General features: G+C 40.0%; 5 protein-coding genes and 2 long non-coding RNA genes across 9 annotated transcripts; all 7 read left to right on the forward strand.

Annotated features, from left to right (window-relative positions):
• The first annotated feature begins 2,752 nt into the window (after nucleotides 1-2,752).
• FRMPD4 (FERM and PDZ domain containing 4) lies at nucleotides 2,753-287,914 on the forward strand. 2 transcript variants are annotated; one of them, XM_056502167.1, is made up of 17 exons: nucleotides 2,753-2,964; nucleotides 181,541-181,657; nucleotides 223,364-223,524; nucleotides 225,606-225,708; nucleotides 257,829-257,874; nucleotides 265,863-265,967; nucleotides 267,133-267,240; nucleotides 270,210-270,341; nucleotides 272,392-272,511; nucleotides 273,237-273,373; nucleotides 274,595-274,721; nucleotides 277,044-277,133; nucleotides 277,712-277,894; nucleotides 281,059-281,197; nucleotides 281,776-282,837; nucleotides 283,163-284,434; nucleotides 285,559-287,914. In XM_056502167.1, the coding sequence occupies exons 1-17, from the start codon at nucleotides 2,924-2,926 to the stop codon at nucleotides 285,561-285,563; spliced, it is 3,948 nt and encodes a 1,315-aa protein (XP_056358142.1). In that variant the 5' UTR covers nucleotides 2,753-2,923; the 3' UTR covers nucleotides 285,564-287,914. The 2 variants fall into 2 exon arrangements, with proteins under 2 accessions (XP_056358142.1, XP_056358132.1); XM_056502157.1 differs by having other exon boundaries at nucleotides 285,564-287,790.
• An 8,118-nt stretch (nucleotides 287,915-296,032) lies between these two features.
• LOC130258841 (uncharacterized) lies at nucleotides 296,033-316,341 on the forward strand. The gene is made up of 3 exons (XR_008841544.1): nucleotides 296,033-296,156; nucleotides 311,937-312,049; nucleotides 316,272-316,341. It is a non-coding gene; the product is annotated as an uncharacterized LOC130258841 (long non-coding RNA).
• A 5,845-nt stretch (nucleotides 316,342-322,186) lies between these two features.
• Nucleotides 322,187-346,248, forward strand: PRPS2 (phosphoribosyl pyrophosphate synthetase 2). Of its 2 annotated transcripts, XM_056502599.1 has the most exons (8): nucleotides 322,187-322,458; nucleotides 332,043-332,226; nucleotides 334,825-334,845; nucleotides 338,227-338,325; nucleotides 339,412-339,536; nucleotides 342,013-342,186; nucleotides 344,944-345,103; nucleotides 345,964-346,248. In XM_056502599.1, exons 1-8 carry the CDS (start codon nucleotides 322,337-322,339, stop codon nucleotides 346,054-346,056), a joined length of 978 nt encoding a protein of 325 aa, XP_056358574.1. In that variant the 5' UTR covers nucleotides 322,187-322,336; the 3' UTR covers nucleotides 346,057-346,248. The 2 variants fall into 2 exon arrangements, with proteins under 2 accessions (XP_056358574.1, XP_056358583.1); XM_056502608.1 differs by lacking the exon at nucleotides 334,825-334,845.
• A 9,370-nt stretch (nucleotides 346,249-355,618) lies between these two features.
• Nucleotides 355,619-359,216, forward strand: TLR7 (toll like receptor 7). Its single transcript, XM_056502588.1, has one exon. It carries the CDS (start codon nucleotides 355,669-355,671, stop codon nucleotides 358,789-358,791), a length of 3,123 nt encoding a protein of 1,040 aa, XP_056358563.1. The 5' UTR covers nucleotides 355,619-355,668; the 3' UTR covers nucleotides 358,792-359,216.
• A 9,180-nt stretch (nucleotides 359,217-368,396) lies between these two features.
• On the forward strand, nucleotides 368,397-375,997 carry LOC130258848 (toll-like receptor 7). The gene is given in 3 exon segments (XM_056502580.1): nucleotides 368,397-368,654; nucleotides 371,278-373,254; nucleotides 373,256-375,997. Coding segments are annotated over 3 exon segments (3,189 nt in total). The 5' UTR covers nucleotides 368,397-368,603; the 3' UTR covers nucleotides 374,417-375,997.
• A 44,747-nt stretch (nucleotides 375,998-420,744) lies between these two features.
• On the forward strand, nucleotides 420,745-422,361 carry TMSB4X (thymosin beta 4 X-linked). Its single transcript, XM_056498949.1, has 3 exons — nucleotides 420,745-420,849; nucleotides 421,390-421,503; nucleotides 421,889-422,361. The coding sequence occupies exons 2-3, from the start codon at nucleotides 421,404-421,406 to the stop codon at nucleotides 421,921-421,923; spliced, it is 135 nt and encodes a 44-aa protein (XP_056354924.1). The 5' UTR covers nucleotides 420,745-420,849; nucleotides 421,390-421,403; the 3' UTR covers nucleotides 421,924-422,361.
• Nucleotides 422,362-472,172: 49,811 nt separating this feature from the next.
• LOC130254029 (uncharacterized) lies at nucleotides 472,173-474,386 on the forward strand. Its single transcript, XR_008840637.1, has 3 exons — nucleotides 472,173-472,328; nucleotides 472,655-472,796; nucleotides 474,082-474,386. It is a non-coding gene; the product is annotated as an uncharacterized LOC130254029 (long non-coding RNA).
• Nucleotides 474,387-576,716: the final 102,330 nt, after the last annotated feature.

Genomic DNA, 576,716 nt, shown 5'->3' on the forward strand with positions numbered 1-576,716 from the left:
AATGTATGTGCTAGAGTGCAGTCATGACACAGTCTAATTGATATTCCTGCAAATGAAGATAAAATACCAAAATATTATTTCAATGTACAGTTGATGGCTTCAAAGCCAGTCCAAACTACACACATCAACACTCACTCTTGAAACAGAACAACGCCCACCACTTTGCTTCTTTGGGTAGGCAGATTTTAATCTTTTACTATGAGACTGACAGTTTTGTATCCAGTTGCTATGACAGCAGAAGCCAAAGAACCATGAACCAAAGTTCACTCTCATACCCCAGCCTCCTTTCCCATGCTTGATTCTCACTTTGCACAGCTCCAAAAGGTTGTCAGCTTTTAGCACAGTAGGAAGGACTCTTGCCCAGCTTCTCTTTTCATGTCTCACATCTGAGAGTAAGACTCCTGTGACACTGCTGTTAATGGACCTCCAGCATGTTGGCTAGTCCAAGAGTATATCCACAGGCATTCTGGAAAATTTGCAATGCTGCAATAGCTTCTGCTTAGGAAAACAGAAATACAAAAGTAACCTAAAACACAGCAATATGACAAGTATCTATTTGGAAAGCCAAAAAAAGAGGACATAATTTCAGGTTCATTTCAAATTTTAATGACTTTCATAAAGGCCTATCATTTGGGTACACACCCTGTGTTTACCATACTGATGTTTATAAACAACATTTTTTACCTCTTAGTCTTTGTTTTGCTAGGCAAAATTCTTTCTTTACATAAGGATGATTCTTCATTACCTTTAACACTCATAAATGTATTTTTTTAATAAGCTGAATATGACATTTCTGATCAGATTCTATGCTTTCTGCTTGTCTATATATCTCTACTGGAAATACTTCAGCCACTATATCCTAAGATCACATTTGTCTTTCTACTGAAAGACTCTGAAACCACAAAAATTCCAGTGACCCCTTAGAATATCTTCATTTCTCTGGCACTCACCACTATGCTTTAAGGCACCTTTATGTGAGAAGCCTTGGAGCATGAAGTGCTCAAGATGAGAACCTTGTTTGATACAGAACATATGTGCTTAATTTTATGTATGGTGTATCATTTCATCAGCTTCAGTTAGCTTTGTAGGATCTTGGCCTATCTGCTCAGTCTATAAATAAATAATGACTGATTTATAAATAAATCAGTTTCTAACCAGCTGAAACTGTGTTATCTTTGTAGCTTTTACCAATCAATAGAGCAGCATGAATGACAGGCACAGGTTCTGCAGTTTTAAAAGAATCTAGTATAACAATAAATAAATAGAGTACACGTAAGTACCACATAAATATTTTGATGCACTAGCACAAAATATTTCATATGGTGTTTCAGAATATGCCCAAGCCATTTACATCTCTGATGGACCAGCAAGTGCTTTTTAGCTGGCAGTTCAATGTTCTCCCAGTATAAATAGATGATCAATCATTCTTTGTTGCTATTGTTTTAAAGAATAGTTTGAAACCCAACTCACACTGAGTGTTAGTACGGCCTGTTCTTTCTGTTCTCTTATCAATACAAGTTCTAATATTAAAAAAGTGCATTGTTTTCATCTGACTACATAAGTGTATGTGTTAAGCTCTACTGTAATTTTCTAAGTTCTTGGCTGGTGGGAGAGTGCAGGTGCAAGCCTGCAGAAGAGACTGAAACTCTGTGAAGGGACCAAGTAAAGCACATATCAAACTATTCAGAGAACAAACACACAAATGAAAACACCTGAGTGGAGAAAATCCATTCCCATACTGAGAATTATTGCATTACAGTGCAGAGTTTGTGTGGAGATGAATTTGAAATTCACCTGCCTTCCTGCTCTGCTCACTCAGAGGAAATTTAAGGAGACCTAAACTCCAGTGCCTCATTTAAAGCCTGATGCAGGACATAAGTACAAGGCAATGTATCTGTATTGTTCTTGTGTCAGGAGCCCTGGATTCATCATTTTTCCAGAAGATGTGGTATGAAGAATGCTTGACTTTGATTACATTGCCACAAACCGGCCTTGCCATGTTCCTGTCACAACGAGGGCTCGTTCGCTCAGGTCTCTTTCCCAGCATGTACAGAGAGGTCACAGGATGTGCCAGAAGCCAGGCGATGGATTTCATCCCGGTGCCGGTCCTCGCTCCACCACGGACGAGCACCCAGAGTGAGGGCTGAAGGCCCAAAGCCCTTCCCCACCCTGGGGAGCTGCACGGAGCAGTGATGCTCCAAGCACAGACGGCTCTCTGCTTTCCAAGTTTTTGCTCTGCAAGGCCCAGGGTGCTGCTCCCGGACCGGGGAGGCGTCGCCTCCTGCTTACCAGGGCTCCCCTCTCGCTCAGCGCCCCGGGGCCCCGCAGCCGTGCCCCGCACAGCCCGACCACCCGTGCCCTCCTCGCCGGCACCGCGGCCCGGGAGGCGCTGGGGGAGCGCTGGGCTCGGCCGCAGCGCCGCCGCGGGCTGGAGCGGCGCTCGGCCGCCGAGCGGACACACCGGACAGACAGACCGAGCGCCCGGCTCAGCGCGCCCGCTGCTCCCTGCCCCGGTACCGCAGAGGGGCGGCGGAGCGCTGCCGCCTCCCCTCCGGCTCCTGGAGCGCGGCTGCGGGCAGCGCTCCTGCCGGGCTCCGCTCCCGCCGCGCTCCCGCCGCCCGCTCGGCTCCCGCCGCGCTCCGGACGCGGCCCGGAGAGCGCTCGGCAGGCGGGAGCGGGCGGGCGGAGCGCAGGGGGAGGGCTGCGCGCAGATGAGCGCCGGTCCTGCGAGATGCTGCACGCCCCGCTCCCCGCCGGAGGGGGGTAGCAGCCGCTGTCTCCGCCGGCTCCTGCTTTTTTGCAAGGGCTGTTGCTGCCGCTGGACGCAACCTTCTCCCGACATGGAGCTGCTGCTGCCGCCGCCGCCGCCGCTGCTGCTGCTGGAGTGAGTGAGTGTGACGGGCAGAGCTAGCCGGCCGCATGGATGGATGTGTTTAGCTTTGTGAAGATTGGGAAGCTCTCCGGGTAGGTGTTTGCCGCTGCTGCTCCGCGACCCGCGGGCGCTGCCCGTGTCCTGCGGGGCAGGGAGGGATGGGGGGAGCCGCTCCCAACTTCTGTGGCCGCGGGGCGGGGGTCTCGCTGCCGGGGTGGGGCGGTGGGTCTCGCCGTCCCTGCCATCCCCCGGGCCGCGCCGGTGTCCCTGCGTGGGATGGGTCGTGCCCCTCTCCCTTGCGAAGGGACAATGAACTGCGGCCGCAGTTGGGCGAGAGCGGTGCCCTCCGTGAGACCAGAATGGGCGGCCGGAGCGCTGCTGGAAATGCAGAAGCGGCGACAGGGGCCGGAGCCGGGCGCGGTGCGGTGTGCGAGGGGTGTGCTGGTGTTCGGGGGAGGTGGCGCGGTGCGGGTCTCGGTCATCTGCCGGGGCGGGGGCGAAGTTGCGAGGAGCGGCAGCCTGGCCGGGCCGCGCTCCGGGTCCGCTGCCCGCGCTGCGCTGCGCTCCCCATCCGCGGTGCCGGCGCTCGGCACGGCGCTCCCGGGGCCGTCTGCGGGAGCGGCGCTCGCATCGCATCGCTCGCATCGCATCGCTGCTGAGCGCTGCCCCTCCGCCGCTACACACGGCGAGGGGCGCAGGGGCGCCAGGGGATCTGGCGTCTTATCCCTTGCTTGGAAGGCTCCTACTTCTCGTTGTTTAAATGTGGGGTTGATTTGTGTTATTTTGCTCTATTTCTTTGTTTTCCGAATAAACCTTCTCTTGAATGGCCTCAGAGTTGTGGTCTCAGCCTGTGGACTGTTGCGTTTGCAGCTGGTTGCCAGGCCTGGAGCTGCATAGATAGATCAAGAGGCACAGCAGCCCCTGGTACAATGTTCCACCGTGGTTACCCGTAACTGGAGCTAGCCCTTCGCAGCTGCACAGGGGATTGTGCTTTATCGCAGAGATGCAGTACCAAAGTACTCGAGTCACATAATTTTTTTTCCAGGGTTCTGGTGTGGATAATCTTCCTAAAGGATTTAGCTTTGATCACTGTAACTAGGAGTGTTTCAAATTCTTATGATTCACTGGTTCCTACACCATAGTTACCGTATCCTTTTCTGTTTATGAGGCACGTATGAGGCAGAAATTGGATGTTGTACAAAAGGGAGAAAGGCCTTGTTAAGGAAATAAAAAAGGTGGCTTGCTCCAGTGACGGTCAGGTAGGGAGCTTGTCAAAATGACAGATGGTCTGTAAAGAACAAATATTGCATGGCTGGAAGTTACAGAGTGCCACAGGTGCAGGCACTGCCTTTATCCCCCAAAATTCCCACCATTGCACCTGGCTGTGATTACAGCTCTGCTTGTGGCATGCCAGCACAGAACAGCTGCTGTCATTCAAGCACATCATTGTCTCATCCTGCTCACAGGAATTTTACACCGTGTGACAGTGACAATACAAGCAGCCCCCTTGGTTTGCCTTGGGTGGTGTTGCTGGCTGATACCGCTAGAGCTGCAGCAGCAGGAGCTACAGCACAAACTTTGAGGAGAGGGAAAACGTGCTCACATAGATAAGGAATAGGTCATGTATTGTGGTATTTATTTCCAGGTAAATTGAATTGCATGACCTTCTCTTTTTTTGGAAATTATATTTTAGAAAAAATCCCTTTTAGGAAAGCTCCCAGGTCTTCATGTCACACTTGGTCTAGAATCAAAGGCAGAGAAAGGGATGTGCCATTCAAAAATTTTATTATGTCAGGTGCATGGCAGGTTTTAGATATATATATGATGTAAGCTTAGATCTCTCTTGGTGTGTACAAAATCTGTAGCTTGCTGCATACTTGAAGACATATCTAATATTTGTATTTAAGTAAAGACAGATCATAGAAATTCTTCAGAAGAACCTAAAGGTTCTTTCTGAAATGAAATTGCGAGTTTCAATGCTTGTATCTGCCTCCACTTCATTTAAGGATGTGAAATACTTGCAGCCTGTGTTTGTCTTGTAGATTGCAGTAAATGATTTCTGTACTGAGCTACACTTTTTATTCCTAATTTTCCGGTTGTTAAAAGACATAATAGTTTACACAGGACTTGACTTTATTTGCTGTTTCCTAGGTTACAGCCAGGTATCTATTCCAATTTTATGAGAGCTTCATGGAGAAGACAGGTTCCAGTGTAAACCCCATTTTTAGTCCCTTTGTGCATTTGGGTTGGAAAACGAGTTTGCCCAAAAATACCAGTTGTTTGCTGTTAGAAGGAAGGCCTTTCTGGAGAAAATATTTAACGGAGACTGTGATTTTACAGGCAGATTACCTACAGAAGTTGTTTTGAACATAGCTGGTGCAGAACTTATTTTAAATTTTATTTTGTTGTGCATTCAGGTCTCCTCATTTTAAGTGGCAAGTTTTTTTATTACAGTTTTAGTCTGCAGCCTTGATTCTGCAGGCAGTGGCACACCTAAGCTCTGCTATACATGACTACTGGAAGGGATACTTCCTAAGGTCATGATATGATTTTAACAAATCTGGTAAGAATTTAAATTTTGTCTTGCTCAATTAACATATATGTTTTTAAAATCTGGAATAAGCTTAAAATGAGGTTTAAAGTCCTAGAGGGTGGCTCTATGTGATACCTTTGTGTTCAGGATCTTTTAGAGACTCTGCTTCTATAATGGCTTCAACAATTGTCCATACTTGTTGGGTAAGTGGAAAATATGGGCATAATCTGGAAAAGGATTATGTGCAGAAATGAGAGAGAATGCCAAACTGGTTTTATGACAAAGATGATCCCTGGTAATCTTGTCCTTTCCTTGGCTTTGTAGGTCTGTCACATTGTGTACTATGCATAAACATACAGATGCTTCGTGATAAAGTTTCTGTTGATTTTGAAAGTTTGGAGATAGCCATCAGATATTGAAAACAAGAATACCATGTAGAAATAGTGATCCTACTTTCCCTGACATAGCCTCTCCCCCATCCTGCTTTGGAAATTCACCAATCTGGTAGTGGTCTGGAGTAACTGTTTTGGTGTAAATCTTACAGTGTCATTCTCTGGAGGAAAAAACACAAACAAACAAACCTTTTATTGTAATGAATTTCCAAGTGTAGAGAATGATTGACAAGCCTTGTTTAATGGATCAGTGCTCTGATGTGGAGCTGTTCAAGGCAGGTGAATATTTCTGTAGTGTGGGCAGCACACATGTATGGTTGGTAGCATCTGTAATTTGGGATGGAGGATCAGTCCATAGGTAAGTGCTCAACTGCAGCTGAGGTTGGTTCAGAAGTCTGTCTTGCTTGGTATTCTCTCTCAGTTCCTTTTAGCAGCTGCTTGGAGAAAGAGTAAGAAGTGGTGATTCTTGAGCACATGTATAGGCAGTGGAGGAAGGATGGTGCTGCTGTTCTGAATGTGAAACTGTTTTCAGATCAAGATAAATCTGAGAATAGGGCACAGTGTCAAGTTTCTAGTCAGTACTGGACAGATGAACTGTGAAACAATAGGTCAGAATAGTGAATGGAACATACCAAGAATTAAAGCCTATAGTCATAGAATATATATTTTAGTAGGAATTTTTTTTTTACTGGGAATGACTGTTTTTGTGATGTCTGTTGAGGTCAGTTCTATTTCAGAGCTTTCACAGCAGGAAGAAAACTTTGATATGGAAAGATGCTTGTCTGGATATCACCTGAATGTGACTGAGGCAGTGACCCTAGGGATTTAAAGCTCCTGGGCCCCTGTTTGTTACTTTTCCAGGTAACACTAGGCAGGAAATGACATGACTGTGCACGAGTGACCATCAGGTTTTAAGCTGTGGCAATACTCTGTCACACATTTGTGGGAGAAGTTCTGAGCTCATGGAGTAATTTCTCACAAGAAAGAAAGTCTCCAAGAAACAGGCCTGCAGTGTGTGGTAAAAAGTAAAAATCTAGACCTCATTGTAGCTGTTAAAAGAATAATGAATGGAGAGTTAACCTCATATAACAAACAGGAGGGTAGAAGGAAGGTTTGGACCTGCCCTTAGCAGCAATGCCAGTTTGTTGTATGGGGTAGGTAAATTTGTCTTACCTGGATCTTTACTTTAATGCTCAAGTTTAGATTACTATCTATTATCCTTGAGTTTAAAATTATTCCATTAAAATGGGATTTGAATAGCCATATCCTTGCTAGCCAGGCCCTTGGAATTGGCTTTAAAATGACAACAAAAGAATCCCTTAACCCTGCAAGATCTTCTTTTCAGAGAACAGTCAAATATGGGTGTTTTTGCTGTGATTATGGTAAACCTGAGGCTGGGTTTCTAACTGAGAAGGAACTTCTTACAAGTTATTTTTCATTAGTGTGGATAAATCTCACATTCTTATCTTTTGTGTTTATCTTTCCATTGCTGGCCCTCTCTAGTCAGGTAGACAGACTTGGTACCTGCACAGATGTTTGGACTTTTGAGTTCTTGCTGCTTATAAAAGTGAAAGAAGCCTAAACTGATGTGGAGCCTTGAATTTGTTTTCTCCCTTTCCAGCCTTTGTAGTTCTGTGCTCAGATTTGTTCTCTCCAGATACTGTCTTTTAGATGTCCTGCCAGACTGGTGTGAAAGGTTCTCTCCTAAATCTGTCTTAAAATGTAGCAGACTAGAAGCTGTGCCTGTATCTTCTGAGTACTCTCTGTTGTGTTTTTGTTTGTTTTTCTTGTTTGTTTGTTTGTTTGTTTGGGGTTTTTTGGGTTTTTTTTTGGGAAGTGAGTTGCTTGTCTTCATGGTTTAGTTATTTTTATGCAGCCAAGCAGATGTATGTTTTTTAGATTGAAAGTTCTAAAATTAGCCCATCTGTTGTTTGCTGTTTGTGGTTTTGTTTTTGTGTTTTTGGTTTTTTAAAATTAATTAAAGATTTTGGGATGCTTCTCTGTCTTCATCAGAATAGCACCTTTCTTTATTTGTGATTTTCCTTGCCAAGTTTTTATTTTCCTGTGAAGTTTAAAAAACCCCTATCTTAATGGAGAGACAATTGAAAGTGTGATTAACTAACTGATGCTGTTTTGAATATGATTTTTCGAACAATTTTTATGAGTACTCTTTGCAATGACAATATTGTAGCTTGTAAGTTATTTTCAGTATTTACAAAAGACTCAGTAAGAAAGTCTATGATTATCCTTTTTATGTTCAAAGGAGGTAATTTAATTCCAGAAAGGATTTTATTATACTGGATGATAATTCAAATAACCAATAATTCATTTCAGCCTTTTTTCTGCTGCATTCCATTTAGGGGCACATTTGCCTAGTCACATTAATATAGGAGCTTTACCTCATATGTTTCATTATTTATCTGTTTTGTTTTGTTAGCTGACACACATAATAAAGACACATGCTTTAATGTTTGTGATGTTAGTAATGTTGTATGTCACAGTGACTTCAGCAGTTTAGAGATTTATTGAAACCACTCCTTATATTATGAACTGCTGTAAACTTGTCAAGTGGCCAGTAAAGGATGATACAACTCTGCTAAATCTGTATGTTCTCTATTCCATAAGCAACATTGTCTCCAGAAATTTTTAAGAAAGGAAAAAAAAAAAAAAAAAGAGAATAAACTCAAAGTAATGCTTTCTTTCTCCTCTTCTACTAATTACTGAAGAAAATGGAACGAAAACTTTGAGAATTGATGCTTTGATTTAAGAAAAATCAAAATGTGCAGGTTTGATATAATGCTTTTATTTCTAGAAAGTTGTCTTTTTTTTTTTTTTTTTTTTTTTTTGATTTTGTTTTGTTTTGAAGGATTTCAATCTGTAAAGTAAAATTGTTGATGACATGGCCAAATCAAGAATCTTGGGATAGTTTCTCTTATAATTGTAGCCTGCAATATTCTTGTATGTGCATGTTTAAGTCACTCTGTTTAAATTTTTTATATGGTGTGAGAAGACAGAAGAGGGTTTTTGTTTTGATTTTTTGCCTGTATTTCACTGGTACCAGGATGAGCCTGAGGTGTTTGGCAGCTTGTTTAGTTTTTTGAAGGGGGGAGAAGGTTTGCTTGTTCATGGTATGATTTGGTTGGTTGGTTTGTTTTTGAGAAGCCTGCTTTTCAACCTGACAGATTCATGTGGAAAATTTCAGTTAAATTGAAAAAAAAATTCTCACCATGGCAGTAATAAAAAAGGAGGATATGTTACCATATTTTGCAGCATTCTGGATCGTTATGGGAGTGTACCAGGCTGTTCATAGGGAATACAAACCATGACTGAAATAATGAGAGGGTGAAACATGGTCTCAGCTCCACTCATAATGTGGTGCAGAAGGGGGATTTTACTGCTCCTGAAAACATTTCCAAGCACTTTGTCAGATCTATCACAACTTAGTATCTGACTGATGGCACAAAGAATTGACTAAAGTCATGTAGGAGCCACCACCTCTTGTAAAATGAACCATCATCTGAGAAGGATCTCTAACTGCTGTAGACAAATAATGCAAAAAATCCAATGTGAGGAAGGGAAAGGTAATTTTGGATTCCAGTCCTACTGTTTCATGCACAAATAGCTCTATTAAATCAGGGAAGACCATCCAGGTATGTGAATTACTCTTTTTCTTGACTGTTTGCATATGACCTATTTGGATCCACGTTATGGAAACTTCTGGTGCTGATAAAGTATCCATGTTTAAATACTACAGCAACATTATTGAACAGGAATTGACTTCTGATAATACCAAACTGTATTTAAAGCTGTAATCATGATTTTGTAATCATGAATAAAATTATTAGTTTTGTGATGTACCTTGAAGAAATCTGTGAAGTGAAAAGGCTGCACATTTATTGAAGGTATGTTTAAAGACCTTTAAAATAACCAGTGAGTCTCTGTTTCTGATAATTATTCCATTGACTGGAAATGAAGCAAATAAGAGTGCCAGTAATATAAATTTCAGTAAGTAATTGCATTTTAAATCCTAGTGAAATCCACACTGCTTAAAACCTAAACCTGTGAAAGTACATTGGAGCCAGAGATGTAAAGTACTCAGGACTCAAAAGTCCCTCTGACCTAAATTAGGACCTGGTGTTGTAGAAATTTCTACCAGTATTCCTTTAGTTTAGAGGGTGCAGATAATGTTGATTATTGGCCACAAACTAGTTAGTTATAATAACCAACATTTTTAATTATAACAAAGTTAGTGAGTGGATTTGTCAGGTATCAGTTTTAGCTATGGGAGTGTGGGGAGATAAGGCTCTGCAGAATAGATGGATATCTTGCAAGATTTTCAGAACTGCTGGTAAAAACATAATTTATACACAGAATCAAAAGAAGGGGGTAAAGACTAAGAAGGAATATTTATATGCTAGAGTCAAATATTGAGAATGAATCTTCTTATGATCTGGCTCTTGACAGTTTATTTTTGGATTTTGCTGAAATTTTTTTAAGGCTTAAGGGAAAGAGGCTTGGGATATTGCAAAGTATTATGACTTTTTTATATCTATAGATAATCAAAAAGGTGTGATGCGTGGATTGATGAAAACTACTAAGTGATTTGCATTAACAATCAAAAAGATCAAAAAATCTCCCTTCTGCTCTTCAGAATTTATTTCTGCATATGTCCTTTCTGTTTATTTTTAGGGAGTGGGAGAGAAAAGACATAATTTTGAAACTAACATTAAGAAGAAAATCTAAAATCACTATTTGTAAAACTTTGCAGTAGATTGTACCTTATTTAGAGTGAAGGTTTTCATTAAGGTTTGTGCACGATGGAGTTTTAATTGTTCAGATAAACTGTCAGCCTTTTTCATGTAAGTGCTTACATATTTGTTTAAAATAGTTTTCCAGCATTATGCAGCCCATAAGTTGCTCATAGATTTTGCAGTTTCACTGTTTGTCCTTAATCTTGAATTTGTGATTGTATTCCTCTGGATTTGTCAGTCCTCATATGTTTGGAAATTATTCTTTAGGCAGTAAATGCTACCAGGAGTACTAGCAGTTGCACCAGCCATGTAAAACAAGCCAGGCATGTGTTACATGTCCAAGCTGCCTTATTTCACTTGTGCTCTCTGTTTGACTGAAATAGAGCAGGAGAGAACTGGAGAGGAAATCTGGAAATATTCCATCTCTAAGCAGATTTGTAGAGGCAGGATCCTTCATTACCTGAATGCCTGAATGATGGCACTGACTTTGACTCACTCTAAATGAGGCTGTGACAAGCCTTGAGGCATCTGTGACAGGAGCCTTGAGACAGCAGAGATTGCAATTGCACAGAAGAGCTCCTGCAGACTTCGGGGCTGGAGCTAGATGGTCTAAGGTCCTTTCAGACCCAAACTATTCTATGATCCTATGAATTTTCTTGGCTTGTGATGTTAGACCTTTATCCCACGAAAAAGAAATAAAATTGAGGGTTATGGATGGTAGTGTCAACTCACCCACTCTGGAAGGGGGTGTCTGTCTGTTTAACACTGCAGTATGTACAGGTTGTGCACCTCTGTCATGGAAAATACACAAGTTTTATTTTGACTGTACAATGTGGCTGATAAGTCAAAATGTACTATATCTGTTCAGCATTTCATAGGTTTTTTATTGGCATTAGGTTTTGGATCATATGAAAGTTGCCATTTAAAGAAGGCATCTGCTTTTTTTTTTTTTTTTTTTTTTTTTTAACTAGTTGCATGCCACGGATGATGTTAACTGAATTTTTAATTTTTATCTTTGAAGATTTTTTTTTTTTTTTGCCCAGTGGGGCAGGCAGATAGTTTTCTCATGAAATTTGGCTATGTGCCTAGGTCTTTGCTTTGCATAATGTATTATGTGTTACCTGTCATGTTTACAAGGAGTGCCCTCTCCTCTGTCAGGGCACACAGGGAAGGGGGACAGAATAAAACTGCACATGCAGAATGATCTGTACTTGACTTCTCTGCTTTGAAGGCAGGCTGAGTATGGGCTACAGCATGTAATAGGGGAGGAATGGCAAAGGTAGAAAGAGAGAAATTGGAGAAAGGAGTTTATTAATGTTGTATTGGGTGGAGGCTAATTTGCCCTTTGAACTAATAGTTGAAGACTAGCTGATCTTTATGTGAAGGTGAGCTTGCATTGTTGCCTGGGTAGGAGTTATTTGCTTCATGAGGCTGGTTGAATTAATTGTTGAGATGTGCTGTAATCTGTGTGACTGCTGTTTTAAAAAATGGAAGAATTCACTCCAGCATTGGAACGGAAACAACTTTTTTGTCTTCTAAGGTCTTGAGTTTCTGCTTGAAAGTCTTTATTTTTCTGAGGGGTTTCTGGTGGCTAAGCTTGAACTAACTCAACACCTGAAGTAACAAGGTGGTCCTTGATTCCCTGTGCATTTTGTGTCTCAGAGACCCTGCAATCAGGATGATGCCCTTGAAGCTCAACTCCTGCATCTCCTGCATTGGTTCGCTGATGGGCCCTGTGACTTCCCCTCTTTGAATGCAGATAACTTGACTGCAAAATCTGCAGTTGTTGGGGAATGTATTTATGTTTCATTTTGGCTTAAAAAAACAAAGGTCCAAAAAACCAGAAAGCATTTGGCTTTTTTTTTTTTTAATTTTTATTTGGTATGGGGAAGAATTAGGACTAAGCCCCTGTACTCTGAGGCACTTTGAGGGGGAACTTCTGTAATATGATCAGCCTCATGTAACATCTCCTGGAGAAGACCTAATGAGGCTGTGGGGTGTGATTTCCACTTCCTTTTGCTTTTCAGCTTCCCCATTTTGTCCCCTGCACCCCTTTGTCTCACACTGTGGTGAGCTACTTCATGGACTGAAACTATGAGAAAACTGGTTTTGGTTTGTTTAATTTCTGCTGGTAGATATCTAAACTGGCTTGGCAGAAGTGATTGGGGCATGTTGTCTTGGGCTGGTGGTGGCAGGGGAGAAGGGGAAGGGGAGCTTCTGGTGTATGCTGACTCTGTTACATGGCACCCCATTTAGTGGTGGGAGAACATGGAGATGAATCTTCCTGCAGGTACCTCTGGGAGCTGGGGAGGCTGCATGGGAACCCCACATAGGAGCAAATCCAGGGAGGAGGGAGTTTCTGCAAAAGATGGCTTGGAGTGAGGAGAAGCTGCTTCAGCCCCTCTGAAATTCCTCAGATCTTTCCTAGTTCCTCTTGCTTCCCTTTCATGCCTTTGGAGCCTGTTCTGGTGCCTTGACTTGGCTTGGCTTTGCTTGGGCACTTGGGAGACCAAGTTCTGTGTGCTAAATGCAGCTTTGTGTATCTTGCACATCCTCAAGTATGAGGGTGTTGCACCCTTGCTCCCATGCCATGCAGTCTAAAGAAACTGGCTTCCTGTTGTTATTAAAAGCAGATTTCTAGTCATATTTTTACTTTATTAGGCAGCAGAGGAGTGTGGTTGTCCAAGGGATTAATTTTCCTAGATTGCTTGTAGTAGAAGGTTGAACTGTCCAGGATAAATGAGAGGTTGTTTAATTTTCTTTGGTTATCTTTTAAATAATGAACCTGTGTTCATTCCTAGCAGCAAGTTTGCAGCTATATCCTTTCTGTGGATGTGTTTTCCAGGTTCTGGAAGCTGTCTGAAGAGATAAAAGGTTTCTTTCAAATGTTCTATTTCTGAACTTGGAAAGAACTTCTTACAGAAGCAAGTATAGTGTGTCTGTGCTACTTCTGAGACCACAGAAAAATAACTGGAGAGTATTAATGGCTTGCTTTTCAAATGCTCTTCATTTTTAAACTGAAAGTGGGAGTTTTATAGGTGCATAAGTAGCCTGAATTTTTAATTATGCTTTGAACCATGTGGCTTTCTATCTTTTAGCAACAGCAGTAGTAAACTTTGAGGAGTTTCCATACAGCAGTTTTTCTCTTCCTTCTGTATTTTCTGTCATTTCTTATACATATATGGCACTTCCTTGTTGATCACTTTCATACTTTGCAATGCTTATCCATCAACTCCATCACATCACTGAATATGTGGTCTAAAAAAGATGGTGGTTATGGGGATCTTGAAGGATAAGTCTAAAGGAGAACTCTAAAAAGCCTCACAACAAATGATTCCATAGAAGAAATTTAATTTAGAGCTACTAAAACTCTTTTAGTTTGGGTGTTTTATTGTAAAAAATACAGTGTATCAAAAGAAATTCTCTCAGGATGCACACTTAAAAATACTGTAGCTTTTACATTTTTTTCCTAGGTGGCTAACATAATCCATCTGCATGACTTATAGTTAGCTTGCCTTACAAAAGATCACTTTATAAGTAATATTCTTGGAATATAAACAGTGAAACACAAGTCTGATTTTCTTTAGTTGACATGTTTGGATAAAAGAAAAAAACTTCCAATATCCTTATTCTTTGATGCTGAATATATTGAATGTTTGTTTACTGATACAAAGGCGTATTCTTTCAGAGCAAAACATTGATTATTATTCTTCTCTTTTGATGGCTGTAATAGGCATTAAGGTGCTGTGAAGGTCTTGTTCAGACAGGGGTGTTCTGAAATGGCAGATTCTTTGCCCCTGTCACTTGTTTCTGTAGTTGTCCTGTTGGATTCAAGTTGTCCGTGGTATCTGGGTGTGCTGCTTGGTGCTGTGACTGTTTAATAGATTTTAGTAGTAGCCTGCTCTGTAAAGGGTAAAGGATGAATTTCACTTTTCCAGATGTCACTGCAAACCTCCTCCTTCATCTCAGCAAAAGTACTTTGTATTTCTTTAATGGCAGAACGTTGATTTGCTTTATTGTTGTGTTTTCTAAAGCTTGTCCAAACCTCACAGTGTTCTTTGGCCTTGTGATGACTAGACAAATGTGTGTTTTTAGGAGTCTTTCCCTTTCATTAGTGTTCTTTAGCCATTAATGTCAGAGTTCATCCCATTTTCTCAGGTTAAGTGCTGGTTCTAAAAAAGAGAAATTCTATTTCCATATTAAATGTTTAAAATGCTTCTTTCATGGAAGAAGGTAAGGCAGTATTAGTTTCAATTTTTTTTTTTCCAAATGGTTCATAGTTCAGTGCTGTAATGAGCAGCTTTCCAATTAGAGGAGACAATACCTGTTCTACTGGATGTTATTTCAAAATGGCTGAAATTTATTCTAGCTGCATAAAACTTTACCAGTAATATTTATATATATTTGTTTACCAGGCTGTAATTATAAGAACTGACATTTAATCTACTCAGTGTTCAAAATGTTTTTTTTTTTTCCTTCTACAAATTTGATGGTAAGCAGAAAACAGTTTGTCTCTCAATTTCTGTGGTATGGTTTGCTGCTTTAGTTCTTTTCCCCCATCCCCCTCCAGTTAGTTTCCAACTGAAGCAGCTTTCTTTCACTAGTCCCCCCTTTCACATGAGTATTTAATGCTGACTCACCAGTTGTCCTGTTTGGACTGCTGGGCACTGTTGGCAGGGCACAGCCATGTGAGTGTGGCACTCTGACCACAATAAAGACACCTTCCTGATCCACATCCCTTTTTATTAATTAATTCAGTATTCTGGCTTTTAAAGGTATTGGGGGAATAGGTGGTTTAGGCTTTCATTTATAATTATGTTCAGGAGAGAACAGTTCTGAGCATTAGACAGCAAATTCATGGTGATTCTGCCTTTAGGGATCAGTGACAGGAAGCTGTAAAGTTTGTTTAATGTTATGTGAAGCCATAAGGAAACTTTACTTTTGCTTTTGTTTAGTCTTTGCAAAAGTTGAGTAAATAAGGACAGCATAGCTACTTTGTTTCTCACATGCATTAGTTTAATTCTATCTTTTTTTTCTTTCTGAGCTGAGTGGCACAGACCTTGCAACTAAAATGTGGTGGATTTTTCTCCTTCCAGCCAGACTGTGCACACTGCATAGGCCAAATAACCCTGTGTACAGCATCTCTTTGCTCAGTAAATAACAGTGCAGCTTGAATAGCAGCCAAAACTTTCTTTGCAGGCTTAACTGGTGCTCTAATTTCATCTGGTAGGACCTGCCAGTCCCAGTGCCAGCTGTGTCTGACCAGCCCAGCTGCCCCTTGTACCTGAGCAGGGTAAATGCAGAGCCCCCAGCACAGAGCTGCAGCCTCCACTGCTGTCAGGTTGGGTGAGGGAAGGAAACCTGCCCTACATATCTTCACAGAGTTCACAGAATAACCAGGTTGGAAGAGGCCTTCAGGATCGAGTCCAGCCCATGCCCTGACACCTCAACTAGACCATGGCACCGAGTGCCACATCCAGTCTTTTTTAAACACATCCAGGGATGGTGACTCCACCACCTCCCTGGGCAGACCATTCCAGTACTTTATCACTCTTTCAGTGAAAAACCTTTTCCTAATATCCAGCTGAATTTTCCCTTGATGCAGCTTGAGACTGAAAATCCTGGGTCTGCTTCCCTGTGCTGATGGAGTTCTTCTGGGTGTGTTGGTTCCCAGCCTTGGCAGGCTCTTCAGCAGGGATGTCCAGTTTGTATTACACTGAAAGATGACATGGTCTGTTCTTCAAACTGGCAAACCTAGTCCAGCAGCTGTTTTGAATAATTTGCTGAAACCCCAGCGTTAATAATGGCAAAGGAGTTGCATGTTTGGTGGTTTAGGGGTCTGTAAATGCATCATTGGGTACACATGCCCACTCAGCTTACTGTACAGCTCCTATAAAATATCTGTTGAGAGTCTTTGCTATATAAGTGAACAGTCATTTTGGAGGCAAAGATCATGACTTTCCATTCTGAAGTTAGACTTTCCTAACTTAGGCCTGTTGTACTGAAAGTTGTGGCTGTTTCACAGTAGAAGAAAAAAGTACTATTTCACCTCCAATAAAGGCTTAGTTTAGTTTAGTGCCTGGTGACTTGTTCAGTATTTTTTTGACATCAACACTTACAAATACTTAGTGATAAGGATGGTAATCAACTGGAAGGAAAACTTACCTCTGTAATGACCAGGCACTGGCCTCATTGTAAAGATCAGATCACAGAATTAAACTGTCACCTGGTAGAACGTGGGGGAGAATTTTCCTCCAGAAGAAGCCACTAGTTCTAATTGTCTGGTTTGTTGTGTGTTTCTTTTTATTTCATTGTTGTGGAGTGGAACAAAACCCCAACAATTAAAGAAAATTTTTTACTATTTATTTTTTTCTATTAGAAAGAACTGGGAGTTTGATATCTGGTAGTCTATAAACTAATGAGCACTGAAATTCCATATGAGGATGTAAAAAAATTCAAGCTGGTTTTTGAAATTTAAGGCCACCTTTGTCATTTTATTATGCCAGGTAGATAGTGGACATTAAGAATTTTCTAAAGGACATGCTATTTCCATGCAGAATTTTCCTGAAATATGCCTTTATATGCATAATTAAAAATACCCATGCTCACATTAAAAATGCACTTTTCACATTTCAATTTTAAAACTGTCTGCTTTCCTCTGCCCCATGTTCCTATAGTGATTCTGATTGATTGCAGTGGCACTTGGTGTCAGAAGAGTGCATCACCTGCAGTCAAGATCACTTTCTTCTGGATTTAGCCAGGAGTCTGCTCCCTTGGATGGAAATTCCAAAATCATTACTGGTAGGCTTTTTGTTTTCCCTGCTTCCTTTCCTTTTTTCTTTCTTTCTTTTTTTTTTTCCTTCTAATTTTTACTTACACAGTTCAGAAAATCAGGAGAAATGCTTTTGCTGAGAATGCTTAGTAGGACATGTCTGTCAGTAGTTTGGAAGTAGCTTTTTATTTATGTTACTGGATTACAACTTCTTAACCATTTACAAAATATTTTTCCTGAGTTACTTGTAGAAAACCCATCAGCATTCAATGGTAGGCTCCAAAACCAGAGTTTTCTGTTCATCCAAGGGATGGACTTGGCAGTGTTTCATAAAGAATTACTTAGTTTCCACTGTAATGGGGAATAGATTTGAAGATCTGGTGAGACAATCCATCCTCACCTGGAACTGTTCAGATACTATTTAAAAAAAATGCTGGAGGATAGGAGGAACTCCCACATGCTGATGAATATTTGGGAACTGATGAAAAAAGACAACTTTCTTAGAGATGAACAAAACTAAGTTTTCAGGTGAGGTAAAGCATGGGTTTGATATTTACTCTTATTTCATCAAATAAGAGCAGTTAAAGAAAAAAAAAGGAAGAAAAGAAACAGAATTAAGAGGGAGAAGTTTTATGAAACAATGTGTGTGTCCAAAATGAACACTTGTTCAGTAGTTATGCTCTTTGTGAGCCTTAAATACCATCAAGAGTTGGATTTTTCTCAAATGTTAAAGTCTGATTTAGCATAAAATATGTTAGAATCTGCATTTTTGTGGCATGTATTTTGACTTCTAGCTGATGAAATTAAACAAAAAGATTCAAAGGTCAGTTTGCTACAGATTTCAGCTGTATTTGGCCTTAGTATGGAGAAGACTTCATGAGGAATAGCATTTTGGAAAATGTTCTGTTGTATTTGTTGGTGTAGCATATTGCTACTGCAAAGAAAACACAAGCCTAAGCTTTCTTATGCTTCAGTGAGAAAAGTGTCTTCTCATCCATCTTCCATGGGCTGCACAGCATAGCACTTAATTCTTAATATAAACTGTAATTTAGAAGGGTATTCTGAATGTAGCAGTCTCTGTATGTTGGTAAAAACAAAATTGAATTCTATCTCCATTTTTCCACTTGGAGAGGATAAACAGTAAATAAAGTGATGAGAATCTGGAAGACAAGCTGTTGGTCAGCTGATGAGTGTTTGTTGGTAAATTAAATTATGATGATTTATGTTTAGATTTCTGCAGGTTTTTTTTCCCTAGCAATTTAAATGTTCACTTGTTTACAGAAACTGTAGAATCAATAAAAAATACAGAGGGCAAGAGATAATCTACCTACTCTTGAGTGTCCCTACATTTTCTAGTTGGTATGCAAAAGTGAACTGCTGTTACCTAGTTTTGTGTACATCAACTTGTGTGAGAGTTTATAAGCACCATTTCTGAAGCTGTCTACAGACCATGCAGAATCATTGAAGAAATCATTCCAGAAACTAAAAAGGCTGGATGCCAAATGAGATTGGATAGCTGCTGAGGCAAGTGTTCGGTGAACTACAGAGCCTATTTGCAATGTTGTGATACAATCTAAAATTTTGGTGACCTCCAAAAGCTACAGATGAGTCCAGGTAACTTTGTTATCACAAAAAGAAGCATCCTTGGGTATGAAAATTCACACCACATTCCTGAGGCTATTGAGTGTTCCAGACCAGTTCATGTTGGCTAATGCAGAATACCAGATGTCCCTGATGAGCAGATCTGGGAAACCATTTGGCAGTAGCTAGTAGAAAATGTCATTAGGCACAATAGTGTTGCAGAATTTCTGCCCTTCTTTGGATGTTGTGCATTTCATACCCCCTCTGAAGGCTGGAGATCTGAGCCAACATCTGTTGCTCCTGACTACCAGGCATTAGGATATTCCAGGAAGAAAGAATTCTGCTGGAAATACACGAATAAAAATGGAGTAGTGAACAGTATAATGTCTGACTGTTAAACAGCTGTAATTAGCTGTCTGGGAAAGGGACTCCTTTGATTCCAATCCCTTTTCCTGGGCTTATCCAGGGCTTTTATTCTCTCATTCTAACATAGACATGCAGAGCAGAGATGAGACTTAGGGCTCTCAACAGACAGCAGCTTCTTCAGCTTCTGTCCATCTCATTCCATTAACCATTCCCAAGTTGTTCTTTTGTATAAAGGTACCCAGACTATGTTCCTGCCTTCCTTACTCAACTTTGTTTAATACCACTTTGTACCATATATCCTACATGTTCTTGAGAAAACTGTAGATTATTTTACTTATTCTAATTTCATCTGGACTTAACATTTCTTCAAATACTTTTATTAGAGGGAAGTCACAGATTTTCATTTTGTTGTAAAATAAGGCCAGATAAAGTATTCGAAATCCAGCAAGACTCAAAAGAACATGTATTTTGACAACTTCTACCAAAATGACTTAAGAGGGCTATGCTACTGGCAACTATAGTTTTCTCAAAATAGACTTCCACTGCAGTGCAACATTATGCTGGAACAGTCAGCTATGGTGCAGTTGGCTCCCCCCTTTCTTTTCCTGGGCTTCATTCATGCCAAATTCAGTACAGCTAAATAACCTAATTTCTTATTTTTATTATGAAAATAAATATGTAAATGATTAAAATGCATTCTAAGCTTGAAAATGAAAGCCTCTTATGCCAGATATATCCAAATATGAGCCTATAATGTCACTGGGTTTTTTCCTTGTGGAGGGTGCTGGACTGTGTGTTCTGTTACACGTGATGGTTTTCCAAAGCTAAAATTAACATTAGGATAGGCTTAAAAAATTAGCTGGAAGCTATTTTTGTGCTGTCCTTGGAAGCTGCGTGCTTGCTGTTTTGTGTTGAGCAGTGAAATAATATAAATCACTCTCATGAGTACTGATCTGGGTTATTTTGGTAGCACGTTCCACCACAGCAGGTGGTAATGTGCAGGTTGTGGATGCTTTCCTTGTGGCTCTGAGCTGGTTTTTGGGCAGGAGGGATGGGGTGGTCTCCATGTCACCCTGCTGTGGTGGTGCTGTATGCTAGCAAAGCCAGGGAGGGAGTGCAAATGAAGACCTTGTTTCCAAGATGTGACTTAACTCTATGAGACAGATCCCAAGCCATGGAAGTGCTGAGGTCCCATGAGTTAATTCAGAGTGCTTTGCTCTGTTAGACTGCATATGAATAAAGAATTGGAAATATGAGCCTGGTGTGGGCTCCAAAAGGGAGGAAAGAAATGGAGGCAGTGAAAAGACTAGGAAAAACTGTGCTTGGTGTGAGGAATTCTAAAGCAAAAGCAAATTGTGGTTTGCTACTTGAAGTTAATCCAGTGTATTTGGTTTGTAAGACCAGTGGTGATTTTCATGAATCAAGAAGAATATTGTGTGGTGCTGTGCAGACCAGATATATTGGATAGTTGAGACTCATGCTTTCTACAGCCTTTTCAAATGTAGTTTATTAAATACAGCTGTTGTGTGGGTCATATGGCATGTTCCTAAGGTCTTTCTTAGTTCTTTATAGGCATGCTGATTTGCAGGATTGCTAGTTTGCAAATATATATTTAAATGTATATGTACTTTTACAAATTATGTTTTTTTAATGATAATTGCAAATATTGTGTGATGAGCAAAGGTAGTATCAAAACCAATCACTAATGGCAACTAGGTAAGGAGATGGAGGTGTTGATTGAATTTTGCAAATTGATCTCCTTGATGGCAATAGCTATTTTGGTTGCAAAGGTTTGTTGACAGATGTGCAACTGCTTCCCACTCAAATTAGGAGACTTTTCAAGACTTTTCACTTCTCCTAAGTGTTTTCTGAGACTTAACTTTGACTGTATTATCTTGAAGAGTGTGATACATGATATTTTGAAAAGAGTAATTTTTTAAAAAGCTGCAGTCTTATTAGCCTCTTGCATTCTTTTTTTTCCCTTTGTTTTGTTTTTCAGTTTGTTGTTGGGATAGAACTCCAAATTTCACGTCTGCATCTATTTGCTTTATTTCTTTAGATGTGCTATTTCCAGTGTTATGCTCGTAGACTTAACAAGCCAATCTGGGAGACTAAAGCAGAACTGTCATTTTGAAGCTACTTAGCTGAAGTCTCTTTGAAATCAGTGTAGAAAGCTCCAAGACTATTTTTGTTCCTTTTTAATTTTTAGAGAAGATGTATTGATGTGTTATGTTATGCTATTAGTGATCCCTAGAAGAGCTGTTACAGAAATGTTGCCTCTTTAAAGTCCCCCAGGCATTTAGACCCAAATGGACATGCTTTATATTTAGAGACTACACTGGTTTGAAGGCAGATTTGGGATTACTCCAGGGTCCCCCTTTTCTTGAGACAATTGTTTCTTAAACTGTATAATAGTAAATTTGGTGGAAGTATTTTAGTGCTTAAGTGAGGAAAGATGGCCCATTAGAACTGTAGTGCATGCCAACATTGCATGATAAAATAGAAAGGCACCACGAAATTAGGAGTGCTAGCAGAATTCCTCTCTCAATACAGCTTGTTTACTGTCACTCACAGAAACTTCCAGGACTGTGGAGTATTTATATGTGCTCTGCCCTATAAAGGCTGTGTTCCCACAGTGTGGTCATCTTGTCTTCCTGTCTGTTTGGATTGCTCCATCAGAGATTAAGGAGGAGTTGATTGAAGCCATTTCTGTTTGTTTGTTTTCCCATTTCCCCTTGAAGAAGGCTGAGGCTATGGAAGATCTGTAGTAGCTGCCACTCCTCCCTCAGGATTTCTTTACCCAAGGTCCTTGTTGTAGAAGCTCTTTGAAGTTCACATGTCAGGAAGCATTTGATCATCCCTATAGCAAGAAAATGCTGAACTAATGACAGCAAAAGCTGGTGACACAGGTTAATTTCACATTCTTTAGCAAGCAAATTAAATGCATGATAAATCAGATTATTGTCGCACTGGCTGTACTTGTGCTGTACGTTTTCTGGAATAATGGAATTTTCATAGAATCATAGAATATGCTGAGTTAGAAGAGACCTATCAGGATCATCAAGTCCACCTTCTGGCCCTAAACAGTCACACCACGTACCTGAGAGCTTTGTTGGAATACTTCTTGAGTTCTGTCAGGCTTCAAAAGCTTGTTTCATTGCTCACCCATACTTTGGGTGAAAATCCTTTTCCTGACATCCAGCCTAAACCTGCCCCAGCTCATCTTCATGCTGTTCCCTGAAAGCCTATCATTGGTCACCAGAGGGAAGATTGGTACCTGCCCCTCCTGAGGATGTTGATGATTGCAGTGAGGTCTCCCCTCAGCCTCCTCTTCTCCAGGCTGAACAGAACAAGTGTCCTCAGCTGCTCCTCAAGGCTCTGGACCATCCTCATGGTCCTCCTTTGGACAATCTCCAATAACTTGATGGATTTTTGACATTGCAGCACCCAGAGCTGCCCCCAGCCCTGGAGGTGAGGCTGCCCCAGCTCAGAGCAGAGCAGGACAATCCCTCCCTTGCCCTGGCCATGCTGTGCCTGATGCCCCCATGGTTGGCTCTCCTTGGATTTTGTCTTAGAAGATCCAGCAGGCAGCTTTCAGGTTTGTGCAGCATGATGATACCTTCAAAGTCCTGTCTTACATGTATCTTCAGCCATGTAATAACCTGTTTTGTTTATGAGAATTTGTAGCTGTCAGGGTTTGTTTGATTAGAAGGGATAATCAATGGGCTGCCAGTTTAAGAATGAGCTTTGGCTCCCATCAGGTCACAATGCACTTGCAGCTCCAAATGCTTCTTGAGGGATCTTAAAGGAGAATTCCGATGTTTCTCGAGCCAAAACATAAGAATGATGCATGATAGGGACAGTAGATTTTCTACACTCCTTTACCCTTTTCTTTCCAATGTTTTCTGAGAGAAGAGAGTTGCACATTCATCTTTGTCTTAAGGCATCCAAGTGAGGATTCTCTGAGGAGTAGTAGGTCATGTGGATGATGCAGCTTTGTGTGTTTATTCAGTTCTGGGTATAGGAGCAAATCCTTGAACTTTTGTTGTCTCTGCTTGAGTATATGCTGAATTGAAAGGGTTCTGAAAGCTAAAAAACCTGCTGACTAAACTATAAACTAGGAATGTACTAACCAAACAGGGAAAAAATGTGCAGCATTATATCTGGGCACTTTGTTCGTGCTCTTTTCTGTTTTGATTTACTCCATTTGTTCACCAGCAACCTTGCACCTGTTTGTTTTGAGGGCCTCTCTTGATCACCCAGTTTTTTTAAAAAATGGCAGGTTCTTGGAATCTAAAGACCAGCACATAGGTAAGTTCAGCTGTTCTAGAGTCACAGCTTTTATACTCTATACTCTAGTGCTCTATGTTGATAAAACAGTTCTTTCAGGGTGGAACATTCTTGGAGCAAGTTAACAAAAAGTTTTTAAATAGTTGCTGGATGATGTCTTTCAATTTCAGCTGAAGAAGGCACTGGTGCCTCTATGGCCCCAAATTGCTCAAGATTGTTGGGCCTTTACAATCAGTGCCAGAATTAGCACTTGTATGCCCTTTTCCTTTGACCTCCACCAGTCAAAATGATTTGGGTAATTCTATGCCACTTGAAAAATAATTCTTTTCTTACTTAATTACTACAGTGAAACCAGCAGGGTTTCACTGTAGTAGTTAAGGGATTTTATAATGGAGGGGTTTTCTAGAGAATGAGGATGCTGAAAGATGTGGTAAGATTTTGTAAATCTCACATAGATATCCTTTGCAGAGTCAGATCTGGTAGGCTCTTGCAGGGAAGGAAGCAGTTGGATTGTTATTCTCCTCAGCTAGTTCAGCTTGAAGCTGAAGAAGAGCTTTTATCTGTAGTCCTGCTTGCAGTGTGTGAAGCAGCACTAGTATTTTATTTAAACTATTTTCCTGAGAATCTGCAGCATTATTTTCATTCTCATCTTCACAGAAGAACAGCCAAGCTTATGTGCTCTAAATTTAAATTCTGTGTTTTCTCCAGCTCTGAGCTGGAAGTTGAATGTGTGCCTTAAGGATCTGCTCTTTGCTTCTCAATCTTATGTTTTACAATTAATAGCACTTGGTTGAAAATAACTCAAAAATAGCTTGATGTTATGTAAAAGGCCAGGAGTCCACTGGAGATGTTGCTGAAAGAGCAACAAGGAAAGAGTATTGAGGACAATAGAAAAGGCATTAATTAAGTGCATGCAGAAAATCATGTGGTTTATATGGATCAGTATTCAAAGCACAACTTGCTGTGCTTGGATTTTTGTTAGTTTTTTTTTTTTTCCCCTAAAACTATCTAGTAGCAACATCAGCTATAAGCAGGTAGAAATTGGACTTAAAGACTGGATTAGGAGGAGAGCTGAGGAGGAAATAGCAAAGCAAGTGGAAATGATGAGGAGATAGAGGAAAATGGGCAGTGGGAAGAAAAATGAAATCACTTATCCGTAGAAAGAGTACACCTGTTCTTGTCCCACTTGTACTTACTGGTAGCAACTTCTGAAACAACTGCTATAAATCACCAGAACTGTGAAGGTTATGAAAAATTGTGCCAACTTTTACAAACCTTCCCTGTGACATCTTGCCTTGGGAGCATTCCTAGGCAGAGTGCTGGTGAGATGTGCTTGTTTGCACACATTTTCACTACCACTTTAAGAAGAAATGTTGGCAAGGGCTGAAAGAAGACTAATTACAGCTTTTGCAGCAAGGGTCTTAATATCATTGTGGATGACATTGCCTTTTGTTTTTAGAGCAAAAAATAGATGTTAGTGTGAAGCAAGAAGCAGGGACTGCATTGTTAAACTGACTCTTAAATTATTACTTCAAGAATGTCACTTGCTGGTGATTCAGGATACAGTGATGACAGGGGAGGGTTATTCCTGATGGTTGCAAAAGATTAAACAGCATGCAGAAGAAATGAGAGAAATAAATGTGTGTTTGGGAGAGAAATAACAGGGACAGAATGAGTGTTTAAAGAGAATGAGAAAAAAATCAACCCATCTCTCAGTTTTGAGGCCAAGTTGGCACCCCCTTGACTCATTAAATTGTTCTTTTGAATCTAGAAATTGCCTTTACAAAATGTCTCCTCATCAAACAGCAGAGGGACCTCAACAGAGAGGGAGGTCAGGGCCAACAAATTATGAGCAGAAGCCCTAGCTATTTTAGTTCTGCTCATTCTGTGTAGCTTTAAGTTGGAGATTTAATTAATCATCTCTGTGTTTGCTGATGTTTGTATATGTGCTGTATTTCCATTCTTATTTGGCATCAAGCAGCAGGATGGTCATTTAATCTTAGTGGATACAGAATCACTGAATGGTTGAGGCTGGAAGGTACCTCTGGAAGCCATCAGATCCAACACCCTTCTCAGAGCATCTTTGGTTTGGTTTAGAATATCTCCAAGGACAGAGACTCCACAAACTCTGGGCAACTTGAGCCAATGTTCAACTACCCTCATTGTAAGAAAATATTTTCTATAGTCAAATAAAATGTCCTGTATTTAAATTTGTGCCCATTTCTCCTTGTCCTGTCACTGGGAAACACAGAGGAAAGCCTGGCTTTGTCTTCTTTACCCTCCCTAGCATGTATTCATACATGTTCATAAGCCCTCTCCAGGCTGAGCTCTCTTTGTTTGTCAGATGCTCTTAATCATCTTTTGGACTTATTCCAGCATGTCCATGTCTCTTTTGCACTGGGGAGCCAAGAGCTGGACCCAGCACTTCACATGTACCTCACTGGGTACATGATGCCCTCCCTCAACCTGCTTGCTGCCACTCTTCCCAGTTTAGCTTGAATGTGGATAGTTGTGTGAGCTGGAGTATTTTCTGAGGCACCTGGGAGCTTCCAGCTCAGGTTTGTTGTGCCCTCAGCCATGGGAGCTGTGAGGTGCTGGTTCCCCTGGGTTTGCCTGCTGCTCTCAAGCTGTGGTGACTCCTCAGGTAGCAGAGAGGGCAGCAGCCTGTGGTTGTAGCTTGTGGGTGTGCTCAGCTGCCTAGGGACCACTTGGATATGGGAGGATGGTTAGTAAGGACAGTGCAGGAGGCAGTCTTCCCCAGTGAATTAGAGCTGTACTGATTGCTGAGGAGTGGGAACAGCCTTGCCTGCCCAGTGAGGATGGGGTTCTAAAAGAGTGGGGCAGCTGTTGAGAGCTGGTTGGAACCTGCTGCAGTTTGGGATGGAGGTTGTGCTGAGCAGTAAGGGACATGTGGTTGTGCAAGACAAGGCAGGGATGCTGTGTGAGGGACAGACAGGGTCAGGTGGCTGGGAAGGGACAGCTGGGGTTAGCCAGCCATGGAGATGGAAGAAGGAAACTTGCAGAGGGAAGGAGTCAGTGCTGTGTGGAATTGCCTGAGAGAAGTCACGAAAAGATTTTGGTAATAACACCAGCCATGTCTGTCTCAAAACTGCAATGCTTGGATCTTGTCCTTGGAAAAGGGTTTTGGAGGGTGAGAAATGGAAGGAGGTTGGGGATCTGGAGGAGGCCAGGCATAGGTGACAATGGTGTGGAGGGAAGGACTTGCCTGACTTTGCCATTTAAAAATTCTAATGGCTTGTGGGCTTACTTTGAACAGTTTTGCCTGTTCTGTCTATCAGAATGTTTTTGCTTGTTTCAGAGTACTTGGAAAAGGCTTGAATAATGCCTGTTCATTTGTGATTTATGCAGTATTGGGGCTTGCATCCAAAGAAATGTTCAGTGAGTGTCCCTCTGGGCCAGACTGGTCCATTAACTTGTAGTATATTTGCTATAGGTTTCTACTCTCCTTTTTTATTCATAGCTGGTATGCTTTCCCTCTTAACTCCCACCTTCGCTGGGAGTATATTTTAGTTATTATTTTGATTTTCATTTTTGTTGCTCAGAGTTCCTTTGCTTTAAATCATCACAGAAAAAAAAAAAAAAAAAAAAAAAAAAAAAGCACCCAGAAAATATTTGATGGATTTACAGAAGTTACCACTGAGGTTTGCTTAGGATTGGAAGTTAGGTAAGAAATTTGTCCAAAACATTTTGTTTTACATCTGGAAGAGAAAAATGCTTCTGCCTCTCCTTTCCTGGCTTACTGAAAGGTCTGTGTGTTTCATAGTTGGCAAATGCTTACATTGTGATAATGGTAATTTAAATCAGGGGAAGAAATAAGAGATTAATATTAGAAGCTAGAGCTGCATTAAAAAGAAAATCTGTATAAATTCTGTGGGAACTACTAAACTTGTAAAATTATCAGCTCATTAAATTCTGAATGATACCACCTTTCATAGGATGATATTTAGGAAATCTGACATATTTCACTGAAAGTTTCAGAAAAGAGTTTACTAAGGTATGTACATTTTGATAAACAAAGCTTTTACTTTTCCTTTGCAATCTGCCTTTGTGCCTTTCTTGTACTAATATTGGCAACTTAGGAAATAAATAGGAATTCCAGAAGAAAGCCTTGATACTTAAGCTTCATCCTACAAAACAAACAATTTTGTCAGAGTTAATCAGTTTTAAGATTTGTTCTCTGGCTCACAGTTGAAATGAGTTAATAAAATATAAATATTTTGTTTTGCTGTAGTTGAGGTTCTTGTAAATTATATCAGAGTCTTAATTATAAAAAGAATCCTAATACTTCTAAATTAAGGTGTCACCTTGATGTGAAAAGTCTTGACTGAAAACTTGTGGAAGTGATGTGAGAGCTGAGAGCCTTGTTGAGGATCATGCAGAAGAGCACAATTTTGGCTGCATTAGCCATGTCATGGCAGAATTGAGCACAAATGCATTAGGAATGTGATATGATAAGCATTTCTGCAAAAAGATTGTCTAATGTATTAGCAACATTTGTATCTAACACAAGAAACTCTCAGTGATTAAAAAAAGGAAGATCTCACTCTGGTGCATAATGAAGACCCTTATCCAAATGCAGGAAACATTTGGTAAAGCTTTTAAAGTCCACAGTATGAAATATCTAGCCCTTCTTTTCATAAGTTAATTTTATTATGTCATGCTCTTACATCTTCAATTTTAGAGTCCTTATATTTAAAATATTAATTTTATAAAGACTTTAATAATCCTTTTTTTTCCAATATGGAAAGAATATACTTGGTAGGGAAAGTTGTAAATGCTGTATGATAAGGATGTCAATTTTTTTCCCTTTTAATACATTTTCTGCAGTGCTTCATGAAAGCTAGAATTAATCTGAATGAGGATTGAGCAATTTCTGCATGTGTTATGTCGAATTTGGAAAATAGAAATGCAGGACAAAGTGCTGACAGAACAACTTTTTATTACCTGAACAGTCCTTTTTCTTTTTTTTCCTTCATGTCATGCCTGTATTTCTATGTGTGAGGTGGGATAGTGCTCTAACAAAGGTCAGCTGTTTAACATTTCTGTTTGGCCACATCTCCTCTGTTTCAGGAAGGAGATCTGCTCAGAACTGTTTGTTTCCCAGAGCTGCTCTGTGGCCACTTATCATTGTATCTGCATACTTAAAACTATACTGAATTCATTTTGTACAGCCTTTTAATATCTGTTTACAGAAGAGGGATTGAGGATTATGGCTAAATTAAAGTCTAAGTCTTCACTTCTGATGTGGGGCACATAGATCTGATTTTTCATGGGCCTGTTCTTTCTTTTGTCCCTCTCTGAACAATGAGAACAAACTTGTTGGGGCAAGTTTGTTGGTTGTTGGTTTGTGTGTGTGGTTATTTGTTTTGTTTTTAATTTTAATTTTTTCCTCAATTCTGATCTGAAATTTATTTATAAATATTTTTTAAATGTATTAATTTAAATAAGTACTTGTTTTCCATTTTTGCAACTGTCAGAATCCTTCTTTCTGTCATAAATGACTTTGTTAGTGTAGACATCTTTTCTGCTTAGCACTTTTGCAATAAAAGGTCTCAGTTCAGCCTCTGCTAAGTAGAAGCTGTAGTTTGTAGACACTGACTTAAGTGATTTGGAAGACCCTGCTTATTCTATAAATCTAGATATTTTTTTCTTTTTTAAACCTGTCCATCTGAGAAAAGCCAGCATTTTGTACTCCTGTGTCTGTACAGTTACTGTGTGTGTAAAACAAAACTTTGTGAAGGCATTTGTCTCTAAATTAGATGGCCATGTGTCTTACTTGTAGCCATCACTGCATGTCCTCTCATTGGATTAGAAAGCTGTACCTGCTACTAGAAAAAATATTGCAGCACATACAGTGATTTCATACATGTTTAAAAGTGTATTGAAACTGAATACTGCAATCATTCAGTTTTTTTCACAGAAGCAGGTTTTATCTTTTATTGCATAAGTACCCACAGATTGCAGAGTGTGTGCTGTGACCTTTTGGGGTTATTTATTATTTTTCTTGTATGCACTAGAGCTTGTGTGCTTTAATCTGTATTTGCTGAGAAGCAGCCAAATTGCCCCTTCTGTAACAATCTACCTTTTGTGTGTGTGTTTGTGTAATCCAGGTTCTGATTGATGTATTAAAGGCTTTATAGAAAAAAAATGAATCATCTGTATCAGTATTTGTTTATGAATCACATTTTATGATATATTTATTAAGTATATGTTAAGACCTTGGACACTCAGATGCTATATATAAGAATATATACTTAATTGATTAAATGTGCTTTATCCTGTTAAGGCTGGGTGAGATGTGGTGCTTTCTTCATGTGTGTGTTCCTTCAGCTTGTTAATCCAAGGCTTTCAGATCCAGCCACATAAAACACTGAAAAATTGATAGAGATTAAATAAATCTGATTTATTCAATTTTCTTGTGTGTGTAAGTCTGAAGGACTGAGGAATGAAAAGCAAGTTGCTTGGGGTAAATGAAAAGGCTTTTCAAACACTGGAATAAATAACTGTTTCTGATAGGAGATCTAATTATGGACCAGAGAATTGAATGACAAAACCCCTGTTGGCTTCAGCATCACTAGGGCTTTCCTGAATGAAGTCAAGGCAAGAGACAAAAAAAGCAGGTCCAAATAGTGCTTTCAGATCTTCAGTAGTGGTGTAAAATCTGAAGTTCACAGTAAAAAAGTCTATGTGAGACAGACTTCTCTCCATTATTACATTATTAGCTGTTTCAAAACTGTGTTGTGCTTAAGGTTGCACACTCTGCTCTCTCTGCCTCTAACATGAGTGGCAAAAAAGTTGATAATTTTGTCCTGAGTTTGTGAAACATTTGCTTAGGCATTTTTGGAGCCTGTGTTGCTGGTTTATAGCTGTCTAGGTCAGGAAGGGACAATAGCAAGATAGACCAGGTGGAAAACATAATGTAGAATTCTGATAAATTAGTTTATGCTGAATTATTTCTAAGTGTATTCCAGTTATTAGTTAAGATTTTACATCATTCCAAAGGTAGTTTTTTTTTAAATGTAATAAAAATGTATTGCTTAAGAGCTATTGAAATTGGCAAATTATTTACTTACAGGTATGCATGTGTATATGATTTTCCTTCCTTCCTTCCTTCCTTCCCCTTATTTGTAGTGGTTTTCCTCATTGGTATAGTTTGTTATTCTAGAAGCCTCAGGTAGAATCACAGTCCTTTTATATCATGCTGCACAAATAAATTCATATTTATAATGAGGTCAAAGTAAGCTCAGTACCAAAATATTGATAAAAAAACCTGAGTGTAGCTGGGAACAATATTACTTTTTGCCTAGAATCTTTGGGTCTGTGATCCCTCATTGCATGTTTCCCTTCCCCCCCCGCCCCCCATGGTTTTCTCAACCTCTGTTCTTGTGCAGATTGTGTGAGGATGTACTTGAGTGTAGAGTTTTGGACCCATGCATGGATGTGGGCAAGGCTGGGAGTCTAGAAAGATGTTAGTTTAAGGGAAGGCAACAGGTAATAAGATGTCTAAGAAAACTGACCTTTTGAGAAGTCTGAACGAATCATGCTTTATATACTGATGGAAGAAACAAATTTTCATCTATGTAAAAGACTGATGCCAGGGGAAAAGCAACAATACACTTTCTATTTGTAAAGGCTAGGACAGGAATTTCAATGTAAAGCAGAAAGAATGTGGCTTAGAAAAGACAGAAGACAGATAAGGAATGGGCAGAATACTTCTGAGCAGCAAGAATCTTGAGCTCTGGAATAGATTACTTGGAGACTCTGAGTAATAGACTGGAAAACTCTGAATTACATTGGAATTGGGACTTGGGCTGTCTGACCTCTCCAGGTCCTCTTCTGTGCCCATTTTTTTCCCCCCCATTGGTGGTTTTGTTGTTGTTGTGGTTGTTGTTTTTAGTTAAGGACTTGCTTTCCTTACTGTATGAATATATGGCAGTCTGAAGCTCTCATTTTTGTTTACAATAACATTTTGCAGGCCAGTAAACTCTGCTGTCCAATGGATGTGTGTATTTTGGTATTTATGATCTGCAAATTAAGGTAATTTTTGTACAGTTCCTGCTTCTGTGTGCTGGAGGAGTGACTGAATGCCTAATGAAATGGTTTCCTACAAAGCAATCAAGAAACAATTTCGTTTCAGAGGCCAGTTCTGCTTCTTCACTTAATCTCTTTTCAGATGCACCCTTAGTGTACAGGTGGTGTTAAGAAGGAGATGAATATCTGGAAAATGGCAATTTAGGGGCATGAGATGCATTTACATTCAGTCTGGGAATATACTTGCTGCCTGTGAGTCAGCAGTGTCAAGCAACTATGCGGCAGAAAAGAAAATGATAAAAAGGATAGAAGTGACAAAATGAGTGCAAATTATGTAATCAGTGTTTCTCTTTTTATCAAAATAGTTGTTTGAAACCTAAATGAACTTTGCCAGCTAGTGGAAACATTTTGAAGCATTAGAGTAATAAGCATTCGTTGGATTTTGTTAGTATTGATATTATTTTCAGTAATGTTGTGTTAATATCTAGGTGATATTTATCCCAACTGCTAAGTAGTAGAAAAAGGTTAGTTTTTTGTTTTTTTTTTTTTTTTTTTTTTTTTTTTTTTAAGATATGCATGTAAAGGAAAGCCTTTTTATTATATGAAATGGGATAATATGGGGGAAATATGATATTGTTACCAGATGGAGATGCCTTGTTTCCATGTAGAAGGGTTGGGTGACTTTAAAAAAATGGAGAATCTCTTTCTAATGTTGATGTGTGATCCTGTGTGGTTTGTTACTACTGATTTACTTATCTTGACACTGATTCATATGCCCTAGCAATTTTAAGGTTATGTAGGATCATTATATCATATTGGTAAAACTCTGTATAATATAGGCTTTTTCTGAATCTATGCAGCTACCTTTCTATTAGGTTGGTACTTACTGTGGAGTGCAGCTTCTAGAAGTGTTTGGTCTTCATTTACAGATATGGAAGATGCATTGCACTCTAACTTCATCAGTAGTTAATGGTCCTCATTGCTGAAAAATGTAATTAGGCTCTGTTTCTAATATGAATTTGTCTGGCTTCAGTTTCCAGGCATTGCCTCTGGTTTCTTCAGAGCTCCAATGCTCTATTCTTAGTGAGATGTTTATACTTTCTAATGAAGTCACTTTTCAATACTCTTGTTCTAAACTAATCAGACATCTCTTTAACTCTTGCTGTAAGGCGTTTTCTCTAGTCCTCTGTTGTTACTGTATTGATATGAATTGGTTGGTTGTATTTTTATTAAAAGGTTTAAAAGGGAACTGCACATGCACTGTTAACATCTGCCTGGCCAGAGCAATACCACATACTAAAATCAATATTTTGTTTTCCTGTTGATTTATCCAAAAATTGCTCTTTACTTCTTCATTTCTGTATCATCATCCTAGGAGATCAGATTCACCTACTAGCTCACTAGGAATGTTTTGTAGATGTTACTCTTCAAAACATGTGTAGAGTTCTACAGAGCAGGTTAGAATATTTCATGCCCAGCTATAAATTTTAGATTATTTCCCTGGTCCCTCTGCCAGTGATGGCTTCTTTTAACAGAAGCCGTTTGTCTTCTGGATCATTAGTGAACTGTTAAATAGCAAAGGGCCAAAAAATGTTCTTGGTGGGCCCTACATAGTTACAAATTTATGTTAAATAATGTCTTTTTAAAATTTAATTTTACTATGTTTGTAAATTACTTGATTTTTGAATCAAAATAATGAATGTATAAATCATTTGTCTTTGGAAATGCCAGATCCATTCTGTTAGCACTCCTTTCACATTTAGTATTACATTCACTGTATTTTAGCTGTGGACTGCAGCAGAGCCACTGAGATGATCAGAGGGCTGGAGCATCTCTGCTGTGAAGGCAGGATGAGAGAGTTGGGGCTGTTCAGCCTGGGGGGGAGAAGGGTCCATCAAGATTTCACAGCACCTTCAGCATCTCAGGGGGGCTGGAGAGGGACTTAACAAGAGGGCCTGAAGTGAAAGGACTTGGGGGAATGGCCTTAAGCTGAAGGAGGGCAGGTTTAGATTAAATGTTAGGAAGAAATTCTGTCCTGTGAGGGTGATAAGCCCTGGAAGTGTTAAAGTGTTAAAGACCAGGCTGGATGGGGCTGAGTTATCTCCTCTAGTGAACGTGTCCCTGACCAAGGTTGATCTCTAAGGTCCCTCCTTCCAACCCAAATCATTCCAAGGTTCTGTGAGCTTCTCTGTACATACATTAATTTTAATGCTGGTAGAAATATATTTGGATATATTAATGTAAATATTTAAGAATGTACTTCTTTAAATTTTTTTGTGACATCATTATCTGTAATATCTGGAGGATTAAAAAAAAATACCCTTTTCCATTTGAGAGTAAAAAGTTTGATTCATGCAATGAGATGCCATTCGTAAACTTTCACAGAAAGTTCTGTTAGCCAGTTTTTTGTAAACTCTGACACTAAAATTGTGTTTAAATCTTATTTCTCAGGTAATTATGATGCCAAACATACTTCCAACGCTCAGGCTTTCTGCATAGTAGGCACAAAATACCAGAGCATAATATTTATTATGTTTGTAGGCCCAGAGGGGGAAGAAAGGTGCCAAGTACATGTAGTGAAGGCTGTCTAAATTATTTCACTGGCTGAATGATAAGGGAACATTTTAATCTTAGAGCCTGTGGGAGTTTGGGAGGAGTGTTTCTGGGAGGAGAGTAAGTATAGACTGAGATGTGTAGTGATTCAGAGTTTGTTAGTAAAAGCCATGTGGAGAAACTGCTAATTTTGGGCTGATAGGTCACCTCTGGCAGTTCTTTACAATCTGACAAACTTGTTTCCTCCTAATTGTACATGTTCCAATTATGTTTGAAGGAGATATAATTGGAATAATTTTAGAAATCGCATCCGGTAAGGAAGAATTGGGAAATAGAGAAGTTTAAAATTGATATGTAGCAGTAAAAGATAAATCAGGGAATATGACTCTAGGGGAGTTCTAAGTGGTATGCCAGGGTAGGCAGTCTGGTCACAAGTGTGGTGACCTCTCTCTAGGCTCTGATGGACTCTTTATATCTGAAATCCTGTGTGTCTTTTCTTGGCATCAGGAGGCATGTGTGTATTTTTAAATCTTTTTTTCCAATTTGAAAATTCTTCTGGTGTTCTAATGACTAAATTGGTTACACTGCCACGGTGCCAGGAAAGCTTGCAGGGTTGTACAGGTGCTGGCTGTGTTTGAGAGGTGATACAGAAGGAGACCCAAGTTGATTTTTGGATGACTTATGTGTTTATGGAAGGAGATTTTTAGAGGAAACAAAACCTTATTTGCTGTAGGTCTTTGTAAATCTTCTAAAAGTGGTTTGCCTGAAGAGTTGTATGGTTTCAGCAGTCTGGGTGCTAAGGTGGTGTGTCCTGTTTGGAAAGGAAAGCACAAACCAGCTTTGTGGAGGTCTGACAGAGGTGCAGGATTCCAATTCTATGCTGAGTAGGAGTTTGATTTACTTTTATTAATTAAAGGAAAGCATCTTTAAATGCACTGCTTGAATTCTTTGTCTTGGTTTTTGATATTTATAAGACTGGTTAAAAATTGCTGACAGTAGATTATTTAAACTCTTTGGCTTAATACTTTTTTTACCAGTTAGCACCCATTAGCCAGAAGGCATGGGAGTCTGTCTTTGCTTATCTAACCTGCTACAGTGCTGTGTTGGTTTTGGTGGGGTAGAGTTAATTCTCTTTACAGTGCTGGTAGGCAGCTGTGTTTTGGATTTGTGCTGAACACAGGGTTGATAATATGGAGGTGTTCTTGGTATTGCTGAGCAGTGCTTATACAGAGCCAAGGCCTTTTCTGACCTCCTACAAATTACAGAGGGATCTTCTGCCCCATTTGAGTTCATGCTCACTGCATGAAGTGGGGGGAAGGAGGAGGCAGAATATTGTTTGGAGTGACAGAGTTTGTTTCCCAAGTCACCATTACCTGTGATAGGGCCCTGCTCTCCTGGAGATGCCTGGTCATGGGAAGCAGTAAATTACTTCTTGGTTTTGCTGTCTTGTGTGCATGGTTTTGCTTTCCTCCCCCATCCCTCTGGTGGGGCAGTGAGTGCCTGCCATGGGGCTGGGCTGGGGCTAAACCACGACAAACGCCCAAGATGAGCTCACTCAAACCAGAGGCTACCAGCCCAAGTGCTGTGATAAACTGGCTCCTGGTGTAACATGTGCCCTTAGAGGATGGTGACTTCAGTCTGGGCAGACTTGCCTCTTGGAGAAGGTAAATGTCACCAGCTGGCCCATCTGTAGCCTTCCCAAACTATAGGAAGTTGGTAGCAGGTTCATCTCAAGCTGTGGTTCACAGTTCCTTCCTCTGAATGGCACATGGTGAGGATGGGGAACAGTCTATCACAATATGCTCTTTGGAATATGGTTTGAAATTACTGAGCCATCATTTAAATCTCCCCAAAGCCAAGTGTAGAGCTCCATAGTTATGCATTTTTCTCTTTATGCAAGTTCTTTGCTTTCTCATTTCCCCTTCCTCCTTGTAAACAAAATAGAGAATGATGAACACAATTGAAAGAAATATGCTCTGGGAAATGGAAAAGGGGAGAGCTACACAGAAATCTATTTTAAACCCATCAGTATTATAACTGAAACAATGGAGTAAAATGTTAACTTGTTTTTGCAAAACATTATCTTAAGTTGGCTGCTTACACAAGAGCTGAATAAGGAACTACCCTTTCCAGACAATAAGTTATCTAATAAAACACACTTGGATGACATACTGATTTTAGCTGATAAATTGGATGAGCAATTATACTTTATTTCAGAATTTAAATAGGATTTATATCTCATATATTAAGAAGACATTTGTTTTGATGCTGTGTAATGCAGTGATTTGCATGGTATGTTTCCTTCATTGCTACTTCTTTTACCTGTTCTTTGCCATTAAATTTTACTTCTGTTAATTTTAAAACATTAGACTTACGTGAAAAAGTGCATGTGCATACATCACAGCTAAGAGTGAAGGCTCATAGGCTTATATTCCTTATTATCTTTTAGTTATGTTTTAAAGGAGCAAGCAGGAGAAAGAGATCAAAATGAAAATTGAGAAGCAATCAGCTAAAATTATTTTAATGAGAAAATTAAAACTCATAAACATACTGTGTAACTGAATTTTTATTTCATACAAATCTCTTAAGAATAGGTAAATAAATGTGAGACTAAAAGGTAACATGTTTTGTAAATGTGGATGAGAATATAGGGAATGTTTGGAGAAAGATAAACCTGTTATCCTAGCTGGCCCCAATGGCCAGGCTGAATGTGGCTTTGAGCAACCTGGTCTAATTTAATGGCACCCCTGCCTGTAGCAGGGGGATTGGAACTAGATCATCTTTAATGTCCTGCCTAACCCATCTGTGATTCTAGGATAAATGAAAAGAAAGGAATATAATTTCTGTTGTATATTGGAGCTCCTAAGGAAATGTTTGAAGCAAAGAACAACATTGCTGGAAGGTAAGAGCACTAGTTTACCTGGGGGAAGGCAAGACAATGCTGGGAGTGTTCCAAAGGAAAATAACTCTGGAGAGCTTGTATGCTAGAGGAAACCTTTAGTGCTGAAGGCAGTAGTGGAGGAGAACTTGAACAAGGACATTAATGATGAGCTAGACAATGTCCAGGTTTAACCAGGCACATCTCATCTCAACATAAGGATTGTATAAAATAGAGGAAGATACCTTTGCCTCTTTGCTGATGGGATTGAATCTCCAGCTCAAACTACTGTTGCAAAGCTGCCAGGATTTTTTAAATGTAATTTCTATTTTATCTGTGGTAAAATCAAAAACTTCCCACTTCTCTTGCCTTTGTTATTAATTTGGAACATTTTACTCCTAGTAGGATGTTTTAACTGTTTACTACTTTATTCTAATACCCTAAATTTTGTGCATATTTTAGCTCTACCTGCTACAATTGAATTATATGGTAAGTAATATATGTGAGATCTTTCAAAGCTTGGCTTTAGTGAAATAGATCTTCTCTGTCAAGTCCAGGAATGCCCTTCCTATATGTGGTCAAGGTGTGTTATATGTTTCTTGTAAATGTACCTGTGTAAAGTTGTGAATTCTTTGACCTCAGCAATGTTTCCTTGCCAAGTGGATACTTGTTAAATTAGGAAATTTTCCATGTGGCAAATTTTTCTGAGGAGTTGCCTGGCCTCACTTCTGACTATATTAATTCTTTTTTATGTGAAGAACGTCAGAAACTTTGATAATAAATAACCAATTTAATTTTCTCCTTGCTGCACCTCTAGACAGATAGCATTGCTCTTCTTTTGACCAGTATATTACAGGAGCTGTAAGACCTAGTGATGAATTATCATCAGAAGGAATTTAGGAATCTTTGTAGATGAATCCTGAAGTGTTTGGTTTCTGAATGTGGACTTTTTCCTGGTATTTATACTGTGGTGTGGCAGTGAAGGATCTTTATTCTTGTGCCTAGAGAGCTTTCTCTAGTCTTGACTCCCATTTCATAATGAATATTTGTACTTATTTTATTTGTATTTAGCTATTCAAACTGATGCCAAGGTACTGACTATATATATATCTGATAATTCTGAGTGGTATTTTTTTCTGTAGTGATGGGGACATAATTTAAAACATTCTCATGTACAGGGCCCTGTGTGTATGTTTGTTTGCTGCCATGTTTCTAAATAAAAAGTGAACTTACAGAATTTATAAAAAAAAAAGCTTCTATAGTTCTGGGGAAAGAGAAAGTTAGTATAAAGTTAGTCAACACTGATTTTTGCAGCAAACATTATTTTATATATAAATATATGCACATTTTCATAGAAATCGAAGTATAAAAATTTGATGAGCTGAGATAATATTTCAAGTATTTTTAATAATGCAACTATTAAGTGTTTTACAAAACTGGATATAATTTAGGTATTAATTTCCAGATGATGACCAGATCATAACATTTCTAGATGGCATACAGAATTAGAATAAAACTTCTCTACCTGGAGAGAACTCCAACTGTCTTGACATACAGATTCAATTATCTTTAGGAGATATTTGAATTAACTTGTGCTGCATTATTGGACTTGAAGGTTATGTTGGGTGAAACTCAGCACCTTGTCTTGTTTCAGGTTAGAAGATAATTCTGGTTTTATTTGACATTTTTTTCCTACCAATTCACATCTAATGAAATCTCTCTCCTTATTTTCTGAAAATTGAGCTTGTGTAAAGTGCTATGAGTACTCAGAATTACTTCTTTTTTAAAAAGTCTTTTTCCCTTGAATATTGATGTATAAAAAACTCAAAACACCTACATACCAAGATTTATTACTTCCAAATTAATTAGTTTCCTAAAAGGACAAATGGGTATTTTACTGTCTGTTCAGGGGTTGATTAATTAGGCAGGTAAATGTCAACATGATCATCATACAGTAAGCAGTGGGTGGTGTTTGGTGTGTGAGCATTATTTGCTTGTGCTCTAGGACAGTGCTCTCTGCTCTGAATGCCTGGGAAGAGCAGAACCACCTTGTTGTGTTGCCCTGGTGTGTGAAGACAAACCACACATCGTTTGGTTTGTCTAAACCTGTGTGTGCTTCGTGATTCCAGAAGATGGAACTGGGTGAGCCTTTGGCTGCAACCATTAGGAGACAACCACAGAGTTCCAGCCTCTTGCTAGAACGGTAAGAAACAGACTGGGACAATATTTAGGGACTCCTACACCATCCCTGAAGTTCCCTGGAAACATTGTGATCCTAGGTCTTATAGAAATTGTCCTGATCCTTTCTTTTTCCACTTAAGGGCTCTTGGAATCCCTGGAGAGTAAGAGATCATTGATAGTCCTTCAGTGGAAAAGCAGCACAGACCTTTGGTCAGATAATGATGTCTCCTTAGCCAGACACTGAATTTTGGGTGGAGGCCAGCCATACAGGCTGGTCTCCCTCCATCCATGCCTTCGGTGGCAGATTCAAACAGATGCTGGGGTTGCTAGGACAGGCTGGCTTGGGGAGAGTGCTGTGTTGCCAGATCATGCCCTGCTTGGCAGCAGGTGGTGCTCAGCTGTCTGCCCAGTGCTTCCTGTGAAGCTGGTCCTGTTGGTCCTGCCCCAGATTGGATGGGGATGTGAGGGCAGGCAATGGCAGGAGGTCTGATACATGCAGCCAGCTCCAGCACGGGGTCAGAGATTTAGGGAGGAAAGCAGAGACAGGCATGGAAAAAAGCCATAGCTCCTGCTTTGGGATCTGACATCAGCAGTGGTAACCTGCCTTGTCCAGGAGCATCTCTGCCTCTGCAGCTCTGTGTACCCACATCGTGCCTTATCACCACACAGACCAAACGAGCTCCATTAGGACTTAAAATAGTGTGCATGAGTTGCCCTGGATTGACTTTACCTGATATGAAACAAAACCGTATGGAAATGCTTATTCCCTTTCACCATTAGGTGGAGCAAAGAGCTGTTCTCCCCCTCTTTGGCTCAGAGCTGAGAAATCTTTGCTAAAACTCTTCCAGGGAGCAAAAGAAGCCTCATTACTTCCAAGGGCTATGTGCTTGCTTCAGTTCGGGAAAATAAGGTGCCCAGTGCAGAATCCCGGTGTGTTTTCCCATCTATTTCAAGTTGAAAAACTAAGCATGTGCTAAATTAATCCAGTCTGCAGTGAAGCAGCTTTTATGCACAAGCTCAATCTTTCATGAATGATTTCTACTTGAACCCTCTTAACTTGCCTGGAAAGTTAAGCCAAAACTGTCAAAGGGATGTATAATCAAATACTTCCTTTTAAGAAGTGACTTTTTGCCAACAGGAGGTAAGTATAACTTATGCTGAAAACTTGAGTTGTTAACCTGCTACAGTGAGAAATGTAGTTCTTGTGATTTGCAAATTATTTTCCTTTGGTGCATCTTTACATGCTGTGAAGCTATACTTCATACCTTGTTTTCTGTGATAGATTCTTTAAAAAATATACTTCTTTCTCCATGAACTCTTCCTATTCTTTGTTTAGGTGTGTGTTAGGAGGAAGGGAATGAATGTGGAAAGGAGCAGGATGAAAGCCTGCTTGTGCCTAGCTGCAGTTGAAGTTGTATGTGCTTTTCTGTTTGTCCATGCGTGTCCCATTGTGTTGTGTTTACTTTGAAAGAACAGTTGCTTGATCAAAATGGTATTTCTTCTGGCTGCTCCCCTCTGAAGGTGAGTTGCATCTGGCAAGTACAGAGTGTTTATGCTTTCAGTTTGAGAGCAGGTTTGATACCTGGCTCCTGGCTCAGCTTTTCCACTCTTGGTACCTTACAATCTGTGGTTAGTTCCTTCCGCTGCTTGTGTGTTCATTAGATTTTTCCTATGCTGAGAAAGTATTTAATATTTTGATTCTACAAATGGTTATTCTTTTGCTAAACCACTGGAGTCTCATACCAATAGCACATCCTGGAAAAGGACTGCTGTAAAACTTGCTTGGGGAATTAAAAAAGAAATAATAGTCAAAAGTAAATCTTGCTGCATGCGGCTTGTCATATTGTGTTAGCAAGTGCATAGTCACACTGTGTTATAATAATTGGTTAGCATATTTTTCTATTCATATTATGCAACATTTATTGAGATGTTACATCAGATGTTCTACTTTTTTATGATGTAAAAGAGTTATGCCTTTTAGCAATTCCTTGGACACAATTTTAAGATGTCCTGCTTTAATTTAAAAGTCACTATTTCTGGCTATCGAGGTAATTCAGTAAGAAAGGATATAATTGCTTACATGGATTTTTTTAGTATAGAGATGAGTTGTCACAAGGTGGGATCTTGTTCTTTGGAGGGGACAAAGCTGTTTGGCAAGCTTGCTGCTAATGCATGAAGCTCTGTAAATTTGTACAAAGCAATGTCAGGAGAGAGGGTTTTTGGAGAAAGATATTGTGATGGGATTTTTTTATATAGTTCAGTGCTTGGACATAATCTAGTTCATTATAGCATTGACTATAAGTGCTGTAGAGGGATCACTGCAGGCTTACCAAAAGTAATGGGTTCTATAGATAGCTCTTTTAAATAGAAGCTTCCATTTCTAACTTGGATTTTAAGTGATTTATCATTCTGCAAAGATTATTAGAGCCTTAACTCCTCCAGTTTTTTATAAAACCAAACATTTAAAGAACTTTCAGATTATTTGCTTATTCATAGGGAAGAGTCAGTTGTCTCTGATTCACTGCAGTGAATATTCAGTTTAGTCTTTTCTCCCTCTCTTTGTCTTCTCTTGTAATACGATATGTTTTATTCCATTTCAAAACCTTCATGGATCACCTCTGCATCTGTAGCTGGCCTCTCATAAGTAGCAGAAATACCTGTGTGGTGATACAAGCAGAATATTGTAATATTATGTGAAACAGTTCATAAAGAATTACTGAATGTGTTTTTGATCTTGTTTTTTAATAAATAAAATGTATTATTCACTATTGAAAACTGAAAGAAATAAAACATTGAACTAGATTAGCATGCACAACTATATTAGTTAGCTGTTTTTTTTTTTTTCTGTAGTAAGAACTTTACAAAGTTGACTGAAAGAATTCTTTTAGATGAACTGAAAAGTCTGATTTTCTACAGTTTAAAGCTAGAATTTTTTTCTCCAGTCTGTGCCTATTGCATACATTTCATGCTGTGGAAACAACAGCCTTGCTCTGTGCACAGTATGGTGCAGTGGTCAAGACACTCATTAAGAAACCTCAAATTCACATTTTTTCCCCTAACATTTTCTAAAGCAGAAATATAATAAACAGCTATTGAGTGAGTTTTTAGGAGAATAGGATGGGTTGATTTTTTTCTTTGGTTTGGTTTTGAATCACATTTTGTGAGGAGGAGTGAATATTAGGATGAAAATATTCAGATAAAGTTATCGGATTCCCATTAAAGTTTTTAGAGTTACTGAAAGTACATATTTCTTTCAAAATATTTGTCAAGTACTTAAATGACCTTTCTATCATTAAAAATAACTGTGTTCCCAAGGTAGCTGATAACTCTTTACCCTGTGAGAATGTGCTGGAGAGTACTAAAATTACTTGGCATGTTATCTCTGCTTAATATGCAAGCAAACATTTTAAGACCTGTGTATTTTACTTATATAGACATTCCATTCCTGTTTTTGTTTATACATAATTATTTATGGAATGAATACACTGCTCCATCAGAAGCTGCCTATGCTTTGTGTGCGTGCTGCACACCTGCTGAAGAGAAAGAAGAGGAAATTTTAAGCTTGCACAGTTACAGTAGTGCAGAGGTCCTTATGAAAGGGATAAGCTGTTATGAAACGTTATCAGAGGATAGCAGTGAGCTGGGGAGCTGTGCTGCTGTTGAAGTAAGAGCTTCTGACATGATGTTTGCTCGCTGAAGGCTCCCAGCAGCCACAGGCGCTGCGCGGTCTGCGGCGCGCGGCTCTGCACTGGGGATGGGCATGGCAGGGAGCACTGCTCACTGTGCAGCCAAATCACCTCATTTCAGCCATAGCAGGAGGTGCTCACGTGGCTGAGAACAGGTTTGGTTTCTTTTTTGTTTTTTTTGGACAGTGCATATAGTGTTTATTTTGATTTAGAGTTTAGGTAAAAGCTGATCACGTTACTACTTGTGACTGAACAGTAACAAATTATTATGGAATGGTCAGGTGTTCAATGGGAATTTTCTAGCTGCATCCAAAACCTTAGTTTATTTTTGGATTGTATATTTCTTGAATTAAAAATTAGTGGAAAATTAACCTGTTCATTTCCTCATTAGTTCTGTAAAAGTATTCCCCATACCCTCACCCTGTAAGGATCTCCACAGGACCAAAGGCCTTTATGCACAGGTTGTAGAACTTTCAGGCACTTGTGTTTTGGGTGCTGGTGGCCCTCTGAGCATTGCTAATGATTTGAGCTCAGGGTGGATGTCAACATGAAGAAGCTGAATGTGTCCTTTCTGCTTTCAGAATTTGGTGTTAGTGAGAGGAAACAGGTGCTATTCTTTTGTGCTGCTATAGGAATGAATTAAACAAAACCAACCTACAAAATCAGGAATTTTTTTTTTTTTTGCCTGTTTTTCAAGAACCAAAAGGGAGGGGTTTGTTTCTTTGGTTTGTGAGTGGTTTTTTTTTTAAGTTATAGTGCAGAGAGGGCAAGAAACCTTCCAAGCAGCTGAGTTGCTAGTGTGTGCCCCTTTTCAACTTGCTCATTAATGTGCTAGAGGAGGACTGAGCATTTAGGTGGGGGGAGAAGTTAAATCTTGACACTGAAACTGGAAAGTTGTTTGTGTACTGATAGAAGTAACCTGCAGTCTACTCTTTCACAATAGCTTCTGTACCTAAGGCATGAGGTCAGAAGAAGCAATAGATTTTTAACATGAATGGATATAGCCATCCTCTACAGATCTAAAAATCTATAGGAGATTTTTATTGCTGGCCCCAAGAGTAAGTCCTGGAGTACTACTGCAAATTGCTCTAGAGGTGCTGAATCAAAGAAATCCTTCTGAACCGTAAAGTGCTTGCAGACATTGGGAGGTTTTTTGATTGCTGTTGTTTTGTTCTGTTTTCTTTCTGAGCACTTTAAATGTGATTTTAACTTTGCAAAACCACCATGAGTACCTTCCAGACCTGGAAGGTTATTCTCTTCAGGTTGAGATAATCTCAGACCCTGAGAAAGGGAGAGGGCCTCTCCTGAGAGGCAGGATTGGAATGGCTGAGCCAGAGCTGGCAGGGTGGCTCAGCCCTGTGCCCTGCACTGGGCATTGTCACACCGTGAGCAGGGGCTGGAGTGCTGCCAGCCAAGGCTCTTTGGAGAGAACAAAAGCCTTGTGAACAAGCAGGAGCACCACAGAGGAGGTTTTTTATTTTTCCTTTACCTTGTTGAACCTTTACCTCCATTGAACTTGCTCTGTGTCTGGCCCAGCTGCTGAGATGCAAGCTCTTGGCAATGTGCTGGTGTTGAAAGAAAAGCACAAGGCAGGCAACAGGGCTGGTTATATTCTGCATTGTTTTGTTTAGAATAATCCCTTCTAAAGGTCTGAGCAGATGTACAAGGCTGCATTAACAAAGTGTGAACAAAATGTGCATGGATTATGCAGCATTCCTTTGCCCACTTGTAGCAAAAGCAGTCTGAAGAGAATGAGGCTGAGGAGATGGTGAGGGAGCTCAGGTTGAGAGCAGAGAATCTGTTGGTGAGGTCAGCTGCTGCCCATGCTTTGTGTTCAGAAAGGCTGTGTACTTTGGGGGGGTTTGGTTTGCTCTGCTGGGCACAGAAGTTGTGTTTTTGCACACAGAAGCAGGTGTTGCAGCTTTTGGATCTTCTTTGTGATGGTGCATAAGATGGGGTGAACTTTAGGGGTTCCCCTGAGGTTTCTAAATGCTCCCTTGGGAATTTGTATTGAAGATTCCTGTTCAAGCTGTCTTACTTTTTCATAATGTGAGGTTAACTGTCTAAGTTTGTTTCTAGTAAATGTAGTGCTTTATTTTCTACCTGAAACTTGCTCCTTTTAAGGGAGACAGTGTGTGGGTGTTCCTTTTAAGGACATTTGTAGGTTTGTAACTGAAAGTACAAGTTATCTTGAGAATATTATAATTTCTTAAGAAAGAAATCGAGTAAGCCTTGGCTTACAAAGTCTTATTGTCAAAGCCCTCATATTGTCTTCCTTATCCCACCTTCACTTGTACAGCCAGCCTTGTTATTTCTCATTTCTCAGCTTGGCAAGGTCTAGTTCCATTATTTATGCAGCTCAGGACTGGCAGTCTTCCACTGCCATTAAGAGGGTGATTTGCAAATCTGCAAGAACAAAACTTTTTGCCTTGAGGACAGCCTTGCATTTGGTTTACAGCTGGTTACTGGTAAGACAAGGATGATCTTGATCCTGTGACACTGGAAGGTGACAATCAGTGATGGAGGTGTTTGTGCCAGAGCTGTAGCTCACGAGCCTGGCATAGCTACAGGAGAGGAGCTGTACTGAGGAACCAAGACTGCCCTTGGATGAGCTGTCAGGGCAGCTCTCACAGCAGTAATTCTGTTTTCTTTAATTGTCTGGTTTTTTCTTGGTTTTTTTTTGTTGTTTCAGTCTTTTTGTTTAGTTGTTTGTTTGTTTTTTTTCCGGGGCATTTTTATCCAAGAAACATCAGTGATCTCCCCTCCTTGCCATTTCTCAGGCTTTGTGTGATGAATCACAAGACATGTACGTCACTGAAAATGCAGAAACTCTGAATTTTTCGCTGTGAAATCTGGCAGTTGGGTTGTCAGTCGAGATTTGTCTGCAAATCACAGTATCCTGACTAAAATGATCTTTCATAAATAAAGTGAAACCAGCTGAACTCTATCTTAAACTATTAGCTGAATGGCAGAGCTTGTTATGTACAAACATTGATTTTTTATTTTTTTTTTGTAAGGTCTCTATAGGATGGGGAGAAAAATGTTGCAGTATTTCCTACAATTTCCCAGTCTGCAATTGTGACATCTTCTCAAGAAATTGAAGACCTCATTTTGTTTAATAGCAGAGTTACTTTTGGATAGGAAGACTAAAGTTCTGTCATATGAGCTACATGATCAGGCATGATTCCCATATATTTCAGAAATGGGAAATAGCTGTCCTTTTATGAATTTGCTCCCATCTCAGATATGAAATAAATGTAGTACTTTTTCCTGGTTAAAAGACTTGGGAAATAAAAAGAAAAAAGTAAGTGGCCATTATATCCTTTTTTTGTAATCCAGAATCTTAAGCTAAAAGATAAATGACAAATTATTAGCAGATCTATAATAATGCTACAATGACTCCAAACTGAAAATAATTTTGAGTCTTAATTTCTGCTGTTCTTTCCACCAGAGTTTTATTGCATTGCAAAATTAATGACTCCTATTTTCTTCTTTTCATTTGGTGTATCCCTATAGTATTCATTTGCTTCATTAATAAATCAGCTTAACTGCTGAATCATTTCCTAGAATAATAGGAACAACACCTAAGCTGAGGTTTAAGAACACTCACTGTCTCTTAAGTAAAGAAACCTAACCCCCAAAACACAACCTAAAAGCCAAATTTCACTTTTACTCCTCTGTGTAAAACTCTCTAAAGCTTGCCAGGTAACCTGCAGACCTTAGTTAAACATGCTAAGAATAAAATGCATACTGATATACCTGGGGTATTAAATAATTGTTTCACGTTGTTAAGGCTGTTCATTTAATCAATGCTTTTGTCTCTCAGATTTTCTTGATATTATTTTGGTGGCTGCTTGCTAGATTCCAATGTCAGCCAGCAGCTATTTTCCCCAGAAGAATGGGCCAGCTGGAAATCTTTTTGGTAAGGGCTGGGGGGTGTGGAAATCAGATAATTGACTCCAGCCAATGCCAAGTCACTTCATCAAAGACTGTTACTCAAAATGCCAAATCTATTTTTTTGCCACCATTGTGAGCTATTCCTTCTGTATAGCAGATTTCACCCAAACTGTTCCAATTTCGAGTCACTGGTCGTCACTACTCTAAAATAAAAATGGCTGTTGTAATTCTGAGTATTTTCTTTAGTTTGTAGTTTGTGGGACAGTTTGGTAGGTAAAATGGATTCACAGAATTATCAAACAATTGTTTTTTCCTGGATCCTTCCTCTAAGGCATCTTTTACCCCTGCCACCCATCTGTCCTATCAAAAAAAAAAAAAGAAAAGGTTAGAAAAATGTGAGCAGGTATGTTAAAAAAAATTTCACTAAGGTATTTCTTACAATCAACAGTCTTGCCTTATTGAAATAGGTTGTATAGCAAATAATCATCTACAGGAATGCATTTTAATCTAATGTTAATGAATACTCTTATATAGAAACATAGGAACAGAAATTTGTTAGTTCCTTCCTTTAGTAATTATGGAGATGGAGCATTCTAGTCTAGTTTCCTGTTACATTAATATAATAGCTGTTTCCTCTGGAAATTTACCCTTTATATGATGGTTTTAAAATCAGTGCAGTCTTTTATTTCACATTATTATAATCATCCTCTTGGAATGTCACTCATTCTTTGTTCATATTGAGATCATTACTGTAGGTAACTGTAGGTTACACAGTAAGGAAGTTCTTCCTCATATTCAGGTGGAATTCCCTGTGTTCCAGTTTCTCCCCATTGCCTCTTGTCCTATTTCTTGGCACAGTTGGGAAGACTCTATCCTCTTGGCATTCCCCCTTTAGATACTTACATTGATAAAGTCCTGCTTCTTTGTCATATTTAATGTGCCACATTGAATGTTTTACTGTATTTTGTGTTGCAAAAAGGATTGTTAGAAAACGCAAAAAAGAAAATTGTTTTCCCAGGGCAATGATTTTAAACTTGTAAGTTTATTGTATTAAGTCCAAGAAGTATGCAGAATTTTCAAGAGAAGTAAATGTGATGAAAGGCAACCAATCAAAAGTTGAGGGATTTCAAAGACATAGTGCGAGACTGTGGAAAATAACAGTATAAAAACATTTTTAAACAGTAGTAAATTTCAGACATTCAGAGACAAGCATTGATTAGAGGTTCCTTAAATGAAATGGAGGACCTAAAGTAAAGCAATAATTTATTAAGACTTTCAATATACATACCAAATCAGTTGCTATTAGAGCATTTATCTGAGTTGGGGTCTTGTGGGTTATGACATGTTAGGTTCAAATTTTTCTATCTTCTGAAACAAAGCAAATCTCAAATGATGGGACACCAGTCAGTTGTGGTAAAAGGGCAGAGCAGAAGGCTGCTGGCATTTTGGAATTCAAATATATTACCCAAATAATATTCCCATGACATGAACATGTTTGCTTTCTTTTGGAGATCTCAAGAATTTGGCTTAACAAAGAACGTCAAGCAAAGAAAAAGTGTTCCTCTTTTACTGTTAAAAGTGTTTGGAAGCTTTATTTTTCAATCTTCCTTTGTAGTTGCTTGCCTAGATTAATCATCTTGATTACCTGTCTGTTCCTCTCACAATCTGCAAGTAAATACAAATAATGTAGTTAGCAGCAGTGCTTCCCAGGTAGTGAATTCATTTTCTGTTGCTGGTCCTGGGCTTTTTTATTTCCAGTGTTACCATCTAGCCTGTGTTTATAAATCTGCTTCTCTTGCCCATTCTCCTATGCTGTAGATTGGGCTCTTTTCTTCTTCTTATGATTGCCACTCATGCCATTAACATCTTGTTCATTCACACCTTGTTCATTATCAGTTTACATCAACAGAGGAAGGACAAGGGGTGTTCCATAACACAATGATAAATTAGAATATTAAGTGTGCTTAGTAAAAGCAAGCATCCTGGGAACAGGGAGATGTATGATAGTTTTATAGGTGTGTTTTTTTTTTTTGTTTTTTTTTTTTTTTTTTTTTTTTTTTTAATGTCCTGGAAAAGCTGGCAGCCCCTGGCTTGGACAGGTGCAATTTTTGTTGGGTTAAGAGCTGTCTGGATGTCCAGACTCAGGGTGGTGGTGACCAGTGCTGCATCCAACTGGGGATCAGTCACCAGTGGTGTCCCCAGGGATCTGTGTTGGGCCATTCCTGATTAATGTCTTTCCTGATAGTCTGGATGAGAGGACTGAGTCTACTACTAGCAAATTCATGGATGGCACCAAATTGGGTTGGAGTGTCAATCTGCTGGAAGACTGCAGAGAACCTGGACAAGCTGGATAGACAGGCCAGGACCAGCAGTGTGAGGTTCAACAGGATCAAGTGCTGGGCCCTACCCTTTGGCCAAACAATGCCCTGGAGGGCTGTGGGATGGATCAGAGTGGCTGTAAAGGGGACCAGCAGAGAGGGACATGAGGATGCTGAACATGGGCCAGCAGTGTGCCCAGGAAGGCCAATGGCATCCTGAATCAGAAACAGTGGGGCCAGCATGACTGGGAAAGTGATTCTTCACCTGTACCACACCCCAAGTCCTGTGCCCAGGTCTGGGCCCCTCAGTTCAGGGAGGAAAGTGGGAGAGAGAAAGGTGTAGCACAGGGAGGTGCTGGAGAGATTCCAGAGGAAGGCAGTGCAGCTGGGAAAGGGTCTGGAGCATATGAGAACCAGCTGAGGGAGCTGGGGGTGTTCAGCCTGGAGAGGTGGAGGCTCAGGGGTGACCTTACCACCCTCTGCATCTCCCTGAAAGGAGCTGTAGCCAGGTGGGCATTGGCCTCTTCTCCCAGACAACCAGAGACAGGGCAAGAAGACATAGTCTTAAGCTACGCCAGGGAGGTTTATGTTGAAGGAGTTTTATGAAGAATTTCTTCACAGAAAGGGTGATTAGATGCTGGAATTGAGTGCCCAGAGGTGGTGCCACTGTCCCTGGAGATGCTTAAGGAAAGACTGGGCTCAACACTCAGTGCCATGGTCTGGTTGACAGGGTGGTGTTGGGTTATGGGTCAGACTTGATGATCTTGGAGGTCTGTTCCAACCTCTTGGATGCTATGATTCTGTGAAAAAAATTAATGTAACAGCAATAGAAATCTTAGGAGACTTGCCACTCTCCCTCTTGCATAGTATACTATTCCTCAGTATTTGTGGGAAATTAAACTGTTAAATATTTTCTGTGAAGTGTTTGTGTATAAATACTTGATCATATGCGATAACAGGCTTTGGTCTAAAACATTCCAATGGTTTGGGAGCTGCCAAGCTTCAAGTGAGCAGTCAGGGCTCTGCAAAAGATAGGAGGGATGGTAATTAGAAAATGAAATGAAGATTATATTTTAATAATAGCAGGCTAAGGCTATTTGCAGTTGTGTTTGGTAAAGTACTTGCAGCATGGTCAGCAGTGCTTAATGGAAGACAAGAACAGGAATGAAAAACACCTGTTGTGGTGAGAAGATGGCCTGTTTTACATTGTGTAACTGCAGGGTTTATGTGAGGAGGCTGAAACTGGGGTGAGTTATAAGAAGAGTATATTTGCACTGTTTTTAAGACTATAGCATAACTTCTCAGGTTATTGGAATGATTTACATCCTCTGTGAAGTGTTTTAATTCTAGCTATGTTTTCTACAAGGTGAGTGTACACTTCATAAAGTACAGGGTGAGGCATCAAGAGATCCAAATTCATGTTAAGTACCAATTTCCTTTGTGATTGCTGAGATGCTCAACCATTTGAACATACTCTCCCTTTCTGTAAAAGAGAAAATAACTGAAGATACTTGATTGTTTCATAGTAAAATGAAAAAATGTTGGAGAGAAAAAAATGCATGTCTTAATGGGAATATTTTGAACATGTTGGTAATGTACTGCAGACAACCTTAGTGTTTTCTGCAGTTTCTTGATTTCAGCTAGTTATTATCTTTTATATGTGCACTTTCAGCAAAAAAAAATCCATGTTTTACAAGTGAAGAATCATCCCTTTTCTTTCCTTGACTTGTTTTGTTAAGCAAAACTCTTGGGATCTCCTAAAGAAAGCAAGTATGTTCATGCAAGGAGAACAGCATTTGGGTAATACATTTACATGATCCTCCTGCAAATACACAATGTTTGTTTTATGGTCTTTCTTAGAAAAATGTATTAGTCTTTCATATATTTGAAAATAGCAAAAATTTTTAGTTGATATTATATACTTACACTTCTATATTGAAGTTATCCATAAAGACACCAGTGAAGAGTTAAAGCAGTGTTTAAAACCAAGTCAGTGGTGTTTCTTTTTTTGCCAGAGATCAGGCCCACTGCTCAGACTTTGAGATCCTTTCTTTTGAATTCTGCTTCTGTGGTTTTGTGGTGGTTTTTTTTTTTTTGGTTTTTTTTTTTTGGTTTTTTTTTGGTTTTTTTTGGTTTTGTTTTGTTTTGTTTTTTGTTTTTTTTTTCCGGTATTGGAGTTTTAATGATTACTTGGCAGTTTCTGTTTTGTTTTTTTTTCTTTTTTTTTCTTTTTTTTTTCTTTTTTACTTAAGAGGTTTTTTTTTTTATTATTTTTTTTTTTTCTTGGCTTGTTTTTCTTATTTTTTAAGTTGTGGGACAGCTGCTGTGGGTAATTTCTCTATGCTCTGAAGAAACCAGAAGTCTGAAAAAATATCAGTGTAAGTTACTATCTCATCTTTGTAGAGGAAGAAGCAAACAGCATTCACCTGCTCTAGGAAGAGAGGCTTGCAGTTTCTTCCTCTTCTTCCTATCTAGCTGCAAGAAACAATAACTAAGGAAGCTTTTTCTTCAACTTCCGAGAAGGTCTAGGAAGGGAGGAGCAACACCAAGGTGAGGTCCTTACTAGAACTGATGAATTTAAATTTCAGTATCATTTTTTAGGTTGAAGGAACCAGCAAGTTCTAAACACTAATTACAAATCATTCTTTGAGGTCTGAATGCTGTTATGAAACCTAAGATCATAAGCTTCTGAGACCAAGGATAAACCAACTTTTTGGGAGCCTGGTGCAGCTGGTGCTGTGACCTTTGTTCTTTAAGCCTATTTTGTTACAAAAGCACAGAGGGGTCTCCAAAGAGTGTGATGTAATGGCATGCTGTTGCCTTGTTGGACTCCATCACTGAGTTTGTTTCCTGCAAGTTTTTGCAGTTTTCTGTTTTTGTAGCAAGTCTGTCTCCAAGCTGTGCTGGGTCCTTGTAAAATAATTAGGTCTTGAAGTGTGTATGGGTGTAGGAAACACCTAAGAATAAGGTAAAGCTTTTTATTGTGTCAGGGATTGACCCTTACCTTTGTTGTCCAGGGGTATTTGAAACTCTGTCTGGATTTCTCTGTTTCATTGCCCTTACTCCAAACTGGTCTCACAAATAAGGAATTCAGTGAAGATAATGGCTGTCTAGTCAAGTGTTCAACTTGATAAATGCAGGCTCTGGTGCCTAGATGACAAAGGATCTGCCACATCTCCTACTGAGGAAAGCTGAATTAGCTTTCCCCTCCTTTGTTTTCCAAGAGCAGAATTTTTGCTGTTTGTTTCTTTTTTTGTTAGCCACAAACTTTTTCTTCAGAATTCAATGCTATTATTTTTGCTTCTCCCAATAAGTAGTAGTATTAATCAATAATGTAATGATTCAGGTATGACCAATCTTCCTTTGCATATAGAAATATAATCTTCATACAACATTGTGCCATCCCTTGGTAAGAAGCTCAGGAGCTGAGACTCCTGCAAAGGAGTGTGTCTGTCCCAGGATCTCATGTATGTGTTCATTCTAGAAAAGAGCTGATTTCCCAAGGATACTTCATGTTATATTCCTTGCAGCCATTCTTCCATGCTCCCTGATGTAGGAATCCCCAGTTGCATCTGTATTTGCCACCTTCACTGCAGGCTTGGGGCAGCTTTCAGCAGCTCATGAACACCTCTAAGAGTGCATTTATATGGTGGTTGTTCACCATACCTTGCATTTCAAAAAGTGAGTATGAGTAGCAGAGCTTGGCACACACCAGTTTGTCTCCATACTAACTCAAAACTGAAAACATCTGAAATGTCTGTCTTACAGGTTTGGAATCTGGATCAAAATCATATTGCTTGGCTGTTAATTATACAGAAAACTTAGGCAACAGAATTAAACCTGAGCAAAATAGTGGAATCAGCTATATTAAGAGAAAAACTACTTTCAAGGGCACTGCAATACATATGACAGTTTTTCTTGAAGCAGGAGTAGAGAGGTTGTGGTGATAATTGTGTGTTGTCTACCTTACTGTCCAGTCTCCTGTTATTTGTAGCTTGGGTAGTTTTTCTTTTTCACCCTAGGAATTTGCATTTGTTACTTCTCTTCATACTTTTATTAACTTTTATGAGTGATTTTTAAGGCATTTAGCAGCTTCAGCAAGCCATAGTGTGATTTGAAGAGATTTGTTGAGATGCCTAGGTTGTTAGTCTGAATTTAATATGACATGAAAGATAGTAACCATAAGACTTGTAAACAGTCAAGAGAGATTATGTTGAAAAAGAGACTGCATTTTTTTGCCTTCATGTAAAAAGTGTTTTCTGGGAAGCATTTAGTCAGGTAACTATTTTTCAGGTAGTAAGTTAGAAGAAAACCAAATCTTTACTTGCAGCTTTTTTTTTTTTTGTTTTGTTTATGTAAGCAAGTTCAAGTTTTACCTAATATTTTTTTTTTCTTTTGAAAGCTATCTGTTGAAAAGTACAAGGATTAAATAAAAAAATCCAAAGTAAACTGCTCTGCAGAAGTATTACTGTCACTTCATATGACAGACCAAAACCACTAAAATGTATAAAGTTTGAAGTAATACCAAATCATGTATGATGCTGATGAAAGGCAGTGGTAATTTACTGTGGTAAATTCCACCAATGCACAGGAGAATTTGGCCAGTAACTCTAGAATTGAGAAACCTTTTCTTTTTATGCAGTCTCTTTTTCTTGGAGGGAAGAGAATAGGGGAATAAAAAGAAAAGCCTGGGGACTCTAAAGTCCATACAAGGCAAATTACTTTTTTTTTTTCTTTCTAAAAGCATCATTCAGACAGTGGGAGTAAGAGGTATATAAAGCCTTTGTACCTGGCAGCCATTTGATGGACAGGCCATCATTATTTCTGTTAAATTCTTGCGAGTCTTCTGTTGGAATCTGAATATGTAATTTTGAGCCTTTGGCAAGAGAGGATGGCAGTACCCCTTTTGCTTCTGAATTCAAACAATGAATGTGGGCATTCAGGAAGTTTCACTGTATTACATAAGCCCTTTTGTTAGGCCTTCCATAGAGTCTCCCCATCATTTTGAATTAGTTGAAAATACACTGGCATTGCCTATTCCAGATGAAGTCAAACTAGGGGAAAAAACCAACAAGAACAACAAACCAAAAAATCCACCTAAAAGCACCAAAAAACCCTAAACATAAAATCACTCAGAAAGCTGAACATTCATAATTTTAAGTGGTGAGACATGCACTATGTGTTTCTTTTCTTCTTGTGTTGGCGTTTTTTGCATTTCTGTGTAAATACATGCTTAAAAAAATGCAATCAATCAACCTTTGTGCACCAATCACATTTGAGTGTTTACCCCCTTGCACAGCAGAAACTCTTGGTGTAGAAGACTGAAGATATCTGTTGTTTAAGGATGACTTTTTTTAATGTTTTGGTGTGTGGATTTTTGGTTTTTGTTTTCTCTTTGAGGCTGGCATGTCCTGTATGGGTGATACTCTTCTATCCTTTCTTCTTTACACCTCTGTACATCTGTGCACCTCTGGTGTTTCTTCTGTACTTCATATTCTGAAGCCAAGAATTTGACCATCACCAGAAAACTGATGTGTACAAAACTTAAACTTCCATTGCAGATGGAGCAGACAGACTGGTTCCATGTGAGGCATGTACAGTGATTTCTGTAACTCAGTAATTATGGTAAGATAAAAATATGGAGGCCACCCTATCTTTCAGTGTGATGTTTGCTGGGTGATATCCCCCTACAAGCAGGTAGTTGATAATGTACTGGCTCCTCACTGTGTAAGGTTACCAAGAGAGTTTCTGTAACATAGGAGTTTAGGATTATAAACAAACAGTGGTTTAAATACTTGCACCCTTAGGATTTACCTCTTTGATCCAATTTTCTAAAAGGCACTCTTGTGTGACTGAGAATGTTTTCATTTCTGCAGTTAGTGGTCCTCTAGGTTTTCCCAACTGTCTTCAGCAGCTGCTGTCTACAAACAGCCTGGCCTTGTGGGCTGAGACAGAAAATAGATGATATTTGGTGGTAGGATTGTATGCTGAAGGTTTGCCTCTTTCTTCTCAGTGGGAACGTGCCTAATTGATTTAATTTCTTCCTCAAGTCCTAACAATGCACACCTGAAATTTGATTTAACAGGGACCAAGTTGCCTTGATGTTGACATTTTTCTCCATGTCATCACTGAGACCTGTTGTATTTTAATATTGTAAGAGAGACATTTTTGTAATGTTTTCTTTAGATATACGATTGTTTATTTGTATCGGAGTGTTTCTCATTATTTGATTGCAGTGATTTAAAAAAGCCTTAAGAATCCTTCCTTTCTTCCCCATTTACTATGAATATTGCTGTAGGATATTGAATTTTGTTCCTGTTACCTTAGTAAATATGTTTTGGAGAGGTTTTGATCCATTATAGCTTTCTGCTTGTCCTCCAGCTGCTCACTGTTTTGCAGATCTCTCTCTTCTGTGCTTGTTTATTTTGAAAACTAGAAATAAAGACCACTGAAATTCCATTAGCAGTGTCCTATTTTCCTCTCCATTTCCCTCCTGATGTGTTTCCTCCATCTGAGGATGACTGGAAAAAGTGGTTTTGTAACATTTAACTCTTGCAACCCTTGTCAGTGCACGTGCTCTCCTGCTGCCAGGCGGCGCTGGGCTCCAGCTTTGCAGGAGCCACATCCTCTTGTGCCTGCAGGATGTGTCATTCTCCTCCTTCCTTTTATTTATTTTTTTAAATTTTTCCTTCTGGGTAATACTTAGAGCTCTGTTTTATTTCCAGACTGATATTCAGGAAAGCATGCATAATTGAACAGTGCAGTCTAAAAGGTTAGAAGTGCAAAAGTTATTTTTAAGCATCTGTTTTCTGGTTCAGACTTAATGACACCTGAAGCATGTTTTTCAGGGTGAATCTGTTAGAATGGTTTTTGTGGAAAGGCTGATCAAAATCTATTGAAAGTGATTATTTCTTTCATGAAATGTTTCTTATTCAGCAATGTGGTGAATTATGTAAAAGTTTATATAACACTGTATTAAAAAGTTTGTTATTTTTTCAGTTTTCTTCCCTTCTTAAGATTTTTAAATTCCTTGACTGGCTTAGAGACACTCAAGCAACCATTGCTTGGAGACCACTGTTTAATGGGTACTGTAGAAATTAAAAAGAGAGATGCTCCCTTGTTTTAAAACAAAATCAAACCAAAACCTCCACGAACTGGTAAGAGATTTGTTGTCAGACATAAGAAATGTCTAGACTTAGCCTAGACTTTTCTACAGATAAGCAGAATGCCCAATCATTTTTTTCCTCAAAATGCAAGTTTTATATAAATTGTGAATGCAGGTGCCTTTTGCTGACAGTTGAAAACCTTTTACAGTTTGAGCTTTGCCTTTGACAGTAGACAGCCCTGGGTTTTCCCTGACCTCAGAGCTTTGCTCACATGAACACTTGGGGAAAGCTGATCTGGTAGAGGTTGAGTGGTTTGTTGCTGTTACTCCGTTTAGCCTTAGCAGGATGCAGGTGAGGGGATGTTTTCTTGTGCTTTGCACAGTTTCTTGGCAATGTCTCCCTGTGTCCCTCTGCCACCCTGGGGCTCTCTCAGCCATTGTGCCATCAGTGTGGTTGCCGTAGTGAGCTGTGAGCTGGTCCATGTGGTCCCTTATCTTGGGGTCTGTTGATAGGCAGTGTGGAAACAGTCCAGGCTGGAGCTCCAGTGCCAGGCAACACATGCATTGGAGCATGAAAACTCCCTTTTATTTTTTTATTTTTTTATTTTTTTTTGGCTGGGCTGCATGGTGAAGTTTGGCAAATGAAACTCAAAAGACTGTGTTGGTTACCTGGTGAGGCATGCTGGCTCTTCTCAGATTTCTTCTGTTTCAGGGATCAAAGATAATGCACATCTCCCTTTGGCCAGCCTTCTTTTGTTAGTACCTTTTTATTAAGACTATATTGTTTGCTGTGCTAGGTGTATGTCTAATTCGGTAAATGAAATTTTGTGCGCTAATGCATCATCTAGGAACAATTTGAACTGCTTTCACAGAGAAGTAGTTCTGCATTTTGTTTGTGTTTCTTCTAGGATGAGAATTGTGAGGAATAACGTTATTTATTTAATTCACTTGGATGTAAATTGCTTTGGAAGAAGGAAGATTGCAACAAGCTGGAATTGCTAAAGAAAAATGAAAAAATGTGATAGAAAAATATGTTTAACAAGAACCAAGGGTTTTAATACATTTCTCTAAAAATAGCCTAGATAAAGTATGTCATTCTGCTCTATTTCAGTCACATTGGTTTGTTTCATAGATTTGTTTTTGGTCTCAGTTCCTTCAGGCAGAGAAATTTAAGAAGCATGAGATCATTGCAGCTCTGAAGGTAGGCTACCACGAGGCTTGCACAGCCTTGGAAACTCGGTTACCATAACGCCTGGATCTCCCATGGGAGAGCTTTGGGGTGCTTGAACTAAAATGGCCTGTGATGGGAAATTTTTTTTTTTAAAACTCTTTTTTAAGAAGTAAAATGAAGGTGGAAGGAGGTGGTTTCATGTTCCAATAGTGTAAACCTTAAACCAAAGCCAAAGAAAGAACAGCCACTGATTTCAGCATCCTTTTTCTGGGGTGAAAAAAGGTTTGATAAAGCTAGATTAGCTACAAAAATTGTTGTATTTGCTATCATAAATTACAGTAATAAAATTGTAAACCAGCCCAGGTTGGAAGCGACCTTGAGAGATAATCTGGTACAAACTTTCTTGGGAAAGGGAACCTAGGTGAAATTATCTACCATCCTGTCTAATCTCATCTTGAAAACCTCCAGTGGAAGTATCTTTACCACATCCCTGGAAAGAGGCTGTTGCAGGGAATGATCAGTCTCACTATAAATAAATGTATCTCATGCTAAGGTAAAACCACTCTCGATGTAACTTGTACTCTTTCTCCCTTGACTTCTCCATGTGGCTTCTTGGAAGAGAGATCCTCATCCTCTTTGCAGCTGTGCATTGCATACTGGAATACTATTGTGAGGTCCTTCCTGAGCCTTCTTTTCTCCAGGGAGAAAAAGTAGAATTCATCTGTCTTTCATCAAAAGGCATGTCCTATACCACTTTAGTCATTTTTATGGCCTTTCTTTGTACCCTCTCTGGTTTGCCTGTATCTTTCTTAAACTGTGGGGATGAGAACTGAGTATGGTACTGCAGATGTGGCCTGAGAAGTGCAGAGCAGAGTGGGATGATCACATCCCTACCTCTGCTCTTAGTGGCCCTGATCATTCAGCCCAGGATGCAATTCCTTGCTGCAGTGGCACACTGCTGACTTGTGGTCAGCTTGTTGTTCACCAAGATCCTCGGGTCCCTTTGAGTACAGCTGCTCCCAGCTGTGTAAATCCTATCCTGTGCTGGGCTCTTTGGTTATATTGTCCCAAGTGCAGGACCTTGCACTTGTCTGCTAAATGTCATACTGCCCTTGCTATTCTACTCTTCCAGTCTGTCCAGCTCTCTGTAGGATGAGTCTCCCTTCTGATGTGTCATGAGCCAACTTGGTGAGGCCATTTTCAATCCCATCCTCCCAATGATTTATGAAGGTGTTGAGCAGTATTTATCCCCAAGGAATGACTTGTGACAGGCTGAGTCACCACCCTCTGGGTCTGACCTGTGAGTCTGTTTCCAGCCCATCTTGCAGACAGCTCACCCCATCTGTATCCTGCCAGTTTGTCCAGGAGAAGGCTGTGGGAAACAGCACTTGAATGCTTTGAAGTCCGGGTGAGCACATCCTGTTCTCCCTGTGTCCACAGAAGAGATTCTTTTGTTGTAGAAGTTGATCAGGTTAGTTGGTGTGGTTTACCCCTGGTAAACCATGGCAGCTTTTCACAATCACTTGCTTCATTGGGTTCATTACATCTACTTGTCTTGTGACCAAGCTGAAAGCCCTCAGGTTGCATGATGTTTACAGTAAAGGGGATTGGGAAAAATTACCTTGGAAATTTGTTGTGAAAGTTAAAATGATTCAGGGTTGGTAAGGTTCTTTAACCTTCCCTTCTTTTCCTTTTTTAAAGCTCCTTTATAAAAATAAAAGAAGCTTTCTACTGTGTGCTTGATATATAAAATAGACTGGGTAACCATGGAGTAATGCTGTGTGGCTGAGCAGAAAATAATGATGTTTCAGTATGTCATAGGAAAAAATACCTAGATGTTAAAAGCAGAATATATTACATGTGTTCAGTAAAAAAAGGACTCAATGATAATATTTAAAAAAATATCCAAGTAATTGCAAAAAATAGTTGTATTTATTACAAAAAACAGTTGTCTGGCACACAAGGTAATTTAGCATTCAAATCAGAGTACTTTTATTAGAAGCACCTGCATAAGAAATACCAGATTTAAAAAAAAAAAAAAAAAAAAAAAAAAATCTTTTAAGGCAATGAGAAGCTACTTAAAAGATGAAAGAGTGAACCAAAATAACTGTCCATAGTGGATAGGAGATCTTACGTGTTTTCATCTTGCACAAATTAACAGTTACTGTGCTTTAGTACAAATAACTGGGGCATATATTAGTTCATTAGTCGTTGTATCTCTTGGTTTTGTTCTTTATTCTGTCCCAGGGTGATAGCAAGAATACTTTTTATTGGCAAAATGAGGGACTAAATGAACACAAATTATTGTTCTCTTTTTTTTTGAGCAAGCTTGTTTTCTTGGCAGACTTGACTAGGTTCCATATGGGAGTGAAACAAACCTCATTGTTTTCCCTTCAGTTGAGATCTAGTTCTTGTAGGATAATCAGTAGCTTTTTAATAAAAGTCTTGTGCAGGGAGACTCTTCATGCAAAGGAAAACTGCAAAGCCCTTTTTCAAATACCACATGTGCTCAAGAAGTTGAGTAGTTTTCTTTAACTTCCAAAGTGAACCAACTCTGGATGTCTGAGGTACATGGTTATGAATTTTATGCAACTGGGTTTGTTGAAAATTGATCTGTGGTACTAGGACCCCCTATTGTGTTTTTTGGGGAGGGAGCAGATTGTCAGCAGCCAATTTCCACTTGGTTTTATCTTCCTGGATATTTTTATTTCTGGAATTTTTTATTTCTTCTCATTAGGGTTGATAGTGATACCACTAATAACAAATATGAATGTGTAGTTGAAAATGTGACACTAGTACATTTTGGGTTTTGTTGCCCCATTCAGAATGCCCTTTACAATTTTTTTTCACCCTTGTCCTTATTTCATTTAGGAGAGCTAGAGAAATTTTGTTTTTTGTACACCTTTGGAAATTGAATGGGTGAAATATTTAATATTCTGCTGCTCCACTTCCCAGAGACTTTCTCTAGTGAGAACCTTGACTAGTAAGTGAAGCAACTGGGACTTGAAAAGAAGTCCCAGAATGGGTTAATTTGAATCCTGTGCTCTACTTCCTGAGATGTAATGGGGAAATCTGCTGGAGAATTGTTCCTGAAAAAATAAAAATTATAGTCTTATTCTCAGTCTTTGAGCTCTGAAAGGCATCTAGGAGAGGAGAAAGTGTGGTACTACTTCACTGCAAACCTCCAACAGAAAGAATAACTAATCTTCTAATGATTTCCCATAAGTTGTTGTAGCGGCCTCTTTTCCTGGGAGTGATGGGTAGGGTCTTCAGGGCAGAGCAAGTGTCTTGAAAGATTACATTGAAAATTTTGCTACCATTAAGAAAAATCTATTTGCTTCATGTATTGCTTCATTTCCAGTTGTAATGTTTTATGTTGTATGACTAATATTGTAGTTATAAAAAAGGAAGAAAATAAGCTTGTTAGAAACTGTGTATTTTCTAGTTTAAAATAAGGGATCCTTTTTTCCCCTCCAAAATTCTAAAAAGATGTGCAGTGACTCTTTCTAGGACAGAATTAATAAGGGTTGCAACTTTAGAATTAATAACGTCCTGCAACTTCAAAAAGGATGCAAAATGTGAAATAAGATGATACATAGTATCCCATTTTAATTCTCCTTGCTTTATTCCAAAAAGCAGATATTTAGTTCATATATTTCTTTGGTGTGGTTAGTGATATCAAACTTGCAAAGCTTGATGTTGTGTTGATGATATTGGTGATAACTGGCTGGTTCCTTGAAAAGATGAGATGTGTGAAACCAAAACAGAGATGAAGTAGTGATTCTGTTCTTTGCAATGATGAGGAACTCTGTTAGTTCAGTGATTTTTATTGAGCTTTGTTTGATGGATTTGCCCCTGCTTGAACATGAAAAGTGATTTTGCATTTACATAGAACTTTGTTTTACATAGTCTCTGGCAGGTTCTCTTTTAATGCTGTAAATCACATGGATTATAATGGATTGTTACTTATTGCACACTATTTTGCTGTATGCCAAAATCCTGAAGCACTGAGTTTGCATTTTGAGAAAATACCTGATATTTCTGTAAGATTACTTGTGATTGTGGAGTGCTTTGGCTTTTTAATGGTACTCCTGTATTTACTCTACTAAATAGTTTTCTCTCTCTCTCTCTCATCGTGTGCATGTGCTCTTTCAAATTAACTCAAGGGTGCTTATGAGAACTTAATTATGAGATGAATGAAGTCTGAAGCTAGGTGCTGCTCTTGTCTGGTAGCTGATAGCAGTGCAGCACACGTGCCCAGGAGCAGCAAGCAGCCCTTCCCTGTGAGCCCTTCACATGCAGGAGAGCTCCTGACTGGACTGTGCTTCTGGATTTCCTGGGCTTTGAGCGAGGTCCTGCTCTCCTGTTTCCTGCACCTCTTGGTCTCTGCTGCCCATCTGCAGGCACAAGGACCTTGCAGGGTAGGCAGTCAGGAAGGTTTTCCTCACCCATGCCCAGCTGTCCAGGCTCTTCTCATGCCAAAGCACATCCCAACCTGCAGCTCAGGTGTTTTGGCACCTAGTCTGAGGTAGTTTGTCTAGTTTTGCATAGTAATGGGTTGAACGAGCTGTTAGGAAAGGAGTATTTGTTTCATTTTCTGTGTCTGATGCCCACGCCTGTCTCTCCCTTTAATGTAAAATGGAGTACAGGAAGTTAGGATCAGCAAAGTGAATCCTACCTGCTTCATTCATGTTTCTGTACTCCTTTAGGTATGGATGTGACTCTTCGAGGCAGTCAATCCTTACCTTCTGTGGTGTCAGAAAAATACAGATGCAGACAGAGCCATAAAACAGAAATAGTTGTAGGACAAGGGACAGGCAAGGTCCTTTCAGTGATTCGCAAAAAAATGTTTTTTGTCTCAAAGAAGCATGATACAACTCTTAAATTAATTGGGTTCACCAGTTCTGTGTGGGTTCATTCTTTACTGTCTTTGTACTACTAACAAAACAGTTCCTGGATCCTATTTATGTGGGTGTTTTTAAGACTGAAATCGTATCATGTAGCTAGGGCTGTAGTTTTTGTTATTGCTTGTTGGTTTTACATCTTTTGTTTATAATAAGCTCTTCAATGATCTGAAAGATGGCATCTATCTATGTGTTGGATACTTGTGAAGGGAAAACAGGAGCAATATTATTTTTAGCTTTGTATTTTTCTGGTGATCTGGTGACATAGTGTCGGAAAAGAACCAATTTATATAAAAAGGGGAGCAATGTGGGGAATATGCAAGGGAGGAGAGCTGAGAGGGTATCTGGTGAAGTAGCATGGACCTTGAGAAAACAATTACAGGTGTCTACTGTTCAGGTTTTGGTGCCTGTAGCCATGGGAGCTGGCATAGCAGCTGCTTGGTAGTCTGGGGGCATGGGGCTGGGTGGCAGCTCTGTACAGAAATAGAAAGGTGTAGTTGATGCTTTTCACTTTGGCAACATGCTCTGTGAAAGTGCTCTCCAGCAGAAGTTCTAAAAGAGGATAAATACGTCATGTGTCACTGGAAGTGGCAGTGTGTTTGTAGTGTGAGCTGTAGAAGTTGTTTTCTGAGGAAGAGAAACTTGCTGAGCTACCTGGGCCTTCTGCAGTCAGTTTAAATATCCAGCAGAATGTGCTGTTACCAAGTCAGCCCAGGCTGGTGTTGACTGAAATGAGCTGTCATAGGGTGACTGAGGGTGGAGAGGGAGCTCAGGAAGACTCTAGTTCAACCTCTTTCTGAAAGCAGGGTTGGTACTGAATTTGAGACGCTCTAGACTTTGTTCCAGTTTTGGTCTTTGAGAAACTTGTTCCAGTGCTTTACCACCCTTATTAATTTTTTTTTTTTTTTCCCTTGATATGTGACTATTCTAGTGCTGTGGCACACCCATGATGCTGGCAGTAGCAGGCAGTCACAAGAGCATAATGCAGCTCCTGTAGCTCTGGGTGTGCAGAACTAGGGGGCAGCTGACACTGCACAGTGCAGGATCCTTGCTGACACCACGTTACAGAGAAGTCTCACAAAACAAATGTTGATCTCTGTGCAACTCTAAAGTAAAAAGTTTGTCTTTGTAAACACAGATTTCTTGTGCATAAAGATTTTGAGGTATCAGTGTCGCAGAAAAATCTCCCAAAATCTGTGTACCTGATGCAGGTGCCAGTGCCTGGCTCAGCTCGTGGGCTGTGGTTTGCTGCCTGGCAAGGAGCAGAGTGAGCCAGGGCACCTTCAGTGTTGAGAGTTGATCCAGGACAGAAACCTACGTCTGGAAAAACAATAACATCTGCCATCTTTTGTTTCTCTAAATGTAATTTCCAGAGGGAAGAAGAAATTCATTTCAATATGCATCTCAAAGGCTTGTGTAGAGAATCACAGCTGGCCTGGTGCCTTCAAGAAAGTGTATTGCCATTGGTTTCTGTACATTCATCTTTTAGCTGATTTCTTTTCTTTAAAGAAAGGCCTTAGTATGCAACCACTTCTGTAAGTACTGTTCAAATGCTGCTGTCATCAGTATATTTGCATATCATCTTTATTTATACTGTGTGATTGCTGACAGCTTCAGTTTTCCTTTTGATAACTCCTCTGGGTTAACTAAGGCATCTTCTTCTAACAAAGCTTTTCTTCTGTTTGATTGAGCTCTCACCCTCGTTCTTTTGGTCAGCTATAGATAGCGCAGGGCAGGCAGAGAGAGAAATCCCTGTAAGTGCTCTTTCCATTCCATTTGCTTTCATTCTTTCTTGCAAAACAATGCTGCCTTTTAACTTTGGTTTAGGGTAGCAAGTTTTACGGCTTTTTTTTTTTTTTTTTCTTATTTATACATTTACCTTTTCTAGTCTGAGACAGCATGGCTACAGCTCTTGATTTAGAGAACTCTTTATTCTCAATTCGTGTTAACTCTCCTCAGCCTTTTTTTCTGACAAGCTGATGAGGTTATATGTTGTGGTGTGCTGATTGTAAAACATACTTTTCAGTTGCTTCAGTCATTCTCATGTTCTTCTGAACCATTTTCAATATGTGGGCACCTAAATTGGATATTATTCTCTTATACTGTCTTGGGGAAGCTGCCACCACAACAGATGTCCTACAGACTCTTTATTATTTCAGATTATATGAGATTCTAACTTTACAGATTCAAATTTAATTTTATTAGTTTTCCTGAATGTTTACCTAGGAAATTTGTTTGCTTTGTTAGCTCTTAACGATCCCTACATCTTTTTCATAGTTTATTTAGATAGAAATTCATAATTAAATGCAGCCTTCCTACTTTTCATTTTTTTTAAATTTCTAGTAGATCTCTGGTTCTTTACTTGAGCCTTGTTGTTTATGGAAGTCAAATTACTGTCTTCAGTGAATCATACTACTGATTTTCTTGGCTTAATTATTTATTATTTGATTTTGTGACATTGAGTAATTCAATTATTTCAAGTAATTCAGTGAAAATAATGTAGAACATAACATGTTGTCAGTATAGTCAGTGAAAGGTGTTGTGTTGGTAATCGCTGCTGGAGACCTATTATGAACCAAATTTCTAATCTTGCAGAAAATTATTTGAAATTGGTTTGACATAAAGTTTAGCCTTAAATCCATACTGTTTTAGCTATATTCTCCTTGGGAAGCTAAAACTCCTTGGTATGAGTTGCTTTATCTACTCATTTTATTGTATTAATACTATATTTTCAAAGTTAAAAAAGACACTTAAATGTAGACAAGTACTACTTTTAGTTTTCTATCTTTTGTGTTGATGCCATTTTGGGTTTTGCATTTTTTTCTTTTTTATGTTCTCTGTATTCTTCACACATGTATTTGTAGCTATCACCTATTGTATTAGTAGCTAGTTTTCCCAGTACTTTTCCATGGCCTTTCCGAGAGCAGAAAGACAAATTCTGGAGCCCCAAGCCTTGAGGGGGTACAAGGCTCTGTGCTATCTTGGTTCTTCCTGGGAACCAAGGCTGAGAATAACTCTTGGAGATTCATTCTCATGGACAAAGTACAGCTAGTGCTGAAAGGGGGGGCTCCAGAGAAAAGGCTTCACCTAAGAAAAAATTGCATCATCACTTGTTCTTCTAATTGGTTCTTTTTATCCATTATGCTAATTTCCTAAAACCTGTGAAAACGTCCTCACCCCTGGGGGAAGTAGGTTTTTGTAGACATCATTCCATTACAGCTCCTGAAAACCTTCAAATAAATATCCACTCTTTTATTACCTCCTTACTTAAATGTCAAATTTCATTTCCAGGTTGAGTAAAATGCAGTAATGTTACTATTACAGCTCCATCACTTATTAGTGAATCTGCATACTAGTGTCATTTTTTGTAAAAGCCACTTGCCCCTCCATGTTTGTAGCCTCCCTAGCAGTAGGTTTCTTTTTTGGCTCTTGAATACAGTGTAACTTGAAATTGTGTATGTTACAGAAGGGCATGTTGGTGAAGAATCTGTTTTTAGACATCATGCTTGACTGAGCACACAATTATATTAAGTTTAGTAAAATTGGCTTTTTTTTTTTTTTTAAAGGATGATGAAATTTTCTTATTTTCCATGTTCAACTCTAGTACAAATATTTTTTACTATATTTTGCATTTCTTTTTTTTTTTTTTTTTTTTTTTGATGCTATAGTTGATAAATCAACTTTTTTTCCCTCTTTTTAAAAAACCCTTGGGGTTTTTAGAATATAAGTAATTTTCCTTAAGTCCGTCCTCCTACTTTCAGTATCTAGAGGTGCCCTAACCTTTAAGATGAGTAATGATTAAGCTGCCGAGTTGTTTTGCATAGTTTTTGTTGCTTGCAATAACCAAAAGATACATTGAATTTTTGCTTTGTAAGCAGTGTGGGTACTTTGTTTCAGACATGTTAATTACCGGGGAAAAAACAGAATTTGACAGTTTCCTATGTCTTGTACACAGCTGATCCTTTGTAATTAGGCTTTCCCCATTGACTTCACATGAACCTTCTTTTTAAAATTTGTACTTAAAACATGTAATTCCAGTCCTGCTTTTGTAATATGCAGGCCCTCAGTAGAGGCCTTTATGGGGGAAAAAAAAATTTCCTTCCAAGTCTTGTGAATGTCTTTAATTAGTTTGTTGGTAAACATAACGGTGTTCCATGTTGAGAGAATGCAGTTGGGTGGGTTTTCCTTGCAGTAGCCTATACTTTTTCCTTCTTCCTTTCACTTACTCTATGAAATACATCTCAAAAAGCATAAAGTGTATTTCATAGTAACACAGCCCATTCAGGGGTGTTTTGAATTTGCTGTGTGGCAGATGGTGGAGCTGTGCAGGTAGAATCCAGAATGATGGACACAGAGGTGGACTGACCTTGCTCGTTCTTGGGTTTTGGCTGGGTTAAAAGAAGTGGTCCCAGGGAGGAATCAAATTCCAGAAATGGAAGACTTTGGGGTGGTGCTTTATTAAGCACATAGTCAGCTCACCTGCTGGACTTGGGGTCTGGCTACTTGGTGGGGCATTACTTGCCTTTGTGTCTTGAGGGTGTCTGCTGCCTCTTTCTCCCTGTGGGCCAGTCAGCTGAAGAACCTGGATGTCTTAAGAAAGCCAGAAGGATTCTGGTTGTGTTTTGTGGAGACAACTGACTCCATCCACCGGTATGTAGAAAATGAGTCTTTCTTGATGTAAATAGTATAACTTGTTATCTAGTTTACAGGAAAGGGGGTAGAATAAAAAATGTCTATTGAATGTTCTTTATGTTATTGTTTTTCTCTTGATGTCCTGACCTTCTGGCTTTAATTTCATTTTGCATTATTGATATTCAGGGAGAATGTACTGATGTACAGAATGAATTTGGTTGCCATTCCTATGACATTTTACCACTTTAAGTATCCATTTTCATTCTCTTAATCATCAGGTATTGAATGTGTCTTTTGGTAATTTTAGTAAAAGTTAAATACTTTCTGAATCCTCAGAGTAAATTTCTGTCTCTCTGAGGTAGGTGTGAGTTTTATATTGAGCGTGCCACCTCTGAGCAGTGTGCATCATCGTGGTAGCTTGGCCATATATAGCACGTGAAGTCAGCATGTGTGTTACCTCTGTTCCACTGCAGCTCAAACAGGAGGCGATTGGCTGAAGGTCACTGTGCAAGCTGTTGGGCAGGAGGGAAAACAGCCCACAGGTTTTCTGTTCAGCCACATTGTCTACTTTGGAGAGCCATTTCATAGCAAGTGGCATGTAGGCTGTTTGACAAGAGGTAAATAAATCTTCTATATTGTTAGATTTTGAGTACCAAGGTGTCAGTTGTTAGTCATGATGAGTTCAGCTAAACCTGAGTTTTTAACCAAGCAGTGTGAAATCCAGCAAGACCAAAAAGTAGGAAGTGTCCTTGAATATAAAGTCCTAAAAATACCACCAAATTATTGAATATGCTGAATTAAAAGGGACCTGCAAGGATCGTGAAGTCCAACTCCTGACCCTGCACAGGGCCATCTCCAAGAGTCCCACCATGTGCTCGAGATACTTGTCCAAACGCCTCTTGAACTGTCAGGTTTGGTGCTGTGAGCCTGTTTCAGTGCCCAAACACCCTCTAGGTGAGGAATCTTTTCCTGATATCCAACCTAAACCTCCCCTGATACAACTGCAGGCCATTCCCTTGGGACAGCTGTCACTGGTCCCCAGAAAGGAGAGATCAGTGCCTGCCCCTCCTCTGCCCCCATGATGAAGCTGTAGCTGCAGTGAGGTCTCCCCTCCATCTCCTCCAGGCTGAACAGACCAAGTTCCCTCAGCCACTCCTCACACTTCTCCTCCAGCCCTTCACCATCCTTGTGGCCTCCTTTGGACACTCTCCAACAGTTCAATATCTTCCTTACATTGCAGCACCCAGAGCTGCCCCCAGCCCTGGAGGTGAGGCTGCCCCAGCTCAGAGCAGAGCAGGACAATCCCTCCCTTGCCCTGGCCATGCTGTGCCTGATGCCCCCAGGACAGGGCTGGCTCTCCGGGCTCCAGGGCTCTGCTGGCTCATGTTCAACTTGCCATTGATCAGGATTCTCAGATCTCTTTCCATGGCACTGCTTTCAGCCTCTCATTCCCCATTCTGTCTGTGCAGAGTGCTATCCATGTGCAGAGTCCAGCACTTACCTTTGTTAAACTTCAAACACTTGGGGATTGCCCAGCCCTCTAATTTGTCCAGGTCTCTCTGCAGGGCCTCCCTGCCCTCGAGAGAGCCAACAGCTCCTCCCACTTCTGTATAATAAGAGAACTTGCCTAGTGTCCCTTCCAGTCCTGCATCCATGTTATTTATGAAGGTGTTGAAGAGCACAAGGCCAAGGATGGAGCCCTGCAGAACCCCACTAGTTCAAACACCAGTTTGATGTTGCTCCAGTCTATAACCTTTTATGCCCAATGCATGAGCCAGCTGCTCTCCCATCACATGATGTGTTTATCCAGCTGTGAACTGGACAGGTCATCCAGAAGGATATTGGGAGAAGACGGTTTTAAAAGCTTTGAAATCCAAAAATATGGCGTCAACTGACTTCCCTTGATCACCTAGGTGGGTTACTTTTTCATAAAAGGAAAACAAGTTTGACATGCAGGACTTTCCTCTCAGGAAGCCATAGTGGCTGTGACCACTGACTGCATTGTTTTTCAGGTGCTTTTCAGTACCTCCCAGAACAATCTTTTCCATGGTTTTGAGACACTGAAGTGAGACTGACAGGCCTGTTGTTTCCAGGGTCCTCCTTTTGCCCTTCTTGAAAATCAGCACAATGTTTGCCAGCTCCCAGTCAGCTGGGATGTCCCTGGATTCCCAAGGTGGCTCAAAAATCCTCAAGAGAGGCTTTGTGATGACGACAGCCACCTTTTTGAGATTTCTTGGATGAATCCCATCAGGCCCCATAGATTTGTAGGGATCCAGCTGGAGCAGCAGATTGTGCACAATTTCAGGGTTGACTGGGATTTCATCATTCTTGCAGTCATGGTTCCTCCAGCTCAGGGTACTGAGACCCCCTTGATCCATCATCCATGTTGAAAACAGAGGCAAAGAGGGTCATAAACACCTCTGCCTTGTCTCTGCCCCTGTTTGTGAGGTGGCTATCCTCATGTAATGGGTCCATGTTATATAAATGCTTTGATACCAATATAATCTCAGCAATTATTGCCAAGATGCTATTTTTTAGTAATTCTCCTCATTCAGATCATCTGCAACCATCTTGGCATTAACTTGAAACTACAATAAATCTGGCTAGATTTAGTCATGATCCTTTTGCACTCAATAATAGATCTGCAATTTGATCCAGAAAATTTTTTAATTAAAATCAAAAAATACAAATGCATTCTTCCACATCTGTTTTTTTGAAGCATCTTTTAAGTAGGGGCAAGCACAATCATGAGTGAATTATGCTGGTAACTGTTACAGCTTAATTTAAAGTCTGTTTTGAAGAATTGAATGGTGTGATTGACACTGCAGGTAATATACTAAGCTATAATTCACTTTGTTGTGTTTAGATAATGATTTCTGCTGTTTAAAAGGAGATGCTCACTTCATTAATCTACATGGATTGACAATGATGTCATGGATGTGAATGTAAGTTATGTATCACATTTATTATTAGGAGCTTTGTCACTTTTATTGTCACAATGAAAATGAGGAGGAAGACTTCAAGAAGACAGGATAAAAAACATAATGAAGTCCTCAGAGACTGCTTGTGCATGGTTGGGAATGCTCTTCAACCAAATACCCCCTTGGCCATATAATATTTATTATGGCTTCTTTTTCTTCTATCAAATTTCATTCTCTCTGAACTGTTGGGGAAATTTGCCTCTGGGATGATAATAAGGTCTTTGAATATTAACTCTATCTTAAATGATTTGTGAAGCTTCAGAATAAACTAAACACTTTTTAAAAATATAGGTGGGAATAGGTCTTTGATTTCAATAAAAAATATTTAAGTCAGTATCAAAGACCCCAAACTAAGTGGAATGTCTTATTAGTACTCTGTATTTACTGTATCTGGGACCAGATGTAACATGAAACTGATGTCACAGAAAAGTCACACTATGTGACTGCAGTGTAACCTCTTCATGTCACTCTTTTGGAGCTGATTAGGAGGAAACAGTGGGAAGGGACTTGGGGTTCTGTGAGGATCTACATTCAATGTAATTGGTCAGGGAAAAAAATAATTATGGAAATCAGACACTTTGTAAGGATGCCATGTAACTGCTAAGTGTAAACAAAGAAGTGTAAGCAGAACTTTATATATGACGTGTAAACTATTTATTTTTTTCTGTTCAGCTGTAGTAAGATATTGTAGGAAAGACGTGGACCAATTTCAGTCCAGAAGGAAACACGAAAACCAGGCTAGAATCTGAGAAATGTTGCCTTATATTGGAGGTCATGTTAGGGGATTAGTGAGTGTTATTAACCCTTGAGAGGGGAAGACCGAGGAGGAACTTTAAATTCTCAACCACGTAAAAATGGCATTGCATGATGAGTGTGTATTTAGTGTGGCCAGCATAAAAAAAAGTAACAAATATCTTTGAAATATAGTACTGTCAAAGACTAAGAACTTCCCCTGCTGGAATGTGGACAAGAAAGGGATGATTTTCAGGGAAAATACCTATTGCATGGTAATGGGCACAGACTTTAAGGCACCTGTCCTCTTGGAGGTCCTGGGTCTACAGGAGAGGTTCCTTTCTGTGGTGCACCTTTCAGCCTCACCTGTCCTCTGTGCACCATCAGCTCTCCCTGGCCAGTTGTTTGGATTATATAATGTGGGATTATGGAGCAACAGGGAAAATGGGATCTGTGGTTATTGGAAGGGGACAGCTGTACCTGCCCTGACAGGTCCTGGTTTTGAGCCTCAGCTCAGTGACTTGCTGTGGTGGAGTGCAGGCAGCCGTATGGCTGGACAGAGATTGTGGAGGTGGGTAATTCGCATGTAGGAGTGGAGCAGGTGTGGGAAAGAAGGTGGCACAAGATACAGGATAACAGGATGGAGAACTAAGGAAAGATCCTGATTTTCAAAAATGGAAATAATTGGAGTATGGTAGAAGCAAGATAAATGAAGTCCTGATGTATACTGGTTGGAAGTTATGTAAAAGGGAAGGTGAGAGAGGAAGCGACAAATGAAACTGTTCTTATAGAAGGAGTAAAGAGGAAGGAACTACCTAGACAAGGAGACTGCAATGCCATGAAGGACCTGACAACTGGAAATTAGTGTCTGTTGGTTGATAAGAATGAGTGATTATGGAGTTTGCTCCTACTGAAGTCAAATCAGGGCAGTTCAGAAATCTCTTCTTGAGCTTAAAAAATCCTTAACATACTTTTCATATCCATTTAAAGAGTAAGCTTACTCTTTCCTGTTTAGGTTTTTGGGGGTTTTATTTCGTTGAGTTTTTTATTTGATTTGAGAGGAAACAAGGTCAACACAAAATACTGTCAACACAACAATACTGTCCAATTCATACTGGATTGTCTCTATGCCCTCTGCATTGAGTAGTTGTACTGTACAGGCTGCCTACACCACAGAACAAGAAACACCTGTAGTGTACAGTTTGTGGGAGTTAAATAAAAGCAGTTGCTCAGTACAGAGAGGAGGCAAAGTGAAGGCAGTGTCTGAGGTTTTTCTTATGCTTTCCTCTCTGGAGATGTGTGTAAAGTTTCCCATTCCATTCAGAGGCTACTTGCAGTGAAACAGTCTCATCCTCTTGTGGTGGTAACACCACTGGCCTTTCTCCTGGCTGGTCTTTCAACAGTTGCCCTGCAGTTCAGCTGACTTTTCTTATGGTTGAGTGTTGCACATGAATAATAGTAGATAACTTACCTTAAATAAAAATTTATCTGATCTTTTGGAAATGGGTGTAAAAAGAAACGTATAACGTTTTCCCCCCTTTTTTCCCCATCAAGCCTGGGAAAAAAGAAATTAATCTATTTCCAGTAAATTTTGTTGTAATATCTGGAGAACATCTTCCTGGCCAGGTATGATTCCTTACAGATTTCATATGATCCTTTTTATCTCTTATTTAAATCAGTACAGAAGCTCTGAATTTGTGTATGAATGTTTTAAATGACTAACGTTGTTTTCCTGGTATTGGTTGCCATTTGGGGTTGAACACATTCCATTCCATTTTCTTTTGAGTAAGATGTTTTGACTAATGTTCCCATTCTGTGTCTTATTTTTTTGTTTCAACTATTCTGTTCTATTTCAACTGGATTGTGTACTGAAGTGTCTATACTGAAGGTGTATAAAACTGAAAGAAGCATCCTTAAAATAATTAAGAATTAATTGAGATGTTCACAGTTGCAGAATCACAGGATCATTTAGATTGGGAGAGACCTTTAAAATCATTGAGTAGCATTAACTCAGCATTGCCAAGTCCACCACTAAACCATATACCCAAGTGGCCTATCTATATGCATTTTCAATAGCCCCAGGGGTGGTTACTGGACCTTGCTGGGCAACCTGTTATGGTGCTTCACAAACCCTTTGGGGAAGAAATTTTTCCTAATATCCAATCTAAACCCCCCAGTGCAACTTGAGGCTGTTTCTTCCTGTGGAATCCTGTGGGTTTTGCAGATGAACCAATACAACCAATACTTCTGTTAACTTGTTTTGAAAGTTTACTCCATCACATGGGAAATTCTGCAGGTGCATGAGACAGTATTGTGTGTGTTCTTTGATTCTCTCTCTCTGCTCTCAGTCTCCAGTGTGCTGACTGCTGTCAGCTATTAATGATTAATTTTTTCACAATACAAGTGCAGGACACTATAGTCTGCTACAGATAACTTGTGTGTTGTAGTTTGCTTTTAAGGAAAAATAAAAAGTAACTTTATCTGAAATGCAGTCTCATTTTGCATTTTACAGTTTTTTTCCTGGGTGCACATAGAGCTGTGTCTAAACACTGGGAAAGTAGTAGCACTTAGGGAAATACAAATAACTCACTAATAAAGTATGTAATTGGAAAAGTTCAAACTAATTTTAGGAAAACGATGGCCCCAATAATAAAGAATTAAGTGGAGAGTGTTGACTGACAACTAGCATGCATCTGCTTCCAAATTCCAAGCTTACTCTTGTAACAGACAATGCTTAAAATGACTGTAATAGCAAAAAATTGGATGAAGATAATGCTTCTGTCTTTGTTCATTTATATTCTGCTTTTGCAGCACTTTGGATATAGCCATCCTGTCCTTTTCTACTCAGCCAATTTGTCTGTTATTGTTTGTGTGAGTTCAGTTTTTTCTTCTTGTGGACAAGCAGGACATAATGTTTTCAGAGGAGAGAGGGAATATATATATATATATTTATTTTGAAACGACCATTAGTCATCAGAGGACTTAAGATGTTTGGTACCTTTGAAGTTTTTTTTGAATTGCTACCTTTCAAAGTTGAAAGGTTTAGCAGGCAGACCATGATGGTCCGTAGCATCTATTTACTGGAATTCAGAACAAGTGAAAAGTAAAATGTGGCAATTTGGAAGTCAATTCTGTGGAGCCACTAAATATTGCACAGCTGAAATCCCTTTTGACTTTCTCATACAGACATGTATGTGAAAAAGCTGCAGGACAGAAGTCTGCAGGTGGCATGAACTGAGTCGCTCTCATCAGCTGAAGCAGTTCAGATAAACTGATTGGGATTTTATCTTTACAAACAGCCATTTTTGTGAGCAGAGGGCATTGAAACCTGCATAAGTATTGAATAAACTTTGTTAAAATATTTTCAATAATAAATGTTGCTATTTTTCATATATTAGGGAAAAAAGGTATCTTCTAAGTGATGAAACTGTAAATTAGTGTTAGAAATAATAAATTAACTTGATCTTTTTGGATGTTCTGATCATCTACAGTATGAGGTGTGTGTTCTGATTGGATTCATTTTTACAGATTCAACATCTGTGTTCTGTGTCGAATTTGGGGTGTGTTTATACCCTTATATTCTGCACTCATGTGTTTGTATAAAAAGAAGAATTGCAGATCACAGAATGGTGGGGTTGGAAGGGACCTCTGGAGATGCCTGTTCCAAGCTCCTTGCTACAGCAGGTTCACTTCCAGCAGGTTGTGCAGGACAGTGTCCAGGCAGGTTTTGATAATCTCGAGGGACTCTACAGCCTCTGTGGGCAGCCTAATTGCTTAATACTTCCATCTGCTAAAAGACTTTTCTGGGCTGTCAGCAGTGCACACATATCAGGGAATGTTCAAGTGTTAAACTCCTGGAGCAGATTTGGCAGAAATCAAAGCCTTTTTTCTGGTAAGATTTTTTTTTTTTTTTTTAACTTCAGATTAAATAAAATAGGCCAGAATATAACTAGAAAAGTTTGTGAACTCTCTATTAAATATGACTAAATCTTTAACCTAATAGATACATGGTTTTCTAGCAACATAAGTTGTTGTGATGTGACACATTTTTCCTGAAATTTTAATTGCATATTCTTCAAGGAACTGATTTGATGAAGCACTTAAGAATAAGCTTAATTATAAACTCGTGAATAGTCAGACTATCAGTTTTATTTTAAGATTGTGAATTTGTGGTGTTCAGTAGCTTTGTTTATTTTTGAGGCATGGAACACATTTTACTATTGTGCTTAATTTTTTTTTTTCTCGTGTGGTGAAAAGTTTGTAAAAATTAATCTTTTTTAAGGACTAATTCTGTGTGGCTTCTACTAATTTCCCAATTTTTTTTTTTTTTTTGTAACAGTGGTATCACTGAGCTGGTGAGGAGGAGTGCAGAGAGGGGCAGCTGCCACACTCCTGAGCAAATACAACATTTAAAAAAGCTGAAGTTGTGGATTTGATACCTCACTTTTAGCATTAGAGGCAATTTAGGAAAATCTTATAAACACACTTTTTGGTGCAGTTTTGTGCCTTTTTTTTTTTTTTTTTTTTTTTTTTTTTTTTAATGAGTTCACATCAGTTCCCTTAAATGAATCTTGTCAAGACATGGGACATTATTTCCAGGGTTTCACAAGAACAGCAGTGGAACCAGCTAGTCTGAAGTCAATTCATATCTCTGCTTTTTTTAGCAAAAACATGTTTGGTATAGTGACTATGTCTTCAGGTTGAAATAAGATTTTAGTTCTGAATTAATCTCTGCTACAGAGAGAGCTGGCTTTTTGATCTTCCTAAGGAACCTCTTTAGAAGTATGAGAGCTTTGAATTCTGACAGGTGACTGACACACAGTGAAGAGGCACAATGAAGCTTATGTTCCAGAGAAATCTAGGAATCTGAAAGGTCAGTTGAATTGAGGGTGGGAATAAATATTTTCTTGCTAATGTACTTTTAAAACATAAGTGATGTCAGCAAATAGTTCTGGAGAAATGTATTATAGATGTCTTGAGGTGACTCACGAGCCATTATCTGGCGGCTCTTTCGAAGATAAAAAGGCAAGAAAAAGAATTTGACTTGCCATGTTCTAAAATTCAGAAGATTAGATGATGTCAGGGAAATGGCATAAACACTGATTGAAAAAAGATTTTTTTTTTTTGTATCTCTTTCCTTTAGATAACTGGAAATGCTGCTTCAGAATTTTGGGCACATTTGTTGTCAGGAAAGAAATTGAGATAATGAGTTTATAGATGCTGAATGACAGGGTAGTAGGGGTGAAAGCCAGCACCTAGACTGGACAGTTTGAGATAGAAAGTTTCATGTGGCATCCAGGATAGTGATTCTTATCTCTCTGCTTACCATCTGTGAGTTTTTCAGGAATTCAGGTAATCCAGCAAATCATATGCTGGCATGAAGCTTTTACGTCACTTGTGTCTAAACTGATTACAGCATACACATATAATAAAATAAATGCTCTGTTAACAGGAGTTTTAATTGTAAAGCTTTGACAGGAAATATTTTGAAAGTACTGTAAACCTAGCCCAGTGTCAAATCTTCCTGGGAATGAGAGCAAATACTGACTAGCTTTCCACTTGGAGCACTCTGATTCTAGAGATTAAGCAAATTGGCCAGTGTTATGGCCTTGTAAGAGAGGAAATTAAAATAGGGAAAGAAAGGAATGGATCTCAAATTCCTTGTTGATGTCTGAATCAGAACTGGATTTCTTCTGCAAGTGGGAGTTTAAAGCCTGTATCCCTTCTGTATTGCCCCCATTGATATACTTGGATATATTCAAGCTGTCCCTTATGGTGTCAGCTGAAGGAATATATTTTACTTCTCTTATCTTGGCATCAGTCTGTTGGGGCATTTATGCTCAAGTAACTTTGATTATTGTGCAGCTTCTCATTTTGGCTATTTTTGAAGCCCAGTACCTTGTTCTTTTTGCAGGCTTCACAACTACCCAGCTTTACACAAAAGAGACTATTTCTTTGTGATGCTGCCACTGATCCCTGACAGATTGTGTATGTGTTTGTGTCCAAGTTTAGCTGAGTAAAAACCTGGCCTACTTTCCAAAGATTTTTTTCAGGTTGTAATAAATGTGCCAGATTTGGAAGCAGAGAAGATTGTTCATGATGTCTAATTTGCATGCCAATACTTGGAGTGCATTTGCAGATCATTAGGGCTTCTTAGCAGGGCTGGATTGTGGGGGTAGCTTTGATGATGAACCTTCTTCAATGTCACCTGCTGCTTTGGGAGAGTCACTTTCATGAGGGAACTGTGGAGGCTTTCCACATAACTCTTTGCACTTTTGAAACTGAGAAAAATTGGTTTTTACCACAGAATCGTTATGACTGGGGAAGATCTCCAAGATCATCAGTTTATCAAATACCACCATGCCCACTAAACCATATCACAAAATGCCTCACCTGCTTATTTTTCAAACACTTCAAGAGAGTGGCTAACACTTCCATAGGAGACTTTTCCAATGCTTAAGCACTCTGGTTACCACTTAACACTGGTGAGCTTAATCATACTCACTTGCAGGAAAAAAAGCAAATCTATATGCTTTTGTTCATATTTTTTTTCCATTTTAATTTTTAAAAATATTTGTTCTGCTCCAAAAAACAAAAGTAATATTTATTTGTCTTAAAGCAGTCTGGAAGAACTTCTGCTTTGGATCAGATGCCTAAAAGGCTAGAAATGAGTCATAGGCTAGATCCCTAGTTCATGTAAGTTATCATAGTTTGAATGAAATAAATTGAGTGGTAATAGATTAGACTAATTCCATACTCTGTGCAGGTTTTCTTTAAACTGTATGAAATCCAAAAAGTCTGTTTATTCGAGGTAATTTCCAACATGGGGAGATGAATGAAATCTTTTGAACTCCTCAAGGATTCATCTGGTGTTGGAAGCTCTCTAGTTTCATCTGTGATGGATAGTGTTACCTGAAATACCTTTTCCTGTAATGACTAATTGCACATTAAAATACTAACTCTTCAGTCCTGCTCTTTTAAGGAAATAGGACAGTCCTGCTTTTTGTTCTTAAATGGTGCTGAAAGGCTTCTAAAAGTTCTTCACAAGTTTTTAGGAGAATTTCAGAATTTTCAGGTACAGCCTATTTTAACTTTTTGCTAAAAAAAGGTGTTTTCACCTTTGTCACGTGCATCTAATGCACCTTGAAAGGAAGATGTGATCTACCCAGAAACAGCATACAGCTTTTATAAACTTTGATTGCATTATGGATTTGAAGTTGATTGTTCATATGATTCTTAACTGCATTGTAGCTTCTTTTTTCAGTGCTGAATATTTTACTGTATTAATCTTTAATTTAGGATTTTTCCTCTCTAATTGTTTATTTCTGATTTCAAAATTTGTCAGGTACTTAAGATGAATTGTGTCAAATCAATCATTAAAATAAAAGTAACCTACTTGAAATTTGATAGAAATACCTATGATGATAAAAATTTGACCTCAGCTCATTTTAGAGGTAAGTGTAGATGGACAGATTGTATTGGCAATGTTATAAGTGTCTGTATTGTCAGCATGTAAAATATGCTAGAGGGGATAGATGGCTGTGTCCTTAGTTTATGGTTGCCATCTGGTACCTCTTCTTTGTTGTTACTCCCTACAGCTTCATCCTGTGCCCTGCAGCATCATAACAGCAGATCCAGCTCTTTGGGACATGCTTTCCTGCTACAGTACAAATTCTCAAAAACCATGTAATTTGGCCTCAAAATTATTTTTTATTTAATTAAAGAAATAAGTGCTCTAACATTCATACTTGACAATGATGCTGACTATTTTAATGGGCAAAGGAAGATGTCATTCATCTGGAATTCTGTAAAGCCTTTGACACAGTCCCCCACAACATTCTTCTCTCAGAGCTGGAGAGAGATGGATTTGGTGAGTGGACAGTTAGGTGGGTGAGTTGTTGGATGCTTGCATCCAGAGGACTGTGGTCAGTGGCTCAGAGTTTTGTTGGATGTCAGTGACAAGTGGTGCCCTTGGGGGTCCTTAATGGAACCCCCTTAATGTCATTTAATACCTTCATTAATGGTAAAGACAAGAGAATTGAGTGCACCTTTGGCAAATTTGCAGATGAGTGGTGCAGCTGACACTCCTGAAGGATGGGATCCATCCAGAGGGACCTGGACAGGCTTGAGAAATGGGCCCATGGGAATCTGATAAACCTTAACAAGACCAAGGTGCTGCACCTGGGTCAGAGCAAGCCCCCGTATCAGTGCAGGCAGGGAGTGAGAAGGACTCAGGGTGCAGGTGGGTGAGAGGCTGGACATGAGCCAGCAGTGTGTGCTCACAGCCCAGAAAGCCAAATGTGCTGCATCCAAAGCAGTAGTGACCAGTTTGTTCAGCCTGGAAAAGAGAAGGCTTTGGGTGGCCAAGTTTCAGCTGTCTGGGACCTGAGGAGAGCCTGCAAGAAAGCTGGAGAGAGACTGTTTGTTTTTCAAGGGGGAATGGCTTCATACTGGAATAGACTGGATACTAGGATACTGGATACTTGGATACTAGGGGGAAGTTCTTTGCTGTGAGGGTGCTGAGGTGGTTGGTGGTGGAACAGGTTGTCCAGAGGAGTTGTGGACTGTCCCTGGTAGTGTTGAAGGCCAGGTTGGATGAAGCTCTGAGGAACATGGTCTATTGGAAATTTTCCTTGCCAATGGCAGGGTGGTTGGAACTAGTTTTTCTTCAATTCTCTTCCAACCCAACCTATTCTATGTTTCTTTGCTCAGGTATGAGAATTAGTGCATGTTAGAAATTGTTTTCTTGTGCTTTTAAGATCTTGTATGGAACACTACTTAATCCAGGTCTATATCTTAATATATCTTCTGGTTCTATTACAGTATATCCCAAAAAGATGAAATGTACCAATAAAGTCCATGTGAAAGCTTTTTGGCTCAAGATTTGTCTGAAGGTTGGAGTAGGAGATGAGGAAGTTTTTATGTTTGTCATTGCTGTGCTGACTGAGTGTACTGAGAGTGGTAGGAGGGAGATTGACCTTCAAAGAGTGTGAGCTCTTGGAACAGTGTCAGACAGATGTGCAGAAGATGATCATTGATATGGAGCACAGTGCACCAGGCTGGGGCTTGACTTGGAGCTGTCTGAACAAGTCCTGCTTCAACAGGAAGTGTGATGTGCTACACACAATGTCAGTCTAACAAAGAAAACATGTTTATATGGTCTGACTATGAATTATAAGAGTATATATGCATATGTTCATAAAGATTCCTAAAAATAGGCCTAATTTATTAGTAGTTGAGAAAAAACCTACTTTAAAAAAAAAGTATTTATTATATTGCAGTTGTCAGACCATTGCATCTGGTTCTTGGTTTGCTTTACCTTGAAGGGTGAATAATTGCTTTTTAAGAGGGGTTTTGGTAGTAGGGTTTTTTGTTTGTTTTGTTTTGGGCTTTTTTTTGTTGTTTCAGGTGTTTTTTTTTTTTTTTTTTTTTTTAGAAAGATTGGAGAACCTTGGTGTGTAAATAGTGGATTTTCCCTACTTAGCCATGTTTCTCATAGTTCTGATCTCACTGTTATGTTCCAAATTTGTGGAAGTGTTTGTATATCTGATTTTGATTGGCAGGTCAGCTGATAAAAACAAGTTGTCATAAAATATCTACGTTGCCAAGTCTTTTTCCTCCTCATTTTTACCACTTGCAGATGACTTTCTGCTATTCTTGGCATACATAGTGCTCACTTTTGTGTAACGCCTGATATTTGTTGCCTTTGTTAATAATGGGGCTCCTTGTGTTTTTCTTACTGTGATTCATGTGAGTTTTAATATTTGGAATTCCTTTATTAGGTTGCTATTTCAGAGCAGTCCAGAACTCTGGCTTTTTGCATCTTGGTATTTCTTTCAGGAGGGAGAAATGAGAAGGCTCTAGTGTTGACTTGAACTCTTTACAAAAATTCAGCTTTGAAGCAATAACTTCCTACTTAGCAGTATGGGATACACCTGTCCTTTATTGCTATTATCTTTTTGAAGAATTGCTTAGTTTAGAACACAAACTGTAGTCCCCTTCTCAAAACTCAAAGTGATGATTACTCTTATTTTTGTTGTGAGCCTGGCAATGTGCAGCTACTTCAATTGTAAATCTTAAAAAACCATTTGCTGAAATCTGTCCTGGAAACCATATAGCCTTTTGAACACAGTGTCCTCACAGGCTGTTTGCAGATTTGTGCAAGATTTTGCAAGTAGTCCAGGCTGTGCAGAAATCAACTTGAGCTGGGAAACTGTTGGTCCTACACAGGAAGTTCTTTGTATGACAGAACTCAGTGTCTTCAACTGCAGTTCCAGAAGGAAGGTATAGTGCTCTTACTTCATTAAATACAAATTCTCAGTCTAAACCTTTTTTTCTCTTTAATATTCTTAGACTGAAATACAACTCAGTTGTAATTGGAGTTGGACACAATGGCTTATTATCACTTTAACCTATATTAGCACAGTTTTGAGGCATTGTATTAAACTGTGTCTGGAAGTGCCACTGAATGAAAATTCATAGTAAAATATAACCTCTCATTTTACCTGAACAAATGGTGGGACTGACTTTACATAGCTTGAAAGTGTTGGAAATACATGATGGTGTCACTTCATTCCCTGTTTAGAAATTTCTTTTAAATTTTTCCCCCCACTATGTGATACATACATACAACATTACTGTAATCATTTTGCAGCACCTCTGAGAGTGTAGGGAAAAGTCAAACGCTGCCTACATTGGTCCTGTGAAGTCTTTAGTCTCAGTTCCAGGTAATTACAGTTTCTGTCTTGTCATAGAATGAATTAGTCATTATTTTATATATGACCACTGCCAGTCTTCCTAATTAGTACTGATCTATTCTAGAGTGAAGTGACTTTTTAACTTAGAAAGCAGACTGAAATTCTTCTGAGAAGGAAAATGATAAACTGTTTGGGGAAGAAAAGGCATTGTCAGTGTCATAAAAAATACCCAAAAACAACCCAACCCCGTTTTTATCAAATTGCATTCTATTTCTCTTATATGTGTCTGTTACTGAAATTAGGATCTCTATTGCTGTTACATTTGCCTAGATATGGTGCTTTTAATTTTTTTTTTTTTCTGAAGATATGGATTAAAATTTAACATTTAAGAAAACAGTTTCAGTGTTTTAGGATTATTTTGATTTTTTCATTGCAGTTGGCCCTGGTGACCAAAACTGGATTGAGGACAATGCCCTTGTGGTGTTTTCCAGGTTTCTCTGGGTTTAGTAGGATTTTTCTTACAACTATGAGTCTCAGGAGTTAGAGAGTTATAGTGGTGCACTTCAGTGTGAGAGCCAGGCAAGAGAGAAAGATGCTTCAGGAAGAAAATTTACTTTGTATCTGGAAATGCACAGGGGGGTTTTTGATCTCAGAGTCCGTGAAGAAACATCTGGTAATGATGACAATGGAATACAACCTCTTGGGGAAAAATTCTGCAGGCATTACAGCATGTGTCTGTCTCCTGATTTCTGTGAAAAACATTTCAGAGTAGTTGGATCTTTTGTTATTTCAGGTAATTCTAAAATATTTATTGTAGATGCTTCCTGCATACATATGAATTCTAAACATCACTTTATTTCCTACTGAAGCTCCTTCTGTAGTTCTCAGCAGTGGAAATGAAGGACTACTTTCTGCTGTATTTCAGAAATACAAGGTTTTCTTCTCTCAAGCAATTATTAATTAAATTGCATTTAATATTCACTAATGTCTCTGAATTACTTTTTAGCTATAATAAACAAAAAAATAATGTGGGCTCTTGCTCAGAAACACATTGCTGTTTTGAATGACCCAAAGCTGGAGCAGTGATTACTGAAAATTAAAGAAGAAAAGAGTGTGAAAAATGTCTTTAGTTTTTGCTGTACTAAGCCTGGAGAAATCCCCCAAAGCAAGAATTTAAAGCTCAAAGTTTAATACTTTTGCCACCATGCAAATAAAAATGCTACACTTGGTGTATTTTCATTGGAAAAAGAAGGAAAGGTGCTGGTTGTGGGTCTTTTCAGGAATCTTCTGAACAGCAATTCATTTTTCTTCTCCAAACATTAAGCTGTAAAAGACTGCAAATGGTACAATCTGTCAGTGGACTTGAGAACACAAAGATGAGCAGTTGTATATGCTGACTAAAACCTCTTTTTTAATGTATCTGTAGGAGATGGGGATATTGGTTTTTCTTAGTCATCTTGGAGCAGACAATAGGATATTGCAGCTATTGGAAATGCTGTGTAACAAAGCTTATGATTAAATACTGTCTGCAGTATTTCTCAGTAATGTGGAAAGAATTGCTGACCTTCACAAAGACAAATGCATTACATTAGGTCCATTGGTGCCTGGGTCCTCTTCTCCCAAAACCTTCAAACATTCCCAGTGGGTGTTAAGTGAAATACTCTGTGGAAGTGAAAAAGTCCTTACTGCGCCTGGCAGTACCATGGCTTCATTTGAAAGCTTCTTAAACTGCATAAAATTAAAGACCCATCAGAAAGTGGTACAAACAGCTTTTGTACACAGAAAAAAAGGAAGTAGAATGTATGTGAGAAAAGTGAAATGCCTCACTAATGGATCATTTTGGGATGTATGACAAAGGAAGGTACAGAAGTATATATTGGCAGAGCTCATAAAATGAAATAAAGGGTGTAGTTTACAGAAGGTAACACTAAGTCACACAGCTCATCTCTGAAGAACATCAGCTCAAGAAGTACTTTCCAGGTCACTGCTAGCCCTACTTGCCTTAACAGCTGCAGGTAACTTCAAATACCAAATTGTCTGGTGGCTGCCAGCTGAGACACAGGTTCTCATGATGGCACATGTGTGGTGGCTGCCTGTGTAGGGGAAGGATGTACTTTGAGGGATAATACAGCTTTTTGGAATTTCTCATTTTACTAAGTGCCAGAAGATTGGTAAAGGCCAAGGACAGTGTGCAAAGAAGTGAATATCATTCTGCTTTTCCCCTTCTTTCTTGGTTTAGTTTGGGTTTTGTTTTCACCCTTTCAGGAGGAATGCAAGTTGAAGACTTTGCTTTCTTTGACAAAAACATTGGTGGAAGGTAGTAATGCTATTTTGAGGATTTGTGGAAGAAAAAAAGAGTCTGATCAAGAAAAAGTCACACGAAACCAAGTCAGTCTATCACTGTGTTTCAGAAGAAAATGTCATGCAGTAGATATTTTCCTCTCTTAAATCCCAGTATGACTCTTGCTATCATGTAATGAACATGGCAGGGAAACCTAGGTGACACAGAACAGTGCAGCTAGAAAACTTCCCTCTAGTTGTCACCCATTTACTTGGAATTTTTAAGATTTGCAGAGTTCTGATAGGTCAGATGTTGCTCTGCATTTCTGTGAGCAAGCTGACTGATGGAGCTCATGTACTCTGTTACATTTCCAGGTGACATTTCCTCCTTAAGAATGTGCTAGACAATTGTCAGAATGATACAGGCAGAGCTGATCCTGTCTTGAGGAAATAGATACATGCAGGAACTTTTTCCAATTCCATCTCATTTCACCATTGCTGCCTGGCACCTGCCAGTGCTCTGTCTGGCAGCTTTGGTGGAGGAGAAGGGCTTTATTTGTTTCAGTTTTTTTAATTTTTCTTTTTTTTTTTCCCCCCTTTCTTCAATATGCTAAAATTTCCAGGAAATAGGACACATCAGTTTCCTATATTTTTGCTGTTAGGCAGAAGGCAGCACTGTTATGCTGGTCTGGGTCCCTTGTGAAGTGACTTAGTTTGGTCCTTCTCTTCCATCCAAAGTGCAGAATTGCTTTTGATTTGCCTCCTGTCTAGCCTGTGCATTCCAATGCTGAAGACAGTTGCAATAGTTTCATATAACCTGATGTAGCATTGGTTTGCTCTGCTAGAGCACTGTGTTTTATACACGTGCTCCATAAAAATTACATGGTTGTGGTCTGGGCTGGAGGGTAATAGAGAAATATAGTGAAACAGTGTAGTTTTCATTGTTGTTTGAGCATGTTAAGACTTGCATAGGCCTATTTTCTAGCACCACTTGAAGAAGAAGCACATTGTTTCAACTGTGAGTCTATCCCCTCCAGCAGAATCAATTCTGTCTTCTCAAAAGGTTATAAAAATCCCCACTAAGCTCATGGACATTGTCTTTTGAAATGCCTGCAAAGTGATCTGTATATCTTTCTTCAGTTCTACAGATATTTTGGTCATCATTGCCTGAGAAGAACAGTGGCAGTTCTTTAAAATGGATTTGGTCCACAAGGTGCAATCTCATTTATCCCAAAATACACACAAGCACACGACTGTTACTCTTCATGAGGTGCATGGCTGAGATTTACTGATTCCATTGGCTCATTTCAGCCTGGGTTACAAAGATGATGACCTTTCTCCAGCTCTAAATAGATTAGGTTAGTGGTTTCCTACCAGCTTGGAACCCTTCTTCCAAATGTGCTGTTCTGGTCCAAGCCACATGTGGGCTTTTATCTTTATTTACTGTTACATTGAAAGTGTGGAAACAATTCAAGTTATTTTACTTCTTTTTTTCTGAGTGATGGTGAAGTATTGCTGTCAAATAAAAAACCAAACATACCTTGAAATGCTAGTGAAAGGTTGCTTATTCCTAAGTGCAACCCTGTGCTCTTTTCCCATCTGAGGCTTCACTGAAAGGCCCCAAGGTATAAATAGGCATAAATTGGATACTCAGGCTAACAACAATCTTCCTAGCATCTCAGTATATCTCATCTTCTCTGAACTTTGCCATCTTATGGCAGAAACATAGTATGAGGAGTCTTTTATATTTAGAAGGAAAATTTCTTGTGGGAAAATTGGCACAATTAATTTTATTTCCCACTACATCATTGGTGGGTATGTGTGTATATCTATATATGTATATCTATATATGTATATATATGCTAAGACACCTCTCATCTCTGTTATTTTCTCACTTAGAAGTGAGAAAAAGTGAAAAACTGAGGAAAAACAATGGAAAAACAGGTTTCAGCATTACTCAGCAGAAGTTCAATGAGTGATATTATGATGAAAGGGGTTTTTTCAAAAGGTTGTAATTTACTGGGTGTAGTAAATAATTATAGTTGTGTTACAGCTGTCAGCATAAATGAGAAAAATACATTTGGTGGTTAAGAATCCGTTTATGCTGTTTGTTCTGGAACTTGTTCACCATAATTTAATAATTCAATGTTGGTCTTACTGGTATGATCTGAATTAATGAAGGTCCTTTCTACTGTATTTCTTAATCAAAAGCTGACAGAAGGTGTGCCTATTTCTGTGTCCTCCTGCACTCTGACATCCACAATAACACTTTTGAAGTATGGTGAAATGCAGCTGAACATGGAACACAGTGAAAATCCCCATTTTAGCTAAAATGAAAAATTACTCAGTTATATGCTTTAACTAAAAGTGGCTGCTATTTTAATTAGTCATCCTCTAAGGTACAGCATGGCTTCTTTAGCTCCCAGAAGAAAGGTGGCTCTAGATGAGAAGAAACTGAAGGATAATTTGGTAACAAAAGAAGGTAGGCAACTAATATAGGGATGTAGGAATTTTGTGAAGGGCAACCATGAAACTTCTTCCAGGTTATCTGAAAGGTGGACTATGATTCAGTTTCAGGGGTTTTTTTTATTCAAGCACTAAATAAGAATATAAAGGTTTGAAAGCTGCTTTAGTCTTTCCCCTTCTCCTCTAAGTTCCAGTTTCACAAACAATCTTAGCTCTGGTTCTTGGTGATGAATAATTGGTTTGGTCTGTCACATAATACTGCAGAAGTGAGAAAAACCAGTACAGATACTATGTAGGATAAAAATGTTCCAGTACCTTTGTTCCTGCTCCTTTTTTGTTGTAATTTGGAAAGCAGTGGAACGTGCTGGGGTGGAAGAATCATGCTCTGGAGGAAAACATCTGAAAAATTACTTTGTATTTAAACACATTTTGCCTACTTTTTGTATTTTTTATTTGGAAAAAACCATGTTAGCATATATCATGTATATTTGTAGAAGAAAAGCTAAGTAATAATTATTTACAGAGAAATGTAGTGCAGGTGTCAAAGGTCTCTAAAACAGGCAATCCATGGTGTGTACTTCTGAGGGCCTTGGGATTTCCATTAGAGCCTGATGGAGACAACAACTTTTTACAGGGGATTGAGGCAAGAGATACTGTTTTCCTGAACAAAGGAAGAATAAGAGAGAGCTCTTACTAGAACCTCTCCAGAAACTGAAACTATATAGTAAAAAAACCCAAAAACAACCAAAAAACTCATTGTAGGAGAATATCCATGGCAACAATAAAGGTGGTCAGTACAAGGACAGTTCCTATTAAGATGGTATTTTGTGGGCTTAGATTTAGGTTGAACTTTAAGCTGCTTAAAGTGGTTTCAGAGCAAAAGTATGTTTAAATATTGGTGAGATATTGTATCTTGTAAGCATAGTCTGAGAAGACTATGCAGGATGGTGCCCATCAGCTGTGACCAGAAGCTTAAGGACTTGACAGATGAATCCAGCTGAGAGGACAAAATGTTAGAACTGAAACCCAGATTAGGAAAGGACATTTCAACCTGGTTACTGGGAAAGTAATTCTTAGTGCTCATTTCAGCTGATCACAAATATTGGTTGGCTGGTTTGGTGTAGAGGTTTTTTGTTTGGTTGGTATTTTGTTTTGGTTTGGGTTTTTTTGGGGAGGGGAGTTTGTTTGCTTGGTTGTTTTTTTTTGAGGGGGCTTGAGTGTGTGTCTATGCTTTCAGAAGCTGAAATACTATGGGGTATTTATGTGGTGGGAGACATGAAGATATTTAAAGAAACAAGTAGATGAGGTTCTGCATAGACACTAGGATAAAATCTGGTTAATTCTGAGACATACACACACCTGCATTGCTTTGCAAATTGATATTTTTTGTCTTTTACAGCATCATGCTAAAATAAAATAGGTGTCTAAAAAGCCTTGCTGTATTTGGATATGATAGATTGTAGATATATAATAGATTATAGATGGGTTATCATGCATACCTAGCTTTCTGGGACATAGATGAAAGTATCTGCCATCTCTGTTTTACTACTGCTGAGAGAAACATCATGGAGTACCTACTTCTTTTAGTCAGTTTTGATTAAATTTTCTGCTTTCACAATTTATTACATGGCTGTGTAACTTGGATGGGCTGCTGCATTTCCAAGTAACATAGATTCTGAAATAATGGCATCCTCTCCCCCTTTACAGTCTTACATCTGGGGCTCACAGTTACTTAATTGTTTTATAATTTCTATTGATTGCATAGTACTAACTTTTCATTTGTGCAGTGACTCTGTCCTGGGCAAGGAGCCTCATTTTAGTAGCCTCTGTACAATGCACCAAAAAAAAAAAAAAAAAAAAAAAAAAAAAAGGGTGCTTGGTTAGCTAAACCTTTTCTGGAGCTGATTTGTGTTTAATAGATCATGTTTACATTATTAGTTAATGTCACACATATCTGTAGCTACAAAAAACTACAAAGTGTGCTAAGTTATATATATCTATGCTGCTTGAAAGCTATATGTATTACTGAGAGACTGTTTTAAATTTTTACTTAATAACACTGAGGATCCCTTTGAAAAATTCTGAAGCTCAGTTCTAAAAGCCTCCTGTCCTCAGTAAACCTGAAACAGAAATACTTTCTGATTGCATAAGTGCTGTTATTTTTGTAGATTCACTAGCTTTCTTTCAGAGATCTGAATGCAGATGACAAGGATAAAATATTGTGCTTTTCTCCTAATCCACACTGCAATTTTGCTATTAGCATGCTTCATAATGGGTTTACTGTCATCATTGTTGAGTTGAATGGGGTTAGCTGAATCATAAGTCACTGAGTGATGGTGGTGCTTGAATTTCTAGCTCAAACTGTGCTGTTATTTCTATGAGCATAATACTAGTTAATAATAATGTTTCCTTAAAAATGAAGTCATAGTTGTCACTAAAGGGTTTGGTTTCAGAAGTTATCCCTCACTGTTTCCTTCAGGTAGAAACCTTGTTTCACTCCTAATGCTTTTTAACTCTCCTAAGCACGTATTTATTTTCATCCTTTCATTTCCCCTTAATTAGTCTTTAAAAGAATTGTGGCTTTACTTTATGGAAACACTAAAAAGGTCAAAGTTTCAAATGTATTATTTTGTTACCATCCAGATCCTTTTTTCGTATACCAAACCAGTTGCTTTGCAGTTCTGAAATAAAAATGACTTTCAGCCATATAACTGAACTAAGAGGAAGACATGATGGGCAGACTTTTTCTGACTTGGATCACAGACTGGTTTGGGGTGGAAAGAACCTTAAAGATCATCCAGTTCCAACCACCCCCTGCCAGGGACAGGGACACCTCCCACTAGACCAGGTTGCTCAGAAGTTGAGTGTCTGTTCCAACTTTTGTGCATTTTTTTAGGTAGAAAGTTTGCCATCCCTACAGCCAAGGCAGAGCACAGCAGGATGGACCAGGTGTCTCCCAAGGGCAGGGAGGGTGGTAGCCCTGCAGAACAGGATTCATCATCCCCTGTCCCTGAGCAGGGCAGGGAGCTAAGCAGGGCTCATTCCTTCATTCAGAGATTTGGGTATGGTTGTTTATTTAATACATTGATGTTTGAGGAAAGTTACAAAGGAATCTGTCCTTGGGGATTTAGTACTCAGTTCCTGCCTGTATTCCTGTGTAATTGTGATTCCTTCAAATAAGTGGAAGGGTAGCAGTTATCTAGACAACTGATTTCTATAATGCTTTCAGAATCCTGAACCTTGCTCATGAATCTCTCACCTTCTGGGCCAGTGATTCTTCTGATGTGTGAGATTCCATTTAATGTGTTTAATCCTCATTTTCCTTTTCAAAGAGCAGCAATTGCAATACATAGCTATTACACTTTCTTCAGTGCTCTAATCCTAGATGTGAGTTAAGGTTTATCACATTATTTTGTATGAGGGGTAGGTTACAAAAATGATTAGAAAACAATCACTTAATGGGTTATTGAAGAGAAAAAGTAGTAATCTGGAAATGTCAGAATGTTTTCAATGTGGAAGCATGTGTCCATCACAATTTAATTGTTCCACAGAAAGGTAAACTAAGGAGGATGTTAAATTCAGAACTCAAAGGGAATGACTTAATGAATAATATTTTGCTATAAAACAACAATAACATTTTCATTAGAAATACTGTCATAAATATCAATACTTCATAATGTATTTTCACAGACTGTTTCTAGAGAGAGTGTTTTTATTAAATATCTTGGTGGTAGTATTTTACAATGATTAAATTACCTATTCTGTAACACTGAGTGTTTTTAGACGTGTATTTCAATAGATTTGTTTAGTGACTTATTCGGTGTTAAAGACTGTATCACAAAGGGAGTTAAAAAATCTGCTTCCTAAAAATAATACTTTAAAAATAGTGCTTTTTTGTTGAGTATTTTCTGAGGTCACAGATATGCCAGAGAAGGATGAGTGGTGATCTGTCTTTGTGTGCAAGCTGCATTAAAACTGTAGCAGTTTTCAGAGCTCTTCCTTTTTATATTTGAAAAATGGTTTCAGACATGACTTATCACTAAAGCAGTGACCATTTCACTGGTGCTGGTGAAAGTGTATGATCAGTCCATGATGTGTTTGGTGTTCCATAGTAACACACATGCTGATGTGAAGAAGCAGCTGAAAAATTGTAAAGGTTGTCTCATCTCTACAGGAAGTGAAGAGTTATTTTGTCTGCTGAAATAACTGATCAAAATATCATTTTTAACTCATAAAGCAGTGTTTTGGATTCTTTGCTGTAGTGCCTAATAATTTTCCTTAGAGATGGGGAATTCCTTTTAAAATAAATTAAAAATCAAAACATCATTTAACTTGTAATTCTGATATACATTTTTTGCATAAATGGACTTTTTTTTTTTTTTTTTTTTTTTTTTTTTTTTTTTTTTTGCAGGGAAGAGGGGCTATGCACTGCTAAAGCTCTAAGGGCTTTAGCATATGGATTTTTCCAAATCCAATTATATCTTGATTTTTTTTCAGTCAGTCTTGTACATTATTCAGTAACCTTTCAAAGGACAGGGGCTCCAGACTTACAGTAACACAGATGCTCTTGGATGTATTGAAATTCCAGACCTGTGAGACCAGGGTGCAGTGCTGGAGGGTGGGCTAGCATGGTGTGTTTAGAGTGCAGATGCTCAGTTCCAGTGGGATTTGTCTGTTCCATGGAGGCTGCATGCACCTGTCTTCTCCCCATTCTTTCATTTTTGCAGGCAGAACGTTTTTTCCCCCCAGTAAAACGAGATGGAAATTACCGACAAGTTAAATATGTTCAGTGGTGTGGAAGTTCTGCAAAGGTTTGGGGACAGATGTCAAACCAGGAACCAATCTTTGCTTGCAGTGAAAAGAAGTCATTCTCATGCATGTAGAAGACTTGCTCCCTCCAGCTGTTTGTGCCCTTCCCTTTTCTCTCCAGCTGGGAATGGAATCTTGTCTAACAGGATGGATGTGCTTGGAGACTTCCTGCTGAATTCTCATGGTCTAAATAAATGACTTGCTAATTAAAGTCTGCTATGAAAATAATATCTAATGTAGTAGAAGACTAAACCATAGTCCTGTAAGATACAGAACTTTTATTTATCCCACATAATACTTGATATAGTAATAAAATACTTGATAAAGTAATCAAATATTACTTAGTTATAGAATTATCGTAAAATAATGGGCATTGACAAGCAAGGTTTCTGGAGAACTATTCTGACCATATTTAAAAGTATGCTGTTTAAATCATTGCAAGGAAGATAGCAAAATCAGAAATTACTGTGGAATGGAAAACATAAATAAGTGTCTTGAGATGATGTGGATACCAAGCTGGAGTTCTGTAAGAGGAATGCAGGAAGTGCATAAGGGACTGACAATACATTATAGACACATGCAAGAATTGCCCAGTGCAGGGTTTTTAAATAAACCTGAGAAATAAAGATTAGATATGCAAGCAATTTCTACTGATCTTTTATTTAAAGCAAAACCATTTGCACTTTACAATTCTGTAGGTTTCTGTGTGAGCTCTTACTTTAGATTTGATAGCTGTAGTGATAGATTTGGGTTAGATATTGTTTTAGGATGGAGCAAAAGGGTGAAATAAGTCCACCTCAATAAATATCTTTGCCTGTGTTATTCTAATATGAAAATATTGTACCTTTGTGGCTTGACTGTGACTGACTTGATGTGCTCTACTTAGGAAAGAAGAAAAGAAGTTATACTCGAAAATGAAGCATTGGTCCAGTTGAATAATTTATTCTCTATTTGTTGCAGATAGTTTTGTAAATTGAGTTCCTTCAGTGTTTCAGTTATGTTCCTGGAAGCTTCCTGGTGGCTTAGCTTTTATCTGAAGGAAGCTATAGTTTTGTGGCTCACCAGAGCTACTAAGGGCAAGGTAACAAGTTTGTATTTCAATATTTTGCTCAACTTTGCATGAAGTAGACTTCAGTCAGGCTGCCCTGTTTCTGTGTCTCAGAAAGTTGAGGGTTTTAATGCCCGTGTAGCTGATGAACATTGTAACTGGTGTGTTCATCAGAGTGATTTAATGCTGTGTGTTCTAGATGAACCTTTCCTACAACACTGCAGTGGTTGATTGTTGTCCTTTCTTTGTGAAAATTTCATCCTGTGAGGATATTGTTGAAATGCTGGGGAGGGAGATTAGGCTGCTTCTCATGGTCCTGTATCTGCTGGGGGGAAGTAGAAGGGGAGACTTCCTAAATGAAATATGGTGGATTAATGCTTGGGTGGGTTTTTTAATTTGTTCTGGTTTTGTTTTGATTTGGGTTATTTTGGTTGGTTTCTTGGTTTGCTTTTGGGGGCTTTTTTGTGTGTGGTGTTTTTTTGGAGGGGAATGTATTGTTTTGGTTTGTTTTTGTGGTTTTTTTTTTTTTTTTGTTTGTTTGTTTGTTTGTTTGTTTTAATTTTTTTTTTTTGTATCCTTAATCTTTATGGCTGTTTTTAGATGATGGCAACCTATGAAATCAATCATTAGAGTCTGAGGCAGGGATTGTGATGGATTCTGTCTTTGCAGTGCTGTTTTGAATTCAGTATTATGTGAACAGATGGTTTTTACAACTTAGGTTTCTGGTGCTCTTAATAGTACAAAATTATTGGAGTATTAAAAGAAAAAAAAACCAAAAGGCAATAACATTTTCCTTCCATTCCTGAGTTGGATGAGAGGGAAGCAGTGGCAAGCAGGGGTGGTTTTCTCTGCACAGCAGACTGAGGAGCAGCACAGGGTGCCCATGTGCACAATTCCTCTTGACATTAATGGCCCTTATGAATATAAAGTGAGGCTAGCATGCAGTGATTACACATGAAGAGCCAAATTATTATTGGTAATGATGATGTGTATATGTTTCAGTGAAGGCTGGATTGCTTCTAATGGGTTTTGTTTTCAATTCCTGTGTTTAATGTGAGGTACTTCTGGCTCCTGAGTTCGTGCTTAAAATAGGATTCCCATCTTCTGCTGTCTGTGCAACATGATTCCTGGTTTCTCTCCATTGATATATGCACTTTTATCCTTGCTGTTCCTTTTTTTTATTTTTTAGAGGAGGTGTGTGTTGGTTTTTTTTGGTTGCCGAGGTTTTTTTGTTTATTTGTTCTTGAACTGTCAAAATAAGCAGCATATTTTCACAGGTATAAATTGCACCTTATATAACTGTTGTGATAAGAGTATGAAACTTGACAGAAAATAACCCCCCCATGTGTTCCAGCTTGTCCTCAGACATCAGAGGGTGGGGTGCAGCTGGCCTTAATTTCTGATTTATAACCAATTCAATACTATAGTTCTGTTTACATTGAATCAGAACTTTTACCATCACAGATTCACAACGTGCAGTTTCTTGAAGCAACAGGTTATAGATTACTGTTATATTGCTGGTGATAAATTCATTCAACCTAAAAATATGAGTGTGTAGTGCTCTGTACAAGTGTCCTTGTGTGTGTTTTGATGCAGTTAGAGGTACAGATCTTACCCAAGAGGTGTCCCTGCTTTGGAGGGCAGAGCAAGGAGCAAGCCTGTTAGTTTTTCTGCAAAGTTTTTTTGTATTCTGATTTTCCCTACTGGAGGATTTCAAGTATAAATTTTTTAATGTTTTAGAAAAATGGAAATGTGACTGAGGTAAAAAATAATTGCTTACCTGTTGCTGCCATCAGAGATGGTGGGAGGAAGATGTTTTCTCATTTTCATATTGGTTGATGTGCTTTTTTTAACAGATAAATTAAATGAAGAATAATGACAGTTTTTCATTGCCTTCAGTCAAACTGAGTTTTGTGATTTATGTTTGAAACAATGACAGCGTAGAGCCATAACACCTCAGTATCCTCCTCCCCCCAGCTGAAGTGGCAGTGAAGTGCCTCTGACATCTCCAGAACTTTACTCATATTGTCAATCTCCTTGGACCAGGTTTATTACAATGTTTGTTCTGAATGGTTGGGGGAGAGTGAGGGTGTCCTGTGCTTCACTGAGATAACATCAGGCTGTGAAGCCTTCAGCTCACCCCACACCTCACTCGGCTCCAGCCCAGGTGCAAGATGAGCAAGTGGCCCAAGTCATGGTTTTGTTTCACCAGCATCTCTGCATCTTTACAAGACAAACCTGTCAATCTCCCACAATAATCCATGTAAACTATGAGAAGGCAATACACAGAGGCAGCAGGTGGCAAGGAATGGTGGAATGGAATCCAGGCAACTGGGATTTTAGAGGAGGCAGGCAATAGGAGAAAAAGCATTCCTGCAGCTGTGACTGACTGTGCCCAGGCCACCAGGAAGGGGGCTGTGCTGGGGCCAGGAAGAAATCAGCTGTCACTCAGGTAATCATCTAGATGGCATCCATACTTGTACTGGGTTCACAGGGTGCAGCAATGGAAAATCTCAGGACACTCAGGAAAACCTAAGCAAGTCTGATTCACTGTTAGAGGTCAAGCCTTACTTAGTCTCTTTTCACCTTTCTGTTCCCCTCTGAGTTTCTGTATTTGGCAGTCCAGCCTGAGATACTGTCTGGGATGCTTCCCACCCTGCCTTGTGAGGATGTGCATGGTGAAACTGCATGGCAGGGGATGTTTGGATGCTGGCTTGCTCATGGCAAAGACAAGACTATGAGCAGCCAAGCTTAACATGTCTCCCATTTAAAAAAAACCAAACCAAACCAAAAAACCTGATGAAAACCAACCCCCCAGAGTTTTGAAACTTTTGTCTGGGAAAAAACTTAACTCTTACATCAAGAGTCTTCTTTGCTGGAAAAAAAAAGTAAGGTGGTTTTGGTCAGTCTTTTTGAGGGACAGAACTCCAGTCTGCTAATTATCATTATAATGAAGTTTTTAGAATTGCTGTTGGTGAATCTTGGTGATGTATATGATTGAAATTGTAAAACAGAGCTTTCAAAGAAGAAAATAGCCAGAAAAGCCATTACCTGTAGAAGAAAAACATAATGTGAAATTAATTGTTTGTCCTAGGAAACCTTTCTAAAGGATACCCTTCCTCTCCTTGTAGGTAAGAGGAACAGGAGGTGGTCATTTTGAACAGAAAAAAAATAAAATAATACTTTGTGTGCCTTGGTCAACTTCAGTGCATGACTTCTGACAAACCAAGGGAGGACCTGTATTGTGAATTAAACTGAAAACCTCATCTCAGGATCTGGAACATGAATAAATCTAGAGGAATTTGCTTGCCAAGACATATCAGAGCAACTCCATTGAGTTCATGTCATTTATTTCCACTTTTTTAAAGTGCTTCATTTAAAATTAAGTGAGATTTATGCCAGACAACCTTACTTTTGTGTAGTCATTGCAAGTTTATCAAGTGTGGCTATTACTTTCCAAAATATTTTTATTACAGCTTTAATAAATAATTCAAGATATGTCATCATTTTCATTGCTGTCTCAAGACTGAGAATTTCTAATGGCCTTCAGGCAACTTCTTAATTTATCCAATGCACGTTACAGTATTGGAAAAGTGATCTCCATCTCTAGGAAAGGAGGTACATATCCAAGGCTAGGAATAGCTGGCATAGCAGTTGGTTAATGCTGATATTTTATTTTGGCAATCACCAGCTTTCTGGCAGCATTCAGTGTTTGCAGCTGTCCCTGTTAGGACATTAGCTCATATGCCTGCAGTAAAGATTTCCTTTCTTTAGTTACAGCAGAATGATAAAACTGTTACATTGCATTTATTTGTCTTTTCAGTTAATTCATGCTTGTGCTAAAAGATGTACACAGAGGAGTGCAGGAGAGAAGGGTATTGGAAGCAGAAGTGAGTGAGGAGGAATAGAGCCAGCAGAACTTGGGAAAGAGCCCCCAGATTTGGCCCATGGGGCAGAGTGAGATAATTATGGCAGGAAGAGAGAGGTGTGAGACAGTGAAGTATGTTGGATTGGGAGCTCCTTTGGGGTTAGGAGAAGCAGAAGGTTGAATGCATCTGCTCATGATGCACAGAGTTTGGCTTTTACCCATATATCTTAAAGGTCCTTTTTGACAGAGAATTGGATTCACTTTCAAAATACTAACTTGAAAAACAACCCACCTTTTTTTTCCCCCCCCCTTCTGAAAAGTGGTTTGGAACTCTGAGTTTCTTCTAGGTACACTAGTGGCAAAAAGGGAATCCTGAACCTTTAAATCTGCAGTGTAGACCCATTACAGTGGAGGAAAATAATAAATTTTGGTCGTCTTGGGGACCCAAGTGCTAGAAAGAGGCTTTTAATACTGTTTCTTTGTATTAAAGCTGTTTGGTAGGCAATAGCACAGTAATAGAAACCAAAAGCTGAGTTTGTGCTTCAGTTATGACAGGGGAGTCCTGTCTGTCAATTCCAGATAAAACAATAAAAAAAAAAAAATTACCTTGCATGATCAGCCCAAGAGTGTTAATTTATTGGCTTGGCAACAGCTGCATAGAGCTGCTACATGGGTGGGATAAAATTGCTTCAGTTTGTAGGGAAGCATAGGAAATCTTCAAGTAAAAGGTGTATGGGAACCTAGAAACATGGCTAAAACTCTTAAAAGGAGGCAGAATCATAGATTTTCTGCCTAGCTTCTGAAAGAAAGATGAAGTGTCTTCTAGTTGGAGTAATGACATTTAATTAAAATTGAGCATTCCTGAGAAGCAAAAGTATGATTTTATTGGCTTTTTTTTCTATAGATTTTCAGGTAGGAGCATATATAAAGTCATTGAAGCATTGTTGTGAAGCTTTCTAGTATTTGGATTCAAACTGGCACTCAAAATTAAGGGAAAAGATATAGGATAGTATCACAGCTATGCAACAAAGGTAGTACTTGTCTTATTGCCTTTTTTTCTTTGTTTATTTCTTTTTCATTTTCCTAGTTTCTTTGTTAATTTGTTCACTGCATGTTGTGCTCAGGATATTGGCAACTACAGAGCTTAACTAGTGAATCAGTCACTCTCAGAAATGAGTACTTGTTGCATTCTCAAGTGTCCATTTGGACCTTTGACACCATTTGACATTTGCCTGGTGTCATTGTAGAGAATGCCTTAAGGAAATGGCACTATCCCTTTCCTGAGGAATAACAGAGCTTGTGTACAATATGTGGATAAGATACTCTCAAGTCCCCCATGTTCACAGTGTTAAAACAAGCCAGGTGGGGAGTTTATACTTCCTCCTTTTTTTTTCTTTTATTAATATTAGTTGTAGTATATTGATGGTATTGTAGTGCTAGTAGAGTTAGTGATGAACATTTTATGGGAAAACAAACTTATTTCAGAAATCATGCTTGATTACTCTAAATTCAGTGTTAATAAGCAGGCAGGAGGTTAATGTTGGTCCATTCATCTCACATGTTCTGAGATTGTGATGTCAAAGGACGATTCCTCCACACACCCCAAGCTGCCCTGTCCCAAATCCTCCAGCTGCACCAAATCTTGAATATCAGTGAGTTATTCAATTGTTTTTCAAGGCAAAGATCAGATGAAAAGCTGCCTTCTTGAAGAAGGCACCAAGAATTCGCCTTTGTCCAAACAAAGTTTGGTCCATCATGAAGCTGGCTTCAGACAGGATGCTCCAGGTGGAAGTAGGTGGGTCACTCTTCCTGGACACAAGGGACTCTCACCCATTTCTCCAGCTGGGGTTCTGTTGGCATAACTCTTGAAATCAGACTAGGAAAAGTTTCATACCTTGTTTTGTTCACCAGCAAGTGATACGAAGTTTGCTCTGCCTATATGAATTTCAGGTCCTGACCATTTTATTATCTGTGATAACATCAAGATTGAAACTTTCTGTTACCACTAAGTAAAAGTGAAATTAATGTAGGACTAATGCTTAGACAGGGGAAACAATCTCCAAACCAGACACTGGTATTAATTGGGCACTGAACTGCTTGAAATCATTCATTAGCCTGTAGGTACAGTGTTCCCAATCAGCTGCAGTTTCATTTCAGGCAGAAAGTGATAAGATAATCTTATTTTAATTAAGGTGATATTATAAATTAACCTGTCAATAAATGACATTAACTTTTTCAGCAGTGCAGTTACAAGTGGATGGATTCATAGCACTGTTCTTTTGCCAAATGACAAATATTGTATCCAGTGCAAAGTGGTTAAATACTAATGAATAATTTATTTAACAAATTTTGTCTTTCTCTGTTCACAATGTGACTGACTGAGCTACAGCCCTCTCCAAATGTTCTGTTCTTCATAATTACTCTGAATTTTGGGCCTTCCTGCTTCAACTTTCCTACCAGCATGCTAACTCCTTTACTCTATTTTGACCAAGATAAATACAGTATCTATTAAATTCCCTGATTCAACTGAGAACTATTTTATATTAAAGGTTTTGGTAGGAAAGCATATTGGTAATGAATTTTAAAATTCAGTTTCTCCAGAATATTAGCATGTGTGTTCTCTGTAAACCTAATTGTGTAAATGATCATGAAAGTGAATTATACAGTGGCTCACACATCAAAGTGAATTAAAAATGTGGTGAACTGAAGAAATACTTTATACTATATCTGGTCAGATCCAGGTCATTATTCTCTTTTGAAAGATTATTAGGGCTTTTGGAAGAAGAGGGAACTATCTTCAAAAACATTGCTTGAAGAAAATTGGCTTGCCATGGGCATCTAATATAAAGTAACATGTAATAAAATTATTCCTAAGATTTGTAAGTGCTTGTAGGTCCAGCTGTTTTTTTCTGCACTGTTGGTGCTGAAGCAGCTCTCTTTAAAGGATGGTCTACATGTTTAGTATCTTCTGACACAATATAAAACCAAAACAAAAAGTATGGCATGTTCTGGTTTGGTATGCTGCAGTAAAAAGGAAACCCAGGGTCCCTGGAAGAGGGACTCTGTTGGGATGAGGCTTAATGCTGGAAGTGTCACAGAGATCTGAAGGGGTAATCCTGAGGTGTATATGGAGTTGGTGAACATCATTGCTGCTCCTCTTCATGAGCAGCTGCTGCTGCTGCATTTTAGGCTCATGTGCTGCTGCTGCTGGCTTGCCCCGTGCCCTGTATAATCTGATTTGCATGAAGGCACTTGACATTTTAGGCTTTTTTTTTTTTTTTTTTTTTTTTTTTAAAGCATTTTTTTCTTTTTGTCATCTTCTGACATCTGCATGTTATTTAAAATACCACTACTATTCACTACTACCCCTCTTGAAGGCTACCAATTGTGCTTCTGTTGGAAAAGATGTTTTCTTTCTCCTGCCCTCTTAGCAGTAACACCTTGAGGACTGTTACTGAGGGTTGGGGAGGATTTCCCTTTCTTAGTGTAAAAGAGGGAGGTACCTGCAGGAGCTGATGTGCAGCCTCAAATAGAGGCTGGAGAAAAAAAGGCTTCAGTATTCATTGCTGGAGCTCTGCTGGGAGCACCTGTGGGATGGAGGTCAAAATATTTCAAGTGCAAATTCAGTTTGTTTAGTCCCTGAACACAGATCATTTTCCTTACCTGGTCTGTCACAGGCAATAGCTTTTAACCAGTCTTTAAAATCAATTGGTGTGATTATGTTTATGGCACAATGGCTTTTACTGAAAGTCTCTGTCCTGTAGGAAACCAGGACCCAGGTCCTGAGTGTAAGTGCTTTGAGCAGTGGTCAATTATTTGACAGCTGGCTTTCTTCCTATTTCCATGACGTTATATGGGATGTTACCCTAAGGCATATTGGGATGCTGAAGTGGAACTTTTTAATTACTATTTTTGATTGATTTGGGAGGATGTTGTGGGGGGGAGATATGAGGATCCACTAGATAAACTTAAAAACAAAAACAAAAAGCAAACAAACAAAACAAACAGAAAAAAACCCCAAAAAGTCAAAGCAACAAAAAAGCTCAAGCCACAAGGCACCGAACATTTATTCTGCCTTTGCAAAACATAATAATTAATTTTTAGTTCTTATTTCCTTTCTGAATTAATTGCATTTTGTACTCAGTTATGCTCTTCTGAATTATTCACTTCTTAAGTGACTTCCTGCTTAATTGCATATTTAATTATGTGCCTTTCATAATAACATAAATGTTTGTATTTATCTCCTGTTCCCTAGTTTTTGATCTGTTCCTCCCCACAGTCTGTACATTTCAGTAGCACTTTGAGCTCCCACTTTGTTTTGCCCGAGTTCACTGTAGGTACCAAAGGCTGTTGATTTTCTGTGAGTTGGCAGTTTCACCTATTTTAAGGAAGACTAGGCAAATTCTCTTACTGTACAATACCGTAGCAGTAGGGGTAAGAGAATTGATATTGCTCAGAGACTTCCAAAGGATACATAGCCTCGAGAAAAATGTGGAGAAAATATAGATTAAATAAAATAAATTTTTTTTTTTTACATCTCTAGTGGTGTGGTGACTCATCAGGAGTCAAGAAAAGAAGTTGATTTTCCTTTCGCCACTTGCACAGACTATGTACACAGTTTTCTTAGGTTGTTGAATGATAAGCAGAAAATTAAATGATGGCCATTGGGGTATTTCATCCTAAGTGCAGGAAGCTCCTCTCAGCTCAAACAGCCAGAGAGCAAGCTGTCTTCTCAGGGAGGTACAGGGGAAATACTTCACTAGGTTTTGTGCTTAGAAGGAAGCAAACCTAGTTGCCCACTGTTGGATTAGTATGAACCATGGAGTATTTCAGAATATACCCTGAGAAAGTGCTCTTCTTTTCCTCTCTGGAGAGAAGGTATTTTTGCTGGTTTAAATTAACAGCATTTTGGCATCAGAAAAAAAAAGGAGTTCATGCTTAGTTGTGGCACTAATATGAGGGCAAAACCCTTTTCATTAGCAGCAGGGATGGTTTTACATGCTGTGTGGAAGGTAATTCTGTGCTGGTCTGCCATCAATGCCTTTCTCATTGGACTGTTGCTTGAGACAGGCCAACTGCAGGAGTCTCCATTTCTTCTGATTTAGTTTTCAGATGTTTAGTTTCTCTACAAATTTTAATCTTTAAATCCCAGATCTTTTTAGTAGGAGAGCTGGAGTGTGCTTTGAATTGTCTGAGCTTGAATGAAGGTCTGGCTTTGGTGGACAGAGCCTTTCTGGCCATTCATGATTACTTTAGCTGCCAGCCTGGAGCTATTAAATGAATGGAAATTCTATAACAGAGTGACAGTGCCAATAGACAAGTGCCTATTCTGAGCTTGCTCATTATGCCAGACAGCAAAAATGTTGTGAAGCTGTGTAACACTTGCATTGTGATTAGATGCATCACTTATTCATTTTCTGCAAAATAAACACATTTAGATGGCTGACCATGATAACCATTTGAAGAAGTAATGCTCTTTAGGCATCAGCAAAGGCATAATTAAGCTGAATATTGAAAAGAGCTTCACAGCTGTGAGAACAGTTAATCAATGAAATGGACTCTCAAAAAAGCCAGTAATGTTCACATCAGTCCTACATTTTTGGGTCCAAGAATAATGTCATTAATACCTTACTAAAAGTGATGGAGACTGGTTTTCTGTACCTCAAAGTGAGCAATAAGCATCCACTGACCTCCTCTCGGGGAGCTGCTGCACTGTAACCCTGCTGGGATGGGCTGGAGTGGGCTGATTCACAAGAGGAGATACCTGCATCTCAATTAGAGGAAGAAGGATTGCTAACAGGGAGTTGGTGTGTTCAGCACTGAGATAGTGCACAGTCCCATGGCATGGTACAAATCCTTAGGCTCTTCCTTAATAACAGGAAGTTTAATTTTCCACAAGAAGAAATTTCATGCTACTGTGTTTCATCTATTAATGTCTTGGTGATCATAACATTCGCCATGGGCCTAGAATTTAAAAATCACAGAATATGCTGGGTTGGAAGGAACCCATCAGGATCATCAAGTCTAACTCCTAGCTCTGCACAGGACACTGCAAATATCACCCCATATGCCTGAGAGCACTGTCCAAAGTATTGAGTAGTCCTGCAAGGAACAGAGGAGTTGGACTCTACCAAATTGAACTAGTCTGTAAATCTGATTCTTACAAACAGTAGGGAATCAGAAAAAAAGTCAGGTTCAAAAAGTGTGATGTATAAGGAAACCACAAAGGTGGAAAAGAAGAAAGCACATAACAAAAGGAGAGGTGGGAAAGCCTAGTGGAAGTGATGGAGAAAGTTGTTAAATAACAAAGGAAATTAAAGGTGAAGAGAAATGATGCAAATAAGTAAAAATCACAGAAACAGATGGAAAGAGGAGGAAGAAGGCAATGATTTGACAGTCATACACTTTATTAAAAAATACAGATAAAATAGCAGTGATGAGACTGTCTGTTTCTATAACAGCTGTGCAAACATACAAACCCCACTATTGATTAGGTTTCTAGTATGTATATTGGCAGATGGATTTACTTGGAGTACTTTGTGTAAGCCATAGGCTCAGTTGTGTCTTACTGGCCCTTCCTTTTCAAAGGTAGGCAGGGAACAGTTGTCTGGCAAGGTGGGGATGATGGACTTGGAAATCTCTCCCATTCTACAGTACTACTAATGTGCAGGTAAGCTGGTGGTCTAGGGTGATAATGAGGCTCTAACATTAGATGGGTGTTTAAAAAGTATCTGTGCATAAATTCCATTTTGGTGTCTTCACACCCCAAACGCTCCTCCTAAGTGGGACTTGCCCAAAAATTTATTTATGAAATTTTGGCTGTTGTTTTCTCAGACTTCAAAATCAGAAAATTTTAGACTTTTTTTCCTGAAGAGTTAGAAGAGCAGAAAAATCTGAGTTAGAAATAAATGTTACGTTTTGCTATGTAAATCACATATGCAATTAAAAAACCTAATCAAACCAAATCAACCATACAAAAAAAACCTCAAAAAACAAAAAGGAAAAAAATGAAATCTCCCCAGAACACACCTCTCTCCACCCCCAACAACTGGCCAGAGGAAGAAAAGTCACCTTTCAGGATACTCAATATCAAAGGGGAAAATCCTGGTGTATGTGAGTTATTGTAGCTCTGCTGCTGGCAGCTTTATGAATCAGGACTATAGGAAACAAGGCTGCCATATCTCTTGCTTTTCACTTGATTTATAAGTGCTTAGCACCCAACTTCTCATCTCTATTGGACTCTTACTTTGGTTAAAGTGAAGTAATAGAGTTATTGTCTTGTGGAATGACAATGATTCCAAAGACTTGTGTGATTTGGATAGATGGACAGTGGTACAGTGACTTTCTGAAGAGTTCTATTTGTTGATAGGAAAAAATGTGTGGAAGTTAAAATCTGTGGTGTTTCAGCATAAGATGTCTTGGTCCTGTTGAAGTCTAGTGGTATTTTAGTGACCGAGTTAGATTTTTAAATTTCTGGTCCTTAAACTCACAAATGGAACTGCAAATGTCCCCTTGCAATTCTTCATTTTGCATTGGTTTGTGCTGTCACCCAGTCTCTTCTTCATGTTTTCAAGCAATCACCCCATCCTAAATTAGAGCTAAAAAGATGCAAACTCCCAGATAGAGAACTTCTACTGGCTGTATTAGAATTAACCAGATTAATTTAAATTAATGGAGTTCTGAGTTTAATTTTCTCTGCTACTTTATATTTTGTATAAAGTATTTTCCAAGATCAACTGTTTGAAAATCTGTTTACAAGTGGCAGAGCACTCACTCAGTTAAGCAGTGATTTGGTGATCTTCTAATTACAAATCTCTGTGCAAAATTGGTATTTTGGGTTATTACTCTACAGCATGAGAATTGTTTGAATTTTCCTCCCCTCCCCTTTCTAGCTATATATGTTGTCAAGGTTTCTTATCAATCCATCAGGACATTTATTCTTTGAGTTTGTTTTCTTCATAACTGGCCACTCTTGGCAGTCAGCATGATCTTTTGAGTTTCTTTAGACAAACAAACAGAAAATGCTGTGTTGGGTAAATAATTGGCTGGTTCAAATAAGAAGATAATGTTTATTCACTTGTTGGTGCATAGGTTGGAATGTGACCTGGAATGAAACTGGGGCATGGCTGGGGCCTTCTGCAAAGAACCAGCTCAGCTGGTCTGGCAGAGGCTGAGAGTCCCTGTACTTACAATTGAGAGATAATAGCAGGAAATAGGACTTTGAAATTTAAGTCAGTTGAAGTGGGGCAAATGGAGCTTGGCAGAAGAGAACAGCTCTTGGATTGTGCACCTCGTTCCTGTGTCTGAACACTGCCTCCCTGTTGCACATCTGTGTTGGTTGTGACTAAAGGTAAAGCAGTTGAAATGACAAGTTTCCTCAGCAGGCAAAATAGAAAAGTATTGATCTGAATACAAAACACCTATTACTTCTGGAATTATTCAGTGAAGGGCACACTAGAAAGAGGGTCAGTTCTTAGCTGAGAATAAAAATGAGCAAATCAAATATTGAACTACCAGTGAGTTGACATTCTTTCAGCTTAGATTTTTCCCCTCTTACACATGTTATATCTATAATGTTAATTAAGTTGTATTGCAGTCAGTAGGTTTCAGCATATCTAATTGCCATCAAGTTCTTGTCTGCCTGCCTTCTATTTCAGCTAGGAAAGAGGGGGGTATTTTTTATTTTATTTGGGGTTTTTTTGTTTGTTTTTTCCTTGTTTTTATTTTTTATGTGTGTGTTTTTTGGTTTTTTTTTTTAAGATGGATTGGTTTGGTTTTGTTTTCTTTCTCCTGTTGATTTAGAGGGACAGAATGTTCGATAAATGGATGCCTTAAGCTTTGACCCTACAAATTCCCCCATATTTGAAGAGGTAATAATAAGCTTGCAATGCTGTTTTGAATAGGAAAAAAATGTGGAACTGGCTGATACTGGAAATCACTAGTAAGTGATTAAATGTTGAATAAGAAAAAATGGGAATTTCTGTGCTACCTAGAAAGCTTCAATGCTGTCTTTCCCCACCAAGTGAGCATTTCCTTGAGTGTAAAGGTACAGTGCACATGAAATCAGCAACTCTGCCTATACAGAAGGAAAATATTTTCATTCTTCATTGTAAGTCTGCAGCTGCAGTCAGTAATGCAGGGGAGGAAAAAAGATACCAGTGGAAGTGCTGGACTGGTTCAGCAAACACTTATGCATGTATACACTTATCTTAGGTATAACTAATTAACCTAATATCAGCCTTTGCCAACATCAGCAAGAATTGCTTAAAAACTCAGGGTGAAGCCAGGAGGTAGAAAAATTCAATCTTGGTTCATGCCAGAATAGCTGGTAGGTTCTTACTCTGTATCTCAATTTGAAATTGTAATATTTATGTCTGTAACTTACAGTTAATATAATTATCTGGAGAGCAATTATTTGCCATAGTTTAAGTTTTCAAAATTGTGTTCTCAAATTTAAAATTTTTCTGTAATGCAGTTTCCATGTTTTTGTCTTCCTCTGCACATTGCATTGAGTGTTAACCAGAAAGATATGAAGTTCCTTTGCTTTATTCTAAAAAAGGTAGGCTGCTGTTTTTTCCATGATATCATCTTCTCTTATCCACTAAAAGGATAAGTAGATAATGGCATGGCTTCAACAATAGTAGGATAGAATAGGAAGACTCAAAAAAAATTTCCACAATATTTTCTTTTTATCATCTTACTCCACTGCTGGATGCTTTCTAAAATAAATTTGGTTGGAGCTGTGTCTTTCTACTCTTTTGAAATTACCAGCAGTCTTGCTTGATAAAATTGAAGGATCATCAAGAACTTAAACAGAATAACTTTATCACACTGGGAGTACTGTCAGTTGGGCATAAGAGCCCATATAGCCCCTGATGACTTTGATGATAACTCACCACAACATGCCCTGTTGTATTGCAGCTATTCAGAAAATTTAATTTCCAGCAGTGCAAGACCTTTCTGAAACTCCTGCCCTTCTTTGTGGGGCTGAGTGAGGGGGTGGTCAGTCCAGGGCAGTGGGTGGGGGTATGTGGTGTAAATCCCCTTTACCCCATCCCTAACCAAACAGTCAGACACTCTAGAAAATCCTGGAGATCAGTCTTGCAGAGTAAGTGGTATAAAAGACATTATTTTGGTAAAGGCATACTGACAGAATGAGAAACGTGGTGTTAATAGGAGTGTATGTAATAAATATATATTATCTATATAGTGAAAAGAATAAAAAACCCCAAAGAAATGGGAAAAGCAAGGAAGATACAGGACCCATCAAGATGAGTTATATTTTATTGAGCTTTTATTATTTTATCAAAGACAATAGTGAAAGGTATTGCTATAGATAGCACTTTTTTCAAACTTAGTATTTCAAAGAAATTTTCACTTAGAATGGCAGCTTCTCTGTCCCATTACTTGTAACGTGCATTTTTATTATGAGTAGAAACCGAATTTTTAAAATAATTACTTTTTACTTCCTTGCTGTCTTGGAATGAATGATTTTTGCAACAGAGACTTCTTTCCTACTGGTGTAGAAGGAGATTACCTCATGGAGAATGCTCCTGAAATATAAATAATGTATCATCAGGAACTGTAGAACGATGTAGGTGGAGGACTAGAAAAACTGAATGTTTGCCAGGCTCGTCTATTATTTATCAAAGCTGGTTAAATCTAGTTGTCACAGCCCAAGATATTCACAGATCTTGGTAAGAGCCATTCTTCCCATAAGTCTTCTTTAACCAAAAATTGCAGTTACACTAGTAACGCTCTTTAAAGAGTTGCAGGGTCTAGGAAGTTTGTTTTTTTCCTTGTTGGTTTGGTTTTTTTTTAAATACAGATTTTTAACTCTTAGTATGTTGTTGACAAGTTGAGACATTACACATTTTTGTCATATGGATGATACAACAGAAAAAAATAACTAGTTTAAATTAAAAACTTATTTGTACTTTAATTGAACTGCCAGGTTTTTCTCTGAGGACCACAGAGCTGGTTTATAAATTAGACTTACCTTTAGACACATTTGAAAATTCAAGCCTCTAATGTTTTTGAAAGCCAAAAGAGTTTAAATCTGATTCCTAGCAGCCAGAAAGTTAATTGTATGGATTATTAGCAGTATATATATTTTTATGTCATTGCTTCCTATTATCATTTGGATAGGTTTGCTAATTTTTTGAGTAGCTCCTGTGGGTCATAAAGCAGGTGTGATAGAGGGTGTGTGTGTATACCAAAGGTAAATACAAGTGTCTGGCATTAAAAGAAGTAGAGTGCTTGCAGGCATGCTGACACACGCCAGGGCAGAAGAAAGAGAGCCCTGTAATAAAATCTCATTGAGGATGCAGGGAGAATGTTTCAGCATTAGGCATTCTCCTCATGTTTCACATAAATGCATCCTCCTCTCATGAGGGGATGAACAGTGCATTTGCACTGGCTGACTCAAATTGAACACTGGCAAAAGAAGAGTCTTGAGCAAACACTGAAGAGTCTGGCATTTTTTACAGGCAGGGGAAAGGTTAAGCTGACTGCTGTTTAAACTGCTGTTTATTGGATATTTATTTGCTGGCCGTGTTTATTGAAGCTGGTGTTGAAAAGATCATTGGCAAGATTTTGGATGGCTGCGTAGCACAGGTCAGAATTCTATTGAACTAATGCAGTTTTTACAATCAAGTTTACATCTTCATAGGTGACTTAGAAAGTTTTTTTAAATCTGAGGATGATTAGATTGTATTTTTCTGGAAGATAAAAGAGGGTATGATGTGCCTTCTCTGTATCATTTCCTGTTCTCTCTCTGACAGCACCACAGCTTTAACTTTGCTTAGGGCTGTATTAAATGAGAAACTTCCCTAGATCCAGCATTTACAAACCAAAACATTTATTAAGAATAATTAGATTTCAATATGAATATTTTGGTTTTTTTATTTTTGTTTGCTGTCTCAAAAAATAACAGAGCTCACTGAACTTGCTCATTTTCTCCTTAATGCACTGAGTGGCTGCATGGAGGGAGTCACAGTCACTCTTCTGGGGGAAGCACAGGGTCATCTCGTCTTAAGTGTATTTAAAAGCATCACTTGTCAATTTTAGAAACAAAAGGCAAGGCTGTATGTGCACATTGGATCTGGTCTCACATTGAAGAGATTTAGAAGAACCAAGGAATTTTTAAAGTATTTTAATTTTACACTGGTTTAACCCTCCAACCTTGCAATAGACACACACACAGAGTCACCATCTCTCTATATAGTTGAAAGTCAGAAATAAATTCCTTCACTATTTCAGCAGGGCTCCTCTTTATCTGTGTCTGAAACATTAGGGAAGTCTTGTATTACAAATGCATTTGAGGTGTTACTTGCTTCTCTTCCTCTGCATGCACATGCTCCCTGTTTTTAATTTTTTTTTTTATTTTGAAGGCACTCTTCCCAGGACTTTTATGGTGATTTATCATTTTTTATTATTTAATTTATTTACATTCCCCCCTGTTTTTCTCAGAGATAGGATAAAAAGTCTTGAAATTAACTGCTGCAATGAAAGTTTGTGTTCCTGGTTGTGAGGTCTTGCTTACATAGTGAAAGTAGTCTGTAGTATTTCCTCAGGAGAGCTGCTCTGGGAAAATACTCAAATTAGTGGTGTTTTACTTTAAAAATGTGTGTGTGCATGCATATCATTTATATATATAAATATATGCCATATGTGTTGAGAGCTGGTATTGAATTGTCTATGCAGAACAGACATGTATAGTGTTTGTGTTAGTGAAACTGCCTTCAGACTGCTTAGACATTCTTCCATGGACATTCTGGACTGGAGGTTCCTAAAGAAATAGCACAAACTCACATGCAGCTGTTCTTGGGGTTGATGGCTCTGATGGGATGATTTAGCATAGAGAAGCTGTAAGCAGTGACATGTTCTGTGTGTGATTCCTTGGACAATTTGATTGCATTAGTGGTCTCAGGTGAAGGGCAGAAACCAGCTGTCCCTACTGGGAGTAAACAAAGCATTGGTCAATAAGCTTATGCAGCCTCTAAAGCATTTCACTGCAGGAATGTGGTTTTCTTTTGTTTTGTTTGTTGTTTCTTGGGTTTTTTATTGTTGTTTTTGTTTGCTTGCTTTTGTTTGTTAATTTTGGTTTTGTTTGGGTTTTTGTTGGTTTTTGTACTAGAGAAAACAATCTTGCATTGGGCTCTTTGTGTGTGTTTACTGCAGTGACACTTGAAATCAGAGTAAATCTGCAATGCTAAGACTGTAAGGTGTGCTCCAGAGCCAGGTAAATGCTTCCTGTGAGTCTCCCACGTACCTGTTAACAGGTTTCCAAATTACATAGTTTAATTTTATGTTTGAATAAAAGTATTATGTGAGCAGAACACAGCTTACTCATTTGTTTGCATGCTGACCCCTACCATCTCTTTTACAGCAGCTAATTTTGGAAACCCCAGATGTGATCAGATTTGAGTGAAAGGGCCTATAATGGAAAAAGGCATGACATGAAGCCTAGAGAATTATTGTGGTCCATGGCATTGCTTTGTTGCCCCCATGCTTGTCAGATGCTCTAATTTGACTGGATTTGTAGTTTGGTACAGTGTGAAATGACAGGCAGCTCTGTCATGTGCCAGTGTTTGAGAGGGGAAAAAAAGTGATGCATGTTGAGACTTGCACCACTTTCAGTACTGTTAAAAGGCTTAAAGACACTCATCCTGGTGGGACAGCTGTATTTGGTTTGGGTGGCCAGGTCTTGGTAGCAGGGAGCTACATGGAGCTTCTGTGAGATGCTGCCAGGACCTTCCTGTGTCTGACAGAGCCAGTTCCTGGTGGCTCCCAATGGACCAGGCTGAGCCAGTCAGGAATGACAGTAATGACACCCACCAAAGCTGCTCTGTCACTCCTCTCTGCAGCTGGGCAGGGGAGAGAAAATACAGCAGAACTTGAGATAAGGACAGAGAGACATCACTCACCAAATACCATCACAGGCAAAACAAACTCAAATTGGAAATAACTGAATTTATTACTGGTAAAATCAGAGCAGGATAATGAGAAGTAAAATAAATCTTAAAAAAAAAACCTCTTCCCCCACCTTCCTGCCTTCCCAGCTCTACCTTTGCCCTCCAGTGTTGCAGGGAGAAACAGAATGGGGTTATGGTCAGGTCAGCTCAAGTTGTTCCTGATGCTGCTCAGGGAAAAGAAAGTTCTCCATGAACTGCTCCTACATGGGTAACATTTCTGTACTGTGCAGTCCTTCAGACACAGCCTGCTCCAGCATGAGCTATTTGGTGGGTGATGTCTCTCTGCCCTTATCTCAAGTTCTGTTGTGTTTTCTCTCCCCTGTCCAGCTGCAGAGAGGAGTGATAGAGCAGCTGTGGTGGGTGTCTGGAGCCCAGCCAGAGTCAACTACAACAGCCTCTTCCTATCCCATACACATGGCAGGTTTTGACTGCACTGAATTTTTTGCTCTTGTGGCAGTGTTTGGGAGTTGTGTGATGGAATTTTTAAAGAATTTTTTGATTTTAAAATCAACTAATTTTGAACTTTTTTTTTTTTTTTTTTGAAAACTACGAGTCAAATCCCAATGTTATCTTAAATGTTAATTAACTTTCAGTACTAGAACATGGTTTCTTGCTTTTCTGAAATCTGATGATTAATGCTTTTGTTTACTTCTAAGTGATACATTGTCATGTCACTGCTGAAGCCCTGCTTCTTTTCTAAAATTGTTTTTCTTGGCTTTGCATGGGCAAATATTTTGTTTTTGCTTGCAGAACTGCCTTAGCTTCTTGTCCAGAACCCAAATAGTCAATGGAATTTAAAATTATAATTAACCTTAGAGCAGTATTTTGCAATTAAGTGTTAACATCAAGTTTTTTAGAATCATATAATGGTTTGGGTTGGAAGAGGTCTTAAAGATCATCTATTTCCAACCCTCCTGCCATGGACAGAGAGAACTTTCACTAGAGCAGGATACTCAGAGCTCCACCCAGCCTAGCCTTGAACACCTCCAGCAATGGCGAGTCCATAACTGCTCTGGGCAGTAAGTTAGAGTTAATCCTTTTTTCTGACTGCCTGTAGGAAAGATGAAGGTGATGACAGCCCATTTTCCTGTATAAACAGGATGCTTTCAATACCATTACACAGTTAATTCTGCTGATAAGCTTAGAGTGTTCTAGTTCTACAAAACCAACAAGTCATTTGGCAGCTCTGCATGTCCATCTTTCACTTCTAAACATTTAAAAATTTTGTTTCTAGGAGAGCTGTCAGGCAGTTCTCAATATTTATAATATTCATGTTTCTCAGAGAACATAAAGAATCTCTCTGGGTGTGTTATAATCTACACCACACCTGTGAGTGAGTGCAGCCTTTCCCTCAATGGTAGAGAAATGTCAGAGGGGCTGTGTGGTTATCCCTGTGTTGTTTCAGGATGGCAGTAGATGAATTAGCCATTTATTGGAGGATATGTCTGAGCTGTCCCAGGGAAGATGTAATCTGGTGTATTAGAAGAGATGGAAAGAAAATCAGAGTTAACATTTTTTTAGGAAAGTGTTACTTCCCTGCTGATGCCCATGAAATTGTCCATTTTGTAGTATTGGGGGAAAAAAAATCTTGTACTGGAGTGTTGAGGATACCTAGCAACTCAGAGGTTTTCAGAACCTTAAGTTCAGGAAAAATATAAATATCTCTGGAAAATAAAAGGAAATGGTAACTTACAGAATATTCCTAATTTATGTTTTTTTCCTAGTTAAAATTTAGTTCAAGAAGGTAGCTATTAAAAATTTAAATTATTAGTAGATTTTGTATTTGAAGCTACTTTTAAAGTTCAAGCTGTAGTAATTGAGGAAGGTTTGGGCCATTTTCACACCCATCTGAGAGCTACAGAGAGGGAAAGGCTCAGAGTTGTGCTCATGCTCTAGGAAGGACTGAGCTCAGCCCTTCCTGGTGACTGGTCAGCTTGGAAGTGGACATGAGATTCCTTTTTACACAGCTGTTCCCCTAGATACAGTCACTCTCCGGGGTTTTTTAGGGAAAGAGAGGTAGCTTAATGTCTGAAGACAGCTACTTCTCACCAAACACCAAAGCTCTTGCACAGAAATTCTTCCTTTCAGATGCTGAAGAGTTGTAAATCCTTTGAATTTTGAATTGGAAATCCTTTGGATTTAGAGTGTTGCTATTAATCTGTGACAAAAGTATAAGGTCCTTGAATGGATGCAGTTGTACTAAACTACTGGATTCTGTATTTGGTTGAGTATATGCAATAAACATCAGTCAGATTTCATTGAAGGGATGCTGCAGCTGCTGGGGGAAAATGCTGTGAGTGAAATCAAAGGGTGATTATGACTCAGTACTTTTTGCATAGAGTTTCTAAGAAACTGAATAGTTGTTTGCCAATGAAAACAGTTCATTGAAGTCAGTGCTTTATGGATATGAAAAGGGATGACGAGGTTGTAGGCACTGCAGAAAGCAGCAACAGGACAGTGAAGTCCTTGCTGCAGATCAGGTGGTCTTGCCAAATTTTTCTTAGTCTTTGAAAATCTTTTCACATTCATGTTTTTTTTGGTGAGGTTTTTTGCCTTTTGCCCACTCAAAAATTAAGATGCAGAAACTATAAATGTCACTTCCATATTAAGGATTAGTTTTGGGCTTGGGGGAAAAGGCATAAAGTTAATTGGAAGGTCATAAATAAATCAGTGCATTTCTCATGTGTGTTTATGCATATACTTAAAAAAATCTCATTGTAGAAAAATCTTTGGTTTCTAAAGAAGATCTGGATAAACTTTTGCTTGTTGACCATCTTAGCTGCAGTCTGTAGGATTCTCTAGTTCTCAGCTGAGAAAACTGTTTCTGACTTTCAGGAGCTGTCTGTATTGTTTCAGAAACAAAAAAGACATGCCATATACCCTAAGTAGAAAGAAATAATTTTAGCACCTGATATCAAATACTTTAAAATAAAAAGAAGAAAAAGAAAAAAAAATTGTTTATTGTAAGAGAAACAGCGTTTCATGAAAAATTTGTGTGTGTTTATGGTGCTAGACAAGTTTGATTTCTCAGTTTTAGTGAAACTATATAATGAATGATGCCTGTAGTCACCATTTCTGGAGGTATTTCAAAGACCTGTAGATGTGGTGCTAAGGAATGCTGTTTAGTGGTGGACTTGGCAGTACTGGACTTATTATTCTGTGATTCTATAATATAATATAGGTTAATTATATCCTATCAATTATCTATACTACTATACTACTATATCCATTATCCTATAATATAATATAGGAAAATGCAGGTTAATATAATAATATAATCGTTTGCACATGATAATTAATGTACATCTTCCATTTTAGAAAGAAGATTTCCAAGAGTTTTTAGCATACTTTTGCTATTAATTAAAAGTAAAAACTTCTTCAAGTATCTATTACAGTTAAATTACCTCAGGACTGCTGAACAAGTGATCTTGGTGCTGTGGGGGGCACGAGAGCACTGTGATCTCTGGCTCTGTGGCACTGCTGGACAGTGATGCTGTGCAGCCCTTCTGCTTCAAGAGTCAGCAGCTGGCCAGCAGCAGTGAACCCCCTTGGGTTCATCACCCTGGAGACATCCATACAGACCCTGGAGCTGCTGGCACCTCCACCAGGGTGGGGTGCAGAGAGGGTCCAGCCATGGTGGGGTGTCAGTGAAACGATCTTGGGCCATCTCCTTCAGTGCCTTGTGTTGGGGAGGGAATAAAGAAATCTTATAAGTGCCTAGCAAGTAGTTCTGAAACAATAGATGAAATTGAGATGTTAGCATGTTTTGATATAGATGCTGAAAACAGTCATGTTGAGGTTTGAGACCTCTTCCTTTGTTTAGGCAATACCAAATGCCACAAATACCAAAGAACCAACAGACATCCCGTCCCAAGCTGGGCAGCAAAGGTCTGAAGATAAGGGTTACAGATAAGAAAGCCATAAAACATGGTAATTTAGTAGTTTCTATAGGTTGCATGAAAATATTAGGAAATTAGTATATTGTATTAGATTGGTTATTAGAAATTAGAATATTCATTATAGAAGAATACTTATTTTATTGTAAACGGGAAATCTCTCTCTTGCTCTCTCTCACCCCCTTGCTCTTATCTCTTAGTCTCCATGCTCCACACTCTTTCTTACACCCACAGCCTCATAATAAACTGCAAACCTGAAGAACAGAAAATAGTAAGCTTGTGAGTCTGCCCAGCGACCGTCCAACAACCCAACCCGCAGCGATGTGAGCTGTAGCTCTTACAGCTCTGGGGCCACTGGGCACCTCACTGGACTTCAGTGCCTTGGTGCCAGTTAGAGATGGTAATTCCAGCTTCATAAAGGTGTAGGTGTGAAAGTGCTTTGTCAAACCAAACTGCTCTGAGTTGCTGTGGGTTGATAAATTTTTACGTTTTGCAAAGTGTTTTTTATATGATACACTCTAGATTTGCTATATTTTAAATCTATAATATGAGGCCAAGGAGGGAAAATTTTATGTATCTTAGTTATCAGACTTCTCATGTTTCCTCAGAGCTTTTTCATATGCTGTTTCCTGGTGGTCTCTTTCAGCGGTTTCATAGTTTGATAGTAGTATGTTGAAATTGTTACCTTGCTCCTAATTTAATAATTAGAGGCAAAAAATGTGTATATATGTATGTGATTATAGTCTAAGGATGACATAGTGGGTTGCTTGTTTGTTTTGGTCTTTTTCCTCCATCTTGGTAACTGGGAAATTAATGCTGAGTGGATGCTGTGCTCAGAAAACTAATGCTGTACATAATTCTATTTTGAATTAAAGTGGCACCACAGTAGTGTGTATATCATTACTGATATTCTCCTGGGCCCTGTAGAGTACATATATCAATGTTTTGGACTGAAATCCCTTTACTGGGATAGTAGAAAGCAGTAATAGGCAATATATGAAAATGATGAAGTGGAAACTGGCATTTCTTAGTCTTGTAGCCATTCCTGTTCTGAGTAGGTAGCTATTACACCAAAGAAATCACTGCTCTGCAAAGCTGAATTTGTGAAATCTTCAAGGTGTTTTCCTTTATTCCTGAAAATCTATTGAAACCACTTATTTGAGGTTTGCAGAGGAACTCTGCAAAACTGTCAGTGGTTTGTACAAGGTTATTTCCAGCTGATTTCTGAATTACCCTTGTAAGATTTTCTTTCATTTGGACAGCTGCTATATGCAAGGTGAGTTTGGTGTTTTTTTGCTTTCTTCAAGTGGACAAAAACCATGGAGTTGGCTTTGATATAGAAACACCAGCCAGCTGTTCTGCTCCAATTTTCCATGGACTCAGTGTGAAATAAAATTGCATATAAGGAGGATAATGGGGGATTCAAGGAAAAGGAGTTGGGGAACTTCCTAATATATTAAAGCAGAGAGTTGCAGAGACAGAAAATGCTAAATGAGAAAGAAAATAATGGATCCAAAGAATGGTTTCTCTGCAAAGGCTGGTGGCATTACCAGAGGAAGCTAATCTGCATTTGTGACTGAAACTTGTGTATTATTTGTAAGTTTTGTTTTGTCTGACTTCTGGTGTGTTTCCACTTCAGATGAAAATAAAAGGTTCTAACTTTGACATGGGTTTTTGGGAGCAAAATCAAGGTTCTTCAGAGATGAATAAGTATCTCAGTATTAATTTTATATATTTATGTGCATATACACAAACACAGATGAGTGTTCTTGTTGGGTCTGGGAATTATTTTTGTCCCCCAAGTTTTAAGTAGTTCATCTGTGAACAGAAGTCTTCTCTAGAGCCAAGTATAGTTGGGTTTTGGTTTTTTTGTTTGCTTACTTGTGGTTTTTTTTCTGTTTGTTTTGAGTGGGTTTTTTTTTGTTTTTTTGTTTTTTTTTTTTTAATTGATGAGCTATAGCTCATAACTGTCTGGCAGAGCTAAAGTACAGTTGTTTACTGTGCTTGTATTTCATTTCTGATCTGAGCCAAAGTGCTGAACCATAACAAATCTACAATGCAGAACATTTCTTTATAAAGATTGAGCACAGTAATTTTACCAACTGGAATAGAGTTCATTTTAACAAAGTGCTGGGAAACAACAACAACAACAAAAAATTAATCAGCTTTATTCCTATCCCAGTGCTGGATGGTTTCCAGACTTCACAGAGTGGGGTTCCAGCTCTCAAACTCAGGAGCTGAGTGTATTAAAGCTTCAACAGGCCTCTGCTGTGCTCTGCAGTGACCACTAACAATTACACCTCTCCTGTGAACCTGATGCAGTGTGTGGAGCTTTAAAAGCTGTATTGCCAAACATGTAGTTGAGATAATTAGCCCCTGGAGGCTTCACTCAGAGATGTGAGAAAGCAGCTCTCCAGTACTGTAAGGAACAGGGTCCTTTGCAGCAGCAGTGATGTGAGGCTGAAGGTCAGTTCCTCTGACATGACATTAGATGTGTAATTGCCTTTTTTTGTCTGTTGTAAACTACTTGCTGATGGGAATGTGAGTTTTTGATAGACTCTGCAGAATGGGCTGGAGGGTGGACTGTCCCAGTAGTGGGAGCAGCAATATTTGCTGATGCATCTCTTTGGTTAGCTCTGGGCCATTAATAATGGTGAGTGGTACTTGAAAACACAAAGAAAAAGATCTTTTTGGATGGGGAAGAGTTTGATGGGAATGAGAGAAAGAAAAAAAAAGATCATTTTTCTTTGTGCTGTTGTATTTTCTGAAGAAGAGCAGAATCCATTTGCCATGTGAAAATAAGGCCATAGTGTGTAACATAGCAAAACATTGCTTCCAGCTTTTTTAACTAGATTGTTTTTCAGTGTACAGAGTCTGACATGGCTTGTTCTTGTCCATCCATGCACATGAATGTCTTTTTGGAAAAGAATAAAAAATGTCTGTCAGCAGTTGGAGTGTCTCAGGGGTCCCATTTCAGCAGTGCCACAAAAAAAAAACCTTGATGAAATATGGGAGTGAAGCTTGCTCATCTATAGCTTTACTTGTGAGAAGGCTAACACCTTTCCATTATGATTTTTTTCATTATTTTTGATTGAAATTCAGAAGTGTAGTGGTATTTATGCTGGTTATATGTTATATATTAGCTGGTTATGCTTCTTTCTGTTAACATTTTGTATCTATTCTTAGATATTTTGTACTGAATCATGAAAACTGAAAGAGAGAACTTGCAGAAAACATAGATGGCTGAACTAGAGTTGGAGTAGTCAGCTTGCTTGAAAAACCTAAAAAAAGTATAGGAAGACTAAAGCTGGTTTTACAACTTTCCAGCTTGGTTTTACAGTTTATGCTAATTTTGTTTTTAAACTTTGACAGAATTATTACTGTTTGTTACAATTATTGTTTAAGAATAAATATTTTAAATTGTTATTGGAAGTGAGAGGAGAAAAGATAAAAATTCTACAGCAATTTCCAGGAATTTAATTTGAATAACAATTTTAATAGTGTATCTTAGAACTTATTCTTAACTGAGACTACACAAAAGTGCATTGGAAGATAAATAATTCCCCACTCTGAACAAGTTTCAATTTGGACTCATGCCTGTTACATTTTCCAAGTGCAGAGCATGGGATATATACAAGAATTGGGTGCAGAAGTGCAGGAGAGCACCCTATGTGTGGCTTGGCAGTAGCTGTTGTCTTCTGTACTGTGCATTTTTTTAAATTGGTGATTGAAATCTGAGTACTGAATTCCTTTACTGAGCTTTCTGGTTTCCAGAAAAGTGTTTTGGTTTTCTCTTCTGATGTTTTTGTGCTTGCAAACAAAACAGCTGCCTGCCTGCCTGTAAGAAGTAGATGAGAAACAATTTTTTGTCTTTTTTTTTTTTTTTTTTTTTTGTTTTGTTTTTTTTTTTTTTGTTTTGTTTTTTTTTTTTTTGTTTTTTTTTTTTTTCTTGGTGAAGGAATTTCTGTCAAAAGTCAACTAAGAATCTGGAAAACAGAAGAATTTCTCTCTCATCTTTTCTGATTTGTTTTAGGATCTGTTTGTTACAGGATGGCAACTAGTGAGGCATTCATGTTTCCACAAATTATATAGGATTTTTCCTTTAGTTGGCTATTTTAATCTAAAATATGAGTGTCTCCACACTGACTGTAAAAAACCCAATTTCTGGTGTTTGCACTTACATGTGCTTGCCCAGGCTCTACAGCCCTTGCTTTTAAATACAGATTTGCAATTGTAGATCATCATATGTGTATATGTGTGCATGTATGGTTTCTTTCAGTACAGGAACTAAACTGTGACCTCTGCTGCCTTGATAGCTGGCAGCCTCCTGGCCAATTGGGGTAACATTGGGATGGTGTCAGGGGGTGACATGAGCCCAGGCTGGCATTACTTCAGGGTAATGTAATAAATTACTATGATTTGTACTGGAAATTTCATGATTGTAGACAAATTATAGGGTAACACTCAGTGATTTTTATTTGTTCGGTTTGGTTTTTTTTCTTTTTACTGGGTACTATTATTTTCTTTCAGTAAGTGCCTGGAAAAATACTACCTGAAGATAAGAGTCTTGAATATTATATTTATCACAAGCAGAAACAGCAATATCTTCCCCAAACCTGATTTCTCTCTATTCAAACTAGTTCAGAGCACAAGGCACTGGGCAGCTGAGCCACATGGTGCAGGAAGCTTGCCAGTGGTGTTTGCTGTTGGTGCTTGCCTTCTGGAAACACCAACATCCAGCCTTGGCAAGGACTAAAATCACAACTTTTATGCTCTTGTTACTCCTGTGATTGGCCTGTGCTGCCCTTCTTCATTAGCTGTGCAAACCCCTAGCCTCACCCCTTCTTGCACAAGTGAAATTATGCCTTAGTATGGTGTGTGAGTTACAGCTGCAGCTGGGCTCAGGTCTGCTTGTGTCATGTGGTTACAAAGAAAAAGAGAAAGCAAAAGTTGTGTCACAAATTGTGGTGTTTTCCCCTTGTCTAAAGGGGACCCTGACAATGAAGAAACCATCCCATTTAGGGTCAAGTAGTTCTCCTTCCCAGTGCAGGTCCAGATGTGTATTTTCATTAGCTCAGCATCTGGAATCTACCCGTATTTTCTATAGCTACTGATGCAAGACCAAGGATCTTCAGTGACCTCTTTTATTTAGAGACATTATAAACCAGAACAAAACCTCAACCTGTTTAACTCCAACTCCTGAAGTTACTGGCTGCAGTAAAACTTGAATGTCATGAGTACCTCTAACAATTTTTCCAGTTTCTGTTTGGGAGCAATGGGATACCTCTCTGTCTCTTTAGCTTACCACTATATAACTATAAAATAGCTGTAAAGGTATTGGTAACACCCCCTATACTGTGAATGGTCTGGGGTCAAGACCATAGCTGGGAAAAGTGCAGTATTGACTCCAAACATTTTCTTTTCTGAGCAAAATGTATTATTTTAGTTAATCTGATAGGTTTTGTCAAACAGAAGTCGTGTGCTGGTTTAATGAAGGCAGACATACTGTGGTCTTGGACAAAGTTGGTCTAAATATCTCCTTTGCCAACTTCCTGGGCTCAGGCTCTCTTTTCTCCAGAGGTTCACTTCTGTCAAGTACTGTGTTCATTGTATTGTAGTGATCCAAAGGGGTGGTAGGAGTAGAGAGGGACTGGGTTATGCTGGGTTCTGCCAGCAGAATAACAACCAGATTGTGGTATTCTCCTTGCTGCTTAAAGATCAGCAGTTCCCTTATATATCCCTTCCAGTTTAAACTTTTAATCTTGTCTATGGCATTTATAGTGTATTTTGGTAGCCCATGTGAAGTTTTCAAAAACTCACTCCAAGCTGGAGAGTTCTTCTAGTTTTTCCTCTATTTAGGGATAACTAAAGACAATTTCTGTCTGAGTTTTGGTTTTGGTTCTTCTAGCAGGAAGAAACTGGATGAACTTTTTTTTAAATTGTGCTATCGAAAAATGTGGAAAATATGGGTGGAAGTGTGGCATTATGGAAAGTGAAGGCACAGAACTTGCTATTGTGAGTTGGAAAGTGAAATTTATTGCTAAAAGACATGGTATGAGCTGGTTTTAGTCTGGCTAGAGAGAAATTCTCATAGGAAGGTTGTCACTGGAGGAGAGAGGATCCACAGACTTCTTTGGATATTTCAGAAGGAAGACTGAAATAAATTATGCATTTCATTGATTGTCTCAAAGTGCTCAGTAAACTTCCACCTTATGCTGTTTTCAGCAATGAAATTTCACCTTTACATCAAGGGTAGTAAAGGAACTTTGTTCTGAGTGGTGTGTGAGAAAGGCAGTGTCAGAACATACTGGTCTACCTGCTTGTAAGTGGGGTTTGTCATCATTTTCAAAGTGTATCCTATGGCTAAATAAAGAAACTTCTAAACAGTGCTTGTTTTTCAGGTCTGCATGCTGTGTTCTTACTGCTCTCAGTCCTTGTGGTGCTGTCATGTAAATCAGTGCTGACTGGTCTTTCTCATTTATGATACTTGCAGCAATTCATTAGCTCTGTCTTATTTAAAGGACTTTTATTTTTAGCTTTACAGTCCTTTAATGTGTTTCTTTTTGGCACTGACACATGACTGTGAGAGAGCTCTCAGATCCAGCTTGAAAATGTGTTATCCTACAGGGCATGAATACAGTGGAATTAATCCAGTTTGTCCAGGGGCTTATACCTGATACTTGCTGCCATGTTCTATGAACCTGGACATTTTTGGAGTAATTTCTATAGTAAAACTGCACTATGGGAATGGGTGCTACTGACTTAATAGATGGAGTAGGCTTTAATAGTAGATTTAGACATACTTTCTCTTACAGGCTAGTGAGTTCGCTATATAATTTTAAAAGCACACTATAATTCTCTTCAACGTGGGCATCTTGCTTACAAAAGCTGCTAAGCTTCAGTCAAGAGTTTCCATTTAAGATGTTCAGTGACAGATTCTGTCATAAAGTAATCTTAATTATATTTATGTTTACCTGTCTCCTCTGTAACTTAACTGCATTATGAAAAGGTTCCTTATTTTTCTGTTAATAGCAAGCTATCCAGTGATAGCAGCCTTGCACATGGCACTGATGAGTAAGTATCATTTAGGTAAGCTAAATATATTTAGAGACACCTTTCAGAGTTGTTAGCATGCTATATTTAGAGAGCAACAGCTGAGTGATGGATTTAGGTAGGGAGGTGTAGGAGATTATGGCTAGAAATTTAAGTGAGGAGTCATCTGTAGCAGGAGCTAAGAAGGGTCTTCAGTGAATGGTAATGCACATAAAATGCTCTAGAGAACATTCTCCCTGCCCTTCTCCTGTTCAGGGGAGAGAAAATGGCTCTTCCAGAAGGGAGTTCACTGCCCAAGAGAGATACCAGCTTCTGCATCCCACTCCTTGGAAGAGTCACTTTTTCTGTGTCAGCAATAGATCAAGCTAAAGGGGACAAGCATCACTAAACCAAAGATTGCTTTTCTGAATACCTCCCACAGGCTCTCTGAGGGCAATGTTCAAGTGAAATATGTAAGAAGCATTTAGGATTTCTAGGAGCTGTCTGCTCTCTCTGGGTTTGCTTGGACTTCAGACGAGAGAGGAAACAGTGCAGTGGAAATGTGTAGATATGACATAAAGTGGGGGAAAAAAATGCTGTAAAAATGTATTCATTTTTTCTGAGGCTGTCTGTCTTGTCTGTAACATCCTTTTCCATATAGCCAATGTGTCTGAGAGTGTTTGACAGCATCAAGAACCTGGGTTATTTAAAAAACAATCCCTAAGGAGTTTAGAATTCATTGTCTGTTTAAAAAGCACAAGCATAGAGAAGGAAAGGGAGTGGTGGATGTATGTGGATGCTGGAAGTAGGACTGCTGAAAGGGCATCTTTGTGTCAGGTTTCTGAAGAGGAATTTCAGCTGAGGTGAGTCAGGGTTGGTTTAGGGTGCTTGCTAAGAGAAGTGATATAGCAAGGGGATGGTACATTTAACTGGGCTGGATCTTGGCTTCAGGATGACTTTGTTCCCTCTGTTTTCACAAACTTTTAGTACTTCTTAACTTTGCTTGTGATCATTGATTGCCTCTTCAGTAAATGAGGTGCAGCTTTGTCGCCGTCTTAATTCAGATAAATAAGTTTCTATAAGTTTTCTGAGACCAGATAGCTTCATGCTTAATGTGTTCACATTTCCCAAAAAGTTGGAGTCAGCAGCAGCAAGTGTAATTGGGAAATATTTTTGTATAAATTGATTTGATTTTCAGTTTCAAAGAGGTACCAAAACAACGAAGCCTTTCAGAATCACGTTGGATTTCACAGGAATATAACATTTCTGCAATCTGTTCTTTAGTGATAACTCATATCTTGTGAAACATTTTTATGACACAGCTACTTTTTTTCCTTTATATTTTATAATTTTGTTTTAAATATACATTTTTTTCTTCAGTTACAGAGCATTGAGCATATTCTGGAAACTATTCTGTGTCTTATCAGTGTGTCCTGTCTGATGGTACATCAGGATCAGAGATGCAAATGGTTTCTACCCAGTGGCTGCTTTTTCCCCAAAGATGGGAACAGCTGCTTGAGCACTGACCCTCCTGGCCAAAAGCCAAATGTCAGCCCCTTAAGCACTGTTTGACAGGGATTGGCAGCTACAGCCTCCAGTGGGACCTGCAGAGTAAGTAGAGGGCAAGGAAGGTGAGAAGTGTTGCCCCCTGGTCCCTGGGGAAATGAAGAGCTGGGTGTGCAGGCAGAGATGAGACCCCTGGTTCCTGAGGGGGAACAGGCTGTGGGGAAGATGCTGCACACTGGGATGTGCTTCCTGTGCTGCTGGAACTGTGAGCATCCAGGTTTGAAGGGGGAAAAGAAAAAAAATCCCAAATACCCCTATTAAAAGGAAAAAGGTGTACTGTGACATAGTACATAGCCCTGTACTTCTTCATCTTTCAGCATAGCCAGAGATTTTCGCACTTCATGCAACATGCCTGGGGCTCATGGCCAGGTGTTGTTGAAATTAAGATTTCTGTGAAATGACTCTTGCTACCACAGTGGTGCTGTCACTGAGCAGTTGCTTCCTCTGACACCTGGCCTGTCCTTTTGATTCCTGGTTTGCTCACAAGCCTCTGCCAGCTGGTGGTCTGACAGGGGAGGTATTCAGAGGAGAAGCTAATGTGCAGGGTGTGACCTGAACAGATATGTCTCCTGGACCAAAAAAAATAGATGGAGATGGTCTTTGATGCAGAAAGTTGTGCTCCTTTGCAGCTGAGGCAGCTGGGTGGCCATGCTGCCTCTGGTGGTGAGGACAGATGAGGTAATCTGCTTACTGAATAATTTCTCACCAGAAATTTGGAAACTGGAAAGCAGAAACTAGCTGATCACATGGATGCTTAGGACAAAGAAATATTATAGTCTACAAGTCTAAATATACTGATGAGCCAAATGGCTTTCTCTTTGTAAAAAGCAAAAAAAGAAAAAGGTAAAATAAAATTTTGGTATTGCTGATAGATGTTTAATCTGTCACTAAAAGGTGTATGTATGGGGAAAATATACTTAGAAGAATTTATGCTGTTCATCATTCCAGTCCAAGAAGCTGTTAGTTTTCTGTGGCCTTCATAGCAGTAGTAGTATTTCAGGTGTACTTTTTCTTCCATCACGTGCTATCCAGTGCCAGATTTACAACCTATGCCATGCAAATGACTAGGTACTACTGCTGCTTCTCACTTCCTCCCAAAATGTATATCCTAAATTTACCTTCTGAAAAGCCTTGGTGATACAACTAAATACTGTGAAGCAATAGACATGAACTAGATAATGGAGGGACCACTTAGCTCACCTGTTTATTAGGGAGTTATGCTCTGTAGTGTTTCCCAGCTGAAGCAGGCAGATATTTAGTGTGTCCACATCCAGGTGTGCAAATAGTTCCTCCAGCAAGAGAAGGAAACCAGGTTTGGTATAATCTGATTTACCTTGTGGATTTAGTTCGGTTGGTTCTTTTCCTTTGTCAAAAAACACAGGAACAACTTAAACAAGAGGTGTCTGGGGATAGGTGTCCTCCATAATAAACTAGTGTTTCACAGACTGAGTAAAGCTGTAATCTGAGAGAAACAGACACAGAGGTTTCTCTTTAGCAAATCAGCATTTTGCATGCCCAGCATTTCCTTCAAAGATCAGTTTTTTACAATTACCATCAATTTCGAAACAGATGATGAGGAGACAATTCATCAGGCTAAGTCTTTGTTATGTGGTAAAACAAAAATAAAAATGTGCCTTATTTTACTTTGTGAGATCTTCTGTGGTCAGAAATGAGAGAAGAAACCAGCAGCCTCTTCGAGAGAGCTGTGAGCTCAGATATTTGATCAGTGGGAAAAGGTACTTAGTGATGTTAAGCCTTCAGGCATCCCTGCACTCCAATTGTAACTTCTCTGTTAATGAATTTGCCATGATTAGACAATTTCAATTTGCCAGGAGGGAAAAAAAAAAGGGCTACAATTTCTAGGAAGCTATTGTGTTATGCTGGGGTTTTTCACTACAATGAAAAGCCCTGCATCAGGCTGCAGTGTTGTCAGAGGTCTTTTGAGACTAGATGTGCCAACAAGGAAAATACATAATGAGAGATGAAATGACTAGTGTAGTTTCTTGAAGGAGCTCAATTTCCTTTTCTGAAGAGAAATTTTCTTCAGGATTTGAAATACTATTGCAGTGTAGCTATTTGGCAGCTTGGCTTGTTCTCGTGTTGTGAGAATGATGCTAATAATTCCTATTGACTGCTGTGACCTCTGCTGGAGGGAAAAGAGTCCATTTCCTTGTAGCCCTTCCTCTCACAGCCTGGTAACATATTCTTAATTTATTTATTTACTCCCTGTTTGTTCCCTGCAGCAAATTTCTCTGCCTGCCAGGTGGCTGAAGTAATTTACATACTTTGTCATTTATCTCTTATCATAAATGTAGTTCAAAAACAAATACCTGATGAAATTTTTAACCTAATAAGCCTTCAGTTCTACAGGTGTATGCTTTGTGTTCTTTGTGGGGCTTAATTTAACTTTGCCTATGAATGTCTGTCTTAACATTTACATCCACAGCTACATTTCTGTTTTAGTACAACACGTCTTGCTCTGAGATGTCAATGTGTAAGTCTAGATTGCATCACCTTTCTGAGTGCTTACACTGAATCTGCAGTCAGATCTACTTAGCTTGAAGCTGCTCTTGCAGTTCTGCCTCTGTTTGGTTGGAAATTACTGACAGTGAAGCCATTTCAGAATAGCAGATCTTTGGCTTCAGACTGTGAGAATAGCCACTAATTATGTATTTCTCATTCTTTAATGCTGCAAACATTGGCTTACATTTTGACTTAATGCTCCAGTTCACTAATTAGATTCCTCTTTAAGAAGATGCATGCTCAGTATCATTGTTTTGGAAACATTAATAGGTTTGGGTTTTTTTGTATGTTGAGTGGAGAGTTTTTTGAGGAGTTTGATTTGTTTTGGACTTTGTTGTTTTGCTTGTTTGTGTTTTTTTAACATGGAGGACTTCTTGCTGTATCTAAAGCAGGCCTGTCATTCCTTTCAGATCAAGAGCTGCCCTTGCTGTGCTGGCTCGGCCCCAGAGGGGCTGTAGTGTGGAGCAGGAGTGGGCACACCTGTGCCTTGTTTTTGCAAGGACTCCAAGCAGTTCATTGAGTGATAATTGATAAAAGATTGGTGTTCCTCATAGAAGTATTGGCATTTGTATAAACCAGAATACTTAGGTCTGAAGTGAAGCATGACACTAGATAAAGGAAAATACATGATTAAATCGTTCTGTTTTGAATCCCCCTGTTATGAATATTATGTTTTCTAAATAAGTTGTATCTACTACCAGCTTGCAAAACCAGACTTTCTGATAGATTTTGCGAGCTCAGACTTCCTGCCTTTGTTTGATCAATGCTGTCTATCTGTAAAAACCAGACTTCCAGATTTTCACCGGTTTTATCTACCAAGACCAGATGGTTATCCATGAGACTGACTATTGCCCAGAGACTTTATGGATGTTTATGACCACCACTGCTTGCCTGGCAAAACTATAACAACAAAAAACACAAAAATTATTGATGACAACAAGGGACCATACTGTAAAGAGAAGCTGCAAACTGAAGTTTGATGGAGCGTGGAGTGGGCAGTGACCCCTCACTTTCCCCAGCGCTGCTTGCTCCATCTTTATAAAATAAAGCAATCTAAATTTTGCTGAAAACAAGACTTTTTGTTTCTCATTTATAACAATTGTTTATCCTGATGTGTCAAATGGCCAAAACTTTCTGAGCTGTGACCCAAAAAGCAGGACTCAGAGTTCTGCTCGCTAGCTCCCAGCATCCAGGAGGAGCTTACTAGAGACACACGTAGGCCCACGTGGGGTTTGTTCTCTGCACACTCGTGGGCAGTGTTGTTGTGCTTTGGTTGTAAAAGCAGCCCCCTCGGGTGGGGAGGCAGGTCAGCAGAGTGCCAGGTTTTGGGTGGGAGTGGGAGGTGTTCAGGGAGGAGTGTGAGATGGAGCTGGTGCAGTCTGCATTTCCGCGGGGAAATGGCGTTTCCTGCAGCTCGGCTGCTGTGGTGAGACACGCACTCAAACCAGGTGCTGGAGCCACAGCTGTGACACTGGCAGAAGAGAAAAATAGCTGGGAGGGACAAGCCACAGGATTCATGTGATGCCTTGGTGTTTTGTGTGGGAGGGAGCTCAGGGTTTGCTGTTTCTGTCGTGTCTCTGGGGGCTGGAGAGGCACCAAAAGTTGATGCAGAATAAAGCTTGAGTAGAAGAATCCTAAAGAGGAAAGTCCTGGGAAAAGGGAAAGCATCTGCAAAGCATAAAGGAATTTGGAAAGAATGACAAAGGAAAAAGTCTAGATAAGCATAGTTTTCTTCCCTTCAGTTTAGCCTATGTTCTAGCAAACAGCACAGAGGAATCAAAACCTTCAGTATTTCAGAAGGTCAAAATCTAAACTACTGTATTGGGCAAAACCAAAATGGTTCCACAAGTGGTGTTGAAATCTGATTGTCTCTTGCTGGTTGGATTATTTGAAGCTGGATATCCTCATTCTCTAGTATCTTAATATACCTTTGCTGTTCAGAGGGACTGTGTTGGCATCTCCATCTTCTCTTGCTCCTTGCCAGCCAGATTTTACCAGGTTTGCTTCTTCATGTCTAAAGCTTTGAAGCTTAGTGAGGGAAAGCAGCTTAAACTCTTGGAGAGTATCATGACCATGATGTTGCACTTGGAGAGGAATTTACAAACCTGGAGTCTGTGATTCTCATCTTTATTGATTGACAAGAATTGGTTATAAAATAGCTTTTATGCTATTGAAATTGAAGTTGTAAAAGCCAACTCCAGAAGTGAAAACAAATATAACAGTTTAAAAAATTAATAATTTTTGAAAAATATATAAGTCTTAGAAATCCAGACTTCAGAATCAGTTCTGGGGTTTTTTTTAACTTTTTCTATAAAACCTTTATCCTTACTCAAGGGATAGTGGAATTTGAATGCAGTGATATTTACATAGTAAAGTGGTAGCTATTTCCTTTTCTTCTAAGATTTATTTAATTAATATTTCTATTATCTGGGGAAAAAAAAGTCTACCTTGCTGCTTGACATCTCCTCACCTCCTCTAAAAAGCTTCAGAAGACCTTGTGACAAAAGGCAGTCTTAAGAATCCTAACAATCACTTATGGATTATAAGATTCATTCTACCATGAGCTTCAGTAGAATAGAATAAATACAATGATGAAATAAGAATGGTGATGCTTAAAATACATCACCTCCACTGCTTTTTTTGGGGAGTGGCACTCCTCCTGTAAGTCAGTCTCCAGTATTCATACTGAGACAGCATTCTCTATAAAGCACTTAGTTATTTCCTTGTATTCAGACAAGTACTTTCCCTTATGTGGAAATCTGAAATGCCACTGAGTGTCCTTACAGCATCCATAGGAACAGATTGTGATCACATTCCTATGGCTGGTGAAAACCTGAAATGCTGGTGGATGCAGAAGAGTTTGGATCTCCTGTTCTTAGTGTGATACTGAAATACCTAGATGGCAGCCAGTGTGAGTTTAGTAGTGCCAGCAGTGCAACTTTAAAACACCTTTAAAGAGCAAAGGGTTTGATTTTTTAAATTATTATTTGCAGTATTTTCTGTTGTGATGTTAGACCCAGGTATGCAATCACTAAGAGTCCAGTGCTGCCAACTTTTCTCCAAATTACACCTCTGTGGGAGTAGTCCAAGGAAGATAGAAGTACTTTCTTCTTGATGGGGGAGGACTGAGTTTCTGCTAATCACTGCAATATTCTTTAGCTTGAATTGTAGTTTGAAGAAATACAGCCACAGGTCCCGTCTCACAACAAGCATCTGTGCTTTTCTTGACTTCCAAAACTGCTTGTGTACTTCCAGAATGAAGGGATAACATTTCTCATGTTTAGATGTAGAGTTTGCATCTGTTGATATATGTGTGGGGTTTTTTTTTTGGTTATTTTGGGGTTTTTTGGTGTTGTATTTTTTTGTTTTTTATTTTGGAATTTTTTTTTTGTTTTGGTTTTTTCTGCATGTTTTTTATTGTTTGTGGGATTCTTTTTCTTTTTGTTTTTCTTTCTTTCTGGGATAGAGTTGGAAAGAATGTAGCCTTATTTACTTAGGTTCACCAACCAAAAATGCTCCAGTTGGAGGAGGCTTTCTTCTCTAGAGGGTAGGGGGAATACTAGTGATAAAGCCTGATTGTTTAGTAATTTTCTGCCTATTAATCTGTAGAAGTCAATTCCCTTTTTAAAGAAGACAGCAATCATTTATTTCATTATTTTTACAGTAGATTCAATTTAAGCTAACCTTACTTGCCACTCCACTCCAGGAAAGTGGGCCTGAAAGATAGATTTGCTCATCCCTTCTTTAAAAGCCTGTCTTCTGCAATCTGGACAAGTTTAATGCTTACATCTCAAGTGTTACTATGGCTTGAGTGAACTTGCAGCTTCGTTAGTTACCATTGCTTTAGGGGAGGCAATTTGACATCTTCCCAAACTGAATGTTGAGCTGCAGTTTGACAATTGGACTTGTCAAGGATAACATGTTTTATGTCCAGTTCTCAGGAAATGACAGGTTGGTTTATATTCTCTCCCCTCACCCTATAATGCATTAAATAAAGTTGTAGCATCACCTTCCATTCCTCATAAGATTATTTTCTAGCTTCAGCAACAGAAAGGCCTTTTGTGGTGACTTCTAAAGAAGTATCTGATTGAAGTTAGTCAGCTTTGTGGCATCTATTAAAACTAAGTTTCAGTCGTTGACTTGCAATAACCAACATGTCAGAAATTATGACCCTGAACCTTCAGCTGTTAGCTAGGACTTCAGCAAACATGACATGTGATAATGAGTACTGAAGGAAAAAGTAATTAATGGCTCTTGAATTTTATTTATGAGAAGGATTGCATGGAGCAACCTGACTTGAACCTTCAAACTTCAATTTTTGTTTCTATTACTATTGTTTGGTGTTTCCTTTACATTATCTGAATCATAGCTGATAAGGGGGAAATGAATACAATTTGCTTATATTGCATCAGATACCTAGATCCCCCTAATGTCTGTATAAGATTAATTTCTATTACATTATAGCTAAAATGCATATCAGTAGATTTGACTATAGCGTTTTTCTTTTAATTTATATCTTGGATTAAATCCACTTTAACAAATGTGGAAGGTGTTCATTTTCCAAACAATGGGCTGTCAAACCATTTAGGCTTGGTAGTGGGTAGTATTAAATGAGTTTTTATAATATTTTAATGTGGGGAAAATACATTACATTCTGTAGGCTACATTTTTAAATTTATGGGAGCAAATCTGCAGTGCTGTTTTTAAGCAAATCTGCTTTTTAATGCCGTTAAGCCATTTATATTATCTCTTGATGGAACTCAGTAATAGATAAAACTGTCCCAACAGGAAGGCTAAGGTTTTTAGCACCTGCTTCATCTTCTGTGTTTAGGCCTAACACAAATTGTGATCCTTTTTATGGCAGCATGTTGGAAGAAGGGGGTTAGAGCAAATCATGTGTTGTGGTGATGCCCAGGATCTCTCCTCAATCATGCAGAAACAAAAAGAGCATATTTTGACTGTATGGTCTCAGTAGTGCCAAGCAGGAATGGAGAAGGAATTCAGGATGCTGTTCATCATGGGGAATGAACCAAATGCACAGACTGGAAACTGAGATTTGGTTAAACTAGTTTGCTGATATGGAGGATGTATGCATATGTAGAGGTGACTTCTTAGCCTGCTTTCCAAAGGGGGGAAAAAAAAAGCTTATATAATTTTGTTTCCTGTTTCTGTGCCTGTCACACATTTTAACTCATTGTCGAACGTGTTTCAAGCTGGCCAGATGGGTGGTGATCTCAGTGGTCCTGAAATAGTGTGGAGCAGCCTTGAGCCAGGAGGAGCTGTGGTCCCTGCCCCAGCTGGGGCTCAGAGGGGCAGTGGGTGTTGCCAGGTGGCCGAGCAGCCGGTGCCCTGCGGGGCTGGATTAGCCCCAGGCTGCACTGCTCGCACTCTCTCCCCCAGTTATCAGATCAAATTAACCTTGCTAGGTGACCCCTACCAGCTTTCAGGTGTTGGACTGGGGGAGGCTGGCAGATGCACACACAGAAGGCTCCAGAGCTGTTTGTGGCTGTTTGCCTGGGCTTCATCAGCAGAGGAGCGTGGATGATCTCTGCTGCTGGGGGATGGCACGCTGGGCACCTCACTGATTCATCCATCCATCCCATGAAGATGCCATGACAAGTGCTAGTGGTTTGTGACTTCACCTACCGTGGGACAGGGTGTTTGGCAGCCAGATCACTCATCTGGGGAGGGCTGCTGCTTGCCTGGAGCTGGATCCATGCTGCTGCAGAGACCTGGCTTTCTGACTGCTTTCTTGGCAACTCATCTAGACAGGCATCAGTGAAGTGGCCAGGAAGAGCTTTCAGCAGATTGAAGGTGACTGCAGGGCTCTGGGGGCAGAGCTAAGAAGGACAGGTGTCTGATGGCAGGCTCCTCAGTGCTCCCATTAAGATGCAAAAACTTACTGAGAGCTCAGGAAAAAATAATCTTATTGTGCAAGAAGATTAGGGAGTTTTAAATAAGATCCCCTTGACAAGGAACTGCTTTGGGAACTAAAATTCAGAAGGGCATAATGCAAAAAGGGGAACCAAAACCAGCTGAAGTAACAAGAGGGATTCTTAAAGTCAATTGATAACAAAGGGAAGTTTGGGAAAGGTGTAAATTCACTGAATAGAAGAAAACAGCTAGTATATAATGGTACAGAAGCAGTAAATGCTTTATTGGCCCCAGGGAAAAACCTGTTCCCTTGCCTTAGGCATTTGCCAGCATTTTTTTGAACAGCCAGTATCTGGAGAGCACCAAGTCAGTGGGTAATTAAAGGAGCTGGATATATAAAAAAAAAATGGGATCAGATTGGGAGGTGCTGTTACTGAAAGAACTGAAAGATGTGAGACCATACAAAAAGCTGGGGGAGGTCCTCAGTGAAAGAGAAAAGCCTAATGTGTTATCTGTCTCTGAGAAAGACAAGGAGGAGCATCTAGGTAACTGTAGGCTGCACAGCTTCATCTCATGGCCTGGAAAGATCATGGAGAATACTCTTATTTCCAAGCACACAAAGAACCAGAAATAGTCTGCATGGATTTAGCAAGGGCAAATTGTGCTTGGCTTGCCTTATTGCTGCTTTGGCTTAAATGACTCATTGCAGGGGTGAGGGCAGCAGTAGATCTCTTGAATTCAGTAGTGCTTTTGTCACTGTCTCCCACAGAGGTTTCATTTGGAAGCTGAAGTGGCAGGGTCTAGGCAAGTGGCATTCTACATGGGTTGAAGACTAGTGCTGGAAGGTTAATGGTGCTTTACAACTGGTCCTTAACAAGCAGGGTACTCTGGCAATAGTGCAGAGGCTGACACTGCTAGGGTTGCCATCAACATCCTGGGTCATGAAGCAAGAGGCACTTTGTGCATATTTTCAGATTTACTAAATCAGATTGGTAGATCTTCTGTCCAGATAGAGCAGTTGGTGCAAATTAACCCCATGTGTTATACCGAATTGAGCAAGAACATTTAATTTGCCATCATCCCAAACACTGCAACTAAGGCACTGGGCTGTGCTAGAAGCAGTACCTCAAAGACTGTTTTTATCTCCTGTATTTAGTGTCTGTAAGGCTGTCTGGAACACACCATTCAGTTTTGGAAGCACTGCATTTCAAGAGGTAGACAGAAAAGTTGAGGAAGGACCATTTGAAGATCTAGCAAATGGTGAGAGACTGACAGAGTTGAGTTTGCATAGTCTAGAAAAGAGGAATCTGAAGAACAATCCAGTAGCATCCAAAAACTTCTTGAAGGACATTTACAAAGATCTTAAAGCTGATTTCTGTTCAGTAGTGACAGATGGCAAAAAGATAGATGTAATGGCACAAATTGCTACTTGGGTTTGAACAGTAGGGACAAAGTTTTATCTGCAGGGATAAAGCAGCCATGGAAAAGACTGCATACAGAAGTGGTTTAATCTTTGTCCTCAGAGGAATTTGTAACTCCTTTGGACAAAACTGTGACTGACTTCATGTGCTGCTAGCAATGGTTTCCACCTGGGCAGAAGATGTCCCAGCCAGCAGTTTGTCTGTGGATTTTCAGAGAGACAGAGGATGTGGGAGTTTGGTTCAAGTATGGTGCAAAAAGATGTAAGAAACCAAATTCTTTCAGCAGAATGTTTGGATGGCCCACTTGTGGTTTGTTGGGGTATTTTTTATGGTGTCATCATCCCAGATTTCACAGATAACTTGAAAAAAACCCAACTTCTTCACTCTGGGTCTCCTAAACTGCTGTAAGATTATATACAAAAAGATAGTTACTCCAGCACCAATATGTACCCCATATAGAGTGCATCTCTAGTCACTGTTACCACTTAAGCTGAAATAAAGCAGTACAGCATTTTTACATCTGACATTTAATTTTAAAAGTTTACATTCACTTTTAATTGGAGACTTGGATGCTTTTAACACAGGTAGTTTTGACAAACTAAGTGTTGCCCATATATTCTGAGTTCATCTTTTCTGTCAGTGTAGATTAGATAAGGGTCTAATGTCCTGAAAGATTACCCCATTTGCTAAGTATTCTCTGGATTCAGTGAACCTAATGGAAGCATATGTAATTCCAAGGCTGACTGTCTCTTACTGTGCAACTTCTTAGTCTCATGGTCTGCTGCAAATAGAGCTTTGTGGTTTCAATTGAATGATGGTCAATACTATTATTTTTATATACTTCACTTTGGGAGACTGAGGAGGTAGTCTGAAAGTAGATGTCTTTTTGTCCTTGTTCATGTTTTGGATCAGTCTGCACAGAGTGCTGTCTCTGTGGGACTGCATGCTTGTAATCAAATTTTTACTGCCCTGCTTGTTTTTCTTTCTAACTCTTCATACCTTCACAAAAAGCACTCTTTGTGCATAAGAAATGATTGAGTGTATGCCAATACAACGTGAGCCCAATAAAAAGAGATTTTCTCTTTAAAAGATTAAACAAACTGCAGAACTTCCTATCAGTTTATCAGACTTCTTGTTTAATCTAATCACGATGCATGAAATCTGTTTACTGCAGTAGCTTTTATTAAAGGTTATGCAAATTTTGTATTCAGTCCCATCAGTAATAATCAAGATTTTCTTAGCTAGGAAATTACATTGCTTGGATTTTCTGATGCCATTTTTCAATAGCTGGGGAGTATCTGAAATATTCATTTAAACTGTAGTCACACCTTTTAAAGTACCACTGAACTAGTTAGCCTGGTTGACAGTAATAATGCAATTGGTTCAAAAATCATGTACTGCTCCCATTCCTGTGGTTACTGGTACAGGAATGGCATTGCTGTAGAGGCTCAGGAATACTCAAGTGATGTAGCAAGAAGCCAAATGTGCAGGCATGTGGTGTGCAGGTTTTATGAGCTCTGCACACGTGGTTTATGACCCTGGACTGGGAGGTGTGATTTGTTTGCACTGACCAGATGCACTGTGTATCTCCATAATGAGCCTGGGGACTTGGGAAAAGTTTTTTTTCCTTGGTCTTTGCTTCTAGAATGCTGAAGGGAAATGTGAAATACAGGCATACCCCATTCACAGGTGGCTTTGCTGTACCATTCACCCTCACACCATGAGACCAAAGCTGTGCCTGTCTGGGAAGTGTTTCTATCTTGGGTGTATCTGCATGAAGGATAATTACCCTGCTTTCAGCAGGGTTGATAATCCTAAAAAGACTCAGGATCTGACCTGAATTTAACTGGAAACTATAAATGTATGTGTTTAGATGTATTATTAGTGCATGATGTGTGAAGACCCAAACAGCTGCAAAATTTGGTGTTTTAAATTATCTCTTTTTATTTTTTGAGCTGTATGCCTAATGGGAGAATTTGTAATGCTGACATGGCAGCTCAGACTGCATGTTGCTAATATTCTTAATTACTCCACTTCTGCAACCAAGAAGGATGACAGCTCATACCTATTTCATTGGTGCTTTGTTTCATTTTTGTGTAATGTCTTTATGAATCAACTGATTTTGCAAAGCTCAAAATTGTCTCATAGCAGTGCTTCTGATTTGCAATGGCTTTATTTTTAATTGTTGTGCTTGTTTGTGTATGAAACTGAAGGAGAGCATTGTCAAGATTGAAAATTAGGGTTATCAATCTTTTGTAGAAGCCCTTTCTGAAAAGGTGATTTTTTTTCAGTTGCTCATATTTTAGATGTAAATTAAAACTAAAATATTACGTGTTCTAGTACCAAACCAACATTGATTATCTTAACAATTATCTGTTGAATACTGTTGCATAAACTATTAGTAAAATTGCAGTGGTTGCTAAGACAACTTGCAAGGAAGTTGCAAGGCACAGTATGCTTGATGATGATCTATATTGAGGAAAGAAAGATGTAACTCGATTTTAAGCTTAGGCTCTCATGTATGACTATTTCTGAAATACAGTCTGGTTTTCTGCTTTTCCTTCTCACTTTAACCATCCTATTGCAAATCATAAATAAGACTCAATAATATTATAAATGTCTAAATCACTAAGGATCTTAAGTGTTAGAAAGAAATGTAATGTGTGATCTGCTACATTAAAGTGTTTGTCTGTTGGATATAATGATTTTAGTTGTGTAACAAAATTGTGTTATTTCTATGAAATTATTTCAGTGCTTTAGCTTCAGATGTATGTGGCTGGTTACAGTATTCAAAAATTAAAATCATGGAATTACTCTGAGTTTGAGGTTAAGGATTTCAAACATACAAATTTGTGTATGAATAATCTGGAATGATGTAGTACATCTTGGGTTATATATATTCTGGGTTATATTTTATATTTTTGAAGTGATGCACCAGTTTCAGCACTTCTCTTGGGTAGTTAGTTGATGTTATGAACATAGATTAAAGCTACATATTATTAATAATTAAAACTTTACTTGGCAGGATCTTTATGCATAATATCAGCTTTTACAGTTCTTATGGTTTATTATCCTCATGTTTTGTTGCAAGCCTCAGAAAGTTCAGAGGATTGGCAGCACTGTACTCTTAGAGTACTCAGAGTATAATTTTGTTTTCACTTGTGCTTGTTATCTGCCTGGCTTATCTGCCTGGTACCTAAGTGCCTGCCAAGGAAGATTAACTGCAGTGAAGTCCATAGAAGCAACTGAATTTGAACCTTCTGACTCCTGCAATAACTTTTCTATTTTGATTAATATTTTTATCATTTTAAAAATTAGAAATAGGAGACCTGTATAGAAGATGGTCACTGCATGCAATGAAATTTGTGAAGCTCAGGCTTCTCTATTCTAAACATTAGAGTAGGACTGTCTTTTGTCTACAAAAGGAATAATGAATTTCATCAAACAGAGAATTGCTTTCTGATTTTATTCTGGCCCACAGCAAAGGTTTAAAGCTAAAAGTTCTTTAAGGTCCCTTCCAACCCAAACCGTTTTATGACTCTGTGTTTTTTCTCAGTTCATGTCCTTTTCCATATGTGTCCCTGTGTTTGAAACTGGACTTTGACTTACTTTACTGAGTAGAAGTTGATTGTTATCCTGGGATAGTCACTTGGGTGCCTTGTGGCTTTATTTTCCCAATTTTTGCTGCATGAAGAGTAGAGCTGTAAGAAGCAGCAATCTTTGAAAACAGCAGAGACAGGATCTGGAGGGTAAGAATTGAGAGACAGAACAATGGGTTTCAAGCACACAGGAGGAACTGGGTTGCTGCATGATGACTTCTGCAGGGCAGCAATACAGAAACGTGTGTTCATACTCCCCTGCCTCTCCTTGGGTCACACACATCAGCATTGCCTGAGTTAGCAGCTGTTACTAATGTCACCTAATACATTTTACAGCATAGCACTGAGTGCATGTATGCAGAAATTCATATGTTGATGTAGCTTGTAAGCCTGTAGTAATATTAAAGTACATTTTAAGCTGTTTGGAAAATAGGGTTTTTCACCCTACAAAAAGCAACAAAAAGTCTTCCTTTTGTCTTGGCCAGTCTAATTTACATATTTTACCTTCCTTCATTAATCCTTATGAGTATGGAAAAAACCCAATTATTTCAGTGAGCTAATTCTGACTAAATCCTGTGATGCAGAACAGCATGTGAAACTGCTTGTGTCCTTCTATTACTCAGGACTGCAAGAGAAAAGGGAAAAAAAAGAGCACATATATCATGGATTATATTTTGCTTCAGGCATTTTCTGACCTACTGTATTATGCTTTGGCAGTTACATAAAAAATTAAAAGCTATTTGGGTTCTTACAAAATACATTTTATAAAAATAGAAAACACCAGTAATTCAGACTGTAGAATAGCTTTAGATGATTATTTTGAAGATTTTAATAGTCCAATAAGAACCTAATCCAATTGCATGTTGAAATGAAGTTAAATATTTTCCAAATAGATTACAGAAAGGGAATTGCATTTTTCAGTGTGGTATGACACCCTTCCTTCTCAGTGAGCACACACATTTAGAACCTTTTTGACTAAACAAACGTGTTCCAAAGGAAATAGATATAACAAGATGATGATGATATCCATTTTGTCCACTTAATGAGAGGATCACCAACTGCAATGTAAAGTCTTGTCTGAGTGCCTGTAAGAGCCAGTTACCTCTGTTTCCCAGTTACAGCTTCTGCAAGACATTTAATGAGTTCAAGGCAAGTCCTGATGGGATTGAAAGATGTAACTATCACTGTTTGGGACAGTTGTAGGGACATTGGCTGGTCCCTTTGAGCTCTCAGTGTGAAGCTGGAGTCAGTAAGGACAGTGGTTCCAGAGTCCCTTTTGTGGGTGATGGAGCCTCCAAAGCACTTTGGTGCCTTGAAGCACAAAGGGCTGTAAGGGCTGTCAGGGATTGATCCCACCATCCTTTCAGACCCTAAATGAAGAGGACTGGAAGCAGTGATTCAGGTCAGAGCTTTTTGGTTACAAGATATGTCTAGATCAGCATATGACTTTCAGATGGGTGTGACTTCTTGATCTTGTCACTTTGAAAATTTTAGGTCAGTACCTGAAGCCCACACTTTGACCTACGAGAGGAGGTGAGCATATTTGCTGGCCATTCAGCCTGTATCCATTTAAATCTATTTTTTAAATACACTGTTTATATAAGATAAGTGATTCTACAGGACTGAATGAGATACTTGAAGGTAGCAGCTTTACAGCCATCAAGTATATTGCTCTCTCCACATCTCTCCAAGTGTAATCATAAAATAAACATTCACACCTATCAAGAACTGAGTTCTGCAAGATTTTATTTTGAATGGGGGGAAAAAAACCCCAAGCTTTTCTCCCATCTCAGTATGAAGTACAAGCTAGGAGAAGCTTGGGGAAGAAACTAGAGCAAGAATGAGTGCAGCCTTCTCCCTGCATTTGTGTAACACTCTCCTGATCCTTTGCTTCTGATTAAATTTTGTGTTATTACACTTTGGATAGGATGTTATAGTTTACACAGTGGGAATAAAACCTTGTTTTGTTCTGTGCCTGTAATGGCCTAAGGGTGCACTTTGACAAGATGCTGAGAATTGCTGATCCACATTCAGCAGGTGCAGGTGGAGCTGGTTTGGAGTTTCATGCTCAGCACCCAAAGTGCCATCAACACCATAGGACTTCTGATGAATGGATTTATGAACTACTCTGATATCCATGTTCTGAAGGTGTCATGAGGAGAGCTGCTGAAATAGAGTGTGTGCATTTCAGATGTGAGGGCGGGAAGGGAGATAGGAATAGTTCTCTTCAGGTGCCTGTAGATTTGCATTTAAAAAATGCTAATTTAAAAAATCTGCAACCCTGATAGATTGGTTAAATGCACTTATTACCATGCTCTTTAAATACTAAGGTAAGAAATAGTTTTTTTCTCTATGTTTAATGAGTAATTTTTCAAAATACTGCTTAGAGAGAAACATTTTTTCTGAAAATTCTCTTTTTGTTGTTGTTTGTTTACGTTCCCTCTATCCTGAAAATAAAATGGGAATGGAACGCTATTAACTTTCTTCTCATTTTTTTTCTTTTTCCATTCTACTGATGTTCTAAGCTTTTAGCTACTAAAATGACATCTCTGGCCCAAAAACCTAGAGAAAAAATGTGGAAAATTGTGGATCAGAAAAAGGGAGAAACCTTTCTTTGGTTAATGTGACCGAAGGAAAAATACAGCTTTCTACTATTCAGTGGTTAACTAGAAGTTTTTCTGAAAGCTGTATGTGTAGGACCTCCTTTTTTCTTTAAAATTCCAAAAATTCAGGATAACAGAATGAGATAGAAGATTCAAAGATAATCTTCCAGCCTGTGATTTTGTGCCTTCATCTAAATTTTTAGTTATGAATTTGTAGACTTTATATCACTAAGAAGTTTATCTCTTTGTTTCAGTTAAGTCCCTTCCAAAAACCCCCATAGAACAGAGGAACTTTTCTGAGTTAGTAATATTTTTGGGAGGATAACTTTGTATATGCAAGTCATATCGATAGAGCGTTGCCAATGTCACTATGAAGGTACAGTTTATCACTGATATACAAAAATTAAGAAATCTATTATCTTCTTGTACTTGACTGATAGACCTTCTGTATTGCTTCTATTCAGCATATACCAAAGGTATTGCAATATAGATGTATTAATATAGTAAAATGATTTTATTAATATTAATTTAAAGAAAGTTTTCATACTAGTTGTCAATGAGTGTCATTAATCTTAACATCTAAATACTCAAGTGTCTCTATTACTTATTAGTCTGTTCTTTGATTTACCTATACAGAAGAATCAGTAATTTAACAAAATACCTTTATTAAGGAATAAGGAGTCACAGTATATCAGTGTAGAAAAAAGCTGAATGGAGTTGTGGAATTATCCAAAAATACTGGCATCTGTTGTTTCATTTTGCTCATACTTATGTTCTGCAAATTTTGTACTTTCAATTTTTTAAAGAAATACCACAATTAACTAATGGCACCTTAAATTGTGTGCCAACAAAGCTGCATTGATTCTTTTCCCATGCCTTCATGAAGAATGAACTCATTTTGAGTGGTTAACAGTTCAGTTTGGGCTAGGACTTTCTGGTTTTTTAATGGCATCTATCTCCTTCAGCATTCCTCTTGTTTTTAGGAATCTGCTGCCTCCCACTGCTCAGGACCTGCTTTAGAGGGCAGTTCTCAGCCTGCACCCAGCGTGTGTGCTGGTGGGAAACCTTGTGCATCCACTGCTCAATGAGCAGTTTCTGCTTCACCCATCAGCCCCTTGGTGACACCATTTTATTGCAGAATGCAGAAGTACATTCATGTCCATTTCTGGTAAGGCTCTCGATGACCAAGGTCTGTTCTGCCACAGGAGAGATGTCTGAGGAGGTTGGTTTCTTTTGTTGAAGGAAGGACTTTGGACACAGCCATAACTGTCAGCAAAGTGGCTGAAGAGTGTCCCTTCTCTCCAGTGTAAGCTTCAGCTTCTTGGGAGAGGGTTTCAGGAAGGTATTTTCTTTGAAGAGAGAGAGAATGGAGATAAAGTGCCTGTGAGATTAAGGTTTGAATTCTTTCTCGGTCTCTTCTCACAAATGTGCCTGCTGTCACCTATAGCCAAGTATTTAGCAAAACTGCTGACTGCAGACCCAAGAAACATCTTAAGAAACACCCACTGAGATATTTTTAAATTCTCTGGCACTAGGGAATAAAACAAGAGAAGTTAACAGATGCAGATAAAAGATTCTGTTTAGTCTAATCTGCATCCATCGTGAATGGATTCAGATTAGAATAAAGAAGCATGTAAAAAAAGCAAATATGTACATATTCATGTGGAACTGGAAATTATGCAAGATGAGCAAATTTTTATTTTCCATGCAGTTTATCCTCTGTTTTTACATTTCATAGAAAAATGTTCCCCAGCTGGTAACTGAGGGCCAAATAAGACTTCAGATATTCTGTTAATCATAGAATCACAGAATTTGCTGAGAATTTCCCATTTACTGATGGGAAGGGACCCATCAGGATCATCAAGTCCAGCTCCTGGCCCAGTACAGGACACCCCAAGAACCCCCACCATGTGCCTGAGAGCATCGTACAAATGTTCCTTGAACTCTGTAAGGATTGGTGCTGTGACCTCTTTCTGGGGAGCCAGTGCCCAACCACCCTCAGAGTGAAAAACCTTTTTCTTATATCCAACCTAAAGCTCCCCTGTCTCAGCTTCAGGCCATTTCCTCCAGTCCTTCACTGGTCAGCAGCGTGAAGGGATCAGTACCTGCCCCTCCCCTTCCTCATGAGGATGATGGAGACCACAATGAGGGCATCCCTTGGGACTAAGAGTCTGTAAGTTCACATGATCATATTATACAATCATAAAATCATTTAGTGCAACAATAAACCCAGCACTGCCAAGTCCACCACTAAACCAAGTTCCTGAGCAGTTAATGATTAACTTACATATTAGTGCAGATACCCCAGGTGCAGGTCTGTGTTGTGTACCCACAGTGGTACAGGCATGGGCTGTAGATTCCCACATCTTGCTGGATATGTATTAATAATAAATTCTGAGATTTTTAGTTTTAAATGAAAGCAGTGAAACAACTTGCTATTACTGAACTACTTACAAAATAAAACCACGTTTTCTTTCGTCAGCAGACTGCAGTATTAAGAGTGTTCCGTTGGCAATTAGTACTTTGTAATGTCATTCTTCAAGACTGATTAATTGAAGAAGAAATGCTGGACATTGCAAGATACAGACTATCTCATGAACTCTGGCACTTCCTGCTTAAAAGGTGCTGCTGTGATGGTGTAACAAGGGAAAGTTAATACATTTAGACATGTTTGATTGCTGTTTTTGTTTAGTGATGTTCAATATACCTGCGAGTATAAAAAAAATATAAAAGGTTGTATTTGTGTCTTAAAGGTATTTCTTTTTTTCTGTCTTTTTATTTATTTATTTACTTATATTTACTGTCTTAAAGATATTCCTACTTTCAAAACTTCCTGTTCAAAGTTTTTGATATTATAAACTGATTGCAAACAATCAAACACAAAATTTTCCTGTATCATTGGAAAATCAGCTTTTTATATTCTTAAAAAGAAGACAAAAAAGTAAACAAGAAGAAAGTCCAAAGTAGAAACCTAACAGAATGCAAGACCCCCTATATATAATAAATGAATAGTTCTTTTACAGTTAGTTGAATTTTTAAAATAGATTTAGCTTAAAGAACAAATACAAGAAAAATAATAAAGAATCCCAAAATGACCTGTTGGCTCAATTGCTAGGGAGCAGTGATAATTCTAAAATAATGTGCCACTAATCTTGCTTTTTGACATTTAAATTGTCTTTCCTTTTGGGGCATGAAAATTCATTGTTTTCCTTTAACTTCTCTCTGAGAAAGTGGAGAGGAGTGGCACTGAGTGCTGGCACGCTTGAGAGAGCTGGGGAGCAGTTGTGGAGCAGTAATCAGTCTTGCATATTGCAGTATCTAAGTGGGTAATGATGATTAATGTTCAGCAGGAGCTGTGTGCTATAGAAATGATGCCTCTGTTGGATCTGTATGCATACAGAGTCCTGCAAAAGCTGTAAGAAAATAAAGACTATTTGCTGTGGCACAGCCTTGTTAGCACCAGGATTTCTTACATGCAGGTTGTGTGCTGCTTGCATATTGAAGTTTTTTAAAAATTAATTTTGGTTGTTTGGACCCTTGATTTGCTAATTTTTTTGCTAGGAAGTGACTGACATGTTGAAAATAATGTTTTTTTTATTTTATTTTGGGACTGAAGAGAGGTATGGTGTTGGGAGGTTAAATATGGAGCAGAGAGAGCTGGGGAACTGCTGCAGCTTTGTGGGTTAATCCCCAATCTAGATGTAACTCAGTCACATTCAAGCATGACTCATTTGAAAAGAGGGAAGGCTAGACTGTGTGAATGATCTGTTGTTTTGGCTTTTTTAAGTGCACCTGTTTGCATCTCTCTGGTATGAAGGGTCACAGTTGCAAATACATGTGCAGTCTGTCTAAAAGTGCTTTAATGCACACATGTATGTTGAGAGACATGACTGCAAAATGAAGTTTTTAGGAGAAATCCCTGCCCCTCAAAAAGCAGCTTTAATGATGTTCTATTGTGTGAAGAGCTAAAGAAGCTGGAGCCTGCTATGGAAGGACAGGGAAAAGTCTGGAATTCATGAGTGAGGAACTCGATGATGCAGGAGCCTAGACTAGGTGGGGAGACTTCTGTGAAGTTACTGCATGATGTCCTGATCCCTGTGGCAATATACAGTGTTTGGCTTTGAATTCACTCTGGTGAGGACCATCAGTGGAACTCTGAAATGTGGCCATACTATGCCATTGCTCCAGACTGCAGAAATTCAGCAGGGATAGTTTAGTAGTCTGTACTGCTGCAAGCTAATGCATGAGTTACCTAATGGTGAAATACGATCACTTTGAGGAAATGAAAATATTTTAAGTGAAAATAAATTTTCTCTAAAATTTCTCTAAACTGTGGAAGAAAGTAAGTACAGTAGATGAGAGCACTGTGTTAATCTGTGATAGCTAAGGTAGAGTAACAGCCTGATGGGACTTGCTGCTTGCAATAAATATTCAAAGTTGTACAATAAACAGCCTGAGGAAGAGGTACTCAGGTATTTAACTGTTTGAGAAAATTGTTCCATATTGTCAGTGAGATAATAACAACACTGTGTGATAATGCACTGTGTGGATTACAGTTTGGTTGTTTTAAAATCACTTAAGTATTACAATGATAAAATAGTAAATTCTTTTAAATTTGACTGGGGAAACTTTGAGGCTGTTTAGACTGTTCTCTAAAACCTGATTATTAATAGTGGGAATACAAAAAAGTACCATTTTTGTGTATTTTACCTTTCTGCACCTCAAAAATAATTATATTGGTAAGTACTCAACTAACTCCATTTATTAAATTCTCTCTGTGAAACCTTTACTTTGAACTACAACTGTTTGAAATAATTCCATTAACAGTGTGGAGCACAATGAACTGAAAACCGTGTAACTAGTAATTTTCAAAATGATGACAACAAAACAGCATTGGAGAGGGGCAGGTGGTGTGTCCCAAGAAATGGAGTGCAGGGCAGGCTTGGCTGAGGGAGCTTGTGTGCACTGGTGTGGCAGAACATGAGAAGTCCCAGGTGTGATGAGCTATCCTTGTGCTGCTGTGCAGTCTCTTGTACTGGGGCAGCTTTGGTGTCCCAGCACTGCAGTGACATGTGCCTCTGCACAGCAGGCACAATTACCCCCCTTTTGGAATGAAGCATGTTGAGAACTCTTACTTCATCCCCTGAAGCCCACATTTCATCTTAAGAAGCCCAGAGGGACCTCTAGACCTTGTACTTTGTCTGCTTGCTGCGGGCTGTTTAAATAGGCTGGTCCCTGCCTGTGTCCCTGAACGTGTAACTGAGACCTGCCTGTTTCAGAAGCACATTTGTTCTTTGCATTCTTCAGAGATGCCATGGCTCTTGTTCTGCTACTACTCTTGTATTATAGATGAATGTGAACACCTTCTCTCCTTTTATATGAATTTGTCTGACTTCAATGTCAGCTTTAGTCTCTTGTTGATTTCTAGTGCTGTGAGATTGAAGTGCCTTTTCCAGACCTTCTGTTACTTTGCATTTGAGTCACATGCATCTGCTGTTTATTTGTGAATCCAGTCACAGTGTCCAAGTCTCACAGACAGCTGCTTCTCTCTTTTCTCTGGATACAGTTTATGGCTCTCTGCTGCATCTCTTAGAATATGGAGACTCAGGCTGGACCCCACATTTCAGCACTGATCTCAACTCTTCCCTCTCTAGCTGTGGGTCACTCTTCCCTATCAGTACACCTGGACTTGCAGTCATACTCACGAGCTTGTTTTGTGGGGAGGTTCATGTGGAGCTCCTGTGCTGCTGCTGCCCACAGAAAGTCTTTTTCCAATGCTGTCCTGTATGTCAGACTTCAGTTCACCATCCCCAGATGTATTAGCTTGTGTACATAATTTCAGACTTCAGTCAACTGTTTAAAACCTGTAGCCAGCAGGTTGAGGGAAATGATTCTGCCCCTCTACTCAGCTCTCATGAGACCCCAAACCTGGAGCTCTGTGTCCAGCTCTAGCATCCTCAGCAAGGAAAGACATGGATCTGTTGGAGCAAGTCCAGAGCAGGACCACAAAGATGATCAGAGGGCTGGAGCATCTCTCCTGTGAGAACAGTGTGAGAGGGTTGGGGTTGTTCAGCCTGGGGGCACACAAGGCACTAGGCTGACAGCAGCCTTCCAGTTCCTGAAGGGAGGAGGGACTTTTACAAGGGCATGTAGTGACAGGACAAGGGGGAATGGCTTTGAGCTGAAGGTGGATAGATTTAGAGTAGATAAAAGGAAGGAATTCTTTACAGTGAGCGTGACGAGACGCTGAACAAGCTGCTCAGAAAACCTGGGGACTCCCTACCCCTGAAAGTGTTCAAGGCCAGGTTGGATGGGACTTTGAACAATCTGGTTTAGTGGAAGGTGTCCCTGCCCATGGCAGGGGGGTTGGAACTAGGTGTTCTTTAGGTTCCCTTCCAAGCCATAGCATTCTGGTATTCTATGAGTGTGTGAAAAGCTTGGTTTAAGTGGCCAAAATGTCCAAATTTCTTCTTCCTTGCCCATCTCTTCTTAGCTACTTCATTCATTGCTTTCTCATCCAAAGTTTACAACAGAGCTTTATACCTTTAGACCTAAAAGGTACCTGTGCTTGAAATGCATTGTGATATAAACCAGGAATTGAACCTGTTTTACTGTTTTGTTTTCATTGAACCCAGTCAGTGCAAAGTGAGTGAGACAATAGTTCAGTGATTAATTTGGCTTTATTTTTTATAGTGAATTCCTAAGTGAAACCAATCTGGAGATCATTATGTTTTGGTAAAGAATTGGTTATTTTTCTCCTGAAAATTAATTTTCCTTCTTGTATGCACACACCTACACATGCACAATTAACATTTTGAAGAGATTTCAATGGTAATTTTTAAACAGAATTATCAAAGTTTTGATGTTTTAATTTTTGGTAAACAAAAAAACCTAGTTATCATATAAATGAGGGTTTTCCAAAATAATTCAACATTTTGTCTGGAAGGCTTGTGAAAATGAAAACTATTTCCAGACTTATGTAATGGGAACAATACAATTAAAAATAGATGAGTCTATTCTTTTATTTTTTTTTGGTTCAACATGGTCTATTTTTAGTTTTCTACATTTTTTAAAATACTTCCATGTTTCTCTCTGTAGAAAATGTCAACAATACTGATTAATTGTTCTAGTGTGTAAAGAAGAGTAGGCTTTTTATATATAAGCAGTACCCAACTGCTACTATATATTTACAGAAAATCAATGAGAAAAATCTAGCTAAAATATTGTCACTTCCCAAAGGAAGTAAAATTTAATCTTCACCAATCAAAGTGTCAAATTGATGAATGCATGTGAGACTACATATACCAAACTGCAGAGTTCATTATACTAATATAAATTACAGAGTTATCATTATGTTAATTACATAATGCCTAATAAAATAAATTTGACAGACCTTAATAATTTGGCTTCATTCAAAAAAAGTGATTATTTCGAGTAGCTCCTGGGTATTAAAATCATACTTACCTGTTCAATGTTCTCTAAAGTGCACTTGAGGGGCTCAGCTCAAACATTTGCCTATTCTGTGCCTTCATTTCCTTTTCGGTAGGTGAAAATTTTAATTCTGTATAAGTATCTCTCTGTAAAACACACTCATATTTTGATTCTTACTGCTTTGTCCTTTTCTGGCTTAAAATACTTGTCAGTGAGTCTTTATTTTGGTTTTGTTTTTTTTTTTTCCTTCCAGAACTCATAGAGCATGTAGAAAATACACATTTTGTCAGTTAAAGCCTTTCTGTTCACTGTTCAGTACTTCCTCTCCTCACATGCCTCTCTTGACATCTGACACATGAGGAGTTTTCTCCTAGCACCTCCCAAAACCAGGAGAGAGGCAGGAGCTTGCTGCAGCTGATTCATGTTGCTCTGTCCCAGCAGTGACTTTGGGCAGCACAGCTCCTTAATTTCTCTCGTCTCCCTTACAGCCCTCCCTGGTGGAATGGGGTGTGGGTCTCTCTCCTCCCAAAGCAGCACTGGCTCTGGACCAGGCTTATCAGGGCTTGGACCAGTTGGAAGTTGGAAAATCCAGGAATGGAGATGGCACAACCTCTTGGGGTTGTCTGCTGAGCTGCCTCGCTGTCATCAGTGGAAACAGTTTGTGTGCCCTGCTGGAATGTGGTCTGATGTGTGCTCTGCAGGGGGACAATGCCTTGTCCCATTCTCTGAGCTGTGCCCCTGTTTGTACATCCCAGGAGCTGCAGGATGCCTGTGCTACCAAGGCACAGTGCATGCCACTGGGTCCTCCAGGTCATTGACAGGGATGTTACAGGTGTCAGGACAGAGCCCTGCAGTTCTCCCTCCACTTGGTGCTGGTCTCTGGGTGGGCTACAGCTCACTCAGCCTGAGCATCCAGCCATTACCTGTCTGCTTTAGCTGAGCTCCAGTCTTTTCTCTTTCCTGGCCATCTCTCTGAGTATTGTGTAAATTCTTAATAGCAATTTTAGTTGTGCTGCTTTCCCTCCCTCACGCCCCTTTTTTCTTTTCCCAAAAAGAGACCCTGTACATTGCAAGACAGAGAAAAGGGGAGTGATGTAGTAACCTAAGATTTGCTCAAGAGAGTTTTCTATACTGTGGCTCCCGTGCTTGTCTTCTTTAAAACATGAACCATTAGTTGCCATAGAATAAGTAGGATAATTAGGTTGCTCCTGGGAGGACAGATAACTGATCACTCTAAGATCCTGCATAGCACAGCTGAACTTCTGGAACTATAACTGAGTTTAACAGCTTTTATCTCCACAGTGCTTTCTTTCAAGCTGGTATCACAGAGGCTTTGCTGAATTGGTACCTGGCTTTCCTTTTCTCTGGTTATCTGCTGTTGGCCTCCTGTGTTTTGTGTTGAGGAGATGGAGGAAGCTATAAAAGGATCTCAGATGACATGAACTTACCCATTGACTTGAGAGAAATGCTGTGATTTCTCAGTTTTGACAGTACAGACTGCAGTATGATTTGTGTGCTACTGACACACTGCCTTTGAATAGGTAAGGCAAAGATGGATTTGGTCCTGTTTCTCTCTTTAATGCCTGTTATGATTGTTGCATTGGTATTAAAAATATATAAATGGTCATGTTTTCATTTCACTATTTTCCTTATTTCTTGAGGAAATGAATTAATATGAAAACACTCTGGTTCCATTACAAGAAGTAATGATGATAATTTGGTCGACTGTAGGAGTCAGAAAAATTTTATTATGAAAACCAAGAGAAAGCCTAAATTTTGTACAGTGGCAAATCCTGAATAAATGTTAGATTTATAAAGGTTAAATTATTTTGTCAACACATTAGCTGTAAAGATAGATGTACTGCTCAGTTCAGGAGGACCAAGCAGCAGCCTGCCAGCAAATTATGAAGAAGGCAGAACAGTGCCTTTTACAGAGGCATTTACCTGAAGAATGACAGATTACAGTAATAAATTGAGAAAGGGGAGGTTCAGACTGGATATGAGGAAAGAAAGCTTTATCATAAGGATAATTAAGCAGTGAAGCAGGCTGCCCAAAGGCTGTGCAGTTTCCATCCTTTGATGTGTTGAAGACTAAATGAAATAAAGCCCTGAGGGGAAACCTGGTTTGACCTCACCTTGGCCAGCAGGTTGAACTAGAGACATCCATATATTCCATAAAACCTCAGTTACTCTATGGGATAAGAGTCTTCTTTATGCAAGATTCATAGGGACCTGACTTTAACCTGCATGGGCATTTGGCCTGGGTGAGTGCTGCAGTTTATGCCCTTTCAAAAGACCAGCTGCTCCACAGCCTTTTGTCATCTTTTCCTCCTTGTTTAATAGATGCCATTTTTTACCAGCCTGGGTGTACCTGGGTTCTGATTTTTAACTTCAAGGTCAGAATTTGGTTGTGCCTCTCCAAAGGGTAGTTCAGCTCCAACCCATTTGGTGCCAGAGATTAAAACTTTGGTTGCTGGATTTATAGTCACAAATTTACCAAAGTCAGACCTATATGTGGATACTGGGCAGTGAAATGAAGCAGTGTCTGGGCAACCAGAGGATGACAGCACTTTCATGTTGGGCCTCTTCTGAAGATGTTGCAAGAAAAGCTCAGGATACGGAGGCTTTGGTGTGTTTGAGAAACTCCTCCCTCCCTGGTTAAAAAAAAAAAAAGTTTGGGTTTACTCAAAAAAATACAGCATCTCTAGATGTGAGAGTCCAAGCCTGAAAGACAGGAGGCTCTGCAACATTCAGTAGATTCAAGCAGTATGTTCAAACTAGCAGTACAGCTAAGTACATGAGGAATTAATTGAACTGAATAAATTTGGAGAAGTGAATTATGTTGAGACCTCTGGCTGCTCAATATTTACCCTGATTTACTTTGATAGACTTTAAACTCTTATGTAATGGTTAGCCCCAGCATATGATATATAGCAAAACCATTAGTCATTATAACAAGGGATAATTTCATGTTGAATGCTACAGCAGTTCATTTGATTCTCAGGTGGTATGAGTTGTTGTAAATTTAGAATTCATTCTGTATGCTTTTGTTTTTGTTTGACACAGAGTGCTCTCTTCCTCCATATTAACCATGTCACGGGCTACATTTTCACTTCTTTCCCAGCCTTCCTTTATTGTTCATTTTAAGTATAGCTTTGTGCTTACTTGCTCCTGCCAATCTTTCTGCATAATTTCCCCCCTTTTATACATTGCTCAGTGTCTAGAGATGTGATGGCAGCAAGTTATTTAGGTAAGTTTGTCATCATTCAGAACAAAGAATTTGTTGACAAGAGAAAACAAACTCCAGATGTCATCATTGTAAGTCTCAGGACTTTTATTGTAACGTTATCATGGATCTTTTGTCATTATTACTATTGTTAATAATATATTCTTCCACTACCACAAGACAGGCTTCCTCAGCTCTTTTTGTATCAATTTTTCATGCTGCTTTCTATGTTGCAGGAGCCACTTCTTTGTAACTATTTTGATACTTATTTTGGTTCATATTCTAAAAGGAAATATTCTTTTGCATCAGTGATACCTGATAATTTTATCCCAAAATTATATGCCTCTATGATAGGATATGAAGCATAATTTACCCACTTAGTGCACATGCTTAGTGAATTATGGTACTTCTATCTTGATTTGAGGGAAGGATCCTGGACTTTGGTATTTTTAATATTTGTATCCTTGAAACAGTTGTGTTTTATCTTGCAGAGCTGGAGGTTTATATATAGGGAGTCAGGGTGGTGGGAAAACTTTGTTTGGGGAATTCCATAATTAGAACCCAGAGTTAACCCTGCTTTGCTGAGGACAGTTTACTGAAAGCTTTGGACTGAATTAGGGTTCCATTGTTTACCCTGCCATCAATCTGTGTCCTCATTCTGACTCTTTGAAGGAAACATCTTTGCCTTACTGAGTTTCAAATACCCCTGGACTGAGCAGTGTTGGGATCTGGCCCATGATGAGACTGAAATTTCCTAAGGCAAGGAGGACAGGGCAGACTCTGTGCTTTGGCAGGTCACAGCTGACCAGCAGCATATTTTTTGGCAGGGGGCTAAATGTCCAGGCAGTTACTAGTGAAATACACAGGTTTGCATATGCATGTGCTCTCACAAAACCAGACTGTTTTAAACTGAGATTTAACCTGAGGAATTTTATCTTCCCCATAACATGAAGCATTTCAAAATGGAGAATCAGATCTTTGCAATCTGATTAAGGTCATGGTGACATCTTCATGCTATAGTTTTGATTTTACTAGGGTTAGAGTTTTGTTTGGTTCATGGGCGGACACATTTCCTTTGAACTGTGTAAAAGCTTACACTGTGATTTTTAGTTAAAAGACTGCCGGCAGCTGGTTCATATTTTTAATCTTTTTTTTTCTCTTTTGGTAGCTATATGAATTGTGAATTGCTCTGAGGAAAATACAAATGAATTTTGAATAAATTAGAACTGTGATTCTGGCTTAAGGAAATATGGAAACATAGCCTATAATTGTAAAGCATTAGCAGGTCACAGAAGAGCTTGTTCTTGATCATCAGGTGTTCTTGCACAATGTAGATGCAAATGGCTCATAATTCCCTAAGTAATAAGGAACTTCATTCAAGAGTGAGAATTATGGTTCATCTGATTATTGATATATTCCAATTCTACATCTTACAACTTATTTTTTCTCTGAAAATATGTTAATTCCTTCTCTAAAATTACTGCTTTATGGCAAAGGTTTTTATCGTGTAACAGTTGTTTTGCCTAGTGGTTTGATGATGCTGCATCATCCACCAGTTTCTTCTTGCTTGTTTGCCCTCCCCTTTTCAAAGGCAATAAGTTTGCCTGCTTTTGTTGTTCATTTTGAGCTTTTCCATTTTTCCTGATGGAATGTGGTATAGCATTACCAAAACAAAAAAAAAAAAAAAAGAGCTTTTCAATTGCCCCTCATAAGAAGGAAATTACTGCTAAGAAGGAGCTACCTTGTGCCTTCCTGTAGGTGCCTCCAAGTGCATTCAGGTGCAGTTGGCACTGGCACAGACTTTCTGGTCAAACTAAAGCAGATGCCATGATTGCAGTTATCATGGAAATAGGCATGGTTGTGTTGCCCTATTTAGCCTGTGTAAATGCAGTTATATATACTTCAGACTATTAGAGCAAATCACAATTCAGAGCACTGGAACAAAATAATTACATCATTCAATGCTTGCTTTTCATGATTTATTTTTTGTGCTTGTGATGTTGGGATTTGTCACATTAATTGTTCTTCCAAAGCAGTAAGCATGGCTTTAATTGATGTTCTCAAACTATAGCCAAATATTTTGAAAATTGCCAAGCATTATCTCCATTATAGTCAGTGAGTTTTATTTTCAAACTAACTAAAACTTAGAGCAAGTTTACTAAGTATCTTATGCTTTTTTTTTTTTTTTTCATCTTTCTCTTTTGAGACCTAAGGTTGAACTTTCAGTACTCTGCAACAGGTTTGTAATTAAGAGGAAAGGTTATTTTTTCCCTCTTCCAGAAAGGAAATGCTTAATTTGGTTTTTGAATGTTTAATTCAAAATTGTAATTTGAATTTCTAGTAATAGGTCTCATTTGATGAAGCTTTCTGAGAACTGGGTAAGAGTAATGACATGATGCTTCTAGGTTTGAGTCCCAGCTCATTAAATGGATGCCTTGGAATCCTAGCTGGGCTATTAATTTTTCATGTATTTATACAGTATAAATGATTAATGTGTGCTCCTACACTAGAGTCTAAGATTTTGAAATGGGGAATAACAGATGACACAGCATACTTTCAGCTGTGACGATGTTTCCCAGGGGAGCACTGAAACCTGAGAAAAGAGTGAACAGACCAAAGGAAGAGTTAAATGAAAGAAAATGCTTTAGGTTCTTGTCATTTGAAAACAGATAAATATTGTAACTTCTCACGAACACTATATTGGTACCTACAGATGTAGGAAAACCTATTTAATATCGTGTCAGATAAGATATATCAAAAAGTAACAAATAAAATATAGGTGGGCTTGTTTAGTTAGTTAGTCTTTGCATTCAAATTAATTTCAGTGAGAATTTACACAGTTGGTAGCAGGAGTTACTTTACCAATAGTAAAGTATTGTTTTAGGAGTTCTTTTCTCCCACTGCCTTTGAGGAGATGCTGCTGGGTCTCTGCCTGTTGAGGTGGTCCAGGGAAGCAGCAGGAAGAGCTGTGTCTGATAGAAGTTTGCTCCACCTGCAGGTTTCTGAGGCATGGACCATGAAATACACACACATACAGGGCCAGCAGCCAAAGACTGCAAATAGAAGAGATAGCAAGGACTGTGATGTGCCAGGGGATGGTTTGTGGCCTTTTGCCATTCATTTTCCACTGCTGCTGGCAGTTTAGAGTCCTGCAGTTCAGAGGTATGCGAAGGGTATGACTAATGCAAAGGGCACAAATTTGTTTGTTTCACAAAGCCATTACAGTCAAGTTTCTCTCACTGCTTAGTCCTTCACTGTTGCTTCAGATGTTTGTTTTTACAAAATCACAACATGAATATTTACAAGTTGTGTGGCCCCTCTCAACTGTACCTCCTGTGAAAAACTTATTAGATAACACATGCTGAATGACATCAGATAATACCAGGCCTGAAAACTATTCTTGCACTTTATTGGAAACGGCTTCAACTCCTGATTTAAGAAAGGCTTTCTGCTCACACAAATTTACTTGGCTGCATTGTTTCTGCACAAGATGCTTGCTGTGCTGTTTCCATGTTTGCTTGTAGAACATTTTCACTCTTTCAACTTTTTGTTTGGTTGTAATATGACAAAATACAACACTTGTTAAAAAACTAGAAACTCTCATGTACTTAGAAAATACTGTCAGTGGTCTCCTGACTTTCTTATTAGAGGTTCTCTTGAGATGCTTCTCAACTCAGTAGTGTTTTATCTCCAAAACCTGAATTATACTAATAGGGTAAGAGGTTTGCAACCTTGCTTTCTCTCATCACAGCTTCCTTCCTTTTGAGATGTTCCCAGGAGATGCATCTTCCCTCTTGTCCTGTTTGGTAGTAATTCCTCTTCTGCTTCCATCTTCAGTGTGCTTTCTGGGAGTCCTTGAATTGCAACATAGTTCCACACACACACGGACACAAATATACTTTTGGACCAAATCCGTCTGCTCTAAATTTGTACCAAATACCCATCTGTTATTTATATTCCATAGGAATGAACTTCAGAATCATAGGAATGATTGAGGCTGGAAGGGACCTCTGGTCACCTTGTCTAATCCTTTTCTCAGGCAGGGCCACCTGGAGTTGGTGGCCCAGGACTGTGTCCAGTTGGGTTTTTAGTATCTCCAAGGATGCAGACTCTTCACCTATGCAGATGTGGCCCATTAAGGCCCTCAGGAGAAAATGCAGATTAAGATGCCTTGGGTTATTTTGTCTTTTAGAAATTGAGAGGTGGGGAGTTGTCACAAGATGCTGCTCCTGACTGGCACAGAAAACTTTTGGGGCATCTTTCACCTAATTTCTCCATGCTGCAGTCTTCCCACCTAAGAAGCAGGTGCAGACAAATTTGCATTAGCACTTGTTTTGTGAGGTTGAGTATTTTTGAGGTTGATCAGTTTTTTTTTTAGTATCCTCAAAGTGAAATTACAGTATAAAGGGCAAATAATTTGGCCACTTCATTTTTCAAGCTTAGTTCTAAGCTAAAGAAACTTCAATGCTGACATGTCATTAGGAAATAAAAGATGACTGAAAGCTAAGGAGGTTATTAAGTCAAACTGTGATTAACTGAATTAATATGAAGTAATGGCAAAATATTGACACATTTGTAATTACTTCTTTAAAAACATGAGCATTTTCAAAATTTATGTTAAAAGTAGGATTTTTACCAAAGAATCTCTTTGCATGATTTATATTCCTTTACAGGAAAAAAACTAGTTCCCCATAATGTGATGAAAATATATTATTGTCAATGCATAAAATACAAGATGAAATTGAGTAAAAATTCTAATGTGTTCATTCATATAAATTAATTTTACAAATAGAATAAAAATACAGATTTACTAGTCATGCATATTAAAAATTTTTCTTCTATGAGAAGTTTGGCTTTTTTGAGGATTCTTTGAGATGTAGGCACCAAATTATTGATCATACATTGCCTCAGTGATAAGCAGGTATTTATTGACTGAATGTTTTGCTGGGACTGGCTACAATAGAAAATGAAAATACACTAAGTAAATGAATAAAGTGCAAAGAATAAAATTGCCATTTTTACAAAGTTAAATTTTTTGCAAAATTATTCCAGTAGAAGCTGAGGAGCCATCTTTTCCTGGCAATACGAAATTTTCCACTGAGCTTTTAATCTGAGTATCAATAGATAAGATTAGCCTGATTGAGACAGGTGATTAAGTCTCTAGTTTCATTTCAGGTGGGGAAAAAAAAGCTGTGCAGCAGAGCCTGAGGAGCTATCCTGAGGGGCTCTCTGCATGGTCATTGTTTTTTCAATCAGCTTTTAAGCTGCAGTGTGTGCCCTGCTTCTTTTTCAATTGCTGGAAGAAAGCTGGTTGTGCTGTGTGAGAGGAATGTAGCAGCTTTCAGCTGCAGGTTCATTAACAGTTTTCTTTTTTCAGTTGCAACATTGGTAAATACAAATTTCTGGTACAAGTCATAAGCAGTCAGATGCAGGCTACCATATATATCTGTGCAAGAATGAGAAGCAAGGTGTTGGTATCAGCATGTCAATATTCATGGGGGGAAATGTAGAACCTGTAAGACCTGGCTGCTGTGCACAGAATCTCAGTCTGATGTATTACTGAAAATGTCTTTTTCTGGTACTGTTTAACAGGAGTTTTCATAGAGATGGCTGTACCTGCAAAAGAGAAGAAAAATGCTAAGTCAGTGAGGTTTTACTGATTGCTTACTGCGTGGAGGTAAAATTGAATGCTATATGATTGTCCAGTTTAAAGACTAAATGGATAGTTGCAAGTAGAAATTAGGTGCTGCACATGTCAGGAAAATGAATGTTAGTCTCTCACTGTAGATGAGCTTTAAACAGCCTCTGCTCTTCTGAATACTTGCACATTTTATCTTAGTGCTAGACAAATGCACTTGCTATTTCTCCATTATTATTATTATTATGTGATTGTACAAAAAGCTGTCTGGATTTTATGAACTCTGACTGCTACCAGCTCTTTGAATTAGTTCTGTCATTTCTATCATATGTTACTTGAGTAGTGGATTCTCAAGTATGGTAGCTTCTGAGAGCTATTGCTTGTTGCCCTCTCCCAGTATTCCCTGCAGATGACAGATACTGTACCTGCAGGAGGGTTTTAGGATTTTTGGATTTTTTTTCCTCTGACAGAGCTTTTACTGTAGTAATACTGTATTTATACTTTATGGTGATCACAGTCAGAACATCAGTGTAAGTTTTGTGTCTCAACATCCGTGGAGAGGGCCCATCTCTGTGTTGCAGATTAATTCCCAGAGCTAATTAAACCTCATGAAACATTTTTTTTCAATCCCATCAAAGCTACTACAATTGAAGATAGAATTGCTTTGGCTGAGTGACATAGCTGAAACTTGTGAAGCATCCAGCATCTGTGAGCACTCTGTCTTTTGTGGTTTGGGAGCACATTCAGTCCTGTTTTTCAAAGAAAGGGGCTGTAAGAAAGCAGTATGGATTTGGTGAATTATACTTTCCCCCCGAGGTGCTGGGGTGGCAGTGGTTGACGAGAAAGACTATTCAAGTGTGGATCAGAGTCAATGCCTGAAATATTCCAGAGGTTTTAAAAATGTTTATGTCAAAAGGTTCTTGTCCTATTCAACTCCTTTGGCTTTCCTTTTCAAAACACGTCAGTCAGTTCGAGTGTAAATGTTAAGGCTCTCATTGTCCTTTTGAAGCATAAACGAGATTTTTGTAACCTCTGCTAGATATTTAACATTAATTTTGCACAGTGCACAGGTAACTATCAGCATATTGAGAGCTGATAATGCTTGCAGACTAATTGCTTAAAAATGGATTCACATTATGTGTGAAAAACACTAATAATTCATTTAGATGAAAGCTCAATGCACATGATCCTTCAAAACTGTCTAATGACTCAAGACCTTCTTTGAATTTTAACTGTTTTTTTCTTAACCAGATAAGGATCTTAGATAATGTGCTCATCTTGCATAATTGCTTTATTGCAAGAAAAGTATTCCTGGAGGATGTTCTTTTGTTTTGTTACTTCAACTTTCAGTGTAATCCTGTTTCTTCCTCTATATTGAAAATAACATAGAGAACTGTTTTCTTATGACATTGACAAGACATGACTTTATTTGGCCTAGAGAAAAAAGCCTTCTTGGCTCATTCTGAGAAGGTAATACTAATTGCAGATGCTGATGTATTCTTCCCTCCTACATTCTTGTATTCAGTCAAAACTGAATATATTTTCAGATGAGACCTGCAGAATCTTCTGCTCTTTCATTTCAGACCACAAAAAGTGGTGCTGTGCAGCCTCAGTTCATCTCACTGGTGAGCTTCTCTTCATGAATATACTTCATTCTTCTCTCCCAGAAAAGGCTTAAGAGCACTTTTTTCTTGAACACTCTCAGCAATGGTTTTGATTCCTCTTTGCTTTGGTATGAAATAGCACTAACTTTCATATTTGAACTGCAAGGTTCATGTGAAACTACAAGTTGCTAATGTGAAACAAAACAATCATGATAAATTTCAGAAGTCTGGTCTTTTTAGAGTCTCTCTGTATGAATGGAGAAGATGTGGTAGCTCCCCTATAAAAAACAAAAGATGCTCCAGCTTCCTCTGCTGCCTTGCTCCTGGAAGAAACTTCAGTCTATCCACTGAGAGTAGAGGAAACCTCATGAGATTACAGTTTTAAGACTACTTATTTTTTAGACTTTTTTAGTTTCCCAAATAATTTCTTAAAACAGATGTAAGAGAATACTTTTAATAGATCAACGCTGAATCAGTAGGCTGAATGTGTACCTGCATGCTAACTGTTGTATTGTAAATACAACATACTTACCCAAAATAAATTGTTTGTTTAAAACAACCACATTACTGCAACTTAGAAGAATACAATCAGCCTGAAGCAGTGTGCTTCAACAGGTCTCTGCAAGAGACAAGCACTCTCAAAGCCTGGAGCACGCTTGCCAAAACTGGCTGACAAGGTGAAACATGAGTCTTTGTATGGAGCACCAAGAACTGTTTAACGCCTCGAAGAAAGTTCAGAGACAAAGACGACATGGGGTTGAGGGCACAGGATTAAATATGGGACAAGAGGGGCAGATCTGAGGGTCAAGGGCCAATGGGAAGGGGTGAAAGTGGTGCAGGGGCGGGGCACCCAACTGGGAGAACCAATGGGGTAACAGGGGAGGAGCACTGCAGCAAAACACAGCCAATGGGCATCAGGAGAGGGAAGAACATTCCAGAGGATGTACATATATGGTAAACAGGGGCTGAACCAGGGTGACATCAACTGTACTAACCAATAGAACTCAAGGGATTAACATGTGCCTGCAAGGGCCTATGGGAGGGAGGCTCCTCTCACCATAACCTTACTCCTCCCTTGATCATCCATTGTTGAAGTGTTACAGCTTTCTGAGCCTCTGCACTTTTATACCATTTCTTACACAGATAGATAAAATTGAAGTTGTGACAGTAGAATAAGTTTCATGAAGGGAAAAGAAGAAAATACACTAGTGTTTTTTTAGTTGTTTGGAGTATCTTTGTAATAGAATAACCAGCTGTCACATGAGGAAAGCTAGTGTATTACCAAAAGTATGTGGGAATCTACACTGTAAAAATTTCTGATGCTTTTTTACTCTTAATTAAAAAAAATAAGCAATAACTTTATGGTATTTTAAGATGTGTTGAATTATTCGGGTACTTATATTAAACAATGAAAACTATTCACTTTTCATCATACAATTTTGATAACTACTCTTGGTTTATATTTCTATAAAATGTAGTGATTTTGCAGCCCAGAGTGGTATTTTCTACAATATTTTTTTTCCCTTTAGTTGCTGTTCTCCTTAAAATCTTGTATTATTGCCAATATATTCCAGGTTCTACACCTCAAGTGAAAAAGAAGATGAGATTTCTGTGTATTGTAAGGGGGTTTTTAGATAGCACTTCTTTAATAAAGGGAGAGCATCTAATGACACATTGCATTAATTTGGCATAATTGCATTTGGCATTAATTTGGCATAAATTGCATTCCTCAGTGGTGATTCACCTGGAGATGATCTAGATCCCCCGTTAAAGGTTTCATAGCTCCAGAAATTAGAAAGTTGTTGTTGCCTTTGGTAGAACTTACATTAGAACCAGAAAAGAAGTTAAGCTGTCCCAAAATAAACGAGATCTTTTTGATACAAGACTGCAAACAAGTATGTGAAGTGAAACTATTTTCCTAGAGAAAAATACTTTCATTCATATTCTTTTAATTGTAGGTGTTTGAAAGGCCTGAATTTCTTGACGTAGTCTTGCCATGATGAGTTAATTGACAGTGTTGACAGCATTGGTTTTTTAATATTTGATAATGAAAATAATGATGTATATATAGTAGATAAGTTTGTTAATTTCTGTGAGTACATTTCCTGTGGATTGTGAATGCATTGTACTATGGATGAAGAGACATATGAATTTGCACTGTAGAGGTCAGTTTGTTTTGGGCTGATTTTTTTCACTTGTCTCTCTGTAATCCCATTCTCTCAAGTTTTTTTCCTACAGAGAATGGAGAAGTGAGTATAATTGTACAAAAGTGTTCCTTGTAAGAACTTGATTTTAATTCAATTTTTGTAAGATGGTGGACAGACGCCAAGAAAGTTTTTTTTTTTTTTTTTCTTTGCACAAAATCTAATGTGTTACAAATTAGTTCCCAATTGAAATAGCAGCCTAAGTTTTGGATATTGTGTAGTATGTACCTGATCTCTCTCCTTTGCTGCTCTGAACTGGATAATAAACAAGTTATTCTTCATCTCCGTGATTACCTAATATGCTGGGAATTAATGCCTAGCAGTAAGTACCCATACTTGGTTCCATGCTCATGTGCCAGCTTTCAAACTCAGAGATGTCACATGTACTGATGGTTGGGAGTTTTGCTGTTGTTTTTTTCTGATGTCAGAGTTAAAGATGAAAATGAAGCATGGTGGGTTGTCTGTGCTGCTCTTGATCAGTGCAATGGTTTATTCAATAGACAGTCTCTAGACATGAGGCTTTTCTTTTATTTGGGCTTTGTATTCAATTTTTCTTTTTTTATTTTTTTTAATTTAAAATATTCAGCATGAGATGATAGTATTTTGCTTGGAGTGTTTTTTGACTGAATTCAGGGTAAAAGATAATGTAGAGCATATTTGGAGAAAGAGTATTTTTGATAAAAAAGAAGCGTAAAAATGCTTGAGAGTCAGCTAAAGAATGCTGCATTGTGTCAACACAGTGCTTGATTTATTTTCATAGTTGTTATATTGCTTTGTTCAAATTTAGTGAAAAAATAGTCAAGAATAAGTGCAGACTGAGGCATAAGGTCTATTATATGATTATCTGAATTTTAACAGTAATTTTAGAGCAGGAAGGGATAACTAGTGCAAGAATGTTAGGAAAACTTTCTAATGAGTTGACAAATGATTCTTTGCAAAATTATAAGAATAAACTTAAGCTTTTTATCTGGATGCACTAGTGCTGTCAATATCATCCTTCTTGCAATTATTTACTGTGCTTAGAATATAAAACAACATCATAAAAAGTGACTGGAAGTCTACAAGCTTGTATGTGTTTCTGTGTTGTGGGTGGTGTTCGTGTATTGATATTAAGTGCTTCATTATGCTATAAAATAAAATTCCAAGTCACTTGATTATCTGGGTTTGTCTGATTTCTAGACAGAAAGTAATTCAGAAAAATTTGGGCTTGCATGGCAGATTTGAAGGGTTTGGAAGAAGTCTGACATGAATGTTTGGATGATCATTTTCTGGTGGCATGAGAAGGGCATAGGCAAGGTCTGTTGTTTTCTTCAAAAAGCAGACTATTGGTAGCCCTTGGATGAAGTTAGACAATGTGGGAACAAGCAATCCTGGGATTATTTGGTGCAGCCTCTAAAATTCTGTTACAGATTTTATGGAGAGAAAAATCAGTAGTCCATGAGTATGGTGTTTATATTTGAAGCCATTCTGTAACTCTGTGCCTAGAAGTAGGAAGAATCTGTAGAGAAATGTTGTAGCACTGCTTATCAAGATTTATGGTATATAGTTTGAGATTTGAAAGCTCACTGAGTGAGGATTTTTTCCTCTTCCACCATCATATCCTCTCTGTATCTTCTCTATCTAAGGTTTTTGCTTAGCAAAGATTAGTCAAGCCTATTTCTTTTTGGCAGCATAACAGAACTTCAATTTTTTTTCCATTTTTCTCCTTTATTCCCTTTTGACTGGTTCATATTCTAGTTGAGAAATAATAATTCTTCCTATTATTCACTGTTTTTTTCATGCTTCCCCTAGAGCCAACTGCTAATTCTGGGAGCCGCACAATTTTTCAGATGTGCAGCTGTTAAATTTTAACTCAGATTAGGTCTAAAGCAAAGAATGGCCTCTTTTCCATAGATCCATGCTGACCTACCTTAAGAATGTCTTAAATCATTTTATCTTCTCTTTGTTTAAGCTGTCATGAATCACCTGGTAAGGTTTGTGCACTACTTCAATCTTTAAATTTGACTTATCCAGTTAAAAAAATGCACTCATTGATTTCTTCACTGAACCTGTATTTTCTGTTTTACCTGGTTTTTTTAATGACCTCCAGGTTTGATTTTATGTCTTGAATTGATTCCTTAATTACCTGTTTTATAATGATAAAATGTGTCCCTCACTTTTCATTTTAATTCATCTAGTGATCCCTCCAGCCATTGACCCTCATTGCACTGTTTTCTCAGTAGATAGATGTTTCTTCAGGAATGCATTTTTACTTGAAATTAAAAAAGAAGGGGCAGGGGGGAAGCTATGGGCCTTGCTACTTCTTTATCCCTGCTTAAATCTATCTCCTTTTGGTTTTCATTTTAAACATAAGAAGGTATCTGATAGGACACCAAAAAAAAATTAGCTGTGTTAGAACTTTTGCAGCTTTTGTGATTATTTCATTATTTATTTATTTTATCTGAGATTCATCTATCTGCTGAAGGTCACAACACCTGCTACCCTGAACTCCTATGAAGGGTGTTGGGGATGCATTTTAAGTCATGTTATGGTATAATATGGAGGGGGTTTGTAATTTCTCTTCCACTGTCTACCTCTCATTTCTATCATTGATGCCACTATAACAAGACTAGGTCCAGCTAAACCAAATAAATCTTGCTGTCTGATAAAAAACTGAAATGAGGAATGTGGTGCCTGAAGAAATATTTCAGCTTGTCATTCCTTCCCAAGGAAAAATGTCTCCTTGCTTTACTACTACTCCGAGGAAAGAGAAGATTACAGAATGCCCAAGATTAATATCTCTTCTGGTGCATCATTCAACCGTTTCCCTTAACTTAGAAATGAAAAATTTGTTGATGGTATTTCATGCTTGCACTGCTTAATTTTTTTCCTGTGTAGGGTCTCTGCATGACTTCATGCAGCTCAGGGCTGCAGCTAAATTTGGGGCTGCAGGCTGCTGGCGGGGATGATTGATGCTTTTTAGGTGTGCTTTAGATACAATTTTCAGATGAAAGAAGAGTTTTGGAAGAGAAGGTTTTAAAAATCTCAATTAGAAAAATATCTATCTGTTTACAGAAAAATGAAGATCCTTCGAAGTGTTTTTATATTAACGCAGCTGCTTTTTGTAAGTAATCAAAAGAGAATTGACTCAAGGGTTTCAATCATGTACCTTTTTGAAAAATAATACAGTGATGTTACTGTATTTGATATGGTGAGGTGCTGTTGAAAGTGGGCTTCTGATCTTCTACCCAAACTGAGGCATGAAAACATCAAAAGACATATCTGGAAGTATAAATATTTCATCCAGTATGAGACAAATAATCCTTAAGGTGGACTATCTGAGAGAAAATTACAAATGCAGCACTGTACTTCAGTGCCCTTGTCTTTGTGGAAATGTCTCTGTGGGCAGTCAGGGAGGTGCTCCTTGGGAAGTGTTTGGGGTGGTTTTGTTTTATTTGTGTGTGTGCATTCCTTTGTTTTAATGCAGCATCAAAACCTTTACATCCAGTTATTTACCTTCCACCTCTAGACAGTTCTTGTCCTGGCCATGCCCTGTCCCTCTTGTGGTCCCTACACCTCTCATGGCCAGAGAGCACCATGTGGCCACCATGAAGGGAGGTCACTGTTGGTGCCACTCTGCTTTCACTAAGCCTTTCTTGCTAGATGGAAATAAAGTGTGTTCTTCAGAGTCCTTTCAAAACCACAGGAGTAGAAATCTCAAAAAATATGACTGAGTTCAAGAAGCATTTGGAAAACACTCTTAGGCATATTGTGTGAATCTGGATGTCCCACAGAGGGCCAGGAGTTGGATTCGATGATCCTGATGCATCTTTCATTGCCAAAGAGTTTATAAATAGGTTAGTTAATTAATTGGTTAGTTAATTAATTGGTTCTAATAGAGACGTGAATTCAGGGTATTAATATTAACCCTAAAAGAATGACACTTGGTAACAATGGAAATAAGTAATAAAATAATCTATACTGGTACTTTTAAAAATCAGTATTTTTGCTGTTTTTCTTGAGTCTTCTGTGACCCAGGCAGTGACTCTTGATGCCATGGCATGGGGTTGGCTTGCATCCATTCTCCAGAGATGATCAGTGCTACCTTGTGTCAAGGGTCACTTCACTGGTCAGGTTCTCACCTTGCAGCTCTTCACCCAGTCAATTATTCCCTGCTCCCAGGATTTTGTTGTGTTTGGGAGTGAAATTATAACCCTTACCATAATGTCATGAAAAATGAACCTGGGTGTCTCACAGTCATGAGGACACAAGCTACTATCATGCATTTTCTTAACAGGGACTCTTGCTGAACTTGGATTTTCCAGAGTTTGGAATGGTTTCATTGGATTGTGCTTTACATCCCTTTCTATATAAACTGAGGAATATATTATACACCTGTGTATTCTTTCTTTCTCTCTAACTAACTTTGGTCCAATGATTTTAAAGTAATTAGATCATCTAAGTTGGTTCTAGGGAGCAGGGAGGCATTTCTAATGTGTGGGATTCAGTGAAGATACAAATTGGATATTTCTCTGGCAGAAACTGTTTTCCTGCTTTTTTGTGTGCTGATAGAGGATTTAGTTTCTCTCCTCTTCCCAGTGCTTCCAGGTAAATGAGTTAAAAACCTTTTAACTGGGTTAGCCTCGGTAGGAGCAGTGTGTGTTCTGCCAGGTATCTTAACAGCTGGTAATATTAAATTTCTTTCTTACATGGGATGAAACGTGGTCCAGTGGTATAACCCATGGCATAATTAGAATGATCATTGGGATTTCACTCCACTGACATTGGGACTCAAGCTGGTGGTTAGGTGCCCAAAGCAGTGTATTTACATTCCTGGCATTTTCTTTGCTTATGCATCTCACATGTTTACTTACAAGGTAAAGAAAAATTACTGTGACTCAATGTGTTAAAAAAAAAAAAAAGTGAGGACAATTATCCCTGTTATCTGCCTACCTTGCAATCATTTTTGCCCTGTTTTGCTTGTTTCTCAACTACAGATTAAGCTGATGTCCTATTTGGGCTTCCTAGACAAATACTAGGACTAAGCAAGCTGTAGCTTTTTCCAGCTGAATGTAACTTAAGAGGTGAGAGGAGTGTGGTGGAGAAGGGTGATGGAAGGTGTCCATGGGATGCTCCCCAAGGAAGCAGAGCGTTATGAAATGAATGCATGCCTGGTTCCTGCTGTATGAGAATGGTTACAGCTGTGTGAGGAGGCAGTAGGAGAGACTGAGTCAAATATGATTAGCGTGGCAAAAGGGGAGAAACTGGTTTAGATAAAATCAACTGAGAACATTGTGAAAGAAGCCAAGATTGCAGTAGGAAAAAAAAAAAGCTTCATAAAGCACATAAACAGAACAAGACTGTGCCTCCAGGCATGTGCTTGTATTTAGTGGAAGTGTTTAGCTCCAGTGCCTTGGGCAGTGCTGGGGGAAGAGTTGTGCATTGGAACTAATCTGCTTTTTCCCTGCTCATTGCCCTTTGCATCTCAAGGGAAGGGGCTGCACTTCCCCACAGGGAGAGGAATGGTGCAGTCTGCTTGATGTTTTATCAGCTGTAGTGACAAGGGAAGGAGCCCTGAGCTCACCAGCTCCTCAGAGCTCATGGTAGTCAAGCTACTGGGTGAAGAATGGACAGGAAAGGTGGGTGCAAGAGCCAAAAAATATATTCAAGGATCATCGTGTTATGCATCTGTGCAACTGCAAATTGTTTTGTGCACCGAGCGAGTAACAAAAGACGTAGGAGGAGGGGCAAGGGAAATTTGGTGTCAGATTGTTTGCATTGTTCAAATGGAGAAAATGTTTTATGTTTTATGACTCTGTGTGCAGCAAGGCACATGAAGTAAATATGCCAATAAATAGAGGAGCACTTTCCTCCTTAAAAGAAAGTAAATATTAATGAAGATACAGGTAGTGTGCACACAGATGCACACACAGGAGAAAATACAAGAGGAAGTAGAGCAGTTATAAAAAGCAATCTCTGGAAGAGTTTGATGGCTGCCTTCCCAGAGTTTTTTGGTGGGGGGAAGGTGAAGGAAAACATCATGGCAGCAACACAGAAAGAAAATCATAACAGGGTTTTATAAACTCCTGAGGAACTGGGAGATGAGACTGAAGGGAACCGAACAGCATCCTCTTCTTAACACATAAAAGGGAATGTGCTGTAAAAAGCAATATTAAAGTTTGATCTCTTTGCTGGTGACATTTCTGTGATTGATTTAGGGCAGTCCCCATGCACAAGCTGTAACAGGCCATGCTAGGTCTAACTACAGCATCTTGCTGCAGCTCTAGAGAGGCAGGCTCTGAGGACTGGCAGCAAGGGAACAGTTTTTGTTATGGTAAAGACAGCTCCAGACTTAGTAATGGGGCTCAGGGCTGGATGTCAAGGACAAAAAATGTGTCATGCTTATAGCCAAATGCCTAATGCACAAGCCTTTAACAGGGGATGGTACCACAAAACCAGAGCTGGGTGGGACACAATTTAATTTAATTTAAAACCAATGCTGCCAAACACAAACTCATGTTTGGCTTTTGTGTGGATGAAAGGTCTCAGTGCTGAAGTTCCCACTGTGCCTCACTCTTTGCACCCTCAGATAGGGCTCAGACCACCCCTCACATGGCTCTTGTCACCTTGTAGGGCTCGTAGCACAGGAGCCTTTGCTCATCCTGTGAAGGAGAAGGGGAGAGGTTTGAAGGACTGTCCTGGTTTGTTCTCCCTGGGGTCAGGCTGTTGAGCCTTAGAAGGATGCAGCCAAAGGAAGGCTGTCTCCTGCTGTGCTGTGTTTCATGGCAGGCACTGCCAGGGCACAGAGGAATGACACAGAGAAACCACGCAGCTGTGAGCCATTCCAAACTATCAGCAAAAAGTGTCTTCTGAGGACTGAGTCACTTCTTTGAGAAGGGATTGCAAAGGTTGTCTCTTCCAGAAGGGTGGTGCTTTTTGTTCCATCACCTTTTGAATCAACATTTCCTCTTGATGTGACAGTGGAGTGCAGGAGTAACACAAATAAACAGAGCCCAACTAAAAAATGGTATTGTTTCTACTTAAAGTCATTAACAAAGTATTCTCATGTTATTTACATTTTAGCTATTTGTTTGTATACTCATTACAAAATATATATTTTAGGAATCCTTTGGCGTTACTAGTGAGATGGACTTGCATAAGATATAAAAAAAAATGATGTCTGGATCTGAGGGAGAGATTAATCTAAATGTCAAGTTTTTGAGATCTAGGTTTTAGACCAAGCTGCCCCTCTACCATACTGCAAGAGCTGATCTGGTTTGTTCTTTGGATCCTGTTATCTCTATTTCATCCAGACAGAAAAAACTTGAAACTGTCCACCTTGGTATCTGAAAAGAAATTGAGGTGTTGCTTTGAGTAAGAACCAAAGGGAACAACTGTAAGATGTTTGCTACAGAGGAATGAAGCAGTGGCCATGGAGATTTGACAAAGCAGCACACACAAGTAGTTTCTTTAAAAAGCTAACACTTCAAAGGGCAAGATACAGAATAAAAAAATCCCAGTTTAATAGGGGCACGAATTTTACATGTATTTCAAGGTACCTTGGTGTTTTGCCACTGTGTTGTAGAGATGGCTGATGTGTAACACCAGCAAGGACACTGACAACAAGGTACTCACACACTGCCTTTGTGTATGGAATCTTGAGCAACATAATGCTAAAAAAAGAGAGTGTGCAGACTTGCTAATTTGAATTATTTCTCTTTCAATTTTATTCTGTCTTTATATTTTTCACTTGCTGTGTAAGTGATGCAGTATTTGGACACTAATACCTTCCTATTGTATACTTGATCTTCTATGTCTTCTATAAAATTTATGCTAAACCTCTTACAGCTTTTAGGAAAAGAAGCAGCATGTTTCATATGCTGTCCCTTTGTAAACAAAATGTAGAAGGACTTTTTTTTAAAAGTTTGTGATTTGGGGCAGTAGAAGTATATTTTTAAAAAATGTGATAAAGAATAAATATGGAAGGACAAAACCAGGACAGCAGGACAGTTTTTGTGCAATTCCTCTGCCTCAGCGTTTCATTGATACAAATTTTCCTTCTCCATTTCAAGTCCAGAAAACTTCTTTTTTATATTTGAATGGAAGTTACCATAAAATAGCAAAATTCCAGGAAGTTCAAATAGACAACAAAATAATGAAACTTGTAATAAAATCAGAGGCCCTAGCTCTAAAACAGCAGAATTGGAGGGGAAAAAAAGCTACAAACACACAGGTAAAATGAAGCTTGGTGGGAAAGCAAATTACTTGTATGATGTGTATTTCTAATACTCCATGCATACATTGTATGTGTTTGCATATACATTTGCATGTCTCCTTTTTCTCCTTCTTACTTGCAGCTAGATATGCTGTTCCTCAGCTGATCACAAAATGGGTAAAGATTTAAACTAATTTTGCAAGTGTAGCATTTGGTAGAAAAATAGGTAAATAAATCATGTTTACATCTTTTGTCAGGAGTATAATCTCAAAGCATCCTGTAAACTTGTAGACATCAAAATGTTTGTATTAATGACAGAGTAGATCACAAAGGCTAGTTTAAAAACATTGTTTGCTGCCTACTTTGATTTCAAATATTCCTACAGGTCTGCCTGCTCTGACAGAGCTGGTAAAAGAAAAAAATTACCTTGTTGTGACTTAAGAAAACAAGTTTATTTTCTGAACTCTTTCCTAAATATTTATTTCTAGGGAACAGTGTGGGGGTGGGGAGTAAAAAAGTGTATCCTCACAGATATATGACTTCAGGACTGTGAATCAGCTGTGTTTAACCCAGCAGCAGAGTTGAGGCTGCTGCAATCTAAGCTGACAGTCAGTAAATATTTACCATCCAAAGCACCCTGTATTGTTTCTTTGTGCTGTCAGCTCTGAGGGGCTGATTTTGGGTTGGTGAGATGCTGATGTAGACAGGAAGGTTTCTGGGCATGTGCTGCCCTCACTCCAGTGCCTGCCCTCCCAGCACTCACCTGTCAGAGCTGCAGGACCTGCCTGCTGGGGAATGAGCACCAGCCGTGCAGGGGCTGGTGGCAGAGGTGGAAACCTGACCCTGCTGAAGGTAGTAGGAAGAGTTCTGGATTAGAATTTCTGTTTATCTTCAATAATATTGTTGTGAATCCTTAAGTTCTCGTGTATAAGTGCTGTCCTCCTAAATGAATTTTTAAACCTAGCGTTTATATATATATAATTTATATATATAATTCTCTTATTTAAAATAAATATTAGAATAATAACTTCAGTGTCAAAAACCTAGTCACATCTAAATTTATTCTTTTGTTGGGGTTGGTGATAGATGGAAAATTAAAATGTGTTAAGATATGAACTTTGAAATAAAATTAGCTAAATAATTCACCAATAGTGCATTTGTTGATACACTACTTTATTTTAATAATACCTAAGACAGTCTCAAGTTAATGTAAACTTGACAACATGTTTATAAAACGTGAACCTAGGTTGTTTTGAACTTAGATTTATCATTTTAAATCATTGCAGTCAGGTTTCTAAGGATATTGAGGCATCTAAAGGTTCAGGTGGGCTTCAATAGAACCGCAGAAAATGTCACAGTAAATAACTCCTGTTACTGGGCACTTTTTATTGCCAGTTTTATAAATAGCTAGGTCCTTATGAACACGTGCAGCATTTCTGAATGTCTTTACAGAGAGTAAGCTGTCAACTTCTGGCTCTGTGCTTCAGAAAACGGGTGGGAGAGTTAATACATTGAGGAAGTAAAAATAGCTCTGTGAAGTATAATGGAGTGGTGGGTGATAAAATCAGCCTGCTGACCTGTTGCTTGGGGTAAAGCTTGCTAGCAAAGGCAGTGAAACAGCAGCACTTAGTACTCATTCCAAAGAGGCTCTGGCATCCTCCTGGACTGTTCCTTGGGGTGTGAAACCACAAGTGGCTGGATGACTGGAAGCCTGGAGGCTGGCTACTGTGCCAGTAGTGCTTCCCTGTGGCTAAAGCAGCAGAGAACTCAGTGTATGCTAGGTCCCTTTACATTAATCTTATCACCAGCCAAGACTTTAGGCTAGCAGGATTGGTTAACTTTATCCTGTCAAGGAAAGGATCTATTTCTAAATGAATTTAGCAGAGATGGAGGAGGGAGTGCAAAAGGGTAAAAGTTAACGTGTGACTCTCAAACCAAACTTGGTAAGAGTTTTCTCAGTTGCTTCTGTCTGCAGTCAGTCTCAAGTAAGAAATGTTTGTGCAAGACAAAAGTGCACAGATTACAGGAGTGATCTAAAGTTATCTAAAGGCTTTTGTAAAAGAAGAGATTAAGTAATTTAATAATCACACCTGGAGGAAAAAGTTTTAAATGCTAGTCACTTCTTCCCTGAATTTTTCTGCTTCCCTCTGTAAAGGACGTGACAAGAAGCTGGGCTTAAGCTGTTTTGGGTCTGACCATCAGGGTCCATTCTTAATACTGTTTTTCTGTCTTCCCTGGATAAAATGGACTCCTGCAACCTCCCATGGGCACCCAGGGCTTCTTATAGCCTGACACAGGCCCTCTGATCCTTCTGTCAGGGCTTCACCTTTACCATACAGGACAGCAAGAGCAGTTTTGTTTATTCCCTCTTTCCAAATCTTCTTCATTTCGTATTCATCATATTTCTTCAAGTGAAGGGGAATGTGCAAATTGCCATTTTTCTTCTTTTACTGTCTTCTTTTTCTTTCTTGCAACTCAGGAAAATGACACCTTTTTTTATTGTGAAAATCACATATACTCATTGAATAGTTTTTAAACCTTTTGCTCACTAGTTCCAGAATATCTGTTGTCCTGAGACAATCTTATGAAAGCTTGACATGATATAGCTGGTGCTGATGTTGGGGCCAGTTCAGTTGAAAATATCCCTTTCATTCTCTGTTGGTATGAGGGGACCAAATTTATGGACAACACCAACCCAGGACAGTTGTAAAGTTATTGGGAAACAATACAATAGTAGGGGAAGCAATGTGTATATCACCCCTTAAAGGGATTTAACCCTCCTGTGGGTAGGTGACTCCAAGCTTTGCAATAGCAGTTTCTGCACTGAAAACACTGAAGTTTATTTCAGAATTGCAGTGACTGTTAAGCTCTAGCATTTGTTTGCTCTCACTTAGATTTTCCTGTATTGATATGTGCTTCATTTCATTCCTCTTAGCAATGCAATTAATAGCAAGCTCTGAGAACTGCAGATTTAGAGAATGCATAGTATCAAAGAGCTGGATTCCATCTAAATGTGTGTGTAGGTGCATTTCTTGATAGGAACATGCAGTTGCACACAGATTCATCTGTATTACTGTAGGAAAACAGCCAGAAGCACTACAGCCTTGTGTCAGAACAGTATTAAACCTGTGTAAGTCCCAAAGTCCCTCTCGTTTTCTGACTGCAGGGAAAGTTTCATTTTCTGCTGCAGGATCTTTAAGGAAGCTGCTTGTCAGTGGCTGTAAGTAGGTTAGCTCAGCTGGGTGTCTGTATCATTTCCTCAGCTATCACTTACAGAGAGCTGAGAGAGGATTTTTTGGGACTTTCTAGTGACTGTCACAGTAGCAATGCAGTTGTAGCTTGCCAGAATATACACAAGCATAGGTACTCAAACTCCTCCCATGGCATGTAATTGAGGACTGGTGAAAATTGGGGGAGTGAAGATTTAGGTTATGGGGGGTTTTCTGTGTGTATGTGTCATTTCAATTCTAAGAGCCTGTTATTAGAAGAAATTTGTAAGTCAGTTTGCCTAGATGTGTAACTAAATGGCCTAATATAATCATATATTAGATAGCTGGAGTATTTGGTATTTCAGGAACTTTTTGTGCAGCAGGCTTTCACAATTATATTTTCTCTTCTGGTTGTAAAAGTAATATCTGCCTTCAGAATGTTTTTCAGGTCATAAATCAAATTAAAGAAAAAACATGCATTTTGTGTTACAGGTTTTTGTTTCCAGACTTTAGGTTTAAAAATCAGACACTGATGGGGAAAGAACAGGATATAGACCAAAAAACCAAGACAAAATAGAATCAGAAAATTGTGCTTTTTCTTTCTTTTGCTTAATGATTAATGGGATAGGTTTATAGAGTTAAAATATATAATTCCAGGCAACTTAGTTTTTGGTGTAATACCTATTTTTCATATTTTTTATGCTGAATTTTTTTGAGTGGGAAATTAGAGGAGGTGGCCTTGTGAGGTCCCTCCCAAATGGAGTTGTCCTGTGGTTCTGTGACCTAAGTTGGTGGTCTGCTATTGGAGCAGGAGCTCTGCTGCCTCAGAGCCCAGCAAGAGCTGATGGTGGTTGTGGTGAAATGTGAAAATGGCAGATGGCTGGGTGGTTTGGGGCAGCTGGGGCTAGGAACATCATCCAAGGTAAGCTCTAAGCCTTGCTGCTAATCTTAAAGGCAAGCAAAAGGAAATGGTGCAGTCACGGGACCTCACCAAGTGTATTGCAAACTAAGTAATGGTTAAAAAGTGATTCTAAGTTGATGGAGATTAATGTTACTGGTGCTCCTTGTGGTTTTTTGAGATAGAGGGGGCTCTTGTCAAAGATACAAGTTTGCCTGGGTTCTGGTTTTCTTTTTTTTCCATTTGCAGCCAAGAAATTTCTTCCTTTCTCTCCTGTCCTTCTTTTGCAACTTTACACATTTGTAGCTTCTTGTATGGAAATCAGTCATTTCCTAGAAATATAGACAGTGCAGGAAAAAAGATTTTGGAAATAATTCCTGAGCATATGTCTAGATGGATTGCCATCAGAATCTGAATCCATCACCTATGGATGGATGTTTTGCCCACCTTGTTCTGAGCTTCCCTGTGGTTTGGCCTGGGGTGTGTGGAAGGGATGAATGCTGTGAGATCTTTGTCTCCAGTTTTATATTGCATCTGCAGAGCTACTCTTCAGATCTTCAATAAGTTACCTTAGTTAGTTTTCAAGTTAGTTTTCATCACCTCATATTCTGTTGATGCATATAGTTAAGCAGTGCACTTGGCCCTTAAGTACATAAGTTCTAAAATAAATTTGAAACATGAGACTGGTTCCACTTTATTGGCTCACACTTCATGAAGTCACTAAGGCTAGGGAAAAAGTTTAACACCCCACACATAAATTATTCTTTCTCATTTGTTAAGGTTTTACATGTGCCTTGGTTTGTGGCATAATTCTGCAACAGAATGTGCCAAGTGCTGGTAATTTCCTAAGAATAAAACTACTTCAGATTTTTGTGTTTATGTTTTGAAAGCTTTAAATAACCTCCTGTCTGGATGCAGACTTCTTACCACTGGTGAAAATACCTGACTACTACACAAAATATCCTTTGCTTACAATATTTCTCAGTATGTTGCCATATAAACCATAATTTTCTTTATGGAAAAATACAAAAGAACTCAAAGAAAAGAAGAAAAAAAAATCACAACCTTTTAGCATGATAGCAGGAGAAACACAGGTTTTTCTGCACATGTTTTGAGAATGTAAAGGGACTGCACTGCACATGTTTTATCTGGTCTTTTTCTGGAGTTCTCTGTAACTTCTGCCTGAGAGTGAAGCATAGGAAAGTATGTAGTGTTGTTATCTTTTTAACAGCAGGATGGCTGTTTTATCATATACCCCCAGTTTTGAAAATTCTGGTTTAAAGTCAGGTGGAATATTGAGCTTTTGGGGTATTTTTAATCTAGAAAGTAGAAAAAACACCTAGAACTCCAGTCATTTGCTTATATATAGTATTTGAAGTAAATTTAACCCTAGCAGACAGATTACTTTAGTAATTAAGATTTTTGAGTGGGAAATGCTGCTTATGGAAAGCAAACTCAGCCAGTGGTCAGTGGCTGCATCTCCTCTCAAGGTTATCAAGTGTGTTTTGTAAGGAGATGTCCCTTTAGGTTTTGGAACTTCTGTAATCACTAAGCAGTGTATGCTGGATTATTGCTGGATTTCTGTAAAGGGAAAATATTTAAAATACTTTTTTTTTCTTTCACCTCCAAAATTAAGAGGATAGTATTGGTTTAATTTCATTTACTAAATATATTGAAGATAGGTTACCATTATTTAATTCATTGACCATTTCATTTTATTTCCCAGGAAATTGAAAAGGGGAAGATTAAGTCTCAGTATAAATCTGAAGAGGGTTTTTTCACTCTTCTCTTTTCTCTGCAGTACTCTTCTCTTAATTAAGATCCATCCAGGTATTTTGTTCTTCTATTTTGCTGATGGACCTCATCCTGAGATGTAGAAAGAGCTCCTACCAAAACCAAGGAGTAGGAAGTTAGGCTTTAATCCAGGTTTAGAAAAGCAATTTTGTTTCCTTTTTGGCAATTCACTTCATCCTTCTAATGCAAGGTCACTCTTCTGCAGACTAAAATGTCATCTTCCAGCAAGAGTATTCTATGAAGAATTTCCAGGTGACCACGGGCCTGAAACATGAGTGACATCTTTACAGAAATAGAAATAAATCTACCAAGAAATGCTTAAATTTTTTCTGAGATCCTTTTTCTGGTGTATGATTGTCCATTTGGCTCACAGCAGTCAGGTTGTACTCATATAAAGGTATTGAAAAAAGTTCAAAATTTACTATGCATAAAAATGAGATTCCCTTTTGCTTTCCCAAATGCAGTGTACATAATTGAATTTTAATAACTATAAACACCTCAAATTTTTATGGCATAAAATGGACAGTTGTGCAAGAGGTTGTAAGAAATTATATGCTGTACTGCTACTTTTATTTAAAATATGATGCTGCTTTACAGCATTGTGTTTCCAGTGCTCTACTCTCTACCATAAACTCTCTTTATTAGTGTCAATGCAGTCAATGACATGGACTACATTTCTATCAGAGGATTTATGGGACATTTTTTTCATAAAGCAGAAATGGCAAAATTCCTGATTTTCTTCCTGAAACATAGCAGTGAGTCATGTCTGCATGATACTGCAAAACTGGTAAGAGGACAGATACTCATTGAGAGCAGATATTCATTAAAGCAAGAAAATAAAACAAAAACATAAAATCATATGTGGGAGAAAATTCAGCATCTGGTAATAGTTGTGGTTTTGTCAGGGATCACATTTGGTGCCTGGTCTAGGGGTATGCTGCATATAGTAAGATTATCCAGCATGTACTGGGTTGAGAGAGAAAAAAAATTAAAAAGGTTTTTCAGAAGATCTAGAAATAAATATCAATACTCCATTTACTAAATGAGAAAGAGACCAATATGCTTCATATGCTTTTATTTGTTTTGTTGCAATTTTTTTTGCTCCTAAAATACTGAGTAGACCTGAGAAAGCCTAAGGTCAAAATCCCCATTAAAACAGTGAAAAACATCTCTCACCCATCAGCTTTCAGAGACCTTCACTTTCTAGTGCACATCAACATGAAGCTAAAGCATCCTAGGGAGCAGAATGGCAAAGAGCCTTTCACAGGCATCCAAGTCCCAACCATTACTTGCTCCTTTGGGAAATTTTTGGCTTTAGCAATACAAAATTCTGGAGGTGAAAGCAATTCCTTCAAGACTTGGTTCTCTAATGGGGTCAGTGTGCTTTAAATGAGAAGTTTTGTCAGGCTAAAAGAAAATATGATGGAGACTTGTTTTCTATGAAATGGGAGCACATCTTTAGTAATAATGGATATGAAACATAAAGGGAGAAGAGACAGGCAAATGAAAAATGTGACCTCAGATATTTTTAAAAGCCAATGAAACCAACCAACCAAAAAACCCAGAACAAAACAAACAGCAGACATGAAAGTGCATTAACTGGACAGGCTGTAGACAATCAGAATACATGCACTTTTTTGCTAAAAGCAAAAACTCAGCTTACACAGAACAGGGCAATGCAAGAAACAGCTGTATCAGTGATAAAGAGTTTATTACTTTTTGTGGAATCAGAGACAAGAAAGGAAGCATTCTGGGGCAGGCAAGTGCCTCAAGGAATGACTAGATCTTCACCCTTTTCCAAGGCATATGGAAGTTGTTAGTGCCTGGAACAGACCAGCATTGCCTCACAGGGTTTGTTCCATTCATTGTCTCAATGTTCTGCCTGTACCTTTGTAGTTATGAGTCCACAGAGGACAACAGTGGCTCTTGGAGGAGCTACCACTCAATTCTGAGGAGCTTTCTATCTAACTGAAGGCAAAAACATGTTCCATAGGTACTCTGTGCTGTTTGGTTCCTTGTGTCTTTGCACACATCAGTTAGAGAAGAGAGAGGAAGCAAAATTGAAATTTTGGAAGACACTTGGTGAAAAATCTTCTATGCATAGAACCTTAGAACAAACAAAGCTTGTTTGGAGGTAGCATCATGTTGCTGTGGTTTCAGACTGGGAGGAGCCATTCCTTGTACAGTGAGGTGTGTAATGGGTGCAGTGTGCCTTTTGAAAAGCCTGTGGTTTTGTTCTTCATCGTTCTGTCCTCCCTGTGATACAGGCAGGAGTCTGGAATTGATGCTGCCGTGTTTGGAGCCCCAGAGTGGCTCACAAAGCCCATGGATAGACTTTTATGGCCGTGTGGAGCTGCCCTCTTTGTTCCCTGATGAAGTGATGGGCACCTGCTGCTGTGTTTCCTGCTTGTGTGGCAGCAGAGCTGTCAGTGTTCCCCATGGAATCCCTGCAAGAGGGATCCCTCACCTAGATCAGCTACACAGCATGGACCCTTGTCTGATCACTGCAGTGACTTCTGCAGGAGGAATTCAGAATTCATTGGAGTGTCCTCTGTTCTCAATCAAGGCATAGGCTGCCATTTAGAAAAAAAATGTTTTAGGCATTTGAGGAGATGGAAGATAATGAAATCTATGACAATTACAGTCTGACAGGGTTTTCTAGAAATGTAGTTCCTCAACAATTGTGAATTGCCATAGAGGAGTTCAGTATGAATTTTCAAGTTGTACTTGAGGTTTTCTCTGGTCCCCCAAAGGATTTAAAGGTCAAGTGAAGCCTTTAGCATAGTTGTCTCTTTGGAGTGAGAATGAGTGGTACTTGGTGAAATTGTGAATAATTCAGAGCATCTGTGGTGGAAGGTGGGGACAGGAGAAAAAAAGTTTGGAATGTTTTGCTTCAGCCAGAGTTTTGGGGGGTAGTTAATGCCTAAGAAAGAAAAACTTTGAGACAATTTCTGAACAACTGGTGCAAGGCAGCCTGGCTTTTTTCATAGAACTTACATGAAAGGAAACAAGGAAAGGGAACAAGAAATACAAGAAAGGTGAATGCCTTTATTTTCTGAATAGCATTTCCATTTCCCTGATCATGCATGATGCAGGGAGAAAATTTCTGACAAGCCTGAAGAATATAGTAATATTATTCTACTTTTGACCAGAGCATGGCTGTGTTGTTTTGTGGTATGATACTCATCTAATTTCTTTTAACTGACACAGACAAGTTCAAAAATAGCACACATTTAAATGAGGACTGAAACCCTTTTGCTTTCTTAGCCATCAAAAGATTTGAAACCATGTGGGTTGTAGGAGATGAAGGATATCTGAAGTCATTAAGGTTCCTTTCTGTACTTATGTGATTTAGTAATAGACTCTCAATATGAATTAAGTTTTTTACTACAGCACAGGGTGGCTATGGAAGTTAATTTTCTTCTTTTGTATTTCTGGTAGGAGTAATTCTCTGGGGGTTTATAGGACTGATCTCTACAAAGACAAGAAGTCTTTCAGTGTCCTTGATCTTGCATCCAGAAACTATTGTCCATCATGTCTGTGTGCCCCTCAGGAGAGTTTCAGTAGCAGGGTATGATGATTGATTTTGATAATATCTCTTCAGATTCTTTTAAACTTTCATTTCTCATTTTTTCAGGTTAAAGTGGTAGGATGGAGGTAGAAGTATTGTGGTAGTCTTCTGGGACAGGAGAGGGTGAGAACTGGAGTGAGAAAGAAAGGTTTCATTCCTGAGGCTGTGGAAGATTAAATATCATAGAGAGATGGCTCCTGGACTCCACTAGTGCCACAATAATATTTCCTATTTGCAGATAGACATACCCTGCAGATACTTCAGGTGTGGTGTTCTTGCTTTTAAAAACTAACACTACAGAATGTTTTCTGTCTGGTGTTGGTACCTCCTTGGGATTGTTGTGGCTAGAATTGCCTCTGTGCTCTGGAGCTGTGTGTCTGCATAAGCAGCTGTGGGAGTGCAGTGTGACTTTTGTTCAGGATGCCTTTCCTTTATGGTGGGTGGGAGAGAGACTGACCTATGTATTGCCATATAGGAAGCAGAGAACTGGCTTTTGTACCAATGGAGAGTTGAAATGAAGCCAGGCTACATGGTAAGAGTCGAAATTCCTCCATATGGTAATGTAAAGGAAACCAGTGCATTGACACTGTTACTCCATTCACAGTGCTGAGTTGTGTGAGTCACTGATGCCCTTGCAGACAGTGCTTTCAGGAAAAAAAATCCTGTGTATGAGGAAGTACAATGAGAAACATCAATATGTTGAACAAGATGATTCCAGGACTTTGAATATCCAAATGATAAACACAGAATTATAATGTGAATCCTCACAATAAATGTCCTGGAGCTTTAGCCACCCACAAAAGTTGCAGCAGTTCAAGGGATTGCTATAAAAGAAGGTAAGAACATAATCCTTCCACTATTTTAATCTAAGTGAGGAAATCCAAGGTAGATGCTTAAGAAGTTGCTAATTCCTAAGGAGAAAGTATACATAGAATATTAATGTTTCAAATTATATCTATTTAGGAAAATCACAGGGCTCCATATGGTTCCATATAAAGAGATTTTAAGCAATTATGAAGATTTTTGTCAAACTCTGTTGATAATTTCAGTTTTTGATAGCCTGTGAGCTAACAGATATTAACTAAAAGCAACACTGGGAGAAGATAAGGCCCAGGAGAAAGTTGTGTTGAGGGGAAGTTTTCAAGGGGAGCTGCTTTGATGGAAGCATTTTGGAGGACATGCCCCAACTTTGTACTGAGTGTTGTGCCCCATTAGACACTAAATATGCTAAATACAGTTGGGACATTCCATTTAACTGAGTGCTTTCTGTCTTGTCTTTGGGTAAGGACTATCTGAAGAATGCAGTTTCTGTTCTACCATTAATTTTTGCTGCCATGTGACCATCTGTGAGGCCATGAAGTAAGCAGGGATGAATCTGAATGGAAAAAAATAGCTGCTAATTAAGGTGCACCAGTTTTCTTTCATTGGCAGAGGAGCAACTGATGTGAAGCAGGAGATGCTGGGAGAATGGGAATATTGCTTTTGTGTCGGTGCCAGTTGATGCTGTTTTAAAATAACAGCCGGAGAGGTTAATTTCCACTAGTTAAGAGAAGTGCTACGTTTGTAACAGAATTTACAGGCTTGGGCTATAGAGGTGGCACAGTTAAAAAGTCTGTCAAGATTTCTATAGTGAAGAGCTATTGAGAGGAATCTCCAGTTGCTAAAAAACCTGTGGTTAAAAAAACAGGCAATATTACATAATTATTAGCTGACTGTGGATACTGTTTTTTTTTTTAATTGACTTTTTCGACCTATTTAAACATTTGTTTTTTTCCACATTTGAAAGAAGAAATGGTGTTACTTTCTATGTACATCATTAACACTGTCTGAACATTAGGCTTTTGTAGTATGCTTTAAAAATTCAAACTGTTCTATTTTTTAAAAATAAGTGGATAATACTACAGATTTGCACTTCTTGTTATGACATGGTTTATGCTCAGTATGTACTGCATATCACATAAAGAACATATCACTGATACAGTGCAGGTGGCTTTACATATGATCTCATGTTTCAGGTCATTCCTCAAGGGCAGGGTAGAAAAAAAGGCTGACCTGAAGATGTTCGCTGTGGCAGAGCTGTGGCATTATCAGTCAGAATGTCCCTCCACAGGGCACATTGATTCCTTCCACACCACCTCAGTAATCACCACTTTGGTGATTTAATGACCTGATTGTTTAATATGAAGCAATTCGGAGGGATCAGGTTTTATATTTCTGCAGCAGGAATGTCAAAAGCAGGTTGAGGGGATATTTTAGCTAATCTGCCTTATTTTCAGAGTTCTGCTGGCATGATGCTGGCCTGGTTTCACAGCGAAGTCTGGCACCTAAGAGCTGTGCTCCTAAAGGCTCTCCAGCTTCCCATTGCCCTGAGCCAGCAGGCAGTGATGGACAGAGGCAGTGAGTAACAGCAGTGCCACTGCTGCCTCTGCAGCCTTGCTGAAGTAGAAGGTGCATTTCCTTTATCTTTTTAGTCTTTGTAAGTGTGCAAGGCTTCCATGAATCTAGGCAGTCTAGGTGTGCTCCTCCTTTGCCTGTGTGAGAAGGAAATGGCAAATGGTGATCAATGAGCCGAGGGGTTTGTCCAAGATCACCCGCTTGGAGGTAGGATTTGGACTGATGATCTGCCTCACCACTAAGGCATCCTCTTGACTTAAAGATTGCCAAGATGGCTTTTCTCTTCATTTCTGGTATTTCTCTCCTCTTTGCCATCTTTTGCCCTTCATGATGGTCACTGAACAGAATTCTTAAAGACAAGCAGCATTATGTTCAACAAGTGAAGGGATACGTAGAAAAAAATGCAGTTCACTTGCTCCTGTTTTCAGACTGTACAGGAACCTGGGAATCCTAGTCAGCTCTGAGTGTAAAGACCTTGCTTTATTGTTATGACATGAGTGTTTATTATTGAATTGCACAATAGCTCTAGGAAAAATTATGTCTTTTTTCCCTGTGGAGCCACAGTGAATTTTCACACATCTAATGTAGGTGCATACAGTGTTTCAAGTGCTAATTTGTATCCCACTGATTATAAGAAAGTCTGGGGGAGTAGACCAGGTGTAAACGTATTTATAGTTAAGTAGGACAGTTATTGCCCATCATATATGACATGGTTCTGACACCATTAATGTTTTAAGGGCTCAAAGAAAGCTTTCAAGGGAATTAGATTTACCTTAAAAATCCACTAATGCTATAATCCATACAAAGATGAGCCCTTAATTTGAACGCAGAGAGTTACAATATTGATCATCATCACTGTCCTATGCTCCTACAAATTATCTGATAGTTTGACGTACTTTACTTGGGAATTTAAATGTCACTGTATCCATTTAACAGATGGTGAAACTATAACACAGGGTTTGTGAAACACATCTAATTAAAATGCAAACTGTTAAATGGAGGGATATCCATTTATACAGTCTTGATAAAAAAGGTTACGTTCTAGTGTTTTTAGTTAACTGAAACAGTGGCTAGGATTCCAAATACTTTGAAGTGTTATTTGAAGTCTGAAGATGTAGTTAGGCTGACATTCTCACATTGTAGAATGGCTCCTGGCTAAAAGAAGGGACCCTTCTTTGTCTCTCAAGCATATGGAGAAAAATGAATGTTTATGCTCAGCTTAAGAAGAAACTGCATGAGAGAGTGTTGAAAGTGTTCTGGATTTGTTCCTTGATGACTGTTTTCTAATCAATTCCTTGGATCAGAAATGGATTAGTTGCATTTATCTGGGGTAATGTAGCATATCTGACATTTATGTGTTTGATAACCCTTGAACTAATTTTTTAAGAGTTCTAGCATTTTCAGTATTAGACTTAAGCTGTGCCTTATGGCAAATACCAATGTTTGAATATGCTAACAGAAATGTTTTTCTACTCCTTCAAGATCGAGTACTTAATGTAATTGATAAACCAAATGCTACCTTTGGAATTACATTCCATTGTAATGCTCTACTTTACATGTAAATTATATTTTGAAGCACCGTATTTTTTTTCTCAATTGTGATTAATCCTTGAAATGAAGGGGGAAGGTGAAGCAGCTAGTTTGTTTTTTAATGATACATTCCTCCTTTGGGAAAGATTAGCTATGCACAACTTCATTGAATTTAGCAATTTACAATCAGTTGTTGAGTTGTCCATGGAGACCAATTCTGTTTCTTCAGGAGAGTTTGTCAGGTTACATTGTGCTCTGTTTCTCTAATGAAAGGAAGTTCTTATGTCTTTATCAATGGCAAGAGGTAGCAAGTTACTTGCTACAATTTGAACTTAAATAAATCTAGCACATAAAACTAAGCTGTAATATCAAATGATGGATGGAGAAAAGACAGAAATGGGGAACACAACTAATTCAAAACATGCTCTTATTTTGTTTGGTTTTGGTTTTATGTCAAAATTTCAGATTGTATTCAGTGTTGGGTGCTCATTCCTATTTGCCTCTCTTCCACATGTTCTTAGCTGGCCTTTAGCTTTGTTGGTTGCCCTGCCTCCTCTTCCTCCTCTTTCCCCTTTTCAGATTGTACATAGATATTAATGGCTTGACTAATTTTGCTGAAGACTTGTTTGTTGTCTTCTGAACCTCTTTAAGTCCCACAGGAGAAGGTGGGAATGTGCAGTAATATCTAGCTTAATCCCTGCAAGTGAGGGCAAAAGTGTGTTTGCAAACACTGGGGATTCCTGTGGAAAACTATGTTTGCTAGCTGAATCTTTTTTGTATGGAGTCAGCAGAAAGTGCCTCACAAAATATTTCAGATTAGTGGGGAGACACTGTTGATTGGGAATGCTGCTGAGCTCTTCCTTGGGAGTGGGAATAATAGCAGATAGTGCTGGAGCAGTGGGATATAACTCTGTGGGCTCAGAGATGCTGCAGCCTTTTAAAGGTTATTTGGTGGGAGAGCTTAATGGATAATGATCAAGTGCAACAAGATTTAATATTCAGTCAATTTAGTGTGTTATGCACAGTGTCATGGCCTTCCTTCATTCCACCAAAAGAAACAAAAAATGATTTCCTAACAGAGAAGGTTGATGCTCCGTCTTGTGCCAGGTGTTGCCCTGTGTGTGTGATCTGCAGTGATGCTGTGGGTGGTTTGGTTTGATGGATTTTTTTTCCCCCCACTAAAACTGTGCTGAGAGCTGGCATTTGAACAAGAAATGTGATGAATTAAAAATGCTTCCCGTTCCTTTTATTAAAAGCTACTGAAAATTAGCACTGTGTATGTGGAACTGATGGAGAATGACAAATTCACCAGCCCAAGGTTTGAACTCAGACTGTTAGAAATGGCAGCATATCTTTCTACTGACTGAAAGAATATCACAGATGTAAATAGATCTGCTAACCTCTGTTCCCTTGCCTGGGTTTTAATTCTGTATTTCACTATTATGAAAGTACTTGGATGTCACGTGGATCATATGAAGTACAAGAGAGAAATAACTTTTTTTTTTTCCTTTCTTTTCTCCTCCACATTTTCCAAAATTGCAGCCACAGGAATAAGTCTTCAGGCTGGCCTCACCCTTCAGGGACCTGGAGCTTGAACCAGGGGACACCATATGGATGGGAGATGACGGCAAACAGAGATGGAAGAGACTTCTTCATCAGGTGAGTGTGCAGGGTGAGCTGTGCAGGGTGGGCTCAGCACTGCAGCCCTGCTCCAGCTGCATTGCCTTGGAATCCTGACTCCTGCTTCAGCCCTGCATGGTTGATGGTCACTGGTTTAATTCATGGCACAGGGATAGCTCAGACTGTGCTTTCTGCACTTGGTTATTTCTTTTGCTCAAGAGAATGTTGATAATATAAGGACCTGTAATTCTTTGAGAATTACAAGTAAGGTCGTTAACAAAAGATATATAAAACATAAAAATGCCTTGTTTAAAGAATGAGACAGAAGGTCAGTTCTGAGACTTCCAACACTCCTCTGTCTCTTCCAACTTGATGCCTTAGGATTTAGCTCTTTTATTCTTCAGATCCTGTGCTGCTTTAGTGTATAACTCTAAAACTCCACAGCCTGTCAGCTACTGTTCTCCCATCTTACTCAGACAAAACAATTCCTCTCTAGGCCTGAAACTCAAGGACACCTTATTGTCTGAGGCCCTAAGAGATATAAACAATAGTGAAGTGGGGAGGCAAACTTGGAGTAAATTACTTCATTACCTGAAACTGTAATTGGAGGATTAACCCCTGATATGTAAATTAACCAAACTTTCAACTGGATGAAAAACTCATGACCATAGTCCATCTTGGCTGAAACCCCTTGGAAACTTTTGACTGCCCAAGGTGTACCTATTGAAGGCCTTTAATAAATACCCACTTTTATTCTTTGAATTTCATCTAGCCTCTGTTTTAGGTAGCCACTCCAGGGCATCAGTGTGATGCCTTTTGGTTTGTCTAATATATTCATTGTACTGGTAATGAGAAAGTGTATGTTTGGATCCTATATAGTAAATATACTAATTCTTAGCTTTCCCATAGTTTTTACCTCTAGTTTAAAAAATAAATGTCAATGTGTATGATATAATTATAAACATAATTGACTTTTTTCCCATTGTAAACTGTGCACAATTATTTTTTAAATCACTGAGGTGCCTTGGATAAAATACATTTTGCTCTTCTAGCAGATGTACTCTTAGATGGCTTTGGAACTTCTTCATTAAAAAGGGGTGATGGTAGTGAGTTAGCAGAACCATTGGCTGTTTGGCATTCTTTGCTTTAGCTTACATTTCATTTTTAAGGTTAGCATTTTGATTCTGTTCTTGTGAAGTTTTGAGGTTTTTTTAAATTATTATTTAATTTTTGTCTTTATCAACCTATTTAGAAACTTGCAGGTACTTGAAAAAGTAATGGATGACTGCTAAAATTCTTTTAACACCGAGTAGAAGGATCAAACATATTTTTAATTGACTGTTAAAACTCTTTAATTCTCTCAAGATCCTTCAACTGCAAAAAAAGAATTGTAAAGCATAAGACTGAAGATCCCTGTTGCTGTGCTTTGCTTCCCTGGCTGTTTTGCCCACAGGGTCTGTCTTGGCTTCCTAGGAGGCATTTGCTTTCAGAGCCAAAGCAACATTTGTGGCAGCCTGGTGACCTGAAGGCTTTCAATATTTAGAGCAATTTCCGACCTGTCCAAATTGGAACAAATTTTCTGGGTTAATGAGAGCTCAGAAGCTGACTTTGAAATGTTGTTTTCTTGCTTCAACAAGTACTTGTCATGCTTTGGATGTCTGAAAGATGGACAATGTGAAGCTGAATGCCAGGCACAGTGTAACTGTATTAGCACAGGTTTTCTGCCTCAGTTAATTAAGGCTGTCAAGAAGTGTAGTGAGCCTCCAAAGTACTGTGCAGATGCAAAACTGTTGTTTCTGTTGCTCAAGGTAGTGAAGATACCTGCATGTCTCATTCTTATTTTCTGCAGACTGTTGGTATGTTCTTATCTGTGTGAATGAGATTCATTTGAAGGATTAATATCCTGATTCTGAGGGCAGGCTCTACATTTGATTGCTCCTCTTTTCTCACTGGTCACATAATGGGATTCTGTGCTTGTTGTGTAGCTGTCAACAGCTGTAGCTTACAAAATGCAGTGCCTTGGTACTCATTAGTTTTGCAATTTGGGAATGTTTACTAATCCTCTCTAGCTAATGATTATTTTGCTTATTTTTTTGGAATGGCTTTTAGTACCTTAAAATGCCACGTCGCTCTCTTATATTGAGAAAACTGTATCTAGGACAAAAAAATCTGTAACAGGGAGTGCCAAACTATGCCTTAAGTAGTATTGGGCCTGTGGTTGTTTTGTTGTTGGGGTGGTTATTTTGTGTTTTTTTTCTCATGCTCTTACAAGGTGCTTGTTTTTCATTCTCTTTTGGGCTCTGGTCTTTTTTCCATTTTTCTCTCTGTGTGGATAGCAGACTTCATGGAGAAAAATAGCCTGCTCTTGAGAGGTAGAGAGCATGAGACTTCTGTGGAAACAGATCTGTAGAAGCCTTTGATGTTTTGTGCCAGACCTCCCAACCCACCAGAATCTCTGAGCAGTTTCAGGTGCAAGTTGAACCAGATACCTACACATTGTATGGTTTATAGTACATATCCCTACAGTACATATTCATATAGAATTAAATGTTTTAAAGCAACAGCATTGGCTGCTTCCAATGTAGTTATGCATGAAATTATGCTCCCAGGAATGCATTAAAATCCCATACATTTGGAAATAGAATGAAATCAGGAAACCATTTGGAACTATGTACTGCTGCACTGAGTCACTAGCTATCCACCATTTCTTGGGAATATCAGCCCCAATGGCTGCTACAGTGTGGCTGGCTAGTTCCATTACATCTATCTTGGTTTTAGAAGAATGACCAAAGACTAAACAGAACCAGTGACTTGCCAGTGATTCCTCTGTGGGGGTGTGCATAGTATCTGTCCTTACAGTGACTGCTACTTGGCAGAGAAGCTCTCTCTGGCTTTCAAAACAACTGTTTTTGCAAATACTACATGAGACTGTCTAAATAAAAACAGAATTTAATTTTCTTTCCTTCATTTTCACACCTAGATTTTAGGAATGATACAGTGAGATGATTGTTGACAGTTCTGCCAATAAAGATGGGAGAGATCAGCGAGATAACATTTTTTATTGTCTCTAAGGATTTTTATTGCCTTAGAGATTATGCAGATTAACAAATTGCATCACACTGAAAGAGAAAAAGCAATTCAAATACTTTGCTTGGTTTTGATTAAAGATGTATAAGTCAGGTATATCACAATGAAATGTTTGCATGAGCTCTGTACAAGGAAATAACATAATTCATAGGGACATTAACTGCTTTTTAATTGAATAATTTACTTTTTGCCATATGTACATATCCATTCAACTGCAAGCAGACATATTGTAATTTTGAAATTGTGGGAGGAATAGAGAATCCAGGAGAATCTTCTGGTGAAATGGAATGTAATTACATAGTGTTGGTGCAAATGCTTTAAGGCATGAATGGGAATGTTTATTCTTTCTGCTGGAGCAAATTTGATTTCTTTCAAATCTCTGAAAGCCCTTATGACATGAGCTAATCAGGAGCAGCTTCCATTGCCAGGCAGTGCTTTTGTAAAAGTGTGAGAAGAATCTCTTATCAAAATATTTTCAGATGTTACTAACAATTCAGTATCTTTTCTGTACAAATGGCATAACCAGGGTCATTTTGCAAACCTCTAAAATATTTTTTCTTAAGTTTAGGCCATGGTAAATTGAAGTTTCAGAACTTCACCCATTCCCTTTTAAGTTTTACTTGAAATAGCATTATGAGATAAGTAATACATTTTAGTATGGGAGAATGGCAATCATTTAGTATTCTCACAGTCTGTTTCTGTGTTCCACAGGCTGGACTTACACCATATTCAAATCATTTCTTATTAAATTTATTTAACCACTTTAAAATCCTAAATGTTTTACTTGCATGTATTATATATGCTGTGCAGTATATGATGATGAGAAATTGTGTAATGTTAATTTGAATAAAAGCATGACACTGAAAATGGTTTGGGGTGAATATAGTATTCCAGAGAGATAGTATGTGGAGCAGAAGGTTTTGGCTAATTTTGTGTACAAAAGGTTTAGCCTCATGGCAATTTTAGGTCCTTATTTTTGCCATTGCTGTGATTTAACTGATTTTTGGACCTGTATATTTTTTGTCCTTTTCCTTGTGGAAATCTTGCTGCTTGTCAGATCTGGAGGGAAGTTGACAAAGAGAAATACACAGGCAAAAGCTAATAAAAAAGTCAATCTTATGGAGAAAGCAATCAATTTTATGTTGGTTTTCCTCTAAGCCAGTCCTTTGCATGGTCTGATGAAGTTGCAGAGTAGTTTAGTATGGAAGAATCCTCTGCAGGTCAGCCTGTCCAGCCTCCTGCTCAGACCATGGCCAGTGCCAGGTGATGAGCAGCTTTGCTGCCACACTGAAATATCTGACTGGCTTGAGAATAGGGTTGCCACAGAGTTGTATTGTCTTCAGCTGCCCTGCAACTGCACTTCAAGCAACATTTGCTGCCTTCAGAAGTCATACCTTTTTTATTCCTATTGCTGTTTAATTCCTAAGGAGTAAGATACTTTGGTATTTTCATGGACCTAGTTTCTGTCATTCAAATAAAGGCCAGAGAATGTGAAATAAAATTAGATGAAAGGAAGCATAGCCTTTCTTATGTGAACTTAAAGTAACACTGGCACCTCTAAGGTGTAGTTAGTTATTAGATTCTCAAGATAGAGGGGTCTGTTAAATCAGGTTATAGCCATATCCTTGTTTGCAAGAGGTGCTATTGGTTGTGTTTATTTTGCTTTATTATTTTTATTGGTGGTTAACTTATTCTTGCTATTGCCTGGAGAGGATGATAGGGTCTGTCTGTGATTCTACTTTGGTTTGCTCCCTATTTGCCTCCAAGGACCCTGACCATCTGTACTTTGTGCATATTAACTTGCCTCTGTGCTCCAGTCTGGAACAAACTGAGCCAACAGTTGGGATCCCAGGCAAGAAATTAAAGGAAGCACACCCAGAGATCAAAGCCTGCAGCATTATTGCTGCTTGGCTTGAAACCACAGGTCAGTCTCCAGAGTGCAAGTAGAACCATGAGAGTACTACTTGTCAAAAGTATTTCTGAATTTTATTTATGTTAATATGATGTGGTTGCTAGAGCAGTTGGAATGACTAAGTGGCCCATGCAGCAGATGAGGGAAACTCTGAGGATGTAGCTACTTGGACTTCAGCAAAGTCTGATGTTGTCTCCCATGGCATTCTCATGGAAAAGCTGGCAGCCCATATTGGACAGGTGCTGTGTTGACTGGATTAAAAACTGGCTGGATGGCTGAGCCCAGGCAGTAGTAGTGAATGGCATCACATCCAATTGGAGGCCAGTCCTCAGAGCTCAGTACTGGAGCCAGTCCTGTTTAATGTCTTTATTGATGATGGTGATGAGGAGATCCACCCTCAGTGAGTTCACGGGCACTTAGTGGGGTGGGAGTGTGGATTTGCTGGAGGCTTGGAAGACTTGCAGAGGGATCTGGACAGGCTGGATCAGTGGGGTGAGGCCATGTGTGATGTTGTGTTGAGGAATACACCCAGTGCAGGCAGCTCAGTGTGAGCTGCAGGCTGAGCTCTGCGGGGTGGGAGCTGGCGCTGCAGGCAAGAGGCCATGAGCTGCCACCCCACGGATCCCAGACTTCCCTGTGCATAGACTGTGAGGATATAAAAGCCCAGGTTTCCTTTTTTCAGAGCCCCTCCTCAGGGGCATCCAGCTGAAGCTGTTCTTTTGTTATAGCACCATGATTAAATTATTCTAAGCACTGAGAACTGTGAGACTCTGCTGTGGGAAACTTGGGGTTGAGCTCGTAAGGAAACCTGGTCTGACTATGAGTGTGGGGTGTGAAGGGGCCTTGGTCCCAGCTTAGGTGGTGTGAATGTGACAGAGTGACTCCTGGATGGTCAGACAGGGACAGTGGAACAAGTCCAAGTTTCTGGCTCCTGCACTTCAGTCACAACACCTCCTGCAGCACTACAGGCTTAGGGAGAGTGGCTGGAAAGGCCAGTGGAAAAGGTCCTGAGGGTGTGGGTTGACAGGCTCAATATGAGCTGGTGTGTGCCCAGGAAGGCCAACAGGATCCTGCATTGCTTCAAAAACAGTGTGAACAACAGGACCAGGGAAGTCATTTCCCCCCTGTACTGGCCACTGCTGAGGTCACACCTTGGATCCTGTGCTCAGTTCTCAGCTCCTCACTTCAGGAAAGACACTGAGGTGCTGGAGTGTGTGCAGAGAAGGGCAACAGAGCTGGTGGAGGGTCTAGAGAGTTGAATCATATGGGGAGCTGCTGAGGGAGCTGGGCTGTCTAGCTTGGAGAGAAGGAGACTGTGTGGAGACATTACTGCTCTTCTCAACTACCTGAATAAAAGTTATAGCAAGATGAGGGTCAGCCTCTTCTCCCTGGCAGCTAGTGACAGAATGAGGAGATATAGCCTCAAGCTGCACTAGGGGGGGTTCAGTAGGACATCAGGAGGAATTTTTTCATGGAAAGGGTTGTTAAACATTGGGACAGACTACCCAGGTGGAGTCACCATCCCTGGAGGTGTTCAAGAAATGACTCTTCGTGGCACTTAGTGCTATGGCTTAGTTGACAAGGTGGTAATTGGCCGAAGGTTGGACTTGGAGGTCTTTTCCAACCTAAATGATTCTGTGTCACTTCATACTTTGATATCCTGAGAGCCTTGCTTTTTACCAGTGCTTTTGTGTTTAGTATCAAAACATTATTCTAGACTTCTTCCAGGTGTATCTGGCAAGCTTAATTCTTTCTCTAAGGTATGTTATCCTGCATATATCATCTCTGTGATTTTTGACTTGTGAAATCCTTACATTTAGGTTGTCCTGGTTTACCTTAGTAGCTGTGCTATTCCTGAAACATGAAATTCTTAAATGTCAGCTTTTGCCCTGTGCAGAAAATAGAGGTAACATGTTTGTGTTGTTAACTAGTGTAGCTCACAGCATCCTAAATTCTCAAAGCATACACAGTAGAATATTTCTTTGCAATCAAACAAGGTATGATATTCTTCTATAGTCAAATACTTAACTAAATTTTCTTTAGTAGTCTTCATCTTATTCTTTTAGTGCCTGCTGGACTCAGAAGAGGAACTCAGTTGTGTTTTCTCAGTGTTCACCTCTGTGCCTGTTGCATGCATCCTGTCTGGCCTCTGTGCTTCTGCTAGTACACCCAGTTCTCATAGCTGGCCAGCAATGTGGAATGACACAACACAATCATTGATGATATTAATGGCCTATCAATCAAGCATCCTGCTTATTAAGGACCACTAATTTACACCAGATGCAAAACTGAGGCTCGCAGCCTGCTAATCAGTTTACTTCAAAATAAATAAGCACAGAAGATGATCAGACCTTTCAGTGTTTTTTAAAAATTATTATTTTCTTTTGTTATGTCTAGCTTACACCAGCTTTCTTGTACATGTGTTCTGTAGGTGTTTGCTCTGTTGGAAGGTTCTGAAAACCATCAACAGATATAAGTAAAATATAGTGAAAGCCTTCATTGTTGTTACTGTGTTGTTCATTTTCCTGAGTTTTGAAATGGCTGTTGTTGTTATTTTACCTTAAAACCACCACAGTGCATAAGGCCATAATGAAAGTTTGAAGTCACAGGGACCACCTTCTGCCTTGTAGGTGTGATATTATATAGCACTTTACCAAGTACTCTTTCATCTCTTGACTACACAAACAATGTTGACTGGATTCACAGGGGATTTATGTGACACTCACAAAAATAAGAGCAGCACAGCTGCTTCATTCATGGGGGCACTCATCACTCGTGCAGGGCAGCTTTCCTTGGGGTGAGGGCTGTGGGCAGAGGCAGCCTGTGTGCCATTTCAGTGCCTCCAGCCAGAGGCTGACTGCCACACACCTCCTTGGGCATCTCTGCTCCCAGGTGAGGTGCCAAGGGGAAAAAAGGCAGTGGAATCACACTCTCTGGCCCAATTATTCCCATGTCCCTAAAAGGGACATCCAATGAGATTGAGTGGCAGGCAGTTTAACAGTGATAAAAATAGTACAACCTATATAATTAGCAAATAGAACTCTCAGCTACAGGTTACAGTAAAGCCTAAAATGCTTCATAGGATTCAAGTGTACATTTGCAAAGTGCATTTGTAATAAGACTTTCACTATTAAATGACATAGGATTAAAAAAATTAGAGCAGATATAAAATGTTATGTTTCAGACAAGCGGGTGAGTCAGCTGCTGACTGCCTAGGGCTAGGACGAAACTTCCTGTATTAATCAGGTTATTCTATAATTACAAGGTTTCTTGCACCTTCCTCTGAGGCGGGTACTGAGTGCTGTCAGAGAAAGAATACTGGACCAGGAGGACAACAGGTCTGATTGGTATGGCTATTCTTGATTTTTTCTCTCTCTTTTATGTGGTTTTTTTTACATTCCCTTGTCACTAATATGGATGGTTGATAAGAATAGTGTGCTATTAGAGAAGGAGTGCTACCCTGCTTCTTTCAGACTGCATACAAATTTGCCTTCTGTTGCTAAGGGTTTGACCTACTCAAGGACAGGATCATATGGTGGAAGGGGGAGTGGGTCTAGAAGAGATGAGCAGCAGCAGGGATACACAAATGCAAGTGACTGTTTAAAACAAACCTGAATAATTAGAAAGGAGCAGAAGGAAAATTATATAGCAACCTGTTTATGTCAGTGATTTGCCTAGAGACTACTCAGGTATGGTGAAAAAGAAAGTATTGCTAACCAGCTCAACCTCCTGAAAAGAGGGGATGATTTAACAATTGTCCTTCCTTTGCAAAGAGATGTTGCTCTAGCCATAAATATGGCAGTAATAAATATGACAGACAAAGTGATGTAAATACTGGCTGGGATAAATCGTTGTTACAATGGAGAGTATGGCAGCAAGGAGGTGACTGTTTGTGGGGTTGTTTTGTTTCAACTAGAGCATGGGAAAATGGAGAGTTCATTGCATTGTAAGGCAGCTGTACCTAGCCTGGTTAGTGTGCTGTAAGTCAGGAGCTAGTCACAGCAGTGTGCCTCCCTCCCTCTCTTCTGGCTTGCAGTTTCTGAGTCCCCTCTGCACACACAGAGAACCCTCACTGGCTGAACCAAGAGTATTTCTCAGACTGGAAAGGTGAGGGAGATTATACAAGAAGGTGTGAATGTGGGTGAGACTCCTCAGAAGAGAAGAAGCTTTTGCTCAGTCATTTGCCTTGGGTTGCCTGGGTGTAATTATACCTAAGTGGAGAACAGGGAATCACACTGTGGGCCTCTGCTACTGCAAATTGGATGTTTCTGAGCTAGTCCTCTGTGTTTTCTCCAAAAACAAACTGGATGAAATTCAGAGAACACTGTTACTACTCTTGTGTGCTTGAAGGTGGATTAGGAAGGAATAATGCTTCTGGAGCAGAACCTGTATAGGAAAAAAAAAATAAAATCAAAGTACCATAACCCAGGATTACAGAGTACATTAACACAGAGGTGCAAAGATTAAATCCTCAGTATTGTTGGAGTACACAGTGTTCTAGATAGGTGTTTCATATGGAATAACAGCAGCTCATCTGTGAGTTGCAGCATGTAAATGCTTTTGTAGAAGCATTACTTTGGTTCACCAAGATACCCTTCGTGGGAGTGTAAAACAAATTAATTCTTGTAAACAGTTTGTGTGAGAATGATAGTCCCCACTGGAGTTTGTTTTTTCAAGCATCTCTCATGTAAAACAGTGTGGTCCCTACAGAGCTGAGATTAAAAGTGTCAATTTCTGGTTCTGCAAAGCCATGCAAGTGGTTGGAATAGTGGTAGTGGTTTGTAAGAAGTTAAGTCTTACCTTGGATCACATGCTGGAATCCCAACTGATATGCACAGAGACTCTGCATATGAAATAAAACCAGGCTATGTAAAAATAAAGAGAGGAATACAGCCCTAGAAAAACCTAAAAGGTGTTTTCTGCAGCATGTACATGGGGCCTTAGTGGCTATGAGCTTAAAAAATTAAATAAGACAAAGCTGTCTGGTACTTGGTGATGGAACTGAGACCTTTCACAGTAAAGTCTGGGTGAAAACTTCCCTTACAGCTGCAGTTTCAACACTGAGAGAAAAATGTGCTGGAGCTGGGTTATAGAGCTGAAAAAAAAACAAAAAGTATGAGAGTTAGCACACTATATTGCTGCTGTTTAAATAACACAGTTGAAGTTTACCAGTTCATCATGGTGTATGTACAGAATTTAAATTGAGTTACCTAATGTGTTATGCCATGCCAGGAAATGCCATATTTCCAGCAGACATTCAGATACTAAAAAGCTGCATGCTGATGTATGTGAAAGCCAGCACTTAGGAAGCCTAATTCATCCTGTGGGATTAATTTCTCTCATATTAATATATTTACAGTTTTCTGTAAAGAAAATCAAGTATAAGCCTCCTGTGAAAGTTTTTGTCTGCATTCATATTGTAGAACAGGAAGATAATTTGCTTTAGAAAGACAAGATGGTAGTACCAAAAGTTTACTGAATTTTGATTCTCAATTAGTTTTTAATTGCCCTTCTTACTATAAAATACTGCCTAATTATACTCAAAATTCTCAGCTCCCAAATATAATTCTACAAATCCTCATATTTTGTATGTTATCATATATATTAAGATTCAGGTAAAGAAATAGTTCAACTGAACTCAAATTAATCTAGTCACATTATGACTCACTGCAATATTTTGAAAGCTGTTTATCTCAAGTTCACTGAAATCCTGGACTGTTCCACAGAAGAACTTCAATTTAAAATAAACCAATCAAACTGTGTCGCTGCACAATTAAATATCTCCATGGTAACAGGGATTAAGCACATAAGGTAAAGACCTGCTGACAGTGCAGAGATTATTTCAAATTTCTGGTTCTTCCAGCAGTAGACAAATGAATTTACATATTCTGTATTGTGCACTGGGAGACATAAAATGAGAGTGATAGAGCTCCTTCTGTGGCATCTTGGGACTTCAGACAGTATATTCTTGACAGAGGAAGTAATTAGCTGGAATTACAAGTAGGAATTTAGCAGACAGATACAAATAAGCATTTGCTCATGGGATTTATTTAGCATTTCATAATTAAAACCTGGATAGGCATATTATTTAGGATACAAATAGCATGGAAAGATCTTGCCATAGTTTAAAAAAATTTACAGCATAATAAAACCATTTTTCTTCTAATTTTTAAGTGATCTGAGGCTCACTTAGGAGAGAAGGTTATTTGCAACTCTGCTATCAAGTAATATTTTTAATGAGAAATGTACTCCTAGAGTTACAGTGCAGATAGACACACTGATATTCAGTGAAGACATGGGATGATGCTTTAATCAATCCTAACATTTTTTTCTTTCTCTCTGACTCTATTCTTAGCTTTTGCATGTGCATTTATTAAAACTACTGGAAATGCACATTGCTGGCATGTGTGGTTTTCAGCTTTCAGTTATGTGGCTTAGGGTTAGTTTGTTTTTCTTTTCTCACATTGGCATTTGATTTGGTTCCTAGGGACATAGAATGACTTGGAAGAGAGCTTAAGGGTCATTCAGTTCCAGCCACGTGCCGTGCACAGGGACACCTTTTACTAAACCATGTTGCTCAGCACTGCATCCTGCCTGGCCTCGAAAACTTCCAGCAGTGGGTCATCCAAAACTGCTTTGGGCAACCTGTGTCTTCAACCAGTGCCTCACCACCCTCAGAGTAAAGAATTTCCTCCTAATACCCAATCTAAATCTAGCCTCTTTCAGATTAAAACCATTGCTCCTTGTCCTGTCATTGAAAGCCCCTGCAAAATGCCTTTCTCCAGCTCTCCCATAGGGCCCTTAAGGTGCTGGAAGGCTGCTCAAAAGTCTCCCTGGAGCCTTCTCTTCTCCAGACTGAGCAATCCCATGTCTCCCAGCCTGTCCTGATAGGAGAGTTGCTTTTCTGCCAAACTGTGGGAAGTGGAAGTGAGCTGCCCCAATGTGCAAACAATTAATCCTGTATTGGGCAGATATAAAATCTGCAGTGCTTTTGCATTCTGAATATTATTTCAGTATTTTGAGCTTTCAGTATGTTGAGATGAAAGGTGTGGTGGCTTCCCACCACTGGGGCTTGCTAGTTTGATGTTGGCATTGGAATCATGCTGGTCTCATTCTTTGTGGAAGGATGGACTTCCACCCTTGGACAGCAGATATGTTGGAAAATGTTGGAAAGCATTTTATGAGACCAGATTTTCAGACAGACCCATAGCTGTACCTCTTTAGTTGGAATTAGAATTTACCTACCCTGTCAGGCTACATTTTGTTGTCTGCTTTTGATTATGGGAGTCTAAACACTCTTGGATGTCTTTGGTTCCCTGTTTATTTCAAGCATAAGCTTAGGTCTCTGTGTGTAAAGAGACAGAGACAGGTTTTTTAGCTGTGCTCTTATGAAGAGACATTGCTTCAATTGTCCTGGTTGTCTGACACTCAGCTCTTTTTTTTTGTTTGTTTTTTTTACATCTTGGGATGAAAAATGTGTGTTAAAAATTCATAATAAATATGTCAGGTATATCTCAAAATCATTGTAATGGTACATTCCTAAAGGAAGAGATGAATACCCAGCACACTTGGTATGAATGAGTGTAAAGTATCTGTTTGTGGCTGTACTCTTTAACCATTCAAAAAGAAGCAGAAGCCTATGTTGAAGTTAGCTCCTGGCATAAACATCCAGCAAATGTAGAAAGGGGAAGTACTGAGACATGGATGAAACTTAAGGTAAACCAGAAAGTCAGGAATATATGGAGGGGGTGTCTGAAGGGACAGTTTCAAAGATAAAGGGAGGAGGGAGTGCTGTTCTAGACAGTGGAATTCCTGGGCTTGACCAGGTGGGAACAACAGTTTTACCTGGAGTCTAAAGAGATGCTTCATATTTCTGTTCCTGCTTATAATCCCTTTTGTGCAGTGTTTTCTTCTTGCTGCCTTGTTTATTGGTTTTGTTTAATCCAGTCAGTGCCTTGAGCTGGACAGAAGTGATTTGGCAAAAGGCTGTACTGATAAAAGACGTTTTGGGTTGGACCATGAGGGGCTGATTCTGGCAGCTCATAATAATGGCATTTAGAGGTTTTGCTGCAGGATTCCTGTTGCCAGCATCCAGATAAGTTGCAGTTCCATCCTTTTAACTGTGTCCTGTGGAAGTATGAGCTAATGATCTGTCTCTGAGAAGGAAACCATAAGAGCATAGAATTGGTGTTACACACTGACAAGTTGTAATTTTTCAATCAGGAATCTTTTTAGTTAAAATATACATATGAAAAATGTGCCTTAAAACACAAGCCAAAATTGTGGCTATATCTTGAGGAAGATTTGGTTCCCCAGTGTCCCACTGTGACTACCTAGAAGTTTCCAAAAGGCTTTGAAGCGTGCCTAGTAAGAGAAATCCCAACATCAGTATCAAGCTCCATTTGAGACAGTCCTGTTGTTTCCCTGACTAGAATTAATTAATGCAAGTGCAAACTAATGGGCAGATCATAGAAACAGCTGCTTTCATGGCATGAGCCTTCAGGAGCAGTGTTCCTGAAGGAGGAACCCTATCACCTGAACATGATGTGTAATAGATGCACAGCTGGTTCCTCAGCCTTGCCTCTGTGACTTGCATAGGAAATTGAGCCCTGTGCTGAAAGGCTGGGTGTTGTAAGGAGAGTGACAGGACAGGGCTTTGTGCAGAGCTGCCTGGAGAGGGAGGTTTGGTTGGATGGCTGAATTTTTTATAAGCTTCTTTTCCATCAAGCTGTACTCAGAGTGAGCTGGAATATCCCAGACAGCCTTAGAAAGAAAGGATGTCATGGCTGTCCATGCTCAAGATTTGGCAGGGTGAAACAGTTAGCCAGGTTACAGCTTAATGGTTCTGTTGTTTGACTTTGAGTACAAATGTAAAGAATTGATCAAATTTCCAGAGAAATTTTCTCCAAAAAATTTGGTTTTTGGTCACTGGAGTTCTTTTTTCTTGTTTTTGTTTTGTTTGTTTGTTCAGTTTTTTGTTTGGTTGGTTTTTGTGTTTTGTGGTTTTGTTGTTTGTTTTGGTTTTTGTTGATTTTTCTTTGTTTCAGGGTTTTTTTGTTGGTTTTTATTTTTTTTTTAGGGGGGTTTTCGGTTAGTTTGTTTTTTTTTTTTTTTAATACTACAGGAGCACACACATATCTCTTGCACTTGTGTAGTGATTCTTGCTGATGCTAAGAATTGTAAAAATGGGTTACATATTTAAAGAAGACATTTTTAATCATCCAGATTTATAGTCTAGTTTATAAATTCTCACATCTTTCAGCAATTTTCATGCATGCACTTGAAAACTGGTATAAGAGAGGCAGGCATATTTAGCTGAATAACCATGTCTGTAAATACACTGCAAAAAAGCAACAGATGTGTAAGGAAAGGTTAAAAGGACTGACCAATATCGAGAACTTTGTAAAAAGCAGAAACTAGAGGGCTGTAGTGAGGTTACAGAAGTGTAGCATGAATTTGTTCTTACAGTGGCTCTTTATCCATATAAAAGAGGACTGGGAGACCTCTGAATTTTACTGTGTTTGTTGGGCTCTTTACACAATGACACAATTGAGGATTAATAACAAAATCTTCCCAATTTTCTAAAAGTAATTGATCAAATGACTGAGGAGAGGAATCTTTATATATTAGCTGATTTGCTGAGAGAAGTTCAAGTTTTATCTTTTGAGTATGCCACTGCAAAATGCTGTTGTAGAGACAGGAAAGTATTATTTTTTGCAGCTAGACATGCTTGAGAGAGGGGAGATGCAAACTGCAACAAATGCAGAAACTACTGTTGAAATGGTTTTGGTGAGGGAAAAATTAGGGGAGACAAGAACACATAGGTTTGTCTAATACACAGAAGTAAGATCAAGAGGGAATGAATGCCAGGAAGAAGCAAGAAATGTTTAAAACAAAGAATAATTTGTGGCAAAAAACCTAAAAGTACTATACATTCAAATTGCAAGAGAGAAGACTCCTGTAGATTAGAGCAATGGAGTTAATTTCCAAGTTTGCAGCCAGATCACTGGATTGAGTAATCCAAAATGTATTCATACTGATTATTGGTAAATATTTAAAGAAGGATATAGGACACAGTTTATATGATAGATTGTAAAACAAGAAGGGTTTGGAGACGGTGGCAAAACAGATAATTCCCATTCCTGTTCTCCTGTTAGTCAAGTGACACTTTACTTCTTTCTTTAGCATGTAGAACATGAAATCTAAGCAACACTTTTGCAAAACAGACTTAATCTACTATATGCCCTTAGAACATTTTGCAGATATTAATGAAACATATCTAATTATCTGTTAGACAGATTACTCACGGCAATTTAGATTGCCATATAAAAGTGGAATAAAAATCAGTGCTTTTAGTTACCATTTGGGTAATAAAAATACTTAAATGGGATAATGTTCAGGGAGATGATATCATTTGACCAGGCTTTTGGAAAACTGGATAAATGCTCTTTTCTAAATGCTGTCACAGAATGATGAATAAGTCTATTTCAAAAAATGCTTTCGTTGAAAGATAGGAGAGGAAATATTTTTTTCCTGTTTATATGTAGTATCAGCAAAATGTTTTTCTTCTTCAGGAAAAGGGGCATTGTCATCAATCTTATTAAAGGATAAAACATGGAAGTAGTCTGCAAACATAAGGACAAGTTAAAGGACTATTTCTTTCTGGAAGTTTTGAGTTTTATACTGTTTTCTGATAACAACCAGGATCAGTTATTAATTTCATCAGGATATGATGGTTGTCCTCTTCTGCCCATCTATCTGAAAAAGCAATTGCTGGTATCTGATATAATTTTTTTGAAACAACATTTAGGGAATCCTTTTGCTCCTCTGAACTTCTGCATAATTGTGGTAATATGTGAGGTATTTTTGAGTGAGCAGACTTTTGCTGCCAAAATATAAATGGTAGTGCTTTAGAAGTCTGCTAGTTAGACATCTCTTCAGAGAAACAAAACACAACAATTTTAATTCATTTGGCATGTATATGGTACAAGTTGCCAAACCCTCCATAGTTTAGACAACCTGTGTAATAGTCAACTTCCTTAGTCTAGTTATACAAGTTTCCTTCACACAAGTTGTTAATTTTGGTGTTTGATGATTTTATTAGTTTGTTTTAAAGACTGGCCTTTATTTTTGCTGTTCAGTATCAATAGCACACTTTTCCTGGCATGTAGAGGCAGCAGCTTCCTGGAACAGGATATCAACAGTTAGCAGTGGTGCAGCACAGATCCTACAGTACCTACCACAACTACCCAATACAAGGAAATACAGATACAAAATAGTGTCAGACAACTGTTGGAACGGAGCAACTGGCTACATATGTCCAGAATGTTCTGTACATGCTTCATCAGATCTCCTTTCTGGCTGCTTCAGTGTCTCTTTCCCTTCTTGTCCTAATGTATAGAATGCTAATGCTCCTTATGAGTTCTCAGACATATATATGTTATTGCTTCAATTAAAGTAGAACAAATAAAGTAATGCTAGTCAAATGGAGAAGATGTTTTAAGAGAGGGCAGATTGGTGACCATCTAGACCAGAAGAGATTCCTCCCATCGTGGTCTGGTAGCCCCAGGCTGCTGCAGTCCCCTGTCCCCTGGTCCAGCTCCCCATGAGGCTGAGCAAACAGTCCCCATGACTGCTGGATTGGCACCAATGACCCCAGGATCATTCATACAGGCAACCAGTGCCTCTGCAGGCACCACAGCAAAACAAACAGCCCACCCATGAACAAGACCAGCACAAACAGCCTGTTCTTACCCATCAGCAACTGGATCTTGCATATGGGTGCTTGCAACTGGGTCATGTATACCCATCCCCATATTTGTGCAGAAGTGGGTGTCACCAGTAGCTGATCCACACCTGTGGTCTTCCCCACAGCAAACCCTTGTCCCTGTCATCTCTTCTGCTTTTCCTCATTGGTTTCACTTCCACAGCATCTGGACCTAAATTTGGTGTTTGTGAACCATTACCTGGATGCCATTAGCTTTCCATAGTAAGACCAATACAGTGCCCTTGTCACTGTTGGCCTTGCAAGTTCAGTGCCCCAAGGATTGGCTGGGGTGATGTTCCACATGGTTCCCCCTCACCTGCCCGTGAGACCCATCCAGCCCTTCCTGTCACTTGTGGCACTTCTCTCTCTGCTGTGTGTTGCAGCCAGCTGTTTCTCTTGATGTGCTTTCTAGTTTATCTTGGTTGATAGCTGCACCTTAATCTCTGTATGCATTAAAAAAAAAAAAAATTCAATTATGAAAACAGAATAATGTGTGTGTTTACTGCATGATCCCAAGAACTGTCAATTCCAAATTCCATCACTCAACCTCTGGGAAAGTAAAGGGGGCATAATATATCACAAGTTAGAACAAGGGTTTTGCTCTCCATTTTTCAGTGATGTTTGGATTCTCATTGAACATTACAGCTATTGTATTTGAATTCTTTCTAACAGTACTTCAGGAACTTTAATCTTTTTATTTAAATGTGCTTTCTCTGCAGTAAATGAGGTTTGTTGTCTAAGCCAGATATCATAGATGTATAAAAAGCTGTACTGGTCTGTGGATGTTCCAAAATTTTGGAAAAACTTGAATGAAAATATCAAGTTTTTCAAATTCTCCTTCTTTTTAAGAGGGCTGCTGAATGCCTTTCATCAGCAGACCCTTTTTAGCTATTTGTAACCTTACATGCTTTCCTTGACTGAGGTGAAAAATTTTGTTCCTATCTCTTTTCTGAGACCTAATTGGCATTTTGAAAATTATTTTCCCTTTCCTGGAGAAATAGAAGTTGTTTTGCCAAAGTGCATTGCAAAGCTTCCCAGTGTTTGAGGCAGATGTTTAAAACGTGACCCACACATTCCCTTGCAACCAGGGATGTAATTTCTGTTGTTGCTGTGAAGTTCTCCCATGTTGAGAGCCTTCTGAAAATTTTGTAAGTGGCCAGAAACTCAGAAGGAGCAGTAGTGCCTATGCAATGTGTCCAAAAATCACACAGCTAAAAAGAAGTGTGCTGCTAGTGACTGCTGGGCATCAGAATGGAGAGCTGAGGAGGAAGCCAGGTAAAAATATGGACTGCACAATTCAAGGGGGAGCTAGTGTGAGTGGCAGGACTTGGTTTAACTGAGTTCAACAGAATTGTCATTAGGAGCTGTGGGAGGAGAAGGATTAGGTGAAGAATTGGTCTCACAAGGAGATGGGAGCAGGAAAGATGGAGAACAGAGGAGGTAACAAATGACATCTGTAATTTTTTTGCAGCACACTGGCACTGACTCATGATCTGGTCATGACCTGCAATAAGCTTTGCTATTGTTCTGATGGTTTTATTATAAAGCTTTTGCATATGAATTCTCTATATTTATGCCTGTCAAATGGATAGGAGCATCAAGTCTGCAACGTGAATGTTAATATTTTATTTTGTCAAATGCCCAAAATACTTAGCCATGTGTTATGTGCATATGTATTGTTTGCATTATGAAACATTTTTAGAGTTCAGAAATGACATGAGTTAAATATTAAAACATTTTAGAGTTTAGGAGTGACATGAATTAAGTATTGCAGTTCTTGCTAACTGAATTAAAATTTGTCATATCAAATTATAATATTTAGTTGTCCTGAAATGTGACTGCTAGTAGTTCTAAAGTATTCATTTCATGCTGTGTTGCTGCCTTTCAGAGAAGTGTTATTAGTATTTTAATTATGTGTATCATTGCCACTGTCAATATGAGACCACAAGATGAATACAATACAGCTCTCCTGCAAAGACTACATTTGTGTTCTGTGTTATTGTAGACCTTTAATAATATATTTCTACAAAATCAACTGTTGAATTTAGACATTAGTTGTCATCATAGGAAATAAAGAGACAGAGTCTCTGCCATAAGTCAGGTTGGCTTCATTAATGTCAGCAGAGCCTCACTGATTTACACCAACAGAAATGACACAAAAGCACTTTTTGTATTTTACTGCTTCTCCCATGAGTTGCTCTGTTGCAGTGTTTCATGAGTCCTAGAATAATAGTTCATTTTCTCTTTTTTCCCCATCTTTTCCTCTCTGTGCTTTCATTGTTTTGCCAGCCACTTGAGCTCAATAAAAATCCTTACCTAGTGTTAAGTGTAGAAAAAGGTTTGATATTGTGGTGTTTGTCCATAGCTGTCATGGAGGCATTTCAGTTTTTACTTTTTTGTTACAGATACTAGTCAAAGTGTGCTTTGGGCTTTTGTGAACAGGAAGCTGGCTGCCTGTAGCTTCTCTGGCTCTGTTCTGCCATCATAATCCACACATAAATGTTTATGGGTGTGAATGGATGTCCTGTCAGCCCCATAGTAGAACACAAATTGCAAATAATTGAGCTTAATTAGGCCTACTGAGTTCATTATGGGGGCCTTGATGTATTTCTCTTAGACAAGTGCACTGTGGGGTTATTTCTCTGGATCAGTTGTGACTCAGGAAGAAAAAGGCCAGTGAAAGCCCAGGGCTCTGCCTGCACTGCAGTCCCAGTGCCAGTGGCTGTGGATCAGCCTCACTGAGCTGGCAGAGGTACCAGTGCAACCCTGCTGGGCAGCCTCGAGGTTCAGTTTCAGGTTTTGGTGTGGAGGGGAGCAGGTTAAACCTGTGCTGTGCTCTGCAGTGCTGCAGCTGGGCTTCCCACAGCACCCAAGGGCACTGGCTGAAAGCTGTGTAGATCTCAGACTTCTCACTACTCAAGTATTCACTTTTATAGATAGCTGTCCTGAGTGATGGACTCAGATTTTCAGCCTGAGCTATCTTCTAAAGGAACACTCTCTAGGGATGTAGTAGTCTTTTCTGCCTGGGACAATCTCTTGTGTTTTGTTGCAGTCAGCAGCCTCCCCCTTGTGCTCCTGCTTGTGTCAGCAATGGCATGGCCAGCAGGGCTAGGGCAGTGATCATCCCACAGCACGCAGCGTGGTGAGGCCACATCTCAGATCTTGTGTTCAGTTTTGGGTCCCTCCCCAGTGGAAAGAGGTGCTGGACCTGGTGAGAAGGTGGAGCACAAGGCTCATGGAGAGCAGCTGAGGGAGCTGGGGCTGTTTAACCTGCAAAAACAAGGCTGGGGTGGGACCTTATCACTCTCTACAGCCACCTGAAAGGAGGCTGCACCCAGGTGGGGTCAGTCTCTTCTGCCAGGTGACAGGTGGGAGGAACGATGCTAGGGGAAGCTTAGACTGCATGTTAGGAAAACTTCCTTCATGGAAAGCATTGTCAAGCTCTGAAACAGGCTGCCCAGGGAGGTGATTCAGTAACCAGCCCCGAAAGTATTCAAAAGACATGTAGATGTGGCACTTGGGGACATGGTTTAGTGTTGGACTTGGCAGTGCTTGGTTAATGATTTGTCTCAGTGATTTTAAGGGCCTTTTCCATCCTAAATGATTTTGTGATTCTATGAGAACTTGCAGCTTTATTCTGTGAATAATTGTTTTTTCAGCTTGGTTGCTATTTCAGATCAAATCAAATGTAATGTGTGTGCCTGTTTTACCTCTTCCTGGTTGTTCCCTGACAAGAACAAAAAGTACTTCACTTCTTCAGTAATTCGCATTTTTCTACCAAAAATGGCCCATCCAAAGCTAGATTCACCAAACTGCCTGAATATTAGAAACTACATTTGTTTTTCAAAGTGATTCATGCCTTTGTGTTGGTCAGTTTTGTCATCTACCTGGTGAGGTAAGCTCATGATTCCTGGTCCCTGCACAAGATTATCCAGCAGTTGGCATTCCTGGCCACAATATGGTGCAGCTTCATGTTGCATAAATGTGAATTAAATGCTCACTGAAGCAGAGCAGGGACCAAGTATGACACTTGTCAGATGACTCATTTGGCCTTGCTTCAGCTTGCCTGTGGGTAATGTTTTGATGAGATTTAACTGATGGACTTTACAGCACAGCCTTATGCTGGGTGGGTAGCAGCATTCTCCAGGGCCACGGGAGCTTGCTGATGCCTGGGCCCTGGCAAGTGAGGAAAAAAGCTGGAGTTATATCCAGTCCTGGGGACTGCTTCTCCCAGGAGGGAGTGAGCCCAGTTTGAGTCCCAGATACTTCACTCCTCTGATTTTGAGTTTTTCACTTCAGCAAATAAAAAGCCTGTACCAAACCCTACAGCAGTTAAAGCAGGACTGGCTCGCTGCTTTCCAGGGCTTTGGCTTTATGGGGCAGCTGAGGGATTGCATCCCAGTTGTCCTTTCTTTTATACCCTCTTACTGGGAATATCAGAAGGCAGAGAGCAGCTGTGCCACTTGCTTTATGGATACTAACAAATCAGGAAAAATTGGTGTTGTGCACATCTAGCTAATGTGATCTGTTCTAACCTCTAGAGAAACTTGCTCTGCTGCAAAATAACTTGATCTTCAACATATTCTCTGACAGCTGTCTTCAGAGATTAAAATAATTATTTTTACTTTTGGTGGAGTGGAACAACCCCCCAGCTTGTAGAGTGAAGGAAAGAAAGGAGTCTCAAATAGTTAACAAAGTTATAAAAATTACCTGCCTTGCAACAGATCCTGCTTTATTTTATTAAAGCTTCAACTAAGTTGCATTAAAAGATCTCATTTTTAATTTCTTTTGCAAAGTCACTTAAAATTTGATGATTTATTCTGCGTATATTCTACATATATCCTCAAAACATTTTTTTCAAAATTAACATCACAGAATTCTTTCACACCATTCTATTCTTTCTTTTCCACATTTGACACAGTATTTTTTAAATTAGACACTAATTTTGCATGTGTGCTATAAGCTTTAAAAAGGGTGGTTCAGAGGTTGTGAAAATGTGAAGTGTTCAGCCTTAGAGAAGCAGCACTCATTCCTGGACTCTGAAAAATCTTGATCTATGGTCAAGCACAGCTTAAATCATGAACATGAATAACAGGAGTAATTGTTGTTTTTTTTTTGTTTGTTTTGGTTTTAGGTTTTTTGTTTGGTTGGATGTTTTTGTTTCTTTGGTTTTTTGGGTTTTTTTGGTTATTTTTCTATTTTGGGTCCAATTAAATAGCTCATGGCTAACACACACCATTACTTTTTGTTGCCATTATCATGTCTTTCCTTAGAGGATATAATGTTTGGGAAATAAGTTGTATATCCCCCATGTGATTTATGTTCATATACATACAGGTATGTATACAAAAAGTATAGCCTTTCTTTGAGATAGTTAGCTATAAAACTCATTTGCTACAATTCCTTTTTTGGTCTGTAACAAGCAGTAGTGCTTTACTTATACACTGCTGTGTATTTTACCTGTACTCTGTGATTTGTTCCATTCAGTTTGGTTTATTTTCTAAAAGTACTTTAGCCTGTGTTATTTGGTATATACAGAGTACTGGAAGTGATTTTAAAAATGTTTATCTAGGATTAGAGATGAAAATGTTATTGGATACTATAATGTTTTGCATGTGCAGTAAGTTTGTATTTAGAACTTGAAGGTTACCTGCAAAGACTAGAGAAAATGTGAGCCCACTGCTGAGTGGTTCTGGGATACTGCTGACAATAGGCAGACAAAATGCTGGGGTACTCAATGCCTTCTTTGCTTCAGTCTTTCCTTGCCTTTATGAATCTCAGACCCCTAAAACTAGAGGGAAGGTCTAGAGCAAAGACTTGTCCTCAGTGGAGGGTGGTTGGGTTAAGGAATGCAGAAAATGGATGTAAACAAGTCCATAGGCTTGGTAGATTGCATACATGAGTGTTGAGGGAACTGGCTTACTTCACTGTGAGGCAGTTCAGCTGTCTTTGGAAGGTTCCTGAGAGTGGGAAAAGAACAATTACCATGTCTCTCTTCTGGGAAGGGCAGGGATTTGGGGAACTCCAGGCTAGTCAGCCTCACCTTGATCCCTGGGAAGGTGATGGGGCAGCTTATCCCAGGAAGGATTTCCATGTGCAGGAAGAACAAGAAGGGGATCCAGAATAGTCATCATGGATTTACTAAGAGTAAATCATGTGTATGCAATCTGACAGCCTTCTGAAATGATGTGACTGATTTGAAGGAAAAGGGGTGGATGTTGATAGCTTTGACTTTAGTGAGGTTTTAAACAATCTTTTATAAGATCCTCAAAGACAAGCAGGTGAAATAAGGGTGAAACAAGTGAGGTGGATGGAAAAGTGGCTGAATGGCTGAGTCAGGAGGGTTGTGATCAGTAGTGCAAAGTCCAGCTGGAAGTCAGTCATGAAGATGCTACCCCAGAGGTTGGTACTGAGCTTAGTGCTGAGTAACATCTGCATTAATGGCCTGAAGGATGAGGTGGGATGCACTCTCAGCAAGGCTGCAGGTGGTTAAAAAGCACGGGAGCAATGTTAATACACACTTTAGGTGTGAGGCCATTTAGAGGGATCCTGCTGGGGACAGGCTCAGGGTCATTTCAGACCCTGAAATGGGCAGACAGGAACCTGATGAAGTTCAAGAGGGGGAGATGCAAGGTGGAGGAACAGCACCATGCATGAGTACAGGCTTGGGCCTGAGCAGCTGGAAAGCTGCTTAGCAGAAGAATATTGTTCCTGCTGTACTCCCAACTGACCGTGAGCTAGGAATGCACTCTTGGGACACAGGTAGCCAACAGCATCCTGGGCTGCATTAGGAAGTCCATTGCTAGCAGGTCAAGGAAGGTGATTTTGTCCCTGCTCAGCACTGGTGTGGCTGCATCTGGAATCCAGTTCCCCAGAGGGGCTGGGGAGCCTTCATTGTCAGAGGTGCTCAGAATCCATCTGGAAACATTTCTGGACAGCTGCTCCAAGTGGCCCTGCTTGAGAAGGGTCTGGGCTAGATGATCTTAAGAGGTCATTTCCAGCTTCAATTGCTCTGTGACTCCATAGCTTCCCTGATACACCTTCTCATCTTCCAGCACTCTGTTAGTAGGTTCTTGGTGCTTCCTGTGCAGAAGCTGTGCTTAAAGAATGCTTGCCTTTTTGACCAGAAGCTGGTTTATGGTTGTTAGGTGTATTTAAAGGGTCATGTTTATGAATCTTTCTAGGCATGATACTTCTATTAATGTGTGTAAAATGATACACAAGACAATAATACAATTAGCATCTCAAAACTTCTGTCAACACAATTTTTTATTGCTGTTATCATTTAATTTGCACTAAAGCTGCTAGAGACTTTCTCAAAAAGATCCTGTTGTTTTAGACACCACTGAGATAGAAGCCTTTGTAAATTAAGCAGTACTGCATGATTTTTTCAGGGCCAAAAATTTGATGAGGCCATCAGCTGAATTATTAGAATGGTCCTTGACATGTTTATGCATGTGCCATTTCACACTTCCCAAATAAACTGAAGATAGGTTAGGGTTTAGCATAGGCTGTAGGGGTCTTGTAATCCACACAAGACTTTTTGGACATCATACCTTCTGTTGTCAAGTGTAAGAGAGTAACTATAATGAGAAGTACAGTGCAGTAATAATGTTGGCACAGGCTGCTCTGTGCCATTTGCACTCAGAGCCAGTGAGCAGCCTCTGGCATAATTAATTTATTGGTATTGCTATAGAGACAGAAATGTTCTAGGCCAATAGTGCTTGCATATTACTGGGAAATACATAATAGGGAGGTTGGGGATACTGGGAATCTTCTAGTCCATTTGCACAACAAAATCAGTTGTCTTTTGGGAAGTACCTGGGAAATTATAAATGAGGAAGTGATTGGAGAACACTTCTATCTTAGTAAAGCTCCATTTTTATTTTTCACTGTACATGAATATCCATTTTTGTCAGTTTTCCAGCTGGCAGAAGTTATTTTTTTGCCGAAGGAGTATTTCTTTTTCCTAGAGAACCCATGTTAAAGGAATTGTTGAAAAAGAGGAAGTATCCTTTGGTAAAGGATAGTTTAAAGACATGATATGTAAACTTGAAAAGGTGCACTATGTTGTCATTGAATCTTACAAAACATATGAAATATATGAAGTTACAAAATATATGAAGTGAAGCTATTACCAAGCTGCTTAAGGCTTTGAATTGGTTAAAAATGTCATGGCAGCCCTCAGCCCCTGTGGCCATCAGCAGAGGCAATGGCAGGCTTTGGCAGGTCAGAGCTGCAGTGCTGACAGGAGCAGGTATGCTTTAAAAAGAGATTTATCATCTGAATGCCAGAGAGAGTCAGTGGATGGGTTTGTTCCAAGCTTGATTTATGTGCCACTCTATCTTGTTTGGCACCTCATTGGTATAATGAATTATTCCTTTATGGAAGGTCTCAGAAATTCCTTTGAGATATGCAAGCACATGTTGACTCTGTATTTAGCCTCACTATCAGTTAGTAGCACCATCTTTGATAAACGAGCCAAATAGCAGGACTTTTCCATGGAAGTTAGTCCTTGTCATTGAGTCAGAAAATGGTTTCTGTTTACCTCTCAGTTTTTTTAAGAAGGAGATCCAAAATGTGTCTGTCTGGTTTTGATTGCTGTGAGCAAGGTTGGGGCATTTTAGACTTTTTATATGTGAAAGTCACCAAAGTATTGATAGCACCCCAGGCTGCAGAGCATAAAGGTGCAGAAACTTCATCTCTCCAGAAGCTTCAGAGGGGAGCATAGGAAACTTCATCTACTTTCCATGTGTGATTTATCTTGTTCTGTCGCTGCTTTACTGAATAGAGCAGCTAAGCAGTATTTTCAAACTGATATTTTCTGATGTATATGGTTGAGTTTAATCTGATCTAAGATAAGGTAGGGTAAATAAGCCTATAGCCAATGTATTATCTACAGTACATTAAAAACAGAGTCAGAAAAACCCTCCCTGAGAACAGTGAATAAATTTGTGCTGGTAGTGTTTTTGTAGCTGTGATAGATCTAGAAATAGAACTGAGGCAGTGCTTGTTAGCACAGATAGTATCTTCTACTGGGGTGACAAAGATAGTTTGGGAAAAAAACAAACCAAAAAAAACCAAACCCATGCTTTTGGGCAACAAGATCTTCTGGTTAAAAGCTTACTTGTTTTTTTCAGCTACATTAGCTGCTCTAATAACTTGCTATTAGGCAAACTGGGACTCAAAGTATTTTGGTTTTTTTTTTATTCCTATAAGCTTTCCTTCACTGCCATTTTTACAAAAATACAATTGCTGCCGAAATAAATAGGCATTGCCCATCCAGCCTTGCTGAAAAGCAGCATGCCTTCCAGTATGCATGAACTTGTTATGTCATCCCTTATACAGCATCTGTTAAGCTCACAGGGATCTGAGCCCTCCCCAGGCAGTTGCTGATGGACCTGGGAATGGTTCCTGTGTGGCTGCTCAGGGGTCAGGCACAGGCTGGGGAGTGTTTCTGGTGTCACCATTGATGCTGAGCTGAGCTTTGCTTCTGGAGCTGGCTGGACTAGGAACGTGATCCAGATAGACACAAAAATAATTTTAGAAATTTCTTCTAGTAGAAGATGTGGGCTAATCAGAAATGCTTGACTTCCAGTGTCTCCTTAGTGTATGTGCTTCCCCACAACCTGGCTCCCAGTGAGTAAGAAATCAGCCCTAATTTAAAAATGCTCTGAGAGCTTGCTGCTAGAGTCAAGGACGCCAAACCCCTGGCTTACCAGACTTGCTGCTTAGGCTTGGAAAACATAGTGCAATGTGAATTGAGACTTGAGTCTGAATGTCTTGCCTAGGCCTTCAAACTGGTGAAGGCAGCTGTCTGCCTCACATCCCCTGCACAGCTGAATTCCAGCATTGGAATGGTGCTCTGACCTCAGCAGTATGAGTTCATTCCTTCCTGCAGGACCACTGTCCCTCTGATCACAGCACAATGGAGGGGTGTGAAAATTTGTATGGAGCAGGTGATGATGAGAGCAACATGTTGGATCTTCATTTCTGTTTATGGCCATTGTTGATACCATGAAATAAGTCTTCTCTATAAATAATTTGGGATGGAGGTAATTTTCTTTCCTGAAATCAGGTTATTTATCTGTGATTTCACTTTTTTGGCACAGAAATATTTACTGCACTGCTTAGCATGCTTGTACCAAAGCTGAGCTTTCAAAGGCTAGTCCAGAATTAGGAGGACAAAGTAATGCATCCAACCTTGTTGCCATCTGATCCAAGCCCATAAGGTACTTACAAAAGATTATTAGCATGCAAAATCCCCCAAATACTACTTTTTCAAAGTACAGAATGTAGGACAGCACTTTACCATATTTAATAAACACTGTCCATGTTGCTTTGTGCCAGCAGCATCATTCAAAGGATACAATTATACAAGATAAGCTTTATTAACAAATTCAGATTTGTATGACGGATCTCCTTGCTTTGTAGACTCATCTGCTTTGAAGTTTCTTCTGATCAATCATTAGCATATATATACCTACTGAAGAATTCTCTTTTTTATCTTTTAGAGGGCATGTCTTTCTGGCTAAAAACACAGCCATTTCATTTCTCTAGTTTCAGTTTTTATAGTACAGTCTGCCATCCAATTTAATATTTATCAGTAGTAATAACTGACTGCCAGGGTATTTTCAACATTAATTCCGGGTGTCTGTGCACTGGAAAGTCCTGCATTCAGAATTACTAAGCAGACTATGCAGGCAGACACTTTGGCTGTAACTTGTTTGCTCATTTATATACAGAAGAATGGAGATGAATAGCTAATTTTGCTGCAGAGAGTTGTCTGCTTTGAATCCCAAACGCTTTATATTTTATAACTCCAGGAGCCTGGTCAAGCTATTGTAGCAGCCTTCCAACTGGTAGAAGGGATTAATTATTCCAAGCTTCTTTTGTTGGTTTTTTCTATTCCCTGCCCCTGCAACTTTCCCTAAAAGAGAATCTGAGTCATTATTTAGAAAGCAAATGAAATGTTTCCAGTATGACTGATTTAAATTTCTCCTAAGGATTACACTTCTTGACTGAAGATCTGTAAAGGAAAGCACATACAGAGACAAAGGAAGACACTACAGTAGAGGATCTGGGTATGCAGATTTTCCCAGCCAGATTGTGCCATATTGTTTCAGTCTAAGGGATTGATTTGACCCTAACAGCACATAAATGCAAGTTTATTCCCAGCTGTTTGATATGGAAGCTGCATTGTAGCCTCAATTTTACAAGAGCTATGCAAAACTGATGAAAATCCAGACTTCTGTTTGCCCTTAGTTACAGCTACAAGGAGATCTAAGAGGAAGAGACAGGTTTTGTTCTTGTTGAAGACATTCAGTTCATGCTCATGTTTTATTTCATCTGGCAATATGTACACAGCTCCAGGGTTGGATTAGTGATGCCTTCTCCTCCAAGGATCTAAGCTCCACTAGAGAAGATTTCCCAAGCAGTGTAGTCACTGTAACTGTGAGAAAAGAGGATGCTGGTGGCATACACTGTGATCCCTACAAAATGGCTTTAACTGGACTTGTGTGTGCTGGAGTAATTATATCCCTTTAAAAGAGAAGTTGCTTTAGTCTCATTACTGTGAATTAGCAGTTCCTCACCTGGATTTTAGAGGGAAATTCCTTTCAGTGTGGCCAGAAGAACAGGGAATGCAGGTTGATGGAGTAGGCTGAGGATGGCAGTGCAGTGTTTGATGGATGGTGAGATGATAATGATGCCAAGGATTCCCAATGTATTTCTACTTCCCACAAAGACCACTTTGTCTTGCCTGGGCTGAGTTTTACCTAGATGTTGCAATAAGTCAGGCTGCCTGTGGATTCAGGAAGGAATGAAATGCTGATTGATGTTTGAGTTAATCTGTAAGAAATCATCCTGAAAGGAGAAAACCAAGTTGGGGTTTTTTTTAGTCTTTTTTTTTTTAGTCTCTGGGAGGAGGCTGGAAGTTATGGAAGTTATGGAGACTTGTAGAAAGTTTTCCTTGTAATTTTTCCTGCACTGATAATGTCACAGGTATAACATGGTGTGTTCCCAGCAGTCCAGAAGTTTGACTGTGAATTTTGTCTTGGCAGTAGCGACTCTTTTCCCACATGACAGAGAATTAAGAGGAGTAGAGGAGTTGCTGATGAGTGGCTTCTCCTCTGATGTCGTCTGTACCAAATTTCCTTCCCATTTCTAGTTCTGTTTCATAGCTTGACTGTGAAAAAAGTCACCCTGGACTTGGTGTGCTCATGTTCCTTGGGGTTTTTTTTCCTCTCTTTAAAGAATGTATATGTGGCCTGGCATTTACGTGGATTTTAGCTGCTGGTTTTTTCCCTCCAAGGTGGTGTTAGGGAGGATGAGATTCTTCTTTCATACCTGGGTATTCTAAATTGTTGCCATGCATTTAACTATTTTTAAAGAAAAAAAATACAAGTTTATTTTAAAAGTGGTTTAGTTTTCCTATCCTTCTGTCTTTGGAAAACAGAAGAGGAGGAATTTCATTGAAGAAGTGCAACAGAAAGATTTATTGCAAAACATTTTCTGTTTTTTCTGTAGCTGCAAGTTTTTTTCTGGTTTGTTTTGGGGTTTGTTTTTTAAAAAAGCTTTATGTATTTGGATCAGGCCATAACTGGGAGGTAGAAATACAGAATCTACAAGTGTCAGAAGAGTAATCTGCATAATTCTACAGCATGTGAATGCAGAAACTTAAATGAGGCTTCTTCTAAAATACATTATTTTGTTCCTACTATTTCATTTGTAGCAAAACTATAATGGACAGACATAATAAGATCACATGAATTGCTGATGCTTTAGTTGATTCGCAATTTACACAAAAGAGAATAAGTAACTGGGTTCTACAAGGATACGAATTTGCTTTAAAATGTTAAAACTTTTCTAAATCCATTCCTTATGATTATGAGCACTAGTAGAGTGGTTGAGTTTGACAGAACAGTGAGTAGGTTAATTACCCATCACTGAAGAAGACTAATTGTTTTCTCTTGCCAGATGTTTTAGTTAATTTTAGAAAATTGTAGAGCTTTGCTTTGGTTTTTATTCCAGTTGTTTTAAATCAATTGTGAGAATGTATGACTTGTGTTTCAAAACAGAATTCAGAGAGTAATTTATTTTCCTGATATGACAGATTTTTTTCCAAATCTGAATTATGTAGTTTTTTAAGTTAAACTGCTTGTCAGAAGGGAATAAAACTTCTCTAATTAATCCTTTTGAGTTCTTGATTTGTGGAATAACAATTTTATTTGCATATTTTGTTGAGTAAAACTGCTATATAATTAAATTATGAAAATGTGTTCCATTTATAGACTAGACTCTCTGTGATCTGAAAATACAGTGGTTGGTTTTAGTAATTAATGATAGCAAGGGCTGTTTTGCTTTTGAGGAATTTGTGCTTCCTTCATAGATTGGCTTCTAATTCTATTAAAAATTGGTCTACTAAATATCCAAAAATTTATTTCCTTGTTTCACTTGCAGGCTGTGAGGGGACTAAGATGTGCATAATCCCTGGATCTGTCAGCAAAGATACTTTATGCAGAAGAGAATCATAGAATCATTAAGTTTGGAAAAGACCTCTTAAGATCATCAAGTCCAACCATTAACCCAGCACTGCCTAGTTCACCACTCAGCCATGTCCCTAGATTTACACATCTTTTAAATACCTCCAGAGCTGCTCCCCTGGGCAGCCTGTTCCAATCCTTCACAAACCTCTCATTTAAGAAATTTTTCAAATATCCAATCTAAACCTCCTCTGACACAACTTGATTCCATTTCCTCCTGTTTTATTGCTTGTTACTTGGAAGAAGAGCCCAATCCCCAAGTTACTGCAACCTCCTTTCAGGTGTTTGTAAGAGTGATAGGGTCTTCTTTGAGTCTTTTCCAGACTAAACACTCCCAGGTCCCTCAGGCACTTCTCATAAGGCTTGTGCTCCAGACCCTGGATGAGCTCCACAAACCTCTGAAATCAGTTTGGTTTGGCTTGGCTTCTCATTCCTTGGTGGAAATGCTCTTTACTTTATGGCAGACATTTAAAACCAAAGTTCAGCATGCTTTGTATGGACACTCAAATGAGGCCACAGTATATTTTATAAGCTGTTGAGGTTTTACTGGTATAATTAGACAGATGTTTCCCTCTTTTTTTTTTTTTTTTTTTCTTCCCATGTGCTATGCCATGCAGCTTAAATTCTACTCTGTGTTTTAAAGGCCACAATGGTTCAGTGATGCTCTGTGAAAATTAAGGGGCTTTGGGCCAGGAAGTGTTATCTAACTAGTAAAACACTGTTTTATAGAAAGCCCTGTGTAGTGGAAGTGATTTAGGTAGTAAGCTGGGAACTTCATCACTGGAGTGTTTCCTACAAAATTGATTTATCCTCATGGTATGGACTGTAGCTTAATGGGGGATAATATAATATTGGTCTAAATTCAGCTACAGCTAGATAATCAGATCATGTCAAGACTTATGTTTAAATAAGTGTGTGGTTCAGCACTTTTGTGGTGGTTTTACTAAAAAAAAAAAAAAAAAAAACAAAAAAAAAAAAAAACAAAACAAAAAAAAAAAAAAAACCAAAAAACAACAACCTTGGTTTTGTATGGCTACCAACTACCACTGTTTCATGTTGTCATGAACCCCAGATCAGCCTGATCCTAAGCAGACCTACACTTACAAGAAAAAGTAATTTACAGTTATTGCCAATGGCTCAGATCCATCCTTGTTCTTAAGTTTCAGAAGATAAGTAAGAAATATATTTCAGAATGTTAGTTATGGCTTATTTTCTTCAAGTTTGGCCTGTTCTGTCAGTCTGACCTATGTGCAAAAGGAGATTTGACAGTTTTCAGGCTGAAAATGTGTACTGCAGGCGTGCAGTATCAGTGACCAAGATTTGCGTTAACTGTATTTGTTTTTTTGAAAGTCCAGGTCTTTAAATTCTGTGTTTCAGCATTGTATTTAATGTCAGAATTACACTAGTGTTGTTGTTCCTTTAAAAAAATTAACATTCAAAAATACTTTATGTAGTTTCTCAGTTATGAAACCTTTGAAGACCTTTAATTATGTTTTTCATGAGATGAGGCTTTGCAGAGTTTATCAGCTTTAGATTTCAGAAGAGAGTGGCATGTCTGTGACTTAAACAAAAAGCAAACCATCTGTAGAATTGTTCTGAACTCCAAAGTGAGAGTTGTCATAGCTTGGAATTAACTACTTGCCTTGCTAAGAGCTTTCACTCTTTACAGAGAATTGAGACTTCTTGAGATAACCAGGGAGTTTTGATGTGCTGATCAGCCTGGCTGCAACTTCCATCATAATTTATTTTTTTGTGTTAAGGTTACTGTACATGATGTTTTTGTTTGACCTTTTTCCTCACCTGTAAGCAAGGGGTTTTTCTCTGAATAGGCTTCTCTAGAGCAGCTGTCACTCCAGTTTAACTCCAATGCATCTGGTTTGAAATGTTGTATGTTACCTTTTTTCTCCTTCACATCTTGGGGAAGCTTGCTGGCAGTTACAAACTGAAGGAGGTAATGATTCTTGTACATCGTTACATGTAGTGCCTTTAATAATAGTTATATAGATAGTATCAAACATAATGGATAGGCAGTTGGGCAGCTTCTCACAGCTGGGTAAATAGAAATGACCTGGAGGCTTTAGCTAAAGCTTCTTTGAATAATGAAGCTGCAGTATCATCTGCAGCAGCCCTATTTCTAAGATACATGAAATATCCTGTGGTTACTAGAAGTGCTCTCACTTAGAAAGGTTAGCTGCTTACTTTGGAATGAAAATGTAAGCCCAGAAAAAATAATTCAGCCATTTGTGCTCAAGTACAGAGAATAACATATTAGAAAAAAACCCCAAAAATCAAATACACCTGATTTTTTTTCTCCTTTCAATAGCCTATGCTTAATTTTTGCATGACAGCTCTATCTGGCAGCCTCACATACCATCAGTGCAATCTGTTATTCTAGGTTGTTTCAATTAAGTTCTCTTTCTCATTTTGCATTTGCTGAAGAGTCATAATGGCATGCTCCCAAATCAGCAGTCAAGAAGAGTAATCCTCTCTATTTGTATTTGCAAAAAGAAAGGAGAAAGGATGAGATGGTTTCTTTGTTTCCTCTCTGTCCTGAAGGCCCTCTCCAGAATTACAGAACTACACAATTTGCTTTGGAGACTAACTGTCAAGACTTTGTTACAGATCATGAAGGCTTGATTTTGGGGCTTTTGTGAGTTATTATGAAAATCTTTTAAATTCATTCTATTCTCCTTGGTTGCTTGCAGATCCCATTCTGTCTGGTAGCTGGAGAATTAAAAGTTTTCCTTGCTGTCATTGTATCAGTGCAGTAGTTGGATGTCTTTATAAAAGCAACTTTCTAATCTTTCCTGTGCTTGAATTTCCAGTGAAGAGAATTCATACCCAGCATGGGAAACTGGAGACAGCTTGTTGTACTGATGTACAGACTGCTCCTCTGTGTTACCCTGAACTCAGACAAATTCTGTTTCTAGCTGGCTTGTTGTGTTGCCCTGTCCTGAAGTGAACATACAGAAGCAAGTACAGTACTCAGTACTTCTGAGTGCAGAGAGCTGTGTAGAGCAGTGATATAAACTCAGGGTTTCTATCCCTGAGTATTTAAATACTTGGTGTCAATAAACTAAGCAGCTGCAGTACTGGGTACCCCCTGTTTATCAACTAACCCATGTGTTATCATATGAAACATCCTGTTTCACCTGTTTTGACACTGCCAGCTGATGCTCAGTTCCCCTGAGAAAGGCTGCACTTTGCCCAGAAGGCAGTGGGTGGGATGCTGGGTTGACATGGTGCCATCAGAAGGGCAGGAGCCCTCCACTTAAGTGGGAAGGAAGGAAATGAGTGGATAATTCAGAGCCCTTTCTGTAACCTGCTGATCCATTCAGTTGCTGAAGGAATGACCAAGATTAAGTTTAAAGGATTAACAAATGGGTTTTGCTTGTGCTGTAATTGCTTATCTCCATATGCTCATAACTACTGAGTTCCCAAGAGTTAGGCAGATACAGAATAGTGTTTCAGCTGCTTGTTCATGACAAACCCAGCTGTACCAGAGGGTTACAGGGGGCACATTAAATCTGCATTCTGTTTTCTTACCATGTAATCAGGTTGCCCACACTTAGTGTTTACAGAGAGTGCCATGTGATTGTTGGAGCAAGCTTCCAGCATTGCACCAGACAAGATTTTTTTAGTTAGCAGCTTTCCAAATCAAATCAGGACATTTAAAGCAATTTCCATGCTGCTTCTCCTCCTGTATTAGTTTTATAACATTTCAGTTGGACAAATTGTCCATGTTGAGTTGGAGCTGGCAGTTCCTTTTACTTGGTGGAAGGGAAATGCTGGCAGCCCTTAGCACAGGTCTCTGCTGTTTGTTGCAGACTTGGGCCAGGCAGGGCTGACAGGTTGCTCTTGATGGAGCAGGACGAATAGGAATTGTTTGTTCTGTTTTCCAGAGGACATTTTCAGCCCAAATGGATTTATTGTGTATTTGCAAGTTGGGGCTTTTTTCCCCCCTTTTCTATGTCTGTAGTTGCAACAGGGTTTATTGATGCATGTGCAGGGGATAATGAAAAGCTACATTTCAGATCATCTTTAAGGGCCTTAAAATAGTTCACTGTCCTAAACAGAGTAGCTCAGGTAACTTTAAGAAAAATGCTTTTTGTCAGAGTAAAACCGAGATGTACTTCAAATCCTAACTTTGTTAAGAAATTCCTGCTGTGGAGGAAAGCCAGTAATTCTGATTTCTAGCAGAAGCATCTTGCACAGTTTCCTTTTTGCAGGAGCTGGGCCAGGCAGGTGCCCAAACATTCAGCCTCCCTGTGTTGCACGTGCAGGAGCTGATCTGTGAAAGGAAATACCAGTGGCTTTGTGGCATTGTAAATCTCTTTTCCAGGAAAAGGCAAGGACCAATTAGTGGTCAAACCAGCCAATATTAGCCATTTGTCATTTCTACTGTCTTGCTCTCTCCCACTTTTTGGATTACCCTGTCTTCACAGCTCCAGCCCAGGGCTTGCCTTGGAATTTCCTGTGGGAGGCAGTTCACACACGTTTCATCCATGCAGTCTTGCACATATGAGTATTTAGTGAGCCTCCTTTGGCTAGGAAAACCTGCTCAAGAATGGGCCCCTGAATCTCTGTTCACTTACAGGCTTTGAAACCAAAAGTATTTCTGCTGAACCTGGTGTCACCTGGGTGGGAACAGTTTTTGGGACAGAAACTGAGTGCAGAAGTGCCATCCAGCAGTGTGTAGGAGCATAACTGTGTGTTGGGGGGTGGGCTGTCCCTGTGCAGTATGTGCTGCATGTGCATGGCTGAAGCTCAGACTTACTCATTGGCACACCCATGCTGGCAGTGAATTTTGGGCAGAGAGTCAGACAGAGGCTGGCATCATGCTCAGCTTCCAGGGGGAGAATTCCAGCATCCAGGGGGCCCTCTCTCCACCAATTTTCACTGAGATGTTTCTGTGCCATTTCTGCTATTTGGCATGTGCCTGTAAAGTCCCATCCCAATCCAAAAGGCAGGAAATCCAATGTTCATCATCAACAGAGCTTTTGAAATGTTTGTGGCTATCCCGAGAGAAGAATAATTTTAAAAGAGAGTTTCTCTAGCAGTCTGTAGCTACAATACTCAAAGCAAACAACTGCTAGTTGGCAGTTGAGGCTTGAAGATTATTTTCATGTCTTTGTGGGGTTCAGCTATAGAAGTTGTTTTCTTTTTTCTTTCCAATATATAATTTTCATATACAGAATAAGGCAAAATGCCTTTACATTTTACATGCATTTACATGCATTTACATTTTACACATGTACTAATATGAGTGCTAATTGTCATTGTGAATTATATTTTCAGTGTTGTTTTCCCCAGTGTCTGACTAAAGTTGAGAAAAAATCTTTTTAGCCCTCTAAATTTGCATTCATGTCAGTTTTATTCAGTCCAATTTTGATTCACTTAGCCTTGCTTTAGATTGCAGATCATGCCCAACAGTGGAAGAGTGGATTTTGAAATTTTTTTACGTGTCAGATTTCCCTGTATCCTATTTTATCAAAAAAGCTGTCACCAGCTTCTTCTGAAACTAGCAAACCTTTTTTCTTTCTAATTACATTTTTACCATATGTTCATCCAGATGGCATATGCCAAACATTTTCTAGGGTGTTATAAAATGACCTGACTTTGGAGGGTTTAACTGTTGAAGAAGCTTAAAAAAAAAAAAAATTGACACTGGGGCAAAAAAAAAAAGGTAGTCCTAGAAATAAAGAAATAAAAAGATCATAAATATCCCCAGTTGCATTCTGTGGCTGTGATACTGAGTTCTCACTATATACACCTGCACAAAAACAGAGAGAATGTAAGGAGTGTTTTCTTGGAGCGTTAAAAGTTGACTCCTTTTTTAACCACTGAAAATATAAAATCTTTGTCTGTTGAATATGCCTAAAAAAATTCTAGAGCTTTGAGCAACTCTCTGGGTTTCTGCAAAATGGAGCAAAAAAGAGTTTGTCAAGGCACCAGATTCTCTGTAGGAGCAGGAGTTTTACTGAGCAATGTAATAACTACTTGTGCACTTTTTTCTTGAAATATCCTTTTCAAGTAATAGGCAGTAGATGCATGATTTTGACACTTGTGTCCTAGTTCTTAATAATTCTTGGGGGATTTCTTAGAGAAAATAAATTAACTTGGGATATACTGATAGGTTCCAAGAAGAAAGGAAGAAAGGAAATTATTTTTCATATTTAGCTACTAGTTAAGCTAAATTAACAAAGATCAGTTTTTCATTTTCTGGAGAGTTTGCATATTTCTTCATCTCTATGACAGTTCTCTTTTAACTGTCATTGTTGTTTTGGTAGTCTTTCCAGATTATCAAGCAGGAAAATATAGAATACCCTCATATTGTTATCAGTTTTTATAAAACTATCTCGTCTCAAGCCATCTTACTTAGTGCTAATTCCTGAAAAATAGTGATTGAATAACAATTAGATTAGATTTACTTCCTTGTGTTGCTACAATAGCTTTTTTTTTTGAGTGCAGAGCCCAAGACTCTGCATAGAGTATGAAGAGGTAGTTTTGGGGCAAGATGAGCAGAGATTCATGGCAGGGACTCAAATGGACAATTGTAAATGAAAATTTGCTCAGTGTCCTTAACTTGCACAGATCTTGTTGAAAATCACAACTGCAATCAACAAAGCAGATCCCTCACCTCCTCCAAATTAATGAGACAGTGCTCAACAATTTGAAGTGGTTTTGTTATTTCTGAATTGAGCCTTTGGTAAAAAGTCCTTATCTCCATCCTCCTTGCCCACTTCTACAAATCAGTCTGTGAGTGGTTTGACATTTCCACAGACTCTTCTCAGTCATTGATCAAGTTTACACCTGCTGTGTCTCAAATTTAAGAGTCTATTTTGTAGGTAGATCAATCTGTATAGCAGAGATACTGTAACTTTTTAAAAACTAAGGATTAAACACCCCAAAACTGCAAGCTGGTGTTAACCTGTGAAGTGATTGGAACAAACTGCAATAGGGGAACACCCAAAAGCGAGATGTCTCCACCCTGTCAAAATATGATGTAACAGCCAATTGATTCCAGTTGTTTTAGAGTTTGTGGATGTTCAGCTGTATTCAACTACTTTGAGGTATCACTTTTTCTGCTTTCTCTTTGGAAGTCTTTGCAGAATAGAGCTAAAGGTGTTTAGGTGCTTTTATTACTTATTTCTAAAATAATGTTTATCATAACCAGGATTGCTGGGTTCATGCCATAGTTTTCAGTTTCTTAGAAGAGTTAGAGCTCTAACCATTTTTCTGTGAAAATACAAGCTCCATTTTTTGTCAAAAAAAACCTTTTGACATGTCAAAATGCAAAGACTAAAAAAAAATTTCACTCAGATAATTTGCTTTTCATTACCAGTAAGCATTATTAAATCAAGTTCTCAACTGTAGTCTTTGTTTATATATTCCTTGGATTATTCAGCCTCTAACTAAAAGGACAATGCTAGGAAGGTTTCCATGGAAAGTATTACCAGGTTCATAATTTTGTAGCTAATTATGTGAGGATTCAAAGTGTCAGTCTTAAACCACACCTCTGACTAAGCCAAGCATGGATTTGGATATGCACATGTTAAGTTAGGCTCCTCATAATGTCCTGGGCTTTTCTGAATTATGTTTTGCAAGTGCCATGATGCAGCTGATCAGTGCTCCCCAGAGTCTTTTTTCTTTCCCAATTTTCTTCCTCCTTTGCTCACTGTAGGCCCCTTTGTAAGTATGCACATGAATTTTATGCCACCCTGCAACATCTCTGTTCTGCTCTGCCTGTTGGTGCATGCACACTCAGAGCCTTCTCTCTCATTGCCCCTCTTACCTTCTCTTCTGACTAGAGCAGTTGCCACAGAGAGTTTTTGAGAGTAAGTGCTTATGATTGCACTTGTGCTATGATTTTCCATAGCTGCTAGTTTATCTCTCAGAGTCTGGTATATGAAATCTCTGTTCAAGAAATTCTCCACGAATTACTCTCCTTCATATGGCAGCAGTCTCCCACTGCTGGCAACATGAGTGCATCAGAGAAGATGGCCTTTTGTAAAGCAGGGACTAATCTCAGCCATTGGAAATGGGAGGAAATAAGTGTCTCTCTTAGAAAAGGCAGTCTAAGGTCAGCTTGAGTTTGTGTACATGGAAAGAACAGTTCATATTTAAAATCTCAGGCTTTTTTTTTTCTCCCATTTTTCCTTGAGAAAAGTAAATCTTTATGTATGATGTAAGAACTGTATCTAAATACATTTTTTGGGTGTTTGAAGCAAATAGCAGGTTTGTAGTGTTGCAGTTATTCTTCTGAGATATTTCACAATGTAAGGGATGTTCTGGGTAGGGTTGCCCAAAGTGGCTTTTTTGAGTCCAAGGTTATTAGATTCTGGTTTAAAACACATAGCATAGTTATTCTGTGGAAGTCAGTATTTTCCACAGCTGAGAAGGAGATCAAAAACCTCCAATTAATGCAAAATTCAAATTAGTCTTGAACTATGGTACCACAACTGGCATCTCAATCATGAACTAACCACAGGAGGAAGTGGATTTGTCAATGTACCATCACAAAAAGCTTTGAGCATTCATCTAATCTCTTCTGGGATCATATTTATACATCTTGCTGCTCTCTTGAAATACACCCCCAAAGTACTGAATGGCACAAGAATATCTGAAGCAGCAAGCTGTGGAAGCATGAGGTGCAGAGTCTTTTTAGTTGATGTATTGCAAGGTGGATAACCTTAAAAATCAATAGTGTCTGCTGTGCTACTCAGAATCATGATGGACTGCTCCTCACTGATCCTCCTGCTTAGGCTTTGAATAACTGATGCTGTGCTTCAGATCCTCAGCTGGAGCATCCAGAGGCAAGGCTGTTCCTTTAAACAAATCTCTGCCTGCTCTTAGAATTTGCTATGTGAAGTGCAGCTGTTGGTTTGGGGGTTTGGGGGGTTGTTTTGGGTTTTTTTTCCTTTTTAAAACAGACTATACAAGTGCTAGAAGACAGATTAAGTACAATGACAGGAAAGTAGTTTTCAAAGGCTCAAGCAGTATTTTCACATTGGTTGTAAATATGGTGTTTTCTCTTTGGAGACAGAAGGTGCTTTCTGTCTTGGCTTGTAGTGCCCCTGTTTGGGCTTGTAGTGCCCCAGTTACAAAAATGGAAACAGCTATTAGGAAAAAAGTTATTAAATAGGTAATCTTAACTTTGTGGAATGTTAACTTTGTGGGGCTGTCATCTAAGAGAGATAAGAAATGCACAGTTTTGTCTTTTCTAGTAAAACAAGGTTCTCAAGTTGAAATAGACAGTTTTTTAGATACCAGTGACACCTCAGAAATTGTCTTATTAGAAAGACAAAATGAATATCTAGAACCACAAACCATGAATAGCAATTTATGGAGAGGAGGTGCCTGGAACATCTTGAGGATAGATTTTTAAAGGGTCTGCACATAATTCTCTGGGTTTTCTAACAGTTCATTGGGAAAAACAAAATAGAAAGTTATCTAAAATAAACTGACAAAATCTGGAGGAGGAAGGGAATGAAGTATCAGATGTGATGCTCTAGCTAGTAAAAAACAAGTACTTCTTTTCTGACCTCCCCTTTTGTGTATATTAAGAGAGCACAGAGATATTCTCTTGCTCTTATTTTTGTAAGGAAGTAGCTTCTGCTGCTCTGATTATATGCATAAAAAGACAGCCTGTTACTCTTAGGTAGACTGAATCTAGTGATAGGGATAGAAAGCCTCTTTGAAGAAAAGCCCTAGAAAAATCCAGTAACAGAAATAGACTCCCACTGAGAGTTTACTGAGATTTTGCTGCTCTTCTGTGGATCAGTAATGAAGCAGACCATGGAGAGAAAGTAAATTGTTGTCATGCCGAAGGTGTATGTTTTGGGGAAAGATTAGAGAAGTTTTTGCATGTCATTGATGCTGAAAATAGATCTCTGAATGATACCTTTTTCCTCATGGACTGCCAGTTTGGAATTCTTCAGGGAGTTGTATTTGCAGATGAAAAAGGGACAGGTGGTGAGAGCAACAATGCTGGTTGCACATTATGTCCCTTAACTCTCATGTTATAACATGTTATATGTAAAATTATCAAAGATGTCAAAATTACTTGAATTTCATATTGTTAATTAATTATGAGGACACCAGTGGGTGATACTGCCTGGTGCTGTAGGGATATTGCCTCTGATGTGCATTTCAGAGCCCTTGGGTCGGGCACCTGCTGTTACCTTTCTCAGAGCCTGTGCCCTCTCTGCAGGTGGGTTGGGACTTGGCTTCCTCCATTTGTCTACTGCATCCACCTACCCTGAGCTAGAGCTAGTTCAGCACTTGCAGACTTACACTCTCTTGAAAGTAAAAAAAGAGTTAACTCCTGGTCAGGCAACTTAAAACAAGTGTTATCTGAGGTCTCTCAGGACTGCAGTAAGTTGGTGCCATGAGCTGAAATCTGTCTTTGTACTGTGCTGACCAGATATTGCTTGTTGCCTGCAGTGGTAGTTTGGTTTCCTGACGAACATGAGTTCAATGGATGGTGTTTGGGATATGACAGAGGAGTGGTCTGTTTGTCTGATTGGCACTGAGCAATTGGTAGCTGTGATTTCGTGGGGACTCAAGGCTTTGGGTGGAAAATGTATGTGGGTTTTGGTTCTGACTGTCTACAGCATCAGCCATGTTTCAGTGTTTATTAACATTAATTTAAAATCTTTCTGCTTTTAAACTGTTACCTATTTCATGGGTATATGATGTTGAATGGCTTTTATCCTTTCTATTTTCTGCTTGAAAACTCAAGATCTTTCCCTCCAGCCATGAGAATGTTTTCTTCTAGGTAAAATTAATAGGCTTTGTCATAACACCATAGAAGAAAGTAAATTATTTTAGTAAATTGCCATAAATATATTATCTTGATATCTTTTTAGTTTGTTTGTGCCCTGGAACATTTTGAAGTGATTTCAAATAGTTTATCCTAGTAGCAGATACAGAGCTGTTATGGGTGTCTTAGGAAGGGAGAGTAACTCAGTAACTAGTTTAACATAGTAGATTCCCAAATTAAAACATGTGTCCTCTTTTTAAAGAGGCTGACATCCTGTAATTGTTGTGTTTTATGTTATGAGTAGGTCACTACTATTATTTTTCCCTTCCAAATATTGAAGGATGAAAAATTCAAGCACAGATGACAAAGGCTTTATTTTCGGATTATTTTTCTTTTATAGATGGGATATGATTAAATGTGTGCTGTCAAAAAGAGGCCTCTTTAAAGCCTGATACTATTGATTACTATTTGAGACCTGCCAGCAGCATTATTACTTAGTGCATAAGAAAATCTAATAGAAAATTATTAAGTTGGTATTTTAGTTCCTCTGGTGAGAACATTTCAGATCTTCATCTCATATCGTTGCACAAATTGCTTGGCTTGAGTAGATACCACAAAACCATGTTTTAATGATTTTTTTCCTTTTTCCATCTTTTATTTTTTTTCACAGTCACATGACACAATCAGCCACATTTGAAGACCCTCGAATAGAGAGCTGCCAAATAACCCCTCCAGCTCCTCGGAAAGTGGAAATGAGGAGGGATCCTGTGCTAGGATTTGGGTTTGTGGCTGGTAGTGAAAAGCCAGTTGTTGTACGCTCAGTAACACCAGGTATGTTTTCCCCACCTGTCTCCAGAAGAAAACTTTGATTTAGCCTACTAAGATGAAATGCAGCTACAAATTTGAGAACTGTTGAAATATTCAGGCAGGCAAGCACAAACACTAGATATGGCTTCCTTCCTCGCACTCATTTTTGAACATTACATAAATGCATTAGCAGAAAGCCAGTTTGGAGTTATTGCTCTGAGCCATTACTATTGTTTCCTGAAATAAGTTAACCCATTTAATTCAAGGAAAGGAGGTCTCCCTGGTATCTTTGTACTGGCTTGCTGTCACCTTCATTACCATTGAATCAGCTTTTTCAAGAGGTATGTTGAGTTCTGAGATTAAAACTTGCATATTTTTCATTCTTACCATCACCTTCCCAAGGAAAGCTAGGTTTCTAAAAAACAATATTTCTTTCTGAAAAAGAGGATGCTATTGCTGGCTTTTTTTTTTTTTTTTTTTTTTTTTTTTTTTTTTTTCCTTTAATGAATGCATCTGTATAATTATATAGTTAAAAGCCAGGTCAAAAGATATCCCTAAACATCTTACCTGCAGTGAAAATTAGTGAAGCTTGTGATCTTTTTGAAGTTATGAGAGACCAGAGCTGGGATAATCCGTATCCCAAATAGCAGGCTCCTGCTCTCTATGCTTAAAAGTTTAGTTGTTATGTAAAATTGCAGCCAAGGGCAGGGATTTGACTTTGCTCTTGTTCAATATGTTCTCCAGAACCCCCACAGAGAGCAGAGGAGAGACAAAATTGACTTTGTGAAGTTCTGATGTCATTTACCCACGTGTGTGCATCGATTACATTTGTATTGCTTTCACATGAAATGAGCAGTGTAACTAATATTTGAACCAGATTCAGGCAGCTCTTTTCTCTCAACTTGGCATTATTAATGTAGTTTTATCTTAAAATTTGGAAAACGTGTTTACTGTGTTCCAAGTGAATAGGAGGAAATACGAGCTCAGGACAACATTCTCCTACATGGATTTGTGTCCATTTATGTGGGATATGGAAGTGGAGTAAAGTTTTCAAAGCAAATAGAGAAAAGGATCAGCATTAGCTAAGTTGCTGAATGAATTGGTTTTGATGCTTAAAACATTTTCTATTAAGACTTTATCTTCATTCATCAGTGGTAATATTATTCATTTTTTAATGTATCATCATTGCAGAGTGTAAAGACAAAGACTAGAGAGGATACATCTTTACACTTGGAACTGTGATGTCACATCATGTTCTGGGCATGTAATTGTGCTGAGAAACAAAGTAGTATGTGCATTTTATAAAATACAATGCACTCAATATGCATTTCAGCAGTGCCAGAATACATGACTGATTTTCTCTTCAGACTAATGCTAAATATTCATGTCTAACCAAAAGTGGCAATGCTTTTGGATGTACCTGTGTTCATCAAGTGGTAGGAATCCAGCAGAAAAGAGATTCAAGCAGTTGGAGGTATAAAAAATTACTGTCTCAAATTGAAGAAAACAGGATTGTTTTGCCTAGAACAGAAAAGTCATAGGAGAGCCCTGTGAATGATACTCAAATATGAAAGTGACGTTTCATAGGAAAGAGGAATAAGATGTTCTCCAGTGTTACTTTGCCTGGGACAGGAAGCAATGTGTTGCAACCAGGAAGATCTGTACTTACCATGGGAAAAGACTTCCTGATCTAAACAGTAGATAAACAGGATCATTTCTTCACAGGAAAATAAATCCTTCTCAGGGTGGTCTTACAAAATATCAGACATTGTTGATCACACTTTAATGGGTGCATTAGTCCATGGGTTATAGGCCCTTTTGGCCCTTTAGAAAACTGAGCCCTTGGTTTAGGTGGTTAGATACAGGTTTAGAACAGGTTAGATACAGGTTTACAACTTAAGAACTTCAGCAGAAGCTGCTAAACCCCTAGCTTGCAAGATTTTCCTGGTGAGGGAGTACTGGTAACATCAGAAATAGTGTTAGTGTAAAAATGTCATTAACTGAAGAAAAACACTTGTAGTATGTGAACAACAGTGTGTCTGTGCATTTACAATGGTCTGCTAACTTGTGCTGCTTTGTTTTTTTTTTTCTTCATTTGTCTGCAGGCGGCCCCTCTGAAGGAAAGCTTATACCAGGGGATCAGATCATAATGATTAATGATGAGCCAGTCAGCACTGCTCCAAGGGAGAGAGTCATCGACCTTGTCAGGTAGTTGATGTCCTGTCACTTAAACTACAAACTCTGTGACTTATTGCCTTGTGCAGTCATTCAGTAGTACAGCAAGTCTGGCCTTCCCATGGCTGAGAAAAGGGAAAATAATGTTGCTTTATTTATAATGAAGAATGATGAATTGCTGTAGTATTGTAATGAAGTGTCTTCTTAAAATGTCATCTGAGTAGCTGAAATAGTATGAAAACATCCAGGAATATCTCCAAAGTACTTGAGTATCAAAAGAGGAATAGTATTCTCCTGGTGTTTGTTTTTTGTATGGATTGTTGAAAAGATGATTCTTAGAGCATGGAAGCTCCATTCACTGTTGTATTACTGTTCATTTTTCACATAAAGAAAGTTAAGTCAGGTTTGTCTAATGTGAAGAATAAGGAAAACTTGGTGGGATGATTTTTGAGCATGAATGAATGCATGTAAATATGTAGAGAAGATCAAAAAATGTTTAGGTGGAATGCAGGTAGGTGAGTATGTGTGAAAGAAGCAGGCAGTAAAGAGAGAAGGCAGAAAACTAGACAAAAAAAGTGGCTGAGGATTGTACAGGAAAGGAGAAATGTCAGTGTTTGTAACAGGATGTCGAGGGAAAGGAAGAACAGTGACTGACAATTACTAAGAATGTAGAAAAAGATGTATTGCAATTCATAAATAAACTTTGCTTTTGGAGTAACAAGAAATGTTAGTGCATTGAACAGAAAAATGGCAAGTAACTAAAAACATAAAAATTAATAATTTAAATTCCGGTAGCCTGATTACTGTACACCAGTTTTGTTTCTGTATTCTCCTTCCCATTGGTGTGAACTCTGAATTGGTGGGTCTTGTTGATTCTGAGAGATGCTCAGGTTTTAATGGTACAGGTACCTCTCCTCAAAACTTATAGCTATCAGTGTTTTCAGTGTTACCTGTGTAACTTTGAAAAGTCACATTTGTTTACAGAAAATTGGACAGGAAGTGACACAGCAGTTGTGCTTCTCCTGCAGATGGGTGCTCATTTGCTGGGGATTTAGCTGAAAGAAAACTTCCAAGGATGATGCAGAAATGGTATAAAAATGCCAGCAATGTTGCCAGCTTTCACCTGTGTTAGGTGGGATTAAACAAAATATATTTTCAGATTTTTTTCAAGAAAGTGTTAACCCGCAAATCAACTAACAAACAAAATTTGTTAAGAGCTTTTTGTGATGAGTGGACTCCATAAACTGAAAGAACTATCCTGCTGCTTATAAAGTTCTGTCTTGTGCTCTGTGTTGATCACTGGTATAAGCCTCAAAAATGGGTCTTATACTCATTTTTGATGTCTTTGTTTCAAATTAAAGCAATAATATTGCCTTCTTCATTCTTTCCCTGATTCTCTGATATTAAGCAAAGTTTGGTTCTCTATCTCGTTTTCTGCTTCTAGCAATATGTAGTAATAACAGCAAAGAAAATAGACTGATGAGACCTGAGACAAACTGAATTTATTGTATAGTTGATTCTCTGTCTGCCTTCAAATGAGAAACTCAATAAGAATGTCACCCTTCCCAATTACATTGACTACATAGGTGGTGTTAAATTAAGTGTTGTTTGGTTCCAGGGAAAGCTTTAGGTGGTGCTTTTCTTACACTGTAATTCTACCTCTGCTCTCAAAATCTGTCTGCTGTTGGGATTTTGACAGACTCATTATTTGATGAAATTTGGAGTGAAATATATTGGGGTTGTATGTTACAGCATTTGAAAATAAGAGTTTTCTTTTCATGCCAGTGGGGATACTTGGAATGATTAGGCACTGTCAATGTGCAGTCCTGACACCACAGCAGAAGCAATTCTTTACGTCAATGGAATAGTGACTCTTTTCTATATAATTGAAGGTTTTCATGTGAGTTAGATACATCTGTAACTTTTCAATTCATCTGCATTTTTTAAAGTGCGTGGGAGAAGTTTTGAAATCTTGTTTTCCTGCGGGTAGCAGCATCTCAGTGGTCAGCAGTGAGGGTGTTTAAAGTGATAGATTACACAATGGGCACAATCACAAAATCATAGAAGAACTGAGAGGAGATTCCTGGAGGTCACCCAGTGTTACCTCTTCCTCCAGGCCAGGCAGTGTCAAAGTTAGATGTGGCTGCTCAGCACTTGCCCAATCAAGTCTTTAATTATCTCCAAATATGGTGATTTCACTGGGTAAACCACACTGGGTTAGGTGTTTCAGTTCTTAACCAGTGGCCTTTCAAAAAGAGATGAGCCAACTTCTTTATCAGCCTTAGATGCATCCCATCTATGCCCATGGACTTGTGAGTGTCACCCTTACCTAAGCAATCCATAATTCAGCCTTTGTCTGCCTCTGTTCCCTAAATTGTGTTGCTGAGCTCATGGAGCAGGGTGGGAGACCTTGACACTAAAGGACAAAGCTCAGAAAGCATTGAGCATCCTTCATCAGGTTACCCACTCAGTTTAGCAGTAAGCCTGTATTTCCCTTGGCTTTCACTGCTGTTGTAGTTGTAGAGACCCTTCTTGTTATCCTTCATCCACCCTGGATAAGTTTCTGTGCCAGCTGAGCTTTGCAAGCCCCATCCCTGCCTGGCCACGTACAGCTTCTCTGGGTAATGTGTCTCCACTTCCATCTCTGATCTCTTGCCATTTTCATTTTATTTTCATCAATTTCTCCATTTTCATTCTCTTTTCATTTCTCTTTCCCATTGTGCTTGGTCTTGTTCAGGCTTTTCCTGTGGAGTCACACTGGTGCTTTTCCTGCCTGCTTCCTTGCAGGTTGGAATAGACCATTCTGGCACCTGGAGGAGGCTCTCTGGGGAGATCACCCAGCTCTCCTGGGCTCTGTCCTTTCAGGGCTGCATCCCAAATGACCCTGCTTGTCAGTGTCCTGAGCAAGCTGCAGTCTGATTTCAGGCTGGACTCTTCTACCTCTTTTTCTCAGGGATCTTAAACTGTTCTATCTCATGGTTAATGAGAAATTGATATTCCAACAATATTTTTTTCTGTGATTACATGGTCTCCTGCTGATTAGGTATAACAAGGCATATTCTATATTCATGTGAAATTCAGTGGCTATTTTTATGCAGCTTTCCCTCAAAGCTTTTTGTAAAGTCCACAAACAATTTGTCATTATAATTGCAGAGTACAGGAAAAAATCAATCAACTTTCAAAATACTGATATAAAGATCATAGCATGTCAAGTAGAAAAAAAACCAAATTGCATAAGAAAAGAAAAAGGCAGATTTCACAACCAGATAAGCATAAAACTTCACCAGGATTAAGAAAGCCCAAAACTTCCAAGCAAAATATACATAGATGTTAAGACAACCTTGAATGGTAAAGAGAGTTTTTAATGAAACACAATATTTAATTGTTTTCCAAGAATACATTGTCAGAACATTAACTTATGAAAAGAGTTATGAACTTGAAGGAAAAGAAAATGGAAAAGGCAATTTCTCTTTCCTTAGAAAAGTCTATCTCTCTTAAAAAAAATTCAAAATGTCCACCAAAAAGGGTAATTGAAAAATGTCAATTAAATTTTTTTTTGTTAGGGAAAAGCATATCCCTAACCAATAAATTAGCTTTATTTCTAAATTTCCCACAAAATAAATCAGAGTAATTTCTTTTAGATTTATTTTCCTTCAGTCCTTTTCCTATCAGCTCTACATTCATTGTCTAACTGTTACTCCTGCAGGATTAGAAATAGATAGAGTGGTCTTTCAAGAAAATCCCTTTTGTATAATGGTTTTACTACAGTATAATGCAAGAAGTTTAATGCAATGCATAATACAGAAATTTTCCCATTGGCTTTTTTATTGCATTGTAATATTTTAATTATGTGTGGGCTTTTTAAACATTTATTACTGAAAATAATCTTCCTTTAGTAGAAAACTGTTATACCCACTTCTGCTGACTCCAGGGGGTACTGAGCCAGAGCCTGGTGAGAGATTTTGGTTTGTTTCTTAAGCATTGAGGGACACTCCTGTATCCTAGGAGGTCTCAGGTCTGGAGATTATCAGGGGCATTCATTAAAAATATCCCCTGTAGGTCATTCTCATCCATTGAATTCTCTTGGCTCTGCTTTACTGGCAGCACTTAATTAGTGTTGAAGTCATTTTGAAAGCCAGAGTTGCAGAAACATGAATCCAGTATGGTTTGCAGACAAAACCCATTTGGAGTCATTATTTCTGGGTGCTGTTCAATGGCTTTTGCACCATATTATGTTCACCTGAGCTATTTCCAGCACAAGTTCAGAAGTCGTGTTTATGGCTTCCCTTACAAAGAGAGGTCAGTTTTATGAATGTCACTTGTGGCTGTGGTCAAGATGAATTCCATTCAAGGCAGACAGTTACAGAATTTCAAAATAGAGAAAGAAACAAGATCATTTTTCTAAATGTAAGCTTCAAGTCAAGGCAAGTAGCAAGCAAACAGAATACAAAGGATGTATTTGAAGTGCAGTCAGTTCAAAATTTATCAGGAGCTATATATGTTGGTTTTATTTCGCTGCTCATACAGATTCTGTGAGTTAAAGATTTTCACACATATTTACCAAGAAATACTTTGAGATAACATTAAAGTCATGGTGCAATGGAGCAATTTTTTCCTTATATGAAGGTGAGCTACAATGCAACACTGACTTAATAGAAGGTATATTAATGTACAGTATCAATTAATTGGTGGCTCAGAGGTGCATGTATCTCATTATCATTGGTTAATGTTACATTTGTATATTTTTAAGAATCAGCTTAACCAACTTTTTCTTTGAAACAAAGAAAACCTCTAACAAATCATTGCCTTACTAGCTGTTTATAGGCAATTCCTATTACATAAATGACTTGTTTATCTTAGATTGTTCTGGGTAGGAATTAGTCTACAAAGATCCCAGTTTATGTAAACTGTCTTTTTATTTAGCAAGGTATTTTACTGAAATTTTAAGTGAAGCACAAGTGTTCTGCTTACTCCATAAACCAAACAGTGAGTACGGCATGGTAGTGGTACTTTGTTCACACTTTAATTAAAATAGTTATCCAGGCAGCCATCCAGAAGAAACTGGCATCTGAAGAGGGTGATCCATCTGAGATACTTGTTTTGGAAAAACCACCCTGTTGCAGAAAGCTTTATTATACACTGGCTGAAGAAGAAGAGAGAAAAGTATTGTGGAGTAGAAGCCTGACTTCTAGGTTGCTAAATTAGGCTAGATTAGTCCATTCCTTGCAACTGTAACAGCAGTAGATCAGTATTTGGTATCCTGTGGAATTCCTCTAAAAGACTTAAATTGCAAAGACAGAAATGAAAAAGGTGAAATTCATTAAGGGCTTTTATCTTGTTGGCTTTTTTTCTTGTTGGCTCTATTTTTCATGTTGGCTCTATTTTCTATTTAAGAGAAATGACTCAAAACCTCTCTGAAATAACTCTTTCTTTGGCAAGTTAATGTCACAGCAAGTTTTCATCAAGAGAATCTAGAGGATTCTTTCAATTCTCCAGTAGAATTTATGGTTTAATTGTGTGTTGCCATAAGACTGGAGAGAAGGAACCCTCCAGGATTTTAGCTGCATGTTGCATTTTAAGCACTAACATGAATTTAATCAATACTGACCCTCCTCACCATCATTGTGAAATGGATGAGGATTCTGTAGCTCCCATTTGACTCTGTGTATGTCAGGGAACCACTCTTCCTGCTCTGTATCCTCAGAGCTAAATGCAAGTGTAAAAGGGAGCTCAGTGACAGTGCCTGTCACCATCATCATCTCTCAGCAGCTGAAAATGCTGCTTTGCAAATGTTTCTGGATCTAGTTTAGACAGTTTCATATATTGGATAAAATAATTTTGGTGGACTTACTATTAAAGTAATTCTTTCTTCATCAACATCACAGAGAAAAAAATCAAGCATATTAAGCTATTAACTATGATACTGCTTAGCAACCATGAACCTTGAAAACTGCTTTTTCTGAAAAGCCAGTCATGCAGACATTTTAATTTGAAGGTACTCCATTATACTCCCAGTTCAGTATATAAATCTGGAGGCTGTACCCACTTTGTGTCAGGCCCTGATTGATGAATTGCTAGTGGTTTAAATTTTAAACACATGATGGTGAACAAAGGGACAAAATGTTGGACTAAGTGATCTGTAAGAATTTTACAAGTGCCATCAATGGAGATAAGCTTTCTGCCAGGGCATTTAATTAGCTACACCTCATCAGCCAGCCCATGCAGGGAGCTCAGAGTCAGGATATTAGAAGTCAGTTCCTCTCAGTCTAGAGGAGTGTTGTAGATATGCATCTTCTACTTTTTGAGGTGTTTCTGCAATGGAATACAGAGATAACTGGATCATACTTCAAATTAGCTCTGAATCTGTGAGAGCACACATTTAATATTATCTCATTTATCTTCTTTTCTTGGCTGTTGTGATGCTTCTTGTTCTTGAGCTAATACATTGGAGGCTAACTCAGGTTTCTCCTGATTTTAATTACTAATCTGCAACAACATTTCAGAAATGCCCACCCACCTTTTCAAAGGTCTGTAAGGGCAGAAAGCTGTATAGAGATATTACTAGTTACTGATAAAATCAGTACCAACTATGGACATTGGTCTCTTTTAAATCCATCATATGCAGTGTCATATTCTTGCTTATTCTTAGCAGAAAGTTGACTGACATGGTTTAGAAAGGTTTGGCCTTGATAATTCAGATGTTCTGAATGCTGAGATCTTAATTTGTTTTGTAAACCTAATTTTCTTTTTGTGTTAATCACACTGAATGGCCCCAACAGTTAGCAAGTGTAGGCCTTTTTTTGAAATTTCAAGGCTTGATGTGTCATCTGTTTGAGATACTGTGTCATCATCTCACTCTGTTCCCTAGAAAAAGGAGTCAGCCGTGATGAATTTCAGGTCAGCTGTTCCTTAACAAGTTGCTTTATGGGATGCAGGGGTGTGAATGGAGACGTGGAGCAGCTGTGCCCAAAACACAAGTAACTTGGTTCTTCAGATGTGAACCAGCAAATGCTGCTCTCATTAGCTTGTTCTAACAAGCTTATTGCTTCTCATACAACTTAACAAAAGTGTTGGTTTGTCCAAATGCAAGATTTGCTCTTAAGCCAGATGCACTGATGTGAATGTCTCAGAGAAATTGTTTCCATGTAGAGTCACTCAAATGAATACCCAGCTTTATTATGAATTAACACTCCCATGTGATTAATTACATTTATATTGTGTGCTCTGCAATAGATGTTTATCCTTCTTTGTGCTGTTTATGCAAACCCTGTGCATCAAAGGATTGCATCTGGTTGGAATATGAAGCAGGAGTTGCCTAAAAATCTCATGTCCTGTGTTCAGGGTAGGGAGGGTTAGAGAGTAGCTGTCAAACTACCAGAATCACATGGTTTCTCTTTCCCAACTGCTTTGTATGTCTCTTTTGAAAGACAGTGTTGGGCAAGGCAGCCCTTTACATTGTGCTGTTTGTACTTGAATGTTCTGTGGATGCCTGGAAGACATTAAACAGGACAGCTACACTTACACTGGTGCATTCACTATGAAATTTAATCAGCAGAAAGTAGAAGCCAGGGAGAAGCACAAGCCAGAGACAATTTCAAGAGCTGTTTGGGAAACACCAGACTGTGCAGAACAGTTTCTGGGGCTAAGGAAGCAGCATGGGGGGAGAGGGAGAGGAGAGGATTGTGCTATGAACCTGGGGCTGCCAGCATGGAGGGGCTGTGAAGGAGGAAGATGACAGAGATGCCTTGGCCACTCACAAAGTGACCCTGTCCTTCCAGGAGTGCCTGTCTGCCCTCACTGGAAAGTTTACAACTCCCTTATCCTGCCAGTCAGTTGCTGACTAATTCAGCATATACACATCAGCTAATGAAGCTATTGTAAGGGCAAAACAGTCATTTCTGAGAAGACATGATGCTTGTGGGCCTGTGATGCTTTGGGAAGGCTTTCACCATGTGACTTTTCCCAGTGGTGGCATCAGCATTCCCTTTTGTGCTGAGCCAGTGCTGGCCATATGAATCACAGAAATTAACTGTTTTATCTGCTGCCTAAATAGCTTCAGGATGACAGGGAAGTAGTTTTTTAAAACACTGAAATGTAGGTTGCATTGTCAATAAAGTGGCTTGTAGTTGCTCTGAATTATACCAAAATGCTGTATTTTGATAGAAAGATGGCAAAGGTGATGTCAAGAGCTGAGAGGCAAACATGGTATTTTTATGGTTTTTTAAGTTGACCCTGGCAGACTTCTGTCAGCTACAGGTACCTTGTATGAAGAAAAGGCATTTAAATTGCCTCCTTGGGAATTGCCTCCTTAGGAATGCTGTTTTGAAGGTGGCAGTTTTACATGCAGCATTGTCCATAGGAGGTAAAAGGCAATTTAAACTGTTGAGAGAGAAGGGTGAAAGGACTGTGAGCAATTTGCAATGTCTTGTATATTTCCATTAATTTGAAGTATCTTTAGTCTTTAGTTTTCAGGGTTTTTTTCCCCTGTCAAGGTGGAAGCAGCATTCCCTGGGGTAGGGAGGACATATGGAGGGTGACTGTCAATGAGTAAAACCCTACTCAGAGAAAAATGTGAAGAGGTCTGGGAACTCCATGGTCCATTGCTATAACAATGTAATTATAATGAATTGCATAATGGGAAGCTGACTCAGGAGTCCCTGAAGATGACAAGATCTTTCTCTAGCTCTGTGGCATGCTGATGCTGTGTCTTCCTGATTCTCAGTTTTTACTTTCAGAATTCTGTTTACTTTCCAGATGACATTTAGTCTTTAAAATAAAATGAAGAATGGTGCTTCTGAAGCTGTGTGTGTCTATGAGGTGGCTTTCCTTCAGAGCATTAGGCTGCCTCTCCACTTCCATTTCATATTCCTGCTCTCATGGCAATGTTGCCTTTCAGTCAGCCAAAAACATGTTAGGGATGTCAGTGTTTCAAACCTGTAACCTGTACTTTGTCTAAGGAGTTGGAAAAGCACAAAAAAGGAGTAGAAATTAGAAAGTACCTAAGTGAATACTTAATAGTTCAACTAGATTGGAAGGGGCAAAGAGACAAAAACAAGGTTGAAATTATGCCAGGGGAGGTTCAGATTCAGTATAAGAATAAAGTTCTTCACCCAAAGAGTGGCTGGGCACTGGAACTCCCCAGTGCTGCAGCACTGACCCTGGCAGAGTTCAAGAAGTTTGGACAACACTTTCAGGGGCATGGTGTGACTCTTGGGGTGGTCCTATGCAGGGCCAGGAGCTGGACTTCAATGGTCCTTGTGGATCACTTCCAACTGAGGCAATTCTATGTTTTTATCAATCTCTGAATCTAGTCTGATAAAACTCTCTGCGACTTCTTTTTGATTGAGAGATGTCTAGATTAAATTGTTTTGTAAAATAATTGGATCTGGCTCTCAGTGCAATTGATTTTTTTTTTTTTTTCTGACTTCTATTTGTGTTTGTAAGGCCTAATTTTGGAGGGTTTTTTGGAAGCTTTTTTAAAAATCTGATCGAAAGGCTTAAGACTGTCTCTAGCAAGTCCTTTCTTTTTCCTGTTTCCGTCCAATAAGAATAATTCTTGAAATTCAGTCTCTCTTACCAGTTGATACATTAATGTAGTTGGAATAGAAAGGTTGTGAGGACTTCTGTGTTGGTTGATGGACTAGAAAAGTTTGAACACAGAATTAGAAAATATTTTTGATTTAGCAGTAGTGAGCCAACAAGAACTCCAGAAATTGTCAAGAGATTGAGTATCTACTTCTAACTCTACCTGATATACAAAATCAGAAGGTTAGTTCAAAGGGGAAGCAAACAGATTTACATATTCTGACTCATTAGGCCCCAAAGTGAGATTCTTCAGTTAAATATTACCACTGATTGGGATGACTCTGGGTCACAGTGAAACGTCAAAGGAGAAAAACAGTTTCTCATTAATCTGAGATAAAACCTAGTAGAAACTAGTAGAAAATAAAGGTAGCTAAAATTTATTTTTTTTTTAATTGAGTGCTTCAAAAGGCAGCTTAATGTGGTAGATTCCTCTGGGATTTTCCTAGATTTCTGATGTGACAATTGATCATCTGTAATTTATTACAGGCAACACACGACAAGTAAGAGAAGAATTTTAGCTACTGCTTTTGCTTTTTTTAGGCTTTTTTTTCCCATAGACATCATTTTCTGTCTGACTTTTTGCTTGACTTTTAACAACCAAGCCTTCACAAACCTCCTGAAAGCAGCAACAGGAAAAGGGAAAGATGAATGGTGTATTCCAAAGCAGGTGACTTCCAAATGATGTTGGTCTTACTCTTGCTTTGGCTTTGAGAAACAAAGAAGCTGCTTCTGAGAAACCAAGAAGTGAGAATATCAAACTAGAGCCTGCAAATACCAAAGGAGAAACTGCAGAGATAAAACCAGATTGCCATCAGCCTACGTTTCCCCAAAGGCGTATTTCTTACATATTATGTGCTGAAATGTTAATTGTTCTTTTAGCTCCTATTCTTCCTCATGCAGACTAAAGCTTCATATATTTTACTTACTGCACAAGGGAAAATCCCTGCAGTCCACTGTCTATATTGTTAAATAAAGTAATTCAGTTTGATTGGAGGTTTAGTTAAAACACATTTGTTCAGCTTGTGAATCTAACAAGACTCCAGGAGTGGTAAAGGTCTTGTCATCTTGTATCATGGAACTTACCCATTTTATGATCACTTCAGCTTTTCAGCAGGTCTGTTGCTCAGGAAGCACTGTATGAAAAAGGCAGTTCTTTTGTAGAAGAAATGAGTTGCTACAGCAATTTAAAATCCTTTAGGTCATCTGTGTTTCATAAAAACCATAGGAGTCATGAGGTTTAGTCATTGCACTGAAATTTTCGTTCCATACTTCATCTTTTCTGCTCATTTTTATTTTCTATGTGTCGTTACAGTGTGCCTGAGACTTAAAAGTAAAAGATCATCTGCCTGAGTTTATCAAGAGAAATAGCAAAAAATCTTCATATTGGAAGACAGCAAAAAATTTAAAACAATTAATTTAGTTTGCAGTCCAGTTTATTTTTAATTTTTTATTTTGTGTCATTCTCCTTACTGCTCAATTTTACATGGAAATTATAATTTTGTGACCAGAAATACCCTTTTGTTCTGCATTTCATCTGAAATTCTATTTGTGTTCAAAGTCTCTAATTAAATATTAGGACAACTGCATTAGTAAAGATACTGCTTCCTTTTCCCCTTAAAATGTATTGAAACCATTTCTACACCAATTACAGCCATGTTGCAGTGTCCAGCAGATGCCTTGAGTTCATTAATAATTCATTCAAACTACCATGGGTTTAAGGAAGGAACTGTACCACACACTAACATATGAGAGAGGAAGAAAATTCAGCACACACTTTTGCAACCATGGTTTTTTGAGAAAGAGAAAATGGCATAATTTATGCTCCCAGGTATACAGACTGGGGATACAGTTTGCTACTGTAAGTCTTAGGGCTGTTTTTTGGACAAATAACATGTCATAAGCATGCAGTATATATTCTACATTTGTATGGAGGCATTTGCACATGTTTGTATGTGTGTGTGGAGAGAGAGGAATATGATTCATAAAGTTTTATTATAATGGATTTGGGATTTGTGCGTTACTTAGAAACAAGATCCTGAGGTTCTGCAGCTCATGTTACCCAAAATCTTGTCTTGGCATTTTACATGGTTTGTCATGACCCTTTTATATCATTTGTACAGCCAACCTGTTATAAGAAGAGTTGCTTAGACAGTTTTAAAATATTTATTTGAAACATTTCCTTTATCTAAAAGTGATACATAAAAGGTACAAATTCTACCATGTCATTGTGATTCTTTCCAGTAGAAAAAGATCATGCTTCATTTGTTTTACAAGAAAGACACACATTAAAATGAGGAAGGATATGGACAGAGGGGATTTTTATAACACCCATAATTTTATGAGTATTAGTAGTTTTATGGGGTTTATAGGACATACAAGCTACCAGTGGGGAAAGAGAGGTACTGCATACATTTTCCCAAATATACACAATACATTTAATTTAATCCCTTTGGTGATTGCCTCACCTACAGAAGAGGCTGTTATCATGAGGCTTTTGTAATCAAGGCAGCTGAAACTCCATTTCCTGTGAGATGCTGGAGGGCAGAGCTGGAGATCATGGCAAAGCTGGTACTTAAGGATGACAAAATAAGCGTCATAGAGAAGTTTGTATTGGGAGGGACATTAAAGATCACCTAGTTCCAACCTCCCTGCAATGGGCAGGGACATCTTCACTAGATCAGGTTGCTTAGAGCCCCTTCCAGTCTAAACTTGAACACTGCCTTGGATGGGCAACCTGCTCTAGTGCTTCACCGCCCTGACAGTAAAAAATTCCTTCCTTGTATTCTAAACATATCTTGGCTTAGGTTAAAAATTCTTGTCCTAATGCAGCAGGCTCAGCTAAAAAGTTGGTCCCCATCTTTCTTAGAGGCCTTCTTTCATTTACTGAAAGGTGCTATAGGGTCTTCCTGGCACCTTCTCTTTTCCAGGCTGAACAATCCCAATTCTCTCATTCTGTCTTTGTAGCAGTGGTCTCCAGCACTCTCATCATTGTTGTGACTCTCTCTGGACCTGGGTCTTCCCACCTCTAACTGATGGAACCACTGTCATTGTGGCAATAGCTGCTGAAATTCCAGTTGTTCAGAAATTTAGGGAAAGGAGTTTTTAAAGTTGTGTACTGGCATTACAAGGGAGGTGCTGTTTCCCAGTGTAGTGTGTTGAATATGGCCTCTGGTAGTAAAAACTTTGTTTCAGAAGAAGGCTGGCCAAGGTGATGTGCAGGGTGACTGTGCCTGTTGCTCAGAGCAAGAGGATTAAAGCTGGTATCGAGATCATTCCTCTCTAGATCCCCTTGGCTCACATAATGAAGCTCAGCCTAGGGTGAAACTAGAGACTGCTAAGATGCAGCAGTTCATGCCTCAGCTTGCCATGGCATTAAATAATTCATTGAATCTGACCTTTTAGAGCAGTACATTGTAGCTAATAGAATGAATATAAAATGGATATAAAAAGGATAAGAATATCAAGTGGGAGTAGGGAGGCAATATAAATTTTATATATAACCATAGAAGGTCTGCAGTGCTCTCCATTCCTGAAAGTGTGCTGATAATTGGACGTAGTTTGGGAAGAGCAGCAAAAATTAACCACAAGTTTCCCCTTTTATGAGATTCATAAGAAATTCAGCCTAGGTAGGTTGCTACAGGACAGGTCAAGACAGGTTTATCTGAACAAGGACAAACTGGGATAGCAAGTATCTTTTCAGCTTGGAAAAAAGGTCTAGTCCTAAGAAACTGCACCTAATAACACTGTGAGAGATAAGAGAGTTGTGGTCATTCCTCATCATTTCAAGTCTTTCCAAACAGATACAAATTTATAATTTAAAGATATTCTGTACCATAACCTAAGGCCTGCACAAAACATCTGCCAACAGCAGTTAGCCATGGGAAGCTTGTGTTTGGACATGACTGCCCTATCTGATAGGATTTGCTGATCTAAAACTTATTTTTTATTTAAGCATCAGTTTATTTACAGTCAGATTTCTTACTTCTAATCCCTTGATTAGAAAGATCATGTTTTATCAGAGGGCAATGTGCAGTAACCTCTTTTATATAGCTACTATATTGAGCATTTTAAAAATATTTCTACACTTCAATATATTACACAGAAATTATAGTCTGTCAACTAAATACTAAACTTCAGGAGAATATTCTAATATGTGCTTGTATCAGTATTTGATAGATTCTTTTGAACAGTTAAACTGTTTCAAGAAAAGACTATTTGGATTTTTAATTGTCTGCTGTCTTCACACTACTCTCCTCATGACAGATTACCAGTATCTCCATGAGAATTTTTCTTTCAGCTGCTGCTTTAGAATAATGATAGTGCTTTTTGTATGTATGCCATTAAAAATGAGGAGAAAAAAACTGCTCTTTTCAAGGCTGTTCATTTAGATATATAATACATGAGTCAGGATATAATGAATTTCCCAGTAGGTGCTCATAGTGCACCAACAATGGACTATTGTTTTATTTCAAAGAAAGTAATACCATTATAAACATGGACTTTTATTACTAGCTTAATTTATAAAGACAAACATCAGTGGCTCTTCCATCAAAAATACATTTGTTAAGATAATTGTTTAGCAATACTCTTATTATTGTAAATGGAGCGATAAAACAGCATTTTACAATTATTAAGCATCATACAGAGATAGTGATAGTGTTGTTTCACCCTATCCTGCCAGTGCCAGGATTCCTGGGTGTCAAACAGTGAAGTGCAAATAAAGCAGTTCTACAGCTCTGTAAATTACCTGTTTTTTAGTTACCAAAGATACATGGTGGATTTGTTTTTGGAGGCACAGAGAATAATGCCTGGGCTTTTTGTTTAGGGACAGCTCTAAACATTAAATGTATTTTGTATGTTGAACCTATAAATGATGTGTCCATAAATATACATGCTAAAATACATATTGCCTGCTTCTAGAAATACTTATATTTTGCTTTCTGGTAAGAAGTCCCTACTTGCTTAAGGTTTTGTTAAGGGAAAATTTGGCAAAGGTGGCAGGAAAGGCATTGCTTTACTGCATGTCGTGGTTTTGTGTGTAATTTTCCTGGGATGGAACTATGGACCAGTGCTCATCCTCCAGCAACCTGACTCTGATCCAAAGCCTGCTGAAGATGATGATAATCTTCTGGTGGATTTCAGTGGGGTTTGAATAAGACTGTTTAATTATTATCCTAATTTTAAGATACAGCTGACAAATGGTGGAATAATATGCTTTAATAAAATATTTCCCTATTTCATCTATGCTAATTCAAGGGGTGGCTTTGTGACATGCCATTCACAGTGATAACTCAGGCCATTCTCTGCAGGTCCCTTTCCCATCACTCCTCCTAATTCTCTCATTTCACTTTCCCATCACCCTCCCTTCTCTGAAACTCAGTGCCTAGTAAGGCATTGTTTGTTTTTTTCAGAAAACACAATGTGAAAATTAGGTATTTCAAATAGACCAGACCCATTCTTAAGATAATGCTATATGTTGCAAAACAAAACCATAGAGGAGACAGACACTGGAAGAGTTTTTAGAGCATGAGGTTTTATGACAGTAGAAATGACAACAAATGACAGTTGTAAATAAATCACAGAATCATATAACAGCCTGGGTTGGAAGGGAACTCAAAGTTCCAACACCCCTGCCATGGACAGGCACATCTTCCCACTAAACAAGATTGCTCAGAGCTCCTTCCAGCCTGGCCTTGAGCACTTCCAGGGGTGGGACATTCACAGCTTTCCTGTGCAACCTGTTCCAGTGCCTCACCACCCTCAGACTTAAGAATTTCTTCCTAATATCCAGTCTAAACCTACTCTCTTTCAGTTCAAAACCACTGCCCCTTGTCCTGTCACTACATGCCTCTCTCCATCTTTCTTGTAGGTTCCCGTCAGGTCTTGGAAGGCTGCAAAAGCCTCCTCTTCTCCAGGCTGAACAATCCCAGTTCTCTCAGCCTTTCCCCACAGGAGAGGTGCTCCAGCCCTCTGGTCATCTCAGTGGCCTCCTCTGGGCTTGCTCTAACCCTCCTGTGCTGGGGATCCCAGAGCTAGATGCAGCTGTCCATGAGAAGAGAGGTGCAGAATCCCCTCTCTCACCCTTCTGGCCACACTGCTTTTGATGCAGCCCAGGACACGTTTGGCTTTCTGGGCTACAAGTCCACATTGCCAGGTCATGTCCAGCCTCTCATCAACAGCCTCCCAAGTCCTTCTTGGCAGGGCTGCCCTTGATCTGTTCATCCCCCAGCCTGTAAATGAAAACATACAGAGGGTTAAAATGCTTGTGTTTGTTCTGTGCTTCAGTACAATGGTCTGTGTACTGACTTTCCTACCATTTTGTCACTGCATCATTTTGTATTTGAAGTAATTTCACATCAGCATCTCTGGGGCAGGGTGCAGAGGCTCATGGCCTGCAGCAGAGAGCTATCATGGTTTGCAATAACAACTTCAACATCACTTGCTAGCTACAACAGAAAAAAAAAATGAGTGGATTTTTTATGTAAGAGCTGAAAAAAATCAGGCATTTTGAAGTCCTTTCTCTGTTTCTTTCATGAGTCCAAATTAAACTGTTAGGTACTTTGTTAGGAGTTATGGTATTCAGGTGAATGGATGAAAGTCCCAGTGTTGTTTCAATGGAAGAGCATGGTCCTCTTGACTTCAGAAAGCTAAAATCATGAGCTCAGAAAAAGCAAGAATGCAAGAACAGAAGATAGAAGTTTATGATAGCTGGCATCATGGCTTTGAAGTCAGAGTAGGCTTTGATACACCATTATTTAATGCATGAGTTTGACAGCACTGAGATAAAGTTTCTGATACAAATCAGTGCATCTTCTTTTCCCCGAGGCTGTTTTACTATAAAAAGAGGTTAGAGCAGGAGAAAAGGATGACTGTGCCTTTTCCACATCCCTCCTACTTTTGTCTTCACCCTCTTCCTCACATATATTACGCACAGTTTGACCACTTATCTGATGGATTGTAATAATTACCTTTATGTGCATTATCACTATGATAATGTGATAATTTGACATTGCTGTCACTGCCTCTCCCAGAGCCAGTCCTTTGGGAGTGAGATAAAAGGAGTGGCAGTGCTGGGGTCAGTGTCACACAGCTGTAGGGATCCAGAAGCATCTCCAGTGGCTGGCTCTGAGGATCCAATGGCTTTGTTGTGCAAGCCATTGCAATACACAGAGCCTTTGGGACACCTTGAATTTTTGCCCATGGGCAGAACAGAAAGAGGTCTTTAGGCCTCTGGTCATGGAAGGCACTGTTTCCATGTACAAGGTACTGTGAGTGAAGTACAAAGTCACCACCATGTGTTCCAGAAGGCTGAGGTGTGTCAGGCTGACCTAACAGGTTAATGACACTGGCAGCAGCAGCATGAAGAACAGCAAAGCAGAATTTAATATTTGGTCTTAATGAATGGATGGATCAAAGAACTAGGAGAGTGGATTGTTTATAATTGCCTTTAAAAATGCAAATAGTACGTAACTCAAGTGGTGAATTTACAGATTTTGAAGAGCAAAGATCCTCTTCAAAGGTAACCTTCCTGAAACTTTCCTTTTTGGGTTCAGATCTGTAGAAGGGCCATGGGGAAGGTACGAACTTTGAACAATTCTTGGGAAGCTGCAGCAGGGGAGAGAGTAGAGGGAGGACAATAAACAAAATAAATCCTCTCAAACCTCCTCTCTGATCTCCCTCCTCCACTTTTTGTTTTAATGATTAGCTTTGAGAGTCTGATTCTATAAACATGCTTCCCTCCCCTGCCTCTTTCCTTTATATGATTTTCTGGCTGTTGATCCTTTAGATTAAGAGCTTTTGCCCTGAGGTTATCTTTTAATTAGGATAGGACAGAATTAGGGAATGAAAAGTATAGTGGAAATTAAAAAAAAACAACCAAATAAAAAATTTTAAAAGGATTTGCAAGGTTTAGAAGATTTTTAGTAGCTGGATTATTTTTTGTAGAATCACAGATTAGTAAATTTGAATTATTTTTCATTATTTTTATTCTTCTCTTGCCATGTGTGACATAAGGAATTAGTGACATGCATATGGGCAGTTTGGTGTCTAATTAGGGCTGCAGGTGATAAGAACACATCATCAGTGTCCTGTGACCTCTCTGTTTACGTCTTGCTCTTGCTCTCATCCTCTTTTTACTGACATAAAGGCCAAAATTATGCCTAAGGATAGACTCATAACTGTTCTCCTCACTTACATGTATGCAAAAAATACTGACTTCTGGATGTCAAGAATCTGCCAGCCAATTCTCATAATCTGGCACTTTGCATTAATGATAAATGTAATTTTAAAATAATGATTTAATCTGCTTTTTTAAAAATCACATTTGCAGTCTAATTAGACTAAAAAAATTATTTTGTGACTACATAATGAAGAATATTATGTACATTGGGACATAGAGATACAGATACCGTGATTTCTGTCAGATTCAATTTTGACAAGTCTATTTTTAATCTTGAGGTTTGACATATAGCCTTTAAAGAACATATATCCTTGCATGCTAAATCTGCTGCTGTGTCCCCTTTGAGAACTGAATTTTAATGCACATCCTTGGAACAAGGAACTTATTCTTGCACAGATAGATTGTTGTCAGTGTGTACAAGTGAAGCAGATTTTTGAAGTGCTTTTTTTTTGTGCTTATCTCGTGATTGCAGCTGAAGTGAGGGATATTTGTGATGCCTAAAGTTCATGAACTAGCTTTAAATGGAAGTCCTTAGCACACTATGGATGAAACAGAAGTACAAGCTGTCCAAGAGGAGAATGGGATGGATGTTCACCCAAGAGAAGAAATCTGCAGACCCCAAAGGCTGTTCATCAGAATAATTTTGTAGGAAGGACACTTTCATATTGCATACTTCTCAGACTTGGTGAAGCTGTTTACATGGCTAATACAGGATACATTTTTATGCAGCATACCATGAGTTGGCTCAGACCACAAGAGCAAGCCCTGCAGTATCCAGAGCCCAGGTAGCTGAGTCAAGGTGCCTAAAACCTGTGTGCAGCCCACAGAGCCTGTTGTTCTGTTTGTGTGTTTGACAGGCCAGGTAATTTCTGAACTCTCACATCTGATTGAAAATTCACCTCTGTGAGTTCCAACTGTTTACAGTCGGGCCTTTAGCCTTAACTAGCTGCCTATAGCCACGCAGAGGATGGGAGAAGCTATTAGCAGCTGTCCCTCTGATTTCAGAGAGCATTTAGAGAAGAGCTTTGAGCTGCAGTACCTCATGCCCTGAGACAGCTCGAGGCGAATCTCCTGTTTGGATGGGTGCAGGGGATGGCTGCTGGTGCTGGCTGGGCCAAGAGCCCTCGGCTGCCATCTCTCACCTGGGTTCGTGTGAGCTCACACCGAGTGTTGCGGGCTCCAGCCCAGAGAGCAGCGGCACGCTGGCAGTGCCACCCTGTGCCCAGGGGACAGGGGACAGGGCTAGTGGCTGCTTCAAAGCCAGAGCTGATGTGCCAGCAGCGCTGATGTGGCCGCGCCCTTCGCTACCATGGCTTGTGCTTGGAGAGGGTTTGCAAAGATTGCTCACTTCACTGTTGGTGTTGCGTCATTGCTTGGCTCGGCAGGGCCGCAATGCCGGGAGCAGAGGGTGTGGCGGCCTCGGGCAGGGGCTGTCCCAGGGCAGGCTCTGTCCCAGAACAGGTTCTATCCCAGGCCAGGCTCTGTCCCCAGGGCAGGGTTTTTTCCGCAGGACAGGCTCTGTCTCCAGGCCAGACTCTGTCCCGGAACAGGTTCCATCCCCGGAACAGGTTCCATCCCCGGAACAGGCTCCGTCCCCAGAACAGGCTCTGTCCCAGGGCAGAACAGGCTCTATCCCAGAGCAGGCTGTGTCCCAGGGCAGGCTCTATCCCAGAACAGGCTCTGTCCCAGGGCAGGCTCTATCCCAGAACAGGCTCTGTCCCAGAGCAGGCTCTGTCCCAGAACAGGCTCTGTCCCCAGAACAGGCTCTATCCCAGAACAGGCTCTATCCCAGAGCAGGCTCTGTCCCCAGAACAGGCTCTATCCCAGAACAGGCTCTATCCCAGAGCAGGCTCTGTCCCAGAGCAGGCTCTGTCCCCAGAACAGGCTCTATCCCAGAGTAGGCTCTGTCCCAGGGCAGGCTCTGTCCCCAGAACAGGCTCTGTCCCCAGAACAGGCTCTATCCCAGAGCAGGCTCTGTCCCAGGGCAGGCTCTGTCCCCAGAACAGGCTCTGTCCCCAGAACAGGCTCTGTCCCAGGGCAGGCTCTGTCCCCAGAACAGGCTCTGTCCCCAGAACAGGCTCTATCCTAGAGCAGGCTCTGTCCCAGAGCAGGCTCTGTCCCCAGAACAGGCTCTGTCCCCAGAACAGGCTCTGTCCCAGGGCAGGCTCTGTCCCCAGAACAGGCTCTGTCCCAGAGCAGGCTCTGTCCCCAGAACAGGCTATATCCCAGGGCAGGCTCTGTCCCCAGAACAGGCTCTATCCCAGGGCAGGCTCTGTCCCCAGGGCAGGGTTTTTTCCGCAGGACAGGCTCTGTCCCCAGGCCAGACTCTGCCCCAAGAACAGGCTCTGTCCCAGGGCAGGCTCTGTCCCAGAGCAGGCTCTGTCCCAAGAATAGGCTCTGTCCCCAGGGCAGGCTCTGTCCCAAGAATAGGCTCTGTCCCAGGACAGGCTCTATCCCCAGAACAGGCTCTTATCCCCAGGCCAGGCTCTGTCCCCAGGCCAGGCTCGGGCTGCAACCGCAGCGCCTTGTCGGCCACACGCTGAGCTAATACAAGAACAGCAAATAAAGTATGTACGAAATACCTCTGAAATCAGCTTAGCAAGTCCCATCGAGTCAGCCCCTCCGTCTTTTTCTCCTACACCTCTACGCGTGTTCCCTCCTACCCCCTTCTGGCCGCAGCTCTGTGGTGAGTTTGCCTTCACCTCCCCCATGAACAGCTTCCCTCCTCCCCCTACTGCTTTCCTGGAGAGCAGGGAGTTGTTTTCCTGCCCTTCCTTCAGCCCTGAGTGTTGCCCGCAGCTCCCGAGGATAAAAGCTGGTTAATTGTCACTTTTCCCTATTTTGTGCTGCGGGCGGCGGGCTGGTGCCGGCCGGGCTGTGATCGTGTCCCCGAGCGAACCCGGGCTGCCGGTGCGGGACCGGCACCTTGGCCGGGAGCGCTGTGATCGTGTCCCCGAGCGAACCCGGGCTGCCGGTGCGGGACCGGCACATGGGCCGGGAGCGCTGTGATCGTGTCCCCGAGCGAGACCCGGGCTGCCGGTGCGGGACCGGCACATGGGCCGGGAGCGCTGTGATCGTGTCCCCGAGCGAACCCGGGCTGCCGGTGCGGGACCGGCACATGGGCCGGGAGCGCTGTGATCGTGTCCCCGAGCGAACCCGGGCTGCCGGTGCGGGACCGGCACATGGGCCGGGAGCGCTGTGATCGTGTCCCCGAGAGAGCCCCGGGCTGCAGGTGCGGGACCGGCACATGGGCCGGGCTGTGATCGTGTCCCCGAGCGAACCCGGGCTGCCGGTGCGGGACCGGCACATGGGCCGGGAGCGCTGTGATCGTGTCCCCGAGCGAACCCGGGCTGCCGGTGCGGGACCGGCACCTTGGCCGGGAGCGCTGTGATCGTGTCCCCGAGCGAACCCGGGCTGCCCGTGCGGGACCGGCACCTTGGCCGGGAGCGCTGTGATCGTGTCCCCGAGCGAACCCGGGCTGCCGGTGCGGGACCGGCACATGGGCCGTCTCGGCGGCGTGGGTGTGTTAGAGACTGCCCGCGTGTTCTTACTGCTCCTGTTACCCAGCTAGAGCTCCTCTCCGGGTCCGACTGCACTGCAATTATGTCTTCATTTTCTCTCAGCATTTTAAGCTTGGTTTGAGTCTGCAGGGCAATTTTCTTCTCCCCTTTTCAAACATTCATTCCCCCCTTATAATTTACAATGTATTTGCATTTACCAGGGAAGAATTTCTGCTTAAGTATAATTTAAGTTTTATCTTAAGGACCACGTTTATGAGCAGCAAACATTTGCTTTGTAACTTTTCAGAGAAACTCATACTATGATTCTTTGTCCCAAGAACAATGTAAAAAAATTTCTATTGTTCTAGTGATACAGAAAAAGGAAAAAAATTAAAGGGTATAGCAGCACAAATGTATTTTCAGGTTAACCAGCATAAATATTAAGATTTATTAAATGGCAATTAATAATATGATTTTGAAAGATTGGACAGAGCTTTAAAGAGAATAGATTTTTAAAACCACATCTTATTAATATTAACCCACTAAATAAATTTTCCTTTAAATAAATTTTAGAAAAAGGGGATGAACCTTTGAATTTGAAACATTCCAGATATATGGTATACATACACGACAGGACTTTTTAATAACTAATGCAATTTAACAGGAGCAGGTGGCTAATTGTCTGGCAGAAATTCTGTCTCAATTTCTTCTCCTGTCAGTCTACTTCTTAAATAAATTAAATAATACATGAGGATATAAATATAACCAAGGAATTTGCGCTTTGGGACTCCTGTCTGAATTACTGTATGCATGCATGGTAGCTTGAGAAGAGCAGCCCCTTTGGCTGCTCATCCAAATCATTATAAAATCACTTTTGCCATGACTTACACTGTTCCAGTGGCACATGGATATGTCTTTGGCATCTGACCAATCCATTTTCTATTCCAGATGCAGTAAGCAAAAGTCATTCTGTATTAGTCTCTGCAGCTCAGGATCCATCAATTGTCTAACCTTGCAGAAATAATGATAATTACAGTAATAATAATAATAAAACCCATAATGCTCAAGACACTGCTGCAACTTTTCTTAATGAGGAATTGAATGAATCTTGTTTTGTTCGAACATTTGCTTCTTAAAACCCTTTCCAGCAATCTGTAATTATTTAAAACATTATTCTAGCATTCTGTTCCATAACAAAGGATTGAGATGCTTTTAGAATGGATCAGATAGTTTGGTCCCAAAAAGCAGATAAGACTGAAAAGCATAAGTAATAGTATTCAGACATCTGAAAGAAAAATACGATCACTCTTTGAATGAATGTGTTTTTTTTAAGAAACAATGATAAAGCCAATAATATTGAACTGCAAACAGTATATAATATACTACTTGAAAATACAGTATTCTTTAGCATTCAAGAGCTTTATCTCATTTTCCATTGCATCTTCCTCTTCTTAGTTTCTTTTTCTTTATTGGCTGAATTACTTTGAGCTAAGATAATGCTGTGAAGGACTTCCGACACAAAATAGCCCTAAGTGAATGTTATGCATTATTAATAAAAACTTAGATAACTCTCTAAAACAAGATGATCCTAAAGCATTTAACATTTAATCAGCAAAATTTATCTCATGTTCTGCTTTTTGAAAAGCATTAAGGGAAAGAAAAAATTTAATAGCTGCAGGAGTGAAGGATGTGTGTGAATGCCTGACCTTTCATTACTACATACACAATGTCCAAATGTGAAAATGAAAATGCCAGTGCCGTACAGATTATGAATAGCAGCTGTAATGGCTTCTAATGCTTCAGTACAAATGAAAATGAAGCTCTGATCATAAAAGATTATGGTTAATTTGTCACATAGTAAAAATATCTGTAAGATTTTCTCATCTTTAGTGATCTTCCGTCCTCTTTAACACATAGCTCCCATAAATCTCTTTTGCAGTTGTACAGATAACAGCATTGCTTTCTACAGTTTCTGACATCTTCAACTATCTTTTAGTTTCTTATTTTCTAATTTGAAGTATAATTCTAGAGTATATGATTTCCTTGTTTCTCAGGAAGGAACAAGTCATTCTAATATTTATTTTAATTCTGTGATGTAATTATTTATTCGAGGTGTTTGATATTAGATAATGCATTTTATTGAATAATTGTTTTATTGATCTCTAAACTACCATAGTGTCTAGAATATACTATACAAAACTATGCAAAATTCTGCATCAGCATATGTGGTAGATCTTGTCTGTCCAAAGTACAGGTTTTAAGTCAAAAATCAGAATGGGGAGAAAATGTTGGGAGAATATAAGTGCTAATGAAGCGATATTTGCATTATATTAGTATCAGTATATCAATTGCCTAAGTTTTTTCAAGACCAGGCAGACAAACAAGAGCTCTGCTAGAGGCAGTGTTCATTGTGGAAGACAGCAATGTTGCTTTTCCTGCTCCAGCAGATGCTGTGACCATCCCAGCAAGGGCACTTTCCTTCAAATCCATAAGCAGTCACTCTCAGGTCCAGCTTTGGATTGACAGTGTGTGACAGAAGAGCTGCACATTGCTTGTGTAATTTTAACCTGGGCACAGAGTTACATTTCTGCAAAAATAGCCATCAGCTGTGCCATGAAGTTTTTGTTGATTTCTGGGCTAAGTTTAAGCTGTTCTACCACTTCAAATGAAGAGAAGTAGTCCAGCACAAATTAACTCAAAACTTTCCCTTCTCATGGGGCATGAGTCTGCATCCAGACTAAAGTAAAACATTATTGAGTAAAGTGATGATTGTTGCAAAACCAGACGTTAAAAATAAGCCATCAGAAGACAATTTATTTTCTAAATGAAAATTTACACAGCATCTCTTTGAAGGAAAGAAGAGGAAACCAACAAGCCTTCATTATGTGAATGTTAGAATTACATTTACTCTCTGAAACATCCTTTTCAATTTTTAGATCATATTATTAATCCCTGCGTTACACTGAGATAAGTGAATGGAATAACACAACTTTCCAGGGTTCAAAAAGTTGCCTCATAATACCCTACAGCTTTAACCTTCATTATTTTATCTGTTTCCACTATTAAAATAAAATTGAAATGAAAATTCAAGAGACCATGTGACTGTGTCAAGGTGTCTAAACAAGTGCTGGAAATTCAGGAGAGCATTAGAAAGTTTATTTTATTCTAATTCAGACAATGTAGAGGAACATAAGAGACCTGTACAGAGACGCACTAGAGATGTTGTATTTCTTTTCTTTCTCTCTCCCAAGTAAGTGAACTCTGAACTCAGTTTGACCATCCATATATATTTACAAAAATTTAGAAGTTATTTTAGAAAGCAGAAGGATGTTGTTATTACATTTAGCAGTTTTAAAATTAAACTTTATATGAGCATGTATGCTACTATGACAAAATCACGGTGGCTCCATTTTTGAAGGCTGAACATAAGAAAAGACAAAGTAATTGGAATGTATTTCATAACCATTGCTGTGTCTCTGGTGGCTGCCTCAGAGAAAAGGATCATGCCTCTGGGTCAAAGCATAGTCTGTCATTTCAGCATTAGGTTGGATTTTTTGGAACGGTTAGAATTTACCATGTTGTGCATTTTGTTCTGCAACTTTGTTGTTTTGTTACAGCCCAAGTTCCTGGACATCCTCAATAAGAATGCCAGTGCAAAGGATGAGTGAACCCAAATTGATTGCATGGGCATTGTGAGCAGTGGGCAGGTGTTGTGTGTCTGCTGGATCTGTGTGTGGACAGCTGCTGAATGGGGGAACAGAATTGCACTTAGCTCACTTAGAAACTGTCTGAAAGGGCTTGCACAAAATGCTCACATGCCATTTAAAAGTAATTGCAGTCTGATGGAAACAGCAGAGTCTGACAAACAAAGATGAGAAATTTTCAGGAGAACACAACTGATCTTTCCATGGTGAGACCAGTCTCTTCTGTAAATATTTTACTTTGCTAATATTGCATTAATACTCTGTAGAACTGTTTCTCAAGATATGTCATCAATAGACATCTTGGGGCTGCCTCATATTCATTTTCTTCATTATACTTTGAAAATTAACGTTTCCTCAGAGCTTTTGAGACTTTGGCAGTTAATGATGGAAAAACTAGCACTGGAACGTTGGCCTGGATGAGTGACCTGAGAGACCAATATTACCTCGTTTTGTCTGCCTTTGATCCTTTAAAACTAATGTGTAGAAAGTCTAATTAGAAGAGGACAGCTGAACAATTAATTAATAGGGGAATAAGCACTACATTTTTCTCCTTGTCTTCATGCAGCATGAATTAATTGACATGGTGATGGTGTTGGCAGTGGTATGCCAGCAGCTGGACTTGGTGACAGTCTCAGTCCATTGGATATATGTTCATGCTCATCTCATGCTCATCCGGCTCTTGGTTGTTTTTTGATACACTGACCAAAATGAGCAAATACTGCTTCTGTTGGATCAGAGAACTCCAGTGTTGCAACTCCTAATATGTTCTTGGTTCCATCTTGAAGTTTAACCTCAAATTCTCTCAGGGGTTGAGGAAGGCCATCATAGATCTGTGTAAATGGGAAAATGGCTGTCTAAGGAAGGCACCACAGTCCATGTCAAGTTTTCTGCATATTACCGGTACTTAGGGGTGCACTCAAGAATTAATTGAAGGCCAGTGTAGTAAAGAGCAGGTACCATTGCTCAGGAGTTAGACACCAGTGTAATGCTGCTGTTGGTATTCAAGCAGCCTTGCCAAAGCACTCTTCTATAACATACACAGGTATTTACAGCCTACACAGGTATTTACTGTTTGACCAACATTTTGATAACTCAGTTACAAAGTTTTAACAGCCTTAAACTTGAAAATGGGAGCAACTGGAAAACTTTGAGTATTTGTGAGGTGAGGATTTATTTTGACAAGAGGTAAATATATTCGTCATACAGCACTGAAATTCAAGAACAACAACTTTATAGGGGTCACCTTGCTAAAGTGCTAATACCGAAGAAAATGGTGTGAGTTTGGTACATGTGAAAGTTTAAGGCTGATGAACAGCCTTAAAGAGAAGGAAACTTTTTTATTTTAAAAGCCTTTATTGCAGAGGTATCTGAGATGGCATGTGCTGTATGAAAGCCCACCAGTGTGCCACAGCCCTGATCTGAAGGGACCACTTCTGGCAGAGGAGACGAGCGTAATTCAGCCTGCAGACACATTCACTCCTTGACCCTTACAGAGATTGCCAACAAGGGTTCTAATTAGTGCCAGCAGCAGACTGACAATTTTAAAGATTGACTTTCACACCATGCCAGGCCTTTAAAATAAAGAGCATTTATACAAAACACAATTTGCTTTGACAGTAGTTTTCAGTATGCTATTATTGAAGTTATTTATGTTTGAATCGGAGCATCTTTCCACTCAGCTCTGTTTCTGCTGCTCTTTGATCCTGCAGTGTTGTAATAATCCCATCCTTATGTGTTTTATACTTCGTGTGGCAGTGGTTGTTTCAAGTATCCATTACTTGAACAGTTTTTAAGGCTCTGACATTCAACCAGGTTTGTTGCAAAATTCCCAAGTTCTTGTGCAGATTGCTTCTGCTGTTGCAAGCCCTCACATATTTGATGGCAGACTTAAATTTTAATAACTTTGTGAAGCAGCAGGCTATGCAAATGAAACTGCAGGGTTCAGGAGTTCACAAGTTGAAGTTGCTTGGATGTCAAGAGTATTTCACTGCATTGGCAGTGAGGCTAAGGACAGGTAATATCATTAACATCAGTTGACAGGGCAGCCACAGCTTTCCAAATGTGATTGTGATGTCTCTGCCTTCTGATACCATGGATTACTATGCACCATCCTGATCTCCAAAAAGGAGACCTGAGCATTATGATCTTTGTGTTCTGTGCTCTGTCATCTCCAGAAAACCATATCCAAGCTGAAGCTTATCTTTTAAGTTGCTTTTCATATGTCTGAACCCAAAGCTTGGCATCTTGGCCTCATATCCCCATCTTCTGTGACTATATTTCATGCAGTCTTACCTGTCTTCCCTAAATTGAGACCCCAGACCTCACCTCTGTGGTGATGTACCTTATTTCATGAGCCTCCTGCTATGCTTCTTGCCTGCTGCATTCCAGCAGCTGTCTTCTGAGATGGAGTTGGGGATGTGATGCTGTGTGTGGTGTATCCTGCCTCTCCTGGATGGTGTGATGGCAGGAACGCCCATCTCACTGTGTACAGGATCTTCAGAGAGAGTTCCCAGGGGTCAGCTGGACAGGCAGAGACTGAAATCCCATTACCACTCTTCCAGCAGTTGGTTCTGCCAGGTATTGGCAACCTCTAGAGGAAGTATAATTTTCTGTGTTCACCTAAAAATTTTTCTGGAAAATATCTTCCTAGGCATGGAGAAGTCTGATGCTTGACCTGCTACTTAAAACAGTGATTATCTATGGGTAGGTGTAATTAAAAGACTAAAAGGGATCTGTCCACAGTAACATGGCTTCCAGCTTGGTGTAATCTGTTGTACTTGTCCATTAGAGTCATGGAGCTTTTGCCTGCAGTTTGTATTCTGCAGGGTAACCTTTGGAATGGAGAGGGAAGAGCCCCACATGCCATGGCTCTTGCTGGAGGATTGTCTGGTGCAGAGGGCTTTTATCTGGGGTGTTCTTGTGTGCACAGTGCTGCTTCTCCTGTGGCAAAAACAGCCCTGGGGGAGGCACACCCTTCTCAAAGCCTTTCTCCCTGGATCCCTCCACATTGTTTCAGGGGTGTCCATGAATACTGAGTTTGTCTGATAGTTATTAAGGTTCCCCAGGTCAACTCAGGCAAGTTGGCATCATTACAGGCTCACTCTGTGTGTGTGTGTGCTATGTAATAACAACTGAGAATGAGGAAACTGCCTTAAACTGGGTCTACTCTGTCCCACCAAGGTCCTTCCAGAAGATGTCTCCATCCCTGGAAATAAATCTGCCTGGGTCTCTGGGGAAAACTGTTCCACAGGAACTGTTGCTCATGATAAAAACCTGGAAAAGTGAAATTTGTAGCTTCCCTAGGTGACTATAAATGCTGTAAAACAGGTTTTATGTAAACATGTATATGCAGCTCAAATAAAAATGATCTTTAGTTGGAACTAAATTATTTTAAGGTCCCTTCCAACCCAAACCTTTCTCTGGTTCTGTGATTCATTCCATTAAATAATTTAAAATGTACTACAGTGGAGTGACTTTGCAAACTCTTTGCTCATTAATACTGTGTTAATATTCTTAATATTGAAAGACATCTAACCATTGAATGATTTTTCTCTAGCATACATGCTAGAATTTGAAGATAATTTCCACCTTTCCTTAGCTTCGAATAGGGCATTTGAGGTAACCTGTTACATTTTGTGGTTAGCTTTTGACCCGTTGATTTCCATTTCCTTAACTTCAAAAATGTACTGTAAACATACTGGAGATCAGTGCATCAAACTCCACAATTGTGGAAATCAGACCTTTCTCATCAATAGTGAGACCCAAATTGAAACAGATGATTTTAAAATAGCAGAGAAAAAGTGTTTCAAAACAAGAGTTTCAGAATTTAGTGTTCATTGTGAATGAAGCAGCTAAGTTACAGTTACAAGGTTTTTCTGAATTGTATTCCCTAGAAATTATATTATTTATTATAGCTTTAATTAATTATTTATTTGTTCATCTTTAGTGGGAAAGAAACCAAGTCCTCCTCTAGTATGTAAAATTGCTAAAAGCTTTAAAGTTAAATAATTTTTTATTCTTCCTTCTTATGAACAATAAATATACTTCTATTTAAATGCTAGATTTGCTGTAGGATGTATGTGAATAACAGACCAGCTTCTTCTGTTTGGCTCAGATACTGGGATTTCCCCATTTTTCTCATCTGCCTTTACCCTTCTCCTCCTCCAGGTAGCAAGAAGCAGAAGAGAGGCAGTGATTTCCAGCCTCAAGTTCACAGAGGCTGGTATTGTAGCTGAATGTTAATGCCTCATGCAGCTCGAGATTCCTGATACTTAGTAAAGCTACTTTAACCTTTATAATAGCCATAATTTGATTCTCAAACCATCTATATTCTCTCCTTGTTGCAGCCTAAGTAGCTGTGAGGAGTAGTGGGAACGGACAAATACAATCACCATGCAGGACACGGAGAAGGACAGAGAGATGAATCACAAATTCCCATCAGAGTTTTCAGATTTTAGCCTTGTTATCACTGTTTGATTGTTATGTCAGGAAATGAAAGAAACATGAAGATATTTTGTTGTGATGTTGATGTTAGCCAGTCAGATGACAGAGCACTGAGAAAGTCAGCAGGTTGTTTTCTAAGCTGGTATTGCAGATGTTTGGTCTTGAGTGACTAAAATAGCACAGATATAATTGGGTAGTTGTTAAGTGAGGTTGAAAAGTAACAAAATAATAAAATAACTGTAATATATGTTTCTGGGGTTTTTGTTGTGGGTTTTTTTTTTTTTATTTTTTTTTTTTAGTTTAGTCATATTTTAAATGAGGAAAGACATTTGCACTAAGACTGCAATAGTGGTTTTTTTAGCCTTTGCCACTGTGTTTCAAGCATTATTTAAAAGACATAGCTCACATTTCAGTGTGATGATGTACCTTGTTTCTGTAACTGTATGTTCTACTGTCACATGGGGACATAAGTTTGTCCACAAACATTTAAGCTACAAAACTTAGGGATCACACAGTCATTGATTCCATTGTTTCTCCATTCTTGTGACATATACAATACATGGTGCAATTGGCAGTCTCCACTGCTGTGCAAGGTTTAGCAAATAGATCCATAGGATATGCTACCCATATCAGCAGTACAAAAGATGAGCTGTCTTGCAGAGTTTTGTCATCATTAGTTGAGAAAATTTTCAAATGAGTGGTGGAAGCATGACTGAATACTGCTGATCTAAAAAGCTGATGATTAAACACTTATTTCTTTTGTGACTGTGCTGTGTTTTGTATGTAGCATGAGTTTTATAGAAAACATTTACTCTGATGATGAGGGATTTGTGTGTAGTGCTTGATTCCAACTTTTTGAATTTGTAACATGATTGTGTCCAGATACTCCAAAGGGTGTTAAAATAGCCTCAGACATTGAATGTATGGTGCAGAGTCTAGCATCCTTCCAGTGTGACTGTTTATCCTGCAAGAAAATCTTGTCCACACAATATATGTTTTGATCCTTTGATTTAAAAAAAAAAAGCACTTGCTAATCCAGGATGAATCTTGCCTAACCTGACATCTGGACAGGTTTAATCCAAAAATAATGAAGAGCTGAAAAACATTTTCAGGAGAAGCTGATTTTCATTTCTAAAGACAAGTCTCTAATGTAGCTGGACTGCAGGAGGCAGTGGCAGTGGTAATCATACGCAGCATGAGAAACATAAAGTAGTGAGTTCAAAGTAATTGAAAAGATCAGTTGGTCATGGTGCAGTTATCCCAGGGCTGCAGTTTATCCCAAACTCAACTGTGAGCTTTCCTGCCTACTAGCCAGCCTAGGTTAATATAGCAATCATAATTGGATAGATGTGGATAGCACAGAGTGATGAGATTCTTGAAATAAATTATCTTTCTTAACATGGTTTGTAGATTCCAGAAAATGTAGTAATGATAAAAATATCTAATAAAAGAAGTAAAAATTGAAGCTCTAACTTTATGTGATATTAGATTAAACTTTGCCCCTTAGATGACTGATAGCTTTGACAAAAGTAGAATTTGTAATCCCTATTGGCATTCAGTAATGTGTTTGCTTCAGCAAATATAGACTGGCCTTCTAGACCTATTTTCTGACTAGGCCTTCAGTCTCTCCTCCGTTTTTTTTGCCTTTTGGCTTTTTAAGTTGCATATCAGAGGTGTCATTTTGCCTGCAAGGTGACTCTATATAAGACCAATGATTTTTTTAGTTAGTTCTGCTCAATAGGTCAAGCATGCAAAATCAATTCCATGTCAATTTAGCAAAGTAGTTAATCACATAAATAAACAATTTGTGTTTGAAAGTAGTAAAACCAAGAGAAATTTAATTCTATCTCAACAAAATGGCAACTGACCTTTTCTTAGCTAAAAACACCCACTACAACCATCTGAGCAAAAGATCATACAAGAGATATTAACTCTGATTGTCTTTTCTTCCTTCCTCTTCCACTTTACTTTTCCACAGTTATCCACCACCCCCAACTACCCACCAAGAGTTAAAATACATGTATTATTTATCTAGACCACTCGGTCACATCAAGATTTGTAATAATTTCTTCTCTTTAACCTATAAATCAGTTGTGACTTTTTAGAGCTTTTCATATGTTTTCTATTTAGTAGTTTCATCATAAAAAAGAACTATTTAAATAAAAAGAAAAACCTTTCCTTAGCAATCCTGTAAAAACTTTAAAATTCAAATGGGAGAATTCACCAGATATTAGTCTTTTCTCACCCACTTAAAAAGGTGAGCTAGAGAAGAAATGGGGGCTAAATTTTGTCCTCATTTTTGTTTTGAAAAAAAAACCTGCTGTCTTCAAACAAATTTGGCTTGAAGTGTACAAGAGCTAGATGGTATAAAAGTGACCTGATTTATAAAGTAGGTAAAAGATATTAGTAAAGTACAGATGCTGAACTAATACAATTAATCAAAGTTATTTCATTTTTACTAGAGACAACCATTATTGCAGCATGCAGGTTTCTCTCATGAAGCAAAATGTTTGTAGCATAAACTGCAAAGTTAGGCCAATTCAATTTTTTAGATTGTAAAAAACTTATTTCTTAATATCTGTTGTTATTTTGGCATATTATTAATCTCTGTTCTACTCTGCTCTGTCATTGTAATAAACATTCTTCCATATTATTGCAGTTTTCTCCATTAAAAAGAAAAGCTGGTTATCAATAGTAAAAGTAACTCTTTACTTGATTTTACTTTTTTTTTTCTTTTTATAGAAGCTGCAAAGAATCGATCCTCCTTACTGTTGTTCAACCTTACCCTGTAAGTATTGTCAATGTTTTCTGAATTAGTTTCCTAGCAACACAGCAGCTTCTTTTCCTGCCCATATTCTGTTTATTTCTCTACATTATCTGTGCAATTAAAATAAGTAATTGCAATAAAGGCAGTATCTATTAGAGGTGATGCTTCAGATGGCATTACTGTGTCCTGTACTCAAAGGCTGCATTAGTAAATTAAAAAAATAACAGAGTTTAAACTCATAGTGACAGAGCAGAATTCTGAGTTCTGCTTTGATTGCTTGTTTGTTGCAGCTCCTGGGTTTTTCTTGATTCTGCCTTAGTCCCACAAAGTTACCCTGCTGCAGCAAACCAGCTGTACCTTGTTTAAGGGAGGGCTCTGTCTGTATCTCCAGCTTGTGGAGGTGAAGGGAGAGCAGACAGGCAACCATGTGATGTTGCCTTGAATGGGTTGGGAGAAACTGCAACGCATTCAGAGATGGTTGATGCAACGTGACTTTGCAACTCACTCAGTGGTTTGTGGGAGTGGGTTCATGACCTGTCAGCTCAAACCCATCTCCCATAAAAAAGGAGGAGAAGCCAAGCCAGGGGAGGAAACCTATATGTTCATCCACAGCCATGCATACATTGTGTGCTGCTGAGGGGCCTCAGCCATGCAACAGGAGTAATTCAGATTCAGAAGGTCCATTTGGCTCCCTGTGGTCTAGTCTGATACACAGCAGTTTTCATTAACAAGGGATAATTGCATCCTTTTCATGCAAGAATAAGAGATGAGGTGGATTTGACACAAAGACTTGAAAACAAGTTTATCTGATGAAGCTGCCAAAATGTACATCTTGCAAATGCATCTTGGGCCATGCTGTGTGTCTTTGTACTAGTCATTAGCTTTTCTGGTTGGTTTTGAGGTGGCCATGCAGCTTTACTTATCCTGCACCCTTTCTAGAAGCCAGTCTGCACTGCACCTAATTTGTGGAGGAAAAGCATGCATTCCACAGCAAAAACAGGCAAGGGCTGCTACCCTGCAGTAACACCTGTCAGGAAGGTGATCTGGGATCAGGTCAATTGAAGCCTGGTCTGACTAAATAAAAAACCTAACTGCCTTTAAAGCTTCTATTTTACAACCAGTGCTTTAGGTCATAATGAATATACATAATATGGGGGAAATTCCATCCACTTTCCTTTTTTTATGCAGGTTTCATCCATTGACAGACTTAATTCTTGTCTATAAATGTCAGGTGAAGAAAGGGCATGTGCTTTAGTGCACGTATGTGTAGTCCTTAAAAATGGACAGCAAAGTGTAGTACTACATCTGTGACATGCTGTGACCTGTTACTATGCTGCTGGTCTGAGAGCAAGCCCATATGTACTGAATGTGAGGGAAACTGAAACACAAATAAATTGTGCACTTCATGTTCAATGGAAGACCTTACAGCACAGGTCCTTCTCCAGCCTTTAACCTGGAAAAGAAGGAAAGTCATGACCTGGTATCTTTACCAAGGGCAATTCCTGCCTGGCCAATGTAGTGGCTTTCTATGATGAAGTGACTGCATCAGTGAACAAGGAAGGGCTACAGGTATCTTTTATCAGAGCTTCTGTAAAGCCTTTGACACATCTTCTCTCTAAATTGGAGAGAGTCGGATTTGTTGGGAACACTGTTAGGTGGATGAAGAATTTGTTGGATGCTCACATCCAGAGAGTTGTGGTCAGCATCTCAGAGTCCCCATCATCACTTGGACATCAGTGACAAATGGTGTTCCTCAGGGATCTGTAATGGGACCAGTGTTATTTAATATCTTTGTCAATGGCATAGAAAAAGGGATCAGGTGCATCCTCAGCAGATTTGTAAGTGACACCAAGACAAGTGGGATGGTTGACACACATGAAGGACCAGAGAGACTTGGACAGGCTCAAGAAATGAGTGCATGGAAATCCCCTGAGGTTTAACATGACCAAGTGTGAGGTGATGCACGTGGGTTAAGGCAAACTGGTATCAATTCAGGCTGGGGGATAAACAGATCAAGAGCAGCTCTGTGCAGAAGTGGGATGCTGGTGGGTGAGAGGCTGGACATGAGCCAGTAATGTGTTCTTGCAACCCAGAAAGCCAAACGTGTCCTGGGCTGCATCAGTAGCAGTGTGACCAGCAGGATGAGAGGGGTGATTCTGCCCTTTTATTCCACTATCATGAGACCCCACTTGGAACACAGCATTCAGCTTTGGGATCCCCAGCACAGAAAGGACATAGACCTGTTAGAGCAAGTCCAGAGGAGGCCACCAAGATGATCAGAGGGATGGAGCACCTCTCCTGTGGGGAAAGGCTGAGGGAATTGGGACTGTTCAGCCTGGAGAAGATTTCAGGGTGCCCTGATTTTGGCCTTTCAGGACCTGAGCCTACAAGAAAGCTGGAGACAGACTACTTAAAAGGCATGTAGTGACAGGAGAAGGGCAATGGAGAGTAGGTTTAGAGTAGATATTAGGAAGAAATTCTTTACTCTGAGGGTGATGAAGCGCTGGAACAAGGTGCCCATAGAAGTTGCAGATGTCCCTCCCATCCCTGGAAGTGTTCCAAGACCAGGTTGGATGCAGTTCTGAGCATCCTTGTCTATTGGAAGGTATCCTGGTGCATGGCAGAGGGCTTGGGACTGGATGACCTTTGACGTCCCTTCCATTCTTTAATTTTATCTGTGATTCACAGCTGTTTGTTCAAGCTCTTTGTGAGGCTTGACAAGGCAGAATCTGCTCCTCTCATTAAGTAGGAGCAAAATCTGGTCAATAGCTGAACTGCCTCTGGATGTCACTGAGCTAAGGATGGCACTGAAACATTTTCTGTCAGCCATTTGGACTGCTGTGCCCATTTTTTACATGAGTTTGCATTGCCCCACTCTGGTATGTCTGTCAGAGTCCCCAAGGATGTGCACAGAGCAGTTAGAGGATGAGATTAATGCCTGCATGTTGGTGCTAGCTTTAACTACCCCATTTTTACCCCAAAGTTGGGATGTTTAGTGAAATGAGCTGGTTGGGATGGCCTTGACTGCAGGACTCTTGCACCAGCAGATCTCATCTGTGCAGTATTATTGTACCCCCTGCCTGTCCAGACCAGGGTCTAACTGATTCATAGCATCCTCCCCTTAGGCTTTCAACTGCAAGTTTTTCTGCAGTGGAAGAAAGGGTGTCTGTAGGGATGTGGAGCAGTTGGTCTGATGCCAGTGTGTGTGCAGCCAAGTTTTGGCCCTGAAGCAGTGCAGGACCCCTCAGTTTATGCAAACCTTGGGCTGCAGGGTTGCCTGGGTACTCCTGAGTCACTCTGAACATCTGGTCCGTGCTGGCCCTCATACTGCCACACCATTGCTGTCAGTAGTTTCAGCCTTGCCAGCCCTGGGTGCTGCTGCACTCCAGCTGTGTACCTGTCCTGGTCTTTTGTGCAGGGGCTCCTCTGACAAATATGATTTCCCTTACAGTTTGAAAATAATGTTTATGCCTTCAAAAATTATCATGCACATGTAGTTTTCCCATTTGTTAATTTTGCCTCCTCCATGTTTCCTTTTACTATTTTGCCAATAAAACTGGAATGATTAAGTAAAAACCAGACAAAGGAAAATAAAGCTTTTAAATAAAGACTGAATTTCTTCCCTGTTCTTGGCAGAAATACATCTCTACAAACATTTCATTGATCTCTCTTCTTGATTGTGATTTTCCTTCTACCATTGCATGAAAAATATCTGCCAAGATAGATTATAAAAGTGCTATTTCTTAATTGGTTTTATTTGTGCTATTTAGAGTGTATTCTGATTTTTAGTTTAAGTAACCATCCTTTATGATTGCAGGTGAAAGTGGACATAATCTAGATTTATAGTACTCTGTAGTTAGTACTTTTTGAAAGCTTTTGCGGGTCATTTTTACTTAAATGCATTCAGTTTTGTTTAATGCTTAAACACATTAAAATGCATTAAAATATCATTTTAATTATACTCAAGCCAAAGCATTAGACTACCTTTTTTTTTTACATGGATCTGCAAATCTCTGATAGCTTCTTATCACCAGTGCTCCTAAGGAGGTCACTGAGCAGCTCAAGCAATTAAAGCAGTTCAGAGTTTTGATTTCTGGCAGTATGACATTTGATTATAATTCCTGACTGTTTTATTCTGTAAATGAACTATCATTCTGATTGTTGCCTTATTAAGTTTTAAGCATTACTTAAATCACATAACTTGCCTGTTTGATATCCTTTCAGATTTTATGTGCAGAGATCATTTGATAGGTTGCTTTCATGATTAATCTCTTAAGCTTCTTGGATGAAGTCCAGGCCCAGCTGAGATCTATGGCAATTTTGTTGTGCATTAAGTTTTGCAACGGGAAAAAGATAGAATCTTCTTCTGTTTTGAAAGAGATGCTTTTTGTTTTAAAATGGTTATACTTCTGAGACACAATAGCTGCAGAAAAAATTCAATAAAAAACATTTATGGATCATAATGATTGTGGCAACAATCTTACTGAGAGTTTCTGGGACTAATGATCAGACTGTGACTACCATCTAAGAATGGTAAAATACAAATAATGCAAATACTTAAGTAAAATTGTCTATTTTAGATTGCCAACTTTTAAAGAGAGAACCCAGATCAATTAAATTTGTTCCAAGAGTTTAACAAAGAAATACTCCTGATGATGGTCTATCAGTGCCATGTGGTTATCACAAATTAATGTGTCATAAAACTTCTCCACATTATTTCTTCCATGTCCCTACTTGCTCTTCTACAATGCTCTTGTGAGCCTGGGTAGTCTTTTCAGCCTTGTTCACAGCTATGAATTAGCATATTTAGTTTGCCTTTGGGCATTATGTCCTGTTCCACTTAATAAATGTGATTCTTCCTCTCACCCTTTATTTGCTTGGTAAATACTGATACTTGTAATTGCTGTTAGCAATGAACCAAAAAGTCAACATGTATTTTGTACTTACACCATTTTTTTTCCTTATTTTCTAGCAAACTTAATATTTTATATTAAATTAATGACTATTTTAAAGTAGCAAGCTTAAAATTTATTGCATAGATACACTCTGTGACTATTTAAAAACAATAGTATGTCAGTAGTTTTAAATGTAGTATTTCTAATTTTGATGCTTACTGTCACAGAACAGGTTTTTTTTCTCCATGTGATTGTCCTATACTGCTGCCGTTCTTCTTTCTTTATGATATCTCAGTACTACATTGTCTTTTCCAGCTATTAAACCCTTCTTTTTCTTGAGCATAAGTAAAGGTTTTGCTGTTGCACCACCTCTACTGGCAAGAGCACTCAAAGGGGCTTTTTCAGCAAATAAAAAACACTTCCTTTGCAATCTCCCTTGAATTATGGTTTACCTACAAAATTGCATGAAGCACTAGACTTTTTACTTTCATCAAAAAAGTTTCCCTCATGTTGTAGGATATTGTTTTTAAAATCTATCAATAAATGACCCACTCCAGTGCTGCTGACAAATACAGGATCTAGTTTTGAGAAGTCTAGAAAATGAGAAAGTAACATTTTCCTGAAAGTCCACTCTGCAGTCTTTTGCATTTTGACCCTGCTGATGGGAAGGCCATTGATTACAGTCACTATAAGCAGGGTTCAAAGTAGGCTCTAGATCTTCACCATTATTTCCTCCATATATATATCTCTGTGCAATGCTTCATTTTACTTGGTAGCAGTTTCTCTAGGTACTGTTGAAATGATCAGCTGATTTTTTTTCCTTTGAATTCTGTGTAAACAAGTAAAAATTATTTAAAATTCTGATAAATTTGAGCTTTTAGTAGGAAACAGGACTTAAGTCACACAGAGTGAAGTTTGAGGAGTTTTAAGTTATTTTGACTCTTTGTCAAAATGTATGCCCTCATTTTGCAAAAGTCACTCCAATGAAGTTTTTTTTATCTGTGACAATGCTAATACTTTACTTGCAGTGATAGATGTCCTGCATTACTGTAAACACCTCCTGCTTAAGGTCATTAACTGAGAATGATGGTGTCCATTTGGCTAAAATACAGAGCATCAGAAATAAATGAAGCTGGCACTATGAGAATCATTAAGTGATAGCATTCTTCTACAAACCTAAAGACATTAAAATACAATAGAGCTGCACATCATCTTGCTGAGGCTTTGTCAGACAAGCGAGTTCTGACAATCAAATCCAACTGTTTTCCTAGGTATTTGCACATCCTTTGGAAACATTTCTATTCCCAAAGAAAAATGTCAAGTATCAAGTTGATGCAGAGGTAGAAATAATGACATTGTGCAATTAAATGCAAAAGCTGTGCTATTACTCAAACCTTTAACCAGCAGAGAATGTTCTCCCAAATACCTGGTGCAGCTGTTTCATTTTCTTACCCCCCCCCAGTTTATAGTTTGGAATTTTTTGGAAAACAATATGCTCCAGGCTCACCCAGAGTGCCTGGCAAAGGGCTAGAGTCCTTCCCATGTGGCCACAGCAAAAGTGGAAATGAAAGGAAGCACCATATTTTTTGGTAGGTCATGGCATGCTCCCTTGGCTGTGGAATGAGTCCATTAAACCCCACATCCCAGAGGGGTCCTTGGGAACCCAGATATGTTCAAATCTTTAGTTGTCCTGAACTCTCCATTGCATTTTTACAATAACATAATTTAAGTGTTTATGCTTTCCACAAGTGACTTTTGAGGTTGTAGAGAGAAAAAGAAAGAGATTGTAGAGAGCAATAGGGACACATAGTGGCTTGCCAGATTTGCGGTATGGGAATAACCTTGCCAGAATCCAGAAAAAATTTGGCAATCTGCCTGTTAAGAGAGGCCAGACTGGTGACTCATCTGTAATAAGGGCAAGCAACAGTACAGAGATTTGTTCTGCAAGAATAGTAAGTGAAAGCCACTCTTTTCCCCATGTTCTTGCAAGGGGAAGCCAATAGCATAATCCTGCTGCTGTGTTGCCCTGTGGCAGTGTAAGCAACAGTTTACAGGCTATTACTTGGTGCCAAATAGACTATGTGTAAGGGATCCCTTACACACTGCAGAGGGAGACTACATGGAGAGGAAGGAAGTTACAGAAGGCATCTCTAGAGTTGTTATATTAATCATTGTACTATTTTATACTGTCTTTCTAGGAATTCATCTTCAGAGGATAATATTTAAACTGCTTCAGCATTTCCATGTTGTGCCCTCTTGCTGAAGAAGTCAATGGGGTCCCTCACCTTGAGAAACTATTTTACTTTTTTCTCACTTTTTTTTTTTTTTAAGATTTTTCAAAACTTCTGGGGACTTTCCATTTTTTTCAGCAATGACTCTGGAGGCTGGGCTTGGTTTGTTCATGGGGTTGAATTATTGATCATTGTGTGATCATATGTGCTAGAGAGGTAAGAAAGATTGTTAGTTGAGTCAGAATTTGAGTGATAGTAATAAGACTTCCCATGTTTACAAGGACAGCTCTCATGCCACATTGATTGTCACCACTTGTGCCTCTACTTATTTCTCACAGCAAACCAACATGAATCAAGTTTTTATTCAAAAGTAGGAAGGCCATTTCTCAGGATTCTGCTTCAAGATTCTGAAATTCTTGATTCATCTTTACACAAAACAAATGGATCAAAATCTGGCCCAAAAGAGCCCAGTGACTTCCAGCCAAAGCGAGTCTTTGATAATGATAATTGTCCATTTTCATGGGCATGAAGTGAGGCAATGCCAGAAGCTCTGTGTTTGTAACTGACCTGACAATAAATCAACCTCTCTTCTGCTGAAATTGGAAATCCTATTGCCTGTGAATACTTCTCCCTGCCCTTCTCCCTGCTCCAGTCTAACAGGGGGATAATTTTCATTATGTTCAGTATGCACTGGTGTTTCCTTATGTACATATAGATTATCTCACCATGCATTATGGTTTGGCTGTATTTCCATTCTTCTGTATGCAAAATGCTGTATGCATGGAGTTCCCATCATATAAGAAACAGGGAGAATAACTGAAATAGAAAAACAGGTTTTAATTTGAAGTTATGTGATGTATCTTGTCATCATCTTTTCTTCCAGTCTCCTAAATCAGCTTTTATTAGTGCTGCAAAAAAGGCAAGATTGAAGTCCAACCCTGTCAAAGTGCGCTTCTCTGAAGAAGTCATTATCAATGGCCAGGTATCGGTGAGTATTCAGCTTCTCTCAGAAAGGGTTGAGCATTTCATCCAAATCCAGCTCAAGCCTGGAAAGGGAGGCAATTACATAGCAGGAAAAATGGCGACAGGCTTACAAAGAAAAGGGTTTTTCTATTTCTGAAGTTTTCCAAAGATCTTTTTTTAAAGTTCATTAGGCCCATATTTTTACAAAAAAATTGTCCGTTAAAATAAAATGAAGATGCTAGTGAATGAATTTTGAGTTGATAACACATATGTTTGTCTTTATAGTCTTGACAGTGTTTGTCTCCTGTTTTTTTCAGATCAACTTTGTTTTCGTAAAATCCATAAACTCAAAAGAGGAACCATGTCAGAAAAACTGATTAGAATTACCTCACAGACCCCGTTATGATTTATTTTATCTTCTTGAACTTATTGTTTCCAGACCTCAGGCAACGTCAGCCTCCCTTTCAGAGGCATTGAACTCCTCCTTAGACATGAGCTCCCAGCTCATTTTCATAATTTGCCAGAGCATCATTCCACACTGATGTCTTTGGCCATCAAAACCTCTTCCAAACCTAAATTGATGCTGCATTTTTTTCTAAAGCAATTTCTGCATTTTAAAATAGAAAGAAGCAAACAAAACCTCCCAATATTTGTTTCCCTTCCTTTTTCAGATTTATTTTGCTATACTGGTTATGAATCATCAAATTAAGTAGTAATTTTATATGTTACTCTTCTTAAATGATTAACTATATCAGCATTTAATATCCACCTATAAAGAAAATGTTAAATACCTCGGTTGTAATCCTTACTAATAAACTGTAGTTTCCATTTTTTGGATTGAAGACACTAAATAACTCACAATATTCAGAGAAACAACAGTCCATTTTTCTATTTTAGTGAAAATGTTTCAGCTTCAGAGGCAATTCTTGTCAGAGAGATAGTATTTAGGGAAAGAGAGTTCTCCAAGCCAGACATAAAATGTATGTGAACAGTTATATTTTTCCAGGACAGAAACCTACAGCTGTAATGAGCATGGCTAGACCCTTGCAGGGCACTGACATTTCTGCCTTCAGTTTGGGCCAACATCTTCCTTCCCAATTTTTTTGCTTTTCCATCAGAACGATGTACTTCTTGATAGAATGTTTATATTTGTTGCATGTTGTAATCTGATTCACTACTTTGCTTGACAGGAAACAGTTAAGGACAACTCACTTCTTTTCATGCCAAATGTTCTAAAGGTGTATCTTGAAAATGGACAAACCAAATCTTTCCGTTTTGACTGCAGCACTTCAATAAAGGTAAGCTAGGTATTCCTTGGTATGAGACCTTCAGTAATTATCATTTTCTTGGAAAGCTTTAAGAACAAAATTACTGGTGTGTTCAGTTTGGGCTGGACTCTTAGTTCAGAAATAATGAGGATTTGGTCCATTTTTCTGCTCCTAAAAACGTATTTTATTGTCAGTGAAGAAGAAGTGATGATTTTAATGTTCTTGGAGCACAATCAAAATTGTGTGCTTGTATCATTTTGATATGCTGCCAAACACTAGCATGATTTGTCAGCAAAAGTCAGGAGCTAAGAAGATTAAGATGTTAGTTGTTGATTGAATATCATACAGCTTATCATTCAGTGAGCTCAGGATGGGATATTGTGAGCTTATGTCAGTGATAAATTACTCACCTCAGTGCAGTGCCCTTTAGCCTTTCCGTAGCACATTTCACATGCAGAAATAAAAAGGTAAAGCCCTGGCACAAAACTGAGTCTGCCATGGAATGTCTGTGACACTGTTCCATGTGGTTTCCTAAATCAGAGCATCATCAGTGTCTGTGAGTAGCATGGTAAGCAGCAGGGCTAGCATGGCTGTTTGGGGAAGCCAGTTTCAGCACAGACTGGTTACCAAATCCAGCTCACCGCATGGTTGCATGCATGCCTGGGACACTGAGATGTGAGAGGGGCATGGGTGGGAATGGTTGGAAGGCTGAGGATGCCAGCTTTTGTCAGTTTTCAGGGATTGTAAAACCAGGCATATTTGAAGAAAGGCTGCCTTTGTGCTCACTGTGATCCAGCAGCATGCTCAATCAGTTAGAGCAGCAAAAAGAGTTATTTACTAAGCAGACAAGAAATTTACTCCAGTCTGATGGTAAAACAGATGCTAGAGTCACATTTAAAAATGGGATGCAACATTTGTCAATAAATGTAGCATATATGCCTTAGGCATTAGTTGAATGCAGGTATGGATACTAGCATTCCATCCATGGGATACTGAATTTCTTGACTCCATTTGCAAATTTGGCTGGTGAAGAAATAGAAGACATTACATGTAGCTAATTAGGTCTCAGTACCCTTCTAAGGCACACAAGCCCACTTTCTAGTATTTTCTGTTATGAGCATATAAACAACCAACCTATTCCAGGATGCTTTGCCCCTTAAGATCAGTCTTTGGCCATCACACTGCATTAGTTTTCAGTAGTTCTGTCATGAATTTGTTAGGTACTATCAGACCGAATGTCAAATCTGAAGTCATTGGCACAGACACCCATGTGGCTTCAGTTACCTAGCTGTATTGATGTTGTAAACCTGCTTTGAGCTTAGTCATTTTGGCTATTGGTAGGAATAATTTCCTCTGCATCTAATGCAGGCAATTACATATTCTGAGATCTGCACGGCTATAAAAGGCATATTCTTGCATGTGTGTGTGTATTCCTCCGTGTGGATGGGTGGGTGTGGATTGTCACTTCTTTGCTTAACTGGGTAACATACCCAGGTGACTCAAGGTAAATGCAGGTTTTCTCACCTCTAGCAGTCCAGAAGTTCACTGCTTAAAAAGGAGGGTGCAAGCAGCACCTAGCCTGCAGTCCTCACTTTCCATATTGTTGGGTCATAGCACCTGGGCTGACTCTTAAATTATCAGATGAGAAGATATCTAGCAAAAACTTTGGAGCAGTAATTCAGAGGCTGTGTGCCTTAGCCTCATATTTTAAAAGGTCCAGAAGAGCTGGTGGTGGAAAGCAGTGCCAGTACTACACTCCCTTAAAAGCTTATATTTAGTATTGTGCTGCTTCATGTTGCTGTTATGCCTGTAGTCTTTTAGCATAGTTTGTAAGTATAAGTAAAAGTAGATTTAATGTGTAAATAATAAATTCTCCATTGGTCAGAATAGTATATTAGCCTCCATTATTTAGAGTGATAGCTTGCAATTCATTAATACTACCTTATAATAATAAATAATCTTATATTCTCTACATCATAGAGAGCTGTCCCCATCCTTCCACATACATTTTTTCATCCTTCTACCAGTTTGGTCTTGATTTTCCATAAACACACTGTAATTGATCAATAAATCTTCCTAAATTATGTTAAAACACTTGGATTACAATTTGTCATGATCTCCTTAGTAAGTCCTATCCATCTGGATACTTACATATATCTGAAAATCTTTCAGATGGAAGGAAATGTTTTAATCTTGTCGCCAACATACTGTGAAACTATTTCTAAATGATGGGTTATTATGTATTTCTTTTTCCTACAGTGTTCACTAAAGTAAAAGATACCTTAACAAATGATGTTAATAATTGCATAAGTTTACAAAGCATTATATGAAAGTAAGATAGGAATTAGTTGAATGGTTTTGTGAAGAGGTTTGTTTAGCTATTATTTTAGATACAGTCATTCTCAAATTAACTATCCTTAGTCATAATTCAGTGTGAAAAAAGCTAATCAGGAATCTCTTAAATTTGATATGGTCCATCAGTTTAGAGCTATTGTTCTGCACATCATTGACTTTTCTGTCAGCATTTAAAACTCAGGAACTGAACTTTTAAAAAACTCTTTGCCATAAGAACAGACAAAGGTAGGTAATTTTTTTTTTTTATTTTTTTTTAACTTATAAATTTGTTTTGTCTGCCTGATGGTGTGGCCCCAACAAAGGGAAGAGAATAGTGATGAGACCATCTCTCATTTGCTGATGGGTTTTATTTCCAGGGAGACAGATATGATTTAAGGGCCACACCAATATAATTCACAAGCTTAACCACAACAGAATGTTGTCCATTCCCAGGAATCCCATTTATGTATTTCTCATGTTCATATCTATTACCATCTCTGGGATGTTTGAGGAATGGTTGTGATGTCCTGGGAACTTGTGCAAAACTGGCACAAAGCCTGGGCTTCTGCCCTGTGCTGGGTAAATGCAGGGTGTGTGGCAGTGAAGAACTGGATCCCAAGCACTTAATTCATTTAAGCACTTTTTGTAAATCCTTTGTTAATTAGGATGTCATCTTAACACTCCAAGAAAAGCTTTCCATCAAGTGTATTGAACACTTCTCCCTAATGCTGGAACAGAGAGTTGAAGGATCTGGAACGAGACTCCTTTTGCTACACGAACAAGAGACTCTAACTCAGGTTTGTGTCATGGTATATGAAGACAGATATTAGTGAGATGGGTTCATCAGTAAATTATCCATCTTTTTCATTACTCAAGTGAGTTAGCTGCATGCTTTATAGTTTGATACAGTCTATGGAATAGTTTGGATATTTAGATGTGCTTGTAAGAAGTTTCTCTCAGGAATTTTCTGTTATAAAAACATCATATTTCATTGCTTTATTGGGCCTTTCAAAAACATTAAGAATTAAAAAATCAGACTGAAATCTGAAAAATACTTATCTAGCATTTTCATATAATATGAGGCCCAGTGAGTGAACATACCCAACAGCTGGTAAATCCATGGTAACAATTCTGAGAACCACAGTCTGCCCAAATTTCTTCAAAAGCCTTATTTTGATATTTTGGTCCAATTTGGTTATACAGATCTGTATCTGTGTGACAGGGAATAGCCCTCTGTCTGATGAAGTCCAGCTTGGCTTGTTTACACAGAGTTATGCTATGGCACTTCAGTGATGATGACACTGAAAATGTCGGTGTGACTTTCTTCCTTAGGTCAGGGAAGTGTCACTAAAGTTGCTTCAGTTATCAGCAGAGTACCCTAATTTTATCTGCTTCTCATTTTGCCAAATTATTTAGCCTGAAATTTTCTATTATATTTCTGTGTTGCAGGAGAGCATTAGAATTTTTAAAATTTCAGTTAAATTGGAAAAGAAGGAAAAGGAGAAATGGATTTTTAGATGTGGAAAAATACTTAATTTAAATTACAGAATCCCTGTAATTATAACTAGAGTGTGTAATGGTGTAAAGGAGCTTAGTGTAAGAGATAATAGTCTTTCTAGCAGTTTTTAACCTTTAAGCACTTGTTTTTGCCATGTTAACATTCTTTTCTTGTGGATATAAGCTACCCAGTGATTGCACAATATTCAAAAATACTCAATACTTGTCCTGCTAGCCTCCTAGCCATCTCCTTGAAGTTCTTGGTAAAATTCTCACTGAAGTCAGAAAGATCAGAATAAACTAAATTAGTGAGCATTTCAAAAATCCCATCTGGAGCTTTTCTTACTATGTACAGAGTATGTCTTATATACTTAGGAAACAGGTGAGACAACATGGAATAAATAGACCTTTTGAAAATTGTTTGAGCAAGACAGAGACTTCATTGGACATTTTAAAAAGTATAGTTTTGTCAATTAAAGATGTTGATTATAAAGTATAAAGTACCCTAACTGTCTAACTGCATTAGCCTAATTGAATAAATTATATAAACTACATTAATTCTGGTCTCTTCTTTGAAGTTCCTGTAAAATCAGCAATATTTTAATTTGCTGTTATAATGTTGCTGCTGACCATGACTTACAATGGTGGTTTGGATTGTTACCCTTTTATCCAATTATTCCTTTGCTAGGCAGTGGTCTCCTGTGAATATACCCAGATTACAGAGTTAGATGCTTAAAAAAGTTTTGCTGACCAACACACAAAGCAGACTTTTTAATTTTTTAATGTATTGGATCTCAGTCGGAAGTTACAGAGTGGATCTCTTAATCCAGAACAACCCAGGAAAAAGACCTAATTTTTCACAATTTGCCTAATGGATTAAAACAAGCAAGAGAAAGTGACAGTAATAGCTGCCAACTTGGGCCTCACCTGTGTTCTCAGACAGTCTAAGAAGTAAAATGTGACCTCTCCCTAAACACGTAACTGTTTTTGTTCATGAGTATTTTAGTCCTGCTGAAGCTCAACTCAGTTTGCATTTCACTTGGATGGTTTTTGTAAAGATTTGTTTTCTCTGTCATTTCACTCTGGTTTTAAGTGAATTCTGTTGCTTTGAGGATGAGTTGTGTCAGGCAGTCATGCCTGTTTGAGTCTGAAAGTCCTTCCACAAGATTATATATGTGATGTTCTTAGGTGAAGAACTTAATAAGTAGCCCATGACAAATCTCTTTTTTGGGCAGAATTTTTATTCCTGCTACCACAGGGCTCTGGAGCAGGGTAACATTGCCCAAGACTATAGACCCTGTTGCTCAACCAGGGTTGCCAAGCTCTAATATTGTTATTGCACTATCCTAGGTGACCCAAAGGCCAAGCTCACATAAGATGAGATGTCTTTTCAGGATTAGCTTTGTTCCAAAGGATCCCATTGATCTTTTAAGAAGAGATCCAGTTGCTTTTGAGTATCTCTATGTACAGGTAAGTGAAAGCACAGCCCTTGCTAGTGTAAAGGAGAATAAAAAAGTACACTTACTATATATATAAATTTACATCTTCACATAGAAAAGCATGGTTGCAGTGAATCCTGGCTTTTATTACTACTGCATAAAGCCAATGAATGCACTTGGGGAATGTGCAAATCTCTATCATCTGCAAAGTCCTGTTTCTTCATAACTCTCTCCAAGCAGTAATGCTTTGATATCTTTCCAAAATACATTCGGCTTTAGAGAAGAGTGAAGCTGAATTAATTGTTAATATTTATTTATGGTACTGTGATATCAGACAGAAATGATGTCTGAAAAGGAGCTTCCAGTAAAGTGGATGGGAAGATTGTTGTACAAGCAATGTGGATCTCCTGAATATCTCCTCAGGTAGAATCCTGCTGTCCTGAGTCCACCAAGCACTCTTTGTGATGAAGGATTACTCTTCTCTCCAGGAGGGCTGAAGAGAGCTTAGGTCAAAATAATCATGCCTTTTGCTCTTTGGCAGAAGTAAAAGTACTCAATAGTGCCCATATCGTGAATATCTGACACCTCTGAAAGAAAAAACACAGTCCTGCCTCTGAGTTATGGGTTACTTTTCATGAAGTGTTAATTGAAAAAAAAAAAAAGAAAAAGAAAAGAGAGAGAAAAATAAAAGAACAGTAATTTATTTTTAGTGCAAGATCTTTTAACATGATGCTCCCTCTACTGGTTCTTTGGCAGAGCTGTAATGATGTGGTCCAGGAAAGATTTGGACCAGAACTGAAATATGACATTGCCCTGCGGTTGGCTGCATTACAAATGTATATTGCAACTGTGACCACCAAGCAAACTCAGAAAATCTCCCTCAAATACATAGAGTAAGTTGAGAATGCTGTGTGTTCTTTAAAAGTGAAATGTTAGGAGTAACCTGTAGATTCTTTAAGGTTGTTTCTATAGTATGTCTGTGTGCATGCACCAATTTAGGTTTAATCTTCATCACTGAATTTAATTCAGGTCTGTTAAGAGTCGTTCATTTTGTCCTTTGGGTCTGTTTACATTTTGATCACCAGTTTTGGCATAAATGTAAATACAATTAGCTCATTTGCTTTCAATAATTTAAGATCTAAATTTATATGGCCTGTATCCTAAGGTTTTAATAGAGATTATTATAGTAAAATTCAGATTATTGCTCGAGTCAGAAGACAGTAGGTCATAGATTGGAGTTTGTAATATTTCTTAAATGCAGAACTATTCGTTCTGGAGTAGGCACCTGTCTTATGTTAGACACCATATATACATATAACTACAACAAAAAAGAAACATTGGAAAGTGCAAATATGTGTATATCGACTTGGATTAAAAAAAAAAAAAAAAAAGTCAACAAAACGTGGCAACAAAATAAAAACCCCAAGCCTAAAACTTTTGTTGTTGTTTCTTAGTTTGATGGCAGAATGGAAACAATAATTGTTACAAACTCAGTCTTGTAGAGTTTATCCTTCATATTGAAGAGAGTGTTATAGTCTATCCTATTAATGAATCTGCAGAAATAGTTACTTAGAAGTAAAGAGCCAGTCTTCTGGCTTCAAGCAAGATGCTTCAAGCAGAAAAAGAATTTGGTAAATGGAAGTGAACTGGTTGCATTTGAGGAGGACCTGGCCCCCTCCCTCCCAACCCCCAAACGTAAAGGTGACAAGAAAATGGCTCTGATTTCCAGATTCTAATAGAAACCAATAAAATAAAATTAAATGGGACATTACATTGTTGTATTATCTGCTATTTTAATTCTGAAATCATACTTGTCAATCCAATTAAGTGGTGTTTAACATAGACTTTAGATATCAAACTAAAACATTATTTTCAGAATGGCATGACTGAAGGGATGAAAGGGGTAGAAGAGAGATTATTTATAATTTTGAAATACCTTTTTCATAAGAATTAAATTGTTTAAATTTAAAAAATAACATGTTATTTCAAAACTCTGGACTTCATCAACTCTCCTTCTGTTTTCAGGTAATCATTCACTTGGCATCGTAGTCACCAGTCTTTAGATAAATAATCATCACAGGAATGTGAAATTAAATATATGCCTTTTATTGCAGAAAAGAATGGGGATTAGAGACTTTTCTTCCATCTGCTGTGCTGCAAAGCATGAAAGAAAAGAACATAAAGAAAGCACTTTCCCACCTTGTCAAAGCAAATCAAAACCTAGTTCCTCCAGGCAAAAAGGTATTTCATTTGCATCTTAATGGAAAATATGTTTTAAAGAACAAAAGTGTGGCAGGCATGGACACATTTAAAACTAATTCTTTTGGAGAAACACCTAGCCACTATATTTTCAGAGATTTAACTTTGGGTGCTGGTGCAACATAGCCAAGAACTATTAAAGATAATTAATTATGCCCCAGCTAAACTATCTTCTTATCTTGAGAATGACAGAGAAGTGGTTATTAATACCTCATGTATGATAACCATATATATATGTATATATTCTAATTAACTTAGCACTTTCTGTGAATGGCAGATTTGCTAGGAAAGATTTTGTTCTCTCTCTGATGCTCTCATCTGACCTAAATGCTGTTTTTCAGATTGTTTTCTGTTACACTGTAGAGAGACTTTTCGCTGGCCAAGATCTAACTGGATAGATGATGGTCCTGGCAGTAAATGACCCTCCTTGCTGTTGTAAAATGCTTTTCTTAACACTAAGCTTCCACTTCAGCTGGAAAAAAACACGGATAAGACAAAGTGTCTGAGAAATGCCTTTGTTACATGCATGTAGCTAAGACTGCTTTTAGACACCATAAAGTGGTTTCTTAGTGTAGGTCATCTTCTCATTTTTAGTCAATGGAGATAAATAGGCACTTTCAGGGAGGGATTCATCTCATCCCACGTTCGGGACCAGAAATAGGTCAGATTGCTTGTGTCCTAGAAATGTTTATTTCTCTTCATGGACTATAAAAAGAACCTAAGAGTGACTAGTTGAGACATAAAACAAACTGAACCCTGCTTCATGACACTTTTTTTTCTGAACCAAAAAACCTCAAAACAGCTGGTGCCTGAGCTAAGGCTCATTGTGATCAGCAGAAAACTTGCTTAGAGGTTTCAGAACACATCGTGACTGTGAAAACAGCTCTGTGTCTTTGACCTCAAGAAGAGGAAGGCTGAAGCACTTTGTGTCTCCTATACTGCTGAAACTAAAGCTAAATTTTGCCAATTGCTTGTTATTTATCTTGGTAGTAAAAACTTGGGTTTATTTTGGAAGCCATCAGTGCTGCAGGCCTTACAGGTGTAAGATATGCCTTATAGTGGGATGCCAGTATCAGTGCTTGGTTAGAAGAGGTATTGCAACAGTCCCTTCCTGCAGCAAGCAGACTTTGTTGGGTTTGCTTCATTCTTTTTGATTTGAGCTTTGGAAATATGTTGTTTGCCAACCTGCTTTCTTAGCAGGTAGGTCTGAGAAAGAAAGCATCTGAGCTCTTCATCACCTCCTGTCTCACTTGTAGGTACTAACACAGGAGCTAACTGATTTCTTTCTGGAGTCTTCTCTTCCTTCTTCCTTCCTTCTCTTCACATGAAGGCAAGCTTGTAATTCTCAGGATTCTCCTGATTTTTTACAGCCCTTGTGTATTTCTGCACCAAGTGAACACCTGGTGAAGCAAAGGGCAAAGCATTACCAATAGTTGCTCTGCTTTGGATCCATTTCTTCCTTGTCTAGGAAAAATTTAGGATAGGGGCTCTTAAAATGCTGTTCAAGATTAAATAAGATTTTGAATCAGAAATCCAGTGATTGGAATGAAATTAGCAAATGATATGAGACTGTTTTATATTGCCTTCTGAAAGTCCAGATGTAAGGGTTTACACAAGGGAAATATAAGGTTTAGAAACTTTTCTTGTTTCCCTTCTGTCTCATAAAAGTATTACCAAGTTGTTTTTTTTAAGTAGGTAGTTTAAGCTCAGAGGAAAAAAAGAGGAGACAAATTCTTACATGATCATATGTATTGATGTGCTGTATTTAGTTTTCTGTTTTATTACCTACTAAATATAGTGGAAGAGTGTTATTTTAGAAGGTTGGAAATGCAGTAACAAGTTGGAATAATAAGCAAACACCACAAGTACCTAGAAAAATGTAGTAGCTGACAAATGCAAATTTTTTGTTCTCTTTCTCTGTGTAGGTACATAAACGTTTAAGAGCTGATGGAGTTTATGAATGGAAAGCTGCTGTCTTAGCCTTGAAATCCCTCAGTGAACAGATGTTTAATCTGAGTACTTTAACATTTTCCCTTCATTAAAGCAGTCAGGATGTTCTTTAAGTGCTCTGATCTGCCCATTCCCAAGTCCTCAGTGCATTTTAACTAAACAAGCAAGAATTAATTTTAAGAATGAAACTGTTTCTCCTCATTTAAGCTCAAGCATCTCAAGATTTAGTTTCAGGCTCCAAAGAGCTGTTATTGCAGACCTTTCTCTTTATATTACAAAAATACTTTTTCTTTTGGAATTTTATGTTGTGATGGTTTCCACAACTACCTCTTACCCCTGTTTCTCCTTTCTCAGCTCTCTGCTCTGCAAGCCAAGGTGCATTATCTGAAGTTCCTCAGTGATCTCCGATTATATGGAGGGCGTGTCTTCAAGGCAACACTAGTGGTAACATTTCTCTTTAAAAAGTCTCTTCTTTTGATTTGTTTTTATCTATTTTGTTTCAAAAGGTGGATCATATAATTTTCTTTAGAAGTTTAGGTTCTATTGATATGCTTAAAAATCATTTTTAATTGAACTAAATCACTTTTTGTTTCTTTTCATATTGAAAATAACACATCTGTCATAAATTTTACGGGGAATTTGGAGATAGATAGCACTTTCTTAGCAAATAACTCCATCCAATTATCTATTGAATGCTAAAATTGTTAGTCTGGAAAAATCTTAATGACAAAGTTTTTCTTTTAACAGAAGCAGAGTCCACTCATCGTCTGTCCATCTAACTATCCACCTAAAATCTAGAGTGCAATCAACATCCAGCAAGAAATTCCTTTACTTTTTTTAAAATTATGAATCAAGTATGCTCTTGTGTATGATATCTATCTAGTAAAAAACATAATGATCTTTAATGTAGAAATGCCGTGCAAATGTAACTCTATGTAACCCAAGAAGGGAGTGGTGATTTCTGTCACCATGCAGTAGCTGTCACGTTTTTCACTTGTGCTTTCTTTCTTTTTCTGCTGAAGCAGGGAGAAAAGCGTTCAGAGGTGACTCTGTTAGTAGGGCCACGCTATGGAATCAGCCATGTGATAAACACCAAGACAAACCTCGTGGCTCTCCTGGCAGACTTCAGCCACGTCAACAGAATCGAGATGTTTACAGAAGATGAAAGCAGTGTCAGAGTTGAGCTGCATGTCTTAGATGTAAAAGTAAGTTTGTTGATTTATGTTGATGTAACATCTTTTAATAATGTTTTTGTCCTTGAGTGTTAGATTAAGCTATGCTGTTCTGAACTATGCCAATAATACTCATAGTACATTTTCAGCTCTTTTTTCACAGTACATTTATACTACAGGTTGGGCCTACAGTGTACCAAGCTGGTGTTTTCCAGCACTGGCATTCTACTTTGATTTTTCTCTCAGCTGGTCCCCAGCAACTTGCTTTGTTATTGTCTTCATGGATTTCCATGGTAAGAAGAGGTGATGATGAAATTTGCCTTCTTTTGAAGCTTCTTCTAGAGTAATATACAGTATTATTACCAATAAAGAATTGCCAGCTGCATTGGACGTGTGTCCCCTGTAATCCAGTGTTATATCCACAAAGTTTACTGCAAGTAACCACACAACAGTTGCCAATTAAATAAACTGTAAGAATGCATGGGTTTTTCTTAAGGTTTATAATTCCAGTATGGTATTCACAGATGCTCATCATCTACCTATAGTCATTTAATTTCTTTAAAATCTCACTTACACTTTGCATCTGTGTGGCATCCAGTGGCAAAATGAGTGGAGTTTTGTTTGTTATATTATCCTGATTGTTTTTAGTGTGGTTTTTATTAGGCTTTGAAGTGAAAGGCTTCATAGACTTTCTAGGACATTAGTCTGAATAACCAGAGATCAAAAGAAGAGTTCTCATTGTATTTGAAACTTAAATAGTTGATTAAAATAAATAAAACCTAACAGTTCTTTTTGCTTACCCAGCTATACACAAAAAGCACACATGAAGAATATTTTACTAGGCTTGTTCTTTGAATGCTTTGGGTGTATTGACCTGGAACTGTTTCTCTGTATTTAAGGTAATGAAAAAAACATTGCTGTAAAGTAATCTAGATGCTCTTTGACAGCAATTTAAGAGAAATTTACGGGTTGGTGAGCACAGCATCTCTTTCATCTTACTAAGCAATGGTAGCACCCGAGGATCCCAGGCTGCTTTGCTGCATTACTGTGCTAAACTCGTAGTCTTCTTGTAAGAAAGCTATAATCACCTTTTTACAGATGGAGAAGGTAATATAGAAATTAAATCCTGCCCATATGCAGTACATAGTATTATGTCTTACCGTGGTAGTATGTTGTGATATATTATAATACTATTACTGTCTTATTTCAAGTTCTGCATATCCCCATCTCCTTGCACTTCAACACATGTGATCTTAAACCCAGCGAGACTGACTAAAAAATAAAAATCTAGGAGGCTCTGGGTGGAATTTGACAAAAAGTTGCCTCTCTGTGAGGCATAAGTAGGGGTTTTAATTATGTCCTGTGAATGAGATGCAGGCACACACAGGTAGGTATTCTCAATGCTGTTTTCATCCTTTCACTTACCCTCAAATAGCAAGTTCATATATCCAGCTCCTGAGTGTACAGTGTACCAGTATATACAATATTATTTTCTTAACAAACAGACAGTTTAGATTTTTATTTAATTTTTGTTTCTTTAAATATGTTCTCAAGCATGTTTCACTTGGCAGAAGCAGGCAATGAAAGTTTAGCTGTCACAGGACTTTTCAGCAGATTAACACTACTTCACAGCATTGTTTTCAGCAATCTGAGAGATCTGCAAAGTTCATTAATTTCTGCTAATCACTGCAGAAAACTTGAGATGAATGTAACATTTCAGATATCATATCAGTATTTAGTAGCCTCTCAAAAGAACAGAGATCAATGAATCCACTGTAAGTTTAATAATTTATAGTAACTATAATAGCTATAGTTGAATACCTCAAAAGAAGCATGTATTGAAAAGAAGCTCAAGCTGTAGTAAAAATAGGTTAAAGGAAAAAAAAAACAAGCTCATATATTTTTCCAAGTTGATGAAAATAGTTTATACAGCATTCAGGGCACCTGGAACATGGTGGTCTAAGATGCTGTAGCACAGGCTTTTAGAAACTCATCAGACCTATTGTGGGTTTGTTAGTAAGCTGTGATCAGTTATGTTCTGGCCACAGCTTCCAGCAGAATCACCTGTCTTTTTACTGGTAAGGAGTTGAGTAGGTTGGAAAGCCATCCCTGTTGTATGTGACATTCCTCCTGGAATGAATGATGAAGGTCCTTGCATCTGTCTTGTGACAGTGGGCTCTGCATGCTAAATTATGATAAATTGTCACAAATATACACATACTATGAGTCACTACAAACTGTGAGTGATAAGATGGGTTGTCTGTGGTCTAATTTCTAGCTATGCATCATGGTAAGGGCTTCATTTTTATTTCTTGTCTAGGAATTTTAGAGGCTAGCCACCTTAATAAATTACATTTGAGGAGAACAGCTTTTGGTATTAAAAGCTGTAGAGATAAACAAATTTTTTAGGCAAGAAAATGAATACATAATGGCAAAAGAAAAATTAATTAAAGCATGTTTCACATGGATGTCTTGGATTTGATGCTTGCTATCCTGGCAGCCATAGTTTTCCAAAGCTCTGAGGTCTCACTTTTTGTTAGGACTCTTTTTTTACAGTGTTTCATTGTTTTCTTTGCTGGTCACCCTTCTGGTGATCTTTCTCTGATCTCTTTGTCTCTGTTTATCTGCTTATTTTTTCACCACTTGTCAGGCCACAAACACTGAAATATTTAACCAGTCCCTGTCTTGCAGTGTAATGATGGCTTTAACCTGACTGCTGTATTTTATGAATCTCAACTTCCCCTGACTGTTTGCTTCCCCTGTCATGCTCCTTTGCATATATTTACTACACCACATTTTCTGGGATGCAGCAGATTCCCATATAACTGCAAAACTCCAGCACCTTATGTACCAGGCTCTTCACCTGTGGCAGATTCAGAGTAGCATTAAACAGTGCTTTTGCCAGGGTAAGATATCTATGCAAGAAAAAGATGGAGCAAGAGTCATAAAATAATTAGCTTCATTCAGAAAGAGAGCAATCAGTTATTAAGATGTCTAGTTGGACTTCTACCTTACTACAACTCCAATCTTGACTAAACTTTTTATACTGTTTGATATTGGTAGTGAGGAATTAATTCTCACGTGTACTTTTCAATGTGGTGTTTGTGATGTAATTACTTTTGCTTTGATGTAATGGTATTGTCAACAGACAAACAAATTGAGGAGGGACAGCCTTAACTTGATTGTATTCTTCTTAGCCTATTACTCTTCTGATGGAGTCCTCAGATGCAATGAATCTTGCTTGCCTAACAGCTGGATACTACAGACTGCTGGTTGACTCAAGGCGTTCAATATTTAACATGGCCAACAAGAAAAATGCAGGGAGCAGAGAAACAGGTATTTATCTCACAGTATGTTAACGATGGTCCAGTGTATAAAGCAGAAGTCAACTTAAGCCATAGGACCTCCAGAGAAATACAAGGCTGTCTCAAATGACATATTTGATTACTGGCTCAGACCTAGCACCACAGTATTCAATTCAGCTTTATAATGTTCCAATACTCAGCTTATGATAGCATCTTTATGGTAAAATAAATTTCCTTCATACTCTAGTGGACAGGTGCAAGCTCCCTGTGAGTGTTATTGTTTTATATGCATGTATCTTTTGTCAGAATACATATGTTGTTGGAGAAACCAGCTGCTTTTGTGTTACTGTGCCTGGAATAGCATATGTACCTAGCTGAGGTTTAAATTTGTTTTGGAGTACAGAAGTACCAGATAAACCAGTTAAAGTTTAGATCATTAAGTCAACAGATGAGTTAATGGGAGGTGAATTTGAAAGCATTTTCTGAAGTATTTAATGGCTCAGCTGTCCTACTCAATGTTTAATACTCAGCTTAAAAAATGATTGTTTACAAATTACATGACTTTGTTCTTTGATTTCACAATGTTGATTTTATTTCACCATGCTATAGGACCTGAGAATAGAGGGAAGCATAATATCCTTGCTTCTGAGTGGAATTGTATACCAAAAACTACCACTTTCCTGGCTGAAGGAGATCAGGAGGCTCAAATGTCCTTTGCTGATCCAAAGCAGAAGACTGTAGATGTTTCTGAAAGTCTGTTATGTCAAAAAGAACACAGACATCTGTACATAGAAAATACTTATAATTCAGGTGGATTTGATCAGCATCTGCCCAAGCAAAGTGACTCTGCTGAAACAGAAGAAAGCAGAAATTTTAACCAGCCTTCACTGCTATCACTCTCAGGTTTGGAACCTAGCAAGAAAGCACAGGATTCTCCCAGGGGAGCAAAAGTTTCCTTTATATTTGGAGATCCCAACTTGGATGGTATCAGTCCCCAGACTCTTGGCTATGAAAGGCTTTTGGATGAAAGTCCAGAAGTACTAGAAAAACAAAGAGCCATTTATCTTAGTAATGCCAATGATATTAAAGGCCTGGAGTTGTCACCAGATGCTGAAAGCATTCAGTTTGCTACAAATTCCGTTTACGCAACTATAAGCGATGGTAAAATATTTGGAGCTGCAGAAGGGATAGAGGAGCCTTTGCTGCATGATATCTGTTATGCAGAAAACACAGATGACGCCGAAGATGAAGATGAAGTAAGCTGTGAAGAAGATATTATGGTAGGAGAAATCAATAGGCCTGCTCTTCTCAGCCTTTCTGGTTCTAGTGATGACATTATTGATTTGACTTCACTTCCACCTCCGGAAGGTGATGACAATGAAGATGATTTCCTTTTGCATACCTTAAACATGGCCATTGCTGCTCCTCCACCTGGCTTCAGGGACAGTTCTGATGAGGAAGACTCTCAGAATCAAGCGACACAGCCTAGAGACAACAAGGAGCAAGACAGTAATCTAGGCAATGATGACATTCCAGTGTCGCTTATCGATGCTGTCCCTACCAATACAGAGGAGCAGGGTGAGAAGGGGCTAGATGATGCTGTAGTCTCTACACTTCAAGCACTAGAAGCTTTGGCTGCTTCAGAGGAACAGCAGACGAATGACAATTCAGGTTCTTTCACCATAGTTACATTTATTCATTGAAAATCATTCCATCTCATCCATTTAGCTTTGGAAGTACTCCATTTCATGAGGGTTGGTTTGGTTTTTTTTTTAGTTTTCCTTTTATTTTTTGCCATCATTTTGCATACATCGTATTTCATATTTAATGGAGCCACTGGTAGTTATTAAACTACCTGTCTCGGGAACTGTGCAATAAAGTCAGAGTATTCTTACAAAGAATATTTTTGTCTCTAACACACCCCCTTTTGCTTGTCGCTTATCCAGGTGCCTCAGCTGCTGTCATTTAATTGACTCTTATTTTTTGTGGCTTGCAGGTGTAGCTATCCTGCGAGCATATAGCCCTGAGTCATCTTCAGATTCTGGCAATGAAACAAATTCCTCTGAAATGACTGAAAGCTCTGAACTAGCCACAGCACAGAAGCAGTCGGAAAACACTGCACGTATGTTTTTGACCACAAGTGAAGGCTACCAACCGCTTGTGGAAGAGCAGACTGAATTTCCCATTGGTAAGAATCAGGCTGGAGGGCCAGGCATGAAGCCCTCACAGCCTTTGGCTGGTGGTCAGGCTGCAGAGCTACAGTCAAAAGTTGTGCCTTCAAAGCAGATTCTTCATTCCGATAACATGGAAATGGAGCCAGAGACCATGGAAACAAAATCTGTCACTGATTATTTTAGCAAATTGCACATGGGATCCTTGGTATATTCTTGCACTAGTAAAAGGAAAAATAAGATGACAGATAGTGAAGTAAAAGCATCCTCTGATGGCAATGCTACTGTGAAAAAGCAACAGGGAAATAAAAAAGCAGAGTCTGATGAAGATCTAAAAGCTAAATTTGGAACTCTTTCAGCAAGAGACAGCCAGCGCCTAAGCACTTTTAATGTGGAGAGAACTGCCTTTCGCCAAAGATGGTACGCTGCCGATGATGGGGCAGCAGATAAGCCAAGCCCAGAAACAGTTAATGGGAAGACTTTTCCAAGAGTTCCTGTCCTTGGTAAAACAGAAACTGACTGTAAGGATGAAGTGGATCCTGAGGTGGATCAGGATGATACCTCAGGGCTTAGCCAAGGTGAAAACTTCCTGTCAGATATGACTCCCGTGTCTTCAGCCAAAGAGCTAAATGATGCAGAAGATACTGATTTATCTGCAGATGACCATCCTTCAAAGCTTCCAGAAGCTGAGCAGAGTGTGGCTAGACTTTGTGAGTATCACCTGGCTAAGCGCATGTCATCTCTGCAAAGTGAAGGCCATTTCTCGCTGCAGAGCTCTCAGTGCTCCTCAGTGGATGCAGGATGCAGCACGGGCAGTAGCACGTGTGCTACCCCCGTTGAATCCCCTCTTTGTACCTCTGATGGTAAGCACATCATCTCTGATCCATCAGTGAAGGGCATTGCCTATGTTCCAGCAGATGAGAGAGCTGCCATTCTTCCAAACCATGGAACGGCATACAAGGAGCTGCACCAGCAGCCTGAAGCTGTGTGTCACAGAATGACAGTGCCTGTTGTGCATTCAGCAATTAATGCTGAACCAATCTTCGGCACTTTGCGAGAAGGATGTCATCGGATCCCCAAGATAAAAGAAACTACAGGTACAGCAGTAATAGAGCGTTTCTTGTGTTTATTCTTAAAGCTACAAGTTCGTGTTGAGGTCTAAGTAAGACATTGCTATTATCTTTATCTGGAACTACATTATCAAGCTGTAGCAGACAGTGAGATTAGACCTTCAGTTTATCTGTTCATTTTATTTATGATATTCTGATAAGCTGCATACAAAGATCAACTTTTTAAAAAACCTCTCGTTACGGTTAAAGTATTTGGAGTGACACTGATGGAGAGGCATCTCTTTCCCTCTATGGAAGCCTCTACAAAATCCATAGTCACTTGAGTCCAAAATACTTGTTGGATTGAAAAATTACTTCAGAAGTTATATTAATGTAGGGGAGCAAAACCTTTGATTAATTTCTTAGGTATCTTATATCCTATTTTAGCAGGTTGTCAAAAACATGCCAGTATGAAAAAAAAGCTCTAGATGTTAAGAATAAGAAAATGTCACTACCTTATTAAGCATGAATTTACTTCACAATCTGACAGTAGGTGTTTCTGTAAAGTTATAAAAAAATGCACAGTTTTCAGAGACAGCACTGAAATTCTTTCAGTTGGATTTTAAATGTTTCCCTCTTCTTGGATTGCAGCCCCTCATGTAGCAGTAGTGTGTGAATGCGTGAAAATCCAAAAGTGGAACAGATTAGATTTAAAATGAGAAATTATATTTCTCTGCCAAAAGCCACCACAAAACCAAACCAAAATTACCATGAACGCATCTTCCGTACTCTTTCAGGTGTAGTTAAAGAAGATACTTTAATCTGAAATTATTCATCTAATTAGTTAATAGAAAACATGCAATCCATATATTAGGGGAGATTTATGATATTTTGTACATAATTTGCTGTTCCTTCTCTTGAGTAAGTCTGCTGTAGTGTAATGAACAATTACTTATTCAAAATTACAATTTGTTGACCAGTTGCAAAAGTCATTTTAGTGAAATACAAAAGACCGGTAATGAATTTTTAAAGGAATATTTTGAGGAATGGAGACCATTTGGAAACACTAGGAAACCATTTGTACTGACTGTTAAAAGGTATTTAAAAGTTCTACCTATGAATATTATCAGGGTGATGCTTAATTATTCTGTCTGCTCTTCTACTACCCCTAGTGTAGCTTTCACAGAGCCTGAAAAGGGAAGACAAGGAGGCATGCCTACAGCTTTTCCTAGACAGCCTCTAGCTGACTCCATCATGCTATCATCCATGCTATCAGAATCAAAGGTGCCAAGTCAAAATGAAGACTCTTGTGACATTCCCAAAGTAAATCAGGCTTGTGGGGCAACAGTTGGTTTATGGCCATATGACATGATAGGAGGAAGCCTCAGGATGCCGCAGAACAAGAAAATGCTGCGACGCAGCAGCAGCAGCAGCAGCATTGGAAGATCTGCAGGCACTGAGATGCTGCTTGAGGAGAAGGCAGCCACGGCCAGCTTGAAATGCCTGGACACCACCCCAAAGGATGAATCCAAAACGGAGAAAAGGGTGGAATCTTCCCTGGGCAAAAAGCTGTCCAAAAGTTACTCTCAGAGTTGTGTGTACGTCAGCACTGACAGGAAGGACAGTAAGAGGTGCTCGGGCGCAGGCGCCGGTCAGAAGGACTCCAAGCAGAGTCGAGCGCTGCCCCTGCGGAAGCTGAGCAGCAGCACCTGGAGGTGTCGGGGCCCCTTCAGCTACTGCTTCCTGAGCAGAGGGAGTGACGACAACGAGGAGGAAGATGACAGAGACAGCCATCAGCTCTCACATCTCTTCCAACCACAGACCCCGTGTGAGCTGGCAGAACCAGTTGCTCAGTCATCCAGTGACAATGAGCAGAAAGTCTTGGAGTCCCCGAAAGCTGCTGAGCCCCCACATGATGCAGTCAATGAGAATGAGAAGAGCAGTGCTGACATCCAAGGTGGCCAAATTGATGTGAATCTCAACGATGTAGCCTTCGATGCACGAATCACACGAATAAATGTGATGAAAGAGAAGACTTATGCAATGCCTGATGGATTTATTGCAGCACAAAAGGATGCCAATGAGCTACTCTCACTGGTCCGAGCAAGTATGGGCAAGAGAGAAGATTTACATCCAGAAACATATGACCTTAAACTTTCTAAGTACAAACAACTGTTATCTTTGGAATCGAGACAGTTGGGAAGTGCCTGCAGGAAAATGGCCATGGCTGATAAAAGCCCTGAGGAAATGCTTTTAGCTATGACTTCCAGCTTTCAAGTACTCTGTTGCTTAACAGAAGCCTGCATGCGTTTAGTTAAAGTCATGAACTCTGAAACACAGCAGCAGGAAATTATAGCTAAGATAGATGAGGTTGTAATTAACTACATTTGTCTTCTGAGGGCTGCAGAAGCAGTGTCAGGCAAGACCTCTGGTGATCCTAGCATTAAACTCTTGGCTCGACATCCGAATACCATGGCCGCTATTGTAAGCACACTAACACGTTCTCTTAAAATGCTTTTAAACAAATAAAATACAAAAGTCACTTCATAATCTACCTTTGCAAAGCCATACATAAAAAAATTTTATTTACTGTATGTGTATGAACTAATGTAACAAACTCAGCTTTCTCTGTATATTTTGTTATTTTATATAAAATAGGTATGAGATTATAAAAAGTTAAAATACTGAACACTGACAAAAGTAATGACTAGATCTGTCGTTCAGTTTATACAAAAACAACAGCCAAAATACCCTCTCCCCAAGATCAGAAAAACTAACAGAAAAAAATCCCATATAGGAGCAAATTGATGTTTGGCTATTTTTCATATAGTCAAATTTATGGTTGTATGAAGTGAACTTCTAAAGCCTGTTATGTCAATGAAATTGTTTTCTGTTTCATCCAAGTTTTCACTTGGAAAATGCTCCATGTTTAGATTAATTAAATCATAATGTATATAACACAATATTTAATGTTTTAAAATTATAATTTTTAAGCATTGAAAATAGAAAAAAGACATTTAAAATCCAAGAGACTATTATAACTTACTAGAGAATATATATATAATAAATGACTCTTTTGTTCATATGGACTGAATTACCTGATTCTTCTTTTCTAGGAAGTTCTGTACTTTAAAAAAAAAAAAAAGTATTGAATATATGAATATACCAACTTCAGAGGGGATCTGATGTATTGAACTTTAGTGTTGGTGTTTTAGACAGTGAAGGTAACTGTGGAGAACTGAGGATACAGAAACCAGAGTGGTGGTGTTGTTCTCTCTGAAATGAAAGGTTGATGCCATAATGGTCAGACCAGAATGTATGAGGCAGGTCTACACACCCTTTTTCCTGGTAAATGACAGAGAGGACCGTCAGAAAATTCCTATGCTGTTTACTGTTTCATCATATATTTATGGTGCACCTGAACAACACGGACTGCATCTATTTTGTTAAGTATTTTATACTTCATATTTTATGATTCTGAATGTTTAACTGTAAATAAGTTAGAAATAAAATGAAATTTTCAGAATACAATAAATATCTCTGAAGTATTTCCAGCTAGAAGCAGTTCTTCTCTTGAGTGATGACAAAGGCAATTTGCGAATAATCTTTTCCATCTGAACCTTTCTGGAAAACATTTTGTAGCCTTGTGTTTGAGAGGCAGCCAAAGCAACAGCTCTCAGTTGTGGCTGGCAAATAAGCTTTCACAAGAGTGTCTGGTGAACTTCTCAGTGACTGAGCAGCAGCAGCCTCCATTCTCCAGACTGATGCAGGTCATTTTCACCTGTTTCTCATAACACCATGTGCAAAGGGTACTACTGCTCTTGCTTTGAAAACTTTCCTTTTCAGTTGAAGCACACATGAAGCTGTGTGAACTAGAATGACTAAACCAACAAAGTCAAGGAATTACTTTCTTGCACTTCATAAAACAAAGACATGCCTTTCCTTCTAACTGCAGAGAAACATCTTCAGAAACACAGTACCAGAAGCTTAATCCATTGTCCACAGTAGAAAAATCTGATTTCTGAGACCAATTCACTCAGTAGCACGTGGACCCACTTGGGAGGGCAGCTCAGAGATAGGCTGCAGGCTGATTTCACTGTTGGTGGCTGACAGCAGCTTCTCCTGTGTGCTGCTCACACTCAGTGCTCTCCTGGCAGCCCAGAGAGTGGGGCTGTGAGTGTAGCTCTGGTGCTGAAAATACTATGGGACTTGAGTATTTCATACTGGGGAAAAAACCAAGCTGAACTGGTACCTATTCCTTCATTTTCTGAGTTTAAAAAATGTCAACAGTGATTTAGAAATACTAAGTTTCAAAAATAAATTTAGATTGTCACAACTAAGGTTTGACATAGATAGGAATGTGTCACTTTAAGCACTTTGAGTCCACTTCTTTTCTTTTCACTTTTTCTCAATTGATATAATTTTATTTCAAAGGTAAGTAGATTTTTGTTCTTACTGTACAAGAACTTTCCTTATTGTAAACATTTTCATTTTGCTCCTTAAAGTTAACTATAGTCTCTGCTCTCTCTTTTTTCTTTTTTGTGTGTGTGTGTGTGTGTGTGTGTGTGTGTGTTTAACAAGTTGAGGGGTGTATCCTCTCCTTTCTAATGCATTTTCAGAGAATCATAGAATAATTTGGATTGATAGTCTCTGCTCTCTCTCTCTTTTATTTTGTGTGTATGTGTGTGTGTCTGTGTCTGTTTAACAAGTTAAGGGGTGTATCCTCCCCTTTTTAATGCATTTTCAGAGAATCATAGAGTAATTTGGATTGGAAATCTAAATGGTCCTCCTCTGAAATTCACCTAGTTCAACCCCTGCTCAGATCTTTAAAGTGTTTATTGAACAACCTCCAAGAATAGATGTCCCACAATTTCTCTAGGCACCAGTTCCAATATTTTACAGTATTTATGGCTAAAAAATACAAAAATTCTTTGGGTCTAATCAGAATTTTCTATGTTCCTACAATATCTATTGACTTTCATTGTATCACTCTGCATCCTTTAGAAGAGTCTGGCTCTGTCCTCTCTATTCTTTCATCAGGCAGCTGTAGGCTGAAATAAAGTCTCCCCTAAGCCTTCTCTCCTCCAGACTGAGTAAAAGCAGTTTCTTCAGTCTTTGCTCATATATCATGTGCTGCAGCCCCTGACCAGCATGGTCACCCTTGACTGGACTCCATGGTGTGATTTCATAAACCACCACCATGCTCTTGTGTCAGTTTTGATAAATGGGATCATCTATCCAAGCTCTCTGAGGCATCTCTTAGAAGGCAGTTTCTCCTTCCCCCAGGACTTTGGATTTCCCCATGTGGTACCATGTGAATGTCTTTTCCATAATGTTTCCACACAGATTTATATGCAGGCTCTTAAATGGTGCCTAATGAGAGCTTTGTACAATGGCACAGCTGATGGAAATTGTCTGCAGTCTCCTAGAATCACATGTATTTATGTATTAGGTTAGTGTCTCACAATCATCCTCTGTCAGAAATTATTCCCATCTTTCTGCTGGGATTTTGGGAGACCTTATTGCAGCCTTTCAATACTTAAAGAAGGCCTTATAAGAAGGATGAGGACAAGCCTTTTAGCAGTGTGTTGCAGTATGAAAAGAGGTAGTGGGTTTGAACTACAGATACAAGGAAGACATTTTTTTATTATGAGGATGGTGAGGCATGGAACTGGTTGCCCAGAGTGGTGGTAGGTGTCCTACTCCTGGAAACATTCAGGGTCAGTCTGGATGGGGCTCTGAGCAGCCTCATCTAGTTGAAGATGTCCCTGCCTGTCACAGGGGGTTGGACAGGATGTCCCTTCCAACCCAAACTGTTCTGGGATTCTAACATCCTGTGATTCAGCTTGTCCTGTCCAGCTAAGGAGAGTATTGGATGATAATAGACATAACTGTTGTTAATTCTGGGGCATATGACCTTGCACATCAGTTGCTGCTGAATTATAGCCCATTTCTATTAATCTTGAGCATTAAGGTAACCTTGTCTTCCTGTGTGACATCCTAATAGATTCCTGTATTAATTGCACATTTTAACTTCATTACATGAGGGAATGCCATCACTATGTACCTGCTTGCACTAAGGCAATAAAGAATTGCTAAATTATATAATGTTATATATATAATATAATACAATGCTTTTATAAAGTTTTGTACATACACTATATGTTTAGTGATTTTTAACCTGGCAAAATGCCTGTCCTGTTTGAGTCTTTGAGTTTAGGCTGTTTTATAAAATAATTGGGCAAAGTTTGCCATTTTGACATTAAGAAGCAAAGCTGCATACCTACACTTTATTCCATCTATTTCATTAGTACTCCATCAATTCATGACCAGTGGAAGATCCAGAATGCTTCATGATGTCCTCACTGCTCACCAGATACATGAAATAACCACACTAGCACGTAATTTGAAGCTGAAAAGTCTATTCCTGAGTAGCTTTGTCACACAATTTATATCAAAGGGAGACCTGATTACTGCACTGAAATCCAGTTGAGTTTAGTAGCATTTTATCAGGGATTAATTTGGCTCACAAGGGTGTAACTGCAGCATTGTAGCAGCAGATGTTAAAGGCCAGAACCTCATTGCACTAAGCACTAAACTGTTACAAATTGAAAACGTGGTTCAGGTCACGAACAGCTTAGTGATGAGCATGTGGCACTAACATTAACCAGTTTTTATAATTTGCCACTCAAAATTAAATAGTAGCTGTTTTGCACAAAAAGAATGTGATCACAGTCTTCCACTGCACTATCCATGGAATAGCCCTAATATGTTTTCAGACTTAGATTTGGCCAAAGCCGTAGAGAGGTTGAGGCACTCATCATTAAAGTCTAAAATAAAAGAAATAAAATAAGTTAAAATAAAATATATAAAATAGTGAATACATTTTCCTGTAGGTGTTCACAAAATAAAATCTGAATTTTCTGTCAGTACTAAAGGAATTTGGAAGATGCTGATGGGTGGAAGTTCATGAGATTTGATCCAAACTCTTCCCTTAGAGCCTGTAAAGCAATAGATTCTGGGGAGAGAAAATTTTGGCCCATGAGATCTGGGAGCAAATCTTTGATTTCATAAGGGTGGGAGGGAAGGAAAAGTAGCCTAACACCCTGTTGTACTCTAGCAAATGCAAAAGTTTCAGTATTGATTTTGAGGTACATTTCTTTTACAAAGAGACTGTGTCACATTGTTATGCAACAGAAAACACTTAATTGCATTTTAAAGTTCATTTTGTCATTCTGAAAAAAAGCAATTTTTTACTCTGAGCCTGCAAAGCTAAGGAAGAGTACAAGGAATGTATTTTGTCTCCTGCTTCACGAGGAAAATACTGTAAATTCCTTTTTTGCAGTGGTTGTTCTGTTGCACTGTTTATGTTTATTGCTCAGGTTTCTGGGGTGTTTACTCCTTATGGTACCTGTGCTTGAAACAGTAATCTCTTATTAAGAAAAAATTTGACAGATGCTACCTAGAACTATTTCAGTTTTTCTCAATGGTCAACTAAGTTCTTGTCATTTGTTCTTCAGCCATGTCTTCTGTCAGGATTACCTTTCTGCCTTTTTGATCAGAGAGGTTTGAATTATCTTGCCACATGCCTCAAGAGGTGCCTCTACTCCCTCAAAATAAGGAACCTACATGATCCTTTTACCTTGCTTTTAAAAGTGGAAGGAGAGGGCATCTGGGTGCTTATCTAGTAGCCTAAGAAGCTCTTCTCATCTGTGAGGGCAAAACTGCAAAACATGAATATTGGCCAAGCTGAGATGCTTGTCACCTTCTGACAGGGAAAGGCTTTCATTTCAACACAGCCAGAAATGGTTGTCCTAAGAGACATCCTCCAGGTGATGCTTCCCCCGTTCCATGATGCTAAAATGAAGCTGGACTTTTCAATCTAAGGGACAGGAATTACGGCATGGACAAAGTCCCTACATCAGCATTGCTATTCCTTGAAGTGTGGGAACTTTTTTATGTGGTGGTAGAATCAAGTTTCCACTGGGGGTGATGCTTACATTTTTCCACCTTTCTAGAAAGTGGCATTAGATGTGTTCCCTCTGGTTTGACTGTCCATTTGGGCAACAGGATTAGACAGGGACTGGCCAAAGGACTGAAACTTCACATCCATATCATGGAGTTCCAGATTATCTGAACTGCAGAAATGGCTTTCTATATCTAAAATTGTTCACTCAAATGAGGACTTCACCACTAAACTACTCATTTTGGAACTTGATAACCTGAAAAGGGTGTGTGTAGGTTTCCTTTCTCTCTTCCAGCACATAATTAGCCCCTTGGCAGAATTTCAGAGAGAACTATATTCATTTATTAGTATTTTATCTGCCTCCCCCAAAAAATGTCTGTCTGAGCTCTACCAGTGTATCTATCACAAAGAAATTGATATATCAGTTTGTGTCCCACAGTGCTACTTTTCCTCTATCTTGAACACTCATTCATGTGACTTGAACACTTTCACAAGAGTAGTTGAACTATCAAGTTGCCTGTTGGACAGTCTCCTGATAGTGTAGATTAAACATATCCTCCAGGCCCTGTGTCCCCATTTTCAGTGAAGGTAAGGTGGGATGAAGGATGCAGAATTTTAATATCAAGACTTTCTCCCTTTCTCAAAGACACTTCTGCTGCTATTCATCTACATGTTCCTGTGGAGTGTTTGGCTCATCTGAGTCTAGAAATGCCTCTCTCCGTGCTGCAGATGGAGGAAGACTCACTCTTTCAGCACTCCTGCTTCTCTTGTGCCTTATAAGTAATGGAATGGAATGTAAATTATTAACTAGATGAGATTTTTGAGTTCATGTTTCGGTTGGCCTTCCCATCAGTCCAGTCTGTTCCAAGCTACCTGCTCAAACTGAAGCAGTCTGGTCTTTTGTTGCATGTTTCTTACTTTTAATTAAGTCTGTTTACCATCCCTCACAGCCTTGACCTGTGCTTATCAAGATCATTCCCTCTGCCAGGCAAGTCACTTACACGAATTTTAATTTGGTGTTTCATGTTCTCATGGATTCTCCTTCTTCAGAAAAAAAGTGGTATTCTTGGTTGTTATCTTTTCTGTTGGAAAATCAGAGAAATCCATACCCCTGTGATTCCTTCTTTGACCTTACTCTCCAAAGATAGGCCAGCTCTTAAGATGCAGCCATCATTTTTGCTGAAGGGAGAGTCTTTAACATCACTTATTTATTTGTGTTTTCCTTCACCTTCCCTTGGGCTTCTAAGAAACATGCTTTATTTTGTACCTTTAATAGCAAAAGAGCTCCCTTTATATTTATAGTCCAGGCTATGTCTGGAATGTACAGACTGTGTATATCTGACAGATCCAGCAGTTGTCTAGATGGATGGTAGGTGTCTCAGTATTTGCTATAAAACTTAGGAATTGGTACTTCCCACTGAGTGTACAGCTTTTGTGAGGCTGGTGAGTTACTGACCTGCAGTATATCCACCACTCTTTCCCCAGGCACTGTGCCATCTCTGGTGAGCTGCTTCAAGAGCTGCCACAGCACTTGGTAGAGTCAAGAACCTCTGGCAGATAATACATGTCAGTTAATTTTATGAAGTCACACACTGTGAGCAAATCTGGATATTAATTTGAAAGTTAAAAAGGAAAGAAGCTCTATTAGCTCTACAAGCTCTATTAGCAGGGCTTGCTTCAATGTTTTAGACCATTTCTATGTGGCTGATCATTTAAACAATTTATGGCATGGTAAGGGGAGTTTTATACTGTTGTGTCAAAGGTGATGACAACAGTGTGAATACATCATCCATAGTTACTGCAAAGGAAAAGTCTCTGCAGTCTGGAGGGATAAGGTGTAGGTGTACCCTCAGAACAGCTTTATTTATAGTCTGTGCATCCTAAAGAAGACTAACTACTGGTAAGTTAAGTTTCTGTCTTGGAGACCAGTCTCTATTCTCTATTCTACCTGTGGATTATGATAAAGAACAAAATGGGACAGCAGCCTGTATCAACAAAGAGGAATTATGCTTATAATAATAAAACATGTTACTGTTGTTTCATATGAACAGAGGATCAAAAGAAGATAGATGCCTCTATCAGATGTGCAGAGAACTAGTAACAACAAGCACTACCCTCCCATTTTTTATGTTATAATTTGATAATGGGCAAGACTGAGATGTTACACAGTGCTAATGGTTTTTACAGTGTTTTTGAGTTGCTCTACAGAGAGAAGATATGTTTTGTAAATCGTTTTTGGCAGTGCATTGCAAGATTCTCCCATGTTGCTCATGCCTTTCAAATGACAGCACGAGGTGGCAGTAAATGTCATCAACAGCTTTATCCTTGTAAATCTTCTTTTTCATGTCCTAAACTCTAAGTTTGTATATAGGACAGGTTTAAAAATGGTATATCTAAGTATTATTGATAACAACCTGAAGGCTTTAGCCTGTGTTCCAGAGTTTGGTTTCAGTAGTAAGTGCTGACTTCTTTAATATGAGTAAGTCTTTCAGTATCAATGGAAGAAGGTAATCTTAGGACTTTATGGGAATCCCATTTTCATAATGGCCAGGACTGATTTGTTTGTTGTTTGGTTTAGGTTTTTTTTTTTTTCTGAAAGAGATGCCAGAGGATCCAGTTTTACTTTAAACCTTTATTGCCAATGAAATGGCCACAGATGAGGATCTAGTTTGTCCCTGGATTGGCAATGCAGATGCCATGGATGCCTGAAGAATTTCCTGGTCTGTCATTTTAATGAAATGGACCATCCTGTCATCGTTGCAACAATTTCTGATGGAAATTTTCATGAATGGCTCAAAGAACTGGTAACCTTGAGAAAACAGAGCCCCAAGATCAAACTTCTCCAAGTGCATAAACGCAAGCTTACTTCTCCAGCTTACCTTCAACTGCTTTCTGCAGTAAGGGGAGAAACTGCTTGTGCTCCCTCCCTTAGTTCTAGTCCAAAGTCAGCATGTTTTGGTGGAAAGTTTTGATGTTTTCCAGGCCCACTGAATACCTTTCCTAGGGCTTCTGATACGGGTCCCTTCTACCAGCAAATAATCAGCACAAATGCAGCACAGCTAATTGTACAGCTGAGTTTCTCCTGCCTAGAGCAGCCACATTTACCTTATAACTTAGTCAAGTTTCAACAAGTTTAATGTCCCTGAAACATTACTACCTATGCAGGACACTACTTGGATTAGACACTTTAATTCAAGCTATTTATCATACTGAATTTTGGCTTTTTATAACTGTGATCTCAGTTTTCATTCATACATTTATGATACTTATATTTTGCACTTGAAAACCATGTCTCAAAAAGTGACATTTTCAATAAGGATGCCTCTTTCTTCTCATTAGAGGTTTTACTTTTAAAAGCAGTTTCCATCTTCTAAAAACTAAAATGTTCACTGCAGCATCTTCTCCTTAAATCAATGAAACAGAATATTAAAAACAATCTTAAAATACATGGAAGAACTACAAGAGCAAGGCTTTAGTATATTCTTTGAGCAATCAAGAAGGGTAAGTATTCACCAGAACAAGTGAGGATGTGCCTTTCAACTGCTTCATTTGTACACTGGTAGGGCTTCAGGTCAAATACAGGGTCCAGGGGGAAAGAAAAAAAAAAAGCAGACTTTGCCTTGGAGATGCTTCTATGGAGCTTCCTGCCAGCATGTCCTCCATAAAAAGACAAAGTTGCATCCAGCAGAAAGGCTCAGGGACCTGCACCAAAACCTGAAGGATGTAATGAAGAGCCTTGGACAGCTCCTGTGTCTCTGTGGAGGCAGCCTGTTCAGCCCACATGGCTCTACTTATGGCATGAAGGTAAGATTGCAAATTAAGTTCTTTTTCATATTTTATAAAATCAATTCCAAAGCTGCTGTTCTTTTTCTGACTGATTTTCTCTTGCTAGTCTTACTGATTTAAACAAAAGAGTTTTCAATGTTTTTTCTCTCTCCTCTTGCCGTATGAAAGAATACATAAATGAGTAAATTAACCACTAGATTATGAAAAAAACCCCTGATTATACACAAAGGCTTGTCTAGCATGTGAAACAATATATCAGCACAGTCAGTATCAATTTGAGGTCTCCTATAACAATTGCAGTATTGTCAGTAAAAATTTTTAAAAGAAACTTAATTTTGTGTAACTGAGTTACCCACTGGTAACTTATTTAAATGACATTGGAATATATTGCAGTCTAGTTTTTTGGGTTTTTTTTTACTTGCTGCTTTTTAAGCTTTATTTTTTCCTTCCCTACTTATTCCAAAATTCAGGAAAATGCAGTTTTCTTTGCAAAGTTTGAAAAGGAATCTAATTTAAAATTGCATTAGTCTTCCTGAATGTCCTTATTTGTACTTCAAAAGTTACACATTAATAGGTTGGGAGTCTTTTTCCCTGCAGAAAAATTTACACTGTTTATATCTCTTATGTCAATAGGACCTTTGCATTGAAAGGTACCTTCTTCTAGCTGAGTCTGTTTGTGTTTTCTCAGTGCAGACAGGCAGGCTCAAGATCTATCTTAAAAGCATTTGGGGTTTTGATGGTCTTTCTTTGCAGACAGCTGTTCCAGAACATCACTGCTTTTAATTTCTTACCAAAGCCTTGAAGAAAAAGCTAATTCTAATACACTTTTATTTAAATATTTCTCTTCTGTTAGTGGTGCTTGTACATCAAATTCCAGAGGAGATCTGACCCATTTTTATACAGTGGCAATATTTATTCTCTGTCTGTGGAAAATTCCTTGTCTGGCTTACCACAGGATGCCTTTTTCCCTTCATGCCTGAAGCACAGTGGTGGCTTAGAGTCATTCTGTGAATTACTGGTATGCTCACTTCTTTCTCCTTAATCAATTAAAACTGATGAACTCCTAACTTACCATGGACTTTTTTTTTTCCTCCCCAGGGCAGAATTCATCTTGCTTGACTCTAGTTGTCTAAATGCTGGGTTTGGGGTATAAATCACATAAACACCCTCTGCAGTCAATGCAGGGAGAGGAAGAGACATCTCCAGAGGGACATTCAAAGATGTCTGGGATAAATCACCTCCTGGATGTGTTTTTTATTCTCTTTCTGTTGACAGTGTAGAGAGCCCACACAACCAGCTTGTCTCAGTGTTGAACACAGGGAGATAAAGATTTCTGCCCTCCCTCCCCTTTCTCTTCACACTGTTTTAAATTTTAACTCACATCAATTAACATTTGTCAAGGTCATCTACTCCCCACTTTTTCTAGTGACACCTGATCATCACTGAATTGATGGTGCTTCCTATCTTTGAGTCAACAAAGGGCTTTGAAAGGTACAAAGCACTCCACAAAAAATGCATTTAAGTCAAAGGATGTGCAGCTTTTTCCAGTATGTTTAAGGATGTTGTTTAGCCAGTTAGAACAAATCTCCCAGCTTTGCAGACTTTTTTTCTTGGTTGCATTATTCATACTTGCATTTTTAAATTTTTGCTTGCAATGTTTTAATGCACTGTGAAAATTTAGGGGAAAGTATCTCCAAAGCTACTGGAGACATTTGTGTAATTACTTATCATATTTTTCATGCTAAGTTAATATGAAATTGGTTTCTTTTGTTTGATCATCCTTCTGATTTAAAGCTGAACAGAGTATTAATTCCACCAAAGGTGCTTCAAAGTGAAGCTACAGTTCACTTTGTTAGCAGTGAACGGTAAGAAACAGTTCCAGAACTGGTAATATTAAAGATTTTTCTTTGAGTTGTTAGGGCTGAATTCTGGTGCTTAAAATCATTTGAGGTTCTTGAATCAAAATTTCTTTTACTGGATTATTAGCAGAATATGGTTATTGAAAGAGGAAAAAATAGGATATAATTTAAACAACTGGAGATATTTTTATCAGAGGTCTTGATATGTGAGCTAGTCGTACTGGGATCCCTTTGAATTGGAGAAAAATAGGCACTACTAGATGCAACTCATGTCACTGGAAAGTAAAGATCAAAAATAGGTAAGTGAATTCACATCTGGAAAATGCCCATTTCTCTCTGATAAATTATTAAGGAAGTCTAAGCTGAGCAGCTCAAATGTTCATGCTTGCCATGAAATGCTTCAAGTTGTTTGTTTTTAAAGCCAGCAGATGAAAAAACACAGCTGAGAAATTATAAGGGTATTGAATTTCATCAGTTCAGGAGGTCTATGAAGGTTTCTACACTTTTCTTTTTCTGTTGTTGGGTTTTTTGGTTTGTTTGGGGTTTTTTTGTTTGTTTACATTTATCACTATACTGTTTTCTCTTCCTACTTTTGTGTCCTGGTATCCTGTTACCCTTTTGAAAAGCATATTCAAGCCAGTAGAGGACAACATGGAAGAATAACTTTGACCATACTCCACAACCTGGTGTTGATCATGTCTGTACTCATTTGGTTTGGGATGTTCCAGCCTTCCCAGTCCCTCTGAGTGCTCAGGGACCAGCACTGCCTGCCAGAGCTCCTGTACACAAGCACTGGCCTCCCTGAGCCCTTTGTACCACCAGTGCTGGAGACAGAGCAATGAGCTTTGATAGCCTGAAAAGGAGTTTCTAGGTTCTACATAAATCTCAGTATTTTATTTTGCATCAAAATTTAATAGGAGTGATTAATAGCACTTCATAATTATTCACAGTTTAACAATAGATCTTGCTGAATCCTCGTTAGTATTTGTATAGAAATTGCATAAATTGTATTTTTCAAGATTTAGAGTAGGCAGAATTCCCAGCTATACTTTTCTCATATTTCTAAATCCCATTTCAAGTAAATTGCAGGTCAGTATAATAAATAGCAGAAAAAAAGCAGATGGAGAATGTGAAACATAATTTCAGGAATAATGCCATAGTTACAAATGAAAATTCAAACTACTGTTTCTCTTTGCTTAGGGAAATGCCATGTTTTCACTTTGAGCATATGTTGTTATTTCCTCAGAGGTGCACAGAATCCTTGTGTAGTTCTTACATTCCAATTCAAAAGGCCAAGGTTTTCTGCAAATGAATCTCACAATCTCAGATGGGCCATTTTGGGGGATTGCAACAGCTGTTTGTTTACATTTATTGTTTAGGATGCACATCAATTTCCATGAGCCTACTCACACTGCATATTCACAGCTTTCATTATGTTTCTTTTTCAGTTCAAATTGGCCAAATATGGTCTCTGTCTGAAGGTTAAGCTCAGATGGTTTTAAAGCAGTGAGTTTGTTGACAGAGCAAAGTACATTTTGATGATTTTAAAATTTTCTGCCAGCACTTCAGAAAAGAACTACATCAAAAGTAATCCAGCCCTCTTCACTCTTTGCTTTGAATCTGCATCATCGTTGATGTCAGTGGAACTTTAGTAAAACAGTTGTTGATTAACTTATGTCCCTTCTCATGGTGCTGCAGAACAAAAGCACAAAATGTTGTGAGAGCAACCTGAAGAGCAAACATTAGTTTGTTTGTTTCTTTATTAATAATTTATCATGAAATGTTGTCAAATTCTCCCAGCCTATGATGACATTCCTAGGACTGGACCCCATCAATCTTGCCCCATCCTGATCATTATGATGCACGAATTACTGTGAGACTTGATCCTGCAAACACTTCTCAACCCAGCATGAGTTCAGATTTGTTTGGCCACTTAAAGTAACAGTGTCCTTTTGAATATACCTTTGCAAACAGAAAAAAAAAAAAAAAAAAGGGAGGCTGCAAACCTAAAATAAAATTGGTTTAAATTAAATAGTAGTTGTTTTATGAGCTGTCCTGCAAATAAACAATCAAAGCATAATAGTGGTTCTTATATGAAGATCAGAAAGTAAAACAGACCAAAAATCACCCAAACCTTAGTTCCTCCTATTACTATTTTCAAGGTCAGAAAAAACCTGCATGGAATAAACATTGAAAAATCTGTATTAATTCAATATCCTTAATTTATTAAGGCTTTGTATGTGGATAATTGTTCCTTTAATTTAAAACAACAGCCAGCACTTGCCTCTTCAGATATCCTTAGTTTCTCATTTGACTTAGTGGAAAGTGTTGACACTGAGGCTTGTTTTACATCAGGTAAAAACAGAGATTTTTTGCTCTTGTGCTCTTCAGGCAGAATCTATAGAGAATGCTGTGAGTCATCCTAGAAACTGCAACATGTCAATCTTCTCTGACAAAGAGTAGAATCCCCCTCTGTACAGCCCTATCTGGGTCCTGCCTTCTTCACATATTTCCACATTCCTGTTTCATATACCACTGACATCCCAGCACCTGTCCTTTGAGTAGCAGTGCTGTAGAAATCCTGCATTTGGGAAACAGCAGCATGAATTTTGCAGAGGCAGGAAGGTTTAATTGTGAAATGTCACAACTTTTGAGTGTTTGACTTATGATCTTCCCTGATATTTTTAAGCACTGTCTAGAGTTAGAAACCCCAAACAAATCTCTCTGCATGCTACACTGACATTCACACAGGTTTTGTACCTGTTCCTCCTGGATAGCTGTTCTGCAACTTCACTCCTCACAGAGCTAGAAACCTCTTTTATATTTCAGGTGAAAACAACATTAACCTTTGTTGCAGCTGGAGCCTTTTAGGCAGTTCTCTTTCCACTTCATAGAGTCATGTTCCCTCTGGTTTTCTTTAGCTAATCTGCAAACTTTTTTACCACTTTTATACCAGGAGATTCTTTAGGAGCTGCTTAATCAGGCCTTTGATAATCATCTGTCTCTACTGACAGTACCTCATATGTTCATACTATCATCACATTTACATTTTTCAGTATATCAGTAGTTCTTAACCATTCTGGCCTAGATTACTGCCTGTGGTTGAGGTTGTTACCATTACCTGTTGACACTACACATTTATCCCTTTTCCATCACTTTTTTGAAGGGTATCTGATTCTTCCTAAATGTTATCCTCACCAAACCAAACCATACAACATAAAAAACACTGACAGAATAAAAGTGCTATAAAAATGCTGTGAAATGAAGAGTTCTCTTGGTGTAAAGAAGTGAAGAGTGAAAATTTCATTTAATGGAAAATTTAGAAGAGTTATAATTTAGATCCATGTTATAACAGATCCAGCAACAGGAATGCCAAACAGCTGTTCTAGTCCAAGTGAGAAAGTCAGCTGTAGATGAAACTTGTCATGAGAATATTATTAATTGTGTTTTTAAGCTGGGGCATCTATGTTTCACAAATGGCAAAGGAACAGAACAATTAAGCCCATAAACCAAAAATCCATCAGACATGTGAATGGCTTTCCAGCTCTTTCAGTGTTTCAAAGGACAACCAAGATGTAGAGTTTAGGCACTTGTCAAAGAATTGGACTTTCCCTACGATGTGTCAAAGCCCAGTCAAGCAAGCAGAGATGGGGAGGACTGGTGACATGGACTGGAAGGTACCTGAAATCCCAAAGAGAGAGTACCCAGAGGAAACAGAAAAATAATACAATCATTGTACTAGCAAGGCAAGTTGTTGTCACTTCTTGTTCCTAAAAACAGCACAGTCTAGGAGTCTTGCCAGTCTCAGCAAAGCAAAAGTATTGAATACAAAATTGGGGTTTTTTCAAGCAGATGAAACACTGGCAAACCTTGGAGGTGGGAAAAGCAGACAAAAAGTGGGATGAGAACTTCAGACTGGGTGTGAGAACTAAGTACCATTGGAATCCCTTTGCATCACTGAATTATGTGGCTCATCCAAGCAGAATATCCAGATTTTCCAAGCAGGATGAGAAAGAAAGTGACTAGAAAGGGTTCCAGTGTTACATAAAACTACATACCTTTTTCATTAAAAAGGGTGAACTAAGACTAGAGCATAGGTTGAGGCAGAGACAGCCATTGTGATAGATAAAAAGGTCTGGAGTACTTCAGCATCTCTGCTGTATTACAGCAGTGTTACCAGAGAGCACAGGCTACTGGATGGTGACTCTCAATAAAAAAATAGCTTTGAATAGAGGCATTTTATTTTTTTTTCATTAAAATGTCACAAGGAAATGCACAGTATTTTACATCAATACTGAGACTTTTATTTGATTCTCATGGTCAAACTCCTATTTTTAGTTCCCTTATACATATATACCTTTAAGTAGAATTGGAAAGAGACTGTGTGGACAATTCTTCACAAGAAAAATAAAATTCTTTTAACAGTCATGCATTTAAGCAAGATATGTTGAAGCATTAAATAAAAAATACTTTTTTTTTCTGTCTGCTACATCAGGTAATATTAAAGCCAGATAACTTCTTATTACAGTTAGTCTACTATCTTTAGATTTCAACTGGGGGGAGAAAAAAGAAACAGTGCAGTTGTTTAGAAGTGTTTCTAATATCACATCAGGTCTTCCAGCAATCAAAATGAAAATCAAATATTTGAGTACAGACATTCTTCTCTTTTCTGTGCTTTTATTTAGAGCATGAAAAGAAATTAAAAGGAAATGGAAACAAAGAATTAAAGATAATACAAAATATAAAATGACTAACAGAAAAAAAAACAGTAAGAAGAAGATGTTTTGCATCCACTTTGTAATATTCTATGCACTCTGTTGTAAAAGTGAATAGATATTTCTATGGATTTCCAAAGTGCATGTTTGTGCCTCTAGCTGCAAATAAGTTTTTCCAAGGCACTGATTTCAAAGGTGTGCTATTCTACAGTCTCATCAATTGTGTAGGTCCATAAGATCCATTAACCACTTCAGTTGGGAAGTAAAAATAAAGATTGATTCTTTACTTAAATATTTGTTTCACTGTTGCCATCTTAAATTTGGCCTACCTGGTTCACAACAAGAGAAAACACTTCAGCTCTGTTGTTATTTTCTGTGTACTGCTCATACTAATGGATTGCTGCAATGTCACTCACCTCAAAAGACAGAACTCAATCAGATCCGTAGAAGGACTTTTTAAGTCATAGTAAATGACAAACAAATAGTTATAGACAACAAAATTTGCAAATTTAGTTTTGTCAAGACTTTTTTAAAGACCAAAAAATTAACTTAAACTGGCAAATGCATCCTATCTCTGGCATATTCAGATTTGATACTTAAACCATGACATGACTTAACAAAAAGCCCACAGGAACTAAAAAAAAGTAAATTTTAAAAATTATTTTGGGTATAGTTACGTAAAAAATAAATCTCTGGTGATAGAAGATTAGAAAACAGAGATTAGGTTCTTAAAAGACACAAAAATGTAAAGTTAAATTGTGGTGCCACTTTCAATTATCTTTTCTCATTCCACATTATCTAAAGCTACCCAGGGAAAGTAGATGCTGCTCCAGTTTAAACAGGTTATCATGTCTTCCTAAATGCATTTGGTGGCTTTATTGGCATCTCTTGAGTATATATGAAGTGTGGGGGGAAAACAATTAATCATTCTGGAATACATCCTAATTAATTTTTATATTAATATTCTCTTCTGTTTTTTTCTGTGCATGCACTCAATCAATATTTGATAGCCTGGTATTTTTAGTGGTTTGTTTACATTAGAGTAGTCTTGTCCCAGTCTGTCACTTTAAGCTTTTCAATTATTTTCAGAATCTCAGATAAGCTTGACGGAAAGACCTAATCTTTTAGTTCATGTCTTCATTAAAGATGGCATCAAAATCAATTCTTCATTAACATCTGCTGAACAAGGCCAGTGCTGCTAGAGAAATGCTGCCACATCCCCAGCCAGTGTGCATGAAATCCTTAATGAGACTCTCTTCTGATTGCTAATGTCTCCTTATTAGCAAATGAATGAAAAAAAAGTTAATCTTAGTACCTTATCAGGTTAAACAAGCAAATCAGAAGGTGCATATTTATTTTTGTTCCAAGAGCAAGAACAATCAAGGGAGAAAACACATAAATCACTTAAGGAAAATCCCAGAAATAACACTGTGCATGCAACTTATGAGAATGATGGGAAGATGTGAAGATTCTCAAAGCTCCTAACTTTGAAGATTTAAAACTCTTACTTTGTTCAGAAACAGATTTTAGCATCTGTTTTGTATCAGCCTAAATGGAGATGAAGTAGAAAGCAAATATTTAATATGAACATCTGAATCTCAAAACAAAAGACAAACATTTGCTACAGATAATTTTAACTGAATATACCTTTAAAAATGTGGGGTGAACTGACTCTGCTTATTCATTTTGCTACTTATTCTACTGCCACTTATGGTCAAAAATACCCTTATTCTGAATTTACAGATGCATCTTGTCACAGTGCAGGGAAAGGAGATTTGGTTGTTGTGTCTGTTTATTTTTAAACAGAATTCCAACTAAGCTGTTTTTCTGTTAACACTCAGTGTGGCATTTATCAGACAAATACTAACCATTCCACCTTCACTTTATAGGCAGCAGATAAACAATAGGCAATTCTGCAACAGAATTTCTCTCATCCCAAATAAAATATCTAAAAGAAGCCAGTTTCTTTGTGCTCAGGAAATGCTGGGGTTTTTTTTCTTCACCCCCTCTCAATGGGAGACAGGGTTGCTAGTGCAATTATGGAAGTCTGGTTTGTAAAGGTATAGATGCTGATGGGATGAATTCTGCCAGTAATAGAGCTTGCTTCTCATTTGCAGGAATTACACTGCTTTATAGCACAGTTTTATTTGAATGGGCACATCTTGAAATTGTTGGCTGCAGCTCAGCTTTTACAGAGTTTTCAGATTTAGGAGACCAGGAAGAAAATCTTGTATTACAGGTAACAGCAGAAAATGAAGGTCTTTAAATTGTGAGAAAACATAAAAATCAATCAAAGGAAAACAGAAAAGCAGGATTCATGTGTAAAGTTTTGTTTGATGTTATTACAGGCCATTGTAGAGATGTTACTCCCTGTTTCAGGCCTATATTACATATTTGAGGTTAATTCCTAAAGTTGTGCAGATTTAAATACAGGTAGACACAACCCTTGAATACTTCTACTGAACTTCAAGAATTCAGTGTAATCCTCTGATTTCAGTGCCTCATGTCTTGCAGTTCTCATTTTTCTAGCTTTATTTCAGTTCCTGTTTTTAAGTGCCCAGCCATAAGTTCATGAGACCAAATTCAATAGAATGTTGAGTACTCTACAGTCCATTCTTGAGTATTTCAGTCAGAAGGGGCATCTTTCATTGACTGTGCTAAACACTTCTTCACAGGTTTTTATTAGTGAGAGTTGTGACCAACCAACAAACAAAAACAAAAACCAACAATAACAACAAACAAAACCCCCCTTGACTTTCCAGTAATTCCCTGCCAAAAGCTTTTCTTCTCTCTGAGACAGAGTCCAACAGTGTCTTGCACCCCTCAGGCTGGTGTGCTCATGGAAACATTTCCTCTCAGCTTTAGGAATTACTTGCTCACCAAACCTGATTCAGAGGAAGCAGCAGCAGCTTCATGACACCAACATTTGCCTCCACCAAGCTTTACCACACTTGCTTTCCCTGAATGTTGCTCTTGTCTCTCTCAGGTGGAGGATGTTTCTCAAAGCCCAGACTTTTCAGGTGGAGGAGCCTTGCTGCTCTGGTTAATTCAATTCTTTAGATGCATCTAACACCCGAAAAATATTTGCATCCCCTCCATTCTGGGGGCTGCTATTAAGAGCCCTGTTCTTTGGGTGGCCTGCCCCGGTCTGTACTCTCTGACAGGTCTGAAAATTGGGTACCCAACCAAGAATAAAAGTGGTAGTATGTTCTCATCCCCAAGAAAAGGAAAAAAACCCAACAAACTAAAGAATTTAATTAACCCCCACCTAAATGAAAGCACAGAGAAACATCTTTAGGTATGTCTTAGAAATTAAAAATAATTCGAGTAACCAATTTAAAATTACATTCGGGAGTGAATTCCAGAGAGAGAAACTAAGAATCCTTTTTTAACATGTAGAAAATAAACACCTTCTCTAATGCTGACTAGCATTGCAAAAGGAGAGACATAGGTGTTCATAAAAACTGTCTCTAAATGCTTTTCTAGGTCAGGAGCAGCATCCTAAATTATGTTTGTAAACTACCAGTCAGCCAAGGAAAACAGAGGCACCCTGGTTTCACCCAGACTGTCACCTAATGCCACCTAATTAGGAGAACCCCACAATTTGCTTCAGCTCTCTTGACCCGTGATTTTGAGGGCTACCTGGAAAGAGAGCAGTCTGGAGGCTGTTTGTGCACAGAAGTGATGGAAGCCCTGGCTAGCAGAGGCAATTTTCCTGGCTGCTTCTGCTCCCCTCTGCGTTTCATAAGCACCCAAGGTCACCGAGCAGGAACGGAATTAACAAGAAAAAAACCAAATCCTCAAAAGAATAACCCTGCTGAAAGGAAGATCTTATTCTTATATCCTCTGGTTGATAGACTGTGTAGACAAGACAGGCCTATCTTGGTTTTTTCATATCCTGATAGAGGAGACCATGTGCAGGAAGTCATTGTAAGAAGTGAGGTTTAGAGCAGGGATCATGAGCACCAGACCCCAGGCTTCTGTTTTCTCTTACAAGGTCTTTGATCTGGGAGTAAGAAACAAATGTCTTCTGGAAACATTCAACAAGGAAAATTTTGATCCCCAGTGGATCCATCCACTGCAGCTACAGGGAAGCTACTGCACCTCAGCCTCACTAAAATTTTTATAGCATCAGAAGTGCAGAACTTTGTTTTAACCTGACTCTTTTAAGAGTGTGCTGTGTCATAGCCAAGGTTTGAAAAGCTGCAGAGGATCTGGGCATGTTGTTTTCATAGACTAGTTTGAAATTCATATATCAATTGAGTAACTGGTTTAGAAAAAAAGTGTTATTCTGAAGTGCATTGTGTGGCAAATAATGATGTGACAAATTTCAAGTTACAAAATGTAAACATTTTTTGCTTGAGAACTCTGAGGAAGGGCTTATATTTTGTTACAGTGAAAGTGTTTCTTTTACCCCCACCTGACCTGAAAGCAGTTAATGGAATTTTTTCAAAATATTCTCTGTAAAAATCAGATCTGAGCAGAGATCAAACTCTAGAAGTGCACCTCTTACAACCTAGATGGATTTTGAAACAGGTTTTTTACACTGTGATATCCAGCTTTCTCCTAACAGGTCAAATATTAATTATGTTAAAGCTGTGCAATGGGATGCAAGGGATGAGAGCAAGTGTGTGCATGTGGCAGGAAATTGTTAACTGGGATATTACAACAGGAGGCCAAACCCTTGAATGCCAGTCCTGCTTTTTCCACTGACAGATTGTATGATCTTGAATAACTCATGTAAACAAACCAGAAGGCTTTTAAGGATTTAAGGATTTTAAGGATTGATAGGTAAATGCTTTAAATAATCCTTTGAAGGGAATTTTCAGTCACTGCATGCACATCCAAACAGAAGTCTCAGCAGGGATTTAGCAATGCTAGATGAGACACATGTGAAGGAAAGCAACTAATCCACGTTCAGTTTTACTGGATGATCTCCTCATTCTAGAAAGCCAACCTTTTATTATAGAAGTACAACTTATTTGATTTAATAATTTCCTGCAAATTCTCTTTAAATTCCAAGAAAGTAAAACTATTTGTGTTGAGAGGAATGAATATGGGGGAAATACTTTATTCTGTAGAGACATTTTAAGCAACAGGAAAGAAATAGGGAACAATTATTTTCTTCCCTAACTGCATTTAATTTCCCACACTATACTTTGTAGACAAACGACAGAGGCCATAACCTTAATTGTTCAAAACTGTTAAGCAAATTAATCTGTGAATTTATTTAGAAGTACATCAGGTTCTCTCCTACAGTACTGGGCTTTGACAGTTCACAATAGGTTTCACATGAGAAGCATGAGACTGATGCTGGCAGTCAGTTTATTTGCTTAGTTTGAGACAGGAGCAAGAAGAGAAACACTGCAAATGTTTACTCTGCATAAAATAATTTAATCACATCCATTAAGCTTGCAAGATGAGTCAAATCACAAAAGCCTGTAGCATTGGTGAATTGCTAGTTATTCTCTGCAGAATTATGGGAAACCATTAATGACTAACATTTTATTAATGCTGTTAATGTAATAACTTTTTTAAAATAGAGGTCAATAAGAATTGCTGCCTATAACACTTAGAACAAAATTAATTTGAAATTGCTTTGTGTGATTCATGTGTTTTCCTGAAAGTTCTCAGTCTACTGTAAAATCTGTAGAGGTATAAAAACAGTGGGTGATCATTTAATACATCAGCAGAGCATCTCAGGTAGGGAATTGTGCTGTAAAACCATCTTAGCATGCATTCCCTGAGAGACTGTGCTGTGCTCTGAGTCTGGGCAGTGCAGACAATTCAGTAACTGGGCCCACACCTGGCCAAGGAACAAACTTGAGGGGCATATCCATGTTATTCCCTGGTTCATCTTTTAGAGCTGTCAGTTCCTTATGCTGAATCTTTCTGCTGCTGAAATGTCACTCTTAAAAATACAATTTTGTGGAATTGTTTAATTCTGACCTTTGAAAGTACACATCCTCTCTTTTCTGAGATTCTGGTCCTTTCCCTTTTTTTTTTTTTTCTTTTGCTGTATTTATGGCCAGAATTACTTTAAGGAAGGAAAGAAACCCCAAAATAACCAAAACAAAAACAAACAAACAAACAAACCACAAAAAATCCAACTAAACAACCAACCATAAAAAAAGCCCCCAACCAAACCACATCACAAAAAGAACAAAACAGACACATCTTCCCCCCACCCATCCTGACCTTCCACACATTTTTCCTTAGAGGAAATCAGAATTGCATTTCTCAATGGAGATGTGAAGGTTTGTTTCCTTATTTTGAAATTCAAATAAGTGTACATGGCCTTTTTTTTTTTTTTTTTTTTTTTTTTCTCTTACACAAAGGACAAGAAGCAGCATCCATCAGTATGTATAACATTCAGTAGTTTCAAAAAGTAATACATTGCCAGCACCATCTTAAAACAATTTGTGAATAAGGGTCAAATTCTCTAAATAATTTTACTAAGAAAACTGTTAAGGTTTATCAACAGCCAAGTACCACTGACTATGAAGTAAACAGACTTTTCTTTGTATGTTGTAATTCAATGGTCAGAGACATCATGAAGTGGAATTCAGATCCATTGTTTCTTGTAGTTTTGATGATTTTGAACCAACTTTGGGTATAACCACAATATATGTTCCACCAGTAGTCCTGTCACAGCAGTATGATTTAACACTGACATTTATTTAATGCTGGATATCACTAGAATAGAGGATGGGCTATTATATCACCTTCAACCACATGTAATAGTTTAATTTACAAAATAAATTTGTTGTTTGCATGCAATGTTCCCCCATCCTGTCCCATAGGGTATGTCCCCTGGGCAAAATGCATTCTCCCTTTGTGTCTTCCTGAATCCATTAAAAAATGGATTTGCATTCCTTTTTCCTGCTTATCTTGCAGTTTGAGCCCCAAAGTAGCTAATTTTTAACTCGCTACAATAAATAAGCTTGCTGACAAATTTTGCTTTTAAAAATCCCTTTAAGCTCTCAGAAACATTTAGGTTCTTAGTGACTGGAAAAGATTAATTATACAGGCAAGTTTGAAAGGCTTATTTATGTAGTCATTCTTCCATATTGTGATCCAAGAAAGTGGCCTGCAAGTCATATTTGAGAATTATAGACAACCTTTTTTTCTTGATACCTAGGCATGGATGTTTCAGCAGCACTTCTCTTTCCATTTTTGCTTCCCTTTTTCTCTTCATGTATTTTAAGAGTGTCTTCCCCTTTCCTATTTATTTTCATTCCTTTCTCAGTCTCTGCACCAGGTTTAATGGGTAACAATTTAGTTCAATATTTCTTTTATTCTGTTAACTGTGATATGAACTGGGTACTACTTGAATCTGAAATGATCTTTGAGGAATAATGAGTCAGTAGGTTTGAAGTGGGCCTAAAAGGATTCTCTTGGTGATGATCCAGACTTTTATCACCTGAATCCTAAATACTCCTTATTTTATAGTATCACAAACTACATATATATATAAGTCTTTCTATAGAAGTGAGACAAGTGGCAATATCTCTACATACTTTCTTCACAGTTCCCTTTTTCTGAGTGATTGAAGGCAAAGTAACCAGGTTCTACAGAAGCAGGGAGGGAAGGGAAGCATCATCTTCTGTTAAGGAGACTGGGAAAAATAATGTAGTATTTTATTCTGCTTCAGCACCCTAAGGATTATTCTGAATTTCAAGGAAATAAAATTGAATAAAAGCAAGCAATTGTATAAAGCTACATAATAGTAGTCATCTCCCACTCCTTCAGGATGTACAAAAAGCTGGGACCAAATCCTCCTATGGAAAGGCAAGGCACATACCAACCTCAGATGAAACTCTCCAAGAAAAGTCATGTTTCCTCCTCCTGAGAACACAGTGGCCTCTCCCTAATGAGATCATTGTTCAGTCCATGTCCATTTGTGGCAGTGTTCTATGTGATTTTCTTTCCAGGAGAATGGGGACTATGAGAAGCTTAGCTACATAACCTTTTGTATGAAATCTAGAAGAAAATAATGGCATTCAGGTCATATAGCTGTGTCTTATATGGTGTCCATAACTTACAACTTTTGTCTTATTTACAATGGGGAACAGCAGCCTTTACCCATAGGTCTTGCAGTCAAGAATTTGGCTCTGAGACTGTGAAAAATGGGCATGTCACCAGTGCATTACATCAGGTGGTAGTTTATTTAACAGGAAAAGAATCACATATTGCCTTGCTTGTCTGTCTCTCTCATGGAGTGCTTCTGAACTGGGATTTGCATGCAGCTGAGAGCAGACCCAGAAGAGAACACAGAGCACCAGGCCACGTGAAGGGGAAATAAGAAAAATGGAGGAAAAGCCACGCATAGTGTGAAAGTGAAATATAGTTGGAAATATAAGGACATATAAAATCTTTAGAGCAACCATCAGAATTACCTTCCCAAGGTAATGAAAGCCTGAGTCTGCTGTTGCTCAGTTGTACTTGTGCCCATTTCCAGCCTACTCAGAAGTGTTTTCATGGAATAACAGCATGTTTTCTCTTAAACTCCATGTAGAGTTCAGGTTGTCTCTATTACAGGAATGCTTGAGCCAGACAATAAGAGTACTAGGGCTGAAGAGCATTAAGTCACTTTACACTGAAGAAAACCACATGTAGTTTATTTTTATTCTGATCACTAGAAACAGGACAAGAAATGACAACTTAGAACTAGACTTGAGAACTGTAAGACCTGACAGCAAGAATTGAAATTCTGTTGCACACAAGTGCAACTGAGATCTAGAGAGAGAAAAATCAGCCTTTTTATCTATATTTTTACTGTGAGCACTGGGTGAAATTAATTTTTTTTTTTTACCTACAGAAAAGAGAGCCACCTTAGCAGCAGTTTTGGTCTGCCCTTACTAATGTAATTCTGAAGCACTAGTTACTGACAAAGTACTTATATGCAGAACATTAATTCTTTAAGTAGAAAATCTAAATTAATGGTCCAATTCTAAGTCCTCAGCACAGAGAACCTTCCATATTGTATAGGTGATTGAAACTATTGGAAATGGGTAAAAGATTTCTAATGAAGTGTAAAACAGTGGCAAAAAGGTTTTTCTCTTAAGCAGAGAAACTCCTCTGGTTGGTTTTAGACTAAGATTTATTTCAAGTGGTGACAGTGAAGACCTCTAATTTTCAGGCTGCTGGAAAAGGTAATTTTGCCTCCTTGGACATGTCAGGCTTTTCACGGCTTCACTCTTGTTTCCATTATGTTTTGACAGGTATGGAGGAGTCACAACAGGAATATCAAGATTTTACCACCTTGAAGCACCTGTTTTTGTGTTATGATTTGATGTGACATCTACTTCAAACTTAGGGGAAAAAAAACCCACAGGTTTGTGCTGCAGGCAAGTTAATAGTTGTGTGAGGAAACATTTTCTGAGAAAGGAAGGGGATGGCTCCTCTCAGTTCCAGCCCTTGATTGCCTTCAAAATCAATCAGCACTTTTTTGTAATTATGGAATCATACATATTTTTAGAGATATTCAAAGTCCAGTTTAATGGACTTTTAAAGACTTTTCAAAGTAGATCAAATTCGACTGAGTTGCTCTGTCTAAAAACTCCACAAAATTCTTGTTGAGTTTTGAATGTCTCCAAGGATGAATATTTCAGAGCCTCTCTGGGCAACCTGCCTCAGTGTCAGACCACCCCATGGATAAACAGGATTTCCTGTTTCTAATCAGAATTCTCCTGTACCTGCATCTATTGCTTCTTCTCTTACCACTGTGTCCTTTTGAAGAGTCTGGCTCCACTCTCTCTGTACCCCTGAGAGGTGTTTGGAGACAGCAGCAGCATCCCTGTCTGTTCTTCAGGCGGAGCGAGCCCCGTTCCTCGCTCCCTCCTCTTCCTTCTGTCCCCTTGGCACCCTGCTGGCTCACTCAGAGAGGGACCCCAGCCTCCCAGTGTCTTTCTTGGACTGGGGAGCCCAAAGCTCTGCATGGCACCCCAGAAGGGGTGAGCAGAGCAAGAGGGAAGCACTTTCCTTGGCTGGCTGCTGGCACCCTGGCTGGAGCAGCCCAGGCTGCCTTTATGGCACCTTCCTGCTCTCTGCTCAATGTGCTGTCCTCCAGAACCCCAGGTCCTCTCCTGTAAAGCTGTGTTGTAGCTGGTCTGTGCCCAGCACATGCTGGTTCCTGGGCTTTTTGCACCCCCAGTTCAGGCATTTACCTTTGTTGAGGATTTAATGAGGTTCCTGATGGTGTATTCATACAGCCTGAATAGCACCCTGTCCTCCAGCCTACCAACCACTCTGCCCAGTTTGACCTTCCTGAGTGTGCACCTCTGCCCCATTGCTCAGGTTGTTAATAAATAAAACAAACATTATTTCAATCCCTCAGGCATGCAGCAGTGACCAGCTGCCAGCTGAATGTGGAACATTTGACCACAACCCTTTGAGCCTGATGAGCAAGCCAGTATTTCACCACATTGTCATCCACCTCTGTGGCAAATTTTGGTTGTAGGATACTCTAGAAGACTGTCAAAAGCATTTCACTTTCTAGGAATGTTTACATTTGTCTATTTGAATGTCCTTCTCTAGTCTATTCTGTGTAGAGCCATAGGTTTTAACCATGAAAATTAACTATCAGTCCTGACACTGGACAGATATGCCTTTTTGCCTCTGGTTTCCTTGAGAGTTTGTGGATATAGGCACCTCCATAGGTAAATGTTTGCCAAGAGCAGAATTAACTCCAAGAGCTTTCTTTTTCTGGTAAGAAAATATTTAATTTAAATCCTGTTATGTCCCTTAACCCTTTTATTTTTATCCCCTTGTTAATCCCTAGTATTGTTTTCTTCATAGATATGGAGAGATGTCCTTGTTCCTTGCCTGGTTTTTCCTTAATTCTCACATTGTTTTAAAACTCTTGGTACAGCCACAGTAATTTCTTATCTTTGCTTTCTGTCTAACATCAGAGCTGTTTGCTGTTCTCTCTCCATTTATAAACCTCTTCAGTTAATGCTACCTTCCTGGCAGTCTTCTGTCATTTAAATTAAGTTTCCAGAAAACTCCATCTGCCAGGTCCTTGAGCTACAGTTTGGTTCATATTTCTTCTATTCCCTTGACTCCTCCTTACAATAATTAATTCTTCTCATTCAGCTTCACCAGACTTGCTTCCCACCTTTATGTTTTCAGACATTTTCTAGTGCCAATCAAATTGAGAATAGCCACTTCACCAGTAGCTTCTAATTTGGATGGTTGGGAAAACAGAGGGTTAGAAGGGAGACAAGGCAAGAGAGAAATCATTACCAGAAAAATTTCCTGGAATAACTGTGCCAGTACTAGGAGATTTCAGCATATCTGAGGGTACTGCTGACCTTTAGAGCATGATCCTTTATGCTAACAAACTGTTAAACTGTGCCCTGGTGTGAGCTTGGCCCTTCCTAGGTAGTGCTCTCCCCAAAAATCACCTGAGGGCAGTTCAGCACTAATGATTCTGGGGGTCATTACCAAGAGGTAGTTTGCACTCAGATACTGATTTGGAGCCAAGAGATTTTATCTAACTACATCCTATTTTGCCTCAGTGCAAAGGAAAATTCTTAGATATGTTTTATTCACTGGTATATAAGATTGCTGCACTGTTATATTTGCTTTTCCAACAAATTTGATGACTCCATCCATCATTAGATTCTGTCCTTTGTAGGGTTCAGCTGACAATTTGGAAGACAAAACCCTCCTCCTCCTGGTTAATACTTCACAGATTTTTGTGGTTAAACAAGCCTGGATCTCATCTCTTGAGCTTCACAAAGACTATACACCTTCCTGGCATGGACCTTAACACTATTTCCACTGACTTGCATTTTGCTGCTTAGTAAACAGGATGCACCTATGCCTTTCCCAGGCAAAAGGATCTTTTAGCCATAACCATTAGTGGAGAGCTGACTCCCAGTGTCTTTCACAGCAAGTAAGATTTTTGTTATTGTGATTGTCTCACAGGTGAGAAATGGCTTGAGGTTTTTCATTTATTTCCTTATAAAAACACATGCACCTTATTTTCCTTTTCCTTTGTAAGATAGTTCCATAAAAATTAGCAGGAAGCAGGAAAAGAAATAGAATTTGATGAAGTAAAAATTAGAACATGTACAGATTTTTAAAGGATTTAAATATTTCAAAGAAGACTTTAAAATGCAGAGTCCTCTTTTGGTATAAACAATATAAGGATCCTGGAGAATGATTTGATGAAAATGGTTCTTGAACTCAAGGCAACAAGTATGCACACATACAAAGATGTCTTCATCCAAATCATGAAGTTACTCAATGGATGAGTTATTATGTATTTTATTTATGAGTAATTTTAGTCACTGGTATGCTTCACACAATATTAGGGCAGAACTTCTTGAGTAATTACAAGTCAGGATACAAGACAAGACCAGAAATCAAACCCATGTAGTATTTTTAGGATCTGTTATTATTATACCATTATGTTGCAATAAAATTAACTGAGGAGTTAATACTATTTTAAAATTATTTCAGAAGGAATTTGTCACTGTCTTATATATTTTCAATATTTATTCTTCTCTGCTTAGCTCCATAACAGAAGTGAACTAGATGTGGCTAGTTTGAAGCAGGTTTGTGCACACAGACTTTTTTTCACCCATTTGTAACTCACATTTTCTTTTTTTTTTTTTCTTTTTTTTTTTCTGGTAAAGGCTGCAGATTTTCTAATATGCTAAATTATTTAAAATCTTCTCATGACCTTGGTGATTGAGAATTGTTTTTGACTGTCAGGCATATGGTCTGATTTATATATGAAAGCAGGAAACAAGAACAAGCATTTTGAAGAGGGAGTGACTTAAGATGAATTAGAGGCACTGAGTCTTATTATGTTTCATCAAATTTTTATTTCTTGGTACTTGTTGTGCTGCTGTTAGTGAAACTTGATTTGCATGCTTGTCACTTCTAGTGAAGAAAATATTTCTCACACCAGATTTGAATAAAACACACAACTTATGGAGCTGTCTCATATAATAACACTACAGAGCAGTTGATTAAACCTTCTTCAGAATATTTATGGGAAAATATTTTTCCACTCTTTGCCAAATCCTTAGTTCAATTCAATAATAATCCAAATACTTTTCAATTAGAAAAAATACATAGATAGGCAAAAAGAAATTTCTGGGGTTTTCTTTCATCAAAAATATTTCCAAAAGCTTTAAAGAAAAAGAGGACTTTTAAAGTAACAAAGTAAATTGCTTCTTTTGAGTTTGGTGTATCTATTTTCTTTGCATTTGTAGCAATGTTATAGGGATACCTAATTTCAGATTCAGGGAATTCAGTTTTACTTTCTTAATATTCTTATATTTTTGTCTATTGTTATATGAACATTCTATGCTAATTTCTAAAGTAACTAGTGGCATTTAATAGTAATTACAATATGGGAACATGAATGGGAAGTGAAATTTTGACTCAGTAAAACATGGGCTCCTTTTCAGTTCTATTTTGTTTCTATAGTTGTACTTCAGATCTCTTCCTTTTGGTGTGCTTGGTTTTTGTAATCAAGAAGTAGTTGATAAATTATTGTCCACTTGCATATCTTATCCTGACATGGGCTGTTCACTCAGATGTGGAAGCAAGGAAGTCTCCTTGGGTCTCACTGCACAACCACAGCCAAAGAAACCACAAGACAATTCCTACAAACTTTCCAAGGCAAGTTTTACTCAAAGCTAGAGAATGAGCACCACTGCCATCAAAAGAGTCTACCCTGTGACTTTCAAAATAGGCTAAGGGCTGTCTACTTTCATGGAGACTTTTCCTTAGTTTGGCTGGGCACTTTATTCTGTCAGAACACAGGTACAAAGCATCAGAAAGGCCACACCAGGTCAGAACATATCTGGGAGAGATACCTGACATTCCACCTCTGACTGAAGTCAAAAACAGCCTGTGGCTGTGCAAGAATGATTTGAAAGAGTGCAGTCTCAGATTGTGATCTCCTTGCTTCTCTTGTTTGCTTCTCTTTCCTTATCTTTTTCCTGTCAAAAATGTCCATGCAGAATGGTTTTCCTTTGGAAAATGTGATTTGACAGAACTGAGACACAGCATGGTGATGTGTTCATTTAGTAGATTAGAGAGTAAGCAGACAGGCTTGCAGGCTAAGCTGGAGTCCTGTGCCTGTCTAGACTTAGAATCAAGATGCATAGAAGACAAGCTAAGATTTTCTAAATTAGCCTAAAGCAGAATGCACAAGATTCAGCCTTACAAAAGAAATGGAAATCTTAGATCTTTTATCTTGAACAAGGCTATTTTTAGAGGGGGAGAAAACAGGCTTCTGAAGAGTCTTGATCTTTTGCCTCTAATATCTGGATGATATGTAACAATTTGCTCTGTCCTTCCACCTTACCTTGGCACTGGTATGACCCTTTCTCCAGTAATGCATCCCTAGAGTGTTCTGCAAATCAACTGCAATCTATTTATATACAGACTTACAAAGAAATATTTAATTCCAAGATCAATTTGCTGTCTTGCCTTTATTTACTCAGGCATGTGGTAACAAAGGTGTTGAAGACTGGTGGTGACTAACTGGGGCAAACAGAGGTAAAAGCTAGTACTTCATTCAAGGATGAAGATTATCAGCTACTTTGTAGTTCAAGTAGGCAAAATCATGGAAGAAAGGGGAAAAAAAACAGTGAAAAGGAATCTAAGAAAATGGTATTACAAAAACTGGAAGTAAACTCTTGGAAAAAAACCCAGCATATGATTGTTTTCATAGAAAAAGTTGAGAAATGATCTAGCAGTAGGAATTAAATCTCTGAAAAAATTAAAATGTTTCATGACTCACCAGGAAACCCTAATGGAAGGATCCTGGTCTAAACCTAGGACAAAACAATAACCATACCCAAACCACCTACAAAAATATTTTCAGTTCACCATTTTAGTCATGGTAATGTGAATTTATGCTCAGGACAAATTACAGATTCCAGATAGTGCCTCTCTAGATATAAGAAGCCTGAAAGGAACTTTGCAAGCTGTCTGGGAAAACTGCAGCATTATGAGGTGACACATACACATGAGCTTTGTCACTTGTCCTAGCTACAAGAATAATGAATGATTGCTTACTGCAGTTGAAACACATCCACCAAAGATCAGACTGGAAAAATAATGATGAGTTTTCTGGGTTTCTCAACACCAAAAGACAATTATATGTTGCTCAAGCAAAGGCAGTTTAAGAGAAAATCTGTTAGAGAAGCAGAAAACATCCCTGTGTAGACAGGTAGGGGGCTAAGAACAATCTAGAGCATTGATGTGAAATGTCCAGACAGCAAAGCATGCAGTGGACAGTTTAATGTATGTTACCTGCATACAATTATTTTATTCTCTCCATTGGTCATGATGCATTCCATTGTCCAAGATGCACTTATTAGATGATTAGAGTCAAGAAAGGTGTGTTATGATGCACATTAGGAGAAATTTATAAGATTAGTTTAGCTTAGCATCTTTCTGCAGAATAAATACAAGTGCAATGAGCTGTTTTACAGAAAAAAGTCAGTGAAAGAGTAGGGGTTGTATCTGCTGACAAAGAAAAGTGGAGCTAAGTGATCAAAGAGATTTCAATAGCAGCTGAATAGGACATCACAGAACTGTGGATCTGAAATAGAAGCAACAACTGAAATATTCAGAGTTCAGAAAATATCCAGAGGTAACATTAGAAATGGTGATGGGAAGCCATAGAGCAAAGCCAGGAAGCACTGGGGTTTGGAAGCTGGGAGGGAGATTACTGGAGCTGTGTGGAAGTTAGGAACACTTAAGGGAATTTGGAAGCTGTGGGTGGCCCAGATCATGAAAATAAGGCTAAGGTACAGAGTGGCAGGAACAGCTCTAGGAGTTTTATGATAAAACTTTATGCTTTCTCAGTAGGATAATTCATTTAACAACTTTTTATGTTTTTATACTTGCAGGATAGAACAAGCTTTGGAAGAACCAGATCAGCACTTGAAAACAATAGACTCACAGGTCTCAAAATGCAGAGATAATAGGTTTGGACAGATGTGACTGTAATGTTGTCAACTGCTGCTATTCCATATCAAGGCCTCTAATATTTGCTTTTTATTCTTCAAGCCAAAGCCTGTGAAGACAAGTGATTAGAAGCAAATATTAGCTGCTTTTTTGGTTTTTAAGGGAAATTCTGAGAAAATCTTGAAATCATGACAAAAAAGGACACTAACAGTTAAAACACCCTACAAAAATAGCCAGCAATTGTTTATTTTAAATCTCAGATTTTTCAGGACCAACTGTTTCAAGACCAGAGTAATGATTTGCTAACATTTGATAACTACATGATGTAACTGAGGGCAGAAATTGGTCAATGGACTCTTGCAAATTACAACAATAAGAGGAAGGAATTAAATACAGATTGTATCTCCAGAGATCCAACAGGGATTCTGTCAATTCTTTTAAGTATGGGTTCTTTTTCTCCAACAGATATTCTCCCATAAAGATATTTTCTCGTTGGAAGAGATAAAAATTAAGCAAACAAAAACCCTCACCAAACAGTCAGAGGGCATAGTGATACAAAAACTACTAAAGCTCTGAGTTACTTTGATTTTTTTCAGGGTGTAACATTTTTTAGTATAGGAACTGTAAGGAGAATCATGAAAGTGAGCTGTATGCTGAGATTTGCAAAACTGCAGTGCAAAGAAATCAAAATGGGCAAATTTTTTTCATTTTTATGTAAATCAGAGTCTTTCTTATTTCTGCTCCTGATATTTAGGAGTCTCTTGTTTTTCCTTGTCTCTCACACCTTTGCTGGAAGTGCCTCCTGTTGCAGGAGCTGATTCACACACATTTTCTCAGGTCCAGCTGACTTGTAGCTGTTTCAGTCTTTGCCCTGGCTAAACTGGCCAATACTTAGTGACAGCAAGTTACCAGAAAAGAGCCTTTTCTTGTTCTTTCTGATTATTACAGCCTACACATCAGGCAAAACTGTTTCTTACCATAATGAGATGATAAAAGGAAGAAAGCAATTTCGGGTTGAGAGTTAATTTCTATTGTTTGGTAGGTACCTCCCTTTTTGTTCTCATTTATTGAAAGAATGGTTTTTTAGTTTTCTTTAGAAAAGTACAAAACCTCAAGTGGGATGGCACTAACTTTTGGATTCTGGTCTGCTATTTTAGTCTATGACAACCTATGACAAGGGAAAGACACTTAGCATGTCAGTCACCATTATTTCTTTTGCATGACAGCCTCCATGACTGGTTTTAATGACTGCAGTTTCTATATTGTAGCCACTGCATAAACACTAACTAGCTGTTGGGCACAAAAATCTTCATGGGCCAAAAATAAATGTCTGGATATCCTGCTAAGCCAGCAAATAAAGGAATATAAAGTAATTATGAGGACAAGAGTTTTATCTAGATGCATTAGGGGGAAAAGAGTGGATCAAGACTATCACAAATTTCATTATAAGGTTTAGTACATATTTATATTAAAAAAACTGTGGGCAGTCCAAGTGGTTTTTTGTCTTTTTTTCTGGTCCTTTTAAAGACCATTTTAAAAGTTCTGGTGTTCCTGAGTGGACAGTGAGGTATGATTTTCTTTTATTATGTTATTTTGAAGTTAAATTGCCCTTTTCTGTCTAGCAAAGCTTTTAGTTCTGAGATTATATTGGCAAATTTTCAGAGATTTGAAACCTGCAGCCTTAATGGCAGCTGTGATGTCTTGTCACAGAGTTCAAAGATTTTGGACTAATCAGTGCTAAAAATCTCAACAAAATCAGAACAATGGGCAAAATTTTGAATTTCAAGAAACTCAGAATAAAATGTAGCCTACAAAATTAGTCTTTGAAGAAGATGTGTGAACTGGGAGAATCACAAGTTTGACTTTGAGATGCTTTATGAGCCTACAGTGCTGACAGTTAAACACATTTCTTTATCATTGTGTAAAAAGAAAATAAAAAGAGGGCAAGTGGGGGAGTGGGCCAAAAAACAGTCTTCATATGCTGAGGAATTGGCAATGTATCAAATATCAGAATAGTCAAATACTTATTTTTTCTATTCTTGTCCATAAACTGAACCCCTTATTTATATTCCCTCTGCAATGATGCAAGAAGTGTCTGTAATTTGTGCAAGCACCTGGACCACAGAAGAAGGGGAATGATAGCAACCCAACCTATTAACCCCCAACTCCCCAACCCAAAATATTTATTGCCCAGTTGTTGACTAAAACATTCAATTTAGTTTTTTTTTGTTTGTTTGTTTTGTTTGTTTGTTTGTTTTTGTTTGTTTGTTTTGTTTTTTCTGTTTGTTTTTTGGATTTTTTTGGGTTTTTTTTGAGGAAGTTCCTTACTGGAATGCAAGATCAGTTGAGAAATTTACTATGCAACAATGGAGTTTATTTAATAATGAATTATCCTACAGAAAGAACATAAATAACCCAGTGCTCTTTCTAAGAAAACATTTAATGCAGGAAAACTGAGGTGGTTCTGAAGTCACCTATCCAATGCAATCTATTTATTTGTGTACCCATACAAGTTAAAACTCTTTTTTCAGAGGTTTTTCAGCTCTACCTGAAAGCTAAGGCCGTTTTGTATTCGTTTTCAGACAGCACTTTGCTCATGAGCCTATTTCTAAGCAACAATCGACAAAAACATGCTAATGGAAAATTCGTAGCGTTTATACAGAATCGGTCGTGGGTTATTTAAGGACAGCTTTGCTAAGTAAAACTAGGTACCTATCTAACCCCAAATCAACCTAGGTATAGGTGCACTCGGCTTTTTTAGGTGCGGGTGTCACCTGAACCGCATATCCCAGAGGCAGGATTTTCCGCCCGTGCCTCTCTCCAGGAGCGGGAGCGAGGTGCGGGCAGAGCTCCGCTCCGTGCGCAGGAGGAGCTGTGCGGGCAGAGCTCCGCTCCGTGAGGCGGAGGAGCTGTGCGGGCAGAGCTCCGCTCCGTGAGGCGGAGGAGCGGCGCGGGCAGAGCTCCGCTCCGTGAGGCGGAGGAGCGGCGCGGGCAGAGCTCCGCTCCGTGAGCAGGAGGAGCTGTGCGGGCAGAGCTCCGCTCCGTGAGCAGGAGGAGCTGTGCGGGCAGAGCTCCGCTCCGTGAGGCGGAGGAGCTGTGCGGGCAGAGCTCCGCTCCGTGAGGCGGAGGAGCGGTGCGGGCAGAGCTCCGCTCCGTGAGACGGAGGAGCGGTGCGGGCAGAGCTCCGCTCCGTGAGGCGGAGGAGCGGCTGCGGGCAGAGCTCCGCTCCGTGAGGCGGAGGAGCGGTGCGGGCAGAGCTCCGCTCCGTGAGGCGGAGGAGCTGTGCGGGCAGAGCTCCGCTCCGTGAGGCGGAGGAGCTGTGCGGGCAGAGCTCCGCTCCGTGAGGCGGAGGAGCTGTGCGGGCAGAGCTCCGCTCCGTGAGGCGGAGGAGCGGCGCGGGCAGAGCTCCGCTCCAGCGGCAGCTGCGGGGCACGGACCGCAGCGGGCTCGGCACGGGGCGAGGAGGAGGAGGAGAAAGAGGAGGAGGAGGCGATGGAAGCACCTGTGTCCCGCGGCGCCCCGGCTCGCCCCGCCCCGGTCCCTCCCGCTGCCGGCAGGGCAGGGCAGGGGCAGCGCAGGGCAGGGGCGGGCCCGCACCGCCGCTATTTCTCCGCGCTCCGCGCTGCCCGCGCTCCTCTCCGCAGCCCGGCCCCGCCAGCCCGCCCGCAGCCCCGCCATGCCCAACATCGTGCTCTTCAGCGGCAGCTCCCACCACGACCTGTCCCAGCGGGTGGCGGACCGGCTCGGCCTGGAGCTGGGCAAGGTGGTCACCAAGAAGTTCAGCAACCAGGAGACCAGGTGCGTGCCCCGGCCCCGGCCCCGGCCCCCGCCGCGTGTCTCGCTCACACGCCCCGCTGGCGTCACGGACACCGCACGGACACAGCAGGGACACAGCAGGGACACAGCACGGACACAGCAGGGACACAGCACGGACACACCCCCGCGGCTGCAGCGGCGCTTCTTGCTCCGGTGTCACCGCTCCGGTGTCACCGCCCCGCTGTCACCCGGGGCTGGCCGGTGTCATCGCTCCGGTGTCACCCGGGGCTGGCCGATATCACCCGCCCCGCTGTCACCCTGGGCTGGCCGGTGTCACCCGCCCCGCTGTCACCCGGGGCTGGCCGATGTCACCGGGGCTGGCCGGTGTCACCCGCCCCGCTGTCACCCGGGGCTGGCCGATGTCACCCGGGGCTGGCCGGTGTCACCGCCCCGCTGTCACCCGGGGCTGGCCGGTGTCACCCGCCCCGGTGTCACCCGGGGCTGGCCGGTGTCACCGCCCCGCTGTCACCCGGGGCTGGCCGGTGTCACCGCCCCGCTGTCACCCGGGGCTGGCCGCTGTCACCCGGGGCTGGCGGCGGGTGCTGCCCCGCGCTCGGAAGGCTCGGTGCCGGTGCAGCCGCGCTGTGTCCGGTGTGTCGTGCCCGGCACTCGCTCCTGTTTGCTCCCCTCCTTTGCTCCTTGCTCGGAGCGCGGGCACCGCGCCGGAGCTGTCCCGGTTTGTGCCGCCCCGCTCGGCAGCTCCCTGGCCGGGGAGAGCATCCTCCCTCCCGTGCGGGGGGAATGGTCCGCCTGCCATTCAGGTGCTCGCTGATAATTAGCTACACAGCTGACAAAACAAAAAAAAAAAAAAAACCAAAAAAACAAAAACAAACTTTGTTGTATAAACTGCAGTATGCCATGCATTTTTGTAAGTAGGTCTGCATACAGGCAGATATAAGAACAGGATGGTGATGCTGGTTTAAAATCTAAAAAGGTCAAATTGCACTTGCAGAATTTGTTGTGACTGGCGTTTATTTTGCACTAGCAGCCAGGTGTGTGTGTGGTGGACCCGTTGCAGCTTCTGTGGGGCTCCACTCCCTGGCCCAAGACTGATGGTCTTGCATGAGAGTGCTGCAAGTTTGATGGCCTTGGCTTACTCTGAAAGTGCAGTCACACCAGGTTCCTGGCCAGCCAAACACAGAAAATGACTTTGATAACAGTGCAAAAAATCCTGTGTGAAACCATGAGGACAGCTTGCTCTCAGACCTGGAGTCTGACAATGTACTTGCCAATGCTTTTTCTATCAATATTGCCTCTCTTTACTAGTGTGTCATCTTAGCTTTCTGACCCACATGTTTAATTTGCTCAATTTTAACGAAGGATTTTCAGCTGAGGTGACAGTGGTATTTATGTTCACCCCATGAGCTGGTCAGACTGCAGCTGCCTCTCTGTATAGGTATGTGAGTCTAGGCTGCCACAAGTTCCTGCTGTAAGTAGCTGGCTGGTCTCTGAGGTTCTTATGTGTTTATTTTTATCACTTCTTATTCTGAGTCTCCTGAAAAAGCATGTTTTCATTGCCTCCTTTGAAAGATTAACATGATGTGTTCTAAAATTGCTCTCACAAAGCTTGTCCTTCTTTTCTGTCTACAGTTTTGCATTCTCAGTGCAGTTGCTCTTGTTCTAGTTATGCTCACTGGCATTACTATAAACCCTCTTCCATTGGTGTTTATGCAATCTAATGTTTGCACACTCTAACTCTTCTATTCATTCCTGATTAAATGAAAGCTTAAATCTTCTCTCAATTCTTTCCAGCTCCATACTCACTTTATTGCTCTTTGATCTCCTTTCTGCATGATAAAACTTAACTTGTGTATTTGGTTGCATGACTTTCTTGCTAACTTGTCTATTTTTTTTAAATGTTTGTTCTCCAGAGACACTTATCTTAATCTATGCTTTAAACATAGCAAACAGCAGAACTAAGTTGATTTAGATTTCATCCAAGGTAGAGATTTATCTCCACAGTTTGAATATTTATTTTATAAGGTAAGTTAATTAAATTCTGGGCTTCAGAATACACCTGTTTTTCCAGGTATGGAATATTCTTTCTGCCATTAAAAAGAAGGTAGTGGTGACTCAGTGGTTCAGGTAATTTAGTAGTGCCAATTTAGTTTTTTAGGCAAGTAGTGATGTAGTACAGATATGCGAAATACATTTATTAGAAACATTATTTCTGGTTGCTTCTGTTGCAACATGGCAAGGCTGACATTATCTCTTTTATTTTTTTTTTATTCCCTGAACTAAAATGCCTTAATATTTTAAACCTTTAAGTGTTTGGGTTTTATTTTGTTTTTGTTTTGTATTACAACTTCCTTCTTTTGGGAGTCTAATCTGAATTTCCTGTTTTCCCTTCATCATGTAAAGTTGTACCCACTGTATAATATTTCAGGTAATTTTTTTTAATATTCTTAGCAACTTACACCAGCATCCTTCTAGATGTTGACTTTCCAGTTTTCTGGACTAATGTTCTTAACAAAAAAAAAAACAAAAAGCAGCAATAGTAGTAAGAGATTCCCTTGACAATGTATTTGAAATTAAACTACAGATTAAGTTGATACTTATGCCAAGGGGCTCTTTCCTGAGGCATCTGGATTTTCTGTCTATACTGCTAAGTCATGTAAGCAAAAATTACTTCTTCCTATATACAGTGACCTTCAGCACAGTACTTTTTTTTTTCTTTTTTATTCCATTTTTAAATGTATAAACAAGTGTACTGGCATTATGAAATACACTTGCAGTATTGCAGAATATAAAACCTGACAGTTAAAAAGCTCAAAGAACCTTAAACCTTCCAGTGGCACTCCAGCAATCCCCCATGCAAACAGATAAGCCTGGGCCTGAGGGTTAAACTCTTGCTCTGTCAGATCTGTTAAGTTAGCAAGTTGCACAGAAGATTTACCTTTTCTTCAAAACTGTTTTGCTGTTTGCTGCTTTCCCTTAAGTATAAATGATGTGTAAATTGATAACTGTGTGCAGCCTCAGGCTTAAATACTTGCAAAAAGTCCTGGAAGCCTTTTCCTTGAGAGCTGTAGTCTGGCTTGCAGAATAGAGTGGAGAGAAGAGTTATTAAATATTTTGCATTATATTTCAAGTCAAACAGGACTTGGATTTCAGTCCCATCTCTCAGCAGCTGTAGGTGGGTTTGAGAAACTGATGCTGAGTTTAGACAGAGGAAGGACCATCACTGAGAAGTGCTATGGTAAATAGTCATTGCCTGTATGTTTACAGCTCCAGAACATTTAAAATGGGAAAGACTTCTCATTTTTACCTGTACAGAGTCTGGTGTACCTAGCAATAATATCACAGTCCTCTTCTGATTTAGGCAATCAATATTCTTTCAGGTTCTGTAGCTGGTAAATATAATGTCTGTGCTAAGAAAGTGGGGGAAGTTGCTAGCAGGCTCAGTCACTGCTCCAGTTTTTTTCCTCCTTCCCCTTAAACTCTATGGAAATGCTTTCCTTCACCTGGCTACTAAAATCAAGCAAAAAGCAGCACCAGAGCTCCTCTGGTTGTGGATGATAACTGTTATTATTCATAGCTTGTGTGTCAGTTGAGTGCCAGCCACAGTGTCATGTAGGAGCTTTGGGTGGCACCACCTTATTTATCTGGCAAAATCACAAGGGCTGCAGTGGGGGCTTAGTCAGTTTATCTTCCTCAAAGCCCACAAGCCAACTGTCATCAGCAGTTTTGAGGCTGGAGGAAGAAGAAAGGAATGGAAGTCCTTAAACAGGGATGGCTGTTGTAGCCTCAGCATCATGAAACTGTTTGACATGTAGCAGATGCATACAGATATTAAACACTCTGAAGCTTTTTGCAGAATTGTCTTCAAATGCCACCTTCTGAGTAAAATTAAACCCCAGTGCAGACATTTTTGGTGAGTCAATTGAAAAAATATTATTAAATTTATTACTTTGTAAATACTTTTGTTTTCTTACAAGATAGGGTATTCTTCCTTCTTTAAAGACTATTTATTTTAACTCTGCTCTTGAAATACATGTTATTCTCAAAATGAAGAAACTACTCATAGGTGACATTCTTCTGCACACATTTTTCCTGGTGAAAGATGTTAGTGCTGCCACCTATTCCTGTGAGATTCCTGGCTTCTTGCTCTCAGATTCACTGGCTGAAGTGAGTCTTGGAGATTTTCTTGATCCAAGAGGAAGGGAATTGAAGTCCTGCCTGGCACATGTGGATTTGAAGGGTTCCTACCCATAGGTCTGCTCAGCTGCTGAAGTTAGACTGTTTCAGAAACATCAAATAAAGTGATTATCCTTTAGCTTTTACAGAAGGAAATATGGAATGACTACAAATGGGCATTGCCTGCTGTATGGCAAAAGCTGTGCTGATGTTATAAGAGCCATTTTCTTTTGAGTAAATTAAACTGGATGTTGTGGGCTGATATTTGATCTTGGAAGTTAGGAAAAAGTAGCTGATGTTTCCCTGGAGAATTCAGTCCAGGATGGATTTGAGTCTACATTTCACAGTAAATGGGGAAATGAAACCAGTTTGTTCCATTAAGTAATAACTAAAAAAAATCAAGACCAAACCTGAAAACTTTTATCTTAGAGATTTACAATTTGTCACTTGGCTTCCTTTTTATCTCTCCATCAGCATCCTTGTCCTGCAGCTCTCTCAGATGAGACATGACCTCACTGCAGCCCATGTAACCTGGTTCCTTTGGGTTCAGCTGGTGTGGAGCCATGAGCTGTATCACCTCACTGAGTTATGGTGTTATGGTGTTTGCAGATCCCTGATCATGGAATGAGCAAGCTCAGGTCACAAACTGGTGTTGGAACAGTTGAAGACAGTAGGGACTAGGGGCACTCTGGGATGTGAAGTCTCTTCACACTGCCCAGCTGCTGAGTAAGTGATTCCCAGCTGGGCTGGTTGTGGTCTGCCCCTCTCAGTGGGGGCAGCTCTTCCCCTCTCAGCTAATTTACCCTGTCAAGGGCAAGAGGAGGCTGGAGAAACAGATTTTACCAGCTTGGTTGAAGAAGGTAAAAATTGTTTCTGGACTGTGTGTTAAAGCACTGTATGTGTTAAAGCCACAACAGTGTTTTGTTTGTATAGGGAATTGAAGATGCAGCAAATATGGCCATGTATTGCATTGTTCGTTTGTTTGAATTGGGAAAGGCTCCAGGTCTTTAAAGCTTTTGTTTGAGACTTCCACTTTTTTGACATTGCCATGTATTGTGCACTTTTATCTTTGTGTAGATGCTAAAAAAAAAAAAAAAAAAAAAAAAAAGAAACCAAAAAACCGCAACACCATCTATCCAGCCCTTAAAAAAAAAACAAACAAAACAAAACCAAAAAAAAAAGCCCTGATATGAATGTGATGTAAATAATGGCTGACAGTCCCTAAGGTGTCCTTAAGTGCAGAGTTTGGTACTCAGCCTTTGAAGAGATTTTGCACATGTTCAGGTTTGTTAGGCATTTGTTTCCAAATTTTGGAGGGTAGTTTTTGGACTGCATGCTGTTAAACTTGCTGAAGAAAAGGTGTTTTTATTTTGTGGTGGCAGGCTGTGTGCCAGAGTGGAGGGTAGCAAGATATTTCCTATCTTCTGGTGTTTACCCTACCAGTGCTCTGCATTGGAACTGGGCAGTTGTTAATGGAGATAGAGGAGGGAGTTTGTCTTGGAACTGTTAGTGAAATGGGGGAGACCATGGAGATTTGGGGTCCCTATAGACTTCAAACCAACTCTGGCATTTTTATTGCTTCTTTGTTGCTTTGGGCTTTGCTGGTTCCTGCTTTATGGAACATCGTGTCAGTTGAAATATTTGCCCAGTAAGTTGAAACTCTTGCATTGAAAGACTTTACTCTGCGAGATGTGTTCCCAAAGGTAAGAGGTCAAACACACCCTCCTGCTCAGTGCTTCCCATTGGCTGGGTTTCAATGAATTGCCAACTCAGCATGTGGATTTGTTTGATCACTTTGAGATATTGATTCATTTGTACACTGTATGAGGACTCTAGACCTTCATTTTTTGGCCTCTTCTCTGTGTGTTGAAAAGGCCTGATGTACACATCTACTTTTTTTGTAAATATATTTTTTTTATCATCTAATTTGCTTGAGAAATCTTACTTTTTATAAGCATGGCTAGAAACTTAATCTGCTGTAATTATTTTTAAAAAATACATAGAGTCCTTGTAAGTGTAGGATTTGAACATCCTACTTATGTATTTGCATTATTTACCTTTGTAGTTTGGCTCTACATGCTTAATCTCCTGTATCCCCTCAGCTGTTTGGTTTTTAGTTAGGATGTACAAATCTATAATTTCTATCACTAAGTTCAGTTGGGAATGCACTATGAATCTAGCTCAAAAGGATCTCAGTCTGCTGATTTTGATTTTTACTTAATGGATGCTTCAACCATTGAAATATGTTTGTAGCCTAAGTGGGTTTTATGCTGCATCCTTAATTCAGGGTTATTAGTCTGTCCAAGTTTCTACTAATTAAATTGAACTCTCAAATCCACCTTTGAAAGTTGAAGGCAGATACCAACACCTAAACTTGGTATTCATCTTGTCCTGTCTTATGTGTACCTTTCCCAGCTGGAGCCTCGTGCTTCTGGATGCCAAGCAACTGGCTCAGAGTTAATTATTATTGTGAGCTATTGATTTTTGTAAATTTCCCTTTTAAACACAATTGTGTGGTGTCAGGGCTTTTAATGTACAGGTTCTGTTGACTCTTCTTGAACAGAAATTTATTTAAACTGTTACCAAATAGCTGAATTTGATTGAATTGCACAAAACAAATAGAGCTTGTAATAATGAGGCAAAAGCTTGTTTTTGTGTCCTTCCTCTGTGTCCTGCTTATGTGAAATTGTTTAAATAACCTCACAGTTAATAAGGTCATGATATAGATGGGGGAATTTAGTAGTAATGTTAATAAGATAACTGTCACAGAGTTTGACTGCAGTTAGCTTAGTGTTGTCTAGTAGATATTTCAAATAAAATATTCAAATTCTGAAAAATTTGAATATTTTTAATAATATATTTTAATATTTTGAATATAATAAAATTCAGTACAACACCTGATTCTATAGTTTATAGTCTCATATTGGTTTCCTGAATATGAAGGAAAAAAAAACCAGAAAGGGACAGGGGGAAAAAAAACAAATCCAAACTGCCAATTCCCCACCCTCTCTCCATAAAAAAAATAAAATTAAAAAAAAAACAAACCAAAAAACCAACCAACCAAACAAAAAAATAACCCACCAGTGTGGTTAGTACAGGCTGTATCTGATGGAACACTTGCAACACAATGCCTGGTTATCTATTCTCTCTGGCTCAGGGAAGGTGAAATAGGCAGCTCTGTGTTTGTCTGTTGAGTCCACACAATAGCTCTGAATATCAACCTTTGAGAAGGTAGATAATAAGAGATACTGATCTGTTGCACAGCTCTCTTTTGTTGGCTGGGAAATGTGGCTGCTCACATTTGTGTGTGACAAGTATGTCATTCTGGCCTCAGAAACACCTACACTTCTTTTTCAAATGCACTAAGAGACAAAGAAGTAGCATGTTTGTTTTCTAAGTTGTTTACAAGATGATGTTTATTGGTAGCCCAAGACCATAAGAAAAAAATACAATTAATGGCAACAATGGAAAAATCATCACTTCAGGTCCACAGTATTAACCAGACCTATATTTATCTGCAGGTATATTCCTTGGCCTACTGAAAAATGTTGGTTTTTAGTGATGTGCATAGAAGTGACAGTTTTTAAAAAGAGTAAAACAATGCCAAGTGTTCTTTCAGTATATAGTGAACATTAAGATTTTATACTTTTGTCACTCAGCCAATTTTTTTTCCTAGTATGTAATGTTAGACTGCTAAATTAGCTGCTCCTTTTTTTTTTTTTTTTTTTTTTTTCCCCTAAGTAATAAAATAATTTTTCTTTGGGCATAGTCCAACGGTGTGGTACGAGACACGACTCATTGTGAAGCAGGTCTGTGTAACTGCTGAGTCAGGGTGCAATTTGCATTTTTTAAAGCTGCCACGATAACCACAGAGCTGTAATAATGACTGAGGCCACATGTGTAAGCTGGTGAGGGCATTCCTCACGTGGAGCTGTGCTTGTGCTCAGGAGGGCTCCTGGCTAGTTTATCCAGCAGTGTATCACACTTAGTGTCTTACTGAGTGTTATATTGACCAAAACTTTTTCAGTTCCAAAAAGGGAAACAAACTAAGAAAATATTTTGATCAAAACAGTATTATCTGAACAGCCTCATTCCACTGATCAAAAACTTAGAGGGAAGTTGACAATCAGGAAGCAACAGTTTTGTGACTAAAAAATTGTGTCTTTGTGGAATGATGAAAGCTTCCAAAAGGTTTCCTGACATTCTGCAGATGATGACCCTGACCACCTCATCTTCCAGAGACCTGATGTTTGATTATTTTCTTTCTTTTGACCTTAAGAAATCCTGCTAGTAGCATTCTTAGGCAAAAAATGTATTCAGTTAAGGAGAAAAATTAAGGCAGGATTTATATAGAGCTTGTTTGGGACAGCAGAGAACTCAAGTAGGGGAGCTGAGAGCATGTACTCAACTATCTTGCTGGTGATAAATCAAATGTGTGCTTATCATTTAAGATGCTTAAGAGCAGTAAATTCCTTTCTGTGGAAAGCTCATGAGTCTTACATAGCACATTGGGAGCTGATAAACAAAACTTGTTAGGACTGTGTTTGACTAGAGCAAGCCTCAGCATTGAAGGACCCATTAAAGAAATTATTCTTCCCACATCTGGCCCATTTGGATGGTTTCCAGACAGAAACTTCTGCTTATTTGTGTCTTGGGCAAAGATAGAATCTTTTAAATAAGGGTTCAATATATTCTAATGTTTAATAACTGAGACTAACATAGTAGAGCATGGATTTGCAAGGTCTGATCACTTAATTGTTTATGTACTGTATGTTTCATGTATGTTGTACATGGATTTAGGGAAAAAACCAGAGGTTTTCTGTTATGTTTATATGTAACTTTTGGAGTAACAGGTGTGAAAAGTTAGTGTGGCTCAGCAGTAAATGTCTTTTGCTTGGATCTAGAATTGAGAAAGGATGCACATTCAACAGTTTTGTTTTATTTTTCCTGTTTAAGCTGAATTTAATTTTTGAATTCTGTAGTGTGAGCAGTTATTGATCCCAGAATTTGTCTTGAAATCTGTGGAAGAACAAAAAAAACTTAAGATACATAAGGACCCAAAGCATGTAAGCAGAGTCAGAGCAAACAGAACAACTGACAGATACAACATGAGAGTTGAGCCATGCTGAGCTGGTGATTAGCAGCCTTCTTAGTTTTTCTGATAGTGTTTTGTCCTCTAAAAACACTTGAACATCATTGTGTAGTTTTTATAGCTGCTGGTTGGTGCTGGCCTGATGAAGACCATACTGGCTTATATTGAATCAAAATCACTGTAAAAGTAATCCTGCTCTAAATGGGAAGTTTACAGAAAACCTGTGGTAGTTTTCTGGATTTTCTGGATTTTTTTTCTATTTTTTTTCCTTTTTTTTTTTTTCTTTGTAATGATTTTGCAGTAATTTAAGTGTTGAAATGATCGTCTCCTGCTCTTTCAGTGTAGAGATTGGTGAAAGTGTGAGAGGGGAAGATGTGTATATTATCCAGAGTGGCTGTGGAGAAATAAATGACAACTTAATGGAACTACTCATCATGATCAATGCCTGCAAGATTGCATCATCCTCCAGAGTGACTGCTGTAATTCCATGTTTTCCATATGCCAGGCAAGATAAGAAAGACAAGGTAGGTAAGAATTGTGTCATTTTGGAAGGCTTCTCTTCAGATTGCTCACTTGAAATTTTTGGAGATTCATAATTTTCATAAACATTTAAGTGATTCAAAATATTTGATTCCCCCTCTCCCCCCCATAATTTTCTCTTGGTAAAATGTTCAATTATTTTATCCAAAAGTGAATGGAGTGAGACTATAAATTACTTTTTGCTTGTGTTTTGATAACTGACATGCTGAAGTAGGTATATTTTATGTGTGTGGTCTATTGCAGAGTACTTTGCTAGGAAACCACATTGGGATTGTTTATCCTGATTTTTCAAAGTTTTTTGTATTTTTAAATCCCTATTAATACAGAGTACACCTTTTTAAGCATTTTAATTGCATGGAATTAAATTCAAAATGCTGTAATTATGTAGGTAGGTTTTATCCTATATGGTTAAACAGAGCAGAATGTAAGGAACTGATAAAATCCACAATACATAACAAAGTAATAAAAATGTTATTTTATGCTGCCAGACAGATTTAGAAAATTATACCTTTAATATTTATATCTGCAATAATTATTTTGATTTATGAAGACAAGAAATTGTATGGAAACCCCATAAATGCTCTACTGGTTTTATTGCCCCTTTCCTGAATTTTATCTGTCATAACTGATAAATACACCAGTTCAGCCAAGTTGGTGACACAGTAACAAACTCTCTGTGGGAAGTGAGACTGATTTTAAAAAGTAGAGAACTAGACATTCTATCTCTACATATACACAAAAAAAACCCTTTGACAGGTTATATGAATAGTATTTTACCTAAGATCACTTGAAAAGAAGTAGTAAGAAATGTGAATTTGGCTTTAAAGATTGGATTGCAGTGGTTGTATTTTTTTTGAAACTTCTCTCCTTTACTTCCTGTAAATTGACTGCCCCCTCTCTTTCACTTTGGAATCAGGCAAACCATTCTGCAAGCCTTCTGCTAGTGTTTATATTCTTTTAGATAAAAAAACATAACAGGATGAAGTAATGGAGAAGCTAAATATAATAGTGATTACTACAAAATATGTAATAGTCAGCCTGTGATATCTAAGAACAAAACTAAAAAAAAACTTATTTTCTGGTATAATAATTATTTAAGTGCAGGCTCTGTAATACCATTCTACTACTATGAAGGTCTGCTTCTTATACTTCCAAAAATGGAATTCAGGAATTAAAAAGTAGGACCCTATTCTTTGCCTACATCTCTTGGTACTTCATTTTTCTGTGTTTTGTAGTGGATGATGCTTTCCCTTGATCAGAAGGGGTGAAATACTTGATATCAAAAGATCTAAAGTTCAAGAGACCTTGAAAGAATACCAGTAAGCATTTTGGTGAAAAGAAGGGAAAGCATCTCACTATGTTTTGATTTCCCAGTTCTTATAGGGAAGTTCTGCTGTATCATCCTCTAAGTTCTTGGTGTGGGAAAAGTATGAGTATATTCCAAAATTTCCATGCATCTAAATTGTCTTGTCAAGGCTACCCAAATTCCACGTGGCAGACTTCCAGAGACATTTTAACCTCCCAGTGTGGTGGCACACTGCATACCATCGAGAAGAATTTTGTATTTCAGAAATGCCATCTGAAAATGAATAGCCTAGGAAAGTGATTTTGATTAATAGAGATTGAGATTTTTTTTTTTTCCAGACTGTTCTCTGTGTGTCACTGAATTCCACAACTGTAGGCAAAATTTTTTGTTGTTGTTGTTTGTGGGGGTTTTTTTCCCCCCCTCAGTTTTGCAATTGAGAAAATGTTTGCCATCTTTGGAAATTAACCTTGGTAGTTGACCTCCATGTTGCAAAATAAGCTATAATACAGCTGTCAACATTGGGCAGCTGTTGACAGGGACATCTTTCCTCCTGCTTGCATCAGATCCCTTGGTCTTTGACCCATCATGAGTGCACAAGCTTGGTGTGCTGCCTGAAGTGTCAGTAAAGTGCCAGCCATTTTCTTCCTGTGATTGTACACTGATTTTCTTCTATGGGAAAGACATTGCTGTAGTTTGCTTGACTGTGAACTGAAGCTGTATAATCTTCAGTAGATGGTTGCTGTTTTCTAGTTTGAATTTAAGTTATTGACTTTAATTCATTACAAACTAAATAGACTGAGTCCTTGCTGCTTAAAATAACCATGTATTTGTCGTAGCTCTGGTGCAGTTATGATTCCTGAGAACAAGGAAAGTGCTCTCCATTTATTTATGTAAGGAAAGGGCCTAATCTACTCTGAACATTTTAGCACTAAAACTAGACTATCTTTGAATTGAGAAATAGATTAAAAAAAAAAAAAAATGAGGTTACTGAGAATGATGGAAAAGTCAGTATATTAATTTAGATTCAGTCAAGTGCTGTCCTAAACTAGGCTATTTCTGATGCACAAGCTAGCTAAACTTAAAAATAGCTCAGATGTTTCTGTGCTTTGACTATGACTGCACTTAAGCATCCTCTAGTTATGCCAGCCTTCCAAGCTGTGGGTAGGACACATTTATGTAGGATGCTGCAGAGATGCCTTTGAGATAAGTTAGAAGTACAGTGACAGGTGAGATTGGTGTTCTACAGCTGATGTAACTTTGTTTTTTTGATTTGTAGAAGGGATCCGTGGAGCGTTGGGTAGGTATTTTTTTTTTTTTTTTTTACCTAACACTATGCATTTCCATTAATATGGCCTTAAAGGGTGAAACTTACTGGGTTACATTATGTATAACTAGGAACATTTTCAGTTTCACTTCTTGATTTCAGTTGTGTTTCACCTAGGCCATGACAATAATCCAGTGGAATAATTGCTACAAGAAAACCCCTAGATTCTAGTTTAAAAATTATTTGGACATTCAAGATAATGGCTGTCAATTTCTGAGGTTTCAAAGCATATCTCACTTTTGAAATTATAAATTTGGGTAATGCATTAATGAACATTTAGTATCCATACACTTCACAACTGGCTTTCTTGGAAGTGAAAGTTCCAATTATAAATCTTTGGGCTTTCTTTGATTCCCCATTTTTTTTTTTTTTTTTTTTTTCATTCACTGTGCATGTGATGAATATTGAGCAAGACAATTTACTAAGATGCTTAAAGGCGACAGAGCTTTGATCTTGAAGGACAACTTTTATTTTCAGCTATGTGTCCTTTGCACAGTTACTCTTGTGAGGTTGTTTATATTAGCTTTATGGATTCCCCCTGCCACTGGTAATTCAAGTGATTTTTTAACAATCTAGTTTCTGTACATAATCTAATGCTGCATTTCACACTACTAATTCTGAAAATAATCTAAAATTACATCAAAGAATTGAACAATGAATATTGTAAATCTGTGTTCTCTCATCAGAAGCAAACCTTACAAAGTACTTTATAAGGAAAATCATGCCTTCTCATCTACCTCTGCCATCCAAGTTTATGAATAATGAGGCCAGGTTATCTGAGGTTCCCATGAATATACTTTTTTTTTTTTATTTTAAAATAATCTTCCATTTGCATCATATTGTAGTACAAAACTTACTTTCTGTGCAAGCAAGCAAAGCTTAAATGTGCCATGTGGGTTTTTCTTTTAATGCACAATTTTGTGTAAAGGAAACTGTCAGCTGCAAGCTTCTTTTGTCTTAATCTCCTATTAGCCCATTCTTAAGAAACAGGTACTGGTGTCTGGCTATCTTTCCTTCCAAGACCCTCTGTCCACCAACATGTAGACAATCTGTGATGTCTGCATATCTGCTAAAAGAAGTTACTTAGTGGTAAAACTTCAAGTTCTTCCTTCTGGGAAGGCAGCCTGAAAGGCCAGCAGCTGAAAGAAGTGCCAACTGGTAATGTATGCATTAGGATGGGGTGCAGGAAAGTATTTTATTTGGGGTTTCTTATGATGGTGGTACTCATGATATTGATACATGAGACAAACTGAATGGTGTCCACATTGAACAGAAATGAAAAAAATAGACAAAATTCAGTGTGCTGGATGGAGTGGAAATGCCAAAACCATGTTCTGAAAAGAATGTAATTTGCCTTTAGCTGCTAGCTGGAGCTAGTTGCTTGTTTTTACCAGTGGGACTGGTCTGGTTGGCCATTTTCTTTTCCTTTCTCTTCTGTTTGAGCTGACTCACCTGGCTGTTGGTTCAGACAAGTCCTAGTGTACAGCACAAGGGAAGTGTGTAACCTGGAAAGGTAGGATAGTACAACCAGGAGAGCAAACCTCTCATTTCAGATTTACCTGTTAGTGCAGCTTAGTGGAGGAATTAAACTAGATCTTTGCAAAGAACTGGTAAGAGAATACTGCAATAGAATGACAAGAGTAGATACTAAATACTAATTTTGTTAGATGTTGACAGAGATTTGAGAATATTTTGAAGTCCAGCTTAGAAATGTCAGATGCTAAAATGAGCTGAAGTGATCAGAAATTCAAATGGCATGAACAAAAATTTGCTACTAATAATAGAAATATCCAGAAAGCTTTGGACAACTTACAGAGCTGAACTGAAATGAAGAGCAGTGTTGTCCTTTGTAAGTGGAAAATCAGCTGTGCTGAAGCTGGGAGTGATGTGCATCTGAATTGCTGAGATCTAGGGAAGTGCTGGCTATTGCATCTGCTCTCTGTCTTACACAGACAAAATGGTGGTGATGTTCTGTGAAACACAAGACCCAAAAGGGATGATTTTCAAAATGAAGGATTTCGGTAATGATGGTGATAAATTTGATCTGGCCATAAAACGAGGCTGCAGTATCTCAGTTTCTATTCTGGAAGTGTGTTGTCAATCTGCAGGTTAAAATAGAGAAATTCCCAGTGTCCACCTAAACTAGGAAGAGTTTTGATGAAAATGCTGGCTTCCTGATAGGACACAGATGGAAAAGCATCCAGGCTAGATTGTCAGTGATTCAGCTCATTGGCACTGATGCCCTTGAGCACCAATGGAAGGAAAGCAGAGGTACTCTGTGATTGTGTGTATGGGCTGGAAGGAGAGGAAGTTCCTGGGAGGTGAAATGAGACTGTTTGATAAAGAGATGTAGCAGGAGAGAATACTGTGCCAGCAGAAAACAGTCTGATACTGAGGTGGAAACTCTGACTTGCAGTTCTGCCTTCATGCTAATGTCATTGCCAGCTATTAGCCTTATTTAAAGATTAGCAAAAGAAAGTAGGAGGTTTTGTTTAGTGTTAGTGCAAAGTTATTGTTTAGAAAATAGTAAGACAGAGAAAACTGTCTAGGGAGACAAAGGATTTTACAGAGCTTGAAAAAATGAAGAAACCTTGGAGTAGCTAAAAAAAGAATGAGGTATCCTCCAGTCATAGTTGCCTTTTTTTTTCTTATTTGTTTATTTTGCATCCTTGATGCTTTTAAAAACCTCTTGACATTGGCATTAACTTTTCTAATAAGATTTTTGTTCTTCTTTCATTCTTTCTGCTTCAGATTTCTTCATATTCCCCTGTCCCTTTTGGGAGTTCTAGACTCCTAATTGCATCCAGGAATTAAATATAAATTAAAAAAAAAAGTCAGTGTAAAAGACCCCTGCAAACAAGGATCTGCTGCAAGCTTTACTGTGTTATGAAGAAATGCTTAATACTAACATTCTTTTAAAGCAGTGTTCTCAAAAGTTGGGTTCATTTTGCCTTTGATCTTTGGATTTTGCAATGTTTCTTAGAACAAGATAGAATTGAGTGTTTACTATGCAGAGTAGAGGCTTAGAGAAGTAAAGATTGTCCTTCTGCTATGAAAAAGTTAGCTAAAATTTTAAGTAGAAGAATTTGAAAACTATATCCCAAATTTTATCTCTTTAATACAGAGCATTATTAGGCAGACTGTGCAAACTGGTTTAGATATTCCTAAATGCTTTACTGAGTTTCAAAACAAAACCCTAGTAGCAGGATTGACAGGCTGGTTTGGCTAAAGTTCTGAAGCTTTTCATATCTAGATTCCAAATACTACAAAGGAAAAAATAACTAATCTTCTAATTCCTTGCATCTAGTCAATTTTTTTTTTTTTTAATGTAAACATTTGTGCTTTATTCCTCAGAGCCGTGCACCAATCTCTGCAAAACTTGTTGCCAACATGCTGTCAGTTGCAGGGGCTGACCACATCATCACCATGGACCTGCATGCTTCCCAGATCCAGGTAACTGCTGCTTCTAACCTGTTGTGCCTAGAAGCTCTACTGAGTTAATGGGACAAGCTGATAGTAGTCCTCTGGGGTTTTGGTCATTATTGGGAAAGGATATGTACAGATCTGTGAGGGTTCAGAGAAAGTCTTGATATCTGTTTCTAATTAAATTCCTTCGTAGAAAGAGACCAGTCTCTATTTTATGGGGTGATTTTGCAGTTATTTCAAATATTTGTGCATTTGTCTTTGGTAGAATTTGCTAAGTCTAATGTAAGAGCTTCCGGAACATAAAATATCCTGGCTTGGGTCAAATTCTCTTAATCTTAGCCTTGTCAGAGATTGTAGTGTTGCCCTAGGTAGAGTTTTGTTGTTACAGCCAAGGGTGTAATATTTTCTTAAAAGAAGTGCAGATGGAGCCTGGCAACCCTTATCTAGCTTACTGCTGAATCCAGCAAATCACAAAACCTTTGCTTCAGACACAGAGCAGACATAATTTGTCATTCTCATGTGTACCTTGTTTTAAGAGAACTTACTTTTTATAGAAAACACTCTTTATTTCAGTTCTGGCACTCAATTTAATCAGAATTTCTTATTATGCTAGATGGCTATCACATAAATAAAAAAGTCTAAACCAGAGTTCTTGTTTTTACAACTTGTACAAAGATTCCATTTTAGTTTGAATCCTCTCCATGGTGAAATACTGCTGTTACTGTCAAGCAGTTGAAATTTATGGAAGTTGAGTATTATTCACTGGATTTTTTGAGAGCTTTTCACTGGCATGAATTCACTTGAGTGCCTGAAGGTGATAATCTTTTCTGATTTTTTTATCAATTGAGAACATCTGTTTTCTTTTTCACTATTCTTGGGTGATATTTTTAAAGATCTTAGTAAATATTCCTAAGTGTTCTTAATACTAAGGAACTTAGTATTTACTTGACTTCAGCAGCATTTATGAAAAGAGTAGTATGAAAAGTAGAATTAGACCAGTGTAAAATACTAATGAAGTTCTACCATTCATGGAAGGGAAAGGTTTGATTCTTTGCCTTTGTTCCAGGGAAGATACAAACACATATTCATGAAACTCTTTCTCTTTTGGACTAGGGTTTCTTTGACATTCCAGTAGATAACCTGTATGCAGAACCTGCAGTCCTGCAGTGGATTAAAGAGAACATTCCTGAATGGAGAAACTGTATCATAGTCTCACCTGATGCAGGTGGTGCAAAAAGGTACTATACAAGCCTAAAACAATTAGATTTACATATAGTTAGTGGTTAATGATCTAGTTTGTCTAGTCTTCTATATTCCTCTATGAATTGTGCAAGATACAGGGTACATCACTGATGAATCCAGCTGCAAACAGAACAACTAGTTCTTCCAATGCTGTTCATGCTTGAAAACGTTCAGGAGCTTTCTATTCTCTAAAGAAGATATTTTTCTCTCTCCCTGGATATGATCTCATTAGCTGAATCCCTCCACCAGAGGGAAGAGATTTTTCCTGCTGCTTGCTTCTTTAGTCAAGTTGCTGCACCTCTTCCTGCTTCGCTCTGGAATTGCCTAAGCTTCCCTTCTCTGTCAAAGCATCTGGCCTATTCCCACTGTACCTGCTGGCATTTAGGTAAGAGCTTGCTTGACTGTATTTCTTTTTGTTTTGCATTATTGCATTCCAGATGTAAACCTGCTGAGCCCAAGTTTTGCACTATAAATACTAGAAAAAGGGAATGAAAGTTTAATTGATGAAGAGTAAAAATAGAAAATGTAGTTCATTGGAGGCTTTCTTCATTCACAGCATATGTTACTCATTTAGCAGACTCTGTTTTATTTGGTATTGATTGAGCATAAACCAATGCCAAAACTCAGAAGCAGACTGGCTGGTGAGGTCATAAAACATGCCACTGAGGCAAAATGCTTATTCTCAGGTTTTATTGCTCATGCTGCTGCTGCAGAGGGAAAAAAAGACAAATGAAGTAAGACTCCTGTAAGCCCACAGCAATTTAAATGTCTGAAATGTAGTGTGGGGAAAAGTGTGAAAGACTGTCGTAATTTGATTTTAATTGAAGTCCTTGAGTCTGTTGTGAGTGTTCATGCTGTAATGATTTTTAGGGAAAAAAACCTGAGTAGAACTTCTAGTTGTTTCTTTTTAGATTAATCAAGTTAAGGATGTAATGAACATAGAAAGCATTCTAAAAGATCACTCACTTACATTTCTTCTTCGTTCCTATCAGTATCCTGTTATTTTTGCATTTGGTTTTTATGTTGGTTTTGTTTTTTAAACAAAATGCAATCTTTGCTTAGAATTCAAGTCAGAAGACAGCATTTCTTCCCCTACCAAATATTTGTGCATTATCAAATTAATCATAAAAGTTTATTGTTTGAAGATCACTCTCACTCTATATTTAATATAGATAGTACAGTCTATCTTTATTATTTTTCTGTTGTTATGCAACCATCCAGCTTCTGGTGAAGTAGAGGTAGATGTTGCTTCAAGAAATTCATAGCTTCTCCTTCACCTCCAGTAATAAAATATAAAGAAAATTGTTTGGCCTTTCCATTTAAAATGTGTAGAACTTCAAAATAAAACATAATAAAAATTAATAGAATGTGAAAATTGACCATGAATTATCTTATAATTTAAATCTGTAAATACGAATTTAAAATAAATCCATTTTCTTGAACTCATTTAAAATACTTGAATTCTCTTTTGTTTCTTACCTCTTGCTTGGTTTTTCCCCAGCTCATTAGATGTTGCAACTGAAACAAGGCATGGAAATTCTATTGATATCTTAGTGCCTCTGAGGTATTGAGACTTGCTATGCAATTACACTGTTCATAAAAAATACCAGAATTTTTGGATTTTTTGTTATCGTTCATTTGTTGAACTACAGTAATTAAAAGTTCCTTATTTAAGTGGTAAAGAAACAAAACTGTTTTCTCTATTGACCATGCATGCTAATAACCTTGTAAACAACATTCTGCATAGCATAGGCAGGCTACAAGGTTGCATCAGCATTTAGAAAAAATCATGGAATTTTTTATTCCTTTCTCTTTATAGCTAAGAACTTTATTATTTTAAACAAACTGGAAGAAAGCAATCAGAAGTCTGTAACAAGTGAAGTTTATTATTGGGAGTTTGTTTGGCCACCAGGGGTCACCCTGAAGAGTTTTAAAAGATCTTTGTCAAGCAGATGTATGCCAAGGGAATTATTAATGAAATAAGCTACTTGATTACTAGTCAACTACTGTGGAAAGAATTATTAATCATTATTAACTTGTTTGTTTTTTTTCCCTTTGGCTTGGTTTTAAATCCTGCAATGGTATTTTCAGTTAGAATGTTAAAGTGCACATTCCCGTAGGCTTAGAATTAACTTTCTCCTACTTTAAATTACCTAGTGTGACTAGTATTGCAGCAGCTTAATAAAGGCTTGTGAATACAGAAATGTTTTCAAAGCCGGCACTTAATGACAGAAAACCAGAATCAACTCAATTAAAAACTTGATTTTTGGGGTATAGCTTAAGATACTCTGGTTGTATTTATTAGAAGTGAATTAAGATTGTTTCTACCTGTCTCATTCCTTGCAAAATTTTTGCAGTGGTAATTTGAAAGCCAGAAGACAAAAGCTGTGTTTTGTGACAAATACATCTCTATGATTGTTTTTTCTTTTTAAATGGTTCTCTAAATGTGGTGTATTTCTTCCTGTAACTTAGGGTTACTTCAATTGCTGACAGACTGAATGTGGAATTTGCTCTCATTCATAAGGAAAGAAAGAAGGCAAATGAAGTGGACAGAATGGTCTTGGTTGGTGATGTGAAAGACAGAGTAGCAATTCTTGTTGATGATATGGCTGACACATGTGGCACAATATGTCATGCAGCAGACAAGTAAGTATTATTATGGTCTGCCCCACTGCCTCACTGCCCAGCTGATGTCCTCAAAGCCTATAACCCAGCCTGACCTCTGTAGTATAAAGTGACTCTGACCTTTGAGTTGATAGGTCCCAGTTCTGTGATTCAGCTGTGTCCTTCTTTAGAACATAAAATTGAGAAAATAATTACAGAAATACATGATCTGTACCTAGGAGAACACATAATAAATAAAATGTCATATAACTTGAAAAGGACTTGGGCCATCTAGTGCACTTTACAGTTCCAAGGCAGAAACAACAGCTCAAAAATCATTCCTTCCTTGAACCTCATCATGGAGCCTTTCCACTCTCCTTAGGCAATCTTTCTCAAAGCTATACTGGATTTAAAACTATTTTCACCAGACTGTCCAATGCAAATGTAACATTAATCTTCACTGTACATCTTAAGTATAAAACTACCTGTCCTTTTCATCTGGGGAGGTGAGCATAAGTTTTCCTGTCTTCTATCTGAAAGCTGCTTCAAGAGTTCTCATTTCCCTCTAGATTTGAGTAACTTGAGTTTATTCAGCCTTTCCACAAGGTTTGTAGGCTTCTGTTCAATTGTGATGCCTTCTGGATTCCTTCCAGCTGTTCTGCTTCTTGAAGTGGAGCTTGTGAATGTAGACCCTCTATCCTAACTAAGTCTCTAGAAGTGCTAAGTAGAAAGGATTATTTATGGGTTTCCAGGTGCCTTTATCTGGCTCTTTTCAGGTTAGTTGTAGGGCTGGCTCATGTTCATCTGGTTCTCAACCAGCACCCCAGGTCCTTTCCCCCCCGGCAGCTTTTCAGCCACTCTTCCCTGAGCCTGTAGTACTTCTAATTCTGATGGGGTTGTTGTGGACAAAGTGCAGGACCTAGCACTTGGCCTTATGGAACCCCACACTAATGGCCTCAGCCCACTGATCCAGCCTGTCCAGATCCCTCTGCAGAGCCTTCCTGCCCTCAGCAGATCAACACTACCACCCAGCCTGGTGTTACCTGCAGATCTAACTGAGGCTGCCCTCAACCTGCTCGTCCAGATCCCTGATAAAGATGTCAAATGGGTTTAGCCCTGGGGAAACCTCAGCAGTGACTGGCTGCCAGCTGGATATAACTTTATTCACTACCACTTTCTGGGCCCATTCATCCAACCAGTTTTTTACCCAGTGAAAAGTATACCTGTCCAAGCTATGAGATGCAAATTTCCACAGGGGAATGCTGTGGGAAACAGTATGAAAGCAACAAGTGAGCTAGACTTTGTTCTTGGTGGTTTCAAGTAAAGGTAATCCCATGAGTTTACAGTCCTTAGTTGCAGACTTGCTGTTTGCACCTGTATAAAGGATGTCAAAAAACTCATGGAAGGAGGATTCATACAGTCTTGTGTTTCTTATCTTCATGGAAATTGATGAAATTTTGCAGAGATGTTATGTAGTTTGCCATCTGCATTCTAATGTACATCAAAATCTCAAAGTACTCTTTTAGGCTGTGCCTTTTGCAGATCAAAATCACAAATTGCCTACCCAACATACTCTTGTGCATAGAGGAAGTTAATTCCTGTCAAAAACCTTTATTTCTTTCGTGTTTTGGAAGAAGTACTCTTTATTTACCTACAGTACATGTCTACAGACCAAATTCTAAAACTGTCAATCACCTTCAGTGTATCTGCAGTGTTCACTGAGATGTCAGTGATGCTGCCCTGTGTTCTGGCATGAACCAGTGCTTTTCATTAATGTCAAATCCAAGTGGGATGTACTTTGTGTGTAATTAGACTTGCACACCAAAATACTCCCTACAACTCTTTTTGTCTCAGCAACCTAGATGCATATCAAGCAGATGACCTGAGAGATATATTTTCAGATACAACAGATCAGCTTGCTTCAGTTCAAACTCAAGTGCACACACTTGGTACACACTCACCCTGTTGTAATGGATACTCCTTGTAGGCTGTGGGTACTAAAAGTAGTGCAGAAAATGACCAGAAAACTTCAATTCTGTTAAGTCATTTAAAATAATATGATGTTTCTGTGGTTTGGGGGTTTTATTCCCCTCTTATGCTTCCTCCTGAGGCTTTGTGATGATTTGATAAAATGTCATTCCTCAGAGCCTCAGTTTCTAAGGCTAGAGAAGCAGGTAGGACAAATGCATCTGGAGGCATTGAGGCCATTAGAAATTAAATTAGGATATTTTGACTTATTCACAAGGTGTTCTAGTTCTTTTGATTTATACTTTTTTTCCTCTTCATGCTTCACTTCACTGTGTGCTTGGATCAGCAGCATGTCTTCCCACAACCTTGCAGAAAGCTAGGCTTTTAATCATTAACATTTCTTCTTCCTTAGAAACTCCTTCCAAGCAGAACTGTTTGAATTGCAAATGAAAATAAAGGTGGACAATAATGGAGCCACAATAGAGTTGTGAATGCTGCCATCCAACCTACTTATTTTTTTTCTGGTTAAGATAGAAAGCTTGTACTGGACTTCATTTTTATGTTGTGCTGATATAGTCAAAAAAGTGCAGTGTTATAGATCAGTACCACTGCTGCAAATAAGAACTTTTAAATTTAATTATAATTTTTGTTGGGGATTTTTCTGAGACAATTCAAACTTTTTCAAGTTATCTACAGACTAATTCAGATATTTGTATATTTTATATGTAGAACTTTGTAAATAAAATGTATTTTAGAGACTTGCATCTATCTTCATCTATAGCCATGTATGTAAACATGGATCACAGCATGCTATTTTTGTGTGTTCTACAGGTTAATGTCTGCTGGGGCTACTAAGGTTTATGCCATTCTGACACATGGTATCTTTTCTGGTCCTGCCCTCTCTCGGATCAATAATGCATCGTTTGAGGCTGTTGTGGTAACTAACACAATCCCCCAAGAGGAGAAAATGAAGCATTGCCCAAAAATACAGGTACAGTGGTATTTTTATATCACTTCTTTAGACTCAGTCTTTGTGTTTGACTGCTCACTGGTGCTCGGATTTGTGCCTTGAGACAAAATTAATATTCTTAAATACATTGTTTGCAATACATTTTGCTAAAGCATGCTAAAGAACTGTTTTGAGGGGATTCAGGTAATGTAATAGAGCACTTAAAAATATTTGGTATTTGCCACGCCCTGAATAAGCTTGATTGTGAAAGACCAATGGAAAATTGACTGGTTTCTTTTTTCTTTTTATTTTAATCAATATTAATCATTCAATATTTCCATGTAGGAACTTAGTTATTCTGTTGAGGAGGCCACAGAAATCTTAGACAACTTTGTTTTCTTGAAAAACACAAATGAAATTGTTCTGGAAAGTCATGTGTCCCATTTGGACATTTTCCTTAGTACAGAGTGGAGAAAAGCATAAAATATTGAGATTTTAAATGTATTATTGGATTTTTTAAAAGCTTAATATTTGGTATTTATTGAAACAAGGCAAGCACTTCAAAAGGTGTACTTCCTTTAAACTGTATTTATGCCAAGCAGACACTGCCATCTGATGGCAAGAATAGTGGGGCTTTTTGACAACATGCCCTTTGTCAGAACTACTCAACAATATGACTGTTCAGTGATCCTAGTCAATGGTTTCTTACTCAATTTTTGAGTTCTTACTTGGTATTATTGCTGTTTTTATGTGTATGTTCAATGCCTAAGCCTTAGTGTTATGTTACTTTCTAGAAATAAAGGCTACAAAGGTAGATGGAATGTTTGTTTATATGTTTGTAAACTGCACAGTTTATTGCTCTTAGCGTGCCATCAAATTTTTCTTCTCAATTTTTCTTTCAGTTTATTGACATTTCCATGATCCTGGCAGAGGCAATTCGAAGGACACACAATGGTGAATCTGTGTCTTACCTGTTCAGTCACGTCCCCTTGTAACTGCAGGGGCTTGCACTGCATCTTTGCAAAGGTCTCTTAAGCTAGCACTGTTTTTAACAATGCACATCAACCATGAGAAATTAGTATCTTTGTACAATTCAAGAGCTTGTATGGTTAATTATTATATTTGTCTTGTAATTAACATGTGTTCATTGTAAATGGGCAATAAATCTCCATCTTGCAGAAACCTTATGAATTCTCTCAAGAGTCTGGAAGTGTTGTGTTGTGCAAGTTCTTCTCTGTGCCTGTTCTCACATTTGGCTAAGTGCTGCATCACATCTGTTTTTCTGTACTGAACTGGAAACTGTTCACAGACCTTAACAGGATGTAAACATGTGAGATCATTCTCTGTGTTAAGCTCAATGCTGCAGACCTGAGTTTCTTGTATCTATTAATCTGTTGGGCAAACAGCTGGATTTTTTTTTTTTGTTTATGTTTAAGTACCATGAACAGTATTTTATAAGCCCTAATAATATGTAAAGGTCATGTAAATTATGGGGAACTGTTGGCATATATATATATAGTATGACCTGTTTGATACACTGGATGTTCACTTTTTTCCCCACAAGCTATTTGGGGCTGCTATTTTCTTTTGTAAGGCTCTCATCAAATTAAATTGTTTAACAATTAAATTGCTTAACATCTATTCTGTGAAGTTGCTATCTTCAGTATTAAGATTGATGTTTCATTATTCCCAGTATTATTAATATCACTTGTCTAAATAATGACCAAGATTTAATCATGAGCAGTTTGGTGTACATTCCTTTTTTGTGTGTAGTTTTTGACATTCCTTGCTTGTGATGATAGGAATAATTTTATAAAAACTTTTCTGTTACTACTGTAAATTTTTATTGAGTCCAAACAAAAAAATTAAACACACTTTTCAACTGTGGTACAGACCAGTCTCTGTAAGTATCTGAAGATACAGGGTTTTTCAAACTGCACAGTCAATGGATCTTCTTCAAATCCTGTTACAAAATACCACAGTACTTGACTGTGCAGTGAGTGAACTAGGGCACCATAACTAAGCTTGAATGCTATAACATTAGAGAATTAAAGTCATTATGAAAACAATTTTTCCTGTTGGATGATAGGACAGTTTATGGTTAAATATGGCTAATGCAGTCTGTAATGGATTAGGGCAGGGGGGTCAGGACTCAAAATTGTAATTTTGTAATTAGGACTTTGAATCCTATTATGAACTGTTTTCAGTCTTTGTTAGAAAAGTAATGTGTATTAAAATACTGTCCCTGCACCTAGATCACAGGAACTCAGTTTTCCTACCTGAAATTGCAGTTTTTAATTGCAAAAGCATTGCCATACTTGAGAGATGCTTCTGTGCTATAGTACTGCATAAAAAAGCCTTATTTCATCCAAACTTGCTTATCTGGGGATATGTTAGTAATAAAATGATGTATTATAAAGTGAGTTTTTCCATTCCAGTTAAGACAGCCTTCAGAAAGGATTTTTTCTTTTTGTTTCTCTGAGAATAAATCTATTTTATCTTTATTTTTACCCCAGTCATTTTCTATAGCTTCTGTGAAATTCTTTTTTTCTACATGAAAATAAGTAAAACAGAATTTCACCTGCACTGCTTTCAGTGATGAATACAGAAATATAGTATATAAACTCTTGCAGTGAGAATTCAGTTCAGACACTTATTCTCTGGGAAGTTCCTCATTAGAGTTGAATTTTCAGAACTATGTTATAACAGTGGAAATTAATTTATAGTATTGTTTTATTTGGTAAAAACACTTCTTAAATGTAGTATCACATAATCACATTTTATTACAATTAGGCTGTTAGACCCCAAGTCTGGGGTCACATAATTATACCAAGTTTACACCTGAATACTACACAAAATATATACATTTAATTCACTGAATCAATTCAGTTACTTATGTATCAGATTGTTAGAAACAAAGCCACTCAACTGCATTTAACAGGGTGAGATGGGGGAAAGAGCAGAAGGAAAATTGCAGAACTAATCTTATTCTATGTGCTGCCCTTTGTGCACCCAAAATGCTTGTGAAGAGTTCCAGGTGACTTCCAGTAGCTCTGTGAAAACTGCCTCCATTTTGACAGAATTTAAAGCCATGGGAACAGAAAATGGTGAAGGGTTTGGTGTTGAATTCTCTCTGCTCCCTGGTCCATGCCTAGATTCTGGTCTGAAGAACTGACAGTTCAGCCTGGTGGGAAACATTCCTCTCTCAGCAGCATTCTGTTGGGATGACTGAAATTATACCCCACTGCATAGCAGAATTTGGAGGATTTAGCTGATATTTGTCTGTAAGCCTTATTTTTAATCATTCCACTGCCCTAGTGCAAGTACACATTTTTGGCTCTCTAGATCAGAGTAGCTGATGTTTGCAGCCTTGCTGGAAGCTCTTGTCATATTCTCCTGGGGTTTTAAATGTCAAATGTTCAGAGTCTCATGCTGTGGCAGTAGGCTGTGGGGAGTGAAACCTCAACGTGTTTCTTGTACTCAGGAGCCCAAAACTGAACTGAGATAAAGCTTCTCCTCAGCCCTCCTTTGCTTGTTAATGTGTTTATAGGAACACTTTATTCTCTTTTCCTGCAGCAGCCAGGTTACTTTTATTTGGTCTTCAGACCTTGTCATTTTCTCCATTCTCAGCAGAGCCCTGAGTGCTTCCTCTGCCCTTATTGTCAGCCAGTCTCTTCCAGTGCTGTCTACTCTTTATTTTGGTTAGTTTTAGTGCCTGCAAATACATTTCCACAACATCTATCAGCAAGGATCTTACATTACATACACAGATCATTCATACAGAAGCTTTTAAGGCATCTGCAAGTGATTTTGTTTCCATTTCCCCAATTTTGCTATCCATTTCTCTTTTTGGTTCTTTTCGTACATCTGTCTGCATCAGTTTGCAGAGTCAAATTATGCATTTCAAAAAGTGAGCCAGATAACATTGTATAATTTACCCAGGAAATTATTCAAGAAAATGCTACACTGAATGCTGTATTAACTATGAATAGGTGGGGCTGTATCCTCATTCTTGAAACAAGGGTCAGCACTTTAGAAAGAAGGCATTGCTGCAAGGCCTTAGGAATTTAAATAAACTACCCAGATTTAAGATGAACACAGTGGAATCCCAATTTTGATAAATAAGTTATAAGCAACTTGATATAAGTTTTCTTTTAGAAGACAAAGGGCAAAAAAAGGAAACGTGAATTCACCAGTCTAATTACAAGCCAACTCATAGATGAAGGACTAAAGCAATTAAGGACTCCAGCTTTATTTTAAATTACATTCTTTACTCACAGCAGCAGCAATATACATTTGCTCTTACCAGTGGGTCCTCCCCTAACACATGATGTAGTAGGAAGTACTTTTTTGGTTTTTTGTTAACTTTGTGTTTCAGAGGAGGCAAAAGACATTTTGTGCAACTTCTGAGGGAAACTGCTTCAAATCAGTGACTCCCTGTACCTCCAAAAATCAGACTGGATCTGGAGTTCTGGACTGCTATGCATTTACTCCCACCTTTTGAAGGGAAATGTTGCTGTATTTTGCTTCCCACATTTCATAGGTTTAGGGAGGAAAAAAAGCAGCAAAAGCAGGCTCTGTGTTTCTATTAATGTTTAGCTAAACCTGCAGTTTCACTTTGTACAGAATTGAAACTCCTGTGCTCTTAGATGGTGACAGCAAGTTTCTAATATAAAGAAGAACCAGCCTTACTCCAAAATAAAATGCTGAGTGTCTGTCTAGATACTAAAATATCTGAAATTTGTGGGTTTAGACTGCAAGGAAGATCTCCAAAGGCGCTGAGCACCTGCAAAAAATTACAGGTTTGGGTGACTGGACACTGATTTAGAAAACCCACTTGCAACCAAAACATTAAGTAGACATTAAGCATCTCATGTTCTGGTGTCACATACCAGGGACATGGCTGGGTTCTTGAAGAAATCAACATACACAGTCCAGCTGTGTCAAATCATTATTTTCTTTCATAATTAGTTAAGCACATTATCTTTGCTATAGCGTCAATAATTATAAATAGGTGGAAGCTAACTTTCCTTTGTTGTAACATAGAGAGTGAAATATCCAGAGTGGAGTAGTTACTGTAGAGTGTTTGCTAGTGTAGAGTGAAGCTTTTCCTCCTACCAGAAACTTCTTGAATGGCCTTTCAACACACAGCAGGATTTTGGTAAGAAATCTGCATTAGTTCTGGTAACACCCATTGAAATCCTCAGTGTATTTTGAAAAGCAAAATCCAGTTATCAGTGAAGAGCAAAAGAATCATCCTGCATTGCATGCTTCTAGTATTCAGGCACAAAAGTGAGAAATGCAGTCCTGAATTAATATATTTGGAAATTAATAAGCCCTTTTCTAGGCCTTGATTGAAAGGGCAGTGATGCTGTATAAGTTGTTTATGTCTATATGACTCAGATACTAAACATAGGCAATTTGAAAGTATGATTACAAATTCTTTCCCTGATCATTTTTCATCTGAAATAAATTTCTCAGATCCACCATAGTCAGAAAAAAAATATAAATTGCAATTTCAAATGTAAAGAAAAATATGTGAAGAACGAAGAATGAAGAAATGCCACGAACTCCACCTAATAAACATTCTAAAAATTGAGCCAGTCTGTTCTGGTGAGTGTGGAGGCTTCTAAGTATGAAACTGTCTGAAAGACACCATGTTCTGTGTAATGCTGGATTGTCATTAGCTTAAGTCTATCCGTGTAATTTTAAGCTTTGGCCCTTCTACACTCTCCCACACAGTTTTCACCTTGCTGTATGCCATTTCCTGTACCCTTGCCACTATCTTTTTTATTCTCATTGGATTTGTTTCCCCTTCCCCAAAGTCCCATTCACTTAATAGATATTTCTTCCATAGAGTATTCAACTTAGAACCATCCTGGTTCTTGAAGCTATTGCATCAGGAGTGAATGCCAAATAATAATAATTATAGGAATGACTAAACTTCCAAAACTGAACTATTGTTCACATCAATAACCAACTTCTGTCTCTCTTTTCATGCAGCTTATATGAAAAAGAGGGGGTGGGGAAAAGGAGGAACTTGAGCTTCTGCAAATCTTAGTTTGGTCTGAAGTGACTGATTTATGCTTGTGTAACACATTTTTCTCCTTGCTGGTTGATGTTAAAATTTGTGACCAAATATTTCACAATTGTCCTTTGGAATTCCCCATGGCTTGGATGTGAACCTTTTTTGAGTAGGTATTACAGTTTTTTATGGTGTGGCACTGTATCTAGGTAAAACACAGTTTGAAATGAAAAACGTGTTCAAAAGTAGCATCGAAGAGAGCAAATTGCTGCATATGAAAATAAAAGCACGTGGATGTAGGAGTAATGTAAAAATTTGTTTAAAGGGGGAAAATAAGAGTGCTCAGTTATTTCTGTGGGGGTGGAGCAGTAAATGAGGTGCTGTTGTTTTAAGTGCAAATGTTTGAGGAAGTAGGTTGCAGCAGTTGTTTCACATTCAATTATTTCTCGAGTTGCAATCAAGGTGAAAAGTAGTGATAGAGAAGTGATTTCTGCTGTTGTCGTGAGTGAGTTATGTCATGTTACATTCTCCTCTGCACCTCAGCTGAACCACTGGAAGACACTTTGATGCTGTTCTCTTCTGCTCCATTTTACACTCTCTTCCAGCATCAAATCTGGCAGACCTGGAAGCACACAGAAAATGGTACGTTAAACTTTCATTTTAAAATTGCTCTTAGATATCTTTGACTGGAAACTGTTTTAGAAGACTTTCAAGAACATATTCAGCTTTTCTCTTTTCTAAATGGTCCAGTTTACTGTTATGGTTAGAAACTGCAGTGCATCATGACCAGAAACAAATGTATTATTTGGCTTTAATACTTAATGTACAGCAGTGCTACAGAATGGGTAATGAATGTCTTATCTAAGTGCTCTAAGTTCTTAGATGATTATTTTTCTCTCCTTGTCATAACCTAAAATACATGTGGAACATCTACAGAAAACCTTCCTTCAGAAACATAGCTGTATTGTTGCTGATTATTTGAAGAATAGCCTAAATCATTAGGGGGTGGTGCATGTGTCAGTTGAAATCAGTAGATTAGTTCTTTTCAAGGATCACAGAGAAAAGAACAGCTCACATACTCTAGCTGTACTTTTAAGCAGGCCTCTCATTGCCAAGACATTGCACAAGACAGCATTGCTTTTTGCTCTTATTTAGAAGTCTGTTTTTGTGTTCTGGTACTATAATGGACTCAAGGTTTTACATATGCAAATACCCAGATACAGCACATCTGTATGAGCATGTATGTATGTAAAGAGCATGTGACTTTTTACAGATCAAATAGCTAATGCATTGAAAAGATTATCAGGAAAGGAAAGAACATAAAAAGAAATGAAGCACAAAGATGATAGCAGCTAGGCTGGCTCTGCAACAACACTTAGATTCCTAAAAATACTGAAATATGTGAGAGCTCAAAACATGAGCATTGTAAAAGACTCAAGAGTCTTTTCTTAAGAAACCTACAAACATATTCATGAAGACTATCAAACCCCAGATTCACTCCACCTAATTTCAGGCACCTAAATGTGCAGCATTAATCTCTGCTTAGTGTTTACTCAGGCAGATCGCAGATCTCTCTCAATCTTCAAACCCAGCAGTTCCTGCTGAGAGCTCTCTCTCTTTCCTCTCTCCCACTCTCTCTTGAATTTCAGTACTGTTAAATTTGAGTACAGTAAATTGAGGAACTTGGTTAAGCACCTGAAATTAAAGGCTTGCATGCAGAGTACAAGTTCATGAAGAAAGTCTGTGTCTTCAATCTAGAGTGCAATCACACCTTGCCCATGTCGTGGTCTCGTGCTTCAACAAAGTTGTTAAATTTGGTTTATCAAATCTTTAAAGCTTAAAAACCTAATTAACTTTCCCTTCCTTCATTTGAAGGTAGAAAGTCTCCTAGACTTTGACGTGCATCAGCTGTCAGTATTTGCTTCAGTGACTGCAGATTCCGTGTCCCCGGCTGGTGACAGCCAGCTCTTCATGGTCTGCTGTGCTGTGTGTCGGCAGGGAAAGGTAAAAGCACCCCTGGGTCACTCCCAGGTGCAGTGACATGTCTTGTGGTGCAGGGAGTCTCTGTGGTTTCCCTGCCAGCTCTCTGCTGTGCTCCATGGGCACTTGCCCTGGTTAACCAGACTAGCCCTCAGGTCCATCAGTCTGCTAAGGCAAGAAATGGAGGCAGGCAGCTGCTGGCATGTCATATAGGTGCTCTTTGATCTCCTAACATCCTTCACATGTATAATATGCTGTGTCCCCTGAGAAAGAATGAAGGAAGCCAAAATTTTTTTCAAGAATATATCCAAATTTTTCTTTGAGAGTGTCCCATGTCAGTCTAAGACCTTCAATTTTCCAAGTAATTTAGTAGCAATGGCAGAGCCCTTCTTTCTCCTTCCCACATCCTTGACCACATTACTGGAGAAAAAAGGGTTCTACTGAAAAGCTCCGGTGGTGGGAGGAAATTAATGCCTTTTATCTTTTCCAAATTCACTCCCCACTTACTCTGATTATTCTCATTAATAATTTTTATGCAAGTGCTTTTCTACATCAGGAAATCGGAAAACTTAATCCTCCTCTAAAGTGGATTGGCTAGACTGCACTGAAAACACTGGTGAGCTCTCTTACCCAGTGATCTCTGTCTGGGTGAGTTTCCAAAGGGAATTCCAATAAGCCAAATGATGGTTAATTTGATACCTAGCAAGTGAAAACACAAGAGTTGGAGATAATGAAACATGGATACACAGGCATGGCCTGGTTATTCCATATGAGCCTTCCCTGAGCAACTGTATGAATGATAGCCACAGCTGCCAGCCGTGGTATTTAGCCACCTTGCCTTTTCCCAGAGGATCTGCAGAAAAGAAGAAAGCACTGTAGTGGTTCCAGGTAATGGGCAAGAAAATTTTGGTAGCACTGTAGCACCGTGTCACTGAATTACACTGAATTCAAGGTCTGCAGTGGAATTTTACATTTTTCCTTCAATACTGAGGCTCTGTAATTCCAAAGATGACTGAAGGAATTACCAAAGTGATGCCATTTGGACGTTGAGTCAAGATAGCAGAAGTGCAGTGCTGTGTGAGACCTGATGTGGCTCTCTTACATTTGCTGCCCTGCAGGTCACTAAAGGACTCTCCCATATACATGGATGCAGAGGTAGATTCAGTGCACTTCTCTAAGGCAACACATAAACACAAAGTTGTACAGGGACACAGTGCTCAAAGTAAACAGGGCATGAAGCAGGAAGCCTCACTTCACCTCCAAGTCCATGTCACCTGCAAGGCACAGCTTTGGCAGCACTCAGCAGGGTTCACACAGACTGTGTGGCAGGTCCCTGTGTGTTCTTGTGTCCCAGCTAAAGAGATAAAAACATTTCCATGTATCTTGAACATTTTACCTAAATCATCTGATTTTCACCTGCTTAACTGGGTTTAAACATTTAACCAATATTATGCCACACATAGCCAATCCTCATTGTTTAAGAGCCCTCTATGTGCCATGCAAGCCTCCACCACTGAGTTTTCAAGAGAGAAATGAGGCTGTTGATTTTTGTGCGGTGTATTGTCTTTAAAAACTCTTGACCAGCACCAGACACAAGCAGTTAAGATGCTAGGCAGGGCAGCAGGATGGTCAGGGCCCCTCTGCCTGTGCCACAGCAGCCAAGGCTGCAGCCTGCCAGCCAGGGTTTCCCTGACACTGAGTGCTGCTGAGGATGTAACTAGTAAGTTGTGAAATATTAAAAGCTCTTCCCATAATACACACTAATCTATGAAGTTGGCAAGACCACAAAGACTCGACAGCCAGAGAGAGTGTTTTGGAGTGTTCCGGAGTGTTTTAACCTGCCGGTGGGATTTTGGCTCTGGTTGTGTAGTCTGCTTATTAGTCTTTTATGAAACATGCCTGATTTTAAACCTGTGGTTGATTTTCATGTTCCCATCTCACATTGACACATTGTTCTTCATCCCTCTTACTTTGATGGGCAGTGAAAATGAAAACTGGTATTAAACTTGATGGAAATAAAGACATTGACTGGTGTAGGTCAACTCTACATCCATACCAACACTTACTAGAGGAAGAATACTTATGATAATGTTAAATTTGAAATATGAACTCAATCACATGTTAGTGAAGTTTTAAAAGTATACACAAGTTTTAAGTGAATATAGATTTTATACATTTTGCATAGGCTTTGAAAAAGTAGCTGTGCACATCTATGCTATTAGGCAATGGTAAGCTGCAGGATGTTTAATACCTCTTCTGCTTAAAAAAATGTTCACAGAGACATAGATATTATTCACCCCTTGCCACTTTTTCAGGAATTATTTTTTTTTAATAATTCATCCTTTAGAATGTGGTATTTAAATGAACACTAGAATTCTTGGTGATAATAACATTTTAAAAAGCAATTAAGCATATGAGGAAAAAAAACACATATGACTTCCTGAAACTTATAATCCTACCTGCACATCCATTTGTGGTCACTGTGAGACAAGAATCAGAATTTAGCTGTATAGTTGGCCTGACCCAGTGTACAGATGAAATATTCTCATTGCATTAAACTAATACCTCCGTGTTTCCTTGGTTTTAGGTACCTTGTGCAAAGATGTCACATGCAGTGCCATTTATCTTGCTCTTCATATTCCCAATGCTGCTGTCAGGGGCTTGGTTTCCCAAAACGTTACCCTGTGATGTTCAATCTTCAGAAGGTACTGTGGCAGTGGACTGCACTGACCGGCGCCTTACAGAAGTCCCCAGAGGGATCCCTGGAAACGCTACCAACCTTACCCTGAGCATTAACCATATTCCCCACATCTACCCAACAACCTTCAAGCATCTTGAAAGCCTCGAGGAGATTGACTTCAGATGCAACTGTGTGCCTGTCAAACTGGGGCCCAAAGATCATGTGTGCACCAGCCCGCTGAAGATTGAGAACGGCAGTTTTGCTGCCCTGACCAGTTTGAGGTCATTGTATTTGGATGCAAACCAGCTGGCAGAAATACCCCGAGGTCTTCCTGCCACTTTAAGCCTGCTAAGCCTGGAAGCAAACCATATCTTTTCTATCCAAGAAGCCAGTTTCTCAGAGCTAGGCAACATAGAGGTGTTGTACCTTGGACAGAACTGTTACTACCGCAATCCATGCAATGTTTCATTTGAAATTGAGAAAACAGCCTTTCTGGGGCTGAAGAAGTTGACAATACTATCCCTGAAGTCCAACAACTTAACACAAATTCCACCCAATTTGTCGTCTACGTTAAGGGAATTGTATATTTACAACAACATGATTCAAGAGATTCAAGAACAGGATTTAAGTGGCCTTCCCAACCTAGAAATTCTCGACCTAAGTGGCAATTGCCCACGTTGCTATAATGCCCCATATCCTTGCATTCCCTGTCCCAAGAGCTCGATTCAGATCCATTCAAAGGCTTTTGACTCCTTGGAAAATTTAAGAATTTTGCGACTTCATAGTAACTCTCTTCACAGCATACCCAACAACTGGTTTAAAAACATGAAGAATCTCCAAGAACTTGACCTCTCCCAAAATTTCCTGATGAGGGAGATTGGAGACGCTCAGTTTTTGACATTTATCCCCAGACTTGTGCAGCTTGATCTGTCCTTTAACTTTGAACTGAAGGTGTATTCTCCCTTCTTGAATCTTTCTAAGACATTTTCTTCCCTCTCTAACCTGGAAATCCTGAGGCTCAAGGGTTATGTCTTTAAAGAACTGAGAGCAGAAAATCTACGTCCACTGTTCAATCTTAGGAATCTAACCATGTTGGATCTTGGGACTAATTTTATTAAAATTGCAAACCTGGCAGTGTTTGAAGAATTCCCAGCTCTTAAATTCATTGATCTCTCAGTGAATAAAATTTCTCCTTCTTCAGGGGAAAGCAACTTCCATGGATTTTGCTCTAGCCCTGGCATTTCAGAGCGGTACAATAGGCAAGTACAACAAGAGATGCATTATTTCAGGTATGATTTGTATGGGCGAAGCTGCCGTTCCAAAGACAAAGAAACTTCTTCCTACCAATCTTTAGTTAAGGAAGATTGTCTTAACTATGGAAAAACTCTGGATTTAAGCAGAAACAATGTATTTTTTGTTAATCCCTCAGACTTCCAGGGATTTAGCTCCCTCAAATGTCTCAACTTGTCAGGTAATGCAATAAGTCAAACTTTAAATGGAAGTGAATTCTCATACTTGTCTGGATTGAAATATCTGGATTTTTCTAACAACAGGGTTGATTTGCTATACCAAACTGCTTTCAAAGAACTAAAATATTTAGAAATTCTCGATCTGAGCAATAACAAATATTATTTTCTGGCAGAAGGTGTTTCTCATGTGCTAAGTTTTATGAAAAACTTAGCCCATTTGAGGAAGCTGATGATGAATGAGAATGAAATCTCTACCACTATTGATACAGGAATGGAAAGTAAGTCTCTTCGAATTTTAGAATTCAGAGGAAATCGTTTAGATGTTTTATGGAAGGATGGCAATGAAAGATATTTGTCCTTCTTCGAGAATCTAACCAGCCTGGAAGAACTGGATATTTCCTTCAACTCACTCAGTTTTTTGCCTCACGGTGTTTTTGAAAAAATGCCTCCCAGCCTCAGGATCCTCAACTTAACCAATAATCAACTGAAGAGTTTCATCTGGGGAAACCTCCCCTCTCTGAGAAACCTAGTAACTCTGGACCTGAGCAACAACCTCCTGACTAATGTTCCCCGGGAACTGTCGAATTGCACTTCATCTCTCCAGCAACTGATGCTCCGAAACAATCGCATTCAGCGGTTAACCAAATATTTTCTCAGAGGTGCTTTTCAACTGAGGTACTTGGACCTGAGCTCAAACAAGATTGAAGTAATTAAGAGATCTAGCTTCCCTGAAAATGTCATTAACAACCTGAAGATGCTGCTCTTGCATGGCAATCCTTTCAAGTGCAACTGTGAGGCTGTGTGGTTTGTCTGGTGGATCAATCGGACGCAGGTGACCATTCCTCTTCTGGCCACAGACGTGACCTGTGCTGGCCCGGGGGCACATAAGGGAAGCAGCGTGGTTTTCCTGGATCTGTACACCTGCGAGCTGGACACGTCCTATTTGGTCCTGTACGCTCTGTCAGCTTCAGCTGTCCTGGCCTTGATGGTGTTCACAGTGATGAGCCATCTCTACTTCTGGGACGTGTGGTACAGCTACCATTACTGCACTGCCAAGCTCAAGGGCTATCGGCGCCTGTCTTCACCAGACGCTTGCTACGACGCCTTTGTTGCCTATGACAGTGAAGATGCAGCTGTGAATGAGTGGGTGCTGCAAGAACTGGTGGAAAGGCTGGAAAACCAAAAAGCTAGGCAGTTCAATTTATGCCTGGAAGGAAGGGACTGGCTCCCAGGACAGCCAGTCTTTGACAACCTTTCCCAGAGCATTCAGCTGAGCAAAAAGACCATATTTGTGCTGACCCAGAGGTATATTAAAAGTGGCCGCTTCAAGACAACATTTTATATGGCTCATCAGCGGCTTCTAGATGAGAAAATGGATGTCATTATCTTGGTATTTCTTGAGAAGGTTTTGCAGAAGTCCCGCTATGTGCGTCTGAGGAAGAGGCTGTGCAGAAGTTCAGTCCTGGAATGGCCAACTAATCCTCTATCTCAGCCCTACTTCTGGCAGTGCCTGAAAAATGCCATAGCTACCAGCAATTCTCTGGCTTACAACAAGCTTCTCAAAGAAACTGTTTAGCTCTACCCTTTCCCTTTAGAAATGTCTTGTTACACATGCACCTTGTTTGGCACTTTTTAGTGCACAGCAAGAAATTATTCACTACCCCCTGGAAGTCACTGTTGCAGAAAATCACCACTTCCAGCTTTTAGTTCACTATTGGCCTCCAGCATCTCCTATGATTGGGTCAAGTGTGGGTTAGACAGTAGGTCAACACACTGAAGGTCTCACAATGAAGGAGCGGTTGGACCTTGCCTAAAGTTGCTGCTGTTCAGACACTGTTGGAATATATCTGGGATTTTAATAAAAATGTATAGTTTCTCTATTTGCTGTATTTATGAAAATCGAGAGAAGAAATTGCTGACACATTTGTGTCTAGAAATAGCTTTAGAAAAGCTTATTCTTTGATCTTAAGAGTTGGGGAAAAAAAAGATTTCTTATCTTTTTATCCGCGGCTTACAGCTTCTGAGTCTACCATTTCTGTCTGAGTGGGGAAAATATGGAAAGCAAATTCTCTTGGGACTGATATCAGGGGCTTGGGTCTGGTACAGGAACTCTCCCATTGTTGCACAGTCAAAAAGCTCATAAATCTGATGATACTTGGGACTACATGTCTGGACTGAAACGGGAAGGTAAGTGAGACAGTTCAGAAGATCTTGTAGGCTGCACATGGAAAGGAGTTATAAGATAAAGGGATTCCTTGTACATGGAGCTGCTGCATGGGTGCAAGGAGAGGCAGCAGTACAGCATATGGGCAGAGGGAGAGGCATGGGGCAGATGGAGAAAATCAGTTAAACCAAAGAGACAAAGAACTAGATATCTTCCAGATCCATTCCAATCCAAACCATTCTATTATTCTGTGATCTCAGCTGCCTCTTGCAGTTCCTTGCCTAGCTTGTCTGTCTGGTCCTTTCTTTAAATAGTCCCTTTTTGATTTAGTTTAGTAGGCATGCAGACAGACAAGAACACAAAAACAAGCAAGAAAACTAATGTTCATATGATATGGCAGACAATAAGGATTCTTCCCTCCAAGTTATCATAATGGTGTTATTGATTTACAACAGAAGCAGGAGAAAGACCAGGGCCTGCTCAGAAGAGTAGATGTTTTATGGTTTTATTTTGACATTGGAGGGAGGATTTGGGGAACTAAAGGCCTGTCAGCCTGACATTGGTGCCAGTGGAGGTCATGGAGCTGATCATCTTGAATGCCATCATGCAAGAAGTACAGGACAAGCAGGGTATAAGGTCCCACTGGCATGGGTTTATGAAAGGCAGGTCTTCCTTAACCGGCCTTGTCTTCTTCTGTGACAAAATGACCTGCTTAGTGGATGTGGGAAAGGTTGTGGATGTTGTCTATGTAGAGTTTAGTAAAGCCTTTCACGTAATTCCCCTCAGCATTGTTTAGCCAGGAGAAAAGGCAGCTCAGGGAAACCTTATCACTCTCTACCACCACCTGAAAGGAGGCTGTACTCAGTGGGAGTCAGTCTTTTCTCCCATGCAGAAAGTGACAGGATGAAAGGAAATGGACTGGAGTTGCACCAGAGAAGGTTTACATTAGATATTAAGACAAAAATTTCCTGGAAAGGGTTGTAAGCAATGGAACAGATTGCCCAGAGAAGTGGTGAAGTCACCATCCCTGGAATTGTTCAAAAAACATGAGGATATGGCACTTGAGGATATGTTTCAGTGGTGAACATGGTCATGGTGCTAGGTTGATGTTTAGACTTGATGATCCTAAATTCTTTCCAAACTTAATTATTTTATGATGCTATGGTTTATGGTTGTGTTTGTAAACCAATGATTTGAAGTTCAACAACTTTGTGCTCATTGTGACTGAGACAGTCACCAATCACCACTTTGCTCATTAATCCCTCTCTGTTTCCAAACATCAAATCTAGGTGGGCATGTTTCCTGGTTTGTTCCCTTAATATCTCCACCAAGAAATCTTCTTCAACATGCTTCAGGACTGCTTGTGTCCATTGTATGGACCTCAATTGTAATTGAGGTCCAGGAAGGACAGCTGACCTAGAGATATTCCTTAATTCTTTATGGAATAATTCCTCAGTGTCATGGTCCCAGAGGGGTGGTTGACAGCATACTCCCACAACAATATGTATTTTCATCCTTCCCAGAGACCCTCAACCATGTCATCACCAAACCCTCCCTCATATAAAGAGCCATCCCCTGACTTGCCTGCCCTGCCCTTTCTGAAGAGCCTATAACTATGTTATAAAACCATAACACAATGAATCAAAGGTATTTTTTATTTGATAAAGAAGTTTCTTAAGTGTAAGAGCATTTTCCCCACATTACTTTGCAGTTAAGTTGTTAATAATCCCCAAGTCTGGGGCCACATAATTGTACCAAAGCTTGCACCTGAGCACTACACAAAAGGCATACAATACATTTAATGCACTGGATCAGTTCAGTTGCTTTACATACCAGATCTTTGTTTCTAACAAAGTGCTGAATTATTTGTCTTTCCTGTGCACAAGTACTGTAAATAAAGCTTCAAAATTACTTGTGCCAAGAGGCAGCTTGTGCTTCTAATTTTTTGTAACTCTTTTTGTGAAGACTGTGGCCTGCACAGGTGAAATAGAGAAGAATGGAGACATTGACTCTCATGCAAACCTTGTTCATAAATCATGCTTTAGCTGTCTTGAACATAATGATGAACTGTTAGTCACACCAGACTGGTAAACATCTTCAGAACAAGATCATCCTTCTCTTTTTATCATGGTCTGACAGAAGGGACACAATGTTTAAATTTCCTTGGAAGTCTGAGTTGCATTTCATAAGCAATTGAAGTTTGTGTTTCTCACAAACTGGAAGCAAAGCCACTCAACTGCATTTAACAGGGTGAGATGGGGGAAAGAGCAGAAGGAAAATTGCAGAACTAATCTTATTCTATGTGCTGCCCTTTGTGCACCCAAAATGCTCGTGAAGAGTTCCAGGTGACTTCCAGTAGCTCTGTGAAAACTGCCTCCATTTTGACAGAAATAAAGCCATGGGAACAGAAAATGGTGAAGGGTTTGGTGTTGAATTCTCTCTGCTGCCTGGTCCATGCCTGGATTCTGGTCTGAAGAACTGACAGTTCAGCCTGGTGGGAAACATTCCTCTCTCAGCGGCATTCTTTTGGGATAACTGAAAATATGCCCCACTGCATAGCAGAAACTGGAGGAAGATGATATTTTTCTGTAAGTGTGTTGGTTTCACGTGCTGGGGAGGAGGGGTGGATTCACCTCAGGGCAGGCTCCATGAGGCTGGGGAGTGGGAGGGGCTCGCCCGTCTCTGGGAGCTTCCCCTGTGAGCTGCTGGCACCAATCAGAGAGCTGATCTGGTGATGGACAGCTCGGGAAACCAATGAAAAGTTATTTCACGTTCACAAATCACAGTGGCTCGGGTTGGCTGGGTGGTCTTTCGGTTTCCGGCTCCCGGGGTGGTGAGGTGGCCTCTGGCCGGGGCACCAGCCCTGGCCCAGCTCCGGGCCCGGCGGGGGGAGCCCGGCCCGGCCGCGTGGTCCTGGCCCCTCCGACCGCATGGCTCCAGGCGGCCCCGGCACCGGCCGCGTGGCTCCGGCACTGCCGGCTCAGCTCGGCTCGCCTCTCCACGTGGCAGAAAAGGCCTCCAGCTGCCCATGTGGTTATCTTTATGATCTAGATGCAATTTTAACTTCTTAATGCCTGAATAAGATTCTCGATCTCCTGAGCTCCCCTGAATGAGAAGAAATGAAGCATGGAGACTACAGAGGTCAGCGGAATGAAAATAGAGTTCCTGGTAGGAAGAGATTGAAAAGATGCAACTGATAAGTAGCTGAAAACCTTTTTTGTGGGCTAAGGGGATTGTGACTACACTAAAATTCCCTTAAACTGTAAAATATACTTGGGGAGGTTTGGATGCTTGAGTAAAAGAATTTTTACCTCGGGAAAATAGAGCTTTCTCTGTTCTGGGACTGAAATATGAACAGAGACATTTAATAGAGAAGGAGATAAAGAGAATTTTGTTTTTCGGCAACCTGCCTTTAAATGTAATACCCCAAGTGTGTAACATAACCCATGGCACAGCTCTGGAAGGACTGGGAAAGAATGAGAGGAGAGTCATAATCTGCAATATTTTCCTGGGCGAATGTAAATTGTGAAGGTGAAGACACCCCCTAAGCCATAACTAAAAAAGGAACTTTTCTCTCTTAAGTAAACTGAAATGATTATTTGGGCGGATAACTAACTAAAGTGTTCTCTGTATGTTGTTAGTAAGAAATGTGGAATGAAGGGAAAGGGAACAATCTAGGAATCTTATTCTGATTTTTTTTTTTGTGTTATTAATAAATTTCTTCTTGTACCTTTGTAAGTTTTAAGCCTGCCTTGTCTCTATTTCTAAAATCCTATCTCTAAAAGAAATTGAGCGTATTAAAATTGGCAAAACCCAAGTCACTCTGTGACAGTAAGCCTTATTTTTAATCATTCCACTGCCCTAGTGCAAATACACATTTTTGGCTCTCTTGGTAATTTGTTTGCAGCTTTGCTGGAAGCTCTTGTCCAGGGGTTTTAAATGTCAAACACTCAGAGCCTGTTTCTGAGGCAGGGGACTGTGGGGAGTGAACCCTGAGCGTGTTTTCTCTGTTCAAGTCCCTCTCTGGGTTGTTTGTCAGGGGTTTGCTGTCAGTGCTGCTGCTCTGCGGTCTGCTGTGTGCTGTGGGGGCCCCACCCATCCTGTCCGGGGGAGATGGGGAGGGCAGGGTCTGGGCAGCTCTTGGTTAGAGACAAAGCTCTTGGGCAGAGATAAAGCCAGGCTAGTAAGTAAAGGAAAAAAGAAAGGCAAATGATACAAAAGTGGTCACTCACCACCTCCTGGCAGCAGGCCAGTGCCCAGCTAGCTTCTGATGGCTGCTTTAGCTAAATCCACATCCTGCCACCCCTCCTCAGTTTTATTGCTGGGCATGGAACCTTAATGGCATGAGTTGTGCCTTCGGTCAGATGGGCTCTGTAGGCGTGGCCCCCTCCCAGACTCTGGCTCACCTACAGCCTGCTCAGCAGTGTGAGAAGTGGAGAAGGCTCTGCAAGCTCCCAACAGGCATAATGCTGGTGTGTCATCCACACTGCTTTGGGCACCAGTCTGCACCAGGGTAGCACAGGGCTGCTGCAGAGAGAATGAGCCCCGTCCCAGTCAGACCCAGTATGGTTGCTGGGAGTGACAAATGGGGTGTGATGGTGGATACTCAAGTCTGTCTTTTCCAGGCCTGTGTTGAGCTATACTCATAAGAAAACATAAAAGAAGGCAAAGAATAAATGAAATTGTACGGAAGAGAGACTTGCTGAATTCCCTGCTCGGATTGAGTGTTGTGACCCATGCATGTGCATGCACATAGCTATCTGCTCTTATTAGCAGGATCCATAGTGGATGGTTTTCATCCAACACTAAGGGCAGAGCTCTTAGCACCATCTTTGGTACCATCTTTGGCAGAATGATGATGGTGCTATCTTGAATGAAAGCATTTTTGACAGGATAATATGATTAGTATAGCACATAAATTGTTATTATTAAATGCCACAGGATTTCTACAAGATAAATTAACATAGTACAAGCTGTAAGTAATGTAATACATAATTTAAAATAAATTTTAACTTATAATTTGCAATCACTAAATCCTAACTTACTTTATGATGCCTAGTGACTCAAGCCTTGTGCAGATTAAGTCAGATCTTAGTCCATGCTTTGCTCTATCAATATAACAATTATAATTAGACTCTCAAAACATATAAAAGAATGAGTCACTCCCTCCATGCTCAGAGGATTCAAACAGTGGGGGAGGCATCCTTGTTACTGGAGGCTGATTTCACTGTCCAGCAGCAGCTCTGCCCTCATAACTGGTTGGATCTCTAGACAGTGGGCTGCTGCACTTCACCTCCCTCTTCTGTGAGCACCTGGTGGGCCAGGGGCTGGGAACCCTCCAGGACAGTAAGGAGGGGAGCAGTCACCTGGTGCCCAGGAACCTTGAGGATGGGACAGGGGAGAAAAATTTGTTTGTCTGGGTTTTCTGCTGGGTTCACAGAACATTCAGGGCCTGAGAATGAGGTGAAGGGTAATGAAGATGTGATCCACACTCAGGGACAGGTGATGGCTGCTTGCCTCACGAATTGGCATTAATCAACTCCGTGAGCAGGGCTCGAAGTACGGCACACATCAACATTTCATTTCTACAATGAGTTTCAGGGAAGGCAAGAATGAGGCATGTGCCACTGCCCCTCTGCTCTGAAGAGACCCCCAGCCCCCCCAAGGCTTGCGGGGGTAGAACAGAGAACAGTGGTGGGAAAGCAAAAGGAAAATCTGGCTCCAGCACAGGCTACAGGGCAGCCAGGGAGGAAGGTCACAGGGCTGGGAGTGAAAGTCTGCACCACTAAAGTAAATGGCAGGGCTTTGGACTTAGTTAAAAAAGTAAAAACACTTAAAACATTGTGCTATGATGTATTTGCAGCTATATCTATATATATATATATAATGGATACACTATACAAAATATATTTCTATTGCATATAGGCGTTTTGCATACATACATAGAGGCAGACAAGAAATCAATCCATTTCAAGTGCAGTTCATGACATTAGAATCTAAATTATCTCCATTGAATAGTAGCCCTCACAGATAGAAATGCAGTTGTCAAAAAGGCAGTATCAAGGCCTAAAATCAGTGAGAAAATTATGTCTCATGGTCTTTAGGACTCCATAAATTGACATGCATGCATGTTTAACATGACCTGTGTTACAGTAGCTTGCCTGCCATACCCTTAAGCCTTTATTTCATATGGGGGTGCTCTCCTGCTATGTGATTTGTTTGGGCTCAGCAGTGTCTAAGTTCCGTGATGTCCTGCAGAGGCTGTTCCAGTACTCACTCAGGGCTCTTGCCTGAAGATGACTTCATAAACCACGGCAGGATTACCTACACCAAACATGAAAAAAGCTAGCAATGTCATCACTAAGAAGGAGGATTTGAGGATATCCCACTTACAATGCCAAACTTCCTCTAAACCTGCCAGTTTCATGATTTGCCACCAGTTTTTCCATTGCTGTGCACCATCACTTCCAGCATTTCTGCCTTGGCCCTTCTCCTTCTCATCATCCCTCAGAGAAAAGAAGGAATGATATCTTTGGCTACTCTGTTTGTGGCCTGAGGAAGGGGCAAGCAGAAGGGACACGGTTACACTGCTTACCCTAGAGAACCTGGAAAAAAAGCTCCATCTTATTTCAGCTATTTTGGGATGCCTTCTGGCTCCCTTGAAGGTAACTCACTTTCAAAAAGAAGAGCGCTGGGTGCCTTTGCTTTGAGCAAACAATTTTCACCTCTTGTAAACCAGTCAGTCCTGGTACTGAGGTAGCCTGGGGCAGCCTGAGCTTCCAGAAAAGGCAGTGTCTGTTTCTGTGGTGTTAGTGGCTCCCTGGGCCCTATCTCAGCACCCTGGGCAGTTTGGGTAAGCTCTTAACACAGATCTGTCAGCATGTGTTCCCTCACCTGGCCCTGAGTGCTCCCTCTGCCCTTGTTGTCAGCCAATCTCCTCCAGTGCTGTCTTCTCTTTATTGTTTTGGTTATTTTTTTGTGCCTGCAAACACGTTTCTGCAACAACTATCAGCAGCATCAGTTTGAAAATTAAATTCTGTATTTCAAAAACTGAGCAAACTAACTGGCTTTCTTGAATAATTTTGTGGGTAAATTATGCCATGTTACGCTGAACACTATATTAAACATGAACAGATGGAGTTGTACCCTTATCCTTGAAATGAGGGTCAGCATTTTAGAGAAAAGACATTGCAGCAAGACTTTAGGACTGTGAGTAAAGTTATCAAGATTTAAAATAAACGCAGTTCAATCTTGATTTTCACAAGTGAGATAGTGCAACCTCCTGTAGACAAAGGGGGAAGAAAAAGGAGATGTGAGTTCAGCAATCTGATTACAAGCTATCAACCAAATTTATAGATGAAGGATTAAGACAATTAAGGACTCCTACTTTATTTTCAATTTTCCTCACTCACAGCAGCCATAATATACGTTTGCTCTTACCAGTAGATCATCCCCTAACACACGGTACAGTAAGAAATACTTTTCTGCTTTCAGTTACTTTGTGTTTCAGAGGAGGCAAAGGAGATTTTGTGCAATTTCTGAGGGAAGCTGAACTTTTAAAACCAGTGACTCCCTGTGCCTCTAAAAATCAAATTATAGCTCAGAAATCCTGGACTTCTGAAAACTCCCCTCCATTTACCTTGCCCTCATCTCTGAAGGGAATTATTGTTGTATTTTGCTTCCCACATTTCATAGGTAAAAAAAGGATAAAGGTAAGAAGGGCTCTGCATTTTACTAGCACTCAGCTAAAACTGCAATTTCATTTTACATAGAATTGAAACTCCTTGAGCTCTTAGCTGGTTGACAAGTTCCTAATATTAAAACAAAGAAAGATCAACTTGAGAGCAAGAGAAAGTGCTAAATGTTGGTGCAGCTGACCTAGGTTACAATGTAAAGATGTGCCCAGAAGTATGTATTCTACCACCATCTGCTGAAACCAGGTGGGGCAGTAATCCTTATCTCTGTGGGAGATATCCTCTGTTAATGGGTCATCTGTTAAAAACCAGATGGGGCAGTGTTCTTTATCTTTCCCATGACCCATCATTCCTCCAGGATCATATCTTCTGTTAATGGACCATTGAGTCCCAGTGCATGACTGGTAAAATTACATCATTCCACTGTGAGATGCTTCTCCCAGGGGGAGGAGCCAAACATTTCCTACCTAGATAAAAACTGAGATTTGGAGCACCAAAGTGGCCCTTACCCTCTGATCTCCAGAGGACAAGAGCTACCGGACCTTTCTACAGGATCACTACTTCAACAAGACCACTTCATCCGGACTGCTACCATCACCCTAACTAGCAGGGTGTCAGGTTGTATTCTGACACTGTCAGTGGTTTTCTTTTATACTATTGCATGTATTTTATTTTTCTCTTTTTTCCTACTAAATTGTACTTCTGACTTGGAGTCTCTCACTGGTTTTGCTTTCAAAACCATTATAACAGCTATTAAATTTTCCAGGGTTTGTAGTCATAAACTGTGAGGAAGCACCTGTCAAAAATTACAGGGCTGGGTGACTGGACATTGTGCTTTAGAAAACCTTCATGCAAGCTAAGAGGACACTAAGCATCTCATATTCCAGTGGCATGTACCAGGGACGTGGCTGGTTACTTGAAGAAATCATTCACAATCCAACTTGTGCACACTCTTCCACATAGTTTTCACTTTTTGTGCTCAGTTACCTATGTCTTTATCCTTTTTGTCTTGGTTTTAGTTCCCTTCCCAAAGTTCCTTTCACTTAACAGACATTTCTTCCAGACTTCTACATAAAGTATTCAGTTTAAGAGATTTGTCTGCTCATATTAGCACACAAGAGATTCTCAGAAAGATCTGAATCCTTGAAGCTATTAACTGCAGAAATAAATCCCAAATAATAATTACAAAAATTACTAAACTTCCATTTCAGTTAACAATTTTTGTCTCCCTTCATGCTGCTTGTAGTAAAAAGGACAAAAAAAAAAAAAAAAAGGAACTTGAGCTTCTGCAATCTTTGTTGATCACATGAATATTACCCTTTCATAATGCCTTTGTATCCTAGCTGATTAGTCTCATACTCTCTCATTAAGGACTTTGAAGTTGCCTTCCTTTGGTGTTCAGATGAAGAAAAAGAAGATTCGGTATAGATTACTGTTATCTTGAGTGGGTTATGTCACCTTATGTTTTCCTCTGCACCTCAGCTGAACTACTGGAATCCACTCTGAAGCTGTTCTCTTCTGCTGCAGATTATGGTCTCTTCCAGAATCGAATCTGTCAGACTTGGAAGCACAAAGAATATGGTATGTTAAACATTCATTTTAAATTTGCTCTTAGATATTTTTGACTGGAAGTGTTGTGGAAGATTTTCAAGGACATATTCTGCTTTTCTCTTTCCTAAATGGTCTCTTTTACTATTATGGTTAGAACATATTCTGCTTTTCTCTTTCCTAAATGGTCTTATTTACTGTTATGGCTACAAGCTGAAGAGAATTATGAAAGAAAAGGTTTTATCTGCACTCCTATACTTCTGAATGAGCATAATATATTTTGTATTTGCTGTAACTTCTGAGGTGTTTCTCTAGCCTTTCCCCCATGAGCAAATATATGGAACCTCTACAGAAAATCTTCCTTCAGAAACATATAGTTGTACTGTTGCTGAATATTTGAAGACCACACTAAATCATTAAGGGTTTATGCACATGCCAGTTAAGATCAGTAGATCAGTTTTTCTCAAACTTCATATAAAGCCAAGTGTAAGTCACAGAGGAAAGAACAGCTCGCACACTCTAGTCGTACTTTTAAACAAGCCTCTCATTGCAAAGACATTGAAATGAGAAGCATTGCAAGACAGCATTGCTTTTTGCTCTTATTTAGAAGTCTTTTTAATTTTTCTGGTACTATAATGGAGGCAAGGTTTTACACATGCAAATAGCCAGATACAGCACCAGAATGTAATTCTTCACAGTTTAAATAGCTGATGCATTAAAAAGATTGTCAGGAAAGGGAAGAATATATAAAGAAATGAAGCACAAAGAGCTAGGCTGGCTCTGCAACATACTTAGGTCCCTAAAAAACCTGAAATACATGAGAAACTTACAAACATATTCATGCAGACTTTCAAACCCCAGATTCTTTGCACCTAATTCCAGGAACCTAGATGTGCAGTGTTACTCTGTTTGGTTTGTAGTAAGCCAGAGCTCTCTCCATCTTAGAGCTAAGCAGTGGCTGGAGAGGGATCTCTCAGTCTCTCTCTCTCTCTCTCTCTTCCTTCTACCTTTCTCTTGAATGTCAGTGCAGCCTAGGTTAATGACAATAAAGTGAGAAACTTGGGTTAGCACCTAAAATTAAAGGTCTGAATGCAATGGCTGCATACAAGTTCATGTAGAAAATTTGTGTCTTCAATCTAGACTGCAATCATGCCTCGTTTGTGACATGTTCTAATAGTTGGACAGTGTTTGTTTTGGTTTATAACATCTTTCAAGGTTGAATCTAATTAGCTTTTCCTCCTATTGCATTAAGTGTGTAGTAATTTGGCATAAAATAATTTCCCTTGCTTTCCAGCTGGTCCTCACAAATCAAAGGGGCTGGGTGTGTCTGGACTTAGTTTCTGTTTTGAGCCAATTTAGTACTACTAAGTCTGGTCAGGTTCCCAGATGCAACAATAGTCTGGTGTACACTACAAGCCTCATGTCATTCGTGCACGGATTCACCAGTTGTGAGTATTACTGATTCATCACTGTAAGTCTGGTTCAGTTCAATAAGAACTCCCATGAACACAGATTCACCAATAGCAAAACTTACTGGATAATTGATAAATACACTAGACTTGCAACATACAAATGTACAGTGCTATGTAAATGCTCCCAGTGCAAATCTTACCAAAGAAACATACCTAGTTTTGTGAAGAGAGAGAAATAACTCCATTGACTTGTGTGTAAAATGAATGTATTCTCATCCTCTGCAAATGCCAATTTCAAATGACAATTTATACTTTAGGGAGAAGTGGAAGCAGGACTGTGGTCAAATATTCTGTTACTGCCGTTGTTAATGGGGGACAGAGAGCAGTCACTTATATGTAAATAAGGGATATCAAGAGTAACAAAGATAGTACAGAGACTTCAGGTCTTGCACAAGGAAAGTACAGAATTGTGAAACTTTAGCATCACTTCCTCTTCTACCTGGCTGACTGAGGATAAAAGGGGTACCTGTTTCCACCTGATAAGGTATCACACGTCAGCACACCATCATGCTCAGAGTAAGCCTTAGCCACAGATCTCATGGAAATCCCTTTACTACATATGTAACGGCATATCTCCTTGGTGTAGGCCTCATTTCTACACCTTCCATGTTTTAAATTTAAAAAGCTGCTGGACTTTGATGTGCAGTGGCTGCTAGTATTGCCCCCTGTGACTGCAGGTTGTGTGTCCATGCTGGTGACAGTCAGCACTTCATGGTGTGCTGTGATGTGCATCGTAAGATGTACAATAAAGGATATCCATGTGATGGAGCAACATGCCTTGCAGTGCAGAAAGTCTCTATGGTTTCCCTGCCAGCTCACTGCTATGCTCCATGGGCACTTGCCTTGGCTAATATTCCTGGCCCTGGGATCCATTGCTCTGCAATAAAAGATGGAGATAGGTGGTTGCTGGGATACCATGGGCCATTTCATAAGGCTAGACACTCCTGGTTTGTTAATTAGTCTCATAACATTTTTTACATCCATGAAATGCTGTGTTCTCTGGGACAAAAAAGGAAAGAAAATACCAACGTATGCCTCCTGAAACTTATAATCCTACCTGCACATTTTTTGTGGTCACTGTGAGACAAGAATCAGAATTTAGCTGTATAGTTGGCCTGACCCAGTGTACAGATGAAATATTCTCATTGCATTAAACTAATACCTCCGTGTTTCCTTGGTTTTAGGTACCTTGTGCAAAGATGTCACATGCAGTGCCATTTATCTTGCTCTTCATATTCCCAATGCTGCTGTCAGGGGCTTGGTTTCCCAAAACGTTACCCTGTGATGTTCAATCTTCAGAAGGTACTGTGGCAGTGGACTGCACTGACCGGCGCCTTACAGAAGTCCCCAGAGGGATCCCTGGAAACGCTACCAACCTTACCCTGAGCATTAACAATATTCCCCACATCTACCCAACAACCTTCAAGCATCTTGAAAGCCTCGAGGAGATTGACTTCAGATGCAACTGTGTGCCTGTCAAACTGGGGCCCAAAGATCATGTGTGCACCAGCCCGCTGAAGATTGAGAACGGCAGTTTTGCTGCCCTGGCCAGTTTGAGGTCATTGTATTTGGATGCAAACCAGCTGGCAGAAGTACCCCGAGGTCTTCCTGCCACTTTAAGCCTGCTAAGCCTGGAAGCAAACCATATCTTTTCTATCCAAGAAGCCAGTTTCTCAGAGCTAGGCAACATAGAGGTGTTGTACCTTGGACAGAACTGTTACTACCGCAATCCATGCAATGTTTCATTTGAAATTGAGAAAACAGCCTTTCTGGGGCTGAAGAAGTTGACAATACTATCCCTGAAGTCTGACAACTTAACACAAATTCCACCCAATTTGTCGTCTACGTTAAGGGAATTGTATATTTACAACAACATGATTCAAGAGATTCAAGAACAGGATTTAAGTGGCCTTCCCAACCTAGAAATTCTCGACCTAAGTGGCAATTGCCCACGTTGCTATAATGCCCCATATCCTTGCATTCCCTGTCCCAAGAGCTCAATTCAGATTCATTCAAAGGCTTTTGACTCCTTGGAAAATTTAAGAATTTTGCGGCTTAACAGTAACTCTCTTCAGAGCATACCCAGCAGTTGGTTTAAAAACATGAAGAGTCTGCAAGAACTTGACCTCTCCCAAAATTTCCTGATGAGGGAGATTGGAGACGCTCAGTTTTTGACATTTATCCCCAGCCTTGTGCAGCTTGATCTGTCCTTTAACTTTGAACTGAAGGTGTATTCTCCCTTCTTGAATCTTTCTAAGACATTTTCTTCCCTCTCTAACCTGGAAACCCTGGGGCTCAAGGGTTATGTCTTTAGAGAATTGAGAGCACGAGATCTACGTCCACTGTTCAATCTTAGGAATCTAACCATGTTGGATCTTGGGACTAATTTTATTAAAGTTGCAAACCTGACAGTGTTTGAAGAATTCCCAGCTCTTAAATTCATTGATCTCTCAGTGAATAAAATTTCTCCTTCTTCAGGGGAAAGCAACTTCCATGGATTTTGCTCTAGCCCTGGCATTTCAGAGCGGTACAATAGGCAAGTACAACAAGAGATGCATTATTTCAGGTATGATGTGTATGAGCGAAGCTGCCGTTCCAAAGACAAAGAGGCTTCTTCCTACAAACCTTTAGTTAAGGAAGATTGTCTTAACTATGGAAAAACTCTGGATTTAAGCAGAAACAATGTATTTTTTGTTAATCCCTCAGACTTCCAGGGATTTAGCTCCCTCAAATGTCTCAACTTGTCAGATAACGCAATAAGTCAGACTTTAAATGGAAGTGAATTCTCATACTTGTCTGGATTGAAATATCTGGATTTTTCTAACAACAGGGTTGATTTGCTATACCAAACTGCTTTCAAAGAACTAAAATATTTAGAAATTCTCGATCTGAGCAATAACAAATATTATTTTCTGGCAGAAGGTGTTTCTCACGTGCTAAGTTTTATGAAAAACTTAGCCCATTTGAGGAAGCTGATGATGAATGAGAATGAAATCTCTACCACTATTGATACAGGAATGGAAAGTAAGTCTCTTCGAATTTTAGAATTCAGAGGAAATCACTTAGATGCGTTATGGATGGATGGCAATGCTAGATACTTATCCTTCTTCGAGAATCTAACCAGCCTGGAAGAACTGGATATTTCCTTCAACTCACTCAGTTTTTTTGCCTCACGGTGTTTTTGAAAAAATGCCTCCCAGCCTCAGGATCCTCAACTTAACCAATAATCAACTGAAGAGTTTCATCTGGGGAAACCTCCCCTCTCTGAGAAACCTAGTAACACTGGACCTGAGCAATAACCTCCTGACTTATGTTCCCCGGGAACTGTCGAATTGCACTTCATCTCTCCAGCAACTGATGCTCCGAAACAATCGCATTCAGCGGTTAACCAAATATTTTCTCAGAGGTGCTTTTCAACTGAGGTACTTGGACCTGAGCTCAAACAAGATTGAAGTAATTAAGAGATCTAGCTTCCCTGAAAATGTCATTAACAACCTGAAGATGCTGCTCTTGCATGGCAATCCTTTCAAGTGCAACTGTGAGGCTGTGTGGTTTGTCTGGTGGATCAATCGGACGCAGGTGACCATTCCTCTTCTGGCCACAGACGTGACCTGTGCTGGCCCGGGGGCACATAAGGGAAGGAGCGTGGTTTTCCTGGATCTGTACACCTGTGAGCTGGACACGTCCTATTTGGTCCTGTACGCTCTGTCAGCTTCAGCTGTCCTGGCCTTGATGGTGTTCACAGTGATGAGCCACCTCTACTTCTGGGACGTGTGGTACAGCTACCATTACTGCACTGCCAAGCTCAAGGGCTATCGGCGCCTGTCTTCACCAGACGCTTGCTACGACGCCTTTGTTGCCTATGACAGTGAAGATGCAGCTGTGAACGAGTGGGTGCTGCAAGAACTGGTGGAAAGGCTGGAAAACCAAAAAGCTAGGCAGTTCAATTTATGCCTGGAAGGAAGGGACTGGCTCCCAGGACAGCCAGTCTTTGACAACCTTTCCCAGAGCATTCAGCTGAGCAAAAAAACCATATTTGTGCTGACCCAGAGGTATATAAAAAGTGGCCGCTTCAAGACAACATTTTATATGGCTCATCAGCGGCTTCTAGATGAGAAAATGGATGTCATTATCTTGGTATTTCTTGAGAAGGTTTTGCAGAAGTCCCGCTATGTGCGTCTGAGGAAGAGGCTGTGCAGAAGTTCAGTCCTGGAATGGCCAACTAATCCTCAGTCTCAGCCCTACTTCTGGCAGTGCCTGAAAAATGCCATAGCTACCAGCAATTCTCTGGCTTACAACAAGCTTCTCAAAGAAACTGTTTAGCTCTACTCTCCCTGTAAATATTGTTATGATGCATAGCATCAAAAGATCCTGAACAAAGAATTCTGAACTTCATTTACAGAAACTCTCAACGCATGTAAGACATGCGTCTGTGATGGTATACCCTAAAATGAAAGGCACAATGACTTCAAAATCCAATAATTTGCTTGTGCTCTGACAAGTTTGAATAGAAACTGTTGCCTCAACCAATGTTTAGTTGACATGCACCTTGCTTAGCACTGCACAGCAAGGGAAGATGCTGAATTGAGAAGGTATGTGAGATCAGGTTCTGTAGGGCTATGGGTTGCAGGCTGCTGTATGAAAGCAGGGAGGGGGAGCAGGACAGCAGAGAGGCAAAGGAATAGTGACAAGGCAGGTGGAGAAAATCAAGTAAACCAAGAAGGAAGTGAGAGTAGACAAAGAAAGGAAGGTAAAAGGAAAAAAAGGGAAAGTGGAAAAGGTGGTAAGAAAGGAGGAACATGCTGGTATACTAGAGCATGGCAGAAGTTCAGAAGCATTTAGTGCTAATTTCCAAATCAATTTTTCACTTTGCCTTTCATCTGCCTCCTTGGCTGTTGGCTGAGCTGGCTCCTCCCTGAAGATTTTAGGGCTTCTGTCTTATGTTGTGCTATTAGTTTGAGGACCTTTTCCATCTGAGCCCTGAGTATCAGGGCTGTATCAGCTGGGTGTTAGCTGCTCTAGCCAGGGCTGGGGCTGAGGACATACTACCTGTTCCCAAGAAGAAAATTTATACAGAATTTTTTAGTGCAAAGCATGTAAGATCAGGTCACACAAAGAAAGCATTCTTCCCGCTGTTTCTTCAGCTGTGCTGTGGTTCTCCAGAGCAGCCTTAAGCCCTCCTTCATCTCCTTGTTCCCTAGGCAAGTCCCTCTCCCACAGCAGCTAATGGGTCACTATTAAACACTTGAGATAGTAATGGGTCTGACTTTAGGGACATCCTGGAAAAGTAAAGAAACATAAACCTGTCCTGTTCCGCACTCTCTTTCAAGGTACAGACTCATTGAACACATGAGACTATTTCAAGTGAAACCTTTTGCACTGGCAGCCTAAACCTCTGAGTATGACATAGGCAGGTTTGATGATGTCTGTTTTGGGAGAAGCAGCACATTTTCATCTTGCTGGGTTCTTCTTTCTGCAGCAATCTGGGCAGCTTCTCCCCTCTTGCTCAAAGCCCTTTTTCTTTTCTGGCAACTAGTCCTGGTGACTTCTCTGGCTGATGTTGTCACTGTTAACTGCTTTAAACTTATTTCAGATGCCACCTGCATTTCCTCACCCAAGTGTTCTGTCTGGTCCTTTTTTTTCAGCAAAAAGAAAGAAAAGCTTAATATAATAATGCCACAGATAAGAAGGGTTTTCCCCTCTCAGCTTTTCATGACATTTTTATTGATTGAATACAGAAGTTGGAAAAAGATGAGGACCTCTTTAAAAACTTGGAGTTTTACAGTTATATTTTAATAATGTGTATTTCTGGTGGTTTTGTTTGTAAGCCTAAACAGTCTGTATCTCTAACTATGATTACATCAGCTGTAATGTGACTCTCTCCATAAAGTATTACTTGAAACAGGAACCTCTATGCCACCGTTACTCACACACCATCTCCCTCTGCCTCCCCACTAAATGTCTATTTGGAGCAGATCCTCTTTCTCAGCCTTACTGACAAGGGCAGGAACTTAGGGAAGGTCACTTAGCCTTTCTGAGGTTGAGAGGAGAGCTATTTTATCCTCTTCCACTGAGCAGCATGCACAGGATGGGTATGAGATGAGTAGCAATGAGTATAAATTGATCTGTATCAATCTGTACTAAGGGAGGTGAGTAGGAAAGGTACCCTCCTTGATTTGTTGATTACTAACAAGAGGGTCTCATGAGTGACTTGGTGACTGGTGGACATTTTGTACCATGAAGCATTTGAATTTAAAATACCTAGTGACAGGAGGAAAATAGCCAGTGAAATTCTGAATGTGAGAATTATAGACTTCAGACTGCTCAGGGAAGTTATTTGTAAGGCCCCTTGGGAAAATGGTTTTGAAGATGCTGGGATCTACCATTGTGGTCAAAACTTAAACACCACCTTCTCGGAGCATGTAATTCCAAAATACTGGAAGTCAAACTGGTGAGGCAGAAGGCTGACTTGGCTGACCAGGGATTTTTCTCTGGAGCTAAGGGGATAAAAGAAAGTGTATGGCTAATGAAAGCAAGGTTGGGTGACTTGGGAAGATGTTGTGGTTTAACCCCAACTGGCAACTAAACACCACACAATCACTCACTCACTTCCCCCCTCCCCCAGTGGGATGGGGAGGAGAATCAGAAAAGAAATGAAGCACTTGCTGGTTGAGATAAGAACAGTTTAGTAGTTGAAACGAAGTAAAATATAATATTGCAACAACAACAAAAATAGTAAGAAAAAAAGGAGGAGAGAAAGAGAGAGAAAGAAAACCCATGAATGACGTGATGCACAATGAATAGATCACCACCTGTTTACCAATATACAACCCATCTCCAAACCACAATCAGATGATCCCTTTGTGTTACTCCACATATTTATATACTGGGCATTCTATGGCACAAGATATCCCTTTGGCCAATGCAGGTCAGCTGTCACAGTTGTGCCCCCTCACAGCTTCTTGTGAAGCACTTTTCCCTGGAGCTTGCTTGCCTGGTTGGTGTAACTGTGTCCAAATTACAAAACACTGAAGAGTCCTGAGATCTTCATCAGGATGCTGTGATGGTATAGCTTGTGATTTGCTGTGAGGTCAGTTAGGAGGAAGAACTATGGAATTTTGGCCAATTTAAAAGTGGGCTTCTACTTAAAAAGTGGGCTGCTTTAACAAGTCTGTGTGTCATTCTCCCTTTCATTCTTTTTTTTTACTGTTCTTGTGGAACTGTCAAAAAAAGATGTGCTATTTACATTGCTGTCATTAGTGTTGCACAAAAATAGTCATCACTGAAAATTGGTAAGAAGCATCTGTACTTACAGCACAGATTTATATGACTGTAAAATCCTCTCTGATCTCTCTGTTTTTGAGTACTGACATATGAAGAACTGGAAAATGCTTCCCCTGTGAGAAAAAATTATATCTGAAGGACTTCTGAAATCAAAGCAGGTCTGATTTCAACATAGCTTGTTTAGTCTCTTGTTCTGCAATAAAATTGGGGTGCTATGTAGCAAACATGATATTCCATAAAGGAACTGTAAAACAGAATCTTTAAAAATACACTGTGTAGTAGATCACACTAGGGGTCAATCAGCCCTCTAGAACAGTGAACCTGTTTTTTGTCTTTTGACTAACCCTGCCTTTTCATTTCCTCAATCTTGTTCTGAAAGTATCTGCCTGTAGAAATTAACCCTATGATAGGCTGTTCATTTGGAAAAAAAATCAGCCACAGGCCAGATTTCTCCATTTACTAGGAAGAAGATATTTGGATCATTTTGGTTATAATTACTCTCTGTTGCCCCTGGATGAAGTCAACTTCACTGAAAGTCTATGGAATTTCTGGAAGTATGTGTTGCTTAAAAATACACATTCCCAGTCATAAAGACAGAGTAGTTTTCAACTAAAGAGCAAAGCTTTAAATAAGTAATTTGTGAATATGCCTTCTTTTCCTGACATAATTGCTTTATACATTTGCTTTGCTAACTGAAGAAATAATTGAAATCTAATTTCCAACTGATCTCCCACAGTCACAAATTGCTTTCAGTGTAGAAGAACAAAGGAAAATTTCATGAAACATAGAACAAAAGAAGTTTTACCTTATATTCTTGTTGGCTGGTTTCCAAATGATTCTTTGCCATAATTTACCCAGAATATTTGAGGTCCACAAGTCCATATGGAAGGATTATATTCATACAAGGTTATGCTCTTAAACAGAGCAGCTGAATCCTGCATTCTGTTGATAATAAAATTTCTTAAACTAATTACTTTAGTCTAAGACTTACTTTTACTTCTAGTATTAACTTAGGAAAAACAATCACTTGTTTTTACTTGTTCTTGCTTGTCTATCCTGAGCTTCTATTCATGATGCAAAAGAAAGAACTTCCAAAGTAAGAATTTTAATAACCCTTACTCCTTTGGAAAAAGAAATGTCAAAGGCTTTCCATTCTTCCCTGTTTCTCACTTTGCATGTTTCTTTCAGAAGTTCCACAGCATCACCATGACAGAATGTGTTTTACTGTCCTAAATCCCATCTCAGTCAGCAGTGACATCAGCTCATCAATATCCCAGAGCTTGACTATTTGTCAAGAGAAGCTTAGAGTGCCAAAACCCAAATCCTGCCACAAGCAGCTTCCTCTTAACCAGGAGGAGCCAGGCTGTCCCCAGGGAATGCTGCTAGAAAAGGATAGTGTCAATGCCTCCACCTTGCCCAGCTATCCAGTTTGGACTGTCCTTTCATGAGACAATCTGCTGCAGACTCACAAATGCTCCCTAAGATTGTTTCCTTGGGAAAAATAAAGCTCACAACTTTTGGCCTCCAGGATTAGTCATGTTCTCATACCTACCTACACAGTTTTGTCTGATCCTGCTACAGGGCAGGGGGCTCAGACAGGACTTTAAAACCAAGCTTGGCATAACAGAGCTTATGGCACTGGCATATCCTTCTAACTGGCAATCCTTCTAACTAGTCCTCTTTGTCTGGAGGTAGGGTTCACATTTCACTGAGTGTAAGCTTGAGAAGGATGGCCAGAGACAGAAGGACAAGCAAAATTTTCTAGACCCAAAGGCCACTTAAATGAAATATGAGCTAATCAGGATAGCATGCAAAGAGCACTTAATACCTCATTGCTTTATGAATTTATTAGGTTCTTTCCCTCTCATTTCTGAGTTTTCCTCTAAGTATCTTTAGCTCTGATTTCTTGTGATTTTTTATATACTGAATATTGTGCAGGGGAAAAAAGAAGTCTAAAATTGTATTAGCTCCTGTTCATAAATTCCTGATAACTAAAATTTTTAAGTTCTGTCTCCTTCTCTCCCTCTCCCTCTGTGTCTTGTCTCTCCATGCCAGTGTGTTGTCATGCCTACAGCTGAGCACAGGAGCTGTTGCTGTAATTGTATAATGCAATTGCTTTTCAGGGGCAGAATCTGAAAATTTCTTGTAGTGTAAATGAATGGAAAATGCATGTTGGCTGAATGAAACATTGAATTGGAGCATGAGATGAAGGGATTGGGTGCACCCTTGGCAAATTTTCAGATGACAGCAGCCCAAGTGGTGGAATTGGTGCTCCTGAAGAACAGGATTCATCAAGAAGGACCTGGGCAGGCTCAAGAAATGGGCCCATGGGAATATCTTGAGGTTTAGTAAGACCAAGTGCAAGGTTCTGCATCTGGGTCAGGGCAACCCTCAGTACCAGCACAGGCTGGGGATGAACAGATGGAGATCAGGCCTGCCAAGAAGGACTTGGGGGTGCTGGTGGATGAGAGGCTGGACATGACCTGGCCATGTGAACTCACAGCCCAGAGAGCCACACGTGTCCTGGGCTGTATCCAGAGCACTGTGGACAGCAGGGGAGGGAGGGGATTCTGCTCCCCTGCTCTGCCCTGCTGAGATCTCACCCAGAGCACTGCATCCACTCTGGGATCCCCAGCTCAGGAAGGACCTGGACCTGTTAGAGCAAGTCCAGAGGAGGCCACCAAGATGATCAGAGAGATGGAGAACCTCTCTTAGGAGGAAATGCTGAAAGAATTGGGATTGTTCAGCCTGAGCAGAGAAGGCTTTGGGGTGACATAATTGTGACCTTTGAGGACCTGAAGGGAGCCTACAAGGAAGATGGAAAGGAACTTTTTACAAGTGTGTAGTGACAGGACACCATCTTCAAACTGAAAGAGAGTAGGTTTAGATTAGATAATAGGAAGAAATCCTTTCTGTGAGGGTGGTGAGGCACTGGAACAGGTTTCCCAGAGAAGTTGTGGATGCCCCATCCTGGAAGTGCTCAAGGCCAGGTCGGATGAGGCCCTGAGGAACTTGGTCTGGTGTAAGGTGTCCCTGCCCATGGCAGAGGGTTGGGACTGTTTGATCTATAAGGCCTTTCCCAACTCAAGCTGTTCTATTCTGTGACTGGAAGATTGGAATCTGAGATTGCTGTATCAAGTTCTTGAGGAAGAGTATTGTTGAGACACTTCTTCCTAAATTCTCTGTTTGCTCATCACCACATTACATGGACATAATGATTTTACTTCTTATTTTTTGTAACACATTTTATTTTTCTCCTCCCTTATTTCACTTTTACTTTGTATTTTATGGGGCAACTTTTTCTGCAGAGCAAACAAGCTGACTCAACATTAATCTCAAATATTGATATTCTCTTTAGTCATTATATTTTGTACTCGTTTTTGATGACAAAATAGTTCATGCTAGCTATCCAGTATGAAATATTTTGTGTGCATATGCATTAAATAAAAGCACATCCAGGAAACACTTCATGTCAGTCTATGAAGCTGAAGACACACACCTGTATTGCATATTCAGGCACATTTCTTATCTAACTCCAGTAAAACCACTGCATTAGCTGCCAGCATTTCATTCTGAATTCTGTAAGTAAACAGTTATCTTCTTCAGGATAAATTCATAATCTTTTTTTTCCTTAATTATGTAAATGGTTTGAGTATTTTTGCATTTGCATGGTTATGTGTCACAGTATTGTGTAGGAATACCTATGCTAGAAAACAGCATTGTGTTTCAATTTTTTTACTGCATGTGATCCAGCTGTTAGTGTAAATAAATTTTGAATCATCAGTGTAGAGGAATTCATAACATTTTCATCACTTAAGCTTGTCCTTCAGGCCAATTTTTTTAATCTGCTGTAGAGGATTTGAAGGCTTGTAACAGCTAATGCCAACACTTTCTACATGTTCTATTAATGTGAAGGTGTTTGCCCTGAAATAAATCACCAGAGTGCAATCTAATTTCACCTTGGTCACTTTAATACAGACTACAAGCACACTGCTTGATCTGTACTGCAGGATTAATACCTTATTTTAGTATGTGAAAAGTAGAATGGGAGAACTAGAGAAAGAGTGCATCCTAAAAGCATGGGGTCTTTTTAGCAGTTTTTAGAAACTTTAGATTTTGATACTGGACTGAAATTGTCACATTAAGTGCAAAGAATGTCACCAGGAGAGGTCTTCAGCCTATGTATAGGTTAAATGCAATTTTCTCAAGTTTAAAAAAGTTGAAGAAATTACCTTTTAATGGCAATGTACCTAGAGGCCTTCCACCTACTTGACCCAATTAAGGCTCATGCCCATCAGCATCTTTTCCATTACAACACCTTGGAGGAAACACCTCCAGTCTTGGAGGAAAGTAATGGGGTTAGAACTGGGACTTTAGTGAACCCTATGGAAGTATTTTTCCTGCAGCACTTAGGGCTGTCCTGCTCTCACCAACCTGACCTTGTTGTTACTGTCCCCCAGTAACCTGACCTGGGTGTGAGGCTCCCTGCCCATACCTCTACAGCACCTTGATCTAAGTGCCTCAGTTGCACTTCTCCACTTGAACTTTGCTCTGGAAAATCTCATGCTCAAATACATCCTTAAAAAAGGAGACTTTAATTCTGACTCCACAAAATACCTGCTGTATGCTTTCAAAAACTGCTGTGAGTGAATCCCTTCTGCATCTGATTTCCTCAGGCAGGCCATAGTCTCTTCAGAGGTTGTACAGAGTTCATCTGCTCTGGAAGAGCAGGATTTATCTTTCAGTTTCCAGAAACAAATCCAGTCATGGTATTGAAATCATTCTCAACACTTACAACCCCTAAAATCATATAGAGGAAGTTGTCATTTTTGTTATAACACATGTCAAAACAAAGAATGTACAAACTTCTATTTACTCTTGGAAAGCTAAATGTTCTTGATAAAGGTCCAAACTTTAGAAAAGCTGACATGTTTGTTTTTGAGTAATTTAATTACCTCTTAGATCTATTGCTGAAAGAAAAATTAGATGTTTGCACAAAGGAAACTGTATTTTTTCTTAAGTATATGAGGAAAAGGCAACTTGACAGATTACCTTGCCAGCTGAAAGTAGAAAACCAAGTATCATGCATCACTAGCATGTTCTGATCAGTTTCTGCAGCCAGTTTTGCTCTACTGGTAGAGATGACTCTGGAAATAGGTCTTCAATCACATTAGTGACACTTTGGGTAAGAGTTTATAGCAATGAGCTTGGGGCAGTCATTAAGTCTGCACTTCTGTACACAGTGTTCCTCTTTAGGCATCACAGATTTAAGCTTTTTAAACCCAAAATTATATCTCCTTTGCAGACCAGTCATGCACCACTATACTGGCTTTCAATTTATCATCCTTCTCCTCTCTCCAACACTAGAAAATTGTAAAATAACTAGCTCCTGTTTCTTAGTTTTTGATCTTTCTTTTTGATCTTCCTTTTAATCTCTTTTTTCTTGCCCAATTCAGATATTTTCCAGTCACATACACTTAAAAAACCCAACCAAAAAAAATAAAAAAAAATTACAAAACAAAACCAAACCAAAAACCTATCCCGTTATTTATTCTGCAGGTGGCTTGATACAGTTAGGTTTTAATTGATGTATTTGCTTTGGTGTCTAGGACACCTAGAAAAGGAGATTTTGACATTAACTCCTTATCATCAAGCATTTTGATATATTGGAAAATATTTACTGAAGGGAGGTTTTATATATTCTACAGTGATGAGGAAATCAAATCCTTGCACATGATTTCCATGGACATGATGTTTGCTGCAGGAACATGGGATAGTTTTTCAGTCACCATACTCCAGTAATTGAGGCTGCAAGTAAGTGGCATACACGTTTATTCCTTTTCCAAAAAGTAGGAATAGCTCACTATTGGTTTAATTATTTTTTAAAAGATGTGACAAGATTTAAAAGATATGAACAGAACAATTCTATCAAAGCTTTGAAACAATATTTTATTTTTTTTGTTAAACAGATACTGTCAAAACCAGAAGGACAAGTATTCAACTTCCCATGCATTGCTGCTAACACTTCCATCCTTTTTTTGCAATGCCTTGAGGCAACAATTCAAATCACAGGAACAGAGACAGCAAAGGGCAGCAAAGAAGAGTGCAACATTAATCTCAACTGAATCCTAATGAAGGCAATAGTAATTTCTCTGTAACTACAATGGCTTTAAATCAGGTCCTCAGGGGTAGCTCTGTAAAGTTATGTAGGTGCCAGCATTTCTGTAGATCCCACCTGACACCTATCTGCATGTTTAGGTAGATGGATAGTGAAATCCTGCACTATCAGATATCCTTATGTCTCAGACAAGGTCAGATGTATCTGCTATTGCAGTCTGTGTTACAACTTTCTGAAGCTGTTGGGCACTGCCACTTAATATAAAGTGATTATGGGGAGTTGTTAAATTCTTCCCTGGAAGTCAGAAGGCAAATAGTATTCCTTAAGCACCCATCACTATTTTTGCATGGAAGGCAAAGGCAACTCAGGAATTTCAAAGCACTTGGAAATAGAAATTTTGCTGAGCATGGTCCTGCACGGGTCTCTGCATGTGTGAGTGGGAGATGGTGGGGGGAGGGAGAGCTGGGTGGTGTGAGAAATCCTGTAGGAGAAGCCTACAAAAGCAGCAAGGGCAGCATTGTGAGATGGGAAAAGAGTCAGCAAGTCTTTGCAGTTCCTGGCTAAGAGAACCCTTGTATTGAGAAAATAAAAATATTTACTGTGGCTGAGGCAACCTTTGGTGTGGACAAGAAAACAATAACTTGCCCATTCTTATGAACAAAAGCTTGCAGAGCAATCAGTGTAAGAAAAATGCTGGATTCAAACCTCAGGTTCTTCAGTTATTTGGAGTAATCTACAAAATTTTAACCTCTGGCTGGCTGTTTGGATTAAGAATTGCATGAATTGTGCCAATGTTGTGTCTATTTGTCCCATCCATTCCTTTTCTAGCAGCTGCTGTATCTTTATCTGTGATAGAGTTATAGTACACTTCACTTTTTTTCTGAGTCACTTGGGAGATCAGCTATTGCTATTTCCTTTTAGTCTTGGTGTTCTTTATAATAATCTTTCCAATTCCTAGATCTTAACTGAATCATTTGCTTTCAAGGTCATTTAGACACTTGCTTCTGCCTTCAGTGTGTTCCCACCATCTGCATTTGAACAGAGAACATGGGGGCATGTCTGAGAGCCACACTTTGGTCTGTAGCATGGTCTCCTCTTCATGGCAACTCCTGGCCATGTCCTGAATGCATCAGGAGGAGTAAAGATTTGGGCACACACTACATCTGCACACCACTGAGTTCCCACTGTGAGGAACTCTGGAACTGCAGACAGAGAGGGACGATTGGTGCCCTCCAGCAGGTCCCCAGAGCTGGAAGAGAAAAGTACATGGTAGAAAAGTACATGGTAATGGAGAAAGTAGGTGGTAGATCATGGAGCACACCTCCTCCTGGCTGTAGGGACAACCTGGGACACGTAGTCTAGACTACTGGTGATGAAAATTTGTTTAAGATGCTGGAGGCCAGGTACTGCTTTGGCACTTGACATTCTTTGCTTCAGGAGTGTGCCTTGCTTGGCATCCTCCTGTGAGTTAGAGGTGAGTTGCCATTATCTGGATGTCTTTGTCTCCTACTGTGATACAGTGGGAGCAGTTGCTCAGTAGGTCCAGTTTTGGAGGATATTATATTGGTGGTATCTTTGTCTTTTTTTGTAGGGAGGGACAGTCCTCAAAGTTTTTGTCTAGTAATTTAGAAGGCTAGAGCTGACAGTATCCTTTTAAGATGCTGGTACAATGTTTTCTAATTTTCCATACTTGTTTCATAAAATTTGATTTTTTTTTAATTGTAATAAAGTCAATGCCTGACTGAGATTTTACATCACTGTATGGTTGACAGGAGAGTTTCATTAGCCCATTTATGCAAGTTCCCATTTACTTAACTGTTCAAGCAGAACCTTGGCATAAAACTTTGATGAGGTTCATGATTTTTGTTGGCATGCAATAGACCTTCAAGATGTTCCAAGTGAATTGCACTGGCATCTGTCAAATGCTTCCATAAGCCCAGATAAATTTAAGGCTCTAAATACTGTTTGAAATTTTCCTCTAAATGAACTAAGCTCCACAATTTCTGGATTTTAAGTCTGCTGTCAGGTTTTTTTCTTGATTTAAAACCTGCCATATTTAAGGGCATACAATGACTGCACTGTTTGGACTATTATTTCTAGTTTCATCCCATAGCTCATGTCCATGGAACCCAGGGTCACCTATAAATTGCAGATGTATGGGTCACATGAGGCATTTCCTGCTTTAGCCTGGCATATACTTTTCCTAACCCAAATGATGAGTCCTTATCAAAATAGGGAAGAGAAGACAAGCTCAGAAATATTATTTAATGACATTTTATTTTGTAGCAGAATTTGCAATACTAACCCAAACCTAGAAAAAAATTCAGAAGTCAGCTCAAGATAAAAATGTCCTTCATTCCTTTTTGATTTTCTGCTTGTCTAAAGCACTGCTGCTGAGACACTCCTTTTGCCATAAATGTGCCCCTCACATAAAGCAATCCTTAAACCCATTTTCATCCAACTGTAGCTCATGTTCAAAGCTGTCTGATTACATCAGCAACACACAATATTTTTAATAGTATGAAAATACTGTCCTGTGGCCATGGAAAGCAGATAAGTGCTGACTCCTCCCTCAGAATGCAAATACAGCGGAACTGCTTTGAGATTCTGTTTCAGTGTGATTTCCCCAATGTTTTCTGAACTGAAAATATATGGGAGTGAGCCTGGTTACTATAGCAGCTGAGAATTTGGTTAAGTATTCAGAATTTCTAACTGCACAGCAGCTTTATGAACCTTGTTCAGTAAGCTACGAGATGCTGAAGACAGAAATTTGAATGAGTGAAAACATTTTGTTGTGACAATTTTTAAATTAAACAGTTTAATTTTTCATCTTGAAAATGTCTCTACAGAACGGGGAATTAAACAACTCCCATTGCTGTTACTGATCCAGTAAACAAATCAGATTAGATTACTTAGTACAAAGGGGAAAAGAAGTAGCTACTCAGGAAAAATTCAGAATATTCTGTACACTTCCCTTCTGAGAGCTGTGTTGTCATATCCATATGCGGAGGAGGGAGCTACATTCCTGTCCCCACAACTCAACTGTCTCACAAGCTTTGTTACTGACTTCAAAAGCTGAGCCTGGACTGAAATAAGGGGAAGTGGATCTTTTCCTGTCTTAGCCAAGCAGCAGGTTTGAATCAGCCACAATATATTTTTGGTGAAAAAAACCCAACTGCCCAAAGAGTTAAGTTGGCACTTCTACATAAATTTGAATAACTTCATGTATGTTAATGATTTCTTTTAGGCAATTTTCTTTTAGGAAAAATGAAAGTGTCCAACTCTTCGCCATCCACATGGAGCTTGAGTTGCTGAGTGTGACAAACCCCCCAGGAGGGATTTGCACAGAACAGCACTTCCTCCTTAAAACAGTTCTGCAACTGCCAGATGGGAAGGATGTAGCCAGAAAAAAAAATAAAAAAGAAAAAAAAGAAGTCTTCCACCACACTACTTTCCTAAAATGCAGTCAAAGGGCACCAAGTGCATAGAAGCAAAGAGACAAAAACATGACACTGCAGAGATTCTTGCTCCCTGCTAACCTCAGAGAGGAGTTCATCACAGAGATGGTCTGTCAGCTGAGGAAATGTGCATCCCTGCACAAGATTTCTTGGATTCAAAATCTGAGATGCCAGAGGTGCATTTGAGAGTGGGGAGAGGTTATTTTGGAGCTCTTTGCTGAATTTGGTGCTAACATTACATCTGAAGTTTAAATGCCCAGTTATTATACTGCTCCCTCTGAAAAGTAAATTTATGTACCTTGAAAATACTTCCAAGTATTCGAGCCCAGAGAGTGATCCTTTAAATTGTCTCAGGCTCCTCTGATCTACCAAAAGATTAGAAATATTAATATTGTTTGAAATACAGTTCTATATGGTAATAGAAAGAGCTACAATTTATGTTACAAAAACCATAACTAAACTTTCTAAACAAAGTTCCATTCTCTATCTCTTTAACAAAATCAAAATCAAAATATTTGAATTTTTTATGTTTATTGCGCTGAATATGGGGTATGATGGAGTCACTCAGACTTTTTAAAATTCTGATTTCAATCTGGACAAACCCAAGGACTTGGAATGTATGCCAGTATTTCAGAATGTCAAAAATCACAAAATAATTTCACTCTGCTTCCATCAAAGCAGGTAACATGATGTGGAAGTCCCTTGGTAGCTACAGTTCCAGAAGGTTTTGCACTTTATTAAACATATGGGTCAAGTACTAACAAGCTATTAGTGACTAATGTCCAGCTCAGCTAAATAAAATGCCATGTCCTTGAAAACAAAGGAATAAGGTAAAGCTCAAAATATTCCACTGGAGACAATACTTGCTTCAGCAATTTATGTCCAGCAGATAGACATTATAAGATTAGGCATGCTACATGCAGCTGAACATTTTTAGGGCAAAAAGCCCCTAATATGCCCATTCCTTGTCACTGGCTATATCTGCAACAGCAGATATATTTCTTTAGATATAGAGGGACTAAAATTGAAAGCAGCTCTCCCCCTCCTCTGACTTGCTGTGCTTTGGTTCATCATGTGGAAAGGTCTTAAAACACATCCTCTGGTTTTCTCTTAGCTGAAACAAAGCTGGAAGACAATGTGCAGAGGTGCAGCTAACACCCATTCATTCAGTCTAAGGACCAGACTATGACATCTCTCTAAAATAAATTACCCTGAAAAGCAGATAATTTTTCTTGTATCAGACTATGTGCCAATGTCACCAATCAATCAGTATGAGCAATGTTAAATACTGCCCTCAAAACCAGCCCAGGATAATATTTGTTCCTTTAGTGCCATTTCTTTAACCCTGGGAGAGAAAAACTTATTAAACCCATAAACAACTAAAATCCATTATATTTATAAAGTAGCTAACAGTATTCTTCCTGTGGCCTTTTCATAAATGCACACTTTTTATAATTAAAAATTATCTAGAATGTGATTATTAGCCCTATAGGACAAAATTATCATATTACAGGTTTTATTAATGGGCCATTCATCCAGTTGTTGTCTCTTGAGAAAATCTGTTTTTCCCTTGAAATAAAATGTCTGCATGCAAGACTATCTGTTCTGCTTGCCCTTCATCATCCTCATGTACCAGAAATCTTTTATTACCCCAGAAAACTACCATGCACTTTAAAAGCAGAAATCACCTGTTTCTTCATAGTCTTTCACTGAAGCTTTCAGGTTTTAACAATAAGTGGAAATAAATGATAATGCAGTCACTTTGATATTTGCCTATATTCATGCCAAAGCAGTTTCTGATGACATCTTTCAGAAGTTCACAAATCTTAAAGCATAACCTTAATCATAATGTGTCAGATCATTCCTATCTCATGCTTTTTTTTTTTTTCCCCTTCAATTTAACAGGATTAGGAAACTATGTCTCAGTAACAAGCTCCACAAAGTAGCAGCACTTTCATCTTTCATTGCAGCACTAGGACTAAATGTTAACAGTGCTGTTCCCACTAGCAGGAGTTTGCTCTGACAATTCTATTTACAGAACATTTATATTCTATTTATTGCTCTTACAGAACTGTATGAGCAAGAACTGCTATAAAGCAATCCTCATGGAAAAAAATTGGATTCAGGAGATGGGGCTTTTGCAGGTCCCACTGATTGAACCATTCTTTCTTCTTCAGCAGCTTTACCAGAGCATCTCTCCATCTGCTCTCCTCAGGAACTGAACATTACCTTTACTTAACTGTATAAAGAGCAGTCATAGATGAGATTTAAATGTACTTTTTAATATGGAATCTCTTCATTCAAGCAGACATTATCTGAAGTGGTAAAATGCTCATTTTGTATATGAGCCCTGTATGGGTAACACCTCCATCCAAACACTTGCTGGATTTGTAAAACCTTTAACAAATTAAACACTTGAATTATTACCAGCCCTTCCCCAACTGTTGTTTCTGCCATCTGGATTCATAGCTTGCCCCAGTGAACTGTTGTACAACTTACATTTAATTATTTCAGGAAAGAAATGGCTTTTGAAAAATTCGTGCAGAGTTTGACCTTTCTGGATAAAGTTATCTTGAAATTTTGAGAAAAAAATTAGGCTGATGGTATCTAAATCTGATGGTATCTAAAGTCTTTTTCTTCTCTAGTATTTCAAAATGACTAAATCTTCCATGGTATGTTTGAAGACCTATCTGAACATCTCTCAAAAACTGTTTCCCTAAAATAGTCAGCCTTTTTTTTTCCTGTCATAAACTTTATAAAACAACCTTAACTTCATTATTTTTCAAAATTTTAATAATCTCACAGAAATTAATTTGCAAGGTGTCACTTTGAGGACAAGATAAGACTGGTCTGTTAGACTGACTTGGTGAAAACATGACTATTTCACCCTTTCAGGTACTTGTTAGGATAAAAACATGAACTAATTTTAACTGCTCTCAGACCCTGACCTAGAAAAACACTGGATCTGAGCTTCAAAGCCTCACATTCATTAACTCAGATCAGTTAATGAGCTTTGGGGAAAATACCTGATTGAATTTCTCTATGAATTACAACAGTCAGGCTGTGAATGATAACAAATTCAATCTGTGTGATTTCAAATATTTAAATCTGTCTATCAAACAGTATATTGGATTTTACTTTCAGTTTTGCAGGACAAAAAAAATTAAAAATCTAGATCTACTTGTGTGAGCCACAATAGGCAGGACTCACATCTCAGGTGCCATTTACTGAAAATCTCCCTTCCCTGAAGGATTTTAGATTATGTTGAAATGCATTTCTACATGTAGAAACAACCATCTAAGCAGTAACCCTCCTGAGGTATCAGTGTTCCAAGGGAACTACTTTAAAGTTTTATGGGCCAACAGATAGATATGGGAAAGACATGCATTTTTAAAGAATATCCACAACCTAACACACTTGGCATCTCCCACATTAGACAGGTAGCAATCCCACTGAAGCACACTTACTGTGCTAGGTGTGAGCACCAATAAACTGAAAACATTCACCTAAACACCCTTCAGTGCACTTACTCATGAGAAGCCAAATGAGCAGAATTTTGGCCTTATCATGGCTGCTGACGCTTCTGGAGATTCTTGTCTCACTTCACTTGATAAGGCTTGACATGATTTCAGAGATTGGTGCAGGATGTCCTGTTGAAATAGGATGTTCTTAGTACCTTGAACTGAGTTTTGGCATGCTAGGAGAGCCAGGCTGCACATAGTGAAAAGTCAAATGGACAAAATTATGACTTCATCACATGTGCACAGCCTGCTGCCCCCTTTATAGCACAGGCAACAACCACTTGAACAGCCTAGGGGTCCTACAGGGCAGGCTATTGCACTTGGAGGAGATGGCAATCCCTGAGCAGGGCAGGGCTGGGCTGAGCCCTGCTTACTGCAGATGACTTGGCTTCCAGGACTGTGTGTGCCTCATGCCTTACCATGCAATAAATGCAGCCAGCCTGTCAAACCTAAGAGCCCATAGGCAGCACCTCTTTGTCACCAGCCATGATGCCAAAAGAATGTTCCTGACTTTATCTTGAAGTGAGGCAGCATATTTTCCTACAAACATTCTTTTTTTCCCCATGGTAAATATTACAGATAAAGTTGCTTTGCTTCTAAGAAAATCCTGTAAAAATTCTGAAGATGACTGCTGGTGGACCCTGCCACAGATGGGAAGTGTGTGCAGTGTGCCATGGCATGGCCAGGGGTCTGTCACATTGTAAATTGAGGGTTCCCAACATCAGAGGGAGAATAAGGTACAATAAATTGCTATTCCTTTTGAGGTTACATTGGTATGGTTGACTTTTCTGATAGTGCTTTTGTCTTTCTTTCCAGGAACAAAAACAACCAGCACCTCCTGATACCAAACACAAACTATCTGATCTGTTCTGCACAGATTCATAGGGTTTCCTACTTACTGTTGTTAGCATTATTTTGACAGAAATCACAAACCATTTTCTGGGATGCCCTCTATACCTACAGCCTCTGCCCAGCAAAGGGCCTGGCTGTGTGTCCCTGGCCACAGGAAATGCACAGATGACACAGGTATTGTGCAGGACAATACCTGGCTGAGCAGAGGCACCAAGTTCTGCACCCATCTGCCATCTGCCAGGAGGGAAGGGGAAGAAGGGGGTCCTGCTGTGCCCAGGCCAGCAGCTTGGCACAGCATGTCCAGGCAAAAGAAAAGCAATTCTTGCCCACATGGACAACACAGACAGATGCTGCTTACAAGATATGCAGAGAAAGGCATACCCTTGAACTTCAGAGAAATTTCTGCTTTTAAGAGTGTTTACTGCTTATGTGTAGGGCATTTTTTGGCTCTTTCCAGGTGACCCAGGAGTACTTGTGAGATCTCTCTATCCTTTGCCTTGTTTGTGCAACGTAGATAATGAGAATTGCTTTGCAAACCGTTTTGCATCTCTAAAGTGCTTTGAGATAACAAGATTAAAGACACAGGGAGCCTCATCTTGCCAAGAGGAGATCTGTCAGGATCTCCCAGAACAGTGCCCAGTTAATATTCAAACAAGTGAGATATTGCTATTGAACATTTCAGGCGATTATGGCTTTGTCACAGTTGCTGCAAGCAATTATTGGGACCATTTTCCCAGATTTTCTCTCCCTGCAGGCTTTGGTATTCAGCCAGATCAGTTTTTGTATGTCTCTTCCCTTAGTGAAACTATCATAGATGTTGGCTTACTGATACCCAGGCACAAAAATAGTTAATTACTTCCAGCCCACCTGAGGGGGCACCTGAGCATTTAAGTCCCAAAATACAATGATCTCTAAGGCTACAGCCTTATTTTGTAAATATATACATTTACATAAATTTCTGCCCATAGCAGATAGTTCAGTTTTCATCCAGGTTTCTCTTACTGGGCAGAGGACAGAGAAAGGCAACTTAAGGTGGATCTCAACTCAGGCAGCACATTGAGAGGAGACATCCTAATGGCAAACAGTAGGAGATGTACCTTGTGAGATGCTGCAGTCCTGTCCACCTCCTGCCATGGATGCATCTAACCACTAACTGAGCAGATGCTGGTGTGTTTATGTCCACTGAGCTGAACACAACAGGATTGAACCTTCTCCTCAATGTCAGTGGCAAAAAAAAAAAAAAAGAAAATTTTCTTTTTTCTTCTTTTCTGATTAGATGTTTGGGTTATAGTTATCGAATTGCAGTTAGTCACTTCAGAGTGATTTTTTTCCATATTTACTTCTTGGTCTCTCTTCTCTACTCAGAACCTGTTGCAAATCCTATGACTTGTGGATTTGTCCTTAAATTAACAGTTGTGTCTAGTAAAGTGGAAGAGACACTCAGAGGTTTTATTCAAATTCTTGCTGAAATCTGAATGCAGCTTGCCTCACAGAGGAACAAATTATTGCCCTGATTATCAGGGAGGGCGTTTACAAACATCAGAGTGAGATGCATCCTTGCTCATGTACTCACCAATGATACAGCCATTCTCAGAGTGAGTGCTATGAAAATAACTTTATAACATCTAACATAATCATAAGCAATATAATTTCCCAAATGCCATCAAAATTTAAACTGGAACAAGTTTCAGCCATTTAAGCATCTGAGAACTTTCTTTCTCTGAATGGCTTGTCCAGGGGAAGAAAAAGAGAAGGAGCTGGTAAGCCTCTCTGAGGCTAGGGGGAATAAATTATGCAGCAGTAATTATTAACAAAGCTACAGGATTTGTACATAAAATAAATAAAATGTATTTATACTTTTTCTTATAATATTTATTACGGGCATTTCAAAGTCATGCTTGTCTTATTTATCATCTTATTTCCAGCATTTTCCTGGAGAATAATATTTTAAACAATCAGTGACATTTCTAGAGGTGTCCATTGTGAACTCTATTTTTAAGACCTATGAGAGCAATAGACATAAAAAATGTTTTATAAAAATGTATGCTTTTTAACATTATACAAGCTGGGATTTCCTTGTGAAGTCTCCCAGGTAATAAATACTGTAGTGATGAAAAATAAGAACTTTCTAATGCTTCTTATATGTATATTTGTTTGGACAACCATGCATTCTGATGAAATACTGAGGGCCACCAGCAATCCTGTTTTATGGATATTTTCAGTTTTGTTCTAGACTATTATAATATTAACATATAAATCTATAGTACTAATACATAAATATAGAAATATTTTAAAAATATATTTCTTGTTTAGTTGTGCTTGGTATTTAAATAACCCAAGTTTTATTGCATCTTAATTGTAGAGAACAATGTTTTCTGTGGTCAGACCAGTTAAACAGACATCATATTGCCATTTAGTCAAAATTTTAATATCTAATTTTATAATAGTCCTTTCACCTCTTTCCTCTCCAGTCTTTCCTTTTTCTTATCTTCTTTGTATGTTTGCCTATCTGAATATTCTCTACAATATTATAACAGCTTCTTTCTATTCATATGCTTGTATTATTTTATATAATCATATCCTTTTTTTTTTTTTGTCTTCCTTACATTTTCTCCTTATATATATTATTGTGCTTCAAAATATTATTGTAGTTTTGAGACTGGTACATCTCTCTTTCTATGATACTTAAACTCCCTTCCAAAAAAAGAGGAAAGGAACAAAGCTGACAAAAGAAATAAAGATGCCTGAGAGCTGGTGCTACACACTTGATCTCCCACATTCAGTGTGAGCCTTCTTCCTGTCTTCACCTGTCTCTGGAGTACAAAAACACTCCCATATGCAAATATACTGAAGTAACAAAAATATGATCAGCCTTTCAGAGAGATTTCTAGCATTTTCATCTACCATAAGCAATACACCCTTTTCCTGTTAAGTAGTATCTCTTGTCTATGCTCTTGGTATTTATTTAGAGAGGCATCCAATTTCTCTGCAAAAGGAATGAAAACCCAGATGAATTTTGCAATCCTTGCTGTGCACAGTCCCTCCAAGAATTCAAATTCAATTGCTAGCCTCTCTTTTTAAATGTTTTTCTTTTTTTTAATAGCAAAACCAAGGTATATTAATGTCATAGAAAAAAAACCCAGTCCATAAATGTGTATATATTTATGTTATGACTTTTTTAGGCTAGTTCTAAGTATCTTTTAACAGAAAAAGGTAAGTCACTTTTTAAGAAAAAGAAACCTGAATACATCAGTCACAAGTCTATTATTAATTGTACTTTGATATTTCCAAAATTCTGGCTGAATCCAAGCATCCAAATGCTGCCACTTACCATTGTAATGAACAATTCCACTCTCATTCTTGGCTGTAATGTACATCACCTGAAAGGAAAATATACAGAGATGTAATTGAACTGAAACTCTCAGACAACTGCAAGAAAAATCTCTTAGAAGATTCCTTTCAGGGCCTGAACAAGCTGATGAAAATGAACAGTTCTTTGTAGGAACCACTAAACAAAGGCAATTGAAATGCCTGATTTATGCAAGAAAATGGTGAAAACTGAAGATTAATCTTTTGCTAGTTTTGCAAATCCTAGGGAATTGCTGGCTGATGAAAACCATTTATGTAGAGTACCAGCTGGGTTTCCATTTCCTTCAATTACTCTGCATTTCAGAGATAATTACACATTTTCCATCAGCAACATTTCTTTCAGCACTTACACAGTGACAGAAGTATTTGAAGGAGAATCAGCTTTATAATAATCCCTGAACAACAGGAACCAAAAACTTCAATGTCTCCCAAAACTAACAAAACCCTCCAAAATCCCATCCCTTTCCTCATGGAGCATTATTCCTTCCACACCTGACAGCCACTGGGCAGTGCAGGGTTTGGTGAGGAAGTCAGGGTGAGGGTGGGGCTCCCCAAACTTTGCTGATACCCAGGACACAGCTGATATAGAAGGTCCCTCTAACTACACCTACCAGCTGGCTTTAAACCTGCTGCTCTTGACTTCAGTACTCAACAAAAGATAATGGCCTGGGGTGAGCTTTTATTCCAGGTTATTTATAACTTCTTGACTCATCTTTTAATCACAGAAGCAAAATGCACACTCTGGCTCCAGCACGTATAACTCCTGCAACCTGCTTCCCTCCAGGAACTGTAGTGAAGAGGTTTGATGTTCAAGGACTTTATGATGAACATGCTAAGCCTTTCAGAAATCTGAAAAATCATCCTAACTGCAATTTTGGAGTCTTATTTATCACACTAGTTAATCTCAGCCTTTTGCTAAGTTAAGCACAATTTCTTTGTCTGGCAGCAGAATATCACCTCTATTACAGGGAGTGACAACAATGCTATTAGTAGGGAATCAGTCAAAACCTGATGCAGGCCTGGAGTAAATAATATGCCCTTGCCAGAAGATAAGTCAAGCAATGGTATATATTTGCTAGAAATTGCAATATCTTTGATAAAACCTTCAAAGTTCAGACAGTGCTTTTTATTTTTCACAGACAGGGATCTGAAGGTGTTTAGAGGATATTGTGTTTGAATTTGTCGTTTAATAGCATTAACCAGGCTCTGAATTATATCAGTATAATCTGAACTATTCCTACAGCCATACAGTGGTCTTAGTTTCATTATGCTTTTCATGAATAACCTACTTTAGGGGCATAGGACCTTAGTGAGAAAAAGCAGGACTTTATTGTGACAGGGATATGTAATTGAGTTTTCTATACCTCTCTTTATTTAAGACCTTGAAAAAAAAACCAAATCAGGATTTAAGATTTAAGAACTGTATGGACATGAATAATGAGGTGTCAAGAGGACAGAATGATGGTGGAAGCTCTCACACTCTTCCTGGAAATCAGGAGTGCATGTGTCTCTGAAGTGCTGTACAGTAATGTCCCTGGCACTCAAAAAAGGAAGAACTGGTCAAGGATTTTTAGGTCTGGGGCAGCCTTGGTTGCTACGACCATGAGGAGATGGAGATCAGGATCCTGAGTGGAGTATCCTGCAAAAAGCAAGGCTGCAAGCCTTGTCTTCAAAAGAAAAATCCAAGTGTGAAATGGTTTGCCCAGAGAGGTTGCAGTCTGCATCCTTGGAGATATTTGAAACCTAACTGGACACAATCCTGACAACCTGCCTTAGCTGGTGCTGTTTGGAGCAAAGAGGATTTGCTACAGGACCTCAGTGGCTCCTTTCAGCCTCAGCTGCTCATCAGATTCCCTGGCACTTTACACTCACAGACTATCATAGTCAACAGCTCTCTACAAAAGCTGGAGCTTGATGGAAACCACCTCAGCTACTCATGGAAAGATGGAGATAAAAGTTAAGTAGATCAATAAAGACATCTTTGTAGTTTGGTGTATTTTGACATATGCCACAAAGAACTTCATAATATTCCCCACCAGAAATTTCTTGATTGTCCACAGCATTATCCAAACTATTTATAAACAATAAACTACTATGCTTTTCGATTGGGAAACACAGACTTAAACCACCGAATAAAGCATTTAAGATGAAAAGCAAAATTTTAAGTCAAATAAAAAACATATAATGATAGTATATATAATAATTTATATTACTAAAATATAAGTGTAATCACCTTGATGACAGCATTTCTGTCTTTCAGGTATTTTTAATCCAGTGTAAGAAGTTATCCCTGCTTTTTGATAGACTTTTTTGTCAGGCATTTTCTGTTTTTACATCCACTTTCATCACATAAAGAAGATGTGCCTGTCTAACAGGTAAAATTGCTTAATGCAACTGGGCTATAAAGGGAATCCTTGTGACTCTGCAATTCCTGATTTCTATATAGGGATGTATGAAAATGTTAATGTAAACCTCCCATAACTGGAACATTAGGCAGCTTAGAGCACATTGAGCACAGACTAAGTGCCCAAAAGGGGTTGCAGCACTGTGTTGCTTCTTCTCTTTTTTTATTATTTTGACTGCTACAATAGCCCTGCCTGACAAATTCCCCAGCTCTGTACCCATGGCCAAAAAACCACTCTATAAGACACAGTTTGTGTAGGACACCCAGGAGCCAAGAGTGACTAACAGGGAAAGCACCAAGCTGCAGTTTGGCCTGGGGAAAGTGGGATCAGCCATGCCTGGAGGAAAGGACCTGGGAAGTGGGAAAGGCTCAGGGTCTTTTCTGGCAGTCTACAAACAGCAGGGTGCACAGAAAGCCAAAGCTAGCAGAGCAGATTTTATACAGACTTCACTGAATGATGGGGCAGAAAAATTGATCTTTGCCTTAGAAACTGTTTTATGAGTGTGGGGAAACCAGCTGAGTAGTGAAGGTGGCTGTAAATCCACTGGAAAACTATTCTGCAAAGACTACAGAAGTTTGGAAGAGTCAGAATCTGGAAAGCTTTGGCCTGATTTTGAGAGAAGTGTGTAAGTATTATATGGCTTGGAGTTTCCATTCATAAATGTTATAGTGGTGATTTTTTGGGAAAAAAATTGATTTAAACAGCTTAAATAGTTATGATCTCACTTGCCAGGGGAATTTCTAAGTGCTTTTTGTCTTTGCTAGAATTCAATTAATTTATTCTTACTATTTCATTGTTCATTTTGAAGTAATTTTTTACAGTTCAAATCATTCATTGTTCCCCAAAGCACTGAACCACCTGCTCATCTTTCAGTACATACTCCTGTCTTATGGAAACTGGATTTATACTTTCTCTTATTTAATTCCCCAAAGGCACAAAAGCAGTGGTGGAAGTCCAGAGTTTTCATGGCTCATATCACCAGCTAAATATAATTTATTTAAAGTGATTGAAATGGAGCTATTTAATAATAGAAAAGAAGCACAGAGGAAGCACACAAGAAAGCACTTAGGGGCTTCCTCAACAGACATGGGTTTCCTCCTTAGAATATTAATTGTGTTAGAGGAATAAAAGTTTTCTCTTAAGGGAGACATATTTTCTTCCCCAAAGATATTAGTATTCATAACAATAATCTTTCTCTTTTCCTCCCTTGTTTGATGAGAGTCTTATGGACTTCAAAGATTAATTTAAGAAAAAAAAATCTTTTCCATATGAAATCAGCTTTTTTTTGTGCTTGTCTTCCTTGAACCTAGTGGAAAATCTGCCTGCAATTCCAATGGCACAATTAGATTAGCTGGGACACATTTATGGGTATGTGCTTTTGGAGATTATTTAAATTAAATAATGTATTTAACATAGGCTGCTGCAAAAACTGCTAAACTTCCAGGGGAGCTTTAGTTTTGTGCTAATTGAAAAGAAAAAAAAAAATTAAAATCTGAAAAATTAAATAACTATTCCCCCAAAAAATGAAGAATTTGTAAAATCCTGAATCCAGTACAAAAAAATAACTAATTTATCATTTAACTTAATTCAAGTCCAGTTTTTACAAACCTTCTAGCCATAAATTGATGAATGATTTTTAAATAAAATTTCTGTTTGACACCAGAATGTGAAATAATCTAGTTTTGAAAATATCAGATTTATCACATGTACAACATCAAGGATTTTTCTAAATATTGTCAGTTGAAGTTAAAAAACTGCAGCATTTTCACTATCTATTTTCATCATCCATTTAAATTTTAACAAAAAGCCCATTTCAACAGAGAAATTAGCTCTTCCATATTTGGGGAGTTTCCACAAGTAGTTTCATGTTTTATTTTCATTTCCTTTGTAGTAAAGAGGTGACAAAAATAGGCCAAGTATTGCAATTTACATACTCTATCTATATTTAATTCTGGTGACACTCAATGAAAGCTTAAGAAATCAGAAACTTTCTGACTGATGCTTGCTGTGAGGTGCTGCTACTGGCAGCTGGGAGAAAGGGAAAATTCCCCAGCAATTACAGATGGGTTTGCAATCTGCAAAGAAATCTCATGTTTTTTTTCAATGTTGATGTTCAGAGTAAAATGAGTTTAAACTAACATGATTGTGTATCTTTGTTCAACTATTGATCAAAGTGGAAGGTTGCACTGGGGGTCCTTGAGCAGGATTTGCTCCATGATGTCATTAAACTAAGCATCAGTAAAACATGTTTCTCTGAAAGTATTTTGTCCCCTTTCCAGTGGGGATGTTGTCCTTCTGACAGACTTTCTGCAGCAAGACATTTCCACAAAAAATCCATGCTCCATTGGCAGAAAGTTCTTGTCATGATTGATTCTTTTCATTTCTTATTTTTAATTATGGTTATAGGGCAGTTCAATAATGCATGTTACCTAATGTCATCTTGTGACACTGAAAAATGTAAACTCTATTTCTATAACCATTGCTGATAGCAACCAAGTAATGAAACAGGTAATAGAAAGATCTAGGCAGATAAAGCCATTTTCTGGACACACCTGTACTGTTATGTTAGCCTGAAAAACCAGTAGCATATTCTGCTACTACTGTGCCAGAACTTGCAGTTTTCTTATAAATTTTTCTGCTAAAAAGCCAAACAGACTTTTGCATTTGCTTTTTAATGGCCTTTATATGAACAACAACTTGGGAAAAGTTAAGATTTGAAACTTGCAGAAGGTGTTTTCATGTACAAAACTGTGTGTTTGTGATTTCTGATCCGCAGTGATAATATATTTATATTTCCAGGCAAAGGCCCTCGTCCTATATTGCATTTACTGTCTAACCATACTTTTAAATACAGTGAGATTTATGAGGACATAACTTTTGGTCCAGACAACTTATAATTTTCACATGTTAAAAAAAAAAACAAAAAAAACCCCAAAAAACCAGAATACTAATTTAGCAAATATAACTACTTCTGACTTGCCTTCCTTGTGTTTTACTTGCCCCAGAAGCAGTTTCACCCTCTCTGAAAGATTATTTTAATTACATATCTGCTTTGTGAATTTCCCATCACTGCCTCACCACTCAGAACAAAAATGTGTTATATTTAAGGGCATCAAGGACCAGAAATACTCCACAACTGCATAGACTTCCAGGGTTTAACATCCCAACATAAACCCTTTATCTACGGCAAAAGCATGTAAAACAAATCAAAACCTTATAAAAATAATTTTCCTTAAATATATTAGCAACTGATAGCATTAGTTTTACCTATGTTTTAATGTGACAAACACCCATCAAAACAAATCATAAAGTCAGTCAGGGAAAATTCTCCCTAAAAATGGCATAACAGCTGACTAATTTCCTCACAGCATGGGCCTAGAAGTACACAGCTAGAAATAGTATAAGGGAGCCAAATTAGAAGGTGGAGGTTAGGCCTTCAAGATTTGAAAATGCCAAAATTAGAAATGGCTTTGCAGTTTCATCTTTGCTCGTGGTACCAGGCAGCATCACTTCTGAGCCACAGGGTGATTTTCTCTTCCCCAGCTCCCAGGCTCAACCACCCCCTTTCACCAAACTCCAGCACATCCCTGGGGTGCAGGCTCCTTTCCCACCTCCAGCCTCCCCTGACCTGCACATCTTGCCCTTTTGGTGGGCAGGTCACACTCTGCAGCTCTGCCCTTCTCCTGTGAGAAGGACAAAAGGCAAGTGTTGGAGAGGCAGCTGACCACAAATGCTCCAGTGTGGATCCAGAAGCTGCCCAAAGTCTGCAGCTTTGCACCCAGCAGCTGATCCTGAGCAGGATGGATGGGTTGAGCAGGTGAGCATGGGCTCGTGCAGCTGACCAGGGGTGTGGGGATGCTGGTGGACACCCCCTGCAGAGGGAACCCTGGCCTCATGGCAGCTCTGCAGCCAGGGAAGGGCTGTGGCTAAAGACAAACCAGGACACTTCTTTAGGGGCTGTAATATGGAGAAAGTCAGCAACTGGCCTCAGAGTGATCCACCTGACAAGCTTCAGACCCCTCCCAAAAGGGAGGGTGGTGACAGAGATTCTCAACTAAAAGAATCAATCATATGTCAGCTTTAACCCAAATCTTGGCTATAAAACAGATTTACCTGCAACTTTTTAAGTTCACAGCCACAAAGCTGAACCCAGTGCCTCTAAAATGCCAGCCAGAGCCCTGCCACTTGGAGCAATTGTGGGAAACTGGAAAGAAACCTGTAGAGGGGAGAGCTCCTGGTAGTGTTTATGGAATGCTGCTGCTTCCAGCTGGAGGGCACATTTCTTGTGCCAAGGCAGCGGTGCCCCTCTGAACACAAACAATTCCTTTCTTCCCTGTAAACCACTGCCAGGCTTAACAACCAGAGCCTGGAAACTGCTGCTGCTATAGATGAGAAAGGCAGAGAGGGACAAGAGGAGGTTCTTGTAGGAGCCAGGGCACACAAGCAGGTTTGGCCACCAGAGGACATGAACAAGGGAAGCAGATGATAGTCACGATTGCCATCTAATGGCCAGGAGCCAGAAAATAGAGATGAGGGAGAGATGAAACAAGTAGTGGAGAGGAGGGGTGAAAAGTGAAGGGACTCTAGGAGTGCAGGTTTGGGGCTGAGCCCTACTGACTGTGGCTATTTCGAACCGGAAATTCAATTTGTGGGATTCGCATCAGAGAATGGCAAAAAGTGTTTAGATCTGACACTGAACTTTCTAGTGAGCTCTGCAAATAGTGTGGACAGCTAAGCTGCACTTATCATATAGTCACATATTCTTTGCTGCAGGAAATATTGCAGAATATCTATGTATTTTTGGCTATTCTTTAGAGACTAAGAAGTAGAAAGGAAAAAGAAAAAGACCTGTTCCCATTTATCCATTTATAAGGATGCTGCAGACAATGCATGTCCTTGGATAAAAAGTTGTAACTGCTCACCAGAATCCGTTTCTTTCCCAAGACTGTTTGAGTGCCACAAGATAGGGGAAGAGTTTTCACCAGCAGAGTGCAGTGTTTCCCTAAAAATGTCAGCATGAATTATCATTGACATCGTGAGAGGCATTCTCCCACTCTATGCAAAAGCTGGTTTATTTTACTAGAGACAACTTGAAAAAAACAATTGCATTTTCTAAAGAAGGTGCCCTTAATAACGATCATGCTAATCAGGGAAATTATGCTGTACAGTTCAAATATGTACAGCTATAACAATCTAATTACAGTGACATTTTCTGCCAGCAAATCTATGTTTAATGAAGTGCATAAATATTACATTTAGCATGTGAATAGACAGTGAGACTAACCATGTGCTTAAAGTCAAGCAAATTACTAAGTTCTTTTGTAGATCACATCATACTTAACATGCAGATTACTGCCAGGATGACTTTCCTTTTTTTTTTTTTTTTTAAATTCTAACCATTTTGAAAAATGTACCTACTTGCCTGAAGGAGTTTGTTTTCCCTTGTTTACCCACAGCATCATCATATTGCCACTCTAGTTTTACCAGATAAATTGTGTCAAGATTAATCCTTTTCCTTTTTTATGAAACTTTGGAGGAAGTAAAATAGCTAAAGGTTTTCTTTTGGAAACAAATGCTACCCATTAATTACAGTGTCTGTTCAACAAACATAGTATATAGTTCAAATATGCAGGCAAAAGCCTCTGGAGCAATCCTTCAAGCAAATGGAATGAGTAAATGCAATCAAGGAAATGGAAGAAAACCACAGTCATCCTCAACTATAGCAATGAATTCCATATCCACTTAACCTGCCATGCTGGAATTTAGTAAGAATACTCCTAGGACCAAATGTCTACTTTTGCACCTTGCTACAGTTCATATAACCACCCTACTTAAGATGTAAAGAATAATATCAGTTGCACTCACTAAAAGATCAACCATCTTGTATCTGGCAGATCTTCACCCATTTCAGAGCAGGACTGCATTCCTCCCTGGTGTATTGAGTGGGGGGGTGCACTTGCCTTAATTTTAATGAGTAAATTTATAAGGTTATAGTCAACAATGAGAAACAGATACTTCCAAAGAGGCTTTATCTGAGTGCTACAGACACCTCAGTCTTTGGGTCTTTGGCCAAAGGTGCACAATTCCCTCTGTGGCTGCACAGAGGGAGCCTGGAGTGACTAACTTTGGATGACTAACTATTTAAACAGCTGCCTTAAAGAAAATAAACCCCAACCATATCTTTAAGAGCACTTCTCCCCCCTCCCCTCACAGCCCCCCCAGGAACTACGTGGCTTAGTATGCATGACATTCCTAAAGGGGGAAGGGGCAGGCAAGGAGGGGAGGCCAAGGAGAAAAGAGAAAGAAAGAAAAAAAAGTTCTTTTGCACTCTGTACTTCCCTTTCAGTTTCTTTCTCAAAACGGATGTGGGGAGCCATAAAATGTCAGCTCAGCCAGCGTGGCTCAAAGCTCAGTGTGACAAGGTCATGCAGAGGTGGCAAATGAATGTACAATGAATTCAGCAGAGTACTGCTGGCTGCTGCAATTCTGGAGGGGGCATACAAGCATGGAAAATAAAGAGAAGCAAGAATTTTGGCATAGAAATGGAAAGAAATAAAAGCATATGTGCTTTGTATGTCATACCTTGGTATTTTTTAGTTTATCATTATTTTTAAGCGTCACTGTATTTTCAAATCTGATCTACTGTTATTGTTAGAAAGCTAATCAAGCAAGAACAGTTCTGCTGGCAACTATATAAACACTGACAGACATGCTAGAAATTTTTTTGTGGGCAGAGGAAGAATCTGGCAGGTATGCAAAAAAAAAAGAAAATGGGACAATTAGGAATGTGTGCGAAGGCTTGGAGAAGAACAGAAATCAAGCAAAGAGTGGCACCCATGAGAAAAGATAAGCTGTGCTTTGTTTTGTGTTATTTTATTTTGCACTAAAACACACAAGAATATATACATGAATGTGCACATATACACACTGTAGTACACAACTGCATTGTATGATAATTGTTTACATTGAAACTTTTGACTTTTCATTACTTTTGTGACCTCTATAGCAAAGTAGGATTCACTTTTTTTTTTCCTCATGGAACTTCAAGATATAAAGAAACTCTTTCCCACAGATGTAGATATCCATCGATCCTGCAATATTTATACAAAAAATTAAATAACACAACAATATGCTTAAAAAAAAAGTTCTAAAGTTGACAGCACCTTACAAAGCATCAGCCTGTACTGAAACTGGTGTGAGTGGACTGTGTCAAAATGATGCACTCTGTATCCTGCCCCAGGAATCAATTTCCATCTTTGCAAGACAAAATTAAATATTTAACTACTGTTTTCTAATCTATTAATCTAATTTTTTTCCTGCAACAGGATCTGCCTGGATGACAGACAGGCAGGTGTGCTAATTTTAAATGCAACTTCCTTCAGGATGTGGAGTCTTTCAAGGATCTCAGCAACAGCAGGCTGTCTGCCTGAGAGAGCAGTTTCTCCTTACACCTGGATTGAAAAGATACAGGAATATGCTTAGACATTTGCCTTCATATTCTACCAGGACACAGGGTTTAAGTATTTTGTAATGGAACAACTAATTTCCTCATTGTTTCAAACACTGTTGCCAAATACACAGGAGAAAGGGCATTGTGCTATGAGAGGCTGTGAGAAAGCTTTAGAATATGGATTAGGGAATAAAACATGCAAGCATCTGCCTTGATTAATTATTGGCATCTGTTAATAAGAGGTAAGTTTCTGCTTGTTCTTTTAACCATATGAAAATTGTGTAATAATTACATTATGAAGCAAATAGGTTTACATGCTGGAGCATTCTGGGACACCACAGAAAGCCTTTCCTCAAAAAAAGAGGGATGGAACTTGGTTTGACCTCTGGACCTCAGCTGTGCAATGTCACTCCTGGTCTCAGTGATCCTCACACGTGCTGCAGCTTCAGTCTCCATCCAAACAGAGAGGAGAAACCAGTCCTTTAACCCAGTTCAGAAAGCTGCTTGTGCCTAAAATTGTGGTCATTGCACCAACACTGGCTTGTCTCTGATTTCTCTGAAGATCTGGGTGGTGTCAGGGTGATGGTGCAGTGGGACAGAACACCCTGATGCCATCAGCTGCCGTGAGCACAGTCAGAAGTGACTGGGACTGTGGTCACAGAGCTGTAAGGGCTCACAGAATGGGGGTGGGTATGGCTGTGCACTGGGCTCACATGTGCTGCCAACCAGCAGGAATCACAGAGCTGCAGATTCACTTTGGAAAAGACCTCTGGGATCATCCAGTCCAACCATTAACCCAGTACAGCCAAATCCACCACTAAACTGTGTTCCTGAAGTGCCTTATCCACATGTCCTTTCAATATCTCCAGGAAGGATGACTCAGCCACTTCCCTGAGCAGCCTGTTACAGTGCTTGATTACCCACTTGGTGAGGAATCTTCTCTTATTATCCACTCTAAACCTCCCATGGCACAACTTGTTGCTTGTGACTGGGAGAAGAAAGCAACCCCCACCTCCTTTCAGGTGGTTGTAGACAGTGATAAAGTACCTCCTCAACCTTCTTTTCCTCCAGGCTAAACAAGCCCAGCTCTCTCAGCTGCCCTTAAAAGACCTGTGCTCCAAACCCTTCACCAGCTCTGCTGCCCTTCTCTGGACATGCTCTGGTCCTCAATGTGAAGGACCAGGAAGGATTTATTCCAGACCTTAGCAACACAGACAATCCACTTCTGTGAGTGCTGGGTTTAGGCTTCGTTGGGCTCAGAGATGAGATGTGACAGAATTTACTTTTTTTTTTTTTCAAAGAAGGAAAAACTTTAAAAATGGAACATAGCATTGAAAAGCTGCATGGAAAATCCTGTGGGGTAGCAGAGGTGTCTATCCTGGCTTTCAATGCATGAAGTTCTGCTGTTCATCCACCTTTTTCATGACAAAAGCAGAATCGTGCTTATAATTCTTTAATAGAAGAATTATCAGTATTTTGGAAGCCACTATCTCTCCAGAACATCCACAAAGGGCAAAGTAGAAAACATAGAGAAGCATTTCCATCTAAGGTTTCCTTACATTAAAGTACAGTTTTTAGGTCTTTATTTCACAAGAAAGGCTACCATTAACATCATTATGACCAGTGTGGGAAGAGAATACTCAGGCAGGGATCAGCATTAGCTCCATTGATTTCTTTGTGCAAATTGCAACCCCTTTCAGTAATATGGCACAGAATGTGGCCCAAGCTCACACCCTGAGTTTAGTAACCCTTAAAGAGCCCAGTGATTTGCCTGGAACAGGTGAGTCTTAAGATCCCCATCCTATTTCTTCTGGGAACCTCCTCACACAGTCAACAGATCCCAGGTTAAGTTAACAGCTCTGCTAAATGTTGATTTTAAAGGGAATTAAGTAACCCAAATGTCTGTGAAAGCCTGGGTAGTTCACTTATTACTATTAAAGGACTAAAGGGCTCACCTAGTATTAGCTCTCTAAAAGTTAAGTGGTTATTGTGAGGCAGTCCTTCCACACTCTCCTATGGTCAGTGGGAAGGCAATGAAAGGAAACTGGAGGGTGATTCATTTCCTCAACCTCCATCCTTGGACTGGCTGAATCATCTGAGGCTGCTGCACTGGCTGTGGGGAGGGTCTGGGCTACAGCTGCAGGCTGACTTTGGGCAGGATGACTCTCATCCTCTGCGATGCTTTCAGCAGCACTTGGGGTAATCAGAGTCCATTTTTTCTGTAAGTGAGACTCAATTTTCCAAGTGACTTCCATTTTTTTTGACAAATATTGTGTCTTTCAGGCTGCTAATAAAAATGTTTCTCTCAAAACACCTCTCACCTTGATAGAGGACTGATTGCTGATTCTTACTTTTAGTGAACACGTTTTGTAGGGGTCCTGGCTGTGTTTCCTCATTTTGGTCACAAGAACAGGAGTGGTCTCATGGGCCCTAAGGGAGTCAGGATATTTTACACTTATTGCTTTCCCATTATCCTAAGAAAGAATTTGGATTGCCTTGATCCTTCTTGGCAGTTCTTTATCATGATGTTATCTTCTTGGTATTTAATCTTTTTTTCTGAGTCTTGAAGTTAAGCTGTTAAGTACATTAGGACATTGTGTTTCTGTATTCCACCATTAAAAATGAGTGTAGACTTTGACCTTTACAGTTTTTCAGAGATCTCTCTTGTCTCTTCTGCATTCTTTGAAGAGCCCCCTAAGTTATTACTTTTATTTGCTCCATAAATATCTTGTCAAATTTCATCAGAATGATTCAGCTTGAATACATTTGTCTCAACCTCACTGCCTAACTCAATCTTCCCTTAGCTTGAATGCCACTCCTGTCTTCATCTGTCTAAACTAGTGTGATTAAGTCCTCACAGAGTTTACCTTTGGCACCAAAGGCATTAGGTATTTTCTCATTTTCCTTAAAATTTCATAGGGAGGCTTAAGTTTTAGACCCTCATTTGCTCAAAAATTTTTACTTCATGATTGTGGATACCCAGTATGTATCAACTATCACCCCATATTAAGGCAGATGGACATCACCAACTAGATGAGGGAGTGGTATGGGTTAAGACCTTCTGAGACAAATCCTAGGAGGTACAGCAATTGTCTGGGGAATGGGAGATGCTGTGATTCCAAGCCATGCCCCTACTCACCCCTTGTCCCATGCCAAGTGGTTTCAAGCCATGCCCCTTGCACTCATGCTTGTGCAATGTTTTCAGCCCACCACGGTCTGAATGACGTGAGGTTCAAGATGCTCTCCTAGAATGTTAAAATTTTAACCCCATAGGATCTGAGTAGCTCCATCTACCTGGAGGTTGCCCCATCTTTGATGCCAGAGTGCAAAGAGCAGGCACTAGCAGGTGCTGCACCTCTGCTCTGCAAAGGGCCAGGAGCCAAAACAAGTGGGGGACAGAGGGGTTCAGTGTTCCCCTGAGCACCATCAATGGGAAATACCTCTGGTCCCTCCCTAGTCTAATCCAGGAAACACAGTTACAAGCAGACTGCATCCTCCCCTGCAGCTTCCTGAGCTCCCATTGTAGGCTTCAGGACGAGTATGGTAGCAACATTAAGGCAAATTTGGCTCTTTCCCCTGCTCTCCAGTCTGCATACTGAAATGTTCAGTGAAACATTGCCTATGTTGGGCATCTGGATTATGGCAGGCTGGATTTCATCCATCTAATGCTGATGATGCATTTGTAAAATCTCAGAGGAATACTGATATTATGCAACCACACAAGAACTTTAATACATCATTTGAAAAGTGGCAGATTTATATAAAGTAGTTAAGATGCTGGAAGGAGAATTATCCCAAGTACCCATTTATATATACAAAATAATTTTACAGTGTCTCTTGAAATCTTGCCCAAAAAAAGCTTGGGTCAAAACTTTGTGTCAGAAAATAATGAATCAGTTCTCTGAGGTAGACTGCTCAGTCTCACTCTTTACTTCATTCTTTCCCCATTACCAAATCCCTCCTTAATCTTTCATTCCTTTCCTTTGCCCATTAATTGGAAACAGTAGCTTTCTCTCCCTGGGACAGTTTTGACTAGAAGTATCAAAAGTAAGTCTCTGATGTCCCAATCTCATCTGATATCCCACACCCTCAACCCTCCTTATAGTCTGGGGATAGTAGGGGTGGCCACCAAATTGACCTATTTTAGCACCAAACCACAGGAGAAAGACAAATACTAATGGGATGCTAATTTAGATAATATCCATAGCATATCTTTGCTGGTGCAAAAGAAATAATGGACTCTTTTAAGGTTTTAAATTCAAGGTGAGTTACTATGGATGCTGAAGGCAGATGGGAAACTACCCAGATTAATAAGCATAAACGACTTTTTATGCTGGCTGACTTTCTGTGTTATCTTCCCCAAATCAAAAGGGACTTTGTATATTCAAAATATTCAATGGCTGAAATAAAAAGAGCAGTCCCATATGTAACTTTTGTCTGTGCCTAATTTCAATTATTAAAGGCAAAGGATAATCAAACTGCTGAGCTCCAAAAAATTGCCCAAAGCATAATGACATAGGATAGCTCATTTTGAGCAATCAATTCTTAAGTGCACTAATACAACTCATGCACAGCTCCACTTGGCCTTACCTCAGCAAAACACCAACTGTCTGTTTCATGGCATCATTTATTTTCTCCCTAATTGTGTTTTGTTTGCTAGGCATTACTATTAAAAGCATGATTGTAGAGCTGGTGAAAAGCAAATGCAGATGCAAGTAAGGAAGGAGGACTGGTTTGAATTGCAATAAAAACCACTTATTGTCATTTTCCATCTCATTCAGAAGCTCTGCTCTGTTACAGTCTAAAAAGGGAAACAATACACAGGAGCCAATGAGTAACAAAAATAATCAATAAGTCTGAAAACTTCAGCAAGCCATTAAATGAATTACTAGTTTGCTCTCATCTGGGACAACTGCCTAAGCATTCAGCAGCAAGAATATCACTCTGGCTGGACAGGCAAAGTGGCACCAGGGGTGTGACTGAGCCCATGGTGGTCACCCTGCTTTGCTCTGTTCTCTGCCCAGAACACAGAGAGGCAGCCTCAAAAGCCATGACAAATCTCCATCTCGAGGGAGCCTGGTTGGGCTGCACTGGTTCTTTCAAAAGAAGTCCATAAAAAACATCCTGATGAAGATTTAATAATGAATGACACATAGAGGAAAGAGAGTAACTGGAGATATCTGTTTATCACCTGCCCTTGTAGCAAAAGCAGATCTTCAGTGAGAGTGGAACACCATGCATCTGCTGTTGGTAAAAAGATTTCTCATAAAACTAAAAATTAACTGTGTGAATTCCCACTAGGTGTCAAGGAGAAGAGTTTGGTAAAGCTCATGAAGAGTGTTATGGGACAAATGCCCAGTCACAGTCTGTTCTGGAGTATAAAGCCTCATGCCTCACTCCAATGCACAGTGGGCTTCTCACACCCAGAATGATGCAGAAGTATCCATATCACAGTCTTTGCATGGGCCTTGCAATTCTGCTGTATTGATCCCTTGCTGTATTCAGACCTGAATATTTACCTCCTGCCTATTTTTCCCACTGTTTCTAATCTATGGCAATATTTTTTCCTCACTATCCAAGTTCACAGTTCCCATAAAATATGTTTCCCATAAATTGTTTTGTTTTTAAATAAAGCAGTTACCTATTCTTGTTTAATCTCTGTTCTACTAGGCCTTGCAGTCTAATCTCTCAGGAAGCATCATCTTAATATTTTCCAGAAGCAATATTAACACATCATAGAATATTTCCTGAGCATATGCTAAAACTCCAATTACAGTTCAGCTAATGAAGCCATACAAATGTTCAATTAAATAAAACATATGCAGTGCAGTCTACCCACCAAAGTACTTGCCCAGTAGTTGACTGTAATCACATTATTTGTATTCCTATAAGATCTGCTTCTTCAAAGCTTTTGGTGTGATTTATTGTCTTAGAATATTGAAAATTAAATAGGAAACAAGCGAATGCTCCTCTCTCTGACTGCAGGTTGATAATCAGTGGGTCTCTCATTCTTACCAAGAACAGGAAACTGAGAGTCTCAGCCCATCCTTTTGACTAACCCCCTTCATACTTCTTGCTCATCCCCTCTTCCCTCAGGAAGGAAAAACACCATGAACTGTGGGGTTTCCTCTTTGCCTCTGTTGATTTTAACTTTAAAAAATGAATAAAACTAGTCTTCAAAATCTTTGTTTCATCTTCAAAAGAAATTGCCTTATTTTCCAAAGACAGTGTAACTGGCAGCTATAGGCAAAGTCAGCAAATCCAAAGCACATTATTTATGCAGCACATAACCACAGAGCTGGAAGCTCATATGCTGTAGATGGATGGGGATGATAAAGCAATTGTGCCCAGTGGTATGGGCTCAAGAAAGATGTTTCACCAAACATGAACAGACTCTTTTGTTTCTTGTTGAAGTATTCTATGGATTAATTGAGAAAGACGACTAAGTACCATCCTCCTGCTATCAACAGAGTTGCATTCCTATTTTTCTGATAACCTCATATTTCTCTGGGAGAGGAGATATAATTCTAGATTCCTCATACTAATGAATTCTAGGGGAAAAAAAGCATACTACCTAATTATTAGTGTTCCCCTAATGGTCAGAGCCTTCCTCATGGCAGTGTGCTGGAGTTGCAAACACAGAACAAAAATATGGGTTTAGATCCACTGCAGGAACTGGAACAGTAACTTTTCTCACCAGCAAGTGATAAATGAAGTTCTTGCTATAATTCTACCCCAGGATCAGCATGAGGGAGTCTCTTTAGATCACTCATTTCATTTAGATCTCTCACTCATTTAGATCACTTATTTCATTACTCAGTAATGAAATCAGCCCACATTTACAGAGTCCTAGGCCCTCAATCTTTTGAAGAATTTGAAGCAAATTTGAGATTTTTCCAATTTCATAGCAAAGGTGGTGATAGTTGTAGGCTGCATGTGAACAACGATTTTGTGCATGAACCCACAGCAGGGCTACATTTCAGTTCAGAATCATCTTTCAATGGGTGAAAATGTGTGGCTGGGTGGATGCTCCTGGGATTCAGATGGGAAAATTGGGCAAACTGTGGGTTGTGCAGTACATACTGCTACCCTCAGTGCTAAGGAGGGGTGGGGGTGGGATGCTACAGGATGATTAAGCTTTTCAGGAAATCCATTTTGTCTGAGAATCCTGAATTTGTTCCTCTTAAATAATTTTGCTCATGTCAGTAACACATCCAAATAGGAAACATTCTCCATTGCCTTGCTGCTTTGCTTTCATTTTCGTGGTGATGAACTGGAAGTGCAACATTAACCCTTACTGCCTGGTATTTTCCAGCAAGGTAAAACATGTTAATGTGAATGACCCCCAGGCTAAGAAATATAACTCAAAACCATTGAGTCAATATAGCATAACATAATATTATAGGTATACTATATTATCATATTACATTAAAAATGTACAATATATTATGCTGCATTTTTATGTTGTATGTGTATTAAATATTCCATATTCTATGTTCTGTATTATGGTGTAGATATATATATGATATATTGTACTTTGTACTATACATATTATATACTATACATACACACACATATATATGCTGTAGGTACATATATATATATATATATATATATATACACACACACACACTTAAGGATTATCATCACCACAGTTTCTGACCACATTCTCACAGAAATGGTAAAAACAAACATATTTTTGAGGAGTCAGGGTTCTGGTGTGTGTTAGTCATGGTCTGATCAACTATTAAGGAATTCTGGAGTGATGTAATTTATAGATCTGTGATAAACTTAGTCAAGAGCAAAGCACTGGTGCTCAAAGTAGCTTATGTGCCTGTTTCAGGACATGTATGGATTTTTCTGCCTAAGCTTACCTTCAGTGTGTAAAGCCTGTGTTTTCTTGAATATTGATTTTCAATCTGTGCAAATACATGGCAATCCCCAGCAAAATTTGAACTCTATAGTTTATACATATACATATACATATACATATACATATACATATACATATACATATACATATACATATACATATACATATACATATACATATACATATACATATACATATACATATACAATTTTGTTTTTTTTACTCCCTCCAAATAACCAGTGTTAGGACTAAGCAATGGCAGGACTAGCACTGGCAGATGCAGTGTAAAGTTTATTGTGGGAACATGATCCCTTATGGAGCTCGAGGGTGTGTCTAAATGAACAGAGTTAACATTTATGCTGAGTGTGTATTGCTGAGAGAGAAATGCAACTTTCCATCTAGCACACGTCTCCCTCCAGCTGTCCTGTTCAGGCATGGATGAGTTTAGACCTGGATTCTTGGAATACTTTGGCTACTATGACAAGCACAGAGGAGGTGTAGCATTGAAGTGTGTGTGGATACAAACCTCAGCCCGGTGGTGGCAGCAGTTCTTTAGGAGTGGGCAAACGCTGCTTCAGCAGCAGGGACTGCACACAAACATTTGTGGGCAGAGACAGACACCTCTCACATCCAGTTCAATCTACAGGCTCTTCCTCATCCCAGAATGAAGGTTTCATGAAGACCACTGCTGTGAAATAAAACTTAAATTAAAAGTGAGGGAGACAATCTGAATACCACAAGGCTATGAGATGAGATGTGCTCCCTTTGGAATGTTTGGCACCATCCTCAATTTCACATCTATTCTGTATAAGGCACAATGAGAAACCATAATAAATGGAAGTTGGACCCTTATTAATATCAATACCAAACAACCATGGGCTCAAAAAAAAAAAAAAAAAAAAAAAAAAAAAAACCAAAACGTAACCCACATATTTTTGCTCTTTCTCCTTCTGTGTGATAGCTTGCATTCAAGTTCAAAGGAGCTGCACACCTTTCTGCACAAATGAGCCCTGCCTGCAGTGACATATTTTGGCAATAATCCACTATGTCAATATGTATTAGTGTTACTGTTGTTGTTTTTCCTGAGCATGTGTGTAGTAACTTCCTACCAACCTTAAAACATGCCAGGGAATGCTTTTGTTTCTGTTAGACATAAACAAACTTGTATCTACGAAAATGAGCATGAGGTGAAACTTGAGATGCCACAGACCCTGTTATCACCAGAAGCTGTGAGTAAAGCTCTTTTTGCAAGGCAAAATGGACACTGTTCCATCTGTTCCCACCACTACTTTTTCTGCAATCAACCATGTCTGTGGGTGTATGCATCTGAGCCTGACACTTTAAAAACAAAAATCACAAGCTTTATCAGTTTTCAGTCTCTAGCACTGGTCCATACCTTTCTGTGTGGAATAACCTGAACACTGCTATGGGCAAAGTAGTGCATTCCTGAGCCCCTGCCAGTTGGTCTCAATGGCCTCAAGAGCAAAGCTAGTCCAGGTGAGATTATCTGAACAAGTGAGACAGTGATACAGCCTGAGAAAATTCCAAATACCTACCAAGCACAGGGTCCTTTTCAACCCACACAGCCTGCATGTGTGACTTTGCTACAGCAGATGTCCCTGCCAGTCTGCACCTCTGTTTACACTTAGACATTGCAATTCCCCTCCAACTTAAAAGAAAAGTGTGAGAAAAAGACTCACAAGTTTCAGGGACTGTGTGAGTGCCAAGGACACACGTTTGTCAGGTGATAAGAGAGCTGTGAGATGAGAGATGCTGTGAGAGCTGTGCCTTTCATCCTCAAGAAGGTTAACCTGCAACAAACACACACCAATGCCTAGTCTGTGACACCTGTGCAATACACCAGAGACAACTAAAATCCAGGATTATAGCAGTTACAAGAAGCATTTCTTCTCCCTTGCTTTTCACAAACTGGCACTACCAAGAAAGCATCACATCAAGAAAGTTTAAACGACTGGATGTGCTTTACCTCAAGAGCTTCATCCCTCACTCCTTACCCTGGTGTAAGATTGAACGGCAAGGATGTGAGACAGGTTTTGAGCAGATCTAGGTATTTTTGTATCTTGTTGGGTGGAAAACTTAGTTTCTTCTATTTTCTTTTTTTTCTTTCTTCTCTTCTAAAATTAAATTAAATTAAGAAGGGAGTAGTGTTGAAAAATAAATAGATAGATTAGATAGATAAACCCACATGTAAACTTTGAAAAACCTCACCTGCCTATAGCCTTACAAGAGACAAAAGATTGTTGCACTTCTATGGGCTTTGGGAAGCCAAAACCAGAAAGAATAGCTGATAGCTGAATGCACTTAAGATGGTTTTAAAGCAAATGCCTCAGATATGGCTAGCAGCATTCAGCACAAGTGGTAAAATCCACCCAAGAAAATCAACATAAGGCAATAAACCTGGGGTGAGTTCCAAATTACCACTAGTTTAAAGCCAGCTCAGAGGTAACTATATACAGAGCAAATAGCACAGGTGTGGCCTCAAGGGTAGAGCCATTTTCCAAGCTAAATAAGTAAGTCTTTCTGTATGCTCATGCACACTTACACTACTCTTCTGTGCCATGCCAACTTGTCATAAGACTCTGGCTGTGCAGGGAGGGAGCCCCACTTTGGAATGACATAATTCACCTAATTAATGATGCTGGGTACATTTTGTCACTCTGAACCTCATCCATGAGTACAGTCTGCAATGTGGGTATCCTGGGGATGGTCTCTGACAGGTATTTCCCCATTTCTGTGCTGTTTCTTAAGGGCAAGTGGACTGTCAGTCCTCAAGGGGACTGCCAAAGCCCACACAATAGCCTAGGCAGCTTGATGCTATTAGTCATTGTTTCATTCTGAGTGTTTACTTCAGCCATTCCTTTTTCAATGGAAAGCTGATAAGAATGGCTGCCTTGTCTTTTGTGCACATGGATGTCGTTGTATGTTGAACAGACACCACAGTCTTTTGAATGCCTATCTAGCTTTACCTTTGCATTGAAAGGAGCTCATATTCAATGATGGCATAAAAATCCAGTCTTTTCAGTTGCCTGAGATTTCTGTTTGTAATGCCTATGGACACCCACACACACACACACCATAAAATCAGCACTTTTGCTCAGGAGAAACCTAGCATTGCAGGAACAAGGGGTTGCATTAGGAGAAATGATTCATCATGTTTTTGTGATGCATAAAGCTGATATTGCCACTTACATACTTTCAAAATTATTATTTTTACTCATATAAATGAGAGGAAAGTTGCTGCAAAATTCAGAAAGCACTTGTGAAACTTTGGCAGAGAGATGCTTTTCTTCAGGCAGAAGATATGCTAGTTTATTTTTTTCAGTTTTCTCAGGTACTTTGCAACTCGATCACATTTCTAGATATGTCTTTCAAACACAGTGTTTTCATATAGAATCATAGAATAATTGAGGTAGGAAAAGACCTGTAAGATTATGAAATCCAATCATCAACCCAGCACTGCCAGTTCCACTGCTAAACCATGTACCCACGTGCCCTGTGTGAAAAACACAAGACAAATAACTGGAAGTTTGGTAGTTCCCTGCAAACTTACAGATATCCTTATGACACTGAGACATACATCTCTTGCTTCTTCTACATTTATTAGAAATTTCAGAGTATGATGACAATAAATTCTTAGCATCCCTGAAAAGCCAGAAATGACAGCCTGAAGGCCCCCTCATCTTGTTTGCTTTGCTATTGATGGGATGCAGGCAGCCTTCCACTTGCATATTTGAATAGCCTGGCTTCCAAACTGTTGCATTGCCACAGCTTTCTGTGTGCATTAAGTAAAGGCTCAGCACTTTTCAGTTATTGTTTACGGGTATAGGCAAGGGAAGAAAAACAGAGTCAGGCAGATTGGTGTAGGAGAGGAGCATCTGCTACTGGAGGGTATAAAGCTTCCTGTGCAGCAATCTGAGCTTCCCAGCCTAGCTCCTCCTCTCCTCTCCTCTCCTCTCCTCTCCTCTCCTCTCCTCTCCTCTCCTCTCCTCTCCTCTCCTCTCCTCTCCTCTCCTCTCCTCTCCTCTCCTCTCCTCTCCTCTCCTCTCCTCTCCTCTCCTCTCCTCTCCTCTCCTCTCCTCTCCTCTCCTCTCCTCTCCTCTCCTCTCCTCTCCTCTCCTCTCCTCTCCTCTCCTCTCCTCTCCTCTCCTCTCCTCTCCTCTCCTCTCCTCTCCTCTCCTCTCCTCTCCTCTCCTCTCCTCTCCTCTCCTCTCCTCCTTTCTGAAAGTCATGACCTGTTGCAAAGTTCCCTTTTGTCAAGCACAGTGAAAAAGGAAATGCTGCTTCTTGTAAAACCAATTAGCACCAGAACCTGGCCAGCTAGGATAAGCATTTTGCAATCCCTCTTCTGAAATCAAGTGGTGGGGGGGATGGGAAGGTTCTCCTTTTAAAAACGTTGCTCCATGAATCAATTACCCTTTTTAAATTTTAATTGTCGGTAGCAATTTGTGGGATGTGGCACACCACAAATATTGTGCTCTGGTGTTTGAACAACTGAGCACCCAAGCCCTGATGTCACTGTCAACACCCTGCTGCTGTTGGCAGGGAGACAGTGCAGAAAGTGACTGCCCAAAGGGATTGTCTCTTCACTTACACTCTCGGGCTCACTGCCAGCTCCTGTTTCCTCTAGCAGTATATGGAGTGAGAGAAAGCATCCTCTCTCAGAGAATCAAGCATGTGAAAAGAAGATTTCACATGTGAAACCGAGACCTGGAAAACAATCACTTGGCTTCTCTTTCTTTAATTTATTTCCCATATGATGGAGAAATTTGCATAGAGAGTTTATTTTTAGCTTCCTAGTCATTTTATGTGCCTAGAATCCCATTTTGTATAATAAGTTGAGATGGAATTAACCTTGGGAGCTTATCACATAGATGTTGCATGGTCCTTTACTTTTTTCTTTTTTTTTTAATAAATATGTAAACTCTATGGCAGAATAAGCATCAGATTAGAAGATTTGTGCTCCTGGTTATGTTTCAAAACATTCTTTGAATAGAGTTCAAGGAAAAGTCCACTGAAGTGAGTTTGAGATACAGACACTTCCACTGACAGCTGCTAATATCTGATTGAGCCCCTGTTGCATGGCCTTAAGTGTCACATCACATTTAAGCAAAGAGGATCAATATTACCTGAAGAAATGTTCATGATTTTTATAAAGCTTCAAATTTGAACATACAAAAAAGATGCAAGAACTATAGTTTACCAATTAATACCTTTCCTGCAATGTGAATTTCATAGAGGGCAAGAAAGAACTTGCTGCCTTACTCTAGTTCAACCCTTGAAGGTGTTAGCCGAAAACTATGTTAGCAAGGATCCAATTTCCTTCTTGCAAATGGAATCAGCAATGTGCTGAAAAGTGCTCTCCTTTAACATGCAAATGACTGATAGAGTGTATGTCTAGCAGGGTACTACAATATCAAATATTAGTTGACTTTTTCAAGGGATTTGTTGAACTATTTTTTTTTTTTTTAATAATCACAGGAAGAAATTGCTGACACAAAACTCAATAGAGCACAAAAAAAAAAATAAAATCATCAGCTCATCAATATCCAAACTAAGAATTCCTAAGCTAGCTATCCTTTACAACTCATGACCTCAGACATTAATTGAGCTTTGTTTTCCTCAGAAGTTACTTGATATGTGACAGTTTTGCATGAACAGGCATCTTTCTAGCACTTGCTTATTAACAAATATAAGCAAACATAAAAGAACAAGGAGATGTGCAATTTCTCTAGCTACACCACTAATGCAAATGGTTATGGAGAGAATTCAATTCTACAGAAAGTAGCTGACCTCTTGCCACCAAAATGCAATAACACTCGTTTTCCTTCCCCAGAACAATCCTGGTATGGAAAGTACATGTAACATTACTAAGGTACTGTGACTACCTCAGTATTACTCCAGAGAAAGAAGGTATAGGAAGGAAGAGAAAGAGCAACAGGGTAAATCTTTTGTCACTGTATCTCAGAACTGTAATTGATTCTAAGCTCTGCAGTGGAGTTCGGTTTGTAGATAGCAGCAAAGCTCCATCTAAGGCTGTGGCTTACACTGATTTTAGAGGTTTCATGGCTCTGTCCCAAAATGAGCAGAAGAAAAGAAGGCAATGTTGCTACTGGACAAGCAGTTTCTGAACAAAAGCCAGACCCCAGTCATACAAACATTTGCTGTTCTTTAATTTCAGGAACACATTTCTTGCAGAGGAGAACAATACTAAAGATCATTTATATTACATTGACTCTCACTTAAAAATCAGAAAAAATCTTTGGCAAAACTGAAAAGTCTGAGACTGTAACATCATTGGGGATGCTTATGAACTGGTCATCAGGAAATTTCACAATTCCTAGTCATGAGGTTCAGTGCCCTAAGGCATCAAAGCAGTAAAATGACCATAAACTCATTTTACAGAACTTGCTCAAAAGCTAACAGAGTTCACTGGTATCCAACACAGAAGATCCCTTGGAGCATTTTAAATGCCATTATTATGAAAATATGTGAATATCCCCAAATTATATTATATATTCCTGGTCCTTGCTTTCCTGAGAGGTTCCTTTGGCCTTCAGTCTTGCACAGTTGCTGGCTCACACCATGTTCATCTCAGTTTTGGAGGTGCTCATGAACTAGATTTTATACACATCTCCAAATGCAAAGGAGCTCAGCTTGAGGAAAACTGTGGGATGGCTGGAAATCCTAGTTCACTATGGAAAGTATTGTTGGGATTGCCATGGGGACAGGATTTTACCTCCTCTAAAATACAGCTCTGTAAATGCTATGAATAATAGCCAGCCAAGGGGGAGAGGACAACCATGAAACAGAGAAAGCAGCACCCCCAGGGAATTTACCGAAATGTATTTACAGTTCTCCTTGCATATATTAATACTGTTCGTGACTCAGGGCTTCTAATTCACCAGCAATCACACTGCAGGGCAAGGCACAGGGAGCAATGCTCTCCACGGTTCCCATTCAGGTACACCAGAAGGAGCAGCAATGACGTGAATTCCCACACGCCTGCTCCCGTACCCCCTCAGTCCTCGAAAGCGAGCAGGGCTGCTGCCAGACAAAGGCGCAGATTTCCCTGTCAGTCAGCCGCACGCACACCTCCCCCCGGCGTCTCTCGGCTCTTGCACGTGAACACTTCAGCTCTTTCCCAGCGCCGTATTCGCAGGAACAGGAATCACGCGTCCCGTCCTCTCCGTGCTTCTGCCGCCTCCCCTGGAGCAGCTGCCCACCGAGGCAGATGATGCTGCGGTTGGGAGCGATTGCTGCTGGGGATTGAATCCCCCGAGCCAGGGAGCCGCTGGGCACGTCTGGAGCGCCGCAGGGCGGGCGGGCAGCAGCCCTGACCCAGCCGAGGGCCCCTCAGTCCGGCCCGGCTCCCAGCCCGGCTCCGTGACCGCTCCCGGCCCGGCTCCCAGCCCGGCTCCGTGACCGCTCCCGGCCCGCTCCCAGCCCTCTGTCCCGCCGGGCACGGGCAGAGAGCAGCGGGCGGGCTGGGAGGCAGGGCCGGCGGCACCCCGCCAGAGCCATTGTCTGCTGGCCCGGCACCAGAGCCAGGCCGGGGGCGTTGTGGGGAGGTTCCCTTCTTCCACTGCAGCAGGGTTGCGCGACGGCAGCAATGGGATTCTGCTGTCCCTGCATCGGGATGCAAAGGCAGCGGGGGATTGGGGAGGGGGCTGGGGGGCGCGCCGGCGGCGGCTCCCAGAGCTCTGAGAGGGTTTCGGCTTTTCCTTCTAAACGCCGACATTTGAGTCACGTTATCAGCGAGACGATATTGCTCAACCAGGAAAGCGTCACGCAGGGATATGGAGCAGAACCACCGCCCCGCTCCAGCCGAGCACAGCCCTCCGCCGCCGCGGGAGCCGGCCGGGCTGCCCCGGCCCCGGCCCCGGTCCCGGTCCCTGTCCCTCCCCCGTTCCCGGTCCCTTCCCCGGTCCCGGTCCCGGTCCCTGTCCCGTTCCCGGTCCCGGCCCGGCCCGGCGCGGACGCGCAGCAGCCGCGGGGCAGTGGCCGCTCCCCCCGGCCCGTCCGGGGGCTGCCTCCTGCCGGCCGGGGCCGGGGCACGGACCGAGGGGCTGGGGCGATGCTCGGCTACGAGCCGAGCTGAAAGCCGTGCTAGTGTCTCCGTGTGTGTCTGTGTGTGTGTGTGTGTGTGTGTGTGTGTAGCTTTGTGTGCGTGTACGCGTGTGCGCGGGGAGGAGAAGGAGGGCTGGGCGATGAAGGGAGGGGAAGGAAGCAAGGGGGGAAAGAAGAAGAGATAGAGAGAAAAACGCGGAAAGCGGCAAAATGACATCACCGTCATTTGCATAGGCGCGGGGATAAAACCGCCCCGCCAGCGAGCGCCCTTTATACTGGCGTGCGGAGCGGCGGCAGCAGCGAGCGGCGGGACCGAGCATCACCGCGCGGCGACACCGGTGGGTCCTGCCGCACCCCCAGACACCCCCGGTCCCTGAGCACGGGCAGCGTGAACCCGGCACCCTGCCGGGGGGACCGCGGGCAGGGCAGGGCAGGGCAGGGCGCGGGGGCTTTTGTCCGGGGTGGGAGGGAGGCGCGGAGGAAGGGAGGGGGCTATTGTCCGTGGCGGGTATTGTCTGCGGGCGCGCTGCTGCAGGGCGGCGGTGTGCGCGGCGCAAGGCGGCTTTGTTGCCGTCACAGGGCTGTATTTTTAAATTACTTTTCCCTTAACGAATTAAAAACGCGGTGAGCGCCGTGTGCGTCCCCCCTATTGTATTCCGGAGCGCCCGGTGGAGGCTGGCGGCGAACCGCAACGCCTGGGATGCTGGATTATACAGACCCTTCTAAAAATTAGCATTATTTTTAAACATATCGGGGGTGAAGCGTTTTGCTTGCGGGCAGCTGGAGCGTGCGGGTGCCCGCGGCGGGCGCGGCCCCGCGGGCGGGGGGACCGGGCTGCCCCAGCCGGGGGTAACGGGGCTCTTCCCCTCCGTGCGCAGAAACACCTGCCAACATGTCCGACAAACCAGACATGGCTGAGATCGAGAAATTTGACAAGTCCAAATTGAAGAAGACAGAGACGCAAGAGAAAAACCCGCTGCCTTCAAAAGAAAGTGAGTGAGGGCAGGCGGCGGGGAAGAGCAGGCGCGGAGGGAGGGAGTCAGGCAGGGAAGGAGGGAGACGGGCAGGGAGGGAGGGAGGGAGGAAGGGATGAAGGGAGGGAGGCGGGAGGAGACAAAGAGGGGCGGCGGGCGGGAGCCGGGGGTGCGGCGGTGCAGGGCGGAGGGAGGATACGCGGCTGTGTCTGTGCTAGACAGCCAGAGCCCCAACCCACCACCTAGCAGCGCTTAATTTACAATGATTTACACCCTGATTTGGTCTGTAGCTAAAAATATACATTTATTTTAGCAGTTTATAGAAATTGTCATGTAAATGCATTTCAGGTTCTCGATTTTCATTTTGTTTTTCTCCTTTTTCTGTTTTTTTCCCCCTTTTTAGCAATTGAACAGGAGAAGCAAGCGGGTGAATCGTAATGAAATCTGCCCTTCCAAATTATGCACTGTACATTCCACAAGCATTGCCTTCTTATTTTACTTCTTTTAGCTGTTTAACTTTGTAAGATGCAAAGAGGTTGGATAAAGTTTAAAATGACTGTACTGCCCCTTTCACATCAAAAGAATAGAGAGAACTACTGACACTGAATGAAGGCGCTGCCTTTCCCTCTGCCTGTCTGGCTTTGGTCCTGGTGGCATGAAAGAGCTTGCATGTTGATGAAAGAAGAACTTGGGTGGGACTACAGTAAACTAGAGTAACACACGAATAAATGCAAAGCTGTACCAAGGTCCTGCGAGCTGTAAAATGCAGTTAATCGAGTGCCATTTTTTTTTTTTTTTTTTTTTTTTTGTTCAAATGATTTTAATTATTGGAATGCACAATTTTTTTAATATGCAAATAAAATGTTTTAAAACCTGGATGGTATTTATGTCCTCTATTTGGAGAACTGTATCAATGGATAAGAAGCATAAGAACCGGTACTGAGACACAGGATACTATAAAACCTTTGGAGATGCCTCAAACATCAGTCACCATTTTAATTTTTTTCAGTATGTGTGCTCACCAATACATAAACTTGCGATTCTTGAAGCTAGTTTTTAGACAGATTTCAGTAAAAAATTGCATATCTTATAATTTGTCACCATGTGAGTATATCCCTTTAAGTATTTCTTTTATGCAGAGACTGATAAAAGCAAAAAAATCGGGCTGCCTTTATTGCTTTGCCCCACCCATAGCACAGCTCTTGTACAAACCATTCTGTACTGTTGCAGACATTCAGCCTCGGTTGTATAAATCCCTAATTAATTTGTTTAATAATTAAGGCTTGTTATTTTGACACAGTATTTAAAGGAAGCTGTAACTTGAATTTTAAAATCCAGATTGAACATAAGCTTTTTAGTTTTGTAAAGCATTTAGTGGTTGGTGTCCCAGGGAAATAAAAATAATTTGCTACTATGTTGCTCGTGTTTTGAACAACGTCTTTTAACAGTCTCCTTGATCCTAAGAGCTGGTTTCAAAGTTTAAAAAGCTATAGTCTTCTTAAAAATTCAAATTGGACCATTTGGGGACAAAAACCTTGTGGTAATTTACTTAAAAAGATCATAATAAATCTGGCATGCAAATAGCCACACTCCATTGCTGGTTTACAGCAATTCTTTAAGGCCTGGGACAGTTTTTGGTTATTTTTCTTCAAATGACTGCGGGTAAAACCTGTGATCCAGGGAGATCAGTAGGAGTTGACTTTAGTAGTCATGAATTTCATCAGAGTGGAGTGAGTAATGAACATTCTGGGAAACAAAAATGCTGTCAGATAACCTGTAGGAGGGTGGTGAGCGTGCTTCTGCAGTGCCTTAGTTTTATCTTATGGATTTGAGGCTGCATCAATTTCAGCCAGTTCCTATAAAGCAAAATTAGTCCCTTTGGGGAAGCTTGAGTTTTGCTGAGGCTGCTGACTTGGTGGGGTCACGTATATTTGGGGTTTCATCCTGTCACTGCTTCCTAGAAGGATCTGGCTGCAACAATAAGCTGGCCTTGGTTTGACACCATTGAGGGCAGTGGGGCTCCTCTCCTTGGAGATTTGGTGGATATCTGTGCTTCTGGAGAAGGTGGGAGCCAGAGGGGTGCCACATGCTTGTGGGCACAGTCTCCAGCCCCCCAGACATGGAAAACTTGCAGAATTGAGTGTTTGATAAGAATCTCCGTTCAGGCTTGAGATTTTTTTATGCAGTCCATGGGAAGATTTGGGAAGTCCTGGTGTCGTATAAGGACCTTCACAGTAATTTAAGGTGATGAGCTCAGGAAGGAAATGAACCATTTCTTGTGCTTGTTTAAGCTCTGATTTTATTCGCCATGTGTAATGGGAAAGATGGGAAATCTACAAGCTGCGTTTCTGAAAAGTCAATTAATCAGCTCCCAGCTACTGATCTTAATCAGGTAACATGGGATGTGACATGTCTTGGTGCAGAAGTGCACAGTATGAGCTGCACGTGCACTCATACTGTGTAGAAGCAAGTGCTTGCTCAGTGTGGATTTATCTGTGGGAAAAAAACAGCAAGGTATTTCTGAGGGAGGCAAAGCACGAGGTATACACAGCTCTGCGTAAGTCAGTGAAAGTGCATGCTGTAATACAGCATAGTTCAGCAAAAATGTCATGAGTAATTGACAGTAATGAGGCCTATGACTTCAGAACTGCACATCCAAAGTGATCAGTGCTGGTCAAAGGGTACCAGCAACTGCAACACGAGGTGGTGAAGCTCAGATCTGTTTTCAGGAGATAAGGCACTACTACTGCTATAGCTCTGTTTCTGCCATCAAGGACTGAACAAAATTACAAAATCAACTGTGAAGAAAACCTTCAGGTCAAATTCAGGGATTACAGACTGGAGTTTATCATCCCCTGCTTTGCTCCTTGTTCAGCTTTTCTCAAACATTCAAAGAAAATTGTGGCAGGTCTATGCTTTGCATAGGCAGTACTGAGGTGGTCACATCTGACACCTATTTCACAGCAATGCAATTGAGGATGTGAAACATGAAGACTTGGAATCGATTGTGATACTCAGGACTGTCTGGACTGGTTCTTGGGTGTTGTTAATAAAATCAGTCTCTTCAGCTGTCAGTCTAGAAACTTTCATCAGCCACAAATTAACTAGAAAAAAAATATACAGCCCAAAACCTGGTTATGAAAAAGGGTCATTAGAAAGAGAAACATACGGATTTTGATCTCACACTCAGTGCAGGCACAGCCTGCCAGCCCTATGAGACTTATGGTGTCTGGTGTTGCTGCCTCCCCACCCCCAGCCGAGGCAGCTCTGCCGAGGTGATGTGGTGAGAAGCTCTGCCCTCCAGCACTGAAGCAAATTCTTCCTTTCTCAGTATTTCTCAGAAGATTTTCTCTCCCTTTCATGCATGTCCCCAGATATCATTAACTATACATATATTGGACAGAAAGCATATGCTAACCATATCCAAAATAGATCGTTGTGGTATTAATTACAGAAATGTGGAGACTTCAATGTAAGCATTTTGGTCTTCTAGGCTATTTTTGTGCAATGTTGAATGTGTGATAAAACACCACTTCCCCTAGTAACCCTTTACTTCCCTAGAAACAGTGTAGAAATGAGTAGTTCCTATTGTGTATTGTGATCATATATGGCTGCCACACACATCTGCTGCACAGCAGAATTTTATTAATAAGGAACTCTGCGTTACAAAACATCATATAAAACACAGTGAGCTCATCATACTGTGTTCAGTGCAATAGTTCCACTGGGCTGATACTAAAATGGGTGTGAAGAAATAAAAAATGCAGCTCTTGCTTATTTGTTGATGTATAGTAGGATGACAATGCAAAGTAACCTATGTCAGGCTTGTCCCTCTGTGAGATCCTCTGATGCTCCAGCTTTGTGCATATTCAATTCAAACAGGCAAGGCAATCAGATTCTCAAGAAACAGGCTATTTTGTTAATTCAGAGAAAAGGAACTGCAGACAACATTTATTCATTATTTGTATGCTGTCTGGCAGTTTCATTTGCTGGTATCCCTGTGATATGGTGATTAAAAAAAAAATACTCTGCGCTTTGCCGTGCTCCTCTTTAAAAATTCTGTGGCTTAATGACAGGAGTCTATTTTTCTCTCTGTTTTCAGCTGAACTTAATGATCTGTATTCCAGTATTGCTTTTACTGGGTTTTAAAAATGTCAGAACCCTCTTTGACTTCCTCTTCTTCCTGCTTAGGGAAAAAAAAAAAAAATAAATTAAACATAGTGGGTTCTCAGAGATGCTTAATTTGCCTCTGGGTTAATGAGCTTTTAGCATTTGGGAGCAGAGCAAAGATAATTTTTTCTCCTGTTCCTACAATCATGAGGATTACAACATTGCTTTTTCTCCTTGTAATCAAAAACTGGAGTTCTCGGGAGATTTTTCAGTCTCATGGAGCTTGGGCTTTATGAAAACTGTCAGGCACAACAAGATTCATGCAATTATGGGAATTGGCAACTGGGAGGTTCTGCAACCATTGCTCCCTAAGTAAGTGGATGCTGATAGCTAAGCAGAATCAAATATAGGCCTATAGCCTTAGTTTCAGGCCATAGTATGCAAAGAATGGCATAGTGAGATGACTAAATATGTTTTTGGTTTTTTTTAATTTACAATTCCTGTGACCCCAGGTTTTCTGATAGCTCTAGATTTTTTTTTTTTTTTTTTGCCTAGATTTTCCTTGCAGCAATGTTTTGGAACTGAGTGAGTGGATTTACTCCAATTTAAAAACATTTCCAACATTTGAATAGTCCCCAAATATTCACCATGTGTCCCATCAAAACATTGTCTTGAAAAAAAATTCTTCATTATATTGACCAAAGGGCTCTCAGTGATGAAGAAAATTTTCCCCACTATTGTAATACTCATCACTTTATCTTTGGCATGTGGTCATGGGCTTGAAATTTAGGCCTGGAAAAAAATCTCATGTGATTTTTAGACATTGCAGAATCCATGAACAGACATTTGCAGTGTTCTTTGTTTGCATATTATGGTCAAATACTGAGTACACTTACTAGACTTAGAAATATGTTTGAAAATAGAAAGAAAATCCCTCAAAATCAAAACAACTCCCCCCAACAAACAGGAAACCAAGAAGAGGAATGCATTTGTGTGTTCTATAATATTTGCCATGAACAATTTAGTTATTCCTAGTATCTTCTAGTGGTGTGAAACTACTGCAGTAACATTCAGGTCTCTAAAATAAGTCAAATTAACTTGCTGAAATCTACTCTAGACCACAAGTATGAAATTCATACCTAATGTATTTTACAAATTTCCATAGATATTGCTTTATGTTTTCTTTTTTAAAATGGTGGTTCCTTTCCATCTGACATATAACTACTTATGATATGGTTTATATTAGTCAGATATAGCATTTTTAAATGTTTTGAAATAGATAAATACTTCTTCAACCATCACTTGAAGTTTTGGAATTTATCTTTAAAGCCTTCTGCTCAGCTAGATTTTGATGCAAGATAATGTAGTGAATTGTGGAGCTACATGATAATCAGAAAAAAAAATTCACTGGATTAATTTTTCATGCATCATAGTTCACCTCACCTGCTCTATGTCATGTGGTCTGCACAAGAAAATTGAGCCAACAGAAGGATATTCTTCATCCTTCCACCTAAACTGGACACTGACCCTCTGTGCAGTGTGAATAAGAAAGTCCATTCTTTGCACTGCATTTTTCTTGATGTTTAATGTGAGAAACCAGCAGTAGAGGGAAAGAGGCCATTGCAGATGACATCCTCAGACAGAAAAGTGGGCAGGGCCCTGAGCACCCACACTGCCAAAGTGGAAACCCTCTTCAGCATGCTGAGCAGCCTCCAGGCTCAAGCAGGTTTACTCACATGTCCTGGGCTCTTGTGAAGGTCACCCAAGTTCATCCTGGGGTGTGCATTGCTGGCAGCATCACAGGGTGGGCCCCAGGGGCAGCCCCAGGGCACTCCTCAGGGCAGCAGAGACTTTTTTGTTTTAGCATTTCAGTTCAGCTTTCCCGTCACTTCAGTCACAGAGTTTCAGCCATACAGAGCAGTAACACAAAATGCTTGAGCCCTACCAGTACTAGGCTGGAATGCAGACCAGCCATAACCCTATGGTCCCAGCCAGGGATGGCTTTGCATCCAAAGAACAGGGCATGTATGTATGTAAATCCATTACTGAAAGAAATTAATTACCAGATTAAGGATACTACAACCTGTATGAGGACTTTTGCTGATAGGGAGCCTGATGCCTACCTCTTCAAAAAATCTTGTCCTTATTTTACACCAAAGGCTACAAGGTCCCATGGAAATTATTCAGAAAGCGTAATAAAATTACTTTCACAAGAAAGCAATAAAACATGAGCTTTATACAAAAATTCCTATTCCCTAGCAGTAGCAAACAAAACAAGAAATTGAGTTGGTGAAAGCATCAATGATTTTACTCCCACTGTATTGTTCCAGAATGAATTAGGAATAAGAAATCTCCTAGCAGCTGAGCTATACCCCATGACTCTGACATGTTGGGGCAGGACAGATGGATCCCAGACAATCTCATCTCCACAGCTCACAACTACAAAAGCAGCTGATGCTTGGATCATGCAGAGAACATTGCTCCTGGGAAGAACTTCACATTTCTTTAATTTTTCTATTATTATTTTAGCAACTTTAATTACCACTCTGAGACACACAAAAAAAATCTGCTGCCTGGTGGTAGCTGACTTGCCAGCATTTAGTGGAGGGGGAAGGGGAAGCCCTGAAAACTAATGAGGCTAAAAATGACACCACTTCTCAGCATGAGGAGTTAGAATGATGCCAAGAGGAATACAGGTGAAATTCTGGGAGACATGCATCCTTTTATAGGGGTCCACAGCCTGCACATATTCATACATGTCTGCTTCCCTGGTGCTTTGCTTGTAAAGTCATCCCTGCTGCGTGTGGGAGGTGTGGGTTACACTGAGAAATGCCAAAGTGGCTCTTGAAGTCCATTTTAAAGGTTAAAACTAGGAACAGACTGGCATTCTCCTAAAGGTCTTTAAATGGAAGAGCTGTTTAATCACATGCACTGCAGCACGAGTACAGCACTGTCTCTTCTATACCATTCTCAGCTGGAATTTGTGAGCTGGTAGGCACAGCTTGTTTTCAGCAAAGGCAATGCTGTGGCATCTACAGTTTGCTCTCTCCAAGATCATAAAAAACCAGCAAACAATGTTTTGAGACCAGGAATGGTTTCACACAGATTTTAATTTGGTTGCCTAAAATACTTTTAAATGCACATATAGGGTTAACAGTAATGGAGGAGTTGAATATTCACAACTTCCAGTGAAATTTCCCTCCTTGCTGAAGCAAAGTCCCTGTGAAATGCCAAGGTGCTGAGCAGGTGTGGTTGCCTTCATTTTGATGAGTTTTCAGGATATGAGGCTAATTTTCATTTGAATGTCTAATTAAGGGTGATAACATACTTTTAGTGCCATGCAACTCTCCCCAGTTTGTGATATTAGGGTTTATGGGGCCTCCTAGCCAGGACTCTGTTGCAATGAGCACTTCTCAGAAGCAATGGGAGTATCCCCCCTCTTTGCACAACTTATGAAGTGCAATCACATATCTCAAGGCTTTCTCCTCTCACTGTCTCCTTTCACATATTCTAATTTTTCACTGAATCTTGCCCTAAATTTGTTCTCCTCTATCTAGATTAGCACCCTAATAATACCACCATTATGTGCCCAAGAAGTTTGGTCTTCTCCTTGGTCCTCACTCATCAAACTCAAGCCCTGGGTGTAACATCCCTGTCAGCAGCTACTCCCTGCTTCAGATCATATGTCTGACTCCTTTATATGGTCTAATAACCTGTCAGATTGCTTGGTGTCTCCAAATTGCTGACTCTTAGCAGGAGACTACTGCCAACTTTTTGACAGTGGAACTCTATCTCTTTTGCCTGAGATGTCTGTGCCTTTAAAATGCTGCCAGCAAAGGCTTTGCTCTTTCCTTTCCCATCTATATGGAGTGACCAAAACTGGTCCTCAGGGCTGATCCAGCAGAGGAAACAGCTGCATGCCAGCAAACTGGAAGGGTTAGGTGCTGTGTAGGCTGCCTATCAGGAAGAAAGAGCTCCTCTCTAACCTTTATACAGTCCTTCCTCTTGTTTGTCTCAGCTTCAAAACAATACATTTTAGATAGTTGTAATGAACTTGTTTATTTCTAGTGCTAAAATCCTGGACTTATCCTTTTTCACACTGCTAGCCAGCAGTGGGAAGGTTAAAAATGCAGTCAGTTACCAGTGGCAACATACCAGTGTTGTAAATCCTGCCCACACATCTTCAGATCTACTGACATTTGAAACATCTAGGTCTTTTCTGTTAGCTATGCCAGTGTAATTATGTCTTGGTATAGCTTTTTTTCCTACATGTCATCCTTCAGGAGTGCTCAGATAAGTATATTTGAAGGATATAAATGGAAGGAGAAAGAAAGAAGGAGGCTGAAGTTACAAAGAAAGAAAGGAAGCCATTTCAAATAGTTCACTGGGGTGTTTGAAAGAGCAATATCATATATTAATAGTTGCAATTTAACAACAGATCTGATCCCTTTAAATTATTTGAGATTCTTGCCTGTGAGCTGCAGGACAGGCTGTGCCAGTGAAATCAATTAAATTTCATATCAGTACTGTGTGCTTATCTTGCACAGCAGGGATGTGGAGGTGCTGTGCATCCTTCTAGTCAGCAGTGCTGTAAGCCAAACAGGCTGCATGTAGTGGAGTGGCATATATGCTAAGGCAAATGTGTGAAATCTCCATGTGAGGACCAGTGAGTCATTGCTGCTTCTCTTTAGAGTCAGCAGGGAGAGGAGACAGCTTTGCTGTTGGTCAGGATGCAGCTCCATGCAAAACTGGCCGGAATGAATGTGAGAACTTTTTGTTTATAGTGCGCACATACACACAAACAAATGAAATTTCCAAATTGAGTGTGTTTCCAGATGCTGAGAGAAAAAGGCTTTACTGTTTGGTTAAGGCCTTTGATCACTGCCTTGCTCAGTAGCCAAGAGCACTGCTGTTTCTGCAGGATTTTGTGAGAGTCCACCCCAGTACAGGTGACCAAATGGAGCCCCAGGTGATGGGAAGGGTGGCCACGACTTCAGCTGGGTGTGTCCAGGGAAGCAGTGAGTCTCAGCTAGAGCCTGGCCCTTGGCAACTTTCTTCTGTGCAGTGCTTTAGAATAGAGCAGGGGTCATCCCCTCATGCCCAGCTCTGCTAAGTGATCTTGAATAGTTTGTTATTTTTGTTACTTGCTGCTGGCCCAGAGACAGCAAGGATGGGACTACCCAGAGCACAGGTTCTCCTGGAGCAGAACATCTCAGTCATCATCCTTCTCACAGAACAGCATCCAAATATGCACGTGGAAATTAAGGCAGGTAGGAAACTGGAGTACCATGCAGTAATTAACATGTTTAAAATTCCTTTTTATTGATATTTTTGCAGAAGTAAAATAGCTTAGATCAGTGCTGTATTATGGGCACCTTAATCACGTGTCTTCAGGCATGGTATCTTTCTAATATGTTATTGTTCTTAAAAGATAATGGGCCATCAGAGAGAAAAAAAGTAATATAAGCCTATGATTATGAGGCAATCACTAGCAGTTTACACCCTTGTCCACTCCTCTGTGGAGGACTTTTTACGGGGTGGGCATGCTCCAGGCTGAGAAAAAGTGACAGTAATCAGCAGGACTAATCACAGGAGTAAACACCACACCAATGAACAAAGATTTGGCAGTCATTCTCTGTGCAGATAAATCAATTAATTATGTGATCAAGGCCTGTGCTTTGGTCTTTGCCAATGTGAATTATTTATAACACCACGCTGAATTTCAGCCATATACACTAAATTCTTTCAACAGATGTAATGGAGTCTGAGAAATTATCCTTTGTGATATGAATGTATGTTAGTGGGCCCTAATAGATTGACTCTTCCATAGATTCAGAGTATAGATTTTTAATCTGATAATGGACTGTCTGATGCCTTCAGCCACTATTCTTGCATGTGACAGTAGTAAGGCCATTACTACAAATCCAGCACAATTTATCCACAGTTCATTGCTTGCCTAGAAGGGGTATATCACATGCAGACTTTCCTTCCCAATACATAAAATAATATTTCCAGCAAGCTAGTCAAACTAAAATAGTTTTGCCCTTTTGAACATCCAAACATTACAGCACTCTATAGTGTACTCAATATCTCCAGTGTAAGTTTGTAGCATTCCATTAATTAGTGTACACTGTGTACTTATGACAAACTATATATTTATATATCTATATATCTATATATCTATATCTCTATATATAGAGATATAGATATATAGATTAGATATATAGATATAGACAGAAACTGACTCTTAATTTGGATATACCATTCTTGGTAGTATTTTAATTTACAATGCATTTGACCCAGCTGACAAATGCTTTTTATGTTAAAATATGCTTCAGTTTTATCTCAACAAACAAGGACATATGCAGCTAGCTACTTCAAACATCTCTGTTGACATTAAAAGAGAACTTGTCTGCTAGTTTTGGCCTTTCAATTGTACAGAAGTTAGATCACCAAACTAGCCTAATTGAGATGATGTGGATTCTCTTATAACATGAGCCTGTTGCTGCACTCTTTTTTTTTTTTGCAGGTTCCATTTCAAATATTCAGCTGGGCTGAGAGCATGGATGGCTCTGCAGATTGAGCTTGGGGGAACTGTTAATTTATCTCCTAGTCTTAACATCATTTACTGCCTGATATTACTAGATTTGGTTAGGAAAAGAAAGGTACCTACACAGACAGACTTTTCTATAATCAAAAGCAAAAGAGTGTTTCTTTGGTGGGAACAACCACCATCCACACTCCTCATCACCATCCCTGTCTCTCAAGATTGAGGAAGCTGCTCCTTGTGTAAGAGCAGTCCATTTTTCTTCCTCATCCCTCAGCAACCCACAACACAGTCACCAAAATAAGGAGGCAGCCTGGGGCTGCACTATTATTGCTTAGAGAAGTATTCAATTTATAGCTCAAGGTTTGTCTGGGGCTAGACAAAAGTTAGGAACTCAACAGGCACATAAGATGCCACCTTGTATTTCCTCTAGGAAATGTGATCCTTTGCTTTTCAGACAATTCCATCATACATGCATTATCCCTTAAGACAATGACAATTTTTTTTAAAACCCCACACTTTTAACTCAGTCAGTAGCTAAATTGACAAGAATATGCATACTTTACCACCTTCAGAAAGCAGGTATGAATATAGGAGGATTAACTGAAAATTAAATGAAATTGTTTTATTATGATGATATTTTTAATTCCTTTCTCAGTTGTGACCAGTGATTCTGTTTCACAGTAGGAAATCATATTTCAGCAAGAAATCATTAGGGCTCGAAATATACTACTGCCCTTTTTCAGTGCTATCTCACAAGCCTCTAATTTAATCTCTATTTTCTCACTTATCCTCTTCTGGGTCTGGTTAGTTTACCTTAATAGCAAACATTCAGTCATTTTAGAGCAATAGTGGAGCTTGCACCATACAAACGTACACCCTTCTTATGCAGTATTCTCTGAATTATTTTCTTGGTATAATTTCAACAGGTGCAAATATTAGCTGGAATTTCCATTATTTAGAAGATACAACTTGGGACAGGGCAGTGCCTTGTTTTCTCTTAAGAAAAGTGCAATTTATGGATATTATTTGGTTGATTATGACTTTAGAATTCAGGGTCAAAGTATAGAAGCATAGTCCACTTTAGGGAAAGCAATCTTAGTAAACACGTTATAAAATATGTCTCTGATAAATCCCCCATTAAACCATCCACATATCAAGGTCTGTTACTGTCATTAACTTCTTATTGTCTTGATTTTCTTCCAGTAACTTAAAAGAATATTAAAACGTGTGAATGGCTGATCTCCCACACAAAAGGATCTGATAGTTTTATTTGGCTTTTTCCCCTAGATCTTGTGCAATAGTTTTAGCAGGGGTATTTCATATGTTGAGTGAGTGCTGTACTTAGGACCACATGTATATAATCTCCACAGAGTATTAAAAGTTCTGAGAATACATAGTTATGTAAAGAATTCATAGTGTAATATACAGCCTTTTATACCTAGAGTAACATTTGTCTAGCCCTACTGTCTTTATGAACATAGTTTTCCTCCTACTTTGTCTTTCACTCCTTTATTCCCATATGCTTCCAGATTTACAGTGTTTCACACTCTGCTCCTTTGTGTTAATCTGTAAGGACAGACTCCAGTGCTGAGAGTGAAGGATCCCAGAGCACCCACACAAACAGACTGAGGAAAGGGACTGAAGTGCACATCTTGTAAATAAGAAATGTGCTCAGTGTTAACAGCATCAACAACTAGTATTTCTTTAAAAAAAAATTAAAATCCTAGTTACTCTGCCACTTCTCTTGTTTAGACTGCAAACTGGCCTGAGTACCTGGACTATCTTATATGTTACATTTATGTAAGCTTTTGGAAATAAATTAGTATGCACAGGTGGGGACAGATCTGCAAAAGCATTCAGTTTGACACAGTTTTGGACACAGGTTTGCATTGAAACCCTCTCTTTTATAGTAGCTTCAGTTGCTCTGTAAAGTCATCCTTAAAGGACTGGGCCTGTAAAAATTGTGCTCAGGTAAAAAATTTTAGAAAGCAGATCCTATGGAGTCTGCCACAGTCTTTTAGGTGCAGTGTGATCTGTGGGTATTGTGGTGGCTTTGGAAATAAACCTCACCTCATCTCTTTCAGTAGGTAATTCAGTATAAGCTTTTTTTTCAACGTGTTGATAGATCAATTTTTGTCTATTCATGAGATGCTCAGCTCATTTTTTTATTACAGGATATTCTCAGATCCCTTCTACTTTTCCCTTTTGTTCACAGTTAGCAAAACTCCCAGTTACTTTATGTCATCATTGTGCTACTTCTGACAAAAACTAGCCCATGTATTCCCATTTTTTGTGAGTTTTTACGTGAAGCTTTGCTATCAGCTTTGTTCTCATTAGCTGAAGCAATGGATAGGTATCTCCATAATAGCTAGGAATTGATTCTGTCAGGTGTGGGAGGGAAGCAGGCTGAGAAGGATTTGGACTCTCCAGCAGTAATAGAAGCTGGAAACCCTGGGAAGGCAATGTACCTGCAGTGCCACTGCATCTTTCCATGTCAGCTGAGTGCAAGTTTCCACTTTCCTCCTTACTTTGTTCTCTGAAGGTGCTAAACACTCAGCAAGAATTTTGTTCTTTTGGCTGTAGTTAAAATGAAGAATCTGGGATTCTAGTCTTGCATAAATAATGAATGTACTTATGTAAAGATACATACAAGAAGCAACAGAGAGGGGAGAGCAGTGGCTCCCTCAGGCCATACTGTTCCTATGTGCTACCTGCTGGGTTCATTGTTAGATGTAATGTCCGGCTCTGCAATAGCTGAAAGAGAGGCTAAGCATGACAGATTTATTCTCCACCTCCCACCAAGACACTAATTCCAGTTTCAGCAGCTGTTTGTTCCCTTGCTTTTAGACTGTTCCTTCCTAGGTTTGCCATGCCCCTCCCTTCCCGCAGTGCACAGGGAAGGAGCGGGGGCAGCCTTTGGGAAGGAGCGTGGCTGTGTCCAGAGCAGCGCGGCTGGGTGTGCTCTGCACCTTCTCCGGGCTGCTAAACGTGGAATTTACACCCTGTGGGAAGCGGCTGCTCCTGCATCCCACTCTCACATAGTCAGAGAGAGGCGGTGACACGCGGTGACACGCGGTGACACGCGGTGATACACAGTGATACATGGTGACATGGTGACACACGGTGACACACGGTGACACACGGTGATACATGGTGAGACACGGTGACACGTGGTGATACACGGTGATACACAGTGACACGCGGTGACACACGGTGGTACGTGGTGACACACTGTAACACACAGTGATGCGGTGATACGCAGTGATACACGGTGATACACGGAGTGATACATGGTGATACATGGTGACACGCGGTGACACACGGTGACATGCGGTGATACATAGTGACACACAGTGACACGTGGTGACACGTGGTGAGACACTGTAACACACGGTGACACACGGTGATACGCAGTGATACACGGTGACATGCGGTGACATGCGGTGATACACAGTGACGCACAGTGACACGCGGTGACACGCGGTGATACACGGTGACATGGTGACACACGGTGACGTGCAGTGATACACGGTGACACACAGTGACACGCGGTAACACGTGGTGACACATGGGGACATGCGTGACACATGGTGATACATGGTGAGACACTGTAACACACGGTGACACACGGTGATATGCAGTGATACATGGTGACACACAGTGATACACAGTGACACGGTGACACTTGTGACACACAGTGATACATGATGATACACAGTGACACGCGTGACACACGGTGATACACGATGATACACAGTGACACGCAGTGATCCATGGTGAGACATGGTGACACGTGGTGACATGGTGACAAATGGTGATACGCAGTGATACACAGTGACATGCGGTGATACCCAGTGACTCACGGTGATACACGATGATACACGGTGACACACAGTGACACACGGTGATACATGGTGACACGGGGACATGCGGTAACATGCGTGACACATGGTGACACGCAGTGACACGTGAGAGGCGGTGACATATGGTGACACATGGTGACACGTGGTGACACGTGGTGACACAGTGACACGCGATGACACATGGTGACACACGGTGACACTTGGTGACACAGTGATACACGGTGACACGGTGACACACAGTGACACGCAGTGACACGTGGTGACATTTGGTGACACAGGGTGACACACAGTGACACAGTGACACACAGTGACACTCGGTGACACACAGTGACACACGGTGACACGCAGCTGCCGCCTGAGCGGGGAGCACAGCACCCGGCTGGCTCAGAGCGCTCCGCTCCCTGCTGGGGGGCAAAGCCACAGGAGCTGGAATCCCAAAGTGAGCCCCTCACTAAGGAGCAAACTGAGCCTGCCGTAGGGCAAGCAGATGGATATGGTGCCCTTTGGCTCCTCCCAGCTACACAAGCCATTCTGTTTCCTTGAGTCATGCCTAGCAATGGTACAATTATTTTTGGACCTCCACCAGGACAGTGCTGATATGACGGTAGTTTTGTGGTACAACTGCTGGCCATTACTTGTGGCAGAAGTATGAAACAGCGTGTTTATATCCGTTGCTTTTTATTTTTAGATGTTTGTCCAGCTCAATTTAAAACTTTCTTATTGTCTAGTAAGACAGTACATGAGTCTGAGTGCCCAAACTGAAACACGTTAATGGACTCTGAGCCTTGATAAGCACCACAAAGATTGTCTGTCAAAGATAACCATGTAGGTCTGTGGGACATTCCAAATGTACTTTTTTCCATTACCTTTGTCCAGACACCTGGTATGTCTCATAGACTGCTGCCTACAGCTGTGTACTTTGAAAACAATTACTTTTTCTCAAGTAATAAACCAATACGGAGCTCACCAATATTGATGGGATGATTATTTTTGCATTATTTTTATCTACTGGTTGTATTATTATGTGCTTGCTGTGTAATGTTTTTAAAAATGGGACCCTAGGGTGCATCTTGAGTGACACTATTGGAATGGCTGGGTGAAGTTCCAGCATTTAATTTAGCTGAGGTCAGGGGACTAATTCTTCAACAGAGCAGTGAGTACAGAGCTGAGGCTCTCCATACAGTTAACAGTGAGAAACATTTTCCTTTAAAAGACAGACACCAGTCTAAGTTTTTCCATTGCTCTAGGCTGTATGTAACTGCTGTCATCTCTCCCATCCTCCTGTACTCACCTCCACTAGGGCCACTTCTTGCATCCTTACCTCCAAATGAAGTTTACTGCTTTATAAGTGGCCAGTGACACTTCTCTGCTTCTGTGGTTCCATGTGAAGCTGATTTACTCCAGAACAAGCTATTAGGAGAAGTTACGTATTTTGACTTTCATCCTTTGAGGGAACTTATTTGCCTGACAGCTGATGACAGAAAATTTACTTGTCTTTCTAAGATCTACAGCAAATAGGAGACAGTACAAGAGACTCTGGTGCTGATTTTCAGGACACTTGAGCAGGACTGTAAAGCTGTATTTTCCCCTCTTCCTCTTGACACTAGCCACTGTGACATATGGTCAGCATTTGACATGGCCACAGCTGAGCAGCTCTCCATTTAGAGCTGGGCTGCATCTGCCTCCAGAGACTCAGGTGGAATGTGAGCCATCTGTCTAATGCTAAATGCAGAGACAGCCCAGGGATTGTGCCCTTATATGACTTTTTCTTTTATTTCCTTTAAATAAATAGATTAATTATTCTTGATCTTCCAAGTTTGAGAACAATGTGGGGTTAGAAACTACAGCTGGGAAAATGTTTTGGGGGATTCTTAAGTGCAATAAGCTCATTGGCATATGGGAGCAAGTCCAGTGGAGAGCAACTAGGGACTGGAGCATATGATAGGAGGAAAGACTGCAAGAGCACCTGGGTTTGTGCAGCTTGGAGCAAACCCAGCCTTAATGGGGTGCTATAGAGAAAATACAACAACTCTTTCCACCAACAGGTTGCAACTGCTGTAGATTAGAAGAAAGCTTATGATAATCAGGATAGTAAACACTGGAAACAGAGGGGACCTTCATCCTCCAAGTTCCAAGGGCTCTGAGCATCCAAATGCAAGCTTGGCTCTGTTTTGGGTGAAGCAGATGACCTGCAGACCTCCTTTGCAAACTAAATGATTTGATAGATCAGATAGAATTTAGCACCCAGTATGAAGGCAGCAGCTGCAGGCTAGGGGATAGCGTGAGCACGGGCAGCTGAAGCCATACATAATTTATATCATCAGGGCATGAACTATTTCCCTGCTCTTTGACCAGGTGTGTTGCTAGTCTAGCACTCTCAGATCAGGTCAGTGCTGCAGTGGTTCTTGTGATGCATTACTTGGTTGTGGATTGCCACTCATTCTTTTCTCCAAGCAGTGAGATGAATATTGGCAATGTGGTGACTACTTTGGCATTATTTGCACCAGGCAGGCAATACTCAGTCACATAACAGCTGCAGCTGTGTTCATATCTTGTTATGTGTAATTGTACCCTTTTGCAGTGATTATGGGTACACCAGCCTCAAACAACTGAGCATTTCCTCAACTTTCAGTACTTAAAAGCTCATGAAAATATTAAGGCAAACACACTTATTACTTGCATTTCAACCTTCTTACCCAATGTATTAGTATCATTTTTTCCCTGTGCAGTCCCATGAGTACCACCAATTCAGTGCCAGTGGCAGGGACTTCCTTCTGATTCTGATGTCTGAAACAGGGAAGATACACCAAAGACCTCACATACCTGAGAAGCCAAAGACATCCTTTCCTTCTTGAGGCCACAAACCCAAGCCTGTACCCATATCAGCCAGTGTGCTTGACCTATTTCCTTCTGGACATATCTCCTTATCTCAGAACTCAGAATGCTGTGAGCTTGCAGTCTCTTATAATTTGATCATGATTTAAAAGGCATTTGGCTGGAATTTACTGTCTCTCTCTCTTTCTCTCTCATGATCTCTCAAAACTCTTTCCAGCCAGTTTTCCAGCGCTATGCAGAATAAAACATAAACCAAAAATACTACCTCAGCCAGGCTAATGTTTAAGTATTAGGTTTAAGAGTTCACATATGAGAAGGACACAAAATAATGGAGTCAGAGGCCATGAAGAGGGAACTTTGGACATGCTGGGAGAAAAACACATATAATCTGTTCATTATAAATACTGGAAGCCTGTATTGACTCTATAGACATTCAGACATTTGGAGAACTACATATGTTGCAAAGAATATTGAAGTCCTCACTGAAAACTAAAATTTTTTGCTGTCAAGCTGGAAGACGTTATTTTATTGCACAAGAAAATGACAAATAGATTCACAACCCTCGACCTGGAAGTCTAATAAAACACTAGAGCTGACACAGTATCAGACAGTATATAAAAATGATAAAAAAGATAAACAGGAAGGGTGTATGACTTCATAGATGAGTAATGAATAATTTAAGGGACCCTGGAGTAGTTTCTGCCTGTTCCATCAGGTACATCATTCAGCAACACCTTAAGCATAGCCAGTGCTCCTGGCCACCTGGTTCAAGAGCTCTTCTGCTGGATGGGAGTCAAGCAAACAAGGAAGAAACTTGTCCTGTTGGCTGTATTTAGTGACATGAGTCAGGCTTTTATTGTCTGGAACTACTTTACCCCATTTGCTCCAAGGGTGAGGATGAGGGGGTGACATGTGGCTGGGCAAGTGTGTGAGCATGGTGAGGTCCATCAGCACTACTTTCAAGATGAATCAGAGGCTAAGAAGTAGGTGCTCAGTGAATGTCCTATCTTCTACCCAGCAAGGTTTTCCCTCCCACTGTCCTCCCATGTCAGTTTGATCCCTGAGCCCGTGGGTGTGGGCTTGGCTCACCGTGGCACCCACAGACAGGGTGCTGCCACTGAGTCACCAGCTGCCAGACAGAGGGACCATCAGTCCACCAAGCAATAAACTGAGCCGTGTGTGATATCATCAAGTGAAAGTGAAAGACACCACAAATAACACACTGCTGTACCTGGTGCTCCTGATCTCCTTACTCTTTAATTCCACTGGGAAACCTCCATGGGTGCTGCAGTCAGGACCCGGCTTTGAGCCACCCCTGAGCTGATCATAGCACTGGGAGGTGCCACTGACACTGAAAAGTCTTTGCTTTTAGCATTTTGTCCCTGCAAGTGCTACTGCTCATCTTTTAAGTGCTTATGGCATGCAAGCAAAGGTTGATGGTTAACCTCAGCTGTCTGATTCTCATGGTAGTACTGCCAGTGACATTTGTCAAGAGTTCTCAAGCACAGGGAGCACTGAAGTGTGACAGGAAGCAAGGAGAAAATGTGTGCAAAAACAGGAAAAGGAGGAGAAACTGGGTGTGAATTTAAGAGGCTGGGGCTACACTGGATGAGGCAGAAGGCCAGACTGAGCCTCAGAGTGGCAAAGGTGAGGTGCCATATGATCTCAGGTAACATGCAGGGGCTAATACTACAGGCAGCAGTACTATTAACTACCAGGAGTATTAACTAGTGTAGTAACTACAGGCAGCACTCAGGCTGTCCTGTCTCTTCCATCAGCTGTGCACTTCTCCCTGCCATAAGGGTGTACAGAGGTTTGTCAGGAGATGGGAATCTTTATTTTCAACCTGTGAAAACATTTGGGATTTCAGAGCCGGATAGGAGCCAGCTGGGGATAGAGGAAAGTGTCAGCTCCAAAGTGACTGCAAACTCCTAGATTAGGTACAGGAATAGCCTTTCTCTGTAGATTGCTACTAGGAAAAACAAAGAATTCAACATTTTCTCAGTATAAAGAGTTTGGCAGAAAATACTGTTCTTATTTAAGATCAGAGTAATCAGAGGAAGATCTCTCCTCTGGTCCTTCTCATTCCAGGCACATGGAGAGGACAATCCTTACACCTTTCTCCTGGAGGCACATCTTTGGTCTCTAGAAACAGTTTGGGCAGGGCTCTTGAGCTCTGCACATGGTGTCTGAGGGAGCCCATGAGCATCTACAGAGCTGGGGAATCACCAGCCCTGCTCTATGAATCAGCTGCAGCCACAGAGTGATAATATATCCCTGTTGAATCCCAGCAAGTGGCATGAAACCCAGGGAAATCAATAAACTCTAATTTCCCAGATGCTGTTAATTTAAAAACTGAGGCAGATGAGGCTGAAAGCTTTTCAGTGCAGAGAATGATGAATGCAATCTGCTGTTGCTGCTGCTGCTGTTGCTAGCATTACTAATAATGAAGAATGGCTATTTTTTCATTGCAGTTGCCTTTGAAAGGTTTCCCTGGTAGAAGCTGGATCAACTGCTTTTGCAGATAGGGGGATTTTTCTGACCCCTGTGCTGTGTGTCAGTGCAATGTAAGGCATGGAGCTCCTGCCCTGAGGATCAGTAACCAAGGGAGAATGTTTCTCTGGGAATCCTGCTCCCATGGCTGCTCCCACCAGCACTGCTCATGTGCCTGGGAGGGAGCACCACAAGCCTGTGACAAGGACATAACCAGTCCTATAGAAGAGAATTCCCTCAGGATTTTTAAATGAGAAATGCAGCATGCACACCCTCCAAAGCCTCCATCCTGTGAGAGGAAAAAACCAAAGTGCAACAACACGTGTGGGGCTCTGTCCTAGGGAAAGCAGTGGATTTCCTCCTGCTGACTTCCTGCTGCAGCTGTAGGGCTGTGCAGAGGGAGTAACTTCAGAGCCCAGCACAAGGCAGCTGAGCACAAGGCAATGCCTTGGGGACATTGCTACCGGATCATTCTCACCTCTTGCTTGTCCTTGTGCTGGGCAAGGTGTGTTGAAAGCCAAACCACTGATTTCCTGCAAGTCAGTCATGCTGGCACTGTTTTGCTGCAGGCATTCACACTGCTTGTGGGGCAGGAGGGGTATGGGCACCCATCCAGGATGAGAGACGTGCCCTCCTGAGCAGCCTGTGGCACATTGCCTAGTGGCTCCTTTGGCACCTTCAGCCTTTCTTAGATCCCCACAATTCAGTCTGAAGCCTGTTGTGGCTTACACCACTTGCTCAGTGGTGCCAGCCAAACCTGGATGACCAAGTTTTCAACTCTGAGTGCACTCACTGAGCCCTTTTACACTGGAAAACCCCAAGACAGATGTGGTGGAGATACCGGCAGTACCTTCCCATGCCTCAGCAGTGGGTGACAGCACTTGGGCCCCAGGGTGTTCATGAATACTCATGGGTGCTGCCTATGCCAAGAAAGACACTCATCTGCACTCTGCCCCCAGGGTGGGAGTCTAACAGGAATTCTTTGAGACACTGATCTTTTATGAGACAGACAAAAAAAAGCCATAAGTAACAGCTTTGATAACATTTAAAGTGGATACCCAGCTAGTAGCATACATCCCAGAAGAGCTTACTTGAAAATGCATTTTCATTCAGATTCCATGTAAAGTGCTGAAACAACAGTTTTTTAAAGCACTCCTTTTGCTCAGTGGTACCTGCTTTCCTGCTCCATGCTTAACCTCTTTATACCCTGGCTGTTTCTTTATCTATTGTGGTACAACTTCACTTAGGCAGGAACATGCTTTGGTCCTTCCTTTGCTCACTAAGTGTCCTGAGAGTGTTTGCTGAAGCTTGCTCTGCATTTTAGCCAGTTTCAGTACAACTGCAGAATCCTACTTTGTCAAATAAAACTGTTGAGACAAGTCTGAGTCGGCTCAGCCCTTTGTTTTCTAACAATGTAACACAGAAGCATATGCATCTTCCTTTACCAAGGAAGAAAAAAAAAAAAAGGGCAGGAAGGCAAAAGAGATGCTTGAAATATTTTCCTGAACTACACAATGCTGAGTGCTTCCGTGTTTGGTGTAATCTCTTTCTCTGGCCAAACATGGTAAGGAAGTGACTCTGCTCCCCACAGCACAGTGAATATCTCCTTTCAGCTGCAGGAGGAGGAGAGCAGGCTGCGTGTCTCTGAGCTGGAGTGCAGAGAGAGCCAGCAGCCCACAGAGACACTGTCTTGGTATCAAATCAAGGAGGAAGTGATTAAAAATGATTTATTTCAAAGGTACGTGCAGATCACTGGATTGTTCTTTGTTTATCCCGAATGTGATAATAAAAAGAAGATCAAGGTTAGGATTTCCACAAATCCGTAAGCTCAGAGCATGCAAAGGGGTCTTACCAGCCCACCCTAATCCAAGGCAGGGATTCAAACACCTGGGGCTGGTGACAACCCCCTTCTGGCTTCTAGACTTTCCCTCCTGATCACAGAACTCAGCACCTACCTCTTGCACAGAACCACATCCGTCCCCATTTCTCATTTGAGGCTCAGCAGCTGCTCTGACCCTTTACACTGAGGCTGCACTGTCAACCCAAAACCAACATTTCACCGGGGAACTGCATTAGAGCACGTTATCACTGCAATGTGCCCTGGTGTGCTTCTCACCAAGGTCTGGGAGCAGTGCAGAGAGGGGGTGACTCATTGCTGTGGCTCTTGCCCTTCTCCTGCCTGTGGTTCTGCTGCTGTGGCCAGATTGCCAGTGCTCAGCTTCATGCTTCTCAACTTGGCCACCTGAATTAGTACCTTCAATTGTGCTACTCTGTGAGCTGGAGCCTCTGCCTTTTGTCAAATAAATGAATGGTGTGTAATTTTACTGCATGGTGTGAAAAGCCTTGCATCCACCCATTTTCACTGCATTCACTCAATTTCTGGTGAAACCTGCCCTGAGTAGAGCTTTGGAGCCCAGCAGATCACAAGCACTGCAGAGGATGTGTCTGGCTCTGGGTCTGGCTCCTGGCTGAGAGCACACCCAGGGTGATGCTGAGCTGGCAGAGGCAGCCATGGAGTCCTACACCTAGAAGTGACCTATGCTAAAATCTTGATTTGCTTGGATAAAGGCCAGCTGTCTCTGAACACTGAGCACGTTTCCTTGACTATAAGTATGTTAAGTTAAAGCCCTCTCTGCATCAAGTCACCAAAGGTGTCATCTTTTGCTAGTCACAGAAGAGAGGTCCATAAAAGCAGGGGAGGATAAAAATATCAGGAGCAGTACACTTTGTTTTGCTTAACTAGGCACTGTCTGAAGTGGCACAATGTGAAAATAATAAAGAACTGAAAGAGAAGAAGGCTGGTAAGGGAAACCTGTGGACTACTTGACAAGAGGAAGGCTGGGATCTGTTGATTTGGACCCTGTATTTCAGCTGGGCTCTGCTCCATCAGGGAAGCGCCTTAAGCAATGTTTCTGAAAGATAGGGAGAGATATCTTTAGGCACAAGGAAAGGAATACCCACAAAAGTCAGCTCCCTATTTCTATCCCGTATTCAGAGCTGCCAAGTTTCATACTCAACTATAAATCTATTGCTTTCTAACTATAAAGCTGCCTTTTTGTGTTTTAATAAGAAATTATCTGAGAATTTCACTGAATGGTATTTTCAGATGATTTAAGAAAAGGCTGTTGATTGTAGACCTCCATAAGTGGTTTGGTAAATAAATAAAAAACTGAACAAAAAGATGATTTGATGTTTCCAGTGACAATTTGGTGGCAATTTTCAGAGATACAATGGTTCTGCATGCTAAATACATTTCTTTTTATATCATGGCTGGCAGGACTCAGATATCCTGCTTTATTTTTCTTTTTTTTTTTTTTTTCCCTGCAAATCCATCAAAGAAATTTTGTGGTTTGGTATTAACAATGCTGTATCAGAAAAACTCATTGACTACTGCTTTTTGCTCCTGTTAATAACACCTTCTGGAGGTAGTTCCCAATAACTGCATAATGTATAGTAAACCAGATCACTGCCCCAATACTTTTAAAGGTAATTTATGACCGTAATATCCTGTGAAGATTAGCTGTTTCAAAATTCTCACACTTACAGTTTACTAACACAATTTATTTCCAAGTCTTACAAAGAGAGTGAGAAATAGAGGATGGGAGAAGTTGCAATAAATATCTGCTATTCAATTTCCAAGGTGTGATTTAACTTGCAAGTCACACTTGGTAGCTGCACAATAGCAGAACAATATTTTTGCCAAAGTTAAACTTTCAAAAACCATGCTGCATTTAGTGTTTTCTATCTAGTTTTTTTCTTTTCATTATTTGCATATTATTTACTATTGCCATTATACATTTAAGAATGCATTTGTCTTACTATTATTTTTAGTGTTATTGAGTAGAGAGCTCAGCTTCAGTCATTTTAGAGTGCACCAGAAAACAAGAAAAAAAATTACATTTATACATTCTAAGTTTGCATCTTCTGATTTATAATTTAAAATATTTCAAACAATAAACAGTCCAACAGCCTCACCCTAGAATACAAAAGTAGGTCTTGCCTTCATTATTACTTCTGTCAAAAGCAAAACCCTGTGTTTTTAAACCCAGAAGAATATTTTACTGAACACTTGCTTACTAGGCTTTCTGTGAATAACTTAATGTGCCTTGAGCATTTTTGAAATGTAATAGCAAATATTAATGTAATAAAGGGAGAGGGTTTCACACAGGAATTGATGTGGGGAGCAGGTGAACGTGTCACAGGGAGCCAGAATGGGCAAAGTCATCAGTGATGTTCTTCAGGAATGTGTTTGGAAACCAACACAATCAAATTCTTTCATTATTCACCTGGTACAAGAAGGTGGTCTAAGCTTAAGCCATTTGTCAGAAATATGAAGTGGCACAGGGTCACTAATGCTGAAAAGGATGGAGCATCACTCATCAGAGAGGGCCAGAGCCACATCAGAGCCACAGAAACAGAGTGAATTGCAGGAGCAGAAAGTGCAAAGCCATGAGCATGGACTCATGAGCAGGATCCCTGTGTCAGAGGCAGCAGGAAGAGAGGGGGAATGTGGAATGGTGGATGAAGAGCTGGGAAGCCCCAGTGTGATATTGCTGGGATTCAGTCTCAGGGACTCTGAAGAGCAGGATCCAATGGCTGGGATGGTCCCAGGTGATCCTTTTCCAGCCTTACACTGCTCCACTTCTGTGATGTATCAATCCAAGCAGGTTCAGCAGAAAAAAGGGAAGCTTTAGTACAACTATAGAAGACATATGTATTAATACCTGGAAAATATCAAAGTATTTTTTATATTAAAAAAAAAACCAAAGGGAATTTGAACTGAAATGGGACCAAAGAAATTCTACCAAGGTGATGAGGAAACTGAGAGTCAAAAATGAGATTATTGGATCTTGCCTTATTTAGCTAAGCAGAGAGAAAGGAAAGAATAGCATTACTTTTCACATTACACAAAGAGCGTACACTAAAGAGAAAGAAGAGTGGGGGAAAGTAGAAGATAAGAATAGTGGTACAATCAGTTCTGGATTTAGAAACTAAACTTGTTAAACTTAACCTGCCAGCTTCCTTCCTAGTGAGTGATCAGTTTTGGGAAGGTGTGTGAGGGGATTTCTACCTTTGTCTTTAGCCTGAGAGGCTGGACTCAGGGATGAGGAGGTGAGGTGAGCACTGCTGGCAGCTACTCTGGCATTCCTTGCTGATTTCCTCAAGGTCAGACTAATTACCTGGAGTCATAAACCAATTTTACCCATCAGGTCAGGAGGGACTTCTGGGAGAGGGAAAAGACAAAATTTGAAGAAATAGAGATGAGAATCCTCAACTGGTGCTTATTAAACTCACTAACAAAGCACCCAGAGTAGTAAAACTGGAGTTTGATTTCTCATTTTCTCTGTAAACCTGTAGGATTGGCTCTTGTATTTGAATGGGGATGCTGGAAAGGCCTTTGTGCCTTTCCTGTTGATCAGGCTGGATAACACCTTTCCTGCCCAGTGCCTGTGGAGTGTTGATCAGCTCAGACAGCATTGAGCTCTGAGTGCCTGGTCCCTGGAGAGTTACTGTGGTTGGCAGACTTTGTGCTTGGGTTTTGTGAAAGAAGCAGCTGGGGACCCTCACATGGCTGCTTAGGGAGAACTGGGTGAAGGTGTGCTAGGCTTGGTGATCCATCCTGCCTGCTGGCCTGTAAGGAACTAAAGCATTCAAACAGAAGCCAGTCCCATGACAAACAAGGACTTGCACTTTCAAGAGCTCAAGGGGTTTTTTCTCAGAGGTATCACAGGAGCTGAACTGGCCCCATCCTGTGTAGTTTATAAGATGAGCTCACATAGGGTAATTGCCAAATTGCTTACAGTGAGGCACAATGGTAGGAGAAGCACTCAAACCAACAGCCCTTTTCAGGGCATTTACACTTCAGGCTGGATTGGAGAGAGAGGTTTTATTATATTAACAGCCTGGGAAAGGACTAGATTTTCGTTTGCTATAAACACAAAAGGATGATGAGAGCCATTGCCAGCTTGAAGAACTAATGTTTATAGACCTGAACTGCAAACCAGTGTACCTCAGGAGCTGAGCCCCGAGCTGTTCCTCTGGGTCACCCTGTTCACCAGCTCGTTCACCATGAGCTTGCTCCTACTCTACCTCTCTCTTCTTTCAGGAGCTCAAAAACAGATCAATCTATCTCTAGGCAGGATATTTCACAAGGACAAAGAAAACAACCTTAAAACAGAGTCCATTCTTTGGTGAGGTGTGTCTTACATATGTCTAGCAGAATAGCTCAGTGACTGAAATATATTATTAAGAATAATTGCTGGTGATGAGCAATTCCAGACTACCTTTTAAAATGTACCCTTGTATGGAAGCAAAAATGGCTGTAAAAATAAGGAAAAAGTAATGCTACGTAGATTTTTTTCAGTACCACAGTACAATTCATACCTATGTAATAAAAATGGTATTTTACATTAAAATTTAGTATTTTTTGAACCTGAAAAATATCATGATGTATTGCAACAGCCATAGACAATAAACATCACACTGACTCTGTAAGAATCATTTATATGCTAATATCAATGTGGCTTGGGCTTAATTCATTCTATTTCAGCTTAGATTGAAAAGATTATTTTTATCAGAATCACAAGCAGACAAACTTGCAAGAATATTAAACAAAATTCACAATTGCCAAGAGGAGAAAAATGGGGAAGAAATAATATTTAGGAGTGACTTGCTGAAACTGAACTTCTGTGGATAACTGTATCCATCTTCTGGATGTGCCTGCTGTGCCTGTTATTTTTTTATATTTCCTATTTCAGATGCTTATATCTACTAAAAAAATTTATTTATCCATAAAGCTTATCATAGAGTTGATATTTTACAGGCAGGCACTTATGTCAGGAAATATGTATTGCTTTTTAATTCAATCCAGCTGCATTTTGTAGTGTTAATATTTTCAGTGAACTTTACTGACTTTGTTTTAAATAGTGCATTCAAAGAAGCAGCATATTAACAAGGAAAAGTGTAAGATGATGACCTGATGTTTTTCAGTGCTGTACTTAAATTTAGTCACTGGGCTCATGATTTCAGGCATTGTTCCTTCATATTTGCTGGGAGAAAGAAATCTTGATATCTTTTAGAACTTTAGACATAAGCAGTGATAATGTGCAAAACTGGAGTCAAGTCTGAGAGTGTATTTGAAAAAAATATGGGTGTCTGTACATAGCACCATTTTCCTTCAAAGTGAATTTTAATAACATGTTCTGAATCATTTAGTGCTAATGTGGAGAATTTTTGACTGATAAATTTCAAGGTCTAAGTTTTGTGACAATGTCTGGAGACTCTGAATGCCTCATTTGCAACACTTTCAAATAGCCAAATTTTTACTGCATCACCTGTCCTGGAAATCAGCCTTCTTCTGGGCAAGGTGGAATAAGCCACCCATTATTTTTGAAGAGGATGAGGAAAAGCTCACACAAGCCCTCTTTCTACATATGTGTGGAGTTCAGGGAGTGATCTTTTTAGGGCAGGGACAGGCAGTCAAGGCAGTTTCATTTTCAGTCAGAACAGCTGTTTGCAAAATGAACATTGGTTCTTAGACTTGTGTGTGTTCTGCAGCATGCAATATAAAGGCTACAAAACTTGAGGCAATGGGCATTAGGGTTATGCAATGGGTTTGATTTTGTCAATCAAATCCTCAGGCTGTAGGTACTTTTACACCAGGAGTTGAAGGAAAGCCACACTTTACAATTGATATTGCTGCCTTCCTTTTCTGACCATTTCATAGCAACCCAGCACCAATGCTTGTTTACCCAGGATGGATGGAGACCCACGAAGCTGAGGGAGGCTGACCCATCTAGGTCAGAGTGCTTTTGTCCTCTGAAGTTTGTCCATCACTGCTCACTCCTGTGCAAGCTTTTCAGCAGTCTGCACCTGACCTACAGAGGCAAAGAAAGGGTCACTGGACGAACAGCTCAGGGCTAAAAATAGCAGCAGACTAACCTTGAGAGGCTGTGGTATACACCTACCCTGTACCACTGTGCTGAGCATCCTGCCTGAGAAGCCAGGCAGCTTGAAAATCAACAACCCCTGCCCTGACAGCCAGAAAATCCTGAAGCTGCAGGAGCTTTGCAGTGGGACCCTGAAACAAAAGCTGAGCACTATGGAAATACAGGGTGGGCACTGGGAGCTTGTCTGCAACCTGCCAGTAGTCTGTGGGTGGGCTCAAGTATTAATTACATTAGAACACTAAGGATAAAGTAAAAATGTTCAAATTGATGTTTCCCCAACTTTTTTTCTCCTAAGGATGGAGCAGAGCTGTACCTGCCTCCTAAAAGAAGGTGCTGAGCACACAATGGTGAATGAAGGCAGATATGCTGCTCTGACACCATGTGTGGCTACTGCCTGCACTGCTGGACTCCCTTTCTTTGGTCACAGCCCTGGCCAGGAGCTCCAGCCATCCTTTTTGCATCCAACAGCAGTGGTACTTGGCCATGATATACCTGGGAACCAGCCTTTTCATTCATCCTCCTGGTTTTATGCAACAGCCCTTTTACATCTCTGCCTGTGCAGGCAGCCAGCCTTAAAGGAAAGAAAAGAAATCCAGCTCATTCTCTTTGTGCAGCTGGAGAAGCCCTTACACAGTAAAACTCCCCAGCTGGCAAAAAAAAAATGTTGGACTGTAGCATGTCAATCTGTGTGAAGGCTGAAAGCAGCCACACCTTCACAAAGACTTTCCTCTGTGTCCACAAAAGAGAGCAGGGAAGACCAAACTCCAAGAACTGCTCTGAATTTTATATCAGGAAATGCTTAAGCATGTACCTAAATTTAACTGCTCAGATAATCCTGTGCTTAAAGTTGCTGTTTGTGTTGCCTGGATGTGGTCAAAAGGTCCTTGGAACTCGTGATGAATGAGGACCAGGTGTGTTGAGTGAGCTAAATATAATAGATTAGATCCTGCTTACCTAGTGCAGTCGTGGCACTCCATTCATGGTTTGACTGCTCATATAAATAAAAATAATAAGATCTGACCCAGGCATTGCATCTAGTTGGAAATAATCGCTTTTATGGTTTTTGAGAGCAGTTTCTCAGACTGCTTGTACTTTTTTTGGCATCTAAACAGATGGATTGCTTCCAAACCTTATCAAATTCTGATTAAATTGTGACGTGGGAGTCAACAGGTACATATTAAATAGGCTGTGAGATTACCTTCCATCCTGATGGCACACCATACATAATTAGAAAAAGAGAAATGAGGCTGGAGGAGCATGACACAAAGCTCTGGCAGGAGCTCAGATGGAACCAGAAGTACATAATGCAGTCTGCAGACCTTTGACCAGGGATTTCAAGGTCTCCACTAAGAATTGATTAAGCTGCATCTTTTGTTTTCTTTCTGCCTGTTTCTCATGCAAATTCTGCATGCAGAAGGACTGAGAAGGGATTGGGTCCTTAATGTGTCCCAAGAAGCAATAAGAAAAAAAATTGCTTTAAATAAATGCAACAGCTGTAAGAGGATTTTGAGCTGGAGGATAAGGAAGTTCTGGGGCCTTAGAGTAGGAAGGAACTCCTGTGTTTTATTTACTGATGGTGGTTGTGCTTCCTGTTGTGACCCCACTGCAGTGTTTCATAACACCTTGGGACAGCTCAGTCTAACACTGTAATGAGGAACAGGGATTCCCAGTTCCTCCATGCTATCTGCCAGAATACAAGGTCTCTTTGGTGATGACAAAAATCACAATAGGAACTGAAGAAACAAAGGGAAAATTCCCCACCAGCTGAAGAAAATTTCCACCTTTGTATTTCTAAGAGCTAGGTCTCATGCATCCCAGTGCAGGTCCTGAGTAACACTCACATGGTTCCTGAATGGAAATTGCCACACCAGTTTTCAAAGGGCTTTGTTAAAAGTCATCTGCACAGCCAGGCTCTGAGCTGCACCGACTGTCTGACCAGAAAAGCAAGGGCAGGATGGGAGCTGCTCATGGGAAGCAGCTCTGGACCATCCTGGGATCTGACATCATCTTGTACCATCTCCTCGTGGGCTGCCCTGCCAGAGCAAAGCAGGCAGACTCTGACACACTGTACTCCTGTTTCCAACTCCTCTAACAGGTGACCTTTGCTGTGTACTGGACCTGTGGTAAGTGGAGGTGAAGAAAGAGAAAGAAAGAAATTTTTTGGATAAAGAACCTTTATTGATATACACTGTGGGTATACATGTGAATGCAAACTCAAAATATTGGTGAAATTCCTTTTGGACTCATTGGTTCAACTTTCCAAACATAAATAGATGCCTAATTCTCTGCCTAGGCTTTTGTACAAACTGGGCAGGAGGAAGGGCCTCCAGCCTAAAGACCTGCAGCTCTGCAAGAGGCATGTGGGTAGGAACACAGTATTTGCACTTTGATAAGGCATAATAACTTACTGCAGTTTAAATTCACAGCACTTTAAAGTAAATGCAGTTAGGCTGTGTTCGCTAGCAATACACCCACACAACAAATACTATGGTAAGTGGCAATGAGATAAAATCTGGAAAGGCAGCTGTGAAGCAAAATAAAATATCTGTAGGGATAGGCAGCACATAAGTCATATGAACAGTTTTGAATCATCTTATCACTGGAGACACATCTTGGATGGCTGTACTTTGTTCTACCACACCAGTGAGACAAACAGCATGCATAGAAAAGTTGTAAGCTAGTGTCCACTAAGGAGATAGCAAGAGATGTCCAAAGAAACTGAGAAGAATTTGGTGGAAAAATTTTAGAGCACACCTTGTGATGTTTGCCAATGTATTTGCTCCATTGAAAAGCTGTATTTGAAAAGAGAAATGCTGTTTGTCTTGTGTACCTAAATTCCTAAGCAGGACAGAACAAACTTTTATTTTCACAGAACAGTAATTTCATAAGTAATAGGTCACGGTCTCCAACATTTATCAGGTCTTAGCCCTTCTCTTCTCTCTGTTTACTCTTACTCTCTTTCACCTTGTTTTATTTGTTTTGTTTTAGGAAATGTGAATTTTGTTGCATGACTAGACCAAAACCATTCTCAGATGAGATTTACCTGTCTCTACTTAACAGACCTTTTCTGATCAAAGTTATACTAAAATTAGTCCTCTGCAGTAACTGTTAAGTTTGCAAGAAAACTGTATTTCTCCACAGACTACAAATATAATTTAACCAGAAGAAATCCTGACCTTCTCCAGTTTTTATGCTGTGAAAAAACTTTATGAAACTGCATGGAAGATGGAAACCATCCACTGAATGGATTTTTTGGCAGCATGTGGTATACAGATTTCCCATCCATCCACCTTTTCCTGACCTGGATGGACAAGTTGTCATGATCAAGACCTCCAGCAAAGCTGCCAGCCCCTGCCAGGGGTTGGGTAGTTATGTGTTTTTGCACAGCAGGGAGTCTTTCCATGCTGAAACTGGAGCAGTATTTTATTCCTTCTTGGAGACTCGAGATGGATCCCAGCTAGTTGGAGGGGCAGGGCTGTGTGGCACAAGAACAGCAAACACATCTCATGGCTAAGCTCAGGTGCAGAACACCCCACCTCCCTTCTGCTGTGCTGTAGCCACCTTAATGTCACCAGTGATCTCCTTGAGGGCTTGGGACAGCACAAGTGATGTTTATAATGCAGGTGTAGATAACATGCTGCAATGGGATCAACTGCCTTTAAAGACACAGGATCTAAGGGGAAAAAGCACTGAGATTATGAAATATACTGCTTTGCATGGACAAACTGAAGCAGCCAAAGTAGGCTTTTGATCTCATGTATACCTTCCATGCAAACTTATTAGATGGACTAGAAATTTTAAAATAAGTAGTCTGAACATGGATAAGAAATGAAGATGGAAACTCACATTTCAAGTGAAGATTTTAAAGCAGACAGGATGATCACTTGATGTATCTTGAGAGCAAAGCCAGAAGCAGGTTTTTGCCTACTAGGCTGAAAGTAACTTAGAAATCTACCTTCAAAATTTTAGGCATGTCAGCTATATCTATTCTAAGTTTAAAGGGGAAATTTTAATGTAAGAATTTTGAGTCTGAGAATCAGGACTTGACTGGGAAAGTGCAACTACATTGTAGAGTTAAACTCATTCACCTCATTTAGTTTTTATACCTTTCTAGTAATGGAAAAAGTAGAAAAAGAGAAATTTAAACAAGACGAAAATTCAAAGAGTAAAGTTTAGATTGATTGAAGAGGAAAATTATTAGAGAGTTTCTGTGATGAAAAAAGCCCGGTGAGGATCTAGAAAGGAAGGACAGAGACAGTGAAATGTGCAAACAGTCCTATTATACCTAATAGGCCTTGGAGAGTAAAATTCCTTCAAAGAGAAAAGGTAATATCTTGGCTTATCTCAGTGTCTTTTTCAAATTGAGTATGAATTATTTTACAGTGATTCAGCTCCTGGCATAGACTGAGAGAAGTTAAAAATGAATGATTTATGGTGAGTGTGGTGCTCATGGCAGAGAGTGCAGCCAACATCAGCCCTGTTTCTGCACCAAAGGACCAAGCATCCCCACCTGGATTTGTCCCAGCACTGGCTCACAGCAGCAGGGGGATCTGGCAAGCCCTGAAAATCTACCCCACACAGACAGATCCATTCCATCTCCAACAGGAGCAGCAAATAGAGAGACAGGGACACTCTCCAGCTGAATGGTGATGCTTTGATTTAGTGCTTCTCTTGCAGCTTCTGCCATCAGGGCTGCTGTGATGGCTTAGCTGTGACTGAAGCTGTGTGAGGTGATCTGCTTGGGTGAGTGAGAGCACAGGTGACATCTGTGCTTCCCCAGGGTGAATGTTACCAGGTAAATGGCATCTAAAAATGGCACAGGCTTGTTGAACACTGGCTTAGCCACTACAGTCTTGCTCTGCAGTCTGCAGTCAACCCCACCACTTAATGCTGAATGCATCCATAAAATATTTCCAAATGCTTCCCAGCTGGGCAGTGTGGAGGCATTGTCCCCAGAACAAATATATCAACAAGCCTGTACAAGCTGCTTGACAAATGGGCTGCTCTTCTGCTAGCTCAGGTGGTTTTCCTAAAGGGATTACCTCCAATGTCTGCAACAAAGGTTCCATCAACTCCTTTGACAGAAGATATAGAAAAGTCTCATTCAAAACTAGTGGAAACCCATTTGTCAAAGTAGCATTTGAGAGGTTGCAGGTTCACCATTTTCTTCTTCATATATATAAAATGGGTGTGATTAACTTTTAGAAAACTTGAGAGTGGAAATTGCACATATATAATTAGAAGAAAGAAGAAAAAAAAAGAAAAAAAGAAAGAAAAACAAAGGAGTAAATAATTCCTGGCAAAGACCAGCAGAATAATGTAGCTGCCAAAAGAAGAAGCTGCCTTTGATTAACCTTTACATGCAGTTTGCACTCGTGATTCTTTTCATTTGGGTCTCATTGCAGCAAATGCATTAAGAAGTCTCTGATCAATGTGACTGCTTTAAAATACTTTGTTTCTAACAGCCTCCAAATATAAATCTGCATATTCAGGACATCTGAATGCTGGTTGTCTTCCTGTCCTTCCCATAAGTACCCTGTGGAGGCTGTTTTCTCCAGCACTGCCTCTCCTCCCTCCAACAGCTTCGCTTTGGCAGCTGCATCCCCTACATGGACACTCACAGTAACAAATGAGCTCGGACAGGATGGAAGTGTGAGACCTGTGTGATGGGATTGACAGCCTGGCTATCAGTGTGACTGCCATTGGGAGAGGGAGAGGGAGAGGGAGAGGGAGAGGGAGAGGGAGAGGGAGAGGGAGAGGGAGAGGGAGAGAAGAGAAGAGAAGAGAAGAGAAGAGAAGAGAAGAGAAGAGAAGAGAAGAGAAGAGAAGAGAAGAGAAGAGAAGAGAAGAGAAGAGAAGAGAAGAGAAGAGAAGAGAAGAGAAGAGAAGAGAAGAGAAGAACCACCACTTTTTTCTTGTCTCTCCTTCACCCCGTTGCCATCACTATCACATCTTTCCCAGACCATTGATCTCTTGCTCCTGCTTCCTCAGCCAGGTACCTGTGGCTCTGGAGCAAGTCTGGCAGTGGCAGGATTGGGCAGGGTGTCCTGCCTGGCCCAGCATGAGGCAGCAAGAGGCTCTCTGTTGCACCCATACCAGAGTCTAATTGCACACACAGGGTGGTATCTGGGAGCCCATCATTTTAAGGTAGCTGCCTAGTCTGAACTAGTCACCTCAGCTTCTTCTCTGGTCAAAATGGAGAGTCTAAGGGAGGGGCCTGAGGAGGGAGGGGTGGCTCTTCCTCTGGAGTTGTCTGCATATCTACTATTGAGTGACCTTAGGCAATCAATTCTGACTAGATATCAACTTATAGGTAACTAGAAATACCTCTCTAGGGCATAAAGATGAATGGAGGATAAATAATTCAGAATGGTGGATCATAAATAATTTGTGCCTTGGGAACTCAAGGTCTATGAGCTCTTTCCACCAAGGATCTTGGAGTATTTTTTTTTCTCAATAGACCCATATTATTGTACCCTTCTCCTGTAACTGTCTCAATAAAGTACATAATTTCCTGATATTATCATCTAATGGAGCTATTCCTGTGCTAAATAGGTGGAGGTTTGTATTTTGGAGCTAGAGGCTTTTGTGGACCGTTCATTGTATGTGTCATTGCACAAACCCTGAATGAAAATTTATCAGCATGTGATGAGTTCACAGCAAACCTGTCCCATCTTAGCAACCAGGGCTGTGAGGATGCTAAAAGTGCTGAGTGCTGGAGCTCAGACTCTGGCTAGAGCAGAGGAAGTTTTTTTGGCAAGACAATTCAGGATTTATGTTACAGAAAGGGCTGTGTTTGTACCTGGCTCCTGCAATGAAATGCAGACAATTTTCAGAAAATCTGTAACTAAATGTATTAAGCCTGGAAGATTTAACTGGAAGATTTGTCTGGCTGGCTGGTAACTGATAGAACAGAGAATTTTTATTCCAATCTTTGATCACTGATTAGGCTTGGATGGCAACCTGTTCAACCTGGCAACCAGGACAGCAGCAAGGCAGTTCTAGGCATGCTCAGCTTTGCAGCTCTAGGAGTGGGGGAATTTAAACTAGTAAGTGTAAGGGAAAAATTCCCAAAGAGTCAGGGCCAATGGTTTTGTTTTTGTTTTTGGTTTGTTTTGGTTTTCTTTTCCAGTTCAGTTTTGGATGTAGGTCCCTATGTCCTCTCTAAATTCTAGATGTATTTCTTCAAAAATGGTCATTGGCCAGTAAAGCCTTTTGTCTGGACAGCTGTATTAAAAACTGTATTTAATATATATCAGAATTGGGATCTGAAAGTCATTTGTATGAGTTCTCCTCTTAGCTGGAAGCAAGTGAACTGAGATGCAGCTTGTCTCCAGCCAGAGTATTTCCCAGCAAGATGAAATAATCATGACATTGAGCCAGAACTGAGGCTGTATAAGACTGGGGCCTGATGTCCTACTTTTGTCTGCCAAGCAGAATCCTTTCCTTTTTTGCAGGTGGATAAAAGGCCCTTTTTAATAGCAACTGTTGTCACAGACATGAGGAACTACTGATTGAGGCCCAAAGCTACAGGGCTAGGACTCATCATGCAACCCAGCTGCATTATTTATCAGGAGTGTGTTTCTGGGAAGTGCAACTGTTAGTGGTATGGTGGACAGAAAAGTCATTTTACTAAAAGATTTAGTGTTACAGAGAGGAATGCATGCAGGGACTAATTAAATAGCACAGCATAAATGCAAAGGGCTGTATATACATTTTGGAGGATGGAAAGGCAGGAAAAGGACCATTAGCAAGAGGAGATGCTGTCTTTTCAGAGCAGATAGCTGATATGGAAGACCTTGATGGCTTCATCTGAGACTGAAGCACCATTCCAAGTCTTTGAGTGTGCTGTCATTTGAGACCTGTCTTTGAACACTTACATTTTCTTGCATCATCATGCCTGAGATACATTGAGGTTCATTGAATGTGGATGTTGGCACACTGTGATGACAGTGGCCAGCAGAGCAGGTCATTGAGTGGCTGGGGGTGGATCTCCAAAACAAGGGATGGCAAAGTGGCAGAGAACTGGGCATTACTGCCCTGGAACTAAATGATATACAAGAAAGAAGATGTTCTTCTGATGAGTATGATGTGAAATGAAAACAGATGGTACATTTGTCAACTCTGACCACACCAGTTATTTCTTCCTTGCTTTCAGAGTACAATACCAGCAGATTGAATTGTGTGGTTACATGCAAACAGTAAGCATGCTCTGAAGTTTGTGTCAGCAGAGCCCATGAGAAGCCATATCTCTACAGTGAATATCTGTGTGTGTGTGCTTGTATTCCTCGAGAGTGGGATGATTCCCATCAGTTGCTGCAGGCAGCCTTGTGGGCAGGGATCTGGAGGCAATGGGGAGATTAGCTCACTGGCATCTCCTCACCTTGACAATAGAATTCAGCCTGGAACAACTTCTTGGATGTAATCTGTTTAAAAAGAGAAAAGACAGATGCTTTATTTATATCAAGAAATTTTGTAATTAAACGATGCTTCCAAGTGAAATGTGCCCTCGAGGAATCTCTCTAGTGATGTCAGATGTTCACATGCCTCGCTTCTACAGAGGTGGTGAAAAAGGAGTAGAAAAAGCCAAAGGAATTGGGAGCCTTCCCCCTCACACCACTGTAATTACTGCACAGAGAGCATTGCATGTTTGTCTGTTCTCCCTAAAGCACTGCTTCATGGCACTCTTCACATGAGCAGAGAATTTCCATAAGTGAGTGGTGACCTACATTCGAGGCAGAAGCCTTGCTGCTTGCTTTGGGGAGTGTGCCCTGGCTGCCTTCCAGATCAAGGCTGGGATTCTCAGCATTTCATTTCCTGGCTCATCTCCGTCGGGTTTTCTGGGGACTGGGTTCTCTGCAGAACATCTGCACGGAAAGGTCACTGCAAAAAGAAGGGTTGGAATGAATTTTTGTGGTGGCCTTAAACATTACTCTGACAGAAGTTATACAAATATAGCCTATGATGAACACAAATCAATAGGCAGTTAAGAAAGCATCAGCCTGGTTAAAATCTGGGCTTGTAAAAGTCAAGACTGTGATTCAGTCATAAAGTATTTTTTCAAACTTTGTCAAAGTCTTACCATTAAATGAGTTCCTGAATTAAAAGTTTGGGCTCTGCCATTGATGCTTTGCCCTGCTGTGTACCTTATCACTGACAGGAGAAGCTACCAGCCTGTGAAGAGGTGTAAGAGTATTAAATAGCATAACAAAAGTGCCATAACAAACCTTTTGTGTGGACAAAACAAGAGTGTGTAAACTGAGTGCATGATTAATTTTTTAATGTATTACACAGCAAACTGGCTGTGAACTTCCTATTTCTGGTTTGGGTTTTGTTCTGCAAGTAAAGCAGTTGTTTGAAATGCTGCAGGGAGCTGTGGTAGGAGCATATGAATCACTGACATCTTTCAAAGGAAAGCTCTGCTCTAAGTGTGGCTGTCCCAGTGGTGATGTGGCATGGAGACCAGACAGACCAAAACCAAAGCAGAAATTAAATTAGTTGAATCTGCTCTGAGATAACCATTTCTAGAGAAATTTAGACCAGCTGTTCCTTTGGATTCACACAGTACAACTAGAAAAGTACTTCAGAATAGGCAGCCTCACTAACATCCCCTACAGCTATGGGGGTAATTGAATATTAGGATGTGTTACTTAGGCTCCAGAAGAGAGTTCCCTCTTCCAAGTTATCTCTCACTAATGTGCAAATGTGCAAGGGCATTCCTGTCTGCTCAAGCCTATCACACTACATAATCACTTGGAGAAAGGTGAACAAATAAAAAGATCAAGTCAAACTATCCACAAGGAAAATCTCTCCAAACTTACAGCGCAAATACTGAAAATTCTGAAAATCCTGAAAATTTAGCAAACCAAGGGGAACTTTTCTTGGCTAGTGAACAAATAGGAAAAATATGGGAATGAGTCATTAGGGTCAGGGCTAGTTCAGACTTCAGATCAACTGGAGTTTGTTTCAGGCAACTGACTTTTCTCTGTGACACAGACAGAGGAAAGGCTGACAAGGCAGAATGAAAATAACAAGTGGCTGTGACTCCACAAGGCTCCTCTTTCCCAGTAAGCTGGCTAATTGCTGGGAGGCTACTTACTGTGTGGAAGGGCTGTGCTACGTTTTTTTCAGTTTCTTAACTTCAGCCAACTGCAGTAACCACACCTGAAGCTACTTTGGTATAAAAATAGATCAGGTGTGATAACAGCAGTGATGGAAAGCTTTGAGATTTTGCATGTTTTGTCCCCAGGCTATTTCTCTTAGCCAGGAAGGATTTCCCACCTTACTTTGCAGTAGCCTCACTTTCCAGAGTTCCCCAATTAGTGTGGCAGTGGCTGACCAAGGGGAGCAGAGCAGGGCTGTTTCTGTGGCAGCTGGCAGAGCAATGTCCTTAGCTGCAGTCATGAGGGAGACCAATGCTCTGGGCTTGGGCCAGGGAAAGGTACAGGGCCTGAGTGTGTTATGGCTGAGAAATGCTGACCCAGTGTCCCTTTGAAACATCCCCTCTTTCACTTCCATTTCTGCTTTTCTGCCTGCAATGCACCACTGTGTTTTACTTATTTCTCTGTCTTGCACTGTCTGCTTCTCATTTTCTTTCTTCTCCCTCAGCTCTTTTCTTCGCTTGTTCTCTCTTCTCATTCTTGTTCAGTGTGTGTTTCCCCTCTGGTTTTCTTAAAAGTTGCTGCTCCAGCCCTCCATGATCAACACTCAGTGATCCTCACCCTTCTGGAACACTGAACAATGTTAGGAGCTCAGCAAACCTGGTGGATGAACTTAATCCCATATATTTCTCTGGTTGCTGTGCTACAGAAAATGCTGTTTTGTGCATGAAGATCTAAGGATTGCCAACCATGCTTTACCTGGAGGAAAGTAGCAGCCAAACCTAACCATACTAGCACTAGCTTCTAGCTCAAATATTAATACAAGCTGCTAGGTCCAAACCTGAACCAGGATTTTAATCTGCAAAGATAAACAAAACTGCATAACTGCATTGTTCAGTGTAGAATTCAGTGTTCTCATTTTTCATGAAAAAGCATGGGAAACTGAAAAGCTACACTCTGCCACCAGGCACAGCGTGAAGCAAGATAAAGACAATTGAATAATACTGGGCTTCTTTCTTTACCTAATTGCCTGGGGAAATCACCTAAAGCAAATTTGGATGCTAAAAATGTTTGCAAGGATAAAAATATCACGTAAATTTCAGTTAAATTAAAAAAAAAACTTTACTATTTCCTCTGTGCTCAAAAGCAAGTCTGTTGGGGTTCCATCTCTCCTCCTGTTAATGTAAGATTAAAAGCTTTTCTGAAAAAAACCAACATGTACTTGTGTCCTCTCTCACCATTCAAGAAATGTTTCTCCATCCAAAGCAAAAGAACCTCTTTTACTGATTGCTGTAAATTCAGAAGTCATGCATTGGTATCAGTCATCCACACCTTCTGTTTCCTTCCTATCCAGCCTGCTGGACTGAAACACAACTCTAACACTGGCATCCCATCATCACATTTGTATAATCTGCAAAAACACCCACTAAACTGAGAGCAGGCATTATATATAGTAAATAAATATAGACCACGCTGGGATATCAATAGAAAACTCACCTGGAAATATTGCTTATAATAACTCTTTCTTGAATCTACTTTGGCTTCTTAAAGAAAAAGAGAAAAATCTAGTTGCCACCTTGATTTCTTTTAGATTGTGGCTCTTTTTAATCAAATCCAAAAATCCAGTTAGAGTGAGGGAATATGAGATACACCAATTCTTCTCAAAGTGGGGAGTGTAGAATAAATTTCAGATGGATGAGGTGATACGTATCACCTTTGTTTCCATTTTTTCTTCCCTGGTCTTTGGGAACTCTTTCCCCTTTAATAGCCGCAGGATGAAGTGCCAGAAGGAGGACATAAGGAAAGCTCAGGTTTTGTGTAGCACCTCCCCTGATGCATAGCAAGCTGAGGTGGGGGTCACAAAAGCTGTGCTTGCCTAGCACTGCTGGAGCTGCCCCCTGGGTCTGCCCAGGGAGGAGGCAGCTGGAGGATCAGGTGGGAGTGCAGGGAGCCCCTGCCAGCAGCAGGGATGCAGGGCACATGGACCAGGGCTCAGGCTGAGCCAGAGCCAGCCTCACTTTGAAAAAGCTGGTGATGGAGGCAGTTTAAAATGTTGTCTTTAATACAGACCTGATTGTTACTTAGGAACATTGTGAATTTTTATCCCATTAGCTAATCAGTTCAAATGGATTGTACAATCTGAAGGAAACAAAGAGGGAGGAGTGGGCAAGACTGCATGGTGCAAATCCATTTTACCTCTGAAATGGAGATTCACTCTTCCTGCTTTTCTCCCCTCCCCCTTGCCAGCACTCTGACTGCAGGGTGCAGAGAAGCTCCTGTGTTTGGTACAGTGAACATTTCACTTGTTCCATTCTGTGGGGAAGCAAGGCACCCAGAGGCAGGCAGACCACAATTCTCAGCAGTGGCATGTGTGCACCATCAGCTGGCCTTCAAAACTCTACCCATGTGAAAAATTACAGTGTTATTCTGAACAGTCTCTCTTCTTGCATCCACAGGGGGTGTATTACAGACAGAATTAGTATGTATGTATTAGTTTTTTTGTACTTTCAGTAATTTACAAGCTACTTATTTATTTAAGGAGATTGGAGTTCTAAGCCTGTTGAAAAAACCAAAAGGAACAGTATCTTTTCTACCACTTTTTTTGCCTACTCCTTTGTGCAACTCAGTAACCTGGCTTAAACACTGTGATAATGATTTAATTGCCTACACACTACCTGTCAATGATGCTTTTAAAAAACCACATCCTTCTTGGGTTTCCTGGATCTACATCTCTGTAGCCTAAGTCATGGCCTCAGAAGAAGAAAGGGAAGGCTGTTTCTTTCTTTTATAAAAGACTTATTATGTTAGGAGCTGGACAATTCTCAGGGACTCGAATGGTCAAGGATATCTGAGAGCAGCAGTGCAGGGTCTTGCCACTAACACTGTTTGCTTGGATCCTGCTTCTCAGACAGAACTGCAATTTTGTGTCTGACTGACGTGTACATCTGACATGCAAAGCCAGGATTTGTGCATGCACATCTCCATTGCATGACAAAATGTAAAATTTGCTGAGACATAAGACTTCTACCACATGCAACAACTGAATTTCTGCAGTATGATAAACCTAGATTTGCATATGACTTTCCTTAGTGCTTTGCAGACTAGAAAGATAAAACAATCTGGAAGATTTCAGAGCAAGAAATTTGGTGCCTAAGGATTTAGGAATTGCTATTTTACAAAAAAAGCCAACAAATCTGTGTGGGTGGGAGGGAAGGCCAGCCTGTTCCTTATGCAAAATCATGATCAGTAAGAGCAGGGTGGTGCCTGGGGTGCAAGGGGGTTATGTTGCAAAGAACTGGGATAAGTGACAGCAAGAGCTGCAGTCATTATAAATCAGTTCAGATTTTAATCATCACTGTATACCACAAGAAAGAGGCTGTTTATCTCTTGTTTCTCCCTCCCAAACTGTCACCAGCTGCCCTGCCCTTCTGCTTTAGGGGCACAACCCCTGCAGCCTCTTCCTTTATCAGATTTCACCATGGACTGTCTTCTTCCTGGCATTCCATTTTGTCTGCATCTCACTACTTGCACCCTAGTGTGACCACACAAGCAAGAGCTGCACATCTTCTCTACCAGAACCTCACCTGGTCTATGCCAGGCCACCAGATCCCCAGGCCTGTCCTCAGATTTTAAGTGTATTCACTACAGTGTCCACTGCTCTCTAGTAGCAGGCTCTAGTGCAGCTCTTTAAATGCAGCTTTAAAAGCACCCTCTGCTCTGTCTCCTACAAAAATCAGATCTACAACAAGGAAGTGATACCTTCAGCTGCTGTGCTGCTCAGTGTTGCCCCTTCTGCTCTCTTTATTGATCATCCAAGTCCATTTTCTTCACAGCTGCTACTTGATGGGACCAAGAAAGGCCTTTAGTAAACTCTCTGGTTGGAGCCAGAATAGCAGAAACTACAGATTAAGTTGCTGGGCATTACATCCATTGAACTCCTAATAAGCAGAAATATAAAATCCAGTGTCAAGAAACATTTGGGCTGGTCTGTCTTGATTGATCTGTTGCAATAAGCAGTGTCTCAGCTGTTCTGGCTCTCCACAGTTGACTCAGAACTTGTTGCCAGAGTGCTCAGGCCCCATATGCACCAGTAAAAATGTGAAGTATGCAAGTAAGAGCCGTGTTACAGGTTAGCATTTATTCAGGATTCAGTGAATACACTCTTAAGATTTCTCTTGTGATAATTATATAATGAGAGGTCAGAGACTGGGAAAGCATTCAGGAGTAAGAGTTTAGACTCTTGGCCCAGATGGCTTGTTTCCTTCTTAGTCTGTGAAGTTGTTTTCTTCCTTTCACAGAAACAGTTTCTCTTCTGTGCCGTGTTCCTGGGGTGTGACGTGCGCATGTTCAAACCTCCTGGTGACAGTGAGCAGAAAAAAAGCTCAAGAGAGCCTGTTCCTGTTGGCCAGCTGAGCATCATCATGCAGGTACTCTAGGGGTAAAGCCTGGTGCATTTTTCATGGTGAGTTTTTGCTCCCCTGATCACAAAAAATTTGCAAAATCTCCTCTGCTGGAAGCAGAGTGTCATGTTTGCAAAGGAGAAATCCTCCTCTTCCCTCTTCTCATTTATTATCAGTGATCTCTGGTGTGAACAGAGCAAAAGAAACCCCAGAGAACAAAAAGCACTGAAAATGCTGCTTTAGACCACAGAAGTATTTTGCAGCTCCTGACTGCCAAGTTCACAGCCAGGACACAATCTGTGTTTGTGGCCAGCCCTCATCACTTGCTCAGCATCCCCCCAGACACTTTGGGCATGCTGGGGGACATGCTGGGGACAAGCCCACGCTGGCAGGGCTCTGCAGAGGTGCTCAGAGGGCACCAGGAGCAGGCTGGATGGGGAGCACCTACATGCTCCTTCACTGGGATCCTGATGGACTTTCCTGGGGTGTGGACAAGGGAGGGGCTGGGGGCTGCAGGGGCAGGAGGAGAAGGAGGAGCTGGGGGCTGGAGGCAGAGCAGAAGCTGCTCTCAAAAGAGAAAAGCCGTGGTGCCAGTGAGTGGGGCTCGCTGAAGGATGTCTTATCTGCTGTTTCAGGAACTGACTGAGATTTCAACAGCAGTTTTGAGCAAGGTTGATCAGTTCCTTCCAGCACAGCCCTGGCTTTTGGCTCTGCAGCTAAGTCTAATGTCAGTATAGAGCAGATATGCCATAAAGACACAATGGCACATAGCAGACAAGAGGGTGCTACAAGTGCTGGAATGGGAAACCACAGTTCCTTCTCCTTGTCTTAAGTACACTGGTCTCAGTGTAACTCAGTTAATACATGGAACTGTATGGAGCTGGTGCACTTGGACCATTGTATCCCTGCACCACTGTGCTGTGGGTGGGAGACACACAGGGGCAAGATCACAGGATAAACAGTGTTTAGGGCTGTCCAAACAGTACGAGGCAACATGGAAGCTAAGTTCCCAGACCACCTCCCATTACCTTTTTCCAGCCTGCTTAAGGAAAGCAGTAATACTTCTGCAAGAAGCAGTGTCAGATATGCTGTTCTCTACTGGAACTGGAGATGATTGCAGACCTACAATGACCTTATTTACAATCCTTTTCAAAGTACTTCTTTCTGTATCTTCTTGTCAGCCATTTAAATGTCCCCTCCCTGGGCTGATTTTGTGAGGTGTTTGACCAATCCTCCTGGGAATAAAGCAGTTTTAACAGTGTTTTGCATTCAAGCCAGTATCCCTTCTTCTACCATCATCACCCCAGGATTACTTCACAGCCAGCCAAAGACAAAAGCCTGTGACAAAAGTGATGACAGCAGTTTTCCAGGCTAGCATGTCCCAGGGCTCCTCAGCTGGGCAGCAGCTTTCCTGTGCAGTGGGGAGGGAAGGGGCTTTCTCCCATAGGGTAACCCAGAGCCTGGGGCATCCCAGAGGAGGGTTATGTTGCCAAAACAGAGTGGAGCTTTGGGTTTCAGTGACTACAGTGCTGAGAGGGCAGTGGTCTTGGCTGACTGCTCTCTTCAGGAGCAATTAGTCAGCACCACCAAGTGTGTGTGCCCAGCCCTGCATGCACTGCCAAGGATCCATTCCAGAAGGGATGAAATGCATCTGACAACACCACTGCAGCTCTGGGTCTGCTACACTTGTGTGTGGAGAGCCCTCTTGCTATGTACCACTAGAAGAGTAATTTATTTGCTGCTGCTATGTCAAAAAACATCATCTGTGCTGTGGTCCCTGCAAATTAATTCTCAGCACTTTCCTGCTGCTTTGCTCTCAGATAATATTTTCCCAGCTCAAGAGGTCTTGATTCATTCCCTCTATTCCACAGAAATAAAACATAAACAAAAGCACCATATAAACATGTGGGTCTCCTGTGTAAAGCTCCATTAACCAATGCTCCTGCATGAATCACCCTGAGCAGGGATGTTTCAAAGCACACAGCACACTAATGTGCTTTAGAGCAAAATAGGAAATACCTGTGCTTCAGTCTCAGAACAGTCTTGCTTGAATCAAAGCAGATGATTCACAACCAGGGTCAGGCTCACAAGAAAGGGCGAGGTTGCCAGAAAACCAAAATGATAAAGCTTCCTGTTTTTAGAGATAGATTTCAACAATGATTATTGCTGCCTCTGAGAAGGAAATGGATGCCTGCTAGTTGAAAAGCACCTCACTATATCTCCTGGAATTTATGTGCCAAAAAGTCACAAACAACCAGTGAATTGTGCTGGAAATGAACAGAGGTTTCCTTTTGGAGTTTTCACCTACAGCAAAATTACTACACACTTGAAAGTTAAGGCTGCTCTGTGTCTTGCTGTTGCACAAACTTTAGGCTTTCTCCTAGGCAACACAGAGTGCCCTTAAGAACTAAAAGTGCTCCATGTCTTATGACTTTCCTTTCCTTATATACACAATGATTAAAACAAAAGACAGCTGTTAATTTCAGGAAAAAGCCACCATGCAATAAATCTTTTGTGCTGCACCATAATAACACTCCTCTTGAGACAGACACAATTGAGCATAAGAGCTGTCTACATTTGGTAATACTTACCATAAGAAGGTATCTTTTTATTTCCAAATATAAGGGAAAGTTGGCTGCACATCACAGAGCTGCAGATCATGATACATACAGGAAGTGAAATCTCATTTTTTCTTCTTAAGTGACACTTCACCAAAGGAATTATGTACTTTCTGTGTCACAGATTATATACTATATAATCATGGAATGCTTTGGGCTAGAAGGGACCATAAATTTAAATTAAATTATTTAATTGTAACCCCCCCTGCCAGGAGCAGGGATATTGCTCACTAAACCAAGTTGCTCAAAGCTCCATCCAAGCTGACCTGGAACATTTCCTGAAATAAGTACCCACTGATTATTTTTCACCAGTGTCATCTTGTGCTTTTGTGATACAGGTGACAGATTCCACATGTGCTGTGATTGCCTTAGGTCAGTTGTCTGGAAGGGTCTGAATCACCTCTTTGCCACAAAGGCTCACCTTGTCAGAGCTGAGAGAAGCAAGGCAGGAAGAGGCAAAGAACTGAATGTCTTCCTGGTTATGCATCACAGTGTACTTTACTCCAGATGGGAAGGTGCAAAAAGCAAGCTGGAATATCATCAGCTCCTCTTCTTCCTGGGTGTGATAAACCTATGGTTTGATTCAGTGCCCAAAGAGCATTGGAGATGGGGCATTTCCCAAGCCAGGCTGTCGTGTAAAGCCCAGACCTGTCCTTCCTGAGGACTTAATTGCCCTTATCTTTCATTTTTGAAAGGTTGTTACAAAACTGAGTGGACACATGTCTTTGGAATAAAGTTGGTTTCATTCAGTCTGTGCTGGTTCTGATCAGATCAGGGTAACTGTTCAAGTTAATTAGAAGAGTTATGATAAAATCATCTTGTTTCAATATGAGACACCCTCCATGGGACATGCTCTTCCACCAGAAGCTATAGCAGTATTTCTTCAGTCAGTGTATCCCCATATGAAGATCATTTCCTGTTTGTATCTTCAAGACTCAGGGTCACTTGAACACCCAAAACACCATCAAATGTGCAAAACACCATCAGCTGCAGCAGAGCACACACCCTCACAGGACCATAACATCACAGAAACAGATCCATAAGACAAGCTGAGGAGCTGCTGCCAAATGATGAGACCTGGATAAATACACAGAGGCAGAAGCATGCAGATTTTCATTGCAGTGCTTTGGTACAGACTCTGAAATTATCAGATGCAAAGGGGATCCTGCCTGGATGCATTAGCTGCTCGACAAAACAAGCTCTGCTTTTGTTTTGAATCACTCTGAACAACCTGGTAGCACAGAATTCATGGAGGTAAAAAACACTGAGTCAGCCTGCTTGGTTTAATAATTTCTCAGGCTCTGCAGGTAAGCTCCATTAATATCCCTGGGGATTTTGAGGGAGATAAGATTTTATGTGCCAGGTGTTGCAGAGGATTTAGTGATCCTCTTGATTTCAACAGTGACACAGAAGGTGGTACGAACAGTTCTTTGTTGAGTCCCTCCTACTCATCTCTGTTTTTGGAGGTTGAATATAAGTTCAGTGTCACCTTGAATCTATTTTTTTCAGGGTATTTGTTGTACAAGTAATTGGATACAAAGAAGGTACAAAGAAAGTACTTTGCATAGGTTTGATGTTTTAGAAACAAGAGTACTTATGAAATGGTGTGTGAATTCAGGGTTGTGGTTCATCTTCTGGGGTCAGTTCTGAAGCTCAGATTTGGAGCCAGGTGCACTTTTCAGACCATTTGCTAGGTTTGGCACTTGGGAAATATGGTAATTGATAAAACATTTAAGAATACATAACAAGAAATCCCAAAAGGCTTTTTTCATGTTTATTTGCTTCTTGAACATTGTCTTCAGATTGGGAGAACTAAGATTGTCTCATGAAAAGTTCCTCTGCATTTAGAACCTTTTCCAAATAAAAGCTTGTGTAAGGAAGAAAAAGTATGGCTGGAATATTTGCTGCTATTGGAGAATTTCAAGGCACTATTTCAAGGCAATGTGTTTTGTGTTGGAAAAGGATGTGTGGCCAGATGTCCTAAGGACTGTGGGAACTATTAAGGTGGTTTAAGGCAACCTTTGCCTGTTGAAATCCCACGAGGAATTCAGCAACTATTCATGAGCATTATTATAATGCTAGGTAAAAATGAAGCAGGGAGGACAAGACTGCATCCTCCTCACTTGCCCTGTCCCATTGCTAACTCACCTCCAAACCCTGATTTGGGCCATTGCAACAAAGAAATTTCTTCTGGAGTGGAACATGAGACTTGGCTTGGTGGTGAGAGACAAACCCCTGGACTTCCTTCATGCAGTCATAAAGCCACAGTATCTCAATCAACTTGCAAAACCCATGCTAATGTAACTTAAGCATATTTAAACAAAGAAACAAAAAAAATTAATTTAGAACACTCAAAACTACAGTAAAACTGTATTTTCATGATACATGGAGCAAAATAAAGAATATTCAGCATATTCTTTAGCTGAATACCATCCAGTTGGTCCATGGTGCAGAGAACTGATCTGGAAGAAACGCCAGATTACTTTGGGGAAGATGACCTCCATAAGGACAGGGTGCCCTTGACATATTCTCTCCAACCTCAACTATTTTGTGACTTAAATGCCTGTGAAAATCTCTTTGTCCCAGAAAACTTTATACCTTGTGGAATCTGCTTGCCCATGCTATTCTAATTGTGCCCCAGCAATTTCTGTTTCCCAGGTGGAATAACATGAACATAGAACCAAAAGAATGAGGTAAACACCTTTGCTGGGAACCATGTCTTATTCTACAGAAGTGCTATTTTATGCCCAGACTATGTCCAAATCATACCTGGCTGCTGGTATATATTTCTTATATTGTTAATCACAGGATCATGCTCAATAATTAAATGGGTGCTGTAACTTTTCCTGGAAAAGTCAGTCAAGGCTCCAAAACAAAGCAATCAGCCTGCATATTCTTATAAAATATCTTTGTTTTTCAGCTATGAGCCAGTAAACTGGATTTTCTGCTATGCTCAACCCTGAATTTAACTAAAACTGACAGTATTCCCATTGCTGCCACTTTCTGGCCACTGGACTTCAAGAACCTTTAGCTGTGTTCTGGTAAGGTGGACTGAGGACTGGTATTTTCCAGACACAACATTGTTTCCTCTGAACTTGTGGCCCTGAATAGACATGGGCACACACCAGGAGGCCAAGAAGAGAGAATAACACCAAAAGACATTCATATAATTGTCAGTCTGCCTGAGCTTTTAATAGACCATGACCCTTGTTTAGAAAAAGAACAAAAGCCCATCTGCAGGCAAGCACTATCTATCTATCTATCTATCTATCTATCTATCTATCTATCTATCTATCTATCTATCTATCTTTTATATCTAAATAAACACCTGAAACTCAAGAAGTTTGGGTTTGGAGCAGAGCACGTTTGCTTCACAAAGAATCCTGGAATCCCTTGGGATAAGGTGAAGTGAGATTACATTTCTTTATAGTCTTCTTTAATACAACTGAAGGGGAAAATTTTTACACTGCAATATAAATATTTTTAAAAACCCAAAAAACTTAAGGCTAAAGTGTGCATTGCAGGCTGGGGCTAAAACCTGCTTAAACTTTGGGATTCCCTTCACCTGGGATTTCCTAAAGATCCTGAACAGTGATAAAGCAAATTTGTTTCTGATCATGTGTATCAGCTTTCTAAGGCTGTGTTTCCATGAATTAATGCTTGAAACCAGCAGCAAAATTTGTAGTTAATGGCTTATGTGATCTGGATGCTCGTTGTCTAGAATTAGGTAGGACCAAATAACTCCCAGGTGACCCAGCACAATGTGTGGAGAATGTCAGGAGAAAATATTACACTGGGATTTTGGAACAGTTACACTGAAGGCAGTTGCACACCAATGGTATAAATCTTATTTAGCACTGGCTAGCTGGAATGAGCCTATTTTGCCATGCACACTCTGAGCTGTGAGAAGAATGGCTGGCCATTAACATTCACTGCATCCCTTCTTTTTGTATTCTGAGTTATTTTGTGATGAGATTCTTATATAATTTACACATAAAAATTGTTTTGTGGGTTTCTTGGTCAGTATGGCTTACATGTAAATGATCTTTTACAAAAGCTACCTTCCTCCCCTGCACAGGCTGGCTATTTTAACATACTCTTTGGTTGTACTTTTGAGTAATTATTAGTTCAGGATATTAACCATTCTATAGGAAGAACATGCAGAGATTTCTCAGTTATTATGAAGAGTGTTTATGCCTATGATGTAGTCCAGACTCAACAGCATGGATGGTCTCAGCTAGAAAATAATTTAGACTTCTAATAAATGGACTTAAATGTCCCCCTAGCTAGCCCAAGCTATTTTTGGTCCAAGTAGAAAGAAACAAACAATCCCCCCCGCCCCCCCAAAAATACCCAAAGAAAAAAAACTCCCCCCCCCAAAAAAAAAAAGGTAAAAGAAGAAAAAATATGTCTGAGGAGGTCTCCACCAGGATTCCTGACAGACTGTTCTTGTGAGGGCAAAAATATCACTGAGAAACCAGGTATGTTTAAAAGCAAGGCCAAAATGAAGAGGAGGCCCTTGCAAAGGGCAGCCTGAAATCCCAGGAGGGAACTGCCTTCATTTGTGACAGATGACAAGCTAAGTATAGAATTAGGAAGTTTATTTGAGAACCAGTAAGTAAAGGACTCCTGCCTGTCATTAGCTAATTTGGATTAGGGAGAGAAACACTTTTAACTCCTGTCCTAGACACCAGCTACAAGCCCCCACTAGGAGAAATTCAGTCAATTTTCTTGTTTCAAGAATCAGTGCCACTGTACAAATCACAGTCTTTGGACTGTGACTTATCCACGGGTTGCTAATTTGACATATGGCAAGCAGAACATCATTTATGATCTTAAAGTGCTCAGTAATAGATTCTCATCCAAAATTCCAGCACATCATGAAGTTACTAAAGCTTTATAATTATTTACCTCAAAAGGGTAGTGGCAGTGGGAACTGATTTTCAAGTAATGAGAATTTGGGGTTTCTCCTTAGGTTTTTTTTAAGTTTTGTTATGGGTATTGATCTTTTAAAAAATACTTAATGTGCAGATTATTTTGCAGCAAAAGCAAAACTCCCAAGCACTAACTAGGCTCTGAACTGAAGAGTAGTTTGATTTCTCTTCTGCTTTTTAGTGGCCACTGGGATTGCTTTTACTTTTCAATAGGCAAAGTTGAGCAACTGTTGCAGGGTATTCATTCCCAGCAAGCAACCTGCTTTTAAAATTCAAGCAAACATGAGTCTCCCCCAGTGTCTGTGAATTCCAGACATCCAGCTGGGTGCTGCTGATAATGAAAAGGAACTGACAGCTATGTCCCAGCTGTCCCAACACAGAGTTAACTTCTCTGTTTCATAAAGAGAAAACCAGCCCCAAGTCTTGTATCCCAAGGTGGACAGGGTTGATTGGACATTAGAAATGTGATCTGGCATGGGTGAAAATAGAGTAGCAAGTGGTAAAGTAAGAGAATTTTCACTTTTAAGACTGAAAAAAAGCAATAAGCTTTTTGATGTTGAGTGAAGTATGAAGCAATCCATCAATTTCACATGCAATGTATTTCTTTCCACTTGCATCCCTGCCTGCTGTACTGGTCTGAGCTAAAACAGCAGCAGTGGGGCTGGATGCTCCCCAGGGCGTGATGAGAGGATGATTTCTGTGGACACAGTGACACCTCTCCAGCAGCACCAGGCTCCAGCAGTGATGTGTATCCATGGGTGTCACTCTGAGCATGTACAAATGTGGCTCTTGGTTCCATCAGCTGCTCTGCATGTGACAGGGGGAGTTCCTTGTTTGTGCTGCCCTGAGGATGAATGAATATATACTTATTAGTAAGATACCCTAACAATGAAAGTCCAGCTTTCCAGCCATGAGGAGTTAAAATGGACATGCCTTTCCAAAAGAGTTAGCAATTTTGGGGTTGTGTCCTTGCCCCCTCCCTCCAGCTTTGGTGAGTAGTACTTGCCAGCCCTGATGTCCCTCAGTGCTTTTCATTTACCTCTGCATGGAAACAGCAGTGGTTTGGTGTGGAGTGCTGCTGCCTGCTTTCCTCCTTGCCAACAGATGCTGCTCCTAAGGCACACAGTGCAAACCTGCTAACCATAACCTTCCTGCACCAGCTGTTTTCATGAGTCAAGAGCTTACTGCTGGGCTGCAGCATCCCTCAAAAATATTTGCAGCTTCAGTTTATTGTGCTGAATAATTTTTCTACATGAATTAAGTCTTAATTTTTTAAGCTTCTAATATGATCCTTTTTTTTGCATTTTCTCTCTCTAGCTGTGACCCCAGCAGAGACATTTTTGCATGGCTTGATTTCTTCTGTTTCCAAATAATTGTTTGGTAATTACCTGTTGCTGGTGAATGTTTGCTAATAATTAGCACAGTGGTAACTAGGAGAACACTTCCTGCCTGTAAGCATGTAAGATATCTATAGCAACCATGGAATAACATCTAGTGTACAGGAACTTTTTGAAGGAAATGCAAGTTAGAGGTGGTTTTAAATGATCTGCACATGTTTTTTTAAGAAGCAACTCAGCATACCTGCAATAAGGAAAAAAATATTTTAGACCAAACCCAGAAATTTTCCACTTCCAATTTGGTAAATTTTGTCATTCCTTGATAAATTACATTATTTCCAGTAGTCTCTACTGCTTTAATGTTATTCTATTTTGATACCTGGCATTAGCATGTCCAGATGAATTAAAGCAAATCAATCCAATGGCAAAGTATATTCTAGAGGGAGCAGGTGACACTATGGGGATGTTTCCACAGAAAAAACCACACCACTAACATGCATAGAGAAATCTGGGGAAAACTGACCAGAAGGCAGGGAGTGTGGTTATATGGCCAGCTCTCCTTCCTACAGAGGCTGATGGCTGCATCATAACCCAGGATTGTCAATGTGAGCTGCTCCTGCCAGGTGTGTAGTGCAGTCTTGTCTCTTGTCTGCTGGAGCACAGAGGGAGAAAGGAGGTGCAGTGGGCATCTAGAGCAGGAGATCCACCCTCTGGGCATCAGTTCAGCCTATGTGCACACTTTTCTACACAATACACTCTTTTGCAATTCTGCCTCACCATTGCAAATGGTTCCTGTGGGGCAGAGGGAGGAAGTAGGATTTATGTCTGTGTCTCAAAAACGTGGTTAACTTTTGTAGCATTTTGTCTCTACTACCCCGTGGTGCCCCTTGATATTAGAGCCCTGCATTCCCTTCTGTTTTACACACACTAAAACAGGTTTCAAGGAAACATCTCTGTGTTCCAGGCCTGTGCTTTTTTTCTCCTACCCATAATCATTTCAAGCACCATGTAATCTGTGGTACAGAAGTACATCTCCTTACATACAGGATGCAATACTCTCAACATGAACAGGCTGCCCAGGGAAGAGGCTGAGTCATCACTGCTGGAGGTATTTAAAAGATGTAGATGTGTTTAAGAACATGGTTTAGTGGTGAACTTGGCAATGTAAGCTTCACAGTTGAGCTCCATGATCTTAAAGGTCTTATCCAACCTAAATGATTCTCTGACCCTATTGATTCTGTATTGTGCATGGAACGTGCACATGTAGATGCTAAAACTGCTGATATAGTCCTTTCAGCCTAAATCAGCTTTCCTTTAAGCTTAAATTAAGACTGCAGTTAAATGTCTTTTGCTGGTTTATTAACCACAATCTCATTCATCTAATTTTTCTTTCTATTGCCTTACCAGTGCACCAGAGCACTGATATCAACATGCACCAAGGAGCAGATTTATGCCACAGAAGATTTCCCAGGCAGCAGTGGCATGGTGGCTGGAGGAGCACAGAGGAATGAAGGAAGCTACACTACAGTACAAAGATCTGAGCCTACCCTCACACTAATACCTACTTTCACTGAAGATACTCTACAACACATCAAGAGCAGGTGCAGACACAGTGTGAGTGAGAAGGAAAAGAAACAGCATCACTATCCTGGGTGTGGCTGTCTGCTAGAGCCAGGATCAGTGTGGAGATACTTGGACACAGGTTACCAAAACATTTCACCAATCTCAGGATCTCAGGTTAGTGTGGTGTGAGCATTAGCAATGAAAGCTGTGGGGCTGGTGGGGCTGACCACAAGCAAGAGTTAGAGGAGGATCTCTTTCCATACAACTCACTGTCTCCTATTCCCATCAGCAGTATTGTGCCTTTGAACTAAAATACAATATATACTGGAATTTCAAAATGGGAAGAGCAGTGGGATCCTACAAGGATCCCCTACCCTTTCTAACAAATCCACCTCTAATTCATTAGTATTGAAAGTAACCCATGGGAGGAAAGAAAAAGTGTGATGATAGGTGATGCTAACCATCTGCCTGAGGATGCTTTACACAAATAGGGTCAAGGCCCCACTGGAAAAGTAGTTCTTACATATGGCCTCTGTTGAAACACCAAGGTTAATAACATTACAGAATATTTAATGTATCCCTTAAGCAGATGAAGTAGACAGAAACTCACTCACTGTTCAAATAAAACTTTTGTGTACATATGACCTTCTATTCAGAATGTCATTTTAAATATAATTATTTATTTATACAAATTTTTACAGTGCTAGTGAATTCTGCAGAGATCCTGTTGAACTAAAATCTACTTGTAGATTTGTTAATGAATAACAAAATAAAAGTGGTTTTAGGCACTGCCTCAATTAATGAGCTGTCTTATTTCCCGTACTCAAATATCATATTGCTACATTCACCAAATGCATTGAGAGGGTAATAAAATTGATTAATGAGCTATAGCAAGTGACTTATTAGAAGGAACTAAATATATCAGTCTTGCTGACTCTGAGGGAGCACCTGCAAATATTTATACAGGAAACTGTGAGTTCTTAAATCTGATGTACAAACAAAGGTTGTGCCCACCAAACAGCATCCTTGAGGTGGACAAGGTGTCTTCTGGATCACCACACCAGTACAAATGATTGATGATAGTGATGCTAGACTTCAGTAGAGATAAAGGAGTTATTAACCTGGTGCCAGGTCAGGGATAAGCTGGTAAAGCAGAGGAAAAAAACCAAGAAGTTTAATAGCAGAAAAAGTGTTCTTAAAGGTACCACCTATGAAGATGCCCCCAGGTGAAGGAAAATTCCTGTCTTTGGGGTAAATAAAACAACTGGAAGGTCAGTTATCTGAATTGGACTGTGATGGCAAGAAGATGGTGAAAACTGCCAAATGTTTATTCATATCCTCTATTTCTAATACTTCTGTGATTCCACAACCTTGCTGAGATATGTAACAGTCAAGGCTGCTTCATACATTCATGCTGAACCTCAGTTTCAAAATGATGCAAAGTTCTTAGAAGAGACTATACATTTTCTGTGGCTCATCTCTATGGTTCTTCACTTCCCTGGACTATCAAGAGCCTGCAAAATTAAGGCTGAATTCAAACCTTCAAAAAATATCTAGGTCACTATCTAGCAAGTGCAACAAGGAGTTTCTGAAGAGAAGCAGTAAACTTTCTGCATCAAGAATTTAAGCTGAAATGATAATGCAGAGAAATGTAGGAAGACTCATTCATTCTCTCTTATATTCTCCACTCTGAATTTTACATTTCCATAGATTTGGGTTTTCTAGATGCATAGGAGTCTCCTCCCACATTCTTGCAAGTCATGTTATTGCCCATCCCAGAGCTACAGGCTGTCATGTCTCCTTCCTTCCTGTTCATTTTCTCCTGAAACAGGACAGCAGGCAGAAGTATGTGGCTGGTACTCAGAGGAGCAAAGGAAAACACTTTTATATGTTCTCACAGCCTTTAATTTAGGCTCCAGCCACATCTTTCTGCACAGGGACTGAGATTACCTCGTACAAAACTGAGAGGGTGGGAGGTGGGGAATAATGAGTCCTAGAACACAAAAAACTGTATTCATGAAATCAGTTTGGGCTACTGGGAGGCCAGAGAGCTTTATGGAAATGAGGCAACCAGTAAAGCAATGTCTAAAGACTCTGGGAACAATGGGCTCCACTTTCACCATCCTGCCTGGGAGGCAAAAGCAAAGTGCAGTGCCTGGGTGCCTGTGGCTCCTGCAGGTCCCTGGTGCCAGGGCAGCAGCTGCTCCTGCACAGCAGCAGAGCTCTCCTTGGAGCTGCTGACCTGAGAGGCAATTCCTGCTGACTGAGCCTGCACACTGCTGGGGCTCTGGCAGCCCTTTTTTATTTGTTTGTTTGTTTGGGGTGGGGTTTTGGGGGTTTTGTGGTGCCACCACCCCAAATGGCCTTTGACAGCCAGGCTAAATAATTTCTGCCCCACCTCTTCCTCCTTTTCTCCTTTTACAATCTTATATTGTAGTGGACAGTTACCAGGGTTTGCCTTGTCATTGTTTCACCAAATGCAATGTTAACACATATTTTGTGTTCTGCAGTTCTATGCTCATGCCATTCACTATTCACTCTACTTCTTGTTTCTTTTCTTCAGAATTTTCTCTGTTTGTCTGAGTACTTTTCATGTGGAAGCATTTAAAGCTGTCTGTAATAATATATTATCTGCCACAGCAATTGTAATTTGAATTGTGTGAGCAGGAAGCTGTTAAATACTTCAACATTAAATTTATTGAAGAGGATCTTAAAATACACTCTAGAAAACATTTTGGATTGCCTTGAAGCAGTAGACTCCAGATGCACTTCCCAGCTGGCAGGTAGAGATGAGCATATCTAGTAGGTCCCACCCTAATTTTAGACTGGGGGCTGGATCAACATGATTTTGGTTTTGGTCCCACTCATGGTCTGTGTACCTTGCTTCCCACAGAAAGGATCCCTGTGCTTCCCCACAGGTGTCCCAGAGAGGTGAAGCAAGGGGCAGGACTGAAGGGCAGAGGGGTTTGTGGGGAGCCTCACTCATGGAGGGCTCACAGGCTTAATGTGAGCTGAAAGGGGGAAGGAAAATAAAGGGAAGAAGACAAGGTTACAGCAACACGTCTCTGGGTGGTACAATGGTACAATGTGGGTGGCAGAACTCTAGGGCCTAAGCTAAATTTTTCTCATTAATATGGTGTGACTGGCTATTGTCAAAAAGCTTAACTTCATAGTGATGCTGGCAAAATATTTGGGAGTGTGATGAAAAGGAAAATGCTTAACTTACAATCTAGCACTGCAAAGCAGAGTGTGATTTGATGCATTGTATAACAAGTGGACAAAGCATAGTATAAAACAATGCCTCAAAAAGTAGTCTTAGAAAAACAGATGTAAAATACAACCCAGTTACCTGACTTACCCTCAGATAATTTAGTCATGACCAGGACTAGAGATGTTTAAAATCTGAAAGGCAAGCCTCATTTAAGGGAAGGCAGCAAGTGCAATTTCAGTTGTGCAAGTGCACAGTTGTATATTGAGACTATCCTCAGTGTTCTCTCCTGGCTTGATGGCAGGGATAAAAGCAGAAACAGGAGCTGGATGTAGCAATTTCTTGCTTCGCCTCTTGCAGCAAATTCAAACTTTTGGCTGGACGGAAGCGTAGAGCAGTCCAAGGCAAATGCACCTCCTGGTATTCCTTGATTCTGAGTATGGCAGTTCATTTGCAGTTTTTCTTGTCAGCTGTGCATGTGCTAAGCTTCACTCCTCTCCTATATTCTCCATCCTGCATGCATTGTATACAGATAACTTGCTTAATAAAAAGGTGAGAGTGGTGAAATAATGCTTCAGCTCTTCCCCAGTTCCTCAGGTTTTCAGTTCCCTTCTAACAATGTGAAAACATTATTTTTACTGTCTTTATTGGAAAATCCAGAGGGAGATTTTGCCAAGTCCTTCCAGCACTGGAAACTAGCATGTTGGTTCAAATCCAAAACTGAATACAGTTTTGTGAAGTCTGCCTGGGTCCTCAGAGACTTGGTTCCTCTTGCTACAAACAAAAAGTTGTGATCTTGCTGCAACCAAGATCTCAAACATGTTCCTACATGACTGAAATGAGCACATCTTATCATAGTCTGTTCTAATGCCTAACCTCTTTGCAACCAAACATCTTGGATAAAATCTTGAAGTGAATAAAAATCAGGGTGTAGCCAATGCTGTGCTACTCAATATAACCAGATTTATTATTCAGGTAGTTTTATGAAAATCTGTTGCCAGTAGACTTTTGTCCTCTGGCTGATTTAAGTTTAGTGAGGTTCAAGTTCTGATCAAGTGCTGGCTTTGTGTGGGGTTTTCACAGCTCCATGTTCTGTGTATTCACTCTGGTGGGGCAGAATAAGCTCTGAGTGCAGCCTTCCCCTCTGTTGCACCATGGCCTTTCTCCTACACTGACAAAGAGCCTTCTCCTCCCAGCCACTGGCTTTCAGGGAACAGATTTTGTGGACACTTCTGCCCCTTCCAGATTTTGTTGGCACCTGTGAATGGGCTCAGACCTCAAGCAGGCAGGCAGAGGCAGATGGAGAGTTACACACATACAGTGTGGTTGCACCAGTGTCATTTCCTTTGCAAACCAGACAGAAGAGGAAATTCTCTCAAAGTGCACTTTAAGAGCCTATGTATTTTTACTCTTTGTCTGTTTGAATCCATGGTGTCCAATCTGAATAAAATGTATCAGCAATCCTGCTTATACTGTGCTGTTTTGCTAGTGGAGGACTTATGCAAAACTACCACTTAGAAAGAAATACCATAAGTGTATCTTTGCAGGAATTAAGCATCAATAGGTGTCAATCCATGCTTTGCTAGTGAAGCTCTGCTCAGTAGCAGTGGTAAACTGAGTCTGAACACAGCTCCATGCTATTTTTACAAGACACATAATTTTGATGCCTTCACTTAACCATCACAGAGGATCATAGGATGAGTGTTGATATATCCATAGTAATATTATGTCACATATTAAATCTTTGCTAACAAAACTGTGAAGTCAAGCATTATTATTTCAGATGTATCCTGACTACTAGAAAAGTTAGTAATTCTCTCTTGAGGCTAATGGCCTTTCTTCCAGACAAGTTAAACCTACCTATGCCTACTTTTCTCTAAAAAAAAACAAACAAATACAAATAAACAAAACTCTTCCCAATGATAGGACTATCTGTTCCTTTATTTGGTTGTCTTGCATTTTTACCAGATGGATTTCTTTGACATTAATATTCCTGTGAAGCTAATAGAATCCTTCTATTAATCCCTATCCTTTTTTAAATATTTCCGTCCCTAAACCATGCATACCTTTCTTGAAAATCTGAAAATTATGCAGCCAATTCTGTGAGCAGGCCACCAAGAGCATGGCCTTCACTTGTGAACAGAGCTGGGGAACATGCTGTGTCAGCAACCCAGTGCAAACAATCTCTGTTATTTTATACAGCATCTTTTTTCTGTTCTGGTAATAACAATGTGAGTTTTGTTTGTGACTGTGGCAGGATTTTGCTTGTTTATGGCTTTTTTTTTAAGTCACAGCACTTCATAACAATCTCCAACTCTGCATTTTACTCCCTAGCACTTTCATCAAAACCTCCAGAGAGTGTTGCTGGAAGCATTTTTCCCCACAAGCTTTCTTTTTGATTAGAAATTCATGCTTTCGAACTGGAAATCACCTCTGTTCACCAGAGGAAAGAAATAATTTATGGCCAGGTTCATTTAGCAGTGCCTTCTCACGAGCAGCCATCAAACATTTTGTGAAGGAGGGAGTTGCCTCTCCTGGCATTACTGGTCAATGCCGAGGCTTTGCTCAGAGCTGGCCTGCACAAGATGCCCCTACTGCTGTTTCCAGAGATGCTGGGGACTCAGGGGATGCTCTGCTACAGAGCACAGCTCCTCTCAAGCTCTTACTATCTCATGAAAACCTTTGGTTATGAGCAGAACCCAAAAGGGTTCCCAGGGTGTCCTAGGTTACAATGTAAAGATACATGCCAAAGGTGTGTATTCTATCACCATCTGCTGAAACCAGGTGGGGCAGTGACCCTTATCTCTGTGGGAGATATCCTCTGCTAATGGGCCACCTGTTAAAAACCAGATGAGGCAATGTTCTTTGTCTTTCCCATGACCCATCATTCCTCCAAGATCATATCTTCTGTTAATGGCCCATTGAGTCCCAGTGCATGACTGATAAAATTACATCATCCCATTGGGAGATGCTCCACCCAGGCGGAGGAGCCAAGCCTTTCCTACCTAGATAAAAACTGAGATTTGGAGCACCAAGGCAGCCCTTACCCACTGGTTTCCAGAGGACAAGAGCTACCTGGATCACTGCCAGGATTCCTACAGAAGACCACTTAATCTGCGATCACCACATCAACTAGCAGGGTGTCAGGTTGTATTCTGACACTGTCAGTGGGTTTTGTTTTGTGCTATTGTATGTATTTTATTTTTTCTCTTTTTCCTGTTAAATTGTACTTCTGACATGGAGTCTCTCACTGGTTTTGATTTCAAAACCATTACACAGGGCAAAGTGACGTGACCACAGCACTGTGCAATGTTATCCAAGGGCCCCTCCCAGAGCCTTGCTGATGCCTCAAGAACTGGGATATATTAAGCCCCCATCTTTCTGCAGAAACATCTGTTTTGTCTGGTGCAAAATGTTTGCTTTTTTACTTCCTTTACTCTTTAGGATTTCTTTAGTGATAGGAACTTTTTTCTTCCTTCTTTTTTCTTCCCTAGCTCTTATGCTTCCAGGTTGTGAGGCAGTGAGACTGCTCAGCTTCTCTCTAAGCACCTCTGTGAGGGACATGTGTTGAGTCCTTGAGCTCAAACACTTCAAACATTTCTCACTCTGTTTTGAACCCATTTCTATCAAATGAATTCTCCTAAAAAAAAAAGATGAACAGTCCAACACTTTTCAAATACAGCAAGTGTTTCTTGCCTCTCCCCATGTATTGTTGCTGCCTCAGTAATGCTGAGTTCACATAACACCTTAGTGAGGACAGAAAGTGACACTGTCCTGAGTTTCACTTGTTTATGCCTGGCCCTCTGTGGCTTTCCCTTCATGTCACTGTCAAAAGGATGACATTATCACAGACCAACATCCAGCTCAAAGGAGGAAGAATTTGAATTGGTTTTATACTGATAACCCAGGCATCCTCTGATGCAATGTAACCCACAGGTCTCAGGCAGAACCCCTTGGGGGTGACACTGCTGTCCTTGCCCCAACAATACCGATCCACATCTGAAAATTAATCAGCAAATGATGTCTCAGTGTTTTCATGCAGGTGTCAGCAGGTCTCCTGACAGGAGCTGTGCCAGTCCCTCCAGCTCACCATCTCAGCTCTCCAGCTTTCAGCCTTTTATGAGCATCTCTTCCAGCTCTCTAGTTAAGGATGAACTTCTCAGAGGTGTGGAGCACAACATGGTGTTGTCCATGTGTCCATGGCACAGCCTGGAACAGTCCCAATTAAGGTTTTTATCAACAGATCCAAGTGGCTGTCAGAGTCACAGACAGGGAAATGAAGGAAAAGCAAAGGGGTGTGACTGACTCAAGAGCAAATCCTTCATTCACCCCACACTGCTGCCTTCCCTGCAGGCATGTCCAGGACAGGAATGAACCACAAGTTTCTGATTCATTGCAAAATCTCTCAATTAGCTGATACTGAGGGATTTGCCTTCACCCCAGTGCTATGCTTACCTCCAGGCAAAAGATGCTCTGATCCCAATTTCTGCTCCTTCTGCTCCTGCCACGTTTTTTCCTGTTAGCCAAACAGCAGAGTGAGGCAAACAGGCTTATTAGTGGTAATATTTTCTAAATTTTCTGAGAAGCTGGCATTACCTGCCTCAGCCTGTTGTGTGTGGGAGAGACCTGCTGGTCTTGCTGTGAATAACCACCACTGGTTTTGTGTAGCTGAGCAGAGCAGTGAAAAGCTGATGATGAGAAATGTCCCTTCCACCCAAAACAAAATGCACAATCTCTGGCATAATTTGCATAGATACCTTCAGAACTGATCTTAACTGTATCTGTGTTCAGCTTTTAAGTGGCAGCACTAGAAAAGTATTTACATAAGCAGAGCATCTGGAATATGCTATCCAAGAATAGCCATATCTGACAAATCATTAAATGGATTTTTTTTAATAGGAAAGTGTATGTGTGTACATTTCATTAGAGTTTGGGGGACAATTTGCCTCAGAAGTCCCATAAAGAAAAAAAGAAGAGCTCTCTACCATGAACTTTATGTGCTATTATATTGTTGAACCATCTTGTTGCATGAAAATTCAATTTATGTTTTACACATAATTTATTTTCCATTTAAATGGCTTTTTAATTACTCTCTAGGCAGTAAGCAAAATCAAATATAATTTATGGCACTTTTAGTAATAAATCCATTGTTCATTTTCCTACAGAGCTGAACACACCAGCAAGGCAATGTTGAAGCAGCTCTTATTCAGACAGCTCTGATATTTTCTAAAGAAAATATGTGCCAGGTCCAGAGCCTGAGAGTGAGAATGCATCTTTGTTTTAGGAACAATTCCTATACATATACATAAAATGTCCTCCCAGACAAAAGGAAAGGTGCTAGTGAGGCTTTTGGAGTGACTGCACAGCACAATAACAGAGCAATTGGTGCTTTCATTTGGCAGTGTTGGCTTTTGCTCTAAAGGGAAACTGCCACAGTGCACCAGACACAAATAAAAATCATCATGAGTAAATAGCAGGCTATTTATTTGGAGGTCATACTTCCCTACCATCATTCAGCACAATGAAGTTACATGTAAGTTAAATAAATTAAATACATTTCTCATTTGTGTCTTTATGCCTAGCTCCACAGTCCCTGATGCCATGCAATCATGTAATGAAAGACAGATGCTGCTTTAAAGATCTTGCAGTGAAACAAACTATGCACAGAAATGGAAGATTTAATAGAGATGCTGAGTTATCAGATCTTATTAATTTAATGTTTAGGTTCAGAGCCATCCCAGGGAATTTTTTTCTGAAGTGCTGCAATTAGGAAAAGGATCACCAGAAACAGTGGGGAGGGATAGTCCTTGCAGGGGGGATCCAGAGCTCAGCTCAGCACTGAACAAAGGAGAGGTGGGTCCAGCCCTGGGTGCTGAGCACAGCAGCAGGATGAGCACCCCCTGGGCCTGGCAGGAGATGGAGCCAGCCCATGATCCTGGGCTGGTTTCTGCTCAGGCTTGGGCCATTTCCACTCTCCCCAGCAGCAGGACACCTGTGCTGCTGTCCACCACCAGCCATGTGTGAGCTCCACCAAAGCTCCTGCTGGCAGCTCCTCATGCACCTGAATGCAGGAAAGAAATCTCAGCTTTCCAAGAGGTTTTATGGTTTTTTTTTCTCCTTCACACTGAACAGTTGCTGCGTGCCCTTGGTGCTATATTTGGTTGACATTCCATGTCTTTATATTTTCCTGTTTTTGTTGTTTTCTGTTCATCCTATGGAAAGTTTTCTGAATCATAAATACAACACTCAATGCTCTTGTTTTGTCCTCCATGGAACAATTTTTATCTAAAGTTCCATTATACTGTGTTTAATAACAAAACAGCTGTGTACCTATCATAGCACCATAGCCAGCCCACAGGGTTTTATTTTGAATAACATCCAGAGTTCTCATTTTTCCAGTGGTCTTTTTTTATTAAACCAAGAAGTAATAGTTTTGCAGACAAAAACATAGGACTTTGTGATGTTTTCTATAAACCAGGTAACATTCAGATATTTTGTTGAAAGACATGTTAATCATCAAAATTATGGTTTTTAGGAAAACAGAAACTATTCCTAGAATTTAACAGATCTTGTGATTTCTCCAGGTAGAAAAGGAAAAAGAAGTTGTTTTTCTCATTACTCTTCAAAACAACATTTGGAGTAATAAGCTAATAATAAAGGGGGTTTAAATACTGGAAACTGAATTTAGCATTTACTTTCAGATCAAATAAAATATTTGGTTTCTACCAAGCACAACTTTAAAACCTCCTCAATTTTTTTTTTTTTTTTTTTTTTTTTTTTTTTTTTTTTTTTTTTTTTTTTTTTAAGTCATGCAATTTAAAAGTGTACCTTAGATACAATGTGATTTCATCAGACAGAAAAATTAATCACTCTGGTCTTAGTTCAGGCATCAACAGCTGACCTAACCTGAAGAGTGATCACAGGAAATCTTGGCTTCTAGGCTCTGGTGTTATAGAAGTGCCAGTAGTAATTCAGTATCAGAATTTCAGTAGGGACTACTCTATCTGGTGCTGCCAAAATACTGCACAGATGACAGTGCTTGGTAAAATTGTGGAAAGCTGCCACTTATTCCAGCCCAGACCTCAGAAGGCTTTGCAGTGTGTGTCTCAGATGGGCAGATGGGGTATTGCCAATTTGCTGTTTCCTTCAGATCTCAGAGGAGCTTGGCTGTGGTTGGAAATCACCAACAACACAAAATGGAGGAGTGGGTAGTAAAGAATTAAAGCTGCTCCACAGACATGATAATGCCAACTACAGAGATTTTACACCAGTGTTGGGGCAGCTGGTGCTGAGTGCTCGGGCTGGTGACTCTTGTATTGCACCCTGTGACTTCCTCAAACCTGTGTCAAAGTCTTGGTGTGAGACCCCCCATGTTTGATGGGCAAGCTTGCCCGAAGAATAATCACTGTTGGTGGCATCTGTGACTCCCCAGTGACATATGACAAGTCAAAGCCTGGTATGTCCTGAATTCCACAAATAGTCTTTTTTTCCCTCCCTGCTGTAATGAAAGGGGGAAAGGATGATGGTATAGGCTCTGGAGGAAATCCTACAGGCAGTAGGAGAGTCACCAGGAGGCTGTGATCCAGCTGCTGAACTGAACCTTGTAGAAACCAAATCCACTGGGAAACAAATGTTCAAGCACAAGTTGATTTTGGGAGTAATTAATTGTACCTTAGAGCTAATTTGACACTGGTATAGGGTGCAGACAGCCAGGGTTCAAATCCCTGCACTGACTTTGATTTACACAACTACATCCCAAAGTGCTCTATGTGAAATGAATGCAGGCAGCTGCCTTATTTCTGCTTATGAAGATATTCTATTGTGAATGAAAAACTGCATATAAAAAAAGAAAAAAAATAGGTCTCTAGCCCACTATGAGCCAACATTTTACTGGAATTGGTGTGCAGCTCTTTATGTCCCTTGCTCAGATTTCCATCAGGGAGAACTCTGGAGGTGTGCTGAGTCTCTGGCATCTTGGCTGTGTACCACTGGCCACCTCAGATGGATAGCTCCCAACCCATTTTATTTATCAAGGAATCCCTGGGCCTGAAAAGCTGCACCTAGTCTTGTCAGAGTGGACACAAGTTTCTGATTTAGCATAGCATTTTCTCATGGAAAGCATTTGCAATTTAAAAAAAACCCCAGTAACCCAAAACCTGACAAGCTCTAGGTATGCTACACGTGTGTACTTGATTATGTGAAAATTATGTGTGGTTGTTTTTATTTTTAAAAGAATAGATCAAAAGTGTGTAGCATAACTCATGAATATTTCATTTCCAATGAATTCAACAGGAATTCCTTAACAAATTGAACTGAAAGCAACACTGAACCACCAGTGCTTCTTTTTACTTGTTCTGACACTTTAAATAGTTTGATTCTTATATCAAAGCTACTTATTCCTACCATAGAAAGTAAGTAAGGGAGGGCTTCATTTAGACTTAACTCTGTATAAGCAGCTCAAATAACTTCAACTTTATGAACATGTCAATCATCTGGTATAGTTCTACAACATCTGCTCTAGCTATTTGCTCCTTTTGGGGTAACCATTTTTGGGTAAGGCAAAGTAATGATTTTTAAAGAACCACCAGGACTTAGAGGTAATTTAAGAAAAGGTGTTAGGCTGACTGGCTTTGCCACATTTAAAAACATAAATCAAAGAACAGTCTCACAGATTGCCCCAGGGTGAGCCATGCAATCCCACTGGATACAGTTCTCCAAAGCACCAAACACTGCACAGAGGGCAGTGCATCCCCCTGCTCCCCCCCTGGGTTCATTGCCTCCACTGGGTGGGTTTTGGAGCGAGCCCTCAGACCACACAGGGAACTGACATGGGTCACAAGGTAATTTTTCATTTCTCTTTTAGGGTTTGTTACATCTTTTACTACCTTTTAAACAGTTCCTGAGAGGGAAGGTGGCCTAGCTACATATAACTAAAAATACACAGAGGGAATCAGCAAAATTAGTTTTTTCTACAGAATTAGCTCAGTTTTAAGTAGCAGGCACATTTGGTTTTGTTCTTGCAGTTGATTTGCCATGGCTCTGCAGGAGCCCAGAATTTGACAAGGGCAGGAATAATCCTATCCTGACAGATCTGACATAACAAACCACCACATTCCTGTGGTATTTCAAAATATGTAAATAATTTTTAGAGTCTGATTTAGTCTTTTTTTTTTTAATGATGAAATGTTGATGACTTATTATTCATAATGTAAACTGAGTTGGGAGTTAAAACATCTACACATAAAATTCAACAGTCTCCACATATTTTAGAGAACACAGAAGACAAGACTGAGAGAGCACAGGGAAATATTGCCATCAGCACTCATGGATCCTGCTGCTCACCACTAGTCAAGAGACTGCTGACTGAAAAGCCATTTCACTTTCTTCCCTCCAACTGCAGACAATAAGCTTGGCAGTGTGCTGGAAGGGTCTTGCAGTCAGCAGCCTGAGGAAGAGCCTGACACAGCAAGGAACACAAAATGTGCTTGCAGTTGTAGTTCCCACTTAGCTGAATTAGGAAGCAGTTTATTTTCTGGGTGCACCAATGCATCCAAGGCTGACGCTCTTCACTTGTGCTCTGCCCAGTTGCAGTTACCTGCAGACAGAAAATCCTGGCAGGCATCCTGAGAGCATCCCCATCATTAGGGAAGGTTGCTATGACCCTGCCTGGCTGGGAAAAGGATGGTGACAGCCTGACTGGGGAAGCCAGTGCTCTCCAGGCTGTATGTGAATTTGTGCCCTGCACTGTGACTCCCCAGGCAGGTGGAACAGGGGACTTGTTGAAGAGCAGTGACGTTCCCAGCTGCCCAGATTTCCCCTGAGTGCTGGCAGAAGAATAAGCAAAGATTGTGCCTCCAAGGGGCAGCTGGGATGCAGCAGCATCCCTGGGAAGTGCAGCCAGGCACTGCAGTTTCCATGTGACCCTGCAGGGAAGACAGCAGCCACCATGCATGCCACCCAGTACTTTGGAGTCTGCACCTTGTCCAGGCTTTAAAGCAGGGCTTACAGCATTCTATTCCAGTGGTTTCTTTCCATTTGCTTATGCTTACAACCATTTATTAGCTCCCCAGCCTTTCCATATTTTTCCCCTTCTTTCTCTTTTATTTTTTCTTTTATTAATTATGCTTTCAGAGCTACTGCTTACCTCCTGTGAAGGTATTTGAAACTGTGCTATGTATTTTACAAAAAGCTGCTGTGCAGTGTGGGCTCTGTGACTGTTAAGGACAGGAGAAAAAAGTGAAGACTGCACAAGGAGCTTCAGTGTCCAAATCATTGTGGCAAGCAGGCAGGAAGTCCCTCTCAGTGGCACAGCCACAGGCTGTCCTACAGAGAGCTTGCACAAGGTCTTTTGAAATTAGAAAATAGCATCATGTACTTCCTGTGCAGATTTGAAACTGAGGAAACACTTTACTGCCCTGAGCTCCTCCCCTGAGCTCTGGCAGGGGCTCAGCCAGCACAGCCTTCTGGAGGGATGAGTTACACCTCTGCAATTCCCCCTGCTCCCACCTGCCTTTCTTCAGTGCATAAGTGCACTTGGGACACTTTCTGGCCCTTCTACCGGGAAGATTTTTACACTGTTTGAACAATTAAGCATTTAGACAATTCAACTGTTTCATCTGGAAAACTGGACCTGATGTGCTGTGTCTTAAAATCAATTGCAGATCTGGAGGTCTTCTTGTATTAGGCTTTTTATTTTTCCTCCAGTACTTAGAAGACAAAATCAAAGAGTACAATTTAAGATAAAAATACTCCTCTTTCATTATTTAGGTTTTGTGTGCTTCATTTTTCAGCTTTAGTTCCAGTATCTGTCATGATGGAGGCAAGGATATCTTTGCAATTTCTGAAGCTGATGGAGGCTGGGTTTGGGTGGGAAGTATGCAATTAGTGATTCTGCAGAAAATACAACCAAGTGGCAGAAAAGTGCATACAGCTTATTGGATATATAGCTGCTCAGTTTTCAATTCTGAAGGGGCTGGCTTTTAGATAAAAAAAACTACTTCCTCTGGTTTTCTGCACTTTCAAGTAGAGAGACTTCAGCCAGACCTCAAAACACACCAAGTCCCCAGTGCTCTCAGCTAATTGCATTCATGGACATTTGCATCTAGTGTGGCAATGGAAGATGAGCCTATTTGAAAATCTGTCTGCAGTGACAGGACTAGGTACTGGAAGAAGAAAGAGCTAGAGTTTCAAATCCTAATTTAGAAAATCTTTCTTGAAAATTGTTTTCCAGGAGAAACCCCAGCTTCTCATAGTTTTCTTCTATTTGCCAGAAAACCCCAAAGCCCAAATTTGTCAGCAAGAACACCAACTACTTTTCAAATAGAAATTTAGCAACACTAAGCACATATGTGTGCAAAAATCATACACAGAAACATGCAAAAACTGTTACATGCTGTTCCAATCTGTTTCATTAGTTTTCTTCCCTGTATAAATACCATTCCCACAACTTAAAAAAAAAAAAAAAAAAAAGAAAAAGAGGAAAGAAAAACTGTAGACTCCACAAACAATCTCTTCATAGCCACTCTAATCTCTGCTATCAAGACTCATTTTTAACCCTCAGGAAGCAGCCAAGCATGACAATTAGAAAGTAATGCATTAAGAAAGGCTCTTTTGAAAATGCCCATCCCCACACTGTGCTTCCCCAGCCTAGAGGTTATGGCAATTATGGTACAGACTAGGGGCTGGGAGCACAGGGTGAGAGGCAAGTGGGGTATTCACAATCCTTAGTCCTTTCTTTGGCCTGTGAGAAGCAGGAGGGAAGGTGGATTTGTTTCCTTAGGAACCTGTTGGAAAACAGTGAGGAAGGAACTGCCAAGTCCTGAATGTGTGGACTGGGATATGCAGATCCTTGGTGCACCTGGAGAGGTTTCAGGCTACTCCCCAGAGCTGGCTCCAAATTTCATTTTGAGACTGAGTAGTTGATCCTGGTAAATTGCAGTGACTCTCTTTCAAATGCTGGACAGGAACCTTTATGGCAACTTTTCCCCTTGAGAGCTGTGGTGAGTGGCTTCATAATCTCCCTAGCTGCTGCTCCTAAAGCAATTATATGTGTTGGGTTGTTGCAAGAAAACCCACACAGGTTTCCTGTTGCTCATGGTTCAAGATAAAGGTTGCACACAGCATGAGCTTAGTTCTTTCCAGCAGCTGATTTTTAGTGTGACTACAGTGAAGGATCTACAATTAACTCTATTTCAACCAGCTTATAACTTCTCAGAATAGTTAAAGTAATTTGGCACAAAAAGACCATCCCACCTCCTAAAAAAAACCCCAAAAAACCCCATAAGAGCACAAGATATGGGTATCTGTGGTGCCTGTACAGCACCACTAAAATTATGAACATGGCCATGCTTCAGCTCAGTGCAAAGCCACAAAAACAGAATGTCATTGCAGCATGGTAATCTTTCCACTGCAGTGGATTACATCCCCTGCACTCTCCTCTCATAATGGCTTCTCTTCAGTTTGTTCCCCCTGGAAACCAGAGGTGCTGAGGCATGAGAGGGAGGAGCAGGTGAGTCAGGGTGTGCAGCAGGGCAGTGGGTGCCCTGCCTGCCCTGGCTGTGGGTGTGCAGGGGGACCCTGAGCAGATTGCCACAGAGGAGTGGCTGTGGCACTGCAGAGACACTGTGGGCTGGGGACAACCTCACAGGGACCTGACACACATGTTCACCTGCACAGGCTCTGCAAGCAGCTCTGATGTTCATCTGTGTAAACTCGTGCCCAGAGCTGATGTCAAGGAAGCTGCTCAGATACAAATTGTCTTGGAGATAAGAATCACCTGTCTTCCCTATGAATTCCCACTGGGGATGCTGCTACCATGGCTTTGGGGTTTGTGTTTGTCAATGCTTCAGGCAGGTGCTTCAGAGAAATGCAAGGAGAATACTGGTACATACAGTTTCAGTGTCTCTCCTCATCTGACAGATGAGGGGCCCTTCAAAAAAGGCCATTGTCCTCCAAATGCCATTTTTGTAGCTGGAATTTATTTTGTACCACAACATAATTTTCTTTGGAAAGAGTGCATATAAATTGGCTTTTTAGCACTGATAGGCACACTTTGTGCATGTGTGTTTTATTTACATATATTTCAAACTTTACTGTGCCTGCCATGAGCTCTGACACAAATAGATTTCCCAAATATTAAGAGCAATCCAAAGTCACTAATCACTGGCAAATCCTGGCTATAATGGTGCCTGATTTAAAGCCCTTAAAGGTCATTAGAAAGAGTTCCAGTGTCCTTCAATTACACCCATAAAACACACATTCATGTCTGAACAAGATCCACAAGCACAGGGATGACAGAACATAGTGCAGATGGATGCCAGACTTCTCCTGTAAAATGTTGTCGAAATATTGCTGCTCTTTCTTTCAAATCACAAGCTCATCAGGCTCTCTAGGTTTGTATGTTTCTGCATTCATCCTTACTCCTAATGATGGAGACCTGCTATTTGTTTGGCAGCTTTCCCCCATACTTGTTCTATGTGTCTTATAAAGCCATACAAATGTAGGCTAACAGAGCTAACAGAGCTCAGCCACTCTTTTAAGACAATCCAAATTTAACCCTCAACCCTTTTATTCTAACTGCAAATAACCTCTACAGGCAACTATGATGCAATTTAGAAAGGAACTCCCCATATTTGGCATAACACTTGCTTCATTCCAGAAACCTTAAATCACATTGACTAATCACAGACATAGTTTTCATGTGAGTATTAACTCTTTTTTCACCATATTTGCTGATTCCCATGCTTGAGAAGAGAAAGGGGGAGCCAGCTGGGAATTTCCTTTATGTAACTCTTCATCTTCCTAAATAAACACCTTTCATCCTAGAAGTGAAAAGCAATGTGTGCATTTCTGCTTTCTGGAAGTTGTATTAATTGCATTAATATAAGTCCCAGCTATGAAAATGGGAAGGTAGCTGGCAAGTAAGTGCCTGTATATAAATTTTTAAAGCAAACTGATGGAAAGCCTGTAACACCATGGCTCTGGTTTTGCTGTTTCTCTTTATCAGCATTGTTAAGCCATTGTCCTACAAAGTAATATTTGTCTATATTTACGTAGACAGATACATCTATATTTTAATGTAAATTATTCTAAAGAAGGGAAGGAACTGTGAGAAAGAAAGACAAACAAATGATCACTCACTTCTGATATCTACTAAGCAAATAAAAGAATAAATCCCTTCTTGCTCATTTTCTTCTTTTATAGATACAGAACATCAAAGAATCACCCAATTTGCAGAGATAGGTCTGTCTTTAAAAGCAAGTAAGAGCCTGTAATCAAGAATATGCAAGTTGATTAGTCAGGTTGCTACTAAGCTTGGGAAATGAATTAACTCTGTTGCCAAATATAGGCAGATTTTTTTCCCCAGTCTAATTTAACTGGTGGGAAACATTCTATTAAACACACCCTTGCTATTTCAAGGGAAGCTTGAAATTTGTAATATGCTCCAAGTCTGGTCACAGGAGTAAAGAAAAAATCTTGAAGACAATATTGAAGAGCCTATTACCAGGCTGGGAGGTTTGTTATGATACTGAATTCTCCTCTCTGCTTTCTAAGCAGTTCTGCCAAAGGAGGCAGCCCTCATTTTTCCACAGGAACTGATGATATGGGCCAAGAAGATGTAGGATTTAGGCAGTGCTTTCCCTCAGCCAGTTCCTGGTGTCCACCTGAGTAGCACACCACTGTAACAGGCTGTGCAGCTTGGGGTGTTTTTGGGGCTTGGATCCTCCACTCCATCCCTCTGCTCCCACACAAGTCATTTGACCCTCAGCAATGGAGGCTGCCAGGAGACAGGCACATACATGCATCTGATATTTTCAGGGAAGCAGCTGTTTCAAGCCTTTCCCCTTTCCTCTTTTCCCATTTCTATGTCCTCCTGATTCCCAGACCTTTCAAGAAAATCCCCTCCATTTCCCATAACATACATTTGTTTTCAGCCAGCAAGTAATGACCAGGAAACTAATAAGAGCCATTTATTGTTTCAGCTCCCTCAGTGCTTTATTACTTTGCTTTCCAAACAGGGAGCCTGCTTTTCTTCAATCCTCATTTCCTTCCCAAAGTGGTCCTACAGTTTCTCCTTGACTGCTCAAACAGACTGTCCCTCCACACCCAGGACAGCTTGGCAGCCCTGACCAGCAGCTGTTCTCTCTTGCCAGCCCATTCCAAAAGAGCCCATCCCACCAGCTTGGGGCCAAGGTCTCACTGCTGCTTCCACCAAGGTTTCCTGTCATTCCTGATTGTCCCACCCTGCTCTATGCTCCCCTTTTGCTATGCCAGTGTACCTGCCCAGGAAGAACACCCCTTCTTACAGCCATTTGGTCTCTCTGCAATTCAATAGATGTCAGCTGGATGAATTCCAGATGTTTCTTCCAACATGCTGTATGCAGACACACAGGCTAGAAATAGGTGTCCAGAGACAGGCCAGGAGCATGAACAGAGGAGAGCTGCAGCCAGCTCCTTCCTTCACCAACAGAGCTGGAGAAGGTTGGGCACCTTTTGACGGACTTGGGATTGTTTAGCCTAAAGAAGAGAAGGCTGAAGTCCCTGAGGGAGGACTTTATTGCTCCCTACAACTACCTGAAAAGAGGCTGTAGCACGATGGATGTTGGTCTCTCCTCCCAGGGAACAAGTGGCAGGACAAGAGGAAGCAGCATCAAGCTGCAACAGGAAAGGCTTAGATTAGATATTAAAAAAAGTTTCTTCACTGAAGGGTGGTCAGGCATTGGAGCAGGTTCTACAGGGAAGTGGTGGAACAAAGTTCCATGTAAGTGTTCAAAAAATGTGTGGGTAGGGCACTTGGGATTTGGTTTAGTGGTGGATTTGGCAGTGCCCCATTAACATTTGGACCTAATGATCTTAGAGATCTTTTCTAACATTATCAAATCTATGACTCCTGACCCTGAGGAAGAATGGTGGTGGGAGGTGCAGGGTTGGATTTTGGGATTTCCAGACCAAGGGTGTTGAGTCTGCAGACTGCCATCCTTTCCAGGGAGAGAGTGTGAATGACACTGAAATGTCTCAGCACCACCAAGCCCTGCTGTGGAGAGCAGGATGCTCCTGGAGGAAAGCCTCTGTGCTCCCATGCACAAGCAAGCACCAGGTCAGCAGCCAGCAGTGGGGGATGAGGTTGCAGACAGGAACACATAAAACAGGAAAGTGAGTTTAAAAACAGAAGGAAGGGGAAGTTCTGGAGCAAAATGTTCTATGAGCTTAACTGTTTAGTCCCTCCAAAGTGTTGCAGTTTCAGAAGTGGCAGTCTCTCAGTGAGCAATGGTATGACAGGAGCCAGCAGTGATGTTTAATATGTGTAACTATTTGCTCAGCAGCGACAGGCCTTGCTGCTCTATGCACTGAGCAAACACAGTGGGACACACTGCCTGCTCCAAGGAGGTTGTGTGATGGCTACAGGAGGAGGTGAAGAGAAAAAACACACGTGGGCAGAGGCAGGTGGGTGACAATGTGCTTCAGACAGGGGCAAGGACTGTAGCCCTGTGCATGGTGTTGGGCTCTGCCACAAGGCCAGCAGCACAATGAAATAACCTTGAGCCCTTCACAAACTGTGATAGCTGTGATCCCTATCACCATCAAGCTGTCCTACCCAGCAAACCAGCCAGAACAGATTGTCTCTTTCCTCTCTCTAGCAATGACAAGTGATCCTTCCTGGCTGAGCAAGGGCTTTCCCACTGGGGAGCCTATGCAGTAACATGTGGCTATGTGAGACTTCTTTTTATGAGACAGATGGAGCCTTCAGTTCTCATGTATTTTTTAATATCTCATCATTGTTTATGTGAGTAACTAAGTGATTCTTTAAATTGAGGTCCTTTTATTTCAGGGACAGACACTGCCAGAAGAAATAATATTTGATATTTTGTGGGCAATAACATGATCTTGGAATGGGGACAGCTCAATCACTCTTGTGTTTTACTAAGATCATATTTAACTGTCTCCAACCAATACCTCTTCTATTTTTTAAGTTCAGGGTTATTCTGATGTAGGAAACACATTTCTTAATAGTGAAGGATCAGCCACTGGAACAAATAAAGAATGGCTGATTCGCTCTCTGACCTTCCAAGTACAAAAGATACACTCTGGCCAAAAGTGCTCTGAGGCTCAAAGCAGTGGAAACCAGAACATTACAGGGGCCTGTTAAATGGGGAAGCCAGAGAAGATCCAGCTTTGGTGACTTTCTCCTCTGTATGTTCTGTACACGTGTTTTTGTCTTGGTGTGGGTAGAATCACGGAATCATAGACTATGTGGGTTGGAAAGGACCTTAGAAATCATCTAGTTCCAATGCCCCTGCCATGGACAGAGACATCTGCTAGACCATTTTGCTCAGAGCTCCATCCATCCAGCCTGACCTTGAGCACTTCCAGGGATGGGACATCCACAACTTTGCTGGACAGTGTGTTCCAGTGCCTCACCACTCTCACAGTCAAGAGTTTCCTCCTAATATCTAATCTAATCTAACCTACTTTTTCAGTTCAAAGCTATTCCTCCTTGTCCTATCACTCACTACACACTCTTGCAAAAAGCTCCTCTCTGGCTTTCTAGGAGGACCACTCCAGGTACTGAAAGGCTGCAATCAGCTCACCCTGGAGCCTTCTCTTCTCCAGCCTGAACAACCCCAATCTCACATACTTTCTTCACAGTTCTCCATCCCTCTCATCATCTTAGTAGCCCTCCTCTAGACTTGTTTTAACAGGTCCATGTCCTTCCCATGCTGGGGACCTGAGAGCTGGATGCAGTGCTCCAGATGAGGTCTCCTTAGAGTGGAGTAGAGGGAAAGAGCCAGGTTCTTCAATCTGCTGGTCACACTGCTGTGGTGCAACCCAGGATGGAGTTGGGTCTCTGGGCTGTGAGCACACACTGCTGGCTCATGTCCAGCCTCTCACCCTCCACACCCTGAGTCCTTCTCAGCAGTGCTGCTCTCAATCTGTTCATCTCCACCCTGCATTGATACAGGGGCTTGCTCTGACCCAGGTGCAGCACCTTGCACTTGGTCTTGTTAAGGTTTATAAGATTCCTATGAGCCCATTTCTCAGCCTGTCCAGGTCCCTCTGGATGGATTCCATCCTTCAGGAGTGTCAGCTGCACCACTCAGCTTGGGGTCATTTGCAAACTTGCTGAGGGCACACTTGATGCCTTTGTCTATATCATTGATGAAGATATTAAATAGCATCCTCCCCTTTGTATGCATCTTCAAGAGCTTAGGTTTAGAAAATCCACAAATATCTGGAGATAGAAAATCAAAAGAACTGATATACAGTGCTTGCTGAAGATATATTTATCAAATTCATCCACAGAGAAAAAGCTGTAAGAAGACCTATTTACTGACAGGTGTCTAGGCAGGACTATCCAATAAATAACATTATCTGTAATATGATTCTGTAATTATGCCATCCTTTACACAGACATGAAGTGACAATTTACAAAGTGGTAATTACTGTGAATGTGTTTCTCAGGGCTTGGGAAGAGCTAAAGTGGATCATAGCTGCTCAGGGAAAAAAATGTGGGTGGCAAGCATGAGTACCATTGTGTCTAGGCAAGCAGTAATGCCTCCTTGCACACTCAGTTTTCTGAAATTTTCAGCACTTCAGAAATTTTACACTTCTGAACTCCTTCATCTTATCAATGAAAATACTGTGTTAAGAAGCATTCACCTGAGATAAAGCAGGATAAAATTAATCTAAAGGCTGTTTGATTAACTTTAATAGATGACTTCAAATCTCCAAGTATTTTGCAACATATTTGATTACCATCAAAGATACATTTCTGCTGTTATTAAAATGTAGCTTGGCTTTGCTTGATCATGCATATGAAGAGTTGACTTATGACATTTATAAATGTCAAAAGTCATAAATGTAAATCAGCCTCTACTTCTTCAACAATAAACTTGTCTTCATGCTTGATCCATGACTTACACCTCCAAGAATCAAGGCACTGGACCCCAACAGAGAAAACCAGTTCAAACCTCAGATGAGCTGAAGTGGAGCTCATGTCAATTAAACAGGCCAAAATTAAATAGATGGATATTTTTTAATCAAAGTGTTTCAGAATATTTTTCCTCATGGCCATGTCATAATAGATAGAAAATAGCAAAATCAATTCTTGTATTAGCTGGAGAAAGAATTTTAGAATAAAAGTCCTATTGCTCTCAAGGCTCTCAGTTGTTCAGAAGGGCATTAGGTGGCAAATATTTTTTGGATGTCAGCCTGAGTTCTTCAAAGTTTCTTCTGATGCAGTTTGAAAATGAAAAAGACAGTATTTAGCCAGGGAGAAATTTAAGAGATAACACTGCAGAGCAAATAAGGCCCCAGATTGTCAAACCTGGCAGACAGAAAGAATGTGCTAGAAAAACAAATTATAGTAATGAACACCCTTCTACAAACTGCTGTGAAAGAGACAGAACCCATCCTAATCCCTCAACACTTAGGAAAATAAATGGTTTTTATTTACATTTGATTACATAGAAAACTGAACTTATTGAAATAATAATCATGTGGTCAAATTTCTAAATAGAAAAGATACTAAATTCCTGGTGCATGTCTGCCTGGCATTTGCAGGCAGTCATGAGCTGGTTGTGCCCAGCACAGCCTGTCAAGCCCAAATTAACACACCCTGCAGGGAGCTGCTGTGTGTGGTGCCAGGTGCTGAGCATCTCTCTCACCTGCCTGCAGCTCAGTGTGTGAGCACAGACCTACCCTGAACTCGTCTGGAAAAGGCTCAGGTGCTCTTCATGCCTGCTGTCATCCAGACAGCACAGCCCAAGGGGTCCCTGCATCCCTCCTCAGGCTCCACTGGCTGAGCTGATCAGGGCTCAGGGCTGGTGCTTAAGTATTCAGTGCAATTAGGCAATCAAGGGTAATCAGAGATGGTGTTGGCCCTGCCAGGTACCATGTGAAGGCAACTAATCAGATGCCAGCTCTTCACTGCCTGCAGCAGGAGCTTGTGCACCAGGCTCACAGCACCTACATTACCAAATGAATGCAGGTGTCTGAACCTGATTCTGAGGCTGCCAGCCTAGGAAAAAATCTGGAGCTATTCATGCAAGTAACATGTCCTAGATGTGTTCATGTGAATAAAAATTGCCTGAATCAAGTAAATATAGTGGGAGCTCCAATAGAGCTACTGTGGGGTAGCACTCATATGCATAGAATCAGGATCCTGTTTAAGAAGTGGATTAGATTTAATAACACCTTTCTGGAGATCAAGTAGTATTAAACTAATGAAAGAAAAATCTGAGCTGAATCAGGAGTCATTTCTTTCATCCCTCCTCTACCTGCAGCCACTGAATGCTCAAGCTCTTTCTCACTTGTCCTTGTTGAGGCATAGTCCCACTGAAGTGGAGTGAGATACAAAAATGATTGATGGTGGCCAAAGTCTGGCAGCAGAAAAGTGTGAGGCAAAATTGTCTCAGAAAAAATGCCACTTTTGCCAAGGGGTGAGTGGAACATCAGGGTTTTCTTGTTGGGTGTGTGGGTTTTCTGATCACAGGGTCGAAAGTTGATTAACTCTAAAATCTATCTGGTTTTAGGACCAGATCAAAGACTTAAGTGCCCAAATTAAGGACTGCAACAACAAATCATGGAGAAATGTAAATAGATTTAAGACATGAAGGCAAAATTAACAAATAGCTCCAAAAGAAAGGAAATCCCTTCATATCCATTGTTTGCTTTGTAGGCAAAACCATTGCTTTTCTTCAGTTACTACTGAGACACTGGGGCACCAGCCAGAAAAGAGGTGCATTCAATACTTCAAGCAAATTGCATGTGTCCTCCTTGTACAGTTTTGCAAATGACCCTTCTCAGACACTTTCTTATTTTTTCATTCTTCCCTCGTCCTTTTTCCCTTTTAGCCTGGTGAGAATTTGTGCATGACTCACTTCATTTTATCAAGGTCACATTACAGCAGGGGATGAAGGTAAAGAGGGAACACAGAGGTCACCAAGCAGAAGAAAGGGTAGGCAGACTACCTCAAAATGTATTTGCATCTCAGGGTTAATAGTCCTTGAAAAAACTACATGAAATTAAATTGCTTCCCCTTCCTCTTCTCTTTTTCTTTCCCAGTCGTGATCTTACAGATAACTTGATGTTAATCTCAGCTTGAATCTTCTCAAAATTTTGCATTTAGTCTATGTCTTGTACAGTGCTTAGACACCCATCATAAAAATATATTATGAACCTCTTAGGAGAACTGATTCAGCCAAAAGGTAACGAGGAGAGGAGAGGAGAGGAGAGGAGAGGAGAGGAGAGGAGAGGAGAGGAGAGGAGAGGAGAGGAGAGGAGAGGAGAGGAGAGGAGAGGAGAGGAGAGGAGAGGAGAGGAGAGGAGAGGAGAGGAGAGGAGAGGAGAGGAGAGGAGAGGAGAGGAGAGGAGAGGAGAGGAGAGGAGAGGAGAGGAGAGGAGAGGAGAGGAGAGGAGAGGAGAGGGAGAGGAGAGGAGAGGAGAGGGAGAGGAGAGGAGAGGAGAGATTTTTGGTGAACCAGCTGCCTTGAGCATGCATTTAAGTGAAGGACCAAAGAGACAGTGCAAAGATTTGAATGTGCAACCTAGTATGGGAAGAGAGGTACAGAAATCAGATTGGCTGCCACCTGAGATGAACAGGATAAATTGCTCATGGAATTTCCTTTATCTCTCCAATAAATACAAAAAGAATCTATATAACTGTCTTAGGCTGAGCAAGCACCTGTCAAACAACTTGAATTAGATAAAATGAATCCTTCCCCTTGAAGACGTGTGTTACTGTGGTTATTGCTGAGTTCTGGACCCAGATTCCTTACAGGCACTTAAATGGGAGCAGAGGGAGCTCTTGTATCCTACTGGGGCTTTTTCTCTCTTCCTTGTTTCAGTTAAAAATCCTGTCCACAAACTAATCATGGAGTAACACCTAGCCCATTGCACAGTGATTTAACTTAGAAAATATTGGGACTATTTACAGCTCTTGATAGACTCAGATCTTTCTTGGCACAGAATGGTACAGACCTAGGGAAATATTTTCTGCTCTGCTTTATTTGCAAGCATTGGCATGAGGATTTTTCTATCAGCAGGAACAAGTCCGTGTTTGAACACTCTGAACAGTTCTACTAGTAGAGTTCCAGCTAATTATAACTCAGCCCCAGCTCATGTTCCTCAAATAAATAAATAAAAAAAAGCATTAATGCTCTGGGCTATAAAGGCCTGCAATTAAATTAGTAGCTCCAAGTGGTGGCAGGGGTTCCTAATACCCACAGAATCCTATAAAACCATGAGGATGTCTACTGGCCCAATTTTACACTTTCTGGTACAGTGAACAATTTTCTTCCTTGGTTTGTCTCTCAACTGGATTGTTTTGTGCTGGCTTGGGCACAGACACCCTTCAAAATGCAACCCTTCTGACTTCCAACAAAACCAATTTAAATGCAATAGCCTTCTGTCAGAACAAGGTTTAGGCAGGTCTAAGTATCTCATACCTATTTGGATATCAGGTATTGTGGCAAGACCTGGTTTAAATCAGCAGGAGACCTTCCTGGTAGAGTTTCATGTTCAGCTTTGGACAAAGGATTTAGGATTCCTTGAACATATGGTCACTTCCCACTGTGTTCTTGCAGCACAGATGTTTTGTTCAGCTGCACACTCATATGGCTGCTGGCATTGGAATGAGTTTTGTTCTAGTAGAATAATTATACAGCAAAGTGGGCCCACCTTTCTTTATTCATTTCATAGAAATGTCCACTTTTGAAGGCTGCATTTCCCAGCCAAGAGAAATGCAGGTGCAGAAAGCATGTTTCTGCTCTGCCACCAGGACAAGATGAGGGTATATAGATTTCATCCTTTAGATTGCCAAGATTCCCTGAACTTCTCATTATGTCCAGCACTATTTCCACTGCAAAAACTGCTGTGAATATTTACTATTTGAGGTTATATACTCTGACACTTTCCCATTGTTTTGGTCACCGGAAAAATGTTAATAGCAATAAACAAAAATCAGGGGAGGACTGTGTTCTTGCATTGGACCCAGGGAGGGATGGAAAGACAATGTGACAGGTTGATAATGATGTAGACTTGATTATTCTTCCTTGCACTGGTGAGATAAATTAGGCAGGTGAGTTCTGCACAGTTGCTCACCTGGACAGCTGGGATATCAGGCAGAAGAGGTTACAATCATTGAGGCATGAAAAATGCACTTCTTGTGGCATCCCTTGACTCTTAGCTTTGCTGGGTAGAGTCCTGCATCCAAGTGATCTGTGGAAGAGGCATGTGTGGAAGCCAGCTAAATCCTAAATAAACTGCCTATTGCAATGGCATCTTCTATGGACACTGCAAAGGGGCTGTTTTGACTAGGACATGCAAGGAGAGAGGAAGCAGTGTTTGGTTAATGGTTGGGCTTGGTGATCTTTGAGATCTTTTCCAACCTAAGTGATTCTATGATTCTATGATTCTAAATGCTTTGTGGCTTCCTGACATTTTAGCAGCATTGCAGGGCCAGAATCTCCTCGAGTATCCAGGGCAAATATTGCTTGCTCTGATCAGCTGCTGGCTAAGGCACTGTGGGGTGATTTGTTATACAAGATGTAAAAGAAGTCAGCAGCAGTGGCTGCTGAAATTATTTGAATCCTTCTTAGAACCAGATGATGGAGGAAAAGATATCCCCAAATGTTTATATGACAAGTAACATTTTACCAGGGACATTTCTACAGTTTGACTCCCTCCACTCCTGTGTTGCTCCCCAGTATTCACCAGATCCAGCTGCAGGCTGTAGCATTTTGGTATGGAAGTAAGCTGACTGCTGCACACCAGCTACAACTGCTGGCTGTTCCCTCTGCAAGCTGCTGAAAGAGGTGTCAAATGGGGTAGCAGCTCCTCCAGCATCTGGATGGCAGGGGTGGTGTGACATGGCAAGCCCTAAATCTTCTTTTTACATCCAGACATTCCTGAGGGAAATGCCAGAGTAAAGTCTGTTTTGCTCTGTATTCACAGATATGTTTTGTCATAAAAAGGCTCAAGGTTTTGAGTCTTTGGCCATGTGACACCCCAAAGCTAGTATGTACATTGCAAGGACAATGTTTTCTTCCTGTTTACTAGGCAGGAGGCAAGCTTTTTAAAGGTGTTTTGCTTACAATGAAAATCCACTTTCTCCTAGCTTTTTCTATTCCTTTTGTTAAAAAGCCCTTACAGCTATAATGGACATTCTGTTTCATATGAGGCTCCCCATAAATAAACCTGCAGTTAATGATGTTCTTTTCAGTTCCTTTCACTATGCAGATAAAGTATATATTATTCAAAAAGCAAGTCAGCTTTAATTATGATGACATGAAGAAAAACACAAGGGAACACACTGCTCCACCAAACCCCAGAACCTAGGCAGCCAGTTCTGTGGAAGGTTTCTGTTTCAGAATTTAAAGGACTAAATATTTCAACTCAACCTCTGGCTGGAGTTTGTATATTTACATAAATTCTTCTTTTTCCCTTGGAGCCTGACCCTGTTTCCTGGGGCTTGAGTGAGGGACTGGCTTGCTTTTTCCAGCTTTTGAAAGGCTTGTGTTTGTAGTCCTGCTTTCTTATTAAATGTAAATCAGGGACCCTTAAAGTCAGTTTACACCACTTCCAGTTAATAGAAGACTGCTACTTTAAGACCCTTTCCTCCATGATTAGAAATAAGCATTCTTTAAATTACACATTTTCATTAACAAATCACTTGCATAATACTAATGCTCCCCACTCAGATTCCTATATATCATGTGGCTTTGAGGCTGCAGCATGCTGAGGTCTTCTGGTTCTATTATTTATGTCTCTCACACATGAACAATTACTCTGCTGACATAAATTCATCTAATGGAGGCAACTTTATGCTCAATAAATATTGTGAATGCTTGCTGGGTATCACACACAGTAAGAATCTCTTCATGTACTTCTCACCAAAGGAGAAGAACTCTCTTCTGCATGGAAATCACTTTAAGCCTGGCTCGAGTTTCAACCTGTCACTATGTGCACTCAAGTGAGTGCAAGCCCTGTCCTGACACAAATTGGAAATGAAAGATGTTGACAAAAATTTCAGCAATGTGAGTAATGATTTATGACTGGTTTTGCCCAGGCACCTCAACAATGTTCTTGAATAAAGCATTGGGGTTTATTTAAATGAAGCATTTGGGGTAGCAAATAATTCATTAGAAAAACAATTTCAACTTGATTAGAGATTCCTGAGAAATAAAGAGGCCAAAACCATTTTATTAATCAACATGCACTTCAGTTCCCTTCTTTAAATATCTGTGGCAACATGTAAAATTTAGGTCACATCTCTAACCATAGGCACCTGCTGGTGGAATGTTGCCAATCCACAGCTCTGTTGGCACTGTAAGAGTTTATACTGTGATCACATCTGAGAGTCCCAGTTTTGCCTTTGAACCCAACATGATGTCTGAATATGAAACACCATGGTCCTGTAAGCTTCATGAATTTTCCCTGTCCTGGACTGTTTGATATAGAGAATATTTTATTTAATGATAATATGATAGAGAAAAGAAGGCCTGTTCTAGGCCAATGATACTAAAAAGGTCTTGTAAGTATTCCTAAGATATCACTCTACTTCTGAAAAGAAAAACAGAATTTTCCTTGCCTTTAGAAAATGAAATTAAAATATTTTTAATATTAAAATATTAAAAATTTAAAATATAAAAATATTAACATTATATTAAAATATAAAAATGTTAAAATATTTTACATTATTAAGATATATTCATGGGCACTCTTTTAAATATGGTTTGTCCCAGACTTAGTGCCAAGTTTGTGCTCTTAAATCATAGCATTTCTGCAGCTAGCATCTGCAATGCCATACACCAAAAGCCCCACCCTGCAGGAAAACTGTCCCCCCAGACCCCTTTCAATCCAGACATACCCATTCAGACTCTGCTTTCACAGCCTTTTAATCAAATCAACCCGTGCAATCGTCCTTTCACATCACCATCCTGTCTGTCCTGCACAAGCAAGGCAATTTTACACTGCAATTGTCCCCTCATTTCTGAGCATCACATCAGCCCATTCTCACTCTAAAAAGCTAAACCCCTTTTTCAGGCTGCCATGAAGCTGAGAGAACTTTATATAACCTGCATTCTGAGGAGGGGAGAAGTGGCAATTGCAGTAAAGCACAGAAGCTCTTAGAAGGAAGAATTTCTTCTGCTTCGCTCTCTGTTTCAGACCCAGTTTGTAAGTGCAAGAAGGCTTTGAAGAGCAGTGGCAATTGTAAGGCAATCTAAATACTCTGCAGATGACCCTGCATTTCAGCTTTAGGAGATGTAGACCAGAATTTGAAGGGAGACCTAAGAGTTTTGGTACTTGGAAGCATTTTTGGTCATTTTGAGAACAGGGCTCAGAAGACTTTTATGTTTTTGCATTCTACTATCAAAAGCAGGGAGGATCTCTTCTGACATTTTCAGGTGGTGAATGGTGTCCAAACTGGCATTGTGATCCTTGTTCCCAGCTCTGCCATTTTGTCCTTTGGGAAACAACCCTGAACACTTTGTTTGTCTAATGTGAGCATAAAATATGGCATGGCGTTACTGCAGGTTTGCACACGAGAGACCAGTGACTTAATCAGAAATTGGGAACACTTAATACTGTGATATATTCCTGCCAAGATGCAGCCTGAAGAACACAGATAAGAAAAATCATATCTGATAGATAAGAAAATTTTTTTTTTTAGCAATAATAAGCACATAAAAGCTCTCCAACTGATGCTCTAACAAGGAAAGATTTGATGAGAAGTGCTAATTGCACTGAAGGAGTGAAATCAGTGAGAGCCTCATCTGCAAAATAAATTACAAGAGCAGAATAAGAGTTTCTTTTAAGCAGTTTCCAGATCATCTGGGAGTTTGAAAGCCTTGACATAAATGGCTTTACTGACATTGGCAGTGTATTGTCTGCTTAACAGCACCAGCTCTGCTCCTTTGTATTTTAGTGCAGCTCATAACACAAAAGAGCAGTGTAAGAGTTTGTACTGTGACCACCTCTGAGAATCCTATTTTTGCATTTTGGCATCTGCATGGTCGTGCTGGCAGCATCAGTGTACAGGCTCTAGACAGCTGGTGTGTGAGATCAGCTGTAGGGTGCAGTGGGGCTGCACAACCCCAGGGAATCAGAGCAGGCAGATGTGAAGGACACAGCTGTTCCCTCCTGTCTCAGCATCCTCCCTGACCAGCCACATCCCATGGCTGCCCAGCAGCCTCAGCAGGACTGTGCACAGTGATAAATCAGTGTGAATCTTGTACTTTAAACCACTGCAAAATGTTTGAGTGAACCATACCATTTTCTCAAAAGGTTACTGAAGCATGCCTCTGAGTGTGAGCAGCTCAAGATATGCATGGGATCCCAGACTCTTCAACTTAATGCTTTTCCAGTGATCACAGATTGGACTTCACCACATGACTCCTGCAGGTTAATACAGCTACATCATATTCAACCAAATCAGCTGTCACATCAGCTGTTCATTTTCATACAAACAGCCAACAGTTTTTTCCCCTTGCAGTGCTCACCAGCTAAATCATATTTTCCATGTATATTTAAACACCAAGGCCATTTTGTTGACAGTAGGTGAAGGAAGAAGCAAACTCTTAAATTCTAAAGAAACATTTTCCTTCACACAAAAGGCATCATTTTGTTTATGCAGTTCACACTTAAGGAATCTCTAACATATTATCAAATCTGTGATTCCTCTTCTGGTATGAATGATCTATCTCATGTTATAAGCTGCCTCTTTCACTGCATCCCACATGAGACAACAATAATTTACAATTTTGCCTTTCTGCAACTGCACTCAATCATTTCTATCTGTATACATCTGTATAATTTTTACTAATTCAGGGTCTATGACTGGAAAGTCAAATGATTTTTTACTGGGAAAATATTAATGCCCTGTTATATATATATATATATAATGCTGATTGCATTACTGCTACTGGAGCTGTGCACAAAGCAAGCATTGTCTGGTTTTTGTCAACCTAAGCATGGTAAACCTAGACCAGAATCAGTTTAAGGAGGGATATACTGGTAGTCATGTCAAGGTTCTGCCTGGCCACTGCTAACCTTAATCATGAGCATATTACTCAATTAGGTGGATGTTTTTTAATGTCTTCCGGCAAAAATGTTCCGCTTGGTATAAATAATTAAATGCTAAAACAAGGATTTCAATATAACTATTCTGTCTCCCAAGTGAGCGCCTTCCCAAACTAATCTCACTATTTTCCTCTTGCTAAGCAATAAAATTTAATTATTTATGCCGAGCAGAACAATTTAGCTAGAGGAGATGGAAACAGCGTGCCTATCTACTCCCCCTCTACAGCTTGGGAGTTCCCATGGGCCCTTTGGGACATGAAGTCTATACATTCCCATTCCTGCTTCTGTGTGGGGAAGGTATGGGAAAAGTGTTCACACTGCATGTGTGGGCTTCCTCCCTGCTGCTGGGTTTAAGGTGGCATTGCATTCCTTTTATTCTACCACCAGTTTCTGCTCTGGATCCCAGAGCCAAGGTTTGTGACTCCCACTTGTGCTCCAGTGCAAGCATTTGGAAAGGATGGGTACACACATGTGTGGAGGCAGCAGCATGGGTACCTCGGTGCTTTCATGAACCAAAACACAGACCCTGAGAGAACCAACTTGTTGCCTTGTTATCTGCAGCCAGGCAGTGATGCAGGGATGTAACACATCCATCAGACACGTGAATCATCCTGGGGATTGGCCCCTGACTCGCAGCACTGCATCAGATGCTGACTCCAGTGTGTTTTCAGCACTGTCTCTATACCATGAGTACCTACCACAGCTCATTTGGGATGCTGAATGAATTACCTTTTGCTTGACAGGTGAAGAAAGAAGAATGTACCTCTTCTCAAGTACCACTAATCTCACTTACATAACCTGTCATATAAATATTATCAATAATATTGTACTACATCAGTCTTGGTGCAATAGAACAGAAGGGAATAAAGCAGAACCAGAGGACAGCAGCTGGCTGTGTAGAGATGTGTGGTAACAGCATTTTCTGTTTCCATTTAGGTTATATGAACATTTAGTTTATTTTTTAATTTTCTTTGCTCCCTTAGTAGAGGAGGAGATCAAACGACAGCAGATGAAATTACCTCAGTCCTTTAATAAACTGGTGTATTTTTTAACATGAACATTTTTGTGACAGTTCACAGAGGATCTCAGTATTAGGTATTTTAGCATTTTGGTGTTAAAAGATAGAGAAAAAAAAAGGTTTTTTATTTTGGTGGGGTGCTTTTGTTGTTATTAATTTTGAGGGGGGGATTCTTTTTCTGCTTTACCCTTTTCTCTTTATATTTTCTTTGCCTGCCTAGTTCCTGCTCTCTAACCACCACTTCAGGTCTATTGAATGTATCTAACAATCATAATGTCTCAACATAAAAATACCAGACTTATCAAGTAAAAATCTATAGGGCCAGATTGCAACTCATCCTGTAATCTCATTATGCTGTGAAGGAGGGAGGGAGGGAGAGGCAGAGGGAGTTTTCTCAGGCAATTCCTCCTTCCCTTCTCTTCCTACAAAGGGGAAACAAGAACTATCTGGTCCATGTGGACCTGGCACAGCCAAACTTGAGCAGGTGGCTGGCACGACTCCCTGCCTCAAGAGCATGAGAGGGGATGGGGCAGCCATCATGACACTTTACAGCCTCTTTTTCATAAACAGTCCTCAAAGATCTGCCAAATCCAGGCAGTGCCTTTTGGTGCTCAGCCAGAGGCTGAGACTCTCTGGGCTCCTTGCCCCCTGGTCACCACAAGCTCCATGTGGTGCATCCCCCATGTTGCATGGACAGGATGTGCTACAGCACATCTAAAAGTTCCCACCTGCCCTTTTTCTGTGTGGCTTGGCACCCTGCCTTGGATGTCCCTCCTGCAATGGTGGTGTGAGAGAAGCACATGTGATCCTTGGGAATGGACCAGGCAGGGAATAGCATGGCTGTCCTGCTCTGTGCTGACAGCAAGGGGCTTGTGCTAAAGTCAGCCTGAGCTCAGCCAGCACATCTCAAACCTGCTCACAGGCTGCACAGGAATGTGACTATGCCAGCAGATGAGGGGCAAGTTCAAATCTGTGCCCCTACTCACCATACAATACAGGCGGTGGTGGTACCTCTATTTAAATAACATTTAAATAGAACAAAGCCAAAAAGCCTGAGCTTCCAGTTTCCTTGCAGATCCTGTTGTCATGTAGCAAAGCACAGAGGCAGCAGCTTCTGCACATCACTGTGAATAACACTCTGGAGCAACAGCCCACACTTCCTCTGCACCAAAAACAGGAATGAGCCTAACACTGGGGTTATTTTCTCTTTCCCACATTCATTACTAATTTCTGGCTATAGGCAAAGATCTGAAAGTGAGTAGCATGTCCACGTCTTGCTTGCTCTGCCCTTCTATGGTGCAGCATCAGAAGACATGTTGTTGTTTCTTGCAAGGCAATTCACCCATTGCAAGCCTGGTTCATGCTCCCTGGAGTATCTATAAGGTGGGAAACACAATTAATTCTAGAAGGAATCCTTCCTGCTGGCAGGCAGCCAGAGATAGCAGAGCTGTAATAGCTTTTGGGCAGCCACAGCACAGAAATTACAGCCATTCACCAAGGACACTCCCCCTGAGCTTCTGCTTTCTTGAAGTAATTGCAAAAAATATCACTTGGATTCAGATAGCTGGAGGGGAAACTCAGGCACCAATGAAGCGTGAAACAGCCTGGCCTGAGACCTAAAATAGTCCTGCGTAAAAATTCACAGCTGCCCATTGTTAAAAATAAAAACAAGACCATATCCCCCTCTGCTTTCCATCAATGAATTTCCTTTTGTTGCCCTTCCCCCACAGCCTTTCCTCCCTTCCTGCACGGCTGCCTGTGCCCTGCCAGACCCCTTTCCTCACCCTGCAGCACCTGGAGGCAGTGGCACTGCCATGAGCACCAAGGGTGGCTCCAGCCAGTACAGAATACTGTATAAAATCCATGACATGATAGACAAAAGTAAAGGGCACACAATGGCATCTTGAAAAAAAATGACCTTGCTAAGAGGCCATTCTGATGGAGGAAGGCTGGCAGAGACTTACCTGCCCAGAATATCTGCTCTCTTTTAGTTCATATTACAGTAGCCCTAAGGGTGGCCACACCAAAACTAGAGTTTCACTGCCTTTCCTTAGCACATGTGCACAGCAACCTTCTCTTGGAGTCTTTATGATCCAGAAGAAGGGGAGAGATGATACTAATCTTTGTATAAGGAGACTCTAAACCAGTTCTTCCATACAAGGAATCTCAAAACCAGTTGGGATGTCTTCAGACTTGAGATTGGAGTCCTGACTCCTAGCTCCTCCATCTCCTTAAACAATTATATTTTCTATGGAAATATATCACTGCATTTAATAACACCTTGCATTTCTGTAGCCTCCTCTATGCAAAGATCACAAAATAGCTCCCAGAGGAAGGGAATTGCCACACCCTACCCAATAAGCTGTAGTGCAGACATCTAAGCTGAAGCTAGGTCACAGCCAGCAGAAAAAGAGTTAATGCCATCAGGGGAGCACTGGCTGTACAATGGGATTCACCTCATTGCCCAGCAACTCATGAGACAATGGAACTAAAGTGTGGGATAGCCCCTGTAGCTGCAGGCAGCCCTTGTCACCCCAGCACTGGTGCAGTCTTGCTGGGCAAGGTAAGGAGAGGTACAGTGCCCCAAGGGAAAGCTTTGTCCCATTCTATCTGGGTCTGGCCCAAAGCAAAAAGCAAGGGGAAAGTTATTTCAGTGTGGCAGGTTTTGGTCCAATTACCTCCTTGGCTGCATAGGAGAGAACATTGCTGCACCTCCTGTCCTCAGAACTTCTGGAATCCACCAGATTCCAGAATCCAGGCACTGCATGCATTCCCTGCCTCCACCTCTGCCCTTGGGATGCAATGCTAGTGCAAAGGTAAAGAAATAATGTTGTTCAAAGAGCTTATTTGGCTTATTTTGGGAGACTGTATGCTACCTAAACTGGAGTGGGTCACTTCATAGTGAATTTTTAGCTACACTGTTGTGGCAAATTCCTTACCTGGTGGGCTGCCTGAGAGATGGTGGCCTGCCTCTTTACCAACAAAAGTAGATGCTGGCCTTGCTGCCCCATGCTTTGGGCCATCCCTTAGTACAGAAAGTAAAGCCTTCCTTTACACCACTGCTCTGTCAGTGGCAGATGGCATTCATGAGATGATGCACATGCAAATGCACTACACATGTATCATTGAATACACATGCTCCACACAGCAAACCAAGACCCAAAACTTATTGTAATGTCATGAAGAGTAAATAGTTCTTTTAGATATCATATATGGCATGCACATTTTGCTGCTTCCCATTCTTCACTGTACTCAGATAGGGCAAAGTGACTTTCAGAGAGCTCAAATTTGCCTTTACAGCTTGTGTTTTGCATTCTTTTCAGTCACCCAGTCTTAACTGCCCCCTCCCTCCCCTGCACCAAGTGCCAACTTGCTTGTCCTGTCCCCCTCACTAAGGCTTCCCAGTCACTTCTGCAATTCTTGCTTCTGATTATCCAACACCTGGTTTTGTGCTGCTTCTGGTAACTTTCCACTCTTTAAAACCCCACACAGAACCTGGAAAAACTGGTTTGTGTAAACTTTAAGTAACCCCTTGTGCCAAGACAATTTCTAACTCAGTAGTGGAACACGATGGTTTAATGGTCAGGGATTGCTCCCAGCAGAGAAGTTACAGAATATTTAGGGAGGAGAGGAAAGAGGGGAATTCAGACTCTGTTGCATTTGGCTGCAAATTTCCTATAAAATCTGTGCTAAGATTCATGTCATGAATTTATGGGGAGCTATTTCCAAGGAAGGGCACCAAGTGTGTTAGCATGCCATTGTGAGTTAGAAAGCTCTTATTTGGCTGGAGATTGAGCTGTTCCAAAGACCAGGGACTGATGGCTCATCACAAGCTTGAGCATTGAATCATTATTAATACTGTTATCAGGAATAAATTTTGCTCTGACAGGAGAGAGGCTGTAATAAGTCTGCATAAACTATGTGTGGAATGGTGTCAGTGTAGCCTGATTCTTGCTGTAGTTTCACACTTTGTAAGTCACTATTTCTACGTAATAGAAACACAAAGTCAACACCAAAAATCCTGCTCTGTTTTTACAGGAGATAAGTTTGTCCTGGTCAGATCCTTCATTTACCACAGTCTGCATCTTTGTACAGGCTCCCTCAGCTCTCAACTGTGACAAAGCAGCCTCACACAAACGAGTCCTTCTGCTCGTAGGAAACCAAGCACTCACAAGGAAACACAGCTAGAGGTTCACAGGATGTTAGTAAAGGGATGTCTGCGTGGGATGTAAGTAAATTACAAAGAGCTACAAACACTGAAATCAAGACAGGAAGCATCTGTGGGGGTCACTGAGGAGCCATGGAGAACTCAATCCATTCGACATTTTCTGAGTCATGACTTTTTTTAAATGCAGTACAGGGTTAGTTTTCACTAAAATATTTTACTTCTTTTTCATTTTATCCTACTGTCATTGATACTGCAACTGGTCAAATTAGATCCTATGTCAAACAAACTGTCTTCAAAGCTAAGGAGAAAAAGGAAAAGCAATTGGAATCTAAAGGGTACCCTCTTAAATGCTTGAAATCTGAGTACTTGCAATCTCTTGAGAGGCAAATGTCCTGGCCAGGAGAAAGCAGACTTCAGATTCATGGAGGAAGCGTGAGTTGCAGAAAGTCTAGAAGCTATGCACATAAACCACAGTGAAGTTCTCCAAGAGGTTTCAGATTGGACACAAAAATAAGTGAAACAATACATTCCTTTAGCCCTTCTGTGTTTTACCTTTAGGCCTTTAACCTTTTTAGTTTAGACCTTTCATCAGGTTACCTTTATATTGCTTTTCTTGCCCGTTCTATCCCATTTTAATCAAGCTGTGAGAACAGTCATGGGTAAGCACCAGTAGAGCCCACCACCCATCCTCTCAACTTTGAGTGAAAGCCATTCTGAAGAAAGGAGTAAAGAGTACAATAACCAGTAAATCCTTAGTAACATGTACAAGAAATTCAGAGAAGGCAGCAGAAAATGCATTTGCACAGAAGAAACCTAAGCTGATGTCAAGATGACCAAGTGCATTTTTTCCATTTCTCACTTCCGTGAATCTGTAGCACATGAGATCACCTTCCTTTTTGTAAATGATATAAACTTCTGTCTGGGGTATTGTTTCCACAAGGTCTGAAGACTGCATATTTCTCAGCACTTAAGTTAACCCTGCTCTGCAAATCCTACATTTGTTCAGCTTCTCCCATTTTTTATTCCGTTATTAGAGCTATGTCAGAAATTGATTTTTTTTTTTCCTTGGATATAGTGCAATATTCATTATTTAGTGAAAACATTGTTAAACCAGCAGGATTGTGCATGTGGGAAAAATAGATTAAGAGGTCAATGAATAATGATGGATCCTGTCAGAAGATCTCTTAAAAGAAGAGTAGATATCAAGCAAGGTCAGAAAGCATAAGCTTTCCCCTTTTTTTTAAAAAAAAAAAAAAGGCTTATTTAAAAAAAAGTCAGTTAGAAATCAGCAGCAGTGATACAGAAACAACAATAGCATCTGTAAGGAAAGTAACATTGTTCTGTGTCTGTGACACCCATCCAACTTGATAAAAGTTTCATTCAAACAACAGTCTCTTTTTATTAAGATTTGCAGAACAAAAAGTATGCATAAGGAAGCCTAAAATGTTTTTGCTGTGAGTATATAGAAAAAGTGGCAGTATCCTTCTCTTTACTGGTTTCAGTGGAATTGAGAGTTGTGTATCTCAGCTGAGTGGGAGGAAGGGGATCAAATGCATTCATTAGCTGGCATTTATACAGGACATCAGTGCCAAGAAGTGTAAGGCTGCACAGGCATGGAGTTCAGGCCATGGCAGAACAGCAGCAACTCAGATCTGGCCAAAGCTTAGCATGATCAAAAGCAGTCTGTAAACTAAGGGTAGTCACATTCAAATTCTGGAAATTAAAATCAGTCAAATTAAACTGGTGCTGAGTAACACACTGTTCCTGTCAGCTAACAGTTTTGGTTTTGTTGTTGTTGTTGTGGCTTTGCAGGGGGCTGCTTTGACAATGGGACAATCAGTAAATGCAGTTTCAGCACCTGACCTATGTTAGCTGCTAAGCTGAGGAGGTAACACAAAGGGATGGGCTGCACAGCAAGAAGCATCTTGCAATACAGCACTCAGAACACTTTCAGATCAAGATCAAAGGTAAAGCTTTAGCTTCAAATCACAGGCTTACCATTCACATAAAAGATATCTTGCAGAGAATCATTTACTTCAATTTTTCGTTCATTACATAACCTGTTATCCTTAGAAGGCCAGGTTCACATGCTAAGCCTTTAAAAACATCTGATTATCAAGACACAAACATTGCTGTACTTAAAATACCCCTCAAACAGAAGACTGGGATTATTCACAATTCAGTGTTTCTTGGCCTATATCAGAATCCAGCCTTTGTAAACCATGGCCCCTGCACCTAAAATAACACTTTCAGCTCAGTTGTCAAATATCACCACAACTGCTAAGGGCTGTATTGACACGAGGATGAAATGTACATCTGCTCCTTTCCACTGACTGCCCACTAGCTGCCAGCCACAGACCTGTGGACAGGCTAGATGCAGTTTGGGAGCCTCAGATGTAGTCTGCAGTCAGTCACCTTAGTGCAACATCATTAAAACTTTAACTGGTGCCAGGGATCATAGCCCTTTTCACTCACAATCTGTGCAGTGCTGCCACAGGTGGGGAGTGGAAGAACACTTACAAACTGCAGGATATAAATAGAATATCTGAAAGCATGAGCTTGTGCCAGAATAAAAATAGTAGTCACATCTCTTTTATGTGTGACATCAAGCCCAAAATGGAAAATACCTTTCAGAAGACTGTTTGCCTTTATGAAAGTACATTTTGAGCCTCTCAAAATGCTGCAACACATAGAGTGTCTGCCATCTCAGTGTTCCACCTCATTCATGGATATTTTTAAACACCCTAAAAACATGTTTATCAAACCTAATATTTATGATACGGGACTGTATCTTAAAATTAAAGGCTTGCCATTCACAGGGCTCCAGCTTTCAGGGAGCTCCTGCTCAGTGTTCATTCACCAGGCTGCAGGCAGCAGTCATCACTGACAATTGTCTGCTGCTCTTTGTGCAGTGTGAGTCACTGCAAGCTGCAGCTCCCAGCAGAATTTCTTCATCCTGCAGCAACCACGTACTTTGTTCCAGATTACCTTCTTCCCTTTTGAGTAGGCAGAATTAGTGAAGTGCAATTAGTGATAATGCCATTTGTCCCCAGGGTCGTAATTTTTTCTTTAAGCATTTATTCTTTTCAGTATCATGCTACAGCAAAAAAACTGCTGGAATACTGGTGTGTAATAGTCATATAAGCCAGAGGAAAGATGCATCTCTGCTGCTGAAAGGAAGAATAGTGGCCCACGAGAATTTGATTCAACATGTAAAAATATTTCTATGCAGTCATAATGCAATTTAGTCCAATTCCACTGCTCTCTTGTGAAAATATCTTCCTACTCTCTGTCAGGAGGGAACAATTATTCTGCACCTTTCTCTCCCAGTGCTGGAGGATAATGCCAGAGGTAAACAGACAATGTTTTGTCCTTTTAAAAAACACTGTCTATTTGCAACCATTCATTCTAGAAACCTGGGTGTTGGAGAGAGTAAAACTATCTGTCTGCTGTTTTTCAGGCTTTATGTCTTTCCCTCTGCCAGTTTCTGGTTAGATATCATCCCTCTCCCTTTCCATTTACTCCAAGTATAAACAGAGTTTATTAGGATAGGTGTTTTTATTGAACAAATAATTCCTAAAACCTCAAATAAATGGGAGGGTGATTTTTCCTACTTTCCTCATGAGTACAGCAGGGTAAATTACCTTTACATCCTCCATGTGAAGCCACATTTCAACTCTTTTATGGCAGTCTGACTCAGATTCAAACAGCATATATATTTATATGGAGTTAATACACATTGTGCCTCTTACTCCTGCTGTCTGTCCTCACACAGAAGCTTTTGGATCTCATTCTTTTAACCCTGTGGGAAAATTACAGAAAATTAGCAATGGCTTTATATGACAAGCCAGATACAAATAACTCAGAGTGCTCACTTGATCTATGTGTTTCTTTGTTTTACATGCTTTTTCCCCCATGTTCTCTTTGCTACTAAAGCCACGTTTGAGACACAGATTAGCTCATGTGAAGAACTGAACCTGAAGAACAGCAATCTATTCCCAGGTGGCAAAACACACTCACCCCTCTGAGGCAGCTGGACTGGCCCATGAATTGAACTGCACTTATCAACAGATAAGGCTGAAACCCAGCCTGGAGTTTGCTCAAAACAAGGCAAACTGAAAGGACAGCTCTCACAATCTCTACCAAACATGGCACCATGAGGGGAGGGGCAGTGCTTTATCTGCTGCTGATCTCTCAAAGGCCATTAACTGCAGAATTGCCTCAATTCCATCAGTTCTTTCTCCTTCTCCTCTCTGTAAAATTGCCTGTGGTCTGGCGCAGAATAAGCATGTTCAGCAGGGACAGATGGCTTTTCCAGTTTATCTCATGTCCCAAGGGTACAGACTGTTGTGTCCTTTAATCCTCTAAGGGAGGGTAGCAGTGCCTGATGGTCAGAGGGAGATTCAAAGGAATGGAATGAAGGAGGTTTCTTTCTAAAAGTCACTTCTGAAAGAAGAATTACAGCTGTGCAGCACACAGCTAAACCAAGTGCTCCAGAGGCACTGGAAATCTGCCCCTGACACTGCTGAAACCTACATAGCACCAGGGTGGCAGAACCACTTTTGTCCCTGTAAAGCCTGTCCAAACCTCCCATTACAGTGAGCATCCTCTTTTGTGGACCCCAAAAGCAGAGGTCCCTAGCCCTGGATCTGTCACCAGATCTGCACAGCTCCTCAGAGGAACTCTTCCTCTGGGCAGCCCTCAGGTGCTGGTGGCTATCTGCAGCCTTGGGTGAAATGGGGTAAACTGCCTTTGCTTGAGCAATGAAACCAAGCACAAGTTGGCTCTTCTGTTCCAGGCTCCTGAAAGGTACCAGTGCCTACCCCACTCCAGGTTCATTGTGTTAATCAGAACCATAAGCTCTGCCTGTGTTTCCATTTGCCTTTCTAACCCTACAGTCATACCACAGTTCCCTGGCTCCATTTGGCTTTGACAACAGAATAACCAGATGCAGCTACTGCATGGCAAATCCAACAATTTTTAATTTGCCATGGAGGAGAAAGCAGACTTTGACTTTCAGTGACTTTGAGAGAGAGTCACTGAAACAAAGCTCTCCAGGTCAATTAAAGCTGGCAAGTCCCAGCCTTGTTGGGAATTGATGGGATGGGCTGTAGGAAGTTCTGTGGGCTGAACTTGTGCCAGCTGCTCACACCAACAGGTGTGGGTAGTCCCCATTAGGTCCCTTCTGTGAGAAAGAAGAATCTCTGGACAAGTCAGCTGTCCTCTGATGCAGTTACACCTATTTACAAATGTCTTTCTACCAGCCCTCAGTTGTAGCAAGTGCTCCCAGTTTCACTTTTCCAAGCCTATACCATCAGTCCTGGGTTATTTTTTGTCTCTCTGTTTCTCAAGCCTTTACTCCACCTTTGAACAGGGGAGAAAAACCAACCCAAGCCTCCTTCCATCTTTCTGCCTTCCAGTATTAATGAAAACACTTTACCCACAATACAAATTCGAGAGTAACCTCAAATACACTTGTAAGTTTAGGCAGCAATTTAAGTGTGCTTTGGCTGGAGGCCAGGCTGGGCAGGGAGGGCAGGATTCCTCTAACTGCAAACTAAGCACAGGCACTGGTACCTGCATTAGTCACTCTGACTCCTTTTTATAGCAGAGAGGAATGAACATTTCCAGGAGAGGATTCATCTGACCTACTATTACACTGACCTCTTATAGGTGAGATTAATCACACCCTTGAGATGTGCTGCTCTTCCTAGTTGCTGGGGAAGCCCAAGACAATTAGCTCAGCTGCTTTATTGACACTTAAGACATCCCAAATGAACCTCTTCCAGGGAATCAGGCCTCTGATGCACAGACCTCAGATATCTATCACCTATCCTAATACTGTGGTGTCACATTTTTGTATTTTTTTTATGCTTCTATGATGTGATTTTGTCTATTCAGCATGTTCTGAATACTACTAAATCTCTGGTGCTTCCATGCTGTTATTTTTGTGTCCTCCTGGAAAGAAGGTTGCATTTCTCAATAGGGTGAAATGTCAGATCCTTACCTACTCAGGCTTGGTCGGTGTATGTCCCTGGGAATCAAGAACAAAAGGTGACCAGGCAGTGCAAAGCTAGCATGGTGATTACTGATGTATCACATAACACAGCACAGCTGGTGAAAGAGAGAGATGTCCCCTGGTAACTAATGGCTGCCCCTGTAAATAAACCCTCAGGAAAAGGCCCTCTGCACCCAAAGGCTTCTAATTTCTGCCATTTACACTGGGTGGCTCAAGCAGACAGATTACCATTCCTGACATACCTTTCACTGCATGTACCCCTAGGCCATTGCAGTGGTAGTGACTATAGTTTGGCCACATCCCTGGAGCAGGACCTTTTCCTTGAGAGCAGGGATGGAGGAAGACAAATTACATTCCTTGCACGGTGTTTGCAAGGAAAAACCTGTGGAGGTGGTACTGGAGGGAGAGTTAGGGCTCACTAACCATTAAAATTGCAGCCTCTCTTCCTCAGTTTCATGCACTCAGAAAAAGAGGAAGAAAAAAATCTATAGCAAAGGCTGAGCAGAGAATGCAAGGGAATCAACTTGTGGAGAAGTTTTCAGTGTTGTGAGAAATGCACATTTCCATAAATTCCAGACCAGGAAGTTGGGAAACTCCAGCTCAGATAATCCCTAGATAGTTGCTGCACTGTGCAAGACATTGCCAAGGCCACATCACCGGTAGCCACTGCTCCTTTCTTTGGGGAAGCATTTCTGGCTGTGGTTATCCATAGCAGCATTGAGAGACCCCATCAGGGTAGATCAGTAATGCCCCATGATGTGCAGTGCACACAGGAATATAGCAATTTCTGTGCTGGAAGAGCTGTATTAACATTGCAAGGCCAGAGAAAGCCCTGACTCATGCTGCCACAGCAGCTCCTTTGTCATTCTGTGTGCCACCTTCTGACACCCTTCTTTTGTCCCCTCTGCATGCTGGTCCTTGCTGGTTACTGCAAACCTCCTTAGGGTTTGAGGAATGGGAGAGCAGCAAGACCAACACAGCCTTTAATGAAAGAGTGGCCAGAGCAGCTTAAGAGATCACACTCCTCAGACACCCTGCAAAACCTGTAAGCCACCTTTCAATAAGCTGCACTGGAAAATATCTGATATTTCCTAACAGCTTTTTCTCAGCACCTAGCTTACTAGGTTTTGACACTTCTGATCTTGTTTGATTATTTATTTCCATTCTACCAGCAACTATATTCTAATTATTCTGGTTTTGAAGTGCTTATTTCTGACAAAATTTCTCCCTCAATTTCACTGGACATCTTTCCAACTTTACTCTGTAAATGAGTTGGATGCAAGATATTTTTATCCGCTGGTTTAGAGTCAAAGTAGTCAATGGGTTTTTTCTTTCTGAAAAATCCCAATTCAAGAAAACTAGTTTTGTTTTTGTCTTTTAATGGAAATCTTAATGTTTTGAGGAGCTCTGCAGGAATAGAAGATGTAATCAGTAGCACTTGGGACTAAATGTTCCTTACAAATAACATAGTGCCAGGCAGTTTACCTCCTTCCAGGAATTAAAGGGAAAGCAAGATGCAGTCCTGACTTCATTTACACAGCTTTATTTCAGCTTACTTAAAATACCTTGATTAAGTTTCAGCCTCTATATTCCTTCACCTCTACATGAAAAAGAAGCAATAGCAGAGTTTGCCATCATCAGAATTTCCTAATGGAGTAAAAAAATCTACTTATGCAATGGCTCAGCTTTTCATGGAGTTTGTTTTGTTTTGGGGGATGGTGTAGAATATATTTGCCTGAATACAATTAAATTCTGTGCTTTAATAAACTCAGCTTCACTCAAAGTCTGTCAGTGACAAGAGTGTTGCAGAACAATGTCCACAGTGGGGGTCATGTTCTTATTTTCATGCTATACCCCCAGTGTTTTGTGCATTGACAAGTAAAGAGACTGGGTAGAATAGACTGGATATCTGACAAGCAGGTTGTGTTTAAATACACAGGCAGGGAAAATATTATTCAACAATTATTTTATTAAATTGTCCTGCCTGCAATTTGTTTATTCACCAGAAATTGTTGCAAGAGTATTCTGAAGTCACCAATGTCGTTGCAACCTTAAAAAAATCTAGTGATGCAGGAACTCAGCCATGGGGAGGCAATACATAAATCAGTTCAGTGTATCCCTATATTCAGACAATGTGGAAATTATACACACCATGACCCCTAGCACAGTTAGACACTGACACTGGATGTGCACTTAAAAACAGATGTTAGCTCTGAAATAATAAAAACCATGTCCAACAATTGCTGTGTAAGAAATGTGGCCTCCAGCAAATTAAAGGTTATACAGCATGACATGGATCTTATAAGGCTGTTTGCCCCCATGTTGGGGGTGTTCACACCCCACTGCTTCTGAGCTGGGGAGTGGAGGAGCTGCTGACAGTGTGGGCACCCCACAGTGCCCTGGTGGGGTCCTGAGCCCACCCAGACACATGACAGCACTACTGCAATGTGGAAGCTCTCAGCATTTGGAAGAGACACTCTGCAGCTTGAAGGGGAGAGAAGCCAGACTGAACATCTACATCTATTCCTGACTGCATGCACAAAAACTGAACGTTTCCTCAGCCCCATCATTTATCAACTGGCTTAGCTGTAAGTCCTGAGGTCATCAAAGCTCCATCATCAGAGCAAAGCTACTGCTCCATCTCTGCTAATGGCAGAGACATTGTGCATCTCTTTTTAGCTAATGGGGATTACAGAAAAAAGTGTCAAATGCCAGCTTTGAAATGACAGTGTCACCAGAAATTCCTGGCCTGATTGGTGTGGAAAGAGAGAATCAATTTGAGACAGCAGGAATCTGGTGATAATATTTATGGAGGACTTGCAAGTGTCAGGTAATTTTTGGTGTTTACATTTTTAAGAGGTCCTGATTTTAATAATATGCAATTCCCTGATATCTGAATTTCATGAAACTGCAAAATCTCTAGATGAAATACAATAAAATTAAAGCAGGGAGAGATAATTTCTCTTTAGAAAAAATAATCCAGTCAATACTGCTGAATGTGTACATTTGTTCTTATCACAGAACAAATGCAGCTTTACTAACCTGGGTAACTCATGGACAATATTCCATGTGCCAGACAAACACAGGGTTTTTTCCTCCCCTGAACTAAAAGAACAAAGTACCTGATAAACAGCTGGGGACAGATGTATATTCATTTTAGAGCTGACAGAAGTGAGGTTGCCATGTATGTCAGTGATGAAAGTGGGGACATTGATTCTAGCTCCACAGTTACTTCTAATCCCCTCTTCCCAGTTCAAAAGGCAGCATCCAATATATAATTCTTTTTGAAGAGGAATGGCGTTCTCATTACACCTTCAGTCACTGACACTGAGCACATAAATTATAGCAGCAGCACAGCTGCCCTGCTGGTATCTACCACTGCTATTGGGGACCTAGGGGACATCCATTATCATCTACTCCTAAAATCCTGCTAAACGTCCTGTGGCTCTTCAGCTGCCATCCCAAGTGTTTGGTGGATGGCTATACCCAGAGGTGAGGATCCTGCAGTCAGTGTTCCTTTCTCTGTTCAGCCAGGTGCTGTGCCTGTGCCATACCCCACAGACAGAGGGTGGGAGTGCAGGGATCCCTGAGCTGGAAGCCCAGCAGGTACCACCTCCCAGCTGCATCTCCTCTCTCTAGAAGCACTTTATGGACAGCCTCTGTAGGTCTGCCTGGGTTCTCCTAGTCTGCATACAGACCTGAGTGCCCCAGCCAACTGCATGACCTGGGCATAGCACAGGCCAGGTTTTAATGTTGCTACTTATGTGCAGGGCAATCCATTCTTGAGTGCAGCACCAGAGCCATTCTTGGTTCAGAGGGCAAAGAGAGCTAGAGGAATATTTTCCTCCCTCCAAACCATCTTCTTAGTAACTGCAGTGCAGTTACAGCAGTTTTCTATAGGGGGAAGGCTCATGTGTGCCATGGGAGTCAGGGGAGCAAGGGGTACTCTGCACTGAGAGCTGGAGGGAGGGAAAGGGTTCAGAGCTCTGGCCTGGCCACTTGATGGGGGATGAGCATCAAAACAGACCTCCAAGGAAATTAATGGCATCTGCCTTGTGTTGATGGAGCCTTTTGGTCATTGTTCTGCTGCAGTCAGAGAATTTTGTGAGAGTGGAGAAGGGAATATCTGTGCTCATCCCTCTGAGGTTGAAGGAAATGGGAAAACTTGACAAAAACATGAAGACATGAAACAGAAACATGCTTAAGATTTTCCAGCTGAACTGTTCTGAGCAGTATCTCTTCTGAGTAGTTCACTGAATTGTCTAAGAGATGGAAACAATTTTCCCCACTCTTACTAAGGGTTTGGCAAAATAAAATATTTCACTCACTTTTCCTAGAAAGGAAAGAAATAGCTCATGAAAAACTACAAACTGAGAGAAGCATCCAAAGGAAAGGTCACACATATGAATGTATTTACTGATACTCTATTAAACAGTTATGGTAAACTTTTTTTTTTTTAAATGCAAAGCAATAAAATTCATATAATCAAATATCTTAAACTGCATTCTGCTGGATTTGGGGAACTCTTGAAAATCTAGTAGGGGTTCTGGACAAATGAGAGATGTTGAATTGGCATTGTCTGGCTTTACAGCAGGGATCTTCACTACAGGTTTCTCTCAGTTAATCTTCCCTTGGAGACTTCTCCCAGGTGTTCACCCAGCTTCACAAGAGCATCAGACCCACAGAAAAAGAGCTCTGCCATTTTATCTTTAAATTAAGGTTAGATCAAGGGGCTCTTCTATTGCATGTTGTTGTCATAAGACAGATCTGTTGAGTTTTTGCAGCAATGAACACCCTTGCCACTGAGCATCAGAGTCCTCCAATTTCTTTCAGATTCCATACATTAACCTGCCCTTTCCCCGTGTTGACTCTTGCCATGTCCTCACATCCTTAGATGAAATTAATTCATGTCCTCATCCACATCCTATCCTGCCAGCTTTTTCAAGCTTGGCAGAGACTTGAAGAAAATCCATCTGTTGACCAGATTTTCCCTGCTCTGAAACACTCCAGTTACTGCACTGTTAATAGCTATGGCAATTATTTAAATCACCCTGAAACAAGTAGCAATGCTTTCATTTAATAATTCCACCTCACCATCTGATTAATCTACTCTCAAAGTATTTCCTTATTAATCAGATTACAAAGAGAGTTACTGAATTTTTCCAGCTGACAGTATGTTGACACCCTCCCTGCTTAGTAACACAAGTCACATGAGATTATCTGGAGTAGAAGGCAAACCCAATTCTGTGCAGAGTGAGAGCACAGCTTTGTTAGCAGTCCCAGAGCAGAGTCTCACCCCTATTGACTGCTCTCCTCTGAGGTTTCTTGCATCAGCAACAGCCTTCTCAAATATCTCCATCTCATTTCTGATCTGATCTGAAAATATCTTTGCAGTGCAGCTAGCCTGCTACCATTTTAGTCTTCTCATCCTTTCTCTGCATGCTCTCAAAAATATTAATTAAATCAGTAAATCTTTTAGAGAGATAATTTGAATGCACAATAATAAATAAAACTGCACTGCCCTTGCTCTCATGCTAAATCAGGAAATTGTATAAAACTGCCAGTCAAACAGAGGGGTATTTGAACTGCTCTTATCTCAAACCTAGAATAAGGACATCATTAGAGACAGTTGTTACTGGGAAGTCAGTGCTTGTCCTCATTTTAAAAGATACACTACAATACCAAATTTGAATATGCTGAGAGCATGAATGATCTAACAGTAAAAAGGGCACCAACAATTCTCAGTGGCTTGAATGGAAATAGCAGGTGTCTGGTACTTTTCTGGCCCTAAGACAGTAATCAGTCACAGATAATTGACTGCTTTCAGATCCAGAAAGTGATTTACAAGGGATTATATTTCCAGTGTACTGTACTAGCTTAACATTAACTGCACAGGAGGAGCCAGATTTTTTGAAGCACCAGCCACAAACCACTCATTTTTGTTCATTTGAGCCATCTCCTTACCCAGTGCAGTTGTATGTTCAGACTTCTGGGAAAATACTAATTGTGCCTTCTAATTGCAACACAGCTGCTTCCATTCCCTTTATTAAACTCTATTCATCCCTTATTATTAAACAAAACGTAGGGCAGGAAAATAGAAAGGTATTTTCCTATGCATCTGTCTCTTTCAGAACAAATTCCTCTCCTGAACAAGTACAGCCATGTCTATAATCATATCTAATATACAGCATCACAGGACTACTCACATTTATTTTGAAGACCAATCTAGCAGTGAATTATCTCCTGTTTTGCCAAAATGAGCATGTCTGCACATTAGGCACAGCATGATTCACAGGCACAACAATAAGGAAAACTGCCCTTTGGGAGGTTTAACTAGCTGCACAAAAGGGCCTGGAAAGAACCTCTCCACCTTGAACAACATTTGAGAGCAAGAATCAGTTACCAAGAAGATAAACACAACACTGCAAAATCCATCCAGTCTGGAAAGCAAACAGGAGTCCTGACACAGCAGCACCAGTGTAGAGCAGTCACAGTCCTTCTGCCCACCAGGCATGGGCAGAAGTATTTGTTTGGGCCACTCCAGTAGCTATTTTACTTTTTAACCCAGCTCAAAATAATCCAAACAGAAAACATGGCCTTTTTTTTTTTTTTTTTTTTTTTTTTTTTCAGATGAAGGAATTAATTGGCTCACATAAGCTCAACTGTGAGCTCCCACATCTTTATCAGCCCCAGAGATGACTGAGTTGTGTGGATAAAGAAGTCAAGGGTGTAAAGGAGAGGAACTGAGACTTCCCCTCCCCTTGGGTACCATTCAGGTCACAAACTGGCTCAGCTAATATGCCATGGCAGCCTCAGTTCTCAGTCAAATTAAACAGAGACAATCAAGATAGTTTCCAAATTTATCAGGAATAAAAGCCCCCAAATATTGAGAACTTGTAAGAAATTTTTATAAGCACATCTGATGCTATCTCTACCCTTTCTCATTGATTTGAATGAATACAAGGTTACTCCCATTAATGTCCATGGAAAAGCATCTGTCCTAGCAAAGGGCTGCCATTAAAATATTCATGTACAAGAATCAGTTATTATGCAGATGATGATCTCTTTGTGAAAAAGACAATTTTGTCTTTCTAAACAAAATTATTCACATTAAATTTGTGCTGAAATCAATGGCCAGACATGCTCCTGGGAAGCCCAGGTTTAATTCCAGAGCTGATCCCTGACAGACTAGCTGCCTGCCACCCTGGAAAAGATGTTCCCTACCAGCCAAGGTAGCTAGGTTAATCTCTTCTATGCTTCTTTTGCCAACTGGGCTTGAAGACTAGTCAAGGCAGATGCTGCACCACTGTGTGTCCTCTCTGGAGGGTCCATCCCTTGCTTCTTCCTGGGATGGATGAGGAATCTGCTGCTGCTGCACAGATGGGCAGGGGAGAGTTCTGCAGCATCATGTCCAGAGGAATGTCCTACCTGGCAGGCCCTTTTATAGGAGGTATGTTTGCATTTCCTCATCTGCTGTGCAGGTGATGATTCAATCTGACCCGTCTGTTCCGACAAATAATTTTCAGCAGAAACAACCTGGTTTGGAAAATAACAGCTTTGCCTGAAGTTGAATGAAATATTCTCCTCATCTCATAGAGAAAAAAAAAAAAAAAAAAAAGAAAAAAAAAAAAGAAAAAGAAAAAGAAAAAGAAAAAGAAAAAGAAAAAGAAAAAAAGAAAAAAAAAAAAAAACAAACAAAAAACCACAAAAAAAAAGCACCCAACAAATTGAGCTGAAATGGACTGTACAATTTTTCCACTCAATTTTTGGTTCAACTGCCATACTGAAAAATCAATTATTTTCATAGCTCTTCATGAGTCATTCCTTTTTATAAAAATTCTAGTCATACAATCTGAGAACAGATTTTCCCTGCTGTTACATTGACTTTAGCTTCCAGGGAAGCCAATGTAGATGAACTCTTCAGAAGAAACAAGTCCCTGGAGTAGACAGTCTGACACTCCCCTATCATGAATAACAAACAGAAAATGTTAGAACAATTATCACAGTGAACAGTCCATGTGAAATAACCACTGACTGAAATTTCCTTGCTTAAAACAATTCAGAAATCTAACCAGATCCACTTCCAAAACCTATTAATTGATTTCTTGTGCTTTAGTCATAGACAAGGGATGTGCTGCTCAAATTTTACTGGGTTTTATATGATGCAACCCCCATACTGGGGATAGGGTTGTCTGATTATGCTGCTACAGTTCACTCGTCTATTTAAAAAATGTATTAATCTACACACTTTAGGTAATTTAAAATTGGTGTAGGATTGGTTTTTGTTTACTGCACAGCCTCAAAATGAACCAAAGTCAACAAATACTACATTGTCTTGTTTGTAGCAGCTCCTTTCAGGCCAGTACCACATAAGTCCTGGCATTTCCAGTGAAATATTATTGTCTCCCTGGAGTTTAGATCATCCCTGGAAGTGCATTTACCCATCTGCAGAACTGGCAGATCTCAGCCTCTGGGTAGCCTGGCTGGCCTTGAAAGGATGGCAGCAAACAGAGGAGACAGCTACAGCCCCTGTGGGCACTCTGGCTCTGCAGCAGCTGGGGCTGGTGGTCACTGAACCAAGGACAGGGCTGCTCAGTTCCACTGACAATTTACAGGCCAAGTACCAAGTCCCAGGGCCATCACTGGGGCTGTTTCCAGTATGTCACAGCAGCCACTGGATATGTCACTGTGTTCAGACTTGTGTCACCAAAAGCAGTGTCCTCTCATATTCAACATTCCCCCAGGACCTCATTTGTGCTAGCTGATAGCCACATGGAAGCTGGACCTAAAAGCTTATGTAGTTGATCCATTGTACTTGTGTTTGCTTTCTAGTTGTACTAATCCAGGAGAAGAGGGTTAGACTGCAGTCTTAGAATGGGTTATATTCTATTATTTTCTACTGTTCTATTTACAATTAAGAAAAACAAAACAAATAAATATAAAATGTCAAAGAGGAAAAACAAACCAAAACCAAAACCAAACCACAAAACAGTATGCAAAGGTAGAAAAAAAAAAACAAACAACGACCTCACAAAAATCTCTGTTAAGTCAAAGAAGTCCATTGATATGGACTTTTGCAACCATTCATGCCTTTAAAAATCACCTGCTCACTTTATACCAGTTTACCATCCTCAGAAGGCAGTCCTCCTCTTCTGCAATACATTTTAATTGAGATCTTCATCATGGGCATCTTTGCATAGTGGGTAGGAAATTAACTACATCCATCAAATGAATAATTTTGTTGGAAATAGAATGCTCAAAAAGCATTATGCTGGTTGCTCCTTTGTCAGTCACTGCCCAGAGGGTTCAATTAATGCTGTGGGGGTTACCTGCTGACCTTTCATTTTTCTCTACACATGGATTTCCATTCTGACTGATGAAACCATGTCAGTATAATTTCACCAGCATCTGTAAGAGGGTGCCTGCTGCAACCTCCACCTTACATTAGTCTCCTTTGATCTTTGACTGTAGCATGCCACACCACCAAGGCAGAAAAAACATCAATTTTCTTCTTTGATCTGCATCTTCATGGGCTGATGAGGAAAATAAGTCTGCATTTTATAACACTACAACCAAATCCCTTCTGTGCATAAGCCATGAGGTTTTGTTTAATAGGGCTGGAATTGCATCTCACCTACACCAGTACAACTTCTGGAGTAGGACAAAAAACTAACCCAACATGCAGCTGCAATACTGCAGTCTACCTCACATAAAAAGATCAAATGAATTGATAAATTCAACTTGGTAGGCTAAAGATCAGTCTGTCCTAAATACTCCCTGGATGTTCACTTGTACAGTCATGGTAGGTAGTGGCAGTTTTGGGGTCTCTTCAGAGACAGCATCCTGGTTATATTCTTTATAATTTATCTACTGCATTTGCCTTGGTCAAGTTTTTGGGATTTTTTTATTTTTTAAATTTAGATGTCAGTTTTGATGTCAGGTGACCTCAGATGGCAAGGCCAGATTTGAAAGACTGATTTCCAGTTAGCTTTGCAAGACTAAGTAACATTCGATGGGATTTAGGAAAAGAAATATCTAAGAAATTATGAAAATGGGTCTCAGTTCTCAAAATCACTCAGGTCATGTAATGATTTTATGGTTTGTGGCTATAAGAGTGTTTGGAAATGAGGCCTTGATTTTGCATTAGATTAATACAGCACCCATCAAAAAGGGACCCTAGTCTATGATTGCAGGTGCTGTGATGCAGTTGAATAAAATGTTAAGCTATATGAGGAAAGCTTTAAAATGTAAACCTTAGAGGTTCAAATTTGTAAGTAAATAAAGACTAAAATTGAATGCAGTAACATTTTTAAATCTTGAGACCTTAATACTAATATTCCCTTTTTTTTTCTGGCACTTAGCATTAAAAGTCCTGCTTTGCAGTGATGTGGGTGAGGTTCATGATGTGACTGAGGGGGTTCAAGAGGACAACTAACCTAACTGAATTTTGAGGGCACCTGGTTGAAAATAACAATTTCTCCTTGGGTTTTCGTCTTTTTGAGTTTACTCAATGCATCTCTCTTTCTAATCTGGTCTCTGAGCAGCTTCAAAATAACCAGAGCCAATGCAGAACCTGTAAATTCAGTGGCATTCTGCCTCATCCTTACAGTTAAAAACAGCTTTCCACAGGTGTCTTACAGTGTCTTTTTCAAAGCACCTAATGTGTTGTTTCAGCAAAGTCAGTTCCCATTATTCAATCAGGCCAAACTGAAAATCAATTCCCTATCCACCACTGGCATTTCGGCATCTAAGAGGTGTAAAAATCTCTTTGAAATGGTAACCCTAAGCTGGGGTCTTTCCATAGCTTCAAAGGCCTGCTCCAATCCAAATTCCTTTGAAATATTTAATTTGAATAATAAACTGCCCAAGTACCAGCATATTCAGGTTGTTATCAGTTAGCTCTGACCAGTAGAAACTTTGAAGTGTTAATTGTGTAGCTGGACAAAGCAGCAGACTTTACTGGTTCTGCAGGAAGCAAGAATTAACCCTTTTACACCTTGCTGGGGAGAGAAAATTTTAATGAAGGACTCAGAAAAATCTTAGGCATTATACCCAAGACCCAAAGTATTCACAGAGATGTGGCAGGAAAAATTTAAATCCACCCACTTAATTGTTTATTTCCAAAGAAACAATAGCTGCAGTCCTTGACCACATTGTGGACAAAGCGTGCTTACACAGTGGCCTGCACATTGAACTTCCTGTCCAGTCTGCACAGCACGAGCAGCAGCATGAGGATGGTATTTATGTGATGCAAACACCAAAATATGTCTGAATCTGTTCTTGGCTGCACCACTGGCTGGATGGAGTATTTCAGTGGGACTTGTACTTTAAATGTTCCCACCTCTGGGGCACCCATGCCTGCTCTGTGGCCACCCCTCCTGTTTCCCCTGCTGCAGTTTTCAAGGCACTCCAGCTGAGAACAGGTAGGAGCAGCTGAGACATCCCACAGGGCAAAGCAGAAAAGCAAAACCCACTGGTGCTGACCCCCAGAGCAGCCCTTGCTGTGTCCTGGTAACTGTGCAGCTGCTGGGGCTGGGAGGGGACACGAGCGTGGGGCAGGTGCAGAGACAGGGAAATGTGGGATGTGCTCTGCTGCTGAGACCTGGGGCAGTCATAGCTCTGAGGCAGAGCTACTGCAAGTTGTGTCACTCTTCAGCTGTCTCTGTTTCCCCTCTTTTCTGAGAACCTGCCTGGGCAGCAGTGGATGCAATTGTCTGCTCTCCCCCAGGTCATCTTCACTCCCTCATCACTGCAGAGCCCAGCACCCTCTAAGGTGTCACCACACTGAAGTTTTAATTCTTTTGGTGGCAGTTCCATTACTCACCTGATCTTATCAGGATGCAGAAACCTTTGTGAGAGTGTTGTTCAGAGGATTTGGCCTTCCTGTTCTCTACCTCAAAGCAGTATCATTTGGCTGCAGTGACCTGATGGCATCTTTGTCCACACCAGGATTTTCAGGGTGGTTTGGAGGGTTGTCCCTTTCCCCACCTGGTACCTTGTGCACCCAGTACATCCACATGCTAGCATGGGTAACAGGGAGTGCTGCACAGAGGGAGCACCAGCATCTTTGCCAACAGATGATCTGCTCCACAGCTTCAAAACCATTATTTGAACAATTAGTAGTAAGAGCAATTAGGAGTCAGGCATAGCCTGCTAATGTCTCTCACAACAGTGCTATTTTTTCTCCTTAAACAACAGGGGTTTTTTTTGCATTTGGAATTTAAATCAGTTTAGTCACAAATGGTGGAGGCTTGGATTTCTCAGCATGCCTTGTCACTATGCAGTTGCAATTTAACATGGTCATGTGGCCATACTGGGAAATCTCTTACTTCTTGCAGGAAGCAGTGTAGTCTCCCCACTCCTGAAGTGTTTTTTCAAAGGAATGAAAACACCATTATTTTCCTTTCTCCTCTCTCTGTAACACCACCTGACAGGATGCAGAGTTCACATTTCATTACTCACATGACCTCTATATTCCCATTACCCCTGCTCTGTCTTAGGGGATTTACAGAGCTGTGCTTGTATCTAAAAGCGGTTTCTAAATCCTTGAACAGCACTAGTGAGGATTAATGGGAATGTCACTTTCCAGCAACTATCAGAAATCAAAATTTACCATTCTGCAAAGTGCTTCTACAAGGCCTAGATATTTCTAAAAATGCAAAAATAAACTCTAAGTTTCTAATGAAAGTTAAAAATGGAAAAAAAATTTGCAGCTTTAATAACTGTCTGCCGGGGGTCCAAAGTCTTTTAAGTATTTCTTTGGAAAAATGCACACTCCATTTACTTGAGGAAGCCAGAAGAGACCACTTTCTGTACACTCCCCAGCCAATTCCAAATGCTCATAACTCGTTAGGGCACACATTATAGTGCAAGCAGCTGCAGAGATGTGGGCCTGGAAATGGCCCTGTGTGACAGGAGGGCTGGATGAGGAGAGACACTGAGTGTCTGCCAGGGACTGGAGGGACAGGAGATGGGATGGGGGCAGCTCCAGCCAGACTGTGGGCAGGCAGAGGCAGGGGGCAATGCTGGCAAAGGTCAGCTCCTCTTTCCAAAAGCTTGGAGCTACAGAAAGGCAAACCATCTGGCCCTGGGCCAGAGCCACAAAAATCCCTTCCTTCCTGCTTGAATTCAAAGGAATAAACACAGCTTCACAATTCACAGTGCTGTGCTGTTAAACCCAGTGTGCTTTTGTATTCACACTGATGTTTGTTGTATCTACTAGAATCCAGTGAACTTACTTTTTCCTTCCTTGTGTGACCTTTTGTTACTCCTGCTCTCAAAATGCATTCAGTGTCTGCTATGGCTTGGCTTCAATCATCCTTCTGGGCAGTGGAGAGAGCTCAATAAACTGCAGCAAGGTTTGGAAGCACCATGGAGCATACCTGGCAAAGGGTGTGTGTGAGCCCAGAGCAGAGCCAAAGGGAGCCTCCTGCAGCCAGGAGAGTCAGAGATTTTGGGAGTGAATGCCAAGTGAATGCCACAGTGCAGGCAGAGACCCCTGCAGTCACTGTGCTCAGAGTTACCCTCTGCAGCAGTGTCTCCAAACTGCAGCTCACTGACACATCCACTCTCTCCCTGCTGCTTTATCTGACACCTCTGGGACAGAGAGTAATTCTGTCACCTGACAGGGAAGGAGTATATGCTAATAGCAGGTAAAGGACTTCAGCATCCAGGTTTGCTTTTCTCTCCACACAAACACCTCCAGCTTTTGGATTACACCTCATCACAGCTCGAGATGAAGGAGCTAATACAAACATCCTAATATGTGCAAAAAGATAATGCTTCTCTAGACTGGCTTTGCTTCATCAATAAAACAGGATAAACAGCAAAATCACTGTGAAAGGGAGTAATGCTGGGTAAATTCACTAAAGTTAATTTCCAGTGCTCTGAAAACAGTAATGCAATAGATTTACAAAACCCCAGCAACCCAAGAGTTTCATCTCCTCTGACCCCAACAGAAAATTTTTCTACCTGAGCTCAAAGCAATTCATATAATGATATTGCAGCTTCATTGTAGCATTGTTCCTGGGAGACAGAGCTCATGTCTTTTATTACTCATCTCATGTTGTCACAAATGTTTTAGTAACAACTTACTTGTGCTCTAATTAGGGAAAAAAATCCAAGCCTTTGGAGCAGACTGCTCTCAAAGCAGACTAAAATGTGTGGAGATTCACAATACCTGAAGGCCTAACAAAGTCAATAAATCAGAGCTCACAAACCAGCTTTGTGCTGACATGATTTATCTTCCAGAGCTGACCTGCTTGGATATGATTTTATAATGAAGGCAGTCAGAGATGTGAACAGTAGACTAAAAGAAGCCATTCACAGTGGTGAATCCAAAACTATTTATTTTACTATAACCCCAGCACCAATCTGTGAGATAAATCTAAAATATACTACTATTACAGTAGTAGGTGACTGATTTAGGTGAAACAAGAGCTCTAGGTTTGTCATAAAGGACTTCTTCCCCATCTCCATCCCAGACATTATTTCTGGTAGTGAAATATTCATAGTAGAAAGGTCTAACAGATACATCTGCAATGGCTGGAGACAATGGATGCTTAAATTGAAAGACATACCAGGCCCTGAAGTAGCTCATGGAGTTCCTGTCTACACCAGCCACCAGCATCAATAGGGAATACTGTACATGTAATTTTTAGCACAAATGTGTTTGCAATATTCAGATGCTGTCTGGCTGTTCCTACAATGCAGGAGCCAGTGACAACTCAATTTTGAGTGTTGTAAAAACAGTCAACTACCTCCAATATGGCCATTGTTAGGCACATTGTCTTTTTTGAGAGAAATGAAAATAAAGGTATTCTTCAGAAGATGTGCATTCTCAATAACAAAGTGTCAATTTGCTTAGTTCTGCTTCAAATTGATTCCAAAAAACTTTACTTATATTGTAGGATTTTCATCTGATACTGATAGGAACATGAGCATCTTGAAAAGCTTAAAATAAAGGACAGTTTTAAAAGTGGGGCATGTAGAAGTGGATTAATTTTTTCATTAGTGAAGGCAGCTCTAAACCACCAGGACCATAGCAGCCTGAAACCCTGGCAGATTTTCAGATCCTTATTTTTTCTTCTCAGAAACGGGAAAAGAGATTAATGATTTGTAGCTGAATTCAGAAAAAACAGAACTTTTGCCCAAAGATGCATTACTTTTTATTTCTGGCATATGAAATAATTTATTCTTTAAAAGAAAGAGGTAGCAACTCTAAATGCAAAAGTTCTAAAAATTGCAAACATTTTCTTTACACTGAGATGAAGACTTTTTATTACAGCATTATGGGGGAATTCTATAGTCTACACAGGGATGAAGGATTATCCATGTGAACCAAAAATGCATTTCTCCAGCATCCTAGAATCTCTGTGCTACTTATAAAAATGAATGTCATAAATAGCTTTTGAGCATCAGATAAGCACTGGCTGTGAAAGCACTCAGATACATTTCAGTAGTCTTTGCTCAAGTGTATTTAGAGACCAAAAGGAAAAGCCTTTTTACTCCAACACTCCTGATTGTCTCACATTGAAGTTTAGAATAGAACATAGCTAGCATAGTCTAGCTAGTATTTATACAGAAATGCTTTTTAAAGTTTTACAAATGCATCAAATAATAAATGTAATTAATCAATGAGGTTATACTTAATCTCTGCTTTAGCCTCTAAGGTTCAGAAAGTGAACACAGAGCAAGCAGCCACCTTAAAGCATCCACTTTAAGGACATTGAAAGCATTGCTGTGATTAATGTTTTGGGAATAATTAAGAACAAAAGAAAAACTTTAAAACACATTTAAATTGTTTACTTTCAACACAGTGTTAACAGAAAATTTTCATCCTCAAAAAATTTTGGGTTTTATTCAGAAGTGCATAGTCAATCTGTTTACTTTTAATTGGTCACAGAAGTCTAGTAATACAATTTCTCTACACTGATTGGATGAATAAATATCCACATGGGTAAATTTCAAATCCAGCTTCTGTGGATATTTATAAAGGCAAATTTCAGTTACCATATTTACCTTGACTATAAAATATGCAAGCCTAACTGTCAAAAATACCTTTACAAATTCAAGCAATTTTTTGAGAGGTTTTTTCTTCCTTTGGCTGTAGTTCAGGTAAACTGGATCATGAGGCAGATTTTGCATACAGCCTTGAGATATTCTATAGACTGTGGCCAGGCCTGTGGCTGGACTATTTGTAAGTGAGTTTCAGTCTAAGTGATAAATTACAGTAAAGAATCAAGCTACTTATGCTGCCATCATGGTTTGTTTAAAGAACATTTAGGTGTAAAACTAGTAAGGCTATTACTCTGAGTAGAAAACAAGATTTTCGCCAAAGAGAGAATCAGAATCACATTGAGAAGTGATCTTCATCAGGCAAAGTTATCCCTGTATCTCTTTGATACTTGCATTGGAATGAGGAAATTCCAGAAGGTTTTACTTTCCAGTAATGAATGAAGACCATGCTCTTTTGTGAGTCTGATGGTGAAATGGTTCAGAAGGTAGGATTACCAGATAGAGAGGATTGTCTCAAGACAGAGTGTCAGAGTTGGTTGGGATTAAACTGTTGTAAAAATACTAACTAGGGAGAGTTCAAAAATGAAAAATACTACCTAAGACACCACAGCTAGTCAATGAAATTTTAATTTTTCCCTCCTCAGGACCATTGCCACTTTGTCTCTTGGGGTGTATGCATTGTAGCTAGAAAGCCCAGAAAAAGGTTGCAAGTCTATGATTTTCACAAAGACAATTTGAAGAAAACAAAGAATGATTATAATAAGTGATTACAATAGTAGAGACAGTTTTATTTTCAAAGCCACCATCCTATATCTTGTTCCGTAATGCAGCAGCTATCAATTGCATGTGGAAGGGGAGATGGAGGAAACTAGAAGTGAAGCAATCAAGTATTAAATCTTTATGATCTTCTAAGAATTTCTGTCAATTTTGTTTTGTTTTATAAAAGACTAGAATAATTTCAAGTGACACAAGGCTATATGCTAGGATTTATACTGTGCAGAAAACACATACAACAGAAAGTAAATAACTAGAACATCAACCAAAAAAAGATATTCTGTCTCTGAAGTCCTTGTGCCATAGCAATTGCTGCAAGCACTGAGTAAACAGTAGCCAGGAATAGTCTGATCACATGGCAGAACATCCCACTTTCTTTAACAATCCTCCATTGACACTGCTTTTTCAATTAGTCAATATTTCACATGTAAGAGAGATGCAACTGGAAACGCCAGCTAATAAATAGTTGAAAGAAGTGTATAATCCACCATAATTTTGTGTGCTCTTCTAAATAAACACAATTTCATGGTTAACTTTCCATTTTCTCCCTCTCAGCATTTGTCTCCTGCTTACTACTGAGACTTTAAGTCCTTCACTGAGCTCTATGCATTGAGAACTTTGTGCCTGCCTGAGCACCTGCTGTTTAACATATTATAATTAAAATATTTCTGATATACAAAATGAACCATAGTCAATGGTCTGACTAGCATGTCCAATGCAAAATTGAAGGAGTGATTACTTTATTTTCAGGTAAGAAACATGGAGAAAATTTTAAATTATAAAAATATATACCCATTGACATTTAAAATAAACCCCACAGCTGAATCTAATCTGTAAAGAATTTTAGATAAGTTCCATGGAAATAACCAGAGGAAATATCTTAAGAGATCTCTGTCTTCTCTCTTCCACATCCTCCAACTTCTAGAGGTTTTGATATCCCACATCCTTAGAAAATACCATTTGGCTTCTGTCTTGACTTCGGGCTTAAAAATATCTCAGAAAATTTCATCCATGCCTATTCCCATTTGTACAGCAAAGAGCAGAATGAGACTTCAGTCATCTGCTCACAGACATTCATTGTTGGGGTGGAAGCAGAAGAGGGAGTGAAAGAATGTCACTTATTTAAAGGAACGGGGGTTGGATGGGTCTTGCTGCCTGATCAGCAGCTGCAAGTGCAGTGCAGCTCCATATGGAATAGCACACAGGGCTCAAGATGGATCTTGCTTTGGCTGTATTATTTTACTGGACATGCTAATATGGGGTCCTCATTAACCAGCAGCAGATTATTGGTACCTAATTAAAGCAGGGGACAGGAAGAAGAATGGAGTGGTGGTGGAATTAGGTACCACAGAGCATCCTGTCACACTGCTTGCCTTGAGTGTGCGCTGGTCAGGGTGATATGCAAATCCAGGAATTAACTCTTCCAGCTGATGCTATTGTTTCTGACTGTGAGCTCCCATGCCAAGGATTAATTCCATTAATACCATTAATACCATTATTTAGTCAGCAACAACAGATGCTCATTCAGATATCTTGGCAGAAGAAGATGTCTCCACTTAACACCAGAGCTTGCATGTCACCCTAGGAGAGTTGTTCCACTCTTATCTTCTGGCCCTCTGCACCCCTTCAGCTCTAAGGCTCAGCTTATATGCACTTTATTCTGTGTGTGACATTTAAGATAGATATTTGGCAATAACATCTCAGACAAAGCAGTATCCTGCCTGAGAAAAAGTGGAAGATCATTACTTAGATGAGAAAAATGGAAAGCTGAAGAGAAACAAGCTATTTGTTCTCCTCCTGCTGTGTTTCCCCCGCAAAAGCTGCTTGCCCAGTCATCCTGTCCCTTCAGCAAAGGAAGCAGAACTGCCTGCAGCCAGCTTTTCTGCTGTGGTAAATGTCACTGCTGTCTTGACCAGGTCCTCACTCCCCTCAACAGCTGGCTGCCAGCCCACCGTGCACAAAGGGCTGCTCCATCCCTCGCTCCTCTGCCAGCCCCAGGATTGCTTGGCTCAATGGAAATCCATGGAGCAAATCCAGTACAAATAACAAAAGAGACCTGGTATTATCAAATAAGTTAAAATGACTCCAGGCCTGGCATTTGGAGCTGCAGTACTTGGTGTCTCAGATTCAAATTTTTCCTCACCTCTGAGAAAGCTGTGAAACCCTGTGCCCAAGAGGATTTTCTGGGGCAACAGTCTGCCTGGCAAGACTCAACTCAAGAGCAAATCTGCTTAAGGTTACACACAAAGTCTTTGCTTTTAATTAAAAAAAAGTAATTTCTAGAAAAAAAGTTCTTCACTCAGGTGCTGAGCTGAAGCTGGGTTACCAAGTCTGCCAGGTACACCAAGAAGCTCCCAGCACTCCTCACATGTCCTCCTTGGCTGGGATGCTTTCTGGTGGGAGGAAGCTTTGTGGACTGAAAGTCTCCCACTGAGAAGCCACTGGGATAGGAAGGAACAAAGCCTCCCAGGGGTTTTGGTTGGAGAGATCCTTGCAGACTGTGCTATTTAAAGAGCAGGGCTCAGCTTCCCTGGAAGACCAGTCCATTCAACAGCACTGCACTGTCCCTGGGAAACCTCCCAGGTGTGTGTCCTGTAAATTATTGCCTGCTAAAAGAGGGCAAGAGAAGAAGGATATTGCAGAAAGCAAAAGTAAATTTTTCTGTCCCTCACAGCAGGATATGGCTGAGCACAGGGAGAACTAGATAGGATGCAGAGGGTGTTGTGATTAGTTGTATGGGAAGGTGGTGGTGCCAGAAAACACTAAAGGGGCTGCTGAGGCTGGAAAGGAGTCAAGGTGGGATGACTGAGGTGTATAAATACTAAAAGATCTGGAGATGGTGGGTGAGGAATAGCTGCTCTCTGCTGCCTCAGCACAAAATGAAGAGCACCTCTTAAATTAGAAGGCAGCAAGCAGAAAATAAATAGAGGAAGTCCTCTTTCACACAGTGGAAATTAAACTCTGGGACTTATTGTAACAGGATGCTGCCAAGGCCAAAACCCAACTGGAGAAGGGTTGTATGAGGGCTGCACCAAGGATTCCCATTAAAGCTCAGCTCACAAGTCCCCGAGGCACTGGCAGCCAGGCACAGCACCAGGAGAGAGGAAGGAGCAACCAAGAATGACTCACATTTCCTACTCCCTTTCTTAAGCATTTCTGGGAACACTAGGGAACTCCTTGTACTGGCCAAGGTACAGGCTCCTCTGTACAGAGCACAGGGTCACCTGCACTATTGTTCTGACCTGCTCTGGCCGTTCTTTTGCATTCGTGTAACAAACAGGGGCATTGTTTCCTAAAGGCAGCTAAAGACACTTGAGAAATGATCATGCTTGCCAAAAATACCTCTCAGAGGGCTAAATTTGCTGTGGACGATTTAACCTTAATTCAGAAAATGATGCTGTTATTAAAGAACATATAAGAAGAGAAAAAATGAACAACCAGGACCACTCATGTCTACTTTTTTGAGTTAAATTAATCTTTTTCCAAAACATCAGTAGGAGTTAAAAGCCTGCTGTTATTAAAATTAATTGTAACAACCCAAACATTCTATTAGGTTGAGCACAGCCTGGGGGACAAAGAGAGGAAAGAGAGAAGCATACACCTTGTCCCACATGTCTGGGATGTGTTTTAGGGGAGCAATGCCCAGCACTGGAAGTGCTGTAGCTGAGAATCTGTCCCAGCATGACACAGAGGAGCTGCCACCCCGTCAGTGAAGCTTCCCTCAGCCAAGGACACATGCACAGGGACACAGGGCAGGAGGCTGGGCTGGCAGGACCAGTGCTGGCCAGGACTGAGAAACCCAGCAGCCTGGCACATGCTGAGGTAGAGACATCATTCCTCCCAGAAGGGGATTTCCTGAGAGAGGGGAGGCTGCAGCATCCTTGCTCCAGTGGTAAAGACCCCTCCAGGAGAAACCACAAATCTCCCTCCTGTGTTACAGGATTCCCAAGCAGATTTGATGTCTTGGCTCAGCTGCCAGCAGAGGCTTTGGTGAGAACATTGCTCCCCAAAACACCTGCCCCATGGCCCATAGCAAACATCAGGCATATGCATTCCACAGGGAAGAGACCAAGGGAACAACACTTGTTTTCATGGGGTGACAAAGGCTGCCAGATGGGCTGCCAACAACCTGGGAGGCAGCAGCAGCATTTGGGGGTCAGCAAGTGTCTTCTGGGGTCCTGCAGGAGTAGACTGGAGATATGAGCATCTAGGGAGAAATCTCTTCCTTTACTTTGAAGCCACAGAGTGGTGACTGACCTCTTACACTTTGGTGTGAAAGAAAAAGGAGATGATTCAATCCTCCACACAACAGATGAGTGGAAGGAAATGCACACCTGCACCAGAAAGATTCCTAAAGGCAGTCCCAGCACCAAAATTATCACGCAGCTCAGAACTGTCCCAGCAGGAAGAATCACCAGGTTTCCCAACACTAATTACCAGCTGTCTGAAACCATGACATAATCAACAGGGAGTGAATGGCATCAGTAGTTATATCCTGAGAAGAAGAGACAGATGCACTAAGAATCCTGCTGAACTATAAACCTCTCATACTCTGTCAGCTCTCTGAAAGAGTATTTACAAACATTCTGCTGTTCAAAGATGGATGCATTGTTTCAGAGAAACAGAGGAAACTGAAACAAGAAAAGAAATTACCTTGACAAGTAGGTTTACTGCAATGATGCTTTTGTTAAGTCTGTAGAGAGGGCAGCTGTTGGTACTATTTATAGTCCATTTGAAAGGAAGGAAGGGGGTAAACTAGTGAAAAGGTGGAATGATCCAGATTTTTATCAGCTAATTTAATTTCAAGAAAAGACAGAAAAGTCACAGATTTAGATAGCTAATAGTGTGGAGCCTTGAGTTGTCACATTAAGACCAAACAGATACTTCCACTGACTGCAGGAGCAATAAATCAGTCCAGCAATTAAAAGGATGAACTTTCTCCATACTCTTCCCCCTTGAAATCAGTGCATGCTGCTGAGTGCTCTGGCTGTCCTCCAACAGAGCACTCTGACATTCATAATCCAGCCAAAGCCACCAGCTCAGGTGTTTACTGGTAATCATGTGCTTAAATGTGCTGCTGGACCAAGGCCAAAAGAGTGAGTGAGTTGCAGCCTGCAGCTCTCTGCATCCCCTGGACATGGGGATGGGGATGGGATCTCCCATGTGGATGGCAGTTTCTTGGCCTGTGGGTCACTGGTGGTCCCTGAGGCATGGGAAGGTCATCTGCAAAATGCCATCTGCTGTCATTCTGTTTTGAGCCATGCACAGGGTTTCCTATACACACAGAATGGGAAAGCAAACCAAAGAAAACAAGAGGATTTTAACTTGGCTTGGTTGATGTGCTTGGAAATAAGAAGTGGCAACACAGTGTTAAATGATTGAATTTTCACAGTGTGGGGGAGGTTCATCCTTGAATTACAATTTGTCAGGCCTTCACGTTATCAGAAGTAATTAAAAATCAAACTGTAAATAATTTCCTGTTGACTGACTAGTCACATGGCAGTCAAATCTCTGGAGGATGCACTTGTTCCTGTAAAAGAAAGAAGGAACCCTTGCTGGATTGTGAAAACAGGCGGAAAAAAACCTCAGAATTATTTCTTCTGCTCCCAGAATAGTAACCAGAATTAGACTATGACCTTTCCAGAGCGATGCGTGTAATTAAGGAAATCAAAGCTACTGCTATTTCTATGAGGCAAAAGAAAAAAAAAATACCCTGTTTTGATCACTTTTACTTGTTTTCATAAACCATGAAAGCCTGGATGTTCAGTAAGTTTAGACTGACATTCCTTCTGCAAAAGAGGAAGTGCACTACTGCACTAAAAAAGGAATGTGGGGGAAATAAAAAAATACCTGAATGAAACATCAGCTCTATACCTTTGTGATGTCTTGGCTTTTGTAGTATTCAAATGTAGAGGTTATTTTCACCTCCTCTCTGCCTTATGAATTCCCCCAGGGATTGTGATTTGAGCTTCAAACAGCAAAAAGGAAAAAATTCTTTTTTTATCATGGAAGCAGATAAAATGGGCAGAGGCAAGAAAAGCTCCTTTTGTTCTGATCTTTCAGACCTCAAAACAAATTTCAATTCATGCAAATATGTACTTAAACCTCTTACAAATCAAGAGTATGCATTCTATATACCTTTCTAAAATGTATTTTAATTTTAATATTACATGTATTATTTTCCTTTCTGGTATAGGAAAATGTTGTTTTTTCTATTTAGATAATGTCTGTTATTTCTGTTCTGTCTTGCTTGTTATTTATTGAAGCTTAAGCTGTTACAGTCTCTTACATAAATCCTTCTTAGCACGTGGATTATTGATCCTATAATCTGTAATAATATTGTCTATTCTGTCATCCAGCTGGCAGCAATAAACACTAAAAACACACATTCTAAAATTTGTTGTGAAATTCTACTTGAACAAAAACCAAACCCAAAACAATAAACATGGTCAACAAATGACACTTCTAAATAAATATTGTGATTTCTCTCCAAAAATGCCTAAAGACTGTAGACCATATTATTAGATTTATGGTTTATTAAATTTTAGTCTTAAAACCAAAACAATTCTTTAGTCATGCAGACACCCTTCAATATTAAGCTTGTTTCATTTTGTACTTGCAAAATCATATTCTTTTTACCCTTCAGAGGAAAATGCATTGTTGGCTTAGGTTGTTTTGAAGGGCTCAACAACAGCTGTAAAGTGGAGTAGTTGAACCAAACAGGGAAATTTTAGCAGGGCTTCATATTCTGTACTTGACACTTAATCTATGCCATGGGCAAGAGCTACAAGCCTGGATTTAGAGTGTGTCTTGGTTTTGAGGTGATGCCATCACCTGCCCGATTTCAGCTTGCCCTGGAGCAGGTCTGGAAGACTCCTCCTGTCTGTGCATGTGCACAAATTTTGCTGTTGGAGGGGATATGGTCTATTGGAGACCTGCTGCTGTCCCTTTGGGAGCTCAGACACTTCTCTGTTCCAGCCCAGCATCCTCACAGGTTCATGGGGTGTCACAACCTGCACATCTGATATTCAGTTGGTCCCAAATCTGGACTTTCTTGTAAATGTGTGCTAAACATAAAGCCATCACAAAAGCGAGCAGAGTTCTGGGTTTGGCAGTAAGTCTGTGCAAGATTTCAGCTTCACAGAGATGTGAGGGGTCTGTTATGCCATCTCCTAAGGGTCCAGCTGTGATGCTGAGAGCACATCTGAGACAGAGCACTGTCCAGCATCACATTCACTCCTTGTTTCTGGTGCTCTTAGAGTTAAAAAACAACCCAGCAGCTCAGGAACAAAAACAATCCATCTCAGTGATGATGGGTTAGCAGAGAGCCTGTTTGATTTATTCCTCATTGTTCAACCTTTTGGTATGGCTTGGGGTGCACAATCCCCCAGGTGCTCTGCAGCACCCTGAGGTCAGCTTGGGATTTCATGACAGGGCACAACTCCTCTCCACAGAGAAGCCAGAGCCTTCTGTGAGGAGACCACACAAAGGTTTTGAAGAGTAACAATTTCTCCTGGGTTTCCTGTGGGAAAGTATGGAGAGCTAGTTTGAAGATCTCAGTCAAGGCTTCAGTAAAAACCCAGTTGAAGTTCCAACAGTAGGTAGAACTGAAGAGACTACACAAATCTAAATGAAATACATTCAGTTTTAGAAAACTTATGTCCCCATCTTATCTGTAGCAACATGTGGTTGTTGATAATGGCTGGGTTTATTCACATTATTTTTTATTTGCATAGCTGTTAGAGTAAGTGCTTCATAAATCATTTGTGATTGAGGAAAGTTCCTAAAATCACTCTGCCTCGGGAAATAACCAAACAAGGCAGCAATTATTTCATGCAGACAGAATTAATTTCTTTAGGTCCATCTAAATAGCTGGTTAGGTAGGTCTTGCCTCTGGTGATCAGTTCCCCTTCTCCAGAGGTGGTTTTCCCTCTCCTGCACAGAACCTCCATCTCTCAACATCCCCCAAGCCAGTGGCTCTCATCCCACCATGCCTGCACTTTGTAGTGCACATCAGATGTGGGACAGGGCAGCACACAACTGGTGAAGGACCCAACAGATGAGATGATTAACCTGCAAAAGCTTTAGAGTCTTATTTTTCAGATATATTGTGAGGCTCATTTATCTTTTTTCATAAGGAAGAAATATATGTCTCCATAGCAAGTGTATACATCTGCTCACTCACACTTCACAACTTGGTAGCCCATCAATTTCAGCCATCTTTTATGAGGTGGAGTTTGACAGGCTAATGATCTAAAATATATTAATTTTCTAAAAGTTTATTTAAAAATGCATGGAAGAGGACCCTTCTTCTACTGGGAGATTAATGAGCCCAATTTGTATTAAATGGCAGAGAATCCATACAGAAGAGCTATAATGACTGTCATAAATGTAAAAAATGCTTTGGTTAGAAACTGCAGTGCATTGTATACCTGAGACACAAAGCTCTAGGAAACCAGGCATCATTAGTCCTACTGATCAAGGACTTTGCTATTTGGGAGGGAGACACTGGGGAGCAGGCTTATGCTGGGATGTCACTGTCTTGGGGTGATTATGTCAGGAGATTGGCTCTGATTGTGACAGGGGAGGCAGAGGCAGCTGATTTAGCACTTTAATATACTATTCTAGTTGGTGAGAAAAGTAATACTCGTAAAGAATGCATAATGCTTTTGGTGGAGGTTTTTGTACATCTACATGAATACAGACAAGGTTTTTTAATCTAAAATATATCTATATTAGAGGGAGGTCATATTCTCACTTCTCTTCCATAAGGTTTATATATCCCACTTAGGCATATAGTCATGTTTACTTTGTCAAATACTTCCTTTACTTGTGGATCAATTAGTCTTATTTCTATACTGTCTGTCTCCATCCAAATTTTCATTTTAAATAAGTCACAAAAGAGGAAATAAATCACATTAAAACCCCATTCAGTATGGCTGTATCACGATGGTTATGTTACTATGGAAACATCTGTGTGAAGAGACTGTGATACTCTTGAAGACTAGGATTTTATGCTATATTTCCAGTGGCATAAACTGACATAACCACAGGAAAATTAAGTGATTTATAATGGGTGAAGATGTGAACTGGCAATTATTTGAGAAAAAAATCCTAACAATTCACATGATGGGAGTCTGAATCTAAAACTGCTGCTGCCCCATGCGTATTTGAAAGGTTGGATTAAGTTCTGCTTGAATCACCCTGGAATAACTGTTGTTTCCTAATGAGTCCCAGGATTCAAGAGAGCAGCAAGAAAGCACACAATATCTGACTTAGGCTGATTTTCACTAGGTAAGGCATTAAATGTGGTGCTGTCTGGCAGCCAAGACTACACTGCAGCCATCTCTTCATTTGTAATCTGGGTCCCCAAATCAACACAACCTCTGCACTTTGCAGAGAAGAATTTCCCATGGTCAGTGTCCCCTCAATCTTCTCAGAGGCTCTCCAGGTATGGCTGGCTTGTTTTCACCTCCCTGTCCCTGCTGGTGTTTTGCACCTAGTAACAGATACTGGAGGTATACAGTAGTGAAGAATCTGCAAAATATATTCAAATGTTTTGTGTAGTAGGGGTTTTTCTGTACCAGCAAAACAATTGCATTTGATAGATGGCCCAGTCTCTCAAGTTAGTTCCCCCCTTTGTTTCCTTTTGATAAACTGCATGGCCTTTATGGTATCAAAATTTCTTCAAGGCCATAAAGAAAAAATAATTCCTATATCAAAAGCCCTCAAGTGAACTGAGAAACATGGTAAAATTATTTAAAAGATTAAAAGCAAAATGTAAAGTAAGAGTTGGTGCACAAGATTTAGTTTTGGCCACGTGTTCTTGGATTGGTAATAAAGCAACATACCAATAACATCATCAGGGACAAAGACCTTCAACACTTGCATGAAGCATGGTATTAGTTCCCTCTCAGGAAAGGATCATCTGTGTTTTTAAAACTTATCATTAAAAAATCACACTGGCACATTCTGTGCTAGGTGAGATCCCAAAGTGAGGAATTTGAAGCAGAAGTGCTCCATCTGCACTCCCAGGTCACCCCTGTGCTCTCCAGGGGCCAGGCTGTGGGACAGCCATGGAGCAGGCAGAGGGGCTGGAGCACAGACCAGGGGCCAGGCTGGAGGATCAGCCTGACTCTACATGGCATCTCAGCCCATCCTCAGTGTGTGCATGGAGTGCTCTGGGGCACTGGCTGGCCCACCAGGTCAAGCAAAATATGGAGGTCTCTGGAAAATTCACATTTGTATTCACACATTGTGAAATAGCATCTGATATTATGGATGCCATTGAATATAATTGTAGGTGTGCAGTTCAGTGATCTCAGTGTGGGTGCACTGATGTCATTGTATGGTCTCATGCTTTACAGGCAGAAGCTGCATAGGAGCTCAGCTCCCATAATTGCAAGGCCACTCCCTCCACATACCTGGATAAAACAGTCAGTCCTTAAAAACACAGCACACAGAGCTCCTTCAGAAGCCAGTTGTAGTTAAGGGAAACCATATAAGATTGGCTCCAGTGAAATAATTTACAAGAAATAATCCTTTTACCAATTAAGCTTGAAATATTGAGATTTTTAAATCAAGGGAACTAGATTTCCTGTTCCACTTATTCAACAAAACATACTTCTGCCACATCTTGCTGTTAACTATGCCTGAATTAAGTGCATGCCATTATCTTGAACAGATTTCTTTTCAGAAAAGAGAACAAGGAGAGGGAAAAGGGAAGAATAAACAGAAAATGAGGAGAGAAACTATGGCTTTGCCTTTTTCTTCTGCATTAGGCAAAAAAAAAAGTGACACTGGAGTTCCTTGTAAACCAAGTTGCATATCATTTGCTACCATGTTGATAAGGGAGGCAATCTCAACAATATGCCCTGTGTGCCATCCAGACTGTACAGGAACTGCCAGGAGCAGAGAGGAGACAAGTTGTTAGTGAGCCAAAGTGAATGTGGTGCCAGGGCTATGACTTTGGAGCTGAAGTCACACAAATGGGAAGGCTCCTGTCAGATTCTTTAGACCTCCTTTCTTTCTCTATAGATTTCTCACGTGCCCACACATCAAAAGGTTTTTTCAATGTTGTTGTTGTTGCGGTGACTCTCATTGTTGATGCCTAATTTTTCCATTAGAAGTGTGACCTTGCAGGAACAGGGAATATTAGCAGCAGACTCCAGAAAGTTAAGGGAAAAGGGTTTCATCTTGTACTTGCTTGATTTCTTTCCAACAGCAGCAGTAGAGCTCATTCACCTCTCCATTATAATGCTGTCAATTCAATTGCAATTTCTTTTATTAATAATGTAATTATTAATAGTAACTCATAATTTTCCTCATGGCTTGGTCTTGAGTTGAAATTTATGTAAAGGAACCATCATATTTGGCTATAGTACCCGCCAGTGAGTCCATGAAAAATTATCTGTTCTTTCTTGTCAGGAACTGGCTGGTGACTGGATTTATTTTTTGGATATCATCATTTCTATTCAGACAGATTCAGATACTAAGTGAATTTTTTTACACATTAAGATGCCTGATGAATTAAACAGACATTCAAAAAAGGTCCAAAATTTAAATTTGATGAAATCTATGATGTGTCCACATAAGCTATTTACATCACTCAAGGGGAATTAAGATAATGATAGTGGAAGTCTGATAGTCCAGTACTTTTACAAGGCTTCACTTTGGTTTTGAATCAAAATTATTCTTACCAAATATGGAATCTTATTCCCAGCATTTCAATTATAGATTTGAAGGAGACAAGTAATTCCTGTTAATCTTTGGAATGCACAAAACTTAAAAAAAAACATGAGTAAAATGTTAGAAGGGCTGGGAAATGTTATTTTCATTCTGTCCTTTCAGTCTTGCCTGCACTAAGATGATCCCTCCTTCTCAGTCACACTGTTGGATGAACTCTGCAAAAGGGCATTTCTGTTTCAATAGTGACTGAGTGATACAGCCAAGAGTGACTTTACTCCCTGCAAAGTTCGCATTTTCAGCTGAGTGGAGAAAAAGAAAATCCTTTCTTTTCAGCTAAGGTTCTCAAAATATTTGTTGTTTTCAAACTCCAGCCAACATGATCCACATAAAAACCATACACAAACTAAAAGACAAGTGAGATCATCCACCTGCAAAATTTTCACCAAAAGGGAATGATTTGTGCTGGCATAAAACAGCATCTAGTGTGTTCCCTTCTTTCTGATACTAGCACATTTTAGTATGCTTGCCAACAACATTGTAGTCTCAAGGGCACCTTGAAAGAAAAAACAAAAACCGTTTAAAAATTGGTGATAAAAATACCCTTCTGGGAAAAAAATAAAAAGCACTACTATTTTTGGAAGGGATTGCTTTGTTTTCTTTTTTTAAATTAAATTTTTCTAAGGAATTAATAGTCTAGGGATTCAAAGGGAAACAACAGCAGGGTTACATGTGCTCACAGTGTGGTGTATCTTGTCATCTCAAAGGTTCCCAAGCAGTTGGTCCTCAGAGATTTGAGAGGTCACATAGTTTTAACACTTCCCCATCTCCTACTGCTTAATCTCACTTGTAATATCTAAAAATACACGTCTTGCTTTCCCAGTATAGCTTTCCCATGTAAACTTGGACTTGCTGCCATTATCCCAGGACGTGGTGATGTTCTGCAGGGTGGGAGAACAGGACATGCATTTGCCAACTGGAAGAGACATTTTCTGAATGGAATGGGGAGGATTTCCCCGAGATAATGTTTCTATTCACTCTGGAACGTTACCAAGGACGTTTTTACTAAAGAGCATTCAGACTGGCTTCAGACACCTCAGCAAAAGGAATTCTGTCTCTCTGGTCAGGAAGTTGGGCTAGGTAGTCCCTGTGGGAAGCAAGAAAGAGCTGAGGTGTCTGTGCCTGCTGCATTTTATGCTGATGCATGACAACCACTGCTTAAAAAATTGAAGCAAACCAGAGAATTAGAAGTCCTTACAGAGCACCTCAGGGAATGCTATTCCCTGGAAGGCATATCTAAATTGTCTACTCTAATCAGTTCATTCCTGTTTTTAAATATTTTGAGGACAAAGTATCCAGCTCAAATAAATCATACCAATGGCTTTAAACGATTCTTCCACTGACACACACTAATTTTAGCACACAATTTTGCTTTAACTTGTTATTTTTTATAATGACCTTAGACTTTCCAAAGTACACACCAGGCCTTTGGCAAAACTGTTTGCATACAAAAAAAATTCTGTAAGAATAATGCCTGTTTCTCTCCATGAAAATTTACTGCTGTACTTTGCAAGAATGTTGCTGGGGAAACAGTGACTCCTAGTCATATTTCACATGATGCCTACAATTAATCTGTTAGCAATTTGGACTAGATGGCTCTTTCACTTAGTACATCTGTTAACAAATGATAATAGATAGATCAGATAGATAATTTATCTACATGTGTATTTTGAACAAAACAATCACATATTAAACCTCACTGACAATTATTTTCTCTGGAAATGTTTTTCCATTTAGCATGTTCAAAAAGTTGCATTTGTCAACCTCCTCGAGACAGAGGTTCAAATAAATTTATTAATATCTCAATTTATACAAAAATATCTAGATTTTGAAAGAATGTTTTCTCAGGATTTAGGTTGATTGTACTTAAAACCATTTCTCATTTGGCAACTTAAGCAACATATATGGAGGTAAAGAAAATGCAATAACTTACTTGATTGAGATAATGTGAACATAAAAGAGTTGTACCCATGCATTCAAGTGAACTAGAAACTGGCAATCAAGAAAAGTCAATCTATGTGAACTCATCATCATCATACTGAAAATGGCTGTTGTTTGTTTTGCCTCAAATCTGGATTGCATGGATTCATTTTAATGTGACCTAATGAATCTCACACTAAGACTCACTGAGTCTCAGTTCATCTGAGAAAAGTACACACCATTTAACTGGGTCTCTAACCTGCTGTTTTAGTCAAAACATTAGGAAGTCCAGGGTCAGGGAACACTATCTTCCCCTGAGAAAGTCAGCTACCATTTCCCTGTGAGTCAAAATAGGAAGCACATGGGGGGAACAGCACTGGCTTGGGGAAGCAGTAATGTGTGAGCTGTGTGTCTTGGGACATTATGTCAGGGTTAGGGAGAGAGGAGAAAAAGGAGTTCTGGAAAATAAATCTGTTGAGCTGGAGAACTGCAGAAAAATGCAGTCTCTCTTTCAGACAATCAAAAAAAAAAGATGGCCTGGGTAGACCTGAAATTTCTGATCACAGGAACACAGGGGGGATCACCTGTTCTTTCATTTATGTGATCTCACCCACTAAACCACCTTCAAGCTTTTTATAGCCTCCCTCTCCATAGCCAGAAGTTGTTCCAAGCAGGTAAGGCAAGAAAACTTTTGCAAAATTTTCAGGCAATTTCAGACACCATTCATGACCAAAGTGAGGCATCTTATCTTCCACTTAGACTTTTCACTAAAAATTGGGTACACTTCCAAGCAGAAGGAAATGCATCAGACTTTCATCTCATCTTGATAACTTTCTTTGTTAAGCAAAGACTTATTAGCCTCTTATACAAGTGTGGTATCGATCCCTTGTGGCAAGGAATTGAAATAAAACCACTTATGAACTCCTTGGCTTACACTATATGCTTCCCAGTAGTAGTCCTCTGAGTAGTTGCAGTCAGGAGCAGAGAAAATCTACAGTTTGTCCAAAGAATTCCAGTGTTTATGGCATATGAAAGTAATGCTTTCTCTACAAGACAATGTTATCATTTTTGAAAATGCTATTTTTAAAAGTAATATACTAAAAATAACACAGTACAGCCTAGAAGCAGACTACTCATTTTCATTCCTTTATAAATACACTTTTCCAGATTAAATAAATTTTTGTCACTCCAGAATACCTCATAAGGTAGTTTAAGCCTGTTTGGAGACAGGAGAGAGAACTGTTTGAAGTTCAAAAAAAGCAAAAGCAAAGTCCTGCACCTGGGAAAGAACAGCCCCATGCATCAGGCTGGGGGCTGACCTGTTGGAAAGCAGCTCTGTGGAGAAGGACCTGGGGCATCCAGGAGCACAGCAAGCCATCCATGAGCCAGTGTGCCAAAAATGCCAATGGCATTCTGGAATACAGGTCAGAGTTGGTATCCTGCCTCTCTCCTCAGCTCTTGTGAGGCACATTTGCAGACCTGTGTCCAGTACTGAGATCCTTATGACAAGAGACACTGGAGCTCCTGGAGTGGCTCCAGTGGAGGGCTATAAATACAATCAAGGAACTGGAGCATCATTCTTATGGGGGACCTGGACCTGTTCAGCCTCAAGAAGAGATGACAGAGGGGAAATCATCAATATCTATGAGTGTCTAGTAGGAGGAGTCAGAGGATGGGTGCAGGTTCTTCTCAGTGGTGCTGAGTAATAGGACAAGAAAAAACATGAGAAACTGATGCACAGGAAGTTGTGAGGAACTTTACTGTGTGTGATGGAGCCCTGGAACTGGCTACCCAGAGAGGCTGTGGAATCTCCCTCACTGGAGGGGCTCAGGAGCTGTCTGGATGCAATCCTGTGCAATGCACTCCGAGATGACCTTGCTGAGCATGGGCCAGATGACCAACTGTGGTCCTTTCCAACCTGACCCATTCTGTGATTCTGTATACAGAAATATATAACTCTGCAGTTATAAGGTAGAATTCCAGATATAGTCCAGCACTACAAATGTTAAAATTATTTATACAGACTCCTTACAGATAAATATGCAGATTTGAGGCTTAATGACCCCTATAGAAACCAGTGGAAGCTCTTCCACTGGACATGTTCCTAAAACTTTTAAGAAGTCATTGTGTAATTAGAATCAGATCAAAGGATATGGATGTTGGATTAGGCAAGCAGCAGATTACAAAACAACATTAGCATTTGCCCTTTGCAAATGTTAGATACAATATTTAAGACAGGAACATATTTATGTTCCCTTGAGGATTATCCATTAAAAATATTTTGGATAAAAATGGAAACAGGACCAGAAAACAATCAGAAAGAATTTTTTAGAACTTTGGAGCAGACATTATCAGAAATAAATTGCTCAGAAATTTTGAAGAGTCATAAGCAGTCCTGGAAGAATTGAGAATGCTCTTTCAAGTAATAAAGTCAGTTTTAAAACAACTAAGTGAAAGCAATCTGCTTGTATTTAACTCTCCAGATTTCAAGGTACTTTCACCTTACTCAGTTCCATTACAAATGTGGTGCTCAGAAGCTCCAGCAGTCAGTCTTTGAGAGTGCACAGGCATTTTCAAAGCAGCCAATCACTTAATGCATTTGCATTCTTAAGTCACTGCAAAAACATGAAGCAAAATGTTCCTGATCTTGTTTGTTTCAATTGGAAACTCAGAGGAAGATATGGGATATCTGGAGAGAGATTTCTCCTGTCTCATATTAGAGATCTGCCACACGGATGTATGAATTAGTCACTAGACTCTGCCTGATGTCAGAGGCAAAAAATGAGTTCTTAATCTGGCCTGTCTTGAGCAAATGCTCAAGTTTCAATGGATAAATTGAGCTGTTTGTTTCCATTGATCTGGGAAGAGAGTGGAGGCACCTGGCTCTTCTGTGGACACCCAGACTGCAAGACAGCCACATTGTGCCAGCTGAACACCAAGCCAGCCTGTTGTACTCAACCTTTAACAGCTTTGGTGCTTCAGCTCCCTCTTGACCTCATACAAGGAACACTTTGCTGGGATTTCAAAATAAATTAATTCCTCCATAAAATCCAATATGACATCTAGTGGAAAGTAGCAACGGCCTTCATAGGTTAAAAAGAATCCCACCCACTTGTTCTTATGGGCCATGAGTCTTTTTTACACCTTCAACCATGCTCAGAATTTCTTGTGCAAGAAGTGAGTAAATCTTAAGAAAGGGAAGGTGTGGATACACCTAAGCATGGGCTTGTAACCTCTGGAGAGACAAGGAGAAGATAAATAGTACTGCAAGTCAGAATTACCTGTCAGAAATAACCTCTCATTCACCATAAATACCCTTACTCAGTGAATTCCCTGAACTTGATATATCATGTGATAACAATATTGAGTGACTCTAGATTACTCCTGTAATCCCTCTGCAGAGATTCAGAGTAGGAATCTTATACCTACAATGGGCACCAAAAAAGAGGAACCAGACTGTAGCTTCCCAGAAATGACCATTTATGTGCTTAGAAGAAACATGAGTGGAACAAGCTTAACAATACAAGAAATCACATGCAGATCATAGTCTGGAATCATCCAAAAGAAAAAGTGTAAGGAAAAAAAAATTGTATTTTGGCACTCAAGCATTGCCTAGCAGAGACTAAGTTTGCATGCAGAAGGAAAAAGCAAGTAGCATTATACAGTGAAAGTAATATGTTCAAATATCTGGTTTTGCCCATTATTTGATACTGTTACAAACTTTTCATGGTTGCTTTATGCTCTTGGTGCAGGCCAGTACATATATTCTCACTGCAGATGCATGGTAAGTAACCATTATAAAGAATTATTCCATGTTGCCATTAAAAAACTATGTTTTAAGAGGCAGAATAATATTTAAAAATAAATTAGTACCTCACACACATGACTGAAGAATATTTGTAAGTAATATTGTCCCTGCAAAATAATATAGATAGTGGAATTACAAAACAAATCAAATTGTTCTGGTATAATAAAATAGCTACTGAATTATAAGGCCAAATTGGGGTGGAGAAATCAAACCCAAAGAGAATATAAAATCAAAATTACCAACTAGCATGCTTGGCAAAGAACACATTTGGTAATAAAATGACTATGTGTAAGATGGCCATCACACACCTTCAAAGCTCCCCCAGCCTCCTCCTGGGGCAAGTGTTCCACTCCCACTGCCTTGGGAGGGTTTCCCTGAACTCCCTCTAGTTTGTCCATTTCTTTCCTGCACTGGAAATTGGATGCAATATTCTAGGAGTGGCCTTAAAAGTGTTCCACAGAGGAAATAAATTGTTTCCTTGGCCTGTTGAATATAGTTGAGGATGCTGGCAGCCTTTCTCCCTGCCAGGACTCCCTGATGGAGTTTGGCCTAAAAGCCACCAGAACACCTGGTCCTGTCCAGAAGAGGCTCCCTGGCCTAGCCCATCCTGGTACAGGGGGTGAGTTCATGCCAAGTGCAAGCATTTATCCTCCTTGAACACCATAAGGATCCTTTTGGACAATTCTAAGTGCTGGTCCCTCTGAATGTCCCCAGGAGTATTGAGTGGTGCCACCAGATTGCCTTCATCTCCAGACTTGCTGAGAGTGCTCTCCTCCACATCCTCCAGGCACTGATAAATGCACTAAACACCACAAGTAGGTCCCAGGGCAATCCCTGTGGAATCTGTAACCAGTCTCCAGCTGAAATGTGAACATTTAACCATCCCCTCTGAGCCCAACCATGCAGCCAGTTCTTCTGCTCAGTTACTGCTGTTGTAATTACTATTCTTTTCAGCAAACAACCTGCCTTTGTGATTTCAGGACCACTGCTGTGGATCTGAATAACAAAAATTAAAGTTTCCCACTACTGTTTACTACCAGCAACATCCCATAAAAACCCTCAGCTGTACTGTCAGAGAGACAATGGTGTCTTGTGCTGTCTTCAACCACAGAGCCACTCATCAGTGCTTCACTGGTGAATTCTCAAAGATATATCTAATGCATTTTTTTTCAGAAGTAAACACAGTTTAAGATTTCTTGCCTCCTTTCCTACTGCCTCCCCTTTGGCTGAGCTGGTACTGCTGGTGTGGCTGGATGAGGAGGCAGGAAAAGCTGTGTGGAGATGGGATCTAGAGTTGAGGGAGAACAAAAAGCTGGAAATGTCTGAAACTGGCATCCCATGAGACAAAAACATACCATGGAATGCTACATACTAGTCTTACACCTGGCTTACCTGAAACACAACCATATACACAAATACAGTGTCTGCAAGGTGATTTTTGCTTTCTAGGATTCTTTTCCAAATCTCACCTGGCAACAACAATAGTAAATACAAAACTTTATGCTGAATTATTCTGTTTCCTGTAGCATCTCTGCAGTAGCATTCAGTCAGAATGTAATACAAGTGTAGAAATCCCTCCAAATCTGAGCTAATTTACACAGAAAACCTCCCAGGCCAAATGTTATTCAAGCTCCTGAACAGGGCATTGAATTGTGAAGTTGTGTGAACACACAAAAAAAGCATGACATCACCCCAACACTGGTATTTGTTAAACTCTCTTCAAGGGAACATTTGTGGTTTTTTCAATAGTAATGGTGCCATGGCTCTCAGGAGGGACAGAAGCTGTTTTCTCAGGAACCATCAACCAAGGTTTATTTCTTCTCTTTGGGAATGCCCTTTCAGTTCCTGATGGCAGTTATGTGCCAAAGGGGCTCAGCAGGCCTTTTTCAAGACTGTCACTAGTGATCAAGGAATGTTGCACTATTTCCTTTCCCTGAAAGGCCCTTTCCTTTCCTTGAAACTGCTAAAACATCCCTGCCATCTCCTAGAGCTTATAAAGTTATTCTGAGTCATAGATCAGTTTCCATCCCATTGGACCAAATTATACCCAGGAGGAATGGTCATACAGTGTGCCTGTGCTTTCTGGAGAAAAGTCTTAGAGAGGGCAATAACATTCCATTCTTTTCTCAAGCAATCTGTTCACCTAGCTCCCCATAACATTCCCAGCTGAAGAACCCTTGGTTTAAGTTTTAAGGAACAAGAGTTGCCTACCTACAAGGCTCTTCCATAGGAGTCAAGGGGACACAGGGAGGGGAGAATTTAGTTTCATACCACCAATCTGCCAATTCAGAGAATCAGATTAGCATTAACACCCTTCCTGCCCTTTGTTAAGGACCTATAGGAAGGAACAGGACATGAGGATTGTTACATATTGTATGGTGGGCAGAGAAAATAGTTACCCAGAAAGAAACAGGGGAATGTCTAGGATAACTTATATTCCTTTATAAAAAACCCAAACAAACAAGCTGCTATGTGCTGCTCAATTTTAGCAAGTATGACTGCGGAGGCTGATATCTCTGCATCACACATCAAAGTACTACAAGAAGCAATTATGGAGAGCTAGGAACGTGCTTCCAAATATAATAACAGCTTAATAAAGTCCATCTGGTGGTAAGACAGCAAGAGGGAGTGTCTGTATGAGCCTAGAGAAAGTGATTAAAACATAAACAGGATATGATGGAGGAGGCAAATAATCTAAAATAATTTTATTTTTGCAGAGTTTCATTAGATGGCTTTTCTGCTACAGCAGCTGTTTTGCTTGATGCCAGCTGCTGTATCCCACTCCAACTCAAACACACCCCTGGTATTTAACTGTAAGGCTTGTTATGCTTGTAAGGCTTAATTAGTATTTACTAACTGATCAAGATGATGGGGCACAAATTATAAATCTAAGGTCGTATGGCCACCCTACTGAGGATAGGAGGCCACTTACACCTGAGACTGATCTATGCTCCCACAGCACATGAGGCATGCATAGATGTACTGCTCTATTGATCCTCTTCTCTGCTTTCTTCAGACTGAGGAAACAGCCACCAGGTGTTCTTGAAGAAGCCCTAAAAACCCAAGCACACCTGCAAATAATGACTTGTTCAAATTCTCAAGCCAGGTAACACTGCACAGAAACTGCTGCCTGTCATGGCTGGGTAAGTCATGCCATAACTACCCATTAAAGTCAAAGAGGAATCTTCATTTTTTCACACAATCAGCCTTCAGAAATTCTCATTAGCATTCACAATCATAATTTTCTTGCATATTTTCTTTTCCAAGATTTGCACAACATCTTTTCCCTCTAGCCTTGACCAACTGTCTTGTGGTACCATTAAAATAATAATCTTCATCATAGATGCTCACGTGCCCAGAACTGTGTTTTTGTGCCTTTAAACTCTCTTATACTGTTATTTAGCTATCAGTCATTATAGTCAAGATGGACACAACTGGTATCATTACCAGTCCTTTATTAAAAACTATAATGCCTTCTCAGGCAACTCCACAGAGCACTGACTCATATCCTCACCACCTGCTTCACACAATACTGACTCCTTTCTTCACACAGCATCTCCTTACCTCATCTGTCCCTTGCACAACCTCATATCCCTTACTGCTCACAGCACAGCCAGCAGCCTCCATCCCAAACTGCAGCAGATCTGAGTCCCAAGTTCCAACTATCCAGCTGCCCCACTCTTTTATAACCCCCCTCCTCACTGGGCAGACAAGGCTGTTCCCACTCCTCAGCAACCAGTACAGCTGTAATTTACTGGGAGAGATTGCCTCCTGCACTATCCTTACAAACCATTCTCCTACATTTACAAGCTATTGTCCTACAAGTCATCATCTGCATGGAAAACAGTTTAATTTTCCTCTCCATCCACAGCTATTATTATTCTGAAAGTTTTCAGAAGAATGTCAGCTATCTTCAGTTAGATGTGGCCACATCTTGTCATTGAAGGAGGTGTCCTTGTTTCTTAAGGCAGATGGATGCTCTCATCTCTTTCCTTCTCCTGTGTTTTGATGTTTTAGAGTTTGTCAAAATCCATGTTTCTTCTGTCTTAATGGTGATGCTACTTTGGCATGTTGATGATCCTGGCTGCAATCCACACCTGCAACCTTTCTGTTTTTAGAGAGACACATGTCAGGAAAATGGTTTTCATAACCATTACATCTGGTTCTAAACTACTTACAACATCAGCAGCAAACATCTATCACCAACACTTTAAAGTGACTGTGCTGTCTCAGATGAAATGTTGTAAGATTGTCCAGAGCTCAGTAATTCCACCACATTAGGAGTAAACTATTCTAGCAATTAAAAGCATTTCCAGAGATGAAAGATTGTAGAAAATATCTTCTACTGAGTTAATTTTCATTCTTTTCCTCATTGATTCAGCTTTGTATAGCCAAAATAAAGATATAAATTGTGGATGAAAAGGGGGATATGAGAAGTGAAGAAAGAAGTGAGCAGTAATGGGCCAATTCTTCACTGACCATTGATAAGTAATGAGTATTTATTATTACTCATTTTGCAGAAATTATCTTCCAGCTTTAGTTCCAAAGCTATAAATATAATTTTCACATTGAAGTTTGCTGAAAAACACAGTGTAAAAGTTTACCTGCACCACAAAAAAAGTAAACTAACACAGCTATCCTGAGATAGAAATGCAGTGAAGCTGAGGCAATTTTAGTTTTATCATTAGGCAAACTTGCCAAGGTAAGCCTTGGGCAGGAGCAGAGAGCTGATCTTGTTTTGACAAATGTCTTCACTGTGCCTTTATACCATGGTAATTCACTCATGTAAGTTTTCATATTGACAAAAAAAAAAAAAAAAAACACCAAAAAAATCCACAAAATGAAACTGAAAACTAAAGGGGGTAGTGGTAGGAGAAAGAATCAAGTATAGTAGAAGTGACATAAGGCACAGCATCACAAATGGATTCTCACTTAACTTGCTGGTGGTTTTCCACTGCTCCTTGCCTCTGTTATTTTATTTTTTTCTATCCATAGGCTACAGAGTGTATCCAGGGAGCTGCATGTGCCTAGCTCTACCCCAGCAGCAATAGACCAGTTAATAGTGTGTTGGTTTTTCTCCATGTTTCTGAGTGACCTATGATGTCTGGTAACTCTGTGTTCATGATTCACAGGATGATGTCCAAGGAAAAGCTATCCCCCTCTTCAAGCTTCACAGCACACACTGGGCTTTCTTTCACCATGAGTCTTTTCCAAACAGTTTTCTGTGGGAGTGGGGAGGGTGGGAAATTCTGTCTGTATGCCTTATGCTACTGAGAGATTATTACAACATGCCAAGATTTTACAGAGGTGAAAATATCCCCTGAAGCTGTTATTTATCAATTCCCAAGAAATTTAGCTTACAGAATACAAAAATAAGCCTTAAGTAAATGAAAGAAAATAAAGAAATACATGCCAAAGGCAGATAATTTTACTTTTACCTCCTATTTCTGCTACACCAACACAGAAAAACATCACCACTTCCTGTTCTCTGTCCCATATGAACCCAAAACTGTAGAGGTTGCTCTGAAAACCTCAAATCTGAACTGTAAATATGAAGCCTAAGCAATTCCATATCTGTTTCTTAAACAGTTGGAAGTCATTACTGCTATTCAGCCTAGTGTTACTGCAATTCCACATGAACTTGATGTTCCCTCTTTTTCATATATAATTTAAAACTGTACTTGCATTTTCACTGTGATATGGAAGCAGAGAGTTTCTTATGGTTCTTTTACTCAAAGCTCATTTGAGGACTATTTTGGATTCATGAAGAGGGTGCTTCTTTATCTCAAGGATCTGACCCAAGTTCAAGGAGCAAACAATTGATACACTTAAAAAGTCTGACATTTCACATTTCTTGTTATTGCTTGTTGAGTGGAGGCAACATCCCTACAAAAGAGTCACAGTACTGATACATACCCTGGATGCAATGCAGCTCAGATGCTCCATGTCATGGCTCAGTCTGCTTTCACCACCAGTTTAAACTAGTCCACATGAACGTGAACTGAAGCATCTGCTGGTGGACCCCACTGGTTCTGCAGGTATGTGCTGGGAAAATCTCCCTTTTCACACTGTGAGATGGGTTACACCCTGGGAAAAGTTGCTGGAAATCATTCTTCATGTGGATGGCTGGATCCTTCAGCTGGAAGATGCAGAGCAGAGGGTTAGGACTGTTTCCCCTTGTCCCACAACACCTGCCAACCTGGCCATCCTAATACCATGGACTTACTGCCTCCCTGCCTGACACTGCATATATTTGACAGACTCTCTTGCCATGGGCTTGGTCAGTTTACAGCAAAAACTCAGTGTAGAGTTGTGGATGCTAGTGAGACTCAGGGAAAAAAGTAGCTTGAGTTTTCCCAAGCTATTCAAAGGAAAACAGAAGGGAGAGGACTAATAAAAAGATTAACACCTGGAGCTGTGAACAGGAGAGTGTGTGAGAGAAGTGATGTTTTGGTAAAAACATGTTTACAGGAGGTGTTGCCTTCCTTGGACCAATGAGCTTTAATTCTCTCCTTGGTTCTGTGAACCAGTATAAAAATGTGTCTAATTTTGACATAAAGTGCTTATTCTGTTTTATGGAGGCAGTCTGTGTTGCTGTGTCTTTTCACTGCTTCCTAGTTCTACAGAGACATAGAGTTTTAAAAAAAAACCTTTCAAGAAAGTAAATGCAGTAAGGTCCTAGAAACTGTGGGTTGTTTTTTACCATGTTTTCATGTCAATGCACACATGGGAATTCAGCTGGCTAGAGGTGTCCCCATAGCCTCTTGCCAAGCTGCAGGCTGTGGGAGAAGTGGGCTATCTTGCCTCCAGGCAGACTTTTGCAGAGAGCCCTGCAGGGACAGCAGTGCAGGGAATCAGCTCACCTCTTCCTGCAGGGAAGCCATCCAGGATGCTGCTGCCCCTGGTCAGAGACACACATCCAAGCCAAGGTGCAGCAGGAGGAGGGACTGGCACCAGCTCCTGAGGTGCTGCTGGATTAGACGCTGAAATGTGCTCCTGCAGCACAGAAAACTGATGCAGGAAAAAAAAAGTTCCTCATTTTCTCAAGAAATTCCCACTCTCCTCATTTTCTCAAGAGATTAAAAAATTATCTAATGCCTGTTCCCTGTGATTCACTTGTTGAAATGTGTTTGTGAATTCTCAGGAGGAAGAAATCAAGGAATCACGAGATCAAGGATTGCTCAATGGGAAAAAATTTCACCCAGGGAAAGTGGAGCTGGAGGAAAGGATGAAACACTGTCACTCTATCCTTCCTGCAGAGTTTTTCCTGTCAAATTTTAAAGACTATAAAAGAGCAATGGCTACTGTGGGAATAGGGATGTAAGAGTTAAACTTCTCCATCTTGGTTGCCTACCACACAAGGATAGACAGATGCTTCAAAATAATAGTGATGATGTCTTGTTAATAAGGCTTATATCTCCTAAATATGCCTGAAGTGAGTAATTTGTGAAGACATAGAAAAAGGGAGATGAAGACCTTTCTGTTTGCTGTACCATAATGAACTATCTGGGCTATCTGAACATCTATATGATAGCAGCACCATCCAACAGAGAGTTTTAAGGTATTCAATGGCTTAGCAGAGAAACAGTAGCCAGAAAATAGGCAGAACTAAACAAAAGAAATGCAACAATTTTAGCAGGAAAATATAGATGCAGTAACACAAAGCAACATTGTGACTATATTTTATCACACCAGTGCCTTTTGTTCCAGACTTGTCTTGCTCAGACTGATTTTTTCCCCAATTTTTCCTAAAGATGTTCTCAGGAGTTATTTCAGTTCCTCCAGAATGTTTCTTAGTTATTTTTTAGGCAGTGTCTATAAACCAGAAGAAATAATTTATTACACAGTTTGAGCCATAAGCATCCCATGAAGTGCCAAGTGAGAGCTATGGGTATTCAGCATCTCTGAAAGTGTCACGTTTTTGAGTGGTTCCTCTTGGAAATTTGAGTTTCTCCCTGTGGTCACTGCTGGGAACATGATAAAAAGCAAATTAATGTCTATGAATAAAAAAATTACTAGATCAGCATGAGTTCCTTCAAGCCTTTGGGCTGGCACAGCTGTACAGTTGGGTTGGAGGAGTTGGGCAGAGGCTTGCCAGAAGTGAGAGACAGGGAGGGGGCAGTAAGGTATGTGCAAAAGCTCTGGAGAAAAGAGAGATGTCTCAGAAAGAGAAAAAAGTAATATCCCTGGAAGGAGCTCAAACCACTCGAGGTTTGCCATTAAACTCAGAACAAGCTTTTATCCCAAATCAGTCTTGTGAGCTGTGCATTTTGTGTAGCTGAATTCTTCTCTCCTAAGGATGCAAGCTTACCATTTAGTGAGAAGGTGGTTTCTCTTTCTGTGTAAGTGCCCAAAATTTCTTATTGCCTCCATGTCCTGTGTTAACTAACTTGGGCTTTAACTTTGGTAAAATTCTGGCACAGATGTCACTAAAGACAGTTGTTCTCCCACACCATGAAATGCACTGCAGTTACCTAAAGGTCAGTAATGTCCTCCTGGAGGGCATGTTCTGTACCATAATCACCTCTTGCTGCTTCTCAGTTTTGACTAGAAAATGCATTACTCTAGAGCATGAAGCTACAGCATTGCTCCACCACTGCAGCACCACTGCTCAGCACAAGGATGCTGCACTGATGGGAAAAGTCAGCACTGGTGGGTACCAAGGAAGACAGACAGCAGTGTGGGAATCCAGTCTCGGGTCAGTGCTGTCTGGTAAGGCAGAAGGAGACAGCATTTTATATCAGCCATCAAAATAAAGACATTGTAGAGCTGGGAAGAGATTTGTGCCCTGCACTCTTTAAATTCCTTTCCTGTTACATTCCCCTGAAAGCCAAAGCAGATGTTTTTTTCCTGTGTTCAGCAGATGCAGCTGGGGATTCATAGGGCTGTGTGGTCTCTGCACTTTCATGAGTACATGCACATATGCACACACTTTTTATTTTCTACATTAATGCTGTAAAAACTCAGGGTGCAGGGTGCTGCTGAAAAGCCACCATGTATTCTCCAGCTCACACATATTCAGCCATCTTCAAGCATTTCTACTCCTGTTACCTTAGTAACAGTCCTAGGGAATCCCTAAGTAATTAATCAAGCTGCTTAGCTGTTTAAGGCTTTTTACGAGGGATGCTCTTGTCAGGCTTCTTTCTCATTGCTGGCAAAAAAAAAAATTTAAAAATCTGTATTTAGAAAAGAAATGGCATGTGGGCTGTGTCTCTCATATGGAGGAGGTAAATGGGTGCACCTTGTTAAGCATTTCTTTGGCACGTGTGTACTTACTAAGTAACTGATACCACAAGTAACAGCTGAAGCATGAACCTCAAAGAATTTAGAGGTGCAGCTGCCAGGCTGGATTTCTTCAAATATTTCAGTGTCCATTCTAGGAGACCATCCTGATTTCTCCTTCCAGTGCCACATTCAGAAATCCCTTTCAGGGTCATTAATGCAGAACAGAGAGTGACAGCAAGAAACAACTATTATAATTTAGTCTGAGTTCCCATAAAACCTGTTCTTATATTAGTTGTTCTTTTCCTCTGCAGAAGGCAGTATTCTTCCTTTGTATACTAAGGAGCATAGCTGAGTGTGCCAGGTTATGGAGACAATAAAGCTTGCCTTGCACAAAGACGTATCTAAACTTTATCAATATGGACTGTTATTTCTCTTTTTAGGATAGCAGCTAACATCATGTTAACCCTTTTTCATGGTGTGGGTCCCTGAGGATTTTCCCTTGGAGCTGTGGCTCTTTGCAAACCAGTTCTCTTTCCTGAGTTATCCCCAGGATCACTCAGAGGAGCGTGGCACTCCACGGACATGACAACAAAAGCACGAACTAGGTCAGGTCACTAAATTTTCAGTACAGCTCTTTTCCTTCAAGAGATACAGATACAACAACAACAACAACAATAACTCCCAAATATTCATAAGAGGTTGCAATTTGGATCAGTTTTCTTTGGCAAGTTTTTACAGACTCCACTGGGCAAGACATGGATCCCACCTGGGGAGACTCAACAACAGGGCTGACCAGGGAAGAGGACAATGGCCAATCTAGCCCTCATTCTGAGCCAGCTCAATGCCTTGATTTTCACCACCCAGTGCCCTCTCTCAGTGCTCTTAACACAGTGGTACCAGCTAAAAGGGTCTCTCCTATGTGTCGTGACAGCCTCTGAACGACTTACGTTGCTTTTGTACGGGATGGGAAAATTTTTGACGTCACAAAATGGTCAGAGGAGGAGATAAGAGCAGCAGATGTCTTTCTGTGGTCTGTGCTGTGGCAGAAGGATGCTGTTTAACCTAATTTTGCTCACTTTGCATAGTGAGTCTCGACAGTACGAACCCCCATGATGACCTCCATGCTCTGCTCTTTAAGTCTGAGGGATTTGCATCTGTTCCACCAGAAGACACCATTTTGTTTATAGATTAGTCAATTCTGGGGTAGTAAAGCACTGTATGACTGTTAGAGATAATTTCTAACATCAATAAAACTTAAGTTTATTTTAATAAAGCAAGAAACATCTGAAAAATGAGAAGCAAAAGCTGCAACGCAGGAAAAATATATGCCAGTAAAATGGAGTAATTAATTACTCTTAAACATCATAATAGATTTCTCCAAAGTGCTTAGGGTGTCAGCTGACCTGGTGATGGACCAGCTGCCCTGTCTTCCCCATCTGTGTTGCATTTTGAGCTTAAACCTCAGAAAGTTCTCTCATGGCTTTCCTCTAAAAAACCCCCAGCTCCTTATACTAAATATAGATGTGATGACTCTCAGTTTTCTTCTCCTATTTTCTCAGACATTCATTTCTGAAATACAAATGGTGAAAGCAAAACATGGTTTATTTTCACCTACTCTAGGATTTTCTCTGCCTTTACACTGCTATGCTGTGCCTGAATTAACACATTTCTTCTACTCTAGTCAGAACTTGCTGGTTATGATTTTTGCAGCACAACTTTTACCTGTTTCTCTTTTCTGACTAGAGAGGAGACTTCAGTGACTGAGTATGTCTTAGGGACCCACACTTCAGTTCCTTCAGGTTAGGTGAGATGAACCTCCCCAGTGAACTCCAAGGTCTTTAGGAACTCTTCCCAACACCACACGTTGCACCAGACACAACTTTCAGTTATTCCACACCTATCCCCCAAGTTCACTCTGTTCCAACCAAAGAAATAGGTGTTACAGCAGCCTAGAAATACACAACTAGAATTAAAATGATGACAGTGGGTTTGGTGTTTATGTTTCATGGTCCAGCCTAAGGACAGTTTTCTCACTGTGGGAGTCACTTTTTGAGTGCTCCTCCATTACCTGCTTGATAAAGATCAAACATCTATGAGTTTTCACAAGACCTGCAGTCATTTTGTTGTTGTCTGAAACTGGAGAAATACATATTTTTAATTGGGGTGAGTATTCCCACTGATGTCTCATATACACTGTGTATATACACACGTATATAATGTGCATTTACAGGGATTTATATACATGTTCACAGGACTGTTGGCAAGGCAATGCAGAAAACTGATTGGTACTGTTGCTGTTGTCTGTTAAAGCCAGTTCATCTATGCTTAGATAAGGCTGCAAGTCATCTTGAAAATGAGTCTCCTTTGCTGTTCCCTTTCCCTCTTCTTTGGATCTGTATCTCACAGAAAGTGCTTGCTTTTGCACTCTGCAAATGAGTGCTAATGAGGTCATTAAACTTTGATAGCATCCATTTATTTGACACTTTGGACAAAGCTGTGTCTCAGTCTTGGGGAAGGCAGTTTTTCAGCTCTGAACCACAAACAGATTGAAGTCAGGCAATGCATTGCTGGGTAGAGGAATTGCTCAATGAGGCTGATTAGGAATTCATCTGATGAGGCTGATTAGGAATTCACCTGATGAGAGATTAGAGGGGAAACTCAGCATTTTGGAATGAGAGAGGGAAAAGAAGAAATTGAAAAAGAAAAAATGGAAAAAGATGAAGGGCATGGCACAGGGCTTTGGCCAGCTGAGGAAATGGAAACAAGGAAATCTGCAGTGGTTTGGTCAAGATATCTACATCTCCTGTGTTTGGTACATAAAGAATGATCAAAACTTTTGGAAATTTTTCAGAGTTGGTGTGTCTGTCTGCTCAGCCTAGTAACTGGCAGAGAGGGGTGGCTTGTACACCAGCACATCAGAAATTCCAAGCTCCTTCAAGAGATGCCAGGATATTAGCAGGCAGGAGGCAGATGCATTCTATGTCCTGTTTTGAGAGGGTCACAGGCAGACTGGCAAACAGTGTTCAGCAGTCAGCAGGGCAAGAAACAAAGCTGCACAAGCTGCAGTGTTAAGGAGCTGAGTTACCTAATTGGGTGCTCTGGATTTTCATTTAAAGCTCATTGGAAACAAAGGATCTTTGTTCTTTTTCCTGTAGGGAGCAGGGGAGTCCTTTCCATACATAAACTGTGCCTTTGACAAACAAAAGAAAAATCAATATATAACATGACAGGTGCCTCACCAGTGGAACAGGAATGCACAGTGTGCCCAAGCAGTGGCTGCTTTCACAGAAGTCATCAATCTCTGCCACCACACTCTCACAACTGCAAGGCAGGCTGTAAGGCTTGCAGCAGAGGGTCACTAAACCTCTTGATTAAAATGAGAATGTTTATTTTTCTCAAGACTGAGTTCAGGGGAATGGAGACTGTGAGTGTGTCAAAATGGCTCCAGCTTTCCTCCAGCCTCCCACCCGCAGACCTCGCTCGTGTGCAGCTCACTCTGCAGTCATCCCACTCCTAATCAATTCTCCTTTTCTCTTCCAAGTGTAAATCAATATGTCTGCAACTGGAGGTAAAATCACAGCATTTCTAATGTGGAATGTGAGACAGGCTGAGCTCTTAAATCCTAATTCAGAGAATCCATTGAAAACAGCCTTTATTTATAGATGTGCACTAAAATATGTTGCCATCGGTGATCTCAGTGAACTGTGCACCCTGACAGAAACTGAAGGATTTGGGGAAACAGCCACAAAAGGGACTTCCTGGGAAAGGGTGAGTGTGGCCAGGGTGAGACACCACACAGGTGCCACAGCTGTACAGCAGTGATTCAGTGGGGCAGGCTCTGGCTCAAGGGGTTTCCTCTGAACTAAAGACAAACATCCAAATGAGAGTCTTGGACAAGCCAGACTCTGCTGCCTCTTGTAAATCACATGCAGGAGCTTGTGAAGACACTGAAAATGCATGTGTGAGAGAGAAACAATTGGTATGTCCTCTCTGTTAAAGATTTTCCCTCACTGATAACTGAGTGGAGTTCAAAGCTGACCTTCTAAGTGGTGAAAAAGAGGCATATCATCCCAACACCAATGAGCTGCTATCTAGTTTATTAGTCTATCCACAACCAGTAATTAATTGTAGCAAAATAACAGGCACAACCAAATAACACCCATCCCTACATCCCCACTCAACACACCCAGCTAAATAACACTCCAATCTGCTTTCTCATCTTTCACCATCCTCACCTACAGGCTTGGAAAACCAGTTTGGCTGGAGCTCCTGGTGCATCTCAAGCTGTACACTGACCTGAAACATTGTCCCACTAGTGCAATGCATTCACACTCACATATTGCTGTGTGTGCACTGGGACATGATGAAAATAACTGCAATAAGGAACATTAAGTGAGAAAATTCTCTATTTCTATTCCAGATCCTCTGAACGAAAAACATTCAGGAAAACATACTTGTCTGATTTGCAGACAAGTATGAAGTGTTCAGAATTCATTTTAGGAGCCTTAGAGAATGACATATCAGAGCCAGGTGAGAGGATGCAGTGGTCACTGCACACACCTGCATTTGGAAATGTGTGTGTGTGTGTGTGTGTGTGTGTGTGTGTGTGTGTGTGTGGGTGGGTGGGTGTGTGTGTGTGTATGTGTGTGTGTGTGTGTGTGTGGGTGGGTGTGGGTGGGTGGGTGACCCCACAGTGATGAAGAACCACTACTGAGCAATGAAGAAAGGCTGCTCCAGAGGAAGTAGAGGCCCCTCCAGAACAAGAAGAGGACTGTTATTGTGAGATGCCAGAGGGGCCTTAATAGTAGTTGAAGAAAACAGAAGTGAGCAAAAGAAAAAAGAATGTGAAGAATCTTTACTGTGAGGGTAGTGAGACACTGGAACAGGTTGCCCAGAGAAGTTGTGAATGCCCCATCCCTGGAAGTGTTCAAGGCCAGGTTAGATGGGGCTTTGAATAATCTGGTCCAGGGGAAGACATCCCTACCCATGGCAAAAGGATTGGAACTAGATGATCTTTGAGGTCCCTTCCAACCCAAAACTTTCTATGTGCCTATGATAACAAGAAAAAAATCTGTATGAGATTTAAAACTGAAAATCAGTCACTACTTTTGTATTTGATGTTTCTCATATTCTTCAGAGAAACTGACACATTTGACTAGAATGCTCATCAAATCTTCATCCACATCTACATTTGCTTACTTGCAAATCCATATTTTATGATTCCAGATGTTTTTGTCTCACAGAGCCATACTTTGGTGTCACCAGTGAAGCTTCTGGCATGAATTTACAGCCACTTGTGACTGCATAACATCTAACTATATAACCTGTCTTCCTAGCCACTTCCTACACAGGGAGCAATTCAGGTGCTTAAACATCAGTAGCTAATGACACTGGGTGTTATTTTTGGTCTGAGACTTTCAGATGGCAAAAACAATAAGGAATCTACGGAAGGCCTGGGCTCTTCTGAGCCAGAGAAGATAGATTGTAGCATCTAAACCACATTAGGCCCTTTCTTACTATCAAGACACCTCATTTCCCCTCTCAGGAGGAATGAGTTTGTTGCTAATTCATCTGACAGGATTTTGTCTGTCTTTGCAGCAAAAGCCTAGATTTAGCAAAGATGACACAGATTTTCTGTGCTCTAGTCACTTAAAATGCTGATTAAAATAAAATCAGGGAAATGGGAGAAAACCCCCTAAAGGAAACCAGAGTTTTTCAGCAGTCTGTATATGTTGTTTTTTCTGATTAACTGTCTTTTATACTATCTACATGCAAAGTTTGCAGACTGCCACTGATTTTCTCCTTGACAAAAGACATATCTAAATTGTCTGGTGGAAAGATGTGATTTTGTGCAGCTCTGCTTGAGACCATGTGTAGACATGAGAGGCAGCTCAATACCATGGGATGAGATGGATGCATCTTCTGAGTGATCAAAAGTGAAATAGCACCTCATGATTCTACTTAAACTGCTGTCTCTAAACTCAGGAGGTAATAATCTCCTTGAGATGCATTAGATTGTTCTTACCAAAGCTGTGGCTTCATGCCTCCTGCAACTTCATTAAGACATTGCTGTATTGGTTTTGCCAAATTCCCAGGTAATCCACAGGGAGGGAGTTGGATCATAGCTCCATGGAAGGGGAGAATCACCAGAAGCTCCTCCAAGTGAATCAAGATCTTGATAGATATCTCCTGTGGTCCATCCTGACTGTGACAGATGTACATCCATGCCTGTCCCCAGCCCAGGGGGCCCTGGAGCCATTTACCTGTGCACAGGTAAAACCTGCCCTGAGCTGCAGCAAGAGCTGCACAGAGAGGCATCAGGGCACAGCCAGGGCTTCCCCAGGGCAGGGGCTGCCAGCCACACTGGTGGTTGAGGACCTAGGAAAAGCTTCCTATAGCCATTTTCTGAAGATGGAGGACTTTTCCCAACAGCCAGATTTCCTGTCTCTGAGCCTTCACAGCTTTTCCTGGGTCTCCATAGGCAGCTGAGGGATGAAATCTCATCAAACTGCAATAACATGGATAAAACTCCATCAGGAATTCCTGAAGGGAGCTGCTGGATATGGATCCTGTGATCATCCTGCTGCATCACTTCACCAACACTCTCCACCAGTTGAAAACACAGCCACAGCTAAATCCAAGGTCACTGCTGTGGTCCTCTGAATGGATTTGTTGTGACCCTTTGTTGTTGCTTCTGCTGTTGGCAATTGATTTCCTCCCTGAAAAGTGACTGCAAGACATAAATTTACTGCACCCATTAATTCACCAACACTAGAAGGGCAAACATCCTTCTTCCCCTTCCTGCCCACTTGTCCCATTTATGGTCCCACTTTGTGACTTGTCCTCTTCTGTCACAGCTCTAGTATCTGTTCTTCCCACTACAGCACTTCTTATGTTTTTCTACTAAAAAACAGTGTCTTCATTACATGTTCAGGAAGATAACTTCTCATGTCTGCCACCTACCCAGTTTTTACTCTCTCCACAAAATAAATATGCCTCACACTCCCCCAGAAGGGCACAATAGCTGTGAAGAAACAAGTACTTTTTGCTGAGATTTGGCAGTCAGATACTATAAGTTCTCATATCTGCTTTTTCCCCCAGTCAGAAAACAACTTCAAAATGGCTAAAGCTGGGTGCAGCTCATGGTTTACCTTCATCTCCACTTCTAACTAGACATGAGGTTGCTCTGTGCCTGTTTCTGGTGTCAGACTGGGACTGTGGACAGTCACAGAGATGAGGAAGGCAGCACATGGCATCACCACTGTGCTTCTGGTGTGTAAGCAGCAGCAGTGGCTGGGCAGGGTGAAGGGGCTACAGCTGCATCCTCTGCCACCTTACAAGTGGAACTGCAGGCCTATAACATGGCAAGGATTAAGGTGGTATCTCAGACATGTAAAATTCAGACTCTTGCCAGGGTGTTTGGGAACACAGAGGTGCTAAAAGATCACATCCTCCTTCCCTTTCTGAAACGTCATGACTGATGGAATTAACTTTTTATGACAGAAAATTGCATTTAAAACAGGAAAGAGGGAATGGTAGGGCTGTTTTCCCTCACTACATTGTTGAGTTTGTCCTAACACTTTAACAGACTGTGTCTCCACTGTGAGTGAGGGAGCCATCCCTCTCTGTGCCCACAGGACTGGGACAAGGAATACCACCTGTACAGAACACCTGATTTTGTCTCTTAAAAAGTGAGCACATAGGACTGTTGGAACACTTTTAATTAACTTTTTGTGCTCAGAAATTCTCAGCTGATTTTGAAGGAAATAGGCCAGTTTGCACAAGTGGTGAATTTAGCCCTAAGAAAATAAACATTTCAAAATGTTGGTCTTCAGTAGTTTCTCTGGACATGCCTCCATAGTGAACCAGACAACATAAGAAATGATCTTACATTTTGAATGTCAGTGTGGGCGATGAAATAATTTTCAAGAACTGTATGAGCTTTTGTTATGCATAAAAGATTATTTACAGAGAGCTATTTTAAGTTTGAGCTGTAATGGGAACAGACTGACTCACGTGCACTCCCTGTTATAAAATCAATCCAAGTATCTAAGATGGTCATCACCTTTGTAGATGTTTTATGTGGAGGAGGAATATGTTTAAAACTTGGCAACAGAAGTTATTAGCTGTTAATATGATCCTTCCAGGAGTGTTTGTGTACAGAATTTATTAAACTTATTTTAAACTTGGATACCATCTTCAGCATCCTCCTCTGAATATTATTCCTGTGTTTATCCAGGAATGCAGTTGGACTTCTCTTCCTGGTCTTTCAGCTTCTTTATAATCAATTCAAATCAAAAGGTAAGTGGAGCTACAATAAAGCAGTATTCACATGATGATTCAGTTTAGGGTATCAGACTTTAACAATGCCACTTTTAAAGGCCTTAGTCAAATGAAAGCCGTGCCTGCTGAAGAACGAGAGATGATTTTACAACACTGTTTGATGGTTTTGAGGTTCATATTTCAGGAATTTCATTCCAGTTCAGGAAAAGAACCAGGTATGCTTGGTCAGGGTGCAGCTTTGGCCAGCCCCAGCACCCTGCAGATGCTGGCACTGAAACCAGCCTGTTGCAGCCACGGGCCAGGCAGTGACACACAGCAAAGCTCAGCTCTTCTGTATTCCCTGCGTTCAGTGTGCTCAGCTGCACGTCTGCTCTGTCCTGCAAGTGAATCCTCATGAGTCATCACAGCAACAAGATGCATGAAAAGAGACTGGCATTCCATAGATGGCATTTCTACTAACTTAGGGCAGAGAGATACAAGAGCCCTTCACGGTCACATATTTCAAAGGGACTCTCTAAACTCGAGAATAAGGAATTTTGCAGACAAAATGAACAGCTCTAAAGCAAATTTTGCTAAATTGCCTAGAAGCATAAGTATTGGCAGCCAAAAATATATTTTACTCCTTCATATTTCCCCACAATTATTTCTGTCATTAATCCCATACTGATGCCTTAAGTTTCAGCTTTCATATTATCCAGATTCTGCACTGCATTAGTATATAATTCTAAACTTCCTATAAAGTGTTAGCAAGTTCTCTCCATAGTTTAGGTAGACAAAACAATCCTTTTCCAGCCCAAGAACCAAGGAGACCATTACAGCTTTAGGCTCAAGAAGTATAAATAACAACAAATTGAGGAGAACAAACTGGATGGATGGGACTTCATAACCTGAAGCTGTAATTGGACAATTAACCCAAATATGCAAATAGACCAAACTTATAAAATTGTGAAAATGTGTGATCCACAGTCCATCTAGGGTACAGCCATGGCCAGGCTCTCCCCAGTGCCCAAGGTGTATCCTTTGAAGGACTTTTTAATAAATACTTACTTTATTTCTTTAACTCTAGCCCTTCTAGGTAGCCTCTCAAGGCATCAATACAATGACACACATGTACATAGTCCTGCAAACATCTCACATAATTCAAAACAGTATCTCTTTCTATTTAAGGCAAAGTGAAATATGTGCCACAGATGCAGACTAATTTCTTATGTTGGAGAATGTCCTTTTCCCCAGGCATGCAAATATTTTAGCTTTTTTTTTCCTACTCCAGTACAGCATGCTTGCTCAAGCTGAACTCTCCCTTTCTGTGTAAATAGCATCATAACACTGATGACAGATGACAATTCTGTCTCACAACTAGTTTTCCTGTCAATGTTTTAAAAGCAAGGTTTCCTTTAGTGACCATCTCAGTCACCAAGCAGCACAGTTTATCAGAACAGTATTAGGTAAGTGTTTAGTGAGAGTAATTTCTGTCTGTATGAGTGTGCTCAAAACAAGTCTGACATGCAACAAGGAATATGATTTTTTTTATAATCATCGTGTCAGTCTGAAGAGCATTGCAAGAAAGATGCTGAGCATCAGGAATACTGCAGTCATGAGAAAGGATGACATTCCCAGCCCTAAGTGCTATTCAGCTGCAGGGCCTCTGCATTATAGAAAAGGGAAATGCAGCCACAGCAGTGTTTCTCATTAAAGCCATGGCCCTAAGAATAGATATTTACCATAATTTATTTTGGAGAGGAAAGAGATCAATAACTCAGAAATATCTATTTGCTGTCCTTCATATCTTCCATTCAGTTTGTAAAACCACTTATTAAACTAAAGCTTTTATCAACAAAAAAAATCCAAAAATGAAAACCAATAAGACAAACAAACAAACAAAGCAAAAAAGAGAAAGAAGGAAACAAAGCCCACACAATTTTACACAACTTTATTTTCAGCAATCCAGAGGGGGATCTGTCAAGGGGAAACATCTGTTTTGAGCTCAGGAAAGGCATGTGCTATGCATGAGTGGAGCTTTTCAGGGCCATGTGACTGAAATGCTCTGGTTTGGTTATGTGACATTTAACAGTCCTTGAACACAACACTCACATTGGTGCACATGAACAGAAGTGGCATTTGGGGTGCTCATAATAGGGAAGAGAATATATGAATATATTTCATGAACAACTCAGATGAAATAAAAAGAAAAGGACTTGAAAAGAGAAAAGAAAGGAGTTACATACAAAGAAATTGCCAATAACAGACAAGAATCAGAGCAGGCATAAAACATCATCATGTAAGATCACTGTGTGCTGCTCCTCATGGTGCAAATTACTCCTACACCTGGAGACTGTGACAGCTTTCTCAGTACAAGCCAGACCTTTCCTCTTCCTATTTTAAAGACATCACCGGGCCACTTACAAAAGCAGGAGTTCTGCATCTTCTCTACAGTCACTCTTCTGTTATGTATAATAAAATTTATATATCCAGGCCATCTGCTATTTTAGCAAGTGAAATTTTTAGGAGAAAACATAGCAAAAAGGTGTTTGAGAGAGAAATTTCACATCATGTGCAGGTGTGCAATTTCTTCCTTGAATGCTGGAAACTGCACACAGGCAGTTACTGCTAGAAGAGCCACAGGCATGAAAGCAAGAGAACAGGCAGAGCAGAAGGAAAGTTGGTTCCTTGCTGCTTTTCAATGACAAGAAGAAATCAAAGCAGATACCATGAGGAACTGGAGTTACCTTGAGGAAAGGCAGATCCCTCACAGGTACCACGCTTGGGATGAGCAGCATCCTTTGGTCCTCACCTTGTGGTGATTCATCACCTCTTACCCATCAGGTTGGCAGATTCCCAGTTCTGTCAGGTGTCTGGCTGACACTGAATTTGGGGCTGTGGAGCCTTCTCAGAGCCTCTGCCTTTGAGAAAAAATTATTTTGAATTGCTCAGTTGCTAAAATAAACACTTCCTCTCACCTCCCCAATATTCACTAAAATGGAAATTGGACCAAAGCCTGGTATTATGTATGATGTACAAAAAGGAAAGCAGATTTCTGAAATCATTACACATCCTCATTTTGAAGTGCTATGCCTTATTTCACACCACAATCAAAAGTATTCTGCTGCTTCAAATTTCAAGAGTAGGTTGGACAATTGCAGTCTATATTAAGTAGGATAAAAAAGGAGGGGAGATTGTATACTTACTCATTCTTTTGCTTTCAGCTTATTGCTGGTTCAGAGTGACTGACTTCAGCATCTAATGTGATTTTATTCCAAAAGACCTTTTATTTTATTTAACCTGCTCCATATTTGGGCTACATTTTTGATGTATTTGATGGTAAAAATTTGTATGTACATGTGTTCATATTTGCACACAGGCACGTTTGTATGCAGCCTGATCCCCACCTACTATTCTTCTAAACTTATCAAGAAGAAAAACAAATGTTTGTACTTTTTTGTGAGTCTATAGTAAGGTCAAATTTAGCCCCAGCCATCAGCCCAGCCTCAGGCAGCTGCTTGCTCACAGCCCCACCAGTGGGATGCAGGGGAGAATCAGAAGGGCAAAAAATAGGAGACTTATGGGTTGAGATAAATACAGTTTAACAGGAAAAGATGCACCCAGAAATAAAATAAAAGAAGGAATTCATTCACTATTTTCCATGGGCAGGCAGGTGTTCAGCCATCTCCAAGACAGCAGGGCCCCATCAGGCTGAATGGCCACTTGGGAAGACAAACTCCATCACTCCAAACATCCCCCCCTTTCCCCCTTCTTCTCCCCACTTTATGTACTGAGCATGATGTCAGATGGTCTGGAATATTCCTGGAATATTCAGTTGGGGTCACCTGTCCCAGCTGTGTCTCCTCCCAGTCTCCCCTGTACTCCCAAATTCCTCACCAGCTTGGCTGCAGAAAAGCAGAAAAGGCATTGGCTTTGTGTAAGCCTTGCTCAGGGCTCAGTAACCAAAACCTCTTTATGTTATCAGGCCTGTGCTCAGCACATATCCTAAACATCACCCCATACAGCACTGTGAAGGAAATTAACTCTACCCCATCTGGAACCAGCACAAGGAGTTAGAGCTATTGCAATTGCCAGTAAAATAGAGGATGCAGTTCTTTCACACATCAGATATGTCTCTGTGACTGTATGAGCACAAAAACAGCAGCCAGGAAGAACAATTGCCCTTTCAGTTATGTACAAGGCTATTTTGTGTCTGGCCAGGGCTCAGCACTCTCTGCACAACAGGCAACAGTTTCTTCTTCCTACAGGTTTGGTCTTTGTCAGCACAGGCTCCTGCAAGGCTAACTCCTTAGGGATATTTGTGAAGGTTGGGAGGAAAGGTCCAATTGTGCAGAGGCCCATCCCTCTCCACTGCTCACCTCTATGCCTTGCCCACTTCCCTTGCACCAGCCTGAACTTCAACAGGACTTTGTCAGCCCAAGATTTTGTCCCACACCCCAATGGCTAATTAAAAATAAATAAATAATAAAAAGGCACATTCACTAAATGCAGTGGATCTGCTCCACTTTCTAGCACAATAAATCACATTCCTATCAGAGGTGTTCCTTGGAGTACACACTCAAAGAGGCACAAATACACCTGTTTTTACAAGTGGGTTATAGAAACCCATCTGGGGAGGGGGAGCTGTGGGAGCTGTGTGTGCAGGTGGGTTTGTAAGGGCGGGGAAGTCCCACAGGAATGTTTTCCCACGTCTCCCCACAGAGCTGCTGCAGAACTGACTCCTGTGCAGACATTGGTCCATGCTCCTGCTGACAGCCAGAACCACCTGCAGGTCCTGCAGCCCCAGCTCACCTTGGCAGAAGAGCTAAAGGAAAAAGGCTCACCACACATCAGAGTCTGGCTGATAAGGAAGCAGTCCAGTGCCAGAGTTGTTCAGGTAGCCCTTGTTCCCCACTGTGAAGTGTAGGCAGAGGTGTACAAAGCACTGTGAAATATGCCTGGGAGGAAAGATTTGCATTGCTCTCTCTGCCTTGCATCAGCACAGACCTGTGAGCAGCACTGAGTGACCATCAGAGGCATCCCTCCCTGATGTCTGTGAGCATGGACCACACACATCAGCTACAGGCTACAGGGCTACACCTGTCCCAGGGGTGGAACTCTCCCAGGGGCTGATTCATGTAAAGTGCTTTGGTTTCTCTTTCTGAAAGCCAAGTGCTGGAAATATATGACATAGATTAACTCCTGGTTTCAGTTCTTTTAAAGGACAGGTTCTGTTTTGTTTGGAAGGTAGCTCTATCTGCAGTGTGAGTGAGGGGGAGAGGAAAAAGGCAGCCAGGTACTATTAGTGTGGGACACAACTGGGAGCAGGATCTCCCTGCTGGGTGATGCTTCCAGAGAAGGCTGATGACCAGTGTGTCCCTCTTCCCCCAGGCTGCTCCTTCCCACTTCCCACTTTTTCAGGAACCAGTCTGAGTACTATGGTTTTTTTCCCAATTCCCAGAAGGGGGACATCATATTGCAGGGTATTTTCAGACCTACAGACCTTAATAATGAACAGAGTGGATGTGCAGGTGACGTGGCTGAGAGAATCCACCTGCAAGTGAAGACTGCGATGGCTTTTTTAAGAAGAACAAGGTCTAAAAGGTCAAAAAGGTTGGGCTGTGTTCCAGCTGGGGAAGCCAGACCCATAGTCATCATAACATCATGCAGAGTTCTACATACACACATGCACAAATACACACACTTTTCCCCCTCCTTTTTTTTTCTATTTTTTTTTTTTTTCTGGTGAGGTGGGGAGGCAAAGACTAAGAAAGCTTATAGGCCTGGAATATAGGCCTGGAATTATTGTAATAATAATCTGTAATAGGGAGTGCTGCTTTCATCCACATCTGTTTGTCCACTGGTGCCATTCAATAAAGAGAAATCTTTGGTCTCTGAGATGCAGAAAGTCAGCAGAGAGGGTTGTTCAGATCTGTACAGCCTGTGAGTCTAAAGCATTCCTTCATAACAGCATAGGCAGGCACAGCCAAGACAACATACAGCATATGACCAGAAAGAAATAATTTATTCTCTGTGATTCAGGATGAATAGATTTTCACACCATTCAGATCCATTTTTTTTTAGCCATCCACCATATGCTGGGACTGGAGAGCAGTGTGCAGAGCAAGCCTGCATCTGCTTCCTCCATCATGCTGTGCAGGCTTTTTATAAAAATCCTTCCCTGGAAAGCAGCAGAAGCCATGGCCAGCAGCACTTCCCAGGGTCTGGGTGAGCACTCTGCAGGGGATGGGCAGTGGTGGGAGCCAGTGTAAACAGGCAAGAAAGAGCTGCAGGGCCATGGCACAGGTGATGATGCCTGAGCACCTTCCAGCACAACCATGACAGGGAAAGCTGACAAAGATTAACATCTTCAAAAATGAGAAGAAAATGTTCATTTGGTAATTCTCATGTGTGGGAATAACTAAGGGTGAGGCTTCACTGTGTCCACCACAACTTTCTCTCACTGCTTGCAAGCATGTTTTAAGGAGAGCCTGCAAGTTGTGCAAAGGTCAGCTTTTATTACAGAACTATTTACTGTGCAAACTATATTAAACTGTAGTCTCATAAACAACACTTACAACTCACACCTTTTTTTTTGGCTGGAGTATTTATCCAGCTTTATCCAGGTCTCTGCTCAGGGTCAATGGGAAGCCATCAGACTGTCAGACTGCTTTGTTTATTCAGCTTTTAAATTTCTTTAGCTTTTATCTCATGTCATTTGGCCTTATGTCCAACAATTTTCACAGAGTGCTTGCAGTCAAAATTGACACACTTGTATATATCATAGTTGTTTTCAATGATAATGGCATAATTACTGCTCTTATAAATATTAGCTTGCTTGTAAAAGTATTTCAAATTTTACCAAGAAGCTGTCACCTCACTAGTATTTTTTTTATAAAGCAATGATGGTATTACTACAGCATCAGAAAAAGAACTGACATAACATTCATAGCATTCACACTTAGTTCAGGTGACTAATTCTAAACTATAAATACTTCAAGATCAATTTGTCACAGACTTACAAGAACCGTGTCTCTGATGCTACAGCCTATTTGCCCTGGCACTTCCAAAACATCAGTGAATGGGAAACTCATCACCCAATAAACTCGGTAATTATTCTTCTGCTTACTACTTAAATGCATTAGTATTGCCACACAATAGACAGGATTAGGTCACCAAGTTTGCTTTCTGTGTCTGGCATTGCATGTATGACGGGGTTTCTTTTCTAAACAAAAGGCTGTTTGTCAGTGTTACTTTTGCTCTAACGCATGTAAAGCCAACTGTATAAACAGAGCAGCATTTCTGTGACCACCTCGCTGCTCTGTGGTGCTCTGAAGCTCAGAGGAGAAGGACTTCTCTCAGCTCCTAGGCTGCAGCTACTGAGACAGCAACTCAATGGAAAACACAGCCTGGCTTGCCATTTATCACCCAGAAAGTATTTGAGGAGAGTATGTCATATTATTGTGTCGGAATTTGTTCAGCTAAGTTTCTGGGCACCAGGACAGCCAGATGGTTAATTCCACTACTTTTTTTTTTTTTATTTTATTTTAAGGAGGAGCAGAGGGGAGGGAAGTCCTCTGGCACCGGGTTCTGGCACAGCAGGCTGAGCCCCAGCACAGCAGTTGGGATTGTTGACCCAGTGAATGTGCCCAAAGATCCTTTTCAGCCACACAAAACAGTTCAGTTTTGCCATTAGCATATCAGAGCTGGAGCGGTGGTGGGAAATGGCACGGGCAACAAAGCTGGGAGCTCGGAGTCTTTGTCTGGCTGCAGCTTAGGGATGCTGGAAAAAAATTATAATTGGCCATTGGCCGTGCAGTGACAGACAGATGTTGACATTTTTCTCCCTTGGCTGATCAAACCCCACCCTCATCCCAAGGTCTGGAGGAATGCTGCTGGCTGCCCCATTCAGGCAGGCAGCTTTCTGCCCACTCTGCAGAGTGACAGGGCCAGCATTAGCACAGTATAACCTGTGTAGAGAAAACTGAGAGGGTGAGAAAAGTTAGCTCTGATTTGTTCTTTTTTTTTTTTTTTTTTTTTTTTGTCACACTCTAAATCAGATCTAAAATAAGGTTTGAATTCCAATTCAAAAGCACAGGCAGTGCACATCAGTTAAATGCTTCATCCTAGATCACCTTTGAACCCCATGCAATATCTACGGGAAGAGGCCAACCTGCTTTAGACAGCCTTCCTTTGCTTCCTTGCCAGAATTAGATGTTTTGGGGCCTCAAAAAC

Source organism: Oenanthe melanoleuca, chromosome 1, assembly GCF_029582105.1.
Source record: "Oenanthe melanoleuca isolate GR-GAL-2019-014 chromosome 1, OMel1.0, whole genome shotgun sequence".
In the NCBI taxonomy this organism is placed as follows: Eukaryota; Metazoa; Chordata; class Aves; order Passeriformes; family Muscicapidae; genus Oenanthe; species Oenanthe melanoleuca.

What these genes read in the sequence shown, in the direction of transcription:
- FRMPD4 (XM_056502157.1), top strand. Translation starts at nt 2,924, where the DNA reads ATGGATGTGTTTAGCTTTGTGAAGATTGGGAAGCTCTCCGG. An exon ending in AAGATTGGGAAGCTCTCCGG is followed by an intron (nt 2,965 to 181,540) that starts GTAGGTGTTTGC and finishes CCAAAATTGCAG; the next exon opens with CCACAGGAATAAGTCTTCAG. An exon ending in ATCTCCCTCAAATACATAGA is followed by an intron (nt 273,374 to 274,594) that starts GTAAGTTGAGAA and finishes CTTTTATTGCAG; the next exon opens with AAAAGAATGGGGATTAGAGA.
- TLR7 (XM_056502588.1), top strand. Translation starts at nt 355,669, where the DNA reads ATGTCACATGCAGTGCCATTTATCTTGCTCTTCATATTCCCAATGCTG.
- PRPS2 (XM_056502599.1), top strand. Translation starts at nt 322,337, where the DNA reads ATGCCCAACATCGTGCTCTTCAGCGGCAGCTCCCACCACGACCTGTCC. An exon ending in TGCATGCTTCCCAGATCCAG is followed by an intron (nt 338,326 to 339,411) that starts GTAACTGCTGCT and finishes CTTTTGGACTAG; the next exon opens with GGTTTCTTTGACATTCCAGT. An exon ending in GATGCAGGTGGTGCAAAAAG is followed by an intron (nt 339,537 to 342,012) that starts GTACTATACAAG and finishes CCTGTAACTTAG; the next exon opens with GGTTACTTCAATTGCTGACA.
- TMSB4X (XM_056498949.1), top strand. Translation starts at nt 421,404, where the DNA reads ATGTCCGACAAACCAGACATGGCTGAGATCGAGAAATTTGACAAGTCC. An exon ending in CCCGCTGCCTTCAAAAGAAA is followed by an intron (nt 421,504 to 421,888) that starts GTGAGTGAGGGC and finishes CCCCCTTTTTAG; the next exon opens with CAATTGAACAGGAGAAGCAA.